At 43.1% G+C, this 573211-nt stretch overlaps 25 protein-coding genes, 6 long non-coding RNA genes and 1 other non-coding gene across 48 annotated transcripts; 19 read left to right on the forward strand and 13 right to left on the reverse strand.

Annotated features, from left to right (window-relative positions):
- The first annotated feature begins 11541 nt into the window (after positions 1–11541).
- On the forward strand, positions 11542–13512 carry LOC135933964 (repetitive organellar protein-like). The gene is made up of 4 exons (XM_065475448.1): positions 11542–11984; positions 12407–12738; positions 12798–13151; positions 13202–13512. Exons 1-4 carry the CDS (start codon positions 11645–11647, stop codon positions 13424–13426), a joined length of 1251 nt encoding a protein of 416 aa, XP_065331520.1. The 5' UTR covers positions 11542–11644; the 3' UTR covers positions 13427–13512.
- A 5725-nt stretch (positions 13513–19237) lies between these two features.
- On the reverse strand, positions 19238–24430 carry LOC135948201 (DNA repair-scaffolding protein-like). The gene is made up of 14 exons (XM_065497342.1): positions 24143–24430; positions 23603–23990; positions 23139–23548; positions 22953–23086; positions 22632–22895; positions 22426–22580; positions 22015–22267; positions 21769–21954; positions 21480–21642; positions 20928–21123; positions 20697–20876; positions 20066–20280; positions 19952–20005; positions 19238–19436 (listed from the first exon to the last, which is right to left on the reverse strand). The coding sequence occupies exons 1-14, from the start codon at positions 24146–24148 to the stop codon at positions 19329–19331; spliced, it is 2712 nt and encodes a 903-aa protein (XP_065353414.1). The 5' UTR covers positions 24149–24430; the 3' UTR covers positions 19238–19328.
- A 1454-nt stretch (positions 24431–25884) lies between these two features.
- LOC135934062 (uncharacterized) lies at positions 25885–28899 on the forward strand. Its single transcript, XR_010574058.1, has 3 exons — positions 25885–26018; positions 26149–26253; positions 26321–28899. It is a non-coding gene; the product is annotated as an uncharacterized LOC135934062 (long non-coding RNA).
- Positions 28900–33207: 4308 nt separating this feature from the next.
- LOC135947825 (uncharacterized) lies at positions 33208–34027 on the forward strand. The gene is made up of 3 exons (XR_010575725.1): positions 33208–33630; positions 33683–33816; positions 33874–34027. It is a non-coding gene; the product is annotated as an uncharacterized LOC135947825 (long non-coding RNA).
- Positions 34028–34897: 870 nt separating this feature from the next.
- On the forward strand, positions 34898–36537 carry LOC135947797 (uncharacterized). Its single transcript, XM_065496738.1, has 5 exons — positions 34898–34988; positions 35315–35510; positions 35562–35741; positions 36158–36372; positions 36434–36537. Exons 2-5 carry the CDS (start codon positions 35495–35497, stop codon positions 36473–36475), a joined length of 453 nt encoding a protein of 150 aa, XP_065352810.1. The 5' UTR covers positions 34898–34988; positions 35315–35494; the 3' UTR covers positions 36476–36537.
- A 103599-nt stretch (positions 36538–140136) lies between these two features.
- On the reverse strand, positions 140137–157578 carry LOC135947016 (transmembrane protein 47). 5 transcript variants are annotated; one of them, XM_065495594.1, is made up of 7 exons: positions 157424–157558; positions 149641–149776; positions 149145–149214; positions 145515–145701; positions 144026–144175; positions 143887–143958; positions 140137–142314 (listed from the first exon to the last, which is right to left on the reverse strand). In XM_065495594.1, the coding sequence occupies exons 3-7, from the start codon at positions 149193–149195 to the stop codon at positions 142151–142153; spliced, it is 624 nt and encodes a 207-aa protein (XP_065351666.1). In that variant the 5' UTR covers positions 149196–149214; positions 149641–149776; positions 157424–157558; the 3' UTR covers positions 140137–142150. The 5 variants fall into 5 exon arrangements, with proteins under 5 accessions (XP_065351666.1, XP_065351673.1, XP_065351652.1 ...); XM_065495601.1 differs by having other exon boundaries at positions 149641–149763; positions 157424–157548; XM_065495580.1 differs by lacking the exon at positions 149641–149776 and having other exon boundaries at positions 143896–143958; positions 157424–157578.
- A 304-nt stretch (positions 157579–157882) lies between these two features.
- On the reverse strand, positions 157883–160279 carry yip2 (yippee interacting protein 2). The gene is made up of 8 exons (XM_065495564.1): positions 160101–160279; positions 159767–159933; positions 159574–159705; positions 159260–159524; positions 159029–159204; positions 158774–158974; positions 158162–158316; positions 157883–158105 (listed from the first exon to the last, which is right to left on the reverse strand). Exons 1-8 carry the CDS (start codon positions 160117–160119, stop codon positions 158021–158023), a joined length of 1200 nt encoding a protein of 399 aa, XP_065351636.1. The 5' UTR covers positions 160120–160279; the 3' UTR covers positions 157883–158020.
- A 317-nt stretch (positions 160280–160596) lies between these two features.
- Positions 160597–164424, forward strand: sav (salvador). Of its 3 annotated transcripts, none has more exons than XM_065495657.1 (10): positions 160598–160714; positions 161014–161167; positions 161220–161293; positions 161350–161616; positions 161674–161817; positions 161869–161974; positions 162543–162738; positions 162840–163018; positions 163675–163840; positions 163909–164423. In XM_065495657.1, the coding sequence occupies exons 2-10, from the start codon at positions 161080–161082 to the stop codon at positions 164024–164026; spliced, it is 1338 nt and encodes a 445-aa protein (XP_065351729.1). In that variant the 5' UTR covers positions 160598–160714; positions 161014–161079; the 3' UTR covers positions 164027–164423. The 3 variants fall into 3 exon arrangements, with proteins under 3 accessions (XP_065351714.1, XP_065351729.1, XP_065351721.1); XM_065495649.1 differs by having other exon boundaries at positions 160600–160714; positions 161665–161817; positions 163909–164422; XM_065495642.1 differs by having other exon boundaries at positions 160597–160714; positions 161665–161974; positions 163909–164424.
- Positions 164425–165197: 773 nt separating this feature from the next.
- Lst8 (MTOR associated protein, LST8) lies at positions 165198–168023 on the forward strand. The gene is made up of 7 exons (XM_065495668.1): positions 165198–165360; positions 165427–165574; positions 165643–165694; positions 165765–166078; positions 166296–166498; positions 166562–166704; positions 166760–168023. Exons 2-7 carry the CDS (start codon positions 165437–165439, stop codon positions 166876–166878), a joined length of 969 nt encoding a protein of 322 aa, XP_065351740.1. The 5' UTR covers positions 165198–165360; positions 165427–165436; the 3' UTR covers positions 166879–168023.
- Positions 168024–168089: 66 nt separating this feature from the next.
- LOC135947098 (RNA-binding protein 4.1-like) lies at positions 168090–172993 on the reverse strand. 2 transcript variants are annotated; one of them, XM_065495689.1, is made up of 6 exons: positions 172836–172993; positions 172167–172396; positions 171808–172112; positions 171407–171676; positions 170589–170621; positions 168090–168204 (listed from the first exon to the last, which is right to left on the reverse strand). In XM_065495689.1, the coding sequence occupies exons 1-6, from the start codon at positions 172843–172845 to the stop codon at positions 168195–168197; spliced, it is 858 nt and encodes a 285-aa protein (XP_065351761.1). In that variant the 5' UTR covers positions 172846–172993; the 3' UTR covers positions 168090–168194. The 2 variants fall into 2 exon arrangements, with proteins under 2 accessions (XP_065351761.1, XP_065351753.1); XM_065495681.1 differs by lacking the exon at positions 168090–168204 and adding an exon at positions 169786–170265.
- Positions 172994–173257: 264 nt separating this feature from the next.
- Positions 173258–177799, forward strand: l(3)80Fg (dnaJ homolog subfamily C member 16 l(3)80Fg). 2 transcript variants are annotated; one of them, XM_065495621.1, is made up of 11 exons: positions 173258–173696; positions 173762–173967; positions 174031–174311; positions 174371–174551; positions 174607–175019; positions 175138–175340; positions 175397–175569; positions 175932–176159; positions 176206–176428; positions 176484–176615; positions 176698–177799. In XM_065495621.1, the coding sequence occupies exons 1-11, from the start codon at positions 173475–173477 to the stop codon at positions 176833–176835; spliced, it is 2400 nt and encodes a 799-aa protein (XP_065351693.1). In that variant the 5' UTR covers positions 173258–173474; the 3' UTR covers positions 176836–177799. The 2 variants fall into 2 exon arrangements, with proteins under 2 accessions (XP_065351693.1, XP_065351702.1); XM_065495630.1 differs by having other exon boundaries at positions 173260–173696; positions 176218–176428.
- A 2-nt stretch (positions 177800–177801) lies between these two features.
- LOC135947121 (MICOS complex subunit Mic10-like) lies at positions 177802–178870 on the reverse strand. Of its 4 annotated transcripts, none has more exons than XM_065495742.1 (4): positions 178711–178870; positions 178467–178514; positions 178168–178271; positions 177802–178099 (listed from the first exon to the last, which is right to left on the reverse strand). In XM_065495742.1, exons 1-4 carry the CDS (start codon positions 178793–178795, stop codon positions 178091–178093), a joined length of 246 nt encoding a protein of 81 aa, XP_065351814.1. In that variant the 5' UTR covers positions 178796–178870; the 3' UTR covers positions 177802–178090. The 4 variants fall into 4 exon arrangements, with proteins under 4 accessions (XP_065351814.1, XP_065351796.1, XP_065351804.1 ...); XM_065495724.1 differs by having other exon boundaries at positions 177802–178095; positions 178158–178271; XM_065495732.1 differs by having other exon boundaries at positions 177802–178111; positions 178158–178271.
- A 178-nt stretch (positions 178871–179048) lies between these two features.
- On the forward strand, positions 179049–180710 carry LOC135947113 (succinate dehydrogenase [ubiquinone] iron-sulfur subunit, mitochondrial-like). The gene is made up of 7 exons (XM_065495701.1): positions 179049–179200; positions 179505–179635; positions 179690–179833; positions 179891–180086; positions 180146–180247; positions 180303–180425; positions 180486–180710. Exons 1-7 carry the CDS (start codon positions 179150–179152, stop codon positions 180588–180590), a joined length of 852 nt encoding a protein of 283 aa, XP_065351773.1. The 5' UTR covers positions 179049–179149; the 3' UTR covers positions 180591–180710.
- A 381-nt stretch (positions 180711–181091) lies between these two features.
- Dp1 (satellite-binding protein 1 Dp1) lies at positions 181092–191413 on the forward strand. 3 transcript variants are annotated; one of them, XM_065476609.1, is made up of 15 exons: positions 181092–181231; positions 181306–181382; positions 181962–182264; positions 182383–182810; positions 183241–183381; positions 183895–184078; positions 184809–185132; positions 185192–185802; positions 186671–186976; positions 187086–187220; positions 187733–188093; positions 188162–188532; positions 188830–189027; positions 189143–189361; positions 189516–191413. In XM_065476609.1, exons 3-15 carry the CDS (start codon positions 182018–182020, stop codon positions 189759–189761), a joined length of 3771 nt encoding a protein of 1256 aa, XP_065332681.1. In that variant the 5' UTR covers positions 181092–181231; positions 181306–181382; positions 181962–182017; the 3' UTR covers positions 189762–191413. The 3 variants fall into 3 exon arrangements, with proteins under 3 accessions (XP_065332681.1, XP_065332683.1, XP_065332682.1); XM_065476611.1 differs by having other exon boundaries at positions 185192–185766; XM_065476610.1 differs by having other exon boundaries at positions 181211–181235.
- A 447-nt stretch (positions 191414–191860) lies between these two features.
- Positions 191861–192410, reverse strand: LOC135934690 (lectin-like). Its single transcript, XM_065476612.1, has 2 exons — positions 192226–192410; positions 191861–192138 (listed from the first exon to the last, which is right to left on the reverse strand). Exons 1-2 carry the CDS (start codon positions 192341–192343, stop codon positions 191867–191869), a joined length of 390 nt encoding a protein of 129 aa, XP_065332684.1. The 5' UTR covers positions 192344–192410; the 3' UTR covers positions 191861–191866.
- Positions 192411–195768: 3358 nt separating this feature from the next.
- Positions 195769–200013, reverse strand: LOC135948537 (polynucleotide 5'-hydroxyl-kinase NOL9). The gene is made up of 10 exons (XM_065497854.1): positions 199905–200013; positions 199638–199771; positions 199387–199576; positions 198851–199325; positions 198144–198381; positions 197951–198087; positions 197369–197561; positions 196743–196844; positions 196474–196679; positions 195769–196097 (listed from the first exon to the last, which is right to left on the reverse strand). Exons 2-10 carry the CDS (start codon positions 199754–199756, stop codon positions 195850–195852), a joined length of 1908 nt encoding a protein of 635 aa, XP_065353926.1. The 5' UTR covers positions 199757–199771; positions 199905–200013; the 3' UTR covers positions 195769–195849.
- A 447-nt stretch (positions 200014–200460) lies between these two features.
- LOC135933943 (eukaryotic translation initiation factor 2 subunit 3-like) lies at positions 200461–207857 on the reverse strand. 2 transcript variants are annotated; one of them, XM_065475416.1, is made up of 9 exons: positions 207729–207857; positions 207267–207330; positions 207084–207194; positions 202900–203133; positions 202193–202351; positions 201721–202095; positions 200949–201118; positions 200713–200885; positions 200461–200656 (listed from the first exon to the last, which is right to left on the reverse strand). In XM_065475416.1, the coding sequence occupies exons 1-9, from the start codon at positions 207771–207773 to the stop codon at positions 200602–200604; spliced, it is 1386 nt and encodes a 461-aa protein (XP_065331488.1). In that variant the 5' UTR covers positions 207774–207857; the 3' UTR covers positions 200461–200601. The 2 variants fall into 2 exon arrangements, with proteins under 2 accessions (XP_065331488.1, XP_065331478.1); XM_065475406.1 differs by lacking the exons at positions 200461–200656; positions 200713–200885; positions 200949–201118; ... (2 more) ...; positions 202900–203133; positions 207729–207857 and adding exons at positions 203309–204178; positions 204664–205013; positions 205195–205897; positions 206551–206801 and having other exon boundaries at positions 207267–207297.
- Positions 207858–208375: 518 nt separating this feature from the next.
- Positions 208376–210495, forward strand: Sou (Souji). 2 transcript variants are annotated; one of them, XM_065475452.1, is made up of 6 exons: positions 208376–208553; positions 208650–208795; positions 208856–208993; positions 209052–209189; positions 209243–209590; positions 209888–210495. In XM_065475452.1, exons 1-6 carry the CDS (start codon positions 208418–208420, stop codon positions 210179–210181), a joined length of 1200 nt encoding a protein of 399 aa, XP_065331524.1. In that variant the 5' UTR covers positions 208376–208417; the 3' UTR covers positions 210182–210495. The 2 variants fall into 2 exon arrangements, with proteins under 2 accessions (XP_065331524.1, XP_065331531.1); XM_065475459.1 differs by having other exon boundaries at positions 209909–210495.
- Positions 210496–210671: 176 nt separating this feature from the next.
- TRNAK-UUU (transfer RNA lysine (anticodon UUU)) lies at positions 210672–210744 on the reverse strand. The gene has a single exon. It is a non-coding gene; the product is annotated as a tRNA-Lys (tRNA).
- A 278-nt stretch (positions 210745–211022) lies between these two features.
- ProRS-m (prolyl-tRNA synthetase 2-like protein, mitochondrial) lies at positions 211023–213593 on the forward strand. Its single transcript, XM_065475441.1, has 7 exons — positions 211023–211305; positions 211370–211547; positions 211606–211679; positions 211735–211996; positions 212057–212244; positions 212298–212513; positions 213271–213593. Exons 1-7 carry the CDS (start codon positions 211138–211140, stop codon positions 213568–213570), a joined length of 1386 nt encoding a protein of 461 aa, XP_065331513.1. The 5' UTR covers positions 211023–211137; the 3' UTR covers positions 213571–213593.
- LOC135933950 (cyclic GMP-AMP phosphodiesterase SMPDL3A) lies at positions 213582–415730 on the reverse strand. The gene is made up of 9 exons (XM_065475429.1): positions 415420–415730; positions 358666–358736; positions 272735–272803; positions 269244–269406; positions 242919–243172; positions 230029–230234; positions 229384–229591; positions 217069–217181; positions 213582–215970 (listed from the first exon to the last, which is right to left on the reverse strand). The coding sequence occupies exons 2-9, from the start codon at positions 358733–358735 to the stop codon at positions 215527–215529; spliced, it is 1527 nt and encodes a 508-aa protein (XP_065331501.1). The 5' UTR covers position 358736; positions 415420–415730; the 3' UTR covers positions 213582–215526.
- On the forward strand, positions 225961–228826 carry LOC135934028 (uncharacterized). The gene is made up of 2 exons (XM_065475534.1): positions 225961–226149; positions 227382–228826. Exons 1-2 carry the CDS (start codon positions 226128–226130, stop codon positions 227879–227881), a joined length of 522 nt encoding a protein of 173 aa, XP_065331606.1. The 5' UTR covers positions 225961–226127; the 3' UTR covers positions 227882–228826.
- Positions 415731–429958: 14228 nt separating the features above from the next.
- Positions 429959–431060, reverse strand: LOC135934232 (uncharacterized). The gene is made up of 5 exons (XM_065475811.1): positions 430957–431060; positions 430755–430892; positions 430578–430697; positions 430433–430492; positions 429959–430165 (listed from the first exon to the last, which is right to left on the reverse strand). The coding sequence occupies exons 1-5, from the start codon at positions 431030–431032 to the stop codon at positions 430011–430013; spliced, it is 549 nt and encodes a 182-aa protein (XP_065331883.1). The 5' UTR covers positions 431033–431060; the 3' UTR covers positions 429959–430010.
- A 20724-nt stretch (positions 431061–451784) lies between these two features.
- Positions 451785–454298, forward strand: LOC135933981 (uncharacterized). The gene is made up of 4 exons (XM_065475469.1): positions 451785–452283; positions 452781–453250; positions 453896–453964; positions 454206–454298. Exons 1-4 carry the CDS (start codon positions 451842–451844, stop codon positions 454296–454298), a joined length of 1074 nt encoding a protein of 357 aa, XP_065331541.1. The 5' UTR covers positions 451785–451841.
- Positions 454299–461882: 7584 nt separating this feature from the next.
- On the forward strand, positions 461883–462712 carry LOC135934792 (uncharacterized). The gene is made up of 3 exons (XR_010574140.1): positions 461883–461953; positions 462067–462156; positions 462217–462712. It is a non-coding gene; the product is annotated as an uncharacterized LOC135934792 (long non-coding RNA).
- A 5967-nt stretch (positions 462713–468679) lies between these two features.
- LOC135948548 (fatty acid hydroxylase domain-containing protein 2-like) lies at positions 468680–472142 on the forward strand. 2 transcript variants are annotated; one of them, XM_065497884.1, is made up of 5 exons: positions 468680–468733; positions 468802–468898; positions 470083–470505; positions 471069–471341; positions 471811–472142. In XM_065497884.1, exons 1-5 carry the CDS (start codon positions 468730–468732, stop codon positions 471965–471967), a joined length of 954 nt encoding a protein of 317 aa, XP_065353956.1. In that variant the 5' UTR covers positions 468680–468729; the 3' UTR covers positions 471968–472142. The 2 variants fall into 2 exon arrangements, with proteins under 2 accessions (XP_065353956.1, XP_065353955.1); XM_065497883.1 differs by lacking the exon at positions 468680–468733 and having other exon boundaries at positions 468743–468898.
- Positions 472143–483778: 11636 nt separating this feature from the next.
- On the forward strand, positions 483779–485281 carry LOC135947692 (small ribosomal subunit protein eS10-like). Its single transcript, XM_065496582.1, has 5 exons — positions 483779–483863; positions 484068–484212; positions 484270–484383; positions 484725–484901; positions 484977–485281. Exons 2-5 carry the CDS (start codon positions 484069–484071, stop codon positions 485016–485018), a joined length of 477 nt encoding a protein of 158 aa, XP_065352654.1. The 5' UTR covers positions 483779–483863; position 484068; the 3' UTR covers positions 485019–485281.
- Positions 485282–492868: 7587 nt separating this feature from the next.
- LOC135948576 (uncharacterized) lies at positions 492869–495642 on the reverse strand. The gene is made up of 6 exons (XR_010575834.1): positions 495550–495642; positions 495355–495434; positions 495171–495217; positions 495019–495113; positions 494823–494965; positions 492869–493361 (listed from the first exon to the last, which is right to left on the reverse strand). It is a non-coding gene; the product is annotated as an uncharacterized LOC135948576 (long non-coding RNA).
- A 35976-nt stretch (positions 495643–531618) lies between these two features.
- Positions 531619–533394, reverse strand: LOC135948481 (uncharacterized). Its single transcript, XR_010575824.1, has 4 exons — positions 533107–533394; positions 532727–533046; positions 532358–532661; positions 531619–532301 (listed from the first exon to the last, which is right to left on the reverse strand). It is a non-coding gene; the product is annotated as an uncharacterized LOC135948481 (long non-coding RNA).
- A 1705-nt stretch (positions 533395–535099) lies between these two features.
- Positions 535100–542709, forward strand: LOC135934503 (uncharacterized). Its single transcript, XR_010574122.1, has 6 exons — positions 535100–535381; positions 535449–535590; positions 540976–541276; positions 541930–542051; positions 542112–542500; positions 542562–542709. It is a non-coding gene; the product is annotated as an uncharacterized LOC135934503 (long non-coding RNA).
- A 9850-nt stretch (positions 542710–552559) lies between these two features.
- LOC135934072 (putative ankyrin repeat protein RF_0381) lies at positions 552560–557824 on the forward strand. Its single transcript, XM_065475586.1, has 2 exons — positions 552560–552731; positions 556583–557824. Exon 2 carries the CDS (start codon positions 556607–556609, stop codon positions 557822–557824), a length of 1218 nt encoding a protein of 405 aa, XP_065331658.1. The 5' UTR covers positions 552560–552731; positions 556583–556606.
- A 10220-nt stretch (positions 557825–568044) lies between these two features.
- LOC135934087 (CCAAT/enhancer-binding protein beta-like) lies at positions 568045–570296 on the forward strand. The gene is made up of 2 exons (XM_065475605.1): positions 568045–568192; positions 569797–570296. Exons 1-2 carry the CDS (start codon positions 568045–568047, stop codon positions 570294–570296), a joined length of 648 nt encoding a protein of 215 aa, XP_065331677.1.
- Positions 570297–573211: the final 2915 nt, after the last annotated feature.

Genomic DNA, 573211 nt, shown 5'->3' on the forward strand with positions numbered 1-573211 from the left:
CAGCCTCCCTGTCAGATTTAAAAGCGATCTCATCATACTGCGCATGCTTTAGTTTACTGCGCAGTTTCAAAATAGGCGAATATTCAAAAAATTATAAATTTCGACGCCATAATTGACTTCTGACCGGCAGGAAACCAACTCAGATCGCAATCCGGACCCCGGTGTTTTTTCAAGTATTTAAAAACCAAATTCAAATTTAATAAAATTAATCGCAGCCTGTCTTGAAATAAAGAACGCCACCCAATAATAGTGGCTGAATCCTCAGCATCCAAGTGGGTATAATAATAGTTACGCAAGAGTCGCCACTCACGCCAATTCTCATTACATGCACTCCATTATGCAGTTCGTGCACAATGCACTTGGCTAGAGCTCTAGCCGTGAGTGTGTGTGTGTGTGCGCTGCATGCAGACGCGAGTGCAAAAAATAATTGCAAACAGGCACGTCAAGGCCTCGCGATTCATGCGCCTGCAAAAGTGCAAGTGCTCAAGGTTTGTGGGCTAGTAGGTGCGCTCCGAGTGTGCATCCGAGAGCACCTTTCTATGCCGCTTACCTTGACTGCACCTTTGCTGCTATGATATCCTACCTGCGCCTGCTGGCCTAGGGCACACACACACACACACACACACACACTCGCTGCTTTTTGCACGCCAAGATTCAGTTGCACTTTGCAGCGAGCATTAAATCACTAGCCTGCCACATGACGTCAGCCCAATCTCCGATTTTGCATTGTGCTCTTTTGTTCTGTGCACGACGGCGTGACACGCTGGCTAAATGTTTCGCGCTCTCAGCCTTAAGAGATGCCTCGGAAAAGTTTTTGCAACTCCTAGCTAGCTATCTCCTCTCAAGGATCAAATCGCACACGATGCAGCCATTTCATTTTGCTCCTTTGTTGTTTGGGTGCGTTTTATTTAAAAGATTTATGCTCTGATTTTTATGTGAAGTCAGATCGGAGATTTATCATGAATTTTTGTTGTTTTTTCTTTATTAACAGCTGATTAGCCCAGTAATTGGCGAAAAGACCACATCAGGCTGATGGAAATGTAACAAAATACGCGGGAATGAAATTATTAAATCGGCACGCCTCTTTTTCGACGCATCTGATTGGCCGCTGGACTGTCTCCTGATTGGCCTCCTTTATTTCGACGCCATATTGACTTCTGACCGGCGGGAAACCAACACAAATCGCAACCTGGCTCCCCGTGAACCCGAGATTTAATTTTTTCTGTCCCTGTTTGGAAATTTCAATTTATTTTTAAAATATCTTGCTTCAAATCTAAGTGAATACCGAGCAAAATCGAAAAGAATGAATTATTGAAAATATATCCACGCACAATTTGACGTCGTATATCGACAAGCTTATATTATACAAACACAGTTAAGCAGCTGCAGTTTGTTGTTGACAGCAGCACGCATGCGAGCTGGAAAACTCATCAATCTGATATTATATTAGCATTTTCCAAGTATAATCTACATTTGCGTGTGCATATTATATATATATTTGCAAACACAGGGAGAGCGATGGTCCCTCAGCGAGCGTGAATAATTTGCGACGTGCTCGAGTTTTATCTGGGTTCGCATGTGCCCGAGTTTCGCCCTTGCTTGTCGGCCGCATCCTCGAGGGAGCCTCGCAGTGCATCCATGCACGTGACGTCACCGCGCGGCGGTGTGCCTCTCTCTAATGCTCAATTAACAATGCACTTCCTTTCTCTCGAACACTTCCACGTCTCATGAGCATGCACACGAGCGATAGCAGCAGCCACCAGCCAGCCGCCGGCTCGTCGCGTTTACTTGCTCATTTTTTATTAAAAAATATTCGCTAATTGAAACTCGGCTTGCTGAATCAATTAGTGCATATTTTGCAATAATCGTTAGGTTCGTCCCATCCGATTGTGAAAAATTCATGAGGAGAGGAGGAGAAAGGTGCTTGCCGTGTTTATAGTAATTGATAAGGCAGAGCGAGAGTGAGCAAAACCAATTACTTTTTATAAACACACCGTAAAACCGATTAAAATTGTCGTTCAAAGATAAAGTTTAAATTTAGACATTATTTCTTATGAATATTTCATTAAAAGGTACCTTCATAATTTTAGAATGAGCGCTTTTTATCCGTTTCTTAATTAATAAATTTCATACAGCAAACACAGTAATATTTAAATAATTAAATTAATCAAATCTTCTGGTCGTCAACCAGCTGTTCGACACCCCTGCTATTTGCAAAATTTGAATTTGATGTTCTTCACGAGTCATTAAGCAACCCAATCAATATTTAATTTAATAAAAAATAAAATAAAACATTCAAAATAATCTAATTTCGTCCCAAGCCGCTTAAAGAAATTAGTTCGGTGAATTATTATGCCTTTTTTCAGGGTTGCATTTGCTTACCACCCGGTTTATTTAACCAATCTGGTTTTTAATACTCAATTTTTACCAATTTCTTGCGCAAGAAATTAATTTATTCCATTTTTCCCTTTGAAAATCTAAAATTTGCGGTCGGAGTGGTCACAATTTCCTCTACTGCGCAGATTTTTTCTTTAAAATTGCCTCAATTTCTCCAAAATCTTTATCTCTGACAATTTTTCAAGTCGAGGTCATTAGCAAATAATTAGAAAATTATTAAAAACTGAGGTGCAAACATTTCTCCTTTAAGAAATTGGTAAAAATTGAAAAAAACGCTTTTTAAACTTGTTGTTTTGAATAAAATAATAATCATCACATTTTTTGTTTAAGAAAATCACAAGGTTTGATCAAATTAAAAAAATTTCCACGAATTTGCTGACATAAGCAGCCGTGACGTTAATGAATGGCCTTTGTAACCCTTTGATTGGGATCAAAGTCGAGCTGAAAAACAATCAAACGATTGAATGACGTAATACTATCGCGCGCAGGGGTGTGTTTGGGGTCATCGGATGGGGTTATCGTTTGGCACGCAGTGCGGACGTCCACGCAGGGGGGTCAGCGAGGCATTGACCCTGCGGCCGAGGTCATAAAATTCACGCAAATATGTAACACGAAAAAAAGGATAAAACGCTCTCTGGTTGAGGACGATTAAAACTAAACACTCTACGTCCAGTTTGCAATTTTCCGCAACACACATAGAGTGAGCGAATTGCAAACTGGCCTTGCTGGGCAGTTGGAGAGCTCTCGAGCCGGCGGAATTGCAGAGGCTACTTTGGACTGCATGCATTGTTCGCGTATATATGCAAATCCATCAGCAGTGCAAACATTAAAAACCATCACATGTCGTAAACAAATTTGATCAGCGGCCGAGAACACACACATGCATCGAGCGTACTTGTTGAATGCGAATTGGATTCACTGCCAGATAAAATTTGCATGCCTCTCTGCCCCTTTTTCTGTGCATGCGAAATGCAGCGCGACTTCAAAGCGCCGCGCGCTCATGCTTTTGTGTGTTTAATGTCCGCATAAATGCATCAAATATAAATATATATGTGCTCTGCCGAGCAAATGTTTGCCTTTGTTTTGAGCCGATTTGCTTTTAGCTACTATTTTTGAAAAAGGCAGAGTGTTTACATAGGTGCAACACACGAAAATAATATAAAAGCCTGGAAATAATATTGTGGTAGAGCAGGGGTGTCGGGGTTACAATCCCACAGACGCCTATTCAAACGTCACTCAAAAGTTTTAATGATCAGATAAAAAAGATCTATATATAAATCTTCCCATTTAATCAACATTTCTGGACACTTGAATAATTCCGCACGTGTATACAGTCCATCAACAACAACAACAACTACAACAACAACAAAAGAGGGTATTGAACTCTTCTGCTGAGTAAGCCTATATCCATGGACTTGAAATTAATCTGTTTTCCGACCGATAAAGTATTTTGAGGTGGATCTTTGTTGAAAGGCTATGGTGTTGTTGGGGATACCCTATACCTTTTAAGAGCCTTAAATGATTAAAGCTTTGAACGATTGAAAGATTATCCACCCTATTTATAAATAGCATCAAATCCTTCCGAAAATCGCTCTTTTATATGGCAAGAAAACGAAACCGATGTTTCGCTTTGCTGAGTGCAACTTTCAATGCCAGAATCTTCGATTCTATAATACATATGATGTTCAATTTTCTTGCTGGTAACTTTCTACTTTTTAATGCAAAAATTTGAACAAAAATAAAGACATTGATTGGAGAGTAGTTATAGATTTTTTTGTTATTTATGTAGAATCAATTTTTATTTTCACCAAGCGTGAATGGCATTCATTCACTTTTATGTTTTAATAGATTATTGTAAAAGGACGAAAGTATATATAGCGATTCAATTAAAAATTATGACCTCGGTGCGGAGGTAATAACATATAATAATGGTATTTTTCTTTTGGTTATAAAAAAATCCCGGTGTTTTACAGCCAGACAATTTATATGACAGAACAATGAAAGATATATTGAAAGGTTAATTATTCTTTAAATATAATAAAAATCTTAACGGATAAACTGACTTCTGTTTATAAAATTTACTCTTCGACGGTTCACATTCCATTTAGTAGCAAAAATTATCACTGATAACAACAACGGGGGCCAGGATGCGATCTGTTTTGGTTCCCGCCGGTCAGAAGTCAATATGGCGTCGAAATAATGGAGGTCAATCCGGAGACAGTCCAGCGGCCAATCAGAAGGGTCAAAAAAGAGGCGTGCCGACCGAATAATATAATTACCGCGTATTTTGTTACATTTCCATTAGCCTGATGTGCCATCCAACGGTCGATTCGCAAATTACCGGGCTAATCAGCTGTTTTTAAAGAAATAACAACAAAAATATTCATTGTGCTGAAGGTATTTTCCAGATAAATCTTTTCCAAGCCAATTTCGGTTACGTTTGTAACTTTCCTATCGTACTCTACCGGACGCCATATCTGTGCGTCGCCTAAATCCGGCCCCCGTTGGTTATATACAGCAAACCGTCAAGAATTATTTTTCTGCACAGAGTAGAGCTCCTCAGTTTATTCATTAATTTAACATTTTTAATTATTTCTTGATGATGTCGTGCAAACAATTGTTTGACAAAATGTGTTGTTTGCGATGTGAGAAAACAATATGAATTCAATTTTCTAAGAAAATCCACATAATCTGACAGTATTGCGAAAATCATTTTATCAGGAAAAGAAATCGGCGTATGAAAAGTCACACTCGATTTGCTCTCGGGATGGGGGCGGCGCGGCCGCGGGAGTATGATGCGGGCATAAATGAATAAATGTGAGGAGCGTTCGCCGAGCGGCGGCATGCATGCAAAACGCACACGCAAACGTACCTACGTACATACTGATGTATCATACACACACACACGACACACAAGGTGACCGTGCAGCAACACGTGATTCGCACAAGGCCAACTCTCTTTCTATCTCTCTCTTGTTCGCGCTGTGCGCGGTAATTACACTTTGCGAATAAAATAATTGCGACCCCTCCGCGCGATAGATAGAAAACAACTCTCGCTCGAGCCGGCCGCGCTCACACCGCAGCTAATCTTTATAATGCCATCCGACGTTTACGTTTTATTATACGTTCTTGATTCGTACAATCAAATAATGCAAAAATTTGTTTTATTCTAGTTTAAATGCGTTCATTGTTGCAAACAACTTTACCTTATTTCTGCCCACTTTCAAAAGAAACTTTAAAAGTAAGGAGGGTTCAATATTAATTAAATTACTGAATTAAATCTTAAATTTTTATGTTCTTAATTCTGTGGCTGGGACAGGATGCAAAAATTAGAAGCGTAAATCATCTTGAAGTACCTGAAACTGGGTGCACTGAACCCAATTTCAGATTTTTTTTATTATCCGTGTAATTTTCAAAAAAAAGTATTTTTAATCTAATCAAAATTAATATGAATAAAGAGCATGAAATAGCTTTTAATTGAATGAAAATTACTATAAAGGCTGCCTTTCTCATATTAAATATTATCTTCTAGTTCTTTCTATAATTCCTTCAGCGGCCAGAAAGCGCCCAAACAAAATCAGCGGCGACCAGTGCGGAACCCAAAGTGACTTAACGCCTAAAATTTTTTTTCCAGTCGGGCACTATCTTCAAACTTTTGTTTTGATAGTCACAATTACCCTCCGGCCCATAGGAGAATTAAGAAAAAAATCAGAAGAAAATGTCACTTATTTCGTGGATTTTTGGAGGGTTGGGGCGGGCGGGGGTTTCAAATACATTCATATGCGCAGAATTTTACCACGAGTCTAACAAACATTGGATTTTTGCTGTAAGACCCATAGGAGCCGAGCTATGAATTTTTAAAGGTGCACAAACGTGGTGTGACATTACAAAAGTTTTGTTTTCGGGGTCTGGCCGGGGCCCCGAGGGTTGAAGGTCAGTGATTTTTGCTCCAATCAATGCATCTTGGTGAGGCGCGTCCACCCATGCACGGTTTTTCAAAATCGGACCATTTTTCGAGACACTAAGAATTTTCTTTACGGCGAAAATTTAAAAAAATCAAATATTTTGAAAATTTTGAAGAACGCGTCTTACAGTTTTTCTCTACAGAGTCGGGATTTTGTGGTTTTTTTCGACGCATTTCGTCTTCTACCAGCCATAAAAAAATCGAAAATGTAAAGCGTAAATTTTTTTAAAGATTTTTTTGCTAGGCTGGTGGTTGTCATGATTCACGTAATTTTTCAATTGTTCTCTTGTTGATTGAATCAAGTATTTTCCCACGGCCAGTGCGGCAACATGCCTTGAGCAATTCTCCTTTGGTGGTGATTTAAATTTTCAGGTATGATGAAGGTTACCACCAAATTGTCTGCATTTTTTTTTAGTCCCGGCGACCCCAATTTAGCTTAAGCAATTTTAAGGGTTCTAATAAATTGGGCCGTTGCGTTTCTTATTCATCTAACGAGGCTCATATATTGCTGGAAACGTTCGCAAAAACAGCAATAAAAATGAGTCACACACTGGCTGGCGCAGAGAAAAATATCATTTCTTGTGCTGCATAAAGCTGCAATATTTCAAGAGCGAAAGAGCGTATAAAAATTTAACTGCATCATGCACTCAATTCAAGCAGCAATAACTTTTCTCTCGTCCAAATATAATGTACAACCCTTTGGTGCCGCGCAGTAATTCCATTAAGTCGCGTCGCCGGCGGCCGCCCGGCAAACACGGCATTAAATTAAATCAAATCCGCGGCGGCCGTAAATCAGCAGCTCGAAATTTGTGCTGAAATCAGTATTGGAGATGTCGTAAATAAAGGCAATTCGGGCGTCGCAGATAAACGGCCGTTAAAATAATTAAGCGATTCCTCCGGCTGCATGCGCGTGTATTTACGGCCCTTTCGTGATATATACCGGCCATTAAAGAATTAGGACTGGAAGGAAATAATAATAATAAATGCGGTGTCGGTGTGCAAATAACGAAACGAGTGTGTAGCAGCGGCGGCGGCGGCGTCGCTACCAGTGTTATTGAATTAATCACCCGTGTGTTTCTTTGCATGTCTCAAAAGAGGTAATATATGGATGGAAACAGCGGCTGGAGTAAAATGGCTCTCTCTCTCTCTCTCTCACTCGCTCGGTGGTGCTGCTGTGGATGTACTATAAATAAAAACACACACTCGCACACATGCAGGCACTTAAGGTGTTGTGTTGCACGGCAATAACTCAATCAGACGCCTCCGTTTCAATTTGAATAACTGCCGCGAATTAATGCTAATTTCAATAAATTATATGCCTTGGCCCATTAAGAGACAAGGCGCAGGACGTTATCTGATAATTTTACCGTCGTTCGTGTGCGCTACATGCACGCCAGTGAAATGCGAGCCGTGCGCGCGGCTCTTGGTTGTGCGTGTAATACAACCTTCCCGGCTTTTTCTGTTGATTAAAGGGAAATGTTGGAAAAATAGGAGGCTTCTGCTAAAGCTCTTTTTTGCTGTGGGGAACGGATTACAAAAAAAGTACAGCACGATTTATTTTTGACACAATGATCATTTTCTTAAAGACCGTCTTTGACGAAGTTTCTGAGCTCACCAATCGATTCCTGAGGGTCGAATTAGGTAGAGAGGATGTTTTTTCCGACCAAAAGTTCCAGCGCGACGTGCGAACTTTTTTTCCCGCCAAAACAATAAGAATGCGAGAAGTGCGCATACGTCAGAGCTTGGTTTTTGCACTTTTGAAGAGAAATCGCCTGTAATTTTTTCTGTGACGCATGCGCTGTGCTCTCATTCATATTGTTTTGGCGGGAAAAAAAGTTCGCACGTCGCGCTGGACGTTTTGGTCGGAAAAAATTTCCAATATACCTAATTCGAGCCTCAAGAATCGATTGTTGCGCTCAGAAACTTCATCAAAGACGGTCTTTGACATTTTGCCCTCTTCTCTATGCATTTTTATTGAATAAAATGGCATTGAAAACGGATCCAGCGGCTGTTTAAGTATAATAATTCGCTAAGCCTCGGCAGCCATGATGTCACACGCACGTTGCTGTTCCAATTGAATAATTCACGAAGTTGTGCTGCGTATATGCACACTTAAATATTATAACGAGAGGTATACCACATATATAACAAGAGTAAGAAGGAAGCAAAAGCGAAGAGAGAAACTCGAGAAGCAACTCGTTTGCATCAACGTGCCACCGTCTCGGTGGAGGCAGCACAGATCAGAAGCCGCGAGGAGCGATTATTTGCGTGTTAGGCTCTAAAACAATTTTTTAAAAAATTCAGGTAAAAAAATGTAGGTTACCTATTATAAAAAAATGAGTCACACGATTCACGGGAAAATTGCATTATGCGAAGGCTAAAAATTCGTGTGATGTACTAAAAAAGGTTTTATTAGTCGAGTATCCAACCTTTTTACGGTCGAGAACACAATAGAGCAGTGACTCATGTATTCGCTTAAATGGTTTTCTCAATTTTCGCCTGCTTTATATTGCGCTGGGGATGAAACAAAATAAATCAAGTCATAAAGGAGCATTATGCGGCAAGAACAAACATTCTAAATTGAGCGGCGGCTACCGGGAACAACAAACTTTTACAATATATAAGAAAAAGATCGGTCGGTCTGTCGGTCGGCGCAAAAAAGCGCGTCTCTTCATCTCCGCTCTCGCCTGTGGGCCAGAGTGACCTTGTCTTTTATTAGCACGGCCAAGCGAAATGAGCATAGGGAAGGGCATGGCCGGTGTGTTCGTTCGCGCGAGCGAGCGAGCGAACGAACGAACCACCGCCGCCGCCGCAACCCATGAAAAAAAATACGCCAAATGTATTGTATATTATATGCTAGCTGCCGATATTCTTATCTCCTCCTTCACCTTGTCCGCCGTGTGTGCCTACCGCAATTTTAAGCTTGTGAAGCATGCGACGAGCAGGATGTGATTTCCAGCACGAATACACGAATAATATTTTGACAAAGACAAATTTTCTGTTTGTCCCCTTGGAAACTTTTTAAATGATTCGTCTTTTTTATTATCTCGCTTCTTGTTTGCAAAATTATGAGAGCGAGTAAAAACTTTTGATGCAAATATTTAATTTTATTTGTTCCGCTTTGCTGTTATACTGCGTGCTGTGCAAACAGTATTTTTCTAAACACTGACGTTGAAGGTTGCAAGCGGTCTACGCGTTTCGTATGGTAATATTTATTTAAGCACGCAAAAATACAATCGCGCACACACATGGAGCAGACTGTGCGGCGTTTTTTTTTTAGTGTTTATCTCGCTTTATTACCGGCTACTTAGGCATTTAGACTATTTGACGTCTGTGTAAATAAAACATTTTGAGTTAGTGTTCGAGTACAAATGTTATGAGCACTGCATGATAGGCCGAGTGAAGGCGACGGAACGGGGAACAGTCACGAACGATTTTTCAACCGATTTTTAAGAGACTTAATTTGTGTTTGACGTTTTAGTACAATTAAAAAACCGTCTTTGACGCAGTTTCTGAGCACACCAATCGATTCTTGAGGGTTGAATTAGGTAAAGTAGATATTTTTTCCGACCAAAAAGTCCAGCGCGACGTCCGAACTTTTTTTTGGCGCCAAAACAATATGAACGTGAGAACTGCGCATGCGTCAGAGCTGGCTGGATCTGATAAAGAGTTAATTCGTACAGGTGTCCTCTCTGAAAGTGCTCAAACCAGCTCTGATGCATGCGCAGTTCTCACATTCCTTATTGTTTTGGCGGGAAAAAAAATTCGCACGTCGCGCTGGACTTTTTTGATCGGAAAAAATATCCACTTAACCTAATTCGACCCTCAGGAATCGATTGGTGTGCTCAAAAACTTCGTCAAAGACGGTTTTAAATTAAAAAATTGTATATAAAATTATTTGCTCGGCAACGCTTTGAAGTAGAAATTTGTTAAATTCATTTTCAGATCCAAAAATTGGAATAAGAACCAAAGAATAGTCTCTGCACCCCATTTCGAAGCTTATTACAGTTCCTTTGGCTCTCGCTGATCGGCGTCTGTTCCTCAAAAATTTCCAAGTGGCGAGAAGAGGTGGTGGGGTGGCTGCGGCTGCTGCCGCTGCATTTTTGATAAGCACAGGGCATAACTCTGCCGTGCTAATGAGAAAATATGCAAACAAACACGCCACTTTTTATTGTTGTGCGCCGTTTGAAAATAATAATTGCACCTGGCCGCTTTTCAAAAGGGTGTATGACCCGCGCGCCGCGCGCGCTTCTTATCTGCTCTAGTGCATCTCTCCAACTTTGCCAGTTTGCTGCTGCTCGGCGCGGCCGGTCACGTCTCTAATTGAGGCGCAATTCAATTTTGCAACACCTAGCTAGCTAGCAGGTCACTCAGCTCTTGCGATCACGTAACCATCCGTGTTCCACAAAGTGCCGCCGCCGCGCCGCTTTTCATTATATCACTCACTCACTCACTCTCTCGTCGCCATGGCTGCTCTCTCGTCTCGCGTCTCACCCTCGCACACAGATCTGCAATGCCTGTACACCGCTTTTTGCTCTCCAGCCTGCTCCTTTGCATCCACCTTCAGCATTTTGATTCCTGCGCGCTTGCTCTCCGACATCACAACTTGATTAAAAGGAGCTTTGTGCTTTGCATTTTTTGTCCAATCGCTCGAGTGGATCTACGAGTACACGTGCATGCCACTTGTTCTAGTTTCGCCATGACTTGGCAATTTTGCAACTCCTTTTGAAATTGCAGGGCAAATTTTAATATATGTAATAACAGGCGGGGGAAAATTGACATGCAAATTACAACAATTTATTTTTGTTGCTTATTGCATCCATTTGTTGTGACAAACTGTCGAATTTTTAAATGGAGATCGCACGGCTGGAAAACGAGTACAGCACGCTGCAGGCGTGGGAAAATCGCTACTTGGACGATTTGCGAACGATGCAGCTGGAAATTCTCAGATTGGAACAGCAGGAAAAAGAGAGGCTTCTTTCAGTCGAGGCCTCTCCTAATCTTCAGGAGAAGATTCTCGCTCTGAGCAAAATCTGCTTTCAATGCACGAGCATGCAAGGAGAGCTCCTCAAGGAGGAAAAGTCCCTGAAGGAGTTCCAGATTTCGCAGCTTCAGGAAGAATGTAGCAATTTAGGCCAAAACAGATCCAGGTAAAAAACTGATGAATAAAAATAAAAAGTTCCGTCTTTTTGCACGATTTTAAATCCCAGGGCCACCTGTTTGAAGAAACAGTTGCTTATTTCGAAGCATTTCAACAAATCTTTGGAAAAGAAGTGGAAGGACATGACCAAATGTTTGTCATCGGTGAAAAGCGCCATGATCAAGTGGGACTCGTCTCCTTGCACCATCAGCTACTTGGACCAGAGACTCAAGGACAAGGAAGCGGACTTGGGCAGACTGCAGAGGCAACGCTGCCGGCTCGAGGAAATGAAGAGCTCGGTGGCCACCAACAGCTTGCCAACCGACTTGTCCTCGATGAGCGACGCGGTCAGCGTGTCCGAATTCGAGACAGACTCGACGCCCCTGTGCAGAGCGATTCAGGAAAACATCGCACTGACCATGGAGAAGCAGCACCTGGAACAGCAGTTCAAGAGCTTGGGAGCCCGGAAATTAGCAAATATTGGTAAAAAATATTTTAAAGACCTCTTTGACGAAGTTTCTGAGCACACCAATCGATTCCTGAGGCTCGAATTAGGTAAAGTGAACATTTTTTCTAACCAAAACGTCCAGCGCGACGTGCGAACTTTTTTTCCCGCCAAAACAATATGAATGTGAGAACTGCGCGTGCGTCAGAGCTGGTTTGAGCACTTGCAGAGAGACTTGTTCTTTGTCAGATCCAGCCAGCTCTGACGCATGCGCAGTTCTCGCATTCATATTGTTTTGGCGGGAAAAAAAGTTCTTACGTCGCGCTGGACATTTTGGTCGGAAAAAATATCAAATTTACCTAATTCGACCCTCAGGAATCGATTGGTGGGCTCAGAAACTTCGTCAAAGACAGTCTTTAAACATTATACATAATTATTTATTGATTTGAATATTCACCAGAGCATTTGGGAAGAGCCAAAGAGGAATTTAACTCCTTGAAGGAGAAACTAAAGTTCAGCGAGGAAACACAAGATCAGTTGGAACATTGTGAAAAGGCTTTGGAGCAGATGGACAAAGAGACAGACATGCTAGACGCTCACTGCTGCTCGCTGCAGCAGCAGGTGGACGTGGAAAATGAAAAGATCCACACGGCGAAGAACGAAATTATACAGCTGCTGGCGCAGAGGGCCGTTGAGAAAGAGATTTTTTCTGTCGAGACCCGAGAATTGGAAAAGATCATCGCCGCCAACAAATTGGAACTCAATCAATTGCAGGACAGCATTTCACTCGCTGTGAGGGGAAAATTATGATTTTTTTTCTTTTAACAAAAACTCAATTTTGCAATTTTAAGACCAAGGAGAGAAACGCGTTGAAGGACCAGAACACGACCCTCGTGATGGAATATGAGGAAATTTGCTCGAGTGACGAGATCAAAGAGTTACTGGAGAAGAAGACAAAGGAAAGTGAGGAAATAAACCAGCTGCAGACGCGAATCAAGCAGCAAAAGAGCGCTCAGCTTAAGATGGCCACAAACATCGATGAGCTGCAGGGAAAAATCGCAGTTCTGGCCAAGGACGTTGCGACAGTCACTGAGCAGGGAGACAAATTACTGGATAGCAATCGCAGCCAAATGAGCAGCCTGCAGGCCGAGATCAGCTCGCTGGAGAGCGACCTTCAGGTCCTCACGGGGGCTACCCTCAAAATGGTACAAAAAAATGCCTGATAAATTTTAGAAATCAATTAGACCACTCGCAGGAGAGCACCGCAAAGGAGACTCAAGGAAACGTTGCCGAGCTCGAGGAGGCCCTGGCTAAAAGGAGAAAGATGCAAGCCGATCTGCAGCTTCGGTTGGACGTCATCAGCAAGGAAAATGAGCTGGCCGTGAATTTGGTCAAAGCTGCCGAGCAGCAGTTGCAAGCGGAGGAGGAGGCGCGAAAAAAGCAGGGTCTGCTGACCAGGCTGTTGGGGCGGTGGTCCTAGTTTGGTTTTTTGTGTGAGTTTAAAATGAAAAATGCGAATGGTCATTCCAGAGTTGGAAAGCGGTTGTCACTAATTCAATAAATTCAAATAAAAAAGCGCGCATTCTTTCCATTTCAGCTCGCTTTTGCGTGTTCAAGCTTACTTCAGCACGCTATCTTGATGGGTAGGTGACATATTTATGCTAATTACCATTATCCCCTGTGAAAACGCGGAGCGTTTATTCTCATGAGCTGATTGCAACCGCACAGAATTGAGCTGCAGAAAGCCAATTAAAAGTATGAAATGTTTGTTTTTCTGCGTAATCTTTCCACCATGAGTCAGACGTGCAGTTGCCTTTTTTATTATCATAATTAATGCGAATTCAGGAAACGCAAACAAAGCAAATGCCTCGGTTTCGATTGAGTGAACAGATACGAGAGCTAAATAAAAGGCCAGCAGCAGGACAGGTGTCCCTCGAAACGTAAATAAATTACAATTAAAAAGCCGAGCAGAAAAATCGAGAACCAACACAAATTGAAATTATTTTAACTTGGAAAATGGGTAAAAATGTATAAATGCTGAGACGCTATTGGAAACTCTGCTCATTGCATCTGATAAGCCTAACTCCGTGTAATTGAGCTGTGCAGTATTTATGTTTGTATGCACGCCTAAAACATTAATTGCTGTTTGAACGAGCCTCGATTCTGCCTTCTACACTGCACCCTAGGACCTTCTACTTGATGGGCCTCCTCATTCCGCTTGTATAATTAAGACCCGATTGATTTGTGTTGTTTCAGCGTCGAATATCCAATTAAAATTCTCAACCTGGAAAGGAAAATGGGAGCCCCGTCGCGGAGACGGCTCTGGACGAGGCAGTCACTCATCAGGTGCTCAAGATGAATCTCGAACACATATTACACAGCGTGGCTGGTTGATGGGTTCGGAGCTGTTATCACCGCATTATAATCGCATTACCTTCTGGCCGAGTGGGTGCATGACTTGATTTTGCACGATAATTATACAGACGTATAGGCCCCCACAACACAGCACACACATGTATGGTTTGAATTAACCGCAGCACAAGGGTTCAGACAGCAAAAGGAAACGCCGCATTTGCATATAAATTGGTCATGCATAAAAATTTATGGGCGTACAAAGTCTTCGATAATTGATTGTTTATGACTTTATTGACGCGTTTGCCGCTCCATCAATGATTGACTGTGCGCTCCTTGATTTTGCACGAGAAGTTAACGCGTCATCGTAATAAATTTTATTTTAAAATGATATTTTCTTTTAAAGACTGTCTTTGATGAAGTTTCTCAGCACACGAATCGATTCCTGAGGGTCGAATTAGGTAAAATGGACATTTTTTCCGACCAAAAAGTCCAGCGCGACGTGCGAATTTTTTTCCCGCCAAAACAATATGAATGTGAGAACTGCGCATGCGTCAGAGCTCAGAGCTGGTTGGAGCACTTGTAGAGAGACTTCTTTGTCAGATCCAGCCAGCTCTGACGCATGCGCAGTTCTCGCATTCATCTTGTTTTGGCGGGAAAAAAATTCGCACGTCGCGCTGGACTTTTAGGTCGGAAAAAATGTCCACTTTACATAATTCGACCCTCAAGAATCGATTGGTGTGCTCAGAAACTTCGTCAATTTAAGTGCAAAATTAACTCTGATGAATAATTTTTATCTCATTCATTATTGCGATTATTGCACAAGAATAAAGCCATGGCAAGATTGCGAAAATAGAAGCAATGCAGTTCTGTACACACACTGCTGATTGCCACTAACGAATATGTTTGTGGAAAGCGCAAACTTTTGCAGAATGCATGCGAAAAACGCGGTCGGTCGGTCGGTTGATGAGGAGCGAACTAGCGGCCGATCGCTATTTTCTAATTAAAAGCGATTGCAACTTTTTGTTTGCTTTTAATTCCCAATACACACGCGCGCGCGGCAGAGCGAATTTTATTTTCAATTACGGTTCAATGAACAGAAAACAACTACGCTCGTTCGCAGTCAGTGTGCACTAATTCGCCGACATGCACAATTTTTAATAATCACCATTGCATGATAAAAATGTGCGTACGTGCTCGCAGCTTCGCGACGCTAATGATGCACGCCGAGCCGAACTATCGAAAAGTTTTGCTGTGAGATTTTTTCTTTCCTCTATTTCTCATTAGCGGACGCGCATGTATATAGGGAAGAGGAACTGTCTTTAAACCTCCACCCGCGTCAAACAGAACAGAAAAGCCATACGAATGTCCAATTAAAAGTTGTAGACAAAATAGTAAAACGGCTCTTGATCAAACAAAAATTTCTCAACATAAATACATTAGCTCGTTATTTGCGCATCTCCGTCTAAAGTCTAGACGCTCGGATATTTATTCTTTACAACAAATAATAAATTACTCTCGAGCACCGCGGGGTCCGGATTGCGATCTGTGTTGATTCCCGCCGGTCAGAATTCAATATGGCGTCGAAATAATGGAGACAGTCTAGCGGCCAATCAGAAGCGTCAAAAAAGAGGCGTGCCGACCGAATAATTTCATTCCCGCGAATTTTGTTACATTTCCATTTGCCTGATGTGCCATCTTAACGGTCGATTCGCCAATTACCGGGCTAATCAGCTGTTAGTAAACAAATAACAACAAAAATATTAATTATTTTCATGATAAATTTCCCAAGCAAATTTCATTTTACGTTTGTAACTTTCCCGCCATACTTTATCAGACGGCGCTTAAATTGAATTTATTTTTTTAGTCTCAGCAGAATAAAAAAATCCCATCATTTGTAAAAATATTAACATTTTTAATCAATTTAATTCACGATAAAAGGCCACTTGCATGTTTCAAACTGAATAACAATAGCGCACGTTCAAGTTGCACAAATGACCTAATATTCCGACTACTGTTTCGCCACGGGAGAGAAAATCTATTGCTTCTGAAATATAAATTGCCGTCTACTCTTATCTCGGCGGCGGGTGCAATGAATTTCGAGCGACCCGCCTATAAAGTAGCGAAGAGTAGCGTGCACCGCATGTATAAAAACGCGGCGCAGCTCCATAACTGCAGTTTCCGTGCCGCCGCGTTTTTCTTTCCAATGCAACACATAAATAGATGGAAATGTAAATAACCAGCCGGCAGGCGTGCAGTACTAACTTAAGCAGAAATATGGGGGTGCGCGCGCGGCCGAGACAGAAAGGGCTGCTTTTCTTCTCCGATAACAAGCGAATTATTTATTTTCCGAGAAATGTATCGCCCTTATTATTTTACTAGCTGATTTCATCAGAGCGCATGAATTGGAGGTTGGTTGGTTGGTCGTGCGTCTTGCACAAGCAATGAATAGTAGAATATCAGCCGGAGTGCACCTATGGCTTAAGAAACTATTGCACAAATATTCTCCCCCTTTGGCCGCGTGCAGTCGCTATGCAAACGGAATCAGGACAGTCGCAAAAGAGCAAAACGTGGCCATTGGAAAAGAGCAGATCGTAGATAGAAATGAAAACGAAGAACGTCACGTGATTGGCTCAGACGCAACAATTTGTTCCATTTTTATCAGGGTTGCATTTAAAAAAAATGCAGTGCAGCGGTAAATTTTAACAAGTTTCTTACAGGAAATGTTTGCACCTGTTTTCAATAATTTTTTAATTATTAGCTTGACTTGAAAAATTGTCAGAGAGAAATTTTTGGAGAAATTGAGGCAGAAAATGCAAATTTAAGAGAAAAAATCTGCATAGTAGAGGAAATTTGACCACTCTGACCGTGAATTTAAGATTTTCCCGGGAGAAATAGAGAATAAATTCTTTTCTTGCGCAAGAAATTGATAGAAATTGAGCGGTAAAAACCAGTGGTGAAAAAAAAACGGGTGGAAAGTAAAATGCAACCCTGATTTTTACAGCTAAAATTGATAGAGCTTAAGCAAGATTCAATATTTAAATAATAACTTAACGTGATGGTACCATTATTTTCCTCACAAGCCACAAACCGATGGTTCGGTCAAAAAAATATTTAAAAAAAACCTGGCAAAGTCGTGAAAAACATCACTTCTTTGGTCGTCCTATATATGCGAGGGATTTCTGTCTTCTATAATGCAAAATTGGGAAAACTTGTCTGCTCTTGAAAATAGTATAATTCTAAATTTTTAACACTTGTTAACCCTTGGTAGTTATTTTGAGCAAAATATTAATTTGTCGTCTTGACCGCAAAAAAAAAGAAAGAAAACGATTTAATCACAGATTTTGCGTTGTTAAATGAATTTAGTGTAGTAAACACATTTCTATATTTCGCCTCAAATCGATTTAAATTTAATGCTCTAGCAAAATTTTACAGCTGGACTTAAGACTGACTGATATTAAATTTCAAGTTCCTTGGAAACTGCAGAGCGGGCAGGGTTCCGAATTTTGCCCACCCGGTTTTTTCAGTTTTAACCAGGCTAAAAACCCACTATTTTACCCAAGACTCATAATAAAAAAAATTCCGGGAGAATAAAAAATTGTGTTTTTAACGCTAAAAAAGTAGTGCTGCATTTTTGCGCATTGCAAAATTGGCAAGCCCTGTTGTATGGGGAATAAATTTCTTCGTTTTTTAAAAAATGCAGTGAAAAGCTGGGTTTTTTGAAATCCTGAGAGCTTTGAAGATTGTGACTAGAAATATTTGACAAAAATGTTTTGTATTGTGGTCAATTGGAGCTCTATTTTTAAAATATTTAAGTAGAAGTGCTAAATTTTTTTGCCAATCTTAACATGGCTTACAGAAAATAATTAAAAATAAAAACGCCAAATTGATCAAAAAATGGGTCGAAAAAACTATTTATGAAGCAGAGCATCTCTCGTACAAATTATTAAACAAACATTCTGACTCTTCAAAGGTAAATAACGTGCCCATGGCTGATTGGGAAACATATATTTTGAAAATCGTGCAAGTTTTCAAGAAAGTCTGGATTTTACTAATTTTATAATAATTGCACAATAAAAAAATCAATGGAAGACCACATTCATGGTAAGCCAAATTAAAAATGCAATTATTATCGCACTCAATCAAATATCCTCTCCTTGTAATGAAAACGGATGGCGGTACTTACTTACGAGTCCCCGCCGATTGAGAATAAATCGAATCAATTTCTCCGTTTGACGCGGAAAATTCGATAACACGGAGCCCTCCACTTCCTGCACTAAAGAAATCAGCAATTTGATATTTTAACACTTGGCACGCCTCATCATTAAAATGCATTGAGCTCTCTCTATACATTTTCTGTGTATCTGACCTAACGAGTGAGTGTATTTGCAGCTCTTAATTGGAGGGAGGAAAAAATAATAGTCGAGGCCAGATGCGCGGCGGCTGGGATTTAATGAAATCATTATCACACTTGTTAGCAATATCGCACTGATTACAACCCCTCGCGGTGGGCAAGCGTGTGTTTGTGTGTGTGTGTGTGTGAGAGAGAGAGAGAGAGAACTCAATGCCATTCATTACCACGGCGAAGGGGCACAAACAAAAATAATCACCTCTCCTTTTCGCACGGCCACAAAGACCCCCTGTCTTGCTCTTCCTTTCACGCCTTCCTCTGCATTCAGATGCTCCGTTTCAATTATTTCGGCGTAATTACTCCACAGGTCACACCAAGCCCAGCGAAAATCAGTCAACGTGTTGCAACTTAGTGATTAAGGCGTTCGTTTCCTCGCCGAAAAATTGCAAAATTCCTCATTCATTCGGATCCGTTTGGGGGTGATCGCGCGGATAGATTCAACTTGGCCTTTTTGTTCGCATTTGCATTACTCGATCTCATTAAAATCATCAGATGTGTTCAACTGCTTCAAGTGAAAAGGGGATAATCTTGGATGAGGCAATATTTTTAATGAGCGACCTCTAGATCCAACATAATCACATGGCACTCACTTCACTTTTTGTTTTGTTTTAGTTTTGTTTTAGAAAGGCACTTGACACAGACTTACAGAATTAGAACCGTCACTGCAAGTCACACAGCACACGAATGGACCAATTTCTTGTCCTAACACAGCTTCAACGCCAATCACCTGTGAATCAATTTGACACAACAGTTAGCATAGTATTTAAAGTGATTATTTTTATTTTAAAAATGATATTACTTGAAAACCGACCATTTTTTTCAAATAATTTTGACCAAAAATCATTTTTTTAATAAATACCAGTTACGCCATTTTTCGGGCAAAGGAAATTAATTGCTTCTGGGGTGAGAAAAATAATGAAAATTTAATAGTGAGGATATAAAAGATATTACTTTTGAGTCTTGAAATTATTATTTTTTTAAAACCGCAGATTTTCGAAAGGGGTGCGTTTTTTGCCTCATTTAAATTCACCAGTTGATAGAAGCCTCAAAAACTGCTGAAATTCAGACAGCTGATTACATTTCCAGTGTTTTTCCTATTGAGCAATTTTTTCCCAAATTTACTATTTTTGCTCAAAATATGAATGAAAATTTAAACTGACCGTTAGATAACCTTTAAACTTTTCTTGGGAAAAATCAAAATACCAAAAATTATTTGAGAGTCATGAAAAATGTTTTGCTAACCTCATTTTTATCCCAACCAGGAGGCAGGATGCTCTCACTAGCGCTATGATGTAGCTAAAACAGACATATTTAGTCAGTAAATCTTAAAAAAATAAATCAATACTGATAACAAACCTTGATTAGGATCTTAGTGTCATCATTGCTGCAATGGTATCCTCGTGAAGGACTAATGTAAACGCTCAGGGCAACCTTGTTCGAAAACGGACCTTCAGAGTGACAGTCTAAGCAGCACATCACATCTTTGGGAAGATCTTCGAGGGATTCGCCTCCACACTTACAGCACACAGGCCAAGCGCATGAGTTGTCTTCGTCAACTCCACAAATTGTCCCTAGAAATATTTATTATTAAAATGTTTATGCCTTGTTTTCAGATAAAGGTCAAGTTTCAACAGGAAAAAAATGATACCAGGGATGCAAAACACCCGCATTAAAAAAATCAGTGCAGTGCTAAAAAGCGTTTTTTTTTTGTCAATTTTAACAAGTTTCTTGCAGGCACCTCAGTTTTGATTTATTTCCTAATAATTATCTCATGACTTCGACTTGAAAAATTGTTTCAGATTAGTTTTGGAGAAATTAAAGACGATTTAACAGAAAAAATCTGCACGATAGAGGAAATTTTGACCACTCCTACCGCAAATTTTAGATTTCCACGCGGTAATATTGAATAAATTCATTTCTTGCGCAACAAATTGGTAAAATTTGAGTTGTAAGCAACTGCAACCCTGAATGATACATGATAATATACCTTTGACTAGTGCAAGCTGGTGATTTTTCACTTGAGGGCAGAGATTTGGAATTTTCACGTCAACCTTTTTCAACCGATCCAGACAATTTTGTTCAATCCAGCTGGAAGCGACTGAGCCCGTGTAGAATGGAAGGTTTTCTGCCTTAAACACTGAGGTAAACTCATCCGTGGCGAAGTCACCTTTGAAAAAAGATTAAAATCAAGATTTGTTTTTGAAAAAGTATCGCTCACCTCTGGACGTTAGCATATCTCTTATTACAATGATGGTGCCTGGGATTAGTTCCGGTATCACAGTCCTTTGACTGGTGTTGATGACAACATAAGGAATTGTTTCAGAAGAGGCAGTCAAATCAGTGACGTACAGATTTGATGATTCAAAAGCCAGATACTTCACGATCACAGTTTGTCTGCAGCAGATGTTTGCATCCTGGAAAGTTTTTAGTGTCAATGGGACCACCAGGTTTTTTTTACCAATTTCTTGCGCTGGAAATGCAAGAATTGAATTTATTCCACATTTCCCCTGTGAAAATCTAAAATTTGCGGTCGAAGGGCTCAAAATTTCCTTTACTGTGCCGATTTTTTATTTCAAATTGCCATTTTCTGCCTCAATTTCTCCCAAAAACTCTCTCTTTCAATTTTTCAAGTCGAGGTTATGAGCAAATAATTAGAAAATTATTGAAAACTGTGGTAGAAACATTGCCTGCAAGAAATTGGTAAAAATTGAAAAAACGCTTTTTTTTAGCAACCCATTATGGGAAAAGTTTAGTTTCTCCTTGAATTTACCTGTAGTGCAGGTTTCAATTCTGAAAACCTTTGTGGCAGCCAGGGTTGCACTTGACTGCATTTTTCCAGAACGCATCCTCTGCCAGCTAAAAACTTGAACACGTGTGTGGCACATTTCCATTCTGGACTCAAATCGCTGATCAAACTGACTACATCAGATCGTCTGTAAAAATGAAAAACAAATTTGAAATTTCTATAATCGCATACTAATCTAAGTATTAGCAATTTTAAAGACGTATATAAACAATTGGCAGGATAAAATGTGTTGAAACAACGATAAATTTAATACCTAGCGATATCCAATCTTTTGTGGAGCGACAGTCCCTGCATCCAATAGCTGTCACCCTCTTTAAATGACGACTCCAAGCCGCCCTTCAGTTCAACAAAACAAAAAGTTCCTCTCGAGTCATTTCCTAGCATGGTCCAAACGTCCTCAAGAATTTGATTGCCTTGTGACATTAACAGCCTTGGTCTCCTAACCAGAAATACACTTTTAATCTCCCCTACCATCAGTAAATATTATTACTATCGTTACCTGGAGAAAAACACTTTCTGACAAGTTAGTTTAAGACGCAAGGGAACTGTGGCCGATTTGGCGTGCACCTCGACCGCATCACCGATGGGGAAGTCCAGAAATTGGCTTTCGATCACTTGGTTTGAATTTTCCAGCTCCTCCACTGCTCGCAACATGCAGCCGTGTGTCGACGCGTTTGGCATGAGGAGAAGATCCAACAGCTCCTTGCTCTCCTTTAGAGTAGTGGTGCATTTGCTTGGGTGAATGCTCGGGTCTGAATATCATAAAAAAGAAAATGTTGTTCGGTAGAGGATTTTCATAAAATATCAACTAGTTCAGCAGGATTATATTATTGGACAGAATTAAGTCTAGAAATGCGTAAGAAATTAAAATTTAATACATACTGATAATTAAGAGATATTAAATTCATACCTTTGCAACATTGGCAGGATAGTTCTTTAATTTTTAACTCTTCCTGTTTGTCTCCTTGGCTGTTCAGATCAAAATCAGCTGGTGGTTCCACTTTTTCAAAAATACACGGAGAAAAGATGATTGTAGCCCCAGACCAAGCTGCATCAAAGGTTTGCCTGCGGACACTTTGAGTATGAAGCTAAAAATTAAATAAAAAAACCATTTACCATGGTGGATAGATGGTGACAAAATCAGAGGGCTTCACTTTCACTTCTGAGACTTGCTCTTCATCACAGATGATGAAAATTTGTTTCAAATTGTGAGTGAATGTGCCAGACACAACAGCACTTGAGCCAATGTTACTGACGCTCGAGATTTGAAGAGTTAATCCTTTTGTTAGTTTCTCTCCTTTCTGTTTTAAATGGAGCAAAATTCGGCGCGAGGAGCGCTGCTGGTTTTTTACTCTTTGTAATTTCTCCATCAGCCCGTTTCTGGAGGAAAAGAAAAAAAGTGAGGATCAATTTTAATAAATTCGTGGTTCAATTTACCTTTTTGGCTTTCTCTTTTTCTTTGCAGAATCTAAAGGTGGGACCGAACCGGTCAAATCTTTCCCTGATGAATCCGAGTGGAGATTTTGCGACGCTGTGAGAGTTTCCGACACTGACGACGCACTTTGAATTTGCTGTGGAAATGACTGTTTAGTTTGTTAGAGGCTAGCAAGCAAACGCACTCACCAATCCAACTGAAATCTTGGTGTCTTGAGACGAGGGACACTCGATCAATTGCTCGCCAGGACACTCTTCGGCTTGGCTAACGTCCATTATTTCGAAATCCATATTCAACGCCTTCCTCGGCACCACTTTCGGCGATGCAACTGATCTGTTTCTGATGTCTGGAGATTTTGTTGGACTCTCTACTAGCATGACGGATTGACTTTCCACGTCGCAGACGAGTGTTTTCCGTCTGTGCAGTCTCTCTGGTCTCCGGTGCGTGGAAATAATTGGGGACGGTGGCTCCTCGTCGATGATCTGCACTTTGTGTGGGGTAACTGCGTTCAAATTTTCAGAAATGTGTCTCCGTTTTCTTCGTAAAACAGGCGATTTCCTCCTTTTCACTTCTAAAATCGGACTGGCTGGCCGGTCCTCTGAAAAATAGTCAGTGAATTTTTCTAAACGCATTTGGTGAAACAAAAAATTACCCTGCGATTTGAAGAGGTCCTCATCATCATCATCCACTTGGCTTTTTCTTGCATTCCGCACCAAAATAGGCGAAAGGGCCCTCTCATCAGTCACAGCACTGTCGCTTTTATTTTCTTGCTTGACAGCGACTTTTGTGACAGATGGCTTGGACAGCCCGGTGGCCCACGGGTCAACAGTGTCGAAGTCTAGCCGGACAACAATGCTGCCGCTGACGTTGCTGGCGGCATTGCTCTTGGCACCGCCTGCTTCCTCGTCTGATGAGCTCCAATCTATCAGGTCCTGTTGCGAGCATTGCGGAACTCGCGGTGCCATGACCGGCGAAGAGCAGAATAGGGGCCTCGATCTTTGCTGAGAGCCGCAGAAATCATTCATGAAGCGTTGCCACTTCTGAAATAAAAGTTTAATTATGTATGTACAATTTTAATACAATAATTCTTAGGTTTGTCTGTGTATGGATTGTCTTCTACTTCATTTATGAACAGTAATTTCCATATTAAATTATGCTTAAATGTATTGGCAAAGTTTGGTATGTATATTACCTTCATTTCGATCCTTCACGTCTCTTCAACTGTGCAAAACCAATTTTTCTGTAATTTGTGCGAAACAGCTGCTGTGACCGCACTGACCAAGTAGGATTAGATGCATATTTTTACAAATAATCTGTCGCCTTATTGATGCATTTTAGCATTCTGTCTGTTTCATAACGATCTCCTCGTTTGCTCAAAAGCCATTTAAAATAAATTGCAAAAGTCAAAAGCTTATTTTTGCGATTTTTGCTAGCATACATACATGAGCAGACGTGGGTTTGTTTGTTTACAAAGTTTGTGAAGTGGAAGGGGCTAAATTCTTGCGATGCGCGGGAAGCGGGAAGCGGGCAATGAAACTCCATGAAAGTCGGCTTTTAAAGCAACTTACGTTCACGTAGTTGTCCAAAGAAACACGAGGTGGCAGTTGAACGCACAACGTGGATCGCACGTGGGAACTAGTGCGCGCCCAGCGAGCAGAGGGGTAACCGCGGTCACTTTTCGGTCACCCAACAAAAGTTGAACAAAGTGTGGTTTTGCATATTAGGCATGATCCTAATTCATGTTTCATTGGAATTTTTTTGAAATTTTGCTTGTATCATGCAAATTTTGAGTGCCCAGTCTTGGGCACCCAATGGGCACCTTTTGGATACCCAGCGCGGGCAGGGGGTCACTTGCGGTCACCTAACAAAATTAAAACTAAGGGGGATTTTGCATTTCTGGCATGATCTTGAATCATGTTTCATTAAATTTTTGTCGAAATTTTGCTTGGATCACCGAAATTGCCAGTGCCCAGTCTTTGGCACCCATCGGGCACCTTTCGGATACTCGGAGCGGGCAGGCGGTTAACTATGGTCACTTGCGGTCACCTAACAAAATTAAAGTTATGGATGGTTTTGCATTTCAGGCATGACCTTCAATCATTTTTTGCTGGAATTTTTTGAAATTTTGCTTAGATCATGTCGAATTGCCAGTGCCCGGTCTTGGGCACTCAATGGGCACCTTTCGGGTAGCCGTAGCAGGCAGGGGGCTAACCATGGTCACTTGCGGTCACTTAAAAAAAGTTGAACAAAAGGTGGTTTTCTATTTCAGGCATGACCCAAAATCAAGTTTCAATGAAAAATTTTGGAAATTTGGCTCGGATCATCTCAAAATGCCAGTGCCCTATCGTGGGCACCCAAAGGGCAACTTTTGAGTAGCTCTGATGGGTTAATTGCGGTATGACCGGTTCATGAACTGTTTGGGTTAACTTTTGGGCACAGATAAAAAATGTTATTTAATGAGCGGAAATTAATTTTTTTGCATTTTAAAATAACCACCCAATGTGTACCTTTTGGTCACCAAATGGTTAGCCCATGCGCGGGCACCATATTTTTAACTCGTTTTTATTCTAAAATTTTGTCAGATTTTTTTCAATTCAGGTTTTAATTTATTTATTTAGTAAAATACACAAGTAATTAAAAAATTAGCTATGATAACCAAAAGGGGTTACCCAATGGTTAACCAATGGGCAACCTCATAACCACAATTAATTAATTATTCCGTGTCACGTTAAAAATTATTTATTAAAAATATATTGAGTTTTAATACCCTTAGTAGCATTTTAAACTCTTTTAATTTAATCGTTTTGAGCACATTTTACTCAATCAGCTTTCGCGCGCGTTTCTTTGTTACACTCGTCAGGCCGCGCGTGGCGCCACTGTCGGCAGTAGCATAAGCTGCCGCCGTGCTGGTTATGTGGTTATGTTTGTGTTTGAGAACGAACAACAAACAGGACGGTTGGATTATTGCATCATAATTTTCGTCAGAGATTTTCGACGTGTTTTTGGACGTGTTTCGAGAAATCAACTTAATCAACGAATCCTTGGACGAATGACGGATGGTTTGCAAGGTAAGGGCATATTGAATTTACTTAGATTTTAGCAGGGAGGGCTTACAAAAATACGCGCGCGTAAAACTGATTCTACGTAAACACCAAAATTGTCATTTCAAATTGTTTATTATCATCCTTGTGTCAGCAGGCTTGCACCGTGTCCCGCCCTAATCTGTCTGCACATGTACAGGAAGGGATTCCAAGCTTGGACAACCGGGACAACCGAACTGAACCTTTGCCGCGCAGCATGCAGGTATGCATTTAAATGCATGGCGAATTTATTGAGTAGAAAAAGTAATAAATTGCATTTTGTTTTGTAGCGTGATGTCTTTTGGTGCTATTTTTCGCTGACATGGAATGGAAGAGACGGCTGGATGCGACTCCAGAGACGTAAAACAACAATTTGATAGAAACAATTGAAAATGCTAAATACTGCGGACCACACGAAGGAAGAATGAGTGTGGTAACTTGTGTGTTTGATAGCTATTTTGTTGTTATATTTGTGTGCCTAAATTGAGACTTAATTTAAGGTTCAAATTTAAGATTTCACTGATTTTAACCAGATGTTTAAGCCAGGCGAGTGAATGCCAGCATTTGTTTGCAAGCGTTAACTTAGCTCTTTTTCAAGTCATTTTCAATTTATGGCTATATAATAGCTCGAGAGTGTTTATATATGTACTAATGAAACACTTAAGTTTTTTTTTAATTTTTGATGTTGGATTTTAAAATTGAAAGTTCTTCAAATTTTAAGTGGAAGAAATGTGTTTTAATACACTTCAATAGTTTTCCTTTGTTACTTTAATTATTTTCGTCAATTCAGCCAGTTAAAACCAGGTTTTGATCGAATTAATTTTCAAAAAACGTCATTTTTAAGCGCTGAAATTTGCACCACACATTCATTGTTGATGTTTGCAACAATTTAAATTCCCAAAATTATATATGCGAATAGTTTTATTAAATCATATTTAGTTGATGTTGGCAATCTCTACGCAGGTAATTCCGTCAGGTTATATTTTGAATTTAATATTCTCTGATAGTCATTGCTAGGCATTTGCGAATGGCTTATTATTTGTTCGAAGTCTCAGCAACAGCAACTTTCGATGTTATTTACTTTCAAATGTGGTTTTGGACTCAATCCTGCTGCTGTGCATTCTGGACTTCAAATAATTGATTTTAGTATGCTGAAAACCAAAATCAGTTCAGCCAGTCACCGTGGAAACGTAAAGATAAATTTTTTTATCAATTTACTGACGTTTCAACGGTGATTGGCTAGACTGATTTTTGGTTCCAGCTCATCAAATAAAATCATTTTAAGGGTTGTTCACACAGCAGCAGGATTGTGTCCTAAATCTTAGTTAAATCGCATTAAAATAATACTACGTAACAGCTGTACCCATTTATATTGGGAGACCAAAAGGGCCATTCGCAACTGGTGAATTTGTGCAGAATCATGCAATTTTCCAAAATTATTTAACATGTTGCTGCATTATTATTATTAAAAATTATTATTATTATTGCCTTTCAAAAATTATTTGTAATTACAATTTTGGCGATTATGTCATCAATTTATAAGATTTCAGTTTTCCGTGGTGAATCTGACGCGGTATTTTGGCGACGAAAATCTAAAATACAATTATATTTGCTTATCCTGTTCATGGAAGGTGGACTGAAACTTTTACTGCGTTGATATTACCTTGAAATCTTCACTAATAAACCTAGTTTTCGACCCACAATTTTTTTTTTACCAAAAAATTCGCAAGTTGAAGGTCAAGGCCACCTTTTGCGACCTTTTTTGAAATAAAATATTAAGGGATGATAGACCTCTTAGATTTTTCGGGGTTGAGGGCTGAAATGTAGCCCTTGAAATTCTGCACAAGCTCACCAAGTTTCAACAATGTGCAACAATAGTTTTGCTTTAATTTGAATAAATTAAAAACCGACTCGAGGCCGCTCGATCGAGCATGGCCTTAAGTCGGCGAGTTCGCCGATCATTCTTCGATAATACTTTTACCCATTCCATTTGATTAGATACAACAAGAGGACCCATGATTGACATAGTAAGGTCAAAATCGACCTTCAGGGTCTCGTCAGGTACAGACACTGAAGGTCGATTTCGACCTTAATATGTCTACACTGGGCCCTCTTGTTGTGGATTATCCAATGCAATGGGTAAAAATATTATAGACGAATGATCGGCGAACTCGCCGACTTAAGGCCATGCTTGATCGAGCGGCCTCGAGTCGGTTTTTAATTTATTCAAATTAAAGCAAAACTATTGTTGCACATTGTTGAAACTTGGTGAGCTTGTGCAGAATTTCAAGGGCTACATTTCAGCTCTGAACCTCAAAAAAAATCTAAGGGTTGTATCATCCCTTGATTTTGAATTTTTGAGTTAAGGTCGCAAAAGGTGACCTTGACCTTTGCCCTGCGAATTTTTTGTAGGTTGATAAGTTGTTCATGGTGGAAAACTAGGATATAAAATGAAAATTTCAAGGTGATAACTTAACCCAGTAAAGAGTTACAGTCCACCCTTCATTCACATAATTTGATTTTCGGGGATTTTTAAAAATAGAGATCTTCAAATTTGATGTATAAAATGTATTAATTAATTGTACTTTAATTGTTGTATGAATATCATCCAATAAAAGTGCTGCCCATCTAGCTGCCCACTGAAGGTAACCGCAGGCGGGTACCAAATGGTTACCTTTTGGCTACCTCTTACCTCGGGCTGTCATTTTGCGCTATACTCAAATTTAACTTTTTTAATGAACAGAGTCAATTGACCTGCCACCAGTGCCACCTGACAGCCCTAGATAAAAGGTAGCCAAAAGGTAACCATTGGCTGCCCACTGGTGGTAACCTCAGCCGGGCACCCGATGGTTAGCTTTTGGTCAACGAATATTCTCGGCCTCTTATTTATTACGCTCCCTGAATTCAGTTATACTTGAAATGTACAAATTAAGAGTCTCTCTGAAAGGTCATTTTAAGGGTGCCCATTTGGTGACCGAATTCTGGGCATGACCGCTCGCGGGTGCCCGAAGGGTTGGACATGCGGTATAACCAATGGGTGCCCATCTGGGTGCCCACGGGGGGTAGCCGGGTGACCGAACGCGGGCACCCAATGGGCACCTTTTGGTTGACTTTTTTCTCGGTGGGCGTTCGCCGGGACGGGAATGTCTCGGGACTCCCGGAATCTCCCGCGAATTCCCGGCGCCAGGACCGACATTTTTAGACAGGAGCCACGGTCGGGACGGGAGCGGGAAAATTTTGCCGGGAGCGGGAATTCCCGGGAACCTAGTCAAAATTCATATTCACAACTCGCTTTTAATTTTCCTAGAATGATTAAAAAAATGGTTAGGAATGTTTTGTATGTTAGATATTTTTCACGGTTTGATAGCGTTATGAACTATCCTAATTTCAATTTGCGGAGTTCAAGCTGTAGTATTTCTTTTTTGTCTTTCACTATCACTATTCACTTTACTAAAAATGTTACAGATTTTTTTCATTAACGTGTGATGATTCTCGCAACTTAAAAAAGTCGGGAGAAAAGTTCTTGATCTAAATAAAATGCAGTTTTTTAGGTTTTGTTTTGGTAATCTCTGCATTTCTACAGAAAATTGAATTTTATTTAAAACGTAGTATTTAACGTGGCCCAGTAAAAATTGCCTCCGTGAACTTTTTTATCAACGAAAAGTGTAATTTATAATTTCAACATGGAAAAATAAAAGAGCATAGTAAGTTTGTATTTGTAAATATGCGAGCTAAAAATTAATTAATTAACTTATAAGTTATCAACGCACATGGTGTCTACTTTCGAATTTAAAATTTTTGGCGGGAAATCGGGAGCGGGAAGAATCGGGAAATAAGAGTCGGGAGCGGGAATTCCCGGGAAAAATATTTGGTAAGGGCACCAGGAAATTCCGGTAACAGGAAACATTTTTTCGGGACCGGGACTCCCAGGGAGAAAAATTTGCTCCCGAAGAACGCACTAGTGGGAACGAACAATTACGCGTCCCGAGTAACGGGTAGGGCGATACGCATAACGGGTATGGCGTTACGCAGAACGGGTAGGGCGTTACGCGTCTCACGTAACGGGTATGGCGTTACGCATAACGGGGAGGGCGTTACGCGTCTCGCGTAACGGGTATGGCGTTACGCATAACGGGTATGGCGTTACGCAGAACGGGTAGGGCGTTACGCGTCTCGCGTAACGGGTATGGCGTTACGCATAACGGGGAGGGCGTTACGCGTCTCGCGTAACGGGTATGGCGTTACGCATAACAGGTAGGGCGTTACGCGTCTCGCGTAACGGGTATGGCGTTACGCATAACGGGTAGGGCGTTACGCATCACGCGTAACGGGTAGGGGTTACGCATAACGGGGAGGGCGTTACGCGTCTCGCGTAACGGGTATGGCGTTACGCATAACAGGTAGGGCGTTACGCGTCTCGCGTAACGGGTATGGCGTTACGCATAACGGGGATAGCGTTACGAGTCCTGAGTAACGGGTATGGCGTTACGCATAACGGGGAGGGCGTTACGAGTCCTGAGTAACGGGTATGGCGTTACGCATAACGGGGAGGGCGTTACGAGTCCTGAGTAACGGGTATGGCGTTACGCATAACGGGGAGGGCGTTACGAGTCCTGAGTAACGGGTATGGCGTTACGCATAACAGGTAGGGCGTTACGCGTCTCGCGTAACGGGTATGGCGTTACGCATAACGGGGATAGCGTTACGAGTCCTGAGTAACGGGTATGGCGTTACGCATAACGGGGAGGGCGTTACGAGTCCTGAGTAACGGGTATGGCGTTACGCATAACGGGGAGGGCGTTACGAGTCCTGAGTAACGGGTATGGCGTTACGCATAACGGGGAGGGCGTTACGAGTCCTGAGTAACGGGTATGGCGTTACGCATAACGGGAAGGGCGTTACGCGTCTCGCGTAACGGGTATGGCGTCACGCATAACGGGGAGGGCGTTACGCGTCTCGCGTAACGGGTATGGCGTTACGCATAACGGGTAGGGCGTTACGCGTCTCGCGTAACGGGTATGGCGTTACGCATAACGGGTAGGGCGTTACGCATCACGCGTAACGGGTAGGGCGTTACGCATAACGGGGAGGGCGTTACGAGTCCTGAGTAACGGGTATGGCATTACGCATAACGGGAAGGGCGTTACGCGTCTCGCGTAACGGGTATGGCGTTACGCATAACGGGGAGGGCGTTACGCGTCTCGCGTAACGGGTATGGCGTTACGCATAACGGGTAGGGCGTTACGCGTCTACGTAACGGGTATGGCGTTACGCATAACGGGAAGGGCGTTAAGCGTCTCGCGTAACGGGTATGGCGTTACGCATAACGGGGAGGGCGTTACGCGTCTCGCGTAACGGGTATGGCGTTACGCATAACGGGTAGGGCGTTACGCGTCTACGTAACGGGCATGGCGTTACGCATAACAGGTAGGGCGTTAAGCATCACGCGTAACGGGTAGGGCGTTTCGCATAATGGGTAGGGCGTTACGCATCACGCGTAACGGGTAGGGCGTTACGCATAACGGGGAGGGCGTTACGCGTCTCGCGTAACGGGTATGGCGTTACGCATAACGGGTAGGGCGTTACGCGTCTCGCGTAACGGGTATGGCGTTACGCATAACGGGGAGGGCGTTACGCGTCTCGCGTAACGGGTATGGCGTTACGCATAACGGGTAGGGCGTTACGCATCACGCGTAACGGGTAGAGCGTTACGCATAACGGGTAGGGCGTTACGGTTCTCGCGTAACGGGTATGGCGTTACGCATAACGGGGAGGGCGTTACAAGTCTCGCGTAACGGGTAGAGCTTTACGCATAACGGGTAGGGCGTTACGGTTCTCGCGTAACGGGTATGGCGTTACGCATAACGGGGAGGGCGTTACAAGTCTCGCGTAACGGGTATGGCGTTACGCATAACGGGTAGGGCGTTACGGTTCTCGCGTAACGGGTATGGCGTTACGCATAACGGGTAGGGCGTTACGCATCTCGCGTAACGGGTAGGGCGTAACGCATAACGGGTAGGGCGTTACGCTGGACGGGTAGGGCGTTACGCGTAACGGGTAGGGCGTTACGCTGGACGGGTAGGGCGTTACGCTGGACGGGTAGGGCGTTACGCGTAACGGGTAGGGCGTTACGCGTAACGGGTAGGGCGTTACGCGTAACGGGTAGGGCGTTACGCGTAACGGGTAGGGCGTTACGCGTAACGGGAAGGGCGTTACGCGTAACGGGAAGGGCGTTACGCATAACGGGTAGGGCGTTACGCGTAACGGGTAGGGCGTTACGCTGGACGGGTAGGGCGTTACGCGTAACGGTTAGGGCGTTACGCTGGACGGGTAGGGCGTTACGCTGGACGGGAAGGGCGTTACGCGTAACGGGTAGGGCGTTACGCGTAACGGGTAGGGCGTTACGCGTAACGGGAAGGGTGTTACGCGTAACGGGTAGGGCGTTACGCTGGACGGTTAGGGCGTTACGCGTAACGGGTAGGGCGTTACGCGTAACGGGAAGGGCGTTACGCGTAACAGGTAGGGCGTTACGCGTAACGGGTAGGGCGTTACGCGTAACGGGTAGGGCGTCACGCGTAACGGAAAGGGCGTTACGCGTAACGGGTAGGGCGTTACGCGTAACGGGAAGGGCGTTACGCGTAACGGGTAGGGCGTTACGCGTAACGGGTAGGGCGTTACGCGTAACGGGTAGGGCGTTACGCGTAACGGGAAGGGCGTTACGCGTAACGGGTAGGGCGTTACGCGTAACGGGTAGGGCGTTACGCGTAACGGGTAGGGCGTAAAGCGGGACGGGTAGGGCGTTACGCGGTACGGCGTTCAACACTAACAGCCGAAGTGTTTATGGGGAGCTTACCCTCATCCCCTTTCAACCCCATTGCATCAATTTTAATAAAAAAATTAACGTACCTGCTTTAATTTGCATCGACTTGGCTTCAAAACATTTAAAATCATCCTAAATTTCTACTGAATTACCACCCCGCCCATTCAACCAAAACTAAAAAAAATGCTTTTGAATAAAATATAAATTAATAAAATTATCCAGAGCTATAAAATGTTGTTCATTTCCGAAGGGTTTAAAGTATAGGGGTGGAGGGTAAGAACCCCTAAAACCTTCAGCTGCTCAGGGGAGGTCAAGACGAGTCTAACGGTGAAATTCACTGACTATTTTTCAGAGGACCGGCCAGCCAGTCCGATTTTAGAAGTGAAAAGGAGGAAATCTCCTGTTTTACGAAGAAAACGGAGACACATTTCAGAAAATTTGAACGCAGTTACCCCACACAAAGTGCAGATCATCGACGAGGAGCCACCGTCCCCAATTATTTCCGCGCACCGGAGACCAGAGAGACTGCACAGACGGAAAACACTCGTCTGCGATGCGGAAAGTCAATCCGTCATGCTAGTAGAGAGCCCAACAAAATCTCCAGACATCAGAAACAGATCAGTTGCAAGCATAAGTCCAGTTGCATCGCCGAAAGTGGTGCCGAGGAAGGCGTTGAATATGGATTTCGAAATAGTGGACGTTAGCCAAGCCGAAGAGTGTCCGGGCGAGCAATTGATCGAGTGTCCCTCGTCTCAAGACACCAAGATTTCAGTTGGATTGGTGAGTGCGTTTGCTTGCTAGCCTCTAACAAACTAAACAGTCATTTCCACAGCAAATTCAAAGTGCGTCGTCAGTGTCGGAAACTCTCACAGCGTCGCAAAATCTCCACTCGGATTCATCAGGGAAAGATTTGACCGGTTCGGTCCCACCTTTAGATTCTGCAAAGAAAAAGAGAAAGCCAAAAAGGTAAATTGAACCACGAATTTATTAAAATTGATCCTCACTTTTTTTCTTTTCCTCCAGAAACGGGCTGATGGAGAAATTACAAAGAGTAAAAAACCAGCAGCGCTCCTCGCGCCGAATTTTGCTCCATTTAAAACAGAAAGGAGAGAAACTAACAAAAGGATTAACTCTTCAAATCTCGAGCGTCAGTAACATTGGCTCAAGTGCTGTTGTGTCTGGCTGTTGTGTCTGATGCTACATTTTTTGTTTTTTTTCTTGGGGGTTGAAGTTCAGCAACTTAGGGGTGGAGGGTAAACACCCCTAAACCTTTCAGCTGGTCAGGGAAGGTCGATACGAGTCCAACGGTGGGTAGTTTTTGCAATTCTGATGGTTAGAACCCGAGATTTGAGATTTGTAAAAATGTCAATATTTTAAAAATTTATATTTTCTTTTCGCGCGCCGCTATTTCTTGAGAAGTTTGAAACCAAAACAAAATTTAAGCACACCACTGGAAAGCTCGTTTATTTTACTAGGTAATCATATGCATAACATGTGGGTTACATATCAAATTCCGACGTAAATTACGAAAGTAAAATCGCCGGATGATATTGTCGTCGTGCCGGACGCGCGACACGAATACTTAAATATAAAATATCTTGCGATCTATCAGAGTCTCCATCGATTTCTCTTCACCATTCGATTCTACAAATTCAGGGCTACATTTTTTACGTTTTCATGAAAAAAATCCGAGGGGGCCTATTTTGCGATATTTTTAATTGAACATTTTGCACGCGAATTTGTGACCTTGAAATTTGACTTACAAATTTTTGACCAATGGAAAATTTTTTCTACTCAAAAAGTTACGTGTGGAGGGGAAAAAACCACATCGGAATACCATTCTGAAACGAAGATACCTTTATATTTCGGATTTACTAACTGAAATTTTCCGTTTTCGAAAATCGTGATTTCCCAAAAAAGGCCCCCGAATTTTTTGCTCAAAATTTCAGGTTACACACTATGAAACACCCCTAAAATTCAGGATGGAGAAATAAAGTCGGTAAAATTGACAATTACCCTTAACAGTCTCCTGAACACACACCAAGTTTTTAGCTGGCAGAGGATGCGTTCTGGAAAAATGCAGTCAAGTGCAACCCTGGCTGCCACAAAGGTTTTCAGAATTGAAACCTGCACTACAGGTAAATTCAAGGGGAAACTAAACTTTTCCCATAATGGGTTGCAAAAAAGCGGGTTTATTTCAATTTTTACCCATTTCTGGCAGGCAATGTTTCTACCACAGTTTTCAATAAATTTCTAGTAAAAACCTCGACTTCAGAAATTGTCAGATATAACTTTTGAGAAATTGAGGCATAAATGGCAATTTAAAAGAAAAAATCTGCTCAGTAGAAGAAATTTTGACCATTCTGACTTCATATTTTAGATTTTCACATGGGGAAATTCATCTTTTGACGAAGAAATTGGTAAAAAAAACCTGGTGGTCCCATCGATACTAAAAACTTTCCAGGATGCAAACATCTGCTGCAGACAAACTGTGATCGTGAAGTATCTGGCATTTGAATCATCAAATCTGTACGTCACTGATTTGAAACAATCTTCTGAAACAATACCTTATGCTATCATCAACACCAGTCAAAGGACTGTGATACCGGAACTAATCCCAGGCACCATCATTGTAATAAGAGAAATGCTAACGTCCAGAGGTGAGCGATACTTTTTCAAAAACAAATCTTGATTTTAATCTTTTTTCAAAGGTGACTTCGCCACGGATGAGTTTACCTCAGTGTTTAAGGCAGAAAACCTTCCATTCTACACGGGCTCAGTCGCTTCCAGCTGGTTTGAACAAAATTGTCTGGATCGGTTGAAAAAGGTTGACGTGAAAATTCCAAATCTCTGCCCTCAAGTGAAAAATCACCAGCTTGCACTAGTCAAAGGTATATTATCATGTATCATTCAGGGTTGCAGTTGCTTACAACTCAAATTTTACCAATTTGTTGCGCAAGAAATGAATTTATTCAATATTACCGCGTGGAAATCTAAAATTTGCGGTAGGAGTGGTCAAAATTTCCTCTATCGTGCAGATTTTTTCTGTTAAATCGTCTTTAATTTCTCCAAAAATTAATCTGAAACAATTTTTCAAGTCGAAGTCATGAGATAATTATTAGGAAATAAATCAAAACTGAGGTGCCTGCAAGAAACTTGTTAAAATTGACAAAAAAAACGCTTTTAAGCACTGCACTGATTTTTTTTAATGCGGGTGTTTTGCATCCCTGGTATCATTTTTTCCCTGTTGAAACTTGATCTTTATCTGAAAACAACACATAAACATCTTAATAATAAATATTTTTAGGGACAATTTGTGGAGTTGACGAAGACAACTCATGCGCTTGGCCTGTGTGCTCTAAGTGTGGAGGCGAATCGCTTGAAGATCTTCCCAAAGATGTGATGTGCTGCTTAGACTGTCACTCTGAAGGTCCGTTTTCTAACAAGGTTGCCCTGAGCATTTACATTAGTCCTTCACGAGGATACCATTGCAGCAATGATGACACTAAGATCCTAATCAAGGTTTGATATCAATATTGATTGATTTTTTTTAAGATTTACTAACTAAACATTACCGTTTTAGCTAAATCATAGCGCTAGTGAGAGCATCTTGCCTCCTGGTTGAGATAAAAATGAGGTTAGCAAAACATTTTTCATGATTCTCGAATAATTTTTGGTATTTTGATTTTTCCTAAGAAAAATTTAAAGGTTATCTAACGGCCAGTTTAAATTTTCAATCAAATTTTGAGCAAAAATAGTAGCTTTTTAAGAATTTAGGAGTGATTTCCTTCCAAATAGTTGAATTTATTCTTTCGCTCATTTTGATCAGCAAAGCTCTCCACCCTCGAGACAAATATTCACTTATTTCATTTTTTCCCTAATATTTTTTTCATCTGATGTCTTTTTGGTCTCATTAAAAAGTAATTTAGCTGTTTTTATTGAAAATCTAGAATTCCTTTGATGGATGATCTAAAATAGGGATTTATACAAATGATTCAAAAAGCCACTGGTTTCACCAAAAGAACGACAATCCTAACACATTCGTAATTTTACAAAATTTCTGACATATTTGGCGCGAAATGATCAGGGTTTAATTCGGAAAATTCCAAAACTAGTGTTTTTTGCGCATTATTTTGCATTTATGCGCATTGCACAATTGGTGAAACCTGCGTAAAATGAAATGATTATTTTAATGACTGTTTTAATATTATAAAATAACTCTTTTAAATCATCTTTTTTGCTGGTTTTTCTATCTAACCATAGCCTGAGAAAACCCTGGAAATACCTTGAAGCCCCCAATAACTTGAAATATTGTTTATTCCGAATGAATTAAACGCACTTTATTTCTGCAGCTTACATAAAGGCGGCCGCACTGTGCGTCGTCTGTCTGCTGACCAACTTGTTCGCCACCCTGATGACCTGCCTGGGCCTGCGGAGCACTGACCACCGCAAGAAGTACACCTACTACCGAGTGGCGGTCTACATCATGATTCTGTCGCGTGAGTGCCGGCCCTGACGAGTCTCCTCGAGTTTTTACGACTAATCAAATCTTTATGTATGCCCAGTGATCTCTCTGCTGCTGGCGCTGGTCATCTACCAGGAGGCGCGACGATGAAATTGATCCCCGCCGCCCTCTGCATTTGCATAATTCTCCACCGCTTCTGGTCTTTCCTCAGTTGTATTCAGGGCAAACGCTTGGCATTCAGGTGTCAGGCCATTGTTTCTCTCTGTGCATGCGACACATTTTCATTTTGTGGCATTTTTTTAGAGATACATATAAGGTTTTTGTTTAAAAAAAGGTTTCAAAAGAGATTATAATAGTTTTAAACAAATTACAAATTTGCCGAGATGATCCAGTAAGTTGACGTAGGCGAGCGCGCTCAAAGTCGTGGGAGCGACCAAGCCTCTGACGTCCAACATTGTAACAATAGCGCAGCAGATACAACTCTGGTGTAGCAATCGGATTCTCGATCCCCATATCGTACTCCAACATTTTTGTGCCTTCTTTTTTGAATGGTCTCTCCATCGAAATGTAGAGACCAAGGAGGATCTTTTCAATATTTTTGATTGTTGAAGAGATGAGCTTGTATTTTGGGTTGAAGTAGTGGACAGATTGCTGTTCCAGATTGATCATGACAATCGTCAACACGTCTTGGTGCAATCTGCAAGGCAGGTACAGCACATTGATGTTAGCGTCCACGACAACTTCCTGCTTCTCCGTGGGGTTTGAAAGGAATGTGTGCACAGTTTTCATCTTGAGTTGAGTTGAGTTTTCTTTGGGTGCAACAACTCTTGCCAAGAGAAATTCGAACAAGGCGTTTGGAATTGCTTCCATCACGCCACTGGCACCATAAACTAAGCAAATTTCCTGAACAATTCCCTCTCCCGGATCCTCGAGTTCGTATGACAGCACTTCAGCGCCAGAGCTTTGGGTCCTGTAACTATATGATTTTACATAATTTACACTACAGTAATACACTTTTTAGATTTTAGAAGGACGTCCCGCAGGACGGCTAGGGCGTCCGGCCGGAGGGCTAGGGGGTCCTGCGTTACGGGTAGGGCTTTGCGCAGAACGGGTAGGGCATCACGCAGGACGGGTTGGGCATCCCGCGGTACGGGTAGGGCGTCCCGCAGGATGGCTAGGGAGTCCCGCAGGACGGCAAGGGCGTCCCGCAGGATGGCTAGGGCGTCCCGCCGGATGGCTAGGGGGTCCAACGTTACGGGTAGGGCTTCGCGCACAACGGGTAGGGCGTCACGCAGGATGGCTAGGGCATCCCGCGTGACGGTTTGGGCATCCTGCGTTACGGCTAGGGCGTCCCGCAGGACGGCTAGGGCATCCCGCAGGATTGCTAGGGCGTCCCTCTAGACGGCTAGGGGGTCCAGCGTTACGGGTAGGGCTTCGCGCAGAACGGGTAGGGTGTCACGCAGGACGGGTTGGCCATCCCGCGTGACGGAAAGGGCGTATTGAAGGACAGGTAAGGCGTCACGCAGGATGGCTAGGACAACCCGCGTGACGGTTTGGGCATCCTGCGTAACGGGTAGGGCGTCCCGCAGGACGGCTAGGGCATCCCGCAGGATTGCTAGGGCGTCCCTCTAGACGGCTAGGGGGTCCAGCGTTACGGGTAGGGCTTCGCGCAGAACGGGTAGGGCGTCACGCAGGACGGGTAAGGCGTCATTTAGGATGAATAGGGCATCCCGCGCGACGGGTTGGGCATCCTGCGTTATGGGTAGGGCGTCCCGAAGGATGGCTAGGGAGTCCCGCAGGACGGCTAGGGCGTTCTGCAGGATGGCTAGGGCGTTATGCGTGACGGGTAGGTTCAGTAGGTTGTCCCGCGTGATGGGTAGTTTGTCGCGCAGGACGGCTAAATAGTTCCGCGTGACGGCTAGGGCGTCCTGCAGGACGGCTAGGGCGTTATGCGTGACGGGTAGAGCGTCCCGCGTGACGGTTAGGGCGTCCGGCCGGAGGGCTATTGCGTCCCGCAGGAGGGCTAGGACGTCCTGCGTTACGGGTAAGGCGTCGCGCAGGACGGCAACTGATTACAAACTCAGTTCGCAGTTATATTTATTTGCCTCTGACGTCAAACATTGTAACAATAGAGGAGCAGATACAACTCTGGTGTAGCAATCGGATTCTCGATCCCCATATCGTACTCCAACATTTTTGTGCCTTCTTTTTTGAATGGTCTCTCCATCGAAATGTAGAGACCAAGGAGGATCTTTTCAATATTTTTGATTGTTGAAGAGATGAGCTTGTATTTTGGGTTGAAGTAGTGGACAGATTGCTGTTCCAGATTGATCATGACAATCGTCAACACGTCTTGGTGCAATCTGCAAGGCAGGTACAGCACATTGATGTTAGCGTCCACGACAACTTCCTGCTTCTCCGTGGGGTTTGAAAGGAATGAGTGCACGATTTTCATCTTGAGTTGAGTTGAGTTTTCTTTGGGTGAAATAACTCTTGCCAAGAGAAATTCGAACAAGGCGTTTGGAATTGCTTCCATCACGCCACTGGCACCATAAACTAAGCAAATTTCCTGAACAATTCCTTCTCCAGGGTCCTCGAGTTCGTATGACAGCACTTCAGCGCCAAAGCTTTGGGTCCTGTAACAATATGATTTTTCAAAATTTACACTACAGTTATATACTTTTAAGGTTTTAGAAGGACGCTCCGCAGGATGGCTAGGGCATCCCGAAGGATGGCTAAGGCGTCCCTCTAGACGGCTAGGGGGTCCAGCGTTACGGGTAGGGCTTCGCGCAGAACGGGAAGGGCGTCACGCAAGACGGGTTGGCCATCCCGCGTGACGGGTAGGGCGTCCGGCCGGAGGGCTATTGCGTCCCGCAGGAGGGCTAGGACGTCCTGCGTTACGGGTAAGGCGTCGCGCAGGACGGCAACTGATTACAAACTCAGTTCGCAGTTATATTTATTTGCCTCTGACGTCAAACATTGTAACAATAGAGGAGCAGATACAACTCTGGTGTAGCAATCGGATTCTCGATCCCCATATCGTACTCCAACATTTTTGTGCCTTCTTTTTTGAATGGTCTCTCCATCGAAATGTAGAGACCAAGGAGGATCTTTTCAATATTTTTGATTGTTGAAGAGATGAGCTTGTATTTTGGGTTGAAGTAGTGGACAGATTGCTGTTCCAGATTGATCATGACAATCGTCAACACGTCTTGGTGCAATCTGCAAGGCAGGTACAGCACATTGATGTTAGCGTCCACGACAACTTCCTGCTTCTCCGTGGGGTTTGAAAGGAATGAGTGCACGATTTTCATCTTGAGTTGAGTTGAGTTTTCTTTGGGTGAAATAACTCTTGCCAAGAGAAATTCGAACAAGGCGTTTGGAATTGCTTCCATCACGCCACTGGCACCATAAACTAAGCAAATTTCCTGAACAATTCCTTCTCCAGGGTCCTCGAGTTCGTATGACAGCACTTCAGCGCCAAAGCTTTGGGTCCTGTAGCAATATGATTTTACATAATTTACACTACAGTAATATACTTTTAAGGTTTTAGAAGGACGCCCCGCAGGATGGCTAGGGCATCCCGCAGGACGGCTAGGGCATCCCGAAGGATGGCTAAGGCGTCCCTCTAGACGGCTAGGGGGTCCAGAGTTACGGGTAGGGCTTCGCGCAGAACGGGTAGGGCGTCACGCAGGACGGGTTGGCCATCCCGCGTGACGGGTAGGGCGTATCGAAGGACGGGTAAGGCGTCACGCAGGATGGCTTGGGCGTCCCGCGTGATGGGTTGGGCATCCTGCGTTACGGGTAGGGCATTCCGAAGGACGGCTAGGGAGTCCCGCAGGACGGCTAGGGCGTCCTGCAGGACGGCTAGGGCGTTATGCGTGACGGGTAGGTTCAGTAGGTTGTCCCGCGTGATGGGTAGATTGTCGCGCAGGACGGCTAAATAGTTCCGCGTGACGGCTAGGGCGTCCTGCAGGACGGCTAGGGCGTTATGCGTGACGGGTAGAGCGTCCCGCGTACGGTTAGGGCGTCCGGCCGGAGGGCTATTGCGTCCCGCAGGAGGGCTAGGACGTCCTGCGTTACGGGTAAGGCGTCGCGCAGGACGGCAACTGATTACAAACTCAGTTCGCAGTTATATTTATTTGCCTCTGACGTCAAACATTGTAACAATAGAGGAGCAGATACAACTCTGGTGTAGCAATCGGATTCTCGATCCCCATATCGTACTCCAACATTTTTGTGCCTTCTTTTTTGAATGGTCTCTCCATCGAAATGTAGAGACCAAGGAGGATCTTTTCAATATTTTTGATTGTTGAAGAGATGAGCTTGTATTTTGGGTTGAAGTAGTGGACAAATTGCTGTTCCAGATTGATCATGACAATCGTCAACACGTCTTGGTGCAATCTGCAAGGCAGGTACAGCACATTGATGTTAGCGTCCACGACAACTTCCTGCTTCTCCGTGGGGTTTGAAAGGAATGAGTGCATGATTTTCATCTTGAGTTGAGTTGAGTTTTCTTTGGGTGAAATAACTCTTGCCAAGAGAAATTCGAACAAGGTGTTTGGAATTGCTTCCATCACGCCACTGGCACCATAAACTAAGCAAATTTCCTGATCAATTCCTTCTCCAGGGTCCTCGAGTTCGTATGACAGCACTTCAGCGCCAAAGCTTTGGGTCCTGTAACAATATGATTTTACATAATTTACACTACAGTAATATACTTTTAAGGTTTTAGAAGGACGCCCCGAAGGATGGCTAGGGCATCCCGAAGGATGGCTAAGGCGTCCCTCTAGATGGCTAGGGGGTCCAGCGTTACGGGTAGGGCTTCGCGCAGAACGGGTAGGGCATCACGCAAGACGGGTTGGCCATCCCGCGCGACGGGTAGGGCGTATCGAAGGACGGGTAAGGCGTCACGCAGGATGGCTAGGGCGTCCCGCGTGACGGGTTGGGCATCCTGCGTTACGGGTAGGGCGTCCCGCAGGATTGCTAGGGAGTCCCGCAGGACGGCTAGGGAATCCCGCCGGACGGCTAGGGGGATCTGCGTTACGGGTAGGGCTTCGCGCAGAACGGCTAGGGCGTATCGTAGGACGGGTAAGGCATCACGCAGGATTGCTAGGGCATGCCACGTGACGGTTAGGGCGTCCGGCCGGAGGGCTATTGCGTCCCGCAGGAGGGCTAGGACGTCCTGCGTTACGGGTAAGGCGTCGCGCAGGACGGCAACTGATTACAAACTCAGTTCGCAGATATATTTATTGGCCTCTGACGTCCAACATTGTAACATTAGAGCAGCAGATACAACTCTGCTGTTGCAATCGGATTCTCGATCTCAATAACATACTCCAACATTTTTGTGCCTTCTTTTTTGAATGGTCTCTCCGTCGAAATGTAGAGACCAAGGAGGAAGTATTCAATATTTTTGATTGTTGAGGAGATGAGCTTATATTTTGGGTTGAAATAGTGGACAGATTGCTGTTCCAGATTGACCAAGACAATCGTCAACACGTCTTGGTGCAATCTGCAAGGCAGGTACAGCACATTGATGTTAGCGTCCACGACAACTTCCTGCTTCTCCGTGGGGTTTGAAAGGAATGAGTGCACGATTTTCATCTTGAGTTGAGTTGAGTTTTCTTTGGGTGAAATAACTCTTGCCAAGAGAAATTCGAACAAGGCGTTTGGAATTGCTTCCATCACGCCACTGGCACCATAAACTAAGCAAATTTCCTGAACAATTCCTTCTCCAGGGTCCTCGAGTTCGTATGACAGCACTTCAGCGCCAAAGCTTTGGGTCCTGTAGCAATATGATTTTACATAATTTACACTACAGTAATATACTTTTAAGGTTTTAGAAGGACGCCCCGCAGGATGGCTAGGGCATCCCGCAGGACGGCTAGGGCATCCCGAAGGATGGCTAAGGCGTCCCTCTAGACGGCTAGGGGGTCCAGAGTTACGGGTAGGGCTTCGCGCAGAACGGGTAGGGCGTCACGCAGGACGGGTTGGCCATCCCGCGTGACGGGTAGGGCGTATCGAAGGACGGGTAAGGCGTCACGCAGGATGGCTTTGGCGTCCCGCGTGACGGGTTGGGCATCCTGCGTTACGGGTAGGGCGTCCCGCAGGATATCTAGGGAGTCCCGCAGGACGGCTAGGGCGTCCCGCCGGACGGCTAGGGGGTCCTGCGTTTCGGGTAGGGCTTCGCGCAGAACGGGTAGGGCGTCACGCAGGACGGGTTGGCCATCCCGCGTGACGGGTAGGGCGTATCGAAGGACGGGTAAGGCGTCACGCAGGATTGCTAGGGCATCCCGCGGTATGGTTTGGGCATCCTGCGTTACGGGTAGGGCGTCCCGCAGGATGGCTAGGGCGTCCCGCAGGATGGCTATGGCATCCCGCAGGATGGCTAGGGGGTCCAGCGTTATGGGTAGGGCTTCGCGCAGAACGGGTAGGGCGTCACGCAAGACGGGTTGGCCATCCCGCGTGACGGGTAGGGCGTCCGGCCGGAGGGCTATTGCGTCCCGCAGGAGGGCTAGGACGTCCTGCGTTACGGGTAAGGCGTCGCGCAGGACGGCAACTGATTACAAACTCAGTTCGCAGTTATATTTATTTGACTCTGACGTCAAACATTGTAACAATAGAGGAGCAGATACAACTCTGGTGTAGCAATCGGATTCTCGATCCCCATATCGTACTCCAACATTTTTGTGCCTTCTTTTTTGAATGGTCTCTCCATCGAAATGTAGAGACCAAGGAGGATCTTTTCAATATTTTTGATTGTTGAAGAGATGAGCTTGTATTTTGGGTTGAAGTAGTGGACAGATTGCTGTTCCAGATTGATCATGACAATCGTCAACACGTCTTGGTGCAATCTGCAAGGCAGGTACAGCAAATTGATGTGATCGTCCACGACACCTTCCTGTTTCTCCGTGGGGTTTGAAAGGAATGAGTGCACGATTTTCATCTTGAGTTGAGTTGAGTTTTCTTTGGGTGAAATAACTCTTGCCAAGAGAAATTCGAACAAGGCGTTTGGAATTGCTTCCATCACGCCACTGGCACCATAAACTAAGCAAATTTCCTGAACAATTCCCTCTCCCGGATCCTCGAGTTCGTATGACAGCACTTCAGCGCCAGAGCTTTGGGTCCTGTAACTATATGATTTTACATAATTTACACTACAGTAATACACTTTTTAGGTTTTAGAAGGAGGTCCCGCAGGATGGCTAGGGCGTCCCGCAGGACGGCTAGGGCATCCCGAAGGATGGCTAAGGCGTCCCTCTAGACGGCTAGGGGGTCCAGAGTTACGGGTAGGGCTTCGCGCAGAACGGGTAGGGTTTCACGCAGGACGGGTTTGCCATCCCGCGTGACGGGTAGGGCGTATCGAAGGACGGGTAAAGCGTCACGCAGGATGGCTAGGGCGTCCCGCGTGACGGGTTGGGCATCCTGCGTTACGGGTAGGGCGTCCCGCAGGATTGCTAGGGAGTCCCGCAGGACGGCTAGGGCGTCCCGCCGGACGGCTAGGGGGTCCTGCGTTACGGGTAGGGCTTCGCGCAGAACGGGTAGGGCGTCACGCAGGACGGGTTGGCCATCCCGCGTGACGGGTAGGGCGTATCGAAGGACGGGTAAGGCGTCACGCAGGATTGCTAGGGCATCCCGCGGTATGGTTTGGGCATCCTGCGTTACGGGTAGGGCGTCCCGCAGGATGGCTAGGGCGTCCCGCAGGATGGCTATGGCATCCCGCAGGATGGCTAGGGGGTCCAGCGTTATGGGTAGGGCTTCGCGCAGAACGGGTAGGGCGTCACGCAGGACGGGTTGGGCATCCCGCGTGGTGGGTTAGGGATTATCGAAGGACGGGTAAGGCGTCATGTAGGATGAATAGGGGATCTTTATCTGAAAACAACGCATAAACATCTTAATAATAAATATTTGTAGGGACAATTTGTGGAGTTGACGAAGACAACTCATGCGCTTGGCCAGTGTGCTCTAAGTGTGGAGGCGAATCGCTTGAAGATCTTCCCAAAGATGTGATGTGCTGCTTAGACTGTCACTCTGAAGGTCCGTTTTCTAACAAGGTTGCCCTGAGCATTTACATTAGTCCTTCACGAGGATACCATTGCAGCAATGATGACACTAAGGTCCTAATCAAGGTTTGATATCAATATTGATTGATTTTTTTTAAGATTTACTAACTAAACATTACCGTTTTAGCTAAATCATAGCGCTAGTGAGAGCATCTTGCCTCCTGGTTGAGATAAAAGTGAGGTTCGCAAAACATTTTTCATGATTCTCGAATAATTTTTGGTATTTTGATTTTTCCTAAGAAAAATTTAAAGGTTATCTAACGGCCAGTTTAAATTTTCAATCAAATTTTGAGCAAAAATAGTAGCTTTTTAAGAATTTAGGAGTGATTTCCTTCCAAATAGTTCAATTTATTCTTTCGCTCATTTTGATCAGCAAAGCTCTCCACCCTCGAGACAAATATTCACTTGTTCCCTTTTTTCCCTAATATTTTTTTCATCTGATGTCTTTTTGGTCTCATTAAAAAGTAATTTAGCTGTTTTTATTGAAAATCTAGAATTCCTTTGATGGATGATCTAAAATAGGGATTTATACAAATGATTCAAAAAGCCACTGGTTTCACCAAAAGAACGACAATCCTAACACATTCGTAATTTTACAAAATTTCTGACATATTTTGCGAGAAATGATCAGGGTTTAATTCGGAAAAATCCAAAACTAGTGTTTTTTGCGCATTATTTTGCATTTATGCGCATTGCACAATTGGTGAAACCTGCGTAAAATGAAATGATTATTTTAATGACTCTTTTAATATTATAAAATAACTCTTTTAAATCATCTTTTTTGCTGGTTTTTCTATCTAACCATAGCCTGAGAAAACCCTGGAAATACCTTGAAGCCCCCAATAACTTGAAATATTGTTTATTCCGAATGAATTAAACGCACTTTATTTCTGCAGCTTACATAAAGGCGGCCGCACTGTGCGTCGTCTGTCTGCTGACCAACTTGTTCGCCACCCTGATGACCTGCCTGGGCCTGCGGAGCACTGACCACCGCAAGAAGTACACCTACTACCGAGTGGCGGTCTACATCATGATTCTGTCGCGTGAAAGCCGGCCCTGACGAGTCTCCTCGAGTTTTTACGACTAATCAAATCTTTATGTATGCCCAGTGATCTCTCTGCTGCTGGCGCTGGTCATCTACCAGGTGGCGCGACGATGAAATTGATCCCCGCCGCCCTCTGCATTTGCATAATTCTCCACCGCTTCTGGTCTTTCCTCAGTTGTATTCAGGGCAAACGCTTGGCATTCAGGTGTCAGGCCATTGTTTCTCTCTGTGCATGCGACACATTTTCATTTTGTGGCATTTTTTTTAGAGATACATATAAGGTTTTTGTTTAAAAAAAGGTTTCAAAAGAGATTATAATAGTTTTAAACAAATTACAAATTTGCCGAGATGATCCAGTAAGTTGACGTAGGCGAGCGCGCTCAAAGTCGTGGGAGCGACCAAGCCTCTGACGTCCAACATTGTAACAATAGCGCAGCAGATACAACTCTGGTGTAGCAATCGGATTCTCGATCCCCATATCGTACTCCAACATTTTTGTGCCTTCTTTTTTGAATGGTCTCTCCATCGAAATGTAGAGACCAAGGAGGATCTTTTCAATATTTTTGATTGTTGAAGAGATGAGCTTGTATTTTGGGTTGAAGTAGTGGACAGATTGCTGTTCCAGATTGATCATGACAATCGTCAACACGTCTTGGTGCAATCTGCAAGGCAGGTACAGCACATTGATGTTAGCGTCCACGACAACTTCCTGCTTCTCCGTGGGGTTTGAAAGGAATGTGTGCACAGTTTTCATCTTGAGTTGAGTTGAGTTTTCTTTGGGTGCAACAACTCTTGCCAAGAGAAATTCGAACAAGGCGTTTGGAATTGCTTCCATCACGCCACTGGCACCATAAACTAAGCAAATTTCCTGAACAATTCCCTCTCCCGGATCCTCGAGTTCGTATGACAGCACTTCAGCGCCAGAGCTTTGGGTCCTGTAACTATATGATTTACATAATTTACACTACAGTAATACACTTTTTAGGTTTTAGAAGGACGTCCCGCAGGACGGCTAGGGCGTCCGGCCGGAGGGCTAGGGGGTCCTGCGTTACGGGTAGGGCTTTGCGCAGAACGGGTAGGGCGTCACGCAGGACGGGTTGGGCATCCCGCGGTACGTGTAGGGCGTCCCGCAGGATGGCTAGGGAGTCCCGCAGGACGGCAAGGGCGACCCGCAGGATGGCTAGGGCGTCCCGCCGGATGGCTAGGGGGTCCAACGTTACGGGTAGGGCTACGCGCAGAACGGGTAGGGCGTCACGCAGGACGGGTTGGCCATCCCGCGTGACGGGTAGGGCGTATCGAAGGACGGGTAAGGCGTCACGCAGGATGGCTAGGGCATCCCGCGTGACGGTTTAGGCATCCTGCGTTACGGGTAGGGCGTCCCGCAGGATGGCTAGGGCGTCCCGCAGGATGGCTAGGGCGTCCCGCCGGATGGCTAGGGGGTCCAACGTTACGGGTAGGGCTTCGCGCAGAACGGGTAGGGCGTCCCGCAGGACGGGTTGGCCATCCCGCGTGACGGTTTGGGCATCCTGCGTTACGAGTAGGGCGTCCCGCAGGATGGATAGGGCGTCCCGCAGGATGGCAAGGGCATCCCGCAGGATGGCTTGGGCGTCCCGCAGGACGGCTAGGGCATCCCGCAGGATTGCTAGGGCGTCCCTCTAGACGGCTAGGGGGTCCAGCGTTACGGGTAGGGCTTCGCGCAGAACGGGTAGGGTGTCACGCAGGACGGGTTGGCCATCCCGCGTGACGGAAAGGGCGTATTGAAGGACAGGTAAGGCGTCACGCAGGATGGCTAGGGCAACCCGCGTGACGGTTTGGGCATCCTGCGTTACGGGTAGGGCGTCCCGCAGGATGGCTAGGGCGTCCCGCAGGATGGCTAGGGCGTCCCGCCGGATGGCTAGGGGGTCCAACGTTACGGGTAGGGCTTCGCGCAGAACGGGTAGGGCGTCACGCAGGACGGGTTGGCCATCCCGCGTGACGGTTTGGGCATCCTGCGTTACGGGTAGGGCGTCCCGCAGGATGGATAGGGCGTCCCGCAGGATGGCAAGGGCATCCCGCAGGATGGCTTGGGCGTCCCGCAGGACGGCTAGGGCATCCCGCAGGATTGCTAGGGCGTCCCTCTAGACGGCTAGGGGGTCCAGCGTTACGGGTAGGGCTTCGCGCAGAACGGGTAGGGTGTCACGCAGGACGAGTTGGCCATCCCGCGTGACGGGTAGGGCATTTTGAAGGACAGGTAAGGCGTCACGCAGGATGGCTAGGGCAACCCGCGTTACGGTTTAGGCATCCTGCGTTACGGGTAGGGCGTCCCGCAGGATGGCTAGGGCGTCCCGCAGGATAGCTATGGCATACCGCAGGATGGCTAGAGCGTCCCGCAGGACGGCTAGGGCATCCCGCAGGATTGCTAGGGCGTCCCTCTAGACGGCTAGGGGGTCCAGCGTTACGGGTAGGGCTTCGCGCAGAACGGGTAGGGCGTCACGCAGGACGGGTTGGGCATCCCGCGTGACGGGTTAGGGCGTATCGAAGGACGGGTAAGGCGTCATTTAGGATGAATAGGGCATCCCGCGCGACGGGTTGGGCATCCTGCGTTATGGGTAGGGCGTCCCGAAGGATGGCTAGGGAGTCCCGCAGGACGGCTAGGGCGTCCTGCAGGACGGCTAGGGCGTTATGCGTGACGGGTAGAGCGTCCAGCGTGACGGTTAGGGCGTCCGGCCGGAGGGCTATTGCGTCCCGCAGGAGGGCTAGGACGTCCTGCGTTACGGGTAAGGCGTCGCGCAGGACGGCAACTGATTACAAACTCAGTTCGCAGATATATTTATTGGCCTCTGACGTCCAACATTGTAACATTAGAGCAGCAGATACAACTCTGGTGTTGCAATCGGATTCTCGATCTCAATATCGTACTCCAACATTTTTGTGCCTTCTTTTTTGAATGGTCTCTCCGTCGAAATGTAGAGACCAAGGAGGATGTATTCAATATTTTTTATTGTTGAGGAGATGAGCTTATATTTTGGGTTGAATTAGTGGACAGATTGCTGTTCCAGATTGACCAAGACAATCGTCAACACGTCTTGGTGCAATCTGCAAGGCAGGGTACAGCAAATTGATGTGATCGTCCACGACAACTTCCTGTTTCTCCGTGGGGTTTGAAAGGAATGAGTGCACGATTTTCATCTTGAGTTGAGTTGAGTTTTCTTTGGGTGCAACAACTCTTGCCAAGAGAAATTCGAACAAGGCGTTTGGAATTGCTTCCATCACGCCACTGGCACCATAAACTAAGCAAATTTCCTGAACAATTCCCTCTCCCGGATCCTCGAGTTCGTATGACAGCACTTCAGCGCCAGAGCTTTGGGTCCTGTAACTATATGATTTACATAATTTACACTACAGTAATACACTTTTTAGGTTTTAGAAGGACGTCCCGCAGGACGGCTAGGGCGTCCGGCCGGAGGGCTAGGGGGTCCTGCGTTACGGGTAGGGCTTTGCGCAGAACGGGTAGGGCGTCACGCAGGACGGGTTGGGCATCCCGCGGTACGTGTAGGGCGTCCCGCAGGATGGCTAGGGAGTCCCGCAGGACGGCAAGGGCGACCCGCAGGATGGCTAGGGCGTCCCGCCGGATGGCTAGGGGGTCCAACGTTACGGGTAGGGCTACGCGCAGAACGGGTAGGGCGTCACGCAGGACGGGTTGGCCATCCCGCGTGACGGGTAGGGCGTATCGAAGGACGGGTAAGGCGTCACGCAGGATGGCTAGGGCATCCCGCGTGACGGTTTAGGCATCCTGCGTTACGGGTAGGGCGTCCCGCAGGATGGCTAGGGCGTCCCGCAGGATGGCTAGGGCGTCCCGCCGGATGGCTAGGGGGTCCAACGTTACGGGTAGGGCTTCGCGCAGAACGGGTAGGGCGTCCCGCAGGACGGGTTGGCCATCCCGCGTGACGGTTTGGGCATCCTGCGTTACGAGTAGGGCGTCCCGCAGGATGGATAGGGCGTCCCGCAGGATGGCAAGGGCATCCCGCAGGATGGCTTGGGCGTCCCGCAGGACGGCTAGGGCATCCCGCAGGATTGCTAGGGCGTCCCTCTAGACGGCTAGGGGGTCCAGCGTTACGGGTAGGGCTTCGCGCAGAACGGGTAGGGTGTCACGCAGGACGGGTTGGCCATCCCGCGTGACGGAAAGGGCGTATTGAAGGACAGGTAAGGCGTCACGCAGGATGGCTAGGGCAACCCGCGTGACGGTTTGGGCATCCTGCGTTACGGGTAGGGCGTCCCGCAGGATGGCTAGGGCGTCCCGCAGGATGGCTAGGGCGTCCCGCCGGATGGCTAGGGGGTCCAACGTTACGGGTAGGGCTTCGCGCAGAACGGGTAGGGCGTCACGCAGGACGGGTTGGCCATCCCGCGTGACGGTTTGGGCATCCTGCGTTACGGGTAGGGCGTCCCGCAGGATGGATAGGGCGTCCCGCAGGATGGCTAGGGCATCCCGCAGGATGGCTTGGGCGTCCCGCAGGACGGCTAGGGCATCCCGCAGGATTGCTAGGGCGTCCCTCTAGACGGCTAGGGGGTCCAGCGTTACGGGTAGGGCTTCGCGCAGAACGGGTAGGGTGTCACGCAGGACGAGTTGGCCATCCCGCGTGACGGGTAGGGCATTTTGAAGGACAGGTAAGGCGTCACGCAGGATGGCTAGGGCAACCCGCGTGACGGTTTAGGCATCCTGCGTTACGGGTAGGGCGTCCCGCAGGATGGCTAGGGCGTCCCGCAGGATAGCTATGGCATACCGCAGGATGGCTAGAGCGTCCCGCAGGACGGCTAGGGCATCCCGCAGGATTGCTAGGGCGTCCCTCTAGACGGCTAGGGGGTCCAGCGTTACGGGTAGGGCTTCGCGCAGAACGGGTAGGGCGTCACGCAGGACGGGTTGGGCATCCCGCGTGACGGGTTAGGGCGTATCGAAGGACGGGTAAGGCGTCATTTAGGATGAATAGGGCATCCCGCGCGACGGGTTGGGCATCCTGCGTTATGGGTAGGGCGTCCCGAAGGATGGCTAGGGAGTCCCGCAGGACGGCTAGGGCGTCCTGCAGGACGGCTAGGGCGTTATGCGTGACGGGTAGAGCGTCCAGCGTGACGGTTAGGGCGTCCGGCCGGAGGGCTATTGCGTCCCGCAGGAGGGCTAGGACGTCCTGCGTTACGGGTAAGGCGTCGCGCAGGACGGCAACTGATTACAAACTCAGTTCGCAGATATATTTATTGGCCTCTGACGTCCAACATTGTAACATTAGAGCAGCAGATACAACTCTGGTGTTGCAATCGGATTCTCGATCTCAATATCGTACTCCAACATTTTTGTGCCTTCTTTTTTGAATGGTCTCTCCGTCGAAATGTAGAGACCAAGGAGGATGTATTCAATATTTTTTATTGTTGAGGAGATGAGCTTATATTTTGGGTTGAATTAGTGGACAGATTGCTGTTCCAGATTGACCAAGACAATCGTCAACACGTCTTGGTGCAATCTGCAAGGCAGGGTACAGCAAATTGATGTGATCGTCCACGACAACTTCCTGTTTCTCCGTGGGGTTTGAAAGGAATGAGTGCACGATTTTCATCTTGAGTTGAGTTGAGTTTTCTTTGGGTGAAATAACTCTTGCCAAGAGAAATTCGAACAAGGTGTTTGGAATTGCTTCCATCACGCCACTGGCACCATAAACTAAGCAAATTTCCTGAACAATTCCTTCTCCAGGGTCCTCGAGTTCGTATGACAGCACTTCAGCGCCAAAGCTTTGGGTCCTGTAACAATATGATTTTTCAAAATTTACACTACAGTAATATACTTTTAAGGTTTTAGAAGGACGCCCCGCAGGATGGCTAGGGCATCCCGAAGGATGGCTAAGGCGTCCCTCTAGACGGCTAGGGGGTCCAGCGTTACGGGTAGGGCTTCGCGCAGAACGGGAAGGGCGTCACGCAAGACGGGTTGGCCATCCCGCGTGACGGGTAGGGCGTCCGGCGGGAGGGCTATTGCGTCCCGCAGGAGGGCTAGGACGTCCTGCGTTACGGGTAAGGCGTCGCGCAGGACGGCAACTGATTACAAACTCAGTTCGCAGTTATATTTATTTGACTCTGACGTCAAACATTGTAACAATAGAGGAGCAGATACAACTCTGGTGTAGCAATCGGATTCTCGATCCCCATATCGTACTCCAACATTTTTGTGCCTTCTTTTTTGAATGGTCTCTCCATCGAAATGTAGAGACCAAGGAGGATCTTTTCAATATTTTTGATTGTTGAAGAGATGAGCTTGTATTTTGGGTTGAAGTAGTGGACAGATTGCTGTTCCAGATTGATCATGACAATCGTCAACACGTCTTGGTGCAATCTGCAAGGCAGGTACAGCAAATTGATGTGATCGTCCACGACACCTTCCTGTTTCTCCGTGGGGTTTGAAAGGAATGAGTGCACGATTTTCATCTTGAGTTGAGTTGAGTTTTCTTTGGGTGAAATAACTCTTGCCAAGAGAAATTCGAACAAGGCGTTTGGAATTGCTTCCATCACGCCACTGGCACCATAAACTAAGCAAATTTCCTGAACAATTCCCTCTCCCGGATCCTCGAGTTCGTATGACAGCACTTCAGCGCCAGAGCTTTGGGTCCTGTAACTATATGATTTTACATAATTTACACTACAGTAATACACTTTTTAGGTTTTAGAAGGAGGTCCCGCAGGATGGCTAGGGCGTCCCGCAGGACGGCTAGGGCATCCCGAAGGATGGCTAAGGCGTCCCTCTAGACGGCTAGGGGGTCCAGAGTTACGGGTAGGGCTTCGCGCAGAACGGGTAGGGTTTCACGCAGGACGGGTTTGCCATCCCGCGTGACGGGTAGGGCGTATCGAAGGACGGGTAAAGCGTCACGCAGGATGGCTAGGGCGTCCCGCGTGACGGGTTGGGCATCCTGCGTTACGGGTAGGGCGTCCCGCAGGATTGCTAGGGAGTCCCGCAGGACGGCTAGGGCGTCCCGCCGGACGGCTAGGGGGTCCTGCGTTACGGGTAGGGCTTCGCGCAGAACGGGTAGGGCGTCACGCAGGACGGGTTGGCCATCCCGCGTGACGGGTAGGGCGTATCGAAGGACGGGTAAGGCGTCACGCAGGATTGCTAGGGCATCCCGCGGTATGGTTTGGGCATCCTGCGTTACGGGTAGGGCGTCCCGCAGGATGGCTAGGGCGTCCCGCAGGATGGCTATGGCATCCCGCAGGATGGCTAGGGGGTCCAGCGTTATGGGTAGGGCTTCGCGCAGAACGGGTAGGGCGTCACGCAGGACGGGTTGGGCATCCCGCGTGGTGGGTTAGGGAGTATCGAAGGACGGGTAAGGCGTCATGTAGGATGAATAGGGGATCTTTATCTGAAAACAACGCATAAACATCTTAATAATAAATATTTGTAGGGACAATTTGTGGAGTTGACGAAGACAACTAATGCGCTTGGCCTGTGTGCTCTAAGTGTGGAGGCGAATCGCTTGAAGATCTTCCCAAAGATGTGATGTGCTGCTTAGACTGTCACTCTGAAGGTCCGTTTTCTAACAAGGTTGCCCTGAGCATTTACATTAGTCCTTCACGAGGATACCATTGCAGCAATGATGACACTAAGGTCCTAATCAAGGTTTGATATCAATATTGATTGATTTTTTTTAAGATTTACTAACTAAACATTACCGTTTTAGCTAAGTCATAGCGCTAGTGAGAGCATCTTGCCTCCTGGTTGAGATAAAAATGAGGTTTGCAAAACATTTTTCATGATTCTCGAATAATTTTTGGTATTTTGATTTTTCCTAAGAAAAATTTAAAGGTTATCTAACGGCCAGTTTAAATTTTCAATCAAATTTTGAGCAAAAATAGTAGCTTTTTAAGAATTTAGGAGTGATTTCCTTCCAAATAGTTGAATTTATTCTTTCGCTCATTTTGATCAGCAAAGCTCTCCACCCTCGAGACAAATATTCACTTGTTCCCTTTTTTCCCTAATATTTTTTTCATCTGATGTCTTTTTGGTCTCATTAAAAAGTAATTTTGCTGTTTTTATTGAAAATCTAGAATTCCTTTGATGGATGATCTAAAATAGGGATTTATACAAATGATTCAAAAAGCCACTGGTTTCACCAAAAGAACGACAATCCTAACACATTCGTAATTTTACAAAATTTCTGACATATTTTGCGAGAAATGATCAGGGTTTAATTCGGAAAAATCCAAAACTAGTGTTTTTTGCGCATTATTTTGCATTTATGCGCATTGAACAATTGGTGAAACCTGCGTAAAATGAAATGATTATTTTAATGACTGTTTTAATATTATAAAATAACTCTTTTAAATCATCTTTTTTGCTGGTTTTTCTATCTAACCATAGCCTGAGAAAACCCTGGAAATACCTTGAAGCCCCCAATAACTTGAAATATTGTTTATTCCGAATGAATTAAACGCACTTTATTTCTGCAGCTTACATAAAGGCGGCCGCACTGTGCGTCGTCTGTCTGCTGACCAACTTGTTCGCCACCCTGATGACCTGCCTGGGCCTGCGGAGCACTGACCACCGCAAGAAGTACACCTACTACCGAGTGGCGGTCTACATCATGATTCTGTCGCGTGAAAGCCGGCCCTGACGAGTCTCCTCGAGTTTTTACGACTAATCAAATCTTTATGTATGCCCAGTGATCTCTCTGCTGCTGGCGCTGGTCATCTACCAGGTGGCGCGACGATGAAATTGATCCCCGCCGCCCTCTGCATTTGCATAATTCTCCACCGCTTCTGGTCTTTCCTCAGTTGTATTCAGGGCAAACACTTGGCATTCAGGTGTCAGGCCATTGTTTCTCTCTGTGCATGCGACACATTTTCATTTTGTGGCATTTTTTTTGAGATACATATAAGGTTTTTGTTTAAAAAAAGGTTTCAAAAGAGATTATAATAGTTTTAAACAAATTACAAATTTGCCGAGATGATCCAGTAAGTTGACGTAGGCGAGCGCGCTCAAAGTCGTGGGAGCGACCAAGCCTCTGACGTCCAACATTGTAACAATAGCGCAGCAGATACAACTCTGGTGTAGCAATCGGATTCTCGATCCCCATATCGTACTCCAACATTTTTGTGCCTTCTTTTTTGAATGGTCTCTCCATCGAAATGTAGAGACCAAGGAGGATCTTTTCAATATTTTTGATTGTTGAAGAGATGAGCTTGTATTTTGGGTTGAAGTAGTGGACAGATTGCTGTTCCAGATTGATCATGACAATCGTCAACACGTCTTGGTGCAATCTGCAAGGCAGGTACAGCACATTGATGTTAGCGTCCACGACAACTTCCTGCTTCTCCGTGGGGTTTGAAAGGAATGTGTGCACAGTTTTCATCTTGAGTTGAGTTGAGTTTTCTTTGGGTGCAACAACTCTTGCCAAGAGAAATTCGAACAAGGCGTTTGGAATTGCTTCCATCACGCCACTGGCACCATAAACTAAGCAAATTTCCTGAACAATTCCCTCTCCCGGATCCTCGAGTTCGTATGACAGCACTTCAGCGCCAGAGCTTTGGGTCCTGTAACTATATGATTTTACATAATTTACACTACAGTAATACACTTTTTAGGTTTTAGAAGGACGTCCCGCAGGACGGCTAGGGCGTCCGGCCGGAGGGCTAGGGGGTCCTGCGTTACGGGTAGGGCTTTGCGCAGAACGGGTAGGGCGTCACGCAGGACGGGTTGGGCATCCCGCGGTACGTGTAGGGCGTCCCGCAGGATGGCTAGGGCGTCCCGCCGGATAGCTAGGGGGTCCAACGTTACGGGTTGGGCTTCGCGCAGAACGGGTAGGGCGTCACGCAGGACGGGTTGGCCATCCCGCGTGACGGTTTGGACATCCTGCGTTACGGGTAGGGCGTTCCGCAGGATGGATAGGGCGTCCCGCAGGATGGTTAGGGCATCCCGCAGGATGGCTAGGGCGTCCCGCAGGACGGCTAGGGGGTCCAGCGCTACGGGTAGGGCTTCGCGCAGAACGGTTAGGGTGTCACGCAGGACGAGTTGGCCATCCCGCGTGACGGGTAGGGCGTATTGAAGGACAGGTAAGGCGTCACGCAGGATGGCTAGGGCAACCCGCGTGACGGTTTAGGCATCCTGCGTTACGGGTAGGGCGTCCCGCAGGAAGGCTAGGGCGTCCCGCAGGATAGCTATGGCATACCGCAGGATGGCTAGAGCGTCCCGCAGGACGGCTAGGGCGTCCGGCCGGAGGGCTAGGGGGTCCTGCGTTACGGGTAGGGCTTTGCGCAGAACGGGTAGGGCGTCACGCAGGACGGGTTGGGCATCCCGCGGTACGTGTAGGGCGTCCCGCAGGATGGCTAGGGCGTCCCGCCGGATAGCTAGGGGGTCCAACGTTACGGGTTGGGCTTCGCGCAGAACGGGTAGGGCGTCACGCAGGACGGGTTGGCCATCCCGCGTGACGGTTTGGACATCCTGCGTTACGGGTAGGGCGTTCCGCAGGATGGCTAGGGCGTCCCGCAGGACGGCTAGGGCATCCCGAAGGATGGCTAAGGCGTCCCTCTAGACGGCTAGGGGGTCCAGAGTTACGGGTAGGGCTTCGCGCAGAACGGGTAGGGTTTCACGCAGGACGGGTTTGCCATCCCGCGTGACGGGTAGGGCGTATCGAAGGACGGGTAAAGCGTCACGCAGGATGGCTAGGGCGTCCCGCGTGACGGGTTGGGCATCCTGCGTTACGGGTAGGGCGTCCCGCAGGATTGCTAGGGAGTCCCGCAGGACGGCTAGGGCGTCCCGCCGGACGGCTAGGGGGTCCTGCGTTACGGGTAGGGCTTCGCGCAGAACGGGTAGGGCGTCACGCAGGACGGGTTGGCCATCCCGCGTGACGGGTAGGGCGTATCGAAGGACGGGTAAGGCGTCACGCAGGATTGCTAGGGCATCCCGCGGTATGGTTTGGGCATCCTGCGTTACGGGTAGGGCGTCCCGCAGGATGGCTAGGGCGTCCCGCAGGATGGCTATGGCATCCCGCAGGATGGCTAGGGGGGTCCAGCGTTATGGGTAGGGCTTCGCGCAGAACGGGTAGGGCGTCACGCAGGACGGGTTGGGCATCCCGCGTGGTGGGTTAGGGATTATCGAAGGACGGGTAAGGCGTCATGTAGGATGAATAGGGGATCTTTATCTGAAAACAACGCATAAACATCTTAATAATAAATATTTGTAGGGACAATTTGTGGAGTTGACGAAGACAACTCATGCGCTTGGCCTGTGTGCTCTAAGTGTGGAGGCGAATCGCTTGAAGATCTTCCCAAAGATGTGATGTGCTGCTTAGACTGTCACTCTGAAGGTCCGTTTTCTAACAAGGTTGCCCTGAGCATTTACATTAGTCCTTCACGAGGATACCATTGCAGCAATGATGACACTAAGGTCCTAATCAAGGTTTGATATCAATATTGATTGATTTTTTTTAAGATTTACTAACTAAACATTACCGTTTTAGCTAAATCATAGCGCTAGTGAGAGCATCTTGCCTCCTGGTTGAGATAAAAGTGAGGTTCGCAAAACATTTTTCATGATTCTCGAATAATTTTTGGTATTTTGATTTTTCCTAAGAAAAATTTAAAGGTTATCTAACGGCCAGTTTAAATTTTCAATCAAATTTTGAGCAAAAATAGTAGCTTTTTAAGAATTTAGGAGTGATTTCCTTCCAAATAGTTGAATTTATTCTTTCGCTCATTTTGATCAGCAAAGCTCTCCACCCTCGAGACAAATATTCACTTGTTCCCTTTTTTCCCTAATATTTTTTTCATCTGATGTCTTTTTGGTCTCATTAAAAAGTAATTTAGCTGTTTTTATTGAAAATCTAGAATTCCTTTGATGGATGATCTAAAATAGGGATTTATACAAATGATTCAAAAAGCCACTGGTTTCACCAAAAGAACGACAATCCTAACACATTCGTAATTTTACAAAATTTCTGACATATTTTGCGAGAAATGATCAGGGTTTAATTCGGAAAAATCCAAAACTAGTGTTTTTTGCGCATTATTTTGCATTTATGCGCATTGCACAATTGGTGAAACCTGCGTAAAATGAAATGATTATTTTAATGACTGTTTTAATATTATAAAATAACTCTTTTAAATCATCTTTTTTGCTGGTTTTTCTATCTAACCATAGCCTGAGAAAACCCTGGAAATACCTTGAAGCCCCCAATAACTTGAAATATTGTTTATTCCGAATGAATTAAACGCACTTTATTTCTGCAGCTTACATAAAGGCGGCCGCACTGTGCGTCGTCTGTCTGCTGACCAACTTGTTCGCCACCCTGATGACCTGCCTGGGCCTGCGGAGCACTGACCACCGCAAGAAGTACACCTACTACCGAGTGGCGGTCTACATCATGATTCTGTCGCGTGAAAGCCGGCCCTGACGAGTCTCCTCGAGTTTTTACGACTAATCAAATCTTTATGTATGCCCAGTGATTTCTCTGCTGCTGGCGCTGGTCATCTACCAGGTGGCGCGACGATGAAATTGATCCCCGCCGCCCTCTGCATTTGCATAATTCTCCACCGCTTCTGGTCTTTCCTCAGTTGTATTCAGGGCAAACGCTTGGCATTCAGGTGTCAGGCCATTGTTTCTCTCTGTGCATGCGACACATTTTCATTTTGTGGCATTTTTTTTAGAGATACATATAAGGTTTTTGTTTAAAAAAAGGTTTCAAAAGAGATTATAATAGTTTTAAACAAATTACAAATTTGCCGAGATGATCCAGTAAGTTGACGTAGGCGAGCGCGCTCAAAGTCGTGGGAGCGACCAAGCCTCTGACGTCCAACATTGTAACAATAGCGCAGCAGATACAACTCTGGTGTAGCAATCGGATTCTCGATCCCCATATCGTACTCCAACATTTTTGTGCCTTCTTTTTTGAATGGTCTCTCCATCGAAATGTAGAGACCAAGGAGGATCTTTTCAATATTTTTGATTGTTGAAGAGATGAGCTTGTATTTTGGGTTGAAGTAGTGGACAGATTGCTGTTCCAGATTGATCATGACAATCGTCAACACGTCTTGGTGCAATCTGCAAGGCAGGTACAGCACATTGATGTTAGCGTCCACGACAACTTCCTGCTTCTCCGTGGGGTTTGAAAGGAATGTGTGCACAGTTTTCATCTTGAGTTGAGTTGAGTTTTCTTTGGGTGCAACAACTCTTGCCAAGAGAAATTCGAACAAGGCGTTTGGAATTGCTTCCATCACGCCACTGGCACCATAAACTAAGCAAATTTCCTGAACAATTCCCTCTCCCGGATCCTCGAGTTCGTATGACAGCACTTCAGCGCCAGAGCTTTGGGTCCTGTAACTATATGATTTTACATAATTTACACTACAGTAATACACTTTTTAGGTTTTAGAAGGACGTCCCGCAGGATGGCTAGGGCGTCCCGCCGGATGGCTAGGGGGTCCAACGTTACGGGTAGGGCTTCGCGCAGAACGGGTAGGGCGTCACGCAGGACGGGTTGGCCATTCCGCGTGACGGTTTGGACATCCTGCGTTACGGGTAGGGCGTTCCGCAGGATGGATAGGGCGTCCCGCAGGATGGTTAGGGCATCCCGCAGGATGGCTAGGGCGTCCCGCAGGACGGCTAGGGGGTCCAGCGCTACGGGTAGGGCTTCGCGCAGAACGGTTAGGGTGTCACGCAGGACGGGTAAGGCGTCATTTAGGATGAATAGGGCATCCCGCGCGACGGGTTGGGCATCCTGCGTTATGGGTAGGGCGTTCCGAAGGACGGCTAGGGAGTCCCGCAGGACGGCTAGGGCGTCCTGCAGGACGGCTAGGGCGTTATGCGTGACGGGTAGGTTCAGTAGGTTGTCCCGCGTGATGGGTAGATTGTCGCGCAGGACGGCTAAATAGTTCCGCGTGACGGCTAGGGCGTCCTGCAGGACGGCTAGGGCGTTATGCGTGACGGGTAGAGCGTCCCGCGTACGGTTAGGGCGTCCGGCCGGAGGGCTATTGCGTCCCGCAGGAGGGCTAGGACGTCCTGCGTTACGGGTAAGGCGTCGCGCAGGACGGCAACTGATTACAAACTCAGTTCGCAGTTATATTTATTTGCCTCTGACGTCAAACATTGTAACAATAGAGGAGCAGATACAACTCTGGTGTAGCAATCGGATTCTCGATCCCCATATTGTACTCCAACATTTTTGTGCCTTCTTTTTTGAATGGTCTCTCCATCGAAATGTAGAGACCAAGGAGGATCTTTTCAATATTTTTGATTGTTGAAGAGATGAGCTTGTATTTTGGGTTGAAGTAGTGGACAAATTGCTGTTCCAGATTGATCATGACAATCGTCAACACGTCTTGGTGCAATCTGCAAGGCAGGTACAGCAAATTGATGTGATCGTCCACGACACCTTCCTGTTTCTCCGTGGGGTTTGAAAGGAATGAGTGCACGATTTTCATCTTGAGTTGAGTTGAGTTTTCTTTGGGTGAAATAACTCTTGCCAAGAGAAATTCGAACAAGGCGTTTGGAATTGCTTCCATCACGCCACTGGCACCATAAACTAAGCAAATTTCCTGAACAATTCCCTCTCCCGGATCCTCGAGTTCGTATGACAGCACTTCAGCGCCAGAGCTTTGGGTCCTGTAACTATATGATTTTACATAATTTACACTACAGTAATACACTTTTTAGGTTTTAGAAGGAGGTCCCGCAGGATGGCTAGGGCGTCCCGCAGGACGGCTAGGGCATCCCGAAGGATGGCTAAGGCGTCCCTCTAGACGGCTAGGGGGTCCAGAGTTACGGGTAGGGCTTCGCGCAGAACGGGTAGGGTTTCACGCAGGACGGGTTTGCCATCCCGCGTGACGGGTAGGGCGTATCGAAGGACGGGTAAAGCGTCACGCAGGATGGCTAGGGCGTCCCGCGTGACGGGTTGGGCATCCTGCGTTACGGGTAGGGCGTCCCGCAGGATTGCTAGGGAGTCCCGCAGGACGGCTAGGGCGTCCCGCCGGACGGCTAGGGGGTCCAGCGCTACGGGTAGGGCTTCGCGCAGAACGGTTAGGGTGTCACGCAGGACGAGTTGGCCATCCCGCGTGACGGGTAGGGCGTATTGAAGGACAGGTAAGGCGTCACGCAGGATGGCTAGGGCAACCCGCGTGACGGTTTAGGCATCCTGCGTTACGGGTAGGGCGTCCCGCAGGAAGGCTAGGGCGTCCCGCAGGATAGCTATGGCATACCGCAGGATGGCTAGAGCGTCCCGCAGGACGGCTAGGGCATCCCGCAGGATTGCTAGGGCGTCCCTCTAGACGGCTAGGGGGTCCAGCGTTACGGGTAGGGCTTCGCGCAGAACGGGTAGGGCGTCACGCAGGACGGGTAAGGCGTCATTTAGGATGAATAGGGCATCCCGCGCGACGGGTTGGGCATCCTGCGTTATGGGTAGGGCATTCCGAAGGACGGCTAGGGAGTCCCGCAGGACGGCTAGGGCGTCCTGCAGGACGGCTAGGGCGTTATGCGTGACGGGTAGGTTCAGTAGGTTGTCCCGCGTGATGGGTAGTTTGTCGCGCAGGACGGCTAAATAGTTCCGCGTGACGGCTAGGGCGTCCTGCAGGACGGCTAGGGCGTTATGCGTGACGGGTAGAGCGTCCCGCGTACGGTTAGGGCGTCCGGCCGGAGGGCTATTGCGTCCCGCAGGAGGGCTAGGACGTCCTGCGTTACGGGTAAGGCGTCGCGCAGGACGGCAACTGATTACAAACTCAGTTCGCAGTTATATTTATTTGCCTCTGACGTCAAACATTGTAACAATAGAGGAGCAGATACAACTCTGGTGTAGCAATCGGATTCTCGATCCCCATATCGTACTCCAACATTTTTGTGCCTTCTTTTTTGAATGGTCTCTCCATCGAAATGTAGAGACCAAGGAGGATCTTTTCAATATTTTTGATTGTTGAAGAGATGAGCTTGTATTTTGGGTTGAAGTAGTGGACAAATTGCTGTTCGAGATTGATCATGACAATCGTCAACACGTCTTGGTGCAATCTGCAAGGCAGGTACAGCACATTGATGTTAGCGTCCACGACAACTTCCTGCTTCTCCGTGGGGTTTGAAAGGAATGAGTGCATGATTTTCATCTTGAGTTGAGTTGAGTTTTCTTTGGGTGAAATAACTCTTGCCAAGAGAAATTCGAACAAGGTGTTTGGAATTGCTTCCATCACGCCACTGGCACCATAAACTAAGCAAATTTCCTGATCAATTCCTTCTCCAGGGTCCTCGAGTTCGTATGACAGCACTTCAGCGCCAAAGCTTTGGGTCCTGTAACAATATGATTTTACATAATTTACACTACAGTAATATACTTTTAAGGTTTTAGAAGGACGCCCCGAAGGATGGCTAGGGCATCCCGAAGGATGGCTAAGGCGTCCCTCTAGATGGCTAGGGGGTCCAGCGTTACGGGTAGGGCTTCGCGCAGAACGGGTAGGGCGTCACGCAAGACGGGTTGGCCATCCCGCGTGACGGGTAGGGCGTATCGAAGGACGGGTAAGGCGTCACGCAGGATGGCTAGGGCGTCCCGCGTGACGGGTTGGGCATCCTGCGTTACGGGTAGGGCGTCCCGCAGGATTGCTAGGGAGTCCCGCAGGACGGCAAGGGAATCCCGCCGGACGGCTAGGGGGATCTGCGTTACGGGTAGGGCTTCGCGCAGAACGGCTAGGGCGTATCGTAGGACGGGTAAGGCATCACGCAGGATTGCTAGGGCATGCCACGTGACGGTTAGGGCGTCCGGCCGGAGGGCTATTGCGTCCCGCAGGAGGGCTAGGACGTCCTGCGTTACGGGTAAGGCGTCGCGCAGGACGGCAACTGATTACAAACTCAGTTCGCAGATATATTTATTGGCCTCTGACGTCCAACATTGTAACATTAGAGCAGCAGATACAACTCTGCTGTTGCAATCGGATTCTCGATCTCAATAACATACTCCAACATTTTTGTGCCTTCTTTTTTGAATGGTCTCTCCGTCGAAATGTAGAGACCAAGGAGGAAGTATTCAATATTTTTGATTGTTGAGGAGATGAGCTTATATTTTGGGTTGAAATAGTGGACAGATTGCTGTTCCAGATTGACCAAGACAATCGTCAACACGTCTTGGTGCAATCTGCAAGGCAGGTACAGCACATTGATGTTAGCGTCCACGACAACTTCCTGCTTCTCCGTGGGGTTTGAAAGGAATGAGTGCACGATTTTCATCTTGAGTTGAGTTGAGTTTTCTTTGGGTGAAATAACTCTTGCCAAGAGAAATTCGAACAAGGCGTTTGGAATTGCTTCCATCACGCCACTGGCACCATAAACTAAGCAAATTTCCTGAACAATTCCTTCTCCAGGGTCCTCGAGTTCGTATGACAGCACTTCAGCGCCAAAGCTTTGGGTCCTGTAGCAATATGATTTTACATAATTTACACTACAGTAATATACTTTTAAGGTTTTAGAAGGACGCCCCGCAGGATGGCTAGGGCATCCCGCAGGACGGCTAGGGCATCCCGAAGGATGGCTAAGGCGTCCCTCTAGACGGCTAGGGGGTCCAGAGTTACGGGTAGGGCTTCGCGCAGAACGGGTAGGGCGTATCGAAGGACGGGTAAGGCGTCACGCAGGATGGCTTGGGCGTCCCGCGTGACGGGTTGGGCATCCTGCGTTACGGGTAGGGCGTCCCGCAGGATTGCTAGGGAGTCCCGCAGGACGGCTAGGGCGTCCCGCCGGACGGCTAGGGGGTCCTGCGTTACGGGTAGGGCTTCGCGCAGAACGGGTAGGGCGTCACGCAGGACGGGTTGGCCATCCCGCGTGACGGGTAGGGCGTATCGAAGGACGGGTAAGGCGTCACGCAGGATTGCTAGGGCATCCCGCGGTATGGTTTGGGCATCCTGCGTTACGGGTAGGGCGTCCCGCAGGATGGCTAGGGCGTCCCGCAGGATGGCTATGGCATCCCGCAGGATGGCTAGGGGGTCCAGCGTTATGGGTAGGGCTTCGCGCAGAACGGGTAGGGCGTCACGCAAGACGGGTTGGCCATCCCGCGTGACGGGTAGGGCGTCCGGCCGGAGGGCTATTGCGTCCCGCAGGAGGGCTAGGACGTCCTGCGTTACGGGTAAGGCGTCGCGCAGGACGGCAACTGATTACAAACTCAGTTCGCAGTTATATTTATTTGCCTCTGACGTCAAACATTGTAACAATAGAGGAGCAGATACAACTCTGGTGTAGCAATCGGATTCTCGATCCCCATATCGTACTCCAACATTTTTGTGCCTTCTTTTTTGAATGGTCTCTCCATCGAAATGTAGAGACCAAGGAGGATCTTTTCAATATTTTTGATTGTTGAAGAGATGAGCTTGTATTTTGGGTTGAAGTAGTGGACAAATTGCTGTTCCAGATTGATCATGACAATCGTCAACACGTCTTGGTGCAATCTGCAAGGCAGGTACAGCAAATTGATGTGATCGTCCACGACACCTTCCTGTTTCTCCGTGGGGTTTGAAAGGAATGAGTGCACGATTTTCATCTTGAGTTGAGTTGAGTTTTCTTTGGGTGAAATAACTCTTGCCAAGAGAAATTCGAACAAGGCGTTTGGAATTGCTTCCATCACGCCACTGGCACCATAAACTAAGCAAATTTCCTGAACAATTCCCTCTCCCGGATCCTCGAGTTCGTATGACAGCACTTCAGCGCCAGAGCTTTGGGTCCTGTAACTATATGATTTTACATAATTTACACTACAGTAATACACTTTTTAGGTTTTAGAAGGAGGTCCCGCAGGATGGCTAGGGCGTCCCGCAGGACGGCTAGGGCATCCCGAAGGATGGCTAAGGCGTCCCTCTAGACGGCTAGGGGGTCCAGAGTTACGGGTAGGGCTTCGCGCAGAACGGGTAGGGTTTCACGCAGGACGGGTTTGCCATCCCGCGTGACGGGTAGGGCGTATCGAAGGACGGGTAAAGCGTCACGCAGGATGGCTAGGGCGTCCCGCGTGACGGGTGGGGCATCCTGCGTTACGGGTAGGGCGTCCCGCAGGATTGCTAGGGAGTCCCGCAGGACGGCTAGGGCGTCCCGCCGGACGGCTAGGGGGTCCTGCGTTACGGGTAGGGCTTCGCGCAGAACGGGTAGGGCGTCACGCAGGACGGGTTGGCCATCCCGCGTGACGGGTAGGGCGTATCGAAGGACGGGTAAGGCGTCACGCAGGATTGCTAGGGCATCCCGCGGTATGGTTTGGGCATCCTGCGTTACGGGTAGGGCGTCCCGCAGGATGGCTAGGGCGTCCCGCAGGATGGCTATGGCATCCCGCAGGATGGCTAGGGGGTCCAGCGTTATGGGTAGGGCTTCGCGCAGAACGGGTAGGGCGTCACGCAGGACGGGTTGGGCATCCCGCGTGGTGGGTTAGGGAGTATCGAAGGACGGGTAAGGCGTCATGTAGGATGAATAGGGGATCTTTATCTGAAAACAACGCATAAACATCTTAATAATAAATATTTGTAGGGACAATTTGTGGAGTTGACGAAGACAACTAATGCGCTTGGCCTGTGTGCTCTAAGTGTGGAGGCGAATCGCTTGAAGATCTTCCCAAAGATGTGATGTGCTGCTTAGACTGTCACTCTGATGGTCCGTTTTCTATCAAGGTTGCCCTGAGCATTTACATTAGTCCTTCACGAGGATACCGTTGCAGCAATGATGACACTAAGGTCCTAATCAAGGTTTGATATCAATATTGATTGATTTTTTTTAAGATTTACTAACTAAACATTACCGTTTTAGCTAAGTCATAGCGCTAGTGAGAGCATCTTGCCTCCTGGTTGAGATAAAAATGAGGTTCGCAAAACATTTTTCATGATTCTCGAATAATTTTTGGTATTTTGATTTTTCCTAAGAAAAATTTAAAGGTTATCTAACGGCCAGTTTAAATTTTCAATCAAATTTTGAGCAAAAATAGTAGCTTTTTAAGAATTTAGGAGTGATTTCCTTCCAAATAGTTGAATTTATTCTTTCGCTCATTTTGATCAGCAAAGCTCTCCACCCTCGAGACAAATATTCACTTGTTCCCTTTTTTCCCTAATATTTTTTTCATCTGATGTCTTTTTGGTCTCATTAAAAAGTAATTTAGCTGTTTTTATTGAAAATCTAGAATTCCTTTGATGGATGATCTAAAATAGGGATTTATACAAATGATTCAAAAAGCCACTGGTTTCACCAAAAGAACGACAATCCTAACACATTCGTAATTTTACAAAATTTCTGACATATTTTGCGAGAAATGATCAGGGTTTAATTCGGAAAAATCCAAAACTAGTGTTTTTTGCGCATTATTTTGCATTTATGCGCATTGCACAATTGGTGAAACCTGCGTAAAATGAAATGATTATTTTAATGACTGTTTTAATATTATAAAATAACTCTTTTAAATCATCTTTTTTGCTGGTTTTTCTATCTAACCATGGCCTGAGAAAACCCTGGAAATACCTTGAAGCCCCCAATAACTTGAAATATTGTTTATTCCGAATGAATTAAACGCACTTTATTTCTGCAGCTTACATAAAGGCGGCCGCACTGTGCGTCGTCTGTCTGCTGACCAACTTGTTCGCCACCCTGATGACCTGCCTGGGCCTGCGGAGCACTGACCACCGCAAGAAGTACACCTACTACCGAGTGGCGGTCTACATCATGATTCTGTCGCGTGAAAGCCGGCCCTGACGAGTCTCCTCGAGTTTTTACGACTAATCAAATCTTTATGTATGCCCAGTGATCTCTCTGCTGCTGGCGCTGGTCATCTACCAGGTGGCGCGACGATGAAATTGATCCCCGCCGCCCTCTGCATTTGCATAATTCTCCACCGCTTCTGGTCTTTCCTCAGTTGTATTCAGGGCAAACGCTTGGCATTCAGGTGTCAGGCCATTGTTTCTCTCTGTGCATGCGACACATTTTCATTTTGTGGCATTTTTTTTGAGATACATATAAGGTTTTTGTTTAAAAAAAGGTTTCAAAAGATATTATAATAGTTTTAAACAAATTACAAATTTGCCGAGATGATCCAGTAAGTTGACGTAGGCGAGCGCGCTCAAAGTCGTGGGAGCGACCAAGCCTCTGACGTCCAACATTGTAACAATAGCGCAGCAGATACAACTCTGGTGTAGCAATCGGATTCTCGATCCCCATATCGTACTCCAACATTTTTGTGCCTTCTTTTTTGAATGGTCTCTCCATCGAAATGTAGAGACCAAGGAGGATCTTTTCAATATTTTTGATTGTTGAAGAGATGAGCTTGTATTTTGGGTTGAAGTAGTGGACAGATTGCTGTTCCAGATTGATCATGACAATCGTCAACACGTCTTGGTGCAATCTGCAAGGCAGGTACAGCACATTGATGTTAGCGTCCACGACAACTTCCTGCTTCTCCGTGGGGTTTGAAAGGAATGTGTGCACAGTTTTCATCTTGAGTTGAGTTGAGTTTTCTTTGGGTGCAACAACTCTTGCCAAGAGAAATTCGAACAAGGCGTTTGGAATTGCTTCCATCACGCCACTGGCACCATAAACTAAGCAAATTTCCTGAACAATTCCCTCTCCCGGATCCTCGAGTTCGTATGACAGCACTTCAGCGCCAGAGCTTTGGGTCCTGTAACTATATGATTTTACATAATTTACACTACAGTAATACACTTTTTAGGTTTTAGAAGGACGTCCCGCAGGATGGCTAGGGCGTCCCGCCGGATAGCTAGGGGGTCCAACGTTACGGGTAGGGCTTCGCGCAGAACGGGTAGGGCGTCACGCAGGACGGGTTGGCCATCCCGCGTGACGGTTTGGACATCCTGCGTTACGGGTAGGGCGTTCCGCAGGATGGATAGGGCGTCCCGCAGGATGGTTAGGGCATCCCGCAGGATGGCTAGGGCGTCCCGCAGGACGGCTAGGGGGTCCAGCGCTACGGGTAGGGCTTCGCGCAGAACGGTTAGGGTGTCACGCAGGACGAGTTGGCCATCCCGCGTGACGGGTAGGGCGTATTGAAGGACAGGTAAGGCGTCACGCAGGATGGCTAGGGCAACCCGCGTGACGGTTTAGGCATCCTGCGTTACGGGTAGGGCGTCCCGCAGGAAGGCTAGGGCGTCCCGCAGGATAGCTATGGCATAACGCAGGATGGCTAGAGCGTCCCGCAGGACGGCTAGGGCATCCCGCAGGATTGCTAGGGCGTCCCTCTAGACGGCTAGGGGGTCCAGCGTTACGGGTAGGGCTTCGCGCAGAACGGGTAGGGCGTCACGCAGGACGGGTAAGGCGTCATTTAGGATGAATAGGGCATCCCGCGCGACGGGTTGGGCATCCTGCGTTATGGGTAGGGCGTTCCGAAGGACGGCTAGGGAGTCCCGCAGGACGGCTAGGGCGTCCTGCAGGACGGCTAGGGCGTTATGCGTGACGGGTAGGTTCAGTAGGTTGTCCCGCGTGATGGGTAGATTGTCGCGCAGGACGGCTAAATAGTTCCGCGTGACGGCTAGGGCGTCCTGCAGGACGGCTAGGGCGTTATGCGTGACGGGTAGAGCGTCCCGCGTACGGTTAGGGCGTCCGGCCGGAGGGCTATTGCGTCCCGCAGGAGGGCTAGGACGTCCTGCGTTACGGGTAAGGCGTCGCGCAGGACGGCAACTGATTACAAACTCAGTTCGCAGTTATATTTATTTGCCTCTGACGTCAAACATTGTAACAATAGAGGAGCAGATACAACTCTGGTGTAGCAATCGGATTCTCGATCCCCATATTGTACTCCAACATTTTTGTGCCTTCTTTTTTGAATGGTCTCTCCATCGAAATGTAGAGACCAAGGAGGATCTTTTCAATATTTTTGATTGTTGAAGAGATGAGCTTGTATTTTGGGTTGAAGTAGTGGACAAATTGCTGTTCCAGATTGATCATGACAATCGTCAACACGTCTTGGTGCAATCTGCAAGGCAGGTACAGCAAATTGATGTGATCGTCCACGACACCTTCCTGTTTCTCCGTGGGGTTTGAAAGGAATGAGTGCACGATTTTCATCTTGAGTTGAGTTGAGTTTTCTTTGGGTGAAATAACTCTTGCCAAGAGAAATTCGAACAAGGCGTTTGGAATTGCTTCCATCACGCCACTGGCACCATAAACTAAGCAAATTTCCTGAACAATTCCCTCTCCCGGATCCTCGAGTTCGTATGACAGCACTTCAGCGCCAGAGCTTTGGGTCCTGTAACTATATGATTTTACATAATTTACACTACAGTAATACACTTTTTAGGTTTTAGAAGGAGGTCCCGCAGGATGGCTAGGGCGTCCCGCAGGACGGCTAGGGCATCCCGAAGGATGGCTAAGGCGTCCCTCTAGACGGCTAGGGGGTCCAGAGTTACGGGTAGGGCTTCGCGCAGAACGGGTAGGGTTTCACGCAGGACGGGTTTGCCATCCCGCGTGACGGGTAGGGCGTATCGAAGGACGGGTAAAGCGTCACGCAGGATGGCTAGGGCGTCCCGCGTGACGGGTTGGGCATCCTGCGTTACGGGTAGGGCGTCCCGCAGGATTGCTAGGGAGTCCCGCAGGACGGCTAGGGCGTCCCGCCGGACGGCTAGGGGGTCCAGCGCTACGGGTAGGGCTTCGCGCAGAACGGTTAGGGTGTCACGCAGGACGAGTTGGCCATCCCGCGTGACGGGTAGGGCGTATTGAAGGACAGGTAAGGCGTCACGCAGGATGGCTAGGGCAACCCGCGTGACGGTTTAGGCATCCTGCGTTACGGGTAGGGCGTCCCGCAGGAAGGCTAGGGCGTCCCGCAGGATAGCTATGGCATACCGCAGGATGGCTAGAGCGTCCCGCAGGACGGCTAGGGCATCCCGCAGGATTGCTAGGGCGTCCCTCTAGACGGCTAGGGGGTCCAGCGTTACGGGTAGGGCTTCGCGCAGAACGGGTAGGGCGTCACGCAGGACGGGTAAGGCGTCATTTAGGATGAATAGGGCATCCCGCGCGACGGGTTGGGCATCCTGCGTTATGGGTAGGGCATTCCGAAGGACGGCTAGGGAGTCCCGCAGGACGGCTAGGGCGTCCTGCAGGACGGCTAGGGCGTTATGCGTGACGGGTAGGTTCAGTAGGTTGTCCCGCGTGATGGGTAGTTTGTCGCGCAGGACGGCTAAATAGTTCCGCGTGACGGCTAGGGCGTCCTGCAGGACGGCTAGGGCGTTATGCGTGACGGGTAGAGCGTCCCGCGTACGGTTAGGGCGTCCGGCCGGAGGGCTATTGCGTCCCGCAGGAGGGCTAGGACGTCCTGCGTTACGGGTAAGGCGTCGCGCAGGACGGCAACTGATTACAAACTCAGTTCGCAGTTATATTTATTTGCCTCTGACGTCAAACATTGTAACAATAGAGGAGCAGATACAACTCTGGTGTAGCAATCGGATTCTCGATCCCCATATCGTACTCCAACATTTTTGTGCCTTCTTTTTTGAATGGTCTCTCCATCGAAATGTAGAGACCAAGGAGGATCTTTTCAATATTTTTGATTGTTGAAGAGATGAGCTTGTATTTTGGGTTGAAGTAGTGGACAAATTGCTGTTCGAGATTGATCATGACAATCGTCAACACGTCTTGGTGCAATCTGCAAGGCAGGTACAGCACATTGATGTTAGCGTCCACGACAACTTCCTGCTTCTCCGTGGGGTTTGAAAGGAATGAGTGCATGATTTTCATCTTGAGTTGAGTTGAGTTTTCTTTGGGTGAAATAACTCTTGCCAAGAGAAATTCGAACAAGGTGTTTGGAATTGCTTCCATCACGCCACTGGCACCATAAACTAAGCAAATTTCCTGATCAATTCCTTCTCCAGGGTCCTCGAGTTCGTATGACAGCACTTCAGCGCCAAAGCTTTGGGTCCTGTAACAATATGATTTTACATAATTTACACTACAGTAATATACTTTTAAGGTTTTAGAAGGACGCCCCGAAGGATGGCTAGGGCATCCCGAAGGATGGCTAAGGCGTCCCTCTAGATGGCTAGGGGGTCCAGCGTTACGGGTAGGGCTTCGCGCAGAACGGGTAGGGCGTCACGCAAGACGGGTTGGCCATCCCGCGTGACGGGTAGGGCGTATCGAAGGACGGGTAAGGCGTCACGCAGGATGGCTAGGGCGTCCCGCGTGACGGGTTGGGCATCCTGCGTTACGGGTAGGGCGTCCCGCAGGATTGCTAGGGAGTCCCGCAGGACGGCTAGGGAATCCCGCCGGACGGCTAGGGGGATCTGCGTTACGGGTAGGGCTTCGCGCAGAACGGCTAGGGCGTATCGTAGGACGGGTAAGGCATCACGCAGGATTGCTAGGGCATGCCACGTGACGGTTAGGGCGTCCGGCCGGAGGGCTATTGCGTCCCGCAGGAGGGCTAGGACGTCCTGCGTTACGGGTAAGGCGTCGCGCAGGACGGCAACTGATTACAAACTCAGTTCGCAGATATATTTATTGGCCTCTGACGTCCAACATTGTAACATTAGAGCAGCAGATACAACTCTGCTGTTGCAATCGGATTCTCGATCTCAATAACATACTCCAACATTTTTGTGCCTTCTTTTTTGAATGGTCTCTCCGTCGAAATGTAGAGACCAAGGAGGAAGTATTCAATATTTTTGATTGTTGAGGAGATGAGCTTATATTTTGGGTTGAAATAGTGGACAGATTGCTGTTCCAGATTGACCAAGACAATCGTCAACACGTCTTGGTGCAATCTGCAAGGCAGGTACAGCACATTGATGTTAGCGTCCACGACAACTTCCTGCTTCTCCGTGGGGTTTGAAAGGAATGAGTGCACGATTTTCATCTTGAGTTGAGTTGAGTTTTCTTTGGGTGAAATAACTCTTGCCAAGAGAAATTCGAACAAGGCGTTTGGAATTGCTTCCATCACGCCACTGGCACCATAAACTAAGCAAATTTCCTGAACAATTCCTTCTCCAGGGTCCTCGAGTTCGTATGACAGCACTTCAGCGCCAAAGCTTTGGGTCCTGTAGCAATATGATTTTACATAATTTACACTACAGTAATATACTTTTAAGGTTTTAGAAGGACGCCCCGCAGGATGGCTAGGGCATCCCGCAGGACGGCTAGGGCATCCCGAAGGATGGCTAAGGCGTCCCTCTAGACGGCTAGGGGGTCCAGAGTTACGGGTAGGGCTTCGCGCAGAACGGGTAGGGCGTCACGCAGGACGGGTTGGCCATCCCGCGTGACGGGTAGGGCGTATCGAAGGACGGGTAAGGCGTCACGCAGGATGGCTTGGGCGTCCCGCGTGACGGGTTGGGCATCCTGCGTTACGGGTAGGGCGTCCCGCAGGATTGCTAGGGAGTCCCGCAGGACGGCTAGGGCGTCCCGCCGGACGGCTAGGGGGTCCTGCGTTACGGGTAGGGCTTCGCGCAGAACGGGTAGGGCGTCACGCAGGACGGGTTGGCCATCCCGCGTGACGGGTAGGGCGTATCGAAGGACGGGTAAGGCGTCACGCAGGATTGCTAGGGCATCCCGCGGTATGGTTTGGGCATCCTGCGTTACGGGTAGGGCGTCCCGCAGGATGGCTAGGGCGTCCCGCAGGATGGCTATGGCATCCCGCAGGATGGCTAGGGGGTCCAGCGTTACGGGTAGGGCTTCGCGCAGAACGGGTAGGGCGTCACGCAAGACGGGTTGGCCATCCCGCGTGACGGGTAGGGCGTCCGGCCGGAGGGCTATTGCGTCCCGCAGGAGGGCTAGGACGTCCTGCGTTACGGGTAAGGCGTCGCGCAGGACGGCAACTGATTACAAACTCAGTTCGCAGTTATATTTATTTGCCTCTGACGTCAAACATTGTAACAATAGAGGAGCAGATACAACTCTGGTGTAGCAATCGGATTCTCGATCCCCATATCGTACTCCAACATTTTTGTGCCTTCTTTTTTGAATGGTCTCTCCATCGAAATGTAGAGACCAAGGAGGATCTTTTCAATATTTTTGATTGTTGAAGAGATGAGCTTGTATTTTGGGTTGAAGTAGTGGACAGATTGCTGTTCCAGATTGATCATGACAATCGTCAACACGTCTTGGTGCAATCTGCAAGGCAGGTACAGCAAATTGATGTGATCGTCCACGACACCTTCCTGTTTCTCCGTGGGGTTTGAAAGGAATGAGTGCACGATTTTCATCTTGAGTTGAGTTGAGTTTTCTTTGGGTGAAATAACTCTTGCCAAGAGAAATTCGAACAAGGCGTTTGGAATTGCTTCCATCACGCCACTGGCACCATAAACTAAGCAAATTTCCTGAACAATTCCCTCTCCCGGATCCTCGAGTTCGTATGACAGCACTTCAGCGCCAGAGCTTTGGGTCCTGTAACTATATGATTTTACATAATTTACACTACAGTAATACACTTTTTAGGTTTTAGAAGGAGGTCCCGCAGGATGGCTAGGGCGTCCCGCAGGACGGCTAGGGCATCCCGAAGGATGGCTAAGGCGTCCCTCTAGACGGCTAGGGGGTCCAGAGTTACGGGTAGGGCTTCGCGCAGAACGGGTAGGGTTTCACGCAGGACGGGTTTGCCATCCCGCGTGACGGGTAGGGCGTATCGAAGGATGGGTAAAGCGTCACGCAGGATGGCTAGGGCGTCCCGCGTGACGGGTTGGGCATCCTGCGTTACGGGTAGGGCGTCCCGCAGGATTGCTAGGGAGTCCCGCAGGACGGCTAGGGCGTCCCGCCGGACGGCTAGGGGGTCCTGCGTTACGGGTAGGGCTTCGCGCAGAACGGGTAGGGCGTCACGCAGGACGGGTTGGCCATCCCGCGTGACGGGTAGGGCGTATCGAAGGACGGGTAAGGCGTCACGCAGGATTGCTAGGGCATCCCGCGGTATGGTTTGGGCATCCTGCGTTACGGGTAGGGCGTCCCGCAGGATGGCTAGGGCGTCCCGCAGGATGGCTATGGCATCCCGCAGGATGGCTAGGGGGTCCAGCGTTATGGGTAGGGCTTCGCGCAGAACGGGTAGGGCGTCACGCAGGACGGGTTGGGCATCCCGCGTGGTGGGTTAGGGATTATCGAAGGACGGGTAAGGCGTCATGTAGGATGAATAGGGGATCTTTATCTGAAAACAACGCATAAACATCTTAATAATAAATATTTGTAGGGACAATTTGTGGAGTTGACGAAGACAACTAATGCGCTTGGCCTGTGTGCTCTAAGTGTGGAGGCGAATCGCTTGAAGATCTTCCCAAAGATGTGATGTGCTGCTTAGACTGTCACTCTGATGGTCCGTTTTCTATCAAGGTTGCCCTGAGCATTTACATTAGTCCTTCACGAGGATACCGTTGCAGCAATGATGACACTAAGGTCCTAATCAAGGTTTGATATCAATATTGATTGATTTTTTTTAAGATTTACTAACTAAACATTACCGTTTTAGCTAAGTCATAGCGCTAGTGAGAGCATCTTGCCTCCTGGTTGAGATAAAAATGAGGTTCGCAAAACATTTTTCATGATTCTCGAATAATTTTTGGTATTTTGATTTTTCCTAAGAAAAATTTAAAGGTTATCTAACGGCCAGTTTAAATTTTCAATCAAATTTTGAGCAAAAATAGTAGCTTTTTAAGAATTTAGGAGTGATTTCCTTCCAAATAGTTGAATTTATTCTTTCGCTCATTTTGATCAGCAAAGCTCTCCACCCTCGAGACAAATATTCACTTGTTCCCTTTTTTCCCTAATATTTTTTTCATCTGATGTCTTTTTGGTCTCATTAAAAAGTAATTTAGCTGTTTTTATTGAAAATCTAGAATTCCTTTGATGGATGATCTAAAATAGGGATTTATACAAATGATTCAAAAAGCCACTGGTTTCACCAAAAGAACGACAATCCTAACACATTCGTAATTTTACAAAATTTCTGACATATTTTGCGAGAAATGATCAGGGTTTAATTCGGAAAAATCCAAAACTAGTGTTTTTTGCGCATTATTTTGCATTTATGCGCATTGCACAATTGGTGAAACCTGCGTAAAATGAAATGATTATTTTAATGACTGTTTTAATATTATAAAATAACTCTTTTAAATCATCTTTTTTGCTGGTTTTTCTATCTAACCATGGCCTGAGAAAACCCTGGAAATACCTTGAAGCCCCCAATAACTTGAAATATTGTTTATTCCGAATGAATTAAACGCACTTTATTTCTGCAGCTTACATAAAGGCGGCCGCACTGTGCGTCGTCTGTCTGCTGACCAACTTGTTCGCCACCCTGATGACCTGCCTGGGCCTGCGGAGCACTGACCACCGCAAGAAGTACACCTACTACCGAGTGGCGGTCTACATCATGATTCTGTCGCGTGAAAGCCGGCCCTGACGAGTCTCCTCGAGTTTTTACGACTAATCAAATCTTTATGTATGCCCAGTGATCTCTCTGCTGCTGGCGCTGGTCATCTACCAGGTGGCGCGACGATGAAATTGATCCCCGCCGCCCTCTGCATTTGCATAATTCTCCACCGCTTCTGGTCTTTCCTCAGTTGTATTCAGGGCAAACGCTTGGCATTCAGGTGTCAGGCCATTGTTTCTCTCTGTGCATGCGACACATTTTCATTTTGTGGCATTTTTTTTGAGATACATATAAGGTTTTTGTTTAAAAAAAGGTTTCAAAAGATATTATAATAGTTTTAAACAAATTACAAATTTGCCGAGATGATCCAGTAAGTTGACGTAGGCGAGCGCGCTCAAAGTCGTGGGAGCGACCAAGCCTCTGACGTCCAACATTGTAACAATAGCGCAGCAGATACAACTCTGGTGTAGCAATCGGATTCTCGATCCCCATATCGTACTCCAACATTTTTGTGCCTTCTTTTTTGAATGGTCTCTCCATCGAAATGTAGAGACCAAGGAGGATCTTTTCAATATTTTTGATTGTTGAAGAGATGAGCTTGTATTTTGGGTTGAAGTAGTGGACAGATTGCTGTTCCAGATTGATCATGACAATCGTCAACACGTCTTGGTGCAATCTGCAAGGCAGGTACAGCACATTGATGTTAGCGTCCACGACAACTTCCTGCTTCTCCGTGGGGTTTGAAAGGAATGTGTGCACAGTTTTCATCTTGAGTTGAGTTGAGTTTTCTTTGGGTGCAACAACTCTTGCCAAGAGAAATTCGAACAAGGCGTTTGGAATTGCTTCCATCACGCCACTGGCACCATAAACTAAGCAAATTTCCTGAACAATTCCCTCTCCCGGATCCTCGAGTTCGTATGACAGCACTTCAGCGCCAGAGCTTTGGGTCCTGTAACTATATGATTTTACATAATTTACACTACAGTAATACACTTTTTAGGTTTTAGAAGGACGTCCCGCAGGATGGCTAGGGCGTCCCGCCGGATAGCTAGGGGGTCCAACGTTACGGGTAGGGCTTCGCGCAGAACGGGTAGGGCGTCACGCAGGACGGGTTGGCCATCCCGCGTGACGGTTTGGACATCCTGCGTTACGGGTAGGGCGTTCCGCAGGATGGATAGGGCGTCCCGCAGGATGGTTAGGGCATCCCGCAGGATGGCTAGGGCGTCCCGCAGGACGGCTAGGGGGTCCAGCGCTACGGGTAGGGCTTCGCGCAGAACGGTTAGGGTGTCACGCAGGACGAGTTGGCCATCCCGCGTGACGGGTAGGGCGTATTGAAGGACAGGTAAGGCGTCACGCAGGATGGCTAGGGCAACCCGCGTGACGGTTTAGGCATCCTGCGTTACGGGTAGGGCGTCCCGCAGGAAGGCTAGGGCGTCCCGCAGGATAGCTATGGCATACCGCAGGATGGCTAGAGCGTCCCGCAGGACGGCTAGGGCATCCCGCAGGATTGCTAGGGCGTCCCTCTAGACGGCTAGGGGGTCCAGCGTTACGGGTAGGGCTTCGCGCAGAACGGGTAGGGCGTCACGCAGGACGGGTAAGGCGTCATTTAGGATGAATAGGGCATCCCGCGCGACGGGTTGGGCATCCTGCGTTATGGGTAGGGCGTTCCGAAGGACGGCTAGGGAGTCCCGCAGGACGGCTAGGGCGTCCTGCAGGACGGCTAGGGCGTTATGCGTGACGGGTAGGTTCAGTAGGTTGTCCCGCGTGATGGGTAGATTGTCGCGCAGGACGGCTAAATAGTTCCGCGTGACGGCTAGGGCGTCCTGCAGGACGGCTAGGGCGTTATGCGTGACGGGTAGAGCGTCCCGCGTACGGTTAGGGCGTCCGGCCGGAGGGCTATTGCGTCCCGCAGGAGGGCTAGGACGTCCTGCGTTACGGGTAAGGCGTCGCGCAGGACGGCAACTGATTACAAACTCAGTTCGCAGTTATATTTATTTGCCTCTGACGTCAAACATTGTAACAATAGAGGAGCAGATACAACTCTGGTGTAGCAATCGGATTCTCGATCCCCATATTGTACTCCAACATTTTTGTGCCTTCTTTTTTGAATGGTCTCTCCATCGAAATGTAGAGACCAAGGAGGATCTTTTCAATATTTTTGATTGTTGAAGAGATGAGCTTGTATTTTGGGTTGAAGTAGTGGACAAATTGCTGTTCCAGATTGATCATGACAATCGTCAACACGTCTTGGTGCAATCTGCAAGGCAGGTACAGCAAATTGATGTGATCGTCCACGACACCTTCCTGTTTCTCCGTGGGGTTTGAAAGGAATGAGTGCACGATTTTCATCTTGAGTTGAGTTGAGTTTTCTTTGGGTGAAATAACTCTTGCCAAGAGAAATTCGAACAAGGCGTTTGGAATTGCTTCCATCACGCCACTGGCACCATAAACTAAGCAAATTTCCTGAACAATTCCCTCTCCCGGATCCTCGAGTTCGTATGACAGCACTTCAGCGCCAGAGCTTTGGGTCCTGTAACTATATGATTTTACATAATTTACACTACAGTAATACACTTTTTAGGTTTTAGAAGGAGGTCCCGCAGGATGGCTAGGGCGTCCCGCAGGACGGCTAGGGCATCCCGAAGGATGGCTAAGGCGTCCCTCTAGACGGCTAGGGGGTCCAGAGTTACGGGTAGGGCTTCGCGCAGAACGGGTAGGGTTTCACGCAGGACGGGTTTGCCATCCCGCGTGACGGGTAGGGCGTATCGAAGGACGGGTAAAGCGTCACGCAGGATGGCTAGGGCGTCCCGCGTGACGGGTTGGGCATCCTGCGTTACGGGTAGGGCGTCCCGCAGGATTGCTAGGGAGTACCGCAGGACGGCTAGGGCGTCCCGCCGGACGGCTAGGGGGTCCTGCGTTACGGGTAGGGCTTCGCGCAGAACGGGTAGGGCGTCACGCAGGACGGGTTGGCCATCCCGCGTGACGGGTAGGGCGTATCGAAGGACGGGTAAGGCGTCACGCAGGATTGCTAGGGCATCCCGCGGTATGGTTTGGGCATCCTGCGTTACGGGTAGGGCGTCCCGCAGGATGGCTAGGGCGTCCCGCAGGATGGCTATGGCATCCCGCAGGATGGCTAGGGGGTCCAGCGTTATGGGTAGGGCTTCGCGCAGAACGGGTAGGGCGTCACGCAGGACGGGTTGGGCATCCCGCGTGGTGGGTTAGGGATTATCGAAGGACGGGTAAGGCGTCATGTAGGATGAATAGGGGATCTTTATCTGAAAACAACGCATAAACATCTTAATAATAAATATTTGTAGGGACAATTTGTGGAGTTGACGAAGACAACTCATGCGCTTGGCCTGTGTGCTCTAAGTGTGGAGGCGAATCGCTTGAAGATCTTCCCAAAGATGTGATGTGCTGCTTAGACTGTCACTCTGAAGGTCCGTTTTCTAACAAGGTTGCCCTGAGCATTTACATTAGTCCTTCACGAGGATACCATTGCAGCAATGATGACACTAAGGTCCTAATCAAGGTTTGATATCAATATTGATTGATTTTTTTTAAGATTTACTAACTAAACATTACCGTTTTAGCTAAATCATAGCGCTAGTGAGAGCATCTTGCCTCCTGGTTGAGATAAAAGTGAGGTTCGCAAAACATTTTTCATGATTCTCGAATAATTTTTGGTATTTTGATTTTTCCTAAGAAAAATTTAAAGGTTATCTAACGGCCAGTTTAAATTTTCAATCAAATTTTGAGCAAAAATAGTAGCTTTTTAAGAATTTAGGAGTGATTTCCTTCCAAATAGTTGAATTTATTCTTTCGCTCATTTTGATCAGCAAAGCTCTCCACCCTCGAGACAAATATTCACTTGTTCCCTTTTTTCCCTAATATTTTTTTCATCTGATGTCTTTTTGGTCTCATTAAAAAGTAATTTAGCTGTTTTTATTGAAAATCTAGAATTCCTTTGATGGATGATCTAAAATAGGGATTTATACAAATGATTCAAAAAGCCACTGGTTTCACCAAAAGAACGACAATCCTAACACATTCGTAATTTTACAAAATTTCTGACATATTTTGCGAGAAATGATCAGGGTTTAATTCGGAAAAATCCAAAACTAGTGTTTTTTGCGCATTATTTTGCATTTATGCGCATTGCACAATTGGTGAAACCTGCGTAAAATGAAATGATTATTTTAATGACTGTTTTAATATTATAAAATAACTCTTTTAAATCATCTTTTTTGCTGGTTTTTCTATCTAACCATAGCCTGAGAAAACCCTGGAAATACCTTGAAGCCCCCAATAACTTGAAATATTGTTTATTCCGAATGAATTAAACGCACTTTATTTCTGCAGCTTACATAAAGGCGGCCGCACTGTGCGTCGTCTGTCTGCTGACCAACTTGTTCGCCACCCTGATGACCTGCCTGGGCCTGCGGAGCACTGACCACCGCAAGAAGTACACCTACTACCGAGTGGCGGTCTACATCATGATTCTGTCGCGTGAAAGCCGGCCCTGACGAGTCTCCTCGAGTTTTTACGACTAATCAAATCTTTATGTATGCCCAGTGATCTCTCTGCTGCTGGCGCTGGTCATCTACCAGGTGGCGCGACGATGAAATTGATCCCCGCCGCCCTCTGCATTTGCATAATTCTCCACCGCTTCTGGTCTTTCCTCAGTTGTATTCAGGGCAAACGCTTGGCATTCAGGTGTCAGGCCATTGTTTCTCTCTGTGCATGCGACACATTTTCATTTTGTGGCATTTTTTTTAGAGATACACATAAGGTTTTTGTTTAAAAAAAGGTTTCAAAAGAGATTATAATAGTTTTAAACAAATTACAAATTTGCCGAGATGATCCAGTAAGTTGACGTAGGCGAGCGCGCTCAAAGTCGTGGGAGCGACCAAGCCTCTGACGTCCAACATTGTAACAATAGCGCAGCAGATACAACTCTGGTGTAGCAATCGGATTCTCGATCCCCATATCGTACTCCAACATTTTTGTGCCTTCTTTTTTGAATGGTCTCTCCATCGAAATGTAGAGACCAAGGAGGATCTTTTCAATATTTTTGATTGTTGAAGAGATGAGCTTGTATTTTGGGTTGAAGTAGTGGACAGATTGCTGTTCCAGATTGATCATGACAATCGTCAACACGTCTTGGTGCAATCTGCAAGGCAGGTACAGCACATTGATGTTAGCGTCCACGACAACTTCCTGCTTCTCCGTGGGGTTTGAAAGGAATGTGTGCACAGTTTTCATCTTGAGTTGAGTTGAGTTTTCTTTGGGTGCAACAACTCTTGCCAAGAGAAATTCGAACAAGGTGTTTGGAATTGCTTCCATCACGCCACTGGCACCATAAACTAAGCAAATTTCCTGATCAATTCCTTCTCCAGGGTCCTCGAGTTCGTATGACAGCACTTCAGCGCCAAAGCTTTGGGTCCTGTAACAATATGATTTTACATAATTTACACTACAGTAATATACTTTTAAGGTTTTAGAAGGACGCCCCGAAGGATGGCTAGGGCATCCCGAAGGATGGCTAAGGCGTCCCTCTAGATGGCTAGGGGGTCCAGCGTTACGGGTAGGGCTTCGCGCAGAACGGGTAGGGCGTCACGCAAGACGGGTTGGCCATCCCGCGTGACGGGTAGGGCGTATCGAAGGACGGGTAAGGCGTCACGCAGGATGGCTAGGGCGTCCCGCGTGACGGGTTGGGCATCCTGCGTTACGGGTAGGGCGTCCCGCAGGATTGCTAGGGAGTCCCGCAGGACGGCTAGGGAATCCCGCCGGACGGCTAGGGGGATCTGCGTTACGGGTAGGGCTTCGCGCAGAACGGCTAGGGCGTATCGTAGGACGGGTAAGGCATCACGCAGGATTGCTAGGGCATGCCACGTGACGGTTAGGGCGTCCGGCCGGAGGGCTATTGCGTCCCGCAGGAGGGCTAGGACGTCCTGCGTTACGGGTAAGGCGTCGCGCAGGACGGCAACTGATTACAAACTCAGTTCGCAGATATATTTATTGGCCTCTGACGTCCAACATTGTAACATTAGAGCAGCAGATACAACTCTGCTGTTGCAATCGGATTCTCGATCTCAATAACATACTCCAACATTTTTGTGCCTTCTTTTTTGAATGGTCTCTCCGTCGAAATGTAGAGACCAAGGAGGAAGTATTCAATATTTTTGATTGTTGAGGAGATGAGCTTATATTTTGGGTTGAAATAGTGGACAGATTGCTGTTCCAGATTGACCAAGACAATCGTCAACACGTCTTGGTGCAATCTGCAAGGCAGGTACAGCACATTGATGTTAGCGTCCACGACAACTTCCTGCTTCTCCGTGGGGTTTGAAAGGAATGAGTGCACGATTTTCATCTTGAGTTGAGTTGAGTTTTCTTTGGGTGAAATAACTCTTGCCAAGAGAAATTCGAACAAGGCGTTTGGAATTGCTTCCATCACGCCACTGGCACCATAAACTAAGCAAATTTCCTGAACAATTCCTTCTCCAGGGTCCTCGAGTTCGTATGACAGCACTTCAGCGCCAAAGCTTTGGGTCCTGTAGCAATATGATTTTACATAATTTACACTACAGTAATATACTTTTAAGGTTTTAGAAGGACGCCCCGCAGGATGGCTAGGGCATCCCGCAGGACGGCTAGGGCATCCCGAAGGATGGCTAGGGGGTCCTGCGTTACGGGTAGGGCTTCGCGCAGAACGGGTAGGGCGTCACGCAGGACGGGTTGGCCATCCCGCGTGACGGGTAGGGCGTATCGAAGGACGGGTAAGGCGTCACGCAGGATTGCTAGGGCATCCCGCGGTATGGTTTGGGCATCCTGCGTTACGGGTAGGGCGTCCCGCAGGATGGCTAGGGCGTCCCGCAGGATGGCTATGGCATCCCGCAGGATGGCTAGGGGGTCCAGCGTTATGGGTAGGGCTTCGCGCAGAACGGGTAGGGCGTCACGCAAGACGGGTTGGCCATCCCGCGTGACGGGTAGGGCGTCCGGCCGGAGGGCTATTGCGTCCCGCAGGAGGGCTAGGACGTCCTGCGTTACGGGTAAGGCGTCGCGCAGGACGGCAACTGATTACAAACTCAGTTCGCAGTTATATTTATTTGCCTCTGACGTCCAACATTGTAACAATAGCGCAGCAGATACAACTCTGGTGTAGCAATCGGATTCTCGATCCCCATATCGTACTCCAACATTTTTGTGCCTTCTTTTTTGAATGGTCTCTCCATCGAAATGTAGAGACCAAGGAGGATCTTTTCAATATTTTTGATTGTTGAAGAGATGAGCTTGTATTTTGGGTTGAAGTAGTGGACAGATTGCTGTTCCAGATTGATCATGACAATCGTCAACACGTCTTGGTGCAATCTGCAAGGCAGGTACAGCACATTGATGTTAGCGTCCACGACAACTTCCTGCTTCTCCGTGGGGTTTGAAAGGAATGTGTGCACAGTTTTCATCTTGAGTTGAGTTGAGTTTTCTTTGGGTGCAACAACTCTTGCCAAGAGAAATTCGAACAAGGCGTTTGGAATTGCTTCCATCACGCCACTGGCACCATAAACTAAGCAAATTTCCTGAACAATTCCCTCTCCCGGATCCTCGAGTTCGTATGACAGCACTTCAGCGCCAGAGCTTTGGGTCCTGTAACTATATGATTTACATAATTTACACTACAGTAATACACTTTTTAGGTTTTAGAAGGACGTCCCGCAGGACGGCTAGGGCGTCCGGCCGGAGGGCTAGGGGGTCCTGCGTTACGGGTAGGGCTTTGCGCAGAACGGGTAGGGCGTCACGCAGGACGGGTTGGGCATCCCGCGGTACGGGTAGGGCGTCCCGCAGGATGGCTAGGGAGTCCCGCAGGACGGCAAGGGCGACCCGCAGGATGGCTAGGGCGTCCCGCCGGATGGCTAGGGGGTCCAACGTTACGGGTAGGGCTACGCGCAGAACGGGTAGGGCGTCACGCAGGAAGGGTTGGCCATCCCGCGTGACGGGTAGGGCGTATCGAAGGACGGGTAAGGCGTCACGCAGGATGGCTAGGGCATCCCGCGTGACGGTTTAGGCATCCTGCGTTACGGGTAGGGCGTCCCGCAGGATGGCTAGGGCGTCCCGCAGGATGGCTAGGGCGTCCCGCCGGAAGGCTAGGGGGTCCAACGTTACGGGTAGGGCTTCGCGCAGAACGGGTAGGGCGTCCCGCAGGACGGGTTGGCCATCCCGCGTGACGGTTTGGGCATCCTGCGTTACGGGTAGGGCGTCCCGCAGGATGGATAGGGCGTCCCGCAGGATGGCAAGGGCATCCCGCAGGATGGCTTGGGCGTCCCGCAGGACGGCTAGGGCATCCCGCAGGATTGCTAGGGCGTCCCTCTAGACGGCTAGGGGGTCCAGCGTTACGGGTAGGGCTTCGCGCAGAACGGGTAGGGTGTCACGCAGGACGGGTTGGCCATCCCGCGTGACGGAAAGGGCGTATTGAAGGACAGGTAAGGCGTCACGCAGGATGGCTAGGGCAACCCGCGTGACGGTTTGGGCATCCTGCGTTACGGGTAGGGCGTCCCGCAGGATGGCTAGGGCGTCCCGCAGGATGGCTAGGGCGTCCCGCCGGATGGCTAGGGGGTCCAACGTTACGGGTAGGGCTTCGCGCAGAACGGGTAGGGCGTCACGCAGGACGGGTTGGCCATCCCGCGTGACGGTTTGGGCATCCTGCGTTACGGGTAGGGCGTCCCGCAGGATGGATAGGGCGTCCCGCAGGATGGCAAGGGCATCCCGCAGGATGGCTTGGGCGTCCCGCAGGACGGCTAGGGCATCCCGCAGGATTGCTTGGGCGTCCCTCTAGACGGCTAGGGGGTCCAGCGTTACGGGTAGGGCTTCGCGCAGAACGGGTAGGGTGTCACGCAGGACGAGTTGGCCATCCCGCGTGACGGGTAGGGCATTTTGAAGGACAGGTAAGGCGTCACGCAGGATGGCTAGGGCAACCCGCGTTACGGTTTAGGCATCCTGCGTTACGGGTAGGGCGTCCCGCAGGATGGCTAGGGCGTCCCGCAGGATAGCTATGGCATACCGCAGGATGGCTAGAGCGTCCCGCAGGACGGCTAGGGCATCCCGCAGGATTGCTAGGGCGTCCCTCTAGACGGCTAGGGGGTCCAGCGTTACGGGTAGGGCTTCGCGCAGAACGGGTAGGGCGTCACGCAGGACGGGTTGGGCATCCCGCGTGACGGGTTAGGGCGTATCGAAGGACGGGTAAGGCGTCATTTAGGATGAATAGGGCATCCCGCGCGACGGGTTGGGCATCCTGCGTTATGGGTAGGGCGTCCCGAAGGATGGCTAGGGAGTCCCGCAGGACGGCTAGGGCGTCCTGCAGGACGGCTAGGGCGTTATGCGTGACGGGTAGAGCGTCCAGCGTGACGGTTAGGGCGTCCGGCCGGAGGGCTATTGCGTCCCGCAGGAGGGCTAGGACGTCCTGCGTTACGGGTAAGGCGTCGCGCAGGACGGCAACTGATTACAAACTCAGTTCGCAGATATATTTATTGGCCTCTGACGTCCAACATTGTAACATTAGAGCAGCAGATACAACTCTGGTGTAGCAATCGGATTCTCGATCCCCATATCGTACTCCAACATTTTTGTGCCTTCTTTTTTGAATGGTCTCTCCATCGAAATGTAGAGACCAAGGAGGATCTTTTCAATATTTTTGATTGTTGAAGAGATGAGCTTGTATTTTGGGTTGAAGTAGTGGACAGATTGCTGTTCCAGATTGATCATGACAATCGTCAACACGTCTTGGTGCAATCTGCAAGGCAGGTACAGCAAATTGATGTGATCGTCCACGACAACTTCCTGTTTCTCCGTGGGGTTTGAAAGGAATGAGTGCACGATTTTCATCTTGAGTTGAGTTGAGTTTTCTTTGGGTGAAATAACTCTTGCCAAGAGAAATTCGAACAAGGTGTTTGGAATTGCTTCCATCACGCCACTGGCACCATAAACTTAGCAAATTTCCTGAACAATTCCTTCTCCAGGGTCCTCGAGTTCGTATGACAGCACTTCAGCGCCAAAGCTTTGGGTCCTGTAACAATATGATTTTTCAAAATTTTCACTACAGTAATATACTTTTAAGGTTTTAGAAGGACGCTCCGCAGGATGGCTAGGGCATCCCGAAGGATGGCTAAGGCGTCCCTCTAGACGGCTAGGGGGTCCAGCGTTACGGGTAGGGCTTCGCGCAGAACGGGAAGGGCGTCACGCAAGACGGGTTGGCCATCCCGCGTGACGGGTAGGGCGTCCGGCCGGAGGGCTATTGCGTCCCGCAGGAGGGCTAGGACGTCCTGCGTTACGGGTAAGGCGTCGCGCAGGACGGCAACTGATTACAAACTCAGTTCGCAGTTATATTTATTTGCCTCTGACGTCAAACATTGTAACAATAGAGGAGCAGATACAACTCTGGTGTAGCAATCGGATTCTCGATCCCCATATCGTACTCCAACATTTTTGTGCCTTCTTTTTTGAATGGTCTCTCCATCGAAATGTAGAGACCAAGGAGGATCTTTTCAATATTTTTGATTGTTGAAGAGATGAGCTTGTATTTTGGGTTGAAGTAGTGGACAGATTGCTGTTCCAGATTGATCATGACAATCGTCAACACGTCTTGGTGCAATCTGCAAGGCAGGTACAGCACATTGATGTTAGCGTCCACGACAACTTCCTGCTTCTCCGTGGGGTTTGAAAGGAATGAGTGCACGATTTTCATCTTGAGTTGAGTTGAGTTTTCTTTGGGTGAAATAACTCTTGCCAAGAGAAATTCGAACAAGGCGTTTGGAATTGCTTCCATCACGCCACTGGCACCATAAACTAAGCAAATTTCCTGAACAATTCCTTCTCCAGGGTCCTCGAGTTCGTATGACAGCACTTCAGCGCCAAAGCTTTGGGTCCTGTAGCAATATGATTTTACATAATTTACACTACAGTAATATACTTTTAAGGTTTTAGAAGGACGCCCCGCAGGATGGCTAGGGCATCCCGCAGGACGGCTAGGGCATCCCGAAGGATGGCTAAGGCGTCCCTCTAGACGGCTAGGGGGTCCAGAGTTACGGGTAGGGCTTCGCGCAGAACGGGTAGGGCGTCACGCAGGACGGGTTGGCCATCCCGCGTGACGGGTAGGGCGTATCGAAGGACGGGTAAGGCGTCACGCAGGATGGCTTGGGCGTCCCGCGTGACGGGTTGGGCATCCTGCGTTACGGGTAGGGCGTCCCGCAGGATTGCTAGGGAGTCCCGCAGGACGGCTAGGGCGTCCCGCCGGACGGCTAGGGGGTCCTGCGTTACGGGTAGGGCTTCGCGCAGAACGGGTAGGGCGTCACGCAGGACGGGTTGGCCATCCCGCGTGACGGGTAGGGCGTATCGAAGGACGGGTAAGGCGTCACGCAGGATTGCTAGGGCATCCCGCGGTATGGTTTGGGCATCCTGCGTTACGGGTAGGGCGTCCCGCAGGATGGCTAGGGCGTCCCGCAGGATGGCTATGGCATCCCGCAGGATGGCTAGGGGGTCCAGCGTTATGGGTAGGGCTTCGCGCAGAACGGGTAGGGCGTCACGCAAGACGGGTTGGCCATCCCGCGTGACGGGTAGGGCGTATCGAAGGACGGGTAAGGCGTCACGCAGGATTGCTATGGCATCCCGCAGGATGGCTAGGGGGTCCAGCGTTATGGGTAGGGCTTCGCGCAGAACGGGTAGGGCGTCACGCAGGACGGGTTGGGCATCCCGCGTGGTGGGTTAGGGAGTATCGAAGGACGGGTAAGGCGTCATGTAGGATGAATAGGGGACCTTTATCTGAAAACAACGCATAAACATCTTAATAATAAATATTTTTAGGGACAATTTGTGGAGTTGACGAAGACAACTCATGCGCTTGGCCTGTGTGCTCTAAGTGTGGAGGCGAATCGCTTGAAGATCTTCCCAAAGATGTGATGTGCTGCTTAGACTGTCACTCTGAAGGTCCGTTTTCTAACAAGGTTGCCCTGAGCATTTACATTAGTCCTTCACGAGGATACCATTGCAGCAATGATGACACTAAGATCCTAATCAAGGTTTGATATCAATATTGATTGATTTTTTTTAAGATTTACTAACTAAACATTACCGTTTTAGCTAAATCATAGCGCTAGTGAGAGCATCTTGCCTCCTGGTTGAGATAAAAATGAGGTTAGCAAAACATTTTTCATGATTCTCGAATAATTTTTGGTATTTTGATTTTTCCTAAGAAAAATTTAAAGGTTATCTAACGGCCAGTTTAAATTTTCAATCAAATTTTGAGCAAAAATAGTAGCTTTTTAAGAATTTAGGAGTGATTACCTTCCAAATAGTTGAATTTATTCTTTCGCTCATTTTGATCAGCAAAGCTCTCCACCCTCGAGACAAATATTCACTTGTTCCCTTTTTTCCCTAATATTTTTTTCATCTGATGTCTTTTTGGTCTCATTAAAAAGTAATTTAGCTGTTTTTATTGAAAATCTAGAATTCCTTTGATGGATGATCTAAAATAGGGATTTATACAAATGATTCAAAAAGCCACTGGTTTCACCAAAAGAACGACAATCCTAACACATTCGTAATTTTACAAAATTTCTGACATATTTGGCGCGAAATGATCAGGGTTTAATTCGGAAAAATCCAAAACTAGTGTTTTTTGCGCATTATTTTGCATTTATGCGCATTGCACAATTGGTGAAACCTGCGTAAAATGAAATGATTATTTTAATGACTGTTTTAATATTATAAAATAACTCTTTTAAATCATCTTTTTTGCTGGTTTTTCTATCTAACCATAGCCTGAGAAAACCCTGGAAATACCTTGAAGCCCCCAATAACTTGAAATATTGTTTATTCCGAATGAATTAAACGCACTTTATTTCTGCAGCTTACATAAAGGCGGCCGCACTGTGCGTCGTCTGTCTGCTGACCAACTTGTTCGCCACCCTGATGACCTGCCTGGGCCTGCGGAGCACTGACCACCGCAAGAAGTACACCTACTACCGAGTGGCGGTCTACATCATGATTCTGTCGCGTGAAAGCCGGCCCTGACGAGTCTCCTCGAGTTTTTACGACTAATCAAATCTTTATGTATGCCCAGTGATCTCTCTGCTGCTGGCGCTGGTCATCTACCAGGTGGCGCGACGATGAAATTGATCCCCGCCGCCCTCTGCATTTGCATAATTCTCCACCGCTTCTGGTCTTTCCTCAGTTGTATTCAGGGCAAACGCTTGGCATTCAGGTGTCAGGCCATTGTTTCTCTCTGTGCATGCGACACATTTTCATTTTGTGGCATTTTTTTTAGAGATACATATAAGGTTTTTGTTTAAAAAAAGGTTTCAAAAGAGATTATAATAGTTTTAAACAAATTACAAATTTGCCGAGATGATCCAGTAAGTTGACGTAGGCGAGCGCGCTCAAAGTCGTGGGAGCGACCAAGCCTCTGACGTCCAACATTGTAACAATAGCGCAGCAGATACAACTCTGGTGTAGCAATCGGATTCTCGATCCCCATATCGTACTCCAACATTTTTGTGCCTTCTTTTTTGAATGGTCTCTCCATCGAAATGTAGAGACCAAGGAGGATCTTTTCAATATTTTTGATTGTTGAAGAGATGAGCTTGTATTTTGGGTTGAAGTAGTGGACAGATTGCTGTTCCAGATTGATCATGACAATCGTCAACACGTCTTGGTGCAATCTGCAAGGCAGGTACAGCACATTGATGTTAGCGTCCACGACAACTTCCTGCTTCTCCGTGGGGTTTGAAAGGAATGTGTGCACAGTTTTCATCTTGAGTTGAGTTGAGTTTTCTTTGGGTGCAACAACTCTTGCCAAGAGAAATTCGAACAAGGCGTTTGGAATTGCTTCCATCACGCCACTGGCACCATAAACTAAGCAAATTTCCTGAACAATTCCCTCTCCCGGATCCTCGAGTTCGTATGACAGCACTTCAGCGCCAGAGCTTTGGGTCCTGTAACTATATGATTTTACATAATTTACACTACAGTAATACACTTTTTAGGTTTTAGAAGGACGTCCCGCAGGACGGCTAGGGCGTCCGGCCGGAGGGCTAGGGGGTCCTGCGTTACGGGTAGGGCTTTGCGCAGAACGGGTAGGGCGTCACGCAGGACGGGTTGGGCATCCCGCGGTACGTGTAGGGCGTCCCGCAGGATGGCTAGGGCGTCCCGCCGGATAGCTAGGGGGTCCAACGTTACGGGTAGGGCTTCGCGCAGAACGGGTAGGGCGTCACGCAGGACGGGTTGGCCATCCCGCGTGACGGTTTGGACATCCTGCGTTACGGGTAGGGCGTTCCGCAGGATGGATAGGGCGTCCCGTAGGATGGTTAGGGCATCCCGCAGGATGGCTAGGGCGTCCCGCAGGACGGCTAGGGGGTCCAGCGCTACGGGTAGGGCTTCGCGCAGAACGGTTAGGGTGTCACGCAGGACGAGTTGGCCATCCCGCGTGACGGGTAGGGCGTATTGAAGGACAGGTAAGGCGTCACGCAGGATGGCTAGGGCAACCCGCGTGACGGTTTAGGCATCCTGCGTTACGGGTAGGGCGTCCCGCAGGAAGGCTAGGGCGTCCCGCAGGATAGCTATGGCATACCGCAGGATGGCTAGAGCGTCCCGCAGGACGGCTAGGGCATCCCGCAGGATTGCTAGGGCGTCCCTCTAGACGGCTAGGGGGTCCAGCGTTACGGGTAGGGCTTCGCGCAGAACGGGTAGGGCGGCACGCAGGACGGGTAAGGCGTCATTTAGGATGAATAGGGCATCCCGCGCGACGGGTTGGGCATCCTGCGTTATGGGTAGGGCGTTCCGAAGGACGGCTAGGGAGTCCCGCAGGACGGCTAGGGCGTCCTGCAGGACGGCTAGGGCGTTATGCGTGACGGGTAGGTTCAGTAGGTTGTCCCGCGTGATGGGTAGTTTGTCGCGCAGGACGGCTAAATAGTTCCGCGTGACGGCTAGGGCGTCCTGCAGGACGGCTAGGGCGTTATGCGTGACGGGTAGAGCGTCCCGCGTACGGTTAGGGCGTCCGGCCGGAGGGCTATTGCGTCCCGCAGGAGGGCTAGGACGTCCTGCGTTACGGGTAAGGCGTCGCGCAGGACGGCAACTGATTACAAACTCAGTTCGCAGTTATATTTATTTGCCTCTGACGTCAAACATTGTAACAATAGAGGAGCAGATACAACTCTGGTGTAGCAATCGGATTCTCGATCCCCATATCGTACTCCAACATTTTTGTGCCTTCTTTTTTGAATGGTCTCTCCATCGAAATGTAGAGACCAAGGAGGATCTTTTCAATATTTTTGATTGTTGAAGAGATGAGCTTGTATTTTGGGTTGAAGTAGTGGACAAATTGCTGTTCCAGATTGATCATGACAATCGTCAACACGTCTTGGTGCAATCTGCAAGGCAGGTACAGCAAATTGATGTGATCGTCCACGACACCTTCCTGTTTCTCCGTGGGGTTTGAAAGGAATGAGTGCACGATTTTCATCTTGAGTTGAGTTGAGTTTTCTTTGGGTGAAATAACTCTTGCCAAGAGAAATTCGAACAAGGCGTTTGGAATTGCTTCCATCACGCCACTGGCACCATAAACTAAGCAAATTTCCTGAACAATTCCCTCTCCCGGATCCTCGAGTTCGTATGACAGCACTTCAGCGCCAGAGCTTTGGGTTCTGTAACTATATGATTTTACATAATTTACACTACAGTAATACACTTTTTAGGTTTTAGAAGGAGGTCCCGCAGGATGGCTAGGGCGTCCCGCAGGACGGCTAGGGCATCCCGAAGGATGGCTAAGGCGTCCCTCTAGACGGCTAGGGGGTCCAGAGTTACGGGTAGGGCTTCGCGCAGAACGGGTAGGGTTTCACGCAGGACGGGTTTGCCATCCCGCGTGACGGGTAGGGCGTATCGAAGGACGGGTAAAGCGTCACGCAGGATGGCTAGGGCGTCCCGCGTGACGGGTTGGGCATCCTGCGTTACGGGTAGGGCGTCCCGCAGGATTGCTAGGGAGTCCCGCAGGACGGCTAGGGCGTCCCGCCGGACGGCTAGGGGGTCCTGCGTTACGGGTAGGGCTTCGCGCAGAACGGGTAGGGCGTCACGCAGGACGGGTTGGCCATCCCGCGTGACGGGTAGGGCGTATCGAAGGACGGGTAAGGCGTCACGCAGGATTGCTAGGGCACCCCGCGGTATGGTTTGGGCATCCTGCGTTACGGGTAGGGCGTCCCGCAGGATGGCTAGGGCGTCCCGCAGGATGGCTATGGCATCCCGCAGGATGGCTAGGGGGTCCAGCGTTATGGGTAGGGCTTCGCGCAGAACGGGTAGGGCGTCACGCAGGACGGGTTGGGCATCCCGCGTGGTGGGTTAGGGATTATCGAAGGACGGGTAAGGCGTCATGTAGGATGAATAGGGGATCTTTATCTGAAAACAACGCATAAACATCTTAATAATAAATATTTGTAGGGACAATTTGTGGAGTTGACGAAGACAACTCATGCGCTTGGCCTGTGTGCTCTAAGTGTGGAGGCGAATCGCTTGAAGATCTTCCCAAAGATGTGATGTGCTGCTTAGACTGTCACTCTGAAGGTCCGTTTTCTAACAAGGTTGCCCTGAGCATTTACATTAGTCCTTCACGAGGATACCATTGCAGCAATGATGACACTAAGGTCCTAATCAAGGTTTGATATCAATATTGATTGATTTTTTTTAAGATTTACTAACTAAACATTACCGTTTTAGCTAAATCATAGCGCTAGTGAGAGCATCTTGCCTCCTGGTTGAGATAAAAGTGAGGTTCGCAAAACATTTTTCATGATTCTCGAATAATTTTTGGTATTTTGATTTTTCCTAAGAAAAATTTAAAGGTTATCTAACGGCCAGTTTAAATTTTCAATCAAATTTTGAGCAAAAATAGTAGCTTTTTAAGAATTTAGGAGTGATTTCCTTCCAAATAGTTCAATTTATTCTTTCGCTCATTTTGATCAGCAAAGCTCTCCACCCTCGAGACAAATATTCACTTGTTCCCTTTTTTCCCTAATATTTTTTTCATCTGATGTCTTTTTGGTCTCATTAAAAAGTAATTTAGCTGTTTTTATTGAAAATCTAGAATTCCTTTGATGGATGATCTAAAATAGGGATTTATACAAATGATTCAAAAAGCCACTGGTTTCACCAAAAGAACGACAATCCTAACACATTCGTAATTTTACAAAATTTCTGACATATTTTGCGAGAAATGATCAGGGTTTAATTCGGAAAAATCCAAAACTAGTGTTTTTTGCGCATTATTTTGCATTTATGCGCATTGCACAATTGGTGAAACCTGCGTAAAATGAAATGATTATTTTAATGACTCTTTTAATATTATAAAATAACTCTTTTAAATCATCTTTTTTGCTGGTTTTTCTATCTAACCATAGCCTGAGAAAACCCTGGAAATACCTTGAAGCCCCCAATAACTTGAAATATTGTTTATTCCGAATGAATTAAACGCACTTTATTTCTGCAGCTTACATAAAGGCGGCCGCACTGTGCGTCGTCTGTCTGCTGACCAACTTGTTCGCCACCCTGATGACCTGCCTGGGCCTGCGGAGCACTGACCACCGCAAGAAGTACACCTACTACCGAGTGGCGGTCTACATCATGATTCTGTCGCGTGAAAGCCGGCCCTGACGAGTCTCCTCGAGTTTTTACGACTAATCAAATCTTTATGTATGCCCAGTGATCTCTCTGCTGCTGGCGCTGGTCATCTACCAGGTGGCGCGACGATGAAATTGATCCCCGCCGCCCTCTGCATTTGCATAATTCTCCACCGCTTCTGGTCTTTCCTCAGTTGTATTCAGGGCAAACGCTTGGCATTCAGGTGTCAGGCCATTGTTTCTCTCTGTGCATGCGACACATTTTCATTTTGTGGCATTTTATTTAGAGATACATATAAGGTTTTTGTTTAAAAAAAGGTTTCAAAAGAGATTATAATAGTTTTAAACAAATTACAAATTTGCCGAGATGATCCAGTAAGTTGACGTAGGCGAGCGCGCTCAAAGTCGTGGGAGCGACCAAGCCTCTGACGTCCAACATTGTAACAATAGCGCAGCAGATACAACTCTGGTGTAGCAATCGGATTCTCGATCCCCATATCGTACTCCAACATTTTTGTGCCTTCTTTTTTGAATGGTCTCTCCATCGAAATGTAGAGACCAAGGAGGATCTTTTCAATATTTTTGATTGTTGAAGAGATGAGCTTGTATTTTGGGTTGAAGTAGTGGACAGATTGCTGTTCCAGATTGATCATGACAATCGTCAACACGTCTTGGTGCAATCTGCAAGGCAGGTACAGCACATTGATGTTAGCGTCCACGACAACTTCCTGCTTCTCCGTGGGGTTTGAAAGGAATGTGTGCACAGTTTTCATCTTGAGTTGAGTTGAGTTTTCTTTGGGTGCAACAACTCTTGCCAAGAGAAATTCGAACAAGGCGTTTGGAATTGCTTCCATCACGCCACTGGCACCATAAACTAAGCAAATTTCCTGAACAATTCCCTCTCCCGGATCCTCGAGTTCGTATGACAGCACTTCAGCGCCAGAGCTTTGGGTCCTGTAACTATATGATTTACATAATTTACACTACAGTAATACACTTTTTAGGTTTTAGAAGGACGTCCCGCAGGACGGCTAGGGCGTCCGGCCGGAGGGCTAGGGGGTCCTGCGTTACGGGTAGGGCTTTGCGCAGAACGGGTAGGGCGTCACGCAGGACGGGTTGGGCATCCCGCGGTACGGGTAGGGCGTCCCGCAGGATGGCTAGGGAGTCCCGCAGGACGGCAAGGGCGACCCGCAGGATGGCTAGGGCGTCCCGCCGGATGGCTAGGGGGTCCAACGTTACGGGTAGGGCTACGCGCAGAACGGGTAGGGCGTCACGCAGGACGGGTTGGCCATCCCGCGTGACGGGTAGGGCGTATCGAAGGACGGGTAAGGCGTCACGCAGGATGGCTAGGGCATCCCGCGTGACGGTTTAGGCATCCTGCGTTACGGGTAGGGCGTCCCGCAGGATGGCTAGGGCGTCCCGCAGGATGGCTAGGGCGTCCCGCCGGAAGGCTAGGGGGTCCAACGTTACGGGTAGGGCTTCGCGCAGAACGGGTAGGGCGTCCCGCAGGACGGGTTGGCCATCCCGCGTGACGGTTTGGGCATCCTGCGTTACGGGTAGGGCGTCCCGCAGGATGGATAGGGCGTCCCGCAGGATGGCAAGGGCATCCCGCAGGATGGCTTGGGCGTCCCGCAGGACGGCTAGGGCATCCCGCAGGATTGCTAGGGCGTCCCTCTAGACGGCTAGGGGGTCCAGCGTTACGGGTAGGGCTTCGCGCAGAACGGGTAGGGTGTCACGCAGGACGGGTTGGCCATCCCGCGTGACGGAAAGGGCGTATTGAAGGACAGGTAAGGCGTCACGCAGGATGGCTAGGGCAACCCGCGTGACGGTTTGGGCATCCTGCGTTACGGGTAGGGCGTCCCGCAGGATGGCTAGGGCGTCCCGCAGGATGGCTAGGGCGTCCCGCCGGATGGCTAGGGGGTCCAACGTTACGGGTAGGGCTTCGCGCAGAACGGGTAGGGCGTCACGCAGGACGGGTTGGCCATCCCGCGTGACGGTTTGGGCATCCTGCGTTACGGGTAGGGCGTCCCGCAGGATGGATAGGGCGTCCCGCAGGATGGCAAGGGCATCCCGCAGGATGGCTTGGGCGTCCCGCAGGACGGCTAGGGCATCCCGCAGGATTGCTAGGGCGTCCCTCTAGACGGCTAGGGGGTCCAGAGTTACGGGTAGGGCTTCGCGCAGAACGGGTAGGGTGTCACGCAGGACGAGTTGGCCATCCCGCGTGACGGGTAGGGCATTTTGAAGGACAGGTAAGGCGTCACGCAGGATGGCTAGGGCAACCCGCGTTACGGTTTAGGCATCCTGCGTTACGGGTAGGGCGTCCCGCAGGATGGCTAGGGCGTCCCGCAGGATAGCTATGGCATCCCGCAGGATGGCTAGGGGGTCCAGCGTTATGGGTAGGGCTTCGCGCAGAACGGGTAGGGCGTCCCGCAGGATGGCTAGGGCGTCCCGCAGGATAGCTATGGCATACCGCAGGATGGCTAGAGCGTCCCGCAGGACGGCTAGGGCATCCCGCAGGATTGCTAGGGCGTCCCTCTAGACGGCTAGGGGGTCCAGCGTTACGGGTAGGGCTTCGCGCAGAACGGGTAGGGCGTCACGCAGGACGGGTTGGGCATCCCGCGTGACGGGTTAGGGCGTATCGAAGGACGGGTAAGGCGTCATTTAGGATGAATAGGGCATCCCGCGCGACGGGTTGGGCATCCTGCGTTATGGGTAGGGCGTCCCGAAGGATGGCTAGGGAGTCCCGCAGGACGGCTAGGGCGTCCTGCAGGACGGCTAGGGCGTTATGCGTGACGGGTAGAGCGTCCAGTTTGACGGTTAGGGCGTCCGGCCGGAGGGCTATTGCGTCCCGCAGGAGGGCTAGGACGTCCTGCGTTACGGGTAAGGCGTCGCGCAGGACGGCAACTGATTACAAACTCAGTTCGCAGATATATTTATTGGCCTCTGACGTCCAACATTGTAACATTAGAGCAGCAGATACGACTCTGGTGTTGCAATCGGATTCTCGATCTCAATATCGTACTCCAACATTTTTGTGCCTTCTTTTTTGAATGGTCTCTCCGTCGAAATGTAGAGACCAAGGAGGAAGTATTCAATATTTTTGATTGTTGAGGAGATGAGCTTATATTTTGGGTTGAAATAGTGGACAGATTGCTGTTCCAGATTGACCAAGACAATCGTCAACACGTCTTGGTGCAATCTGCAAGGCAGGTACAGCACATTGATGTTAGCGTCCACGACAACTTCCTGCTTCTCCGTGGGGTTTGAAAGGAATGAGTGCACGATTTTCATCTTGAGTTGAGTTGAGTTTTCTTTGGGTGAAATAACTCTTGCCAAGAGAAATTCGAACAAGGCGTTTGGAATTGCTTCCATCACGCCACTGGCACCATAAACTAAGCAAATTTCCTGAACAATTCCTTCTCCAGGGTCCTCGAGTTCGTATGACAGCACTTCAGCGCCAAAGCTTTGGGTCCTGTAGCAATATGATTTTACATAATTTACACTACAGTAATATACTTTTAAGGTTTTAGAAGGACGCCCCGCAGGATGGCTAGGGCATCCGCAGGACGGCTAGGGCATCCCGAAGGATGGCTAAGGCGTCCCTCTAGACGGCTAGGGGGTCCAGAGTTACGGGTAGGGCTTCGCGCAGAACGGGTAGGGCGTCACGCAGGACGGGTTGGCCATCCCGCGTTACGGGTAGGGCGTATCGAAGGACGGGTAAGGCGTCACGCAGGATGGCTTGGGCGTCCCGCGTGACGGGTTGGGCATCCTGCGTTACGGGTAGGGCGTCCCGCAGGATTGCTAGGGAGTCCCGCAGGACGGCTAGGGCGTCCCGCCGGACGGCTAGGGGGTCCTGCGTTACGGGTAGGGCTTCGCGCAGAACGGGTAGGGCGTCACGCAGGACGGGTTGGCCATCCCGCGTGACGGGTAGGGCGTATCGAAGGACGGGTAAGGCGTCACGCAGGATTGCTAGGGCATCCCGCGGTATGGTTTGGGCATCCTGCGTTACGGGTAGGGCGTCCCGCAGGATGGCTAGGGCGTCCCGCAGGATGGCTATGGCATCCCGCAGGATGGCTAGGGGGTCCAGCGTTATGGGTAGGGCTTCGCGCAGAACGGGTAGGGCGTCACGCAAGACGGGTTGGCCATCCCGCGTGACGGGTAGGGCGTCCGGCCGGAGGGCTATTGCGTCCCGCAGGAGGGCTAGGACGTCCTGCGTTACGGGTAAGGCGTCGCGCAGGACGGCAACTGATTACAAACTCAGTTCGCAGTTATATTTATTTGCCTCTGACGTCAAACATTGTAACAATAGAGGAGCAGATACAACTCTGGTGTAGCAATCGGATTCTCGATCCCCATATCGTACTCCAACATTTTTGTGCCTTCTTTTTTGAATGGTCTCTCCATCGAAATGTAGAGACCAAGGAGGATCTTTTCAATATTTTTGATTGTTGAAGAGATGAGCTTGTATTTTGGGTTGAAGTAGTGGACAGATTGCTGTTCCAGATTGATCATGACAATCGTCAACACGTCTTGGTGCAATCTGCAAGGCAGGTACAGCAAATTGATGTGATCGTCCACGACACCTTCCTGTTTCTCCGTGGGGTTTGAAAGGAATGAGTGCACGATTTTCATCTTGAGTTGAGTTGAGTTTTCTTTGGGTGAAATAACTCTTGCCAAGAGAAATTCGAACAAGGCGTTTGGAATTGCTTCCATCACGCCACTGGCACCATAAACTAAGCAAATTTCCTGAACAATTCCCTCTCCCGGATCCTCGAGTTCGTATGACAGCACTTCAGCGCCAGAGCTTTGGGTCCTGTAACTATATGATTTTACATAATTTACACTACAGTAATACACTTTTTAGGTTTTAGAAGGAGGTCCCGCAGGATGGCTAGGGCGTCCCGCAGGACGGCTAGGGCATCCCGAAGGATGGCTAAGGCGTCCCTCTAGACGGCTAGGGGGTCCAGAGTTACAGGTAGGGCTTCGCGCAGAACGGGTAGGGTTTCACGCAGGACGGGTTTGCCATCCCGCGTGACGGGTAGGGCGTATCGAAGGACGGGTAAAGCGTCACGCAGGATGGCTAGGGCGTCCCGCGTGACGGGTTGGGCATCCTGCGTTACGGGTAGGGCGTCCCGCAGGATTGCTAGGGAGTCCCGCAGGACGGCTAGGGCGTCCCGCCGGACGGCTAGGGGGTCCTGCGTTACGGGTAGGGCTTCGCGCAGAACGGGTAGGGCGTCACGCAGGACGGGTTGGCCATCCCGCGTGACGGGTAGGGCGTATCGAAGGACGGGTAAGGCGTCACGCAGGATTGCTAGGGCATCCCGCGGTATGGTTTGGGCATCCTGCGTTACGGGTAGGGCGTCCCGCAGGATGGCTAGGGCGTCCCGCAGGATGGCTATGGCATCCCGCAGGATGGCTAGGGGGTCCAGCGTTATGGGTAGGGCTTCGCGCAGAACGGGTAGGGCGTCACGCAGGACGGGTTGGGCATCCCGCGTGGTGGGTTAGGGAGTATCGAAGGACGGGTAAGGCGTCATGTAGGATGAATAGGGGATCTTTATCTGAAAACAACGCATAAACATCTTAATAATAAATATTTGTAGGGACAATTTGTGGAGTTGACGAAGACAACTAATGCGCTTGGCCTGTGTGCTCTAAGTGTGGAGGCGAATCGCTTGAAGATCTTCCCAAAGATGTGATGTGCTGCTTAGACTGTCACTCTGATGGTCCGTTTTCTAACAAGGTTGCCCTGAGCATTTACATTAGTCCTTCACGAGGATACCGTTGCAGCAATGATGACACTAAGGTCCTAATCAAGGTTTGATATCAATATTGATTGATTTTTTTTAAGATTTACTAACTAAACATTACCGTTTTAGCTAAGTCATAGCGCTAGTGAGAGCATCTTGCCTCCTGGTTGAGATAAAAATGAGGTTCGCAAAACATTTTTCATGATTCTCGAATAATTTTTGGTATTTTGATTTTTCCTAAGAAAAATTTAAAGGTTATCTAACGGCCAGTTTAAATTTTCAATCAAATTTTGAGCAAAAATAGTAGCTTTTTAAGAATTTAGGAGTGATTTCCTTCCAAATAGTTGAATTTATTCTTTCGCTCATTTTGATCAGCAAAGCTCTCCACCCTCGAGACAAATATTCACTTGTTCCCTTTTTTCCCTAATATTTTTTTCATCTGATGTCTTTTTGGTCTCATTAAAAAGTAATTTAGCTGTTTTTATTGAAAATCTAGAATTCCTTTGATGGATGATCTAAAATAGGGATTTATACAAATGATTCAAAAAGCCACTGGTTTCACCAAAAGAACGACAATCCTAACACATTCGTAATTTTACAAAATTTCTGACATATTTTGCGAGAAATGATCAGGGTTTAATTCGGAAAAATCCAAAACTAGTGTTTTTTGCGCATTATTTTGCATTTATGCGCATTGCACAATTGGTGAAACCTGCGTAAAATGAAATGATTATTTTAATGACTCTTTTAATATTATAAAATAACTCTTTTAAATCATCTTTTTTGCTGGTTTTTCTATCTAACCATAGCCTGAGAAAACCCTGGAAATACCTTGAAGCCCCCAATAACTTGAAATATTGTTTATTCCGAATGAATTAAACGCACTTTATTTCTGCAGCTTACATAAAGGCGGCCGCACTGTGCGTCGTCTGTCTGCTGACCAACTTGTTCGCCACCCTGATGACCTGCCTGGGCCTGCGGAGCACTGACCACCGCAAGAAGTACACCTACTACCGAGTGGCGGTCTACATCATGATTCTGTCGCGTGAAAGCCGGCCCTGACGAGTCTCCTCGAGTTTTTACGACTAATCAAATCTTTATGTATGCCCAGTGATCTCTCTGCTGCTGGCGCTGGTCATCTACCAGGTGGCGCGACGATGAAATTGATCCCCGCCGCCCTCTGCATTTGCATAATTCTCCACCGCTTCTGGTCTTTCCTCAGTTGTATTCAGGGCAAACGCTTGGCATTCAGGTGTCAGGCCATTGTTTCTCTCTGTGCATGCGACACATTTTCATTTTGTGGCATTTTTTTTAGAGATACATATAAGGTTTTTGTTTAAAAAAAGGTTTCAAAAGAGATTATAATAGTTTTAAACAAATTACAAATTTGCCGAGATGATCCAGTAAGTTGACGTAGGCGAGCGCGCTCAAAGTCGTGGGAGCGACCAAGCCTCTGACGTCCAACATTGTAACAATAGCGCAGCAGATACAACTCTGGTGTAGCAATCGGATTCTCGATCCCCATATCGTACTCCAACATTTTTGTGCCTTCTTTTTTGAATGGTCTCTCCATCGAAATGTAGAGACCAAGGAGGATCTTTTCAATATTTTTGATTGTTGAAGAGATGAGCTTGTATTTTGGGTTGAAGTAGTGGACAGATTGCTGTTCCAGATTGATCATGACAATCGTCAACACGTCTTGGTGCAATCTGCAAGGCAGGTACAGCACATTGATGTTAGCGTCCACGACAACTTCCTGCTTCTCCGTGGGGTTTGAAAGGAATGTGTGCACAGTTTTCATCTTGAGTTGAGTTGAGTTTTCTTTGGGTGCAACAACTCTTGCCAAGAGAAATTCGAACAAGGCGTTTGGAATTGCTTCCATCACGCCACTGGCACCATAAACTAAGCAAATTTCCTGAACAATTCCCTCTCCCGGATCCTCGAGTTCGTATGACAGCACTTCAGCGCCAGAGCTTTGGGTCCTGTAACTATATGATTTTACATTATTTACACTACAGTAATACACTTTTTAGGTTTTAGAAGGACGTCCCGCAGGACGGCTAGGGCGTCCGGCCGGAGGGCTAGGGGGTCCTGCGTTACGGGTAGGGCTTTGCGCAGAACGGGTAGGGCGTCACGCAGGACGGGTTGGGCATCCCGCGGTACGTGTAGGGCGTCCCGCAGGATGGCTAGGGAGTCCCGCAGGACGGCAAGGGCGTCCCGCAGGATGGCTAGGGCGTCCCGCCGGATGGCTAGGGGGTCCAACGTTACGGGTAGGGCTTCGCGCAGAACGGGTAGGGGGTCACGCAGAACGGGTTGGCCATCCCGCGTGACGGGTTGGGCGTATCGAAGGACGGGTAAGGCGTCACGCAGGATGGCTAGGGCATCCCGCGTGACGGTTTGGGCATCCTGCGTTCCGGGTAGGGCGTCCCGCAGGATGGCTAGGGCGTCCCGCAGGATGGCTAGGGCGTCCCGCCGGATGGCTAGGGGGTCCAACGTTACGGGTAGGGCTTCGCGCAGAACGGGTAGGGCGTCCCGCAGGACGGGTTGGCCATCCCGCGTGACGGTTTGGGCATCCTGCGTTACGGGTAGGGCGTCCCGCAGGATGGATAGGGCGTCCCGCAGGATGGCAAGGGCATCCCGCAGGATGGCTAGGGCGTCCCGCAGGACGGCTAGGGCATCCCGCAGGATTGCTAGGGCGTCCCTCTAGACGGCTAGGGGGTCCAGCGTTACGGGTAGGGCTTCGCGCAGAACGGGTAGGGTGTCACGCAGGACGGGTTGGCCATCCCGCGTGACGGAAAGGGCGTATTGAAGGACAGGTAAGGCGTCACGCAGGATGGCTAGGGCAACCCGCGTGACGGTTTGGGCATCCTGCGTTACGGGTAGGGCGTCCCGCAGGATGGCTAGGGCGTCCCGCAGGATGGCTAGGGCGTCCCGCCGGATGGCTAGGGGGTCCAACGTTACGGGTAGGGCTTCGCGCAGAACGGGTAGGGCGTCACGCAGGACGGGTTGGCCATCCCGCGTGACGGTTTGGGCATCCTGCGTTACGGGTAGGGCGTCCCGCAGTATGGATAGGGCGTCCCGCAGGATGGCAAGGGCATCCCGCAGGACGGCTAGGGCATCCCGCAGGATTGCTAGGGCGTCCCTCTAGACGGCTAGGGGGTCCAGCGTTACGGGTAGGGCTTCGCGCAGAACGGGTAGGGTGTCACGCAGGACGAGTTGGCCATCCCGCGTGACGGGTAGGGCATTTTGAAGGACAGGTAAGGCGTCACGCAGGATGGCTAGGGCAACCCGCGTTACGGTTTAGGCATCCTGCGTTACGGGTAGGGCGTCCCGCAGGATGGCTAGGGCGTCCCGCAGGATAGCTATGGCATACCGCAGGATGGCTAGAGCGTCCCGCAGGACGGCTAGGGCATCCCGCAGGATTGCTAGGGCGTCCCTCTAGACGGCTAGGGGGTCCAGCGTTACGGGTAGGGCTTCGCGCAGAACGGGTAGGGCGTCACGCAGGACGGGTTGGGCATCCCGCGTGACGGGTTAGGGCGTATCGAAGGACGGGTAAGGCGTCATTTAGGATGAATAGGGCATCCCGCGCGACGGGTTGGGCATCCTGCGTTATGGGTAGGGCGTCCCGAAGGATGGCTAGGGAGTCCCGCAGGACGGCTAGGGCGTCCTGCAGGACGGCTAGGGCGTTATGCGTGACGGGTAGAGCGTCCCGCGTGACGGTTAGGGCGTCCGGCCGGAGGGCTATTGCGTCCCGCAGGAGGGCTAGGACGTCCTGCGTTACGGGTAAGGCGTCGCGCAGGACAGCAACTGATTACAAACTCAGTTCGCAGATATATTTATTGGCCTCTGACGTCCAACATTGTAACATTAGAGCAGCAGATACAACTCTGGTGTTGCAATCGGATTCTCGATCTCAATATCGTACTCCAACATTTTTGTGCCTTCTTTTTTGAATGGTCTCTCCGTCGAAATGTAGAGACCAAGGAGGATGTATTCAATATTTTTGATTGTTGAGGATATGAGCTTATATTTTGGGTTGAATTAGTGGACAGATTGCTGTTCCAGATTGACCAAGACAATCGTCAACACGTCTTGGTGCAATCTGCAAGGCAGGGTACAGCAAATTGATGTGATCGTCCACGACAACTTCCTGTTTCTCCGTGGGGTTTGAAAGGAATGAGTGCACGATTTTCATCTTGAGTTGAGTTGAGTTTTCTTTGGGTGAAATAACTCTTGCCAAGAGAAATTCGAACAAGGTGTTTGGAATTGCTTCCATCACGCCACTGGCACCATAAACTAAGCAAATTTCCTGAACAATTCCTTCTCCAGGGTCCTCGAGTTCGTATGACAGCACTTCAGCGCCAAAGCTTTGGGTCCTGTAACTATATGATTTTACATAATTTACACTACAGTAATACACTTTTAAGGTTTTAGAAGGACGCCCCGCAGGATGGCTAGGGCATCCCGAAGGATGGCTAAGGCGTCCCTCTAGACGGCTAGGGGGTCCAGCGTTACGGGTAGGGCTTCGCGCAGAACGGGAAGGGCGTCACGCAAGACGGGTTGGCCATCCCGCGTGACGGTTAGGGCGTATCGAAGGACGGGTAAAGCGTCACGCAGGATGGCTAGGGCGTCCCGCGTGACGGGTTGGGCATCCTGCGTTACGGGTAGGGCGTCCCGCAGGATTGCTAGGGAGTCCCGCAGGACGGCTAGGGCGTCCCGCCGGACGGCTAGGGGGTCCTGCGTTACGGGTAGGGCGTCACGCAGGACGGGTTGGCCATCCCGCGTGACGGGTAGGGCGTATCGAAGGACGGGTAAGGCGTCACGCAGGATTGCTAGGGCATCCCGCGGTATGGTTTGGGCATCCTGCGTTACGGGTAGGGCGTCCCGCAGGATGGCTAGGGCGTCCCGCAGGATGGCTATGGCATCCCGCAGGATGGCTAGGGGGTCCAGCGTTATGGGTAGGGCTTCGCGCAGAACGGGTAGGGCGTCACGCAGGACGGGTTGGGCATCCCGCGTGGTGGGTTAGGGAGTATCGAAGGACGGGTAAGGCGTCATGTAGGATGAATAGGGGATCTTTATCTGAAAACAACGCATAAACATCTTAATAATAAATATTTGTAGGGACAATTTGTGGAGTTGACGAAGACAACTAATGCGCTTGGCCTGTGTGCTCTAAGTGTGGAGGCGAATCGCTTGAAGATCTTCCCAAAGATGTGATGTGCTGCTTAGACTGTCACTCTGAAGGTCCGTTTTCTAACAAGGTTGCCCTGAGCATTTACATTAGTCCTTCACGAGGATACCATTGCAGCAATGATGACACTAAGGTCCTAATCAAGGTTTGATATCAATATTGATTGATTTTTTTTTAAGATTTACTAACTAAACATTACCGTTTTAGCTAAATCATAGCGCTAGTGAGAGCATCTTGCCTCCTGGTTGAGATAAAAATGAGGTTCGCAAAACATTTTTCATGATTCTCGAATAATTTTTGGTATTTTGATTTTTCCTAAGAAAAATTTAAAGGTTATCTAACGGCCAGTTTAAATTTTCAATCAAATTTTGAGCAAAAATAGTAGCTTTTTAAGAATTTAGGAGTGATTTCCTTCCAAATAGTTGAATTTATTCTTTCGCTCATTTTGATCAGCAAAGCTCTCCACCCTCGAGACAAATATTCACTTGTTCCCTTTTTTCCCTAATATTTTTTTCATCTGATGTCTTTATGGTCTCATTAAAAAGTAATTTAGCTGTTTTTATTGAAAATCTAGAATTCCTTTGATGGATGATCTAAAATAGGGATTTATACAAATGATTCAAAAAGCCACTGGTTTCACCAAAAGAACGACAATCCTAACACATTCGTAATTTTACAAAATTTCTGACATATTTGGCGCGAAATGATCAGGGTTTAATTCGGAAAAATCCAAAACTAGTGTTTTTTGCGCATTATTTTGCATTTATGCGCATTGCACAATTGGTGAAACCTGCGTAAAATGAAATGATTATTTTAATGACTGTTTTAATATTATAAAATAACTCTTTTAAATCATCTTTTTTGCTGGTTTTTCTATCTAACCATAGCCTGAGAAAACCCTGGAAATACCTTGAAGCCCCCAATAACTTGAAATATTGTTTATTCCGAATGAATTAAACGCACTTTATTTCTGCAGCTTACATAAAGGCGGCCGCACTGTGCGTCGTCTGTCTGCTGACCAACTTGTTCGCCACCCTGATGACCTGCCTGGGCCTGCGGAGCACTGACCACCGCAAGAAGTACACCTACTACCGAGTGGCGGTCTACATCATGATTCTGTCGCGTGAAAGCCGGCCCTGACGAGTCTCCTCGAGTTTTTACGACTAATCAAATCTTTATGTATGCCCAGTGATCTCTCTGCTGCTGGCGCTGGTCATCTACCAGGTGGCGCGACGATGAAATTGATCCCCGCCGCCCTCTGCATTTGCATAATTCTCCACCGCTTCTGGTCTTTCCTCAGTTGTATTCAGGGCAAACGCTTGGCATTCAGGTGTCAGGCCATTGTTTCTCTCTGTGCATGCGACACATTTTCATTTTGTGGCATTTTTTTTAGAGATACATATAAGGTTTTTGTTTAAAAAAAGGTTTCAAAAGAGATTATAATAGTTTTAAACAAATTACAAATTTGCCGAGATGATCCAGTAAGTTGACGTAGGCGAGCGCGCTCAAAGTCGTGGGAGCGACCAAGCCTCTGACGTCCAACATTGTAACAATAGCGCAGCAGATACAACTCTGGTGTAGCAATCGGATTCTCGATCCCCATATCGTACTCCAACATTTTTGTGACTTCTTTTTTGAATGGTCTCTCCATCGAAATGTAGAGACCAAGGAGGATCTTTTCAATATTTTTGATTGTTGAAGAGATGAGCTTGTATTTTGGGTTGAAGTAGTGGACAGATTGCTGTTCCAGATTGATCATGACAATCGTCAACACGTCTTGGTGCAATCTGCAAGGCAGGTACAGCACATTGATGTTAGCGTCCACGACAACTTCCTGCTTCTCCGTGGGGTTTGAAAGGAATGTGTGCACAGTTTTCATCTTGAGTTGAGTTGAGTTTTCTTTGGGTGCAACAACTCTTGCCAAGAGAAATTCGAACAAGGCGTTTGGAATTGCTTCCATCACGCCACTGGCACCATAAACTAAGCAAATTTCCTGAACAATTCCCTCTCCCGGATCCTCGAGTTCGTATGACAGCACTTCAGCGCCAGAGCTTTGGGTCCTGTAACTATATGATTTTACATAATTTACACTACAGTAATACACTTTTTAGGTTTTAGAAGGACGTCCCGCAGGACGGCTAGGGCGTCCGGCCGGAGGGCTAGGGGGTCCTGCGTAACGGGTAGGGCTTTGCGCAGAACGGGTAGGGCGTCACGCAGGACGGGTTGGGCATCCCGCGGTACGGGTAGGGCGTCCCGCAGGATGGCTAGGGAGTCCCGCAGGACGGCAAGGGCGACCCGCAGGATGGCTAGGGCGTCCCGCCGGATGGCTAGGGGGTCCAACGTTACGGGTAGGGCTACGCGCAGAACGGGTAGGGCGTCACGCAGGACGGGTTGGCCATCCCGCGTGACGGGTAGGGCGTATCGAAGGACGGGTAAGGCGTCACGCAGGATGGCTAGGGCATCCCGCGTGACGGTTTAGGCATCCTGCGTTACGGGTAGGGCGTCCCGCAGGATGGATAGGAAATCCCGCAGGACGGCTAGGGCGTCCCGCAGGACGGCTAGGGCATCCCGCAGGATTGCTAGGGCGTCCCTCTAGACGGCTAGGGGGTCCAGCGTTACGGGTAGGGCTTCGCGCAGAACGGGTAGGGTGTCACGCAGGACGGGTTGGCCATCCCGCGTGACGGTTTGGGCATCCTGCGTTACGGGTAGGGCGTCCCACAGGATGGCTAGGGGGTCCAACGTTACGGGTAGGGCTTCGCGCAGAACGGGTAGGGCGTCACGCAGGACGGGTTGGCCATCCCGCGTGACGGTTTGGGCATCCTGCGTTACGGGTAGGGCGTCCCGCCGGATGGATAGGGCGTCCCGCAGGATGGCTAGGGCATCCCGCAGGATGGCTAGGGCGTCCCGCAGGACGGCTAGGGGGTCCAGCGTTACGGGTAGGGCTTCGCGCAGAACGGTTAGGGTGTCACGCAGGACGAGTTGGCCATCCCGCGTGACGGGTAGGGCGTATTGAAGGACAGGTAAGGCGTCACGCAGGATGGCTAGGGCAACCCGCGTGACGGTTTAGGCATCCTGCGTTACGGGTAGGGCGTCCCGCAGGATGGCTAGGGCGTCCCGCAGGATAGCTATGGCATACCGCAGGATGGCTAGAGCGTCCCGCAGGACGGCTAGGGCATCCCGCAGGATTGCTAGGGCGTCCCTCTAGACGGCTAGGGGGTCCAGCGTTACGGGTAGGGCTTCGCGCAGAACGGGTAGGGCGTCACGCAGGACGGGTAAGGCGTCATTTAGGATGAATAGGGCATCCCGCGCGACGGGTTGGGCATCCTGCGTTATGGGTAGGGCGTTCCGAAGGACGGCAAGGGGGTCCCGCAGGACGGCTAGGGCGTCCTGCAGGACGGCTAGGGCGTTATGCGTGACGGGTAGGTTCAGTAGGTTGTCCCGCGTGATGGGTAGTTTGTCGCGCAGGACGGCTAAATAGTTCCGCGTGACGGCTAGGGCGTCCTGCAGGACGGCTAGGGCGTTATGCGTGACGGGTACAGCGTCCCGCGTACGGTTAGGGCGCCCGGCCGGAGGGCTATTGCGTCCCGCAGGAGGGCTAGGACGTCCTGCGTTACGGGTAAGGCGTCGCGCAGGACGGCAACTGATTACAAACTCAGTTCGCAGATATATTTATTGGCCTCTGACGTCCAACATTGTAACATTAGAGCAGCAGATACAACTCTGGTGTTGCAATCGGATTCTCGATCTCAATAACATACTCCAACATTTTTGTGCCTTCTTTTTTGAATGGTCTCTCCGTCGAAATGTAGAGACCAAGGAGGATGTATTCAATATTTTTGATTGTTGAGGAGATGAGCTTATATTTTGGGTTGAAATAGTGGACAGATTGCTGTTCCAGATTGACCAAGACAATCGTCAACACGTCTTGGTGCAATCTGCAAGGCAGGGTACAGCAAATTGATGTGATCGTCCACGACAACTTCCTGTTTCTCCGTGGGGTTTGAAAGGAATGAGTGCACGATTTTCATCTTGAGTTGAGTTGAGTTTTCTTTGGGTGAAATAACTCTTGCCAAGAGAAATTCGAACAAGGTGTTTGGAATTGCTTCCATCACGCCACTGGCACCATAAACTTAGCAAATTTCCTGAACAATTCCTTCTCCAGGGTCCTCGAGTTCGTATGACAGCACTTCAGCGCCAAAGCTTTGGGTCCTGTAACAATATGATTTTTCAAAATTTTCACTACAGTAATATACTTTTAAGGTTTTAGAAGGACGCTCCGCAGGATGGCTAGGGCATCCCGAAGGATGGCTAAGGCGTCCCTCTAGACGGCTAGGGGGTCCAGCGTTACGGGTAGGGCTTCGCGCAGAACGGGAAGGGCGTCACGCAGGACGGGTTGGCCATCCCGCGTGACGGGTAGGGCGTATCGAAGGACGGGTAAGGCGTCACGCAGGATGGCTTGGGCGTCCCGCGTGACGGGTTGGGCATCCTGCGTTACGGGTAGGGCGTCCCGCAGGATTGCTAGGGAGTCCCGCAGGACGGCTAGGGCGTCCCGCCGGACGGCTAGGGGGTCCTGCGTTACGGGTAGGGCTTCGCGCAGAACGGGTAGGGCGTCACGCAGGACGGGTTGGCCATCCCGCGTGACGGGTAGGGCGTATCGAAGGACGGGTAAGGCGTCACGCAGGATTGCTAGGGCATCCCGCGGTATGGTTTGGGCATCCTGCGTTACGGGTAGGGCGTCCCGCAGGATGGCTAGGGCGTCCCGCAGGATGGCTATGGCATCCCGCAGGATGGCTAGGGGGTCCAGCGTTATGGGTAGGGCTTCGCGCAGAACGGGTAGGGCGTCACGCAGGACGGGTTGGGCATCCCGCGTGGTGGGTTAGGGATTATCGAAGGACGGGTAAGGCGTCATGTAGGATGAATAGGGGATCTTTATCTGAAAACAACGCATAAACATCTTAATAATAAATATTTGTAGGGACAATTTGTGGAGTTCACGAAGACAACTCATGCGCTTGGCCTGTGTGCTCTAAGTGTGGAGGCGAATCGCTTGAAGATCTTCCCAAAGATGTGATGTGCTGCTTAGACTGTCACTCTGAAGGTCCGTTTTCTAACAAGGTTGCCCTGAGCATTTACATTAGTCCTTCACGAGGATACCATTGCAGCAATGATGACACTAAGATCCTAATCAAGGTTTGATATCAATATTGATTGTTTTTTTTTTAAGATTTACTAACTAAACATTACCGTTTTAGCTAAGTCATAGCGCTAGTGAGAGCATCTTGCCTCCTGGTTGAGATAAAAATGAGGTTAGCAAAACATTTTTCATGATTCTCGAATAATTTTTGGTATTTTGATTTTTCCTAAGAAAAATTTAAAGGTTATCTAACGGCCAGTTTAAATTTTCAATCAAATTTTGAGCAAAAATAGTAGCTTTTTAAGAATTTAGGAGTGATTTCCTTCCAAATAGTTGAATTTATTCTTTCGCTCATTTTGATCAGCAAAGCTCTCCACCCTCGAGACAAATATTCACTTGTTCCCTTTTTTCCCTAATATTTTTTTCATCTGATGTCTTTTTGGTCTCATTAAAAAGTAATTTAGCTGTTTTTATTGAAAATCTAGAATTCCTTTGATGGATGATCTAAAATAGGGATTTATACAAATGATTCAAAAAGCCACTGGTTTCACCAAAAGAACGACAATCCTAACACATTCGTAATTTTACAAAATTTCTGACATATTTGGCGCGAAATGATCAGGGTTTAATTCGGAAAAATCCAAAACTAGTGTTTTTTGCGCATTATTTTGCATTTATGCGCATTGCACAATTGGTGAAACCTGCGTAAAATGAAATGATTATTTTAATGACTGTTTTAATATTATAAAATAACTCTTTTAAATCATCTTTTTTGCTGGTTTTTCTATCTAACCATAGCCTGAGAAAACCCTGGAAATACCTTGAAGCCCCCAATAACTTGAAATATTGTTTATTCCGAATGAATTAAACGCACTTTATTTCTGCAGCTTACATAAAGGCGGCCGCACTGTGCGTCGTCTGTCTGCTGACCAACTTGTTCGCCACCCTGATGACCTGCCTGGGCCTGCGGAGCACTGACCACCGCAAGAAGTACACCTACTACCGAGTGGCGGTCTACATCATGATTCTGTCGCGTGAAAGCCGGCCCTGACGAGTCTCCTCGAGTTTTTACGACTAATCAAATCTTTATGTATGCCCAGTGATCTCTCTGCTGCTGGCGCTGGTCATCTACCAGGTGGCGCGACGATGAAATTGATCCCCGCCGCCCTCTGCATTTGCATAATTCTCCACCGCTTCTGGTCTTTCCTCAGTTGTATTCAGGGCAAACGCTTGGCATTCAGGTGTCAGGCCATTGTTTCTCTCTGTGCATGCGACACATTTTCATTTTGTGGCATTTTTTTAGAGATACATATAAGGTTTTTGTTTAAAAAAAGGTTTCAAAAGAGATTATAATAGTTTTAAACAAATTACAAATTTGCCGAGATGATCCAGTAAGTTGACGTAGGCGAGCGCGCTCAAAGTCGTGGGAGCGACCAAGCCTCTGACGTCCAACATTGTAACAATAGCGCAGCAGATACAACTCTGGTGTAGCAATCGGATTCTCGATCCCCATATCGTACTCCAACATTTTTGTGCCTTCTTTTTTGAATGGTCTCTCCATCGAAATGTAGAGACCAAGGAGGATCTTTTCAATATTTTTGATTGTTGAAGAGATGAGCTTGTATTTTGGGTTGAAGTAGTGGACAGATTGCTGTTCCAGATTGATCATGACAATCGTCAACACGTCTTGGTGCAATCTGCAAGGCAGGTACAGCACATTGATGTTAGCGTCCACGACAACTTCCTGCTTCTCCGTGGGGTTTGAAAGGAATGTGTGCACAGTTTTCATCTTGAGTTGAGTTGAGTTTTCTTTGGGTGCAACAACTCTTGCCAAGAGAAATTCGAACAAGGCGTTTGGAATTGCTTCCATCACGCCACTGGCACCATAAACTAAGCAAATTTCCTGAACAATTCCCTCTCCCGGATCCTCGAGTTCGTATGACAGCACTTCAGCGCCAGAGCTTTGGGTCCTGTAACTATATGATTTTACATAATTTACACTACAGTAATACACTTTTTAGGTTTTAGAAGGACGTCCCGCAGGACGGCTAGGGCGTCCGGCCGGAGGGCTAGGGGGTCCTGCGTTACGGGTAGGGCTTTGCGCAGAACGGGTAGGGCGTCACGCAGGACGGGTTGGGCATCCCGCGGTACGTGTAGGGCGTCCCGCAGGATGGCTAGGGAGTCCCGCAGGACGGCAAGGGCGTCCCGCAGGATGGCTAGGGCGTCCCGCCGGATGGCTAGGGGGTCCAACGTTACGGGTAGGGCTTTACGCAGAACGGGTAGGGGGTCACGCAGAACGGGTTGGCCATCCCGCGTGACGGAAAGGGCGTATTGAAGGACAGGTAAGGCGTCACGCAGGATGGCTAGGGCAACCCGCGTGACGGTTTGGGCATCCTGCGTTACGGGTAGGGCGTCCCGCAGGATGGCTATTGCGTCCCGCAGGAGGGCTAGGACGTCCTGCGTTACGGGTAAGGCGTCGCGCAGGACGGCAACTGATTACAAACTCAGTTCGCAGTTATATTTATTTGCCTTTGACGTCAAACATTGTAACAATAGAGGAGCAGATACAACTCTGGTGTAGCAATCGGATTCTCGATCCCCATATCGTACTCCAACATTTTTGTGCCTTCTTTTTTGAATGGTCTCTCCATCGAAATGTAGAGACCAAGGAGGATCTTTTCAATATTTTTGATTGTTGAAGAGATGAGCTTGTATTTTGGGTTGAAGTAGTGGACAGATTGCTGTTCCAGATTGATCATGACAATCGTCAACACGTCTTGGTGCAATCTGCAAGGCAGGTACAGCACATTGATGTTAGCGTCCACGACAACTTCCTGCTTCTCCGTGGTGTTTGAAAGGAATGAGTGCATGATTTTCATCTTGAGTTGAGTTGAGTTTTCTTTGGGTGAAATAACTCTTGCCAAGAGAAATTCGAACAAGGTGTTTGGAATTGCTTCCATCACGCCACTGGCACCATAAACTAAGCAAATTTCCTGATCAATTCCTTCTCCAGGGTCCTCGAGTTCGTATGACAGCACTTCAGCGCCAAAGCTTTGGGTCCTGTAACAATATGATTTTACATAATTTACACTACAGTAATATACTTTTAAGGTTTTAGAAGGACGCCCCGAAGGATGGCTAGGGCATCCCGAAGGATGGCTAAGGCGTCCCTCTAGATGGCTAGGGGGTCCAGCGTTACGGGTAGGGCTTCGCGCAGAACGGGTAGGGCGTCACGCAAGACGGGTTGGCCATCCCGCGTGACGGGTAGGGCGTATCGAAGGACGGGTAAGGCGTCACGCAGGATGGCTAGGGCGTCCCGCGTGACGGGTTGGGCATCCTGCGTTACGGGTAGGGCGTCCCGCAGGAATGCTAGGGAGTCCCGCAGGACGGCTAGGGAATCCCGCCGGACGGCTAGGGGGATCTGCGTTACGGGTAGGGCTTCGCGCAGAACGGCTAGGGCGTATCGTAGGACGGGTAAGGCATCACGCAGGATTGCTAGGGCATCCCGCGTGACGGTTAGGGCGTCCGGCCGGAGGGCTATTGCGTCCCGCAGGAGGGCTAGGACGTCCTGCGTTACGGGTAAGGCGTCGCGCAGGACAGCAACTGATTACAAACTCAGTTCGCAGTTATATTTATTTGCCTCTGACGTCAAACATTGTAACAATAGAGGAGCAGATACAACTCTGGTGTAGCAATCGGATTCTCGATCCCCATATCGTACTCCAACATTTTTGTGCCTTCTTTTTTCAATGGTCTCTCCATCGAAATGTAGAGACCAAGGAGGATCTTTTCAATATTTTTGATTGTTGAAGAGATGAGCTTGTATCTTGGGTTGAAGGAGTGGACAGATTGCTGTTCCAGATTGACCAAGACAATCGTCAACACGTCTTGGTGCAATCTGCAAGGCAGGGTACAGCACATTGATGTGATCGTCCACGACAACTTCCTGTTTCTCCGTGGGGTTTGAAAGGAATGAGTGCACGATTTTCATCTTGAGTTGAGTTGAGTTTTCTTTGGGTGAAATAACTTTTGCCAAGAGAAATTCGAACAAGGTGTTTGGAATTGCTTCCATCACGCCACTGGCACCATAAACTAAGCAAATTTCCTGAACAATTCCTTCTCCAGGGTCCTCGAGTTCGTATGACAGCACTTCAGCGCCAAAGCTTTGGGTCCTGTAACAATATGATTTTTCAAAATTTACACTACAGTAATATACTTTTAAGGTTTTAGAAGGACGCCCGGCAGGATGGCTAGGGCATCCCGAAGGATGGCTAAGGCGTCCCTCTAGACGGCTAGGGGGTCCAGCGTTACGGGTAGGGCTTCGCGCAGAACGGGAAGGGCGTCACGCAAGACGGGTTGGCCATCCCGCGTGACGGGTAGGGCGTCCGGCCGGAGGGCTATTGCGTCCCGCAGGAGGGCTAGGACGTCCTGCGTTACGGGTAAGGCGTCGCGCAGGACGGCAACTGATTACAAACTCAGTTCGCAGTTATATTTATTTGTGACTGACGTCAAACATTGTAACAATAGAGGAGCAGATACAACTCTGGTGTAGCAATCGGATTCTCGATCCCCATATCGTACTCCAACATTTTTGTGCCTTCTTTTTTGAATGGTCTCTCCATCGAAATGTAGAGACCAAGGAGGATCTTTTCAATATTTTTGATTGTTGAAGAGATGAGCTTATATTTTGGGTTGAAGTAGTGGTCAGATTGCTGTTCCAGATTGACCAAGACAATCGTCAACACGTCTTGGTGCAATCTGCAAGGCAGGGTACAGCAAATTGATGTGATCGTCCACGACAACTTCCCGTTTCTCCGTGGGGTTTGAAAGGAATGAGTGCACGATTTTCATCTTGAGTTGAGTTGAGTTTTCTTTGGGTGCAACAACTCTTGCCAAGAGAAATTCGAACAAGGCGTTTGGAATTGCTTCCATCACGCCACTGGCACCATAAACTAAGCAAATTTCCTGAACAATTCCCTCTCCCGGATCCTCGAGTTCGTATGACAGCACTTCAGCGCCAGAGCTTTGGGTCCTGTAACTGTATGATTTTACATAATTTACACTACAGTAATACACTTTTTAGGTTTTAGAAAGACGTCCCGCAGGATGGCTAGGGCGTCCCGAAGGATGGCTAAGGCGTCCCTCTAGATGGCTAGGGGGTCCAGCGTTACGGGTAGGGCTTCGCGCAGAACGGGTAGGGCGTCACGCAAGACGGGTTGGCCATCCCGCGTGACGGGTAGGGCGTATCGAAGGACGGGTAAGGCGTCACGCAGGATGGCTAGGGCGTCCCGCGTGACGGGTTGGGCATCCTGCGTTACGGGTAGGGCGTCCCGCAGGATTGCTAGGGAGTCCCGCAGGACGGCTAGGGAATCCCGCCGGACGGCTAGGGGGATCTGCGTTATGGGTAGGGCTTCGCGCAGAACGGCTAGGGCGTATCGTAGGACGGGTAAGGCATCACGCAGGATTGCTAGGGCATCCCGCGTGACGGTTAGGGCGTCCGGCCGGAGGGCTATTGCGTCCCGCAGGAGGGCTAGGACGTCCTGCGTTACGGGTAAGGCGTCGCGCAGGACGGCAACTGATTACAAACTCAGTTCGCAGTTATATTTATTTGCCTCTGACGTCAAACATGGTAACAATAGAGGAGCAGATACAACTCTGGTGTAGCAATCGGATTCTCGATCCCCATATCGTACTCCAACATTTTTGTGCCTTCTTTTTTGAATGGTCTCTCCATCGAAATGTAGAGACCAAGGAGGATCTTTTCAATATTTTTGATTGTTGAAGAGATGAGCTTGTATTTTGAGTTGAAGTAGTGGACAGATTGCTGTTCCAGATTGATCATGACAATCGTCAACACGTCTTGGTGCAATCTGCAAGGCAGGTACAGCACATTGATGTTAGCGTCCACGACAACTTCCTGCTTCTCCGTGGGGTTTGAAAGGAATGAGTTCACGATTTTCGTCTTGAGTTGAGTTGAGTTTTCTTTGGGTGAAACAACTCTTGCCAAGAGAAATTCGAACAAGGCGTTTGGAATTGCTTCCATCACGCCACTGGCACCATAAACTAAGCAAATTTCCTGAACAATTCCCTCTCCCAGATCCTCGAGTTCGTATGACAGCACTTCAGCGCCAGATCTTTGGGTCCTGTAACTATATGATTTTACATAATTTACACTACAGTAATACACTTTTTAGGTTTTAGAAGGACGTCCCGCAGGACGGCTAGGGCGTCCCGCCGGAGGGCTAGGGGGTCCAGCGTTACGGGTATGGCTTCGCGCAGAACGGGTAGGGCGTCACGCAGGACGGGTTGGCTATCCCGCGTGACGGGTAGGGCGTATTGAAGGACGGGTAAGGCGTCACGCAGGATGGCTAGGGCAACCCGCGTGACGGTTTGGGCATCCTGCGTTACGGGTAGAGCGTCCCGCAGGATGGCTAGGGCGTTCCGCAGGATGGCTAGGGGGTCCAACGTTACGGGTAGGGCTTCGCGCAGAACGGGTAGGGCGTCACGCAGGACGGGTTGGTCATCCCGCGTGACGGTTTGGGCATCCTGCGTTACGGGTAGAGCGTCCCGCAGGATGGATAGGGTAACCCGCGTGACGGTTTGGGCATCCTGCGTTACGGGTAGGGCGTCCCGCAGGATGGCTATGGCATACCGCAGGATGGCTAGGGCGTCTCTCTAGACGGCTAGGGGGTCCTGCGTTACGGGTAGGGCTTCGCGCAGAACGGCTAGGGCGTCACGCAGGACGGGTTGGCCATCCCGCGTGACGGGTAGGGCGTATCGTAGGACGGGTAAGACGTCACGCAGGATTGCTAGGGCATCCCGCGTGATGGTTTGGGCATCCTGTGTTACGAGTAGGGCGTCCCGCAGGATGGCTAGGGCGTCCTGCAGAACGGATAGGGCGTTATGCGTGACGGGTAGAGCGTCCCGCGTGACGGATAGGGCGTCCAGCAGGATGGCTAGTGCGTCCCGCAGGAGGGCTAGGACGTCCTGCGTTACGGGTAAGGCGTCCCGCAGGACGGCAACTGATTACAAACTCAGTTCGCAGATATATTTATTGGCCTCTGACGTCCAACATTGTACCAATAGAGCAGCAGATACAACTCTGGTGTTGCAATCGGATTCTCGATCTCAATATCATACTCCAACATTTTTGTGCCTTCTTTTTTGAATGGTCTCTCCGTTGAAATGTAGAGACCAAGGAGGATGTTTTCAATATTTTTTATTGTTGAGGAGATGAGCTTATATTTTGGGTTGAAATAGTGGACAGATTGCTGTTCCAGATTGACCAAGACAATCGTCAACACGTCTTGGTGAAATCTGCAAGGCAGGTACAGCACATTGATGTTAGCATCCACGACAACTTCCTGCTTCTCCGTGGGGTTTGAAAGGAATGTGTGCACAGTTTTCATCTTGAGTTGAGTTGAGTTTTCTTTGGGTGCAACAACTCTTGCCAAGAGAAATTCGAACAAGGCGTTTGGAATTGCTTCTATCAAGCCACTGGCACCATACACTGCGCACATTTCCTGAACATTTCCCTCTCCCGGGTCCTCGAGTTCGTAGGACAGCACTTCAGCGCCAAAGCTTTGGGTCCTGTAACAATATATGATTTTACATAATTTACACTACAATAATACACCTTTTTACTTTTACAAAATCTGACGCCCTCCCCGCCGTGACGCCCTCAATGTTAGGCATTGACTTTTAATATCAAAACGTTAATGTTTTTTTCTTAAAATAATGAATTGCCCGTATATGTTCAAACGATAACCCCAGGTAGCAAAATATCTTTGATAAAGATTGGGGGGTTTTCAAATTATTTTAAAAATATTTTCAGACATCCTTACAGGGCAATATTGTTGATGGTATAGGGTAAAAATACTTTGCCGATAATTTCGAATTATTTTACAGAAGTATTCGTTCAAGTTATTTTAAAGTTATTTTGTAAGGAACGAGTTTAAAAGATTATTTAGTAATCTCTTGGTTCGGTTCTGGGTAAAATAATTTGAAAATATTTCTATTAAATATATTTAGACATTATTTTCAAAAGATAAATCCCAAACATAATTCAAGCTAACTTAATTTATTATACTCGACATGAAATAATGTTTTAAAAATGGCTTCCGCAAATATTTTGAACTTATTTTTTGGAATTATTTACTTTTTGTAGTGGGGTTAAAGTGGGGGTATTCCTGCCCAAGTGTCCATCTGCCGTTAACGGCTAAAAGAACGGCAGAAAGAATTTTTTCAAGTTCATATTCGGATGTGATGTTTATGATGCTTGCGTGAATGGAACGCAAGGTGTGATCGCGAACTCGGAGAATTCGCACCGACGCGCGTGAATTGAAGCTATCATTCAACATTATTCAACAATATGCGTTTGCTTACCAGCTTTCCTTATGCTTCTCTTGTTTGTGATGGCCAAGGGCTTTGCAGCCTTTGAAGTTCAGTTTGCATTTATTGCAGGCCAGCTCAGTATGGAATACATGCTCATGCATGCTGCCTTCCTTCGTGAACTTCAAATCATTGGTGCAAAAGACGCAGTCAAACCTACATGAAGTTGTTCTATTATTTTTTTTAGTGATATATAGCTATATTCTCTTTACCTGTTCTGGGGGAATACGGCCCTACAGCGAAAACTATGGGCCCTTAATTGGTTGCTAGCATTGCTGTTTCCCTCCAGGTTTACAGCATAAGGACAAACCTTACATCCTGCTTTGGAAAACATTTCTGTTCTTCTAACAAAGTCGACAATTTTTTAAACGAAAATGGCGAAGCAACGACGAAGAGGTGTTATTTGTTCGCTCCCACTTACGATCCTATGTGCATTCAACTGCCCCCTCGTGTTGCTTTGGACAATACGCAAAGAATTTCTGGATTTCTTGATAGAAAAATGAGAAAAAGTATCATTCTCATAAAAAATCGTTGGTTTATGGTTAATTAAATGCCACTATTAATAATAATAATAATATAAAGTATCAGCCGCTTGCAGTGGAGTTGAAGGAAATCTACAACCTGGGGAAAATCAACGTGGTTCCTGTTGTCATTTCTACAAATGGAGTTGTGCTCAAAGACTGGAAGAAGCTGATGGAGACATTGCCGCTGACAACAAACCACCTCAAGCTGATGCAGAAAGCTGCAGTACTTGGAACTGCCAACATCGTCAGGAAGACTCTCGCACTTTAATTTCCACACTGTTTGTTTGCTCGCCATTTCCCGGCTTGGCCTCTTCTTGTAGGCCCGCCGGGTTATGTGTATCACTGTTGAACCAGAATAAATCCAAGATAATAATAATAATAAGAGAGTCCGATTGTTGCCGACAACAAGAACGGACGCACTTCAAATTCGCTCCTCAGAATTTTCCCCTTTTGGCCCAGACGTTGAACTTTGACTGGAAGAAACTGGCATATCCTTGCTCAGCTTTTCACGCCGCATCGATCGACGTCAAAATTTCTTCTGGGGAACAAGATTTCGGCCCAAAATTCTGGTTTGGAAGTTCTGACCGGCGAGTGAGTACAATTCCACCAAAGCAACAATGGCAAAGACCAACAAGCACCCGAGTAGCTCGCCAACGGCACCCTGCCAATTTTCGCACGCGACACCGCAGAATCGCGCCGAGGGGCTCTGCCTTGGCGGAGAGGAGTCCTCTTTAGCCGGAGGATGCGGCTCTTCGTCCAAGAAACCGGCCACCGCAACGACCATCGAGGGATCTCAGCTTGGGACGACCCAGAGTCGACCCCGCCGTGCCCTCAACCCTACCATCGAACGAGCGACAGCTGGCACTCCTGAAGAAAGAAATTCATTTTCAGACGAGGGGTGGCTCTAAGCCTGCGAAATAGACCGGCTGGGGGAGTGGAATCGAGTTCCAGCGCCAAATCTCCCTGACGAGTTGCTGGGGGCCAGCGTGGAAGAGCGACAAGCCTTGGCTAACGCCCGGCTGCTCACCATGCTTCTAACTCAGCCAAGTCAACTTTGAGAAAACCAATCCGAGCTGAAGACGAAGTTTCTGGCCATCATCCTGATCAGTCGAACAGGCCTCACGGCTCCTGGTGGGTGATGGCTGCGTGGGACCAAGACTGAAGTGAGGACCGGCGCCCTGAACTCGCCTTCGGAGACAACCCCGGCTAATCCGATTTGTCCAGGCGCCATTTCCCGACTTGGCCTCTTTTGTAGGCCCGTCGGGTTATGTGTATCTCTGTTCATCCAGAATAAATACAGAATAATAATAATAAGAGGGTCCGATTGTTGCCGACAACAAGAACGGACGCACTTCAAATTCGCTCCTCAGAATTTTCCCCTTTTGGCCCCGACGTTGAACTTAAACTGGAAGAAACTGGCATATCCTTGCTCAGCTTTCACGCCGCATCGATCGACGTCAAAATTTCTTCTGGGGAACAAGATTTCGGCCCAAAATTCTGGTTTAGAAGTTCTGACCGGCGAGTGAGTACGATTCCACCAAAGCAACAATGGCAAAGACCAACAAGCGCCCGAGTAGCTCGCCAACGGCACCCTGCGAATTTTCGCTCGCGACACCGCAGAATCGCGCCGAGGGGCTCTGCCTTGGCGGAGAGAAGTCCTCTTTAGCCGGAGGATGCGGCTCTCCGTCCAAGAAACCGGCCACCGCAACGACCATCGAGGGATCTCAGCTTGGGACGACCCAGAGTCGACCCCGCCGTGCCCTCAACCTTGCCATCAAACGAGCGACAGCCGGCACTCCTGAAGAAAGAAATTCATTTTCGGACGAGGGGTGGCTCTTAAGTCTGCGAAGAAGACTGGCCGGGGGAGTGAAATCGAGTTCCAGCGCCAAATCTCCCTGACGAGTTGCTGGGGGCCAGCGTGGAAGAGCGTCAAGCCTTGGCTAACGCCCGGCTGCTCACCATGCTTCTAACTCAGCCAAGTCAACTTTGAGAAAACCAGCCCACGCTGACATCGAAGTTCCTGGCCATCATTCTGATCAGTCGAACAGGCCTCGCAGCTCCTGGTGGATGGTGGTTACGTGGGACCAAGATTGCAGTGAGGACCGGCGCCCTGAACCCGCCTTCGGAGATGACCCCGGCTATTCTGATTTGTCTAGGCGCCATTTCCCGACTTGGCCTCTTTTGTAGGCCCGTCGGGTCTTGTGTATTACTGTGAACCCAGAATAAATACAGAATAATAATAATCTTTATTTGACTTTTGGCATGCACATAACTCATCACAATAAATTGTACCGAATTACATACATCCAATTGCAAAAAAATCAATCATACAGTAACATTCAGTCAAAAAGAAACATAGTAGTTGCTACAACTACAGTACATAAAGCAATATTAAACACAGTAAAATTGATATTTTTAAACCAAATCACACTGCGCATCAACATATTAGCTCCAGTTAATATATCAAAATCACAAGTTGTTTACACAATTCCGATATTCAACAAAAGAGTAGAACTTACGAGCATACAAGAACTCTTTCAACGCAATCACAAACTCTTTATATCTGGGCTCCAGGCGAATCGCAACTGGCAGCATATTGTAAAGCATTGCAACACAAGTCAGCGGATTATACTTGGACATCATTGTTGTTTGCGGCTGAATGTGCAGTTCCTGCCTCCTCCGAGTATTATACGAGTTCACATTTTCTGTTCGTTGAAAGTAGCTAGGGAACCTTTTCACAAATTTACACGATTCATAAATGTAGATTGAGAAGACATGTAGCAAGTTGTATCTCTCGAAAAGCGGCCGTGCTGAACACATTGGAGTCAATCCTGGCCAGTATCGCTCATTTGCTAGCGCCCTGATCAGCCGCTTTTGAGCGATAAAAACAGTCTCCAATGCTGCCTCATTTCCTCCCCAGATTACAATTCCATATGACATTATTGAGTATACATGCGAGTAGTAGACGGCCATCAAATTCTTTTCCGATACAGATCCTTTTAATCCAGTTATCATTGATAACGTAGTATGCAAGCGTCCAGCCACATAATTAGCGTGCTCTTTCCAAGTGCAGTTTGCCTCCACATACAACCCAAGAAATTTTGTTTTCTCTGCACACGGTATAGATTGCCCGCCAAGAGGGATGAATGATGATGTCTGGCTGGCACGTGCTGTTGGTTTATGGAATTGTAGAATAACAGATTTAGTTGCATTCAATGAGAGGTAGTTCAATCTGCAGAAATCTTCCAAGGAATTGGCTGCTTCGCGGGACTTATCATGCAGTGTTGTTCTGTCTGGCGCCCAAGTCAGTGAAGTGGTGTCATCTGCGTAGCTAATAGTCATACCAGCTAATACGTACAACATCATATCCGATATTCCACCGACGAAAAGGGTAGGAGATAAGACTCCTCCCTGCGGAGTTCCTCGATTAACTTTGTAATTCTGACGAATACACCATGTTCTCTAGCTTGCCTATTTTTTCCGTCAATTTCACCACCTGTGTCCGGTCCGTCAAAGCAGATCGTAGCCATTGCAATGCCACTCCTCTTATCCCATTTCTTTCAAATTTGTTTAGTACAATCGGGAGACAAACGGATCCAAATGCATTACTCAGGTCGAAGTAAATTGCCAGCACCTTCTGTTTGCAGTTCATACGGTCATGTAGACGCGAAAAAAACTCAAAAAGCGCCGTAGTCGTGCCTCTCCCTGGGATAAAACCATGCTGACTTGGCGGGTTCAAGTGATTCTCTTCAAAGAAATTCATTAGACGGATCAAATAACAATTTTCGAGAACTTTTGAAAAAGTCGGCAGCACAGAAATTGGACGATAGTTCTTGACTTCTTCTTCATCTCCTTTTTTAAAAAGAGGAAATATTACTGCTTTTTTCATTAGCTTCGGGTAGACTCCAGTCACGAACGAGCTGTTAATAATATCTGAGTAGCTAATAAATACCGTTTGTTCCACCACAATCCCATTTGATCCTATGTATAGCAGCCATCTTGAATTAATCAAGGGTGACGATGACCTTCTGCAGCACCTGACCTTCTGCAGTACCTGACGATGACCCTCCTGCCCATCCTTACCCCTCCCCAACCCCTCCCCAACCTGCCCCATCCTTACCCCTCCCCAACCTGCCCCATCCTTACCCCTCCCCAACCTTACCCCTCCCCAACCCCTCCCAACCTGCCCCCTCCTTACCCCCTCCCCAACCCCAACCCCCATCCTTACCCCTCTTCAACCTGATCCTCAAACACACAATTGAAAACTGAGAAATAAAAAAAGAAAAATCCATACAACTTGATGGGTTCACAAAATAGCGTCATGACCCGCCTAATTCCTTGAATTTCGAAATTTTTAATTAGAACAGTGCGTAATAAGGATTTTTTACATTTTCTAATAAGTTTCGAATAATAAAGATTCGAATACTAGATTTAGAATAATAAGTTTTGAATACCCTCAAACACAGAATTGAAAACTGGGAAATAAAAAAAAGAAAAAGTCAAAAAATACACATTTAATAAATTTTATTTTTAAATCACAAAAACTACAATTTAGTCGAGAAGTTTTGAACATTTTTCCTGCAAGCTTGCTCTAGAACCATGATGATTGTAACAACATTCTTTAATTTTCCATATATTATGCTGCAAATAATTGTAATATTTGTAATTTTCATCAAAATTTTCCACTATCGATTTAAATTCATTCAAAGTTATCATGATTGGATTAGAATGTCTCAAATCTTTTTCACGTCGGTAAATATAATCAAACACGGATTTCCTTTTGTTGCAAGAAAAGAGCAAAAATCAATTCGACAGTGCATATTATTTAGGTGTTTGTTCACATTTTTAAGGAAATAACAAAAAGTATTAAAAATCAATCATTTTACTGTGTTGAAAAAATATGTCATCAAGAATAAACAACAAACATGCAAATATGTAGTTGCACTTTAAATGATGTCAACGCAAACGCACCAACCCGTCGGATCGTTTTGACTTAATATTAGTCAATCTTCAAAGCTAATTCAATAAAATCAGAACATCACTAAATATACACGCACGCAACTTTCTTAAAAAGCATTTATTATCTATTTTAATTATAAGAAAAAATTGGAGGAAATCCATATATTTAGCATCATTTTATTACACGTAAAAATACTCCATGAAATAAAATAGATAAGATAAGTTAAATTAGGGAAAGGTTAATTTAATAGTTAAATATCTTAGTAAAAACTTAATTATTTGTTATTTATCGGATTATTCATTGTATTCCGTCAGCTCAATTCTTTCTTTTAACACGAAAATATTTGCGAATGAACAGCGCACGCAGAGGCGGAATACCTTCAGAATAGAAACAACACAACTTAACGTGGCTCTGCTTTTCCTCGATCACTCCACCATTATTTAATAATGCAAATTAATAGGAACCTCCTTAGTTAATTTTTACGATCAAAGCACCGCGAAAAATTATTACATCAGCGAACGCGACATTCACACGCATGCGAATTTGTCTGCATCAATGGAATTTATAACCTTGTCAGAGAGCATTGCCCGGTTTCACGACCTTCTACTCGACACTTTCTACTCTCTCCTACCAAAAATTAAATCTATTTATGAGTAAAAGAGGCTTGGAAGAAAAATAAAATTAATGATGAATAAATTAATCTTACTACAAGTAGTGTTTTTTGTGAGCTCGATCGAGAAAAGTAAAATAAATGGACTATAGTAGAAATAAATAGGCAAGCACAGAAAACAACTATGTGCGACAGTCAAATCACAAGTCTTCAAATTTATAGCACCAATTAGAACGCTCTAGAAGACTCACATAAATTCAAATGACAGTGTCATGGTGTCTCTACATCTGATAAAAAAGTAGCATTACGCATATAGATTTCAAGTTGCCAAATATATGTAAGATAATTCTAATAAAAGCAGTGTAATTAAAATCTGAAATAATATTTAAATTTTAATGCCCCCCCCCCCCAAAAAAAAACAATTAAAAATTACTCAAAGCAAGATGGGAAGTTAAAAAAATACGTTACACGTCAAAGTAATATTCACCACAAAATTAAATATCTCCAGTTAATTTATTTATTCTGCTTCTTTCAACATTTCTTCCTTTTTGTTCCTATATATGTACCATACATTCACTCCATCAAGCGGAGGCATGTGCTTACAAGGTTTACCCTACTAGCAAAGAGGTATTTAATACATCCAATAAAAATATTGCTATTAATTAATAAAATTATTAAATTCTAAAAAAATCATAAATTTGTACATACATTTTCATCTGCTATTAATCACATAGAATATCAGTTACAAAGTTTACAACAATACAATTTCATTGTTGTGAATATTGCTGAATATTCTACAAATATAATTTGCTATACCATGGGGATATTAGTTTCACGACTACAACATCAGTTAATAAAATAAACATTTGAAAACAGAAATCACAGTGACTGTTAAATTTCACAACATTCAATAACTAATTAATAATTAAACCACAACAAGCCTTATATTCTGAAATGTGATAATTCCTTTATTATTTTTTTCAGCATTAAAGCAATTTTAACCATACTTTACAATACACACAGTTCAATAATTCTTACCAATGAAGTAATTTTATCATAACCCCCAATGAAATAATTATTGGTTCCATTTTAATTCACAAACTTTGTTTTGAACATCATGCACACACACTCACACAATCAAAAGTATATCTTTCAACTCTCTCACCTCACAAGGAGTATCCAAGATAGTCGATAAGTTCTAAGATATAGAAGTTCTAAGATATAGAACTTATCGACTATCTTGGATACTCCTTGTGAGGTGAGAGAGTTGAAAGATATACTTTTGATTGTGTGAGTGTGTGTGCATGATGTTCAAAACAAAGTTTGTGAATTAAAATGGAACCAATAATTATTTCATTGGGGGTTATGATAAAATTACTTCATTGGTAAGAATTATTGAACTGTGTGTATTGTAAAGTATGGTTAAAATTGCTTTAATGCTGAAAAAAATAATAAAGGAATTATCACATTTCAGAATATAAGGCTTGTTGTGGTTTAATTATTAATTAGTTATTGAATGTTGTGAAATTTAACAGTCACTGTGATTTCTGTTTTCAAATGTTTATTTTATTAACTGATGTTGTAGTCGTGAAACTAATATCCCCATGGTATAGCAAATTATATTTGTAGAATATTCAGCAATATTCACAACAATGAAATTGTATTGTTGTAAACTTTGTAACTGATATTCTATGTGATTAATAGCAGATGAAAATGTATGTACAAATTTATGATTTTTTTAGAATTTAATAATTTTATTAATTAATAGCAATATTTTTATTGGATGTATTAAATACCTCTTTGCTAGTAGGGTAAACCTTGTAAGCACATGCCTCCGCTTGATGGAGTGAATGTATGGTACATATATAGGAACAAAAAGGAAGAAATGTTGAAAGAAGCAGAATAAATAAATTAACTGGAGATATTTAATTTTGTGGTGAATATTACTTTGACGTGTAACGTATTTTTTTAACTTCCCATCTTGCTTTGAGTAATTTTTAATTGTTTTTTTTTTGGGGGGGGGGCATTAAAATTTAAATATTATTTCAGATTTTAATTACACTGCTTTTATTAGAATTATCTTACATATATTTGGCAACTTGAAATCTATATGCGTAATGCTACTTTTTTATCAGATGTAGAGACACCATGACACTGTCATTTGAATTTATGTGAGTCTTCTAGAGCGTTCTAATTGGTGCTATAAATTTGAAGACTTGTGATTTGACTGTCGCACATAGTTGTTTTCTGTGCTTGCCTATTTATTTCTACTATAGTCCATTTATTTTACTTTTCTCGATCGAGCTCACAAAAAACACTACTTGTAGTAAGATTAATTTATTCATCATTAATTTTATTTTTCTTCCAAGCCTCTTTTACTCATAAATAGATTTAATTTTTGGTAGGAGAGAGTAGAAAGTGTCGAGTAGAAGGTCGTGAAACCGGGCAATGCTCTCTGACAAGGTTATAAATTCCATTGATGCAGACAAATTCGCATGCGTGTGAATGTCGCGTTCGCTGATGTAATAATTTTTTGCGGTGCTTTGATCGTAAAAATTAACTAAGGAGGTTCCTATTAATTTGCATTATTAAATAATGGTGGAGTGATCGAGGAAAAGCAGAGCCACGTTAAGTTGTGTTGTTTCTATTCTGAAGGTATTCCGCCTCTGCGTGCGCTGTTCATTCGCAAATATTTTCGTGTTAAAAGAAAGAATTGAGCTGACGGAATACAATGAATAATCCGATAAATAACAAATAATTAAGTTTTTACTAAGATATTTAACTATTAAATTAACCTTTCCCTAATTTAACTTATCTTATCTATTTTATTTCATGGAGTATTTTTACGTGTAATAAAATGATGCTAAATATATGGATTTCCTCCAATTTTTTCTTATAATTAAAATAGATAATAAATGCTTTTTAAGAAAGTTGCGTGCGTGTATATTTAGTGATGTTCTGATTTTATTGAATTAGCTTTGAAGATTGACTAATATTAAGTCAAAACGATCCGACGGGTTGGTGCGTTTGCGTTGACATCATTTAAAGTGCAACTACATATTTGCATGTTTGTTGTTTATTCTTGATGACATATTTTTTCAACACAGTAAAATGATTGATTTTTAATACTTTTTGTTATTTCCTTAAAAATGTGAACAAACACCTAAATAATATGCACTGTCGAATTGATTTTTGCTCTTTTCTTGCAACAAAAGGAAATCCGTGTTTGATTATTGAAAGTTGCACAATTTTACTGCGACCAGGACGAAATGAAGCACTTAACTACCATAACGAGGTTATATGGGAAAGGGTCTGGAAGCAAGGATGCTATAGCAGCAGTAAAAATAAATATGGGTCAATGTATGGAATGTTCGGGCAGGCCAAGGTATGGACGAATGTGTATGGATAGAGTCAGGGTAATGTCAAGCACCTCTAGTAGAGGGGGGGGATCTCGATATGTTACAGCTATGAGAGAACCTTCCACATTCATATACCGATCAGTTGATGACCTCATTTGCAGATGACATGTTGCTATCAGTCAAAGGTTACACATACGTATTTATAGATTGATCAATATCTTAATCTATATTAAGCTTTTTTGATATTGTATCTGTATGGTGAATATGTACAATATAGTAAACCTGAACTCAAGTAAATCAAAATGCCTTTTTGCAATATCCACAATAAAACCATGTAAAGTTTTACACGAGTATGAATGACTTTTTTATGATTATATTAACCATCGCCAATTTGAATTTGTGAGAGTAATATTCTTTGAGCTATTATTGACGACAAGTTATAATTTTAAAAACACGTATTGCTCATCCTCAGAAATGCTCAAAATGAAAATTTAACTATCCTGATGGTACTGATGGTAGGATTTGAAATATATTATCAAGGAGGATCAAAATATTAATTTACATAATTGCATGTAATACACACTTCCTCATTTTGATTACTGTGTGAGTATATTGTTTGTGATGAGTTCAATAAATATATTAAAAAGAAAGTGCTCTGTACAGAATATAATTGAGATAACGCGCTCGCTCCGTGTAACTTTACGGAGGGGCGCTTGTCCGAAGAGTATCGGGACGTCCGGTTAATACGGATGCCCTAGTAGTTACGGGAATTAGAAGGATTTTCCATAAGGAGACACAGCCGTTGTGTGCTTCCTAACTCCATCTTTATTCTAACTAACTGATCACAACAATGCTCACTAGGTGGCATAACAGTCCCTATATCAATTCCTCCCCTTTTTAGAAGGCAATTAATTTGAATAATTAGTCTTAACAATTTAACAGTCTTGAATGGTGAGCTTGAATGACAATAAATTCATTTTAATTCACATTGTTGAACTTGAGGTTTCTCTTGCTTTACAGTGGTATTTGGGTTTCACTTAATCAGACTTTTGAGCACTATAGAAATAATCACTTTTGAAATAGGAACAGCACTTGAAAGTAAATCACAAAATCAAAGTACATAGTCGTCAAACTTCTTTGGCATTCGCCGCTCTCGAGCTGGTCGGCTGATCGGGCCGTACATGGGCTCTGGTGGCATTCGAGCTGGCGAGCTTCCCAGTCGAGATCCTGTCGCCTCAGGGTCAGGTGCCAAAGGTGCTGGTGATGTTGAGTCCTCTGGTCTGCTCACAGCTTCCTCCCCCTCAAAACTTGATGGTTGTGAAATGGGTTCCGGAGGCCTCGGTTGATGGGCTGGCTCGACGCCGGTTGTTTCAGCCGGTAACTGCCGAGCAGGGGAATTCCAGCTGCCACTGCTGATCTTTACCTGGTCCAGGTGCCTCTGGACCTGGCCATCCACAGTCTCTGCCAAGACTCGGCGCGGGCCTAGCAGTTTTACCAACTTTGCTGGCTCCCACTTGATCTTAGGGTCTCGGTAACTGCGTACAGTCACCGGTTGGTCTCGGGTAGGCGGCTGAGGGGGTTGCTTTGGTACAGCTCCCAGCATTTTCTCTTCTCGAGCAACTGCTTTCTTCTCTATCACTGACGAGTTCTGAATTTTAGCCAGCACTGTCAGAGGTCTTCGGCCCAAGTTGAATTCGGCTGGAGCAACTCCGGTCGAGGACTGCGGGGTCGAATTGAACCCTAGCAGGAAACTGTCCAATTGTGCACTCCACTCAGCGTCAGGAACCTTCTTGAGGAAGTTCTTGATGGTCTGCACGCCTCTCTCGGCAACTCCATTAGTCTGGGGGCTGTAAGGTGGTGCAAAAATTAGCTTCAGACCATTTTTCTGGCAAAATTCTTGGAACTGTTGAGCTCGGAAAGCGGGACCATTGTCGGCCACGATCATATCACATAAGCCCTGAACTCTAAAAAGTTTCCTCAAGAACCTGATGGCCGTGTCAGCGTCCATGCTCTTCACACTCTCAGCATCCAGCCACCCGGAGAGTCCATCGGCTGCCACAATGAAAGCCTGCCCTCTTCGTACTTCAAGAAAGTCGAGATGCACACGGCTCCACGGGCGGAACGGCACTGACCATGGGATGATTGGCGCTTTTGGAGGCGCTTTGTTGAAAATAGCGCAAGGCTGGCACTGCTGACTGACTCGCTCAATGTCTTCGTCCAAGTTTGGCCAGTAGAAAAATTGTCGAGCCAGTGCTTTCATCTTCGTCTGTCCGAAATGGTTTAGATGCAGCAAAGCCAGTACTCTGGGTCGAAGTGCTCTGGGCACGACTGCCCGGTCTGCGAACATGACAAGACCGTCAGTCACTCTAAGTTTTTGCCAGCGCTTTTTATATTCCAAAAAGTCAGCTGGCAGTGTTGCAGGGTTTTTACCTTTGAGGAGGCAGTTGGCCAGAAGGGTCAGGGACTCGTCCTCAAGCGTAGCCCTTTGCAGGTTCTCCTTAGACAGGAACTCAGCATCCCTGGCCACATTCATGAAGGCTACCTTTGGAGTATCTTCTTCTTCAGCCTCCTCACCAGGCAGAGGGAATCTGGAAAGGGCATCGGCGTTTGAATGCTGCTTCCCAGGCTTGTACTTGATGACGAAGTCGTAATCTCTCAGGAACAGGCAATACCTTACGAGTTTGGATGACAAGTCTTCGGACATGGCGTGGCCCTTGCCGAAGATGCTGACCAGCGGCTTGTGGTCGGTCACAATCTCAAAGGGTCGTCCCCAGACGTACTTGCGGAGTTTCTTCACACTCCAAACCACGGCCAGGGCCTCTAACTCCACCTGTGAGTAATTTTTCTCTGCCTTCTGAAGCGTTCGGGAGACAAAGAATATTGGTACCTCAGTTTGGTCGTCGTCAACATGGCTCAACACGGCTCCTAGACCTCGTCTACTCGCGTCACAAGAAATTCTGACTGGACGAGTTGAATCGTAGAAGGTGAGAGCGAAAGCGTTCTGCAGGAGTCTCTTTATTTCACTCACTGCTGACTGGCATTCCTCCGTCCAGGCGAACTCGACGTTTTTCTTCAAGAGCCTATAGACGGGAGCGAGTATTTTAGCTTTGTCTCGAATGAACCTATCATAATAGTTGACGAACCCTAGGAACGTCAGAAGGTCTTCCTTGTTCTCGATCGGCGGCATGTCCCGAATGGCTTGGAGTTTGTCCTCGGTCGGCTGCACGCCGGTTGGAGTGATCTTGAACCCCAGATATTCTAGCGCTGAAACATTAAATTCGCATTTGCTCAATTTCACGCGCAGGCCGTGGAGAAGGAAAATCTTTAGGACTTCATGCGTCAATTGGGTCAACTTCTCTTGAGTTTGTGCGAACAGGAGGAGGTCATCCAGGTAGACGAACACTCCCTTCAGATGGGAGAATAAAGAGCGAATCGCGCTTTGGAAAATGGCAGGGCAAATAGACAAACCTGGTGGTAGACGCAGGAACTGGTACAGCCCCAGGTGCGTGTTGACTGTCAGAACCCTGGAAGACTCTTCGTCGACGCTAAACTGCAGGAAGGCATCTAGCAGGTCCAGCTTGGTGAAGAAGTAGCCCGGCTTGATTTGCACGAGCAAGTCGTCGATAGACGGGATTGGCGTTGACGCTGTCTGGCAAGCGGGGTTCACAGTGGCGCTGAAATCAGCGCAGAATCGCAAGCCGCCGTCACTCTTCAGCACCCAAATGGCAGGCGTAGCCCACTCGCTGAACAGGACCTTCTTGAGCACCTTCTTCTTCTCAAGCGTCTCTAACACCTCGGTTGCTTTCTCTTGTAGGCCGTATGGCACAGTCCGAGCGGGAAGTCGGACGGGCTTGGCCTCTGTCCGAAGAGGAACATGGACTGGAGGGCCAGTGAATTTACCTAATTCAGGCTTGAACACTTCTGCCACGTCCTGAAATTCTGGGGGAACAGCGGTCATCTTCATAACGTCTGCGGTCTCCTCCAGGTATTTGGTGCTGCTAGGTGCAGAAATTTGCAGACCTGGCACCGAAATCTTTATCCCAAGCGGGCGGAACCAGTTGCGACCGAGCAGGGATGGCCCGTCGCAGTTCATGACCAACAGGTCTAGGTCACAAGGCGGAAGCCCTTTCGGGGTGAGGTGCAGGCTGACCTTGCCGGCAGCCCGAATTTCCTGCTTCTGGCCCCATGCGGTCATCGCAACTGTGCTCGGGCGCAAAGCAGACTGGTCCGGGAAATGCTTGACGAAGGTGGACCAGCCGATGAGCGAGTATGTAGCTCCACTATCAACTTCCATTGGAAGCATCCTGCCGTTGACCTTGATCTTCAGGACGACCTTCTTTGTGGCGGCCTGGTCAGGGTCATGTCCCTGCATCTGCAGAAGGTAATTTACAACTGCTTCGTACGCTTCTTCCTCCCCCTCTTCTAGGTCATTGACCTGAATGAAGTTTGTGCCACCCTTCTTTTTCTTCTTGCGGCACGCAGCTTCAATGTGGCCACCTCCATGGCAAAAATTACACGTCGAACGGAGGTGCTTGCACGACCATCTTGAGTGGCCTGTTTGGCCACAGGAGGAGCATGGCGTCTTTGGAACTGAGGAATTAGGCTCCTTTGTAGCCTGTTCCTTCTTCTTCTCACCGCTGTCGGTGTGTCCCTTGTTCTTGGTCCAGTTATTGTTCTTCCTGGAGGGTCCCACCTTGAAAACTTCTTTGGCCGCCGGCTTGGACAAACTTTTGTCGCAAGCTTCTGCTTCGTCTTGAGCTGCAATAAAATTTGTCACGTACTTGTACGTCAGCTTGTCGTCTTCTTCAGCCAACAGCTTCTTTCGCAGTTCTGAGTTGTTTAAACCCGAGATGATCTTGGGCAGGAGGACCTCTTCTTTCATCTCGTCAGAGCCGTACCCTGATTTGGTGCTCAGCTCGACGAGGTCTGCTAGGAATTCGGACGAAGGCTCCTCCGGCTGCTGCTGCCTTCGGAAGAACTTGTCCCTGAAGACGATCTTACGCGGCTCTTTGCGGCGGTAGTAAGCGGCCAGTCTGGAAATCAGGTCGTCAAACGTGATGTTTGAAAAGTCATCGTCTTCTTCAGGGCACAGTTTCAGAATGACTCTGAACGTTTTTTTGTCTTGGTTGTCAATAAAAATGTCGCGCTTGGCATTGTCATCCGTGATTTTTCTGACTTTGAAAAATGTTTTCCACCTTTTCATATGGTCCAGGAATGTGTAGTCCCCATCCTCCTTCTCAGGGTCGTAAGGCTGGATCCTGGGACGGTCCATGAACCCCGATGAAAAGGCTGACCGCTGTTCACTTTCCACTGCTCCGTTAGCCATTGTGGAAATTCTTGAGATGCGCACGCGGTTGTGCTATGCACGCGGAAATTCGCGTTTCCTCGTCGCCAATTGAGATAACGCGCTCGCTCCGTGTAACTTTACGGAGGGGCGCTTGTCCGAAGAGTATCGGGACGTCCGGTTAATACGGATGCCCTAGTAGTTACGGGAATTAGAAGGATTTTCCATAAGGAGACACAGCCGTTGTGTGCTTCCTAACTCCATCTTTATTCTAACTAACTGATCACAACAATGCTCACTAGGTGGCATAACAGTCCCTATATCAATAATGCATTGAGTGTAACAATTAGGTGCAACAAGAAAAGCAGAATAGTAAATGACATATGCTAAACTGGCTAATGATTGAGTGAAAAAATTGCATTAATTGTAATGGTATTGGTTAAAAATAAAAGAATAAACGATGAAGTTCCTAACTAGCTTTCAGAGGAAATTCGTCTTTGTGAGACGTGTTCATAGTTATGGAACACTGATAATTATTGGTACTGATAATTATTTGCATGTGAGCTAGAGTGTAAATTCCGAGATACATTTTTTAGTGGTGGTGGATTAAAAAAATTATTCGACTCTTTGCCAGATTAAGAAACTGAGCTTACCGTCAAAGAGTTTTAAAATTAAATGTAGAGAAAATGTGAGAACGACTCAAGGTGCACATAGATTGTGAATGATCGATGAAACTATAGTGTAATTTGAAATTATGAATGCTTATCATGTACTCTATATATTTTTAACACTAAAATGATGTGCAAGTACAAGTAAAGCAAATTCAATATTTAATTGGTTGGTAAAGTATGATATGTCACCAAATGAAAAAAACCACATGCAACAAAACTGGAAAAATTCATGTTTTGCTCACTTTAGGTTTTTTCATTCTCATATATTATATAATCCAACAACCCCAAATTGAAAAAATAATTCCTTGAAAATAAAAATAATAAAATGCATAATATGGATTTATACATAAGTCGATGGGGGATAACCAAGACACGATTATTATTTATTGAGAGTTCCCCAATTTCCAACAGTTAACATGTTTTTTATTGTTCAATTTCCTTTGCTTCAATTTTCTTTGATTTTCCTTGTTCTAATCTATCTAACTAATGACAAGTAGTGTCTTTGAGGATTTTCTTCTATAGTGAAATTAAATTCATTATTAACAACTACCAGTAGTGCTCTCGTCATTTGAAAAGTATATCATCTGTCGTGTTAGCTACATTTCGCGAGTATTTTGTAGTTTCAAAAGAATGATAGCTTTGACCTGATCTCGGTCTAACAAAATGAATATATAAATATATATAATCAATTTTTTCTGTGCTTACATAACAACACCGTTCGACATAATTTTCTTTTAACAGCTGTATTAAAATGAATCACTTGTACAATTCCTGTTTATTTTGTCGATACTGATAAACAGATGTATACAAAATGCTATTATTTATTACTTCAATGACAGTTAAATGAATTATAATTATGGGATATGTAATGTTACTTATTTGATTGGGGGTAAATAATGCGAGATATAATTCTCATTAGCTTAAATAAATAAATACAAAAATGATTCGGCAGATTCTATGATGGACAAATACCACGCATTGGAATAAGTTATATAAAACAAACAGTGTCATTTCGGAAATGTGTGCAACAGTAAAATTTTAGATGTGGCTGTGCACCGTAATGATTAGATCGTTTGTTAATAAAATTCATACCAAAGTGAACTTCATTATAGACTTGCATCAAAGTAAAATTTAGGAAAAAACGAATTTAGGAAACGAACTCCTTAAGTCATATATGGATCTGCAACCTAATTAAGCTATTGAAATATTATGTGGAAAGCAATAATGTTTTCAATTGAAAGGGTCTCGTGTCTGCTCATGTGAGTTCCAATTGGTTTGTGTATAAATTATTTAAGAGGTAAGATTGCATATTCTCCTAATTAATATTTCCTTTGGACCATATGATTTTTCACGTCTTATGTGCTAAATTGTTTTCATCATGAGACTAAATTTACGTGAGTATAGGTCTGCGCAATAATTGAGATTTGCTCGCTATTTTTGACAGTGATAAAATAGGACACACGTTCAAAATAATATCAATTGAACTACGTGTCTATATTTTATTAAAATATATATCGACATTGGAGTTGCGTTGTGTACGTGTAAGATATTTTAGAAAATATGACTCACTGAATATAATTTGTTAATGAAGCAATTTATGATGATAGCAGTGTTAGATGTATCATCAATTGTGCAAAATATTTTCCGAATTCAACCAAAATTCTAAAACAATTCAGCTAAATTATTATTATGAATTTTCACTGTCGAGAATTTACTCTGTACCAATGAGCTGGCTAGTAAAATTTGTTTTCAGCGAGCTTGAGAGTAAGCATTATTCACGTAAATCATTTTTCTTGGAATTATTAATTTAATTATTGGATTAATAAAACTACTGTCTAGTCTAGGAAATGATGTGAGAGAACTTGACTGTATGTTAAAAAAAACCTGCATGCTGATCACAAACGAGTGTGAATGGACTGATCATGACGGTCGCATTATAGTATAGCAATCAAAGTGATGAAATATTTTGTGTGGAATCTAGTGAGATGGTTTAATCATGTGGAAGGAATATATTACAGAAGAAAGTGTGTGTCAATAGTGTGTTCATTCATTAAAAAGGCAATCTTTAGATTTGGTGTCATTTTTTAACATTTTGAATTGGATATATGGTTTAACAAAATCTAGAGGTTTAGCTGTCGCGTGTGGAGATTCCCGAGTATGTGAATTAACAGACTGCAAATAAATGCGAGGCAATATTTTAATTTTAATGTTAAATCCATATTTTTTTTGTTTTTAAGTTAAATAAAGATGAATTGAATTGACATTTCGATTTTAGCATACTTCCCAAAAGTCATCTGCTCCCCATTCATTTGATAATTCAAAGTTTCAAAGATGAATTAAGTGGATCCTTGATTATTGAGTTTGTGACATTTAGATCTCATAGATGTATACTTCATTGTTTGTATAATTGTATTTCTTTATCTTGGCATTATATTTGTGTTAATGGATAGTACAAAAAATCAAAAGGGAATAAATAATGTGTAATCAAAAAATGCTATTTCTCATGCTGATTACGTTAACTGTGCACTTATAACAATGAGAGACCATGATGTGTTACTTTTTTCTAATATCTGCTCTGATGAACATAAGTTGTATACTTCTAGAATATGTAAATTAGCTTTAGATCCACATGATGATAAACGTGTTATATTTGCAAGACCATCACACACTTCCTTAAGGTAATTATAAATTAATGGAGCATGTTTTTTAGTTAGAGTTTCGTTACAGCATTGACCTCAATTGATGGGCTATTGTCAGAAAAAATTATGGAATTACCTCAGCACTCATTAACCTTGAACAATAAAACTCACTTTCTCCCACTCCTTTTGGTGTATGAATATTATATTCTCGTGATTCTTTTCATCATCACTCAGTCACATGGCGATCTTGCAGAAAAGGTTCTCGATCGGTCGAGAGAATGAGTTGTGTGTTTATTACGAATGTGGCATTAGGCAGTGGTAGTGCGTTGAGGAGAAGCAGAACCTACGAATGCTGTTGTTAGGGTAGGGCAAAACCGATCACCGATTATTTTTCTCAAACTTTTATGATGTTCGGACTATCAAATGAGTGTGAATTATCCTTTTGAGCATTTTGACCGATTTTCAAAATCAATTTCTTTTCTGATTATTTCAACCAACCCGATTATTTTTCGATTATCTTCCATAAAAAATAAACGATTATTGTCTGATTTCCTAAAAAAATAGGTAATTTTCCATTATATTTTATCAAAATCTGTACAGTCCGCGAAGGTGCAACAGTGTTTTAAGCAGCAATGAGTTTGTCAAAAGTCAATTTTTATTAATGAGAATCTGAAAAAAATTTTTTTGAAACAATAATTAAATTAATTTTAGATAAATTTAGCTTAAGCTGACAATGCAAAATACTATCAATTGTTAGCCTGTTTAGCTCTACTTTATATTTCAATCTCTCAATGAATTACATTTTTAATGTACATATTTAACTTATCATTGTGGTTTTGATTACATTTTCTAATACTTCAACCAAACGCGTTTCAAACACACAACAAGAAAATTGGAAAGAAAAGTAATAATGAAAATGGGTTTCGTCAAAATATAATGGAATCTGATATTCTTTTAACTAATACCACTTTTAGATAAAAAAAATTCAAAAAGTAAAGAAAATGGTTACAAATTATATATTAGATTATAATGCTTAGGAACCAATTATGAAACTGATTATTTGCTACTCATTGCTGTTTATAATAGTTGGTTATTTCTTTGTCAAATCCAATATTATTATATCTTTATTGTCTTTTTGATTTTTGCACAATCCCTAGCTGTTGTTTGTATTCTGAGGGTATTCCTCTGTGTGAACTGTGATTCCGATTATGGTGCAGAAAAGGAGTTTTGTGTTATTACGAATGTGGGTTAGTCAGTGGTGCGATTGAGGAGAAATAGAACCTCCGAATGTTTCTTTTCTGAGGGTATTCCCTCTGTGTGCGCTGCTTCAATTACAAGTTTTTACGTTAAAAGAAAGAATTGAGTTGGTGGAATACAATGAATATAATAAAAAAATAATCTCGAAAAAAGCTACACTTTATCATATTTTTTGATCAGTAATTAAACTTTTATTACGATATTTATAAAAATTAAAAATAATGTTTATTTCATTAATCCGAAATATGTACAGGTGCGATTTTGGAAAACGTTCAAATATACAATTTGTTATGCAGTTAAGTTAGCTGATTCCTAATTTAATTAAAATGAAATCTATTTTATTTGATGGAATATTTTTACGTGTAAATGATGCTAAATAAAGAAAGTCGTGTGCATTTATTTTGCGGAGTCCTGATTGTATTAAATTAGTACTCAAAGATTGACTGAATAATGTACGTCAAAATGACGAGTTGGTGTTTTTGCATACGAGGAGGATGGAATTGATTGCGCTGACGATTGTGCTAAGAAATTGTTATAATAGCAATATCGTAATGCATTGTGGAAAAAATGATAAGTAACAAATTTCTATTGACACCTTGGCGAAAATGTTTCAATAATTAGAAATTTTAAATATTTTTACAGAAAAACGTAATGGTGTAACCAAAAACTTTTATGGGAGAACTATAAATGCAAATGGTAAAAGCATTATATTTAACATGTGGTAAATGCTTCATATAATTTTCGTTTAGTAGAATTCGAATAATTATTTAGTACTTTACTAGAAAATGCAAAAAATCTTCCTATTACACACATTGTTCCAGAAAACACTTCCAAAATTAAAGCAATATTGTGTATATAATGCTTTGTGAAAAAAAGGATGAGGTGCAAATTATTTATTGACACCTTGGTGAAAATGTTTCAACAATCATTAGAAATTCAAAATGTTTTTACAGAAAACGTATTGGTGTAACCAAAAACTTTCACGTGAAAACTGGTGCAAATGTTAAAGAGTCTGATTTTATGTAAGGAAAATGCTACATGCAATTTTCGTTTAACAGAATTCGAAAATTATTATTCAAAACTTATTATTCGAAACCTAGTATTCGAATCTTTATTATTCGAAACTTATTAGAAAATGTAAAAAATCCTTATTACGCACTGTTCTAATTAAAAATTTCGAAATTCAAGGAATTCGGCGGGTGACGCTATTTTGTGAACCCATCAAGTTGTATGGATATTTTGTTACCTTGAATATCAATGATGATTAAGACAAACCTTGTAATAATTAATAATAACCTTGTAAAAATGTGGGTATAAGTAGCTCGGAGAGCAGACAGCGCCATTCACACACATCGCTTGCATAGTAAAGGAAGCATGCTTCTCTCTAAAACATTCGGTGTTGTTCAGGTCAGAAAATTAATGAAATTGTTGGTGAAGATCGACATGGAACAATTCTTCATATTTATGCATGTTGTTTAATAATTCATGAGCGTTTAGATAAGTGTATTATTGACTTGAAATATCTCAAAGAATATGTTGATAATTCTGAAAGATTATTGCATTTCATGGGTGAAAAAAAGAAATTATCGGATTGGTGATTTCGTAGACCTTTCATATAATACAAAACATGACTGTTACTATATTTACCGACGTGAAAAAGATTTGAGACATTCTAATCCAATCATGATAACTTTGAATGAATTTAAATCGATAGTGGAAAATTTTGATGAAAATTACAAATATTACAATTATTTGCAGCATAATATATGGAAAATTAAAGAATGTTGTTACAATCATCATGGTTCTAGAGCAAGCTTGCAGGAAAAATGTTCAAAACTTCTCGACTAAATTGTAGTTTTTGTGATTTAAAAATAAAATTTATTAAATGTGTATTTTTTGACTTTTTCTTTTTTTATTTCCCAGTTTTCAATTCTGTGTTTGAGGGTATTCAAAACTTATTATTCGAAATCTAGTATTCGAATCTTTATTATTCGAAACTTATTAGAAAATGTAAAAAATCCTTATTACGCACTGTTCTAATTAAACATTTCGAAATTCAAGGAATTAGGCGGGTCATGACGCTATTTTGTGAACCCATCAAGTTGTATGGATTTTTCTTTTTTTTATTTCTCAGTTTTCAATTGTGTGTTTGAGGATCAGGTTGAAGAGGGGTAAGGATGGGGGTTGGGGTTGGGGAGGGGGTAAGGAGGGGGCAGGTTGGGAGGGTAGGGGTTGGGGAGGGGTAAGGTTGGGGAGTGGTAAGGATGGGGCAGGTTGGGGAGGGGTAAGGATGGGGCAGGTTGGGGAGGGGTTGGGGAGGGGTAAGGATGGGCAGGAGGGTCATCGTCAGGTACTGCAGAAGGTCAGGTGCTGCAGAAGGTCATCGTCACCCTTGATTAATTCAAGATGGCTGCTATACATAGGATCAAATGGGATTGTGGTGGAACAAACGGTATTTATTAGCTACTGTCTCCGCATACAAAAAACATCTTTACTTTGGTAGTCTGCAAGATTCTTTCCAAGTTGCACTCTAATAGGTGATTGAAAACCTCTAATTTGGCTTTCGCGTTGTTTTCAGGGTTGCAAGGTCTATAAACAGCAAAGAATGTAATATTCTGGCCATTAATTGACACAGTGGCTGCCGCTCCTTCAAAGCACATTTCTTCATTTTGTACAGGACCTTTATGTCACGCCTCACTAAAATAGCTAATACGTCTCCTCTTTCATGCTCAATTCTTCCAAACGCATCAGCTAGCTTGTAATCCAAAAAACTTAATTAGAGCCACAGGAAGCACATTTTCTGCCTCTTTTGCCCAATAAAACTGCGTTTTAAGATTTTTATTTCTTTATAAAAAATATTTAAAATATCATTTGAAAATGTAAATTGTACTCAAAATGCATGATTTTGATCCAACATTATCAACAACCTTATTAATAATGTTTTTAAAATTCTTAATGTGGTTTTTGTTGTTGCATCACTTATTATGTTAATTCTGGATATCAATGGTGTTGATTATTTGGAATGAAACAGAGCTTGTAGGCAATTTTCAAGTTTTATTTTTTACTAAACAGAATAAAATGAATATACGTTTAGAACATTCCGATGATATACACGGTCGTTAATCTGTGTGTTTAAATACATTAGTTGCGTCGGTTAGTCGTTTATAATAATAATAAATAATGTGTGTTTGTGAATTGATCGTACGTAATTTAGCATTTTACACATATTGGATGTAGCATTTTACTTTCACCTGGTAACAACTGCCTTGGATATGTCGTGAGCAGCGATATGGCTCTTTTGTACAGCGTCGAGAATTTAAAAAGTCCAACAACGGCAACAAAAACTAACAATTCTATATAAGTAATGGCATCGATGCAATGGGTGCGCGTGTGTGAAGAAAATAATGAATATCATCGTGACAGAATAATGGATGGCGAGAATAATTAATTTATACGTTCAACAAACAGCGCGGTTGCACACTGCTCAAAATTTAAGTACACGTACAATAAAGTTGATTGCGTAGTTAATTAACATTCTTTTCTCACGCGTTACATGTAGGTGGAAGTGCCGGAGAGATTTTTCCGAGAATATAATCATGTGGTGACTAGAAGACATTTAACTTTGCCCGTTTCTACGCTAGACCGTTCTGATATATAATGATTTTAATAATTAATAATGATCGCCGCTACAAACGTGTTCGCTGCCTAGCAGAGTAGAATGATTAATTAATAATTATATTTTTTTTTTGTTAAAAAAAGGTCTCACTTTTACGACACGGTGGTGTACATACATAGAGCTTCCCTGATTACAACGCGAGAAGTGTCGAGTGTGTGTGTGTAGATGGATAATATAATAATATGTCATATTAAATTTAATTAATCTGCGCATACGTATTAGCTGTAATGATTTCCATTGTGCACGAGTCTACGGTAATACAGTTCTTTAGAGTAGCAACGGGGCGAGAGGTACGAACAGACACTTTGCAAAAAACAGCTGTTAGTATAGTGTGTATCGAGTGTAAATGCATTCAATATATATATTTGATATTTGGTAGATAAATACGCGCATCTCTGCAGTCAAGAGATTCGGCTTCAACTGAGAAGAGATTAGAATATCTGCAAAATGGTCAACACTTAGGCCATTGGCAGGCTGAATAGAATACGGAAAACAGCATATTAAAGGACGCGACCGCTGAAACACTCGCAAATTTGGTGCACGTTGGAGTTTGATTGCTGGATATTTCCCAAATCAAACACACTGTGATTTCTCTGCGCAGCCGGACAAATTTCACGAGTTTTTCATTGTTCGTAGAGTTTACGTAGATTGAAAAATTTGGCTGCCACAAATTGTCTATTTCGTCCTCTCTCTCTTTCTCTCCGATTCGTGTTCAATCCACATGTGAATACATACATTTAAATAGTCCAGGAATTGTGTGATATATACCTCATATAATAATGATTATATTTTTAACTCTAATCTCATTCAGTCACACCGTTATTTTAAATCCTCTTTTTATATAAAAATTACAAACGGTCACATCGTATTATTAGGAATTCAGGGACAACAAGGTTACACAGGATGTCGTGCCAAGGCAACTACATCGGACGATTAACGCTCGTTCACATCTCAAAAAACACCAGTTTGTTCTTTCGTTTGTTATGCGGTAGTTTAGTGGTAGTAGTATTAATGTTTCAATAACTTCTCTCTTTCAGGAGTTCTCTCATTTCGTCGTCATAATCATCATCATCATGAAAAAGCAGAAACCAAAAAACAACAACAAAGGAAAGCTGACAAGCACAGTAGGCAGGGAGACGAGCTGACGTCTCCTCCACTCAACTCCTTGACGTTACGCTGGTGCGACCCTCAGCAGGACCACACTCTGCTCTTCCGAAATTCTTCCAATTTTTTTTTGTTCTCGTGCGTTTCCGCGTGTGTGTTTTTTGTTTTCTAGCTCGGCTGGTCCTTTTGATCGGTGCGGACAGACAACTTACAGCGTGACGTCAGGGAGCGGCGGTGGAGGAGGGTGCTTCGTGCCCTGCCGGACCCACTAGGCTCTCGTCGAGTCGGTGTCGTGCACAATCTTGCGCTCCTTGTAGTAGATCTCCTCCGACTCCTTGTCGCACAGCAGCAGGATCACGCCGCCGAAGAGGAAGATGGCCGCGCCCCAGCCCACGCCGTACGCCCAGCCGAACTCCCACACTGTCCGGTTGCCTGAAATCAGCGCACGATTAGACTCGCCTTCGGAGGGAGAAGTGTAAAGGGCATGCACCCTGAACCAGCTAGCCTCTATTTCAGGCATGCCAACAGCCTATCATGCTCCCATGAGGTCGAAATTATTGCATAATTGTTAATGTAATATATATGAAGCTCTAGCTTTTAATAGGGTTAGATGATATAATTTTCTTTTTACTTGTTTATTTATAGCCTTCTTTTTTGCACATTTTTACAAAGCTTCTACCTGAGAGTTCAATGGGATAGATACAATGCGAATTGGAAAATCTATTTCGATATTTTGGTTTTTGCTAAAAATAATAATTAAAAGTTTGTGAAAACGATTTTAGAGTGGAATGATAGTTAATTTCTCAGCAAAATCTTTGGTTTATGCGGAATCTTGGAAGGGTCCGAGTTAATCTCTAAAAATCATAGAATTTATTTAAATGAAATAATAATAAAAATAATAAATTAACTCAATTTTGGGTATTTTAAATTTAAAGGTCCTGTAACGGCCAGTTGAAATTTTCAGATGAATTTTGTGCAAAAACTATATTTGAGAAAAATTTGCTTAATAGGAAAAATACTATAAATTTAATCAGCTTTCTGAATTTAGGCAGTTTTTGACGCTACTATCAACTGGTGAATTTTAATAAGGCCAAACACAGACCCCTTTCGAAAACAAGCGATTTTTAAAAAAAATTAAAAATAAATTTCAAGACTCAAAAGAACTATTTTTTATCTCCTCGCAATAAAATTTTCATAATTTTTCTCGCCCCGGTAGCAATTAATTTCCTTTGTTAAAAAAGAGGGCGTAACCGGTAAAATTAGAAAAATTGCTGATTTAGGGGCACTTTTGGTCATAAGTACATCATATTTTAAGATAAAATAATCTCTATCATTCCACTGTTACAAATTGTAGCAGCTTTCAGTCTCTTATATTTATTTATTAAATAAAAAGATTTTCCCTGAGAGAATTAAAGCATCAGTATCTTTCCGTAACGGATGAATATAATAATGGTGTTATAATGTCTTAGTGAACGGAGTGACCAATCGAATGAAAAAAAATGTACAATATTCGGTGCTGATAAGGTCTGAGTCATGCGTTTCGATTCAGCTGCAGTTGCGACGAGTCTGATTGTGAGAGAAACCAATGCCACAAAATGAAAATGCGTCCGCATGCACAGAGAGAAAAACAATGGCCTGAAACCTGAATGCCAAGCGCTTGCCATGTATACAACTGAGGAAAGACAAGAAGCGGCGGAGAATTATGCAAATAATGCAGAGGGCGGCGGGGATCAATTTCATCCTCGCGCCACCTTCACACAACAGCGATCGACGATAACGAACATATGAGCGTTAGCAAGAAAGCAGAGAAACTGCAGCTGAAAGCGCGACGCAAACGCTCATCAGCACCGCGCGAGTGACTCCTCTCGCTTGACTTACTCTGCGTCTTTTTATCGAGTTAATCGTACAATATATTCGTGTGTAATTATATATTGATCAGTATAGAGCTCAATCAATTTTTACTGCAAACAAATCGGATTATGGGAGCGGCTGTGTGGTCATTACCTGCCTTACCTTCTTTGAGCTCGGAGGCGAAATAGACGGGGTAGATGACCAGCGCCAGCAGCAGAGAGATCACTGGGCATACATAAAGATTTGATTAGTCGTAAAAAACTCGAGGAGACTCGTCAGGGCCGGCACTCACGCGACAGAATCATGATGTAGACCGCCACTCGGTAGTAGGTGTACTTCTTGCGGTGGTCAGTGCTCCGCAGGCCCAGGCAGGTCATCAGGGTGGCGAACAAGTCGGTCAGCAGACAGACGACGCACAGTGCGGCGGCCGCCTTTATGTAAGCTGCAAAAATAATGTTCGTTTAATTCATTCGGAATAAACAATACTTCAAGTTATTGGGGGCTTGAAAGCAAATGTTAATGCGACATTTTTTTAATTGTTTGCTAATGAGAAACAGACTGATCTTGGTATTTCAAGGGTTTTCTCAGGCAATGGTTGGATGGAAAAACCAGCACACATGATGATTTAAAAGAATTATTTTATAATATTAAAACAGTCATTGAATTAATCATTTCATTTTACGCAGGTTTCGCCAAATGCAAAAAAATTCGCAAAAAACGCTAGTTTTGGATTTTTCTGCATTTTTCCGAATTTAACCCTGATTATTCATCATAAGAATTCTAGATTTTCAATGAAATGTTGTGAAAAAATGCGCAAATTGCAGAAAAACCAACAATAGACAGCTTTTTTGCAATATCGTGGATTTTTCCGGAATGCGAGCTTTTGCGAACCCTGATTTTACAGATGCATTTTAATGCCTTCAGTTTTTTTTAAGCTTGGTGCCTTTTCTTGATCGTCTTTTAAATTGTTTGTCAGTCTATCTTATTTATTTTTTAATGAGACCAAAAAGCCATCAAATGATAAAAGGGAACAAGTGAATATTTGTCTCGAGGGTAGAGAATTGCTGACCAAAATGAGAGAAATTGAGTAAATTCAACTCTTTGGAAGGAAATAACTCGTAATTAAAAAAAAACGTACAGAAAAGACTGCTTGCCTCCAAATTTAAATAATGTTCCTTCGCATTTGAAGGTGTTATTTTATTTTAAAATATTATACGTTAGGAAATTTAGAGATGCACAATTTTCTTTAAGATTTGTTAAAATAAAAATAATATTTACAGTAGTCATTACCTATTTAAATTATAACATCTGCATGTTATATTTAGACGGGTTTCAAGCAGGGTTGCAAAACACCCGCATTTTAAAGAGAAATACAGTGCAGTGGAAAAAATGTTTTTTTTTTCAATTTTAACCAGTTTCCTGCAGGCAATGTTTGCAGCTCAGTTTTAAATAATTTTCTAATTATTAGCTCATGACCTCGACTTGAAAAATTGTCAGAGATAAATATTTGGAGAAATTGAGGCAGAAAATGGCAATTTAAAAGTAAAAATCTGCACAGTAGAGGAAATTTTGTCCACTCTGACCGCAAATTTTAGATTTTCAAAGGGAAAATTGGAATAAATTAATTTCTTGCGCAAGAAATTGGTAAAAATTGAGTATTAAACCCAGAGTGGTGAAAAAAAACCGGGTTGTACGCAAATGCAACCCTGGATTCAAGTTTTTTTGCGCGCTTTGAGCCAAGGAGGAAATCCACGATCTTAATTTTGAACCATTTCACTGACCAACATCTCTGGCAGGGTAGCAGTCAGGGTCGGCGACAATATTGAAGGGCAGCGGCGTGGGCGCGTCGTCGCTGATGCAGTGCATGAAGAGTCCCTGGCGCCAGCCGGCGGCCATGAGCCAGTCGGTGCTGGCGAGGGCCATCACCATCAGCACGACCACGATGATGCCGCAGATGAAGGCGATCACCTGGAAAAAAAGGCACGGGTCAGCCAGCCTCTCAGCAAAGGAGCGCAGCCTGGGACAAGCGTGGTGGCGCGTGAGTGCGAGCGTGCACGGGGGTGCGGGCGGGCGGGCGAGCGGGTCGCGGGGGAGGAAGTCAGGATCAGGAGTCGTCTCGCCGCCTACGCTAGCTCTCGCTCTGAACAGCAGCAGCATGAATACGCCAACGACCACAACAACGACGACGACGACAACAACAAGAAGCGGGGCCCCGGCCGACGGCGCCGCCGAGGTCGGGCCGCGGCAGGGTGGCGAGGGGCGGGGGGAAGGGTGCGGCCCAGCTGACCCTGAAGCGCACGGGGTGGTACCTCGGAAATCTGGTTGTTGCCCGCCATGACTGCTGCCTCTGACTGGAGCTGCTGGGGCAGATCGATCGCAATCCGCCCCTCGCGCCAGCGCATCAACCCCCCCGAAAGCCATCCCGCTGAGTGAGAGCATCATCCCTCTCGCAGCTTCAGACACGCTTTGCACTAATGTAATGTGATTCGAGATGCTTTGTTGTGACCCACCGCCGGGCTTAATTTCAGCCCCTTTTCATGTTTAAGGGCCGGGGGTGTGTTTGTTTTTTCATCTGTGCCGACACAATTAAATTCAACCGCTTCTACTTCAAAGGATCGCAACTAAATTATTTGATTCCGCAAAAACTGCTACAACAAGTCACAATTTGTCTTCAAAATTAATTTGAAGCCGATCGGGTGTGCACAGGGTTGAAAAAAAACGCATTTAAAACAATAAAAAATGCAGTGCAGTGGTAAAAACGGTTTTGTTTTCAATTGTTCAATAATTTTTTTATTATTTGCTAATGACCTAGACTTGAAAAACTGGCAGAGATAAATTTTTAGAGAAATTGAGGCAGAAAATGGCAATTTAAAAGAAAAAAATCTGCCCAGAAGAGGAAATTTTGAACACTCCTACCGCAAATTTTTTATTTTCAAAGGGGAAATTCATTTCTTGCATTTCTTGCGCAAGAAATTGATAAAAATTGAGTGAGCAAAATGCAATACTGGGCGTGCAACAAAATTCATTCCTTCACGAGTCACCGCGGCGTGCTGCACCTTTTCTGGCTATCGTTTTCCAACCTCAGCCGAGCGTGCTCGTGTTAAATTACATAACACTATCAAAATGCAAAGAACACAAGAGAATCTGTGGCGACAGCAACACGTATCTGCGTTATCGCCTCAACCGTTTCCCGGGAAGGAGCTGTAAAACAAAACTTGAGCCCGCTGCGATGAAAAAAGATAAATATGACGCCGGCTCACACAAGGAGTGCTGGAACGCGGCTAATTGGCCGTTGGTATATATTTACATGCTATCGATTGATATACCAAGAAGTGTCGTATGATTGACTGCTGCGGTCGGAAGGATTTCTTTCAACTTCTTGTCACTCGAAAAGCCGCAGGAAAATTCTGAATTTCAAACATTCTAAGGAAGGAAATAATGCCAAATTATATTTTCCTCATCAGCCTTTTTCACGAAATACATTTTTCGGCTGCTATAATCCTCGACGGTTGGTTGGTGCAGGAGCATTGCGGCGACCAGATTTGTGAGCAGAAATGACAAAAAGTGCGCGGGTGAATTTAATTTGTCCCAGCAGAGGAAGAGAGCCGGCAGGAAATTCGTACAAATGAGCTTTCGGCGCGGAATGCTGTGACGAATTTGGCCCCGGGATTCCGCGCTAGCACAGCTTTCCTCCCCGAAATTTCAAAGCGTTGTAACTAAAATGGTGCGCGTGTAATTCGTCTGGAGGCTTCGTTAAAAAAGGCCAGACCGGCTGGGAATTCTCTTTTGCGCTAATGATATAATTCTGCTTGACAACAGGGAAATGTCCACTTCCCCTTTGACCGTTTCGTATAATTTTCAGGCAAAAGTCCCATTAAAAACGAGATGGACCACAAAATCCAGCAATGGAACTGGTAAATAATATATTTCCACCCCGAAAACTGATGCAGTTGTTTGTTCCTGGCTTTCAGAGGCAAACAATGACGTCACGGGTGACGATAACATTTCTAAAACTCGGAAACGCCTTGCTACAAAGCCACTTTTATTCACATTTTCCACCGCGCTCCAGAGAGAAGTTAAATTTTCCACCGTCCGCATCCTTTCAACAGCAAAAAATGCAATTCCACCTCGGCAAGCGACACGCGCGGGGACTCTTTTCAAGAGTTGGAAGCGGATTTCGTTTTCCCGTGCTAAATGGAGCGAAATGTGGTGCCGAAAAAATTGTGCCGGCGCCTTTCCGGGGCCAACTTGTTGTGCGCACTGCCGAATACACATAAAGTAGAGTGCAAAGCGGGCAATAACTCGCGTCTTCATAGTGACAGCGAGCCATTATCCGAAAGCAAGGCGTCGCTCGCTCGCTGCAGCAGCGGCGCGCATAATAATAAAAAACACGAGGCTGCCACTTTGCTTCATCCCCGAGACGACCGACTGTCCGCCGGATCGATGCTTGTTTTACAAATATATAAATACATACGGCGAGCCAACTACACACTACTTGCACAGCCAGTGTCCTCGCTTTATTCTTTCTTCTCCTCCAAGCACTTTACATGCGCCTACTCGACAGCCAACCATAGGGATGTGAAAAATAATCGATGCTTTCTTTCTCGCCTCGGGAACGAAGCACTGGGTTTTTGCACAGAGGCTCCGATTCCAGCTGCAGGAAAGGTTGAACAGGAAATGCCGATGGTAATAATTTAAAGGGCGGAATTCGTAACAGGAGGTAAAAAAAATTGAGCACCGGCTCCAGAGGAAAAAATTCTACTAGCGAGAAGAAATTTTTTTGGACTTCTTTAGTTTGGTTTGATTTCTGCTGTCGGTCAAACTTGAATCACCTAATAACTGACAACAGGGTTGCAAAAAAAACCGCATTAAAAAATCAGTGCAGCGCTAAAAAACAGTAATTTTTTTTAAATTAAACGAGTTTCATACAGGTCATGTTAGCACCTCAGTTTTCAATAATTTTCTAATTATTTGCTCATGACCTCGACTTAAAAAATGGTTAGAGAAATTGAGGCAGAAAATGGCAATTTAAAATAAAAAATCTGCACTGTTGAGGAAATTTTGACCACTCCGACCGCAAATTTAAAAATTTCCCAGGGAAAAATGGGAAAAATTCATTTAGTGCGCAAGAAAAAACAGTAAGATGCAAATCTGGTAGAACTAAGTCCAATTTTGTCCAATCCTTCAAGTTGATATCTCTATATACTTCTTTACTTTTTCACATCCCTAGCCAACCTCTAGTTACTGGACCTCTACAACAGATCTCACCGTCGACTCAACTCGGAATCCGGCGTATTCTGCGTCGGTGGGTGCTCTGTTTTGCACCATTTTGTCTTTGTCGCTGCTCCGCGCGCAACCTTGCAACAAGAAACGTTCTGCGTGTGCCGTGCGTTCGGCGTGGCTCAACTCACCTTGAGGGGTCGCGTGATGGTCACAGTCTCGATGGTGGTCGTGGGCGCCATTTTGCCCTCAGACGGGCGCCTGTGAAGAGAGAATAATAATAATTACTCGTTCAGTGGTGATTATTGCTGTACGTGCGGTCTGGCCGGTTAAATTTTACGGCTCGTTTAGCCCAGTCGGCGCGAGATATCAATCAAAATTTCACTGCCAAACATGACGGCGGCTCAACAAAATTGGAATATACGTATATGCGGCGCTGTAAACTTTATCACAAGGGCCCTAAATGAATTTCGGCGATTTATGATGAAGCTGTAAATTCTGGGCCGTGAGAGCGAGATTGTGCCTGTTGAAATTATGCATTACCAGGCTCACTCAATGGATGCCATGATTTCTAATTAGGGCAGAACAGCTTTATTAAGTTGAAATTTATTAAAAATAGGGCAGTGATTTATTTCTGCTTGAACATATAAATTCGAGCAGAAAAAAGAAACATTATTGTGGTCTCACCTGTTAGGGATATGCAGGTTGTTGGGCCGCAGCGTTAGTCACTCAGGGGTTCCTTTCGGGGTCAAAGTGTTTGCGAGCGGGTCAGCACACACGCGAGAGCGGCAGAAGTCAGTCTCGTCTTGACTTTAAGTGTTCACTGCAGACATGCAGTTAGTTTTTCTTCTTTCAAGACAAAGAGCACAACAACAAAACACACACACACACACAGCGAGCAGAAAGAAAGAAAGAAAGAGAAGAAAAATAAAAGGGTCGGAGATAAAACGAGTGTGAGAGAGCTAGGGCAAACGCTTCAGCGAGGCTTTTGAGAGTGCTGCTGCTGCTTTATGGAGCCGTCGGAAAATAACATTTGTGCCGACCGGCGACTGCCGGGAGGTCACTCGGCAAAGACACGCCCGTATCAGATTATCGGTCCGCGACTGACCTTTGCGGCCGCGGGCATGGAAAATGGGCCTCCGGGGGATCGGCTCGGCTCGCAGACCGAGACGACCCACCGACCGACCGCCAATTTGACCCAAAGTGTGAATTGCCACTTTTCCGCGACTGATTCATTGCTTCTTTTTTGTTGCTTCCCTCGAGAAATGAATTGGGCGGGCCGAGAGAGAATGACACAAATGATATCGTTCTTTCTGTGCGGCGAGAGAGTTCAGACACCACTTGCAAGCGCGTTAACCCGTTCACGCTGGAATCTGGGTGTAGTACACAAGCCTTGTGCCGGTACCGATAAAGGCTTGAATGTGCATTCCACATTTTTAATTAATTACGTCGTTCTGTTTTAAATAAATCCAGTCTACATGGCTTCAACTCTTGCACCGATTATAGGTGCAGCGCAGGAGAAGGAAAAACGCTTCTCCCTTTGTCGTAACAAGCTAGCCAATTCGCAGGAAATCGGAAAAGGATAAATATGTTTCCTTCGACTTTTGGCACCGGATTTTTGGAATTAAAAAAATACTAGATTTTTTATGTGCGTGAAACCGAAATGTTCTGCTTCAAAACAGCCGAAATCAGCAGCAAACTGAAAGAATACAATATGGCAGGCAAGAGTGCACTGCTTGCCGGTCATAGGGGGCGTGGTGCACCGCCATATTGTATTCCCTCGGTTACACCCCTTTCTTTGGCGACCGATTTCGGCTGTTTCGACACCGAACATTTCGGTTTCACGCACATAAAAAAATCGGAGGAAAAATCTAGTATTTTTTAATACCAAAACCCGGTCGAAGGAAACATCCCTTGCCAATTTGCAGCAGGCAAAGGAACAAATGTGTTGATCGCATAATTTTCATCCTAACGAAGAGATCGCTTGCTCGACGTCGGCCCGCGGAAAAGGGGCAGAGAGAGAGAGATGGTTTAAGTGGCTGTCAGCGCACGTCGGACGCCGCGGATCGTGCACAGTCAGCAGCTAATTCGATCGAGTTAACTCACAACTTGGCCAGGCTGGCACCAATTTTTTTCTTCTCATAACCGAGGGGGAGGCAGGTCGATAACATTTTTGAGTTTTTAACCACGCCGAATTGAATGCGGAGATACAAATAAAAACTGGGGAAGGTAGGGCCATCTGGCACAATCCTTGCAACTGCCAAAAAGCGGGTTTTACGAGCGAGGAAACTGCCGAAACGACCTATAATACACGCGGCGTCCTTCAGAATGGAAGCTGACCTATCAAAGTTACGACGCAAATGTCGGCATGGAGGACATCGGGGAAAACAAATCAAATGCTGACTCACTCAAGAAAGTGCACAATCAGAATTTTATACGGCCGCAATAAATTCCAGGTGGAGGAGAAAGAGCGGCGAGCAACAGACGCTCTAATCCCCGGCAACGGAGCTTCAAGTGGGCCGTAAATTACCGCACTGAAGAGGGATTTAAGAGAATGGGCCACTCAATCATCGGGCCATAAATTAGGCGTTAATAATTCGTCCTTCGCGCGCGGCAACGGACGGGGGTGGCGAGGGGGTGGGTGCCGTTAGGCGGCAAAGTTGGCTCGAAACTTTCTCTTGCGCGGGAGACACGCCAAGCTCGGTTCCGGCAGATTAAGACGCAAATAAAGCGACTTGTACCTCCAGATTTGCGCTTTGATCGAGTCGGGCCAATTGCGAGCAGCTGCCACTCCCATCGGGCCGAGTAATCGCAAGATGCAGCAACTAGTGCACAAGACAAGTTGCTCCGCATCATTATTACGCCGAGATTACTGCAGCTTTTTTGCTGCGGCTGCTGCTCTGGATTATTTTAATGATGGTTGGTTGCTACAGCTCACTTATCTTGTGGCGCGTCATTTCACTAGACCGAAATAAAGAGCTCGGCTTAACTATTTAAATTAAAGCACAAATTAATCTAAAAATGCTGAGGAAACAGATTATTTCTTGTATGTGCTCTTTCACACGCTGTGTTGTGTTAATGCATCGAGTGTGCGAATTGAATTTTTGTGCTACCGGCTGACGCCGTCGGAATATTTTTCCAAGCCAGCCAGCCACGCACGCCATTGACATTTTTTGCCCGCCGCGCGCGCAATATTAAAAAACAGCGGGCCGCTGCGGAAAAATAACAAGCGTCGCCGGGCGGAATTTTATTTGCACTAATTTCCAGCAGCGGCTGCGGCGGCGACGGCGGCGGCGGAGACTCCATCCTGCGCAAGCGGCGTTTTTGTTCGCAATTACGTCGAGTGCAGCGAAAAGGTGTGCGCGGCAGAGAGAGAAAGAGGCAAAAAAAGCCAAAAGCAATTTGCCAGGCGAGACACACGGGCTGGCGCGCGAAATGTGATTAACTGCGCGGAGAAACGGAAAATCGTGCAGTGCGTGATGGAAAAAGGAATAAAAACATCTAGGTCACACATTAGCCGCCGGGGGAGAAGCGGGGGCGGCTCATTATCACGCAACGAACCGCCTCCGGGCCTGCCTGGAGTGTGTGTCGCCAATTGACGTCTTGTGCGTGCTTTTGTCTTTGCTAATTGTTGTGGTGGCTATCGACGCGGCGCACTCGTGCAGAGCAGCGGAAAAAAACAACCCTGCCGACCTTGCGGCGCTTGATGCGAATTAGTAGCCTCCACGCTCACGCCGGAAATTTCCCACAGCGCGGGAGGCACGATAATTGAGCTGGAAAATTCTTGACAGAAGCCGCCACTTTTCTCCTAAAAATACATACAAGCACCCCCGGTTTTTGGCGAACCTTTGAGGACGGGTCGATAATCACACCTGGCTCACTCGATATCAAAAATGCGTTCAATGTTACGGCTAATTAAATTTAATTCTAAATGGAACTTAATGTGAAGCTCAATAAAACTGATTTTTTTATTATTTAAAAAAACAAGGTCTCCTCGCCTTTGAAGGAGTTCAGGTCAATGTTGGGGGGCGGGCTTTGGATGGCTTCACGTTTATAAAAAAAACCACACGGCTGTTTCGATCCATTAGCTTGGTTTGGATAGTAATGGAATGAGCCCATCAGTGTGAGCAATTATCACGATATGAGCATTAGCAGGAAAATAAGTATAAAAATAAAACACCAACACTGTTGAAAATCTAAGAAAATAGATGTCCGCTTTTCAGAAGTGTTTTCTAAACTGTGTTACATTTCAATCAACAATTAAGAGGGCCAGCGGGGAGAGTGATTTTATTCTCCCCGCATACAGTATATTTGTGTCGCCAAGGCGACATAACAAGCTAAGCGCGGTCTAGAATTTTCACTAAATACGCATATAGAACGCGAGAGTGACTTCTCCTCTGCACCAGCTCGTCTCCTTTCCGCGCATTAGAGCAACTTGAGCACCATGATGTTCGCGCGATTGCGGAAAACCAATGCGAAAAACACCAGCGCTCTAAACGAGCTGTGCATGAAAGGCCTGAGATGTGGCGCAGATATTTCCAGCCAAAGATAAGATTGAAGCACCGGCCCAGTGCCAACAGCGCCGAAACTGGATGCTAAAAATAATACCGTCTCCGATCTGCATTCGTTTCGAATTGCGCGTACTTTTGGTGACATTAAATTCAGATGAATAAAAACGAGCAACCCCCTAGAGGCTATGCACCAGCTTTTAACTGCGCTATAAACTTAGTTATTAACTTGGGACATAATCTGTATTCAGCAGAGGGTTGCAAAAAACGGCATTTAAAAAATGCAGTGCAGGAGTAAAAAGCGGTTTTTAAATTTTTACCAGTTTCTGGCTGGCACCTCTGTCAGTTTTCAATAATTTTCTGATAATTAGCTGATGACCTCGACTTGAAAAATCGTCAGAGAGAAACTTTTGGAGAAATTGAGGCAGCAAAATGGCAATTTAAAAGAAAAATCTGAATTTTAGATTTTCCCAGGGGAAAAATAGAACCAATTCATCTCTTACGTAAGAAATTAGTAAAAATTTAGTGGTAAAAACCAGTTGTACGCAAATAATGCAACCCTGATTCAGCATATTATACGATTAAACAAAACTGCATCGCAAAAACTACATTCCCCCAAAGCAGGAAGGCATTGAAATAAATTCTGATTAAGTGGAGTGAGAGCTATAGTCGTGAAATTGGTGTTTTTGCGCGAACGAATCAATACGCAATATCAAAAATAAAAGCAACATCCATGAATCTCGCGTGCAAATCGTTGTAATCACGCTCGGCATTATTTCGGCGAATCCGGCGCGATATTTTCATCACGCAAAAACGCATTAGTTTCGAATCGCGCGTAAATCATCGGGGCAGAGGTGAAATGCGATAGTGTGCTGCAAATAGAGGCGAGATACAAATCCGGGAAACAAAGCCGTCACTCTAATGATCCTCTCGTCCAGCCGTGCCGCCGTGCCGTCCATCCGATTTATTTATCTTTTGCGGCTTCGGTGTGCGCACACAACACACAACTGCTGATGTATTTACTCTCGCTTCCGACCACCGACTCGAATTCGTTCGAATCGGACTAAACGCACTATTGTGTTACCTGCACTGTTTTTTTAGGGATTAATACGAGCGCACTGGTGAGCAAGAAGCACGAGACGCCGCTGAGATTCGTTTCCCTCGCGGTTGCACCGTGCGAAATTGAATTTTTATCAGAGAAACGCGCACAACTTCTGCTGCCGTTTCTATATTTTTCACTTGTATGACGAAGACTGAACAGCTGAAGGATTTCGGGGTCGTTTAGTGAATATATAAATAATAAATACTTTGCCAAGCGCACTCAAACAAAATAAAGAGAAGGGAAAATGTGATTTCTTTAAAATTTCCTCACCGATGACACTGCAAGAATAAATTATATAGAAAAGGAACGAACTGAAATGTCATGTTTATAAAGTAAATAACTTAAGGATAAATAAGGAGTGCCTGTTTAGTACTGACAATGAATCACAAGGATTTCGCGAGAAGCAGGAAATTTTGGCGGGTTTGAGATTGAGACCCTTCTATTATTTAAAATAGACACAATAATAATCACCAAGGGGCTGGATTCACGCAGATATGGCGTCTGGAAGGGTACGGTGGGAAAATTTCAAAAGTAAAATGAAATTGGCTTGAAAAAGGTCGCATGAAATGAATATTTTTATTGCTATTTTCTTTACTAACAGCTGATTAGGCGAATAGACCTTTAGATGGCACATCAGGGCAATGAAAATGTAACAAAATACGCGGGAATTAAATCATTAGGTCGGCACGCCTCTTTTTCGACGCTTCTGATTGTCCGCTGGACTGTCTTCCGATTGGCCTCTATTAATTCGACGCCATATTGACTTCTGACCGGCGGGAAACCAAAACAGATCGCAACCTGGCCCCCGGTGTGAATTACGACTGCGCAGAAGGTTTTAATTTGGGTCACGCATGCGCAGTGATGAGTTTCAGCCTCCCTGTGAGATGAAGAAGCGATCTGAACACACTGCGCATGCTTAAGATGCGCATACGTTTACTGCGCAGCTTCTAATTATTATAAATTTCGACGCCATATTGACTTCTGACCGGCGGGAACCAAACACAGATCGCAAACTGGCCCCCGGTGATAATAATAAAAATGGAGCGAATTAATTTTCTACGTTTGTCCTTGCTGACAGTCTTAGTAATAAAAAAACATCAAGCACCCAGCATAACAATTTTCCAGTCCATTAGCGGATTAAGGATCTCTTCGATACGATCATTTTTATTATTTTCTCGTCACAGTCAAACAGATTTGGACAATGGACACCGTCTACAGTTTTTTCTGTTGCAGAATAATCGGTCTGGCGCAAAAGCAGCCAATTCACGGCGGAGGAGCAGAAACAAAAGTGCAGCCGAGGGAAAAGCAGAACTCGTTCTCCCACAATTAATCACAAGCACATTCACAAGTGCCGTGCCAGCCAGCCAGCTAGCAGAATAAGAAATAAGGAGAGAGAAGTGGCGTTCGTTGTGCCCGAGCGAAAAGAAGCGCAAAGGCTGGAGAGGCAACATTGTGCAGCTTTCACTGCCGCCGCCGACGGTTGTTTTGCAAATTTAGGTCACGACCCGCGAACAATGAGCGCGACACGAAGGAGCACGAAAAAATGTAACAAGAGTTGCTCGGTTTCCGAGCGAAAAAAAAGGGCGAAAATCGTTCTTGGTTCTTGTCCGCACATTAGGCAGAGAGACGCACCCGCACGCGCGCGCCGTTTTACTTTTCACGAGGGTTGATTCGGCGGCCCAGACGCCCTTTGGCTCGATTTTTATCGACTTATTGATTTGTCCACTTGCTGCATCATTCTTTCGCAAGTGAAATTGCTTTTCTGTGTCAATATTGCCTCCGACAGAGAGCAATCTGACCTTTCGGGGATAAAAAAAACCACCTCGCCATTAACGAATTCCGTACTCAATTGCGCACTGGGAAAATGCGATTTTTTTTTGCGACGAAAAAGGCAATCAATCACATAAACGAGAAGTTGGAAGCTTTCGTTTATATCGTTTAATAATAGATTCTTCTATTTCGTTTTCGATTGATTTATCCTCAAGGCAAAAACAGGGGTACATTTTACTCCTATGAAATTAAATAAAATAAAATCAAAACAATATCTTAAGGAAAAAAATAACATTTAGCAGAAATTTGAACGTGAAATAAAAAATATATTTCCAAATCCCACGGTTCTTTTATTTTTCGCACAAATTAGCCAAGCAATGAATTTATTTCTGTTATGTGCGCCGCAGGAAGCGAGCAAAATTAGATTCAAAGAATTGAGACACGCCCCAATTTGCCGGGATCAAATTTATGTATGTATGTGCGTTCCCATCGGTGCTGTGTGCTCTCATTCATATTCAAATGCAAATTCGGTGCAGCGCGAGGCCAGTGGCTGCAAATCAGCATGCATAACAATGCATGCACGCCAACAACAACCATGGCAACCGTCGAACAAACTTGAAATAATACATTTTCCAAAGAGAGCAACAAGCCTCGAGTCGATAACATCATCGACATCCATAAAAAGAAGTGTTACGATGATTCGTCCCCTGCCCTGCACCTTTGTTGACACATTTAAAAGATATGCGATGCACAGCAAAAAAGGGGGCGTGTCTAACTATGCGTCAAATTTGAGAATGTGTTTTCCGCGGAATCGTGTTTCTCTGTTTTGTCTGTGAATCTGGCAAAATTTTAGTATTTGGCTGAATTTATTTCGATGAGTCTCTTCGTCAGCCCGATCGAGATCGTAAATAAACAAGAGAGGCGTGCCTCCTCATCATCGAAAGCAGCAGCGCGATTCGGAATCAAAAACCCCGCCGCAGTGCGAAGATGCTCGCTGATCTAAATTTAGACTTGATTTTTATTTTTTCACACTCGCATGCGGTATTAAACGGGACGTACAACTAGGCAGGTGCCTCTGGCACGCGTTTACCTTTCGTTCTGGTAATCCAGGACCACGGAAGAGGAGTCGAACTCGCTGAAATCTGGCAGAGAGTCACCTTCGAAGCTAAATCCACCACTCACTGCAGCTGCTCGAGCTGAACCTTTACTCGCCGCCATGGTGGCAATCTATGGCACTGGGCGCCACTATCGATGTTTATCGAGAAGAGTTCCTCAGCATCTTCGTTGCTCAGGGCTGCATTGATGATTAACCGAATGAATCATGCTTAATTCACAAGTTTAAACTGCCCTGATAAAAATTTTAGCTCAAATTAGAAGTTATTTTTTATTATTCGCGGAATTTTTGGGAAAATAGTATCGATCTCAATTTTGATGCTTTTTGCGCACGCGTTTTTATACCCTGCCAACAGAGGGCAGACTCTCTAATGCCCATTACCGAATTATTCTAAGACCGCAATGAGCTCAATTTTGTTGTAAAGGAAATAAAACATTGTTTTAGAAATATATAACAGTTAAAGATTTAATAGCATCAGTTCAACAGACTTTGAATTGAAAGTATTACATCAGAGCTAAAATAAGCATGAAGTCTTTTGCAGTTCAAAAGAGCATTTTTTAGACGAATCCAAAATTAGTGGATGCTCTCGATGAGCAAGGCGATTCCCTGGCCACCGCCGATGCAAGCGGATCCAATGCCAAGCTTTGCCTTCCTCCTCCTGAAAATTAATTATAATTATTTTCTCATGCCAAATAAATTATTTTGTGCTCTAGCCTCAATTCGTGGACAAGGTGGGCGGTGATCCTGGAGCCGGACGCGGCCAAGGGGTGTCCAAGGGCGATAGCGCCACCGTTCACGTTCAGCTTACTAGTGTCCAGCTTCAGTTCCTTGGCGCAGGCAAGGGTCTGGGCGGCGAACGCCTCGTTGATCTTTGAAATCAGGCAGTGATTTTATTTTTTCCAAGATACACCAGTTGTATAAGCCGCCAACAGATGGCGCCACCGTATACTTTTGTAATAAATTTAATTCTAAGGCATTTCCTCTGCGATTTCAGACTCAATCCTGCTACTGTGCTTTCTTCATTTAATATTCTTTTGACGTGCTGAAAACCAAAATCGGTTCAGCCTATTGCCGTAGAATCGTGAAAAACTATTTTTTGAATTATTATAAAATCTTTTCCAACGTTTCTACGGTGAATGGTTGGACTGATTTTGGTTTTCAGCACGTCAAAAGAAAGCATATTAAGTGAACAATGGACAGTGACATCAGGATTGAGTCTGAAATAGCAGCGGAAGTGCCTTAAAATTAATTTTATTATGTAAGTATACGGTGGCGCCATCTGTTGGCGGCTTAAAACACTGAAGGTTATTACAACTGGTGAATTACCTCGACGAGGTCGATGTCGGCCAGAGACTTTCCGGCTTTCTGCAGCAGCATGCTGATGGCGGGTGCAGGACCGATGCCCATGATGCTGGGCTCCACACCGACCACGCTGTATCCCACGAGGCGCGCCAGTGGCGTCAGGTTCAGCTTTGAGCATGCCTCCTCGCTCGCCAGAACGACGGCTCCGGCGCCATCGCACACGCCCTTAAGAATTTTTAAATTATTTTGGTCCCTCAAAGGAAAAAAAATGCAAATTACAGAAGCAGTTCCAGCAGTGACGGTTCCGCCCTTCTTGAAGATGGAAGGCAGCTTGGCGAGGCCCTCCTTGGTGGCCGCTGGCTTTGGGTGCTCGTCGATTTCGATGCTGACCTCCTTTCCCTTGACCTTGACGCTGACGGGGGCGATCTCAGCCTTGAAATAGCCGTTGTCTTGGGCTGAAGGAAAAGCGCTGTCAGTATTTTCGGTTTTAAATTTCCTCCAGAATGGTACCGTTCTTCCAACGCTGCTGAGAGCCGAGGGCGTATTCCTCGACCTGGTCCCTGCTGATCTTGTACTTTTCAGCCAGATTTTCGGCAGTGATGGCCATGGGCATCTTGCAGTAGGAGTCGGTCAGGCCAGCCCACAGCGAATCCTCCATGACGGGAGAGGCGCCAAGAGGAAGACCGAAGCGCAGTCCACGCACCATGTGAGGCGACTGGCTCATGTTGTCCACGCCACCAGTGAGGACCACGCCGGCGTCTCCGGCCGAAATGTTCTGAAAAATCACCTCAATTATCCATTTACACGAGTAGTATTGGAATTACATGGGCTCCATTGACAATGGATTGGAATCCTGAGCCGCACAGGCGGTTGACGGTGAGGGCTGGCTTTGTGATGGGCACTCCCACCCTGAGCGAGACGTGCCTGGACAGGTAGATGGAGTCGGTCGACGTAGCCTGCGAATTTTGAGAATCATGTAGATCAGCGCTCCTTTTAAGATCCTGTGTTACTACGCACGCCGAGAACATTTCCCACGATGACGTGGTCAATCGAGTCGGCCTTAACATTTCCAGCGGCGAGGGCAGCCTTGGCGGCCACCTCCTGCAGGTCAGCGGCGCTCTTGTTCACGAATTTGCCTCCGTAGGAGCCGAACGGAGTGCGCTTGGCAGCGACGATAAAAATACCTGCGAAGAAAAACACATTGAAAAAAAAATATTTTAAATTGTAGAGGCTTAAAAAGTAATAATATAAAATATAACTAAGTAAGCAGCCCTGCCTGCTTTAATGACTTGCGTAATGTTATTTTTATTACAATAATGACGACTTGTGATAGAATTTAAGCAACTCTCACCTTTGGTCAGAGAAGACATCTTCAAGCTGTAGACTCTGCACTCGATCTAACACCTTCTAATGCTGCCGTTACTTGCACAAATCAATTTTTTTATCTTCGGAACCAAGTGCGCTGGTCGCTGATAAATAGACAACCTTTGATCTTTGTCTTTCTTTAAAGGGACAGAGCACAGAGCAGGTGTTTTGACTGTTTTGCTTTTGCTAGCTGGCTGGCAGTGAACGAACACCGGCTCGGCAAATTAAACCGGTATTAAAAGTGGTCGTTCTGGTTTAACCTCCTGGCAAAAAGTTGGAGAATGTGATGAAAAATCAAATTTTGGTGCAAAACAAAGGTAAAAGCGTGAGAAGGCATGAAGCAGGTAAAATTAATAAAGGTATATTTCCACGATTCTGGGGTTACGTAAAATAGAAAAGAAACCGATTATGGTTCCGCCAGTTAATTTACCGACATCAGCCGGCGATCCTCTAGCGGCTGCTTTTGTAAACATTAAAAGAAACAAAAAGGAAAAGGACTGGATTTGTCAGAGGAAAACGGGATCGGTGTCTTGTCATTTTTTTCCTTTTTTAATTGCTGATTATTTTGTATTGCACTCTATCCTTGTGATAAGGATAATGGTATGTATAATCCATACACGTTTGTTAATATCATATTTTTGCCAAATTCAAATTTTGAAGCGAATATGACGTCTAAAAAGCATGTAAAACTCTATTACACGGCGCTATTAAATTTCTCTCGTTAAGCATTGAGGAAGTTGTTTGATTAATCACTCCTCAGGAATTCTTCCAGCGCTCAAATAAATATATAAACAATAAAATACACGGACGTGCGGGCAGACACGCTCTTTCGTTTTTAAGACAATACAATTTTGAAACAATATGAATGACTTAATTAATTATTATTAATTGTCTTTCAGCAGTCGAGCCTCGCCTTCGACCAAGCAACATCGGCGCTCTTTTAGACAACAAACCCTTGATCCAGAATGCTGTCCAGAAAAAAAGACACGCGTAAAATCAAGGAGGGTGTAGTTGGGAAGTACGTGAAGAAAGAAACCCCACCTGACCTACCTGGTTTGGCTGATAATTTCCTTAAAAAACCGTTTCAAAAAATATAATTTCGCAGTTACCAATGTGTGGACCAATGAGACGGCAAGCAAGAGGCCATCAGTGTTTCGACTGAGCAGCTTTCAGCAGCAGGTATAGCAAAATTAATTTAATCGAGCGTCCCTGAAACCCAATTGGATAAATTGCAGAATCATCCTAGTGGCGCAGTTCCTCAGCAGCGGTTCAGCGTGGGCCGGATGTCGCAGCAAACCGGATCTCTGAGCAGTCTGGAGGGTCGATTCACCCCGAGCAGCTCGATGCCCGACCTGGCCCAGCGGTTCAACAACCTGTCCATGGGGTGCGAGCCGTCGCCCCGAATGTCAGGCTCTGTCTACGGCGGAGGACTCGTGCCCTCCATGAGCCACACCTACATCAACCAGTACACTGGATCAGATTTCAGCCTCGATAGGCAAAGGGTGAGTTAGCCAGGATTATGGTAGTCTTTTTAATGATGAAGAATCCAGTCGTCGCAGGTGACACCCACAAATTACGTGCAAGAGATTCCGGAGCCGATCGACAGACGGTACACAATCCGACACGAACTGCCATACAGCGAAAACGCGTCGGCAATCTACACCAACCAGATTGAGGATTATGGCATTCCACCGTACCAACAGGTTTGGATTTATTTTTATTTTTATAGAATTTTATATTTTAATTTATTACAGATGCTCGCTCCCCTTGCCCCTGTGACGCTTCACCATTCTGCGCCAAACATGCATTTAGCTGGCGCGTCCACAGCTGGGGTGCAGCAAGATCCTAATAGCTCTCCAGGTATGAAGAAATCTTTTTCACTCTCATTTTGAACATTTTAAATTCTGTTATTTATTTAAAAAGAGAAATTGTAGCGAATTTTTGTTATTTGTTGTCTCTGAGAGCCATAAGGATCCGAGTTTACCTCTGAAAATCATATATATGAACAAAAACAATTTTTCTGAGATGATTCTAAAGGATCCCTAATAGCCAGTCGAAATTAATTTGAGAAAAATTTGCTCTATAGGAAACACTGGAAATTTAATTAGCTTTCTGAATGTAGAAAGCTTTGACGCTTCTATCAACTGGTGAATTTTAATGAGGCCAAACACAGACCCCTTTCGAAATTCTGCAATTTTTTTAATATAAAAAATTACTTTCAAGACTCAAAAGTACTATTTTTCATCTTTTCACTATCAAATTTTCATAATTTTGCTCACCACGGAAGTAATTAATTTCCTTTGCCCAAAAAATTGGAAAAATTGGATTTTGGGACACTGTCAGAATTATACGAAACAAATTGGTCGGCTTTGGTTAACTTTTCATTGGATATCATTTTTTAAATAAAAAATAGCTTTAATTCCACTAGGCCAGTTAAGCCAGGATAGTTCAGAAGAGCTGCCGCTGCCGCCTGGTTGGTCTGTGGACTTCACGATGCGCGGTCGCAAGTACTACATCGACCACAACACCAAGACCACGCACTGGAGTCACCCCCTGGAGAAGGAGGGCCTGCCAACGGGCTGGGAGCGAATTGAGTCGCACGAGTCTGGAGTTTACTACGTCAAGTGAGTTTCAAATCAACTGGTAAAATGGACAGAATCTGTAATTAATAATCCTTCGTCAATTTTTTCTTGTGTGATTTTGTGACCGTTATCTCTTCCTGCAGCCACATCACGCGGCAAGCGCAGTACGAGCACCCTTGCGCTCCGCACTACATCTACCAGACGGAGGTGCGGATCCAGACCAACCTCCCACCTAGGATGGTCACGCAGCTACCCCCACCGAGACACACGCACTTCCACCCGCACAGTGTACTAGTTCCTCCCAACCCATTCCTAAATCAAGGTAAGTCATCCGTCGATCCGTCATGGCAACTAAAACGTTGATGCTGGAGAAATTCATCAGGTGTGCTCAGTCAGCTCGGACGACGTTTTATTTTTTAATCTAAAAGAGCTGAAATTCGAATTATTGAACGGCTCGGCCCTAGGCAAATTTACTAAGGATGTTAGGGAAATTTTGATAGGGAAAATAAACAAGGGTTCGCATTTCAAAAAAGGTTTGCTGCGATTTTGCGCATTTTTATGGAAGATAAAAATTAAAAAAAACAGTTGTTTCACCAAAAGACCAAAAATTTAAACTCTCATCGTAATTGTCCAAAATTTCTGACTTTTGCGGGGTTAAATTGAGATAAATGCGGAAAAACCTAAAATTGGTGGTTTTCCAGCTGGTTTATAGCGCAAAAAACCGGTGGTACATTTTTTCGCATTGTTAAATTGGCGAACCCTGAAAATATCACGCTCTTGTACTTGTCTTCAAAATAAATAAACCTTTGTCCTATAAAAATTTCGTTATTAGCTATTCAAATTAATCTACGCAGAGGCGAGCCATTCAATAGTCCCAATTCCATAAAATTTCCTGCGTGCGTATTTAAATTTTTTTCTGTGCGAAGTGTTTTTCCGACAGACCATTAATTTGTTATGTTGATTGTGTTTATTTTATAGAAATCCCTCGCTGGTTGGTCGTGTACTTCATGGCTGCGCACGAGTTTGACCACAAGCTGCTGTGGGAGATGTTCAAGTTGTCGGACCTCGACAGCTTTGACGCGTATTTGAAGAGGCTTTACAAAGAGGGCCTCGAAGAAATAGTCATGAGATATGAAACGTACAGGTCAGCCTTTTTTTTAATATTTTATAATATATGCTAGGAGCGTTTGTTTCTAATTTTCCTGTTTGCAGATCGGCGTTGTTATGTGAAATGGACCGGAGACTGTCGGAACAGCATCGGGTGACAATCACCGAGATAGATTCCTTGAAAGAAGTGGCCTTGTCCCAGAATATCGAAACGAAAGTGTGATCAAGCAATTCTCTATTAATCTTAGCAACTAGTATTTGCGTATTCTGCGCAGAGCCAATAGCTATATAAATGATACATGTCATCGTGAATCACTCGATATACATATTATAGATTTTCTGAACAAATATTAATATTGTTCTTCGCGCACTCTGATATATATGATAATTCTATATTTTACTGTGAAGTCTTTAAAGAAAAAAAAACTGCAGCTATTTGTGAGTTAAAGACGGGCAGAAAGGTTTGCAGGAATCATTTAATTTATTTTTCCTGCCCATTTTATCGCCGTCCTTGTCCCTTGTAATTTTCATGGTGCTATTACATTTAATTGAAACTTCGAGCTTTAATTAAATTTGTATTTCAATCACTTCTGATTAAATTTACACAATTTCAGTACATATAACGATTTTTATTCAGCATCGCTAGGTTTAATCGGCTTAATCACTTCTACGTTGCTCTTGCCGAAACCGTCAAATGTGTGTACTGTAACAGTGCGGTTATTCATCTCTAGATACTGAGCCCACGCTTTCCCTGGAAAAGTCAAAAGTTGAAATCAGCACGAATTCAGCAGTTTCTTTCTTTCTCAAACCTGTGTTATCTTTGTTGGGTCGCTCAGATTTGAGGAATTGATATCCTATCAAGCAAAAAGCGTTCCAAGAGACAAACATGTACAGCAAAGATAGCTTCTCTTTCTTATTTATGGCAGACGTTACAGGAATTGGAGTCATCCGCCGCCGGAAAAATTTCCTCAATCCCTTCATCAGGCCCAGCATGATTTCTAAGGAAATTAATTCTGAAATAATGCAACACAAGTAGTATTAGTGTTATTTTAAATGAATACATTATACACAAATAAAAATCATGTAAAATTCGCGGAGTAAAATGATTAATGATGAAAATTCCAATTTTTTAGTTGTCTATTTGGTTTTAGATTAAAAAAATGTTGTGTTAAAAGGAGATATTTAGACAATTTTTTTACCAAAACCTTGCTCCTAAGTATTTCAAACAAAACCAAAGTTATGATCTTTCGTGTTTCGTGCTGCTGGTGCTGGCAGGAAACATTGTTTACTAAAAATAATAATCCATGGTGTCGGATCAGATGTTTGTTTGCATAATTTTGTTTTGCGGTCGCACTGGTGGCAGCACCAGAGAGTAAAAACATCTGACAAAACAAAAGAGTCACGCCTCCTCTCTCCTGACGTTTTGTCGATAACCATACGCAGGGGATCGCATTGCGGTCTCGCCTTTTGATGATTTTCGAAATATTCGACAAGTATTTTGTTTTCCTTTCAGTTTTTGTGATTATCCAGCTGCTATTCATTCTTTGAATCCTGAAGGTAGGCAATTCTGTCGTGCGTTTATCATACACAGACGTCTTAAAGACTTTGACATTTTATTCGCAGCGCGCGCGAAATGATCGGCGGCGAGGAGGGCTGCGTCGGCGACTCGAGCGAGACGGTGATTTTGGCCACGGGTGGCTACGACCACACCATCAAATTGTGGCAAGCACACACTGGCAACTGCCAGAGGACTCTCCAAAATCCAGAATCTGTAAGTGGGTCGGCAGGAAAATTTATTTTTATTTCAAACATAAAAATTCGCAACTCTTTTGTTTGCAGCAAGTCAATGCACTTGAAATAACTCCAGACCGACAGCGCATTGCGGCAGCAGGTACGTGCATTTTTTATGTTTTGCGCATGTCCTTTGGTACTTCGTTGTTAATTTATTCATTCCACCGTAGGCTACCAGCACGTCCGCATTTACGATATAAACGGCTCGATCAACACCGCAGCCGTGAACTGCGAAGGCCTAACCAAAAACGTAACGTCTGTCGGCTTTCAAGAAGATGGCAAGTGGATGTACACCGGCGGCGAAGACTGCAGTGCCCGCATTTGGGATCTGCGCAAAGGCTCCATGCAGTGCCAGAGAATATTCCAAGTTTCGGCGCCGGTCAACTGCGTCTGCCTGCACCCGAACCAGGCTGAACTGATCGTTGGCGACCAGAGCGGCATTATCCACATATGGGACCTGAAAACTGACCACAATGAGCAGCTGGTGCGATCAATAAAATGTTTTATATACGAGATCAAGCTTGTAAAGCAGCTAATAGAGCGCCAATGGCGATCGCGAAATTTTATCAGAAGTATATGCGAGAATCGGGTATTTTTTTCTCGAATCTAAATAAAATCGCCACGATTTTTGCTCAACAAATTTAATATATTAATTTTTCTCTGGGAGCAGTCAATTAATATATTATTTATTCTTATTCTAGATCCCCGAGACGGATGCTGCAATTTTATCAATGGCCGTGGACCCACTTGGATCATTCCTGGCAGCAGTGAACAACAAGGGTCGCTGCTTCATTTGGGAACTGGGCGGTGGCACGACCGAAGAGCCGACGCGTCTCATCCCCAAACACAAACTGGAGGCCCACAAACGACACGCCCTCAAGTGCCGATTCAGTCCGGACTCTCAGTAGGGCGAGCCGACTATTTACGCGTTTGTTTTCTCAAAATTTTATCGATTTTTATTTTTCAGGATGCTAGTCACTACCTCTGCAGACCAAACGGCGAAGATTTGGGGGACGGAAAAGTTCGAAAATCCGCAGGAGCTTACCTGCGATGCCCAGCGCTGGGTCTGGGACGCTGCCTTTAGTTTGGACTCGCAATACGTCGTCACAGGTTGGCTCAATTTTTTAAAATTACTTGGTAAATTCTATAAAATCGATGGTTGCAGCTTCCTCGGACGGCGTGGCTCGGCTGTGGGACGTGGCTGAGGGATCAATTAAGAGGGAGTACACTGGCCACCAAAAGGCTATCACCGCCTTAGCTTTGGAGGACGTCGCCAGGGATTAAAACATATTTGAACTCTTGATAATGTGCACTCACTCACTCACTCACAGCTTCATTGCAACAACGATTTCAGCATTGGACGTGACTGAAATTCGGTTTACAAACCTTCGACGATCATATCAATGTGAAAATCGCATTCTGCAACATGCCCAATTGAATGATAACGTCTGACAGCTTAATTTCGGAGCTTTGCACTGTCAGGAGGCGACGTGCTCAACTGTTTTTCACTTTCTTTGAATGCTTCTACTTCCGAGACATATGTTACGATTAACCACGACACCAATAGAACCAAAATAAGAATTCGCCTTTGACAAAAGAACCAGTTCTGATTCACATATATTAGATACATAGCTTAGTAAAATTCCTTGAGAACGTTGAACATTTAGATAATTTTAACGTATTTGATCTAGATTACACACTACTTAGCCTTACTTAAAAAAATAGTAACAATAGAACATGCATTTCTCGAGAAAAATGGACCACCTTAACTTCTTCAAAAATCAAGTTTCCCTTAAATATCAAGAATTTGAAAAACAAAAGAATGTTGCTTGCCTAATATATAATGACAACCCTGAAATGAAAATTGAATATTAAAGACTTGCTGCTGTTATCCTTCAGATTAAGTTTCAACTTCAATTATTCCGCTTTTCATTTACCCAATCACAGTTTCTGCAAAATCCAGGGTTCCGAAAACCCGGGTTTTTTAATTTTGCGCAACCCACTTGGGTTTTAGCGATTTTCCAGATTCACTGAATTTTTTAAGAAACATCCCCCATTCCCCAGGGCTTGCCAATTTCGCAATGCGCTAAACTTCGGCATTATTTTTTGTAAAAAAAACACCCTTTTTGGGTTTTTCTTAATTTTTTTTTAATTTTTATAAACAATTTATTGTTTTTTCGCCTGGGAAAAACTGAAAAAACCCAGGTCGGTTTAAAACGGGTGAGCATAATTCTGAACCCTGATTAAATAATTTCATTTGCATGAGCAGACCTGGATGAAAACATCATCATTCACAGCTTTATTGGAGCCAAGGAGCAATAGTTGTATAATTGTAAAAGTTGATGAGGCGAATGATTCCTATATTGCCTTTAATAAAACCTTAGCACTGAAGTCTTCGCAAACTTAAAATAAAATTGTTGTTCAATTTACTTGTTGATTTCAATCCTTCAAAAACTGATCAAAGGTAGAGGGTGTTGGGGCGAATGGAAACCACGTTTTTAGTTGAATAAGTATAAAAAATATATTTTTAAAAATCTTAGAATCTAGTATCACAGGCGATTCGCAGTCAGTCATCTCCAAGGGGGCGAGCCGCAGCTTACTTAGTAGAGGCTGAAATGGAAAAGATCTGAGATTAGAGAAACAAAATATGATTTAAACTCTGGAATGGCTATTTCGCCATTATTACATCGGGCTACGGCAAGAGTCGGACCATAGGAGCTGTTCGCATGTATTTGGTTGAGCAGGGCAATTATTGACTGATTGTGAGCGGACCACCGCAAAGGGTCCTCGTGAAATAAAGAGCCGCGGTTTTTGCACGGTGGCGGCACTTCGGATATTTTCGGTGAGACACATACTAACCTTCGTTCGATCGCACACCAAGCAAGGGCTCGTTCGCTAGCCCTCCTCAAGAGACGCACGCAGATCCTCCGCTTACTCAACGAATCGCACGAGGATCTTGACGCTGATTTTGCTGACAGCCTGTCGGTGCGCACCCTCTCCCCATCTTTTTTTTAACCCTCGCAGAGACTTTTGGCCATTTTCCGCGAGAATTTTTTTATTTAGTAGAATTGATTGAATTTGTGACTTTTGCTTGAACCACCCGATTATTCTACGAAAGAGGATAGATACTGACTGACAATGAGGGATTAAAGTGGAATGATAGTGATTATTTTATTTTAAAATTGTTTTTCATTTACTTCTGACCAAAAAAACAATTTTTTGAATTTTACAAGTTACGCCCTCTTGAGGAAAGGAAATTAATTGCTTTCGGGGTTAGAAAAGCTATGGAAATTTAATAGTGAGAAGCTAAAAAATTGTACTCTTGAGATTTGAAAGTTATTTTTAATTTTTTCAAAAATTGCAGATTTTCGAAAGGGGTCTGTGTTTGGCCTGATTAAAATTCACCAGTTGATTGTAGCGTCAAAAACTGCCTATATTCAGAAAGCAGATTAAATTTCCAGTTTTTTCCTATTGAAAAAATTTTCCTCAAATTGACTTTTTTCGCACAAAATTCGTCTGAAAATTTCAACTGACCTTTAAAATTTTTGGGAAAATAAAAATTAAGTTAATTTATTCGATAATCATCTCAGAAAAATTCCTCTTTTCCTTTTAAAAATTTCTATGATTTTCAGAGGTAAACTCAGACCCCTATGGCTATCAAACTCACAGGAAAATCCCTATCATTCCTCTTTAATTAAAATCAATTAGATGAATGAACATCATTAAAGGAATATATTTTTCGGGAAGTGATAAAATTTGAGTTAGCGAGCCTGTTTGATCGCATTGTGAACTCCCGAAATGAAAATTCGGCAACCATTCAGTCAACGAGGAGAATACTTGAATATTTTTTGTCGTTTTGTTTTTTAAAATGCTCCCAAATAAATTTCGTTATTCGACAGTAAAATTTGAAGACGCAGTTAAATGTCGGAGACACTTCACTTCACCTTTTGCCGATGCGAGTTACATCAGCAGATATTTGCAATGAAATGGATCGGCATTTTCTGTAAATTCTCGCACTCGGTTACCGTCGCAAATGCTCGCAGAAGCGCAAGAGTATCTATCCACAAAAACGGTCCTCGCATCAAGTCAACTAATAAAAAATGGCACTGCTTCCTGTTTTTTTTTTCAACCCATTCAAAGCTTTAAAAAATCACCAAGAAATTTGGCGGAGATCCAATGAAAAATTTAAAGTCAAGAGTTATAGACGATTATGATAATTTATTACCGCATCCAAACGCAAATTCTTTACATTTGTGATCAATGGTGTCTAATTAGAACATAAATAATTACTTTTGATACTGCAATGTATTCCTGAATAAAGATCAGATCACACGGCTATAAAAGCTTAAAAAGTAACACCTAGTGAGGCAGAGACGGCGTGGGGGCCGCTCGCTCGGGAATAATCAGAATGTTCTCTGCGATTGGCAGGCAAACACTAAACTTCTTCTTGTTATTAGTATATTGTGACAACAACAGGATTGTACGCATTTGATCGACTAAATGAATAAATCGGTGAATGTTTGGAAAAGTGAAAAAGTGGCTCGCGCGCCTCAAGACGGGTTGACACGCAATTCGGCAGCAAGCTCGCTCGCATTTTCTTCGACGGGGCGGCGGGCGGCCTAGTAACGTCGAGGCGGCATGTCCCTCTCGTGGGGAGCTGCAGGTGGGTAGCTACGAGTAGGAAAACGCATTCGCATTATTAGACAGCAGCATCTCGTCATAAACAAATCAGTCCACACAGGTACGCTTGTGGCGAAGGAAAGAACCAAACGCACGCGAATAGACTGGCAAGCGCGCGCACTCAGCACTCGAGTCACGACACTTATATTTATACTTCTTATATTATTTAGACTTGACGCAAACGCAACGAGTTTGGAAGGCAACAAGTCGTGTTTCTTTCGAAGCCGAATTACTCGCACGAATTTACTCGCACGCGCAAATTCGAATCCTAAGGATACTGGAGTCAAGTTTCTGTTATCGCTTTGGATGCTTACCGTCTGTATGGGTCAGCAGGTGCTCTGTCGTATCTGCAACAAATTTAAAAACGGGTTATTTAATTTGAAAGCCTTTGAAATCAATGATTGTTTGAATTAGATCATGCTGGTGAGGGCAAGTTATTTAAATTAAAGTGCAAAAACACAGCAGTAAGAAAGAAAGGGAGATGTTTCCTTTGACTTTTGGCACTGAGGTTTTTAAAATTAAAAAATACTATATTTTATGGCAGGTTTTTTAAGTGCGTGAAACTGAAATGTTTGACGTTAAGACAGCCAAAGATGGGGGCGTAACCGAGGGAATATAATACGGCAGAATGGAAGAAAAGAGTGCACTGCTTGCCATTCATAGGGGGCGTGGCGCGTTGCCATGTTGTATTCCCTCGGTTACGCCCCCTCTTCAACCGCCGAATTTGGCTGTTTTCGGTTTCAAAGAGGAGGGCGTAACCGAGGGAATACAATATGGCGGCGCGCCACGCCTCCTATGAATGGCGAGCAGTGCACTCTTGCCTGGCATGTCCGCGTTTGGTTACGCCCCCCTCTTCGATGGCCGATTTAAGCTGTTTCGACGCCAAACATTTCGATTTGACGCACACCAAAAATTCAGCCATAATATCTAGTATTTCTTTAACAGCAAAACCCGGATGAAGGAAACATCCCTGATCCAGCACTGATTTTCACTCTTTCTACACACATATTTGCAATAACAATAGCTCAAAATTGGTAAAATTTCGTTATTACATTCGTTTAAATGAAGGCACTAACAGCAAACAGAAAAGTGAGTATTACAGTTCCCTGAACAATAGGATTTGAAAACTCACCCTCCGCCCATGGCGTAGCCACCAGCAGCTGGCGGCGGCGTCCTACGCGTGTAGGGGTCGGCGGGTGGTCTCGCCTCGTACATGGGGCGTCTGTCGTAGGCTCCGGCCATGCTGGCCTGCGGTGCCACGGCCGGTCGCTCGGCGTAGGTGCGACTCATGTCGCCGTAGCCGTTGGCCGGGGGTCTGCGGTCGTATGCCGGCGCCGGCGGCCGTCCCATCATGTCAGCAGGGGCGCGCTCAGCCTCGCGGGCTCCCCAGCCGCCCATTTGCCTGTAATTCCGGTCCTCCTTATAGCCTTTTCCGTCTTTTAGCGAGGTTTTAATTCTACTACTAAACGTGCATTAAAAATATCCGCCCGAGAAATAATGCCCTGGATGGCCAGTTACTGACGAGGCGCATACCTTTCCCTGCCAGCCATCATTGTCTGCGGCTGTCTGCCCGCACCGTAGCCGTAAGCCTCGTAGCCGTTGGCGCCCCTGTCGTAGTCCTCGTAGCCGCCGGCGCCGTATCCGTTCCTGGACGGTGGCGGGCCGCTGGGAGGACCGCGCCGTTCGTACTCCCTCGGGAGCTCCCTGGTGTAGGGGGGGCCCCTGCTCGGGGGACCGCCTCGCCCGCCGAAGCCGCCTCCGAACCTGCCCCCTCCACGGCCTCCTCGCATGGGACCACCGCCGCGGCCTCCGCGTCCGCCCTTCTTGCCTGTTGATTGCTGCCGACAAAAAATAATTTATCTTTTTTAATTTCTCATATTCGTTTTAACTACCTCAACACTGATTTGCGACCCCATGAAGTTGTAGTTGTCGAGATTCCTGATGGCCTCAAGGGCCATTTCCTCCGACTTCATGTGAACGAATCCGTAGCGGTTCAGGATGTCACACTCGGTGACCTCGCCATAGCGCTCAAACAAGCGTCGCAGCTCGATTGGGTCAGCGTTCTCAGGAAGCCGGCCGACGAAGATTTTGGTCAGAGGTGGATTTGCCCCAGTGCAGATTTCTGTTAATACAATAACCAAAAGAAACAGACCATTATTAACCCCTTCGATTTGTGTATGATATCTAGTTCATAAAATTGTGCAAACAATAATTATATTCACAGAAAGTTAATGGGATTCCCACAATTTGTATGTACACAAAATGTACACATGATAACATCACAATACCAGAAATAATGCCATTAACTCTTAAGTATGTTTAGAAAAATTATGTTTGCACTTGCAAATTATCATTCTTAATCGATTGGAAATAAATAGAAAATCAAATTATCAGGGTATAATATGGCCACCACTATGTATCTCCTATGCCAAACCCGGCTTTTGGCAAACAACCAGCAGTTTTTCCAAAAATGGCTGTGTGTCGGTGTTTATCTCTCCGCAAGATTTGAGGTACAATATTAGCTATTTTCAAAGCTAAAACAATTAAAAAGTTTCCCTTACCAACACTCATGATTCAACCACGTTCCTTCCAGTTCCTGCAAGAGAAATATTTCCAAAATTTGTTTTTTCCGGTTGCCGCTGAAAGCCAGTCTCGTCAAGCGTCTCTATGTTGACTATGGCGTCTGCGTTTTGCGTCCTTTCAACTTAACCGGAAGTTCCACGAAACGCCGACTCGCACTCGCACCTACCTGGCGCCGCCGACCTACTACAGCAGTGCAGCATTTGAGCATTGAGCATTCTCATTCTGATAATTTCCTTTTATTCGCCCTTTACGGTTTCAATCGACATTGGTCTGGGTCAGCAGGATTTTATTTATTTTATCGTGTTTAAATTTCAAATTTTTATTTCGATGCGATGGGAAAATTTCGAGTTAGAGTTGTGAAAAATCTATAAAATTGTATTATTCAAAAGTTGGCGCATAAAATAACATGTCTGCGCAGAGTGACGTACTTCCGTTCGCCGCAAGAACAACAAAAAATTCTTGTTTTCATTGACAGGACGGAGGTCCGACGTTTTTTTGACAATTTTGCCTTCACAGTTTTTTTTCCGGCCGCTATTTTGGACAAAAATGGCAAATATTAGCCCCGCTGTCTAGTCGCCCGCGCGGAGTTCTTCAGAGCGAAACCCGTTGTTGTCAACATGAAGTGGAAGAATTGGTTCTTTTTGACCTGCTCCTTGCTGGCCTTGGGTCTCGCCCTCGGACTCCGGAAGGACCCGTACGAGATTCTGGGCGTCAAGAGGTCTGCTGCCAGCCAGGAAATTAGAAAAGCTTTCAAGCATTTGGCGAAGGAATGGCACCCGGACAAGAACAGCAACCCTGAGGCTGAAAATAAATTCGTGGAAATCACGGAAGCTTACGAGGTTAGAAATAATTAAAATAATCAATTTGTTTTTTAATTCAGGGAATGACGGTTTGCTTTGATTAGCTCCTGATGGACCCAGAAAGAAGGAAAAAGTTTGACAGTTTCGGTATAACTGAAGACGCCCCAGCCTTTACCAACAAGCCTGATTACAGCCAGTACAGGAGGTTCGATCCTTTGGACGACCTCTTCGGTTTCCAGGGTAGCTCCTTCCGCTTTCATTATCAAGACAGAGACATAACCATCTTCCACAAACTCAGTGTCACAACCAAGTATGTTCTATTTTTATTTTGTAGCGTAAGAGGTGCTCAACATAATCTAATCGAATTTTGCAGAGCGTACGAGAACCACTTGGTCCCCAAAAGCTACCGCACGCCGTACTTGATCTTGTTTTATTCCGACTGGTGCTTCGCGTGTTTGCAAATGGAACCGATCTGGAGAAGAATCATGGAAGAACTGGAGCCTATCGGGGTTGGCGTCGCCACCGTCCATTCTGAGAACGAACCTCTGCTGGTGAAAAAGGTCGGGGTCAGCTCGTTGCCTCTGATGGTTCTCCTGATGGACGGCAAGGCCATGCACTACAAGGAGTCGCTCTTCAGCGTCCAGAAAGTAGTTGGTAATATAAATGTTTTACAGATTTAATTTCAAGCCACTGAAAATAATTTTTTAATTTAGAATTCGTGAGGAGCAAGTTCCCGTACAAGCTGGTGCAGCCGGTCAATGATGAGAACATTGAAATGTTCCTCAACTCGTGGACCGACAATCGGGTGAGGATTCTCATCTGCGAAAATCATGATTCTGTGCGGCTCCGTTACATTCTGATGGCTTATTACTACAGAGACAGAGTGGCCTTTGGGTATGGATGTTGTTCTAAAATGAACTGCAGTGGCTCTATTTATCAAATTCCGCAGATTCGTCCAAGTCAAGTCGTTGCATGCCAAGGAGGTGGTCCAGCGATTCAAGGTGCCGCTGGATAAAGACACCTTGCTGCTGTTCAACGAGAACACCGAGCGACCTGTGGCCAGTCTGAGCATGCCAGACATTCCGGTCAAAACCATGCACGACATCATCAGCAACAACAAATACCTCTTATTGCCCAGACTCTCGTCTCAGGCAATGTTTGATGCGTTGTGCCCGCCTGACTCAGCGCGGCCGCGCAAAAGGCTGTGCGTCATTTTGGTCTCGCAAAATACTCCTTACCACGATGAGCCTCGACAAGTCCTTCGCCAGTTTGCCCAGGAAACTTCCTACAGCACCGAGAGAGTTCGATTCATGTACATCTTCAAGGAGAGACAAACTGACTTCATCAGCGCGTTGACATCTGGTACGATTTTCCCTATTGTCTCATTTATTTATTACTCCCCATGGTTTAATTTGAGCGCCATTAACGAAATGTACCAGGCTATAATTAAAATTACAGATTCTCAATTTTTTAATTCCAGGCCAAAACAGTCCTCCTGAGCCGACTCTTCACGTTGTCATCATCTGGCGGTGCGACTCAAAACGCATCAAGTACGACTGGCTGCCTGAGGACTGGGGCAACTCTGAACAACCGCAATGGAACGCGACAAGAGAGCGGCTCAGCACGACCATCCAGCGCCTCTTGCAGTCTGCCGACGCGCTCAGCTACGAGGCCATAGTGCAGGTTGCTCTCTTGAACCCTTTTAAAATTGCAGAATTAAGAGATTTGTCTATTTGCAGGAGCTTATTGATGAGCATGCGCAGGGAATGGTCGGACGCATTCTGAACAAAATCTTTGTGGCTTCTGAGTATTTGAGGGACAACGTGACTAAGGAGCAACTGCTGCCCGCGCTCTCTGTCGTCGGCACTGTTCTGTTCATTGTTGTCGCCGGCTACTTCATGGCCTACCTTGTGTAAGCTTTTGTTCTAATTTTCCCATCAAATTCCTTTGTCACTACTGGTTATGAACGGTTTTTACCGCTCAATTTTTGCTCGAGAAATGGAAGAAATGAATTTATTCCTTTCCCCTGTGAAAATCTAAAATTTGCAGTTGGAGTTGTCAAAATTTCCTCTACTGTGCAGATTTTATTTCTTTTAAATTGCCAATTTCATCTGCTTCAATTTCCCCAAAAATTACCACTGCACTGCATTTAAAAAAAATGGTTGCATTTTTTTCAATTTATCCCACTAAGAATTTGGTTAGTACCAAGAAAACTGCGTGCGACGGACCTTGTTCTTGTAAATTTAATCATGGACTTTTCTTTACGCTGAACAGACGTCTTGAGGAGGAAAAAATCGCAAAGAGCAGCTCGAACGGCATGTCCGGCGGCAAGTTAAACAACACGCAGCAGCAACTGAAGCTTCACGAGCTGCGGCCAGAGACCTACAACGGCATGGTGCGCCTCCTGAAGCCTGGCTGCAGAACCATCGTGCTGCTGGTGGACCAAGAGTCGCGCAAGGAGCTGCTGATCAAGTTCCACAAAACCGTTTGGCCGTACAGAAAGTGTGTTTGAGTCTAAGCCATCTTGATTCGATGGAAAAGTGACCAGTCTGTCTGGCAGGAACAAGACGCTCATGTTTGGCTACCTGAACCTTGAGAAGGGCCTCGAGTGGTACAAGCGGCTGCTGATGCTGAGCTTGCCTGAGCCGCGAGACCTGAACATCAACCCGAAAAACTGCATTGGAACCGTCATTTCGCTGAACGGACACCGCAAGTACTTCTGCATGTACCACGCCAAGCACCCTGAGAGCATGAAGGGCAAAGGATCAAAGGTGGGTACTTCAGCAGCCTTAAATGTTTCATCTCTAATAATTCGATTTTCACCAGCGCATGGCTAAAATGACCAAACGAATCAGCAACTACGAAGCTGGAACAAACGGGGCGTTCATGGGCTTTGAAACCTCGGAGTCTGAAGACACAGAAAACTCTGATTTGGAGCAAGGACCCCCAGTGAAAAATGTGAGTGCGCATTCAATTAACAGTTTCCCCTAGCACCCCTAGGATTTGGGATATTTATTTTACAAAACCATATGTTCTCCAGGGAGTGAACAGCGACAGATACAGCAACGTGGTATTCAAGGAAAATTTACTGGATGGCCTAGCGAATTGGCTTGACCGTCTCTTCGAAGGCAGCACATATCGCTACTACATCAATTACTGGCCGGATTTTCCCAACTAAGAATCAGACGAGGAGCAGGGGACGTTCCATCGCTGTCGATTTTTCATTACAGTTATGATTTCAAGACTGTTGGGCCGATTTGGCATCCAAGAAGTAAATAGTCAACACAGGTATACTAACATGTGTCATAGGAAAAACGTACTTGCGTTCCCTCAAAAAGCGCACCGCAGTAGCGTGTAAATCAAGGCAGGCGACGGAGCTGGTTTTTTGCATTTTTTATTTCCCACCTCAGGGTCAGAGGAGTGGACGATTCAAAACTCGGAATGCAGAGATTGAGGTCCGATTTTTTTACTGTTCATATCCTCTGTCATTCTTGAAGCTTAAGTTTCATTGTGCCATTGTTATTACTATTTTTTCCCTTACAAATCGTTATCATGATAATTGCCTTTGCAAACTTGACGAGTTAAAATATTGTGATTAAAATTCATGTCTTGATCCCCGCTGGACACTGAAATGATGTTGTGATTTTACGTGACTTGAGTTGTTGTTGTTGTTGGAAAATGATGTTTAAAAAACGAGGATCTCCGCTAACCGATCAAGTTAGTCTTAAATACATCGCCAATGACCGCCCTGATGCTCACACTTCTTTCTAGTCAGATGAATTGCTTATCAACTCTTAAGACGCGTTAATCGCTTTGAACGTGTGCCAATTTCTTTCCTTGTTATGTCATTTAATTGAGAAAATGAGAAGCAAACCAGGCATCGGATTCCTCACAATTTAAGTTACTCGTTATGGCTTTTCCGTAAACTTGCTCTCTCTATCTCTTAAACTTAAATGCACAGATTGACGAAGAAGGTTTCAGTTAAAAACTAAGAATCAAACCTCACTGATTAGCCTCTAAAAAAATAACTAGCTAAGAGAATTATATATGATAAACCTGACATTTTACTTGCCAAAAAGGCGACGATGAATGTTTTTCTAATATTCCTGGAATCATACACAATAAACAAGATAAAATCCAAATGCGTGTTTTACGTTTTTAATTAACACATTAATCAACAGGAACAATAATGATTTTTACACTTGCAGAAGATGTGTGCCTAAAATTAAATAATCTAAACCCAGTTTAAAATCATGGTTGTCAATCGAAACTGCTGCTGCTGCTGAGACAAGGAGCTGTTGAAAATTAATGCGCGCATTTGAAACAATTACTATGGATCGAATAACTTGTTAATATAGCAAATTTATTCTAGGCTTCGCTCCGCAGGTGGGAAAGTCTGTCAAGCTGAAGCCGAGCCTCTCGCCACTCATTCTCTAGACTGCCTGCAAAAATCACTGGTTAAATTATCACTCTCCGTCAGGGCGAATTTAGAGCACACACGTTACTGGACCTTCGGTCTACTGGATGCTGTTAATCTGTTGAAATCCTTGGAGCAGTTGGCCCAGGCTATTCCGATTCCGAAACCTCCGCCGAGAATGATTGGCCAGCGTCGTCCTATTAATTAATAATGAATTAATATTCATTCACGGGGCAGCTAGTGGACTAGGGATACATACTAATAAATTCCTTATTGTGAACTAGTTTTTTATGCTACACATAGATAGTCTCATTAGACTGTTATGTTTTAAAAAGATATTCTATGATGATAATATATGTGTTATTGTTATAAATGACACTGCCTGTACTTACGCTTGAAAAATAGGAGTGAAAAGACAGAACCAAGTGCGAGGCCTCCTCCTGCAATCAGGAATATCAAATTAGTAAAGCAAACACTTCAAAATCAGAAGAATATTTTGCATAAATGTCAGCCGGGTAGACAGATTGCGAAGGAGCTTCAGGAACAACAATGAAAACTTCGCGATTTCCGATTTTTCGACGAATTAAGCATTTAAATTTTGAGCACAGGAGCACGTAGCGTGAAATTATCGCTCACCGAATTTGATCAGGCCGTCAGTAACGCAGTTTTCGGCGCTTTTTCCGAAATCCAGCTCTGGGGTCGGCATGGTGACAGGTGCCATCTTTTAGAAAGACAAAAACTGCGAATTTCGTTTGTTTCTTGTTCAAAAAAGGGCGGTTATGCGATTGTTGCTCTCTCTGCAGGTTCTTTGTTGTGATTGTTGATGGTTTGTTGAATACTCACCAGATGTCCACGAGCGCAGCGAACTGCAAACAAGCAGCCAAGACTAGAAAGAACGCCATTTTTATTTACAGGATTAATCTTTGAAATCTGTTACAACTAGTATACAAACATGGCGTTCGTTTGAGGTCTGGAAAAATATTTTAAATAGCAAAATACACTAGGCAGGCCCCCGGAATCACAGCTCACAGCTGGCAGAGTTGGTTTTGTGGTCTCAGATTTGACGATTTTCGCGATGGCTAGCGAAATGCTGCTGCAAAAAGCTTGCCGTGGATTAGCTCTTCAGGTTTGGCAAATGTTTAATAACCTTACAAGTTCTAACGCTTGAATCTTGATGTTAATTATGTATATAACATAAATGGTAGGGTTAAAAAATTCAATCTTTTACTATCAATCAAATTTTTAAGGGCTTCCATTAAAGGTCTTTTTTCTTCTACGTCGTTGAATTATTTCATGCTATAAATGATGGTGTAATTATTAAAATTGCTTGAATTTTATAATCCTAAATATTGGAATAGAAAACTGCGCACCATTACGTGTTACATAACAGATAATTTTGACACACCTTCACCAACCATAAATTTTTTCAGGCTCGAGGAATTCACGTTTCGGCCGCTGCGAGTTCTGCCGCCCGTACAAAAAAGTTCCAAATCTATCGATGGAACCCGGACAAGCCGAACGAAAAGCCTTCCATGCAAGAGTACGCCGTGGACCTCAACAAGTAAAATAATTCGCTAAATTCTCACCGGCAGAATTTTAACAGAGTGTGTTGCAGGTGTGGTCCAATGGTCTTGGACGCCCTGATTAAAATAAAAAACGAGGTCGATCCCACCCTGACCTTCCGCAGGTCGTGTCGTGAGGGCATTTGCGGCTCTTGCTCGATGAACATCGGCGGAGTCAACACCCTCGCCTGCATCACGTATGTCATTCCCGTTTAACTAGGGCGTTCGAAGAATTCCTCAATTTTTTCCCGCAGCAAAATCGACGACAACCTGTCCAAGCCCGCCAAGGTGTACCCTCTGCCGCACATGTACGTGGTCAAGGACCTGGTGCCTGACATGAACAACTTCTACGAGCAGTACAGGTCCATTCAGCCCTGGCTGCAGCGCAAGGACGAATCTCGAAAGGGCAGCCAGCAGTACCTGCAGAGCGTGGAGGACCGGCAGAAACTGGTCCGAGATTGTGATTTGACTTGAAATTCAGTTTTTTTAAATTAAATTTTGTCCACCAGGATGGACTGTATGAGTGCATTCTGTGCGCTTGCTGCAGCACATCGTGCCCTTCGTACTGGTGGAATGGAAACAAGTATCTCGGCCCTGCTGTGCTCATGCAGGTAATTTCCCATTCGACGCCAACAACTTGTACCTGACGAAAGAGGCGTTTTGCAGGCCTACCGGTGGATCATTGACTCGAGAGATGAGGTGACTGCCGAGCGCCTCGACCGGCTCAAGGACCCCTTCTCCGTGTACAGGTGTCACACCATCATGAACTGCACGAGAACTTGCCCGAAGGTTTGTCTATTAAATGAATCCAACCTCCGCTTTAATATATGTTAATTTTCTCACATTCAGGGACTGAACCCTGGCAAGGCGATCGCGGAGATCAAGAAGCTCTTGGCCGGAATCAGCAAGAAGGGTACCCCCGGCTTGGACACGACTGCGTTGCAACGACAGTAATTCACCAAATCTTACCCGTGTTGTAGATATTAAAACTGTTGTAAAGATTTTAATTATGGTGCGAAGGAGAAACAACTACTGTCGTTAATTATAAAACATAAACACAATTGCTGAGTAATATTATATTGGTGTTATTAACTATATTAAAATCATCTGGGTCAGAATGCTTGAATCTAAAAGGAGAATTCAATGAGTTCTTCATAAAAACATTTTATTGGAAGAACGTTAAGTTTCGATTATTATTCATCAAAGAATTTTTCAACAAAAGTCGTTAGCAGCCGCCATTCTTGACTTAATTAAATTACAGTGTTTAAAATTATGAAAATATAGTTAGTTGTTGATAAAATTTAGTGATTTCATATTTCCGCGCTTATTTTTAATAAAGAGAAGGAGAATGCGCGTGAGAAAATAGATCGTTCAATTTGTCCGCTGGCATCTACAAAATCGATTGTTTGACGCAAGACGAAAATATTTTTCACGATTTGAATTAATACCGAAAACAGTTTAAGAGATAACAAGAGCAATTTCAAAAACAAAACCACCGAAAATATTCAAGTTCTCGCGAGCGACCGGCTGCAGGGAGGGATAGCTGCGCAGTGCGCACCGGAAAGCGGAAACGCTCATTTTGCTGTGTGCTGTCGGTAAGTACGTGCGTCTGGCGACTCGAGTTCTCGATTTCGAAGTCGGAATTCACCTGGTGCATTGCGATTTTCAGGAAGACACGCATTCGACAAAGGAACAGGGAATGCTTGTTTAAAGAAGACCAAGGACGGACTCTCTGGATACAGTAAAGTGAGTAGAATCCGCCGGCCGAGCTGCTTTTGTCCGCGACTCGTGCACGCACGTCAATACGTATGATGATGATGATGACACGTCGACTCGGACGAGACTGGGCCCGAGTCGAGGTCGTTGCGCGGCCCACGGCCCGCCGATCGGGCACGGGCCCACGTTCGCCGGAACGTGGGCCCTGCCCCGGCGGCGCTCCCTCCGTCGCCGTCGCGATTTCCAGACGGAAAGAATTAATTGCGGCCTTCAAATCTTTGGCGACGTGTCACACATTTCGGCATGCATGCATAATACACACACGCGTCCTCCATACGGTGGGACCTTTTCCGACCCACCGCTTTGCCTATTTTTCCAATCATGAAAGGAAACCTTACGTAACTAAGGTTTGGCTTTTGTTTCGTCATGCCAGTCGATTTTGAAATTCCTGAGTGGAAAGAAAGGCACGTTCAGTCGGTACACGTGTGCGACATTCCGACTCCTGCCTTCCTCCAGTCGCGTCCGTTTTGAATATTTTCCTCGACTTTGCTACATACTTTCTCACTATTCAGACGTTTTTAATAATTAATAACTCATCCTCTTTGGTAGTGTTACTGTAACGACTTGGCGCGAACAAGGACTTTCCCTAAGAAGTGCAGCAAGCAATGATGGAAGGAGAAGCAGCTTACGAGCCCTCAACGGCAGCCCCGACCTACAGCTACGATGAGGTGTTCCCGGCGTTGCCTGAGTCGGCGCCCGGCCCGCAGACCACGTCCAGCCAGATGGGCCAGTGGAGCACGACCAACAACAAGATGCGCGTCGGCTCCTCCGTGGTCACCCAGGTCTTCAGGGTGCCGTACGAAGAGCGCAAAATGGACATGAGCGAACGCTTTGGCGAAGGCGACTCCAAGGGTGCGTGAATTTAGTTCAGAAAATCGTTTCGAAAAGAGACACACACACACTAACAATGTTTTGTCAGACGCTCTTTCGTAATTCCTAGCATTCTTTTAATTTTTAAAATGGCGTGCAGGAATCTGCCAAGACATCATGGGAGAGACAGGGGCGCACATCGAGATTTCCCAGTCCAAGGACCAGTCGCTGACGTTCCTGGTGACCGGCAAGCAGACCGCCGTGCTGGACGCCCGCAGGAAGATCCTGACGCACTTCCAGACGCAGGCGAGCACGACCATCTCGATCCCGAAGGAGTACCACCGCTTCATCCTCGGCAAAGGCGGCAACAAGCTGAAGGAGCTGGAGAAGAACACGGCCACCAAGATCTCAATCCCGCCGACGGCCGACTCATCCGACAAGATCGTCATCACCGGCACCAAGGAGGGCATCGAGAAGGCCGTGCACGAGATCCGCGTCACCTCGGACGAGCAGTCCAAGCAGGCCTACGAGCGCCTCGAGGTGCCCAAGATCTACCACCCCTTCATCGCTGGGGCGCACAACGAAAAGGTTGTTATAATTTTTCATTCAAATAACTGGTAACTTTGAAATGAATTAATGCTTGACAACATTTTGATTGTGTAATTGGGCTGTTCCCTTTTGGAAGTTCTCTCCATTCAAATTACAATGTTTTCGTGTCTAGCAAGCATTTTATCTTTAAAAATAGCCTGCTATTTGTTGGCTTCTCGAGGTCTTTTGATTAATTGATTTTGCTTTTGCTGCTGATAGCAAATAATTCCGACGTGATGTGTTTTCAAGCTTTGTTCCACACAAACAAACTGGATTTAAAAAATTTCCATGAAATTTTAAATTAATGAGTGCTGCAGAACAACAATATATTTAATTAATCGTTCTGAAATCACAATTCACGACACACGCAACGCTAAATGCATGAAAAATTTGACTCTTGAACTAAATTGATTCTGCTTGTGAACTGCAGGTCAATGCCCTGATGAGCGAGACTGGCGTCCGCATCAACATTCCGCCTCTGTCTGTTCAAAAGGACGAAATCACCATCGCCGGCGAGAAGGAAGGCGTTATGCTCTCTAAGCAGAGAATCCTCAGCGTCTTCAATGAAATGGTCAGTTTTACATAAATTGCAAAAGTTCAGTCTGACCTGCAAAAAAAAATGCAGAGCAGCGTTAAAAAACATTATTTTCAATTTTTACCAGTTTCTTGCAGGCCAGGTTTGCACCTTAGTTTAAAATAATTTTCTAATTATTAGCTCGGAACTAATTTTTTGGAGAAATTGAGACAGAAAATGGCATTTTAAAATAATAAATCTGCACAGTAGGGGAAATTTTGGCCACTCTGACCGCAAATGTAAGATTTTCCGAGGGGAAAAATTAATTTCTTTCACGTCTTGCGCAAGAAATTGGTAAGCAACCCTGCATTCACATGATGACACGATGACGAGGCTGACTCGTTTCTCTCCCGACTGGAAGGAGCAAGTTTTTTGATCCCTCTAGGAAGTCGAGAAACGAAATGATGCTTTGGCATATCTGATTAAAAACGCCAAAACCCCAGCAAGCGGAAATGAAGCATCATTCATTCTGTGCTGTAATAATTATTGAGCCTTATCTGTGTGTTGCAGGCAAAGAAATGCGCAACTGTTTCCGTGGAAGTTATTAAGTCTCAGCACAAATACGTCATTGGACCCAAGGGAAGCTCGATCGCCGAAATCCTGCAGGAGACGGGCGTGAGCGTGGAAATGCCGCCAAGCGACACGCCTAATGACACCATCACCCTCAGGGGCCCTCAAGACAAACTCGGACAAGGTGAGAACCATTTTCATGCACCCTGTGTAGATTCAGTCTTATTAAAATGAAAAAATAATTTTTGTGAGATGATTCTCAAATAAATTAACTTAATTTTGGGTATTTTTATTTTCCCCCACTTTGTGCGAAAATAGTTTATTCAAGAAAAATTTGCTCAGTATGAAACAAACTGGAAATTTAATCAGCTTTCCGATTATAGGCAGTTTTTAACGCTGCTATCAACTGGTGAATTTTAATGTGGCCAAACTCAGACCCCTTTCAAAAATTTGCGATTTTTAAAAAAATATAAAATAACTGTCAACTCTTGAAAGTACTATTTCTTATCTTCTCACAATTAAATTTTCATTATTTTTATCACCCCAGAAGCAATTAATTTCCTTTGCTTAAGGAAGAGGGCGTAACCGGTAAAATTTCAATACTATCGGTTATCATTTAATATTCTCGTATTCTTAAATTAAAAATATCACTACCCTTCATCCCAAATTTAAAATAATATTATTGAAATCTAACATTCAAGAATTATGATAATAACCTTATGTTGTTGAAAAGGTATTGAACAACATATTATTTATTGTGATAATTCTGGCGTAAATATTTTCACAAAATATTTTTATCGACAATAACAGCTAGCAAAAATATTTTTAACGTGGTGTTTGTGGCCACAGATTTTAATCTAAGGCAGCTGTTCAGTAGAAACACTGTTAGTAATTATTTTTCGGTTTAATTGCAGCTCTGAGCATGGTGTACCTGAAGGCCAACTCTGTGCGCACGACGACCGTGAGCGCTCCAGCCTGGATCCACAAGTACATCATCGGCCGCAAGGGCGCCAACATCAAGCAGATCACCCAGGACTTGCCAAAGGTTCACGTTGAGTTCACCGACATCACGGACAAGGAGGGCAAGATCAGGATCGAAGGGCCGCCCGAGGAGGTCGAGACTGCACAAAAGTCGCTCGAGGATCTGGTGAGGAACTTGATTGGAACGCTGACGTTTGAGGAAATCGTGGTCGACCCCAAATTCTACAAGCACATCATTGGCAAGGCGGGAGTGAACAGTAAGTTTTGCGCCGCGAATTTACAATTTTGATTTTTAACCGATTTATTTTCCCGGCAGTCAACCGCATCAAGGAGGAAACAAATGTGATCATCAACATCTCCGACAATGACGGAAAGAACATCATCCGCATTGAAGGAAACAAGGAGGGCGTGGCCAATGCCAAGAGGGAGCTGGAGGAGATGGTGCACAAGTTGGAGAACGAGAAGGAACGCGACATCATCATCGACAGGCGGTTCTACAAGAGCCTGATCGGCTCCAAGGGTGAGAGGATCCGCGAGGTGCGTGAGAAGTTCAACCAGGTGCAGATCACGATCCCGGGGCCGGGCGACAAGCGCGACGTGGTCAAGATCAGGGGCGCCAAGGAGGACGTGGACAAGTGCTACCGGCACATGCAGAAGCTGGTCAAGGAGCTTGGCGAGAGCAGCCACGTGCTGGAGGTGCCCATCTACAAACAGTTCCACAAGTACATCATCGGCAAGGGCGGCGCAAACATCCGCAAGATTCGCGACGAGACGCAGGCCCGAATCGACCTGCCAGGCGAGGGCGAGAAGAGCGACGTCATCACCATCACTGGCAAGAAGGAGAGCGTCGAAGAGGCCCGAGACAAGATCCAGAAGATTCAGAATGACATGGTAACCGCCGCGTCTCTCAGCTTCCCATTCGAACAGGTCGATTTTTTTTATTTTCTGTCAGTGACTGAGAGTTTTCATGGGTTTTATCATGGTCTAATTAGAGTGGTAGCTACATTGTCTCGCACACGCTAAAACCTGCATTTTTCTGGATTAACACTGCGTTGCTGGTTTTTCTGCAATTTTGCACATTTTTCTGGAACACAAATGCATTCTTGTGGAAGATCAAAAATTCGGATTTCACGAAATCAGTGATGAAGCCACTGGTTTCACCTAAATACCGAAAATTTCAACTCTCATTGTAATTTTCCAAAATTAACATTGTTTTGCGATTTTGACCAGCCAAATTTAACCAGGGTGGTTAAAAACGGTTAAAACCTGGCAATTTTTGGCTTGGCCTCTTTTTTTAAATTGGTTTGGAATTTATTGCTGAATTTAATAGCTTTTTTTTACGACTGAAACACTGATAAGATTATAATTTTGATGTTAAATTTATAATTTTCATCATTGAAGTCTTACAATTTTAAAATTTAAGGTGGAAATTTTCTTGAAATATTTATTTTGTGAATTCCTTAGATTTTGCCAGCTTAAAATTGGCTGGCCAAAATTATTTCTAAAAAGCCGGCATATTTGGACACTGCGGGTGTCGCGTAAAAATCTGGCGTTTCAAATAAAACCCTAGTGCTGGGAGGTAATAAAAAAAGGTGGCCACATTTGGCCCAAGCTCCTCTACTGCCATTTTATCCACTCATCAGCGGTGTTATTTGGGACCTGGTGAGCTCTTAGCCAATAGGCTCTAAAAATAAAAATATTGTTGTCACATTTTTGTTTTTAACTAACCAATCGGCCTGGGCTCAAAGGTAATTTAATTTTTCTATTTCACTAATCTGCCATTTTGCTTTGGTAGGCTAACATTGTGAGCGAGGACATCACCATCCCGCCAAAGCACTACAACTCCCTGATCGGTGCCGGTGGCAAGCTCATCCACGCCATCATGGACGAGTGCGGTGGCGTGACCATCAAGTTCCCTCCGACCGACAGCAACAGCGATAAGGTGACCATCCGCGGGCCTAAGGACGATGTCGAGAAAGCGAAGCAGCAGCTGCTCGAGCTGGTGACCGAGCGCCAACTCTCGGGCTTCACGGCTGAGGTGCGCGCCAAAGCGCAGCACCACAAATTCCTCATTGGCCGCAACGGCGTCAACATCAAGAAGGTGATGATTTTTATGAGAATTGTTGTATTATTAAATTATGACTGGGAGATGGGATCAATCCTAGGAGTTCCATGAATATGAAAATATACTTATTAAATTTATTTGGCAGATCCGAGACTCGACTGGTGCTCGCATTATCTTCCCCACGGACAAGGACGAGGACAAAGAGGTCATAACCATCGTTGGCAAGAAAGATTCCGTTGAGAAAGCAAAGGCTGAACTGGAGGCTACCATAAAAGAGATTGTAAGTAATGTTATACAAATCAGGGATGTTAAAAACCCGCATTTAAAAAAATTGGTAAAGTTTTTTTCAATTTTTACCAGTTTCCTGCAGGCAACGTTTGCACCTGTTTTCAATGGCAATTTAAATAAAAAATCTGCACAGTAGAGGAAATTTTGAGCACTCCAAACGCAAATTTTAAATTTTCACTGGGGAAATAAGGAATAAATTCAATTCTTAAGCAAGAAATTGGTAATAATTGAGTAGTAAAAACCAGGTGGTAAGCAAATGAATTCACATGATGACACGATGACGAGGCTGACTCGTTTCTCTTCAACTGGAAGGAGCAAGTTTTTTGATCCCTCTAGAAAGTTGAGAAACTGAGTGATGCTTTGGCATATCTGATTAATATCGCCTGAAAGAAATTGAGTTGCCCCTAGATTTCCGCAATCAAAGCAATTTCAATTACTCTGGCTGAAACTAATTTGATTTTCTTAAATCTGGCGAATTGCTAAAATGGAATGCGCGTGTTGCAGGACAACATCGTGGAAAGCGACATGTGCGTGGACCCGAAGCACCACCGGCACTTCGTGGCGCGGAGAGGCGAGGTGCTGCACCAGATCGCGGACCAGTACGGCGGCGTGATGATCTCGTTCCCGCGCGCCGGCATCACCTCTGACAAAGTGGTGCTCAAGGGCTCGAAGGACTGCGTCGAGGGCGCCAAGCAGCGCATCAAGGAGATCGTGCACGACCTCGAGTCGATGATCGCGATCGAATGCATCATTCCACAGAAGCACCACCGCACCGTGATGGGCGCCAAGGGCTTCAAGGTGCAAGGCATCACCCAAGAGTTTGACGTGCAGATCAAGTTCCCAGAGCGCGAGAATTTCAACAACGGTGAGTCTTTATTTTTTTTTGTCCCGAAAGTGAAGGAAATGAACAATCTTTGCATCTGTGGTTCGCAGGCGAGCAGGAGGAGCACGTGAACGGCGACGGCGCGAACAGACCGTGCGACACGATCCGCATCACGGGCAAACAGGAGAACTGCGCCAAGGCGAAGCAGGCGCTGCTCGACCTCGTGCCTGTGACCATTGAGGTCAACGTGCCCTACGAGTACCACCGCTCGATCATCGGGCAGAAGGGTCGCGACGTCCGCGAGATGATGGAGAAGTACGACGTGCACATTGTGCTGTCCCCCGCTGACCAGAAGCTGGACGTGATTAAGATCACGGGCGCACCCAGCGCCGCCGCCAGCGCCAAGGAGGCCGTCGAGGAGCGCTGCAAGCAGCTCGAGGAGGACCGCGCCGACCGCCAGTTGCGCTCCTTCGAGCTCAAGGTGAGGCCACCCTCGCGATATTTACTTTAAAGAGGAATGGTAGGGAATTTCCCTGCAATATCTGTTAACACTATCTTTTCTCTTTAAATCGATGGTATAATTTTATTAATTGACATGATGATTCGATGACGAGGCTGACTCAGCTGCAAATGGTTAAGAGCGCAAGTCTTTTGTTCTCACAACAGTTTGCAGCCGAAGTGATGCTTGGCTAGTCTGATCCAACTCTAAATAAATGCTTGATAAACCGAGCCAATCGTATTTAACTTCTAAATCAATAAAACCCACGGCTTGTTTCAGCTTGAGGTCGACCCAGACTTCCACCCTAAGATCATTGGCAAGCGCGGCGCTGTCATCACCAAGATCCGGCAGGACCACGACGTCCAGATCAACTTCCCGAAGAAGGGGGACCCAGAGGAGCATATCATCACCATCACCGGCTATGAGAAAAACACGGAAGCTGCTAAGGAAGATATCATGAGGATTGTGAACGAACTGGTACGTTTTTGAACCGTAAATTGCCAGATTTTTCAATTCATTTGGCTTCTGAATGTAATCCAAGCTAAAATTAACTGTCGTTTTAATCACGGGAATGGTTTTCACGTTGTTGCAGAACAAGATGGTCAAGGAGCAAGTGTCGATCGACCACAGGGTGCACGCTCGGCTGATCGGCCAGCGCGGACGGGCCATTCACAAAGTTATGGAGCTGTACAATGTAGATATCAAGTTCCCGCGCAGTACCGACCCCGACCCGAGCCTCGTCTCCATCATTGGTGCTGAAGAGAACGTGGCAGAGGCCAAGGAGTCCCTCCTGAACCAGGCCGAGGAATACGTAAGCATTTTATTTCAGGACACTCACACGGAACGGAATCACAAGTCTTTTGAGAAACAACTGTCTCTTCTCCATTCACAACGAAAATCCTTTTCAGAGACGATTTTAATCAGAGGAAACTTAAAACTAAAGCGCGACGTCGGACTGATTGCAGATGCAGGATGTGAACGAGCAGCTGGAACTGGAGCAGTACACGCGGCCGTCGACGCGCTCGGACAAGGAGGGCGGCGCTGGGGCTAACCCCGGGGAGACAGGGTTCGTGGTGAAGGGCGCGCCGTGGGAGCAGTCGACGCCCAACACGTCGAGCATCGAGGACTTCCCGTCGTTCGGTGGCGACAACTCTGGTACTGCGGCGCCGGCGGCGCCCAGCACCAGCGGCCCCTGGGGCCCCCGCCGCTAGACCCCACTCTCTGCTTAGCCTTTAGCCACCGCGTTCAAGCTCATCTAGCTCAATAACCACGCTGCGAGACTCTTCAAACAACACACACACACACATGCAAAGATTAAAATATTGATAAGAAAAATTCGGTACGACAAAGAAACAAACAAACGCGCGGTTTCCAACGATTTTTGGTTCTGTTGAAACGGGTGGAGAGAGAGAGAGATATTGAGAGAAAAAATATCGGTTTATTTCAGCTATTTTATCCTCCGTAGTTTTAATACATACTTGCGTTATAATTTTTGTACAGCACTCGCAAACATTTTAACGTACTTGTTTAGTGATGATGATGTAAGCGACTAAAGCCCTGAGACCACGCGAGCGAAGCAGTTGATTATTCCTTCCTCACTGGCTCGCTGCAAAGCAAACCGACCCAGGCCTGCCTTTCTGGACTTTGATTGACGGATAATGTTTGGACGTTGACACGAGTCTTCCTGTAATGCTGTTCGAAAAGTCACGCGCGCGCCTATTCGATCGGTGTAACTCGTTTCTTATATACACATTATTTGGGTCACAAACACACAGACACACACACGCAGTCGTGCTGCAGATCATTTGTTATTCCCTTTTTTACAAGATTATTAAGTTGATGTTTGCTTGTTTTTCGTCTGTAGCGCATTTTATGGGAAGAGCCATTCGAGTGATGAATTTAGAATTACTACATAACACTAATTAAATGTGTAACAACCAGTGATAAAACGAGAGAGGGGGAGGGAAGTTACGAAAGAAAGAAGACGCATGCACGTGCACGCACGCACGACCAATCGATGATTAATTATTATTATTATGCCCGAGAAATTGTAATTATTGTTCGGTTCTTTTCACACACACACGCGTACACGGATTAATTTGCTCGCGCCGAGTCGCGCGCGCGCGGGTGGTGGTGTTATATCATGTATTTTTGTCTATTTCAATGCAATTATTCGATTATCGTCGCGCCATAATCAAGGGCAATCTTTGGAAAGCGGAACGGAAAGAAATTATTACACGTGGAAAACAAAATAGACTGACGTTTTTAAAAAAAAGATTAAATTACCTGCAAAGGTGTAAAAACAAAAAATGTCCTACTGCTACTTTCTTTCTTTTTTTAATTAACACAGCGATTTAAATACTGTAGTAAATGTTTTAATATTGTTTTACTTAAATTTTTATATAGGGGAGAGTGATTTCTGTGTTTCTCTGCAAACAACAAAACAAACAAACAAAAAACCGCGGCGGAAAGCATGCGCGCATTGTTTTTCCTGTTGGCTACATCTATGATTATTATTATCTTTGATCAAGTAAAACTGCTGCTGAAACCTGACGACAAAAACAAATTGATTGAATGAATGAATGATACAAGAATTTAATTACCAGCTAACGTCCTTTGAGGAAGAAAGAACTCGATAAGTAAACCCACTCTGGTGCTATCAATCGGGCATAATGAAGAAGTTGAAAATCAGGAATTTACGTACGGCATACAAAAGACGAACTTGTTTGAATTTGCCTGGTGTCTTACACGCGCATTATTGTGTACTGTTGATTGATATATTATGAGACAAAAACTAAATCTACGCATATTACAATGTAAGAATATAAAGGTGGCAAATCAAATAAAACTGACAAATGTTAAACTCGGTCCTTTTTGTTCACAAAATAAACCCCACCTTAAAAATTAATTTCCAAGGAATGCTGACGCTTCAAATTGTCCAACACGCAATACTGCAATTTGCCTGGAAGTCGTTTCAGGGTAATAACCACCACTGATTATTTTTTGTTAATGGAGAACTGGCTCTTACACGACAAATCGTCCGTCTTAATGAGTAAATTTGGTTGTAATTACAGGATAATTATGTAACTATGGATGATGACATCCGCGATGAGAAAAAAATCCGTTGGCATACAGTTTAATAATTTAAAATTATAATTCCATTAATACCTTTGCTAATGGAAGAAACGAAAGTAAAATTAAGTAACACGCTCGTTTACATTGTGGAACCGCCCAAATTTATTGTCAAATTACAACATGTAATTTATTTTCACAAAGCTCGTATTTATTTGATTGAGAGATTCTTAAAAATTGAGGGTCAAATATTCAAGTATAGGCATTTGGCAGGCACTTCGCACACAAAGTTATTAGATTTAGTGCAAGGGCCGTCGAGCAATCTTTCCAGGAAAGGTTGTAGATCTGCATCACTGTGGAAGTAGCCGCACGTACTTTCTGCGGTGCCAAAATAATCGTTGGGCTGAGAGTTGGACCACAACGGACTGTCGATGGGAAGCTTGGTCATGTCGTGCCACCTGAAGTCACCGGGCGATGATTGCCCGACATTCGACGGCGACACCCACCAGTAGTAGTCTAAAATCACAAAACAAGAAAGTTGCTCATTTTCAAGACTGAAATTGTTCAAGTACTAAATTTGAGGAAAAAAATTATTTTTCTTACATTTCGTTCCCATACGCAGTGCTAACGAGCGCACGCCTTTGATCTCTTCAATGGTCTTCGGGGAGGCCAGGTGCATGCCGTACGTCTCGCAGAACTCCTTTGCTTTAGCCCAGGTCATCTGAGAATAAAAATATTTTCGATTAGAATCCAAAAAATTCTTCCATTTCAGCTTAGGGGAAACAATTAATAAACGAGTCTAATTTATAAATAAACTTGCCTTTTCTGTCGAAAAGTAGTAGTTCTTGTCCTCTCTGAAACGCTTCAATGGTAAATCTGAAACAAAGAAAAGCGCAAAAGCGATTGAATTATATAGTTCAACTTACCAAAAAAAAAATGGCTGAACTTACCGACTTTAACGCATTTGGCCTGAAAAAAATAAGAGGAATATGAGAGATATTATTCGTTTTTGTTGAAGTTAAAAATTTACAATTATTTAATATAAAATATTTTGTAATTTAAGATTTGATTTTAATTGATCGAAACTGGTCGAGAATTAAAACGAAAAATTTAAAGAAGCCCGGTTTAATTTATTTTCAATAATGAACACAACCTCGAGTGGTCGCGGCTTTTTATTCAAACTTTAAATATCATTTGTTTTTGACACAAAGGGGTTTTAAAATCTCAAATAGAAGAAACAGACAGAGAAAAATACTAATGAGCAACGCAACAATTAAAAGTTGAGCGGAAATGACATTTTCGTTGTTATTATTAACCTCTCCTCCGTGGCGACGCTCTTTACAACCGCAAGCAGTAGCTGCTGCGAGAAAAGCGGCAAGGATGAACCACGACTTATGCATCTTCCTCGGATGAACAGCTCTGAAAAATGACAAAAAGCTCATTCAAAATTATTTGTCACAAATAAATTAGGGAGGGAACAAAAAACTTTTTTCAGGGTGAAAATATTGCCATACTTTCAATGCAAAAATAAAAATTCTGGAAGGGAAATTCTTGTACATATTTCCGATAAATAGAGATTTGCGGTCATTCAAGTCTCCGCGGTCTCTGCGCCCAGCACATCCATCATCTCAAAAAATTACCAAAGACTTTTTTGTCATTTCTTGGAAATTTATATAAATTATTTCATTATATATGCAATTAAAATGTTGCATAAGAATAAAAAGCCTGGCTATATTTTAAGAAGTTACGTCAAAATCAATTTGTTCTACTAAAAGCCAACGCACAGAATTACGAATTTTCTTTTGTTGGTGCTTTAATGGATTTCTCCTGAAAAATTCCTGTCTCAGCACCTCTCTTAATTTATTGCACCCTGCTGTACCAAGAACTTTATTGAGAGTCTTAATTGTTTCGGCTGGAATTTTGGTTATATGATGCAACCGTGAGATCAGGTTGCAACCTGCAGTCAACTACATACAAAGGACCCTTTATTGGCAGTGGAATTTTCCGTTAACCTTTTGCTACCTGATAGCACTTTACCCGTTTTTTTTGTTCACACCGTTTAGGATATTTTAACATAAATTCAAGCATTAATTTGTGTGTGGCGCGTGTACATATTTTTGGGAGAAATTTGTTTGAATTTGTTTAAAAAATATAATTAACAAAGTTCAAAGTTTTAGCTCTCATCAGAATATGAATTAATTTAGCATCAAATGTATGTAAAATTTGTAAAAATGGATGAATTATAGAGTTTAGTGTTTAATAAATTGTGAATTATTTTTACCATTCAAACGGCTTTTGTGATAATTAAATTTAAATATGATCCTCTTACTCAAGGGATTTTTTACTCATTGTGAAAATTTATTATAAACTTAACTAAATTAATAATGTACTTCAGTCCTGAATTGTAGCGGTCTCGAATCTCTGTAATTTAAATATATCAAGAACAAAACTACAACAAATTAAAGTGGAATGATACTGGGCAACAATTGAAAATTATTTAAATTGTTGGATGCCTTAAACAATTGACCGATAAACAATTTTTCAACAATTTGCAATAATAAAAAAGGACCTTCCTACAAGAAAAATTCAAATTTTGCCAATTTTCTCCAAAATTTCGAGTGCTCGAACATATTTTCTTGGCATATTCTGATTCCTCTCGTCGAGATCTGTCCAACGGTGTATGCCACTTATTGGGGAAACTCTTGGTTTTGAAATTAAATCGGATTTCAAGTAAGGAGACAGCTATTACCATTTGAAAAGCACGCTAACTTTCCAGCCAATTTTCTCAAAAAATTACAGAGCTTCTTAAATCTATTTAGGCTTTGACTGAATCCTAAAGGACGAGTTTATGCATTGGCAACAAGCATTTTCCAGGCTTTTCCAGTATCATTCCTCTTTAACCTTTGAAAAAAAACACGTCTTATGTGCGGCTCAAATTGATCTCTTTTATGTTGATGCTTGATTGCATCATCTAAATTATACCGCTATTAGCGCTCAGGTTCAAAGAAGGCGAGCGCAAGTTAATAAAAAATTTAAATAAAATTGCCCATCACTATATTTAAAGCAGGATGATGATAATTTACATATTTTACGTTTATTCTCATTAATAAAATTTAGTTTAACTTGCTGTAAAAATTTCCCCAAAAGAAAACCAAAACGCATGCATTTTTTGTAACAATAAGAAGCCAAAAACTCATGGATAACCTCTCTTATTTACGCGTGCAAGTTTATCAAAGAAAAGAGTATAAAAAAATGCAACTTACTCTCCTGAATGGAATAGGCGAAACCGGCGACGACTGCTGACCGTTCGAGACGAGGAACGTGAATGAATGACGACTCGGACTCGCGCGCACCCTTCTCGCTAGCGGTGGCTAGGGTAGTGCGCCTGCTCGCTCAGGGTAAAAGCGCCAGAGGTTAATGGCCCGCTGGCTTTAGCTTACGAAAAGTAGGAGGCGCTTAATTTGCTCTTAGTTCAAAACGCATTGTTCGCTTTCATTGACGCAAGTTGACTCACTATAAAATTTGGAAATCAACTTCTCTACGTGATATTGGGTAAAAGATTGATTTTAAAAGCGTGTTTAATTTATACATTTTTTATTATTTACTATCCGCAGAATTAATGAGCTGCGATTGATAAGGAAAAGCAGGGAAGATGATTTTCTCTTTGTAACTTCAAAAGTAAATTCAAAAAATCACTGTTTCGTGGAAATTCTTTCTAGTGATTTAAACAGATATTTTCAGATGGATCTCAGCCGTTTATAGACCGTTTTTACGAAGTTTCTGAGCACACCAATCGATTCTTGAGGGTCGAATTAGGTATAATTGATATTTTTCCCGCCAAAAAGCCCAGCGCGACGTGCGAACTTTTTTCCCGCCAAAACAATATGAATGCGAGAACTGCGCATGCGTCAGAGCTGGTTTGCGCACTTGCAGAGATAAATGGCTTCTTTGTTAGATTCAGCCAGCTATGACGCATGCGCACTTCTCGCATTCATATTGTTTTGGCGGGAAAAATAGTTCGCACGTCACACTGCACTTTTAAGTTGGAAAAAACATCCACTTAACCTAATTCGACCCTCAAGAATCGATTGGTGAGCTCAGAAACTTTGTCAAAGACGGTCTTTAAAGAAATTTTACTGGTTCTTTTTCTCAAAACAAACAGAGGTTTAAATCACGTTCATTGCCTCGAAAATATCAATTGTTGTGCACACAAAGTTCGGTCACGCTTCACGACGCAGCTCTTTTGTCGAACAACGAGGCGATCGGCCTGAAGCCAAGCTTGACTGGTGCACTGGTGGTGAGGCCCGACTCCTGGCAGACGTAAGGAACACTGCCTTGCACTCCGGTCGTCCGGACCACCTGCGGCAGTTGCACCGCGCCCATCAACAAACAATTGACATCTCTCAGCTGGTCGTCCGCTTCCGGCGTCTGCAGATACAGTTGACCCGCTGCAAGGTCAATGCCGCACACGATACCTGATAATTTTAAAATTTATTCACTACTTTAAAACATTTTAAGCAGCCAAGGGGTGCCAAAAACCAGCATTTTTTTAATTTTAACTACAGTTTCTTGCAGGCGTTTATCTTGCACCTCAGATTTCAATAATTTTCTAATTATTAGCTCATGAACTCGACTTGAAAAATTGTTAGAGAGAAACTTTTGGAGAAATTGAGGCAGAAAATGGCAATTTAAAAGAAAAAATATGTACGGTAGAGGAAATTTTGACCACTCCAACCGCAAATTTTAGATTTTAACTGGGGAATTTTGAAATATATTCATTTCTTGCGCAAGAAATTGGTAAAAACTGAGCCTGATTGATTTATAAATAGACCTAAAATTAAGCAAAGTTACCATATCCAAAGCAAGGCAGCGTTGGCACTGGTTTTGCGACGACCTTTGGTGAAAAGAGCAGGTTGCCGCCTTTTGGGTTCAAAATGTGCGGGTCGTTCTTATTAATTCGGCAAAGGGCAACCAAGCTGCCAAGCAGCGCCTTGAAGATCAGATTTGGGTGGACGTACTCGTGAGAAACTCCCAAGACCAGATGTCCGAGCCGGATGCTGTGGCGCAAATTTTTATTTTAAAATCTGTCTGAGCTTCAGAATCGATTTCTTATTTCTTACACATAAGGAGCTGTTTGCAGAATAGAGAAGTTTGGAGCTCTCATCAGTGGACTCAGGTAGGAAAGGAGGGAAACTTCTCTCAATGTGCTAGGCGGCATTCCTCTGAAAAAAATACAATATTTAAATTTCTTAAAGTGGAATGATGATTTTTTTTATTTTAACCAATTTTTTCATTTAACTCTTATCTAAAATGCCCCAAAATCCAATTTTAATTGCTTCTGGGGTGAGAAAGTTTATGAAAATTTAATTGTGAGAAGATAAAAACCAGTATTTTTTATTCTTGTTAATTTTTATTTTATCAAAAATTGCAGATTTTTTAAAGGGGTTTGTGTTTGGCCTCATTAAAATTCACCAGCTGAAAGTAACGTCAAGAATTGACTACATTCAAAAGGCTGATTAAATTTCCAGTTTTTTCCTATAGAGTAGATATTTCTCAAATTAACTATTTCTATCACAAAATTCGTCTAAAAATTACAACTGGCCGTTGGAGAACCTTTGATTTTTTTATTTATTCAAAAATCATCTCAGGAAAATTATTTATTTTTATTTTTAAGATTTTCAGAGGTAAACTTGTGCATTAATGGACATTCATCAACCAAATTATGTAGCCAGAAATAAAAATATACCTCTGGTGGGAGTCAGAAACGGAAGTTTTTCCTGAGAGCGAGGGAAGGTCGAGGACTCTGCAGTTATTGCCGAGATGGAAGGTTCCTTCAGGGTAATTCCTATCCGCCGAGCTGCTCTGGATGTTGACGACCGTGGTGAGACAATCTTCCATGCACAGCCGCACAATGTTGACCATGATGTCCACGCCGATGTCTGGAGGGAATAAAAAGTAAGCTTCCATTGCAAAAAATTGCATTTTTAAACTACAAATTCTGTGCTGTAGTAAAAAGCATTTATTTTGTTCAATTTTAACCAGTTTCTGGCTGGCACCTCAGTCAGTTTTCAGTAATTTTCTAATTATTAGCTCATGAACTCGACTTGAAAAATTGTTAGAGATAAATTTTAAGAGAGATTGAGGCAGAAAATAGCAATATAAAAGAAAAAATCTGCACAGTAGAGGAAATTTTGACCCCCTCCAACCACAAATTTTAGATTTTCACAGGTGAAAATGGGAAAAATTCATTTCTTGAGCAAGAAATTGTTAAAAATTAAAAACCGGTTGGTAACCAAATGCATTAATTGAAAAACTTAAAAAATCGTACCTGAATTGAATCCCATTGTATTGACGAGCAGAGGTTTGCCTTGGCCAAGCTCAGCGTAGGCGGACATCAACCTCTGGACGGCCCTGTTGTACTCTGTAAGGCAGCGCTTCACGTCCACTTGGCCCAGGAAATAACTCCTGCAGCCGATTTAATGAGTGAAAAAAATCAGGAAATTACAAACTCAAACACAGACCTGACAGGCCGTTTCTGATTGGCGAAGGACGGGCCCAGCAGCGGCTCTGTGACCTTGACCAGCGACACGCAACCTGGAGGAGTGAACTCCGACTGGCCAGGGTCGCAGTCCAGGACGAACACGCCGCGCTCTTCCTCCGGCTGCTCGCTGAGCAGTGTGTTTGCCAGTATTCGCAGAAAGGTCGACTTCCCAACGTCCTTGCCGCCCGCCATTATTACCTTGAAACAACCCTGGAACCCTGAAAAATATAACATAATTATTTAATGCAGAGTAATAAATAATTTATTCCCATAGAAAATCAAAATTAAAAATAGAAAAAGGAAAAAGGGGCATTTTGCTAAGCTCTTTGTGGATTTAATTATTTTTTTTACTCTATATTTCAACAATCCTGAGTAAATCCGCGCAGAGCTGACAAGGAATTTTCTAATTATTAGCTCATGACCTCAACTTGAAATTTTTTTAGAGAAATTGAGTCAGCAAATAGCAATTTAAAAGAAAAAATCTGCACAGTAAAGGAAATTTTGACCACTCCGACCCCAAATTTTAGATTTTCACAGGGGAAAAATGGAATAAATTAATTTCTTGCGCAAGAAATTGGTAAAAATTGAGTGGTAAGCAAATGCAACCCTGAAGAATATCCTTACGAGCCGTTCAAATATTTAATTATTTCATAAAATCATTCAATTTAAAATAAGCCAAATACATACTAGGCAGCTTGGCGTCAAACTTGAGCCTCTTAACCAATGTTCGCCAGGTTTTGTCGATCGTAATGACCTTCTCGCTCGACTGCTCGGAGAGAAACCTGCAGTCGAGACTCCTCTCAGCAAGAATACGGGCCGACGCGGCCGGCTTGTGGCCGCCTGACCGGTCCTTGGAGGCGCCAAACAGGCCGACGCTGGTGCACAGCCTGCGCAGACAGTCGTCGAGGTGCGAGTCGAACTTTTGCAGCCGCAAAACGGTGCCAGGCTGCACCTCGAAGCCGACCAGCGACAAGCCTCGCGAGGAGAAGACGGAGACGGGCGTGTCCGGCGCCAGCGGCCAGCCCAGCACCGACGCCTCGCCCTGCAGAAGGGTGGCCTGCACCCGGCCGTGAAGGTTGAGCTGTTGCCTCCTGGACACACGCACTTCAAACACCTTCGCCTCGATCTGACGGAACTCGACGGTTTCGCTGGACGCTTGAGGCTGAAATTGAAAATTATTGGAGTAGAGGAGACCAAGGGAAACAACGCGATGGTTATTTTACTTCTTCTTCAGATTGGCTCGAATCCGAGGAGTTCGGGTCTTTGAGAATCTCAGGATTTGTCTTTGAATCTTCTTTATTCTTCTGTTTTGATGGGGGGAGTTTCTTTTTTATTTTCGCAGGCACCTCGTGATCTAGTTCAGTCACGACAAATCCATTTCCAGGCGAATGCTGTCTTTTGTGCTTGACGCCACTGCAGGATTTTGAATTAATACCAACACATTGTAAACGAAATGATGCTGATTTTAAATTACCTCATTAGTTTTCCTCGTTTTCCTATTTGTTGTGGAGATGCACCCTTGGGAAGGACGACTTTGTTTCCTCGACTCCTCATCTGTCGAGTCGGATTGCTTCCGTTTGTCGTTTTATTCATCTTATTAATGCTCACCTGATAATCAATATTGAAACATTAGACGTCAAACTAGCCTAATAAAGGTTTGCCACCTGCATTAAACTAGTTTGTTGGAATATCCTGAGCTCGGAGAGTTCAAAAGCTACAGAGAGACACGTCATGAACTGACCTGAGGGCATCTGCCTGCTCACCTGCAGTGAAAAATACAAATTTTGGGACTTCAGAGGTGAGCTTTCAAACCTCAGCAATTCGTAAACATTACCCACGTGTGTGCAGTTCAGTTGTATGTTGTATGCGCATGCCACTGTGCCGTGTTTGATTCGAAATCTTCGGCGACGAAACAGCTGAAGAAGGGGGCGTAACCTGGGAGCATGCAAGAGTGCACTGCTCGCCCCTCACAACATTTTATAATCATTTTTTCCTTGTGAAAGCCGCCTAAGTGCTCAAGTAATTAAGCCCTTCTAATTCCAAAACTTGTAGCTTAATGAATTTTAACTTATATTTAGTTGAAAAATTAGTAAAATTTAATCTACCGTTAAAAAATTGTTATAGTTTTCTTTTTATTAATTTTGCTAGCTTTTTAAGTAGAAGCTTATATTTCTTGCACATTTCTCTCCAAATTGAAATCAATTTTAACACACATTAAAGGCTCAAATAATATACCACATTAATTTCCTATTTTTTCTGAAGAATCCTATCTAAACTTTTGCAAATAAAAAACACCATTTTTTGCCAACTCCACGATTTATTAAAAATGTAAACTGTCAGCTGTGAGAGGGTTTTCCCAGCGTTAAATAATAGATAGAAAGTCAACAATAACCGGAAAAAAGATGAGTCAAGGAGTCAGCTGAAGTTTGTTTATCTTTTCACGCTTGAGGTTCGATAATCTTTCCACGTCGGATCTGTCCCCAACCAATCAATCTAGAAATAAAAATGATTTAGTATGATAAAGCAGCGAACTTAATGAAATAACTAACCGCCAATGCTTGTCTATACGTCTGCTGAGGGCGACTTTCTCGCCGTACTCGGTGCAAACTGGAAGTTGCAAGCGCACGACGGCCACGTCCGACTTGGCCTGCAGAACGATGCCGCCCGTCGACATGGAGCCAATGTTCAGCAGCAGCGCTTCCTTCTTCTCCAATCGTTGCACCTGAAAAGGTTCACAAATTTTCTCCAGTCAAACAACAGCTCAAGGGTGGTTAACGGTGCTTACCCTAGCCGCTTTCTTGTCTCCGTCAATCTGCACACCAAGCAGTCTCCTCAGCAGGTAGTAGGTGATCTCGATTTCAATGTAGATGTTGGGCAGGGTTCCTACAGCGCCAAGAACCTGACCAACCAGACGGTCAGCACGGCAAAGAGTGGGATCGATTTTTGTTCCCACGCCTGCAAAGAAAAAATAAAGTCAGTTTAATTAAAGTGATCAAATGCTTCTCATTATCAGAAAAATTATAAATTATAAAAAATATATTTTTCTGAGATGATTCTCGAATAAATTAACTTGATTTCGGGTATTTTGATTTCCCCCAAAAATATTTTAAAGGTTCTTTAACGCCCAGTTGATATTTTTAGACGAATTTGTGCGAAAATGGTTAATTTGAGAAAATTTTGCTTCATGAGAAAAAAATCAGCTTTCTGAATTTAGGCAGTTTTTGACGCTACTATGAGCTGGTGAATTTTAATGAGGCTAAACACAGACCCCTTTCGAAAATCTGCAATTTTTGAAGTATAAAAAATAAGTTTCAAAACTCGAAAGTTCCATTTTTTATTTTCCTTCTCACTATTTAATATTCATAATTTTTCTAACCCCAAAGCAATTAATTTTCTTTACCCAAAAAAGAGGGTGTAACCGGTAAAATTCAAAAAATGATTTTGGGACACTTTTCATGTTTAAAATAAAGATTCATTTTCATTCCACTTTGAATGCAAAAGATTTCCCATCTCGACAGCGCGAGAGAAATCAACACAGAGAGAGAATGTTGAATTACCAATGAGACCGCCGGGCACGGCGAAGTCAAGCTTGTTCTGCTCAGCGCACAGAGAGACAATCCTGGTGAAGATGGGCTTGCAGGTTGTCTCGCCCTTGGAGTCCTTGGAGACAATGCCAGGCCGCACCTCGACCTCCATGCCGACCTTGAGCATGCCGCGCAAGATGCTGCCGCCGGCGACGCCACCCTTGAGCTCGGCAGCCTCGCATCCGGGTTTGTTGACGTCAAACGAGCGGATGATGATGAGTCTCGGTGCGGACGTCAGGTCTCGATCAGGCACCGGCACCTTCTTTACGATGTACTCGCACAACACCTCGATGTTGTACTTCAGCTGAGCCGAGATGGGGATCACAGGCGCTCCTTCGGCCACGGTACCTGACACAAATTCGTATTATTAACACAAAATTGAGATTTCTTTGACTAAGTAAGGCAAAATGTAGAGGGATAATTACTAATTGCATTTTCAAATTACCTTGCACGAATTTCAGCACCTCCTGATACTGTTCAGTGGCTTGACCTTCCTTGACCAAATCGATCTTGTTTTGCAAAATGATGATGTTGTTGAGCTTCATGATTTCAACTGCGGCCAGATGTTCTTTCGTCTGCGGCTGAGGGCATGGCTCATTTCCAGCTGTGGGTTTAAAATTATTGTTGAAATAAACTAAACTTATTTGTCGTAAATTAGAGCGTCCATTTCCCAGGTTTTGCCCAGTCCCGGGACAATGTTTTAATTTTTTTTTGGGAAAATCCAAAACGATAATAAAGCTTCCTGGGAAATCCTGGCTCACTCGTCGTTCCATGCAAATGTCTCAAAAATTTTTAATGTTGAGGAAAAGGTATCAAATATTATTTTTAAATTAAATATAATCATCTTTTTCTTGTTTCCTGTTCATGGTGCATGTTATTAAATTTTACCATTGGAGCAGTTTCAGGCGAATTTGGAAATTTAAAGGTCAATTGGACGGGATTTTGGCGTTGGAATTTTTACTAGCCACTTATATTTGCTTAATAAATTGCTGCTTGTTAATAAAGATGGAGCCCAACCCGCAACTGACGCTCAAGTTTTAATTTTAAGAATTTAAAAAAAAATCCAGCCAGTTGCGGCTATTGTACAAAAAATATATATTTAAAAAAGGGATTTTTAACACATCGGCATAATCAAAATGCATCATTTCTCACCAATAAGCAAGAGGGCTGCGTCCATCACTGCAGCACCGGACAACATGGTTGCCATCAAGATGTCGTGGCCAGGGCAGTCGACAAAGGAGACGTGTCTCAGCAGCTCGTAGTGGCCGGTGCAGTTGAGCCTCTGGCAAGGGAACGAGTTCTCTTTGGCAGAGCCGCCCGACGTGTAGCAGGCGGGACGCGGACATTTTTCATTGTTACACTTAAAGATCTTAGCGTTGGCATATCCTGAAAGACAGCATAACCATGATAAATCATAAACTTAATCCTAACAGATTTGGCCGTGCGGAAAGCGGTTTACACTAAATTTCAATTTCGATTCTATTTCTCCCAACAAGTCGTATTATTTTACAAACATCACATTAGGAGAAATAAGGCATTAATTGTAAGCAAGACACATACGTAGTTACAAAACTAGTCTTTATTAGTTGAATTTAACATTCATTTCAGAGGTGATACCTTTAAATCGACAGGTTTTGGTATTTTTGGTATACCCTTCCGAATTTTTGTACGGAAAGCAAATGCATTCTTTATATCAGAGATTGTTATTTTAACAAACTATTATTGTATTGACCGTGGGCGCGGTAAATTTGACTGCCGTACCGGCAAAAGCAAAAGCCGATGTGAAAATATATCAAATAATAATTTTTAAATTAAGTTCTTCACCAAACTCAATACTGTGCTCCAGTCGTTGGTGTTGTGACAAGATCGGTTCACAAAACAGCAGATTTTGGACTCTAAAGGGAGCCGGAGTGAGAAAAACGGGTCTTGTCCGTAATGGCAGCTTGAAATGACCCTGTGACGCAAGCCAAACTAAATTGAACGAAAGAGTGCTGCCCGGAATGTCATACAAATCAATTATTAAAATTCCACAGAGCGGCATACGCTGCTTCCGCACTTGCAGGCGAACGCGCTGTTGACACTCCGCTTGGACTTGGGGCCCTTTTTGCGGCGCTTCAGCAGGTACTGCGCTGTGTAGTCAAAGAAGATCTCATCGCCGCACTGAATGTCCCTGATGGCAAACATGCCCAGGCGCGGCATATGAGGATCCAGGCAGTCTACGAAAACCCCGTAGACCCCGAGGTTTGGCTCGCACGAGTGGTTGATGAAGTGCGAGACGTTGCCCCTGACGGTGGCGTCAACAGAGTAAGGAAGGATCTCGTAGCCTTCCGAGTCAAATCGCTCTTGTTCAGTGGTCGGATTGAAGTCGAGGTCAAAGATGTAGTTCGACTTGCCCTTGTACTCGTCGCGCGTGCGCTGATGCACAACCCACCTGCCAACGCGGAAATGCAATTAAGGTTAGTTCCGCCGACTGAGACACAAAAGACAACTCTCCCACCCCTGAATCACAAGATAAATTGGAAATTTCCAGAATTGGACCTAATTAAAGTGGGATGATTGGGATTTTTTTTTATAAAAAAGGGGTAAACATCTGACGAAAAGAGTCCCTTATTTGTAATTTTACTGGTTACGCCCCTTTATTGAGCAAAGGAAATTCCGGGTTGGGAAAAATTATAAAAATTTAATTGTGAGAATATGAAAAATAGTACTTCTTTGTAGTTCTGAAAGTTATTTTTAAATTTTTCAAAAATTGCAGATTATCAAAAGGCCTTGTTAAAATTCACCAGTCTAAAAAACTGATTAAATTTCTAGTTTTTATTCTACTGAGCATATTTTCCTCAAATTAATTTGTCTTTTCTATTTTTATGATTGTTCTATTCCCAGAGAGTAGTCAAATTGCCCGTAATTTGATCATACCTTGCGATCATTTCGCCGACGTACTCGCAAACAAAAGTTCCCTGTGGAATGTACTCGCGGGCCTGCACTCCCCAGCCCTTGTCTTCTGTCTTGAATATTTTTAGCTTGAGCTGGCTGCCCTTCTGCACGACCCGGTTGATGCAGCTGTCGGGACACTTGCAAGCCTTGTTGCACTCAAAGATAGGATTGCCATAGTTTATCTCAAGCAAACCCCTGCTGTTGTAGGCGAAATTGACGTCTGCCAGCTGTGGACAGCACTGAGCCTTGTTATCGCACGTGTCGCACTCACAGCCGACCGGAGGATCCTCTGGGATCACAATTTCCTCGTGCGCAACATTCTTGCTAATGGGCTAAAATTCCGATTGAATCAAAGTTTAGAAATATTTGTTTAGTCAAAACATTAGAGGCTTGAGAAATGGTCAGAGTTTGGGTTGAAATTTGAAGCGCTTTAAAAAAAATTCATACGAAAGGGAAGAGAAACGCGTCTCAAGCCTCCAAAGCAAAAATGAAATGGTTTGAAGTCGAACAAACCTGAAAGCTGAGTGGAGGGAAGCCGAGGTCGACGTTGTTCTCGATGGAGAGAAGTTCGTTGCCGCTAACTTCGTTCAATTTCTTGATGAAATTCTTCATGAAAGCTTGCTGCTCGAACTGGATGCGAACCTGTTCGCGCTTCAGCACCATTCGCTTGATCATGGCCAAGAGGTTGTCGTTGCCCTGATCCTGCAGAACCTTGAAGATGTGCGACTTGAGCAGTTTGGGGTTGGGCAACGGCTCCTCATGCTTCGGCAGCTTGAAGATGGTGTTGTAGTCTGCAATGGTCATGCCGGCCACCACCTCACACTCGTACAAGGTCGCCTTGCCCCCCAACGGCTCCAGGACGGGCAGTTGCTCCGAGATGCGGAGAAAGCGCGCCTGCAGCAACTCAGGGTACTTTTTCTCGAACTTTCTGATCAAAAGCCGAGCGTTCTTGAGGCCAGACTTGGGCTCCCACGAGTTGTGTTCAGGCGCCCAGCCTTTCCACTTGACCAGGTAGTGGAACTCGTCTTCGAAGACCATGCGGTCCTCAATGCTCTCAACCTCGTACTCATTTAAAACGGTCAGCCCCACCGTCAGGTCTGGTTTCTCCGCGTTGGCCGGCACCTCCCGCGTCTCCGTGTCCCTCGCGTCGATCGAGTAAAAGGGGTTGCGGGCCTTTCTTTCTTTCTGCTTTGCACCCATCCTCTTCCTCTTTCGCCTGCGCACACAATATTCGGATCGTTCTCCAACAATGTCAACTCGGGAATTAAAATCGGCTACCCTTGCCTAACACTAAAATTAATAGAATAATATTGCCAAATGGATTTTCGGGATTGGAAAGAGGGAAAATATTGAAATTTAACCCTTTACTTATGGCTTAATAGTGTCAAGATTTAAAATTATTAACAGTTAGCATTTTATCATATCAATAGGGTCTCAAAATAAATAAATCAGCCATAAAATATAGGATTTTTCAATACCAAAACCCTATCGCACCCTTCGATTTGTCGCACCAGGGATTTTAGTTTTGAAAACCATAATTTGCAGGCCGTTTTTTTTTTACTTTTTGGCGTCGAAACTGCAGAAATTGGCCGCAAAAGAAGGGAATTAATGTATTCCCTCGGTTACGCCCCCACTTTCGCTGTTTCGACGCCAAACATTTCGTTTCGCGCACATTAAAAAAATCTATAACATTTAATACCAACGCACCCCTGTGCCAAAGGTCGAAGGAAACCCCTGATTTAAAAAAGTATAAAACACGACTCAACTAAAGTTGGACAGGCATGGTTTAGAGAAGCTCAAAATATCAAAAATATAGCTGGCAAGAGTAGCCGACAGAAATTCCCGAAGCAACTTCAGGCCAATGATTACTTCTTGGAGGAAACGCTATTGCCGGAGGAAGAGGTCGAGAGATTCCTCTTCCTGCCTGGTTCGCCGTTGCTGGGGCCACTCTCTTGGCTCATCTTGTCACTTTCAGTGGTCGAAACGGTGCACTGTATGCGTCCATCAATCATTTGCTGGCGCACTTCTTGCTGATCCGACTTGTCGGCCATCGGTTCGTCCGGCCCCAACGCGTTCTCGGTGTCGCAATCCCTACTCGCCTTGCCTTTCTCCATGTTAATCTGAAACCGTTTAATTGGTCACACAAGTCAGCTGTTTTGCAACTCGGTCTGGCGGAAGGCAAGCCAGAAAAAACCGTGCATTCCGACAGAAACAGAGTTTTGAGCAGTTCCCAATTAAAGACGGTTCCGAAACTCTGGAGAAAGTGAGGCATTCAATTTAGCTACCACTCGTTCATTCGTTTCCCCAACATTTTGGTTGGCTTACTTGCCTAAAGAATGCAGAGATTCCACCTTGCCTTCCGCACGGCCAAGCATAAAAACACAACTGTCCTGAAAACTCACCTAATTTAATGGTGATGTTGCGTTCAAGCTCGTTCTTGAAGCGGACAGTCTGGACAGTGGAAATGGCCTTCACGACAGTCGATTTACCGTGGGCTACGTGGCCGATGGTTCCTGTTATTTCGCATAAATACAAAATAATAATGTCAGAATAAGTGAGAAATAAATTATAACGGAAACACCCACCAATATTGATGGTAGCTTGCTTCGAAATAACTTCTGGGGAGATAGCAGTGAGCTCCGAGAAATTCTGAAAACATTAATTTAGAATGTTATTAAAAATTATGTGGTTAACAGCTTGCATAGAAACAGTAAAGACATAAAACAAAAATTGTCATCCATAACATACATGCAGAATTAAATGGTAGATAGACACGTATGGCAATGGGACAGAGGAAAGAAAATTTAGACGCAGCTACATGATTCCACGATCAGATTTTAGTATCGTGTGTACAAAATCAAAGTAATATTTCCGCTGTGTGGATTGTGGATCGCTACCATGCATTAATGCCATGTGGCAAGAGGCGGTGGCCAACTGCGCCGGCAGAACGCGATCCACGCCATCGCTCACCGGCTCAAATTATCGGCAAATTTAGCCCGAATCCGCCAAAGGTCAAAATAATGGTCAATATTGTGTAATTTACTCACAATTTCCGAGTTATTGTCGCTCAATTCCACCGAGCCGTCCGCCATATTACAGGGAAATAAGAATTGAATGTTGAATCGTGTTGCATAAGCCAAAGGGAGCGCTGTGATTGGTCGAGAGGCAAAGCAAAGCCCCACTTCGCCGCCAATATTCAACATCAAAGCCGCGCTGGGCGCGAAAGAAATTGGAGGCGGTGGGTGGAGGTACTGGAGGTCAAAGTCGAGCGAGAAAAATCGCGGGAATGCTGACGGAAGAAAAAGGAGCGGAGAAGGAAAGGAAACCGGCCAAGGGTCGTATATCAAATTTACTGACACCTGGCACTTCAGCAAATTTCTTATTTCACTGAGTGTGAATACGTAATAATTTCTGAAAATATCAGAATGTACAGACATATTATTTTTTTGGTACATATTCGTAGTAAAGGTCAATGGCTATGTTGTCATCAATAGCATCAATTCATTTGTTCAATTTCAGTGGAAAAAGTGACAACGTCTCATTGTCAGCTGCAACCCAAATGTTATTGTTATTTGCCGTTATTCCAATGAGCCCGCGCGCCCCGCTGTGAACCCTTTAAACATCGGCTCATCGGCTGTTCAAAACAGTTCAAAGTGAGGTGAATGTCTCTTGGCGCTAGCGTCGCCGGCAGCTGATTGGAGAAAACTTCTGACTTCTCACTGCAGCAAACACAAACATGGATGCGTGCACTGGAGTGGAGAAAGAAGTGGAAAAAGTTCTCAACAAATTCGGAGGAATAAACGAGCATGCGGACCGAACGCTGAACGAATTATGCAGCCACATAGAAAGTCTGAAGAACAGCATGGAAGAAGGTGAGGCCAGTCATCCGACGAGGCGAAAAAAGCCATTGTTTACTTGCGATGTCACAAGTCGCAGAAAATAAACAAAGCACTCAAATTCTGTCTCAGCTCCGTCGCAACACGAGCTCTCGGCGGGCCAGATTTTAATTATCAAACAAGCCGCGTCCAAGGTGAAAGACACTGTCCAACGACTAGCCTCTGACCACCGAGATCTGCACAGCACCGTCTCCAAAGTCGGAAAAGCCATCGACAGGGTAACCCAGGCGAATTAATTATGTATAATTATTATCAAATAATCGTTCTCCCTCTTGTAGAATTTCGTCTCGGACTTCGCCTCGACCAGCAGGGAGGAGGTTTTTGCGGGGCAGGACAAGGTTGACTTGCTCAACAGGGTCATTTGCCAGCATTTTTTTCGCCAAGGCATGATTGACATCGCAGAAGAATTAGGAAAGGTCCGTGGGAAATTTAGACTCACCGTGAGATTGTTAATCCTCCATTTTATATGTGTAGGAGGCGGGGTTGCAAACCAGCATCAGCAACAAGGAGCCTTTCCAGGAGCTCAACCAAATTTTAGACTGCCTGAAACAGCGAAATCTCCAGCCAGCGCTCGAGTGGGCAACCTCCCACAGAGAAAGACTCGCAGCCCAAGTAAGGAAATAACACAACAATATTTTTCAAGGCTCGATCGATCTCAATTGCAGAACTCGTCCCTGGAGTTCAAACTGCACCGGCTGCAGTTCATCAACCTGGTGGAAAAGGGCGTGAATCACCAGTCAGAGGCTGTCAACTACGCGCGCACTCATTTGTCTCAATTCGTGACGCGCCACGAGAAGGAGATCCAGAGCCTGATGGGCGCGCTGCTCTTCCTGCCGCAGGGCCTGCCCGGCTCGCCGTATAGTCACCTGCTCGACCCCTACGTCTGGGTCGAGATCCACGAGGTATTCATGAAAGACGCGTGCGCCCTGCTTGGCCTGAGCGTCGACAGCCCGCTCTCCGTCTGCATCAACGCCGGCTGCACCGCCTTGCCAGCGCTGCTCAACATTAAACAGGTACAAAATACTTAATTGATATCAGACTTCACCACTAACAGACATAGTGTGTCTTTAAAGAGGAATAATAGTGAATTTCCAAGCCGACCTGGGTTTTTTCGGGTTTTTTCAGGCAGAAATAACCAATAAAACCCACTATTTTACCCTAGGCTCCAATATTTTCAGTAAAAAAATGCGGAAAAATAAGGAAATGGTGTTTTTTGGCATTAAAAAGTATTGCTGCATTTTTGCGCCTTATTTTTAGGCTTATAATTTTACACGCTTTTTTTGAAAAAGAAATAAACGCCCATTGTGCAGCATCCTCTGTTCCGATTCCAGGTGATGCAGCAGCGGCAGGTGACGGGCATTTGGAGCGGCAAGGACGAGCTGCCCATCGAGATCGACCTGGGCAAGGAGCACAGGTACCACTCGGTGTTCGCGTGCCCCATTCTCAGGCAGCAGAGCACGCAGAACAACCCTCCGATGCGGCTCGTGTGCGGCCACGTGATCTCGAGGGACGCGCTCAACAAGCTCAGCAGCGGCAGCAAACTCAAGTGCCCCTACTGTCCGGTGGAGCAGAACCCGACCGACGCCAGACAAGTGGTATTTTGAAATCTGAACGCCACGCTCTTTGTTAAAGCTGACGAAACTAACTCGAATTGTGTTGTACTGTTGATAATTATTTGTACTTGTCACACACTACTTGTCCACGCTGCTTGTAACAAGCCCTTTAAAATGTACATAGTATAAAATATACATATTATAATATAGTTGTCACTCTATTAAGCTAGAATTTTGCACCTTGCAGACACCGAATTTGTTGATATGTATAATGTTTTATTTTCGATTTTATTTTCAATCAAGGTACATGATGCTGTGAATTAATATGATAATGGTCAAATAAACCTGATGATATAAATATAAATAATGTAGTACTACTAGTTTTTCTCAATAAGAAGTAAGAACCAGGTTTTTCCAAAAGCTCCGGTGCCAAAAGTGGAAGGAGATCACTAAAAATATAACAAAAAGTGGTCAGAATGTAATTAACATAATTAAATAGCTAATTAATTTCAAAACAAACCTAGGAAATCAAACAAAAAAACGCCCGAACAGGGACTCGAACCCTGGACCCTTAGGTTAAAAGCCTAATGCTCTACCGACTGAGCTATCCGGGCTGATATTGGAATTTATAACATGTAGCATATTTATACTCACTTGCTTGTTTTCGGTAAGTTATGTATTATATTTCTTGGTTTCTTAACATTTGAACCAAATTTGGGGGGCAATGCGTCTTAAAATAAAGCATTAATTCATTTTAAAAGCAACCATCTTTCAACCATTTGCTTGCAAATAACGCTAGATCAGACGAGCTGATGACATTTGCAGCGCGAAATTTCAAAATCTGACTATCAGCTGGGAGCTGGGACTGCACCTGGACTGCACGCACTCGCACTGTCGCACTCTCAATCAATTTTCAATGTTGTCGTCCTCTTCCACTGTCTTGTTTTGCCAATTTTGACGTGAAAAACAAAAATTTCGCCCTTTTTTCTCATGTGACTTGGTTCACAATGAGTCTTTTCGGATCTCGTGTTTTACTTCGCCAAAGCCGGTCGTGGTTGCATCATTCTCAGCACCGAGAAATAGTCACCAAAGTCTCATCGATATTCAGACCAACCTATTCTGCCTCCAAAGAATCTAATGTCACGTCGAAAGAGATTGCTTCCAAGAGTCAGCAAGTATGTAGAGCAAAAAATCTGACGTGTTATTATTTGGTCCCTAACAGTCCTTAATAATTTTCAGCTTCTTGTGGAGTTGGGATTTATCAGAGCACAGTCACCAGGCACATTTTGCATTTTACCTCTAGCCCAAAGAATCTTATATAAAATAGAAAATATAATCGACGCTGAATTAAGGAAAATTGGCTGCCAAAAATTGCATTTAGCTTCTTTAGCGCCGTCAAGCTTGTGGAATAAAACTGGTTTGTAAATAAACTACCATAAATTATACTGGAAATAATGTTAATATTTTGTGCACAGGTCGATTGAAGAGCATGGACGAGGAACTATTTAAATTAAAGGACAGACATGACCAAAACTACATTTTAAGCCCGGTAACGTTCAATTAAAAAATTAAAGTCCTGCCCATTTTTACAATTTTTTACTTAGACCCACGAAGAGGCCATCACGCACTTGCTGGGTACAGCTGGGCATATTTCCCACAAGCAACTGCCACTGATGTTATACCAAATTTCCACAAAATTCCGCGACGAAATGAAGCCACGGTCGGGTCTGCTGAGAGCCAGAGAGTTCCTCATGAAGGACCTTTACACCTTTGACGCAAGCTTGGAAGACGCCGAGAAGACTTACCACCTTGTCAGGGATGCGTACGAGAAAATCTTCAACAACCTGCAGGTTCCATTCGTTAAAGGTGAGAACCGCGGAGTTGAATAATTTCAATCTAATTTATAACAATTATTATTATTTCCAGTTCAGGGTGATTCTGGTCTGATGGGTGGCTCCAGGAGTGAGGAGTTCCACTTCTTGTCCGACGCCGGAGAAGACGAACTCTTATTGTGCCCTGGCTGTGGCAAGGGAGTCAACAGCGAGGTTGGATTTACGGAGAGCAAGTGCCCAGGTCTTGGCAAGTGCGAGCCCGTGGCCAAAAAGGGAATCGAGGTTTGTTTCCTCTGCAAGAATCCTCTGAATGTTAAAAATCGGATGTTCGTCAGGTTGGCCATTGCTTCATCCTGGGCACCAGGTATTCGGAGCCCCTGAAAGCGCATTACGTTACCAAGGATGGCAAGACGACGCCTTTTGTCATGGGCTGTCACGGACTGGGCATCTCGCGCATTTTGGCAGCTGCTGCCGAGTGCCTCTCGACTCCGGAGGAACTGCGGTGGCCACTCAGCATCGCCCCTTTTAAAGTCTGCATTATTCCTCCGAAGGTAAATTGAACAAGGCTCAGGGCTCAGGTGGTTTTAGCCAGCCTTTTTTATTCAGGATTGAATTAAACTGGAATGATTGTGATTTTTTTATTTTAAAATATGGTATTACATTAAAATTTAACCCTAACAGACCAATTTTTTTCATTTCATTCGTTTAAAAGTGCCCTAAAATCCAATTTTCTGAATTTTACCAGCTACGCCCTCTTTTTGAGCAAAGAAAAATTCTGAAAATTTAATTTTGAGAAGATAAAAACAGTTCTTTTGAGTCTTGAAAGTTTTTTTTATTTTTTTTAAATTGCGGATTTCTGAAAGGGGTCTTTGTTTGGCCTCATTAAAATTCACCAGTTTATAGTACCTCAAAAATTGCCTAAATTCAGAAAGCTGATTAAATTTCCAGTTTTTTTCCTACTAAGAAAATATTTCTCAATTTTGCTATTTTCGCGCCAAGTCGTCTGAAAATTTCAACTGGCCGTTAGAGAACCATTATAATTATTTTTTAGGAAAAATCAAAATACCCAAAATTAAGTTAATTTATTCGAGAATCTTCTCAGCAATTTTTTTCATTTTAATAATTTCTTTGAATCACTTAAAAATTGTCTAAAAGTATTGAATTTTAGGTCAATTTCTCCTTCCAAAAAATTTTGTTAAATTAGTTTTATCACCAACAGTTTATCTCTCTGTTGCCACAAATTTGTTTTTAACTAGTCAATGCCTTTTTAAAAAAAATATGACAATAAAATACAATTTATTTTTTTAGGATGGCAGCAAAGAAGCAGACGCAGCTGTTCTGGCAGAAAAACTGGGCAACTCGCTGTCCTGCCTTCAGGGTGTGGCGGACGAGGTTCTTGTCGACGACCGGACGAGTTTGACGATAGGACGGCGGTGCAAGGAAGCATCAAGGTACGGCTATCCTTTTGTCATCGTTGCTGGACGCACGGCGGCCTGCGTGAACCCCACTTTTGAGGTGTTCCTCACGGCCAGCGGCGAAAAGAAAGTGTTGAGTTTCGAGCAGACCGTAGACTTTGTCAAGGACCAGTGTAGCAACAGTTTGAAATAAAAGCGAGGGTAGTTAACATCAAAGATATTTTTATTTCATGAACGATTTGAAATTACAGTAATACAATTTGCTTCTTCTTTTTTTTTTAATCCTCGGGTGTATTTATAAAGCTTTATTATGTATTAATACAAAAAAGTCCCATAAGTATGCTCTTCTTAGTTTGTCCAGAGACATTGACACATGTAAATTATACACATTTCTCGCTCGTCGGCCTTCCTTTTTCGTGAGTATAGATTAGGTACAAACTTAGACTTTAATTAGGCAGAGAAAAGTCTCCTTTTGTTGCAAACAGAAAAGCGTCCAAGGTGTGAAACGATCGAACACGCTGAGAAAACCCTTATCGGAAACGCGCTTTGAAAAATAGTGTTTGTATTCATCTTTGGCATGGCAAGAATTAAAAACACGACGTTCGCAATCAGCATCCACCCTGTGGCTTGCGTTTCCACTCCTTAATTTGCTAGTATTTACACCGAAACAACCACACGCACGCAGGATCACATAAAATTTAGCAAACTTGAACCTCTTCTGCTATATTCGTCTGCCCACTGCACATCCAACACATCCGACCCATGTCACTAAAATATCCGCTAACAAATAATTGTCCCGTTTCGACTTTTGACTCTGCTCGTGGTGAATTGTCCCCGTGACATGGGGCATTTTGACTAGGCTTGCGATTAAAATTCATTGTGTAAGCAGGTTTGGTTTTTTTTTTAACACATCCAACGGAATTCTTATTAATGAACAACCGAGCAGGGATTTTGTGGACCCAACTGCATTTCGTAAGTTACGCTTATCTTTATTTAGTAGCAACTGACAGTCTTATTAAAGAATATTTTGTGCCAAAATAATGTCAAAATCCGTGCCTTTCTAATCACCAACAGCGTCGGGGGCTAGATTCACGTGTCAACGCGCAGATATGGCGTCAAGATATTGGCGAATCGACCGTTAGATCGCACATCAGGCTATTAGAAATGCAACAAAATACGCGGGAATGCAATTTTAAGGTCGGCACGCCCCTTTTCGGCGCTTCTGATTGGCCACTGGACTGTTTCCTGATTGGCCTCCATTATTTCGACGCCATATTGAATTCTGACCGGCGGGAACCAAACACAGATCGCAGCCAGGCCCCAGGTGGGAATTACGACTGCGCAGAAGGTTTTAAATTGGGTCACGCTTGCGCAGTGATGCGTTATGGCCATCCTGAGAGACGGAGAAGCGATCTGAACATTGTACGCATGCTTTAGATGCGCATACATATACTGCGCAGCCTCAAACAATTATAAATTTCGACGCCATAATGACTTCTGACCGGCGGGAACCTTCACAGATCGCAACCTGGCCCCCGTTGCTTTGACTTAAGGACTTTGGTCTTGCCGTTAAAATTAAAAAACATGTTTAAACTGTGCACATTTTTGAACTAGAACATAGGTGAAATAATCGCGTACTGCCACAATGAGTATAAGGAAACAAGGCGCTTAAACTGAAATCCACCTACTGGGTTTGAATTTGACTGCAAAAGCCATGCAGCAGCTGTTGATTTTAGTTAACAAACATTCAACCTCTCCCAGCAAAGAGAAAACGATTCAAGGCGTCTACAGGGGATGGGGGTTGCAGAGAGGAGGGACGAAAACATACATATATAGAAACAACAAACTCTGCTAAAGATAAATATCACAAATATCTGTTGCTCTCATTTTTCATCTTCATCTTACAAAGGAATAATTTTTTTATTATATTTTCTCGGCTAGAGTAGCTTTTACTTAGGTAGTATTACAACACACGTGTCACTCTTGTTGTGCCCGTTATCTATCGATGCGCAGCACTGCATGGCTTCTCGGCCCTCGTCCCGCTTGCTCCCGCCGCCCGTCCGCGCCACTCATCACTCCTGAGAGTCAGGTACATGCTTGCTTGCGCCGCTCACCGCTCGATGGCGGCAGCGGCTGGCCGCTGTCCGAGTCACCGCGCCACGAGCGCCGCTACGGCGACGAGCGGCGCGAGGGCGTGGCTGGTGGCGCCGGCCGAGCTCCACACCGTGTCGTCGCGCAGACAGCGCTTCAGCTCAGGGTAGGACACCCTGGTGACGGAGCAGTAGTGCTTCTGCTGGCACTGCCGGTCGCACGTCGGCCCGCCCGTGTCCACCAGCCCGGAGCTGCTGTAGCCGTTGTTGTAGGTGTACGAGTTGTGCGCGGGCTGCATCGACACCGTGTTGGCGCGCACGTACCGCTCGAACAGCTCCGTGTCCTCGGTGTGCCGGAAGGTCTCCGCCAGCCGGTGCAGCGACCGTGCGGACACCTCGGACAGGCCGTAGAAGCTGGTCAGGTTGTATTCCGGCTGCCACTCGGCCTTGCCCTTCTGGTTCGCCTGCGCCAGGTCCAGGTAGAACTGCGTGTAGTCCAGGATCTGTGTGGGTGTGGAGTGGAAGAAATTAGTTATTTATGCAACCGGCCTGGCGCCTGCGTCGCGCGGATTGCATAGCCTTTCGCCTGGCGGTGCCCAGGACTGCGCGTTGCAGTTTATTTTTTAAGTTTGTATTTTGCCCCTCGAAATAGTTGTTTTATTTGCATTTTCCGTTAAAATAGAAAGGAAATTTATTTTGAACCCTGCAAATATCATTAAAAATAACAAACTATTCTCAGAAACGCTTTGACCTTTATTTTTATTTGGTCAAAGGAGAACAGTTTTTAAAAATCTGGACACAATTTAGAAAGCCTGAGGCATTTTTTTAACTCACGTTCTGTCGTAATTATTACAAAAAAATATACTTTTCAAAGCAATGCACCAGTTGTATAAGTCGTTAGTGTTCGAAGCCGCCAACAGATGGCACCACCGCATACTTTCGTAATAAATTTAATTTTAAGGCACTTCCGCTGCGATTTCAGACTCAATCCTGCTTCTGTGCATTCTTCACTTAATATGCTTTCTTTTGACGTGCTGAAAACCAAAATCAGTCCAGCTATTCGCCGTGAAAACGTTGGAAAAGATTTTAAATTTCAAAAAATTCTTTTTCACGATTCTACGGCGATTGGCTGAACCGATTTTGGTTTTCAGCACGTCAAAAGAAAGAATATTAAGTGAAGAATCCACATTAACAGGAATAAGTCTGAAATCGCAGTGGAAGTGCATTAAAATTAAATTTATTTCTAAAGTATGCGGTGGCGCCATCTGTTGAATGGCTTATTCAACTGGTTCTTACACATCGCCTATTGAAATAATTAAATAAGGAGTCCAGTAGTTGATCATTCCGTCAATTTCCCTGAATTCGACGAAAAACTGTTCATTCTAGGCCGCTTTCGGAAATTTTACTGCGACCTTTATCGCGTCCAAATTACGTTATCAGCGTGAAATGGGCACGAAATGCGATTTCCGCGGCACAGCCAGGCGACGATCCAATTTTCGTCGTCGAGACGGACGCACGCAATAAAAGAAAAGCGTGTCGGCCAATTGCAACAGGGCAAAGCTGCTATGGCTCGGCCGTCCCCTGAGATTCGGCTCAATTACCTGTCCCGACTCGGTGTCGTATTTGAAGAGCCGCAGTCCCGGGTTGCTCGAGTCACTCGGGGGGCGCCACGGCGTCAGCGACGGCGCCACCATCAGCCAGTTCACCGGCTCTCCTGAAATCACAAAGCAATCGTTTGAAAAATCTGGAAAATTCTTTATAACTATTTCGCTATTTTTCCCCAAAGGCTCGCAAAAACCCGCATTTTACCGGAAAACCCACTGCAATGCGGGTTTTTCTGCAATTTTAATTCTCTTGATAGATGACTAAAAATAGGGATTTTTAAAAATCAGTAAAAAAACTTTAACAACAATCGCAATTTTCCAAAACTTCCGATTTATTTAGCACGAAATATGACCTTTTCAAGTTTTAATTCGGAAAAATGCGGAAAATCCCAAACTGGTGGGGTTTTCTAGCTGTTTTTTTATTTCGCAAAAAAACACTGATGCATTTTTGCGCATTAAAATATTGGTGAATCCTGTTTCTAACCCAATTTTTTCATTTACAAAGGGGAAATTTCCCAAAGATATTGAAATATCAGTTAAAATATAAATATGCTAAGCATTAAATTTCGATATTCAAATTCTTTCAAGCGCGGACGCACAGTATCAGAGGCTCCGCATTTCTGCACTCAATTTTTCCACTCCCCGATGCAGGTGCGCATGAAAATCAGTTTTGGGGCGCGACAAATCCCTCCGGAAACGTTTATTTCGCTCCGCTTCGTCGGAAGAATCCGGGATTTTCTCCATTTTGCGTGGAAATAGCGCTCGACGGCGTAATTTTTCAGCGGCACTTTGAAGGCGGTTAGATAAGCGGCGCGCAAAAAGCGGCGAAAACCAATTTCTGCGGCGGAATCTGCGCCAGCAGATGGCAGATAAATCATGAACGGAATGGCTTTATTACCGGCGGCGCGGCGGCGGCTCTTCCATTCGTTCCTGCGCAAACACGCATACATATTTATTGGTGCGATATTCGCTATTAAGGCGGTGATTGATGCACTATCAATCGGCCGCAGCCGCACCGCCACTTCTTGTCGCGTCTGTCTGCTCGCGATAATAACTAGAAATTTAATATATATATTGTGTGTGTGTGTGTGTGTGTGTGTGTGTGCGCAGCCCGAGGCAAGGAATATAAATCAGCCACGCGAGCGAGAGAAAAAAAACACGCGCCGGATGAAATAATTAAATTCCACCCCTTGATGTGTGTGTGTGTACCTAAGCCATGCAGGAATTCATCGCACCCCGGGAATTCGTGCATGGCGCAAACGATTCAAAGAAATGCACCTGGCCAGCTGTAGCTGCAACCCTTTTCGCGCTCTGCTGCAAGTGCGGCCAACCGAAAACCGTTTATTTTGTTTTATTTGCTTCGAGTGCAGTAGACCTGATAAAATCTTAGGATACCTTTTGTTTTAATTGGGAATATTAACATGTTTTGCTCCGGTCTGTGTTTTACAGCTGAGTTAGTTTGTTAGTTTATATTTTTATCAAGTTGGTAGCCAAAATTCTTTGCGCTTATAATTTTAAAGACCTCTTTGACGAAGTTTCTGAGCATACCAATCGATTCTTGAGGGTTGAATTAGGTAAAGTGGATATTTTTCCGGTCAAAAAGTGCAGCGCGACGTGCGAACTTTGTTCCCGCCAAAACTATATGAACCTATTTGCGAGAACTGCGCATGCGCCAGAGCTGGCTGGATCTGATAATGAGGTTATTCGTACAGGTGGTCTCTCTGCAAGTGCTGAAACCATCTCTGACGCATGCGCAGTTCTCACATTCATATTGTTTTGGCGGGAAAAAAAGTTCGCACGTTGCGCTGGGCTTTTTGGTCGGAAAAATATCCACTTTACCTAATTCGACCCTCAAGAATCGATTGGTGTACTCAGAAACTTCGTCAAAGACGGTCTTTAACCGCTTTTAAAATTTATTTCGCTGAACAAAGTTATGATGACGAGGTTAAAATTCCATTTTGTTTATTTTTACGCCGTTTCTTCAACTTTTCAAGGATTTTCACCAACTTTTCTGTAAACAAAGGTTATTAAATTGCAGCGAGACACGTATTTACGACTGTTTAGAACTTAAAAAGCCCTAAAGGATTCCTAGAGAGGTCGTTTTTATTATTAGTTTCTCCGCGAGACATTGTGAAAGGAAAAAAGCGTTCGGTTGACGTGAATCGCATTCCAATCGGCACATTCAACAGAATCTACAGTACAGAAGTTATTGAAATACCGATATATAAATACCGATCTGTTCTATAATCAATGTCATTCTTTAAGGCCGGGAAAAATCCATTTTGTATAAGATTGCAGAACAAAGTCAGGCGGAAAAATAATTGATTAAACTTTATCACTTTCTGGTATTGGAATTGGCACAAGATGAGAACAATAAATCTGTGCAATGCGCCGGGCATTTTGCACTGGAAGCTGAGGCATAAATCGCAGCGAGCGATTCCTCCGCGCGGAATGCAATCTGGCGAACGAACGACATAACGGTGCAATTTCGCCACGCGAGACGAGAGAGAGAGAGAAGCTGTTTTAGCGGAATCGCCGAGCGCAATTATGCCGGCGATGCAATTGTGAATAAGACGATTACGAGACGGGCATGCAGCATTATTGCCTGGCGCGTTCGCCGTCGCGGTTCACCTTAAGAGCGTCTCATTTGCCACCCCATTTGCGCGCCCTCCATTCCGCACACAGCTCACACTCTATTAGGCAAACCGCGCGCAAGCAAGAGTGTTTCGCAAAAAGCGTGCCTCTTAGCGCTCGCTGCGTCACAATTTAAACATAACTACATCGCTGAATTTTTCGATGGCGGAATAAGAAGTTGCGAAATCGTTTTAGGGGTTTTTCTTAAATATCTAACAATAAGGCACGCACATGATGAAAAATTTATCTTTGTGTTTATTCCATAAATTCTATCGGCATCTGGTGAGTATTCGGAAATTTATATTAATTGCTTTCCCACAATAACTTAATTTATAATTACTCTAGATTTTTTTCAAATGACTGAATTACGTAAATGTTTATGAACAAATTTACACTCTTGATCAGGGTTGCGTTTGTTTTAGTGCGTTCGCCGGGACGGGAATGTCTCGGGACTCCCGGAATCTCCCGCGAATTCCCGGCGCCAGGACCGACATTTTTAGACAGGAGCCACGGTCGGGACGGGAGCGGGAAAATTTTGCCGGGAGCGGGAATTCCCGGGAACCTAGTCAAAATTCATATTCACAACTCGCTTTTAATTTTCCTAGAATGATTAAAAAAATGGTTAGGAATGTTTTGTATGTTAGATATTTTTCACGGTTTGATAGCGTTATGAACTATCCTAATTTCAATTTGCGGAGTTCAAGCTGTAGTATTTCTTTTTTGTCTTTCACTATCACTATTCACTTTACTAAAAATGTTACAGATTTTTTTCATTAACGTGTGATGATTCTCGCAACTTAAAAAAGTCGGGAGAAAAGTTCTTGATCTAAATAAAATGCAGTTTTTTAGGTTTTGTTTTGGTAATCTCTGCATTTCTACAGAAAATTGAATTTTATTTAAAACGTAGTATTTAACGTGGCCCAGTAAAAATTGCCTCCGTGAACTTTTTTATCAACGAAAAGTGTAATTTATAATTTCAACATGGAAAAATAAAAGAGCATAGTAAGTTTGTATTTGTAAATATGCGAGCTAAAAATTAATTAATTAACTTATAAGTTATCAACGCACATGGTGTCTACTTTCGAATTTAAAATTTTTGGCGGGAAATCGGGAGCGGGAAGAATCGGGAAATAAGAGTCGGGAGCGGGAATTCCCGGGAAAAATATTTGGTAAGGGCACCAGGAAATTCCGGTAACAGGAAACATTTTTTCGGGACCGGGACTCCCAGGGAGAAAAATTTGCTCCCGAAGAACGCACTAGTTTGTTTACCACCCGGATATTTCACCACTCAATTTTTAACAATTTCTCGCGCAAGAAATATAGGAAATGAATTTATTCCATTTTTTCCGCTGTAAAAATCTAAAATTTGCCGTCAAAGTGGTCAAAATTTCTTTTCCTGTGCAGATTTTTATTTTAAATTGCCATTTGCTGCCTCAATTTCTCCAAAACTTTATCTCTGACAATTTTTCAAGTCGAGGTTATAAGCTAATAATTAGAAAATAATTAAAAATAGAGGTGAAAACATTGCATTCAAAAAACTAGTAAAAGTTGAAGAAAACGCCTTTACCACTGCACTGCATTTAAAAAAATTTGTTTATTAACAACCCTGCTCTTGATTTGCATGGCGGTTCCAAGAAATAAAGATCGTCATCCTAAAAAGGTCCTTCATGATCAAGCGCTCGTTCAGCATTTCTTTCAACTTCTCATCCCCAAATGGACGACCTTCATTTATCAAAAGCGAAAGCATTGATTCTTAGTCGTCGTTATTTCCGCAATCCTCTAGCTCCTTTCAATTCGATTGCCAAAAAAGGAGCCTCGTTTGGTTTGCACCCTCCTCTGCTTTAAAACGCATAGATTTTTTCCAATAAATTTCAAATTAACGTAATGTTGCGAGTAAAACTTTGTCCTGAGCGCTTCCCTTGTAAGACCAATGGTGTGAGGAATATTAAATGATTGTCCTATCATGCATTTCTAGAATTTGTGTCGTTCAGCAGCTGAGAAATTTGTCAGCACATTTCTTAATTACAAAGGGGATTCTGTAAATGTTTCCATTGGTTGCTAGATTTTACGAATTTTCAAAAAAATTTGAAAATTGACTTATTTAATGAAGAAAAATATTTTCAGATATTTGCGGAATCAGAGAGGGTAATTGGCAGTCAAATTTAAGGAAATTGCACAATTAAGATGCGTATAAGATTTTTTTATTTTATTTACTCCAAAATTTCGTTTCTTTTAGTTTCTGAGTAAAATAAGAGTTATTTCATGCTGGATGAAATTCATAACAGGGTTGTCGTTGAAAGTGTTATGTTTCAAAGTTCGATTTCATTAAAAAAATATCAATTTTGTCCTGTGCGTTCGTGTTCTCGTTCACACGAGGGCGTGAAGTAACTATCATCTAAACGATTTACTTAAAAAGCAGGTCTCGCGCAGCAACGACATCGGCCCATGAAATGCAAAAATGTCAAGAGAATAGGATGTTACATTCAGTTCCATGAGGTGCAATTTTACACAGACAAATTGTCTTGTCTTGTAAAACAACTTCATCCAGCACGTTCACTAACATCTCATTATTCGAAGAATTTACGATGGGTAAATTAGCAGTGATTTATTCTTTTTTCCAATTGTGCTTCGTCGGTGGTGCTCGGTTTGTAATCCTCTTGCCGCCTCTTGTTTCGTCTTTCTGCCCGCTCGTACATCTTATTTTTTCTTGCCTTTCTCCTAGCCTTTTTTCCCTTGAAAAAAATATGCAAGGTGTATTTCATACACTCAAAATTAAAAATTACCTTTGCGACCCTTCGTCGAATTTCATCCCGCACGTCTATACAAAGTAATTGTCCGACGAAGGCTTTACGGAATTTCTTATCTTGGCGCGTCTCGTGTCTTCCTGTTGACCCCTGCAACGGTTCATGTTGGATGCCGTCCATTTTTCTTTTGAAATTCGAAAGAAGACGGACAAGGAGTACGTGAGACTGTGATTCCCCGGACGTCTTTAGGCTTAGCCGGCGATGTTGTGTCTGACCGCACGGCGTTGTTACACCGAAGCCGTCAATTTTTAGGCATTCCAGAAATCACAGGAAATAATAAAATGAAATATCAGGAATTTTCTTTAAAGACCGTCTTTGGCGAGGTTTCTGAGCACACCAATCGATTCTTGAGGGTCGAATTAGGTAAAAAGGATATTTTTCCCGCCAAAAAGCCCAGCGCAACGTGCGAACTTTTTTCCCGCCAAAACAATATGAATGCGAGAACTGCGCATGCGTGAGAGCTGGTTTGAACACTTGCAGAGAGAACGCGCCTATACGAATGACTTCGTTGTCAGATCCAGCCAGCTCTGACGCATGCGCAGCTTTCGTATTCATATTGTTTTGGCGGGAAAAAAGTTCGCGCGTCGCGCTGCACTTCCTGGTCGGAAAAAATATCCACTTTACCTAATTCGACCCTCAAGAATCGATTGGTGTGCTCAGAAACTTCGTAAAGATGGTCTTTAATTGAGAAAACACGATATTTCATTTTCATTACTACTCCCCTGCGAACTAATATATAACTAATTTTTTCTGGCTTTCACATTCCATTATTCATATTTTTTCAAATTAAATATACACCACTATATTCAATGATCTCTCAATTCTCGGCATAAAATTGGCACCCCTTGGGCCGAGGGGAACTTGTAATAAACATTAAACAAGGTTGTCTAACAAGGCTGCTCGTTGTCAGTGTGTTCGGCGAGTGTGTCATGCGAGAAGGGGGCTCGATAAATTTTTGGCCCGACGTATATACTGTACACGATATGCGGCGGGCGAATTAATATCTTTCGCACCTCGGCCGTCGCGGGGGTGGGGCCGGAGGCGGCGGGCGTAATTTATGGGCTCGTCTCGGCGGTGACACGCGGTATAATGCGCGGCCGTATGTTAGCGACTTAAGCCGCTCTCACGCTCTGCCACCGGAGGAGCTGCGTAATCCGAATTAATGGCCCAGCCCCCTCCTTTTTAACTAATGCTGTTTATTTATTTTTAAAATTGCCGCCGCTGCCGCTCTCACGCACCCTTTGACGCGGCAGAATTCGCGCGCGCGGCTCGTTTATTTCCAAGAGAAAGAAGACGGAAACTAATTTTGTCTCTCTTCTCGCTCGGGTAATTGAAAATTTTGCTCAGAGATTTATTTGCACAGCCGGCCTCTCGTGTTTTTGTTCGTCACCCGACAATAGAGGTGCGCGCCACGCACCCCCGACACCCCTGGGAATTCTGAATTTTGTGGATGCTTCCACTGCCATGCGCTGGGAATTTCATGTTCATTAAATTGAAATGGAAGCTATGCGCACGGACATAATTGTGAGTCCTTTCTGTTCAGGCTGACGCCAAACGTCTCTTTTGACTGGTGGAAAAAGTACTAAGGTCCTCCAACAGATGGCGCCACCTTATAATTTCGTAATAAATTTAATTTTAAGGCATTTCCGCTGGGATTTCAGACTCAACCGTGCTACTGTGCATTCTTCATCTAATATTCTTTCTTTTGATGTGCTAGAAACTAAAATCGGTTAAGCCAATCACCGTATAAACGTCGGAAAAGATTTTATATTTCAAATAATAGTTGTTCACGATTCTACGGCGATTGGCTGAATCGATTTTGGTTTTAAGCACTTCAAAAGAAAGCATATTAAGTGAAGAATGCACAGTGGCATGATTGAGTCTGAAATCGCAGCGAAAAATGCCTTAAAATGAAATTTATTACGAAAGTATACGGTGGCGCCATCTGTTAGCAGCTTCGAATTGTGAATTGAAACCTTTTATGCTATTTTAAAATTTCAGAGAGGAGCAGACTCGAACTGTTTTGGGACTATCTCATCAAAATTGCAGAGGGCAATTTTGGCTCGCAATTTTTTTTGAAAAAACACTTTTATACGAGATGAAAAAGCATGCAAATGAATCGTTCAAAGTTCACGGACTATTTTTTTAAATCGATTTATTTTCCCTTTTCTCTTTTGCCCGATCAAACTGTTGTTGGAAACACGCCATTAACAGTGAATGCGGCAGGTAAATAAAAAAGGGCTGTATATGTATGCGCGAAATGAATTTAATGAAACGCGCGCTGGGACAAACCGCAGGCTGCAATTTGAGCGTCGCGCCGTATTTCGTGGCGGCGTTTGTCGTTGAAAAATTGGTGGTTTGCGTGTTTGCACCTCGCGGCCCAATTACTATTATTATTTTTGCGATTTTTGTGTCACCTAAAATATTGTGCTCGGCTGACATGACGGATTTCGTTAGGGGAAAATAAAAAAAAGCTTCGGAACCAGAATCCCTGCATGAAAGGCTGGCGCGAAATTCAATAATGCACACGCGTTCATAAATATGATGGAAAATGACCGCTATGCAAAGGCCACACTGGCCGGAAAATGTTTGCTCGGCACAAATTGCCGCAAAATAAACATGCAATTACCATCCTCCACGACCTATGCTGAAAATTAATAGTTCGTGCCCATCAAATATTGCGTCAGATTGTTTTTTACCACGAGATTTATCAATACAAAATCCTAATATGATTCTGGCTCTCATATTTCATGAGAGAGCACTGGTTTTTAACGGTTTTTACCAGTTTCTTGCGAAAGAAATTAAATTAATCCATATTTCCCCTGCGAAAATCTAAAATTTGCGGTCGGATTGGTCAAAATTTCCTCTAATGTGCAGATTTTTTCTTTTAAATTGCCATTTGCTGCCTCAATGTCTCCAAAATTCTCTCCTACAATTTTTCAAGTCGTGGTCATGAGCGAATAATTAGAAAATTATTGAAAACTGAGGTGCAAGAAACTGGTTAAAATCGAAAAAAACTTATTTTCACCACTGCACTGAATTTTTTTAAATGCGGGTTCTTTGCAACTTTCAAAGATCGGATTTTGAGAATTATTGGAGTTGTATTTACACATTTGGAATAAAAAAAATAATAAATCCTTGATTTGCCGTATTGTGCTGCATATTAAATAAAAATTAAACTTCATTAGCAATTTTATTAATGCATAAAAAAATCCCTTTCGTCTGTCGTTTTATTTTCCTATGAAATTTCTGACGTACAGCTAAATTTATTCCAGCAAACGAAATTATTTACGACTCTTGGCAGCCCTTTTCATTTGCTTTGCACCACCGATAAACTTGACCGCGAGCGTTGCTGATAAGAGCCACGCGCGTTCGTGTGCTGTGTGCGCCTATTTGCACGACTGCGAAATCGTGTCTTTTATAAATAGAGTCTGCGAGCGAGCGGCGAATCGGACTTGGCGCGAGAGAGTGGTGCTCTTGAAAAGTTTGGACGCGCGCTGCACACCGCCACACGGTGCTGGGATCGGTGCAATTTGCCGCGAGCTCAGCATCATCTGTGTGTGTGTATTGTGTATAGGTTCGAGGTTCGGTTCAGTGCGAAAGTAGCTGCCAGCCGCAATGGAGAAAAGTTGCTCGCGTGGTGAGTAGTTTGGAACAGCCGCCGCCACCGCAATTTCTAACTAACTGTTGTTTTTTTTTGCTTTTGTATTATTTGTTTGGTGCAAATTAAATTGTGTTTCAGTTCCGGATTATCACGAATAATCCACTTAAACTCGACAGAATTATTGCTTGAACATTGCAAAAATTGGAGAGAAAAATAAATTTGCGAAATTGTTGCAAAAATGAGATACCTTGATGACTCTTGGCATCGGCATGATTCATAGTTGCGAGCTGCCAACGACAGTTGAATAACAATGTGTTTATAAACGAGCTAAAAATAGCACGATATTCAAAATGATCGATAAATTGTTAGTGTTACTGATTGTGAGGCCTTTTTGGAAAAATGTTTCGTCAGGATCAAATCTAATGGACCCAACTTGATTGCTTTTTTTGCGGAAAAATGCCACTTGTGATGAAAATAGAACACATTTTTAATTTCCCTATTTAATAATATTTTTCGTTGGATCTTTTTATGGTTTTGCAGGGCAACTTTTCCTTTTACATATTTCCATATCACGAAAAATAAAAAAAAGAGAAAGCGATACGATAGCCATTTTTTTTATTTTTTTTTATCCGTTATTGAAAAGCAAATTTAAACAAAGACTTGATATCATTTTTCAGGCAATTTCATTCTGTACTCTCTCGTCCTGCCATTCAAATAAACTTCGTGTATTACAGCAGTTGCATAAGCCATTAGTGTTCGAAGCCGCCAACAGATGGCGCCACCGTATACTTTCGTAATCAATTTAATTTTAAGGCACTTCCGCTGCGATTTCAGACTCAATCCTGCTACTGTGCATTCTTCACTTAATTTTATTTCTTTTGACGTGCTGAAAACCAAAATCGGTTAAGCCGATCGCCCTAGAATCTTGAAAAACTATTTTTTTGATTTTTTTTTAAATATAAAATGTTTTGCAACATTTCTACGGCGAATGGCTGGACTGATTTTGGTTTCCAGCACGTCAAAAGAAAGCAAATTAAGCGAAAAATGCACAGTGGCAGGATTGAGTCTGAAATTGCAGCGGAATTGTCTTAAAATTAAATTTATTACGAAAGTATACGGTGGCGCCATCTGTTGACTGCTTCGAACACTAACGGCATATACAAATCCCTGATCAATGTCAATGATTTTGCGCAGACACTGTCTCAGGAAAGAAATCCAATGACATTTTTTTATTATTTAATATTTTTGACGCGTTATTTTTTTCGCAGAGGGCATCCTGCCGGTGACGGAGCCGACGGCGAGCAGCGGGCGAGCCGCGTCTGGGCGGTGCGAGAAGCTGGGCGAAGCGCTGAACATCTTCTGGATCCTGGTCGCGTTCTCTATGCTTGCATTCGCGCTGACCATCTTCCTGTGCTACTTCGCGGGCTGCCAGATTGAGGTTTCGGCCGAGGCGGCGCGCACGCTGCGGCAGAACGGACACGCGCCCGGCGTGCGGAGGCTCAGCGCCCGCGAACTGTCCACGCTGCCGGCCAACTGCAGGCCGCTGGTCGACCCCCTCTACCAGCTGGCGTGCAACAACCAGGCCCTGTGCAGGGCCGCCTTCGGGGACAACTTTGACGACGCGCCGCTCGGCCAAGCGCCCGCCGAGTACGCCGTGCAGTTCACTTGCAGGGGCAGCCGTGTCGAGGACCGCGTCGAGCGCTTCCTCCTTGTCCACGAGACGTATTGCCACTGCAAATCCTCCTCCAACGACACCATGTTCAAATGATGAAACGCCCAGCCGTGAAGCACCCGGATCTCTTTATTTTTTTATTATTCGACATGGGACGAAAAGTCGGTGTTCATGCAGTTCAAAAATATAAAAATCTTGCTGTTTTGATTATTTTTTGACCGCTCACCAGAGATGTATAGACATAATTAGGGCTCAGCGTTTGGTTTTTCAACATTTTCCTAATACGCGGACTTGAAGCGAATACAAATCATTCAATTTCAACTGAACAGTTTATTTTTTTGTCCATTTCCATCCAAATTTTCTATTTTTTGCCACAATTTTACGGTGTGACCTCTTTTGATCTTGAAAATTAATGAAAATGTTTATAGCCGTCTAATGTTTGCCCCAATTTTGATTTAAATATTGACTGTTGGGTGAAAAATGAAAAATGCTGGCTTAAACCCAAAATTATGATGAGAAAATTAAAATTGTTTTAATTTAAGAAAAGTTGAAGTATCTCCCACTACACTAACACAAAAATATTTAATAAAAAAATCCCCAGCAAGCTTGATGGGCAGGAAACAAATTAAATAAACATAGAAAATTAACTTAAACGCGCATAGCCCTAGATGTATATTTTCTTATTGAATAGTTAATTAAAATATCAATTCATTGTGAGTACGTGAATGTGTTATACTTGCACCTGTGTGTATTATCAAGGGCTGGAAATCTCCCAGGGAGTTTCCCAAACTTGCAGTGAAGTGGTTTTTTGCGGTTTTTACCAGTTTCGTGCGGTTTAATATAAAGAACTCGAAATTTCCCTGATTTTCCATTAAATCATCTGTTAAATGGGAATCTGAAAATCTAAGGTTCAGAGTCTTTAGGTATTTTTAACCTTTTTTTGTGATTAAAAATGAATACAATTTTTTCCCATCTCTATTTTTACTAAATTCTATTGTGGACGAATTCTTAAACATGAGAGAGTACTTAGACTAATTAAACTAATTAAACCTTTACCTTGAATGTGTTACAAGTTGAATATTTTATACACTGTTACTATTTAGTATAGAATAATTAATTGTTTTAAAAAACGTTGTGAAACGATCGAGAAATAAATACCGAAAAATCGATAAGCTGTCTTTGAGTTAATTGAAAAAAGCTACGACACACCATTTATTTATTTTTTAACTAGATCAATCTAAAAGCAGAGCAAATAATTACTCCTCACATACTAGTACAATTTCCGCAACTCTCTTTCCGACATAATGTTTATTTCTGATTGTGAGTGAGCGCAGATTCTGCTCGTTAACGCAACTTGTTTGTGTAAATTAAAATCCGTGTCAATGTCACACATTGCCAAAGGCGCGATGTGTGTGTGTACTTTGGCGTTGCGCAAGGACCACACACGAGTGCTCGCGTGCCAAACTCGTTAAAAAGTCCAACACGCGGCTGCCGCTTTGTAAAGTGTGTTTATTCCGAGCCAGCAGAAACAGAAAGACTGACAGCGCACGCAGTTCTGGTCTTAGACCCTTAACGATAAATTTATTTGGTTCACTGACCTAGTTCGTTGTAGATGACCCTGAACGTGTCGGTGTGGAGGTGTCCGAAGAACTGGCCGGCGATGATGTTGGAGTACCTGCGCACGAAGTGCAGGTACTTTTTGTTGAATTTCTCCTGGAAGGGTCCGTCCGTTGTTGAATCGGAAGACGGCGAGGACGGCAGAAGCCGCTCGTCCGCGCCCGGAGGGGCGTGTCCCAGGATGTACACCTGCGACAGACATCAGCACGGAATTAATACACGCATTGACACCGAATTTATTAGTCATGCGATGCAATATTTAAGCTGTTTGAGATTAGCGAGGCGCAAAGTGGTCGTAAAAAGATAGCTTGTTTATTACGAGGCCGTAAAAAGCGCGACAGTCAAATTATTCAGCTCGCATTCTCGGCGTTTTTTTTTGTTTTTTGTTTTTTAGTGAACGTTACGACACAGCACCTATGTGGCGATAATAAAAATGATGCATGCCGTCTGTGCGAGTGTGCGGTAATAAAAATTCGCACGAAACAAAAACAGATGTTACTGATTTAGACACGGAAAACGCATTTGTTATTGCGCGGCAATAAAGACGCGAGTGCGCGGAATTAAATGCAAAAAAGGCATAAATCGCAAAAGGCAGAGGAGATCGAATTGCTTTTTTCGAGACTCACAAACTCGCGGCGCCGCAGACTCTTGTCCAGCACCCCCTCGAGCCACTCCCACTGGCCGTAGGGGTCGTCGTCGCCCCCGGGGGACAAGGAGGCGGCCGCCTCCGGGTGCCGGTAATTCGTCATCGCGCTGTGACGCACGTACAGGTTCGTGTTCAGGATGATCAGACGCAGCCGGTTGCCCTTGTTCTCAATCGTATAATAGCCACCTGGAATCAAAAGAGTCAAATAAATTAATCGGCAATAAGAGACACCACTTGCATAAAAGCCGCCAACAGATGGCGCCACCGTATACTTTCGTAATAAATTTATTTTTAAGGCTCTTCCGCTGTAATTTCAGACTTAATCTTACCACTGTGCTTTCTTCGCTTAATTTTCTTTCCTTTGACGTGCGGAAAACCAAAATCAGTCCAGCCATTCGCCGTAGAAACGTTGGAAAAGATTTTATATTTCAAAAAATGGTTTTTCACGATTCTACGGCGATTGGCTTAACCGATTTTGGTTTTCAGCACGTCAAAAGAAAGCAAATTAAGTAAAGAAAACACAGTAGCAGGATTGAGTCTGAAATTGCTGCGGAAGTGCCTTAAAATGAAATTTATTACAAAAGTATACGGCGGCGCCATCTGTTGGTGGCTTCGAACACTAATTGTAAGGGCTTATATAACTGTTGTTGTCCTCGAAGCACGGTATTATTTCAGTCTCACATACATCTTGAGAGTTTATTTCTTTTTTTGTCATAAAATCAATGCCAAAAAGAGTTGGTGAGATTAGAAACTTCTTTTTTTTAAATTAAAAAATAAAACTCGTTCGTCGCAACATAGGAGAGCAAAGTTTTTCGTAAATTTTCATCAATAAATGTCAAAGGAAACAACTCACACCTCCATTCCATACTTCAAATCTTTGCAATTCACGAATTTTCAAATGTAATAAATCAAATCGACTATCGACGTGCCTTAGGAAGCTTTTATTTATTACTCGGGACTGCTCGGCGGCATTTTTCTTCGCTCAAGCTGCTTTCGCTCGCTCGCTCGCTCAGTGAAGAACGAGACCAAAAACCGCTGAGGTGAAACTTGCTCCACGTAAGTTGTAAATGCCAAAAGATAAAAGTTCCGTTCCCGCGCTTTGTCGTCACAGCAAGTTTTGAACTGAAAACTCTATAAACCGGGCGCAAGTTGATAAGGAAGTTGGCAGAACAGCAGAGCGCAAGAGAAAATCAACCACGATTACAACAAACTCAGCTGAAGCCATTATTGACTTCAAGCCGCGCTTTGCTCAGTTGAAATATTATTCAAATTCCTTTCTACCAAATAAAGCTGCGCTTTTGTGATCGTATGGCTACATATTGTCCTGAATACTATTCTGAATTACAAACTGAATTTCTACAAGTGATTTGGTTCAACAGAAAATTAGTAAGTTCAATAAGGAGTACAAAATAATATTAATGAACAATTTTCTTTCAACAAACGGGATTTTTAAAGGTTAAAGACCGTCTTTGACGATGTTTCTGAGCTCACCAATCGATTCTTGGGGGTCGAATTAGGTAAAGTGGACATTTTTTCCCTCAAAAAAGCCCAGCGCAACGTGCGAACTTTTTTCCCGCCAAAACATTATCAAGAAGTGCGCATGCATCAGAGCTGGTTTGATCACTTGCAGAGAGAAAAATGGCTTCTTTGTCAGATCCAGCCAGCTCTGACGCATGCGCAGATCTCGCATTCATCTTGTTTTGGCGGGAAAAAAAGTTCGCACGTTGCACTGGACGTTTTGGCCGGAAAAAACATCCACTTTACCTAATTCGACCCTGAAGAATCGATTGGTGTGCTCAAAAACTTCTTTAAATATGTGGAAAGTTAAATGAATTTATAAAGTAGTGATTTTTAATAATTTTTGACAAAAATAACCATGCTTAATAAGTAGCAAAATATATTTTATTCATTGAAACGCTGTTTTAAACTCGATGGACCCCTTTTTAGCGACAAGAAGCTACTTTGACATTTTTAAGCCGATTTCGAGCAAAATAATTTTTCTCTCGACGTGGCAAACCCCAGAGGAATAATCCAGAACGTTGTTTGGCGGATGAAGCAGAAAAAATAAATTGATGCGTCACAGCCGGTGCACATTGAAACACAAAAATCCAAATCCGCGGTCGAGATCTGCGGCTGGAGTGGTGGAAAATAAAAAAATAAATAAACTCGCGGCTTCCGAAGGAAACATAGGGACGAGCTGAAAAGGGGTGTGCGGGGGTGGCCACCAAATTTTGATGGAATTAGCGGCGCGGGCTGGAGCCGGATTAAGGGATTGATGAAGCGCTGGCTGCGTTTTTGACGATTTGCGCCTCGCTGCCGCTGATTGAATCCGCACGCTGAACACACAACACACATTTGATTCGTGCCCGCCGCCGCCGCAGCCGCCGCCGAATGGATTTTTCCGTATCGCGATGTTCAACAGACGCGTACGCGTGTGCATCACCGGGCACTTTGCTTTCCACCTGGTGAGTTCCATTTCGAGCAAAAAAATCGATCTCTCTCGACTCCCAATGCGGTAGATTTTTAATTGCATAAATATATCACACAAGTCCTGAAGCTTTTCAATTGAGTTGATTTCCCTGCCTGATGTTTTTAGAGTTTAAGTAATATTGAAAATAGAACTGAGAATTTAATTAAATCTTTCAAGGCTCAAGAATTATTTGATATTATTTTTAATTAACAAATTAAAGCAGCTGAAAAGGTAACAACTATAAAATGTTTTAATGAAGACAAGAAATTAATATCCCGGTTAATCGCTAATTTTAGACGATCTTCAACCGGGCTCCGCGCAGAAATATTTTTTTCCAAAGAGCAAAATGTATTAAAAGCCATTTCTATTCCTAGAAGAAAACGTAATTACAATGCTTGAATTTATTTTTAATTTGACACTCCATCCTTTGCAAATTTTTCGAACTGGTCTGACATTAAATTATAATTAATACTCAAGAAAATGTGTATTTTTACAACCTTCGCTTCAAATATCTTCTAAAAATAGAGTAAAAGCAATAAATGGATTAGGTTTATTGTTAATTATAAGCGGCGAGCACTTAATCATTTTAAAATCATAACTCAATATTATTTAAAATTGATTTCTTACAAACCTTTTGAAATGATTATTACGAGATAAACCGGATTTTCGTTTCCAAATTGGAATTGAAAAATGAATAGAATTTTTAAACAGGACTATAAACGCAAGAAATCCTTTTCAAAATGTTCCAAAAAGAGTAAATTCGTCCTGGTCCCGGTAAAATTGCGCAACATTCAACAAACACCCAAATTTTCATTGTCAAATTGATTGTTGATTTTTTCTTGCAAAGGAAATTCGCGTTTGGTTGTTGAAAGTTACGCAATTTTGCCGGGACCAGGACGAAATTCTTGTTTTCGTGTTTTAAAGTGGAATGATACTGGGCAACAATTGAAAATTATTTAAATTGTTGGATGGCTTAAACAATTGACCGATAAACAATTTGTTCAACGATTTGCAATAATAAAAAAATGACCTTCCTACAATAAAAATTCAAATTTTGCCAATTTTCTCCAAAATTTTGAGTGCTTGAACATATTTTCTTGGCATATTCCGATTCCTCTCGTCGAGATCTGTCCAACGGTGTTTGCCACTTATTGGGGAAACTCTTGGTTTTGAAATTAAATCGGATTTCAAGTAAGGAGACAGCCATTGCCATTTGAAAAGCACGCTAACTTTCCAGCCAATTTTCTCAAAAAATTACAGCGCTCCTTAGGTCAATTTAGGCTTTAACTGAATCCTAAGGGACGAGTTTATGCATTGGCAACGAGTATTTTCCGGGCTTTTGCAGTATCATTCCTCTTTAAGTTTGTATATTTTGATCGGTGTCAAAAATAGGTGATGACATGGGTGAAAATTGAGTCTTTTTTACAAAATTAAACGATGTTATGCAGCTCTTTGAGCACGAGTGATGCGCAGGTTGCGTCCTTTTTTACACCAAAAGACTCAACAAAACAAGCGAGAGGCGCTAGTTTTTTTCTTAAAAACCTTCAAAACAAATAATACGGCTTCACACCGTGCCGGCAGAAAATTTAAAGCACCTTAAAAAGTTGCGATAATCTTTTCAAGCGAGCAAAGTTGCGCACACATGTTCACATTATTATTAAAGTCGAAAATTCGCGGCTCATCCAGCAGCTGGAGCGAGCGAGCGCAGGAGCGGAAGATTTACTGCGACAAGCAGCATTTTATTTATCATTCGCTGCTGCGCTCATTGTTCTTGAAAAAGCGCGTTATTTATGTTTTCGACTCAAGCCAAGTTTCGAAACGGAGGAAATCGCAATAAATCTGCCAATGAGATCAGCAAATATTTTACAGCGCAATGAAACTAACCAGCAAAAGGAATTGACGATGCGCGGCTGGACGGAAAAGCGTCGTTTTTTTCCAGAGCAAACAAGATGCTGGAATTGGAACACGCGCGCGCCCGCGTCAAACACGGCCCGAGCGAATTTGATTTGGAAACCCACGATTTCGGCTTTTTATTGGCGGCGGCGGCGAAATGGATAAAAATATGATGTTCGTGAGACGAAAGTGATGGAAGACACGCCGGCGCCGTCTTACATCGAAACTCACTCGATTTCGGTGTCGCAACTTGTGCCGCCGCCTATTCATCGCGACTTGGGAACATCTGCTGCTTTTGTGCTCCAGACTCGGCGGAGAGAAAGAGAAAGAAAAGTAGTCGCAAAGTCTCCGCGTGTTGGCGCAGTTCAAAGGCCAATTTGCAAGATGAAAGTGCAAAATTAGCGCTGAATGGGCGAGGCCAGCCAGGTGCGGCATTTCCTCGCAACTTCCCACAAGTTTTCTTTCAGCCTGATCAAACCGAGACTGCCGATCACAGCCACTCTTTTGTACTCGGTCAAATCACGAATTCAAGTGATAAAAACGATAAATTAGGAAACGGCGGTAGATTTATAATAAATTTCTGGAGCTAAATAATGGTTGTATATAGTCCAGAATTTTTTTATGGAAATTTGGATTGTTTAAACTTCATCCTCGTTGCCTAAAAAATTTGTATTCGAGTTAAATTGTAATGCCGGTCATTTTCCTCGAAGCTAACAATGTTTTTATTGCGATCTCCTAGTTTTAGAATTTTTTATTTCCGTTTCCCACGAGTTTCGACGTCTCTCAAGCATCAAGGATAAACCTGTTGGCATCTTAAGATCGCAATTAGTTAAAAATTTGGTCACTAGGAAAAATCTGGAAATTTAATCAGCTTTCTGAATATAGGCAGTTTTTGTCGCTACTATCAACTGGTGAGTTTTAAAGTGGAATGATACTGGGCAACAATTGAAAATTATTTAAATTGTTGGATGCCATAAACAATTGATCGATTAAAAATTTGTTCAACAATTTGCAATAATAAAAACGGCCCTTCCTACAGAAAAAATTCAAATTTTGCCAATTTTCTCCAAAATTTACGGTGCTCGAACATATTTTCTTGGCATATTCCGATTCCTCTCGTCGAGATCTGTCCAACGGTGAATGCCACTTATTGGGGAAACTCTTGGTTTTGAAATTAAATCGGATTTCAAGTAAGGAGACAGCCATTACCATTTGAAAAGCACAATAACTTTCCAGCCAATTTTCTCAAAAAATTAAAGTGCTTCTTAGGTCAATTTAGGCTTTAACTGAATCCTAAGGGATGAGTTTATGCACTGGCAACAAGCATTTTCCAGGCTTTTGCAGTATCATTCCTCTTTAATGAGGCCAAATACAGACCTCTTTCGAAAATCTGCAATTTTTGAAAAAATAAAAAATAACTTTCAAGACTCAGAAGTACTGGTTTTTATCTTCTCACAATTCAATTTTCATAATTTTTCTCTCCCCGAAAGCAATTAATTTCCTGTTCTCAAAAAACCGATAGGATTTTTGGGGCTCTTTTGGCCTGAAGTATATGAAAAAAACGGGTCGGATTTAGAGTTAACCTTTTTTTTAAATAAAAAAATCACCATCATTCCACCTTCACTGATCAAATCAAATCAGTTCCCCTTCCGCACTCAGCAGTAAAATCTGACTAGCGCATTCATAAACAGCCGCAAGAGAGAGAAAGAGAGAGACAGGGAAAGGGAGAGAGTGTAAAAGCTGTCTGGCTGAGCTTTTGTCAGCGCGGAAAAACACCTCGCGGCGGCCAACTTAGCATAATGCGAGGCGTCTAATCCAAAAGCCATGTTTAATGGCTATAAAGTCGCGGCCGGAGCGGCCAATTTTTACTATCGCCGGGAGAAAGGCCGAGTGCTGGCTGCTGCGCTGTGGATATATTATTTTATTTTATTACGCGCGACTCGCACCCGCCTTTGTACCACTTTTACGGCCTGCCAATAAAACTCTTTTCTGCTTGGTTCGGCGACAGCGTCAGGTAGTGCATAAAGGCCGAGACCGACCGACCGATGAAATATGCGCGCTCTTTTACGATCGGTCGGTCGGTCGGTCGGACGGACGGATGGAGCAAAGTTTCTGCTCATCAATCAAATCCCGGCGTGCATACATAAACATCAAAACAGGAATTATCGGGCAAAAGTGAGTGATGGACAGCGCCGACCCTCTTCTCTAATGGCAAAATCGCCGCGAAAACGCGTGGCCCCGCCCCTCGAGAAGAGGCCGGAATTCGCCGTCGACTCGGCTTTTCGCGAAACTGCTGCAACAACAGCAACGCGCGGCGTTGGATTCATGATTGATGTGCTGGGTCGGTCGGTGACTGGTGCTTAATGTTGCCGCGCAGCAAATTACCTCTCGTCGAGTGGAGTTCGTTAGTTTCTGCGAAGAGCTCCTGTCTCACGCTGCCGCACCCCAAGGTCAATAATAATAATTGCAATCACCAGTCATGCATGAAACATTTTGCTACAAACTTGAGTCAATCCCTTCCTCAAGAATCATTGTGTCAACGGTGACATTCAAGACCAAAATTTTTTGACAAGAAAATTCACCCTAGAGACCATTTTTTAAATGGTATATAGAGTTTATATGATTTATTTCGGGCACAAAATAATTTGAATAAATGGTTAAGAGAGAAATCTAATTAAAGACATTCTTTGACGAAGTTTCTGAGCGCGCTAATCGATTCTTGACGGTCGAATTAGGTAAAATGGAGATTTTTTCCGACCAAAAAGTCCAGCGCGACGTACAAACTTTTTTTCCCGCCAAAACAATTTGAACATGCGCATGCGTCAGAGCTGGTTTGAGCACTTGCGGAGAAACCACCTGTACGAATGACTTCTTTGACAGATCCAGCCAGCACTCACGCATGCGCACTTCTCGCATTCATTCTGTTTTGGCGGGAAAAAACGTTCGCACGTCGCGCTGGACTTTTTGGTCGGAAAAAATCTCTGTTCTACCTAATTCGACCCTCAAGAATCGATTGGTGTGCTCAGAAACTTCGTCAAAGGCGGTCTTTAATTGCTGTTTGATTCAGTTTGTTTAAAGAAAACAAAATAATAAAAATACCATCAAATTATCCTGCACTTGGAACCAATGGAATTAATAATAATTATCAGGAGCACTGCGTAAATCACAAAAATTGCATCAGTAGGTTTTATAGGAAAAAAAGAACACCTAACAAACAAACCCGAGTACTTGCAGAGTATATGGAGCAACAAGTCTAGTTGCGCAAGTCGGTGGGAAGATTTTTGCAAAACCCCACTCGACCGAGCGAGCGAGCGAAACACACCATTAATAATTTCCAGGTCACATGCACATGTTGATTCCTTTGCACGTTGCGCGCAGAGAGCGCATTTTTTACGTGTCTGCTTTGACGTTAATGCGGCTGCGGCGGCGGCGACAGAGAAAAGCGTCAAGTTGCACAGGCGGAAAAGGAAAATCTCTCGGCGCGAATGAAAGAGTCTGTTTGCTCGCTCTTGCCGCACGTATGGAATTATTTCCCGACAAGAATCTGCAGCGCGTTATGTGCATAATTAAATGCAACGCCTCTCAACTCTCCGCACGTCGTTTAATTAAAACAACTGCGTGTTGGTATAGCGAATTTTTTCGTGTTTGTTTCGAGATTCGTGTCCAATTACGAAATTGTTGCTGCAGTGACAATTGAGAGTGAAAATAACGGCGCGAAACGCGGAACCCCCCTTTTAAATGCGCTAATTTTATTTTGCAAGCTCGCGTTTGCAGCTTGGTTAATTTCCTCTCAAGCCAGTGGCGCCCAGGGATTACAATTCCGGCATATCCTTTTATAAATTAAAATTTTTGTTGATATTTTTCTAGAATGGCTTCAGAACCTAATTTTGAATGTAACCAAAATATTTATTTTCACAACAAGAGTGTGGAATTATTGTTAATCAGTAAAATAAACATTTTTCAAACCACTGGGGTCCAGGTTGCGATCTGTGTTTGTTCCCGCCGGTCAGAAGTCAAAATGGCGTCGAAATAATGGAGGCCAATCAGGACGAAGTCCAGCGGCCAATCAGAACCGTCGAAAAAGAGGCGTGCCGACCTAATAATTTCATTCCCGCGTATTTTGTTACATTTACATTAGCTTAATGTGCCGTCTAACGGTCGATTCGCCAATTACAAGCACAATCAGCTGTTTGGAAAGAAATAACAACAAAAACATTCATCCTGCTGAAGGTTTTTATGATAAATTTTCCAAGCCAATTTCATTTTACGTATGTATAGCTTCCCCGCCGTACTCTACTAGTTGCCATATCTGCGCGTCGTCGTGTTTATAGCTAAATCCTTTGTGGGTCAGACCACAATTTAGACTTGTACTTTAGTCTGTGCCCTTTCAGGCAGTGCAGAAGGCTGCCCCAAAACAAATTAGGTTTAAATTTTACAACTTTATTAAAAAATCAATCATATAATTCATTTATTTATTTTGTCATCGTCGAAATATGGGTTTAGGGGAAATTTCTGTTGGGAGAAAACAAATACACTGTTTTCATGACATGGGCGGAAAAAATGTTTTATTAAATTTATATTGTATCTTGTTTGTGGACAGCATTCACAGCACCAGTTCCGCCACTGGTTCAATTTTAATGTGGATTCACATTATGCATGCGCACAGAGCCGTGTGTGTGCAGTATAATAACGGAGCAATATTGCTGTGTAATGCAGTCATAATAATATTAATGAATTTCGAGGGCATTCGGCCGTAAAACTGTTTTGTTTCCGACTCACTTTGCGCTCTGGCTGCTGGCTGCGGGCTAATTCGCAATATTCGTGCCAGCGAATCCGAGCTCTGTGTTTTGGCAGTGTGTTGTTTCGTGTCGCAGTCAATCTAATTAATTGAGTGATCGGAGGGCTCGTGTGTCCGACGCACTCTCCTCTTGTTTGCGCAGTGAAAAACTACGAGCCAATTTTCTGCTCCGCCTGCTGAATTTTCCTTCGCCGGATAGTTTGTTTGCCGGAGTAATTGGCTGTGCGGTGGATGCTCTAATGAATAGCGAAACGTGTGCAGCTAAACGAAAAATTGAACAAATAAGATGTTGTCGAGAAAGAAAGAAAGAAAGAAAGAAAATTTGCACGTTCCGGGCAAAACTATTCCTTTGAGCTTCCGACTCTCCTTTGCAAAATCGTCACGAAATTCATTAAGGCTGAAATAAAGGCGGCGGGCCGAATTTATCGCGCTATTTATCCGCGGGGCGTGTATTTATTCGCGGGCATAAATCATTCCGGTATGTACGCCAGCGAGCGAGCGAGCGATCTCGACGTCGTTCTTCTCGCTTCTCATTTGAGTCGCGTCTCGCAGGATATTAAAATTCTGCACATCAAAAAGCAGCTCCGCTCGAACATGATGCTAGCTCGCTCATTATACACGCGGCGGGCATTGTTCCACACTAAGAACGTCTTCCATTTTTCCGCTGGTTTCGGCTGAAATTGCTCCACTCGTCGTCGCCTCAACCGCAGACGTTCTCTCTCTTTCTCTCTCTCTGTTTGCCGTGACATGGTGTAATTCAACTCGTTCAAACTCTCATCTTCTTATCTCACTTTGACGTTCGTTCGTTCGCTGAGCAGCTCAAATAGAAACGTAATATCGTGATTCGAGTGTGCGGTATATTAGTCTCGGATCGTGTTGTAATGAGAACTCACAGCCCAAGGATATAATGCCACGGCTAGATTTCAAAATGGCATGCCTCCTGTGTTCGCTCCGCTCACTCACGAGCTCGCATGTGAAATTCTAGACTGCGGCAAAGCTCATTCTAATTTTGGTTCAAAAAATACTTTGTTGGTAAGAGAGAGAGTTTGAGAAATGCGGAATTTTCTCAAGTTCTGGTTTTGCTTGTTTTTTCTTGTTATAGAAACGTCTGTTTCTGTGAATTATTTCACCGGCTGGGGGTTGGTTTCACGTGACGCGCAGATATGGCGTCTTGTAGAGTACGGCGGGGAAGTTACAAACGTAAATGAATGAATGTTTTTGTTGTTATTTCTTAAATACCAGCTGATTGGTCCGGTAATTAGCGAATCGACCGTTAGATGGCACATCAGGCTAAAGGTAATGTAAAAAAATGCGCGGGAATGAATTTATTAGGTCGGCAGGCCTCTTTTTTGACGCTTCTGATTGGCCACTGGACTGTCTCCTGATTGGCCTCCATTATTTCGACGCCATAAATTGATTTCTAACCGGCAAAAACCGACACAGATCGCAACCCGGCCCCCGGTGGTAATTACGACTGCGCAGAAGGTTTTAATTTGGGTCACGCATGCGCAGTAATGAGTTTCAGCCTCCCTGTGAGATTATGAAGCGATTTGAACACACTGCGCATGCTTCAGATGCGCATACGTCTACTGCGCAGCTTCAAAATGGGCGGATATTAAAAAAATTATAAATTTCGACGCCATATTGACTTCTTACCGGCGGCAACCACCACAGATCGCAATCTGTCCCCCGATGAAATCAAATGAGTGCAAATTAAAACCCAGATTTTGCGAAATTTAAAAGAAAAATCCGCTTAATCTCGGACCACCTTTTCAAAGGTTTGTAAGAAATTATTTTTAATTAATTTTGAATTATTATTTTAAAAATAGAAAGTGTTCGCCGCTTGATAAACAATAAACTCAATTCATTTTTTCTTTTACTCTATTTTTAGAGGATATTTTAAGCAAAGGTGAAAGAATTTTCCTGAATTCTCACATTTTCACGGAAACCCCAGAAGCAAGTTTTGCCAATTCCGAATTGAAATTGAAAGTGATGCGCGGCAACGTGTAGAATTTTCCAAAAACGAACAAAGAAAAGACGAGCGTGTTTACAACAGGGGGAGGGTGAGGGGAGTCGAGGGAGGAAAATAACATCTTGTGTGTTCATAACGCAAACATTTGATCGCGTGCGCCGCGTTTGCTTTGAGGACCGAAATGGTGCGGGGCTGCTGTTTTTGAAACAATTTCCTTTGTGGAATGCGGTGTTTGCAAGCGAGCGAGCGAGGCTCACTCCAATTTGCAGCGTGCAAATAATCTGCCGGCGCGCTGTTTGTTTTATTTTAAGGTAGCGGCGGCGGGATGACAAAGAGGGCCCGGCGACGACAATTCCGACCAGCTTTTTCGGCTTATTCGTACGTACGGAACGAGCAGGATTGGAAAAGGATTTGGTCGCTGCTTGTAATCTGTAATGAAATCTGTGCTGCCGCCGCCGCCGCCGCCGCACGGGGCAAAAAGACCGACGACTGCCTTCTTTCCACAGCGTGTGTGATCGATTTCGCGTGATAAAGAAAGAGAAAGAGCGGAAAGGAGGAGACTAACTCGGATAGGAAAGGAAAAAGTGAGCCGAGAGCTGAGCGCAGAGCGGATTCGCCTTTTATTTGCATCTCTGTCTGCCCGAGCAGGATTTATCCCCGGATGGAAATGACCTCGGCCAAACGCGTTCAAGAGCCAGCAGACTCGATCGGAAAAATTATTTGCTCTCCGGCCTTTGAACTGCGCCCCGTATCTCCTGGGAGTGTTTTGATAAATAACTTTTCGATGGAGTTGCAAATATTCGTTTGTCAGTTATACGCGAATAGCCCGAACTCAGCATTCCTATCAGTGGAGCAAAAATAAAAATAAAATACATGGCACGGAATGCGAATAACGGAATGGAGGGTCGTTGGAAATCGTTTTCGAGTTGGAAAATGATTTTTATTTCTCTTCGCGTGGGAAATTTTAGAGACCAAATAATAATAATTGTTATAACACAATCTTTACATAGGAAGCAAACAGAGAAAATACACCAGATGTACAAGACTTTAGTGTTCGAAGCTGCCAGAAGATGGCGCCGCCGTATATTTTCGTAATAAATTTAGTTTTAAGGCACTTCTGCTGCGATTTAAGACTCAATTCGTACCACTGTGCATTCTTCACTTAATATTCTTTCTTTTGACGTGCTGAAAACCAAAATCGGTTCAGCCAATCACCGGAGAAAAGGGAAAAACTATTTTTTGAAATTTAAAATCTTTTCCAACGTTTCTACGGCGAATGGCTGGACTGATTTTTAGGGTTTTCAGCACGTCAAAGGAAAGTATATTAAGTGAAGAAAGCACAGTTGCAGGATTGAGTCTGAAATCGCAGCGGAATTGCCTTAAAATTAAATTTATTACGAAAGTATACGGTGGCGCCATCTGTTGACGGCTTCAAACACTAAAGGCTTGTACAACTGGTCTTTTAGAGGAAATGATTTTTTTTATATTCAATACAATCTTTCACACAATTTATCCATTTAAAAAAAGTAAAATGTCTGAGTTTAATTTTCTTTCCTAGATTTCTTGAAAGATATTTATTTTACACATTCAAGTGCCGCGGGAGATGACAATAAAAGACGCGAGACTTGTCAACTGTTTAAATATTAGCTGAGTATTATTTCTGACGTTGACATTGTCTTATGACTTTTAGATGAGAATAAACACAGAATTAAAATTAGTTGACACTTTCACACTGACCTTTCTCGAAGGAGGCGAGGGCCTCGGAGGGCAGCCAGAAGCGCCACATGTCTGCGACGCTCTTGTAGAGTTCGTGGGCGGTGAGGCCTCCGTGCAGGTGTGCGTGGTGGTGGTGGTGGTGTCCAATGACGTCGCCGTGGCCCAGCGCCGGGAACACGAACTGCGAGCTGAACGTGTGCTTCAGCAGGTCGGTCAGGTTCTGCATGGTGGCCAGCAGCTTGTGCGGGTCGTTGGCCGCGTGCGAGCCCGCGTCCCTGCAATCAACGCCACCGCGGATTTAGAGAATCCCTTTTGAGAAATAATGGATGCCGTCGCTGTCTGTCGCACACGCGACAGATAAATGCTCGCTATCTGTTACGCGTGTCTCGCATTCCCACACACGCTTTACCACGGCTTAGCCCACGCGTGATGGTCGAAGCATTTTAGGACAGTTTGAGTTCGAGCACCGCCAGGAAAATTTTGGAAGGTGTTTTTTTCCGTAAAATTGTTTGAAATTCTTGTTTCGAAATATCAGAGGAGTCATTTTTGACTAATTATTTAATCTTTTTAGGATTTGGAACGTATTTCTCAATTTATTACATTTAGTTATCAAAACAAAGTCATGTTTTAGTGTTCGAAGTCGCCAACAAATGGCGCCACCGTATACTTTCGTAATAAATTTAATTTTTAAGGCACTTCCACTGCGATTTAAGACTCAATCCTGCTACTGTGCATTCTTCACTTAATATGTTTTCTTTTGACGTTCTGAAAACCAAAATCAGTCCAACTATTCGCCGTAGAAACGTTGGAAAAGATTTTAAATTTCCAAAAATTGTTTTTTTCGATTCTACTACGATTTGCTTAATCGATTTTGGTTTCCAGCACGTCAAAAGAAAGCATATTAAGTAAAGAAAGCACAGCAGCAAGATTGAGTCTGAAATCACAGCGGAATTGCCTTAAAATTACATTTATTACGAAAGTATACGGTGGTGTCATCTGTTTGTGGCTTCGAACACCCGGGGCGTAAACAACTGGTGCATTTTTTTATTTCTCTCCGACCTATTAAAATGAAGGTATAAAATGACTGTTAATTAACCCTCAGAAAATTTAAGATTTATTTCATACTAAATTTAAACAAAATTAATTTAAATGAAAAGCGGACGAAATTTGATTTTTCACATTTTTTAAAGCATCGCATGCTGTCCAAACTCCCGTATTTCGATCTAGGAACTAGTCACAAAGCTTGTTTGCAGGATCAACAGCTTAAAATAAGACCTTGTGTTTGTTTAAATTGCGTTCAAAGTAATTCCACGTACATAGAAAGCAAATTCCCGTGTTTGCCTGATTCACGAATGCCACCGTCTGCGCTCAAACGCTGATGTTTGCCTTTCTACGTAGTTATAGAAGGTATCTGGTTTCTGCAGCACGGATGGTTGTTTATTGTTTGGGAAGTAGGTCTCACAGCGCAGCACGGGCGTTTCTAACTATTTCGCGTAATAGGAGCTGCTGCGCGAATTGCACATTCAAGCGACACAGCCAACAGTTTTCCGAGGTCTCTACAGACAACAAAGAATATTAAGTTACGCCTAACAAAGGAGTTAATTAGCACAATTGCAATTTAATTCAATGTAAAACGGGACAAACAGGCAGCAAAGCAGCATGAAATGTGCGGTTTTAGAGGCGCAGTAAGGGTTGGCGAAATTGAACCGAAAAAGTGACAGATAATGGCAGCTGTCAATTTGTGCACGGTGAATCGAATTTTGCGAAACACTGTTTTTCTTTTCACTCATATCGGAGCTCAGCCAAGCGAGACTTTTAGTTCCGCAGACACTAGTCGGTTAGATTTGGAACTTGTCTTGCCTGGCTGCGTAAAAATACACAGAATTTAAGAAGAAACCCTGTTCATTGGAAGCCAACCTAAAAATATTTGGTTGGGGAAATTGCCTAAAGTGATTTTTTATTTTAAAAAAATGATATTTCATGAAAATTTAACCCTAACCGACAATTGTTATTCATACACTTCTGATTAAATGTGACTCAATATCCATTTTTTTTAATTCTACTGGTTATTACGCCCTCTTTTTTGAGTTAAGGAAATTAATTGCTTCCGGGGCGAGAAAAATTATGAAAATTTAATTGTTAGAAGATGAAAAATAGTGCCTTTGATTCTTGAAAGTTTTTTATTTTTGCGAAAATTGCAGATTTTCGAAAGGGGTCTTCGTTTGGCCTGATTAAAATTCACCAGTTGATTGTAGCGTCAATAACTGCCTAAATTCAGAAAGCTGATTAAATTTCCAGTTTTTTTCCTACTTGAGAAAATTTTCTCAAAATTACCATTTCCGCACAAAATGCACCTGAAAATTTCAATTGGCCGATAGAGAACCTTTAAAAACTTTCGGGAAAAATCATAATACCCAAAATTAAGTTGATTTATTTGAGAATCATCCCAGAAAATTTTGTTTTCATTAGAATGCTACAGCTTATCAGCAGATTTAAAAACAAAATGTTCAAGCAGATACAAAACCATACGTATTTTTTACTCTATAGTAAAATTATGTTTTAAATCTTTTGGCAAATGATCGATAGTAATGTCTCAAGGCAGCACGAATAAGGAAAAGAGCGTAAAATCTGTCTATTCTGTGTGACAACTCCCAGAGCACTTTTCAATTTGCGTTTGCACAGTTTCGCGATAAAGCCGGCAGACGTGACTCGAGCTCGGTTGCGCGCCCGCTCTCGGGCAAAATAAAAGCGCCGACGAGAGTTATGGGATTTTTCGGGTGCTGGATTTGCCATTTCGGCGGCGGTAGCGGCACACTCGAGAGTCAACAGTTAGTCTGTTGCGGGGGGTGGCGGCGGCGTTTTTGCGCGCAGGTGATGCTCGGGGCACGCACGCACGCCCTCCGCCCGCCGACGCGACCAACGCACAAGCAAGGGTCGAGACAAGAAGCAAATTTAATTACTTTTCGCCCCCGCCGCGCCGCCGCCGCCGCTCTCGGCAGCTTTATTAAGACCCACGCGTGCAATATGTAGGCTTTAATGAATATTGAGGCCACTTTTCAAACAGCCGCAATATTAATTAACCGCATTTTCATTATACGCACTTGCGTCTGCCTGTAATTTGCAAATAGCGTATAGTGGAAAAAAGCGGCTAATTGATTCCAGATTCAATTTCGCGATGCAAATGCAGCAGGAAATTTACTGTCTGCGCCAGCAGCTGCGCATTAATTAATTTTTTTGTGCTCCCTTTGTCCACCAAGAGCTCATCAGAAAGGCTTTGTCGGGATTGCGGTCATATGGAAAATTGCGTCTCATCGGAAAATTGCATTAAAATTTAAGTCTTTCCTGTTTCTACCCACGCAAATTCCTTTCTTTGACAATTCAATGACGGAGAGGCTACATTTCACTGCCAGGCATATTTCCATTTTTAGAAGCTATTCAATTTCGGGCGTTTTTCCCCAAATGAAACACAATACATACGCTCGCCAACATTCCACAAAAAACGAATCAATACCGGCTGGAGGATTTAAGCCAGCACGGTTTTCACAGCAGACTAGCCGAAGTTTGAACTCGAATATTCCTTATAACGAGAGTTGATTGAACTATCTGACTGGCAATTCCCTTTAAAGTACGTCTTTGACGAAGATTCTGAGCACACCAATCGATTCTTGAGGGTCGAATTAGGTAAAGTAGATATTTTTCCCGACCAAAAAGTCCAGCGCGACGTGCGAACTTTTTTCCCGCCAAAACTATATGAATGCGAGAACTGCGCATGCGTCAGCATGGTTTGAGCACTTGCAGAAGAGAGACCGCCTGTACGAATTACTTCTTTGTCAGATCCAGCAACCTCTGACGCTTGCGCAGTTCTCGTAAATATTGTTTTGGCGGGAAAAAGGTTCGCACGTCGCGCAAGACGTTTTGGTCGGACAAAACATCCATTAAACCTAATTCCATCCTCAAGAATCGATTGGTGCGCTTATAAACTTCGTCAAAGACGGTTAAGTGGCTGGAATTTTGAAATTTTGGGTAAGAAAATAATTTGAATAACGACAAAACCGCAATTCACTGGTTGATTGCGACCCACGGTTTTCTTTTATTTATTCTTGTGATGAGAACAATGCCAGCCATGAGCAAACCTCCGTGCTATTTTGGTGGTAAGATTTAATTTCTCAAGAAAGCACTGTTTAGATTATTTTCCGTGAGCCGCATCGAACGGAAGAGAGGGCTGGCGAAAGAGAAGAAAATAAAAGCGCCTCTCTTCTTAATACAAACTTTGTTTTCTTCGCATCGCATGCAGCAGGCAATAAATTCGGCGTGCCGCTCATGAATAAAACAATAAAAGCGGGCTGGGCAATTATTCGCCTGCCCGTTTTAATTGCGAATCGGCGAAATTGCGATCGGACGGACGGGGACAAATTCTCAATTCAAGCTGATTCGGCCCGGCTTGCGATTTACAGCCGACCCCGAATGTATTACAGCCGGGCAATAAATTCCGCGTCGGGGCTGCAAGAAAATGAAGTGTGTGGCGCGCTCGCTCGCGCGCGCGGGGCAACTTTTTGCCGGGCGTGCGGCGCGGCGGCGATAAATCAGAAAGGCTCTTACTCACATGCCCAGCACGAGTGATAATACGTACGCCACACATGCATGCCGTCTTCTCATTATGGATTCAAGTGCGCGGGCCCGCCGCTGCGTTAAGCACACATGCCCGGCCGCGACCCACTTTTTATACTAAGTGATTCTGTTAAGTGCTCGCCGCGCGGTCGAGATCATGACGAATTTTTGCGCCTTTTCAAAACTGCACTTCTTGCCCATCGACTGTTGCAAAAATGCGAAACAATTTCGCGCCGTTCTTTCGAGTTCACTTCAAGTGTGCACTCTCGTCTTGAGCATTTCGTGCCTTGAGTTTTCGCTCTAAAAGATTTTTTTATTATTTTCAATCCCTTTAATAATGCTGTACGTTCATGAAAAATCCAAACCAAAATATAATTTAAATATGCTCAGTTTCAACGGGGCCCGGGTTGCGATCTGTGTTCGTTCCCGCCTGTCAGAAGTCAATATGGCGTCGAAATTTAAAGTTGTTTGAATTTTGAAGCTGCGCAGTAAACGTATGCGCATCTAAAGCATGCGCAGTGTGTTTAAATCGCTTCTAAATCTGAAAATGAGGCTGAAACTTATCCCTGCGCATGCGTGACCATGATTTGAACCTTCTGCGCAGTCGTAATTCCCACCGGGGTCCAGGTTGCGATCTGTGTTGGTTCTTGCCTGTCAGAAAAGTCAATATGGCGTCGAAATAATGGAGGCCAATCAGGAGACAGTCCAGCGGCCAATCAGAAGCATTAAAAAAGAGGCGTGCCGACCAAATAATTTCATTCCCGCGTATTTTGTTACATTTCCATTGACCTGATGTGCCATCTAACGGTATTAAATTTGTTTTTCGTTCCTGAATTAAATTCAATTCAATTTCCAAGAACTGAATGGTGTACTTTAGAATTCGAGATAGACCAAATATTAGAAACAAACACGATGTATACACACAACTTGGCAATAATCAAGCCTCGAGCCCAATTTATTTAGCCAGCAAAGTAATTTTCCATGCCGGTTCCACAGAAACAATAATTAAATTCTAGAACTGAAAACAACACTATGTAAATGTAGCTCAAAATAAGTGATTATATGCTGTCTAATGCAAAACAAAGCTTTCCGTATTGCGCGTGCCATGAATAAATTGGCGCAAGATCGCATCTCTCTGCTTTGTACATTGAGACGTTATACGCGTTACGCCCAATAAGCGAAATCGTATCTCATCCGATCTGCTAGCTGTTAATATTTATGAGGTGTAAACGGACTATAAACCTCCACGTTAACGATATATCATATATTATATGATCACAATAAATTCGCTTCAATTCTCAAGGTTGAATACCCAAAAGGTTGTGACTGCCCTGCCTGTTGGCCTGGGAAGTAACGAACCTGATTCAAGTGCTGCACCTTTTTTCATTGCTTTTCTGACCTGCAGGACTCGTCTAAAATGATGCTCTTAATTCAATCATTGCGGCAAAGAATGATAAAGTTCATACAGTCTCCTCCAAGGTTTGGGTTTTGTAGAAATTTCAATTTTAAAAAATGTTGCAAGACTTTCAAACGTGAGTAGTTACATTTCTCCTCAATTTCCGCTTTTCAGGCGCAACATGTACATGTACACTTGACTGTCTCGAATAAGTAGAGAGCTGTGTTTGCGTGAAAAAAATGGCACCTCCCAAACAAGTAAGCGCCTTCCTCTGTCGCCTTTCTCGTTTCTCGTTTCTCGAGTCGTTCGATTTAATGTTACCTATTTTGCTGGAGGCCTCTCTCCTTGTATTTTTCTCCTCGCATGCACTTTGTTTTATTTGCGTGTTTCTTTTGAAATATGCGCGCGCCATAAAAAGATGGCAAATAGGTTGGCGCGGCAAGAAACGGAGCTGTTGAAGACACTCAGAAACACTCTTGTTACGTGGCGAGCATAAAATAAAAAAATGGAGAGAAAAAACACGTTGGCTGCAACTTTATTATGCATCAAATAACACACTACTTTACTTATTTTTGCCCCGGTGTGTTCGCTTAAGTTGAAACCATGCACCTTCGTCTGCAAATAATTTCGAAGCTCAAAATTTCCGAGAACTCACGGTTGACTGTTACTCAATCATATCTGGTTCAGGACGAGAAATTTAATTACGTTTGTCAAGCTGAAAGCCAAAATATTGGTTCATTAGAATCGAGATCAAAGAGTTTCTTATTCGGGGAACTGTTAAACCATTTGATTCAAGTTCACAGACGCAAAATGATATGAAAGCTGCTGATGATGACACCAGTTGAAATCAAATTAAAACTTTTATTTTAATTAAAGACCGTCTTTGACGAAGTTTCTGAGCACACCAATCGATTCTTGAGGGTCGAATTAGGTACAGTGGATATTTTTTCTGATCAAAAAGTCCAGCACGACGTTTGAACTTTTTTTCCCGCCAAAACTTTTATATGAATGAGAGAATTGCGCATGCGTCAGAGCTGGTTTGAGCACTTGCAGAGAGACGAATGACTTCTTTGTCAGATCCGGTCAGCTCTGACGCATGCGCAGTTCTCACATTCATATTGTTTTGGCGGGAAAAAACGTTCGCACGTCGCGCTGGACTTTTTGGTCGGGAAAAAGATCCATCTAAACTAATTCGACCCTCAAGAAACGATTGGTGTGCTCAGAAAAGGCGTCAAAGACGATCTTTAAGTGATGCTCAATGTTCAGACAGCTCTTTTATACTCTCTCAATGTCAGTTCATTCGCACAAATTCTTATTCTTCGCTAATTTTTGAAGTTAAATGAATTTCCATCCATGCCATTTAAACTCTTAACAGAATAGCTTTGAAAAAACCTGAAAACTGTGTTTTTTTCGCGAGGGGGGCGGCCGGCGGCGTCCTTTTAACTTTGTCCATGGTGACATCAAAGTAGGACACGAACACGAGGCAATAAACGTCGACGGAGGACAATGGCTATAAGTTGCGATAAAAGCTGCGGCGCGAGAGCGAGGGGTGATTACGACATTTCATTTGACAATGGGATATATTATATGTAGTTGGGCTGCTGCAACTTTTAATTAAGCGCATTTTTCGCTGAATCGTAAAAGAAGAGGAGAAAAGGGCGGAGGTGTCGCAGCACAAATCCGAGCGCGCGCGTTTATTTGTCGCATGACCGGGCGTAAAAGAAAATGTCTCGCGCGCGCGGTCGAGATAAAAATGGGCCTGCGTCGTCTGCTTTAATAAAAGAAATGGACGACTCGGTTCGTTCTTAACTGCGAGAAAATTGGGCAGCCGAGCCTTATCTGAGAGCCGGCCGGGCGGGTGGCCGACAATGGCAAACCGAGCTGTGAGAGGCCGAGCAACAGCCGCCGGGCTGTGAAAAATCGACTCGATCTCTTATATAGAGAAATTAATATCTGCAATGAATTCTTTTCATATAGCACCCAATCAGGTCACTTTCAAACTTGGAAATTGGCCGAAAAACAAATTCCTTCGATGCTGAGCCATTTTTCACTTTCTCTTTTATTTATTAACGGATTTAGTGGGGGTCATCGGGGGCCTGATTGCGATCTGTGTTGGTTCCCGCCGGTCAGAAGTCAATATGGCGTCGAAAAAATGGAGGCAAATCAGGAGGCAGTCCAGCGGCCAATCAGAAGCGTCGAAAAAGAGGCGTGCCGACCTAATAATTTCATTCCCGCGTATTTTGTTACATTTTCATTGGCCTGATGTGTCATCTAACGGTCTAATCAGATGTTAGATTTTACGTTTGTACCATTTCCGCCATTTACTCAACCAGACGCCATATCTGCGCGTCGCGTGAATCCGGCCCCCGGTGTTTTAGACTATTTTGTACGTCCCCAAGAGGAAAAAGTCTCTCCACTCGCTGAAGTGAAGGAGACGTTGCAAAATTAGACAAAGCCTCGCAGGCTTGAGCCTGCTTTGGTGCTTTTCAATAAATTGAATCTTTTTTCCTTTCTCTTTCTCTGTCTCTCTTGTTTCTCCGGATTGGTTCTCGGCCAGATTGTTAACGAGACGCTCACTCAGAGGACAGGTCTTTATTGTTGCTTCTTCTCTTTTCTCATTTATTTTTGAGTGGTGATTAAACCGGATCCTTTCCTCTCCGTCGGCCAGCGTCCCTTGATCTCGCTCTCGCATTATTTCCGGGCTCAATCAGTGATTTGTCAAAGGGAACTGCTGACACCGGCATTTTGTCTAAATTGCCTTCTGTTTAGACCAAAGTAAAACTCCACGAAATACATTGACGTTCTGGCTAATTTTCAAACATTCCTGAAACAAGAAAGTCACAAAGTTTTGCCGTCGGCGTTCTCGGACTCGGTTTGTTTTACGAAAATGGGGAAAATGGCAATTTCGCAATACACGAGTGAGTGAAAAACACGTTCATCGCCCCGAGGGAGGTGAATATGTCGTCGAAGGCCGCTCGTGTTTTTGTTCAGGCGCACGACCCCTCGAAAGGCTCATTTTTCCGCGGCTAATGCCTTTCGGATCACGGCCCAGATTGTTGCGAGCGACTCGGAGACAGATGGACTCCGCCGGGAGATAAGAACAAAGTGCCTTTCAGGGGATCAAGTTTGGTTTCGCTCCCCTCTGCTCGGCTTGACCAAGCCTGCACCCCTTTCGCTGTTCGCTGGCCGAACAACACCCTCTCGAGCGTGACCGACCGACGCATCCTCTCGCCCGCTCGACCGTTTTTCTTGATTCCGCCCCACCGACTTAATTCTCGTGCAAGGTGCGCCGCAGAGGGAAATAGAGTAGTAAATCTCGCCGCTTGACAACTCGCCTGGCTAATGGGCCGAACTTTCAGATACACGCTTGATGAGATTAACTCGAGATATTTTATCTGTAATTGAAACTTTGTGCCCGCGGAAAAGGGAAACAAACAGCGTAATCATCATTAGTTCTAGGCTCTCTGAAGCTTTGTAGAGATAAAAAGGTGCCAATCTTGGATTTAAACGGGACATTTTGGATACGAGAACAAGTTGTCTCTTGAAAGTCAAGGATTAGGGTGGAATTCACGTGACGCGCATAGATATGGCGTCTGATAGAGTACGGCGGGAAAGTTACAAACGAAAATGAATGAATATCTTTACTATAACAGCTAATTAGCCCGGTAATTGGCGAATCGACCGTTAGATGGGACATCAGGCTAATGTAAATGTTACAAAATACGCGGGAATGAAATTATTAGGTCGGCACTCCTCTTTTTTGACGTTTCTGATTGGCCGCTGGACTGTCTCCTGATTAGCCTGCATTATTTCGACGCCATATTGACTTTTCTGACCGGCGGGAACCAACACAGATCGCAACTTGGACCCCGGTGGGAGTTACGACTGCGCAGAAGGTTTTAATTTGGGTCACGCATGCGCAGGGACAAGTTTTAGCCTCCTTTTGAGATTAAGAAGCGATTTAATCATACTGCGCATGCTTTAGATGCGCATACGTTTACTGCGCAGCTTCAAAATGGAGCGAATATTCAAATAACTTAAAATTTCGACGCCATATTGACTTCTGACCGGCGGGAACCAACACAGATTTCAACCGGGCCTCCGGTGGATTGAATAAAATTACATTTTAAAGAAAATTTAACCCTCAACCTACTTAATTATGTTGGAGATCATTTTTAAAATATTTTACGAAAAAATTAGTCCAACCTATAATCACTTCTAGCGTAATTTCTCAGCGAGAATGTGATTAAAAACAATAATGTTTTTTACAATCCAGAATCCACACACCGTTGAACTATTCATGAGGAGGAAAATCAGCAAAACCTGCATTCTCGCTGAATTGTGATCCTATTTTACTTAATTCGCTTAATTCATATTGCTGTAACTTAATTTGCGAGCAGCAAATATGTTCTATATCCAGAATTTTCCGACATAACTCACGGCTGTGTATATAATGAATGCACACACATTGCTTGTTTAATAACTTTCGCAATCAACGAAACACGAGAGTTGCAGGTATAGCAATTGAGCATCAAGCGTTGAATTAAATTCCGTCAGAGAGAGCGACTGCTTTATTAACCTTTTCCAATTTCCCTGCGAAATAAAGATGATCTTGCCTGATATTGAAATCGGCGGGCGGCTTAATAACGTTTCGCGAAAATTAATAAAGCCACGCGGCAAGTGGCGCATAAAACAACGCGCGGCGTTGAAAAGGGCGCAGTTAGCTTAATATTCATCCACTCGAGTCTGCTGGCTCGAGTGAGCACGCAAAAAGCGGCCTTTATTTCATCACGAAATTGGAGCCCGACGCACGGGCCGAGCGCCGACTCGATTCTCGCCCGTAAAACGTGAGAGCCGAGCGAGGAGAGAACGGCTGCGAATTTGATTCGTGCCCGTCGGACCGCCAGGCTCCCACTCGTTTACGAGCGGCCGGCAGTTAAAGAAGCTCATTTATTAGCTGCTGCCGGCGCTCAATGGTCACTCACTTTCCGCTAAATAGCTCCGGCCGGGAAAGTTCCGGCTCGCAGAAAAGAAATCTGGCACGGCCACCGTCGAATAGTGTCCTTTACACCCGGCACTGGCCACTCTGATTTCGGCCAAAGATCCAGGGTAAACCAACACCGAGTATCTCTTTAGATAGCTAATTGTTATGTTCCTCTGGACTGCTGTCAATAAGGTCTTAATTGGAAAAAATACAGTACAGGCTCACAATAATAGTCTTTAGATTTTTGCTATTAGTTTAGATAAGCTTCCCTTTTTTGTCAAACAGCTGCTGTCCATTTTAACGGAGTTTCAAGATTTTTTAAGGGAATTTATATGTTACTTTTTTTTAAAATACTTTCAGCAAAATTAATATTTTTGTTGTTATTTCTTTTACTAACGGCTGATGACCCCGGTAATAGGCGAATCGACCGTTAGATGGCACACCTGGCCAAAGGAAATGTAACAAAATACGCGGGAATAAAATTATTAGGCCAGCACGCCTCTTTTTTGACGCTTCTGATTGTCCACTGGCCTGTCTCCTGATTTGCCTCCTTTATTTCGACGCCATTGACTTTTCTGACCGGCGGGAACAAACACAGATCGCAACCCGGACCCCCGGTGGGAATTACGACTGCGCAGAAGGTTCTAATCATGATCACGCATGCGCAGTGATAAGTTACAGCCTCCCTTTGAGTTTAAGAAGCGATTTAAACATACTGCGCATGCTTTAGATGCGCATACGTTTACTGCGCAGCTTCAAAATAGGCGAATATTCAAAAAAATATAAATTTCGACGCCATATTGTCTTCTGTCCCGCGGAAACCAACACAGATCGCAACCTGGCCTCCGGTGACTTTACATTTTGCTATATGGATTCAAATTACATGCAATCTAAATTTAAAATATATTTTTTTCCAATGTTTCAGCCAAGAATTTGAGTTCTGAAAATAGCTGGCTGAATTTGTGCACGCTCCGCCGAACAACAAAGTAATCAGCATTAAAAAGGAAAAGGCAGAAAGTCAACAGGGACGGCAAAGAGCAGACCTCTCGCTCTCGAGCGCAAAGTTATACACGGGCTTGTTGTGCCAAAGAGTCGGGCCCTTTGGCGTCGGTTGTAATTTTTGCCGGCGAACACACTACTTATCGGGCGCAGGCAAATTTCACGTATCAATAAATTTGATAAAAAGTGTGCGTGTGTGCATGCGGTCGTTTGGCCAGCGTCCAAAAAAGCAGCAGCCGGCGTCCTGTCGTTCCCTGCCGGCCCACTTGCTTCGTCGCCATTTTCGCGCGCGGCGACAACACACACACGGTATTTAGTTCACGGCAGCGCGGAGAGCAATCGCTGTCGGCACTTTTCGCTTCGTTTTACGGCCCGAGAAGGGCGGAAAGAAAGAAAGAATGTCGTGTGTTTCGCTGCCGGATCCATTCAAAGCCGCGCAATGAGATGGCAGCATTGTTTGCAGGCAAAAAAGACGCTGACTCGGTGCATCTCGTGTTTTTCCCTCTGCTCGACGAGTCGTGTCTCTCTTTCTTTCGTTCTTTCCCTCTCTGGGATTTGAAAATGCAAAAGCGCTGCCGGCAGATGGATTCGCACAAAAAAAGTGCAATGAAAGAGTTGCGAGACAATCAGCTACTTTTTCGAATTCGCTACTCCCGAATCTAATCAGGCCGGCTTTTGACTCGCGACGGAACAATCCCCTTTGTTTCCCCAGACTCGACCGTTTTACGCTAATTAACGTGCCATTGTTGGCCCGGCATGCGCGACACGCGCCTCTTTCCGAACTCTTTTTCAGCCGGTGAATTAGAAGAAAAGAGAAAAAAGTCGCTGCTCCCCGGAATGAGTTAATTATTTTAGGACGAGAGCGCAGCGCTTAAGTGGGCGCCCTGACAATGACGAGCCTCCGCAACCGGCGGCGCGGACGTGACGGGCGCGTTGCCTAACTCGGAGAACTGCGGCCGATTGCTAATCGTACAGGAATGCGTGTGCGTTCTCCTTGTCAGACAATCGAACACGAACTCTCAATGCAATTCCACGATCACTCACAGGCCACAAATAATTAATGAAGGAGAAGGGGACGATGGCGGCACTCTCAAACTAATTTCAACTTTGAATACGCTATGTGCTGCTCGCCGATAGCACAAAGCGATTTATTAATGTGGAATCCTATTTAAAATGTCTTCATAAAAACTGGAATATTCAAAGCCGACAGTCAAAACTAGAGAACCGGCTCTGGTGCATACATTTTTAAAGAACTAAAAAGGATTTTGTTCTTGATCTCTGACAGTCGAATAAAAAAGTCGGGTTCAGAGGTTGGGCGTGACGCGCGCGCGGATTGGAATTATTTGACGACGCTAAGAGGGCGGAAAAATAAATTTTGTGACGGGCGCATTTTTGTCAGCCACTGAGCTTGAAGACTTCATTCGGTATGCAAATAGACTCGAGAATGGGACACTTGAGTGACAAGCCGCCGGCTTTTTGTTTGAAAGCGGATGAAGACTGCTCAGCGACTTAAATCTGTGTGCTCTGCCAAGCTGAATCGACGCTGAGAGGACGACGCTTCCAGTTCGACGCCAAGATAAATATTGTTTCTACCGCTTGATTTTTCTCAGAGTCGAATAAAAAGATTTGTTTTGTCAAATTTATTATTCAGACCATTTTTCTTACTCAAATTTTGACGTAACAGGTAGTTGACAGACACGGATCGATATTAAGTACGTATCACCGGGGGCCTGGTTGCGATCTGTGTTGGTTCCCGCCGGTCAGAATTCAAAATGGCGTCGAAATTAAAGGAGACGGTCCAGCGGCCAATCAGAAGCGTCGAAAAAGAGGCGTGTCGACCGAATAATTTCATTCCCGCGTATTTTGTTACATTTCCTTTGGCCAGGTGTGCCATCTAACGGTCGATTCGCCAATTACCGGGCTAATCAGATGTTTATAAAGAAATAACAACCAAAAAATTCATTGTTTGAAAATTTCCCGCCGTATTCTAACTCCCCGGTGGAGTTTAAAAAAGGAAAAACCAATCCCCTTGTGACACTTGATCCAATCCAAGAATAAAATAATAAAATATGCTATCAGCTCTTGGTATCACCATCTGATTCTTAGGGAGAATAAATATAAATAACGTATTTATCCCCTTAGTCTGCATAAATTTCAGTTCCGGGGGTTCAGCGTTCACTTAGCCGATGTAATGCGATGCTTAAATTTGTATCGGCAATTTGTTTGAGCCGCAGCGAGCGCAGAAAGAGCCTCGAGACACTCGTTTTCGGCGAGCGAGCGCACACACGCAATTTGGGCGGGAGCAGAGGCTCGGATAACGAGCGGGGTTAAAACATCCGCGGTCCAAACGGCGGCTCGTTACTTATTCAAATAGGCCACAAATGACGCGTTCGAAGAGGGGCGAAACGGTCAAGCCGTGGGCATCGCAGCGCGGCCGGCATTAACATAAGCAGGCTCGATAAATATTGCCTCTCTCTCTCTTTCTCTCGTTTTCAAAACCGCCCATTCGAGGGATTATGCCAGCGCTCGGGGGAATTGGCGCCTTTCAATCCGTCGGTCCGCGCGCTCGGTTAACTTTTAATAAAGGCAAAGTGTGCTGGGACGTCCCTGGGATACATTTGATAAAAAGAGAGAGCTCTCGCTCGTTCGCTCGTTCGCTCGCATCCGCCCAGCAGGCAGCGCGAGACGACGGCGGCTGCAACACCAGCACCCGCAGCTCCACCGCCGCCATATAATAAATTCTCGGCGGCGAGAGAGAGAGAGAGAGCGAGTGAGAGAGTGAGCGAAAATATGATGATGTTATTTGAGAGGCCCTGGAGACGGATGCAAGAGCATCTCGTCCCGTTCGGCCCCGACTAAAAGCGCCGAGGCAGCGCGAGCGAGCGCGCGAACACACCTTTTTCACTTATTAGCATCTGCCTATTTTGATGCGAAGCGTAATAGGCAGCAGCAGCAGCGCATGCAAATTCAATTCGCCCTCATTACCAAAGAGAGCCGCGACGATTTTGCATAAGTAGATTTGCATTTTTGCCGCGGATCGAGCTGCGCGAGCTGTCTGCTGCAGCCCGCGCGTCTTCCATTCCGCTCCTCGGCTCGGCAGTAGTTTCGGTTTGTTGATTCTTCTCGCAAATTGAATCCAGCTGCTTAGCAGCGAAATGAGAGACACGAATAAGAGCAGAGTTTTCCTTCTACTACACATTTGGTTCGGCACGCAATGAATGAAATTTTAACGAAACATTTCAGATTGTTTGTGCGTCACTCGGTTCTCCAAAGGGTTTTGAAATAACTTGAGGAATGATTTGAAATTTTCACTTGATTTTTATGTTCCCCGACAAGTTTAGGCTCAAACTAGCACCCTATTCATGGGATTATACATTTCTATTGATAAAACGTTACTATTTTATTTTTAAAAAGTATTGGTTAACTTTTAAAAATAAGGAAAATGAATAATAGAGGGGCTTAGACGATCAAATATTTTTTCTGAGCTTCAAATGATGCAATATGAAGCCATTTAAACCATTCTTAAAATCGTTTGAAACCTTCTAAATCCACCAAAGCCGCGTTTTTGCGTCTAAAAAGCATTTCAAAACACTTTTGATCCTATTAAATTGGCCAAAAAACAAGAAAAAGTGCATATGTTTTGCTTCTTATGCTTGGGAATGTTTATCGTAGCTTTAATTTTAGTCCATAATTTTTTTTAACAGTTTTTCACATGCGAAAGTAGTTTTGTTGCAATTATGTGTTTAAAAATAGACCGAATTCGATTTGGTTCTAATTTTTTAAGACAGTTCTGATTTCCATCTTCCAGCTAAAATTTGTTAAACATTTTCTACCCATTATAACATAACTTAGTCTATCAATTCATTTAAAGGGGAATGAGAGCGACTTTTTTATTTTAAAAAAATGAAATTACATGTAAAGTTAAACCTAACAGACCTATTTTTTCATAAATTATGACAAAAAATGCCCCAAAATTCATTTTTTCGAATTTTACCGATTACGCCCTCATTTTTTAGCAAAGGAAATTAGTTCGAGAAGCGACAGCGAGAAAGTGCGTTGCACGCCCCCCTCTGTTGACCAATCAAATGGTTTTTGCCCGTTTTCTCCGAAATTGACAGGCGCTTGATTATGTTTTCTCACATGATTTGGAGATCTATCTGACAGTGTGAGACTTTCTTTGGGCAAATGCGGAAATTCAGTGAAAATCGCGATTGCAAAATTTATTTGGGAATTCTCCATTTAAAACTAATTCTAACTTTGAGGCTGATTTTCTCTAAAATTTACAGCGCTACCTATGTATTTTTTAACTGTGCATGTTTCTTAGGACCTAATCTGTATGTGCATTAAACGCTTTTGAGGAAAAATTCACTATCATTCCTCTTAAAGCATAATTTAGAGAACTACTTAGCTTGAAATCTTCTCTAAAATAAGTCACAGTTAAAAGCACTCCTATATAATTTCCGAGAAAAACCGGTTTTCATCCAGTAGCACTTGACTGGAGCAATTATTAAAGTTTCTTATCAGAAAAATTAGTTAACTTTCAAGGAATTGGCCAGAATGCAATGAAAATTTCAATTAGCTAATGAAGCTGGAACGATTAACCGGGAATTCAGACCACAGAGAAGACACATTCGCCGGGCGATGAGCCAGCGAAATAGCACTGTCGCCTTCTAGGTTTTATGGCGAATCCGGCCTCATTGCGCATGCAAAGCACCTCGGAGGCTGCCAAGCAAATATTTTTTGACACGCGTCAGTTGGCCCGGGCGAGACGCGAGACGGAGCGAACGAACGAGACTCTCTTTCTCTCATCTGGCCAGTTGTATCGCCCAGCAGTGCCAGTAAACAGCGGCAGTAAAGTAAAAAGTAGCTCGACACCAGCATCAGCAGCAGCAGCAGCTTGTCCCTCTCGGGCCGTAGCAGAGCAGAGAGATGACGATAATAAAATCTCGCAACGCCGCGCTCCACTAATGGATATTGCCTGCGCACTACTTCTCCCACTGACACAGATGATTACGAGTTTCCACCGAGTAAATTGGCCAGAAAGACGTCGGCGTCCAACGAGACGTCTCTCGTCCGTTATTTGATCGAGATTGACGATGTAGCTCATGCCAAAGTTGAAAGAACCATTTCAGATTTTACGGGGTCGTACGGATTTCTTGCGCCTGAATAGGTTTCAGTTTTATATCGAGAATATTCTGAATTCTAAAAATTTGTTCGATATTCGCATTGGCATTTTTATCTATAATAAATTTGAATAATTTCATGGCGGGAAAGGCTGAAACTGAAAGGACAACACAATCCACTCTAACAATGCATCTAAAATAACTGTGATAAATTTATGACGAGGCCGAAACAGTTGCTGTTTAACACGAGAGATTGTTTCAGTTATTTTTCACTCAAATTTCACTCTTTTGTTCGTCGTTCACTAGTTAAAGGACAAATAACCGGAAAAATTATCTAATTTAAATTGTAATTTATAATTTATTTTTGAACAGATCAATTAAATTGAAGAAATCTCTCATGCTATGCCTTCTGCATTGCAAAAAACATTAACCATTGGTCTAAAAGATTCAAATAAATTTAATTTAATACACCAGTTGAAGCCACCAACAGATGGCACCACCGTATCCTTTCGTAATAAATTTAATTTTAAGGCACTTTCACTGCGATTTCAGACTCAATCCTGCCACTGTGCATTCTTCACTTAATATTCTTTCTTTTGACGTGCTGAAAACCAAAATCGGTTTAGCCAATCTCCGTAGAATCGTGAAAAGCTATTTTTTGAAATATAAAATCTTTTCCAACGTTTCTACGGCGAATGGCTGGACTGATTTTGGTTTTCAGCCCTTCAAAAGAAAGAATATTATGTGAAGAATGCAAAGTCGCAAAATTGAGTCTGAAATCGCAGCGAAAGTGCTTTAAAAATTAAATTTATTACGAAAATATACGGTAGCGCCCTCTGTTGGCGGCTTCGAACACCAAGGGCTTATAACAACAGCTGGTGCATTTGCAATCGATATCAAACCCACATTTTTATGCAAGCATAGAAGAATATCTGGGTTTTATAACCCTAGAAGCACACTCATCACGGAAATAATTTTGCATCCCGCAAAAGCGCTGAAGCTGCAGCACGCAGTGAAGAATAATATCTGAACTGCAATGCTGGAAGTTTCTTCAGGAAGATTTCAATAGCGCCTCGTTCTCAATTGCTTCCAGGTCGGTTAGGAGTGCAATTTTACCGCCACGAAAGGAGTCGATATTCCCATTCGCGAGTGCGTGCATGAAAAGGAAGCTGCGCTTCGAGGCCTCGCTCCTCTTCTCCGGCAATCAGAGTCGCGTGTTCTGTTCACACGATCGTTTCGAGGAATTGTTACGCGCCGAGTGGCAGGCTTCACGTGCGGCGAAGACGTGACACCGATGCAGCAGCGGAACAATGGCCGGCGCGCGTCAAGTGCAAAGTGGAAGAGATGCGCCGCTCGGCTCTTGTTTTTGATGTGTGCTGCAGCTGCACTAAATGCTCTCGGCTCGTTTATTTCGCTTCTTATTTGGCGTTCCCGCGAGGCCCGATCCTTTTACCCTGCCTGCTGCTGCTGCTGCATGGTGGCGAGGAAGTGCTGTGTAAAATTCGCATTTCTCTCCATTAGGCGCAGCACGCGCTAAACAAAAGCGCTGCGGTGAGCTCCCTCGACGCCGACCACATCATCTCCAGCTCACACGCTCGGATTGCCCCTTTCGCGACCGAAAGCGAACGAGTCTGCATGGTCTGCCCGTGGCGTGAGTCGTGAGTTGCCTAATCTGAAAGCTCTCGCTTTTGGGTTTTGGTGATAAGAATGTATTCATTCGATTGAGTGCACTTCCATTGACCACCGCCGCGATGAAGCCAGGCCTTTTTCTCGCTTGACTGATTTTTGACCAACCTCTTGTTGAAACAAGACAAGTGCCTGTCTGTGTGATCAAAAAGGAATGCAAAACTAACTGAATCTGTATCGTTTTTGGTTCAGCGTATGGTTAGAGTTTATTGATAAATTATTGTAGGCGCTGTTTGTTAGAGATTCGTAATGCAACAGAGAGAGAATGTTGATTTTAATCAGATTTCGCCGGACTTTCGATTAGTTTAGTCGCATTTTTTAAGTTCCAAGCGTTTAAAGACCGTCTTTGACGGAGTTTCTGAGCATACCAATCGATTCTTGAGAGTCGAATTAGGTAAAGTGGATATTTTTCCGATCAAAAAGTCCAGCGCGACGTGTGAACTATTTTCCCGCCAAAACTATACGAATGCGAGAAGTGCGCATGCGTCAGAGCTGGCTGGATCTGACAAAGAAGTCATTCTTACAGGCGGCCTCTCTGCAAGTGCTCAAACCAGCTCTGACGCATGCGCACTTCTCGAATTGTTTTGGCGGGAAGAAAGTTCGCACGTTGCGCTGGACTTTTTGCTCGGACAAAACATCCAATTTACCTATTTCGACCCTCAAGAATCGATTGGTGTGCTCAGAAACTTCGTCAAAGACGGTCTTTAATTATTAAGAAGATGATTCAAACTTCCGAGAGCTTTTTCAACCTCCCCAAAAATCAATATATCGATATAATGCCAGCAAAATTTAAAAATGCGAACAAACATTAATGAAAGAGGAAAGTTACAGTCAAATAAAGCAAATTAGTAAATTAACAAAGTTTAGGTTTTGTCTGAAATTAGGATATATTCAAAAATTCAGTTTGTGGAATACCCGAAAAATTTGTGCCAGGAATTTTCGACCCATAAATATTCAGCGGCAATACGTGGAATGCCCAAAAATAATAACTGTGTTGTATTTCATCAAAACCAGAATTTAAAATAGACATTTGCAAAACAGGGCCCTCTATATAGGCCTTTTTCAATTGAATCGCTTTATCAAAATACCACGAAAGGAAATTCTCGTGAAGAAAGCCAAATTGAAGAGTTGCGAGCGACCAAGGAACTGCTTCTACGACAAATTTATAGTAAAGAGGCAATACAAAAGCAGTCAAAACGCGAACAGTCAACTCCTCCCCTGCCATAGAACGACTCGGATACGCACGTTTGCGTAGATTGACAAAAACTATTCAAGTTGTATTCTAAAAACCTAAAACTTCAACTTAAAAGCAAATCATGGTTCGCTCTTTTTGCAATTTTTTGTACATTTTACTTTAATGTTTATTGTTTTAACAAATTTCGTGCATTCCACAGATCAATCAGAATTTTTATTTAATGGATTTTCATTTTTTTCTGGTGCTCCGATTCATTTTGTTTCAGCCTATATCCGATTTCGGGCGAAAATCAGTCATGGAAGCATAAATCAAGCAATTTTTTCCGTCTCGCTAATTAGGCCAGAAAACTGTAAACAACAAATAAAATCAAGCAAAATTTCCTAATGGGCGACATCAATCTGGGTTGACTTTAAATGGTGCGAGGGATATTTTTGTAAAGAAAATCAAAACGCCAGCCACCTTTGAACTTTGTCGATCTCCGCAGCGAGGGGAGAAAGCCTAGCTCGCTCAATGCGGTGCGGAATAATTGGACGTGAACGCGTGGGCCGCGCGCACAATCGCTGCGTCCTCCGCTGTCAAGTGGGGTGTGTATCGCAATTTGCACGACGCCGCGCGCAAACAAAGGGGGCGAGAACTCAAAAGGGCATCATTGTTGCGGCCGGCTTGATTAATAACGCACCCAAAGGTGTGTAAATTGCCACGCTATAAGATGTGTGATTAATCGTGTTTTTCAGCACGCGCATCGAGAGAGAGATTAATGGAAACGCGTAATTGAATGTTTGAGCAATTAAGAAAAGATGTTGCTCTCGTGTGTGTGTGTGTGCGCGTCTAATTTGCATCTGCAGCACGCGGGATGTGCCCGCCGCCGGTGATTAAAACGCCATCAATCGACGCGCTTTTGATTAACACTGATGGCGGATTGATTGCCGCGCGTCGTGTTTGCCTGTCGCAAAGTCCTGCCTGAATAATAAATCAACGCGTTGTAAGTGCATAAATTGTTGGCTAAACAGGCGCCGCTGCCGCCGCTGCTGCTGCTGCTGCTGCGATGTGATGAAATGTGACTTTTTGCAATATTGAGAAACAGCAACTTGATGGAGATTAAACGCGCAGCAATTTGTATAAATATATACGCGAATCGGATGTTTGTACAACGCACTCATTTTGAAATATCCACGCGGCCTAGTTTTCCGCTCAATGAGTTTCCTGGAAAATATTGCGTATAGAGTTCATCCAATATTAAAAACGCACTTTATTGCAATGTGACGCAACTGCTCTTTTAAAATATTGGAAAATAATATGAAATAGGAAATATTGGGAAAAAAATCTGGAATAGCGTTTTATTCGGATTAAATACTTTTGAGAAATATTGAATTAAACTCTGGTTTTATTATTGCTCCATATATTATACTGTTTTAATTACAGCTCAAAGACACTCTCATTGAAAAGGACATACGATATGAATTTTTACTGAGCAAAAATTGAAAATAATAATAGGTGTGGAGTCTCTGATAGCCTCTGAAAATCATAGAAATGATTAAAACGAAATTAAATTTCAGAGATGATTCTCAAAACTTAATTTTGGGTATTTTCGGTATTTTAATTTTTCCCAAAAAAATTTAAAGTTCCTCAAACGGCCAGTTGAAATTTTCAGACGAAGTTTATGCGAAAACAGTAAATTTGAGAAAAATTTGCTAAATAGGAAAGAAACTGGAAATTTAATCAGCTTTCTGAATTTAGGAAGTTTTTGACGCTACTTTCAACTGGTGAATTTTAATCAGGCCAAACACACACCCCTTTCGAAAATCTGCAATTTTTGAAAATATAAAAAACAACTTTCAAGACTAAAAATCACTATTTTTTATCTTGTCACGATTAAATTTTCATAATTCTTCTCACCCCGAAAGCAATTAATTTCCTTTACCCAAAAAAGAGGGCGTAAACGGTAAAAATCGAAAATTTCTGGATTTTGAAGCACTTTAGGTCAGAATAATATGAAAAATTTGTTAACTTTTCATGTAATATCATTTTTTTAAATTCAAAAAATTATTTCTTATGCAACAAAAATGAGAATGATTCAGTTTTGTTTCGGAATCAGTCTGATAATTAAACTCCATATCTGTGTTAATTTTTAATTTTGTCCGAGCGGAGCTTTTTAACTTTGAAGGACAGGCTGAGATATAAAATTTGTTTGTTGCAAAATTTGTGTGGATGAAAGGCAAGCGCGCGGGCTCTCCAACAGCGCACATTTCATGCGAGGCGTGAGTAACGCGAGTCAGATGCGAAAAATTGATATTGTTGAGAGTGTCGCCTCGGTATCAACATCATTAACAAAGCGAAACGCAAGTCAGCCGGGCGGACCAAGTGTCAGTCGGGCCGAGAGAAAACAAAGGCGGCGCAAAAACGCACGTACAAAAGCGTGTCAGGCCGAAGAATGGCATGGCGCCGTCGTGGCTCTATTATTTCATTCCAACACATACATATTTATCAGTGAGAGCAGAAAAGACGGAGTAGTGCATCATGATGTAATATATATACGAGACGACAAAAGAGCGCGTTGCAAAAACGGCACTACTTTGAAATTTGAAAGCACGCGCGAGTATAATTAGAGGCCTTAGACGTGTGTGTGTGTGTTTGCGCTCAAAGATCGCGTACACTCAATGTCTAATTAAGAGCGGATTACGTATTTCGATATTCTGAAGCGATTACACTCAAAAAGGATTACGCCCGCGTGAATGAGAGAGCGAGCAGACTTTTTACGCGACAAAGTGTTTGTCTTTGTCGTGTTCCCAAGTAAGCGGATGAACTTGCTCGCCTGTCTCTTCTTCAGTTTGAGTTGGCAAATCATTCTCGCGCGCCGTTCATGCGAATAGAATAGACATTTCGATAACATCTCCGCGTCGATTCCGGGAAAAGGGAATAAAATAAAAAGCATAGCTGCAGAGGCGGAGAGATGGGCTCCAAATTAGATTCGCCCCGCAACCGGTTTTTTACTCTTTATTTTTTCTCGTCCCGATTGATGACAGCAGATGGAAAAGTCGGAATTTCTTTTTTTTTTACTCCGCCGGCAAAAACATTCGCTCGCTGCGGCGCACACAAAAGTGTGCCGCCCCGCTTCATTAACTTTTTCCCTCCGACAGCTGCACACGGTGGCGGCGGTGAAATCTGCCACTGCTTAATTGCACGCAGCGCACTCGCATTCGTCGCATTCCGCCTTTTATTACTCATTAACTCCATAAATTCCTGCACTGTGCCCCAGCAACGCCGCAGGGGACGCTCAGGGACTTTGTGCAGCTGCCCCCAGCAGCCATTCATTGACTGCTGGGTGGAAATCCTGATTTTTCTCAGTCGTGAAATTTTTGTCGTAGGTTGGAACACAAACACGGCATTTTTTTGAAGGAGAAGGTTTGCACTTTTAACCAGTTTTGTCATCCCCTATTTTCAAATAAGATTCAAAGGAAAAGAAAAAATTTATCAAAGATCGTATTAAAAATCCAAATTATTTTCAACTTGGACTTGGATAACGGCAAAATCAAATCCCAACTGTATGATCATGCCATAAATATTATTATTTTTATAGATTCAGGCGTAGATATGGCGTCAGGTAGAGTACGGCGGGAAATTTTCAAACGTAAATTGGAAATGGTCTAATAAATTTATCATGAAATTAATATTTTTGTTGTTATTTCTTTACTATCAGCTGATTAGCCCGGTAATTGGCGAATTGGATGGCACATCAGGCTATTGGAAATGTAACAAAATACGCGGGAATTCAATTACTAGGTCGGCACGCCTCTTTTTCGACGCTTCTGATTGGCCGCTGGACTGTCTCCTGATTGGCCTCCATTATTTCGACGCCATATTGACTTTTCTGACCGGCGGGAACCAGCACACGTCGCAACCTGGACCCCGGTGGGAATTACGACTGCGCAGAAGGTTTTAAATTGAGTCACGCATGCGCAGTGTGGAGTTCCAGCCTCCCTGTGAGATTTAAAAGCGATCTCGTCATACTGCGCATGCTTTAGATGCGCATAAGTTTACTGCGCAGCTTCAAAATGGGCGAATATTCAAAAAATTATAAATTTCGACGCCATATTGACTTCTGTCCGGCGGGAACCAACACAGATCAAAACCCGGCCCCCGCTGATTTTTACAGATTAACTCAAATGTAATTCCTAGAATCACAACACTTGCAGGTATTATATGTCATCTAGAATGAAGTAAAAATTAATCCTTGTGCTTGGAGTCATAAAGACAAAATTTGACTGCGACTGTGGGTGCATGGTTCATTAATTGTAAGAGAAAAGTCTCTTTCCCGATGCGAATTAAAAGAAAAGTGCTTTTTTCCTCTGTTCTCTGTTGCTATGGTGTATGAAAATTTGATGTTGCGCCAACACCGAGTTTCAATTTGGGGGACACGTCGCCCGCCGACTCACTGGCTTGCTGGCTTCTTGCGAAATTCCATCCATTCAGCCCGCCGCCGCTGCGAGAGAGCAGAGGAAACAACACGGTGGCGCGCATTTTCTCTCCTCTCGGTTTCGTCTCTTGGCAATGCTTCAGAGACTGTTTATTATTTGCCCAGTGCGGAAATCTCTATTTTCTATTACTTTTAATTTGGCTGTATAGTGTAGCCCTGGCAATATTGCCCCGCACGCTCGGCCCGTCGCCGTAATATCTTAGTGTTATGGTCCTGCGCTCCAAAACTCTAGTGCAAAAACAACGACGCTCGAGCAACGAACGACCGGCTAGGGTGCTCGCGAAGGGGATGTTCACCAATCGAGCAGTAACAAATTTCGAGCGGATTATTTGCCCACATTATGAATTATTCTTTAAAAAATCCTGTCTTTGCTGAGATATGAAAAATAGAGCCCCTGATATTTTCCGGGGTTCGGGCTGCGATCTGTGTTGGTTCCCGCCGGTCAGAAGTCAATATGGCGTCGAAATTTATAATTTTTTGAATATCCACCCATTTTGAAGCTGCGCAGTAAACGTATGCGCATCTAAAGCATGCGCAGTATGATGAGATCGCTTCTAAATCTCACAGGGAGGCTGGAACTCATCACTGCGCATGCGTGACCCAAAATAAAACCTTCTGCGCAGTCGTAATTCCCACCGGGGGCCAGGTTGCGATCTGTGTTGGTTCCCGCCGGTCAGAAAAGACAATATGGCGTCGAAATAATGGAGGCCAATCAGGAGACAGTCCAGCGGCCAATCAGAAGCATTAAAAAAGAGGCGTGCCGACCTAATAATATCATTCCCAAGGTGCTGATATTGTAATTGGAGCTCTCAACAAAGATCTATAGCAAAGAATAACGTTTTGCGTCATGGTTGAACGAACCGCTTTTCTCGGAAAATATGAAAAGCATTACTATTGCTACAAATAAGGCAAAAGGTGAACACAATTGAGCTTTAATCTAGTTATTAGAGGCTGACATGCTTTCAATACTAACATCAGCATCAATTTACTGGCAAAACGCTGTCCTCTGTCTCTAACGTTACATTTTGCTTCATTTTGGAGGTTTTTTTTCATCTTTTCCCGCTGCAATAAGACGTCAAAAATTAGATTGATAGAACTTACTTATTATCTCAACGTTCTAGCATGTTTTCACCTCAAAATAACTGCGCATAAAAAGCTCATTAGCGCAACCTGTCTCACAACATTTTTTTATTAACACAACAAGCTCTTGACAAATGGTCTCGCCTATTGTTAAATAAGAAAGCTGTCACCGCCGCCTTTTCAATTCGTTTCTTGCTCGGCGCACGAACATTTCTTGACTTTTTTCCCTCTTCAATGAAAATGGCGAGATTATTAAGTAGACACGCATAAAGTTGTCTTGTTTTACATAGAAAAATTCTAGTACGTGGAGACGTGTGGATCAATATGATTGTTAAAGCTGAAACGGACGCTGCTGCCAAAAATTGGCCTCGCTCTTTTCGGGCGGAATTTCTGGCGCACTGCATAATTTGTCGAGGAGGGTTGCATAAACAGCAGACTTAATTGCATGAAGCTGCATCAAGGGGGAGGCCAGCTTTCATGCCGCTAATTACGTTAATCGCGTTTGGCCGCCGCAGAGAGAGAGAGCAAGAGAGAGAGAGAGAGAAAGCCTGTTAGGTGTGTGCCATGCGAATTTGCATAATGTGTATGTGTTCAAGGCTGACAAATTTATCGCGGAAAAACGCTCGGCTCTAATTTTATGTGCTCCGAAATGAGATTAGAACAGCAGCAGTAAATTTCGCACGGCAGGGCCATAAATATTTATTATATGCGCGCACCTTCGTTTTAATTTTAATTCAGTTGTAAATTTCGGCCGCCGAAATTTGCGGGACGAGGGGGAGGGGACGGTGACGCAGCACTCACCCTGTCCAGAGCACGAATTCGATGTTGTCGCCGTGTTTTTTCTTCATGAAGTCCGCAGCGCTCTTGACCAGCGACCACGGCGAGTCGCAGTTGTAGTCGCCGAACTGGCCGGGCTGTCGCCGAACCACGCCTCCGCCGTTGTTTGGCCGGATCAGCCAGCACACTGAAATCACGCACCAGAAGCAATTTCAATTTGAGACAAAAAATACGACAATATGAGGGAAGTTTTTTGCTTTCAACCGTAGAAGGAAAATTTTGCTTCCCTTTGAATTTATCGCGGCTACATGTAAGACAAAACAAAGAATTAACAAAATAAACGTAGAAATAGCAAAATCAATATTGGTTAATTCATTTTTGGCATCTTTTAGACCTTAGACTTGATTAAAGACTGTCTTTGACGAAGTTTCTGAGCTCACCAATCGATTCCTGAGGGTCGAATTAGGTAATATGGATGTTTTTTCCAACTTCAAAGTCCAGCGAGACGTGCGAACTTTTTTCCCGCCAAAACAATATGAATGCGAGAAGTGCGCTTGCGTCAGAGCTGGCTGGATCTGACAAAGAAGTCATTCGTACAGGCGGACTCTCTGCAAGTGCTCAAACCAGCTCTGACGCATGCGCACTTCTCACATTCATATTGTTTTGGCGGGAAAAAAAAGTTTGCACGTCTCGCTGGACTTTTTGGTCGAAAAAATGTCCACTCTACCTAATTCGACCCTCAAGAATCGATTGGTGAGCTCAGAAACTTCGTCAAAGACAGTCTTTACAAGAAATCGGGACAAAAAGACTTTGACGATAACGTCTTGTTGCAGAATTTTTCCCTTCTGGCGAGAAATTCAGTTCGTTTGGATTCAAATTGAGTGCTTATAATAGAGATTCGTGCCAATCAGCTCTAGGGTATCGACACTTCCACTCGAACTTTGTTGATAACGCAGCCAGAAGAGCTAATTCCAAACAATACGATGAGAGGCTGAGAGCTCGCTCGCCACTTAACCTAATTGCGCATAAAATTTAATGGGCTAAGCAGCGAGCTGCTCGCTGGGAAAACGGCTGTGCCAAGTATATGCAATCTTTGCGCGAATGAGTTTACGGCTGCTGCAATATTGCAAACTTAACGATAACAAGGTCAGCCAAATGGGGCGTTAAACTGCTTTCCAATACGAGCGCTGATTTTCTCTGTAAAGCGAACGCACACGTGCCATGTTTTTGCCAATAATTAGTTGTCAGAAGCACCGCACCCGATTATTTGCGTGCAATAATGGTAGTTGAAAGCGAGACGACACGAGAGCAGCAGATTAATTAACACCAGGAGATCGACGCGCGGCGTGCAGCAAAGAGGATATATAATAAACAAAGGCGCACGTTCTCGATATATTTGCTTTTCCTTCCAATACGTATATATGAAGTAAATGAGAAGGCAGCGCGCTTTTGTTTCCTAATGCATTCCCATTTCCCATCGCATTCAACGCTTTCTCCTCTTTCAACGAGCTAGCAATGAAGGACTTTATGCGAACGGAAATGCAAAAACGGCCTGACTGTGAAGTTGATTTAATTTTATAGAGATGCAGAGAGGTTGCTTAATCATAGAAAGGCAAGAAGTGTTTCTATATCAACAGGAGTCATTTGTAAATATTCACCAATAGCTTGATTTAATTAGCAAAGAGAACACTCTAAAACTTTGTGAAATATGTACTAATAATTTATTAGTTTGAAAGAGCATGTTTGTAAATCAAAAACAATTATTTTTAGTTAAAATAAGAGGTTATTGGCAATTAATTCTTAAAGACCGTCTTTGACGAAGTTTCTGAGCACACCAATCGATTCCTGAGGGTCGAATTAGGTAAAAGGGACATTTTTCCCGACCAAAAAGTCCAGCGCGATGTGCGAATTTTTTTCCCGCCAAAACAATATGAACGTAAATGCGAGAACTGCGCATGCGTCAGAGCTGACAAAGAAGTCATTCGTACAGGTGATTTCTCTGCAAGCTCTTAAACTCGTTCGCGCATGCGCAGTTCTCGCATTCATATTGTTTTGGCGGGAAAAAAGTTCGCACATCGCGCTGGACTTTTTGGTAGGAAAAAATATCGACTTTACCTAATTCGACCCTCAGGAATCGATTGGTGTGCTCAGAAACTGCGTCAAAGACGGTCTTCAACGAAAATTTTACGATTAATTGCGTTTCCTGCCGAATGTGACACAACCAACCATCACAATGGACAATTAATTTGTCTTAAAACTTTTCTCTGAAGTCAGGGTTTCAATTTTCAGAGGAGGAGCAGCGTCTCAATGGAATTATTCTGTCGGCGTGCGAGCGGTGCAGCGCAGGGGATGCACCGCGCGCGCGGCACGAGCGAATAAGTTGCCACCCTGGGCGAAAGGACGCCGGGCGTCTGTGTGGCCGCCGTAAATCACACCGTCTTATTCCCCGAAGCTGCCGCTCGTGATTATAATTTACCACTTTATAATCTTCGCGTGTCAAAAGTATTAAAGCCACCGCAATTTATTGGTTGCCTCCTGCACTTTCCTGCCGCTTTTTCTGCCCGCGCGCGTCGACCGACCGACCGCAAAGCGCAAAGCCGACTTCTTGCACTTTGTGCTGAGCTCCTCCGCGCAATTTAGGCCAAAGTGTTTCTGACGCGGAATTAATTTGAACGTTCATTTGCAAGGAATTCAATTTTTATTCATCGTTTAAAGTGGAATGATTGGATTAAAGTTGGAAGTGAGAGCGGGAAAGTGCGTGCCACGCCCCCCTCTGAAGGTTTTTACCAGTTTTCTCCGGAATTTCCAGCGCTTGATTATGTTTTCTCACATGATTTGGAATCCTCTAATCGAGATCTATCTGATAGTCAGAGTTTTTGTTTGGGAAAATGCGGAAGTTCAGTGAAAATCGCGATTGCAAAATTCTTTTGAGAATTCTCCATTTAAAACAATGCTAACTTTGCGGCCGATTTTCTCGAAAATTTACATCGCTACCTATGTATTTTTTTAGCTGTACATGATCCTTAGAATCTAATCTGTATGTGTCTTAAATGATTTTGAGGGGAAATTCACTATCACTCCCCAAAACCAGTTTAAAAGTATGGGAAAAAACTGCAGGAATTCACTCGAGTCTCGACTCGTCATTTCATAATTCATGCCGGTCCTTAAATGAGGGTGTAACATCACGGAGGCGGAATTAACACAAGCAGCGGCCCGAGCCGAAAGGTGCAAACGCCCGCGCCAGATGTTGGGTTGGCGCAGCTAAACAAGCTTGCAAGACTCATGCCGCTCACTTTTATATATTCGTATATATATCTGGAGCGCCGGTGCGCATTTATAAATCATCCGCGCCGCCCGCTTGGCTATGCACAACCTGGCGTCGAGGTGGCGTACGTGCTGCTGCTTTGCCATTCTGGCCGCTCGCATGCATTTCGCGTGCACGGCGTAAATATTCATATTATGTGTGTCAAAAGGCGGCGTGCAGTGCAGTCGCGGCGGCCAACGACTATACTCACTTTTGGTTGGGTCCCCCAGACTGGTGTAGTTGACGTCGTAGTGGATGTCCGTGATGTGCCAAAAGTAACCTGCGAACACAAACGGAATAACATGAGCAAAAATACATGTATAAAGGGCAGTCGCGGCGAAGGTGAAATTGCGTGGTGCCATGCAATGATAAAAATTGCAACGCGGTCTTTTTGCTCTCCAGATAGCTATAGCCTCTTTCGGGGCCAATTTTCCCAGCTGATGATTTTGTCCACTTGCTGAGCCATTTTCTAAAGGGGTTTGTGTTTAGCCTCGTTAAAATTCACCAGTTGATAGTAGCGTCAAAAGAAAGCTGATTAAATTTCCAGTTTTTTCCTATTGAGCAAATTTTTCTCAGATTTACTATTTTCGCACACAATTGGTCTGAAAATTTCAACTGGCCATTGGAGAACCTTTAAAATTAATTAATTTTTTTACTCTTTTTGTTTAAATTTGATATTTAGAGGGTTAAACAGGATCCGAAAGTTCAGTTTTTGTTGCAAATGGAAAATTTCCGCTTCTAACTTGGGTTTTTTCCATTTTTTTCATATTTGTGTCCATTTAATAGGGTTAAAACTATAGCAGGGCAATCTCTGATTAAAGGAAAATGTCCAGAATTTCAATTCTTCATAAGAAAAGAACCTCGATATGATTATTTATTCAAAATATAGTTTTTTTCGGATAGCATTGCGACCAATAAAGTCATAATTTCGCTTCCCCACGCCTGACATTTGTCCTGATTGTGAAAGCCGTTGGAAAGGTGCGAAAACCAGCACCGTTGCGCCTTCCAGTCCGTTGAGCTAAATTTCTGCTGCTTGGGTAATATTATGTGATTTTTATTTTAAAAAAGAGTATAAGCACCGGGAATTTCTCCCTTGTTCTTTTCTATTGAACTTATTTTCAGCAAATTGAGGCAGTCAATCGTTATCTACGGCTAGTGAGGCAAATATTCACTGCGAAGCGGAGATTTAGTTTTGCTGCTCCGGAACCTGACTATAGCCAAACAGCTGCTCTCATTATAAAGAAAACTCTTAGCAGCTTATCACAGGGAGTGCAGTTTTTTTTAATTTTGCAAATGATGAAAAAATATTTACTTCCGATGAGCAGTTCCAGACGAAATGTACTTCCAATTTTTGGAGGTCGATTGGACGGCATTTTTTCGACGTTGAAATTTTTAGATTACACTTAAAAGAAATTGTTTTAATAAAGATGGAGAAATTCCAGGTATGAAGCTCTCATTGTCAGGAATGGGGACGCAGTCAAGAGTTACAGTCCAATTTTCATTCGCAGAACTCGATTTTCAGGGATTTTTTTAGATAACGAATACATAGGGAAAATTCCCATTCTCGAGCTTCAAACCTGGAATTTCACCATCTTAATTAACAAACAGTAATTTGTTATGCAAACATAAGTGGCACGTAAAAATTTCAACGCCAAAAATCCCGTACAATGTCCAATCGACCTCCAAATTTCCAAATTCGCCCGAAACTGCTCCGATGGTAAAATTTTATAACATGCACCAGGGGAAGGAAACAAGAAAATGATGATTATTTTCAATTTAAAAATAAATTGTGACACCTATTCCTCCACATTAAATTTTTTGCAGACATTTGCATGGAATGACGAGCGAGCCGGGATTTCCCGGGAGGCTATTTTTTTAATTAATAAAAATTAGAACATTTTACTGGGACTGGGACGCTGTGTCTATGCGTCAAGCGTTTCTTACAGCCGCAAACATGATTAAACTTGTGTTGTACAACAATGTATACACACACGCTGACACGGCTGAGCAACCAATATCAGAGGCGCGCGCAGGGCAGGGTCGACGTGATGCACACACACGCTATTAGCGCTGCGGTTCAATTTGGCGCGGCGCATCGCTGAATAATTGTTTTATGGTGAATTAAACCGAATCTGTTGAGCCGACTACGGCGATAACAACAACAACGGAGGCGGCGGCGATGGGGTGGGCGGGCGGGAGACAAGCTGCTGCAATAATAACGATAATCAGAGTGACGGCAGTGCAGCTTCCAGCTTGGGTGCCGCGCACCGCGTAGCGATACATATAATGGCTCGGATCAAATTGAAACTCGCACACACACACGCCCGCCCAGTGAGCCGGCAGCTGGCCTGATTGCTGAATAAAGACCCCCTGGAGAGCAGCCCGGCTCTAACTGCTTAATTACCAGAAGGAACAACTCGAGATTAATAGGGTGCCGCCGCCGCCGCCGCTGCAAAGCCAAGTCGGCGCAATTTATGGCCCTATATAGCAGAAAAGGCGCAGGCCGATGTATCGCACCTGTAGACCCAAAAGTTGGGCCCCGCGCAGCAACCTGTGCTTTGCAATCGCGCCCCATTTTAATTTTCTGCCAGCTGCACGTGCCGCTGACGTCGGCAGTTTTGCCACTTTTCAGGTAATCGCCACGCGGGCAGAATGGTGATTACGCTGAGGAGAGCATTAAAACAGATTGACTATGTCGAGAATTTTACTAATTCGATACTTTCCTCGCAACACAGAATAATTAGCTCTGCCCTATTTTAAAAGAAGAAAATGAAAATATATATGGTGAGTTAAGACTACATTTTTGTGATTTTTAATTCTAACTTCACTCCAATATAATTTTACCTCAGTGTTCGAAGCCGCCAACAGATGGCGCCACCGTATACTTTCGTTTTAAATTTAATTTTTAAAACTTCCGCTGTGATTCCAGACTTAATCATTTCACTGTGCGTTCTTCACTTAATATATTTTCTTTTGACGTGCTGAAAATTAAAATCAATCCAGTCATTCGCCGTAGAAACGTTGGAAAAGATTTTATATTTCAAAAAATAGTTTTTCCCGAATCTACGGTGATTGGCTTAACCGATTTTGGTTTTCAGCACGTCAAAAGAAAGAATATTAAGTGAAGAATGTACAGTGGCTGGATTGAGTCTAAAATCACAGCGGAAGAGCCTTAAAATTAAATTTATTACGCAAGTATACGGTGGCGCAATCTGTTGGCGCTTTGAGCATCGAGAAAAATAATAATATAAATAAAAAATTTAATGAATAATTGGTTCAAACTCTTTATACCATTTTTTTCACATTAATTTCTAAAAGTCAAGGCACTGTAAAAATGAAGAAAGGAAGATAGTGCTATAAAAATTATTCTTCTTAATTTTTAGCAAATGAATTTTAAGAAATTGATTTAAGAAAGCAACTAAGACATTTCGATGCAAATGAATAGGCAAAAATATCATAAGTTGAGGAGCAATTAAGATTAATAATTATGCGTATCCCTCCTAATTTAAGGATTCAAATAAAAAAAAATTAAAAAAATTTCGCACACAATTTATTGGAATTGCTCCACTTTTAATTTAAATTTTAATTAACCTGCTCACCAGAGCAGAAATATAATTATGGAATTATTTAGATCCAGTATAAAGAACAATGGAATAGAGCAGAGAAAATCTTCACAGCCTCAATGACGCATTGAAAGAGTTCATCTTTCAATAGGAAAATAGCTTTAATATTAAAAATTCTTAGAATTTAATAGAAATGAAATTATTAGCATAATTCCTTTTCATTTAGAATTGCCACTATCAATTAAAAACATTCCTTCTTTCTCAAATCTGGGCTTCCTTTAATTATTTTGATTAATTTTGCTAGTCGAAAATCAGTGCAGCGCAGGTATTTGGGCGTGATGTGTGTATTCAACTCACGGCGGGTCGAGCCGAATATGAGCGTGCCTGGCGAGATGATGCGGTGCGAATTTCATTAGGCCCTCGGCCCCGCAATATCTCGGCGGATCGGCCGGATCAGGATAAGCGAGCACTCTAACCGCCGCTATTTATCTGCGCCGCGCGAGACTTTATTTACAATCCGGGGCGCAATAAAAAATAGCACCGGGGGAGTGAGCGAGCGAGTGTGGGCAAACAAAACTGGCAAGCGAAGCACTCTCTTAAACGTGTTTGGCTTTCTTTATATAATGCGGCCGCCGCCGCCGCCGCCTCCGCCACCGCAGCCGCCCGAGAGTTTCTGTCAATAAGTCTCGGCGGCGAAATATTCTGCCCTGTAAGCCGGCCGCAGACAGCAGCAGACCTTTCTCCCCGTTCGCGCCTCCTTTTATCAACAGTTTGATAAATAAAAATACACACAGCACAACAAGTAAGTCGGCGCGCGCGGTAGACGCAATGCCCAGCGGACGCCTTCTTTTATATTTCTTCCGATTTATTTTTTACTCGTGCGAAAAGTTGGCTGCTGCTGTTTTGCTGCCTCGCGAAACTCGAGACGACGACTCTTTGTATTGATTCCAGATTCCAGGCCGGTGCAATGCGTATTCAAACCTAATTTCGACTCCGACCTTTCCTGGAAAAGGACCACGTGGCCCCACATTCCAGATAAATCGCATTATCTGTACGTGGACGGGTGAGTGGTTCCTTTGAATGCAAACTGAAACCTCTTCCCGAATAATTCTACATGTGTGCTAATCAAATTCAAGCCACACGTGCACATCTGTCGACGACGCAAGCAAAGATTCTGAGCGAGTTTCCAGGGTGAAGTGGTTCCACACTTTGGCGTAAATAGTTTGAATCATTATCGCTCCGATAGTTTTGTTTATAAAGGAGAATTATACAAATCAACAGCAGTAATTCAAAGACTTTGAAAATATCTCAAAATAGAGGTTCCAAATAATTAAAAAAACACTAAAAGCATTTTTTAATTTGATTTTGAAACTTGGAAAATATTCATTAAAGTTTTCCCATGATAAATGTGAATTTCAGAGTGGTGGAATTTGTAATTTCACCTCTAGAATCGAAAAAATGTATTTTTCATATTTCTCAAATTTTGCAACTCCAAATTTCAGGTTCTAAGCATCATAATTGCAAAAGCTACCCCCCATTGGAATCGATTCGACCTTTCCTGACCAGCTGAAGAGTTTAGAGGCAATTCCCTCCAACCCGAAATTGCTTTATTTTTTAAACATTTTATAATTCTGGATTTTTGTAATAATTAGTATTTAATTTAAAAATATTATTTGCTGTTTTAGTTTTAAAAGAAGGGACTGGGTGCAACAAAATGGTAATATAGAAGGAGTTTTGGATAATTTTAAGAATTTAAACACAGAAGAAACATGATTAAAAAAATTTATTATCACAATTGTAGCAATGGAGTTGAAAGGGGATGGGGGTAAGCACCCCCTAACCACCTTGACTTGCAAGTGGAGGTCGAGACGAGTCTAACGGTGGGTAGTTTTTGCAATTCTGATGGTTAGAACCCGAGATTTGGAGGTGCAAAAAACCCAAAAAGTCGAAAAAGTATTAGCACATTTTTCACATTTCGTTAATGTTGCGCCTCTAAATCTCGGATTCTAACCATCAGAATTGCAAAAACTACCCACCGTTGGACTCATCTCAACCTCCTCTGAGTAATTGAAAGGTTTAGGGGTGTTTGATCTCCACCCCTAAAAGTCCATACACCTTTAAAGATTCAACAATGAGCAGCGCGAGGAACGGTCGTCGGTCGTTGCGTATTAGCAAAATTGTAGCAATGGGGTTGAAAGGGGATGGGGGTAAGCACCCCTTAAACACTTTGGCTGGTAAGTGAAGGTTGAGATGAGTCCAAGGGTGGGTAGTTTTTGCAATTCTGACAATTAGAACCCGAGATTTGGCGGTGCAAAATTGACGAAATGTGAAAAATGTTGCTACTTTTTCGACTTTTTAGTTTTTTTGCACCTCATAATCTCGGGTTCTAACCATCAGAATTGCAAAAACTACACACTGTAAGACTGGTCTCGACCTCTACTACCAAGCCAAAGTGGTTAGGGGGTGCTTACCCCCATCCCCTTTCAACCCCATTGCTACAATTTTAATAAAAATTAGATAAAAAATCTAATAAAAGATATTTTGGTCTGCACTACAAATAATTTGTGTTCAATGCAAGAATAATATTACTCATGATATAATTTTAGTTTTGAATTAATCAGATGGTGGGGAAGTTCTGTATATGTACCATCTGTAATGTACTATAACTAAATATCTTTCACTCCAGTAATTCTCAATTAAACGTGAGCATAATATTCTGCACATATACAAGAGCTATTCGAACCGTCACACCAGCAGCCGCCGCCGCCGCAATAATAATTCTTATATGAATACGATTCATGATTGCAAAGCGAAAAGCACTCACTGCCAAGGTGGGCAGGAAAGCAGAAAATGGGCGCAACACACCTCAAAGCAAAGTACACAGGGAATTGCTCCGCTGTGCAAACGCAAACACGTATTCGCGAATCGGACGCGCGGCGTGGGAGAGTGCAATCAGGCGCGGCGCGGAGCGTTTAAAGCGCCATCGCTTATTCTTATCACGATGCACTCCGGCGGGCTGCTGGAAATAATATATATGGCGCGAGTAAGAGGCTTTTCCGCGATAAGTCGCGTAATAAGTATGCAACCAACGAACGCAGCCAGACTTGCATAACGACGCAGATGCACGCCGCCCGCCCGTCTGCTTGTTAGAAGGATTACGTCCTCGTTCTCCGTTCTCCGTCGCGCAAAATTATTGCCGAGCCGCTCGTTCGCTAGCTCGTTCGTTCGTTCGTTCGTTGCCCGCGCGCACATATAATGGAATTACGGGTAATTGATCTGCATGTAAGATGATTGCGCGCGCCCGACGGCAATTTCCGTATCTGATTTCGATGATTGGCTTCAATTACGAGGCTTTTAAAAAGCTCGTTACGCGGCTGCCCACGATAAAAGGCCTTTGTCTTCGGAAAAGTGCGCTCTAAGAGACTTATCTCCAGCGTGTAAGCCGGTTATGAATTGTGAATAAATTAAAATCGCATTCTGCGAGCTCCGAAGGATGACGTCATGCGTGCAGATGCAACGTTTATTTCTATACGGTGCAAGGGTTCAAACTGCAATTATTGGATTTTCTTTGTGGAAAAGCACTAATACATTTTATATAGCATCAAATTACGATACATTCCAGTTACAATTATTGGCTGAACAAGTATTTCCTTATAGGGTTTGACGATGAACTCCTTTGAACATTAAAATATTTTTTAAAAGCCTTTAGGTCATCAAGTTACGTATATTTGTTTCGTTTGTCTCTTTCTTCGTTTGGTTAAAGCCTGGAATATGCTTGTTGCCAATGCATGAATTTATTCCCTATAGGATTCAGTAGAAGCCAAAATTGCAAAAAGTAGCAGCGTATTTTTTTTAGAAGAGTGGCTGCAAAGTTAGCACTGTCTCCTTACTCGAAACACGAAATCCTATTTTATTTCACAACAAAGAGTTTTCCTAAAAGGTTTCATAAACTGTAGATCTCGACGAGAGGAATCAAAATCTGCCTAGAAAATAATGTGGCCAAAGCGCTGTAAATTCTGGAGAAAATTAGAAATATTTGAATTTTCACCGTATAGCAAGGTCCTTATTTTATTTTTGCAAAATGTGGAACAAATTGTTTATCGATCAACTGCTTATTGCATCCAACAATTCAATTAATTTTCAATTGTTACCCTGTATCAATCCACTTAAATTTAGTTAAATGAGTTTATTGTCTTGGAAATTTAGCAACAATTTCTAATGATGCTGGGCAACAATTGAAAATTATTTGAATTGTTGGATGGCATACACAATTGATCGAAAAACAATTTTTTCAACAATTTGCAATAATGAAAAAGGACCTTCCTACAATAAAAATTCAAATTTTGCCAATATTCTCCAAAATGTACAGTGCTTGAACATTTTCTTGGCATATTCCGATTCCTCTCGTCGAGATCTGTCCAACGGTGAATGCCACTTATTGGGGAAACTCTTGGTTTTGAAATTAAATCGGATTTCAAGTAAGGAGACAGCCATTGCCACTTGAAAAGCCCGGTAACTTTCCAGCCAATTTTCTCGCAAAATTACAGTGTTTGTTAGGTAAATTTAGGCTTTAACTGAATCCTAAGGGATGAGTTTATGCATTGGCAACAAGCATTTTACAAGCTTCTGCAGTATCATTCCTCTTTAAATATCAGATTGTGCCAAATTTATCGAATTATTACACATTTTGCCAATGGTTTTTCGCTTGATTTATCCAACGATGTGTGAATTATGAGCTAAATTTCCCTTCAATCGAATTAAATCTTGATTTCCAATAAGGGGACAGTGCTCGCCGCTTGATTAGCTGATTTTCTAAAATTTTAAACGGCTCTCCTATCTAATTTTTAGAAAGCTTTTCACGTTAAGGTCAAAAGGATTTTGCTCAGCGATATTTCGTATAAGGCGTTACTATAAATAGTTCAACATTTGCTGGTTGGCGCTAAGCATAAATTAAATTTTACAAAACGGATTTTGACCGAATTTTCGCGGTCGCGGAAATAATAAATTGAAATAATCCAGCGCCAATGCGCCCACCACGAGAGTTTTATCGTGCGATTTACAACATTTGGCCAATGAACATGGCGGCGGCGGCGCTGTTCAAACGAAGTTAATCAACTTGCAGCGCGCAGCTGTCCGAACAGAAATTGACATTTCGCGCTGGCGTTGAACTTGTTTTATCGCAATTTGCACATGTCATTCGTGACGCGAGGCCAATAATTAACCACGCGCGCACTGTGTAAATTCGGCCCGGCGCCCCAATAAATAACAATATTGCGAACAACAATTTTAATATCAGCCAAGCAGAGTGCAAAACATGCAAATCACGCTGGTAGCTGATGCACTTTCAATAATAACGACGGCAATACTTTATCAAGTGTATAATAATTACTGATTCATTATACATATTTTGCAAAATGCGCCTGTGCTGTGCAGCGGCACAATGCATTAACGGTAATGGCCGCATTATTCATCGCCACTGATGCTCGCCTAATAAATTAAGAGCTGATAAATGCACGTCCGAATTGCTCGCTTTGTCGCACTCTACTTATTGTCGGCTGCAACCGCGCGTCTGACGCCCGCCCGCCCGGCCCGCCCGCGATTGCAATACTGCTATTCTCTGCTGTCCGAGAGCGACAAATCAATTTCAAACTCGCTCACACACGGCACGTCTCGCCGTCGGCAAACAATGCTTTTAGCCCGCGCCGCTCTCTCTCTCTCTAATGAAAGGTAAATCCAACAAAGTGGTTGGCACGGCAAAATCCGCTGACTGAGCGCGGAATGCTCGACGCCCACTCAAAGGCATGTTTTTCCACGGTTTTGCGCACTCGATGCATCCGCTTTTCGCGCAATTAGTCGATTATTGATTCCTTTTATTACAAAACAATTAATTAACGACCGTGCGGTGCACAAAGTTTGAACGAATCGAGAGATTGGAATGAGTTTTGGATTTATCGTCCGACGGTGGGTCGTTTTTGCGATTCTGAAGGTTAGAACCAAAGATTTGGCAGTGACAATATTAGCAAAACACAAAAAATCCAAAAAATCGAATTTTTGCCAACATTTCAATCGCTAAATCTCGGGTTCTAATTGTCAGAATTGCAAAAACTGCACACCGTTCGACTCGTCTTAACCTTCTGTAGACAGCCAATAGAATTTGGGGTAGATTTTTTAAATTTAAGAGCATTTTGAACAGTGAGTAAATTTGCTGAAAGTGCAAACGATGCGATTTTTCTCGTAACTTTAATACACGGGGCGGAAGGGGGATGAGGGTTGATCACCCTCAAAACACTTTGGCTATCTAGGGAAAGTTAAGACGAGTTGAACGGTATGCAGTTTTTGCAATTCTGGTGGTTAGAACGAAAGATTTGTTAGTGGCAATATTAGCAAAAAACAAAAAAAAATTGAATTTTTGCCGACATTTCAATCGCTAAATCTCGGGTTCTAATTGTCAGAATTGCAAAAACTGCACACCATTCGACTTGTATTAACTTTCTCTAGATAGTGAATAACGTTTTGGGTAGATTTTTTAAATTTAAGAGCATTTTGAACAGTGAATAAGATTGCTGAAAGTGCAAACGACGCGATTTTTCTCGTTACTTTAATACACGGGATGGAAGGGGGATGAGGGTTGATCACCCTCAAAACCTTTTGGCTATCTAGGGAACGTTAAGACGAGTCGAACGGTATGCAGTTTTTGCAATTCTGATAATTAGAACCCGAGATTTGAGGTTGTAAAAATCACGATATATTTGAAAATTTCCTATTTTTGTCTGCGTGCGCCGCTATTATTTAGACAGTTTGAGATAAAAAATATTAACTCAACACCTCGTGTCTTTTGCAAGAAAATCTTATGCACAACATTTGGGGTCACAAATCAAATTCCACCGTAAATCACGAAAATAATAAAAATAATAAATAAACAAAATCATCTGACACCGATTTTTCCGAAATACACAGCCCTAACAATATTGGTGTTAAAAAATTGTCAAAATGGTTTCCTGTATAGATTTTTACTCTAACCTAATGCATGCATTAAAAAAATTCACGGTTTCTCAGCTCTGAAAGGAACTGTAATCGGATGGACCATCAGAGACGCACCTATCTCGCTTTTCATAATTTAAATTTTTAAAACCACACGTCAAAACAGCGTTTGCATAAAAAAAATCTAAGATTTGCTCACTTGTCAGCTGTGGTAGAAAGAATAAAAATTTGTTTTAGCAATGTTTCCAGATCGTTTTCGGTCTTCATTTGAGAAAAAGTCTAGCGTGACCGCAATCAAATTATCTGTGCGCAATCAACCCTTTATTTCGAAGCACTTTTCATGTTGTCTGCCGTCCATCAAAAGCGTAACGGGCGCCGTCTGGAAATAAATCTTTTCCATGCACCGAGACTACTAGCTGTTTATCTATGGCGTCGCGTGGGTGGAATCAAATCAGGCCAATTAAAAAGCTTTTCAGCCACTCGTCAAGCCGTCAGCGGTTTGACGGCTCAGTTAATGAGAGCTGCGGCTGACCTTTGGTGCCCCGACCGAGGTCAACTTGCATACAGCCGCACGACGCAGTGTCTTGTAAAACACACACACACACACACAAACCCGGCGGTGGTGATAAGGACGAGAAGGGCCCGGCCCTGCGCTGCCCCCGTCGGGTCCGCCGCTGATTTACGGTGCCGCGCCCAATAAATCAGCTCGCCAGAGTGAAAAGATAATGAACGTCGGTCGCACTACTCCAAATTAGCACCTCGACGCGTTTCTTTTAGACCCCGTATTCCAAGACAGGAAAAGGAAACAAGAATTAATTGCTGCTTTTTCCTGGAATTCCGGCAGGACAGGAAAATAGGATTCATTTATTTCAGAAAAAAAGTCATTTGAAGACAGCATAAAATTTCAATTACGACGTTTAGCCTAAAAAGTGTCCACTTCCAGGGTTGTCAGGGTTTGCAAAAACACGCATTTTTCTGGAAAAAATTACTGCATTCCCAAAAAACAGTTTTTTTCTTATTTCGTAATATTTGCAACTCCAATTCTCAGATTCTAACCATAAGAATTGCAAAAACTACCCACCGTTTGACTCGTCTCGACCTCTCCTAACCAGCTAAAGGGTTTAGGGGTGCTTACCCTCCAGGGGTGGTAATTTGGAAGACGCGTTTAGGATGATTTAAATATTTTTAGCGGAGAGATAGCATGCTAAAAATTTTATTATCAAAATTGTGGCAGTGAGGGTGAAAGGGGATGGGGGTAAGCACCCCCTAAATACTTTGGCTGGTTAGTGGTGGTCGAGACGAGTCTAACGGTGGGTAGTTTTCGCAATTCTGATGCTTAGAACCCGAGATTTGGAGGTGCAGAGAACCCAAAAAACATCAAATGTCATGTTTTTTAATTGAAGTTTTCTCTAAAAGTAAAAATAAAATCACTATGATATTTTTCTGTGAGACCAGACTTACTTTAAAGTGGTTATTTGACGATTTGGACGTGTTGGAGCGTTCCCATGTAAATTTCCATTGTTACTCTTATTGTTTTCTTGTGATATCAAATCGGAAAAATGCGGAAAAATTGTGTCTTCTGTTTGTTTCTTTGTGCAAAAAACCAATTCTGCATTTTTGAGCGAACCCTGATAGAGAAGTTGCTATTTAAAAATTGCTAAAACCATTTTGTTATATGAAATGTAATAAAAATCAGGAAAAATAGTTTAAGGAACAGGACAGGACAAGAAAATCCAATTTTTTAACAGAAAGAGGACAGGAAATTTCTTCCTGGAACAAGACAGGAACAGAAAAAAACTTTCTTGAATACGCTCTAGTTTCTTTTTCACCCACTGCGGCTGAAAATTTATTAAAATTCATTTTCGTATGCACCTATAAAAGCACACAAATCGTAAACTTGATACGTGATAAAGAAACGGAATTCTCCACTGTTGGATTTATTCATATGTACTCCATAAAGGCAAAAAATAAATGTTTGGCACCGCGACTTTGAAATTATTCAAACGGGATTAGCGCACGCATTCGCTATTTCAATTCTTATTTGTCACGGAAAGGAGTAATTTGTATCGTAGGACAATTGCTTGTTGCTACTGTTATTTCGCTCCGGCTTTGTTGAAGAAAATCGGCATGTAATGTATGTAATCTTTTGGTAAACTTTTTCACGAGCACAACTTGATACGAAGTGTATATTTTTCAAGCGCAATAAATAGAAACCCGAATCGATGAAACAGCGAGAGAGCAACTCAAATGCGTCACCAAATTCCCTTTTTTTAACCTACTACCCCTTTGGGATTCGGAATTATCGATGCCTGAATGAAAAAATGCTCGAAATCCGGAATTCCAGTCGTGCCGGGCGAGCAAAAGTTAGCTGCGAATTGCAGAGCGAGCATCTGCGGTCCAGTTAATTTTCATTAGCGGTTTTATTTTCAGTTATTTCGGCGAGATAGAACACGTGCCTGGCAGGTGATTAATGCGCGCGGCAACCAACTTTTATAGGCACCTGCCTCTGTCTGCCGCGCCTATTCGCTTTTACGAGCGAAAAATGAATCCACCGGCGAGCCAGCCGCCGCCTAATTAATTTAATGGCTCGCTGCTCTCGCGTTGTTTTTAACGCCGATTTCATTATTTCCTAATTCAGTCGTTTACGAGCGCGTGCACTTTTTCGCTGCTCACGTCGCGCCGAGATGAGACGCGCGCGCCAACGGTTATTGTTACGACACGACGAGCGCGCGCGCGTGTTTTCTGCCTGCCATTTTCGCATTCGTTCGTCGACCGGCTTATTAGCTTTCGAGGACCTCCTTTTAACGGCCCAGCACAGCGGCCAAATTATGCAGATTGTGCCCTCGGCTGCAATGAGCTGCCATAAGTAAAAATTACTTCGTCGCGGCGCATCTTGTTGTTGTGCTTTTATTTCTGACAATTTTGTCTACAAGACCGTGGATAAAATAGCATTTTTTTGTTATAGAAAGCGTGATTTGGTTGTATGTGTTTCAATTATACTAACTGTACCTTGGAAAATAGGCGATAAGCGTAGGAAAACTATGATTTGTTCGCGAAAAAAGGAAATGGAACCATTTGGGCGATTTAATCTATTAAATTAATTTCTACTCGTTTATCTTTCCGTTTGTGCTCGTTGATGAGCGCAGTTTTCAACTACCATTGATGCAGAATTCTCTGAAGCTAACTCCGTGGCTACTGAGGTATTTGGTTTTGAAGGTAATGTGGCCTGCGGGGCCGGTAAAACGCGTGAAAATACTTTATTTGTAATTTTTCCCTTTAATACCTCCTCAATTCCTTCTTTGTTGATAGTAAAATCTATAAATAGATAAACTTATAAATTTGTAGGTAAATTTAGGTTAGAATTAGAGAATATAAGTAAAAAACAATTAGAAATAAATACAAATAATTTATTTAAAACATTTCAGGTAGCACTGCAAGGAATGCAAAGCTCATTTTCCTTTCAAAATTTAAATTTTTTACTTAAAGACCGTCTTTGACGAAGTTTCTGAGCACACCAATCGATTCTGGAGGGTCAAATTAGGTAAGATACATATTTTTTCCGACCAAAAAGTCCACCGCGACGTGCGAACTTTTTTTCCCGCCAAAACAATATGAACGCGGGAACTGCGCATGCATCAGAGCGTGGATCTGACAAAGAAGTCATTCGTACAGGCGGTCTCTCTGCAAGTGCGCAAACCAGCTCTCACGCATGCGCAGTTCCCGCATTCATATTGTTTTGGCGGGAAAAAAGTTCGCACGTCGCGCTGCACTTTTTGGTCGGTAAAAAATCCAATTTACCTAATTCGACCCTCAAGAATCGATTGGTGCGCTCAGAAAATTCGTCAAAGACGGTCTTTAATTTATTTAGGATACTTTTAAGAGCATTTTATAAGAAAAAAATATATAAATAAATGCAATAAAATATTTAAAACGTTTCAGGTAGCACTGCCAGGAATGCAAAGCACCTTTTCCTTTCTGAATTTAATTTAATTATTTTCTTTTTGTCGCCTTAAACCTTCAACAGTAAATCAATGAGAGAAAAAGGCCGTTTCCCTGCATTAATTTCCCAAGCCTAGAATTAGCTGAAATCCGCCCCGCTATTTGGGCCAACGGAAAATTAGGCGTGCAAACATTTACCCCGCATAATTACAGCGTAGTGCCCGCAGCTGGAAAACAATTAGCAAGCGCAATCGAATCGATAACAAAAAAATGGTTCGTTTTTCAGTGGGAAAATCGTGCGGTGGTCACCCGTGCATTTTCACAAATTGTTCATCTCCGCCTCTTTTTCTGGCCGTAAAGCGGCCGCGAATTAGCGTGCCGTTGCTGCTCGCAGGCTGGCCGGCTGGAGGAACGCGCGCGTGCAGCCGTAATTGCCAAAGCTCACGCGATGGAACGAATTCCGCGCGCCGCGCACGCACCCCCGACCGGCCCGAGAGGGTGGATTATTTCGCTGCAGCCAGACAGCCGTCCGGGCCTGCCTATATATGAGATTGCCATCTCACAAGTGTCAAAATATGACAGCAGCCGAATCTTGGTTGGCACTGCGCGCATTAGCAGCTCGGCAAATTATTACTCTCCACGGTGGCGGGGCGCATTTGCATAATATCAAAAGCACCGGCGGCGCGCACAACTTGATCCCGCGCGCACTCGAATGGAAATCGATGCCGCTTTGTTTGCCCGGCCATTGTGCCAAAAAAAAAGAATGCAACTCAATTCGCTAATGAACTTGTTAGCTCTTTTTCATCTCCATCTCGTCGACACAGCAGCGCACCGCGAGTGCAAATATTCGAGTACGACGCTGTTGAGAACGACTTTTCGCTGCGTGGCTCGAATTCAATGACAATGCCTACGCTCTAATTACGTTTGTTGAGAGCGCCATCATTTTAAAAATCCACTTTAAATACAACTGATCCTGCATTTTTCTAGAGTAAAACTTTCTTTAGAAAATTGGCACTTAAAGTGAATTACCTTGAACACACATACAGATTAGGTCCAAAAAAAAACATTGGTAGCGTTGTCAATTTTCGAGAAAATCGGCACCAAAGTTAGCATTGTTTTAAATGGAGAATTCGCAAAGGAATTTTGCAATCGCGATTTTTACTGAATTTCCGCATTTCCCCAAAGAAAGACTCACACCTTCAGATAGATCTCGATCAGAGGATTTCAAATCATGTGAGAAAACATGGTCAAGCGCTGGAAATTTCGGAGAAAACTGGCAAAAAACATCTGATTGGTCAACAGAGGGGGCGTGTCACGCACTTTCCTCGCTTTGTTACAGAAGCAGCGTAGATTTATATTAAAAAAAGGATTGATTTACCTATACTCTTGGAAATTCAATATATTTCCTTCACCTGCGTTCATTTTCCCTTTTGCTTGTGATGGAATTGCTCGTATTTCACAACGATAAATTTCCAATATACACGCGCCATTCAATTTCCGTTACAGCAGTCTCGGGAATAGTCATCATTATTTTTGATGATGCTAATCAGGTTTTGGCCGCGTACTCATTTCTCAGGAGCCGTGAATCCTCGCGAGACGCGGCCAAAGCAGATGGATGGGAAAATACACATAAAAAAGAGGCGCGTGGGCCAACACGTGTCTCATTCTCCCATCAAAAGCGATTCATTTCTCGGGCCGTGCGAGCATTTCAATATTTCATTGGCTCGAGCAAAAGTGGCATTTGCTGTTGCCGCCTAGCAAAAAATTCGGGCAAACATGACTTTTGTCTTTGCCTGCCGCCAAAGCCATACCTTTTTAGGCTTGCAGCGCTCCGAGTCTCGTGATAGAAAAGCTTTCACCACCTCCATTATTCAGCATCAGCACTTTAGTGTTGCCTCTCTCTCTCTCTCAATCCATAAATTATCATCAAGTCAAGTTTCCACTGAACGCATCAAGTTCATTCGATCAAATTGTCAATGGCCTAATTGGCTCCTATTCGATTACTGTTTTTCAAAAAAGGTTGGGTAAAAGAGAAAAATATTAAGTGTCTATTTAAATGGAAAGGAAAAAATAGACAGGTTCCCGCCGGTCAGAAGTCAAGATGGCGTCGAAATAATGGAGGCCAATCAGGAGACAGTCCAGCGAGCGGCCAACCAGAAGCGTTGAAAAAGAGACTTAATAATTTCATTCCCGCGCATTTTGTTACATTTCTATTAGCCTGATGTGCTATCTAACGGCCGATTTGCCAATTACCGGCACAATCAGCTGTTTGGAAAGAAATAATAACAAAATATCAATCAGCTTGAAAAGTTCGCCCATTTTGAAGCTGCGCAGTAAACTTGTGCGCATCTTAAGCATGCGCAGTATGTTCAAATCGCTTCTTCATCTCTCAGGGAGAATGAAACTCATTACTGCGCATGCGTGACCCAAATTAAAACCTTCTGCGCAGTCGAAATTCCCACCGGGGGCCAAGTTGCGATCTGTGTAGGTTCCCGCCGGTCAGAATTCAATATGGCGTCGAAATAAATGGAGGCCAGTCAGGAGACAGTCCAGCGGCCAATCAGAAGCGTCAAAAAAGAGGCGTGCCGAGCTAATAATTTCATTCCCGCGTATTTTGTTTCATTTCCATTGGCCTGATGTGCCATTTAACGGTCGATTCGCCAATTACTGGGCTAATCACCTATTAATAAAGAAATAACAATAAAAATATTCATTGTTCTAAAGGTATTTTCATGATAAATTTTCCAAGCCAATTTAATTTTACGATTGTAACTTTCCTGCCAAACCTAAAAGAGTCAAGAACGGGATGAAATTATTTTTTTAATTTACGTAGAATTTTATGCAACGTGCTTAGCACATGCGAACGGCGCATTGCATACATTAAAATTTGGTATTTTTAGTCTAAAATTGTGTCTGATTTTCGTCAGCTAGTGAAATTCAATATTTTCAGGTGCGAAGACAGGAATGCATCACCTTTGATGTCTCGACAAAAATCCGTTCCGCTTGCTGCTATGTCAGATTTTCAGACCATCAAAAAGGCAACTCTTCCACTCGATTGATTGCGCCGAAAGCAGCTTTGCCTGATCTCCAGCGTGCCGACGCACAATTGATAAAGCGCAAGATTTACGAGCTCGGATACTTCTGCACTCCTGCGCGTGAAATATCTGCGAGTGGAAAAGTTTTCCCATTTGCCGCGAGTGCATTCGCAGGTCACAAAGCGACAGAAACACGCACACACCGCGTCAGACGGGGGGAATAATAAAAATGAATGGAAAAATTGCAGGATGCGTCCCGCTGGGCTGCATTAATCCGTCTCGCGCAGCCGAATGATGCACTCTTTTACGGCGCCGGCACTTTATTGGCTCGGCAGGTGCCGGCCGGGAAACATTGCGTCCGCGATTAACTCTGCGCTCCGCACGCTTCCGTGCATTTCGATTCGCTTTCGTTATTTACGCGGTGCCGCACGGCAGAGGTGCAACTTTATGGGCATATTGCGAGCAGTATTTTGCTGTTAGTGCGATATTGTTGCCGGCCTCTGCACTTGCGCGCATAAACCATTGTTATAAAGACCCTAATGTGTGTTCGAACGCAGTTCTACACCGTGATTCAACATGAAAACCAATATTTAATAAATAAAAAAAATGCCACCGCAACGTATTTAAATTTACATTTGTATATTATTTGCCATTGAAAATAATTTTTATTTTAATACAGCTAATATATTGTTTAACAAATTGCTTAAAGTGGAATGATGCAGGGCAACAATTGAAAATTATTTAAATTGTTGGATGCCATAAACAATTGATCAATTAATAATTTTTTCAACAATTTGCAATAATAAAAACGGCCCTTCCTACATTAAAAATTCAAATTTTGCCAATTTTCTCCAAAATGTACAGTGCTCGAACGTATTTTGTTGGCATATTCCGATTCCTCTCGCCGAGATCTGTGCAACGGTGTATGCCACTTATTGGGGAAACTCTTGGTTTTGAAATAAAATCGGATTTCAAGTAAGGAGACAGCTATTGCCAGTTGAAAAGCACGCTAACTTTCCAGCCAATTTTCTCAAAAAATGACAGTGCTTCTTAGTTCAATTTAGGCTTTAACTGAATCCTAAGGGACGAGTTTATGCATTGGCTACAATTTTCCGGGCTTTTGCAGTATCATTCCTCTTTAAAATCCTTTACTCCACAAGGTCTTGTAATTTTACTATTGCATTTTTATGACTGTAATGTATAAATCATGAGCAATAAACACCAATCTAATATATCTGATTTTTTCAAATAACTTTGGAGGAGGTTTATAAGATAGATAATCTTTAATAAATGCCTCCTGCATTATAAATATATCTCCTTTAAAACTTGCAACGCCAGTTTGCTGTATTAGTATTTTTTAGACTTAATGATTTGATGCATTTTTCTTTTTCCAATAATTCCATTTTCCGAATTTACAGTTGCAACTTTTAAATTTGGAGACGATTCAGGCGCCAAACATAATTAACTAAATCACTGGTTTTTCTTTTAATAGAGTTTCTCCCACTTTCCCGCTGTCGCTTCTCACTTTGTTACAGAAGGCAGCTGACGCGCTACTTAATTATCATTTTAATTAAGTTTGCCTCTAACAATCACAGAAATTATTAAAATGAAATGATTCTGAGATGATTCTTAAACAAATTAACTTAATTTTGGGTATTTTGATGTTTCCCAAAAAACTTTTAAAGTTCCTCTAACGGCCAGTTGAAATTTTCAGATGAATTTTGTGCGAAAATAGTAAATTTGAGAAACATTTGCTCACTAGGAAAATAACTGGAAATTTAATCAGCTTTCTGAATTTAGGCAGTTTTTGACGCTACAATCAACTGCTGAATTTTAATGAGACACAACAAAGACCCCTTTAAAAAATCTGCAATTTTTGAAAAAATAAAATATAACTTTCAAGACTCAAAAGTACTATTTTTATCTTTCTCACAATTAAATTTTCTTAATTTTTCTCACCCAGGAAGCAATTAATTTCCTTTGCTAAAAAAGAGGGCGCGGCGCGTAACCGGTCAAATTAGAAAAATTGGATTTTGGGGCACTTTTGGTCAGAAGAATATGAAAAAATTGGTCGGTTTGGGTTAAAATTTTATGTAATATAATTTTTAAAACAAAAATCCCAATCATTCCATTTTAAGTAAAATTTATCACGATCGACGATTCTCCAAGGAAGAAGCAAATATATTCTCACAACATCAATGGGCAAACGCGGTCTAAGAATGAACTCTCACTGTTCACTGCTATCCGACGACAATCTCGTTTCTCCGGGGAGCGTCTGATTTCGTGGAGCGGCGCAATTACGGCGACGGAATAATAAGGCGGAGAAATTATGCGTGCCTGTGTGTCTGCCCGCCCGCCCGCCCTGCCCGGGCGGAGAAAGGGCGAGTAAATTATTACGAGTGTGTTGAGCGCTCGGCCTCTTTGTGTATAATCGTGGCCCGTGTCGAGGGCGAGCGAGATTTCGCCCTATTTGTCGCGCGCGCTCGCTCGCTCGCTCTCTCTCACGATTCGGGCAGCAGGCCTTTTATTGTAATTCCGCGCGCGAGCTGGCACACTGATAAAATTACAACCGGCACTCGAGCAGCACCGCAACTTTCGACCGAAACCCTTCATTACGGGGGACAAAAAGCGCCGATTTCGCCGCTGTCTGTCGACCTTTGCTCGCACACCGGCTACAAATTCTGATCGGAGCCGCAAAAAACTGGCTAAATTACACAGTGCGGTGTAGTTGGAGGTTAAATGATGTGTCTGTTACAAAAACGGTATTAATGTTCGAGCAGTCTGTTGCAAAATGATCCAGCAGTTTCGTGGAAATTTTAACTGTAACTCAAACCTTTTGGCAGCAAAAACAAAATGTGTAATTTGCGCGCCAGATCCGATTGCTCAAAATATGGCGTCTGGTAGAGTACGGCGTGAAAGTCCAAAACGTAAAATGAAATTTGCTTGAAAATACCTTTAGCATAATGAATGTTTTTGTTGATTAGCCCGGTAATTGGCGAATCGACCGTTAGATGGCACATCAGGTGAATGAAAATGTAACAAAATACGCGGGAATGAAATCATTAGGTCGGCACGCCTTTTTTTCGAAGCTTCTAATTGGCCGCTGGACTGACTCCTGATTGGCATCAATTATTTCGACGCTACATTGAATTCTGATCGGCAGGAACCAACACAGACCTTCAACCCGGCCCCCAGTGGGAATTAGGACTGCGCAGAAGGTTTTAATTTTGGTCACGCATGCGCAGTGATGAGTTTCAGCCTCCCTGTCAGATTTAGAAGCGATCTGAACACACTGCGCATGCTTAAGATCCGCATAAGTTTACTGCGCAGCTTTAAAATGGGTGAATAATAGAAAAACTATAAATTTCAACGCCATATTGACTTCTGACTGGCGGAAACCAACACAGACCTTCAACCCGGCCCCCGGTGGACTTAAAAAAACTGGATAGAAAGCGAATAAATTAAAAACCCAACTCTTTTGGAGAATGAAGAGATTTCAGGCGCTCACGCAAACTACGGGCAGTTATAATTATAATTAGAGAGCAGAGAGATAGTGAGCAGTTATTCAAGCAGACCTTCTCTGAATAATAAGAGTGACGTTTCACGCTCTCGCGGAAATATTAAAGGCATGTGTGCGCGCGAAATAAAACCAGCGAGTCCAGAATTATCACCGCGCGCATTTGCATTTCAAAGTCCTGCTTCTCTCCGAATGCGGTGTTTATTTTATTTTATTTTTATTTTCGCCATGCTCGGCTCGCGGCAGCGTGCAATGCAAATCGCATTGTTTATTGTGCACCATGCAAAAATTCTCGCTCTCTGCATAAAAGGCGCGCTCGCTTTGTTTAATTCGTACAAAGATAATTTGAATTTGCTCTGTTATGCACGCCGAGCTGCGATTGTCGTGTCTCGTGTTGAATGTGGAGAAAGCAGATTATCATAATTTCAAAAATACATAGTGTGCTTCAATGTTATGCAAATAGTCTGCGGAGTTGTTGTGTGAGACGCTGCATTCTGTAAATATTAATACGCTAGCCCAATGGGACGCGTTTCACTATTGTCTAATTAGCAAAAAAGTAGAGCGTTGCAGCTAGAACATTCCGGCCGAGAATTTCATTTGTTCGTTCTTTGCGTACATTTGAAAAATTGATCAGTTAAAACAGTGACGTCGTAATGAAGGAAGGTGAAGTTTCAGAATTTCACTGCTCGAATAAATAAAAAATTCGCTGCATATTAGAGTCTCGATGTTTTAGAATAATACTAATTAAGCGACTTAAGACAACAGAGAGCAAACAATAAGAAGGATTTCCGCGACATCAAATAATTCAATAATGGCTCAAAATCACATTGTATGTTTCACCGGGGTCCAGGTTGCGATCTGTGTTGGTTCCCGCCGGTCAGAAGTCAAATATGGCGTCGAAATTTATAATTTTTTGAATATTCGCTCATTTTGAAGCTGCGCAGTAGACGTAAGCGCATCTTAAGCATGCGCAGTGTGTTCAGATCGCTTCTAAATCTGACAGGGAGGCTGAAACTCATCACTGCGCGTGCGTGACCCAAATTAAAACCTTCTGCGCAGTCGTAGTTCCCACCGGGGGCCAGATTGGGATCTGTGTTGCGGTTCCCGCCGGTCAGAAGTCAATATGGCGTCGGAATAATGGATGCCAATCATGAGACAGTCCAGCGGCCAATCAGAAGCGCCAAAAAAGAGGCGTGCCGACCTAATAATTTCATTCCCGCGTATTTTGTTACATTTCCATTAGCCAGATGTGCCATCAAAAGGTCGATTCGCCAATTACCGGGGTCATCAGCTGTCAGTATAGAAATAACAACAAAAAATTAATTGTTTGTAACTTTCCCGCCGCCTCACGTGAATCCGATCCCCGGTGGTATATTGCAGATTCCATTTCAGCCATTCGAGACTACTTCAAAAACATTTGGGTCAGTGCGAGCAACACGTGACACCACAAACACCCTTTTTTCTTCCTCCCTCGCCCATTTCAACGTTGCAATTTAAGTGGAACTCGTCTGGCGGACGTCTATTAAGTCAGTCGTGGAGCTGGCGGCGGAGACCGCTTGAAAGCAAGCCAACAAATAATAGGCCGGCCGATGTAAACCACCCTGCAAAGCTTTAGAGCCGGCCAGCGAGCGTTTAAAACAAGCGGTCCACTCTCTAATCCGAGTTAATGCCCCCGATACAAGATGACCCCGCCGTCCAGCCGACATTATTTGAAATTCAAAAACGCAGAGTTTCGGCCGGCATTCGTCTCATCGGTGCCAAACTTGCTAATCCAGTCGCTCGCCGGCTCTGGCGGGCGTTATTAAACATTCCGTCGGCGCAAAGTTTGGCCCCGGGGCGTGTGAGTGAGCGAGTGCGTGTGCAAGTAGCGACGAGAGTATGCGGCTGCCACTCGGCCGTCTAATACATTTGTCAAGTTAATTATGCAACAAGCGCCGCCTGCCCGCCGCATCCAGTGTGTAATATCCGCCGCCGCACAGCCACGGCTAATCCGCCAATTAAATACACTCTCCGACCGCCGCAGCCGCCGGCGCCCCTGCCTGCGTGCAACGCACAAAGGACGCATTTTTGCGCCGCTCTTTTCCGCTCCAGGCCCTTCCCAAGTTAGTTTGCCCAAGTTCGCAAACCTCCGCTCTGTTCTGCGTCGCCGAATTTTTGAGAAAAAAAAAGGAGGAGATATTTTTGTCTTCAAAAGCAGAGATAGCTCAGCTGAAAAAAATTAAAATTCCTCCTGCAGCGTATTTTCTAGTTAAAATTTCAAACTGCTGAGGAAACTGTTTCGACAAGCCAACAAATTAGGAGTTTTTTGTTTAATTTGTTTTAAACTTTTAATTTATTAGCGAAATGTTCGGCGTCGAAACAGCCAAAGAGGAGGGCGTAACCGAGGGAATGCAATGCTCGCCGCTAGTAGGGGGCGTGGTGCGCCACCATATTGTATTCCTTAGGTTACGCCCCCGTCTTCAGCGGCAGATTTCAGCTGTTTTCGGTTTCATGCCGATTCTTGAGGGTCGAATTAGGTAAAGTGGATGTTTTCCAACCAAAAAGTACAGCGCGACAGGCAAACTTTCTTCCCGCCAAAACTATATGAACGTATATGTGAGAACTGCGCATGCGTCAGAGCTGGTTTAAGCACTTACAGAGAAACCACCTGTACCAATGAATTCTTTGCCAGATCCAGCCAGCTCCGACGCATGCGCACTTCATATTGTTTTGGCGGGAAAACAAATTCGCACGTCGCGCTGGACTTTTTGGTCGGAAAAAACATCCACTCTACCTATTCGACCCTCAAGAATCGATTGGTGTGCTCAGAAACTTCGTCAAAGACGGTCTTTACTACCAAAACCCCGGTCGTAGGAAACATCCCTTTTAAGTCGAGTTTAATCCGCTTTTAAAATTCTAGCAAGATGCCAGTAGGGCCGACTGCCGACTGAGCCGAGACCATTTGTCTGCTGCATATCAAGAAACGACATCTGGTTTTAGTGCCGAGCAGCACGCCAAGCTTTGCATATGGAAATCGGTCGATCCAGCCACATTCCTAGACTCAACAACACACAAAAGAAGGAAAGGGAGCGGGCAATTGCATGTGTGCGGATTTGTGCCGCCGTTGCAACCATAGCCGAGTTGCAATTGAAATTTTATGGAGTGTGTGTGTGTGTTTGTGAGATGCAATTTGTTTGTGCTACACTACTACAATGCATTTTATTGTGCACGGCTCTAGATGCGCGATAAAGATGTGCTTTGCATGCAATGTTATTATTGTAATGCACTCTCATCAAAGCGGGGAAGACGAGTGGTTTTTTTTCAAAGTGCTTTGCTCCAGCGAGACTTTTTCAGATATTCCATCCACTTTTGGTTGAAAACTGACGTGTTTTTCAAATGAAGTGTATTTATGTGCTTTGAAATAGTGCACACAATTTCCCATTCATCTAAATGTAATCATTTCTGTCCTGGCTGAGTGTGCAATATTTCATGCACCGCAGAAAGTCTCTTTAATTGAAATGGGCAAGTGGAAAAGACGTAAATGCAGCCAGATAAAAATATATTTAGTTTGTGCAGTTAAGTTTCCACTGCATGCATCAAGTTAAGGCGATTAAATTAACAACTACTGTTTTTTTTAAAGGCTGCTGGGTAGAATAAAATTAATAGTAAGGAAAAAACAGCAGTAAGAAATTTTTTAGAGTTTTGGCAGGGATTTTTTAAGCATTTCCTCCTCCTAAAAGCCAAGAACGGATTGTTATATTTTTAAATTCATGTTGAATTTTATACAACGTGCTTAGCACATGTGAACGGCACATTGCATACATTAAAATTGTTTATTTTTAGTCTCAAATTGAGTCAGTTGCAAAGACCGGAAGGCATCGGCTTTGATGTCTCGATAAATATCCGTTCTGCTTACTGCTTAGTCAGATTATTTTCACCAAAACCAATAAAGAATAAAGTGTTTGGTTTTAAAGCCTGCCATTGAAATACAGCACACACAATTTCTCATTTGAATTCATCTAAATGTAATCATTTCTGTCTCTGTCCTGGCTGGGCGTAGAATAGTGGCGTTTCTGCCAACGATTGCAATATTTTATGCACTGCTGGAAGTCTCTTTAATTGAAATGGGAAAATGGAAAAGGAGTAAAGTAGCTAGATAAAAATAAACTTCATCTGCAGCAAAATCGCAATCCATTAAAAAGAATGTCTGGTAGGAAATTGCTTGCTCCACTTCGTTTGGTTTCAAATTATGCTTAGAAATGTGTCGCCTCGAGATTTTTTCTAAATGAATAATATTTAATTGCTTCCATCGGGGTCCGGATTCACGCAACGCGCAGACATGGCGGGAAAGTAACCAAAACGTACAATGAAATTTACCGGGAAAATTTATCATGAAAATCACTTCAGCGCAATGAATTAATTTTTTTGTTTTTTTTTCTTTTCTAACAGCTGATTAGCCCGGTAATTGTTGAATCGACCGTTAGATGGCACATCAGGCTAATAGAAATGTAACAAAATACGCGGGAATGAAATTATTAGGTCGGCACGCCTCTTTTTTGACGCTTCTTATTGGCCGCTGGACTGTCTCCAGATTGGCCTCCATTATTTCGGCGCCATATTGACTTTTCTGACCGGCGGGAATCAACACAGATCGCAACCCGGACCCCGGTGATTGCTTCGATATAGCTTGAATTTAGTGGGCAAATGTTTTGGGCAGTTTGAAACAAATATATTCACCTTCTTAGCTTAAATTTACTCTTCCTTTCGGCCTCTGTCGGCTCTAGTATATAAAAGCAGATTAAAATTGAAGCGCTTTAATAAAATTAATACACTTTAAGAGCCGCCCCTTTGTCCTGAAGAGCGCAATTTCCATCCAAAATTATAATGGAAATGCCGATTTAATATAGGGCCCGCACTAACCGTTAATTTTCTGTGTCTGCGCTTATACCGATTTCCGATTAGCTCGACAACGAGTAAATCGGAAACAATTGGATGAGGATAATTTCGGTGCTGGTGAATGCATGAAAAAGCAATCAGGCCAGAAATAAGCCCGAAATCGGGCAGCTTTAACGCAATTGGCGCGCGCACCTCTCTCTCTCTCTTTGGTAAAAGCGGCTTTAAAGAGGTTTCGGCCGCGAGTGTATCGATTGCGCGTTACTCACACACACACATAACAAACTCGTTCTCATGCTTTTCCGCTCTTAAAGATCTGCCGGGCAATAAATAATTCAGCGCACTCGAGGCAAAAGTGATATTGAAAGCGCGCAGAGCAGTGGCCTTTTTACTGCGCGAATTTGGCCGCTTTTGTTGGTTCCAACCTAATTTCGGCCCTTTTGTTGTGTTCCGCTGCTTTGTTTGAACGCGAACGAACCAACTCTGCATGCGCCGCGCGCTTTCACATCATTGGAATTTTGTTTTATTTATGACGCTCGATTAGCAAAAACGTTGATTAAAAAATCATGCCTGCAACACAATGGGCCTCGTGGCTACCTTCCAGTGTCAATATTATTTCGCTCTTTTGCACACACACACACACACACACACGCTCTGCTTTTAAATTTTTAGTTCGCAATAGCTGGCAAATTGAAGCTAGAGTAGACCCTTTTGTCAGGCAAACTCATTCTAAATCAATTTCAATAGCGAAAAAATTGGTTTCCCTATATTGACCGTTTAAATTGCCATTTTATTTGGTGATAAAATATGTGAACAGTCAGATGAAGGAGCTTTTGGTTGAAATTTTTGCTTTGAAATGCTGCTTTAAAAATATGTTTACGATTGTTATAGTTTTTTAATCGTCCGTGATTAATTTTTTTATTTGAAAAAGAAGAACCGCGTGATTTAAATGTTCCAAAAATTTATTGTAATGATCCAGAATCTCCTTAAACTGCAAGTTGTGGTCCATAGGGGTCCATGGATTTTTATGAAAATTATTTCCGGAAGCTTTGCCCTAATTGACCCACAAAACAGTTCAGAAAACTCCGACTTTCCAATTTTTGCAGATTTTGCGGGCGTTCTGGGAATTTTGAGTACTTTATAACTTTGCTCAGGGTGGTCCTAGAACAAAAATTAAAAAACCGTTTAACTCGTCTCAACAAGGCAAACAACTTTTATGTTGACCTCAAAGTAGTAGGTCAAAGGTCAAGGTCATAAAAATTCAATTTTTTATTTTAAACTCCAATTTCAAAATGAATGAATCAAAATTTGTTATTTTTTTCATAGCCATTTTGTAGAGCACAAAAAATTGAGTTAGAAGCGTTAAAATTTGGAATGTCGCTTTGCCTAATTTTTTTAATAAAAAATAAAAACTTTGAAAAACCTTGTTTTTTAGGTTGGTAAAAAACGATGATCGACCAAATCTCGACTTCTAATCGTCAGATTTTAAAAAACCGCATACCGTTAGACTCGTCTCGACGTCCCCAAGTGCACTAAAGGTGTGTGAGACCCACCAACCCCCAAACCCCTTTTTAACCCCCTCAATTACGTGAAATTTAGCATTTTTCGCCCGTTTTAACACCTTAGCACGGCGTTGACGAGTAATTGCCTTCTTCAAACCAATTCAGTTACTTAGTTCACTTCAAGACGAGTCAAACGGCACGTATTTTTTGTAAATAGGACCACTACAACCCGAGATTCGGGTGGCACAATGTTTTTTATGGAGACGGATGCAATAAAATGCTCGGTGAGCACCAAATCTCGAATCGCAATTATAAACAGCACACCGCTCAACTTGTCCTGACAACCCTTTCGGGATTTAAGGCTGCCATCCCATTCTACCCCTATTGCACACCCCATCTCATGTGCGGAAAAGCGTAATTTAACCACTGACATCAGAAATGGAGGCCCCAAAAATCCAAATTTAGCTTTTAACCTCGCAAAACCATCAACCCATTTTACAAACCTTAAAATCCAACTCATTTTTTGTCACAAAAATTGTGTTGTGATCAAAATTTCGCAGAAATTCGCTAATTTCCGAGTTTTTCTTGCTGCCGGATTAACCAAGTTTTTTCCAACTCTCTGAAAGCATGCTAGAACGTAATATTTCATGTTTCATACTTGGTTTATCTAAATATAACCCAGTGCAAAATATTAATATCATCAAATCATATTAAAAAATTTAAGTTTTTTATCTGAGAAGCTTAAGAAGTGATTGGAACATTATTCTTATTCAATGAAACTGCATAAGTTTGAAACAAAGTGACGTTGTGGAAAATGCGACCTCTCGTCACAAAATAAAAGTCAATTATTGTGGGGAAAGGAGAGGGCGGCGATACCAAGAGGTATTTTGGGCCGGCGAAGTAGCGAAATCGGATAAGCGAAAGTCGGTGGCACCGGCGTTGCCGCCGCCCCCCAATTCCCAATGAAAATAAAGCGAACGTGCAAGTGGCCGGGCCGCTCATAAATACACAATGAAAGAGGCAGGGAAAGATGATTTGGCGGTCGGGACCGTGGAGGATTAATTCGGGCGATAAACCCGGTCGGGCCGAGCGGCGGCCGGCCCCGAGGCTGCCCAAGCTCGAAATAAGATTCAAAAGTTAGCCTGGCCGACATCAGAAATTCCTGGCCAGTCTTTCTCTTGCCTTTTCTGCTCTTTCCGCGGTCTCTCTGCCTCTTTATCTATATATATTGAAATAAAATCAATAACACCCATATGCTTGCTCATTCTCGATCGGAGCGCACTTTATAGCAAACTGCGCCCGTCCGCCCGCCGCTGCCGAAGGTCCAACTGGCTTTCAATAACTTTTCCTTTAATACCGCGCGCGCACTCTTTTCCCTCGCCGCCTCGCCGCCGACAGTGATTTTGTTCGCCGTTCGCTGTGTGTGTGCCTCTTCAAATGCTTTGCCTTTTTCTGATTCGCCGTGTCTGCGCCCGCTCTGCTGATTTACGGTTTTAATATTCCCTGTATTTCCGACGCACCGCCGGATTTTGACTAAATTATATGCTGCTGACACACTGGATATACCATGTTTGCATTCGGCGCTGACGCTGAAACGACGGTTTGAATTCGTTGTTTGCTGTTCAGTCCGAACTGCAAAATGATAAATTTTCTGGCATTTGGAAAGAGCAAATATTTATTTTCTGAATTTCTTTGAGTGGAAAAATTAACTGCAATCAATTACTGGGGCGTAAATTTACAAAATAATCTGATTTTTAGGGTCCCCGATTTTTAAATATCAGCCAGCAGTTTTTGTCTAAAAATAACATCCTACGAAGGCTGAAATTCTAAATTCTAAGCTATAGAGTTAAAATCATTTAACAGAAATAATTTGATAAAATTGACCAGTTGCATAAACCCTTAGTTATTGAAGCCGCCAACAGATGGCGCAACCACAGACCTTCTTAAAAATTTTGTTTTAAGCGGTTTTAATGCATTTCCGCTGCGATTTCAGACTCAATCTAGCTATTTTGCTTTTTTAAATTAATTTGCTTTTATTGACGTGCTGAAAACCAAAATCGGTTCAGCCATTCGCCGTAGAAACGTTGAAAAAGATTTTTTTATTTCAAAAAATAGTTTTTCACGATTCTACGGCGATTGGCTGAACCGATTTTGGTTTTCAGCACGTCAAAAATTAGCAAATTAATTGAAGAATGCACATTAGCTAGATTGAGTCTGAAATCGCAGCGGAAGTGCCTTAAAATCTGAAGTCTACGGTGGCGCCATCTGTTGGCGGCTTCGAACACTTATTGTTTATGCAACTGGTGATTTACGTAATTTTTTGTGCTTTCCGGTACTTTCAAATTATTATTTTCACTCTAATTCACCCCATAAAAACCCTACAAATATTTTACATTCACAACACAGCTAAAAATGTCAAAACTCACTCGAAAAAAAGCCACATATTCAAGTGACAATCCGTGCACTCGCGTTTTATCGATTGCGACTCGTTTTGTATTCATTGCAAATCACTTATCCATTTTTTATTTAATTTACAATGTATAGAACGAGATTGGAGCACGGTTGAATAAAAAAAAATCGTGTTCAATTGAATCTCAGCGGGATCGATTGTCAAGCACAAACGGATAATTGAAGCGGCGCAAACCCAACACGATAAAATATATTATATAATTTATGAGCAAGCAAGCAAGCGAGTGTATGTATCGCATTCACAATTCCATCTTGTGAGAGTGTGCCGCAGCTCGCGCATAAATATGGAAATGCGAATTCCCACACTCGACGCGCGCAAGAGTGTTAGTTTTGCAATTCGCTGTTGCAGCTGCAGGTGCATGTGCTCGAGTGCTTTTCCGAGAGCAAGCAGGCCAACGTGAGAGCTGGCGCCGCCTGCAAACACTGACCGACATTGTGCATTATTATTATTATATATTATCGTGGTGTCGTCATCTACTGCACCAGATGGGCTTTAAAATCTGATTCACATAATTTGTTTGAGGAATTACAAAAATTGTGGCTGGTTTTCAAAAGAAATTCGTTCTTTATTTCATGGCTTGCATTAAGAAATTCCATTTTTTGCAAAATTTCCTTTTTAAGGCTGTTTGGTTTTGCTTCAGATGACCAGTTGTATAAAACTCTCGTTGTTCGAAGCCGCCAACAGATTGCGCCACCGTATACTTTCGTAATAAATTTAATTTTAAGGCACTTCCGCTGCGATTTCAAACTCAATCCTGCCAATGTGCATTCTTCACTTAATATTCTTTCTTTTGAGGTGCTGAAAACCAAAATCAGTCCAGCCATTCGCCGTAGAAACGTTGGAAAATATTTTATATTTAAAAAAATAGTTTTCCACGATTCTACAGCGATTGGCTTAACCGATTTTGGTTTTGAGCACGTCAAAATAAAGAAAATTAAGTGAATAATGCATAGTAGCAGGATTGAGTCTGAAATCGCAGCGGAAGCGCCTTAAAATCAATTTAAATAATAAATTATACGGTGGCGCCATCTGTTGGCGGCTTCGAACACTAAGGGTTTATACAACTGGTAAGTTGATTTGTTTCTTGGACATACGCATGACTAGAACAGGCTTAAATACGAAAGAAAATCCAGATCTCAGTGTGATATTATTATTATTATTCCCGCGGTTGGTACTTATTTCATGCTACAGTGCACAAAACCTTTACTTATTGTTAAACCCTCTTACTCAACTCGACTTGTCGTGCTTTACTTTTCCATTTAATAAGTGCATTCGTAGATGGCAAAAAAAAATGAAACAATAGAAATGTGCAGCAATGCATGAAAAGCACGACTTGTGCACAATATTGTTTCCAGAGGATGTCAATGCAGAAGACGTTTTGTCGTGCAACTTTGCAAAGTGCAGGCGAAGACGTGGAAGTACGCCACGCAATCTCGGCACTGCTTTTCTTCCCTCCAACTGTCCAGAGGAGGAGCAAGCAATTATTTTTAACCCATCGGAGCAACAATGAGCGGAAAGAGCACTTGACGACTCGCTGCGATTGAACACGACGAGTGCCTTTTGATCAGTTCTCATCGCTTCTTTGTCCCGCCGCGATCGACCCAGTTGGAAATAAACAAATGGACCGCACGCTTAATTAAAAACTGGAGCGGCGTGTGCAGGAATTCTGCCGACCATGGTTAATTAAACCGCTCGCGTGTGTGTGTGTGTGTCGCTATAAGTGGAGCAATTGATCGGAGCTTGGGTTCTCTCGTCGGCTCAAGGAGTGGGCAAATAGCAGAGAGCTGTCCGGCGGGATAATTCACAGCAGGCAGCCACTCACTCAAAGCAATTCATTCGGCTCGATTTCGCCCGACTAATTCCCGCTGCTCTCTAAACAAGTTCGGTGGTCTGCTCGCCCATATATCCATGTTCAATTATTCATCGGCAAGTGTGTGTGTGTGCGCGGCGCTCCCCTCGTCCCTGATGTTCAGCCGCGAGTTGTTCGCATGTGTGCCTGCACTCGAAATAGAAGTTTGTGCAACAGGAGGGCCACTCGTCGATACTATCCAACCGCATTTTCTGGCGCAAATAACCGCGCTCGGATGCGACAGAAAATGCTGTGCGGATGCGATTTTACGTAAAAATTGTTCCAATTGAACCTAAATTGACGAGTTGACATTTATGGAATAGGTTTTGAAATTCAAGCAGGTAAATCTCTCTTTCAAGACTGTCTTTGACGAAGATTCTGAGCTCACCAATCGATTCTTGAGGGTCGAATTAGGTAAATTGGACATTTTTTCCGACCAAAAAGTCCAGCGCAACGAAGAACCTTTTTTCCCGCCAAAAACAATATGAATGCGAGAGCTGCGCATGCGTCAGAGCTGGTTTGAGCACTTGCAGAGACTTCTTTGTCAGATCCAGCCAGCTTTGACGCATGCGCAGCTCTCGCATTCATATTGTTTTTGGCGGGAAAAAAGGTTCTTCGTTGCGCTGGACTTTTTGGCAGGAAAAAATATCCACTTAACCTAATCCGACCCTCAAGAAACGATTGGTGCGCTCAGAAACTTCGTCAAAGACGGTCTTTAAAAAATTATACCAATCTTCTAGCCAAAGAAATTATATTTGTGCCGCAAACAAATTAACGCTGCATATTTACACATTGTAAAGGACAAAATATAATTGTAATAAACTTTCCCAGCGGGTTCTGCAGCGAGCCAGCGCAGGCACTATAACAACAGCGTGCAAATTTTTCCGCTGTCACCGAGGCGCAGACGAAAGTTTTGCAGAGCGCGCGAAAATTGTCGCCGGCGGCGCTCGATGCACCAAATTGCGGCGCTAACACGGCCCTAATGCAGCTCTCGTAGCGAATTGCATACACACACACTCGGTGAACATAATACGCGCGCGAGAGAGGTCGTTATGCAAAGCAGCCCGAAACTTTTTACTCGCGCAGAACAAGCCGGCTGCTAAAAATTCACGAGCTCGCCGGATAAAAAGTCGGTGGCGCCGCGAGAGGGCAAAAACAGGCACATTACGCCGCGTTGCTGCTGCTGCTGCTGCTGAGACAAAATCGCGTGTGCAAGGCTGCGAATCGATAAATTGGCCCGGCGTAATTTCCGCCGCCAAATCCTACTTAAGATTCCCTTTGAAAGCGCGCGCGGCGCAGCAGGAAAACATTGGTTCGTCTGCGCGCAGAAATATTGCCGGCTTTGTGTGTGCTGCTGTGTGAACCTCGGTCACGTTCGATTTGCCCTTTAAAAAGGTGCCGCGCTGGATTCACGACAGCGGCCGGGAAAATGCCGCCCGTCTCCATCATCCATACCAATGCCGCTCGCGCGCGTGTGTGTGTGTGTGTGTGCGTGGCTCGGGAATCGGAAGACGATTAGAGCCAGTCCGAGAAGATGTGTCTTGAACAACAATATGCCCTGGACCCTCGCCTCCTATTCCGTTCTCCACAATATATAGCTTCTCTTCTCACGAGCCCGGCAAAAATTTCTTCCTTCGATGTAATTACTCTGAATCAAAGGGAGATTAAGGTGGAATGATAGCGAATTTTTTATTTGAAATCAAAATAGGCAAAATTAAATTAATTTATTCGAGAATCATATCAGAATTTTTTCATTTCAATCATTACTATAATTTTCAGCGGTAAACTCGGATTAAAATGATAATTAAGTGAAATTAGGCCGCCTTGTGTAACAATGCGAGAAGCGAGAGCGGGAAAGTGCGTGACACGCCCCCTCTATTGACCAATCAAATGGTTTTTGCCAGTTTTCTTCGAACTTTAAAGCGTTTGACCATGTTTTCTCCCACGATTTGGAATCCTCTGATCGAAATCTATCTGAGAGTGTGAGTCTTTCTTTGGGGAAATGCGGAAATTCAGTGAAAATCGCGATTGCAAACTTTCTTTGAAAATTCTCCATTTAAAACAATGCTAACTTTGAGGCCGATTTTCTCGAAAATTTACAGCGCTACCTATGTATTTTTTAACTGTAAATAATTTGAGGAGAAATTCACTATCAACCCTCTTTAAGTATTAGTTTTTGTAGGGCTGTAAATTTAATCCGTCGACATTACTAAAACGAGCGATTTATGTTCTAATTTTATTCATTGCCGCCCATCCTTAGTGAATTTCTCGCAGGGTTGTGCCATTTCGTATTTTATTTTCATACAAAAATAGTTACTAAATGCTGCTCTGTACCATTCCCTTTAAAAGAATCGATTAATTGACAAAATAACTAAACTAAACAAAGCTAACATGTTAAATCATGCACGACAATTATTGTACATTCATTGTTTGTTTGCCTTTTTCACATGATGATGCTGTGCAAATTAGGTCAAATGTGAAATCTAAATAAGCCTGGAAGCATTTTGCTCATAACAACAACACACACAGACTTTGCGTAGATGTGTACACTATATAGAGCGCTCGGCTAAAAACTTTTTCCGGAACAACGCGGGTGAGTATGTTTATGCTTATTTTAATTAATACAAATATGCAGTTCATATACATACACTAGCTATGGCCGGGATGATACACACACACATGTTAGAACACGCGACAGTGGATAAAGCGTTGGCTATTTGTTAAGCGCGTTGCATATTTAGAGTAATTACAATGCAGCTGCGGCAGAATGGTGCACGGAGCTGACAAATGAGTAACAACGCCGCTGGCACCCAGATTCATCGCGTTTTAATCTATTCGCTCGCCTCACGACCTTTCCGCAAAAGGCATTTTCTCTGTTTCCAGCGTTCGCCACAAGTCTGGAACGTGGAAAAATGTTTTCACCGTTGCTATTTCATTATTTACAAAGCCGGTGCTTTTGTATGATATTTTATTCGCATCTAAAAATAAGGGGAAACATTTCAGTTAAAATAATAATGTCGTCAGAGTCAGAAATATAGATTTCTCTTTAATTTAAGTGTCAATTTCTATTAAATTTTAATGTCAAAGTAGGAAAAATAATTTAATATTAATAAAGAAATAACAACAAAAATAATTATTGTGCTGAAGGTAAGCCATTTTCATTTTACATTAATTTGTAACTTTCCCACCGTTCTTTTCCATGGATATTTTCTTTCTTCGGACCAGTCTACGAATTTAAAATTAGGGGTTGAAAAGCCCGTGTATCGATTGCTTTGGTCGGGACAAAGCAGAGGCTCTAAAATTCAATTCAGCGCGATCCGGAGTGCAGATTACAAAGTGGCTGTAAATCGAACAAGGTCGGCTTCACATTCACAGTATCACACACAGAGCGGCGCACGTGATGAGTTATGGTCGGGGCCGAATTTATGTTGTCCGCGGACCACATGCGCTAGGCAAAGCATGCACGCCGCAATGCAACACTCGAAATTAGTTTGCCCCTCACATTCAATGCGGCCCAGGCCCACACTCGCCGCCAACAACCCACCACCCTCCTGCCTTTCATCTTTCTGCACAAACACCCGCACTGGTGTATGCAATTTGGCTATGGACACGCCTTTCAATTAGCCACGACCGGATGTTGGCCTGCCACCGCATCCCTTTTCTAGCCTCTCGACGTGCGGGTTTATCACGAAAAAAAAGGAAATGGCGCAATTGCGTTATGACAACGGAACACAATTATTATGTAAGAGGAGGCGCACAACCTCACAACTTCCTGTCTGACAATGAGTCTTCGCTATTCTTGTAAATTGAACGAAAATTGGTTAGTGGCTTTTTTCTTCCAATTAGGGCGACGCTTCAAATTAAATTAATGTCGAGATTTTAAAAGTTACAGTTTAAATTCCAATTTGGAAAGTTCAAAAGCCTCTTTTCATACTGTTCATTGATTCATGACTATCTACTGGTTACCAAAAATAGGTGATTATTAGTCCTAAAAGAAAAATTTTAAGCAAATTTCCTATTTATCCTCTGAGCCGAGTGTTTGTCTAGCAGAAGCTTTTGGCCCGCAGGATTCCGCCGCAGTTGTGCCTGACGTGCAACATCAATATTTCTCCCTCTTTATTGTGGTGATCCGAAGAGCGAAAAAAGAGCAAAAAGCGGCAAATAGAAGGGGATGCTTTTTGTGTAAATATTTTACCAGGGCTCGGCGTGTATATGTGAAAGTTTTTGCCTCGCATCTTTTGCGCACGAGAGGAGCAAAAAAGATACACACACACATTCATGGTAGATCTGGACGTAAGTGTGCTGCTGAGCAAGCAAACAGTGCAAAATATGTCGGCAACTACAACGATAGCACGTCCGTGCTTTAACAAATCGTTTCGATTTACAAATATTTGCGCTCACTTTCGCTAATATCTCTCGCTGGCTAAAATCTTGATAACACCATTCAAACACAATCTTAGGTACAACTCAATCCTCAATTCCATGTTAATTGATACGAACTCTTTGATTTTGAATTTCGGGGGCCAGGTGGCGATCTATGTTGGTCAGAAGTAATTGAGGCCAATCAGGAGACAGTCCAGCGGCCAATTAGAAGCGTAGAAAAGTGGTAATTAGCCCGGTAATTGGCAAATCGACCGTTAGATGACACATCAGGCTGATGGAAATGTAACAAAATACTCGGAAATGAAGTTATTAGGCCGGCACGCCCCTTTTCGACGCTTCTGATTGGCCGCTGGACCGTCTCCTGATTTGCCTCCATTATTTCGACGCCATATTAACTTCTGACCGGCAAAGAACCAAAAAAAGATCTCAACCCGGCCCCCGGTGGAAAATATCAAGTGTCTCTCTATGGAATGATGAGATCTTTTGGATAGCATATTTCTTGAGAAATCCAAAGCTGGAAAATAAACTGACTCTTGAAACAAGCGTTAGAGCATTATTTTATTCTATGATGATGCTGCCTACTCTAACATTTGGCATTCAAAGCAAAAGTTTGCTCACAATCAGCAACAAGCCAAAGTCGAGATTTAGTTGCTTTCAAACTGAAGTTGATCATGCTATTTTAGAACTAGAAAATTGAGCAAGTCCCTTTATTAGCCAAAAATACATCTCGAACTCTGTTGGAAAGCGAGTTAGAGGGACTAGAGGGTGCGTTTAATGAGTCGTTTTCGTCACTGCGAGTGATAAACGGGATAAAATCAATATAAACGGCTTCCCCGCTAGCATTCAACACTTTGCATCATCTCTAATTTTTTCCGCCCGACGCTTCATTACGCCGCGTTCTCTCTCTCTCTTCGTTTTCATTTAGCCCGGTCGGAGGCGGGTGGCGGGCGCGGGCGCGGGAGTCGAAGGGAGGGAGGAAGGCAGGCTGCTCTTTTCACATTCAATAAGTTTTCACTAAGTGGTAATAATTAAATTAGCCGTGCTTCATAAAATCTGGCCGACGAGCGAGTATATTTCAGCCGCGCCTGCACGCCGGCTGCTTTACATTTATAAAGGTTTTTGTTCGTGTCTGCGGCGGTGTAACCTTAATATATGTGCGCCAATTTACACGCCTCGCTCGCTGCCACCCCCGTGTCGGCCAGCTAGCCAGCCACCCTCGCACACCCGACTAAAATAGCATCACATACACGCGCTTGTCCGCCGCCGCCGCCGCCGCCGCCGCCGCCGCCTCGTCGGGCGGAAAAATTTTTCCCATCTCCGCGTGCTCTGCGGCCGAAAAAATTACGTTTGAATAATATTCGCGCGCGCGCAGGTTTTTTTTGTTGTATGAAAATTTAATTTTTATATTCAGCTCGTCTGCCGTTTGTTCGCCAGCTCGCTGCTTTTATTAAGGCTGCTGCTGCTGGAAGGATGTAATTGAATTAGGGAATTATGTGCGTCTTGCATGCCCGCCCTTTTCGGTCCTTTGCACGTTGTTTGTGCCAATTTAATTTTCCTCTCACGTAGAATTCAGTCCGGCGGCGCGCACTTTTATTTTATTATTATTGCCATTATACCTTGCAAGACGCTGCGAGAATAAAAGGGCCTTTCTAAACTCTTGCCCCCGGCCGCCCCGCCCGGCCGCCCGCCGCTGCATGAAATATTAAAAATTATAGCTGCCGAAAGGTCCATCGCCAAACTGGAAACGGAGCAACGATGCACTCGCCGCTCGCGCATTAAACGTCTCGTTTGCCGACTTTATTCGAATGAATGTTCCCGGGAGGCATCGATTTGTTTACTCTCGCGCGAAAATTGCCTTTATTTTTCATCGGGCCCCATTTCCAAGAAGCAGCGTCTAATTTGGCAGCACTACTACCTCCCCTCAGCACGTGTTGGCAACAAAAGCTTTCGAAAACTGAATGAATCGAGAGCTGCGCGTCCATAAAACAAATTGGAAACAAGGTTCGAGCGAGCGGCCGGGCTGTACAGGGAAGTGAACTTAGCGGCGCGGGAAATGCGCCGTGTATCTGCACTACTCCCCGCGGCAGATTATGTCCCACTAAAAATACAATGAACTGCAGGAAGCACTTATGTTTTATCTTCCAAAGCGAATAGCTCTCGAGTGCTTTTCGTCTGGCTCGCCTCTGGAGATTTTCACGAAACACGCCAACCTACATTAAAATCTATTAATACGAGGAAGAGATACAATCACAGGAATTACAGAATTAGTCCATTCTCAAGGACTACATTCAACATTTGACGCATTTGATTTAAAGACCGTCTTTAACGAAGTTCCTGAGAACACCAATCGATTCTTGAGGGTCGAATTAGGTAGAGTGGATATTTTTTCCGATCAAAACGTCCAGCGCGACGTGCGAACGTTTTTTCCCGCCAAAACCATATGAATGTGAGAACTGCGCATGCGTCAGAGCTGGTTTGAGCACTTGCAGAGAGGCCGCCTGTACAAAAATGACTCCTTTGTCAGATCCAGCCAGCTCTGACGCATGCGCAGCTCTCGCATTCATGTGGTTTTGGCGGGAAAAAACGTTCTTACGTCGCGCTGGACGTTTTGGTCGAAAAAAACATCCATTTTACCTAATTCAACCCTCAAAAATCGATTTGTGGGCTCAAAAACTTCGTCAAAGATGGTCTTTAAAACTAAAAAATGATATTAATTAGGCGCTAAATTCAGGAGTGCCGTCTGTAGTATGAAATAGCATGAAAAGAAAAGACGAAAGACGGCGTACACGAGAGTGTTGTTCTGGCAAAGTAATTACGACATCATGCATGTGTGTGGTTAAAGCAGCCGCCGCCGCCGCCACCGGAGAAAGAGGCAGGCCAATATTACGTAAAAAGCAACGGTGCGGAATGCTTGAGTTGGCTGTCTCTGTGGCGCACACGAAACGCACCCCTTGCCTTCCGAAATTGGCGCTCTGGCACGAACGGAACGACCGCGTGCGTGCAATTTTCCATATCGGAGAAAGGTCGAGTGGATCGATCGCGCCTTAAAAGCCGATTAAACAAAGCTCGGCGGATCCGCCGCGCAGTGCAGCGTGTAATCTTAATTAGTGCCCGATGGACTGGAGCAACCTTTCACCGCCTGCCCGTCTTCGTCTCTTTCTCGAAACTCGAAAGGGGTTTTTTGCTGTGTGTGTGTGTGTGTGTTGCGTGTGCGAGTGGTCGGCCGGAATGAATGCACGACACGTGTTGCAGGCCAAATGCGAAAATCGAAAATCGCTCTCGGCTTCGAATATTCCAGGGACACTTTGCAAAGCGCGCAACAAATGGGCCACGCCCCGTTTCTCGTGAAAGATTATGTTTAAAATACAGGGTTGAAAAAGAAAAATGCAGAGTGCAGTGGTAAAAAGCTTTTTTTATTCAATTTTAACCATAAATCGACTTGAAAAATTGTCAGAGAGAAATTTTTGGAGAAATTGAGGCAATTTAAAAGAAAAATTCTGCACAGTAGAGGAAATTTTGACCACTCCGACCGCAAGTTTTAGATTTTCGCAGGGGAAATATGGAATAAATTCATTTCTTGCGTGAGAAATTGGTAAAAATTGAGCGGTAAAAACCAGTGGTAAATGGTATTCTTTAATTTTTGAACCTTGGTTCTCAAGAGAAAAATCTTAATCTCCACAGCAGCGAGAAAAAAGTTGTCCACTAACTGCCCTGGAGAAACTTTTCTGTAAATCACAATCGGGGAGTGGACTTTCGGGGTTCAACACCGAGGCGTGCACGTTTGGCCCGGAGAGATGCTTCGCCGGCGTTCCGAGTCGCTTCCTGTATCGGACGTGCGCCACGGTTTGTTTCATGCCGCGGGCAGACCTTAGCCCCAGTATATTCGTGTGTGCGGCGCGAGAGAGAAAGAGAGAGGGTAGGAGGGAGAAAAAGGGTGAATTTCTTTCTCGCAAGAAAAATTCTCGGTCTCCCAACTTCCTCTCGGACGGAGCGGCAGTATAAAAAATTGCGTGCCGGCGTATGCAACATTTCACCTGTCAATTTTTTGTTGTTGCTCGCGGTTATCTGCAAAAATATATGAATCTAATAAAACTGCCAAGAACATGAGCTGCCAGCTCTATTTTTACGCACGAGCACTGAACAAAAAATGTACAATTTTTCCTTTTCAATTTGATGCGTTGTTGAAATAAACGAAACAAATTTTTCCAAATAATTTCGTTGCTTCCTATTGAAAGACTGAATTCAATGTTAAATATTTTTATCGACAAAGAGGAGGAAAAATTCGGAGCTGAACGGTATAGGGCAGGGTATTTATCGATTTTGGGCAGCCACAATCTCGCCGAGAATCCGTACACGCATGCAGCCGGCAGCCAAATTCGTCGGTTTTGTATAGCCGAGTGCGCAAGTTTTGCCTTCAATTCCTAGGAGAGCAGCGTTGCTAATTTAACTGGCAGCGAACTCGCGTTTAATCAACTCAGCAACATTATATTTGCTTTTGAACGTGTCAAGCTCCCGCGTCGCCTAAAATGGTAATTTCGGGCGGAGAGAGGAGAGAGACCCGCGGCTGCGGCCGGAAATAAAGACGCTGCTCTAATTCGTAATAATTCGCGTTTTGTTTGAGCATATTCAAATTCACTCTCTCGTATAGATAATAGCTTTCAAAACTCACTTGGTTGAACGTAAATGTTTAGTCTAATTTATACAATACAAAATTTGACGAATCTGTGTTGGTTCCCGCCGGTCAGAAGACAATATGGCGTCGAAATAATTGAGGCCAATCAGGAGCGTCGAAAAAGAGGCGTGCCGACCTAATAATTTCATTCCCGCGTATTTTGTAAACATTTCCATCAACCTCTACGGTCGATTCGCCAATTACCGGGCTAATCAGCTGTTTGTAAAGAAATAACAACAAAAATATTCATTGTTTGTAACTCTCCCAGACACCATGTCTGCGCGTCGCGTGAATCCGGCCCCCAAATACAAATAAATTGTCCTTTCCAGGAAACAATTTCAGTCCTGAAGCTGATTTGCTGCGGTCAAATTACCGAACATTGAACAAAATTGCGTCCATGTGCAGCTAGCCGGTTAATTAAAAGTCAGTTTTGATTCGTTGTAACACACACACAAACCAACTCACATAAAAAACGTAACGGGGGCAAGTAAATAATCCAAAGCGAACGAGTGTCGGCTCACATGCAATTTTTATCAGCGGTCTGGCCAATTGATGTAGTTTCGCAAGAGTGAAACACACACACACAGTTTGTTTTTACATTGGTCGTTGGGCGGTATCCATATCCTTGCGAAATAATAGCCCGGCACAGCAGCGGCAGCCGGCGGATTTCGGTAAATAGATGTAACACAAACATAATGGTTAACCAATTTAATTTTACAACCCAACATTGACTGTGTGTGTGTGTGTTCCGAGGCTGTTCAGTGTAAATGCAGCTCGCTGTGTGCGATAATACTCGTGTATTTGCGGCTCTGCTGGCGGCACGGAGGCCGGGTGGGTGGTTGGAGGGTTGTTTGCCCTTTTATTTATTGCCAGACCTGACCCACTGGGAGTTTTATCAGCGAAAATATTGTCTTGCTTCTCATTTGCCCGCACCGATAATTGTACGTACACACACACATGCTTTTTTTTACTTTTATTGCTGCGTTGTCGAGTCGCGTCTGCTCCCAGTTTTGAATGCGCGCGTGTGGATAATAGATGAAGTTCGGCGGCCGGCCCCGCCGCCGCCGCCGGGTTAAATGCAAGACCAACAAGTGAGCAGGAATGAAGTAATTAAGCGTTTAGTACGCAGTAAAATTTATCGAATTTCTCCCGCCCGCGCGGGACTAGCATTAAAAGCGTTCCTTAATGGGAAATTAATGGAAAAATAATGCTGCTAAAAGCGGCCTTTTCCAACAGAAAAAAACTGTCAAAATTGTAAAACTGATTGCTTCATTCCAGCAGTTTGAACGATGAGCGTTTCGTGTGATTCAAACGCAATAAAAGCGCTTTAGTTGGATTGTGGGAAGGGGGGGGGGAATTCACCAGCCGCCAACAGATGGCGCCACCGAATATTTTAGTAATAAATTTAATTTTAAGGCTCTTCCGCCGTGATTTCAGACTTAATCCTGCTTACTGTGCATTCTTCACTTAATATGCTTTCTTTTGACGTGCTAAAAACCAAAATCAGTCCAGCCATTCGCCGTAGAAACGTTGGAAAAGATTTTATATTTAAAAAAATAGTTTTTCCCGATTCTACGGTGATTGGCTTAACCGATTTTGGTTTTCAGCACGTCAAAAGAAAGAACATTAAGTGAAGAATACGCAGTAGCAGGATTAAGTCTGAAATCACGGCGGAAGAGCCTTAAAAATAAATTTATTACGAAAGTATACGGTTGCGCCATCCGTTGGCGGCTTAGAACACTAACGGCTGTTCCGAGTTGCTTATACAACTGGAGAATTGTGAAGATATGAACCACTTCTTCTAGTTAAATAAATAAAAATATCAATCCCAATAAATATGAAATGGAAAATAAATATTATGATCATTCATTTCAATTCATAATAGATATGCCTCACCAGCCCGTTGGCTCGCATTGTTAAGGCACTCTCAGGAGTGTCAAAGCAATGTGAGGTATTTGAGCAGTTCGGAGATCTAATACTGGCTACCCAATGTCAGAAATGGCAAAAAGTGGTTAGTTTAGTTACTCGAATTGCTCAAATTGCTCAACGGGCTGGGAGGCGCACCGGCGCCGACTCGCTACTTGCTGGTTTGCACCTTTCCAGCATGCGTGATTTGGCTTCACGGGACGAATGTCTAGCGTTTCAATGCAGTCCTCGGTGCGGAGGCAAGTGGCCCTTGAGTGGGCTGGGTCCCTGTGCGGCCTGGTGCGCCCATGTTATCCGTTCGCGGTGTTATTGGGACCCGGGTTTCAGCATTCGTGCTAGTGCAGTGCGCGCCCTTCCCGGTCCTCCGGTCCTCGGACAGGGATAAAATGAGCAAAAAAAAAAAAAAAAAAAATAATAAAGTGTCATTCGTCGAGCTAAGCAAGAGGCTTTGATCTAGGATGCCGTGTGTCTGTTTGTTTTCGGTTTGCAATTCAATAAATTGGAGCTTCACTCGCTCGCTCGCTCGCTCTTCTTTTTCCCTGGCCGGAATAGCCAATAAATTGGATCGTAGTGCATGCGCGAGTCTATTTCATTTACCGCGAGATATCCGAGAAATAAATTACACGTCGCGCACCAGCGACACATCCATTTTCTTCTTTATCAAACGCACACATTTCATTGCAAATGGAAATTGAAAAATTCAGCAGATAGCTTGCGCGAGGGCGCGCGAGATGCATTTTCCCTCGAGTCGGTATGCGGATTATCAGCAGACAACTCACTCTCTATCTCGCGCCGATGCAATAATAATAATAATGGCTTGTATGTGTGCGCTTGTCTATAAAAGCGCGCTCTCTATATGCATGCACATACCGAACGTAATAATAAAACGGCCTAGGCACTCGCGCGAGCGCCGCGCTTGAGCAAACAACAATGGCAGACTGCTTTGTTTATCAAGGGCCCGCGCGCGCCCCGTCAACTTTGTATTTATCCCTTCCCATTGACACACTTTTGTTTTTACAGCCAATTGAATTATTGCCCGGCAAGCCGGCAGTCGAGCACCGACGACTTTTGCGACTCTTCTCTGCTCGCAATTTCGGCCGGCTGTGTCGCGCTAGCTTTGTTACATACTAACGCTCTAAATCAACTTTGCTCACCGGCACCGGTTGTTGCAGAAACTTGCTTCTACGTACCTGGAACAAATGAAATACGCATGGTTAAATTACTGCTATATTGGCAGGAAAGAAGTGCTTGAGCACAAATGCCAAACGAAAAATAATAAATTTACCAGATGCACGGAAAGAATTGAACATTATTTGAATTGATCGATAAACAATTTGTTCTAATCAAGGAAAGCAGCGGGGCCAGATTCGTGCGAGTAGAGCATGGCGCGAAAAAACGGTCGCATGTGAGAATGCGCGAAAAGAAGCAAGCTTTCGTCAAGATTGTGACGTATTGTAATTGTGTCTTTTGGATCGTAAAAACAAACTCTTGACACTCGCACGGCAATCCAAAGAGAGCTTTTTGTTTCCTACATTCAAACGCCATCTTGGATCTGCGCAGTTAGAACCAATTTTACGGCAAATCTGGACCCCGCTGAAGAAAAGGACCTTTTGCAATCTTTAAAAATTAAAACAATTCGAATTTTCTTCAAAATTTCCATGGCTTGACCACATTTTCTTGGCAGATTTCGATTCCTCTCGTCGAGATCTGTCCAACGACGTATGAAACCTTCTAGGGAAACTCTTTCTTTGTGAAATAAAATAAGATTTCAAGTAAGGAGACAGTCCTCACCGCTAACTTTCTAAAAAATTTACATTTTGTTATACTTTTAGCTCAATTTTGGCTTCAAATAAACCCTAAGAAGGATTTTGCAGTTTTAGTAATCATGAAAAGCTTGGTATATTTTAGAAAAATGCTCTGCTATTTAATTACGAGATTCTATCGTAATTTTAATGAACCGCATTTCACATTTATTAACGAGCTGCCAATCCGATACTGTTTGCCGAACCATTTCCATTCGTCTATTTATCTCGAGCACACAATTTCTTTTGAAAGGCAAAATCTCCAGAGTTGGCAGCAAATAAGCCACTTGATTAGGGTGTGCGTGAGCGTTTGTTTACTTTTTGCGGGATAAAAGGGTAGTCTCACTGGGAATTGGCACTCGCACGTTCGAGTATATATATGAGCCGAGGTAAAATTTTTATTTCACTCTGACAGCAGCTCAGGGCTCTTCTGTCAAACTCGAATTGAATGCTGGAGGCCGTTTGAAAAAAAATTGCGACGTGGAGTCGGCACGCACGCACGCGACGCGAGGCCTTTCAATTTATCCAAACTCGGAGATAATGGGCGCATATTTCGCGAATAAACAACGGAGAGGATGAACAATTTCGCCAGCTGTTCAGCACTTAAACTTCGTCCCGGCGGACTGGAACTTGAAACGCAAACAATCTCATCGGAAATCATGCAAGCTAATGTAATTAGAGCGCTCGCAAGTTGCCTGCTGGAAATAATGTCGTGGTTTGCTCAAATTTCACGAGTGCCTCTTGAGATCAGGAGAAATAATCGTGGTGTGTGCGGCGAGTGTTCTAATAAAATTACCATAAGGGGGAGAGTTGCATCGTAAAACACTCGGGCGCGGATGAAAAATTCGGCTGCCAGCGTGTGTGCGTGGTGGGAATTTTTTGTCGCCTGCCTGCACGCCACCCCAACTGCATTTTACATCCAACAGTAAACCCCAGAAGGCCGGCTTTGTCAAAATGAAGTATCAGCCAGCGCCAGAGCAAGAATATAAGAAGGTGAGCACTGCCTCAACGTGTTTGTTTTTCTCAGCACGAAAGCATTTTTACGGCTTGACCTTAAAGACCGTGTTTAGGCACGTATCAAATGCTCTTTTATAAGGATTAGCATGTAATTACTGAACGGAAAAAAATGTGTGGCAACTTGTCACGTTAAAATTGAAATTACACCAGTTGTATAAAACTCTTAGTGTGGCACCACCGTATACTTTCGTAATAAATTTATTTTTAAGGAAATTCCGCTGTAATTTCAGACTCAATCCTGCAACTGTGTATTTTTCACTTTATTTGCTTTCTTTTGAAGTGCTGGAAACCAAAATCGGTTAAGCCGATCGCCGTGGAAACGTGAAAATCTATTTTTTTAAATATAAAACCTTTTCCAACGTTTCTACGGCGAATGGCTGGACTAATTTTGGTTTTCAGCACGCCAAAATAAAGAATATTAAGTGAAGAATGCACAGTGGCTGGAGTGAGTCTGAAATCACAGCGGAAGTGCCTTAAAATTAAATTTAGTACGAAAGTGTAACGTGGCGCCAACTGTTAGCGGCTTCGAACACTATTAAGGGCTTCAAAAACTCATTTTTTTTTCTAAAAGTATTACAGCTCAGATTTTTAAATTGGCTTCATTTGGAAGTCTTTTCCAGCTTGACAGATTGACAACTCTCCTGAAATGTCAGGCATTCTACCAATTTGAATTCGAGCGAGCGCATTTTGCTCTTTTAATTTCAATTCAATGTCATGAGCTGTAAGCTGAAACAATATCAAAAGTCATGCAAACATATGCAAGCGTGACGTTCCACCTGATTCCACGCACGCAGCAATAGTAAATTTCAATTTATATATGTGTTTACAAAGGCTGATTTAATTTGAGTACACGCGGCGGAGGAATTAAACTGCGGCTTGACGGCTTATTTGCCGACGCCGGATTGCACGCGATCCTTTCGCGTCCTCACGGCGGGTATGCATTTTTCATTGGCATGACGAATGCCCAATTTGTATCGATAAATCTGGCCGAATAAATCAAAACGTCAGATATTGCCGTCGCGAAACGTCATGCTAGGCAAACACCCGGGCGCGCATTTCCTCTCTCTGCCCCGAAACAAATTGGAGCCGCGTGCGCAATAATGATAGCAGCACACACGCCATTTTTTTCCAGCTCAATCGCATTTGTTGCAGAGTTGTGCTTTTTTGCGAGGCTCTTTTGATGGTTCGGATTTGGCAGCATGGCGTGTGCGGTTGCAAAAGTTGACCGGGTGACAATCAGCACGACCGATAAAAAAAATATTCGCGTTTGGAACGCGCATTTTGGCCTGGAAAAACGTGCTCACTGCCAAAAATACGAAAAATACAGTCTCTGATCGATCATTAGACAACGCCATTTTGCTTACAGTAGACCCGTAGAACAAAAAATAAAAAAAACTACCATGAATTAAACTTGTAAACAGTTTTCTCTCTACCTGAAGGAAAAAAAAGATGAATTGACGTTGCGACACGCGCGAAGGGAAAGGACATACAATCGTGTAAGTCTTCAGAATGTGACGTGACTCGTGTCTTCTGCCATTATTGCATCTTTCTCTTCGTGTGTTGCAACAAACAGTGAGAGCAAAAGCCCCCCACCGCTCATTATTTCTCTTCTTTTGCCTTTCCAGGTGGTTTCATATACATTTGTTTGAACTGTTTTACAGTTTGAAATGCTAAAATATATTTCAAAACCGTCTTTGATGAAGTTTCTGAGCACACCAATCGATTCTTGAGGCTCGAATTAGGTAAAGTGGATATTTTTTCCGACCAAAACGTCCAGCGCGACGTAAGAACGTTTTTTCCCGCCAAAACCACATGAATGCGAGAGCTGCGCATGCGTCAGAGCTGGCTGGATCTGACAAATAAGTCATTCGTACAGGCGGTCTCTCTGCAAGTGCTCAAACTAGCTCTGACGCATGCGCAGTTCTCGCATTCATATTGTTTTGGCGGGAAAAAAAAGTTCGCACGTCAAGCTGGACGTTTTGGTCGGAAAAAATATCCATTTTATCTAATTCGACCCTCAAGAATCGATTGGTGAGCTCAGAAACTTCGTCAAAGACGTTCTTTAACTTAGATGCGACGCCTTAGTCCCGAAATATAAACAAAAGGTGATCAATAATTAGGAGTACATAATGGAAGCCGTAATTGAGGCGGCCGCAAAACGTCCTAACTCCCAGAAACACGCGAGGCCACAACAATTATTGCCAAACAAAAATCCCGCCTGATGGCATTCCGTAGCCACAATGCAGCCCGGCATCAGCTAGTTGAATATAAATCATATTAAAGCCGCAAATTGGACGTCAGTGAAACGTGCGCGACCGATCCGCGGTAATTATTCGCTTTTTGCCTCAATCGCCGGCACGATTGTTACCTGCGGTGCCGTTGTTCTCTCTCCCTCTCTCTCTGAGCCGAAACAAATAAATGATTGTTGCTGGCTGGCTGGCATACATGACGCCGGTGCTAGTGACAATAATGCACGGCGCATTAGTGGAAAATTGATGCAAAACCGAAAAACTGGATGAAAGGAGCAAGAACTCAAAATAAATTAATTTTGTTAGAAAACCACGAGAAGCCCTGCGAATAGCGGCAATCGATCGGCGGCAGAGTCAGTTTGTTGCGACATTTAATAAGCACGTCTTCGTGGGGAGTTACTTTAATCAGCTGTTGCGGACTTGAGTTGCAAGAAGAAGCCCCGAGGAACATGTCGCTGTAGTGAGTGGCAGGCAGTCGGCTTGTTGTTGTCGACGGCGGCATACAGAGGCTATGCAAATGCACTTTGGCTCGCTTATCTTTGAAACCTAATTACACCGAGCTCTCTCTCTCTCTCTCTCTCTCTCTCTCTCTCTCTCTCTCGCGGCGCACACAAGGCAATTGATCAAGAGGCATATAAGCAAAAAGCGAGATGCTTTTACCGAGTTGGCGACGTCACGGTTTTTTTTGCTTCAACACACACACTAACACACACTCGCGGGAAGAGAATAAAGTAATGTATTACACCGCTTCATCATCTCCCGGCTGCTGCAACTGGGTTACATCTGAATAAATATGCCGGCCGATTTATTATCTCGTGACTGATGCTCCGACTCGCTTTTTCCGGAGCCGTGAAATGAAGCGCGAGAGCTGCGCGGCGGATCGATCCACTCATCTTTTTGTCTATATGAACTACTTTGCTTATGCGCGATATTGCCGCTGCTTTAATAACATGCAGCGAGCAGAGATGAAACGGCGCATTCCAATCATGCAATGTTATTGGAATTCTTAGCCAGCTCGCGCGTTTGTTTGTGCCCGTGATTGAATCCAATTTGTGTATATTCCCAGCTGCAGCGAGCGCAAAATTCAATTCAAAGTTGGAATACTGCCGGGAATCGATATGCTTAATAAGCTCCAAATCCTATAACTCGTCAAAATTTCATACGCACCGCCGAGAGACACCGAGCGGGCGAGCGAGCGAGTGTCGCGGCACGTTTGTGTCGGCGCGTGTGATTGATTACAAATTAATTAAACGCGCAGCCCGTGTGCTTCTGATGTGAGCGACAAATATTTGCCGTCGCGCGTTTAATACGCCTGCATATTTCATGCTTTCATCCGAGCGGCAGCGTGTGTGTGTGTGTGTGCGAACGAGCGAGTTATTAGCGCGACTCCAATGCGCCTAATTAGATTACAATCGAGCGCGCGTGCACGACTGATCCCCGCCGCAAATGATCACGCCGTTCAGCTTCAAAGCAGAACGTCTTTGAAGCGCAACGCACAAAGCCGCAGGTCTCGCACTCGCTGGGTCGGCGGCTAAACTCGATTTGGTCAGTGTCACGAGTCAAAAGAGTCTGCTCGAAAGTTCCGCCCGAGACGCTGTGGCTTCTTTTGCTGCCATTAAACTAATATTATAAATGTTTTCTCGACGTGATAGATTCGCCAGTTCTACTCAATACTTGATAACAAATTGAAAAGTTAGAATAAAAAATATCCACGGACTAACAAGTTTGTGAAAATGTGTTTCAGACATTTTGTCTTTGTTGTAAAAGAGTCAAAGCTCTAGTCTACACTTCTGAGAGTAAATTAGAACACATTTTTTTATATTTTACTCTCAGCTCCCATAACTTAAACGAATTCAAAGAGAAAGCAGAAACTGGGAGGAAAATAATCGTGAATTTCCTTGTAATGAGGAAATATTTTTGCATTTGAATTCTGCCAAAGAAAATTCCACGAATGGATTTCTTTTATAAAGATTTGCTTTCTAGAACTCTTCTAGATTAAATTTTTTAAAGGCTACTTGTTTATTAGTTTTTAAAATGAATTCTTAGCAGTTTAATCCCATGTCTAAATCAACTAGGTAGCAAAAACAACTTAAATATACCATATTTTAATAAACTGAAATATTTTCATTAATTGCAGCGGTGGCCAGATGTGCGATAAAATTGGTTCGCACTGCGCAGATCCAAGATGGCGTCTGAATGTGGGAAGCAAAGAGCTCTCTTTGGATTGCCGTACGAGTGTCAAGAGTTTGTTTTTACGATCCAAAAGACACAATTAGTACAACTAATGGAAATTATTTCACAATATTCACGAAAATTTGGTTCTTTTCGTGACCGTTTTTTCGCCATATCTGCGCGTTGCACGAATCTGGTCCCCGCTGATTAATTGCAAGATCACCGTGAAATATGTCAAAATCAATTCAAATTGGGATAAAATTAATTTAAATCGATTGGGAGTCCTAGAGACAATCGAATATTTTATTTTTCCCTCCTAAGCAGAATTTTCCTTATTTTAATTTTGATAAATTTTTCTTTTCAAAAAGGGTTTCAATATTTCGGGATACTGTCTAAATATCTCAACAAATTTCTATTCAAAAATGCATCTCTATGACATATCCAATTTAAAGTAGATAAAAGTTTGAAATGTAAAACAACACAGAAGAAAATGTCTTCAAACTTCTTCTTTATTTGTTTAAAAAATCATGAAAAAATGTTAACCATACACCACTTTATCTTTGCTCAAATTGGTAAAAAAAACGTTTGTCTTTTTGGCAAAATTATGGCTTCTTCAAGTAAAAAAAAAGTTTCCCGGCCGTCGCGGGACCTCATTGAAATTCCAAAAAGGCCAAGATCAACCTCCCGCTGGGAAAGGCAAAGGTGGTGGAGAGCTACTCGTGGTGTGGCACTGGCACCGGAACGGAGATGCAAAACAAGCTTATAAATAGGCAAAAAAATCCCTTTAGTCTCTTTGTCATGCGGCATGGAGAGCCATTTTCATAAATAAAAAAGGCAAAGAGACAACCTAATTTGGAAGAAAGGGAGTGAATCCTTTTCCTTCGCGGCGTGGCGAGCCAAATCCCTGGTGCGACAGTTGGCCGGCATAAATAATGCACACGCGCGCGCGGCGGCGGCAGGAAATTCGCGCACAGCCAGCCTCTACGCTTTGATAAGGGTTACCTCAAACGCCTGCGAGCAGTCCTGCTCACCGCGTGATATTTGGTCTGCCAACAACGAGCTTCCAATTATCTCGGCTCCACTGTCTGAGCAGTCACCACAAACCGGGCCTCTTTGGTGTTCAAGCAAAGGGGTGGTTGCCCTCCCGCCCTCCGTCCCGACTCATCCCGACTAGAAATTAACCAACCCTTTTCTTGGGCGAAAAGATAAATAAACACGAGTTGGATTCACGCGCAGATATGGCGTCTTGAAGAATACGGCGGGAAAGTTACAAACGTAAAATGAAATTGGCTTGGAAAACGAAGTTTCTGACCACACCAATCGATTCTTGAGGGTCGAATTAGATAAATTTGATATTTTTTCCAACCAAAAAGTCCAGCGCGACGTGCGAACGTTTTTTCCCGCCAAAACAATATGAATGCGAGAACTGCGCATGCGTCAGAGCTGGCTGGATCTGACAAAGAAGTCAGATGGTCTCTATGCAAGTGCTCAAACCAGCTCTGACGCATGCGCACTTCTCTCATTCAAATTGTTTTGGCGGGAAAAAACGATCGCACGTCGCGCTGGACTTTTTGGTTGGAAAAAATATCAAATTTACCTAATTCGACCCTCAAGATTCGATTGGTGTGCTCAGAAACTTCATCAAAGACGGTTTTTAAAATCCGCAAGAAAAATTTAATGCAGTTTACAATAATTTAGCGAATGATTACAAACAAAATCGTGATCTTTCCGGTCTGGACGGTTCGTTGGGCCTGCTGGCAACCGTCTGGCGCGGCAATTCTCGTCCGGCAGCTAATTCCGTCGCCGTCGACCCTAAGAAAACTTGCTCGCCACGCTCTCTGAGGAAAAAAGGCGCCACAGCCGCCGACCAGAGCCTCCTTGGGCCGAGCGTCAGATGGTTTTGAAATAATTGGCCTGCCGGCGGCGGCGGCGGCGGCGACGGCACCCGGGTCTTCCTAAGTCGCCTGAATAATTAGTTATCTGCACGGCAACCTCGAGTAGAGTATTTGTCAACTCTCTGATTGCCGCACAAACTTTCTTGACGGCTCTCGCATTCTTGTTATATGAATTTTGTTGTGTGCTTTCCGGCCCTCGAAATTTGCGAGTTGCCACGCTACATAATAATGCCAAAGACCAACACAGCGGCGGAGAGCTTGAGGTTTCACGCCAACAACTTTCAACCAGATGTATATTTTGCAGGAAAATTAAGATAGGAAACAATAATATTTCCTGTTATTGTATCTTTGAAGATAATAGTGATGTTCCATTTAGTCTGGATGCGTTTCTTCTTCTTGTTATGTATTCCGAACATGAATATCAAATAGTTATACTTGTAACGTGCTCTCAGGGTTTCTCACGCTAAAAGAACAAATTTAGATAGTTGCTATCATGAGTTGCGATGGTATAATAAAAATTCAAATCAAGTTTTTGTGGCTACTGCACACAGTTCGTTTCGATTCCATGCTGCACGTAAAGACTTGAAATGGAGTACTTCAAACGCATTGTTTCTATAGAATCATTATTTAGAGAGCTTATAGTTTTCTCATTATTGAATGCAAATCTTACTTTAATGGGGAATGATTGTAATTTTTTTATTGAAATACATGAAATGTTAACACTAACCGATAAATGTTTTGATCAAATATGCCCCAAAATCGGTTACGCCCTCTTTTTTAGCAAAGGAAATTAGTTGCTTCCGGGGTGAGAAAAATTATGATTTAATTTAATTGTAAGAAGATACAAAATAGTACTTTTGAGTCTTGAAAGTTATTTGCAGATTTTCGAAAAGGGTTTGTGTTTGGCCTGATTAAAATTCACCAGTTTATATTAGCGTCAAAAACGTCCTATATTCAGAAAGCTGATTAAATTTCCAGTTTTTTCCTAGCAGACAAATTTTTCTCAAGTTTACTATTTTCGCACAAAATTCATCTGAAAATTTCAACTGGCCGTTAGAGAACCTTTTAAAAAAATTTATTATTCGAAACAATAAATCTAATAATTAATACTCGAACAGATCGATACGTTTTTCGGCCTTATTCCTCAGGTGACAGCTTACTATGAAGGCGGCCGTGGACTTGTCAAGCCGTCGAATGAATATAATATCAGACGAAGCGCTCAAAAAAGCAGCGTGTGTGCTTTTTGCCTGATGGCGAGTTGATTTAGGCTTGAGAGCGTGCCGAGAGAGGAGTGCGAGAGAGAGCGATCATCAATCAAAGCCGCATGACAGTGCGAAGCAGCAATGACGACCACTGGAGCTGCGTCGTCGTCGTCGTTGGCGTCGTTGTCGGCGGCGATGATGCTGATGATGATGACGAGATCACGCCCGGCCGGCCAGGCCGCCCGTCGGCGCACTTTTTGCTGCAGCAAACAATGCGGCGACGGCAACAGCGAAATCCACTCGTGCATTTGTCTCATTTTTGGTCCCTTTGCGCGCCGCGCGTGGTGATTAATCAGCCGCCGGTGCTCGTCATTTATCAAATTTATCTTCCGATCGGATTGCGCGCGCCGTGCTTTTTTGTCGATCGTGATTGCAGCGCATTTGATTGCCTCGGCTAGTCGGCTGTCTTGTACAGAAATTACAGCCGTGCTTTTCCTCTTTTGCTTCAGCAAAACATCTGATTTACAATTAATTTTATTTGATTTGTTCTCTGGTGCATTTAGAGAAAATCCACCGGGGGCTAGGTGGCGATCTGTGTTCGTTCCCGCCGGTCAGAAGTCAATATGGCGTCGAAATAATGGAGGCCAATCAGGAGACGGTCCAGCGGCCAATCAGAAGCGTCGAAAAAGAGGCGTGCCGACCTAATAATTTCATTTCCGCGTATTTTTTTACATTTCCATTGGCCTGATGTGCCGTCTAACAATCGATTCGCCAATTACCGGACTAATCAGCTGTTAGTAAAGAAATAACAACAAAAATATTCATTGTTCATGATAAATTTTCCAAACCAATTTAATTTTACGTTTGTAACTTTCCCGCCGTACTCTACCTGACGCCATATTTGCGCGTCACGTGAATCTGTTTGATCAAAATGGACTAAATAGGAACAGGTTGAACAATTTTTTGTTAAATTTGCTCTCAAAACCTTATTACTAACAATTGTATCCCTATATAGCAAAAAAGTTCACATTTTTCCAACAAAAGGCGTCACTATGGATATGGAAGCACACACGCAGTGGAAACAGGAGCTTTCCTTCCAGTTTGCAGAGTGCCTGTCACGATCGAGCTACCGACTGCCATACATTAGCATCTGCGAAAAGAGAGCGCCGGGCGCATTAGACCAACATTCGATCCCGGGAGCAGGCTCTCTTTGATGTCTTTCTCCTCGAGATTCGATTTCCCTCATTTGCCGCCGGCAAGAATTTTAGAAAAAAAAGCCGGCGTAGCATTACAAATTTTGCACCTGCACGGCTGCCGCGACGTCGTCATCGGTGGCGGCAATAATTGAATTTCGTTTCTTTCCGCCTCATCAATTACCATTCAATATTTTGCCAGTCAATCTTCATTACGTCGACAGCCCCTTTCGAGCCCGGGGGCGGAGCCGTGTGCAGTTCTGTTTTTGCAGCCAGCTCGAGTTCGCGCATCGATTAAAATTCCGCAACAAAATATCCTCCGTCATTATTCACCGCGCTGCATCGATCGCGCGGTGCGTAATAAAAGTTTGACGCTTTCCCTCGCGGCGTTTTCGCGATTTTTCGCGAGCTCGATATATTCGGCGACTTCAAGGAGCGCGTTCGTTCGTTCATCAGTGACTCGATCAGAGGGTAGTTAACGAGACTCGAAGATTACCGCGCGGTGCACCCCCATTGATTTTGAGCACGACTTGCGCGCGAGCGGACAAAATGAAAGTTAAACATGATCGGCTGGGTATCAAATCTTTTCTCTCCGATCTGTTTGGTAACGAGCACAGAGACATCAAAAGGAGCTGACGACTCAATTCTTCGAGAGGCTCCTTCCTCCTTCTTCGCAAAGTGATATTTTGAAAAGGAGTTGTTAACTTTCAAGCCTACTTGTGCCTTGCATGAAAAATCAAACGAGACTCGTCCTTAAAGCTTAAATTTATCCAATTATTTGTTGCAAAAGTGCACAAGTCAGGCTCTGTGTCTACAAATAGATTCTCTTTTCTGTGTCCTCGATTTGTAAAGGAATGAATTCTTGAATAATACAAACTTCACGGTTTCACAGAAATTTACCTTTCTTCAGTTATACCATTTCTAAACAATTAAATTTAGATTTCCAGGAAATCCTGACATTTTGAAACTCTTCACTGTAGCACCGGGGGCCGTGTCGCAATCTTTGTTGGTTCCCGCCCGTCAGAAGTCAATATGGCGTCGAAATTAATAGTTTTTTATAATATTTGTCAATTTTGAAGCTGCGCAGTAAACGTATGCGCATCTTAAGCATGCGTAGTATGTTTAGATCGCTTTACACTTCATAAGGGAGGCTGAAAATCATCACTGCGCATGCGTGACACAAATTAAAACCTTCTGCGCAGTCTTAATTCCCACCGGGGTCCGGGTTGCGATCTGTGTTGGTTCCCGCTGGTCAGAAAAGTTAATATGGCGTCGAAATATTGGAGGCCAATCAGGAGACAGTCCAGCGGGCAATCAGAAGCGTCGAAAAAGAGGCGTGCCAACCTATTAATTCCATTCCCGCGTGTTTTTTTATATTTCCATTAGCCTGATGCGCCATCTAGCGTTCGATTCGCCAATTACTGGGCTAATCAGCCGTTAGTAAACAAATAACAACAATAATATTCATTGTTTGTAATTTTCCCGCCGTACCCTACTAGACGCCACATCTGCGCGTTGTGTGAATCTAGCCCCCGGTGCACTATGTAGTTTATTTTCATTTTATTTAATAAATAATGATAGCATATATTTCAAAGTAGAACAAATGACCTCCATGGAATTGATATCGCATGTGCGTCAATTAATATTAGAAACAGATTGCAAGAATTATTACAGCGAATTAATTTCATTGCAACACACATGCAGTGCGCGAGTGCGACAAACGAGCGGACGCATATTTATCAGTCGGAGTATTATTTATTAGTGAAGCATGAAAAACGCTCGTTATTCATCAGCAATTGTGATCGGTAGCATATCAAAGTTTTGCACGATTTGTCTTGATCAGCGAACCACACGCGCCAAAATCCATTTCTCCAATTAATAACGCATGCATGCGGCGGTGCAAAAGAAACTTTCTCTCGATTGCCGCCGCCGCCGCAGAACGCAATTATGAGTCGCGAGTGTTGCAGAGCTGTGATTAATGTTCGATCAGCGCGGGCTGGAAATAATTTAACTTTTAAGCCGGTTTTCCATTAAGGCGGTGTCATTGGCATGTCCCCGGAGGTCTCGACGTCGGCGTCGTCGTGGCCGTTGACTGACTAGCCTCGTTGCCATCGGAGAGTAAATTGCGACCTATTCACGACACGGCCGACTGCATCGCCGCATGATTAATGACCGCGTGTCGGTCACGGTAATTTGTTTCACTTGTAACGACCCTCACCTTGTTTGCCGACGTAATTTCGGCTAAGCTTCTGCTAATTTCGCCTCCCGCCGCGTGCCAATTGAATTTTCCTCTTGTCCCTTTTGGACCGATCAATCGTCCGGCGCTTTGTGCGAAAGTTTGCCCAAGGTGACACTTCACCCGGTTTGAATGGAGCCAACTTTATTCATCGTAATTAAAATCAGGCTATTTTGGGAAAATGATTTCCTAGAACATTTGCTCCAAAGTTTCAATTAGCTAACTTTCATCCTCCTGAAAACCGTGATTTATTAATTAATAGGAATGTTTTGTAGCAAGCTATACACACCGCTGTACAGATTGCGCAATTTTTAAATCAGACATCAACACACTGACAAGCACCGGGGGCCGGGTTTTTGTCAGTCAGAAGTCAATATGGTTCGAAATTTATAGTTGTTTGAATATTCGTCCATTTAGAAGCTGCGCAGTAAACGTATGCGCATCTTAAGAATGCGTAGTGTGTTCAGATCGCTTCTTAATCTCACAGGGAGGCTGAAACTCATCACGGCGCATGCGTGAATCAAAATGAAACCTTCTGCGCAGTCGTGATTCCCACCGGGGGCCGGGTTGCGATCTGTGTTTTGGTTCCCGCCGGTCAGAAGTCAAATATGGCGTCGAAATAATGGAGGCCAATCAGGTGACAGTCCAGTGGCCAATCAGAAGCGTCAAAAAAGGGGCGTGCCGAGCTAATAATTACATTCCCGTGTATTTTGTTAATTTTCCATCAGCATGACATGCCATCTAAACGGTCGATTCGCCAATTACCGTGGAAATTCGCTGTTAGTAAATAAATAACACACAAAATTATTCATTGTGCTTCATTTTAAGCTTTGTTTTTCCCGCCATTTTATACCAGATGATTATTATGTTTTATAAAAATAATTACGTTACCACTTTATCAAATCAATCGAAAACTTCGAACGGGAGCTTTTAAAATAAAATATAATAAAATTACGGCTGGACTCGTTGCATATAAAACATCACGTAGCAAATGTTAAAGCTGATTTGGTTGCTTGGAGTGTTTGGATTTCCTGCGAGCGCGCTGGTTTATTAGCTCAGCCGGGGAGACTGAGACATCGGGAGCAACAAAGCGAACACAAACTTGCGCTAATTTGCGAGTTTGCCTCCTGCGAGCGGAGGGTGTTTGTCTTCGGGGCTGTCGAGTGCAAGTCCGGCGACTCGATTGAGTCAGCACATCTGCTAAGTGGGACACGAGTGTTAGATTACCGGGCGATATGCTAATCAGATTACGAGCGAGTTGCCGCTTGTTCTCGCCGCCCTTCGCCTAGCTGTTCGCGTGTTTTTCTTCGATCCTTTCCTCCGGCCGCTTGCGGCTGCACAAATAAACGCTTTCGCGAGGATCGAGGGGCTGCTCCTCGCCTTTAACAGCGTTTCTTTTTCGTCTGCTGACGTGCAGGAAAAAAGTCGCGTTTTCGGCAGAATTTTCAAAATGAATTTTACTGAGGTGTCGTCGGTCGGAGCAAAGTTTCGCCGCACTCGAAAAAAGAAAGAAAGAAAGCCAGCCACTTGAGGTGACGCCAATTTCAATCAAGCGAGCTTTATTTGCGCGCGGCGAGAAAAGAATGGCGGCCTGGTTAATACCCTTTTGTGTCAGTCTGTCAATCCCAGTATCAGCGTAAATCCAGGCTCAAAGTTTGCTCACTTGCGGGTGGCTGCCGGCCGCGTAAATATATAGACTGAATAGCAGCCAGCCGGCCCGGTCCGTCGGTTGACTAGGCTGCAGCCACCTGCCGGCTCAGGCGAAACTGGAGCACGAAAATCCCCGACGACCGAGGCCGTGGGCATTGTGCCGAGTCCGTTTGCCTAATCAGAAAGGAGAAAAGCAACTCGCCTCTGCCTCAATGACCGGACAGGTAATCAACGTTTATTCATGACGCGCCACCGCCAGGCCCGGACTGCATTAGTAAAACGCTCGGAAAGTGACGTCAAAGGAATAATTAATTTTTTTTTAGCTCGACCCCAGTTCTTGACGTGAGCAGCCCATTTGCTCTTGAAGGGTGGAAATTGGAGGCGCTTCTCACATCTCACATCGGCCGAGATTGCAGAGCTAGGTAAGGGTTCACGCGACACGCAGATTTGGCGTTTGGTAGATTACGGCGGGAAAGTTAAAAACGTGTTATTTCTTTACTAACAGCTGATTAGCCCGGTAATTGGCGAATCGACCATCAGATGGAACGTCAGGCGAATGGAAATGTAACAAATTACGCGGGAATGAAATTATTAGATGGGCACGCCTCTTTTTTGACGCTTCTGATTGGCCGCTGGACTGTCTCCTGATTGGCCTCCATTATTTCGACGCCATATTGACTTTTCTGACCGGCGGGAACCAACAGAGATCCCAACCTGGATCCCGGTGGGATTTACGACTGCGCAGAAGGTTATAATCATGGTCACGCATGCGCAGGGATAAGTTTCAGCCTCCCTTATAGATTGTAAAGCGATCTGAACTTACTGCGCATGTTTAAGATGCGCATACGTTTACTGCGCAGCTTCAAAATGGGCGAATATTAAAAAATCTACAAATTTCGACGCCATATTGACTTCTAACCGGCGGGAACCAACACAGATCGCAACCCGGCGTTATAAGAATTCACCAATATCAAATGTTTGTCCTTTTCGGGCTTCTAAAAGCTCTCTGTGAATTATATTTATTGAAATAATCAATTTTTACCTAGTCAAAAAATATATGATTTTCATCTTTGCTCATTATTCTTCGGTCGTTTCAAGGACTAATTTTCCGTCCAGTCCGGGCCTGATCCGTGCTCAGTACCGTTAGATCCGCTGTGTGTTTCACCCTGTATATGGCGGATTGGAATCCACCCCCGGCCCTTTTGTCGATCTTGCTGCGTGGGAGTGCGACTGCTGGAGTAAATATTTGTGGTTCCGACAGCTGATATTTCGTCGCATCACGCTCGGCTACCTATGTGTGCGTGCGTGCGAAAGTTTGCATTTCGACCGTCGCCTCGGCTGCCGCCGCGGCCAAGTTTTAATTGGATGGAGTGCCGCCGCTGGAGCCAGCCAGCCAGCAATCCAGCCGCCGCCATTATTAGTACGGATCTTCATTAATGTTGCTCAGCTATTCGCAAGTTTGAATAGCATAATGGAATTACTACATGAATTAATTAAGATGCGAGGCAATCGGGTTTTCCAACACCTATCCGTGCCTCGAGTTCCAGCAGTCGATATATATCCATCGTGTCGTGCGAATACGGGGCCGCCGAGGAGGGATCACAATTTCCCACTAACTTTTCCAGAAGAGTCGCCGGAATATTATCCTAAACACATACCCACAGTCAGCTTCGCGGAAACCAAACAAGATGATGATCGTGCGTATGACAACACAGCCCGAATTATTCGAAGCAAATACACGTGGGTGTAGAGTAGAAGTTCGTGCTGTGCGTTGACATACACATATTTCACTAAGAGGTTTCTCTTAATTTGAATCTGCCTCGAAAAGTCAAGCTAAAGGGGTGAATTTTTCTCATTGTCAGTGGGGTCCGGGATGCGATCTGTGTTTGTTTCCGCCGGTCAGAAGTCAATATGGCGTCAAAATTGATAGTTCTTTGATTATTCACCCATTTTGAAGCTGCGCAGTAGACGTAAGCGCATCTTAAGCATGCGCAGTGTGTTCAGATCGCTTCTAAATCTGACAGGGAGGCTGAAACTCATCACTGCGCATGCGTGACCCAAATTAAAACCTTCTGCGCAGTCGTAATTCCCACCGGGGGCCAGGTTGCGATCTGTGTTTTGGTTCCCGCCGGTCAGAAGTCAAATATGGTGTCGAAATAATGGAGGCAAATCAGGAGACGGTCCAGCGGCCAATCAGAAGTGTCAAAAAAGAGGCGTGCCGACCTAATAATTTAATTCCCGCGTATTTTGTTACATTTTCAATAGCCTGAAGTGCCGTCTAACGGTCGATTTGCCAATTACCGGGCTAATCAGCTGTTAGTAAAGAAATAACACGTTTTTAACTTTCCCGCCATACTCTACCAGACGCCACGTGAATCCGGAATTCTGCTCTTAAAATGTTTTATTTTTATATGCTGAAAACAAAAAACAACCCAGCAAATCGCCATAGAAGCGCCAAAAAGGATTTTTTAATTTAAAAATAATTGTTTTTACGACTCTACAGTGATTGGCTGGATTGATTTTGGTTTCCAGCCCTTAAAAATCTGTTAAATCTCTTTAAATTAGGAAGTATACGGTATTGCCATCTGCAGGCAACTGGCTAATTTAAAAAATATCAACTTCCCTGAGGCAAGCGTAATAAGCAGCTTTATCTCGAGCACAAGTTTGCGCAAGAAGCGCGCCGGCAAACAAAGATAGCCCAAGATGAATTATTAACGGATGTGATAATCATCGTCATCGCGGTCGTCTGGCCGAGTTGCAAAAGTATGCTGCGCGCCGGGCACCTCTGTTCTGCGGGCCAGCATAAGCTTATCTCCTGCCGGCTTGAGGCTTGAGGCTTGCTCGGTCAAATTGAAGCGGAGACGCGTCGGCGGGCCCGCCGGGTCGGAGGAAATAAAAAGCAGCCGCTCGCTCGCTCGAGTGTATATATACATTTGTATGTAATTCTGTTTGCAAACTTTCCTCTGCTTTTTTATCAAGCACTCGCGCGCGCGGTGTCGTCCTGAGTCCTGAGTGTGTGAGTAAGCAACACACACACACAGTGAGCGTGAGGGTGCTGTGCGGCTTAAAAATTACAGCTCACCACCGTCGTTGCCGCCGCTTTATAAATATTCTACGAATACTGATAAGTAAGTTTGCAGTTCTCATAAAGAGTTGTTGACGCTCCTTGCTGCTTCATTTAATATTTATGACATTACAACTCTTGACATTTATACAAAGTGCCGAGCCAAAAGTGGCCGCACGGCCCTGCTCCCTCTCTCACTTCCTTTTCTTTCGCCAAACTTGCCGCCGCCGCCGCCGAAAGTTTAATTTGGGAGCTCTCCGAAATTTACATTAGCGGCTCCTATGATGTATGAGACTCGCAGTGGATTTTTTGCTTGCGGTGCCGAGGGTTGTTTAAACGAGACCCTCCACCGAGCCGCAAGACTTGTTTGTTTCAAACTTGACTCTAATTTCTCTTTTTCCCGGGAAAAGGTCAAGAAGTGCACTCCCTCGTGTCCTTTCTTTCAGCTCTTTATATTTATGCCTGGGGATTCACTCAACTCTTGGCTTAAAAAATGCTCACATCATTATTAAATAAGTGTATACTTGCTGAGGAAATGTTTTTTTTAAATAAATATTATCTCTGGTTTAAATTACGTTTAATAATGAATTATTTTTGTTTTTATTTGTTTACTAACAGCTGCATTAGCCCGGTAATTGGCGAATCGACTGTTAGATGGCACATCAGGCTAATGAAAATGTAACAAAATACGCGGGAATGAAACTATTAGGTCGGCACGCCTCTTTTTTGACGCTTCTGATTGGCCGCTGCATGGGACTGTCTCCTGACTGGCCTCCATTATTTCGACGCCATATTGACTTCTGACCGGCGGGAACCAACCCAGATCGCAACCCGGACCCCGTTGGATGAGAGTCCGATTCAATTTGTTGTTTTTTGGTTGCAAAATTACTTGTCAAGAATAAAGGAGTCGCGTACATAAACGATATTTCCAAAATCTCCTGTGTTATTAAAAGGTTTTAAAAATTTTAATTTGTTACTTTTTTACATCCTCGTCTTTACAGTTTATTTCTATCAAAATAAACTGACATTTTTGACTTATCATGTCCCTATCACCTTTAGCAACTAGACGATTTGGTTCAGGAGTGAAAATACATCCTATTTTACCAACAAACCGATGTAAAGTAGGTTGGCCAGCGGTCACTTTTCGCCCGACAAAGGTGGTGGAAAGGAAAAGCGTTGCGGTTGAACACGCAGGCCTTTGAATTCGCGTGAAAGCCAATGGGGTGGGTTTGCTTCGATTTAGCCGCACTATGGGCGCGTTAGGGCGGCAAAACAAACAGCGCTATATTCGCAGTAAAAGCGTGTTTTTACAAATCGGCCCAGCCACAATTTGCAATATCGAAAAGCGACTTTTCTGCCCCCTCGAGACACGCGACTTGTTTTTACTGGAAGCGGCAGACAAACACTTTTTGCAAAAATTGAAGCAATCTGCGAAATGGGAATGGAGTGAGAGTAGCTCTATAGTCTCTCTGGATAACGCGCGCAATCGATCGATTCTCGTGCGAAAACACTCTTGGCCGAGCGAGCGCTGGGCGACGAGTGGGCGCTGCAAAGAAAGCCGTCTTGACCCCATGTGTGCTCGCCTAATGACCGGCGTATGTCATCCCTCTCGAGCCCTAATTGATCGTGTAGCATCCGCCATTAAAACTCTCTTTTTCTCGCTACCAGATCGACCGACACCGACATTGAGAGCTAGCGTTCTCCCAACAGAGAAAAAAGCCTGTGTGTCTTGCTTGCCCCAACGAAGCAAACTTCTTGGAATTAAAATACACCGTCTTTCCTTGTGCCCAATTGGTTATAAATATATAACTCTGGAAATTGATCTTTTGTAAGGAAACGATTTCTGTTATTCCCAAGTTGAATGATATTACGCAGAAATTTATTCCCAGAGGATGAATGTAAAACTTTATGTGGCTTTTATGTTGGATCGATACAAGGCAATAATTAAAAGTTATTACGCAATCAGTAATTGATCGATATAAAATTTGTTCTAATCAAGAAAAGGACCTTTTTTAAATTTTTATGATTTTCTCTAAAATTTCCAGCGCTCGACCAGATTTTCTCAGCAGATTTCGAAGATCCGTCCAACAATGTATGAAACATTTTAGGGAAACTCTTTGTCGTGAAATAAAATAGGATTTCAAGTAAGAAGACAGTCCTCATCATTTGAAAAGCACTTTTCTACAAAATTTACAGTCAATTTTCCTAAGGGATGAGTTCATGCATTGGCAACAAGGATTTTCCAGGGTTTTCCTATTTAATCAATCGCAATCTTTTTTGCCATGAAATTATAGAGAAATAGGAGGACATTGCGCAATTCAATTCTATTGATAAATATATAATTTCTGATTGGGACAGTACGTTTAATTGAAATTTTGTATATTAATTCAAGTGATTTGTACATATCTGTATTTGATGTTCAAATTACTCTATCACGCTAGTTCAAAGCAAAACACACTGAACTCAAACTATCGCGCACATTTGCTAAAACTGATTTCTATTGACAGGAAACTTTTATAGCAACTGTCAAACCCAATCAGTTTCGAATTGGTACGTACGCGTGGGCATCAAAACCTCTAATGAATTATCGGATTTTTCCTAGTTGGAGCGTGCGTGCGTCGCGCACACGTTACAAATGTGTAATCAATTTCAACATCGGAAAGCTGGCTCTGAGTTTGACACCTGACACGTCGATACCAGGAACTGGAGCTGTGTGCATTATATTACGCACGCCGTCATTTCCATTCGGTCTAATTGACGGCGCAAAATAACGCGCACGGCTGTTTTCTTTGCTTGCGTCACTCACGACGGTGGAGTTAGGGGCCAGACTGAATAAATTACCGTTCTATTATTATTGAACGTCGATTATGATTGAGATTGACTGCTCGTGACGTCGAATAATGCACACATTTGCTAATACTCGTCTTGAAAGAGGTTGGTTGGTTGGTTTTCAAACCTAATGAGTTTGCGTGATGATCAGGATAGATTTCAGTTGTCTGGATTGTTGACATTTGAGGTTCTCTTTGTTTGACTGTACATCACAAATCAATTCAGGAAAATTCCCCGGGGTCGGATTGCGATCTTTGTTGGTTCCCGCCGGTCAGAAGTCAACATGGCGTCGAAATAATGGATGCTTTCCAGGTGATAAAATTAACATTTTTATAGTTGTTTAAATATGAGCCCATTTTGAAGCTGCGCAGTAAACGTATGCGCATCTGAAGCATGCGCAGTGTGTTCAGATCGCTTCTAGATCTGGCAGGGAGACTGAAACTCATTACTGCGCATGCGTGACCCAAATTAAAACCTTCTGCGCAGTCGTAATTCCCACCGGGAGCCTGGTTGGGATCTGTGTTGGTTCCCGCCGGTCAGAAAAGTCAATATGGCGTGGAAATAATGGAGGCCAATCAGGAGACAGTCAAGTGGCCAATCAGAAGCGTCGAAAAAGAGGCGTGCCGACCTAATAATTTAATTCCCGCGTATTTTGTTACATTTCCATCAGCCTGATGTGTCACCTAATGGTCGATTCGCCAATTACCGCGCTAATCAGCTGTTTGTAAAGAAATAACAACAAAAATATTCATTCCGTTGACTCTACCAGGCGCCATATCTGCGCGTCGCGTGAATCTGGCTCCTGGTGGGTAAATTCAATCAAGATTTCTATGAAATTTAATGATGAGAATTTTATGCACAGACTCAAGGATTTTTTCCTCTTCATTTTCGATATTTCAATCTACTTTAATGGTGTTTGCACATCGTCTAGACGCAGGATCAATAGTTAAACTGAAATTATTACCATTGAAACTCGATCTTAAACCAAATTAGAATTTTACGACTGTCGGTGCGAGTTCAGCACTCGTGTGCGAAGGGTAAATTTGACACTGTATAGCCGGCAGCGCTGACAATATTCTTATGGCGCAGACATGATTCGCATAAGCTTAGTAATTTTATATCATATATCCAGATAAAGGGAGTTCGAAACTCCACTTTAGGCCGTCGAACTCTAGGCTCTTCCTTATTTTCGCGTATACGTGCTTCGTGCACGCCCGCCGCGCACGAGAGAAAGAAAATGGTAATCTGCCTGGCCTCAAGATTGTTTTAATTCGCAGCCTAATCTGGAAATAACGTGAAAATTTGAGTCAGTCGGGTGGTTAGAGTGGATTTTTTGCTCAGTCTCTCGTGAAATTCCAAAGGAGTTACGCGCAAGAGGCAATAAAGAGCCTCGGCAGAAACAAGGAGAGAGCGGAAAAATGTATAAAGCGAACGACGTGGTGCGCGTGTAGCGAATATTTCTTCTCTCTTTTCGCAACGTGGCTCGAAAATGAGCGGTTGCGAAAGGGCGGGCCCGGCCGCCACTTTACCGCCGCCTCCGCCGTGTACATTTCGTCCGAGCTCTTCGACTCGCCGGGCATAAAAATGTAATTTGATGAATTTGCCAAACCACATGTTACAGCAAGAGGGCATCAAAAGGAGCCCAAATTAAAAATTCATAGCACACCCTTTCATGTGAAAAAGCATTTTCGCAGGAATTCGTTTCGCACTAGTGTTCGCTTCCGCCGAAAACAACAAACCGCACACTTTTTTATTTTCAAAGGTCAATTAGTGCAGCAAGGTGAAGCGCTAATTAAAACCGAATCCACGCGGATGCTGCAATAAGTCACCGCATGGGATTCTGATTGGCCGTTAAACTCGCCTCTCGAACGTGCGGCGCGCACACGGCAGCAATTCATGAAATATGCAAATTCTATAATTCCCTCTAGTTGTGCACAAACACGTGACATTGCATCAGAGAGAGAAGAGAGAGAGAGAGAGAGCGAGCCGCCGACTGAATATTAATCGCTCAATTCTCGGCTGGTTGCGTGCAATTGAAAAATGACGTCGGCCGGAGCTTCACATGCGCGCTGAAACTTCATTACGGCCGATTTCGTATATGTACTGTCCACGAATGTAATCACCAAATCGCTTGCGCCGCGTGTATTGCATGCTAAAAACCGATATGACCAACCGTGTTTTCTCAGCTCGACTAAATACACTGATTTGAAACACGGAATTAATTATCTAAATAAAAAATCAGTGAAAAAATAATCATGTCACCTCCATTCAAATTATTTTCTTGCAATACACCAATTGCATAAGCCCTTACTTAGTGTTCGAAGCCGCCAACAGATGGCGTCACCGTATACTTTTGTAACAAATTTAATTTTAAGGCACTTCCGCTGTGATTTCAGACTTAATCCTGCTGCTGTGCATTCTTCACTTAATATTCTTTCTTTTGACGTGCTGAAAACCAAAATCGGTTCAGCCAATCGCCGTAGAATCGCGAAAAACTATTTTTTGAATTATGAAATATTTTCCGACGATTCTACTGCGAATGGCTGGACTGATTTTGGTTTTCAGCACGTCAAAAGAACGCATATTAAGTGAAGAATGCACAGTTGCAGGATTAAGTCTGAAATCACAGCTTAAGTGCCTTAAAATTAAATTTATTACAGAACTATACGGTGGCGCCATCTGTTCTGATGGATTCAAAAATCTGATTGGCCGTGCAGGTGTTTCACATTCCCTCATTAATTAAATTGCGTGAAATTCCCTTCTGTTTGAAAATAAAGCTAGTTATTTGCATTCGTGGTATTTGAAAAGCCGTAATAAAAGTTTCCATTAAAATTTCGCCAAAAACAAAACTAATTGAAATAAACAGACGAGGATGAAATATACGTTTGCTAAGCATAAAACGAATTCAGTTGCCGCAAACAGCTAGCTAAAAGACCATAAAATATTACCATTCAGCAGCGGCGCGCACGTTTAAAACTCAACCCTTGCCTCGTGCATGGAAATAGAGTGTGTGTGTGTGTGTGTGTGTGTGTGAGTATGTATGCGCGCAGACTGGTTGAAAATTGATCGGGCGCGACGAAAATTGCTTCATCACGCAATCAGCAGATATTCACGTGCGCGCCGGCCCTTTTTTAATTTAATCTGCGGCGCGCTGAAAATTAAGTGCTGATTCACCAATACAAGCGGCGCACACATTCACGAACATAACAACAGCAGAGGAACAAAAAATAAAGCCGCTGCCGACGGATAACTTAATTTCACATGCCAATGCGCTGATTGACGCGCATGCAAAAGTATCGAGCGTTGGTTAGCTTTGTTTTTCATTAATTACAAGTGCAGACCCCTGGAATTCATTTGCCGACGTGCGCGCATTTTGCTCATCAAAAACGATGCACGTATTTTAATTTGGCTGACGCGAAAGGTCAGATTTATGGCATGTGTGTTTTTGCAGTTCTCGGCAGCTCGTTAATGTGCTGTGTTTTTTTTTATTATTAATTCGCTGAAATGAAAGAGAATAATAGATGAGAGTTTGTTTTGTTTCCAGCACAATTGGCAGGAAATGCGTTACCTGGAATTTTAAAAAATTAAAAAATACATAATTTAAATGAACAAGTAGAGCTGAATTTGGGTGGCAATTTGAGTTTGGCCAGAACCAAATGATGGATTAGCAGCAAATTGTGCCAAATTGCATTTTAATAAATAAATAAATACATTAAAGAGCGTGTTTGATGAGGTTTCTGAGCTCACCAATCGATTCCTGAGAGTCGAATTAGGTTAAGTGGACATTTTTTCCGACCAAAACGTACAGCGCGACGTGCGCAGCACAAGTAGAACATTTTTCCCGCCAAAACAATATGAATGTGAGAACTGCGCATGCGTCTGAGCTGACTGGATCTGACAAAGAAGTAATTCGTACAGGTGGTTTCTCTGCAAGTGCTCAAACTGGCTCTGACGCATGCGCAGTTCTCGCATTCATTTTGTTTTGGCGGGAAAAATGTTCTACTTGTGCTGCGCACGTCGCGCTGGACGTTTTGGTCGGAAAAAATGTCCACTTTACCTAATTCGACCCTCAAGAATCGATTGGTGCGCTCAGAAACTTCGTCAAGCACGGTCTTTAAGACATAAACAAAGAAAATCACACTTTTTGAGTGACTAGTCAGTGACCCTTCATAAAATATTATTTAAAGATTTAATTTTAATTATGCGAGACTGAATTGAAAGTCCAAATTTGATATATTATGCATGTGTGGATGATAATGCAATATCAAAATTAGTCGGCCGGCGGTAGGCGTCGTTAATAATGCAATGCTTGCGCAACTCGCTAACGAAGGCCCTGCTTTTGGCGCACCCGGTGCGTGCTGCTCGCGCTAATGTGATTGTTTTGTACTCGCCGGCAGGACAAATCTGAGCAGAAATCGGCTCGGAGCGCTCGTTGGGGGGCGCGCGTTTTCCCAGGATCTCACTTTGCGAGATAAGGCTCGGGCTGGTGGGAATAATGACGCTTAATTCTTGCGCCCCGCGAGAGATAAGCAAGCGCACGACGCGCGCAAACTTGCTTCTTTCTTTCTCTCTTTCGGCAAATAAACGAAGAGAGCTAATGAACAAGTGCTTCCTCCTCTCCGCCGGCTTCGGGGAGGGCGAGAAACATTTGACCGAGCCGGCCGGAAGAGAGAAAGAGAGCTGAACTCATTAAAAACTTTTCTTTCAACTTTTTCTTCGTAGTAGCGTTCAAAAATTTTGTACACGCTACTTTTTGCGGCATGTTTCCCTCGCAACTCTTGCACTTATTTCGGCCAAAGAACCCGGCTTTTTACATTTTTAACCCTTTGCACAAAAGTTTTGCTTTTGATGTCATTTACTGAGAAGAAATTAAATTAAAGAAAACGCCTGAGCAAAAAGTGCTCTTGCGATTTCCCGGAGGTGGGATTTTTCACTCTGCGTATAAAATTCCGGAATGTTTTATTCAATTCCAATGAATCTTGAATAAAGCTATTCAAACGCAATCGAGAGTAATTAGCCCTTCATTTTAATTAAACGCATTTTCCGTGGCTGACAGGCGCACTTGAAATAATCAGTTTGATCAACTGGAAACTAGAAGCGAGTAAATAAAAGTTGACAAGCTTTGTCACGACCGACGTTAGCTCAATTAATATCCCACACGTGCACACACACACACACTGGATTTCACTTGAGCGAGCGAGGAGTGTTAAATTGCTATCTCGTTTAATCACCCTGCATGATCCAGCAATTTTTCCCGGTCGTGAAGGGTCCACCGAGGCGGCTCTTTGAGCCGTCAAGGAGGCTTAAATAATTGAGTGGCGACACTCGCTCGCTCGCTCCTTCGCACGGGCCCAATGGGCAGACGGACGGACGGATGGATGTTAAACCGTTCCAAGCGACTTGGCGTGAAATGTTAAATAACCAGAAGGGATCGTTCGTCCTTGGCTAACTGCTCGGCGGTCCGTCCGTCGGTCTTTTATCCCTTCGCGCCGCGCCGGCGGTCGCACACTCGATAATTCATTTGTCCAAAACCAGCTAATTGATTCGGTCAACTTGAAAATAATAATGAAGGATGCTTGAGCCAAAATGCAGGAACCAAGGAATGTTCTATATTTAAACCAGACGTTGCCAACAAAGAAACAATAATATTTCCGGTTTTTATTAAAGTGGAATGATAGTGGGCAACAATTGAAAATTATTTAAACTGTTGGATGCCTTAAACAATTGATCGATAAACAATTTGTTCAACAATTTGCAATAATAAAAAAATGACCTTCCTACAATAAAATTCAAATTTTGCCAATTTTCTCCAAAATTTACAGTGCTTGAATATATTTTCTTGGCATATTCCGATTCCTCTCGTCGAGATCTGTTCAACGGTGTATGCCACTCATTGGGGAAACTCTTGGTTTTGAAATTAAATCGGATTTCAAGTAAGGAGACAGCCATTCCCATTTGAAAAGCACGCTAACTTTATACAGCCAATTTTCTCAAAAAAATAAAATTTAGGCTTTAACTGAATCCTAAGGGACGAGTTTATGCATTGGCAACAAGCATTTTGCGGGCTTTTCCAGCATCATTCCTCTTTAAAAAATCGATTAGCTTAATTTAAAACTATTCAAACACATTACAATTTACTTCAGGATACTGCTCCATTTAAAAATTCGCGGCTAACCAGCTCATTGAATAATTTAATCCGTGTTCTTTTGCTGTGCCCATTGAGAAATATAAAGAGAATTTTACTAAACTGATCCAAAACAAACACATCATCACGAGATGACAAAATGTTCTACAGAAAGTAGTTATTACCACGGTGTGCTGAATAAATAAAGTGTCAAAATTCTGCTTCAGAGCAACCTCCCATCTAATCTGTTTTTAAACGAACACTTACAAGTAATAGTGCCTTTCCAAGAATGAATAGTACTTCAACGCAGTAATTAAACCGATTAATTCAATTGTATGTTTTTCTGGCTTTTGCAATGTATGCGCGGCAAAGTTGCCCAGCAGAACCACAAAGGGGATTATGTTTAACACTAACGTCCAGTTGGTAATGAATTAGTTCTCTTTGACTTTATGAAAGCATGTGTGTTTGACTTTATAGGGCACCCGCACCACTCGCGAGAGTAAGGCAACCGCAGAATCCACACAAGCAGAGGCTTAATTATAACCTTATTTTTACTTCCTCTTGAAAATTCCCCTCAGAGTTATCAAGAAATTGTTATTCACTCCAATATTTTGTGCGGCCAGAATTTCAATTAAAAACTACTTTGGATATATTGTTAAAAATTCTCCCTCTCGAGGTCAGTGAACGAAATCGAGTTAGTTTTCCAGCTCATCGAAACAAGCAACTCGGCGGGCACGCAATCAAACTCGAGTTAAGCGTCTGAGCACACACACAACACAATCTGCAGCCGCGAGAGGAAGAGGAGGCGCACTTTATTACTTTAGCAAGTAAGCCAATTAATTAATCCGCGGCAATATCAGCAGCTCCTCGAAGGCGGTAACAAGTTTACGGGTGCTGTTTAGCCGGTGCAGTGAGCATTATTAAATTACACACATGCCCCCCTAAACACCGAGCGAGCGGGCATTAATATTCAAAGTCGGCCGCAGACAAGTTTCGCCACATCTAAATGCAGGTGGCCCGTATCGTATATTATATGTATTTGCATTCACTGGCTTACCGGCCGAGCGTCCGTCGCGCGCGGTCGAAGCCCCGAACACAAACTTACCTAGCTAGGCAGGTAATTAAGTCGGCGGCGCTGCACTTTGCGCCCCGGCCGCCCGGCCACCCGCCCGCCGGCGGTCTATTAATATTCTGCAATGCAGATGCTGCCGCTTCCGGCCGTCCGTCACTCTCGCTCTCCGCCAGCTTTTGCCGGTATTGTCGAGAGCAACACATTAGTTGAGCAAACAGCACACAAAGATGATGCATTTGCATCTCTCGTCCAACTTGGCATTGTTTGGATCTCTCTCTCTCTCTTCTCTCTCTCGACAGCGCCGCGCTGATTGCATTCGCGTCGCTTCACTCGCTCTCGGCATAATTGCACGGCCGCGGAAAGTGCGCGCGCGGCGGTGCAGGTGCTCGTAGCCCAAACTGCCGCTCCGCTCCACCCCTGCTCACTTCCGCCATGTGAGTCACGAGATCGAGTCGAATTAAATATTCATAACACTATTGATCTCTGCTCCTTGAAACTATTTAAAAAATTGGCATGAAAAAAAATGAAACTATTCGTTTTTCTTTGCAAAATATCGTCAATCTCTTTGCACCGGGGGCCGGGTAGCGATTTGAGTTGGTTCCCGCCGGTCAGAAGTCAATATGGCGTCGAAATAATGGAGGCCAATCAGGAGACAGTCCAGCAGCCAATCAGAAGCGTTGAAAAAGAGGCGTGCCTGCCTAATAATTTCATTCCCGCGTATTTTGTTCCATTTCCATGAGCCTGGTGTGCCGTCGATTCGCCAATTACCGCGCTAATCAGCCGTTAGTAAAGAAAAAACAACAATAATATTTATTGTTTGTAACTTTCCCGCCGTACTGTACCAGACACCATATCTGCGCGTCGCGTGAATCCGGCCGCCGGTCAATTTTCTGTCCATTCGAAGCTTGTTAAATAGTGATTGGTATTTTGCAAAGGGGGCTTTAAATTAAATTTAAACCCACTTTTATGTTCAATGCAGCTTACTATGATTGAAAATCGAATGGTTTTTTTCGTTAATCATTCGAGTTTCCTTAATTCCAGTTCAATTCTCTCTCATTAACCCTTTATACGGCATCAAAAAGATGACGAAGTTTAACATTCTCCATGTTATTTCAAAGCAAGTTTTGTTGACACAATTCTATTATTACACGACCAGTTTTCGAGCTGCCAACTTCAAAGCGAGATAAAAACGTGCAGTTCTCTTCCATTCATTTGTTCCCCTTTGCGAGCGAGAGAGATAAAAAAAACCTCTAGTCTGCAAAACTTGAATTTCTCACAGAAGCACTTGACTAATTCCGCACAGGAATGCGATGCAAAAATCCCCACACGGAAGCCCTCTCTCCTTCTCTGTTCACACTGGCAAACAGAGTGTGCTCGTGTTCGTTTCGCCATAGTACACGAGAGCTACGGGGAGTGTTCGTTCGTTCGTACTGGGAAAAAAAGCAGGGAGAGAGCTAAGCCCGTAAATAAATTAAGTCGGTGTGTTCGCTACGAACAGAGAGTGAACGAGAGTGAGTGAATTAAGCAACATTTTTTAACATGAAAGAGGAAGCGGGAAAGAGAGAGAGAGAGAGAGCCAACCGAGTAAAGAATTCAAAAGCGTCCTGTTGAAGCTGCGCTAGGCATAAAGGCCGGGAGGAGAGAAGAGAAACTCGTAAAAATGGAGAGCTAGCTTTTCCCAGTTGTTATATTTGCATAGAAATGCGATTTATAAAACACGTGGGTAATTAATTCTGCAACACACAGCGCTCGATCCTCTCCAGATTGCCTTTTTATTGGACGGCGGGCGAACCTCCCCTGTCTGCTGGTGCTCTCGTTTTCACTCGAGGCAAGTCCCATCTACACACACAGGGAGCTGCACCCTCTCAGCCGCTGATGCCAAACTCAATTGGAATAAACTTGGAAAAATGGCAATTTATTTTTATGAGTGCTTTATTCTTCCAAACATAATTTATTTCTCGTTGATTTACTTACACGACACTCAGAAAAGTCCTAGAGTGGCTGTTTACACATTTAATTCAATAAATGAATTTTGTATTTGATTGGGAATTTATTGTATCATTTTTAAATGCACAAAACTTTTGTTTCCATACTTCCAAAATTATTCATTAGGGTCCAGGTTGCGATCTGTGTTGGTTCCCGCCGGTCAGAAGTCAATATGGCGTCGAATTAATGGAGACAGTCCAGCGGCCAATCAGAAGCGTCAAAAAAGAGGCATGCCGACCTAATAATTTCACTCCCGCGAATTTTGTTACGTTTTCCTTTTCATCTAACGGTCGATTCGCCAATTACCGGGCGAATCAACAAAAACATTCATTGTGCTGAATGTATTTTCATGATAAATTTTCCAAAGCCAATTTAATTTTACGTTTGTAACTTTCCCGCCGGGCTCTACCAGACGCCATATCTGCGCGTTGCATGAATCCGGCCCCCGATGGTTTCTAACATTATTTGTCCAATTTTTAATATAGCTTCAGTTCTTTGGCTGGAAAAAAATGCAATCAAATTAAGTAGTTCTATTCTGTTTCTCTTCTCTTAGCTTTTTTTTATCCGCGAAACACTAGTGCCTTTGAGAATGCGAACCTCTCTCGCTTATATGCATCGCGTCTAACTGTCTAGTTTGAGGAGGAAAAATTAGATCCTCAAGCGGGACGGTGGGCGCGCGGACGGGCTGGCTGCACGGTGCTGCTGGGGGGAATTGCATGGCGCTGCATTTTCAGATTGGATGCATATTAATGAGCACTTAAAGGGAATGGGTGAGTAGCGTGCGCCGCGAGATTAAACGAGCTCTATACCAGCTCTCCGGCAAGAAAAACGGTTATTAATTCAAGCGCGGCGAATGCGAAAAATTGGATTAGCGTCGCCCGACGGAGCCGCGCAATGTTCTAGGATAATTACTCAATTAAAGCGTATAACAATAACCATTGTCATTGCAGCATTAATGGCTCGTTACAGTACACACACACACACACACACACACACACACACACACACACACACACACACACACACACACACACACACACACACACACACACACACACACACACACACACACACACACACACACACACACACACACACACACACACACACACACACACACACACAGAGAACGGGCAGCGAGTGAGCAGCTTTTTGCGGCTTCCAAAGTTGCACTCGGCGCAGTTAACAATTAACCGGCGCTTTATGATGCACATTTAATTCATAATCCAGCTCCATCAAGCGCGCGGCCAACGACCAACTTTCAATATGAACAGCTTAAAGTTGGGCAAAGTTAAAAGCCGCACGTTTGTTTGGACTTTGAGCGAATAGAGCATTTGTTTAACTTTTGTTGCCGACCTAAAATCAGCAAGTTTGTGATGGAAATCACGTCCCATGCAATTAAACTTGATTCCGCGTCTCTCTCTCTTTGACAAATGTTGGTTTCAGTTTTCAATTTGAACCAGTCGTCCAACTGACACGCGCGAGTCAGAGGAGAAGCGCGTTCATATTTTCAAAATGAATTCTATCAATGGAGTGTCATTAGCAGATGTCAGGGGAGGGATGCGTTCCCACTGGACTTCTTGCAAACAAAAGTCAAATCGTGTGCGCTGTGGCGCGTCTGACAGCGTGCGGCTAGAGCCGGGATAAGCCTGGTATCGGCAGCCGCACACTCGGCTGGGCACATTCTGTGTGTGTTGCGCGCGTGTGTGTATTTTGGGTTTTGGCAAGCGCAGAGCAGGCACACACAAAAACCCTTTGATGTGGCCCGATTGAAAAAAGCTTAAACCGTTCAAAGCGGAATCGGAGCCGGTGCAGCACATTCCAATTATATTCCGAGCGTGGGAGCCTATGTTTCCCGCGCTATTGGAGCAACAAAATGGCAGCTTTCAGGACAGCCAATCATGAGAGGGATCAAGTCAGAGTAGGAAGAGAAAATGTAGAGCCAACCGCCATGAATTTAGCCAAGGCAGCCGTCGGTCAAAAAACAAAAAATAAAATCGTTAAAATATACCTTCAGCATAATAAATGTTTTTGTTGTTTACTAACAGCTGATTAGCCTGGTAATTAGCGATTCGACCGTTAGATGGCACATCAGGCTTTTGGAAATGTAATAAAATACGCGGGAATGAAATTATTAGGTCGGCACGCCTCTTTTTCGACGCTTCTGATTGTCCGCTGGACTGTCTTCCGATTGGCCTCCATTAATTCGACGCCATATTGACTTCTGACCGGCGGGAACCTATAAACAGACCGCAACCTGGCCCCCGGTGGGAATTACGACTGCGCAGAAGGTTTTAATTTGGGTTACGCATGCGCAGTGATGAGTTAAAGCCTCCTTGTCAGATTTAGAAGCGATATCATCATACTGCGCATGCTTTAGATGCGCATACGTTTACTGCGCAGCTTCAAAATGGGCGAATTTTAAAAAAAATTATAAATTTCGACCCCATATTGACTTCTGCCCGGCGGGAACGAACACAGATCGCAACCTGGCCCCCGGTGCTATTTTCTAAATTAAAAGTTTTAAATTAATACATTTTCCACCACATTGTCGAGGGCTGTTGAAATGCAATGAAATTTTCTTGAAGCAACGTGTAGATGGAGAAATTTATCCACGTGTATCTAAAGTCTCTACGGAAGAGACGCAGAAGAAACAATCGGAGCAGCGCTCAGCATTCGCGGTCGGAATAATGAAGCACAACACGCGCTAATTAACCACTTAACGTGGCCTCGGGGGCAATTATCCAATCCACTCACGGAACCTGGCCGCGGTGCAATCAGAGGGCACTTAGCCCTGATTTAGTGCAGCTCACCTCAAGGGTGCGCTTTAGCGCGGTGGCGGCAATTATTTGCAGATAATATTCGGCAGATAAAGGCAAGGAGCCTTTCCATGGCACGCGCGCGCCTGCAAACGCAATTACACCCTCTCTCTCTCTCTCTCCAGCACCGGCAGATCTAATATCCGCTCGTAATAAAGTGAGCGAACGGATGAACAAGAGCCGCCGCACCTAAGCAAAAGTCTGCTGCTCCGCAACGGGATTATTATAACTTTATTAAGCACTTCTTTGTTTCTCGCCGCCGCCGAAGAGAGCACAAGCCGCGCGCACTTTGAGGCCTTTTTATTGCGGATGCAACCTGCGGAGCAGCGGCTTTTCGGCATACCCCACACACACACACGCACACTCACGCAGGTGGAAAGTGGGTCGAGATGTTTGATGTTGCGGCAGCTTAAAGGAGAAGTTTTGCCGGCGTGCGATCATCATCATCTGCGCACGGGGGTGTGTATGTGTGTATCATGCGGAAAGGAGACGTCAGTTGTGTGTGTGTGTGTTTCAAGTTATTGATTTTCACCGAGCATGCTTTGTGGCAGCAAACTTTTGTTTTAAACAAATGAAACTTGGATTGCAGAGCGAGCCGAGTCTTTGTTTGTTGAGAACTATCTCCATAATTCATGCTCTCGCTTTGCGCGAAACGCCAGTCGGACCGAGTTGAGAGTAAATTTGATGCTCCTCTCATGCATAAATATTTATTTTCGCGCTGGCGAGCCTCATAACTAGTTCGACGGATCAGCAAAAACTTCAAAGTCTGTCGCAGCTGCTGCGAATATTTCGGTCGAATGTGTGAGCAATTTTTCCCGCGAATGGCGAGTTATTTCTGAAAGTATTTATTTCCCTAGGAATAATAGACGCGATCTTTGTTGATTCCCGCCGGTCAGAAGTCAATATGGCGCCGAAATAATGGAGACGGTCCAGCGGCCAATCAGAAGCGTCGAAAAAGAGGCGTGCCGGCCTAATAATTTTATTCCCGCGCATTTTGTTACATTTTCATCAACCTGATGTGCCTTCTAACGGTCGATTTGCCAATTACCGGGCTAATTAGCTGTTAGTAAAGAAAAATCGACAAAAATATTCATTGTGCTGAAGGTATTTTCATGATAAATTGATTATAACACTAACGTTTGTTAATTTCCCGCCGTGCTCTACCAGACGTCGCGTGAGAAATGGTGGAAAAATGATAGTTTCAGGCCAGAACTGGAGATGCACGAGCAAAATTGATGCGTCTCGTTCCTCTAGCATTATGTCTCCATTAGAATTCGACAACTTCCATCCAAGGGATCAACTACAAAACTGATTTGAGGAAGCTGGAACCTAATGTCAAGTTGTCTGGCTCAAAATTTTCAGACGCTCCCCATTTTTATGCGTCCCACGCATCCCTTGACGCCTAGTTCATTCCCAAAAGGCAAGTAAGTGTCGAAATTCGCTCGAAATTAAGAATGCTCTGAATTTCTCCCGTAGAAAAACACCTTGCTGTTTAAAATGCAAATTAGTTTCGGCCCAGAGCGCTATATAGCTCTTGCTGTTTTGTCAAGAAGATTTGCTCGAAAATTATTTCCACACGCGTCCCCTGCTCCCGCATGTAAAAGATGCAGCATTTTTCATCTAATTTTAAAACTTGCGCCCTGCTTCCTCTTTCTTAATTAGCAAAGTGTCAAAAGAGTTTTTAAATTAGCCGCTCCTGCCGAGCGGACAGAATTCGCCGCCGCCGCCGCCGCCGCTACTCCTCCGTAGGCAGAATAATTTTTGCAGGCGGCGCGTGCGTTTTGAATCGATTTCCCGGCCCGAAATTAATTTCTGTCAACTTGCAGCCGGGCCGTAAAACGCGGCACCGAATTTCTCTCTTCGCGCCCTATGTGCTGCCGAAGAAGGACGCGAGCACGCGACTAATCTACTGGATTGAGTTTAATTTTATTCATGAGAAAATTCGGAAGTGGAAATCCAAATTGGCTATTCACGTCGTCATAACAGTAAAGTGCCCGATGCCGAGGATTTGCACTCGAGACTCGCTAAACGCACTCGCGACACCGTTGACAAAGTGAATGATACACGTGCGTTTCGTAAAATCTGGCAATAAACTGCTGACGCGTCATCCTGCTCCCCTCTGAAGAAGCCGATTGGTTTTATCGGCATCATCTCTGCGAGCTTGGAAACGTCTCACAATCAGCGGTCTCAGGTGCTTATTCTTGCTTTGATCAGAGGCGAACTCTCCTCTTTTATTAGCGATTCCATTTAATAAAGCGAATAAGATGGCAGCGATTCGCGTCTCAGTTCGCTCGAATCGTTCATTCAGCCGCTAATTAAGCTGCCTGGCGCGCGCCGCACGTGCACACACACGCAATTTGCGAATTTGCCTATTGATTGGCAGGCATATGTCTTCTATTTCCCTTCGAATAACTGCAGACGAAAACCCAGGTTAACATCTGTGTTAAATATATATTTAGTTTATTTATTTCAGGTGTTTTAATGTTTTCAGAGTTGTACTAGGATTTTTAAAATTAAAACGGATGCCTGAACTAAATCATAATTTCTAAAACATGAAAATTTGTTAAGTAACCCCCAGTTTTGTAAACCCTCAGTGTTCGAAGCCGCCAACAGATGGCGCCACCGTATTATTTCGTAATAAATTTAATTTTAAGACAATTCCGCTGCGATTGCGGACTAAATCCTGTCACTGGGCATTCTTCACTTAAAATTCTTTCTTTTGACGTGCTGAAAACCAAAATCGGTTAATCCAATCGCCGGAGAAACGTGAAAAACTATTTTTTGAAATATAAAATCTTTTCCAACGTTTCTACGGCGAATGATTGGACTGATTTTGGTTTTCAGCTTGTCAAAAGAAAGCAATTTAAGTGAAGAATGCACAGTGGCAGGATTGAGTCTCAAATCACAGCGGAAGTGGCTTAAAAATAAATTTATTAATAAAGTATACGGTGACGCAATCTGTTGGCGACTTCGAACACTAAGGTCTTATACAACTGGTGTAATTTATAGCCAAAATAAACTAGAACCACAACGATCGTGAGAGCAATTCGACGGTAGCAAAATTTTGACAGCAGATTGAAAGATTACGTATTATATTATGACGTCACGCCGATGCTCAATATTTAACTTCAAAGGCTCCAAAAAGATATCAGGTTCCTTGGAAAAATCTTGCCAAATGGAGCGGGAAGAGTATTTTCCAGGAAGCTATTTTGTTCTCAGGCGTTGTGAGAGCTGCGCAAACACGGCGTGACCCGATGAGGGCGAAATTCTGAAAGCGTCACCCTCGCGCAGGAGAGCCGTTTGAGCGAGTGTGGCACTTAAGAATTAATTAAAGCCGAAAACGATAGGCTGGCGCGATATTTGCATTTCGCCTCTCCTCGTTTTGAATAACAATTCGCTCTTTCCACTTACTGCCGTTTATCCAGAGAAGCAGCAGTAGCAGAAGTGAAGAGATGACCGCCGCCGCTACTGCTACTGCTGCGGACGGCGATTCTAAATCACTTTTATGCGGTGCAAGGGTTGAAAAACAAAGGAAACAAAAGAGTCAACAGCGGAGCACAATGAGGCCGGGGCTCTTTCTGCTTTCGCCCGCTGCGAACGCACCGCCGGCGTTCGAGTTAAGGTCAAAGAAAGGGAAAACAAGCGACCACTTTGACCGCACATTCGCAGGCAATCAATGGTTTCGCAGCCGCCGGAGGGCTCGGCCGGTCGGCCTTCTTTTCGCAGCGAAACGCTGCCGCCGGCGCCGCGCGCGCCAGCCCACAATTCGAGCCAATCGACCAAACAGCCCGCACAAATGTATCGTCCGTGCTGCAAATTTCGAAACAAACGCTCGCTTGCGCTCATCCGCCTCCGGCCAAACACAAGAGAGCTTGTGTTTATTTCCACCCTCTTTGTTTCGCCCATATATATCTAATTATTCTTTTGATCGCTCCTAAAAATTGCTCTGTAATGTTTGTGCGCTGCGCTGGAAAGCGGAAAGCTTTCTCTTCCCTTCTCTGCCATTCCATTTCTCTTTTCTCTTTTGTTTGTTGCGAAACAATTTTCGTCTCCACTGATCTAATACGCAGGCTGAGATAGGTCTTATTATTTTTAGCACCGATGAGCTGCTAAACCACAAAGCAGAAAAAGATTGTAGGAACGCAATGAAATCGGTTAGTTTGTGTTTGAAGCCGCAAACAGGTGGCGCCACCGTATATTTTATTAATAAATTTAATTTTAAGGAAATTCCGCTGCGATTTCAGACTCAAACTTGTGACTGTGCATTCTTTACTTAATATTTTTTCTTTTGACGTGCTGAAAACCAAAATCAGTCCAACCATTCGCCGTGGAAACGTTGGAAAAGATTTTATATTTTAAAAAATAGTTTTTCAAAATTCTACGGCGATTGGCTTAACCAATTTTGGTTTTCAGCACGTTAAAAGAAAGCATATTAAGTGAAGAATGCACAGTGGCAGGATTGAGTCTGAAATCACTGCGGAATTTCCTTAAAATTAAATTTATTACGAAAGTATTCGGTGACTCCATCTGCTGGAGGATTCGAAAAATTAAAAACGAAAGGACAGAGATTAAAAACATCGAATAATGTGCATGTTTTGGCTTCAGAAAGCACCAGACGCTTTTAGCTCCGGTTTTCCCAGCGCTGATCAAAATTTGTGACCCGAATAATAAAACCTTTTCACCCGCATTTCCATTACTCTCTCTCTCTCGGCCGGCCTAAATGAGTGAAACGTAATGTGCACTTAATTCCGCCGTGACGATTGACCACGATTTACGGCACGTTTCTGGCGGCCAGTAATTAAGCGAATTATTATCATATTCTCTGTGCGCGCCGTACACATTCATAAATATATCAGCAAAGTCGTGTATGCACGTCGGTTTGTTTGCCGCTCTGTCATCAGATAAATCGTGCAGTGGAAATTCATTGCACGTCACAAAAGCACGCACTTTTCGAATAAACCGGCCGCCTGCTACTGCCGCCGGAATGTTTAATAATAAAAGCAAGCAGGCTGCTTTCCACGCACCCGCCGACGAGAGAGAGAGAGAGAGCGGACATTTTATCCGCGCAGCATCAGTTTCCTGTTATCATCGGCCGGCATTTTTATTTATTTTTTTTTAACACAAATTTATTTTGGAACCGAGATTTGCGAGCCAGCGACGGACGTCTTCCTCTATCCGGCGAAAGATTAGTTTTCGCGCTGCTATCGCGCGCAGTAAAATTTAAGCGGCAAATAATTTGCATTCAAATAAAGCCGCGCCAAGGTCATAAATCCGCGGCCAGATTAGAAAAGACAGCAATTTTGCACATGTTCCGCAGAAGGCAGATAAAAAAAGAAGTCAGCCAGTTGTGTGTGTCTCTTTTTGCTTCACGAGAGCGCCGGTCGTTTGCGCCTGCAAAAATATATCTTAAGTGCAGCCGTTAAGGAGATTTACGCCCACCAAATATCTCCGCGCGCGCATCTCTCTTTTATGAGAGTACATTTTTCCCTCTGCGTGTGTCTCAGTTTATTCTCTCCGAGCAACAAACTGCACGGCACCACCTAAAAGAAAATTTAACTTCAACGTCAGCACTTGAATGTGCTCCACTTCTTTAAAGTGAATTTCTTCGCTGTTTTTACGAGGGCACACTGCCGTCTTAAGAGCTAATTAATTCGGCCAAGTGCCGTGGAATTCCTGGAAATCCTATCTGTTGTTTGTTATTAAATGCGCGAAGTTAAAGAACACGATGCGATAAAACAAATCTTTCCAGAAGGTATAAATAGCGCCAGGAGCAGATTGAGTGCAGTTTTTATTCATCCTTTCGTGAAATTTAAGTGATTTTTATTTTTACAGAATGATTTTTTTTAATTTACCACCTATGCCCTCTTTTTAATTGCTTCCGGGGGGAGAAAAATTATGAAAATTCAATTGCAAGGAGATAAAAATAGTTCTTTTGGGTTTTGAAAGTGATTTTTTACTTTTTTAAAAATTGCAGAATTTCGAAAGGGGTGTGTGTTTGGCCTCATTAAAATTCAGCAGTTGATAGCAGCGTCAAAAACTGCCTAAATTCAGAAAGCTGATTAAATTTCCAGTTTTTTCCTGTCGAGCAAATTTCTCTCAAATATTTAGGCACAAAATTCGTCTGAAAATTTCAAGTGGCTGTTAGAGAACCTTTAAAATTTATTAGAGAAAAATAAAAATACCCAAAATTATGTTAATTTATTCAAGAAAATTTCTTCATTTCATTTTAATTATTAAGATTTTGCAGGGAAATTCACTATCACTATCAATCCTCTTTAAGATTGGCAAATAATTCATGGAAATAAAGTAGCTCGACGTTAGCAGTTAAGAACTTACTGTTAGGTGAGATGATTAAAGGATCTCTCAGTCAGGAAGATGCAATAAAGTTACAACCAGATTGGCCGTTGGCTGCATATGCAGAGTATAATTACTCACAAACAAGACGCGTAAATCAATCTGGTCTGAAATTCCATGCACTCGTTAATAATGAGGAGAAAAGTGCATCCGACGCGGACGTTACGCTCGAGAGGCCGGCGTAAAAAGCAAGGGTGCATTATTATTATTAGAAGAGCGAGCGAGCGGCGAGTAATGCGCACGAATCGGGTCAACGCGGCGATAAATTGTGTGCAGCGTACCTAAGCTTTTTCCATCGGTTTTCATCGCGCAAAAAACGGGAGCTGCTGTTGCCGTTGCCGCGCGCGCTGCTTACGGTACAAAATTAACCTGCGCAATTTCATTATTTTTCACAAACTGCGCGCTCTCCTAGGTCTCGCTCTGCACTTTGCATACAACAAGTCTCATGAATAATAAGGCTGCATTAGCATATTATCCAGGCGGCGGCCGCGGCAACGAACCAAATAAAAAGAGCCGGTTTATCGCGTAATGGAATCCGAGAAATGCATCCGAAATATAAAGAGCCGAGTGTGAGCGGCAAATCTGCTTTCTTGTCTTTCTCGAGAGAGAAAGAGATTTGATTGATGATGAAAGCAGTCGGCGTAATTTGCATCTGCCGTCCATTAACGACAACTTTTCCTGCAAATTTATGCATTGCAATTTGCATTTACATTTTCCGCGCGATTTTAGATAGCGGAGCAGCACAACGAGTGCATTTCTCACCCTGTTTTCCGGACAATTTTCATTGCTTTCGACACCGAGACCGTAAAGGGAGAAACACAAACTCGCACAATTGCCACCAAACAGTTTCTCCAATTGCAGACAATTTTTTTCTTGATTTCCGGTTTGATCTGCCTTTTTAAAATTAAAGACCGTCTTTGACGAAGTTTCTGAGCACACCAATCGATTCCTGAGGGTCGAATTAGGTAGAGTGGATATTTTTTTCGACCAAAAAGGCCAGCGCGACGTGCGAACTTTTTTCCCGCCAAAACAATTTGAACCTAAGTGCGAGAAATGCGCATGCGTGAGAGCTGGTTTGAGCACTTGCAGAAAGGCCACCTGAACAATTGACTTCTTTGTCAAATCCAGCCAGCTCTGACGCATGCGCAGCTCTCGCATTCTTATGGTTTTGGCGGGAAAAACGTTTGAACGTCGCGCTGGCCTTTTTGGTCGGAAAAAATATCCACTCTACCTAATTCGACCCTCAGGAATCGATTGGCGTGCTCAGAAACTTCGTCAAAGACGGTCTTTAAACTCCTTCTTAACTTCCTGAATTATTAAACAAAGTTCTGATCTCCATTTTTGCTTTTAATCTATTTTAATTGCTTGCCAGTCACATAAGCAAAAAGCAGTGAAAGCAGTTTTATGGATTTAACAGCCGTGCACATAGTATAAAGAACACCAAACACGTCGTAACTCGGATTTGCGTTTCTCGCATCTCCATTAGCTGTCGCCTACTTTAGCCACACAGCTCGCGTGCACAGCCGCGTTTTCTACGCCGCGAAGCAGCGGAACAAGTGAAACAAAGCTGCTGAATAATCATATGCATGAACGAGTGCACACATGCATCCTCGGCGCTGTCTCGCTTTTCCCACTGCAATTACTTATTGTTTTCGCTGTTGGCTGCATGGCGGACGTATTATTGCATGCGCGCTCGCCACGGAGATGTCTCTCTTCACGGACTGCTTCTTAAATCTGCTGCACCGCCGACGTTTGACCTCCGAACGCATTTCAATGGTTTGCACGAAAGAGAGCAACGTCAGAAATGTATATATATTATGGAGAGAAAAGTTGGTTTTCTCGAGAGACGTGGCCAATCTGATATTGTGCCGCGACAGCTGGGAAAGAATAGAGAGTACCCACGGAAATGGAATAATTAAAATATAATATATGCCTCACAAATAACCAACTCGCACGATCTGGATCAACCTTGACCTTTGGCTTTATTTTATATACAAACGGTTTGTTCAAAGACATTTGAATTTATTATTTTTAAGCGGGATCCAGATTCGTGCAACGCGCAGATATGGCGTACGGTGGAGTATGGCGCGAAAAAACGGTCACGTGAAAATGCGCGAAAAGAATATTGTGACAAAATTTGCATTACTGGTACTAATTGTGTCTTTTTGATCGTAAAAACAAACTCTTGACACTCGTACGGCAATCCAAAGAGAGTTTTTTGTTTCCCACATTCAGAAGCCATCTTGGATCTGCGCAGTGCGAACCAATTTTATCGCACATCTGGCTCCCACTGATTTTTTTTTAAAATAATATTTACAATAGACCTTAACCAACACCAATTTATACAAAATGAGGAATTAAAATTCAAACTTTTTCTTCTATAGAAATAGATCGTTAATATAGTGTTTCAATAAAAAAGGGTACATTCTAACCCATGGCTAATTTAAAAAAAATGCGTACACAAGTTGCTGGAAGTGTGAATTTATTTATTTAGATCAACTTTTAGCATAATTTTTGAGACAAGAATAATTCTTTCTCTAGTCGATGTATCGGACAGGTAGCTTCTTTTTAGATATAAGCGGATTTTAAGAAAAGCCTTTTGATGTTTTTAGGCATTTAACCAATTTTAATTTCGCACCCAGCGAAAAATCGGAAGCACATAATAGAAAAGTAAGCGTAGGTCGCCTTTTCAAGCCTATATCTATAGAGCTGTTTCCAAAATAAATAAAGCTTGCTTTTTCCTCTAATTTTTCTGCTTTTCTCGCTTTTGCCTTTGCTTGTTCTGAAGCGATTTTCGATTTTTCTCGCTTGCTTTTTTACCTAATTTCCTTGCATTTCATGATCTTCTTGCGTTTTATTGCTGTAAACCCTTTTGTATACGCTTTATTTTCTTACACTCCTGCGATATTTTTGTTCGATAAGAAAGCGACACACCAATTCAACTGTACGTGGTGATAAAAATTATAAAAAAATTATATCTCTGTAAATCATGGATCATTGATATTATTTAAATGAAAAAATTGATCTTTCTGAGATGCTTTTCGAATAAATTAACTTAATTTTGGGTATTTTGATTTCCCCCCCCCCCCCCAAAAAAATTAAAGGTTCTCAAACGGCCAGTTGAAATTGTCAGACGAATATTGCGCGAAAATATTAAATTTGAGAAAAATTTGCTCAGCAGTAGGAAAAAAACTGGAAATTTAATCAGCTTTCTGAATATAGTCAGTTTTTGAAGCTATTATCAGCTGGTGAATTTTAATCAGGTCCTTTTGAAAATCTGCAATTTAGCAAAAAAATAAAAAAATAGCTTTCAAGAAATCAAGACTCAAAAGTACTATTTTTTATCTTCTTACAGTTAAATTTTCATAATTTTTCTCACCCCGGAAGCAATTTTGGATTTTGGGGCTTTTTAGCCAGAAGTGTTTGAAAAAAATTGGTTGGTTTTAGAATTAACTTTTCAGGTCATACAATTTAAAAAAAATACAGGAATAATTCCTCTCTTTAAGTGTTTAAAGATTCCTGGACAGTTTTGTATAATGCTAAAACGATCATTATACTGAAGTGTCATCACGATGATGGCGTGTGAATCATTAATCTAGCGATGATTAACGCGTGTCTGCAATTCATTATTTGAATATTAAATCTCCAAATTCATTAAACCTCTGGAGTGAATCTGCTAACGAGAGGCAGACAGGCCAGGAGAAAAATCCGCTCACGTTGTACCTGATTGCTTGTGCTAATGGAAATGTAAAAGGATTGCAAAACTCACCTATTCTCGCAGCTGTTGATTTAATGAGCAGGGGCAGCAGTAGCAGAATTAATGAGGCCGTCTTCCGCATGCTGAAACAAAGGCAAACGCACCATCATTAGTGGCTTTTTTTGTGCCGACGCGGGGAAACACGAGCGATAGAGGCCAGCGAACGATCGTTTCAATTTGGCCGCACGTTTCGCCGACGACGACGGACCGACCCACCGACGGACCGCATTGTGCCGCAGGCCATCTTGAGCCGCCCGCCGACGGCGCACCACGTGTGCAATAACGACCGGGCAAAGCTGGGCGCCGAATACAAATCAGCCCCTCATCCCCGCCCGCCGTTCTTCGGCACACCGCGCCGATGACACACAAATTACAGTAATCGAACACGCACCTCGAATTTTTCCCCCGACGCTGCGCGCGTGTGACTCTTTCTCGCAAAAGCGGTAATTTGGCACACGCGGCCGGCGACTGAATAATTCGCCATTGTCGAGCGGAAAGGACAGCCGGGTTGACGCTTTTCTCGCGACCTAGTTCCAACAACCAATGTTTTTTTAGATATATAGGCTTAATTTTTATGTTTTTCCGTGTAAAAAAAGAAAATGCTGCTCGCTAATTTATGCATTTTCCTGGATTATTTTGCTTATTGTTGCATTTTCCCGCTTTAAATTGCAAATATTAGCATTTTCCTACTTTATTTTACATTTTCCTGCATTATTTTGCCTATTTTCCCGCTTGATTTAGCATTTTCCTAAATTGTTTTGCCAATTTTTGCATTGTCCTGCTCTTTTTGCTTTAATTTTCCGCTTGATTTTGCATTTTCCTCAACTAGCTTGCTTACTGTTGCATTTTCCCGCTTTTTTGCATTTTCCTAAATTATTTTGTTTATTTCTGCATTATTTTGCTCGCTCATTTTTGCATTTTCCTGCTTCATTTTGCTAATTTTTACATATTCCTTTTAATTTTACAATTTCCTGCTCTATTTTGCTTATTTTTCCTGCTTTATTTTGCAATTTCCCTAATTATTTTGCTTACTGTTGCATTTTCCTAAGTTATTTTGCCAATTTATGCATTTTCCTGCTCTATTTTGCTTATTTTTCCTGCTTTATTTTGAAATTTCCTCAATTATTTTACACGGTGTTTCATTTTCTCGCTTTATTTTGTATTTTCCTGAATTATTTTGCTTACTGTTGCATTTTCCCGCTTTTTTGCATTCTCCTAAATTATTTTGTTCATTTCTGCATTATTTTGCTAGCTCATTTTTGCATTTCCCTGCTTCATTTTGCTAATTTTTGCATATTCCTACTTAATTTTACAATTTCCTGCTCTATTTTGCTCTTTTTTCCTGTTTTATTTTGATTATTGTTACATTTTCCCGCTTTATATTCCAAAATTTTAGCATTTTCCTACTTTATTTTACATTTTCCTGCATTATTTTGCCTATTTTCCCGCTTTGTTTTGCATTTTCCTAAATTGTTTTGCCAATTTTTGCATTTCCCTGCTCTATTTTGCTTTAATTTCCCGCTTGATTTTGCATTTTCCTGAATTAGCTTGCTTACTGTTGAATTTTCCCACTTTTTTGCATTTTCCTAATTTATTTTGTTCATTTCTGCATAATTTTGCTCGCTCATCTTTGCATTTTCCAGCTTTATTTTGCTAATTTTGGCATTTTCCTGCTCTATTTTGCTTATTTTTCCTGCTTTATTTTGCAATTTCCTCAATTATTTAACATATTGTTTCGTTTTCCCGCTTTATTTTGTATTTTACTTAATTATTTTTCTTACTGTTGCATTTTCCTAAATTATTTTGCTAATTTTTGCACTTTCCAACTTTATTTTACATTTTCCTGCTCTATTTTGCTTATTTTTCCAGCTTTATTTTGCATTTTCCTCAATTATTTTAAACATTGTTTCATTTTCCCGCTTTATTTTGTATTTTCCTTAACTATTTTGCTTATACTGTTGCATTTTCCCGCTTTTTTGCATTTTCCTAAATTATTTTGTTAATTTTTGCATTTTCCTGCATCATTTTGCTTGCTCATTTTTGCATTTTCCAGCTTCAGTTTGCTAATTTTAGCATATTCCTGCTTTATTTCACATTTTCCTGCAATTTTTCCATGCTAATTTTTGCATTTTCCTGTACTATTTTGCTCAATTATGTATTTGCCGCTTTATTCTGCTTGATCATTTTTCCTGTTTCCATTTGCTGTATTGGAATACGCTCATGCCGTTTAAATCCACTGATAAACATAACTAATTAGTGAGAAAAAATTTAAAAATTGTAAAGGATTTTGTTAAAAATTATTTGAGCTTTAAAACTTGAATTCCTTTTTCAAACTGTTTGTTATTTTGAAATAAAGCAATTTTGACTGTTTATATTTGCTAAAATGCTTCATAATGGGCTTCAAACACACTTTTCGCTTTTTATAGCTGCATAAAATATTGATAACCAATGTCATCTAACGATCTCACGCCGCACTGAGCCCTAAAATTATCTAAATTGGCTCCAAAACGGTTTAAAAATTCAAAAATTTCAAGCCATATCGATGAAACAGATTTGCACAGCCAAATTTAATACTTGAATCGGCTCTCACCGGCCCTTTTTGGCGGGGGCCATTTTTCACGAGCAATATGCATGCACGAGAGGGAAAAAATAATGCATTGTTTCTGGGGGGCGAGATTGATGGCGTCATAAGGCGGGACAGGACATATTTGCACTGCAGAATGATTTGCAGGGCGAAGGCGGCGGCATGACGTCAGGAGAAAGGCAATTTTCTTTGACACGCGGCGCATGGGTCAACATTGGCTTATGCCGCGCTCGCGCGGCCCAGAGGTCATCAGCGGCGCCGTGAGATGATGACAAATGGAGGCGCCACAGATTCCGGCCGGGGCACGTGCCGGCAATGCTTAAAGACACCCTCTGTCTGTACCGACGACCGGAATAAATAATAATGCACGTGCGGGATGATCGCGCGAAAGCTGCTGCTCTTTTCCTCCCTGGCAGGCACCACCACCACCGGCAGCAGACAACAACCTGTAACGCGCCCCGCTTTGCACTTCGGGGAGACAACAACACACAACATGACGTGTACACATTCAATTCCCCCAAATTCTCTCTCGCGCCGTGTGTTTGTTCGTGTGTCGGCGCCAGGATTGGGGATTTCCGTCCAGTCGCGAGTGACAAAACAAATGAAATTTTTGCCACCACCGCGAGCGTGACCTGCGTGGCCAACAAGGCCGACGTGTCTGTCCGTGTCACCCTGTTAATGAACGCGGAGGCAGCAACGGGGCATCCGATGGGGCATCGAATGACTCGGATGAGCGATTTAGTTTTGGAATGATGGTGAATTTTCCCGTAAAATCCTTTGACACACATTCAGATTAGGTCCTAAGGATCACGTACAGTTAAAAAATGCATAGGTGTAAATTTTCGAGAATATTGTCCTCAAAGTTAGCATTGTTTTAAATGGAGGAATTCCCGAAGGAATTTTTCAATCATGATTTTCACTGAATTGTCGCACTTTCCCAAAGAAAAATTCACAATGTCAGCTAGATCTCAATGAGAGGATTCCAAATCATGTGAAAAAACATGGTCAAACGCTGGAAATTTCGGAGAAAACTGGCAAAACCATCAGATTGGTCATCAGAAGGGGGCGTGGCACACACTTTCCCGCTCTCGCTTCTCGCTTTGTTAGAGAAGGTGGTTAATTTCACTCAATTATAATTTTAATTACGTTTTCACTATAAGAAAATCTTTGTGTTATGCGGGCGGAGTCTCTGATTACCCTGATAGCCACCAGGGTCCGAGTTTACCTTTGAAAATCATAGAAATTAGGAAAAAAACATAGTTGTTGCTTTAAATTCAAATAAAGTTAAACACTTGAAGAAGTCATTTTGCTCTATTTGAAAAAAAAATCGATACTTCCTGGTGTACCAGCGAGCTGTTTTTTTCAGCATTTCTTCAGAAATATCCGCAGCTCAATTAATTTCGGCTACTGGTCTTAACTCATGAGTAACAGAAGCAAAATAAAATTTATCTCCCAATATTCAGGGAGAAATTGTTTTAGAATACATAATATGTTGTTGCGGAGCTATTGTATGGAAATCGGTTAGCTCATGTTTCATTTCGGCTCATTCATTGATTAGGGCAAAACAACAAGAAGCCAAAACTAATTTAGCAGGAAATTTCTGTTTAGTAACAATAAACAACAACTTCCAATACATCGAGGAGGCTGGGTTAAATTGAGACGGAAATGTTTAGTACATTCAAACACCGGGACCATTTCAACTTTTTCGTGTCATGTTCAAACACTTTTATTCGAGCAGATCGATCTCTGAAATTTTATCGGAGCCCTTGAAAATTGTTAATTAAAGCCACGTATATCATCCTAAAGATGACGATTGGATTTTAATAATCAATACACTACGAGAAGAATTGGAAAAACCTGGCTTTAAATCAATTGAATTTCATGAATTACAAAAAAAGCAATTTACCGATATTTTGGTAGAGATTCGCACGAGTATCGAAGGAATCACATTTCTTCTCGCGAAGCCACTTCCCAGAAGCCCGCCAATCCGATAATCTGCTCTCGTCAAAAAGTGAAGAGTTTGCCGCAGTGACCTTTTGCGGCTTCCCGGAGCTATAAACTAGCAAAATGGTGCGAAAATTAAGCCCGGATGAGAATTGAAAAAGCGGGCGAGAGTATACTAATGCGAATGGCGTGTTTGAGGTTTGATTTAGTGCGACGGGGCCAAATCCCCGGGCAGCGCGTCGGCCATGCATCATCCCCGCGCGCGCATAATAGCGCTTGCGGTGCCATCATTAACCCCACTTCGCCGCTGAATTATGCAAATAATGACTCGTCGTCGTCGTCGTCGTCGCCGCGTCTTTTGTTTCCTCTCTCGTGTCCTCCTTTTTCTTCTCTCTCCGGCGCTCTGCACGGAGAAAAAGCGGCTCGGTGCTTTTTGCCGCTCGCCAATGCGGCTAAATTGAGTGTGCAACTCAACAGGGAGCACTTGTTTGTTACTTTGTGTTCGTTTGTGTTCTCTCAGCCGCTCCTCTCCGACTGATTTATGCGTGTTTTATGCGCGCGACATCACTTAATGAGCGGCTTGTGGATTAATTTATGGCCGAGCCCTCCAAATCGTCGGTGCAAAGCGCTTTCCCACCCGCCCGGCAAAAGGAAAACATACAAGCATTTCGAAACTCTGCCAAATGCTACAAATTCACATAAAAGGCATTTGTGTTGTGATGTTCAGAGAGCAAAGCACTCATCTGCTTTACATTTTCAAAATAGTAAAAACAGATTTTAAAAGTTTAATTAGAACCGAAATTTGTTTTGCAATTTGTGTGGGTTGTGTCCATGCTATCGATTTTTGCACAGCTAAATTCTGTAAATTAACGGTTTGAAGACATATTTAAATCAGCGGGGGCCAAATGTGCGATAAAATTGGTTCTTACTGCGCAGATCCAAGATGGCGTCTGAACGTGGAAAGCAAAAATATCTCTTTGGATTTCCGTACGAGTGTCAAGAGTTTGTTTTCACGATCCAAAAGACAAAATTAGTTAAGAGTAATGCAAATTATTGACGAAGACTTGGTTCTTTTCGCGCATTTTCACGTAACCATTTTTTCGCGCCATACTCCACAGGACGCCATGTCTGCGTGTTGCACGAATCTGAACCCCGCTACTGATTTTAATTTTAAAAAAACACATTTTTTATTATTTATATGCAAAAAGGTTTATTAAAAATTCGTTTTATTAGCTTGATTGGTGTGTTAATTATTTTTAACATTGATTACAAAACGTCATCATGAAGAGTGAATCATCAAGTGTTAATTTCAATCCCTCATAATATGTGTGAATAAAAAAACTTCTTGTTTAGTTAATTAAATTCTGCAAATTTCCACTTTTCATTTTGCTCGCAAACACGAAACAGATGGTAACGATTTATCTTTTTCCCGTCTGTTTTTCAATTCAGTTCTGGCAATAAAACGGACGGTCGATATTCTAATCAAAGGACTTTTGTTGCTTCCCCTCGATAATTGAATTTCGACATGGCGCGCTCGCTGTATTTTTTATGTGCCTCGAAAAGCGGTGTCGACGTGATTTTATTGGGGTCTCACCTATTAGCGAGCAGCGCACTTTCCACTCCGCTCCCTCGTTTTTTATTTATTTCCGCTCCTCGCGCGAGAGGAAAGCGGCGTGACGACGGCACATGGCCAAAAACTCGGGGATTTATTCCGATTGTTTCGCGCACCGTGGGCGAAATTTGTTGCGAATACGCATATACGAGCTGGTAAATGAATATTTCGAGCATGCTCTAAATCAAAGCTCGAGTTTTTGCATCTACTATATACAGACACGGATATTAAAAAGTTTTAAAGCGTCAAAATTGGATCTGAAAAGGTTTCTTAAATTAATTTCAAATAACCGCAACCATGCACAATCTGGAGCTTGATCCTTTTTTATTAAGTGATTTAATATCGTCTGCAATTTTTAAACAATGAATGTTTTTGTTGATGATTCTTTAGTCGCTGATTATCCCGGTAATTGGCGAATGGAAATGTAACAAATCACGCGGGAATGAAATCATTAGGTCGGCACGCCTCATTTTCAACGCTTCTGATTGACCGCTGGACTGTCTCATGATTGGCCTCCATTATTTCGACGCCATATTGACTTCTGGCCGGCGGGAACCAACACAGATCACAAGCCAGACCCCGGTGGGAATTACGACTGCGCAGAAGGTTTTAATTTGAGTCACGCATGCGCAGTGACGAGTTTCAGCCTCTCAGTGACATTTAGAAGCGATCTGATCATACTGCGCATGCTTCAGCTGCGCACAAGTTTACTGCGCAGCTTCACCCTGGTGCTGTGAAGCCGAAACTTGTTAAAGAAGGATATTTTTAAAGCAACGAGAGGATGAAGCCCGTTTTAATTATATGATATGGATGATGTAGCCACTTTAACTACACCTAACGAGCTCTGCATTGTTTTGATCACACCGTTGGAAAGGAAAAGTCGAGAGAGCTTTCAAAATGTGTGCAATTCGACCCTTTTGGAAGCCATCGTGATACTGTTCAAGTTTATCTGGTTTAATTTGCGTGAGCCCAACCTTTTCAGCAAGATATTTTTCCTAATTTGACCGCAGGTGCGGTCAGAACAAGAAACGCGGACCTTTTGCCCTCCATTATTGGCGTATTAGACTGATTGCCGGCGCCTTTGATGCAGGACCTGCTGCTCTGTGCGTCGGCGGGTCGAACGAACGAACGGCTTGCTTACTAACCCAATAAGCCGTCGGCCCTCGCGGAGCCCGACCCGCGCGCAAATGGCCCACGGCGAACTTTGAACCAACGTTTCGCGAACGAAAGTTTCCGCACCGGCCCCGACCGCCGAGTGAGTGAAACGGAGGCAGCCGCGCGGCCCCAATACACAGGTCTTTGGGGCATGCAAATTGGAAAACATTCGTAATGTTGCGCCCTGCAATTTGAATAAAGAGGGGAACGGCGCAGTATTATTTTTTATTGCAAAATGTAGCTCGTAAAACTGTGAGCAAGGGAATGAAATAATTTATTCTGACGACAAACCAAAAGTTGGTATGAAAGACTTAGCGGAATGAATTAACTAGATTTACAGTCCTCGAATTTTGTTTTTCCTGTCCGCGAAGTGAGTGAATGGAGTGAGTTTTCACATTTCGCCAATTTGTTAAATGCTTTACGACGTTGGCGTGCTGTGAGTCGCGTTTCACGAACCTCTGGCCCGCGGCTAAATACTGTTATTTACAGCGGGCACGTCCTCTTTTTCCGGGCGCACGAGCAGAAAATTGAGTGCCAAATTATTCACTTTCCCGGGAAAAAGGCAGCCGTAAAATGCTTAGGCCAATTAAATGCATTACGTGACTTGGGAATATCGTGAAACAAAACAATACTGGCTCGCGCGCGCGCGCAGCCAGATAGCCCAGACCGATTAGCGAGCGCCACGTAAAAATAATTCGTCTCGTGCGCGCAAGGAGAAACGAGAATAAAATATAAGTTTATTGTGCTCTGTGAAAACATGCGCGCGGCCCACTTTTGATGTGATTGCGAGTTGCCAGGGATTATTTTATGTATAGCAGCTGATAAATACGGTGCTTAAGCACTTCACAATATACTGTATGTGTTGTCCAATCTGAAGGATTTTTGTGGCAATTTCATTCCAACTGTCAACGGGCTTAATCATTAATACCATTTTAATTTTATTTTAATTGCTTCCTTATGGTCTACATTCAGAGTTGTGATGGTTTTGATATGTAACTTTCTGTTCCAAAATATTTCCCTGTACAAACCAACAAGCAAAAAGTGACAAAACAAATTTGTTCACCAACCAACTCTCTGGTTTCCATGCGAATAAATAAATAAATAAATCAGCGCATTAATTTAACGTGCATGTAGACACAAAAAAGCGGTATTAAAAAGAAAACAGCAGAGATTTTCCTCGTTTACACATGAGTTTTTGAGTGGAGAACGGAGCTTGCAATTATAAAAATATAAAAAGCCGGTGCCGCGCGCGCGAGCGGGCGGGCGGCGAGAGAGTTAATCCGCGCTAGAGCGGATTGTTATTGTCAAAGTCTGCAAGTTTTAACACGATTAAGCGCTCCGTAATTGAATGCGGCTCGTAGGCCACATTAATTCTCCATTTAATAAACTTTCAATATATTCAGCCGGCTGCGTTGTGGAATTTTACTCGGCGCTCATCAATCAAGAGTGGCCTGGCTGGCTGGCTGCCGGCTGGGCTGCGCTCGGGCGCAGAGGCGAAAAAATAGAAGCAAGCAATATTAAGGGCTCGCCTTTTCGACTTCTCGAGAGCTATTTGTCAGCATCAGCGAGCGCCCCGGCCGGCGGCGGGCGGCACGGCAATATAGAGCGAGAGACCGAAAATGAGTCTCTTTTCCTCGGCAAAAAGCGACCGCCGCAGGCGCTGCGAATTCTTTCTTCCCTTCTCGCTCGTCGCGACCCAGCCGCCCGCTGTCCCGGCAGCGGCAAAAACTATTTTTCAGCCTCTCTCGCAATCCCTTTTGTATCATAAATTTTAATAATCGCGAGCGCGCGCGATGTGCAGAAAGTTGGCTGATGAAAATACATACACGCGGGCGCGGTGCAAGGGCGCAAACTCCATAACTCACGCGCCACTTGTCAAAGTGCAGCCCGAAATTAATAAAAACATGGCCGAATCCGACAAGCCCTTTGTTCCGCCGCTGCTGCTATGCGCGCAAAGTATTAAATTAATGCGAGCAGTTTCGCCGAACGCAGGCTTTGCCAACTCAATTTTTTGCTAAGCTCTTTCCGCACCTATTTTTGCGATAAGGAGGAAAAGTTTGCACGAAATATGCTTTTTGCGGGTTCTAGGAAAATAGGAATTTCGTATTTCCATCCTTGTTCGGGACGGTTTAACCTACCTTTGTATTTTTCGAATTGTAAGCTGAAAAATTCATGCGAACCAGTGAATCGTTTAAAAGCTAAAATGTTCCTACAAAAAATTACACGTTGCAAATGAAGCGGCCATCTCGGGATTATTTTATGTCCCGAGTTTACCTTTTTTCATGAAAATGACTACCCAGGTTCGGCTCAGCTCCAGGAAAATGTTCTAATTTTTTCGGGGAAAACTCGAAACAAAAATATATATTTCTGGGAAATCCCGGCTCGCTCGTCGTTCCATGTAAATGTCTCAAAATATTTTAATATGGAGAGGGAAAAGGTTTCGTATTTTATTTTTTAGCGGCAAATTTCTCTGGCAAATTTGGAAAATTGGGGTTGATTGGACATTTTGGCGTTGAAATTTTTACGTACCACTTATATTTTCTTAACAAATTACTGCTTGTTAATTAAGATGGTGAAAAATCAGGTTTATTGAAGCTCGAGAATGGGAATTTTCCCTGATTTATTCGTTATCTAAAAAAAATCCCCGAAAATCGAGTTCTGTGAATGAAAAGTGGACTGTAACTTTTGACAGCGTCCCCCATTCCCGTGCTTCAAACCTGGAATTTCTCCATCTATTAACAAGTAATTTTAAGCAAACACCTAAAAATTTCAACGCCGAAAAATCCGAAAAATCAACCTCCAAAATTTGGAGGTCAAATTCGTCTGGAACTGCTACGTTTTGTAATTAAACACATAATTTTTTTAAGTATACCCGGAAATTTCCCAATCCCGATGAACATTCTAGTTGCAAACTTCTATCTTTTCAGAATCCGACGTGCATGACACAAGAATTTCCAACATGCTCCTGGTCAGTTTGGTCTGTGAAGTTTTTCTTTGACAAATTGAAACAACTGATACGTTTTATGACTTATTATTAAGCTCAAATTTCTATACTAGACCTTGAATGAATAAAGTTAGCGAGCAACTCGCGAAAATTCACCTCTCAATAACGTCGGGAAAGCCTCATTGGAGGAAGCAGTTCAGAAAGGGCGGATGACCACCGCATTGTTTCTCCCAAAGTCTTGTCTATTTTAAGTTGTAACTTAGCGAATGAGGAATAGAGGCAGGTTTTGATTAAATAAAACCAAGCAAAATTGCTGAGAGTAGAATTAGAAGGGTCGCTGCATCAATCGTTCTATCTGGACCTGAATTCTAGCGTCGTCGGCACGCGTAATGAAGAAGAAGCGTATGGCGGCGGAAGAAGAGACCGAATTCAATTTAGCGCGGTGCAGCCCGGCGAATTCGTTATTTCGCGACGCCAGCCTGGCATTGTTCTGCCGCCGAAATGCGATAAATTATTATACGGGCGCCACCAGCCATTGTTTATTTTCTATCAAAAAACGCGCGCGCAAAAGAGAGCGGAGAGCAGGAAACGCGCGGGATTGGAAAGTTAATCGAATTTCTTGCTCCCGCGAGTGCGTCGCTCGCTTTTTCCGTTCGTCCCTTCATTTCGCGACTCGGGCCGGCGCCGAGAGAGAAAAATTGAATGGAAAAAGCTGTTGAATGAGGCGTAATTGCACATTGTTTGAATATGTCCGGGGAGCTCTGGGCGCATTGCCGAATCCGAACCGAACGCCAGCTTTTGTGTTTGACACGCGCGAAAATTGCACAATCAATCGCAAATTTATCAAAGCTAAACCAATTTCGAAGAAAATAACTTTCATCATTGTTGCTAGTTCCAAAACCGTCAAGCATATTTTGCAATTTTTAAAAAATATTCCTATTTAAAAGAGAATTAAATGTTTCCATATCCAACCTGGATTTGTTTTCCACACAAGAATAATTCTATAGAGTTATACCGGCTATAATTCAACCCATTGATCAGCTTGTGCGGATTTAAATTTTCCGCAGCGACGATACCGCGCAGACACGTCATGAACCACATTTTGTTATTAGCATCGAGTAATCAGCTTTGCATGAATTTGCGTGATTTTTTTATAAATATCCAGCATCATTAGCCATGGGGAGCTGTCACACCTGTAGAAAATCGAGCTGATTTAGCAGTCTGGCACCGAATTGTTTCTATAAATTTGCACTCAGTGCTCGTAAACTGTATGCCAGGTGGTCTATATACACCAAATTTTTAAATCCAGCCTTTCAAACCACCAAGAACAGCAATGGTTTACGTTATTGGATTTATTTATAACTCAAAAATAATTTCTGACGATCGAATTAAATTCTATACGTGTCAAAATATCATGAGATGATAATGATACGATTTAATTTATTTCGAACATGAGAAATTTCAATGTTCTTAAAAAAGGCTATTGTTGGAGCTTGGAACACACCAAAGTTTGCGTTTCATAAATTTAATACACTGCATATGTTTCCCAACCTGGATTTTAATTACACATTTGCGTCAGGCCTGACAAAACAAAGAGATGCCAAGTAGGCGCTGAAAACGCAGCATGAAAATTGGCAAAATGGTTTGACGTTGGCGTGCGAGCGTGCACAATTAGCGGCAGGTGGGCTGTGTGCTGCAGCGCCAGGTTAATTATTACACCAGTTTGACTTTTTGCGCCGCATTCCCCGTGTGTGTGCGCGAACTAACAGACGATTAAACTGACAATGCGAGCGCGTGTGTGATGATGTGACGCGGCAAACTTTTCGCAAACTCAGCCCGGCATTTGTGATTGCCACTCACACGTTTACTCTCGCGACACAAAAAGATTTCTCTTTGTTTCCTTAATTTTCTCTGCGCATAGTAATTTAATCTGCAGAGAAAGCACCGGCCGGCTGCTTGTCGCATTCGTTTCTCAGAGCGGCATGTATCTTTTTTCACTTGTGCGCGGCGTTATTTGTATTTCAAGACAGCAGGTAACTAGATTCGCTGACATCTTGTTCTTAATGGAAAAAGAACCAAAAAGGACACTTATTCTGGTATTATTGTCTTGTGGGGCACTTTCCGCCGGAGCACCGGGATCCGGGTTGCGATCTGTGTTGGTTCCCGCCGGTCAGAAGTCGAAATAATGGAGGCCAATCAGGAGACGGTCCAGCGGCCAATTAGAAGCGTCAAAAAAGAGGCGTGCCGACCTAATAATTTCATTCCCGCGTATTTTGTTACATTTACATTAGCCTGTTGTGCCATCTAAAGGTCGATTCGCCAATTACCAGGCTAATCAGCTGTTAGTAAAGAAATAACAACAAAAAATTCATTGTGCTGAAGGTATTTTAATGATAAATTTATTAGACCCCTGGTAGTTTTTATTTACTAGGGAAAAGAACAAGTATGAAGAACCATAAGTGAGCTTGATGTAGTGCAATGCTGCGCAATTTTTTTTTAATACCACGATCTAGTTACAAATTTTAATTAGATTTCGTTATCAACTTGTTCCATAAACTTTTTAATGAATACTGCACAATACTTCATCGTTCGAGATGCAATTTAATTACATGGGTAACTGGAAGAAATGTTGAAACGTGAAGCCTATCAAATGTTGAGATTAGAGATCAAAATCCAATCAAATTATAATTATTCCGTTTATTGTTGTTTGTTCTCATCTCTGGAACACAGTAAAAACATTGCAGAAAAGGCAACACAGGTACATATCAAGAAACCGATGAATCAGCGTAATAAGCCCGTATTAATTTTTTTATTTTCAAATATAAACAGTCAGTTCACCATTTTTCGCGAAAGCCCGTGGTATTTGAAGCCGCCACCGTAAACTTAAGATTTTTAGAAGCTTCCGCAGCGATTTAAGACTCTAAATCACCTAAATGATTTCTTTTGATGTTCTGAACACAAAAATCGGTAAATCCAATTGCCGTAGAAACGAGAAAAACATAATTTAATGAAATAAAATAATATGTTTGCTGACGTTTCTACATTAAAGAGGAATGATGCTGGAAAAGCCTGGAAAATGTTTGTTACCAATGCATAAACTCAATTAAAGCCTAAATTGACCTAAGAAGCACTGTAATTTTTTGAGAAAATTGGCTGGAAGGTTACCGTGCTTTTCAAATGGTAATGGCTGTCTCCTTACTTGAAATCCGATTTAATTTCAAAACCAAGAGTTTCCCCACTAAGTGGCATACACCGTTGGACAGATATCGACGAGAGGAATCGGAAAATGCCAAGAAATTATGTTCAAGCACAGTAAATTTTGGAGAAAATTGGCAAAATTTAAAATTTTATTGTAGGAAGGTCATTTTTTTATTATTGCAAATTGTTGAACAAATTGTTAATCGATCAATTCTTTATGGCATCCAACAATTTAAATAATTTTCAATTGTTGCCCAGTATCATTCGATCCACTTTAATCGGCTAGACTGATTTTGGTTTTCAGCTTATCCAAAGAAATCAAGGGATTTCGCAATTGGTGAATTTTAAACTTTTCTGCGTTAATGCATTGTTCAAGCCCGAGGAGGATTTTGCACCAAACACCGGAGATTTCTTTCGCGCTTAAGTCGGTCTTGAGCACAACAGACTTTGTGCTCGACAGAGTATGCGTGCGAATGCGTGTACACGGTGGCGGCGGCGGCGGAACAATAATAAAATAAACGCTCGAGCTCGCTTTGTGTGTACATTGCGTGTGCGTCGTCGGCGAAATTCGTAACAATGAACGACGGCAGAAAGCAGTGAGCAGCAATTTTAACGACGACGCCCGGCCATTATTCTCTCGCGTTCCTTATAACAGCCAGCCAGCCGGCTTCACGGCTTGGCGATGAAATTTGGAGAGCATTGAAGTGACACCCGCGCGCGCGCCTTATATTCACGCTCAGCTCGCTCTGTCAAATAAATTACACCCTTTCAAATGCACATGCAGCTCTATTTAGAAAGACGCAGATGATGGAAATTACTCGGCTGACACTTCGCAATTGTTTGCCGAGGTAATTTTTCCAACGTGTCACACATCCACTTTTAAGCTGTTTGCTCCAGAAAGGCACAAAGCGTTTAGAATCCCTTTCAAGTGCCGTCGCTTGAGTTATTATTGTGCCAGCCTCAAGTGTGCGACTGCGGAATTTAATTGTCGCTCAACCTCAGCACTTCTTGATCCCTGCTTTGACGTTTCTGTGCCACGAAGTTTAGCTCTCATTTGAGTAAGCCTCATGCAGAGGAGAAGTAATTTCATTTTAATGAGCACTATTTTTCTGTTTTTCTCAGCAATGAGTGCAGCTGATGTTTGTTTTTGTTGTTATTTCTTTAGTATACCAGCTGATTGGCGAATCGACCGTTAGATGACACATAAGGCTTTTGGAAATGTAACAAAATACGCGGGAATGAAATTATTAGGTCGGCATGCCTCTTTTTCGACACTTCTGATTGGCCTCCATTATTTCGACGCCATCTTGACTTCTGACCGGCGGGAACCAACACAGATCGCAAGCCAGACCCCGGTGGGAATTACAACTGCGCAGAAGGTTTTAATTTGGTTCACGCATGCGCAGTGACGAGTTTCAGCCTCTCAGTGACATTTAGAAGCGATCTGATCATACTGCGCATGCTTCAGCTGCGTACAAGTTTACTGCGCAGCTTCAAAACAAATATAACAAAGTTAATTTAAGCATCTTGAAAGCCTCCATTACTTCGACGCCATATTGACTTCTGAACGGCGGGAAACAACCCCGTTGATTCGTATATAGCAGCAATTGAAACGAACTATCAGCATTATCGACGGAAATAATGTCCTTTATTTTGATGATGTCCGTCGGTCCATAAAAGTGTTGACTGCGTTGGTTCGATTGTTTGCATGGCAAAATAATAGTGGGCGCAAAATGCAAATCCACTAATTTATGCGCGCTGATGCCGATCGCAAATCAGCATGTTTGCATCAATTCTCGCGGTGCCGGACGTGCATACATACTGTTCGGGATGCCGTGTCCGCGCAATAAACAACGTGAGGCATTATGTAGTCGACGCATTAAAGGCTCGTTGTCGTCGTCGCTCCGTCCGTCCGTTCAATCGACGTGCATATTCATTATTGTCTGCTCCCAGCAGCAGCGCGAGATTATCGCAGCAGATTCGGCCGCTCTCTCCTATTTATTTACCTGGCCGGGCAACCCAAGTGTTACTGCCGCTATGCCGATCGGTTATCGCTTAATTTTCAGTGTTCTGCTTCCACGAAGCAACTGTTGGCACAGATTTTGTCGACGTGACTAGATGTTCATATCCAAGAGTATTTTGCGATATTCAATAAACATGATTGATGGAGTATATATATGTTTGGTTGTTTAGAATACTAGTTTAAGAACGTCTTTGGTGCAGTTTGTGAGCTCACCAATCGATTCTTGAGGTTTGAATTAGGTAAAGTGGATGTTTTTCCGACCAAAAAGTCCAGCGCGACGTGCGAACGGTTTTTCCCGCCAAAACAATATGAATGCGAGAACTGCGCATGCGTCAGAGCTGGTTTGAGCACTCGCAGAGAGACCGCATGACTTCTTTGTCAGATCCAGCAGCACTAACGCATGCGCAGTTCTCGCATTCGTATTGTTTTGGCGGGAAAAAAAGCTCGCAAGTCGCGCTCGACTTTTTGGTCGGAAAAAACATCCACTGTACTTAATTCGACCCTCAGGAATCGATTGGTGTGCTCAGAAACTTCGTCAAAGACGCTCTTTAAGCCGCTATAGACATGCACAGTTATTTAAAAAAATAAAACGAGTTTCATTGAAGAAAATCATTTGCTTCTGAATTAAAACCTTTCAGCTTTTATATGTCCTTTCATTTCTCGACGACTCTCGCGTCAGCTTTAAAATATGTAGGTCAACACGGAGCAATTAGTCGAGACGGATAATTTTCATTCACGTCGACAAAATAACGAGTTCACGCGATCCTATCCACTTTAAACCGTGCAGCACGAAAATTTGAATGTAAACAAGGCAAGTATGTGTGAGAGAGCGAGCGAATCAGTGCAGGGGCGGCGTCGCGCGTGAATTAATTAGAAGCAGCCACACAATTGCGGTGTGCGCGCGCGGAGGCAGTGCTATATTATGCAACTAAACTTCATTAAGACGCGTCGCGTGTGCCTCAAGATTTGCGGTGGAACTGCACCCGGTGGACAAACAAAATGGATTGCGCAAACACGCGCAGACAAAGCTGGCGGGAAACAGGCGGTAATCGCACGATTCGTGCGACGAAAAGCAGCGACTCGAGTGAAAATTTCGAGTTGTTTGCCACGGGAAATAAGTGAGTTATGCTCCACTTGTCACAATGAGCCAACAAATGCGAGGCTGTTTTCGTGCAGTCGTCTGGGCCAGAAGGAGCGGCATTAAAGCGAATGTGTGTTTGTGTGTGTGTGTGTACAGCCGGCGGCGTCGGCGGCGGCGGAATTGACAACAGGGGCCGAATGAAAAAGCAGTGGATATGGGCTAGTGCATGTGACGCCACGTGTGAAATGAATCTGCCACACTCGGCAACGGAGCTGCTGCGACTCGATTGACTGGAAATGCAATTTCTCTCGCAAACAGCGCACAAGACGCCCGGCTCCTCAATTCCCACCACTCCCAGGACTACTTTATTTTCCTCCTGCTCAAGGTGAAATAAATAAGCCACGAAATAAATTAGTATTTTTACGAGAGAAAACAATCCAAAGTGCACAAGTAATAGTATTTGTCTCCCTTCTTGGCAAAACACGAAGAATTTTAAAGACTAACTGAAACCAATCGATTCCTGAGGGTCGAAAAATAGGCGGGGAAAATTTTGTGACGTGTGAGCTGATGCGCAAAGCGAAACGCATAACCTTTTAGTCGCTACTGCGCAAGCGTCAGCCCTCCGATTCGTGTTTGGCACTTGCAGCTGAGAGAACTGTGACGTCAGAGGGCTGACGCTTGCGCAGTAGCGATACGAAGGTACATGCGTTGCGTGCTTCGCGTCAGATCTGGTTTGAGCACTTGCAGAGAGACTTGCAGATCCAGCCAGCTCTGACGCATGCGCAATTCTCGCATTCATTTTGTTTTGGCGGGAAAAAAAGTTCGCACGTTGCGCTGCACTTTTTGGTCGGAAAAACATCCACTTTACCTAATTCGACCCTCAAGAATCGATTGGCGTGCTCAGAAACTTCGCCAAAGACGGTCTTTAAACTCTACATGTTGAAATGCGTACATTCTCAGCACCATTCAATAATTTTTGTGCAATATGTCAATGGAAGAAGCGTCTTAGTGAATAACGAAACTGGGCCAAACAAACGCAAAAACTTTGCCGACGGCCGCTCTCATTATTGAGGAGGGCATAAAGTGCGAGTATATAGCGTAACTCCTCGCGACCAATCCCGATAAAAAGAGCGGCAAGCGTGCTCTCTCGTTGAATTTAAAATTCTGCTGCGCGCGCGGCCGGTCGACGGACAAAAACTCAATTACCCAGTGCAGCGCAGATAAGACGCGGCCGGTCGAGTGGCGAAATGACTTTGCCCGCATGCTCGCCCCAGAAATAATGGTGATAAATTATTACCCGGCCCCGGACCACTTTCGCCGCCTTTCCCAGAATTCGCCATTCCTGCTCTGCCCGCGCAATAAAAGCGGCCGAAATTTTCAGTGCCGGCTGTAAAATTATAAATGGTCGGCGCCGAAATTTTATTCGCACTGCCCTTCGTGCAAAAAGCTCCGAAACGCGGAGGACACAGCACTAAAAAACCAAATTTGCCTTTTATGCCAACAATTGTTCGCTAAAAAGTGCTTCCGTGTTTCTACGCTTGTCGATGAATAATTGCAGCTGAACACGGAGCGCCCCTAATTTAACCCTGCATGGCTTCTGAAATGAAACACTACTGGGGTCCGGGTTGCGATCTGTGTTGGTTTCCCGCCGGTCAGAAGTCAATATGGCGTCGAAATAATGGAGGCCAATCAGGAGACAGTCCAGCGGCCAATCAGAAGCGTCGAAAAAGAGGCGTGCCGGCATGAGAATTTCATTCCCGCGTATTATGTTACATTTCCATCAGCCTGATGTGCCATCTAACGGTCGATTCGCCAATCACCGGGCTAATCAGCTGTTTGTAAAGAAATAACAACAAAATTTTTCATTGTTTGTAGCTTTCCCGTCGTACTCTACTAGACGCCATATTATCTGATTCCGGATTCATTGGAGTGGAAGCGAATTTAATATTTATTTTATCAGAATTGTGGTTGCCCCTTTCGCACATCCTTCAGAAACCAAACTTGCTGCTAATCGTAAATCAGAAAGCGGCTCTATTTTCTAATAACCAAATTGCTATGAATTTCAAATCAACCCTCAAGCAGCTTTCTTCCCTTCCTTTAAATTCCCAGCAGTGAGATTAGAATGAACGGAAGTGGGGAGAGTGATTTGGCTCGCAGCGAACGCGTTGGCCGAGTATGCAACCGGGGCGGCAGGTTTGATCAGCGGGTTGCCTAACCGGGCCTAAATCACGTGCTTCCGGCGGAAAGCGCGGCAACTCTCTCTCTCTCTCTCTCTCTCTCTCTCTCTCTCTCTCTCTCTCTCTCTCTCTCTCTCTCTCTCTCTCTCTCTGCCTGCTTTCTCCCAACTTTCCATCTCGCCTGCTGAGTTTTTCCAGGCCGACCTCAATTACATTTCCATTTTTGGCACGATTTGCCAGCAGCTCGACGGCAAACGGGAGTTTGCGAGCAACTTTTTGATGCTCTCGGCATCATCTCGCCGCCGTTCGTCCAGCAGCAGAATGTAGCAAATTAACTGTCGTGCTCGCCGCCTTAATGGAATTCATTAATTCGTATTTAGCGCTCTCGGGAGTTTTTCAGCCGCACGAACTGGGTCACAACTCTCTTTTCCTTTTTTTTATATATATAATATAAAAATGGATGGGCCGGCATTAACTCTCTAATAGCCCGTATTTTTGGAGCTAATTTCGCAGGTGGAATGCGGAATCTGCATATAAATTGAAAACAAAGGAGGAAAGCAAATTAAAAATTTCTGTGGCAGAGATTGTGGAAAATAATCAAAATCATGCACCAGGGAAATAATTTCATTTCCGCGTATTTTGTTACGTTTTTATCAGCCTGATGTGCAATCTAGTGGTCCATTCGCCAATTACCGGGCTAATCAGCTGTTAGTAAAGAAATAAGAACAAAAATATTTATTGTGCTGAAGGTATTTTCAAGCAAATTTCATTTTACGTTTGAAACTTTCCCGCCATATCTGCGCGTCACGTGAATCCGGGGCATCCGGGCCCCAGCGATTTTTACAATTTAATTAGAGAAATTTATAATTACGTAATACCGTGGATTCATTAATATAGCTATCCATCCTGAGCTGATCCATTACGTATTTCAATTTCATAAAATTACCAACAAGTCTATTTCTTCCTCTTTTTAAAAACTTAACTAGCTCCTAAAAGAGTTGTCGAAATAAACAACATGAGCTTTTACTTAGGAGGATTGACCTGACTTTCAAACTAATAAATTAATGTATGTGTAAAATCTTGCAATTGGTTCAAAAACACCAATTCAATTCAGATTATTTTTCCAAAACAAGTCATTACATTACTGTTTAAAATTAAGACTGGAAAACCTTCTATTTAATTAATAATTATATTTGTTTAGTCACTCTGAAATCCCTCTGTTCAAAGTTTAAGTCGCATCCGAGTGAAAGTTTTAACGAACGTGCGCACGCACGTCCTTCCAGCGGCAATTTTAATTTCGGAATGGACACGCAGCCGTTTCGGCTACAGAAACGGAAACATCAGAGACCAAATAATCTGGTTTTGGCGAACAGCCCCGTGGCGCCACTCATTTCCATGCGTATACTCGTCTGTGGAAAGGCCAAATGAGGGCCTCGACAAATACGAATATCCAACTGCGACCCCTGGCCGGTCTCACTCACACACACACTCGGCGCAGATATGAAAACGAGATGTCTCGGGGCCTGCCGTCGACTCGGCGGGCGGCACAAACATGTTTTATGGAGACGACTCCATTCCCTTCGACTCGATTTGCATAGCCCCAGGAGCACCGGTTTGCTTTTTCGCCAGCTTTCACGGAAATTGGCCCGGAATCCGCTTTCATCATTTAGATTGGTCGCGCGCTAAATGAACTCTCTTCTCGGTTTCCTTGGGTAAACAAGCCGGACCCGCCGAGCCCATGAGCACCGGCTGCATGCGGTTTTGTTCCGCACGCCTAATAAACTACTGTGCTGTGTGTGTGCCGCGCGGCCCGAAACAGCCGACACACCCGCTCGACACGCTCTGCAAATTGCCTGCAAATTGTTCTTATTGAATTTGCTGATGAAGACTACATACAGCCGGCCAGTCGAGAGAGAGAGAGAGCCCTTTTGTTTTGTTGCTCGTGCAGCATTTTGGTTAAACTGCGCAACATCATACAAGATGAGATCAGAATGTCTATTTTTTAAATTAAATTTATTTTAGCCGCAAAACGTAAAATAACCTTCAGCGCACAATTAATATTTTTGTTGTTTTATCTTTACTAACAGCTGATTAGCCCGGTAATTGGCGAATAGACCGTTAAATGGCACGTCAGGCCAATGGAAATGAAACAAAATACGCGTAAATGAAACTATTAGGTCGGCACGCCTCTTTTTCGACGCTTCTGATTGGCCGCTGGACTGTCTCCTGATTGGCCACCGTTACTTCGACGCCATATTGACTATTCTGACCGGCGAGAACCAACAAAGATCGCAACCCGGCCCCCGGTGATAAAAATCAAGCTTTGAAAACGGTTTCCAATGGCTTGGGAAGTTTTTTTAAATCTTTAAACACCGCATAATTGAAATCAATTTTCCTTTACTTGAACTATTCTTCACCGACTCAATGGGAGTTTATTTATAAAATTCCTGGCCTTTCTGTACCTTCAATTATTGCGAGGGGTCGTTTCTGTCACAAGAAAACTTCTCCACAGTCTCTTTTCTCCGTCTCCAGTTGCAATTGTTCCGCCGGTTTCACCTCTAAACCAAATTGTTGCGATTGCGGCCAAGATGTTGCGGGGAGGTCTGCTGTTCTGTAGAAGTTATGGCAATGCATGCTGAGAGAGCAGAGGCAGCAGGTCGTTTTTCAAAGGTGAAACACTCGAGTGCGGCCGCAATACACCCCGGCGGCAGCGGCGGGAATTATCCGCCGGCGGCGAAACAGCAAGCTGGGCAAGAAAGGCGGGTGGCGCAGCGTGAAATTTTATCCAGGCAAAGAGAGAGAGAGAGAGAGAGAGAGAGAGAGAGAGCACAGCACACGCGAAGCATTGTCAGCAAAACGACACAAAGTTAAATTAACGCCTCGTGTTTTCGCCCCTTCAGCAGCTTTGCCTGCGCGGCGTTATTATAAACGCACACTTGGTGAGTTTATTTTCGTGCCATGGCTGGTCTGCCGTCTGCCCTTCTCGCCTTCTCGCCTTCTCGCCGGCGATTGTCTCGAGTGCACGCGTTTTGTCTACCGCCGCTCTTGGCGTGACTCGACGCGGCAAACACTCGCCAGCAGCGATTTTCGCTCGCGAATCAGACCAGACGCCCGCCAGAAACACGCTCTCTATGTTGTTGCGTCTAGCTGTCGCGTCACTAGCAAATAACAAAGTTTCTTCTCCAACTCGTTTTGTGGAAGTTGTGTAACTCCAATGTCTTTTCTCTAGTTATTTTTTACTGCTTCATTTGAAAAGGACCGGAAATAAATGTGAGTGGTGTGCTGTTTATAATTGCGACGAGATTTTTAGTGTAGAATTCGATGTTTGGTACTCACAGAGCATTTTATTGCATCCGTCTCGATAAAAAACTTTGTTCTGCCCGAATCTCGGGTTGTAGTGGTCCTATTTACAAAAATTAAGTACTGTTTGACTCGTCTTGAGGTGAACTAAGTTAATGAATTAGTTTTAAGAAGACAATTACTTGCCAGCGTCGTGCTAAGGTCTTGAAACGGACGAAAAATGCTAAATTTCACGTAATTGAGGGGGTTAAAAATGGGGTTGGGGGTTGGTGGGTCTTTTACCCCTTTAGTGCACTTGGGGACGTCGAGACGAGTCTAACGGTATGCAGTTTTTTAAAATCGGACGATTAGAAGTCGAGATTTGGTCGATCATCGTTTTTTACAGACCTCGAAAAACAAGGTTTTTCAAAGATTTAATTTTTTATTAAAAAAATTAGGCAAAACAACGTTCCAAATTTTAACGCTTCTAACTCAATTTTTTGTGTTCTACAAAATGGCTATGAAAAATATAAAAAATTTCGATACATTCATTTTAAAATTTGAGTTTAAAATAAAAAAATCAATGTTTAAGACCTTGACCTTTGACCTACCACTTTGAGGACAACATAAAAGTTGTTTGCCTTGTTAAGACGAATTAAACGGTTTTTTAATTTTTGTTCCAGGACCACCCTGAGCAAAGTTATGAAATAATCAAAATTCCCAGAACGCCCGCAAAACCCACAAAATATGGAAATTCGGAGATTCTGGCTCGTATACTGAGCCCAGTTACTCATTAATTAATTAATTAGTTGCTCATTAATTAGGTGCTGTCTCATCATGGGTTTGTAGTTGACGGTAGTATGTAATGAATCGTATTATGCATCTGTCACAAATTTATTTAATGAATTGCTTTGGAAAAGAAATTAATTTTTTTCACTGATAGATATTAAAAATTTCATTGATGATTTCCGGTTATTAAATAAAGCATTTACAAGAGCATAATACATTTTTTATCAATTGGCGAGGGGAGAAATTGAATTTAAAACCTCCTCTCTTGTTTTAAATCAAAGAACGCGGTATGAAAGACCGACAAAAAGCCCTCTGTATAATCAGTTAAATCCACTGGCGCTGTCCAACGCGAGCAGAGGAAAGTCACAAAGCGAGAATTATGCTAATTCCGCCTCTCCATCTCGGTGAATGTGCGCTCTCTTTCCCTACTGGGCATTTAATAAGCGCAATAAAAGGCGAGAATAATGGAACGGGCTGCTGGCTGCTGGGCGGCGGGAACTTTTGTTTCCTGCCACGCCGCGGCGAAGATTCGATGATGGATGGCTGGCTCTCGCGCGCGCGGGCCCCTGCTCCGCTCCGCACGCCACACAGCATATGAATATGCATATGCATTCTACATGAGTGTGTTGGCGAGACGCAGGGAAAGAGAAACAACTCGCAAGTCACGCCTCATAATGGCGATTTCATTTTAATGAGCATCCGCTGCCAGTCTCGCCGCGCGAAAACAGATATTTCAAGGCAATCGCGTGGTCCTGACAAATCAACGCCATACGCCACCGACTGCCTAATTAATTCGTAGCTTTCTCTTTGAACTTTTAAAAGTGAATGAATGAGCCAGAGAGGGAAAACTTTCATTAATTGCAAATGAAATGATATACGTCGATCTCAAATGGAAATATTAAATTTTTATTTTATGCTTGGACTCAATAACGTGGATTGATGTGATTAAAGAGGAATGATACTGGAAAAGCCTGGAAAATGCTTGTTGCCAATGCATAAACTCATCCCTTAGGATTCAGTTAAAGCCTAAATTGACCTAAAAAGCGCTGTAATTTTTTGAGAAAATTGGCTGGAAAGTTAGCGTGCTTTTCAAATGGTAATGGCTGTCTCCTTACTTGAAATCCGATTTAATTTCAAAACCAAGAGTTTCCCCAATAAGTGGCATACACCGTTGAACAGATCTCGACGAGAGGAATCGGAATATGCCAAGAAACTATGTTCAAGCCCTGAAAATTTTGGAGAAAATTGGCAAAATTTGAATTTTTACTGTAGGAAGGCTCTTTTTTATTATTGCAAATTGTTGAACAAATTGTTTATCGATAAATTGTTTAAGGCATCCAACAATTTAAATAATTTTCAATTGTTGCTCAGTATCATTCCACTTTAATACAAGGCAATAATTGAAAATTAATCATTTGAATTGTTGGCTGTAAGCAGTTGATCGATAAACAATTTGTAATAATCAAAAAGGACATTTTTTAAGTTTTCTCCAAAATTTCCTGCGCTGGACAACATTTTCTTGTCAGATTTCAGTTCCTCTTGTCGAAATCTGTCCAAAAAAGTATGACAATTTTCAGGGAAACTCTTTGTCATGAAATAAAATCAGAATTCAAGTAGGGAGATAGTCCTTACCATTTGAAAAGTATGCTAACTTTATGCAGACACTTTTCTAAAAAATTTGCAGTGATACTTTGGCTTCAACTGAATCCTAAAAGGGATGAGTTCTTGCATTGGCAACAAGCATTTTGCAGGATTTTGCAATATAAATCCTCCTGATTTCTTTGTATATAGAGATAATCTGTTGCTATAATTGTAAATTCCACAAACAATACACTCAATGAACGACTCACGACTCTTGCTATAGCCAACAATGCAGAATGTTCTTAATTGTTGGCCTGAAGAGAACTATACCCTGTCTTGGTCTGACCCAAAAGAAACCCTTAATCCCTGAAAATCGATTTCAAGCTTCTTCACATTGAAACGTAGAGTTCAAAATGCTCCAATGAACAACTGACAGGCTCAGAATAATTGCGACAGCTGTAGATTTTTCTTTTCTTCTTTCATTCTTCAGCAATGTTAAAAAAATGAGGATATTCTGCATTTTGGAATGCACACACGAATCGAAAATCGAGTCTGTGCGTGTAAACACGTGTTCCGAGTTCCGAGACTGCTGTGCTCCCCTAACCGAGCCGTAATTTAATTTTCGAATTGCCGAAAAACACTTATTTCCCTCCAGCGAGGATGAGCAACTCGTTTTTTTTATAAAGAAGGAATGGGAGTGATATTAAAGGGCTTTGATCAGCGACGCGTGTGACACACAGACAGAAGGGCGTATACAGGAATCGATCCGCACACTCACGTGTGTGTTGTGCATATTGGGCTGCTGACGCTTATTTGAAAGCTCCCCAGACGCGCGGGCGTCAAAAGAGCCTGCTATTTAGATCGCGCGCGCGTTCGCCGTGCGTATATACCAATCAATATATGAGGAGCTTTATCACGGCTTTGTTTGCCCGCCCGGCCACTTCATACTACACAGTCATATTTCACCCCCGGGGTGGCATGCGTTGCCGGCACACGAGCACTTACATTCATTTCGCTCGGATATAGGATAAATAAATGACCGTGCGTTCAACACATCGCTCGCCGGCCGGCAGCCCACCCGCCCACCAGAATGCGCCCCTTGAACGTGATGCCGCAGCCGCCAAATGCTTTCCCGATGCAATATGTGTGTGCCTGAAACGGCCATCACGCCGCCCAGATACTTGCAAATGAGCCTTTGCGCCGCCTTCAACGCATTTCTTTCATCGCATACGTGACATTTTGTGCCTCACAAGGTTTTTGTTTCAAGTTGAACAATTAAATTGGATTGATACAGGGCAATATTACAAAATATTTGAATCGTTGGATGCCATAAACAATTTGTTCAACAAATTTTAATAGTAAAAAAGAACCTTTCTACAATAAAAATTCAAATTTTGTTAATTTTCTCCAAAATTTACAGCGCTTGAACATATTTTCTTGGCATATTCCGATTCCTCTCGTCGAGATCTGTCCAATTGTGTATGCCACTTATTGGGCAAACTCTTGGTTTTGAAATTAAATCGGATTTCAAGTAAGGAGACAGCCATTGCCATTTGAAAAGCACGGTAACTTTCCAGCCAATTTTCTCAAAAAATTACAGCACTCCTTAGGTCAATTTAGGCTTTAACTGAATCCTAAGGGATGAGTTTATGCATTGGCTACAAGCATTTTCCAGGCTTTTGCAGTATCATTCCTCTTTAATAATAAAAAAGAATAGAGTAAAAATTCAATTTTTTTAATTTCCTCCAAAGTTTCCAGCACCTGGCCACATTTTCCTTGGCAGATTTCAATTCCTCTCGTCAAAATCTGTCCAACAGCGTGTGAAACCTTTTAGGGAAACTCATTGTTGCGAATTAAAATCAGATTTCACGTAGGGAGACAGTCCTCACTATTTCAAAACGTGCTAAATTTGCAGCCACTTTTCTAAAAAATTTACACGGCAATCTAGGCCAATTTTGGCTTCAACTGATCCATAAGGCATTGATGAGACAAGAATTTTCCAGGATTTTGCTGTATCAATCCTCTTCAAATAACCTTTGAGCACTGAAAACTCGACATAAGTTTGCAGCTTTAATTTTATCCGTGTGCAAAGAAGCAGTCTTCTCTGAGGCGTTTATTCTGAACCAAATAACTTTTGGGTTCTGTCATTTACTTCCTTTTCCTTGTTGCAAAATTCCGGCGAATAATTAAATGGAAATATAGCGATCCTCAATCCACTGACAAGAATTTGCGAGAGACGTAAAGGTTTTCATTAAATAGAGCGATCTGTCGTTGCGTCTGCGTTTGTCACTCTCTCCTTTTCCTCGTCTGCATAATTAAATCGCTCGTTGGAGGAAACAGTGGATTAACAGCAGCTGGCTTACGCCGACGCAGGGGGTGAAAAGCAAGCGTGCGGTCGTATAGCAAAGGCGCGGGCACGATAAAATTGCATTATTCACGTTTCGCCAAGGAAAAGAAGAGAAGTAGGGAGGAATAGAATCACGATCTGTCATCGTTCGCCGGTTAAGCCATTAGAATTCTTTCTGTCTCGTCTGTCACGAGAGCAAACGTGCCTTTGTGCTCGCGGCGCTCGCTGGAAAGACATCTCCCCACCGAGAGCAGGGAGCAGAGAAGAAAAGCAGGAAGAGCAAGAGCGAGCGGTTTTGTTATTCTCCGCGGCAGCATTTCTCTGGGGCCCCCCGAGCCAGCGAGCAAAAATGACGTCGGCCTTAATGAAGCAGGCCACGTGGTCGGCTCAAAGAGTTGCAAACTAATTTCAATCTGCCGCGATTTCCACTCATCCAATTAGTCTCGGCGTCGGTGGGAAAAGAGATTCACCTGGCATACTTTAAATCATCCCCAGAACAAATTATCACCGGCAAAAACGGACCGGTGTAAGAATAGAAATCATAATTACGCTGTTCGTGCAGTGTCAAAACTTTCTTAACATGCCTCTCTTCCAATTAACTATAAATCAAGAGCAATAAATGTTTAAATGTATCAGCAAATTCACAAAAAAAGGTAATCATTTTTAACACCGGGGGCCAGGCTGCGATCTGTGTTGGTTCCCGCCGGTCAGAAGTCAATATGGCGTCGAAATTTATGGTTTTTTGAATTTTTCGAAGCTGCGCAGTAAACGTACGAGCATCTTAAGCATGCGCAGTATGTTCAAGTCGCTTTTTAATCTAAAAGGAAGGCTGAAAATCATCACTGCGCATGCGTGACCCAAATTAAAACCTTCTGCGCAGTCGTGATTCCCATCGGGAGCCCGCGTTGCGATCTGTGTTGGTTCCCGCCGGTCAGAATTCAATATGGCGTCGAATTAATGGAGACAGTCCAGCGGCCAATCAGAAGCGTCGAAAAAGAGGCGTGCCGACCTAATAATTTCATTCCCGCGTATTTTGTTACATTTCCATTCGCCTGACGTGCCATCTAACGGTCGATTCGCCAATTACCGGGCTAATCAGCTGTTAATAAAGAAATGGAAATAAATTTAATTAATTAACAACAAATCTGCGCGTCGCGTGAATCTGGCCCCTGGTGATTTTTAAGATTTCTAACCCTTTTAGGTTTGCGCCATGCCTGAAACATCTTGTTTTTTTTTTGTTCGCAATTTACAAGACGTTATAACCGCGCTCAAAATACACTCTCGTTCCGCACGGATCGGTGCAAAATAATTGAAATCAGCGCAGGACGTGTGTTTGGCTGGCGCTCTAAATCTTGTATATCCCCCTTGGTAATTGAAACACATCCTTTTTGCCGGGGCAAATCTCCCGGCGAGCCGGCTGGCTTTATTTTCCTCCGCCCTCTTAACTTTTTGCCGGCGCTGTCGAAGTAATTGCCTTTTGCGCGCGTACACAAGAGGAATAATTGAATTGTCAAACAAATCCAGCGAGCAAAAGTATGTATATGTGTACGCCCCGGCGCTCTCTTTTTGCACTCGAAAGTTTCGTTCGCTTTTTACCCTGCGCCCGCCGGAACCACGCGAGAGAGCGAGTGCTTTGCTTGCCTCGACGTGATTATTATTCATGCATTTTGTCTTGTGCTCCATTTGCATTCCCTACGCCTCGAGATAAACGCCGCGGAAAAGCGGCCTACATTACACGCCCTCAACTCTAACTCAGGCAAATAAATGATTTCTTCCCTCTTCCTTTCTTTCTTTCCTCCCCCAACCTTTAAGAAAAAAAAATCGTTTCCACAGTTATATATTTCATTCACTTTAATCAACAAGACCACATAAAACATGATTAATTTTGTTTAAGTTTAGAATTGGGTTTCCAAAATTGATGATCACCCTGTGAACGTAGAAAGAATTAATTTTTGTTCTTAATGTTCGATAGACCAAAATATAATCGATAATCGTAATGCATTTTGGCAAAATTATCCCCGCAATTTGTTGATTTCCATGTACCTGCCAGTTTTTGCATGAAGGACTTCCGATTTTGGGAAAGATTTTATCACCTTATAGGTAGTTGGCATCCGCTCTGTCGAACCCTATGAGAGCATTCTCGAAATTTAATGATTTTTCGCTTGATTTCGATCCCTCTCATCGCAATCCATATAACGATGTGCGAATTATGAGATAATTTTCCCTCCTGGGCGAAATAAATCATGATTTCCAATCAGGAGACAGTACTTGTTGCTTGACTTCGTGGCAGATTTTCTTAAAAATTTAAACGGCATCGTGGGAAACGTTTCGCTTTTTTTCTTAATTTCAAAAGGATATTTCGCAAATTTTCTGCAAAGTTTTACTTTAAAAACAAATACATCCAGTTCGTATATATCAGGCTTTTAAATTTTGCACAGAAACACGGCATATTTAGGAACTATGCCGCGGGCTCTTCACAAAAACACACGAGTAACAGAGCATAACGGAAGAAAAATTTGTCTTTTTAAGCCGAAAACACCGCAAAATTTATTGAATCGAAAAATTGCTCCACCTCCCGCCATAAAAATGCAAATTCCGCTGCACAGCCACGGTGTCTCTCCTTTTCCGGGTCGATCGCCTTTCAAAATAATCAGCGAGACGGAGCTAAAGACGCAGCTAATTAAGCGAGTGACTGCGGGCGTAAAAAGCCGAATTGCACGGGGGAGAAGCGGGTAGGTTGCATTTATGTTTTACAAGCGTGTCAACCCCCCGAGTGGCTGCGAGGGTTACTGCCGGAATGCGCGCGCTTGTGTGTGTGTGTACGTGTTTGTTAGGCGAACATAATTAAGCCGGCGGCCCTTGCATTAGGCGCGTGCATATACGCACACACACGCACACAGGCATGCAGACGGGACATTCGATTAAGTCGGTTTGCATGTTTAAACTCTGTTTGTTCCAACTAGCAGCGAGGATCAAGCCGCACGCGGTGTTTACGGCCGCGCCGAGCACTACGCAAAAGCCACTCTTGGCTCTAAACTCACTCTGAACGAATTCGACGCGTGCCCCTTTGCTTAATTAAGCAACTGGACGGCATATGTGTGTGCTCCTTTTGATCCTGCCTGTTTTATTTCCAGCCTGTTATTTCCCTCATTTTGTCAGTTGAAATGATTCCTCTTTGTCAGCAGCAGTTAATTAAAAAGGAAAAGGGAAAAACCGGTGGACTTTCGTTAAATTAACTTTTTTGGAGCAACTTTCGGTAGAGCTCATAATTCCCAGTTTAAATTATTTTAAATCAACGGGGGCCGGGTTGCGATCTGTGTTTGTTCCCGCCAGTCAGAAATCAATATGGCGACCAATCAGGAGAAAGTCCAGCTGCCAATCAGAAGGGTAAAAAAGAGGCGTGCCGACCTGATAATTCCATTCCCGCGTATTTTGTTACATTTCAATTAGCCTGAGGTGCCATCTAACGGTCGATTCGCCAATTACCGGACTAATCAGCTGTTAATAAAGGAAAAACAACAAAAATATTCATTATGTTTGTAACTTTCCCGCCGTACTCTTCCAGACGCCAATATCTACCAATCCTGGCGCCGGTGTTTCCGTCCATTATTCAAATTCGTTTCTAGTTTCATCCATGATACTCGCGGAATGTTTAATTGTTTGCGCAGCTTTTGGAAAATAAATACCGTTAACCTCACAAACTCGACAGGCCTTTTGTAACGTTATATGAATGCAAAACCTCTAGGTGATGTCAATAACGAGTTGACATTTGAGTCGCGGTGCTTGTGCAGTATCACATGACGGAAGCTAACGAGGATGGAAACTCAGCAAACCGGAAAACATGTCTCTGTTGTTTCGGAATTTTCTGTTTTTAACCCAAAAATAGGGAAGCGAAAATTTGCTTCGAGCTGAGCCATACGCATTTACATTACAAAAGGTGAATGCCAAGACGCGTTTGTCGCGGGGCTGAAGTTGGTGAATGCCATTAATATAATACAAACCGAGAATCAACTCGCTGGCAAGTTCAAACCGATTGTTTGGCTTTTGACACGGCCGGATTTGCGATTTCTCGCGCGTGACGTGCGCGCCTAACAACATTCGGCCAATTTATTAGCGGAGTGCACAAGCTAAGAGAGTAACTTGATCTTCTCACTTATGGTTAATTAAAAGGCTCGATTAGAATAATGGCATTCGGAGCAGAGCAGAGAGTGCATATTGATCGCGCGCTTTCGAGTGTGTTTCGCCCGCCCGCTCGTTCGCTCGCTCGGCGCACAAAAGCCGAGCCTAGAGACGCTCTTTGTGCCCCGCTCGTCAGAGTAATCAGTGCTGAGGAAGATGGATATCACATTTTAGGAATCGTAAACCTCGCATTAACCAACTGTGGAGCTGTGTCTCGACGCAGGCACGCATTCGCTTTTACTATATTACCGACTCTATCGTGCGCTTCCCGCTTCTCGGCCCTAATTGTGCATTTTGCCTTTAGATCAAATCTTCTCTCTGTATAGCCGGCCAATCAGAGCACGCACTGTCAGTTTAATGATTCTGTGTTTACTTATATAGCAATTAAAATTACCCTCCAGCAAATCCTTCACGCATTTAGTGATATTATCCGCCAGGAAAATCAATATCAATGTAAAGACCGTCTTTGACGAAGTTTCTGAGCACACCAATCGATTCTTGAGGGTCGAATTAGGTAATATTGATATTTTTCCACCGAAAAGGTCCAGCACAACGTGCGAACTCTTTTTCCCGCCAAAACAATATGAATGCGAGAACTGCGCCTGCGTCAGAACTGGTTTGAGCACTCGCAGAGAGACCGCTTGTACGAACGACTTCTTTGGCAGATCCAGCCAGCTTTGACGCATGCGCAGTTCTCGCATTCATATTGTTTTGGCGGGAAAAGAGTTCGCACGTCGCGCTGGACCTTTTGGTCGAAAAAAATATCAAGATAACCTAATTCGACCCTCAGGAATCGATTGGCGTGCTCAGAAACTTCGTCAAAGACGGTCTTTAGGTAAATTATTAGTTTTGACATCTATTTGAACCTGGAGGGCTAATAAATTTTCAAAATTCAGAAATAAATGGAAAAATAAAATATTTACAGACTGATTTTACAGCGGCTGCTTCCCTGGGCAAACAAATACGTATGGAATGGAATGCACACATCGAATTAATTGCAAAAATTTTACGTTTCAGTCTGCACAGCTCGCAAATTCGGCCCAGCAACCCTCACCAGTGGTACTTTACCTTTAAAACAAAATTCATTCCACAGAATTAGCTGTAGAGAATTCTGCTGTAAATGTTCATTTTTTAATTCTGGCTGAATTTCAGCTTTTCCATGAAATATCAAGCTGACATAATTAAAATTCATCAGCGTGTAGAGGCATTAATTTACAAAATTTTCAGGGGGATAATTAAGAGTATCATTAAACTCACACGTTTTCAGAAGCAGTGGAGCGTGTAAAAAGACGCTTTTTCCGAAACCACATTATTTCTGTTAAATGAGCACGGTTTCTCAGAAATTTCCAAGCAGAAAAAAACACTTTCAAATTTTGCCACTTACATGCGCGTATTCATCGAGCGCCTAATTAAAGACGCGCACGAGGAAAAAGGCACAGCGCATAATCGTTGAATTCTGGAAAGCGAATCCACTCGAATGGGCAAACGACTTAATTAAAACGCGCGCGGCACAAATCGGGGGAGGCGAACCAGGCAGAGGGAGAAGGATTAAGAAATGAATGAGCACCTGGAATTGCGAGAGTGGAATAAATTATCCCGGGAAATGGATTCGTGTGTGTGTGTGTCAAAGGCGGCTTTGTGCGCTGTATTGCGCGCATCGAGACTTGTTTCAATTTAATCGGACAAATCCCGTCTGGCAGCGCGCCGGTATCAGTGACTCGCGCAGCAGACGCACTGGGAAAGCACCGATTGCACAGCCGGCCAGGCCGTGCTTTTAATTAATTAGGATTTTTCCTGGCGGCTGACAAAAGAGATTCCGCAGCGCCGAGACCAAAGGAGCGGCGGCTTTCGCCGGAATATAAAACGCGCGCGCGCGCTCTGCTGAATAAAAACGCTAAGCTGCTTTTGTGTAATCATTAATCCGCCGTTTGTGCAGTGTTGCGAGTATGCTGCTGCTCAAACTTGCAAAGCGCAAGTACACTTCAAAATGCGTATGTGCCCAGCAAATTTAATTCAGCCTGCGGCGTTTATCGCCGCTCTTTCCGGCCCGTGTTGCCGGCGAGGATTGCGCTGTTTTTTATATTTCACGCGCCGCATGCCTGATTTTTTTGTAAAGCCCCTTCGCGTTTAGCCTCTGCCGTAATTTTTAGGCTTTTTAGATAAAAGTAAAAGCGGCACCACGCACGCAACAGAATTTCAGCGCCCCCTCGCCAAAAAAATGTTTTTTTGTTTCTCAATTTTAAAAAATAAACAGCTCATAATTTTTTTTCTGCGAGCCTGCAATTTTTTTCTACTAGTTCGCAAAATTTTGTTTAATTAGCTCACAAAATTATTTTCTATGAGCTCGAAAAATTTTTTCTGAGCTCACACAATTTTTTGTATTTAATATTTATTAAAAATACACTTGAAGTGAAGAGTAGAAATGGTCTGTGCTTCATAACATAAATAATTTTTCAGTGTTCTTGAGTCAACTCCTCGGTTTTCAGTAAGAAGTAGAACAAGAAACAGATGTGCGCAGTAAGACTTGCCCTGCTCGCTTTCTTTCAACTTTATTGTCATCATATTTTTTTTGTTCCCAACTGACAAGGAGAAAAGTGAATAAAGCCGTATGTCGTTTATTCCAGTTCGCGGAACATCGTAAATAAAGAGCATCTCGTGACGTGGTCGGAAAGCGAAGAGCCGCGTAAAAAGTTTTATTTAAAAAAAAATTCTCCCTCGCACGCTCGATCAGAGTTTGACAAAAATAGACAGTGGGTGCGCGGGTACGAACGGATCGGGGCTGGATTAAAATTCCCTTTGACTAAATGAGAAGGGAAAGTGACATTTCCCGGTTACAAAATAATTAATCACGCGACAAGACAATGATCCGCATCGACAGCCTACAGCGGCGGAGGACAATTCGAGGGCCGTGTTAATCTCGCTCTGTGTCGTCGGTCCAACGCGCTCGGTCGCCCGCGAGCAGCTTGACTTGACGTCTTTTGCATTGTTAATTTCTGCCGAGCGCTGCCGTTGATTAATTAATTCGTCAGCCGACGCAGCGCCCGGTCAATATTGGCTCACGCGCCCCCGCAAACGGTGAGAAGAAGTCAATTGGAAAAGTGCGAACACCACACGCCAAAATCAATTTTCCGCCAGCCAACAAAAAGGAAGCGAAAGGGGAGCACGACGAATAATCAATCTAAAATTGCACCTAATTGGAAACAACGTAGTCTAATGAAATAAACTTTCGGCTAGAATGTTTTAATTACATCTCTGCAGGTTCAAATTACGTTTAATAATGAATATTTTTGTTGTTATTTATTTAGTACCAGCTGATTAGCCCGGTAATTGGCGAATCGACCGTTAGACGGCACTTCAGGCTAATGGAAATGTATCAAAATACGTGGGAATGAAGTTACTAGGTCGGCACGCCTCTTTTTCGACGCTTCTGATTGGTGGTTGGACTGTCTCCTGATTGGCTTCCATTATTTCGACGCCATATTGACTTCTGACTGGCGGGAACCAACACAGATCACAAGCCAGACTCCGGTGGGAATTACGACTGCGCAGAAGGTTTTAATTCGGTTCACGCATGCGCAGTGACAAGTTTCAGCCTCTCTGTGAGATTTAGAAGCGATCTGATCATACTGCGCATGCTTCAGCTGCGCGCAAGTTTACTGCGCAGCTTCAACACAGATCGCAACCCGGCCCCCGATGTTTTTTCTCTAATTGAAACTGTATCAATTATTTGTGTTAATTAACTACCATGAATTTCTTCTGATTTTAGTTAATAACACCAATATAAAGAAAAAAACTTACGCAATCTTGGGAATATTGGAAAGTGCTAAGGAAATTCTATTAAAAGAAAATTATTCACGTTAGCGTAACTAAAAAAATATTGATAAGATTCGACCAATCAAATGTAACAGATAAACTTTGCGCTAAGACATGAATTAATTAAATTAGCAAACTACCAAACAGCGTTGTAGGATCGAAATTAACGAAAGTCGATGCGTATGCGCGTGCAAATTATTCAATGAAATATTCATGGCGGATGAAAGTTGGCAGAGGCAGCTTCGCGGAAAATTCAATAACTTAATCTCGGCAGCATAGCGAAGTTCGCTGCGCAAAAATCTGCTGCTGCTGCTGCTGCTGTGCACACACTCAAGTCACGGCGAGGGAAGAGATTTGCTGCAAGCCAGCCAGTTGGCGTCATTGAAACGTGTGTGCTTAGTTAGTTGCACGTGTACGTAAGCGGCGACGCGGTGTTATTTTCACTTACACACACGGACGGGCGGGCGGGTGGATGTCGCACTCGCAGCGAGCAAACACGGCGTAATCGCGTTAAGAGCCGCGCCGGATTACTCCGCAAAGTATGTATTTTCGCGTGCTCACTGAAAATATACGCCGAGTCGAGACACAAATAAGACGCCGGGGCCAAATATTTGACGATGGATTCCTGCCCGATATATATATTAAGCCGAGCTCATTTGCATGCGAAAGGCTATTTGAAATTCAAATTAGCCGTCGTCGTCGTCGTCGTTGCGCGCTCGCGATTCGTTTTCAATTGCAAATTCGCGATGTGAGAGCGCGCGCACGGCTGCGATGCTCACTTGCGACGTTTGTATACACATCCGACGCAACATATTGCCGTGTTTGTGTATCGATTACCCTGTTTCGCCTGCCATCATGCCATGTTGTGTGCTTTTCAGCCCGATTTTTTTTTGTTGCTGTATCGAGGTTAGTTAAACATCCATCGAGTTAAGTCGACCCGCCGTGTATACCTACTGATAAATAGTTACTCGACTTGTTGGCATCCCCTCTCTCCGCCCGACCAATTCCGATTCGGTTGAAAGGCCCCATCAAAATCATTGATGTCCTGAAGCAATGAAAATCTGATTGTGAGAAAGACTTGAAGACGGAAGCTCGATCACGTTAAATTTAAATGTTCTATTTATGCAGGAAGGTTTGTACATCGAAAATCACGCATGTTCATTATCAATTAATGAATTAATGATCGATTTAATCACCCTCAAAGTGCTACAAACCTCATTTGTTGACCAAAGCAGATCAGCGGCCACAGGATCGATAAATAGCCGCTTCTGCACATGGCTCACAAAAATAAACGCTATTATCGTCAATTCATTGCGTTTTAGTTCATATTGAATGATGATATGATTAATTTGGAGTGATTTATTTTACTCCTACCTTGTTGAAGATTAGGTATTAGGTTGATTTTCAACCGTTCTCTCACCTGGAACACAATAAAATTGGTTCAGATTATTGGCAATTGAATCAAACAATCATTAAACAGCTTTATATTCAAATTTTTAAAAAAGAAACGAAATTTTTGGAAATCAGCACTTCATGACGAGTCCAAAAATGTGCAAGTTCATTGTTTTCGGACACTTTAGATTTTTTCCAGTTTTAGAAACTCGAGCGCAACACGATAACGGCTTGCACGAATGTGTTTAATTTTTCATGAGATGTTAATGAAGACCCCAGCTACATTTTGGAAATCTTGAAAACATTTTCCCGATATTTGTGCTTTTTCACGAAGTTAAGTGAACCTTTTAAAGAATTTACCGGAAAAGTAGAAGGTGCTAGAAAGTTTCTTTCCACATGAATGAGATTGAAAATTTAATCAGCTTTCAGAGTCTGTGCTTATTTTTGTTTTTAAACCCATAGGTGCCGAGCTGCAATGCCAAATCCCTTATGAAAATGGACCATTTTGGTCTGATTTTGGTGAAAAAACGATTTTTTTCCGGATCAGCACGCCATTTTTAGCCGCATACCGAATTTACACTTTTTTCGACAAGATTTGCCCTTTCAGTCTCCTCTTGAGCTGAGCTTCCTGACAGGTGTTGCCGCCGGAGTTACAAATTCTCATAAAAAATTTATTTTTTTCGATTGTTCCACATCACCATTGTGTCCGCCAGATAATTTCAGCCAGAATCCTTGTGGAAAAGAAAATTTGGAAAAGCTATAATTTTGGGTGACCTGAAATTCAAATTTTCGCTTCCCTGAAAAATTTAACATTGCAAATTGAAAAAAAAATTGCCTGATTTGGATTTCCCGTGAAATTTTACCCTAGAAAACCTGTTTGCACGATCGGAAAACGTTAGTTTGTGTGTTGCAAAAATTTAACTTTAAGACACCTGAGCATTTTTCATTGTAGCGACTCGACAATCAGCCGCGGGGAGGGTAGATACTCTATAATGAGTTCTCTTCCCTCACAGCCAAAGTTTGTGCCACCGTTGGAATTTTTCGGATCGGACTCCGCGGCCCCGAGCTAGAGGCCGTTGAGTTTCGGAACACGCTCTAGCTTTTAATCAATAATTTGCCAAGAAACAAAAACCTATTCATACCTTTCAAAAGATAAAGGGCAGGAGCAGGAAGCTATTAAAATGTCTTTTCGGGGCGGACAGAAGTTCGAGCCGTATGCATATCTGCGCGACAAGATCACATTTTTGCGTGCGCCGCATGCTCTGCGGTGAAATTAAACGAGCAGCAACAAATTATGACGGCGGCGCGTCTTAATCGTCGGCATCAATCTCAACAGCTATAGCAGGACAAAAGTTTACACGTCTGCGTGCGCCAATTTGCGTTGTGCGGAATAGCAGGAATTCAGATGTGCATCATCTCGTTGTACGAGAGAGAGCGAAGGTATCCGTGTCGCACTTGTCACTGTCCGCGTCCACCCCCTGCCACCCCCGGAAGCCCCGACCGCATGACAAGGCTCGAAACAAGCGCCCCGTATATATATATACGTGCCAGCCGGGTTGCATAAATTCGCACTTGCTCATTTGTCACGGCGCGCTCTTTGTTCGTTCGCTGCTGAGCTGTCTGTCGTTGCGGATAAATGTTAATCTCGCTCGCTTATTATTTTGCGCGCCAGCTTTTCTTCCCGCCGGCCGCGCCGTTTGATCTCGCCAAATGAGCTTTCAGCTGGCGCGTGTTCGTTCTCATGCTTTTATTATTAATTTTGCCACCGCGCTTTTCGCTTAAAATAATTTGTATTTCGTGTGTGTGTATATACGACAAAAGCGGTTTGCGATTCATTTGAGCTTGTCAGCTGCAGAGCTCGAGTTCGATTCGCAGTTTCATCTTTTTTCTCTTTGTTACGAGAACAAGCACACACTCAAAGGAGCTTTTCGTTCATTGACACCTACGTTTGTTGGAATAAGGTAATTGAATTTCATTCTATGATGTTTTCGGGGAATTCACCTTTACGTCTGTGGTTGTTCTTTTGATCGCTGATATCGCAGATTTTCCTTTTTTACCAAAGGGATATGACAACTCTTTCAATGCAAACAAGAAATAAAATGACATTCTCGCTTGTTCAAACAACTCCCATCATGGAAAAGCTGCAAATATATCTTCTAAACATTGTGTAAAATATACAATTTTGAATATATTCAGCGAAGCCTTGGAGTAGAACAATTCAACAGTTGTTCGAAGCCGCCAAAAGATGGCGCCACTGTATACTTTGATAATAAATTTAATTTTAAGGAACTTCCGCTGCGATTTTAGACTCAATCCTACTACTATGCATTTGTCACTTAATTTTCTTTCTTTTGACGTGCTGAAAACCAAAATCGGTTCAGACAATCGCCGTAGAATCGGGAAAAACTATTTTTTGAAATTTAAAATCTTTTCCAACGTTTCTACGGCGAATGGCTGGACTGATTTTGGTTTTCAGCCCGTCAAAAGAAAGAAAATTAAGAGAAGAATGCATAAAAAACAGGATTGAGTCTAAAATCGCAGTAGAAGTGCCTTAAAACCAAATTTATTAATTAATTATACGGTGGTGCCATCTTTAGGTGGCTTCGAATTGATCGATTCTGAAAAAAATGCTTCACTTTTTGCTAATGCACAGATCAGGCAGGAAAATAGACGATTATTTGCCGTTTTTACGGGCTTTTGCAACGAGAATATATTCGTGCGTCAGCGCGGAAGGGAGAAAAGGTCTGCTTTTCAATAGAGTGAAGCGTCGACAAATATACACGCTGACCGATTCTCCTCGAAAATTGTTGATTCTGCTGAAAAAGGACGGGCTACAAGTGTTGCGTGATAATTCGGAAAGGGCTGCGCCGATCCCTAAACACGTTATACGCCGGGTGGCGAACAGAAAACGGAATAGCGCTGCGTGCTCTCTCTCTCTCTCCTTGAGAAACACGCTGCCTGGCGCGGATTTATTCCCTCGGCTGCAAAAGATGCGGAAAGACGAGACACGCAAATCTGCTCGACTCGAAAATGCGAGATTTAATCGGATGAGCGAGCTGGAAGAGTACAGATCCAGGCGAATGTGTTCGCGCAGCGCCAGCCTTTCAAGAAAAGCTTGAAAATCTATTCCCTGCTCGTCTCGAATCTCGCTTTACAATTCGCATTTTTCGCCTCTTTTCACTCTGCTGATTTATTTTAATGAGCTGAAGGAACATTAAATTCAGGAACACCGAATTCAATATATTTAAAACACAATCAATTTCGTGTGAATACTAGAGAAATTAATGGCTCACAAACTTGTATGAAAAATCTTGGAAACATCCTCACTAAAATGTAGCGAGTCAGCGGTTTGGCTTAATGATGAGAAAATTGCGAAAAGACCGACATGACACATTTTATGGGCCACACATTCTGCGTTTGAAAAGCGAGCATGCCGAGGCGGAGTTTCTCGCGGGATTACACAAGCTTTTTCTTTCTCTCTTACCTCCAGCAGGAAAAGATTATTCATGCAGTTTTTGCGGTGCGGCCGGCAGTTGTATATAAAGCCACGCGGCTTATTTGCCGTCGGAATTGAATAAAATCAGGGTAAAAAAGACGTGCGCGAGGCAAAACCTTGCAAGCTCCGAGTAATTGCCTGCTTCGCGGAATGCGCGTCTCTCGCGAAAACACGCCGGCAAATATTTGCGGCAGCCAGCGGAAGAGGCGGGCGGAAAGCTGCTGGCATTAAGTAAGTATAGCATGCAGCAGACCGTAAAATTTGAGCCGCCCTTTGCCACTCTCGCGGATATAATGCATCGCTCTGTCGGAAACGCAGCAATCAATCACGCAAATCTCCCTTTTCTGCGCCTCTTCCCTACGTCTTTTGCCGATTGAAGACGTGCGTGCGTGCGTTCCGCAAAATGCCACGACGAATGTTGCCAGTTTTGCTTACACTCGCATGAAAAAATAACAATAATATAAATATGCTGTCGAATTCACCGGGGGCCGGATACACGCGACGCGCAGATATGGCGACCGGTAGAGTACGAGGGAAAAGTTACAAACGGATGACAATGAATATTTTTGTTGTTAATTTCTTTAAAAACAGCTGATTAGCCCAGTAATTGGCGAATCAACCGTTAGATGGCACATCAGGCTAATGGAAATTTAATAAAATACGCGGGAATTAAATTATTAGGTCGGTACGCCTCTTTTTTCACGCTTCTGATTGGCCGCTGGACTGTCTCCCGATTGGTCTCCATTATTTCGACGCCATATTGACTTCTGACACGCGGGAACCTATATACAGACAGCAACCTAGCCCCCGGTGGGAATTACGACTGCGCAGAAGGTTTTAATTTGGGTCACGCATGCGCAGTGATGAGTTCCAGCTTCCCTGTGAGATTTAAAAGCGATCTAGAAACACTGCGCATGTTTAAGATTTACATACGTTTACTGCGCAGCTTCAAAATGGGTGAATATTAAAAAAATTGGTACATTGTAATTCCCCGTCGAAATAAAATATTTGAAGGTATAATTTTTGTTGTAATCATCTCAGGCGCGTAAAATGCTTTCTAAAACCATCAATTATTATAATTATCATAAAGATAAATACAGGAATTAAAACAATTGTGTAGAAACGTTATTGTTTACATTTCTTAGAGAAACGTTTTGCTAAGTTTGAGATAACTTACAAATAATCTTGCACACGCAGAGAAGTTTCTTGTTTTCTATTTTTAAAACAATTTACTTGAGAATTGACGCTACTCGCTGTGCGAGCTGCTTTTATACATAATTATACGCATTTCTGAGTGAGCTTCTCGCATAAATGATGCTTTTGAGAGAAGAAACTGCGTAGTTATACAGATGTTATTGTAAACAAGTGCAGTGTGTGCACTGGAAATTTCTACGGCGTGTAACGAGCTCAACTTCACGAGCGTAATTAAGTTTGCAAACAAATATATTCCGGTGCATTGGATAATTTTAAAGTTATTATTACTCATGAGGCGAAGCATAATATGAGATTTGAGCTAAACTTGCTTCTAGGATCCGATTCTGTTATTTGTTCAAGCCTATATTGATTAAACTCCGGTCCGCCTGAGCAAATACACGTCTTGGCAAAGTTTTCACGTGCAATTAAACGCGCGGGATATCAATTTCGGTCGTTTGTGTTGCCGAAGTGTGTTGCGCGATTATTAGTTGCGAAGTTGCCTCGAAATGCGGGGAGCATTGGAAAGACGCGTTTCGGTGGTTTGGCGGAGGAGAAGAAGAAGAAGAAGAAAGTCGAGTGCTCCCAAGGCATTCGAGTTATTTACACTTGCATGTAAAGTCGGCGGCGGCGGCGAGCGTAGCAAAATCGGGCGTGCTTTTAATGAGCACGGCGCCGGCTGTTTATCCTCTTACAAGTCGAGAGAGTTGCCTCTTCGGCGGGCGGGCGGGCGGACGGGCACGGGGATGAGATTCCCGTGTAAGTCAACACCCCAGAGGGCAGTAGACTGGCAGCAGCGCCGGAAAGGACGACTTTGACAAGATCTCTCCCACGAGCATTATGAATGTGCGCCGGGAAAAAGTCGCGCACTCACCGGGCCTGCCGCGCGCGCACTTAGTTTGCGTTGCCACCCTAATTACCCCCTGCCGCTGCCGCTTTCTCAACCCCAGCAGAAAAATAAGCTGCAGGAGATGGGCAGGTTAAGTGGGGTGGGCTTCGCTGCTTGGACCTTCGTCTTGCTCAAAATCTTACATAACTTTTTTATCAATTAAAAAGGTATGAAGCTCGAGTTGATAGGATAAAAATTAAAACGCATGATTTAATTAGGTATAAAGGGCATGAGATCTAAACTATGTGGTACCACCGTTGCGATCTGTGTTGATTCCCGCCGGTAAGAAGTCAATATGGCGTCGAAATAATGGAGGCTTTCAAGGTGCTTAAATTAACTTTTTTATACTTGTTTGAATATACGTTCATTTTGAAGCTGCGCAGTGAACTTGTGTGCATCTCAAGCATGCGCAGTATGTGTAAATCGCTTCTTAATCTCACAGGGAGGCTGTAACTTATCACTGCGCATGCGTTACCATGATTAGAACCTTCTGCGCAGTCGTAATTCCCACCGGCGGTCCGGGTTGCGATCTGTGTTGGTTCCCGCTGGTCAGAATTCAATATGGCGTCGATATAACGGAGGCCAATCGGGAGACAGTCCAGCGGCCAATCAGAAGCGTCAAAAAGAGGCGTGCCGACCTAATAATTTCATTCCCGCGTATTTTGTTACATTTCCATTAGCCTGATGTGCCATCTAATGGTCGAATCGCCAATTACCGGGCTAATCAGCTGTTAGCTAACACCAACATGCACCTCAAAGGGATAAATCCGTTCTATCCGTAGTCAAGATACGGAAAAATGAGGCACAATAAACTTCTTGAACCCTTGCTTCCAACCAGAGAATAAAGTGACATTACTAACTATGATTTGCCAGTTTCGCTGAGTTCCCTCTCTCTCAGCTTTGGGCTGAGCAGAAGTTGGTGCCTCTGCGGACTGTGCGCGCTCTACAATGGAGCCATAACGTCCAAATTAAGCACGCATTATATCAAACCTGCCATTTTGCCGGCCTAGTATCAGTCCGTGGCATAACACTCATCGCCAAACTGCGGCACGGAGGGAGCAGTGCGGCCCAGTAAATATAATAATTAATGAGGGTGGGCCGCTTTCTTGCCCTCGACATAAATTATGCGCGCAACGGCGGCCGTGCACATGATCAGCGAGTAGGCCGCAGGCCAACTTGCAAAAGTGGTCCAGCGCAGAGGACGCTGAGGATAATTTGTTTGCAAGTGAGTGCCAGTGGCGACCAGACGAGCCCATGTATGCGGGGGTCCACTCGTTTAGTCCCAAAATTTCCCAGAAAGACCGTGTTTGATGAGGTTTCTGAGCACACCAATCGATTCCTGAGGGTCGAATTAGGTTAAGTGGATATTTGTTCCGATCAAAATGTCCAGCGTGATGTGCGAACCTTTTTTCCCGCCAAAACTATATGAATGTGAGAACTGCGCATGCGTCAGAGCTGGTTTGAGCACTTGCAGAGAGACCACCTCCTGAACAGACTTCTTTGTAAGATCCAGCCAGCTCTAACGCATGCGCAGTTCTCACATTCATATAGTTTTGGCGGGAAAAAAGGTTCGCACGTCACGCTGGACATTTTGATCGGAACAAATATCCACTTAACCTAATTCGACCCTCAGGAATCGATTGGTGTGCTCAGAAAACTCGTCAAAGACGGTCTTTAATTGGTATCAATATTGAAAATATGAACTTAATCCTATTTTCGGATCAATTGGGGCGCCTCGGCCGTGTATAAGGATCAAAACAATAGTGGACAAGCTGGATATGGCTTGTTCTTCCTCCTCAACTCGTATATAATACTTTTGCCAGCTCAAACGCACTTCTAGTCAGTCAGAGCAGAGAGCTCTTGTCGAGGGATCGCGTCTCAATTTATAGCCAGTGCTCGCAGTCGCAATAAAATCGGTTATTACTCACGGAAGATGGCAAGAAATATGTCTCGAGGATTAAAGCTTTATGGCTTACGGGTTACTGCCAGGAATTATTTTGATGATATCCGCCGCTGAATCACATTTTCGCATTCGCATTTAATTGTCGTTGGCATAGTTTCGTCGCCTCGCCCCGAACCGGTCGTGTCCGCCGAATATTTTATTGCCGATTAAAAAGTTTGGTTCGAAATTTCGGTTACATTAGGACCGAGTTTTATGCGAGACTAGCGCCGCAGCGGGAGCGTTGCGCGCCGCTTTTATTCTCATACTACGTTTTATTATTATACGCTCTCGTAAAAGTTATCTTGATAAAAATTTATGATGCCGGATTATTCTTTTGAAAAATAAAACAAAAAATCGCATATTTCATCTCATTATTCCTGAGTAAGATTTGTGATGAAAGCCTGCAACAATTAATTCCTTCCGAATATTTCAATTCGTGGGATTTGCCAGCTTACACGAACAATTTATCGTGATTTTTGTGACGTGTATCATGCGATTAATATTATTAGACCGTTTCACATGTTGCCACTCCAAACAGACAGAAAAGTAGGAATCAGCTGGCTCCCCAAAATCCATTTAGATAACTTTTTTCTGCTGGAGAGCTGCTAAATGCCATTTTTGGCAACACGCGCCATAAAACGGGGGAAACTCGGCGACCAATTCAAAAGGCATGGCAATAAAACTATTTGAAAGCATTGTATTTCGATCGGACACGCTCTCGCCGGTCTTTTCCCAATAATAGATTTCTCGGTCCGCGAGATTTAATCCATTTTTCCTTTCAGGCATAGTGGCAGCAGGCAGAACGCACACACTCACCCGGCAGGACGGGAAATAATGGCTCGCGTGCAGCCTGGGAATTTCGAATCACGTCCGACCAAGTGCCGAGATGATTCCGAAATAATGGCAAGAAATGTGGCGACACGAGAACTTTTTACGAGAGCAAGCACCCGTTTAGTGCGCGCACGGCGAACGGCGAAAGGGAAAAACGGCTGCAGAAAAGTTTTTCCCTTACATTATCATTCAGTGAGTTCCATTAAAGGACGCGTACGTCAAGGTGTGCGCAGAGTGAAACGTGTGCTGCTCCCAGGGAAGTGCCAAACGGTCGCTATTTTCACACTAGAAAGCTTATTAATTGTCTTCTCGATATTTAACTGAGCAAAATTTACTCAAATTCGCCTGAAAGTGTCAACTGGCTTTTAGAGAACCTTTAAATTTTCGGGAAGAATAAAAATACCTTTTAAAATTAAGTTAATTTAATCGAGAATCATCTCAGAAAAATTATTCTTTTTCATTTAAATAATTTCCATGATTTTCAGAGGTAAACTAGGACAGAGACTCGGCATAACAGAAAGAAAATTTTATTAATTTACAAAGACAGATTCATTTCTTATTACGTGCGAAAATTTGAACTTTATCTGATAATGAGAACGTAATTAAAATGATATTTAAATGAAATTAACTTAGCCGCCTTCTGTAAAAATGCGGGAAAGTACGTGACACGCCCCCTGTGTTGACCAATCAGATGGTTTTCGCCAGTTTGGTCCGAAATTTCCAGCGCTTGATTGTGTTTTCTCACATGATTTGGAATCCTCTAATCGAGATCTATCTGATAGTGCGAGTTTTTGTTTGGGAAAATGCGGAAATTCAGTGAAAATCGCGATTGCAAAATTCCTCTGAGAATTCTCCATTTAAAACAATGCTAACTTTAAGGCCGATTTTCTCGAAAATTTACACCGCTACCTATCTAATTTTTTAACTGTAATTTATGCTTAGGACCTAATCTGTATGCGTGTAAAAGGATTTTGCGGGGAAATTCACCTATCTCTCAATACACCTGACTCAAATTTTTGCCATCGTTTATTTCTTTTAAATTTCCCGCGTCTAAATTGTTTATCATAATCAAAAGACATTAATATTTATATTTATCAAGTATGCGGCGAAAGAATAAACAAAGTAAATGCAGTAGAGAACAAGGCCAAAATTCGACACTCGATCTATTTTATCTTAATGATCGTGGATGCACCGAAAGGGAGGCAGAGAATTTATTACTAGATAGAAGTGAAGGGCTGCTTTTGTGCCACTTCCCTGCGAGCTTGAACTTTCCGGGGCTTTTGGTCACCGGGTCGATAGTGGTGGATTTACTTCGACACAGCACACGCACTCGATTTTGTCGTTGACCCGACGAGAGTCAAGTTTGCTCGTTTATTGGCAAACAAAGCCTCGGCGGAGGAGAAATAGGCCAGATTTGTGCCTTTCCCTCGGCGAGAGAAGAAGAAGAAGAAGACGGGTCTGCTCCTTTCCACTGCTAATTGACTCATTAATTCAAAGCCGTCCCGAATATCTTCTTCGCATTTTTCTCTGTCTGCGCGCTCGCTGCTGAAAGAAGCACTTTGGAGCGTCAGCGGCTTTCCCGGCCTTAATTAATTTTTAGCAGGACGCATTTTCTGAACGGCTATAATTAGTCTTAATTTCTCTTCTACGCCTTTTGATCGCGCAACGAATGCTGCCAACTTGTAACTGCACTGCACATGGTTTTATTATATTTCGTTCTTTGAGCCGACAACTCCTGCCTGCCTGCCAGCAGCCAGAAGCGAGTTGTCGCTTTTCATTTGAATGTCTTTCACGGACTGACTTATTGAGGCGAGCGAAAGTAAACAGTTGCGACTATTCAGGCTTTCAAAGCGAGTTGGGCTCCATTAGCGATTTTGAGCGTTGCTGCTAGCTTGGAAGCTGGGCTGTCAGCGAAATTGCATGCCTGCCGCTAATGAGCACGCAATTTGCACTGCTGTGCAAAGAAACAGCTCACCTTATACTGACATTTTTCATTGTTAATTGGCATCGCATTATTTAATTAAGTAATTTATGAGCAAAAAATGGCAGAATAAGTTTGAAATGCTTTATGGAGGGCGGATTCGCGCAGATATGGCGTCGGATACAGTACGGCGGGAAAGATACAAAACAAACAGTGAATTTTTATATCTTTACTTAACAGCTGATTGGCGACTCGACCGTTAGGTGGCACATCAGGCTAATGGAAATGTAACAAAATACGCGGGAATGAAATTATTAGGTCGGCACGCCTCTTTTTCGACGCTTCTGATTGGCCGCTGGACCATCTTCTGATTGGCATCCATTATTTCGACGCCATATTGATTTCTGACTGGCGGGAACCAACAAAGATCGCAAACCTGACCCCCGGTCGTGATTATAAATATAATATTATGCCCTTTGTGTGCTACTTGAGAGCAATGTCAGCGTAAGGAATGGATGACTAACATGTCAATAATTTAACCAGAAAGTGTTACAAAAAATGGCTTATTTCGACTTAAAAAATTACGGATATAAATGAAAAGCGAAGTAAAAACATCTAGAATCTGGATGAGCACGCTGAATGTTGCGTTTTTCCTTTCGACTGGCTGCCTCGAGCTGCCTTTCCGCGGAAGAGGTGGTGCGTTGCCATTTGCCAAACGGCACGCCGACAAACTAGAAAGGCAAAGTGCGTCGACACGGCCGCAAACAGAGATAATCGTAACACGAGTCGCGGATTCGGAATCCGCTCGGCGCATATAATTGATGGCGGACGCGCGTGCGGCAGAATGTGCGTCGTGTTCTGCGTGCAACACGCGGCTCGATGGCGCTTTCTTTTTTGGCTCGTTCGCGAGCGAGGCAGGCGAAATGGCCATTGTGCACACTGTTTGTCTACGTGCGCGTGCATGTGTCGCTTTTCTGCTTTTGGCCGACCGTGAAACGACGCACAAAAGCCCCTTTCGACCTTTTCGCGGGCGCCAGCATCTCCGTGCGCCCCTGCTGATGACGACGACTTTCGATCTCGTTTGAAGCGCGCCTCTCTGAAAGCACTGTTCACTCGACGTAATTGCAAATGGCGACAATCCTCACCTGTCTTTCACCCTTGGGTGAATGGAGCTTTCATTTGAAGCCGATGTCGATTGAATCGGATAGCTCACTGACCCAGAACCGAAGCTCCATTCATCAAGGAAAAAATACACAAAAATATATCTCTGGAATAGGGAAGAAATTAAAATCACAGGAAAGGAGAATCAAACTGTAACTGGTTTGAAGTTTTATATTTTAACAAAGAAAGCAGTCTAATCATTCGTTCAGGAAAAATATCTTCTTTCTTGACAGTGGAGAAATTCAGTCAACTTTTTCAAGCTCTTCTGGCAATTTCCGATATCGTTCGCGTAAAGTCATTTGGGAATTTTCCGGTTGACTTGATTCGGGCAATCGCGCCCTTATAAATTACTTTCTTAAAATTTATTTTATTTCAACCGTTTTGTCGTGAAATAGGGTGCTACTTTGACGCCAAACTTGTAAGCAAAAGGAAACAATTAAAACCCACGAGGATTAATTGTGTTTTCTGCACGAGGTAACAAAAATTGAAGGCACCTCATATAAGATATTTTTTAATTCCTTATTTCTATCAATAAAAAATGAGGATTATTTACGAAAGAAAAAATGTGTTACAATGGAGCGAATTTCTGTTCCTTTTCACTAGAAATCAATCGACTATTAACTCGACGGCCGGAATTCTAGATTAATCCGTTCACTCTCGTAAAACCTTACTGTGGAACAAATTCAGTGGCGAAAATCCAATTTGGGCGGCCAACGCTCCTGCGAGGCGAAGAATCGGCTAATAAACAAGTCTGAAATACGATTTGCGTCGGTCGGCCGGCTGAAAATCAATGAATATTGAATGAAATATGGCCCGGCCGGCACCGAAGTGATATTTGCGACTGCAATGGCCGCTGCGCGTGCGACAAAAAATAAAAAAACCCTCCCTCTCTCTCACTCGCCGCCATAAATGATGAAATATATTTGTCAGCAATTCCATTGTGCGCGCTGCAGCTCGGCTGTATATCAATTTGTGCGAGTGTGCGGCGCGGCGAAGAGCGAAATTTATACTGGCTGCTGCGAGAGAACAACAACTTTGCGCTCCGCACGCATCTCTCTCCCTCTCGCTCTCTGTCGGCAGCTGATTATCACATTTCCGCCATCAAGGACGGCCCGATATCGTCAATTTTGATACACAACATACGGCCTGACAAACGACCCCGGCCGCCATAAACACTGGCACAATGTGCCCCGCCACGCAGCTGCTGCTGTTTGCTCGAGGAGGCAACTTTGTTGCGAAATTTTTATGTGTGTGTGTGTTTGTGTTTGCCTCGGGAATGAATGGCTTGTTAAAGCATCCACTCTGCCATCATGCACGCGCGCAATATTATTGCAAAATTCGAGCAACACCCCCAGCCAATTTTGCCGCACCTTCAATTCTTTCGAGTTTGACAAACTGTCGAAATTTAAGATACTAGAGAATTAAGCTCAATAAATTAAATTTGCTTACCATCCGGTTTTTTTCACCAACTACTCAATTTTTACTAATTTCTTGCGCAAGAATTGAATTTATTTCATTTTTCTTCTTTGAAAATTTAATATTTCAGTTGAAGTGCTCAAAATTTCCTACAATTTGCAGATATTTTCTTTTAAATTGCCATTTTGCTGCCTCATTTTCTCCAAAAATTTATCTCTGACAATTTTTCAAGTTGAGGCAAACAGCTAATAATTAGAAAATTATTTAAAAATTGCCATTGGTAAAAATAAAAAAACGTGTTTACCGCTGCACTGCATTTTTTTAAAATTCGGCTTTTTTGCAACCCTGGTAATCACTTTAAAATAAATCAATTGACCAGTTGCATAAACCCTTAGTTATTGAAGCCGCCAACAGATGGCGCAACCACAGACTTTCTTAAATTTTTGTTTTAAGCGGTTTTAAGGCATTTCCGCTGCGATTTCAGACTAAATCTAGCTATTTTGCTTTTTTCAATTAATTTGCTTTTTATTGACGTGCTGAAAGCCAAAATCGGTTCAGCCATTCGCCGTAGAAACGTTTTTAAAGATTTTTTAATTTCAAAAAATAGTTTTTCACGATTCTACGGCGATTGGCTGAACCGATTTTGGTTTTCAGCACGTCAAAAATTAGCAAATTAATTGAAGAATGCACAGTAGCTAGATTGAGTCTGAAATCGCAGCGGAAGTTCCTTAAAATCGAAAGTCTACGGTGGCGCCATCTGTTGGCGGCTTCGAACACTTAGGGTTTATGCAACTGGTGAATTAAATAAATTAGTCTGAGGCTTTCACTTCAGCGTCCGGCGCTTAAAAATGGGGATTGCTTGAATGCTTGATCCACCTCTCCATATTATATATACCGTTGGGTAGTGAATTGAGAGTCACAGTTGACATAACCGAGATGCAAATAATATTTAATTTTAAAGGATTCATTGCATAAAAATTGTTGTTAGTTCATTAAAGAAAATTTAGATTTAATTTAATTTTTGTATTAATTGTAGGATGCTGACAAATCTTATTACAATTAGTTGTTGCATCAAAGGACAAACAAATCAAAGCAGGCAAGCTGAGACATCTCAAAATATCTATCAGGGGGCTCTGTAGTACGCCGGGTGGAGTTCACGGCATCAAATATAATCGTGTCGGGTTCGGCGGCAAATCGAGCGTATCGAGTTTGCAAATCCGTAGGCACTTAGCAGCTCTCACGAGTGCGTGCGGCAGGTGAAGAAAGAGGATTTGGCGTCGATTTTAATCCGTTTATGTACGCGTCCGTGTGCGCGCGGGTGAAAGTTTGTTTCGACTGCGCGCGCGAGAATCAAGTGGCGGGCGGATCGGGCCGGAAAGCCGGTCAGATGCGGTGTTCGGATATAGTCAGCTTTCCGTTGGTGGCGCTAAGTACGAGATTAGGCGGCCCCCAGTCTTAGTCAAACTTGCCCTTTAATATTAAGTGCGAGCGCGATGAGTGAATTGGCCCCTGCCGAAGGGAGACCGACCGAGGGTCGGCCTTTTGAGATTCGAAACTCGCCCTGCAGATAAGCCGGGCGTCGCAAATTTTATCTCTCTATTATATTAATAACGCCGCCGCCGCTGCCGCCGCCGCCGCCGCCGCACCTTGGCTCCGTCCGCTTCAGAAAGCACCGGTGTGCGTGCCAAAATCGACTTTCGCGCCGCTGCCAGCCTAATTCTAGGATTAGCAGCACCGCACTCACGACTTCCCCGCAATGATTACACACTCGCACGACGCAAACGTGCCGATTAATTAAAATTACGCCAGCTACACGCCGTGTGTGATCAGATATTCACTGCCAAAATATTCCCGGAAAGGAGAAGAGGTCTTTTTCTCTGAATTTGTAATCCAATTATTCTTACATGAAAGAAAACAAAGAGATTATGCAACCGGGTGGACTTGTGAAACGAGCGGGTTGCCGAGTTCAAACATTTGCAGGGGCCTTCTGTTCCACAAAAAATAAATAAAGCACTGGGGGCCGCGCAGATATATGGCGTCTGGTAGAGTACCGTGGGAAAATTACAAAATGAAATTTATCATGTAAATCGATTCAGCATTGAATGTTTTTGTTTTTATTTCTTTATTAACAGCTGATTAGCCCGGTAATTGGCGAATCGACCGTTAGATGGCACATCGGGCTGATGGAAATGTAACAAAATACGCGGGAATGAAATTATTAGGTCGGAACGCCTCTTTTTCGACGCTTTTAATTGGCTGCTGGACTGTCTCCCGATTGGTTTACTTTATTACGACGCCATATTGACTTCTGACCGGCAGGAACCTATATACAGACCGCAACCTGGCCCCCGGTGGGAATTACGACTGCGCAGAAGGTTTTAATTTGGGTCACGCATGCGCAGTGATGAGTTTCAGCCTCCCTGTGAGATTTAGAAGCGATATCATCATACTGCGCATGCTTTAGATGCGCATATGTTTACTGCGCAGCTTCAAAATGGGCGAATATTCAAAAAATTATAAATTTCGACGCCATATTGACTTCTGTCCGGCGGGAACCAACACAGATCGTAATCCAAGCCATTTTTATTTTCTCTCTCCATTGAAATAGTGGAAAAGCTTCCTGATTAAATTTAAAGTGCGATTGAGTCATCAGCCTGTGCGGATTTTCAGAGAGAGAGAGCAAAGGACGAGCCATTAACGAGTAAAACTATTGCATAAAGTAAACATCCTCCGCTCTCTGCCAGCTACACACATACACAATGAAAACGTGTTCACTCTTCTCACACTGCGACATGCCGCTGTTGAAATATGAAGCACGCTAAGCGGGGCTCTGCTCTCTCTCTCTCTCTCTCTTTCTCTCTCGCCGGGCAAAAAGAAGAGCGTGTCTGCTCTTGCTGCATTAATTTATACATAAAATGCAGAGTGCTGAATTATGCAAGTAAGAATTCGTACAAAGAAGAAATTCTTAGTCTTCCTTTTATTTAACGTCGAGTCGGCTAATTAAACATAAGGTCGAAGTCTCTTCATTTTTACGACTTCCAACTGTCTTTTCTCGTGGCATGGGACTACTTAATTGTACTTTAAAACTTGAGTAATTAAGTGAAAAGCGGATACAAGTTGACAATCTGTCAATTAAGAAACAATCACCAACGTTTATCATTTATTTTTTAGAGGGAAGAGAGGAACATTTTAATTAACGCATAAATTATCCCATTTAATTTCTCCAGCTGGCGGTTTGGGGGTCAACCGCAACTTGTTTATCACAATTAGGCCAGCACGGGGACAGCAAATGTTTGCCCAGAGCGTTTAAATCCGGCGAGCCTAAATTGAAAATCCCACCCAACTGCAGCAATTGCGAAATAACAGGTGAAATGTGCCGCTTTCCCCTCATTAAAAATTCACGCGTTCTAGAAACGGTGTGTTGTTGGCTGCCTTTTTCGGCCGAAACCCACAATTTGTTTATTCCTCGGTGCACGCCCTTCCGCAATTAATCCCGCAGCCCCAAGGCCAGGCCAGGCCGTAGCAGTCTGCAAGTTTCGCAAGAAAATTTACGCGCCGCGCCGGTCTTTTCCGGTGCCAAGCGAGCAACTACTCGGCCGAGTGCTAAAATATATCACAAGCCCGCCTTGTGCTCTCGCGCTGCATGCACCTAAGTTTGTTTGTGTGTTTGTTGCTACTTTGTTTTAAAAAATGCAAAACACACACACACACACGCGCCGGCGAACATATTGCAGTATAAAGAGCCTCCCGAGAGAGACGGCACAGCGGCAACCTGCCTCTCTCTCTGTTGTTCCGCCGCCGTAGTCGAGCCAGCGAGACGAGTTAAACGCGCGTGTGTTGTGCACCTTCAGTCGTTGTCCGCCCAACGCGCGAGAATAACGGACAGCCTCCCGATTATTCCTGATATGACATTTAGTTTGGGTAAGACTGACTAATTCTACAAATTTCAGCTTTAAGAGCAGGAAAGTTGATCTAAACTGGTGAAAAACTCGTCTTTTGGCGCTTTAAACTCTTTCATTGGGTCCACCGGGGGCCGGGTTGCGATTTGTGTTGGTTCCCGCCGGTCAGAAGTCAATATGGCGTCGAAATAATGGAGGCAAATCCGTTGACAGTCCAGCGGCCAATCAGAAGCGTCGAAAAAGAGGCGTGCCGACCTAATAATTTCTTTCCCGCGTATTTTGTTACATTTCCCTCAGTCTGATGTGCCATCTAACGGTTATTTCGCCAATTACCGGGCTAATCAGCTGTTAGTAAAGTAATAACAACCAAAATATTCATTGTGCTGAACGCATTTTCATGATAAATGTTCCAAACGAATTTAATTTTACGGTTTCGTAACTTTCCCGCCATATTTGCGCGTCCGGCAGAGCTTTGTTTGTTCCTTTCAAACAAATACACAGTGACATTGATCGCGTTGTGATCACAACACATGCACGTAGACACAAAAAGCAAGCACTCGCCGAATAAACCCTCTTATGTTATTAGCCTGTATTATCAGTCTGCACACTCGGTGTAGCTGCACCTGCTGCTTTGTTGCCGCTGCTCTTGACGATTAAAAAGGGTCGGAACAAAAAGAGAGGCACGCCTGAAGAGACGCCGGCCGCAGAAAAACAAAAGCCGCCGTAATCCGCTGAAAAAATACACAGCTCCCAGCAGGAAAATATGCGCCGTCAAAGGTGAAAACGACCGCTGCAAATCTTCGCCGCTGGTATTTCTGGGCGCGGATTAACGCATCCCGCAATCGCCACCAGAGCCTGCGGCCGCGATTACAAATAGCAACTTTAATTTGTGGTAATACATCACCGAGATGAGTTCGATTATAATAATTAACACCTTTTTATTTGTGTTCTAATAGCTGATTGGCGAATCGATTTATTATATGGCACATCAGGCGAATGGAAATGTAACAAAATACGCGGGGAATGAAATTATTAGGTTGGCACGCCCTTTTTTTGGACTGTCGCATGATTGGCCTGCATTATTTCGACGCCATATTGACTTTTCTGACCGGCGGGAATCAATTCCCAGATCAGGATTCCTTGTAGCTATAAAAATTCCCAATATTGCAAAACCCCAATTATTCTCAAAAGGCAAATGTGTACAATGCATTTCGAGTGGTGAAACGCCATCAGGAGCAAATGCTCGATCCGGATTTTGCACCTATATTCGTGAAAGGCCACTCGGGCAAAGTGGAGCGTTGTGAAAGAAGCAGGGACGACGGGCGCTAAACGTTTCTTTTGTTCCGCGAGCGAGTGGCAGAAAATCTGTGCGAGGGGTGTTTAGAGGTAAAATATGCAGCAGCGAGAGCAAAACAAGCTCTCAGCTCGCTGCGATTACATTCACGGCGCGCGCTGTGCGAAAAGTTTACTCTGCGCGCTGCAGTGGCCGGTGTTAGGTGCAGAGCCAGAGAGCAAGAGAGATAAGTAAGAAGTCGCGTGAAAGCAGGCTACTTCATTTCAGCGACGACTCCCTTTGTCGCCGGCCGAGAGCACACTAGGCCATTATTATGATTTTAAAAGGCGACCTCTCGCTCTCCCTCTCATTCAGACCGTGTAATGGAGTGCCTTTGAAATTATTTATCGTGTGACCGACCGGCGGCGGCAGCCGAGAGAGAGAGAGAAAGAGCCCTTTTTTGCCCAGATACAACACACACATACATACTCGCCGGCCGGGGCTCTCTCATCATTTTTTCATCTTTTGTGAGGGATCAACTCCGTGCACCTCACTCCCGAGGCAGAATGTCGGTCATGTGGGCGAGCTGAGCATAAAAAGCAAGCACGCGGAGACATGCACGGCCCCCCATTCATCACACCCAGCAGCGCCTTGCAGCCTCTCCATTCTTTCGCATAATTACGCTCTGCGTCGAAATCCGAAAGAGAGACTTTTTCGCCGACTCCGCCCGTTTTTCGACTCCACTCGAGATTTGAGTTGTTTTTGTTGCTGCCGTGGCCAAATTTGTAATGCCGCGTGCCACTTTTCCTGATACGTCTGGTTTGAATCGCTTTTGAACGATGAAAAATGAGGACCGTTGACGCTCTTGGAATAATTTGACAAAAAGGTTGAAAAAAAAATTACAAAGCCATTTTATCCTTCCTTGAAGTAGAATAAAACTTTAAGCGAGTGTTCTTGAATTTAATTTAAATTAAAATATCCAATTCAGACGATTTTAAAAGGTTTTTAATTTTAGATGTTGCAAAAATTGACGCTTTGAAAGCTATTTAACTTGGTAATTTCTCCTGTAGCTGGTATAGAAGCAATTTGGTCTCATTTATCTGTGAATGATCTTAACAAGTTGGAATGTGCTAAATCTAGATTGTTTAAAAAAGCCCTCAGCGTAGACGAGAGAATGAAATCCAGATTTTTCTATATGAATTGGTTCAGACTGATTATTTTGTTAATGACCTTAAATCTAAAAGCTCTCTTCCCTCTACAATTGCCTATGAGAAGTTTTTGAATGTTAAACGACAATCTATTGACCCAAAATTTTTGAAACCCCTGCTATGTGTAATTTGGATTGGACTAATACAAATTGTAAAGACAGGGCTATGTTAACTAGATATTCTTTTCATGGCTATCATTTCCTCGTCTGTTCACATAAATGTTTTCATCTCGAAGTCACCGCTAATTGTAAATGTATTTATTGTGATTCTTTGCTTTCTAGTATGTACCATTTACTAGACTGTGTCAAAAAACCTTTAACTTTATCACAAGCATTCCGTTATAATAATAAATTTGTAATTGACTTTTAGTTGTACACCGATGGTGTCCAATAAAATGAATAATAATAATAAAATATCCAATTCTCAAAGTTCTCTTTTCGTCTAATTGTTTTCGTGCGCAATCGCTTCAGTTTTTTTTATTATTATGCAGCATTGATCTCTTTCCGCTGGCTTTAAACAGGGATCGCCGACGAGCGATTAATATACCTGGCCGTAATGGTTATGTAGTGCAAATTTGCATTTTGAACGGTTGATCAACGGTGTTTGCACGAGGTTGAAAAGTTTGTAGGAGTGTGCAAACTGCGGTGTGCTCGGAATTATATTGCAGCGTCAGCGGCTAATTTTTCCGTCGCGCGCGCCGTGTTTGATTCGGGTGTGTGTTGCGGTGTGATCCGCATGCAGCTTTTGATCAACTTTCAAGCAACAGGCATTTTGAAAAGTTTGTCCTTTCGACAGGTGGAATTCAATGCGTCAAAATCAGGGTGGTAAAAAACGGTTTTTATTTACGGTTTGCGCCTCAGTTTTCGATAATTTTTTTATTATTAGCTCATGAAATCGACTTGAAAAAATGCCAGGAATAAATTTTTGGAGGAATTGAGGCAGAAAATGGCAATTTAAAAGGAAAAATCTGCGCAGTAGAGGAAATTTTGACCACTCTGGCCGCAAATTTAAGATTTTCCTGAGGGAAAATTTAATTTCTTGCATTTCTTGCGCTAGAAATTGGTAAAAATCGTCAACAACCCTGGTCAAAATATTTGAAATGCGGAAGAGAACTATTTAATATTTTTTATAAGCGCCAGGAAAATTAGCGAGTGCCAAAGTTTTTAGCAGGAAGCAACGCAATCCGAAACAAACGTTTTTACCTTTGACATTTCAAAGAAACTTTATCAAGTTCAGCTCTGTTTAACAAGGAAACACGTCAAATTCGTGACTCCAAACAAATTTCTTGGACAAGTCCGCAATTAAAAATAGAGCGCACATTGGTTGGAGAACAAAGCGTTCAACTCGGCGATCACATTAAAAATAAACCCGAAGCTGTCAACGATGGTGAAACGCGTCTCGGCCGCAACACTATAATCCGAGGACGAGGAGAAGCGCCTACCTTAATTAAGCGGCTGCTGTGCGTCGGCTCGTTTAACGGGGCAGTTGACGCGTCAATCAACGGCGAGTGGATGACGACGTGCCGGCGCCCGCTCTTCACCTGTTCCGAGCGAGACGACGCAGAGGGAGGGCGAATGGGCCGTAAAGCCGAGAGACAGAGAGCGAGCAGCGAGCACTAATTAAACCGGCACCGCTTAATCGGCGCGCACCACCACGTCAAGCCGGAAAGTTTGTGTCTGTCCAGTGCGTCGAGAGAGACGGGGAGCGTCCGGAGGCGCAGAGAGGGAACTGCCGCTCGTGCCGTCACCAGCGACTGACTGACTGGCCTAGAGAGAGAGCGGAGCCGCCGGCGCCGCCGTCGCTGCCGCCCCGACCACGCATGCGCCTCTCGGCCAGTTTGACTGACACGCAAAAACTCTGCCGGCGCCGCGCGCGCGTTTCTCATTTCGCACCGGCCCACACAGGGATGATAATACGGCGGCGGGTGACGCTCTGCCGACAGCGAATTTGGAGCCGAGCTCGCATTTCTCTTTCCCAATTTATGCCTCATTTGACACCTGATTTATGCGGATTTAAAACAACAAAGCGTGTGCCGCCGGGGGAGTGCGAATTTCCTAAATCTCGTTTTTCGCCGTGGGAGAGGTTGTCTCAAGTCCTCCTTATTGTGATTCTTTTGAAATCTAAAATTAGCACACGAACGTGAAAGGCTGATTTCACTCTCTAACCAGAAAAACTGTAACGCCCTGCCTTGTTATTTTCCATCAAATATTTTTTTACCGATTTAACATTGCTTTTATTTTTATTGGCTTTTGAAACGCATATTTTTTGCACAGAAGATTCACGAAGAGCCAAACCAGAAAATAATAAAATATCCTGTTTCGAGCTTCATTTATGCTTCAACGTAATTCTATGACGATTATTTATTATTAAACAATTTAAAATTATAGAAACAATAATTTATTAGTGTTTAGAGATTTGTAAATTAAGTTTTTTTGGTAAGAAATAATACAAAATCATGAAATAAGAAGCTTTTTAAACTGAAAGAAAACAACAAAGGAAGTATACGCAGTTCTTCTTCAAGCATAATTACGCCATTCCTGAAGGAGAAATCGATAGAGCGCCAAATTCTTCGTGCCACACGCCAGTGCGAATCACGTCAAAGAGGCAGAGATTTGTGTCTCGCAGCAACAAATCAGTCAGATAACTTGGCAGTAATATTTTGAGTGCCGTCTGCCGTCTTTGAGCATGTCGTGCGCAGGTTTTTTTTTTATCTTTTGCTACGAATTCCGGGAATCTCCAACGTTGCATCTCCGCAGCTCCGCGTTCCTCGAAGTATTTGGAATAAGGTGAAATAACAAACAAAACAATATCCGTTCTGATGTGCGCCCCGAGCACATATTTTGAGATCAGAAAAACGGAGAGTTCTTTCTGCTTTAAACTGGCTGCTTTCAATAATGATCAAAAATTCGATGCGGCACCAAATGGAGACTGGCTTGATAAAATTCTGCCCGTACTAAAATTAATTACTTGCTGTTTCCACCGGGGGCCAGATTCACGCGACGTTAGTTAGAGTACAGCGGGAAAGTTACAAACGCAAAATGAAACTGGCTTGGAAAATTAATCCTGAAAATACCTTCAGCACATGAATAATTTTGTTGTTTTTTTCTTTATTAAAAGCTGATTTGTCCGGTAATTTCCGAATCGACCGTTAGATGGCACATCAGGCTAATGGAAATGTAATAAAATACGCGGGAATAAAATTATTAGGTTGGCACGCCTCTTTTTTGACGCTTCTGATTGGCCGCTGGACTGTCAGCGGATTTGCCTCCGTTATTTCGACGCCATATTGAATTCTGACCAGCGGGAACAAACACAGATTGCAACCTGGACCCCGGTGGCCGTTTCCTCATGTTTCACGCATCCTCCGCTATTTTTAACACACCAAAAATCCTTGAAACAGTTAATTAGTGCAAACAACAACCCTTCTCTTACTTGAGCTTGAGCGGATTATGCTCATTTACATAATCCATCGTCTTAGAAGCTTAATAAAATGCGTTCGAAGAAACTCCAAACGAACGACCTGTAAGCACCGCGACTATAATTCATAGGGGATGCGTGGCTTTGGCTGCTCGTGCGTCCCCGACATTTATAGATAGACCGGTGCGGTTGCCGGAACGCAAAGATTGAATCGTGTGTATCGGGAGACAACAACGGGGTGCGTTTCGCTCGCCCACAAAGGATCAAAGCCAATAAGAAATGCCGCGCCGAGCAGGAGCAGAGCACTCAAAGCGAGTGATAAACTCGCGGCGGGCGCGCATTCCTCCGCAACAGGATCAACGAACGCGAACGAACGAACCGATCCACACACACACATCCTGCGCTGCTCCAGAATTTCCGCCTCTCGATCGCAGATGGATAATTAATCCCGGCCGCCGCCTCTCGGAATTCGGATAAATGGATTCGGGATTTGGCCGCGGTCTCCGCGCTTCCGCTGGGCATTCTTCTTCTTTCTCTTGGCTGTGTTTACCCTTCAATATAGGTCCGCGGAGAGAAACAAGAAAGCTAATTTGCTCTCCGCACCTCTGGGTATTGGGATTTGGATGAGTTAAGAAAATTCGGAGGAAATTGGAATTGTTGTTTTTCGGTTGTGTGACTGAAATGTGACCTTAAGCCGTCGTAAAACCCATAAGCACGACATTTTAGAAGAAACAACAACGATAAAACGAATTAAACAGTTGAAATAGGAGTAAAATTTTGAGAATTAAAAATTAAATCCAAGGTTTTCGTGCTGTACTGCGGCTGCAGTGTTGAAAAAGCTTCTAATACAGTAAAATATTTTGGTATTGTTAATTTTATTGATAGGTGGGGGAGGACTAGTGATAATTCAAAATCCTCTGCAGCTAATTTGGGGTGTGAATTTTGTTTTGTAGCTAATGTGCTGTTAATGAGGCCTGCACGGTAAAATACACAAACGTGAAACTGCTCATTTCCATTTTAAAATTTCCCCGAAAAGCCGCCCATCCTCCATTCCTCCTTCAGTTCCTGGAACAATTTAGAATAATTCTCTTCAGTCTTTCAAGAAACAGTATGAAATACAGTAACTGGAAACCCCGCAAAAATCTCCAATAATTAATCAAAGCATGCCAATTAAAACTATTAAATGCCTCTTTCGAATGTAATTTCACAACACTCGAGCAGTTTCAATCCGCCGCGATGAATGGAATTCCCGTGAGTCGAAGACCCGCCGCTTTTGATGTATCCATGCAAAAAAGACTGGCGAGGCGGAGCACCGAGTACGTGGAAAGTATTAATTGGATATTGAAACACAAACAGGCTCGTCAGAAGTGGCAACAGCATTTCAATTAAACCGGCCAAACAAAGAGCATCGCGTTCAATCCGAGCGAGCAAATATTTGCTCCGACACACTGAGCACGCGGTGTTGAGAGAGCGAGCGCATATTATTGCAGACTCGAGGGCCGAAATAATAGCAACAATAATTAGCTCGAGACCCTGATGGGAATGGACCGGCTGCAATCGTCATCTATGCGCGGCTCTCCGCGACCCGATGATGTTGTAATTTAATAATCGCGTCGTCAAACAAGGTGCCAAAATGGTGCGATTATATACCGGGCAGAGGACCCGCGCGGGCTGTGCGCTTTCGCCAACACACCAACAATTCATATTTCATGCATGCACGCGCGGACGCTGCCAATTACGAGCCCAATAAACTGGAATTAAAGCCGGTCGGCGCGTCGTTTAATTTAGTGCGCGCAAGTCGTCTGCTTAATTTATACAATTTGCATTTATTATAGTAATTATGTCCGCGCTCAGCGTCGCAAACATGCATTAAGCCCACATGAGAAAGTTTCGCCGTTCTAAATGTGTGTATGAATATTAATCGTGCGATGAGATACACTTGGCTTGCATAGGCAAGTATGCAATTTGGCTGCTGCCTGGCGTCTCGCTCGGCACATGCACTCTTTATTGCTCAAGTCTCTTCCGCGATGATGCATATGTGTGCTATACAGTACATTTTATTGTCTCTCTCTCTCTCTGTCACAGTGAATGACTAGCTGTTGATTCAGCTTATTTTAAAAACACCAATGAGATATGTATGTATACAGTTATGCTTGTATGTAAATATATTTTGCTGCATTCCATCATGCTCAATCGCATGTCTACTGAATAGAGAAAATTTGCAGAAAAACACCGGGGGCCAGGTTGGGATCTGTGTTGTTTCCCACCGTTCAGAAGTCAATAGGGCGTCGAAGTAATGGAGGCTTCCAAGATGCTTAAATTAACATTTTATAGTTGTTTTGAAGCTGCGCAGTAAACGTATGCGCATTTTAAGCATGCGCAGTATGTTAAGATCGCTTCTTCATTTCACAGGAAGGCTGGAACTCATCACTGCGCATGCGTGACCCAAATTAAAACCTTCTGCGCAGTCGAAATTCCATCGGGTTGCGATCTGTGTTGGTTCCCGATGGTCAGAAGTCAATATGGCGTCGAAATAATGGAGGCAAATCAGGAGAAAGTCCAGCGGCCAATCAGAAGCGTTGAAAAAGAGGCGTGCCGGCCTAATAATTTCATTCCCGCGTATTTTGTTACATTTCCATTGGCCTCTGGTATTCCATCTAACGGTCGATTCGCCAATTACCAGGCTAATCAGCTGTTAGAAAATAAATAACAACAAAAATATGATTGCAATTCAGTCAAAACCTGACCGGTCAAAACTAAAAATTCTTGCAATGAGAGAACCCAAGCTCAAATGCGGGCTGATTTACACGTTCGACTCTGACGAGTTCATTCTGATTTGGGAGGGTTGCTTTCCCTACTTGCTGATTTTCACCTTAATTCCAGAATTTTTCAGAGAATTTTACGGGACGAATGTGTAGCGTTTCAGTTAAAGACCTCCCGGTTTGAGCAAACAACGCTGTTTTGATGTGTTCGAATAGGTTTCAATTTGCTTATATTTCCAGATTGCAAAAAGTAGGTTCAAATTTATTTGCCTCACTGGTTGAAACGGCAGTTTAGAAGAAGGCTTGCAATTGCAACTCACACCTTTGTTATAGATCATAGGCTTGAAGTGATTTTGAAATCCTTTCCTGTCAGATATAATCCGATTTAAAACAGACATTACGATTGCGTGAAACACAGAGCGTTAATGGTGGTGGTGATGGTCGATTTAAATTTCCCATTGTGAGCCTGTCGATTACTCGTCATAAATGATAACGAAATTCAGGCTGACACACGCAGGAAACTGGTTCAGCTCTGATGTAATTATGTGGATTATGTGGATATTGTCGCGCGTTCATTACATTATTTTCCCTGCTCTGCGAACGCGACAAAACACGCATGTAGCAAATTTTAATAAAATCAGCTGGCGTTGCACAATGGACTTTCAATTAGTGCTACGAAAAATGCGCGAGAAACACAATACAGAGCCGGCGGAGTGGCATCGTTCGGCTCATCGAAATTTGTGTGAGCGCGTTCGTTGTAGCGAGCGATCCACGCGCTCACAAAACAAGCCATCTATCACTTAGCCGCGTCAGCGTTCGTGGCAATGAATGTGCGGGGCTGCAAATCCAGCCGCCTGTTTTGTCTGCCACACTATTAAACATGGCGTGGCACATGCACACACACACACACACATGCGTTTGATATATACGTGTATAACATATGAAGCCCGCACTTGACGCGCGCACACACTCGAGCCCAAAGCGGCCGCCTCAAGGGAAGGTGTTGGCACGCACTTGCCTCTCTCGCAAGACCCTCGATTCAATTGCTAGCGTTTTATTTTTCGAATCATTCGCATCCCTCGACACCAGGCAGGCAGAACGCGTGTATATCCACTGGCAATGCCCGCTCCAAATCCCGATTTTTCAGCCGAATTTTTTATTTATTTCTAGATTTAAATTCAAATGCTATTTTTTTGCTTAAAGACCGTCTCTGATGAAGTTTCTGAGCACACCAATCGATTCTTGAGGGTCGAATTAGGTATATTTGATATTTTTTCCGACCAAAAAGTCCGGCGCGACGTGCGAACTTTTTTCCCGCCAAAACAATATAAATGAGAGAAGTGCGCATGCGTGAGAGCTGGCTGGATCTGTCTAAGAAGTCATTCGTACAGGCGGTCTCTCTGCTTAAACCAGCTCTGACGCATGCGCAGCTCTCGCATTCATATGGTTTTGGCGGGAAAAAACGTTCGCACGTCGCGCTGGACTTTTTGGTCGGGAAAAATATGCACTTAACCTAATTCGACCCTCAAGAATCGATTGGTGTGCTCAGAAACTTCGTCAAAGACGGTCTTTAATATTTCATTTAAGCACTATTCTTAAAATAAGGTTAATAGCGGCCTTATTTCACGCAGGCAATGCAAAACTGAACTCTTTAAAGTTGTTCGGAACATGGCGAAGAACATCGAGTTCGTCGTCTCATTGCACTCTCTCAATCGCTTTCCCTGCGTCCTACATTGGCACTTTTTTTTTATCTAGTTTCCAAGTACACTCGCTCGTCAGTACATCGCTTCACCGCAAACTAACAAAGTTAGAACAACAAGCAGAAACACGGTATATGTACCAGAGAGAAAAAGAGAAATGTCGGGGCCGACAAAAATAGGAGCACTCGCGCGCGCGTTTGAAGTTCATCTTTTTGCAGCAGTTTTGACTCGCGGCGGCGTTGTCGGAGCGCGCTCGGGCGAAATCTGCATAATGCATGCGCGAGTGTAATCCTGCGAGAGCAAGCAACCGAACGGATGGAACTGCTGGATGGATGGATCTGTGACACGATATAGCGTACAGACAGAATCTACCTCCGCGCGCATTGCTTACACTCGAAAAAATCTGCGCTAAACCAACATGCATCGCGTTATAAGTTCAAATAAAAAAAAGAATGTTCTGCTTTTAATAAGACCGTCTTTGACGAAGATTCTGAGCACACCAATCGATTCTTGAGGGTCAAATTAGGTAGAGTGGACATTTTTCCCGACTAAAAAGGGCAGCGCGACGTAAGAACTTTTTTCCCGCCAAAACAATTAGAGAACTGCACATGCGTCAGAGCTGGTTTGAGCACTTGCTGAGAGACCGCCTGTACGAATGACTTTTTTGTCAGATCCAGCCAGCTCTGACGCATGCGCAGTCCTCGTCATATTATTTTGGCGGGAAAAAAGTTCCTACGTCGCGCTGAACGTTTTGGTTGGAAAAAATATCCACTTTACCTAATTCGACCCTCAGGAATCGATTGGTGTGCTCAGAAACTTCATCAAAGACGGTCTTTAAATGATTAAATACAAATTAATCATAGAATAAAGCCTGAGAGTGAGTCCAGTAGGTGACTACAAGAGTACGTGTGCTGCCGAAAGCGTGTTTTTGCAACAAAGGATTCTAGCAGTGTATTTTGGGAGGGCTCCACCGACCGACACAGTTCTTCAGCGGCACACATGTGCACCACGGGGTTGCATACATGTATGCATATTGTTCCATCGAGCAGCAGTCCCGTGGGTTTCTCCCCAATCTGTTTTGTCCGCCGCGTGTGTTATGATGAAGGCCTCCTCCGCGTGTGCATTACGGACCATCTATATGCCAGCGCACCGCATGGGAGTCTAATGTGACTTATTGGAACTGGGAAAACTTGGAAATTACTCTATACGTATACTTCATCCCACCGACCGACCGACCTACGTACACACACACTACCTCGTCGCTTGATTCTGTAATCATAAACACACTTTACTCGGTGCAAGCTGTGGTGTTGCACGCCCAACGCAGGGATTTGGTGTTTGGTGTTTGCGGCCAACGTGCAATGGAATAACTTTGTGCAAATATTCTGCAATGAGTCTCGTGAAACGCTTAGTGCGGTGATTGCTGACTCTGACGGGTTTAAGAGACGTGGAGGATTTTTTATTGTATTAAAGTACAAAATAATCCGGCTTCCCTTGCCTTTATAGTTATAAATCTTTTTACAAAATAAATTCAACGACCTGGATCATGAAGATGGAAATACAGATGAATGATTTTAATTTATAAAGAATAAATGAAAATATTGACGGGTGCTTTTTGCACCACCAAGGCAAATTATTTTAATATTTCTTCTGAAAAGTCTGTTTCAGTTTTTTTAAAAAGCCAAGAGTCACAAGCAACTTATTTAACCTTCACTGGCATTTTATCTAAAATTTTCTTTACTGAAATGACAGAAAATGTATCTACAGGATCAAAATTCACCAGTCGCATAAGCCCTTAGAGTTCGTAGCCGCCAACAGATGGCGCCACCGTATACTTTAGTAATAAATTTAATTTTAAGACACTTCCGCTGCGATTTCAGACTCAATCCTGCTACTGAGCATTCTTCACTTAATATACTTTTCTTTGACGTGCTGAAAATTAAAATCAGTCCAGCCATTCACCGTAAAAACGCAGGAAAAGATTTTATATTTAAAAAAATAGTTTTTTCACAATTCTACGGTGATTGGCTTAACTGATTTTGGTTTTCGGCACACCAAAAGAAAGCATATTAAGTGAAGAATGCACAGTGCCAGGGATTGAGTCTGAAATCGCAGCGGAAGTGTCTTAAAAACTAAATTTATTACGAAAATATACGGTGGCGCCATCTTCTGGCAGCTTCGAACACTAAGGCGAATTAAATATACTATATATTGAATTCAGGAATTTCAGCCTTACCTTTGGCTTCTTCAAATAGTTCCAGAGAGTTCGAAATGGATTGCTCGTCGGAGCAGAAGCTGCACGTCTTTTCTGAAACCTCCACAGTGACATTAATATTTTCTGCAAACATCGTGCGCGCTGCAGTTTTATGTGACACGCATGACCCCACATACGACCGATAGCATCGGGCGATAAAAATTCACCTTAGCAGTGCAACAAAATTTTATTGTTTCATGGACTGGATTTACGATTTCAATTTCTCAGGAGAAATCAAAACTGGCCTCTTTCTCTATGCTTTCTCGTCGTGCAATATAGGGGCAGCGCAGCGCAAAATACGAGTCTTCCATACCGATGAAAAGCGTTTTCGTTTTACGACGCTCGTCCGCCGCCCGCCCGCCCGTTTGCGTCTCGAAATCGCGTACACGTAGCATTATTATTCTTTTAATGTCGTGCCCCGGCGCAGGAAATGATTGCACTAATGCGTGTGTAATTAGACTGTGTCCCGGCGCCGCTCGCGCGCGGTAACCTCAAAAACGCGTCTTCTCCTCGCCCGGCCGGCGTATGGATGCAGGCAGGCGCAGGCAGACACGCATGAATATGCTACTGTTGGCAAGCGCGCGATTTTATAATTCAAATTTTACAGCGTCGTAAAAATGTTCGCGTAGCTGCAGAATCATAAAGATACGGTCTTAACGTTTTGCGCCGCCAAATACATTATTACGAGAGTTGTTGTAATTCTTGCTGCTGCCTTCACCCTGCTTCACAGTGAAAGTAATTTTTATTTCACCCTCCGCGCGTGCGACAGAGGTGAAAGTGTTGTTTTTTAGAGAGCTTGCATTTTTTGTTTTGACTCTTGAAGAGTTAAAAAAACGTATGCAACATTTTTATGTAAGTTACACACGTAAAATTAAATTTGCTTGAAAAGATACCTTCAGCACAATGAATATTTTTGTTAATATTTCTTTAAAAACGGCTGATTAGCCCGGTAATTGGCGAATCGACCGTTAGATGGAACATCAGGTTAATGGAAATGTTAACAAAATACGCAGGATTGATATTATTAGGTTGCCACGCCTCTTTTTTGACGCTTCTGATTGGCAGCTGGACTGTCTCCTGGTTGGCCTCCATTATTTCGACGCCATATTGAATTCTGACCGGCGGGAAACCAACACAGATCGCAACCCAGCCCCCGGTGATCAAATGTCACCGTTAAAATTTAAAATTCAAATGAAGCGTGACCTGCATTTGTTCAGATGGAAATGTTTTTCTAGATTTTCAACAAGCACTTCATTTAAATTCGCGGCATATAATTAATTGCTGTTTTCCAATTGAGACAACTCGAGAGCTAGCTGACATGCTTTCAATGCACCGAGAGATTCGACGATTGCACCTGAGAAGGTTTAAGAGAGGCGAGGATTTCGCATGATGTTGGCAGGTTAGCTGGTTAAGAGCAAATGCAAAACAGATGCAAATGCCACGGTGGAGGATTCTTTTCAGGAAAATTTTGACGTTTAATGTATCGCAGAGTGACAACATAATTATACACGCAGCTGTGGTTAACGAGCTGAAGGCAGCAAGTAAACACTCGAATTAACATTTTTTCACTCTTGGTTGGTTCGTGTTCGTACACCTTTTTCACCATTGTCAAGGTAACGTACGAGTACGAGCTTTTGACGGAACGCACAAATTCCAAAACAATTAATACAGCAAAATTTAATAAATCGTAAATCACGTCTCGTTGAAATGTTGCCAAAATCATTTTTACAGCACAAAAATTCATCTCTAATTCTATACGAAAAATATTTATAAAACGTACTAACAGTTAAGGAGCGTAATATCTTATTCGTGTTTTTCTTGCACGACATATTTGAATAATTTTAAATGTAAATTTTGTGTCAAGAGTGTGCGAAAAATATAAATTTTGATCATTGAATGCCCGTAAAACCCGCCAAAAATAAGTCAAATAGGGCCAAGTTACGGCACAAAAAAAATCAACAGGAAATCTTTCGCCTGATTTGGAAGACTTTGTTACAGTCTTGCAGAACCAAGTTAAAGAGGAATGATACTGCAAAAGCCTGGAAAATGCTTGTTGCCAATGCATAAACTCGTCCCTTAGGATTCAGTTGAAGCCTGAATTGACCTAAGAAGCACTGTAATTTTTTTAGAATATTGGCTGGAAAGTTAGCGTGTTTTTCAAATGGTACTGGCTGTCTTCTTACTTGAAATCCGATTTTATTTCAAAACCAAGAGTTTCCCCAATAAGTGGCACACACCGTTGGACAGATCTCGACGAGACGAATCGGAATAGGCCAAGAAAATATGTTCAAGCACTCAAAAATTTGGAGAAAATTGGCAAAATTTGAATTTTTACTGTAGGAAGGTCCTTTTTTTATTAATGCACATTGTTGAACATTAATTGATCAATTGTGTATGGCATCCAACAATTCAAATAATTTTCAATTGTTGCCCTGTATCAGTCCACTTTTGAAAAATATTAATCCTTGAATTATATGATAGAAGAATTAGCTGGAAATTGAGGTGGTAACAGTAAAACAAAACATCCCTGCGTTTTGTCTTTGAACTTCTCTCTGGCTATCAAATATGTCGAATCATGTTGCAGCTCCATATAAAACCAATTTAAAGATGGCGTAATTTGCAAATTGCATTTTCAGGAAAGTGAAGGCTTAAACGGCAGGAATAGAATGGAATGGAACGCGACTATTTGAATAAACAAGTGACAGGTGGCATAGCGGCGGCGGCGGACGAGAAAAACAGCAATCTTTGCGCCTATAGCTGGCAGCTTGGAGCTTGGAGGCCGGGATTCTTTTTACCTCACTTTAAATGCAAATTCGGGTATGGTGCGTGCGTGCGCGCGCGGCGAGTATGTATCTCGTTTCGAAATCCATTGTGCGTCGGCCGCCGAGTGGATTTGTGCGTGCGCGTTCGGGCCAAACGGCGCCATCGTGTAATGTCTGTGCGCTATCTGGCGCCGCGTGCTCTCCGTTCCGCACAATCAGCAGCATAGGTAAGCAAACTCGCTTTCCGGCGAGCTCTGCTTTTTTTCTGTATAATAAAAAGCCGCGCCGTTGTACCTGCGCTCTGCCCTGCACAAAAGCGCGTGCATACTGTTTCCTCTCGCAGCCTGAGTTACGCTCTTAATAGGATTGGACTTGGCAAATCTCCTGCGTGCCCTGCTAACAGCCCCAGATAAAACTTGTTTAGCTTTTTGGTGAGCTGCATGTATGCCTATATATGAGTTTGAGCAAAAAGTGCAGCAGTTTCATCAACTGGCACCATTTGCTCTTATCTCCGGGCCTTTTTTCGCTTTTTCCCTCTGCTCGCAGATGAGACGTGAAATAAACCGGCTCGGTAATGTATCGTCCCCCCTTTTTTTGCAGAGCAGCAGATTTTATTGAACCTGCAGCTTTGTGAATAGCATTTATGGCAAATTGAAGGAATTGAGGAAAGTAGAACTCTTTTTTGTTCTGCTTTGCCTGCATTTTAAACAAACACTTTCCTGAAGTCAATTGCCTTCAATTTTAGAAATTAAATCGCAAACATACATGATTGAAGTGTATGTTATTTTATTTGCTGAGCTGAATGAGTCACAAAATGTACACGCTCCCCAGGGTTCGTCAATTTTGCAATGCGCAAAAATATCAGCTGGATTTAACCCCCGAAAAACCATATTTTGCGGCAGGAAAGTAACAAATTTTGAAAAATTTCGACGCGCGTTACAATTTTTGGTCTTTTCATGAAACCAGTTGAATTTTTACTGATTTTGTAAAACCCCTATATTTTTGGTTATTCATCATGAGCTCTATTGTGCTTCAAAAAAATGCACGTGTGTCGGAAAAATACACAAATTTCAGAAAAAAAACAGTTTTTTGCAATACAGTGGGTTTTCCCAGAAAACTTTGACGCTCACACATACTTTAAATTTAGAAAAAAAAAATTTTCAAAGCAATTTCCTCGTTGTTTGAGATGCAAATAGAAACAATAGAATTTCACTCTGGGAAATTTATCAAAGAATGTAATTTTAGTATTGTGAATTGTTTCTTTTGTCGCAGAAATTTTTCACATGAGTTCATTACACGCCCTTTCGTTTTTATTGCGCTCACTGAGAACGAGAACAGTCGAGCGTTTTTCAACAACCAGTGATTCAAAATTTCGTTTTGCTGGGAGAGCAGGGTTCGCAAAAACCAGCATTTTCCTGGAAAAACCAACTGCATTGCTAAAAATGTTTTTTTTCTGCAATTGACCAGTTGCATAAACCCTTAGTTATTGAAGCCGCCAGCAGATTGCGCAACCACAGACTTTCTTAAAAAATTTGTTTTAAGCAGTTTTAAGGCATTTCCGCTGCGATTTCAGACTCAATCTATCTACTGTGCATTCTTCAATTAATTTGCTAATTTTTGACGTGCTGAAAACCAAAATCGGTTCAGCCATCCGCCGTAGAAACGTTGGAAAAGATTTTTTTTTTCAAAAAATAGTTTTTCACGATTCTACGGCGATTGGCTGAACCGATTTTGGTTTTCAGCACCTCAAAAATTAGCAAATTAATTGAAGAATGCACAGTAGCTAGATTGAGTCTGAAATCGCAGCGGAAGTGCCTTAAAATCTAAAGTCTACGGTGGGAGCCATCTGTTGGCGGCTTCGTACACTTAGGGTTTATGCAACTGGTGAAATAGGCGCATTTTTCCGATTCACATGGAAGATCAAAAACTCTCATGTTGGATTGCAAAAAAAATGAATTTTTGCAGCCAGTGGTTTCACCAAGAGACCAAAAATCTTATCTCTCATCGAAATTTTCTAAAATTTCTGGCTTTTTTGGCGCGAAAGATGACTTTTTTCGGGTTTAATTCGGAAAAATGTGGGGAAACCCAAAACTGGTGGGTTTTTCCTGCTGGTTTTTAGCGCTAAAACCCAAAGTGGTGCATTTTTGCGCATATATTGCAAAATTGGCGAACCCTGTGAAAGAGTACTAATGATGAGGCAAGTGCGGATAAGAAAAAGCTAACTGTACAATTCAAGAGCGTGTTATTTTAGTTTCCTTAAATTAATTTAAAATCTGTTGTTAAACTATTTTCCTAAATGATTTCATGTCCTTTAGTGAGTGTGATGATGAAAGGGCGCCATCAAAAATGCGTAATTCTGACCCTGAAAGAAGAAATTTAATATCCACCCTTAATTTCGTGTTTACAAATTTAGCAAAAATCCATCTCTAAAAAAGCAGCAAATTACTGACAACATAAAAAAATATCGTCCTTGTAAATTGTGCACCGCCGATGTTTTATATCTAGTTTTGAAAACATGGAAATTTCATTTTCGAATTTAACCATCGTGTGCGACTTGACTTGCCATTTTCTCCATGAGCAAACGGAGCGTTTTTGACGGCCGGATTTTGCTCGCCTAATGACGCATGCATCACTCTCTCGCGGCGGCGGCGGCGGCGTCTCTCGATTCCGCCATTCGTCAATGATGCTGCTGGGCTTTCCTTCGAGACGCGCCGTTCAAAAGCAAAAAGTCGGCAAACTCGATCGTTCATTCGCTCTGCCGGAGAAAAATGCCCGCGTTAAATTGATAGATTTCGCCGGGCCGCGTTTATGGGGGCGCTTCTCTTTCTCGCATGTAATGTTTGTCCAGCTAAAAAGTAATCAAGAGATACTTGGCGTCGGCTGGCTCTTGCCACCAGAGATTTATCTCTGCGATATATTTCACGCGGGAATTACAGCTATTTTCTTTTTCCCTTCATATACCGACTATTGTAGGAGAAAAATGTCGTCAAGCTCGAGAGCTAGTTTGTCCTTTGCAAACATGATCATTTTTCACGCAAAAGAAAGGTTCTAAAATAAAAGATTTTGATTCCAATCAAGTCTATAATGTTGTTTATTAGAATTGAAATCTATATTGATTGAATTTGATTATTTGTTCCTCAGAGCATAATTGGATTGCGAGTTACTTGAGCGTTGTCTATATATAATCCAGCTCTACTTCTTTTGCATCTGATGCAGCAAATAACGATGGCCACAACAACGAGAATCGTTAACACGGCGATGATTCCAATGATTATGTACATCCACTTGTCATCTACAAAGCAACAAAATGTTTTATTAGTACTTTATTAAGCTACTTAAAACGGAAACAAAGAGAATTTGATTCAAAATCACTTGGAATAGGAATTTCGTGGCCAATGAATGGATATATCACACAAAATAAATGAAAAATTTGACTCTTTTTGGTTTGGAAATATCAGTTCTTTACGAATTAAATCTTCTGATCATTAAAACTAATTTTATTTTTAAGAGATAATTTAAGGTGAGAGTCACTAGGTTTTTGAAACTCGTATAGACTCACCAGCTTTGCATTTGCAATTTTCCTGATCAAGCATAATTGTAACTCCATTTGAGGTAGCATCTGGTGACGGTTTCCAATTCGCAAATATGTAAATATGAATATATTAATTCTGTGGACACAGTATTTTATTGGTTAACCGGAATACCTAGCTTTTGCCAATGGTTTCTGTTGCACGAAAGTTTGAGTTGGTTTGAGCGGTTGCTGCAATCGCAAGATACTTTTCTCTTCAGCAAATCGATGACAGAACCAGCGGTATGACACAAAGCTGCAGAAAATTATTGGTTATTTAGAAATAAAATTTCTTGTGGGATATAATACTAACCACAATAATTTTTGGCGTCCTTAGATTCCTTAGATTTGCAGAACTGCCCTGGGTCGTTGTCAGTGGCACCTCTGCACAGATAAACCTTGTTTTCTTTGTCCTCATTTAAATTTGGTTTTTCGCATTTGGTTTCATTCCCTGGAGTTATAATATTTCATGTTTTAGTGAATTCACGAATATGCTTAAAAAGCTCGGTACTCACCTACAGTAGCTATGTCTCCACATAACCCATTTTGAAAACTTATCAACGATAACACGAATAAAAACCAGACAAGCATTTTGTGACCAATCTGGTGCGGCCTGCTCCCAAGATTGGTTTGTTTTAAATTCAAAGCGTATGGAGAAGAAGGAAGTGCATGTTTCTTGCGCTTATCATCCAAATACGTCAAGGAATATTAATCCAGATTGTACGCAAGTGAGAAAAAACAGGAACTTATCAAATTGAGTCATTTTTCTTCCGGCTACGATTTCTTTTATCGAGTTGAGGGGACAGAAATACCAAGAACAAAATATTTAATTCAAGCACTCTAACTTTTGAGTTCTCTGCTTCACAAATTAAGATCCACATACACTGCTTGTGCAGTCAAATTTATTAAACGCAGAATAAATTTGAAAAAAGCTTTTGAGCAGACTGAAAAGTCCAGAGGGACGTGCGAACTTTTTTTCCCGCCAAGACAATATGAACGTATATGCGAGAGCTGCGCATGCGTGAGAGCTGGCTGGATCTGACAAAGAAGTCATTCGTACAGGCGGTCTCTCTGCAAGTGCTCAAACCAGCTCTGACGCATGCGCAGTTGACGCATTCATATTGTTTTGGCGGGAAAAAACGTTCTTACGTCGCGCTGGACTTTTTGGACGGAAAAAACATCCACTTTACCTAATTCGACCCTCAAGAATCGATTGGTGTGCTCAGAAACTTCGTCAAAGACGGTCTTTAAGCATTTCAAAAGCGGTAATTGTCAATTAGACATGCTTTTTGCTTGTCAAATTGAGATTTTTTTAGAAAGTGTGTCTGAAAAATTTATTTCATCCGAGCAATATAAAAGATAGGGCAAGGCATGCTGCCAGCTCATTTTTCCTTCTTTCCTCTCGAATAAACTGTGCATTCGACTGCTCGATCCGTGCGGATATCCGCGCCCATACCCAGCGACCCGCGACGGACGCGAAGCAGCCGTAAAATGAACAAATTCATTTGTATTCGCGCCGCCGGTCCTTGTCGCCGTAATTGCACGAGCAAGGTGTCACGGCACAAAGCAATAGCACCGCATTTCCCTTGCTACTTCTTTTCGCCGCGCGCATCTCGAAAGAATGCCGTCGTATACGTCGCCAGCGGCGCCGAAACTGGGTCAGCGCCGCGCGGCGTTTAATGCAAAAGCAGGCAGCTGCACAATGCCTAATTCATAATCAGAGAACGCCGAGGGTTGAAGAGGCAGCCACGGGGATGCATCCCTCGCAGTCTGCTGCACCTGCAACTATGCAAAACGCGCCGACGTGCTCCGTGCTTGTCCGCCGCCGGCGCTGTGCATTTTTCGCTCAAACAATCGGGCGTGCATACATATAATGTGTGTATGTGTTTATGATATTGCGCTTCTACTGCGAATTCCGTGTTGAGGCACGGCTTTGTCTCTCGGTATTTACTTCTTGTGGGGAGGAAAAACTCGTGTCTCGGCGGCGCGAATAATTGAGAAATGTTCGCAACGCAGATTGTGCAAACTTTATTTTGTACAGAGCGCAGTTGTTTTATTACAACTATGCATTTTGTTTTAACGAGGAATTTCCCCGCAAAATCTTTTAACACACGTACAGATTAGGTCCTAAGGATCATGTAAAGTTAAAAAAAAACATAGGAAGCGCTGAAAATTTTCGAGAAAATCGGCATTGTTTTAAATAGAGATTTCTCAAAGGAATTTTGCAATCGTGATTTTCACCGAATTTCCACATTTTCCCAAAGAAAGACTCACACTGTTAGATAGATCTCGATGAGAGGATTCCAAATCATGCGAGAAAACATGGTCAAGCGCCGGAAATTTCGGAGAAAACTGGCAAAAACCACCTTATTGGTCAACAGAGGGGGGCTTGGCCCGCACTTTCCCGCTCTCGCTTCTCGCTTTGTAACAGAAAGTGGTTAATTTCACTTAAAGATCGTCTTTGATGAGGACTCTGAGCAAACCAATCGAATCTTGAGGCTCGAATTAGGTAAAATGGATGTTTTTTCCGACCAAAACGTCCAGCGCGACGTGCGAACTTTTTTCCCGCCAAAACAATATGCGAGAAGTGCGCATGCGTCAGAGCTGGTTTGAGCAGAGAGACCGCCTGTACGAATGACTTCTTTGTCAGATCCAGCCAGCTCTGACGCATGCGCACTTCTCGCATTCATATTGTTTTGGCGGGAAAAAAAGTTCTACTTGAGCTAGGCACGTCGCGCTGCACTTTTTGGTCGGAAAAATATCCACTGCACCTAATTTGACCTTCAAGAATCGATTGGTGTGCTCAGAAACTTCGTCAAACAAGGTCTTTAATTATGTATCATTTTAAAAATGTTTTTTCTGCATCAGAAAAATTTGAAATCTAATTTAAATTAAAAATCCCTCCCTGTTGCATTACGATTTTCAACAATAGCGATTTATAAACAAACTCGACAAACTCTAACAACACCTGCGAAGAAAAATATGAAAAAAGAATATGAGCTCTTCTCCGCATTTTCCAAGCGTAAAAGAGTCGTTTTGCGGCGCATTCGACGCGACGGAAATTCGTTTTTGGCCTAACTAGGCCGCGCGCAGATTGGATCAAATCTCGAATGCACGTCTTGGCGCACAAAAGAATGCATAATGCGAGACGAGCGTTTGCAGCTGGCTCCGTTTCCTGCGCGTCCCTTTGACACAGCTAGGGATGCTTTGATCACACTCGCCGCCGACGCCGCCGCCGCCGCCGTCTGGGAAATTGTTTTCCTCTCTTGAGGCAAACAGCAGCAGGAGCCGGCTTAATGCCTTCCGATTGCCTCGAAAAATGGCAATTTCCGTTCTGCAATATTGCTCGCTCGCTCGCTCGTCACGCTGCACCGCGAGTTGCATTCGCGTTAGCCGACCTCAATCCGTACGTGGTGTCTACGTGTGAGAGTTAATTTGCGACTGTGTTTGCACCTCGGTGATGATTCCATTGGAAAAACCGCTCGAGGCGTGATTGCCAATTCGATTTGCGCGCGGCGAAACTGCGGTCGAGTTATTTATTGCAGGAAGCGCGGTAATTAGAGCTGTTTGTTTCCAGCATCTCTCGCCGCGCACGGCGTCACTATATATAATATGAAAGAGGAAAAGGAAATTCCTGTGCTCCATCTCGCATCGCTGTTTCTTTCGCTGCACGTGGTTGCTTTTGATTACGAGATTGAAGTGCAAGGGTTATAGTGGTGTATTTCTGATAAACAGGCAGCATATTTTTCTCTGAGTTATATACATGATAAAGAAGGCGTTAAAGGTTTTGCTTTTTCCTGGTGTGTTTCACAGAAGGGATTTTAATTGGCCCTAATCCGGAGCTTGATAAAACAATTCACCGGGATTGAAAAGGAAAGATTAAAACCAAAACCACTTGGGTCGTCTGAGGGCATTCTCACTGTCAGAAAAAGAATTACGGAGACAATTATTTGAAATAAATTTCGATGAGAGCAGCGGGGGCCAGATGTGCGATAAAATTGGTTCGCACTGCGCAGATGCAAGATGGCGTCTGAATTTGGGAAACAAAAAGCTCTCTTTGGATTTCCGTACGAGTGTCAAGAGTTTGTTTTTACGATCCTAAAGACACAATTAGTTAAGAGTAATGCAAATTATGTCACAATATTCTTTACGCGCATTTTCACGTGACCGTTTTTTCGCGCCATACTCCACCGGACGCCATATCTGCGCGTCGCACGAATCTGGCCCCTGCTGGATAAGAGCAGTTTATTTCCTTATATTACAAATATATCAACTTTGTGGATTAACAAATTGTAATTTAAGGTAAACCGAATGAAGTGTTTTATTTTTACATAACAAATCATACGACAATGGGATATATAAATTTGCGATTTTATTTTTTCCTGCGGAGTTCTTTTCGCTCCTTCGTTGCGAAAAATTGTTCCCTGCGGATGTGTCTGGCGCATTGTCGGTTGCTGTTTTGTGCCGATCTTTCGACAGCCGGAAATCAAGTGGAGAGGGAGCTGAGAGTTGCTCACTCCTCACCTCACCCCGCTGGAAAATAAAACTCGTCCAAGTGAGCGAAAGCAGTTTGGCATGCCTCAAGCTTATAACATCATTCAGTCATGACAGCTGCTTCCTGTTCCGCACAACGCCGCACAACGAGCGAGTGCTGTATGCGCGCGCGAACACACACATTTATGCACACCGCCTGCTTTCGGCCGATTATGCTTGAAGAAATTCCACCCCTGCGAGCAGGCCGAGCGAGTCAGGAATGCGTGCGAGGCCCCTTTGTTTCCTGCACCACTTCCTTGCCATCCCCACTGCCCGACATGCTATGCAAATATAAAAATGCGCTCATCTGCGGACGCACAACATGGAACATTTTTGACTGAAATAGATTTTTTGAATATTATTGGAATCGTTTCCAATGAATTTTAGCACGAGTTGCTTGGAGGCAAACACTTCTTGGTGATCACCGGGAGCCGGGTTAAGATTCCCGCCAGTCAGAAGTCAATATGGCGTCGAATTAACGGAGGTCAATCAGGAGACAGTCCATATCAGAGCTGACAAAGAAGTCAGAAATAAATTAAAGACCGTCTTTGACGACTTTTCTGAGCACACCAATCGATTCTCGAGGGTCGAATTAGGTACAGTGGATATTTTTCCGATCATAAATAGGAAAAAACCAATCTGATTGGTCAAAAGAGCGGGGCGTGGCACGCACTTTCCCGCTGTCGCTTCTCGCTTTGTTACAGAAGGTGGTTAATTTCACTTAAATACCGTCTTTGAGGAAGATTCTGAGCACACCAATCGATTCTTAAGGGTCGAATGAGGTAAAGTGGATATTTTTCCGACCAAAAAGTCCAGCGCGACGTGCGAACGTTTTTCCCGACAAAACAATATGAATGCGAGAACTGCGCATGCGTCATAGCTGGTTTAAGCACTTGCACAGAGAGACCGTCTGTTTGGATCACTTCTTTGTCAGCTCTGACGGTCTTTAAACTTTAAACGGTGAAAATTAATCGGTGTCTCTGCGCTTTCAATTCATTAATATTATGACCCTATTTAGTTAGTTCGAAGCCAAGCATAAAATGGCATGAAATGCAAACAAGAAATATGTTATAATCACTTTTGACTCTGCACACTGCTAACTTTGAAAGTTATAAGCTTATGTATTGTAGACTATGCATACATGCATAATAAAATGTGAAGCTGGGCCGCATCCCACAGCTATGCAGCGAGCGTCGAAAGTGGGCCAAAGTAGTGCCGGGTCCGTTTTTGTGTTGTGTATTTCCACTCGAGAAAGTAATTACTTCACCTTGGAGCGCGGCGAAAGGCAGCTCTGAGGTGCAGCCGCGCGTGAACCGGCCATTTATTATTCCAAAGAAATACGTGGCCCATAAAAATGTCGCGCGCCGCGCAGATTGATTTAAGGCGCACGGGCGGCCATGCGTCGCGCATCCCCCGTCCGGTCAGGCACCTCCTCGAAATTTGCGACACACTGCATTGCACCCTGGCAAAGTGTGAAATTAATGGCGCCGACCGAATTTATTGCCCTTTGACGCGGCATCCGCTGCATGTATGAAAGCACCCGATCCGCGTGCCGACCCGAAAGCAGGCACACTGACCCACCCGCCGACGCAATCGATCTGCCAGCACCTTGAAATATGCGCCGCCAGCCGTTTTTAAAGAAAATACGTAACACATTTTCAATTTAATGGCCTTTCACATTTAATCAGGTCAAATAAACTTGCTAAAAATTAAGGATTTTTGTTTTAAATTGAATTAATGAATTGATTCGCTCTGCGCCGATTTTCTAAAGATGTTTACTTCAGCTCAAATTTTTTTTCCAAAATTAACAACATACGTTTTGAGCGTGTTGTAATAATTGATGAATCCTTTTTACCGGTCAACACGTGGAGGGATAAATTTCGATTCTTCCTTAATTGCGGTGTACTCGACACGACGTGCAAGCCAACCGTGTAATTACGTCCGAAGCTGTGCATTAATACGAAACTGGGTGCCACGTGTGTGTTTGTGAACGGGTGTATAACAAGTATATGCAACCAGCGTGTCAATCAAGCCAAGCCGGTTGCCTACCCAACCAATTTGTGTGTGATGGCCTAATGGGAGCAGGAGAATTGGTTGCAACAGAGAGAGAGATGGTGCTCACTCAGCAACTAATTCATAACAACAATGGCAGCATTGTGGCGGATTTTAGCATCCTAATTCATTATTCAAAACATCCACCACTGTAAAAACGAACAAACGAATTCGTATTTCAAGAACGGATTCAGGCAACGCGCAGTTATGGCGGGAAAGTTACAAAAGTAAAATTAAATTGGCTTGGAAAATTAATTTATCATGGAAATGCCTTCAGCACAATGAATATTTTTGTTGTTTTTTCTTTACTAACAGCTGATTTTAGCCCGGTAATTGGCAAATCGACCGTTAGATGGCACATCAGGCCAATGGAAATGTAACAAAATTCGCGGGAATGAAATTATCAGGTCGGCACGCCCCTTTTTTGACCCTTCTGATTAGCCGCAGGACTGTCTCCTGATTGGCTCCCAATATTTCGACGCCATATTTAATTCTGACCGGCGGGAAACCAACACAGATCGCATCCCAGTCCCTGGTGGGAATCACGACTGCGCAGAAGGTTTTAATTTGGATCGCACATGCGCAGTGATGAGTTTCAGCCTTCCTGTGAGATTAAAAAGCGATCTGAACATACTGCGCATGCTTAAGATGCGCACAAGTCAACTGCGCAGCTTCTAAATATGCGAATTATTCAAGCCGACTGATTTAACCTGGCCCTTTGTGGGTTCTTCTCGAATGATTTGAATTTCAATCCGACCAAACGGTGGTTTGATTGATTGATTGATGCCACGCGTGGAATGTGTGATCGCACATACGGAAAACTAAGAATTCACAAAACGAATCTACGCGGCTTCAGACGTCACACTTCTTTCACCTTTTCTTCCGACAGGCACGACACCTTATTGTTAGACACACGCACATGCTAGAATATGTTGTTATTGTTTTATATATTATTTTGATGCGTGCAAGAGAGCTCGGAAAAGATTAAACCGAATAGCTGACGACGAGAGAAAGGTGCCTGCGAACTCACTTGATTAAATATTTTCTACGTGTCGGGCATAGGTGCGCCGGCTGCACCCACGGCTCGCTTTTTCCGTCTTGTGTGTGCACATGAATATTCATACGCGCCACCAGCCAGCCAGCCAGAACTATACACATGTGATGTGTGTCACCGTTGGAGGCGAATATTTCGAGCGCCGCGTGCAACAATTTTGGAAAAGTCGGCACACGCATTCCGTCAACATGGTGCCGGCGCGCCTGCCTATATTAAATTCCGGCTTATGAAATCGCATCTAGAGTTTTTTGTTCCTGTTCTTTGGTTTATTCGTTCGAATGGTATGTACGCCAATGTAAAGAGGAATTCTGACGTGTTCGACACTATTTTCCGTGCTTTCCCTCACCAGTGAGAACCAGTCATGCAACTTTTTAAATATATTACAATACTTTTAAAGGTTCTCTAAGGGCCAGTTGAAATTTTCAGACAAATTTTGTGAGGAAATCGTAAATTTGAGAAAAATTTGCTCAATAGGAAAAAACTGGAAATTTTCACAGCTTTCTGAATTTAGTCAGTTTTTGACGCTACTATCAACTGGTGAATTTTAATGAGGCCAAACATAGACCCCTTTCGAAATGCTGCAATTTTTGAAAAAATAAAAAATAACTGTTAAGACTCAAAAGTACTATTTTTTATCTTCTCGCAATTAAATTTCCATAATTGTCTCACCCCAGAAGCAATTAATTTTCCTTTTGCTCAGAAATGAGGGCGTAACTTGTAAAATTCGAAAAATTGGATTTGGGGACACTTGTGGTCAGAAGTTTAAGAAAAAAAATGGTCAATTAGGGATAACTTTTAATGCTATATCATTTTTTAAAATCACTATCATTCCAATTCACTCGAATGCCCTGCCATCATTTGTTTTTGCATTTTTATTTGAGTATTTATGACGACCTTGCTTTTTATCCGCTATTTGCGGCTCTGATCAAGATTCCTGCCGTGTTTATTGATTAGAGCTGTCCTCCTTTTATTTATTCTCGTCATGGAGACGCGATTTTTCCCTCTTACTCGGTCGGCCGGCAAATCCAGAGAGCGACAGCTGAAAAAGTGGCAATCAATAGCCAGCAAGAGAAAGAGGAGCACAGGACTAACCTAATTCCTGGGCCAACAAGGTGCGGGTGAGCGGGCGGACGCGTTTCTTTCTCCCTTTCTCTCACTCCACTTGGACGGGAGGGAATTTTTTAGCAAAAGAGGCTGTATTTCGGGTGCTACACGTAAGACAACAAAACTCCACTTTCACTGGCCATTGACTTTTATTCGGCTCGCTCGGGCCCTCCACCTGGGGACTCGTAAGATTTTGCGGCCGTTTTCGTTTTGTGTCAGTGTATAAAAAGTTAATAACGTGCGCGCCTGCATGATTTAGTGTGATGGGCGCTGTTAGCAGCTCGCGAAATTTGAATTGCGCCTCGCCAGCCAGCCGAGCGGCATTGATGGATGACGACGGGCCAAAGTTTTTCGTGTTATGATAAACTTTGATCGCACCTCGCGCGCGCGCGTGTACTTTTTAATCTAGCCGGCGCCTCTCGCCAACTTCCAGCACTGCAAAAATAAAATAATATGAAAAATTAATTCACCTGCTGCAAGTTTTATCCGCATTTCTGCATTATTCATGTCCGCAATTTATAGCGTGCGGTGTAAGTTTGGTTGGTTTCTCTTTGCCGAGAATAAGCGCAAAGTTTCGCTTGTAAAGTGGCATGAATTTAACATCAAATTTAGGTAATTTACGTTCAAAGCTCTACTTCCACACTTCCATCGGTAATTATAATCTAAACAGTGCGAATCACTTTCAAAACATACGCTAAATAGTTTTTAACTTTGTTAAATTTAATTTTGTAAACAAAATTTCTAAACAGTGGGGCCGGGTTCACGCAACGCGCAGATATGGCGTCTGGTAGAGTACGGCGGGAAACTTACAAACGTATAATGAATATGGCTTGGGAAATTTATCATGAAAATGCCTTCAGCACGGAATATTTTGGCGGTAATTGGCGAATCGACCATTAGATAGCACGTCAGGCTAATGGAAATGTAACAAAATACGCGGGAATGAAATTATTAGGTCGGCACGCCTCTTTTTTGACGCTTCTCATTGGCCGCTGGACTGTCTCCTGATTGGCCTCCATTATTTCGACATCATATTGACTTCTGACCATCGGGAACCAACACAGATCGCAACCCGGGCCTCCGGTGGGAATTTCGACTGCGCAGAAGGTTCAAATCATAGTCACGCATGCGCAGGGATAAGTTTCAGCCTCCCTGTCAGATTTAGAAGCGATTTAAACACACTGCGCATGCTTTAGATGCGCATACGTTTACTGCGCAGCTTCAAAATGGGCGAATATTCAAACAACTTTAAATTTCGACACCATATTGACTTCTGACCGGCGGAAACTAACACAGATTGCAATCCGGACCCCGTTGGGTCTCACAAAAAATAAAGAAATGTATTAAATAATTAATTATTAATGAACTGCCACTACCTTAACCACATGGTCGCTTGAAAATTGAGTTTTGTCATTCCTCCGCCTGCATGCCTCACGTCACGGCGAGCGAAATGCAGCAGAGGTGTCTGTGAGCCTGTGCGGTGGCATCGGCAGAAAAGCAGCGAGGATGCATCTGGCGCGATTCCCGCAGGAATCCGTTGTTAATTAGCAGTGCCGTGCTCTCTGCCGTCTGCTGGCGATGACTTATTTGGTGCACCCTGGCTGAGTTGCTAATTGCGCGAGTGTCTATCAGAGGGGCCGGGCCGGGCCGGTTTCCAGTCTCAAGAACAGAGAGAGAGAGCAGCCCGCCGCTTAATTAGATAGTTCATCGGCGTTGATTGCATCACGTGCACCGCGCGCCCGCCCGACTAGACGCAAATGAGGCGTGCGCGCTAATTAGCCCGTCTGTTCAAACAACTTTAGCGCATTTTTGCGCACATCTACAACAACCTCCTTTTTCGCTAAGCTCTACGGCAAACACTCTAATGCCGTAACATCGCATTTGCATGATTATGGAAAAAAGTTTCAGCCGTGTTATTACGGTATTTGCCGGAAATTCGGATTTTAGACCTAAGCTTTTCTGTTAAAAGGGCAAAGAGCAGATTTAAATGGGACAAAGAGTCTCGGCAGGTGTGGCTTTAAAATTCACCGGGGGCCGGATTCGGCGGATTCACGCGACGCGCAGATGTATATGGCGGGAAAGTTACAAATGAAATTCGCTTGGTAAATTTATCGTGAAAATACCGTCAGCCCAATGAATATATTTGTTGTTATTTCTTTACTAACAGCTGATTAGCCCGGTAATTGGCGAATCGACCGGGCGAATGGAAATGTAACAAAATACGCGGGAACGAAATTACTAGGTGGGCACGCCTCTTTTTTGACCCTTCTGATTGGCCGCTGGACCGTCTCCTGATTTGCCTCCATTATTTCGACATCATATTGACTTCTGACCGGCAAAGAACCAACACAGATCGCAACCTGGACCCCGGTGGGAATTACGACTGCGCAGAAGGTTCAAATCATGGTCACGCATGCGCAGGGATGAGCTTCAGCCTCCTATTCAGATTAAGAAGCGATTTAAACACACTGCGCATGCTTTCTCAGTCTGTCTCCTGATTGGCCTTCATCATTTCGACGCCATATTGACTTTTTTGACCGGCGGGAACCAACAGAGATCGAAACTCGTCCCCCGGTGCCAATTTATCACTTCTACTGTGAATTGTTCTCAGATTTAGTGAAAAAACACGCCCATCCATGCATGAGGCCCCAAGTGAGCAGCCTTTTTATCATCAGATTAAAATAATTAATGCTGCCTCTTTCACGTGTGTTCTCGCTTTGAGAGGTGGACAAAGTCGGACGGAAACGCGGCCAACGCCAGTTGCTGAGCGTTATATTCAGAATATATGAAAGTTATAGAGCTGCGCACCAACAGTTTCTCGAGCGCAACCAAGCGCCTAAAAGCCGGTGCTGGGAAATAAGCGGGCCCAACAGTTGGCGCGGTGCTGTGCGTGGAAAAATTAAATTTTCAAAAGGCACCCACCCAGAGCAGCCTTTCTCATTATGCACGCGGCAAAAAAGACGGAAACAAACTAAAAGCAGGAAGGCATTATTCGTTGCCAGCGCACACCGCTCAATTTGCCTCAAGTCCGACGACAACCCCGAATTCTGCACTTGACTCCGGCCAAAGCATGTTTACTTGAGCTGTTTGACGGAGAAATCGTTAAGGAAATCCCGGGAAATGTAGAAAATTTGATTGTTGGTGGGAATTTCATGAGCCATTAGAAGAATACCTTCCGCGCCGCACAGGAACATAATTTACAGTTTAAAAAATCAATAGGTAGCGCTGTAAATTCTCGAGAAAATCTGCTGAAAAGAAAGAGTCACATTTTCAGATAGATCTCGATCAGAGGATTCTAAATCGTGTGAGGAAACATGGTCAAGCGCTGGAAATTCCGGAGAAAAATGACAAAAAACCATCTGACTGGCCAGCGTCCAGAAATTTTCATACAAATTTTGTGCGGAAATAATAAATTGAGAACAATTTAATAGGAAAAAAACTGGAAATTTAATCAGCTGTTTGAATTTAGTCAGTTTTTGACGCTAATATCAACTGGTGAATTTTCATGAGGCCAAACACACACCCCTTTCAAAAACCTGCAATTTTTTAAAACATAAAAAATTACTTTAAAGACTGAAAAGTACTATTTTTGGGAATATTTGGTCAGAAATGAATGAAAAAATGGTTGGTTACGGTTAAATATACCTGCAATATTATTTTTAAAATAAAAAATCACTATTATCCCACTTTAAATTGCCGTAAAAGAAATAATGTAAAGAAAACAAGTACATCCAAGTACAAAGAAGGCTGTTGAAAGCGCAACAGCGTGCCTATAGTACATATCAAAAGTCACTCTTGACAATAAGAGAGAGAGAGAAGTGCTTTGAATTAATGCAAGTCGCCCAAGGCCGGCTCTCCGCGGGAGAATGCAAGCAGCGCGCCAGCCGGATCGGAGTTTCATAAATCTTGCTCGCTAATGGTGCAACAAGCTTCCGTCGGTCCTCGGTCCGTTTTCAGCGGCTCTGCAAATTAATGTCAGCAGCTTTTGCTTTATATGCCCGCTCGGCCCTCATGATTTCTTGGCTGAATTATTCAATAGTTGGAATGCAGCAAGCATCCGCACTGGCCCCACCGCGTCTTGGGAGTTTGACCCAATTTGGACCGAAGAGTCGGAGAGTCGGACGCTCGCTGAGCAAAAGTTAGCCGACAATTAGCGTCTTCCGCTCCAGCGCCACTTCCTCCCGGTCTTTTGTCACACCAGCCTCGATCGCATTTGCATTCCTCGTTCCCGACGGAGAACCGTTAGCGCTGTCAAATTAATTTAGCCTGATTGCGACACTATCGCTCGATTGAATTATTCACTCAAGGGGAAGTTAAAAATATATAAATGTTGACTTAAGAAGGTGGAAATTAACGTTAACACTCTAATTTAACCCTTTCATGGTTATTTAGAATGGAAATGATTTTAAAATTGTAAAATATTTCCAGAGTTGGAAGTGACAATTTTCCATTAGCTTTTAATCCGATTTAAAAACTGTAAAAACTGCTCAACACAATTTAATGCATCGGCCGAGGTGGTTTTTGGTCCTGGAATTCAATAGATGGTGAAATTCCAAGTTTGAATCTCGGGAATGGGGGCGTTCCCTATTTTTTCGTTATCTAGAAATCCCCGAAAAACGAATTCTAAACTGTAACTCTTGACTGCGCGTTGAAATTGTTACTGCTCAACCTAGTTTTCGATCCCGAACAAGATTATAATTGACGTAAAATTCGCAGGTCCATGTTCAAGGTTCGTGACCTTTTCTTGAAAATTCAAAATTAAGGGATGATAGACCCCTTCGATTTTTACGGGGTTCATCACTGAAATGTAGCCCGTGAAATTCTGCACAAGCACACCAAGTTTCATAGGTGCAATCGTAACAGTTTTGCTGTAATTAAAATTTGAAAATAAAAAAACCGGCATGAGGCCGCTCGACCGCGCATGCGCAGTTCGCCTCTCGTTCGTCAAGTATATTCTTTCGCATTTTATTTGCTTAATAGTAACATCAAGAGGACCTAAGGTAGACCTATGAAGGCCGAAATCGACCTTCAGGGTCTGTCCCTGACGTGACCCTGAGATACAAAATTTCGAAAATTTCCAATTTCGTCGAACTTAGTGTCTTTTCATATGTTTTCACTGCTGTAAAGCTCAAATAAATAGCCAAAACTGCCGAATGACAATCCTGAAACCAATCCTTGAAGTAAAATTGATAGCCAATAATCCTGACGTGAAGTTAAAAATGCTAAAAGTTAGAAATCTTTAATTTATGATACGATTTTTCTGTTTTGCGCACATGAAGGTCTAACCGAGTGTTGAAAATAAACGAAAAAAATTGTTGAAAACAATAGTTTTTAATTTTTACAAGTAGTTTAACTGTTACCGCATTTAATAACATTATTTTCATTTCGATTCCTCTCGTCGAGATCTGTCCAAGAATGTACGAAACATTTTAGGGAAACTCTTTGTTGTGAAATAAAATAGATTTCAAGTGAGGAGACAGCCCTCAACGTTGTAGCGGATTTTCTAAAAAAATTTAGCGTCAATTTTGGCTTCAACTGGATCCCAAGGGATGAGTTCAAGCTTTGGCAACAGGGATTTCCAGGATTTTGCAGTATAATTCCTCTTTAATTACTTAAATTCTAAAAACAAAACAAATGTGCTTAAAAAATAATCAATCTGCTATTGAATCTGGCTCAACTGCCACGCGTTGAATAGGCGATCAGTCGAAATTAATTTTCCACACTTTACTACCCATCTCATTTGTTTGACGTTTCAGATTCAGTTTACGTGTGCAGACCAACGAAAAGCAAAGGATTCCAATCACGCGCCTCATCGACGCTGAAAGCAAATTAACGTGGTGGCCTCGGACGAATAATTCGCCGATTTTATGGACAAGTGGTGGATGGAAATTGAAAAGCCGCACACGGTGTGTCGGCGAGCCGAGTTAATTCGCGCGCAGCAGCCGGCTGCTGGACTGCTGGTCCAGGAAACTAGCAGAGAGATAAGTGTGGCGCGCGCGCGGCGGGTATCGGCCGCTCATCGCGTATTCTGCTCGCATTCGACGCGGCGCGCATTAACTTTATATGCATTGCGTGGCGAACCGAGCGTTAAGCACCTTTTTTCCGCATTCGCTGCACAGCCGACGCATATTTCTGCCTTTCCACGCGCCGGCCGGCCGGCCGACGGGCGACAAAGCCCCGCGGCACCGCTTATTTGCGGCTCTTATTCACTTCCTCCTCCGCCAGATTTCCGAGTTGCTTTGCTCTCACAGCCCGCGTGACAGCGCTCGCATAAAATATTCCCCAGCGAAAACGGGTTTTTTAAGACGCAAACTTTGCTCAACCCTGACGAGAAATGAGCAAGTTTTGAGAGAAACGCTGAACTTATTAGATCAACATCAAATTTTAGATTAATCCAAATCCGGATTTTGATTATTTAAATAATTAATTAAAAAGTTTATAGATTACTGCTTGGCACTTGGCAGGAAGGAAATGGTTAAATATAAGTTGATTCGTTTAATCTCTTCCTCAATCGTGCATTTAAATACAGTGAAAATGAAAACTGTGACAAGTAAATCAACAACAAAAAGCTCTGGGTCTTTTTTAAAGTCCTTAAAGAGTTGATTAGCCATTTCTGGATGAATTTTCATTGCTTCTAACGTAATTTTCAAATGTTTCTGATACTTAAAATTAAAATTAAGTGAAATTAGGCCACCTCGTGTATCAAAGCGAAAGCGGGAAAGTGTGGGACACGCCCCCTTTGTTGGTTTTCGCCAGTTTTCTGCGAAATTTCCATCGCTTGACCATATTTTCTCACATGATTTGGAATCATCTCGTCGAGATCTATCTAACAGTGTTAATTTTTCTTTGAGAAAATGCAAAAATTCAGTAAAAATCGTAGTTGCAAAATTCCTTTGGGAATTCCACCAACTTTTTCAGTCATTCCAATAAGGCAAAATCATAGACAAGCAGATAAATTTTTCAGCCCCAAATAAATATTAGTTTCAAATAAAAACTCGGTGATACACGCATGCTTCATCAGCTAGAAAATCACTTTGAAACGTTCTGTGGAAACTGTGCAAACAATAATTCAAACTGACCAGCCAATAAATACGACCAGATCGATTTTGAGTAAATTTTGCATGGAGCATTTTGTTTGGAAAACAAACTACAAAAAATGGTGACTGCGGTATATGTATATAGTTGTGGAATAAAAAAGGCGGTGAACAAGAGGCACTCCAGCGTCGGCGGCGGTTGTGAAATTTAATTCTTTATTCACGGGCGCTCTCTCTCTCTCACACATTTCGGGCGGCTCTCTCTTTCTCTCTGCTCTCCTCCAATCGATATAAATGATACTAGATACGGCCGATCGCATTTTTCGCTCTCTCTCAATCTGATACCGCGTGCGAGAGCGATAAAAAGCGAGAGAAACGAGTCTTAATACACTCTGCTGCAGCGAAAGAGGAAAGAGAGCGCCAGGGCTTTGTCTCTCGCGTTCGCAGAAGGGAAAAACGAGCGCGATGGCTTTATTTTGCAGGCGCGGAAGGAGGAAGCAGCAGCAAAAAATTCGAATACCTCTCTTTGGTCCTGGTCTGCGAGCGAACTCCACTAAGAGGATCAGACGTGGTTAATTTTTATGTGCCACTGGGACTCGCCGGGCTCGATTGACAGCGGCTATTTGTTGCGCGGCCCTTGCCTTCGACAAAGGACGCGTGCTTTTTCTCGTCGATCAAATTTCGCCGCAAGTACTCCGCCTAATGGCTTTCTCATCAAATCGTTACTGCTGTGCTTTTTCCTGCTCTTATCGAATCATCCCTTAATTAAAACTGCCATTTTTTATGAACCAAAAGAGCTCCAATTTTTCTTCTTCTAAATATTCGCTTATCAGACGCTTTAAACTATGAAATTTTCTCTACAACATTGTGCCGTGCGTTTTCCTTTATTTTTGTCATAAAAATTTGGCCGACAGTGCAAGTTTCGCCAATTTGTATGCAAAAAAGGCGGCCGCCTGTCGAATTTCAAACTGCATAGCAGCAGGAGGCCTCGGGTTGTAAAATAAAGTGACTCGAGAGCGGTTGCTTTTCATCAAAACTTTTTCATCACATTAGTGGCCTGGCCGCGTTGCTGGGGTGGGCCTTCTCTCTGTGTGTGGACACAGCACTTGACGGGCGTTTGCTGTTTTTAATATTGTGTGTGCGCGCCTCTCGGCGAAATTGGTTTTATCGACTCTCTGTTGCCACCGCTGACATGTTAAACTGAGTCTTTCGCGACTCAAAAGTGTCACGAACACCTCGCCGAGTATGAGCTGCGCACTTTGGCCTTTGAACAAGTATAATAATTGGTGGTTTCGCCTCCTAAAGAATCCAAAACGTGTGGGCTAGTGCTTTGCGCGGGTACAAATTTTCAACCCAAACCCGCACCGAACCCGCTTATATTTCGTACCGCACCCAAACTGCACCCATATCTTTTTTCAAAATTTGAACCCGCACCCGCACCAAACCGCACTACGCCAACCCGCACCCGCAATCCGCCATATTGGATTTGCAAAATCTGGACCCGCACCCGCGGGTTTGGTGCGGGTTGGTAAAAAACCCTTGTTTTTCGAGGTTGGTAAAAAACGATGGTTGGCCAAATCTGGACTTCTAATCATCCGAATTTCAAAAACCACATACCGTTAGACTCCTCTCGACATCTCTAAGTGCACTAAAGGGGTATAATTCGATTTCATATTTTATTTTATAATTGCGACAAGATTTTTAGTGCAGAATTCGAGATTTGGAGCTCATCAAGCATTTTATTGCACCCGTATCTCGATAAAAAAAAACTTTGTGCACCCGAATCTCGGGTTGTGGAGGTCCTATTTACAAAAAATAAGTTCCGTTTGACCGTCTTGAAGTGAACTAAGTAATTTAATGGATTTGAAGAAAACAATCAATCTTTAACGTCATGCTATGGTGTTGAAACAAACGAAAAATTCTAAATTTCAAGTTATTGAGGGGGTTAAAGAGGGGTTAGGTGTTGGTGGGTCTCGTACCCCTTTAGTGCACTTAGAGACGTCAAGAGGAGTCTTACGGTATGCGGTTTTTAAAATTCGGATGATTAGAAGTCGAGATTAGGTGAATCATCGTTTTTTACCAACCTCGAAAAACAAGGGTTTTCGAAGTTTTCATTTTTTATTAAAAAAATGAGACAAAACGCCATTCCAAATTTTAACGTTTTTAGCTTCATTTTTTGTGCTCTACAAAATGGCAATGAAATTTGTTTCTTAATATTCATTTTCAAATTTGAATTTAAAATAAAAAACTAATTTTCGTGACCTTGACCTTTGACCTACCACTTTGAGGTCAATATAAAAGTTGATTGCCTTGTTAAGACGAGTTTACGGTTTTTTTAATTTTTGTCCTAGGACCACCCTGAGCAAAGTTATGAAGTACTCAAATTTCCCATATTTTGACCTTTGAACGCCCACAAACCCCGCAAAAATTGGAAAGTCGGGGTTTTTTCAACTGTTTTTTCGGTCAATTAGGGCGAAGCTAACGCAAAAAAATTTCATCAAAATCCATTGACCCCTGGACAACAATTTGTTGAGTTCAGAGATTGTGGCACAATTACATAAAAGTTGCGGGTTTGCCGAGTCAACCCGCACCCGCACCAAACCGCACTACGCCAACCCGCACCCGCAATCCGCCATATTGGATTTGCAAAATCTGTACCCGCACCCGCGGGTTTGGTGCGGGTTTTGCGGGTTCAACCCTCAAACCCGCGACCCGCGCAAAGCACTAGTGTGGGCGCCAAATCTACCCTTGGAATACAATGAGGCTAATTTTTGCGACATCAGGTGAATTCCTCGAAAAAAAAAACCGCCAGGACAAAACACAACCCTTTTATGAATGAATAATTTATTAAAAATGAGAGTACAGTAACAGACATATATTTAAAAACAATAAAAGCAGACTTTCACATTGAATGTATTTAATGATATTTAAAAAATTGGAAAATTGCAATTGACAATTACCAAAATTACAATTCTCGTTAGTCACAATTGGTGTGATACAAATTGTTTTTACAAATTAAAAAATGGAAAGCCATGGCAGGCGTGTCGTGTAAAAAAGGCCGACTTCCAGCAGTTCTGGTCAACAATTGTAAGGGTGACAAAAAATTCAGGAACCGTTTGGGACGTTCAAAAAAGCTGATTTTGAATTGATTTATTAAAAATTTCTGTTCAAGAGAGAAATCATTATTACGCAGAAAATCCACAAAGAAGTTCGAGCCCAGCGGAGGCAGAATTCAAGCGACGCGCAAAGATGGCGTCCGGTGGATTATGGCGCGAAAAAACGGTCACATGAAAATGCGCGAAAAGAACCAAGTTTTTGTCAATATTGTGACATAATTTGCATTACTCTTAACTAATCGTGTCTTTTGGATCGTAAAAATAAACTCTTGACACTCGTACGGCAATCCAAAGAGAGCTTTTTGCTTCCCACACTCAGACGCCATCTTGGATCTGCGCAGTGCGAACCAATTTTCATATATCGCTCATCTGGCCCCCGCTGCATGAATTTAGACAAAATCTATATTCTACTAATTCTAAATTTTAGAAATAAAGGTCAGTGGCTAAAACAAATAATCTCTTATGAGAATTAAATGCTGGTGAAAGACAAAAATAATTATTAATCCTTTTCCACGTAACTGCGGATATAGATAAGCTCTATGGGCTGCATCGTGGGTATATTCATTAAAACAGATTATTATCGCATGCGCGCTCGAACAAAACATCGAATTCCTTTTATACGTTCGCGCACCGACGCCTGCAGTGAATAGAGGTTTTTCGCTGGAACATGGCTGGCTTACGAGTGCCAAGAGGAAATAATTATGACGGAGCATAAAAGCAGGCCAATTGAAAGGGCCATTCAAGTGTGGCCGTCCTCGCGCTGCACTACGGCAATTCTGATTATGTGGCCATGGCAGTCGCACAATTTCCTCTGCTGCCGATCAAACGAACGGCGTGCGTATGCCCTCTCGCCGCCGGAAACGTGTCTGCTCTCTGCTGGCACAGTTTGTGAGGTGCAGCACGCGGCCAACACACAAACAAAAGACCAGGTTTTCTCTTCAGTGTAGGAGCGAGGGTAATTATCATTGCTAGTTCACGGCCCAGGGCTTCATAAATCTCTATTCATTTCGGAACAAAAGGTACACCGGAATTTTGAGCATTATAATTCGAATAAAATGGAGCTGAAAATTATTGTTCTCCAACGATTACATATGTTCATCTGGAAGAAAAAACACATTGTCATTTACAACGGGGGCCAGGTTGCGATCTGTGTTGGTTCCCGCCGGTCAGAAGTCAATATGGCGTCGAAATAATGGAGGCCAATCGGAAGACAGTCCAGCGGCCAATCAGAAGCGTCGAAAAAGAGGCGTGCCGACCTAATAATTTCATTCCCGCGTATTTTGTTACATTTCCATTAACCTGGTGTGCCATCTAACGGTCGATTCGCCACTTACCGGGCTAATCAGCTGTTAGAAAAGAAATAACAGCGCGAATCCCCGGTGGACATTAAGTTTAATTTTTTAAATAACTCTCTGAATGGCAATTGGCAATAAATTGATTAGTGCAATATTGATTTATCAACCCCCATTTCCCAGCCACGAGGACATGCCATAGAAACTGATGACCACTTAGTTAACAGTTCATTTTCCACTCGCTGGACGAGTGGACGCCCGAGTGCCCCGAGTGATTGCAAGCTATGCACCGCGCAGAGCACGTCTGTCGTGCCGGTTGCATCGTCCAGCCATCATGCCATTCATTTTTCAACAACTATATGACGAGATTTGTCATTATAGACGACTTTGCCATTTTCCGATACTTAAATCGAAGAGCTAAAAGCGTGATAGTTCTAAGTAAGTGCTCCAATTGGATTTACAAGCTTGCGAGGTCAGAAAAAGCAGCGACTAATTCCCACAGTGCAGCCGCGCAGATGCGATATTTCGCAAGACCGACTTTCTCGTCGACAAATTGGATTTTTATCCCAGACTCAATCGCGAATCCAATCCGATAAATAATTGGACACAGTCAATAAAACACCCCCAGCAGTAGTCTTCTTCTCTAATTGCTGCGAATTCTTGTAATCATTAGACGCAATTACGGGAATAATCATCAACCTCGAAGATTTATTTCTAGAAGTAAAAATCACAGAGAAAAGCAGCGGGGGCCAGCTGTGCGATAAAATTGGTTCGCACTGCGCAGATCCAAGATGGCGTCTGAATGTGGGAAGCAAAACGCTCTCTTTGGATTGCCGGACGATTGTCAAGAGTTTGTTTTTACGATCCAAAAGACACAATTAGTACAACTAATGGAAATTATGTCACAATATTGACGAAAATTCGGTTCTTTTCGCGCCATTCTCCACCGGATGCCATATCTGCGCGTTGCATGAAACTGGCCCCCGCTGATCCCAACAGCAAGTGTTGTAAATTCGACAGTAAAAAACGAAAAATATAATTTCTGTACTTTTGTTGGCGAAATTGTATGCTGACGCGCTGCACGTTCTATTCTGTGTGCAGACTCCACTTTGGCGAATCAATAAAGCCGCAGCAATCTAGCTAATGGAATGGGAAAATTGCTGATAATTGGCGCGTTCCGCTCGTTTTAGCGCCACAATTGCACTCGCGCCAACTATGTCCTTGCTCAAGGTGGTGCAGCCGCTGTTCTGGTTCTCGAAGCCGCTCGGCGTCCTGCCGCTCACCTTCCGCGACGGACGCTTCCTGGTCAGCAAACTCAGCCTGCTGTACACCGCGTGCGGCGTCGCGTGCTTCGTGATCGGCGGCTACGGCAGAACGCTGAAAAATACTCTGAAACTGTTCTCCAAACCGATCGAAGGGAACGAAATCCTGACGTTTGTGTCCAGCAGCATTGTCAACATTTTCGGACTCTTGAACATTTACTACTCGGTAGTATGCGCCAAGAAGCTGAGCCACATGTTCAACGAGTTGAACGTCTTGATGAGAAGCACGAGAAATTTGTCTTACATGGAGTCGGCCCTGATGGTGAAGACTATCGTGATTGTCCTGCAGATATTTGTCTTCTTCAACTACATGTTTATATCGATCCTCCAAACAGGTTTTGTTCCTTTTCGCAATTAAAGTGAATAGTTAATATTAATTATTCCTTTAAACTACTTAAAGACCGTCTTTGACGAAGATTCTGAGCACACCAATCGATTCTTGAGGGTCGAATTAGGTATAGTGGACATTTTTTCCGACCAAAAAGTCCAGCGCGATGTCCGAACTTTTTTCCCGCCAAAACAATTCGAGAAGTGCGCATGCGTCAGAGCTGGTTTGAGCACTTGCCTGTACGAATGACTTCTTTGTCAGATCCAGCCAGCACTAACGCATGCGCAGTTTTCGCATTCATATTGTTTTGGCGGGAAAATGAGTTCGCACGTCCCGCTGGACGTTTTGATCGGAAAAAACATCCAATTTACCTAATTCAACCCTGAAGAATCGATTTTTGTGCTCAGAAACTTCGTCAAACACGGTCCTTAAAGAAAATAAGAGTGACTAGACTAAAAAAACTATTTTGAACATGCAGTCTGAGTTGAAAGGAATTTTAAATAGGTCTGGATTACGTGGAGCTGTTCAAGGCGACGACGCGCATCCTCAGTTTGACCAGCATCACATGCATCAGCACCCATTTCTGCGCCTTGTGCCTCGTTCTGCGATCTCTGATCAAGTCAATGAACTCCGAGTTAGAGCAGACGCTGTCGTCGTGCTCGGCGAGTAACCTGCAGTCGGCGGAAAAAACGCTCCACGTGCGAATGTTGCGATACAGATACGTGTACGCCAAGATCTTCGACGTCTGCTCCGACATGAACAATCTTTTCGGCATTTTCATCCTGCTCGCCCTGACGCAGTACAACATTTACATTCACGTGGAGGTGTTTGACATCGTCAGCTTGCTGATCGATTTCAACATTAAATCTAACAGCGAGTGGACCGTCGAGCACACCAGATCTCTCATTTGGGCTTTGGTCAACGTCATGAAGATCATGTCGCACTTTGTTTGCTGCTCGTTGGTCATCTCTGAGGTGCGTTTTATGGCAATTGTTTCAAAAGAAGATTTAATTCGCTAAATATTTCAAAGACAATCCATTGAAACACAGAAAAATATTCTTTACCAAATAATTAAAACGAATCGCTCTGATTAACCCTCTCCCTTTGGCGTTAATTTGTAGGAGTTCGGAAAAGTAATATGTCATTTAATTAGAATGATTAATTTAAGTAAATTTAAAAGGAGAAATAGCAATAATGTTCTAACTGTCTGGGGAAAATCACCACAAATTTAATGAGAAAAGATTTTTCGTGATATGGCGTGTTTCAGAATTATTACAGATGCTATAGTAAATTTGATAAGCCGAACATTTCCGCAAAGCGAACACACATCATTAATTTTTATTGCTCTAATAAAGTTCTGGCTTCTGCCCTAAGCTCTATTTCATGAAAACGGTAAGAAAAAAATACAAGCAAAGATGAAATGGTTAATTACACCTGGAACTTGAGTATTTTGCTTCAATAAATATTCTATCTGTTCATTAAATTTCAATAAAAATTATTTTTGCGTGTTCTTCTCGTTACCCACTTGCCGGCGCAATCAATTCCCGAGGGGAATTTCGCATCCTTAGCGTGCTCAAAAGTAAATTTTGCAAATCTTTAGAGACGCATTAATTTTACAGACGAAAAAGACCGGCACGATTTCGAGCAAGTATCTGGCCAGGCTGCCTCGCGGGGCTGCGCTCGAGTCGGTAAGTTGGAGAGAGAGTGCGAGAGTGCGGTGTGTGTGCGCTCCAGCCGTCGTTTCCAATAAACCACCAATTCTCTTTCAAGATTGATTGCTTCTCGAGAGCGGTGGCGGCAATGAAACTCGCCTTCTCCGCCAATGGCTTCTTCTCCATTGATTGGGAGATTCTATTTTCGGTTTGTAATATCCGTCAATTAGAGATTTATATATGTATGTCGCTTATTGCCCGCCGCATTTTTCCGCAGTCTGCCTCCGCGTGCACAGTCAACACGCTCATCCTCATTCAGTCGTACGTCAACAACCACCCAGACGCAGGCATCGTCACGGGCACCGAATGAAACTTCAGTAGAAAGAAGGATGAGACACTAAAAAACTATAACTATAAAATATTAAAAAGTGACACTCTACAAAGAATTTCAAAAGAACATTTTGATTACCAGATATATCATACATGTTTTGCATTGCTGTGCCTTTATGAGTCGAAAAAATAAAAAAAATGTTACAGTGGAATTAGTGTGACGATTTTATTTATTTAAGGTTTGGTTGCAGTTTTCATGGGGTTTTGCGGTTATGATGCGGTTGTGTGGTTAGGATGCGATTTGGTTACGGTTTTGATGCGGTTTTGCGGTTAAGATGCGGCTTTGCGGTTAAGATGCGGTTTTGGGGTTAGGACGCGATTTGGTTACGGTTTTGATCCGGTTTGGTTGCGGTTCTGATGCGGTTTTGCGGTTAGGATATGGTTTTGCAGTTAAGATGCGGTTTTTGCGGTTAAGATGCGGGTTTGATGCGGTTTTTGCGGTTAAGATGCGATTCTGGTGCGGGTTTGATGCGGTTTTTGCGGTTAAGATGTGGTTTTGATGCGGTTTTGCGGTTAGGATGCGGTTCTGATGCGGGTTTGATGCGGTTTTTGCGGTTAAGATGCGGGTTTGATGCGGTTTATGCGGTTAAGATGTGGTTTTGATGCGGTTTTGCGGTTAGGATGCGGTTCTGATGCGGGTTTGATGCGGGTTTGATGCGGGTTTGATGCGGTTTTTGCGGTTAAGATGTGGTTTTGATGCGGTTTTGCGGTTAGGATGCGGTTCTGATGCGGGTTTGATGCGGTTTTTGCGGTTAAGATGTGGTTTGATGCGGTTTTGCGGTTAGGATGCGGTTCTGATGCGGGTTTGATGCGGTTTTTGCGGTTAAGATGCGGGTTTGATGCGGTTTTGCGGTTAGGATGCGGTTCTGATGCGGGTTTGATGCGGGTTTGATGCGGTTTATGCGGTTAAGATGTGGTTATGATGCGGTTTTGCGGGTAGGATGCGGTTCTGATGCGGGTTTGATGCGGTTTTTGCGGTTAAGATGTGGTTTTGATGCGGTTTTGCGGTTAGGATGCGGTTCTGATGCGGGTTTGATGCGGGTTTGATGCGGTTTATGCGGTTAAGATGTGGTTTTGATGCGGTTCTGATGCGGGTTTGATGCGGGTTTGATGCGGTTTATGCGGTTAAGATGTGGTTTTGATGCGGTTTTGCGGTTAGGATGCGGTTCTGATGCGGGTTTGATGCGGGTTTGATGCGGTTTATGCGGTTAAGATGTGGTTTTGATGCGGTTTTGCGGTTAGGATGCGGGTTTGATGCGGGTTTGATGCGGTTTTTGCGGTTAAGATGTGGTTTTGATGCGGTTTTGCGGTTAGGATGCGGTTCTGATGCGGGTTTGATGCGGTTTTTGCGGTTAAGATGCGGTTCTGATGCAGGTTTGATGCAGTTTTTGCGGTTAAGATGCGATTCTGATGCGGTTCTGATGCGGGTTTGATGCGGGTTTGATGCGGTTTTTGCGGTTAAGATGTGGTTTTGATGCGGTTTTGCGGTTAGGATGCGGTTCTGATGCGGGTTTGATGCGGTTTTTGCGGTTAAGATGCGGGTTTGATGCGGTTTATGCGGTTAAGATGTGGTTTTGATGCGGTTTTGCGGTTAGGATGCGGTTCTGATGCGGGTTTGATGCGGGTTTGATGCGGGTTTGATGCGGTTTTTGCGGTTAAGATGTGGTTTTGATGCGGTTTTGCGGTTAGGATGCGGTTCTGATGCGGGTTTGATGCGGTTTTTGCGGTTAAGATGTGGTTTGATGCGGTTTTGCGGTTAGGATGCGGTTCTGATGCGGGTTTGATGCGGTTTTTGCGGTTAAGATGCGGGTTTGATGCGGTTTTGCGGTTAGGATGCGGTTCTGATGCGGGTTTGATGCGGGTTTGATGCGGTTTATGCGGTTAAGATGTGGTTATGATGCGGTTTTGCGGGTAGGATGCGGTTCTGATGCGGGTTTGATGTGGTTTTTGCGGTTAAGATGTGGTTTTGATGCGGTTTTGCGGTTAGGATGCGGTTCTGATGCGGGTTTGATGCGGGTTTGATGCGGTTTATGCGGTTAAGATGTGGTTTTGATGCGGTTTTGTGGTTAGGATGCGGTTCTGATGCGGGTTTGATGCGGGTTTGATGCGGTTTATGCGGTTAAGATGTGGTTTTGATGCGGTTTTGCGGTTAGGATGCGGTTCTGATGCGGGTTTGATGCGGGTTTGATGCGGTTTATGCGGTTAAGATGTGGTTTTGATGCGGTTTTGCGGTTAGGATGCGGGTTTGATGCGGGTTTGATGCGGTTTTTGCGGTTAAGATGTGGTTTTGATGCGGTTTTGCGGTTAGGATGCGGTTCTGATGCGGGTTTGATGCGGTTTTTGCGGTTAAGATGCGGTTCTGATGCAGGTTTGATGCAGTTTTTGCGGTTAAGATGCGATTCTGATGCGGTTCTGATGCGGGTTTGATGCGGGTTTGATGCGGTTTTTGCGGTTAAGATGTGGTTCTGATGCGGTTCTGGTGCGGGTTTGATGCGGTTTTTGCGGTTAAGATTCGGTTCTGATGCGGGTTTGATGCGGTTTTGCGGTTAAGATGCGGTTCTGATGCGGTTTTGATGCGGTTTTTGCGGTTAAGATGCGGTTCTGATGCGGGTTTGATGCGGTTTTGCGGTTAAGATGCGGTTCTGATGCGGGTTTGATGCGGGTTTGATGTGGTTTTTGCGGTTAAGATGCGGTTTTTGCGGTTAAGATGCGGTTCTGATGCGGTTTTGATGCGGTATTGTGGTTAAGATGCGGTTATTGTGGTTAAGATGCGGTTCTGATGCGGTTTTGATGCGGTTTTGCGGTTAAGATGCGGTTTTTTCGGTTTGAATCCGGTTTGGCGGTTAGGATGTGGTTTTGCGGTTTTTATGCGGTTTTGTGGTTAGGATGCGGCTTGGTTGCGGTTTTGCGGATTGGTTGCGTTTGTTTATGGTTTGGATGCAGTTTTGCGGTGTCGATTTATTATTTGATGTTAGAAATTGTGGCGTCTTGACCTTTCGCTCACTGCCGGCTAAAGAAAACGTCTAACGTATAATATAAACTAATCCAATAAAGTGCATGATTTGAGCTTTTGCATTTCAAATTATTGCACGCATGTCCATTTTAATGATATGAGCCTTTCAAAGAGACAATTTTAATATTTCTTTCCATTGCGCATTTGAATATTATAGATTATCGCTCGCATTGACTCGGCTCTTCGTCCATTAGCTGATTCGCCCGTTCAGAACACCACTTGACGAGCAGCTGTGCGGAATAGTTGTCGTTTCATCCCTCTCGACGAGCGGTTTTACACGCAGTCAGGCAGCTCTTCATTAGAGCGAGAAGAGCCCATTAGTAGACAAATGACAAAAGTTGATCTGGCGAAATTAATCTCACCTTTGTTCTGGGTCTCGCGGCCTCTGGGCGTGCTGCCAATTTCGCACCGAGACGGCCGATTCGTCGTCGACCGCGCTTTGTTCGCCTACAGCGTGGGCGTGCGGCTCTTCTCCTCGCTGGTCGGCACGTCGTACTACCTCAACATGCTTTGGCTCGCCAGCCGCCAGGAAAACGTGGGCGAAAAAATCCTCGACCTCTTCGTCAATGGCATCATGTATGCCATCGCAGTTCTCAGCGTTCACTTTGCTTACAAGTGCAGCACGTTGCTCGTCGAGGTTCTCGAGAATATCGCCGACGTTTTGCGAGTGGTCGACTTTGTTGATGGAAACCAAAGTTTGAAGCACATTCGAATATTCACTATCATCGTTCAGGTAGGTTTATTTAATGAATTTTGGTTTAAAAGAGGAATGAGAGTGAATTTCCCTTCAAAATCGGAAAAGCAATTTCGGAAGGCGACAAGAATTAATTAATCCATATATTTATGAAAAATCTGTAGTATTTTGTGTATTTAGTGACACAAATAATCATTTTTTAGTGCTCTGACATAATTTAAGTAAACAATGATTTTTTCCGAAATTGTTATTGAGTTCGAAAATACTTCTGTGGACTCCTGTTTGACGAAAAATAATTTATCCCGGTCTAAATAAAAACTCCAGATGCAGACCTGATCTGACGAACAAAATTTTCAGGTCATGACCATCGTGTACCTGACAATTTACGAGTTCCGCGCATCCTTGTCTCCGCCGGCCGTGCTGACGGCGGTGAAGCTTTGTGAGCTGCTGAGCCGCGTGGGCTGCGTGGGCAGCGTGACGGCCATTGGCACCGTCTTCTGCGTGCTGGTCCTCGTCCTGAAGGGTGTCGTGCGCGCTCTCAACGAGGAGGTGTCTGCGTGGGCAACAGCAATCGGGGTCAGAGGCGACAAGCACCACGTGCAGCGCCAATTTAGCCGTCGACTGGTCGCCCTTCGCCACTGCTACGGAAAGGTGCACGACGTGTGCGCTCAACTTAACCGCATCTTCGGCATCTTCGTCCTGATGTCACTCACCTACCACGGATCCTACCTTCAACTTGAGCTGTTCGACACCGTTCGCAACTCGTACAAATCGCTCGTTTACGACGCGGTGTTCGACGAGGGCAAACTCGAGTACTACCACTGGCTCTTCGTCGATGCTGGCAAAGCTGCAAGTTATTTTATCGCCGTTGGACTCTTCGCAGCTGAGGTAAGTAGTAAAATAAAAATCTTGCCTTTCATTTTACTAAAAATTGCTCACTGAATTTTAAAATCGCAATCAAAACCAGATGTAGCTCAAGAGCGTTGAATCTTTATTTTAATACACATATTTAAAGACCATCTTTGACGCAGTTTCTGAGCACACCAATCGATTCTTGAGGGTCGAATAAGGTAAAGTGGATGTTTTTCTCTCCAAAAAGTCGTGCGTAACGTGCGAAATTTTTTTCCCGCCAAAACAATATGAATGCGAGAACTGCGCATGCGTCAGAGCTGGCTAGACCTGTCAAAGAAGTCATTCGCTCTGCAAGTGTTCAAACCAGCTGTGACGCATGCGCAGTTCTCACATATACGTTCATAATATTTTGGCGGGAAAAAAGGTTCGCACGTCACGCTGTACTTTTTGGTGGGGAAAAATATCCACTTTGCCTAATTCGACCCTCAAGAATCGATTGGTGTGCTTAGAAACTTCATCAAAGACGGCCTCTTTAATTCTTAAATTTTCTTCCATGGAAAATAAACTAAACTTTTCACGACTTGGTAGTATCGAAAGATCAAGAAGATACTCTGCACCTTTGTGAACAGCCTTCCGGCGAGCAAACTGCGCGAATCAGTATGGCTGTTATAAAGATACACATAATCTTTTTTTATTTAATGCCGCAGTGTTAACAGGTTCACTGCTTTTCCTTGGAAATTTCCACTTTGAGCGTTGACTTGACAGCGAGTGGCTTCTTCGTCATCGGCTGGGACGTTCTGTTTGCGGTAATTGCTTAAACTTTTGAAACTTTTCGAAAGCTCCACAATCCAATTAAATACGCTATTCACAGTCGGCCGCTTCGTGCGCTGTCAACGTGGCAATTTTGTTTCAAGCGTACATTGCCAACCTGGAACAGAACAAGGTGTCTCTCCACCAGACCGTGCTGACCAGACCAAACTAAAACTTTATGAATTATTACAAGTGTAAAGACTAATTATACTTTAACCCTCCCAAACTTCAGCAAAACATGCCACACTATTTAATGTCAGTTAGCAATGGACACGAGAAGAAACACTGTCGCCCTGGCCATCGGGCCCTTCTCTTGGATTTCGGCACCGTTGGGCATCCTGCCTGTCAACTTCGACGGCTGCAGGTCTGAGAATTTGCATTGAAGTGTATAATTACTCTCTATAAAAATTTTTCCTGACTGCGTGCTGAAGGTTTGTATGCAGCCGGCGACGTTCGCTGTACTGCAAGGTTTTGAGCGTGGTGATCGCGTTGGTCGAGCTGTGGCACCTGCGGGACGTGCTCTACCGACGCACCCGCGGTGCCATGTCTGGCGTGCACGTGCTGACCACCGTCTCGTACCTCGTGGGCAACACAGTCATCGTGCTCAATGTCTACTACGTGCATGTTGGCAAGAAGAAGCTGCTGCGCTGTCTTAATGAAATGCACGCTGCAGACAACTTCCTCCGCAGGTCCGTCCGCGCCAAGTGCCTCATCGCCGAGGTCTATATCTTCGTCGTTGCCTTGCAGGTCTTCAATAATATGCTGCATTTACCAGCGGGGTCCAGATTTGCGATAAAATTGGTTCGCACTGCGCAGATCCAAGATGGCGTCTGAATGTGGTAAGCAAAAAGCTCTCTTTGGATTGCCGTACGAGTGTCAAGAGTTTGTTTTTACGATCCAAAAGACACAATTAGTACAAGTAATGCAAATTGTGTCACAATATTCTTTTCGCACATTTTCACGTGACCGTTTTTTCGCGCCAAACTCCACTGGACGCCATATCTGCGCGTCGCATGAATCTGGCCCCCGCTGACATTTACTTCATGATTATTTCAACGATTTTAATCGTTAGGTAATACCCACGATCACGTACGCGTACCTGAAGATGCCCGAGTTCAACTTCAAAAAGGGTTGGAGCGTGAGCAACGTGCGCAACTGGGCCTACGTGACGATCCGGTTGTGCGGGAAAACTACAATGATGTGCACCGGCATCCACTACTGCGTCCTGTGCATGATCCTGGCCGCGCTGATCAAGGCCACCAACCGCGAGATCCAGTTTTGGTGCAACAGCTCCAGCAAGTCGGAGGAGAAGCTGTCCAAGCTGCGCATCTTCCACGCGAAGCTCTTCTTCCTTTCCGAAGAGATGACCAGCCTGTACGGTGCCTTTGTCGTGCTCAACCTCGTCTACGTCAACATTTTCTTTCAAGCCAGCTTCTTCCACATGGTGACCACGGCCTACACGAAGATCAATGCCGGACAGGTCATGTGGACTCGGGACCACAGCTACAGCATGTACTGGATTTTTGTCGACGCCATAAAAGCATTAGCATTTTTTTACTCGGCGATGAAAGTGATGACGCAGGTAACGGATCGATGAAAATAACCAACTTTTCTTTATTTAGCCCTACACTATCTTTAATGAAATTTAGAGTAAATGAACATAATGAATTGAAATGAAAAATAAATGGATCAATTTAACCCCGCCCGGAGGATTCAATGTTGTAAAAAGACCGTCTTTGACGAAGATTCTGAGCACACCAGTTGATTCTTGAGGGTCGAATCAGGTAATGTGGACATTTTTTCCGACCAAAAAGCCCAGAGCGACGTGTGAACTTTTTTCCCGCCCAAACAATATGAATGTGAGAACTGCGCATGCGTCATAGCTGGCTGGATCTTACAAAGAAGTCATTTGTACAGGCGGTCTCTCTCTACAAGTGCTCAAACCAGCTCTGACGCATGCGAAGTTCTCGCATATTGTTTTGGCGGGAAAAAAGTTCGCCCTTCGCGGTGGACATTTTGGCAGGAAAAAATATCTATTCTACCTAATTCGACCCTCAAGAATCGATTGGTGTGCTCAGAATCTTCGTCAAAGATGGTCTTTAAGACTTTTTGGCAGTTCCCCACCATTTCCTACCAGTCAAGCGCAGTTGTATGACTTTTAGTTGTAAAATTTTTTTTTCACTTTTCATGTCTATAGAGCAAGAGGACGGGGCCTATTGTAACGAAATGTTTGAATCAGATGCCATCTGGGATGCAAAGAGACTTGGTAAGTAAAATATAATATGTTTCTCCAGCATGAAAAAATGGGAAAAGCTGCTTTTTAGTCAGGTGAAGCGTCTTTTCTGCTTTAGAGGCTGAGATATTTTAATATTTTTTCAGCTATCGTGCATGTGCATTGAAACGACGGGGATGAAAATAAAAATGACTGCAGGCGGACTGTTCTGTTTGGACAAGGAAATGCTCTTGACAGTAAGACGTGCGTTTGCGCGCGCTGCGAATAATTAAATTGTGTGTTTTTTTTTGTTCCAGTCGGTGTACACATGCACGCTCAACTTGGCCATCCTGATGCAGGCCTTCATCACAGACCAGAAAGCAGGCCGGGCTGGCGAAAACGAATAAACTCGCGTTTCATCTTAAATAATCAATTAAGGCGACGCGGAAAAGGCCAGCATAAAAGCAAAACAATTTGTTTTCGGGGCCGCCGCACTTCTTTTCATCAGTGCCCGATCAATTTTGAATGCCGCGGAAAAGTTTAGTGCCAATAAAGGCGAGCCGCTCCGAATCCAGCGCTCGTTTTGCGTTTTGAATTCTGCACCCGAGCGAGCGCGAGTGCAAAACGGAAAGCCATCTCCTCAAGCGCTGCACTATAAAACGGAAGAGCGAACGACAAGTGGAACGAGCGAAAAAATCGAAACTGCCGCCGCTCGTCGTAAAAACGCCGCTCAATTGCATTGCTTTTTATTATGTAGCTAAACAACAAAAAGCCGCTGCTATATCGGTTCGCGGAAATTGCGGCCGCCGCCGACGCAGAGTCAGTCGGCGGCTGCTTTAAAATAACCCGCAGCCCTTTTAATTAATGTCAACCCTCATCGACACTGCAGGCAGACCGTCAAATAGAAATTTAGTCAGACTATAATAATTGTCGCGACTGGTATGTGAAAACTGATTTCGCTGGTCTCAACAAAACGAAACTAAAGACGAGAATGATGAAAAGAAAAAGAGAGCCAACATTCTGAGGTTTGAAGAAGAAACAGCTGATTTTGAGGCAGCAAGAAATCGTCGCATTGTTGGAATTTACTGTCAAACTCTATTTGTACAAATGTGGTTATCTCAATCGCACTAGTTTTATTAATATGAATAAAATTAAAAACCCCAAAAACGTGTTTATCAAGAAGAATATTTACAATAAAGCTTTCTAAATTGGCCAAAACCATGTCTAGAAGTAATTTACAAATATTTTTCATATTCATATCTGCGCAGAACTTAATTCAAATGATACTTTTCGATTTCACGTACTTTTGCTGGGCTCAAAATTAAAATCCGTTCAAATTTCCTGTGTACAGTCTACTGAAGGTAAATAGGAAAACGCAATTTCAGTTACAATACAAACACACGGACAAAATGACAGCACGGTGAACTACTAACAGAGAGGAAAACGCTTTCATTTGGCGCCCTCGGTCTCTATTTTATGTATTACGTTCATTCTCTTCGGCTGTTGGAGAACTACCGTAATGTACTCTGCTTTGACTCAGTAACTCTATTTGCAATTAATTCGATAAAGCAACACGAAATGAACTTATCGTTTTATGTGGTGGCTGCATATTTTTAACTCTTGGTTAGCGCCTCGTCATACAAAAATAATTCATGGAACTCCTGCATTTTAGTATTTTAAACCGTTGAGATAATTTTCTATTGAAATTCAATAAAACTATATTTTTTTGGTTTTCGCTCGCAGACCTTTGCAGGTTACCGTTTATATAATTCAATTTGAGCGGCCGCGAACCCGCCAAACTGACTGAGCATCTCAGTTTTTGTTTTCAGCACCAGCAATAGCAGAAAGCAGAGGAGCACGGCGGATGTGTGGCCGCGGCCGCAAAGTCCAGTCAATTGAACGGCATTGACGACTTTGGCATAAATTTATATTGAACGCATATTTGTCGCAACGGAGAAATGAACAAATGCGTATATACGCAGCGGGCTAAACGCGAGAATGATTGCACGCGCCAAAACGGGAGCAGTTTAATTTATTCCGCACGAATATAAATCGCGCGGCTGTTGACAGGAATTCATTTGCAAGTGACGCTCGAGATGGATTTGCTTTTGAGTGCTGGAACAAAAGCGCATAGAAGGGGGAGTTCTGCTTAGCAAAAGAAATACATCTTCCACTAAGAAACCCTACAGTCGAATTAAAAAAATCAATCTTTTCTCAACTTCAAAGCTTATACATCCTTACATGATATTTCCTTTTGTAAATTAATGATCTGATGAATTAACTATTTTATTTGTATCACTTTTTTAATGTCTGGCTGTTGTAAAATAGATCAAGAATAAACAAGAATAATTAAATAAAAATCATAGTAGTTATTTCGGAGGAGACAGTTTCCTGGATATTAAACTTATTTTCACAATAATTGCCGTGCTGATGGAACAAATTGGATTGCAATCTGATGGATATTGCGGCCAGACCGGAAGCTGTATATGGTGCGCAATTTTCGCCAAACTAGGGAAAAGAGGATGGCGCGCGGCGTCGGAATTTCTCATCAAAATACTATTAGCCGCGGCGGCTGACGCACGCACAAGGGCTGGCAATTAAATCATTTTTTGCCCGCCGCCGCCCCAATTGCAGGCAGAGACCTGCTTTTAACGAACGCGCACTCAGAGGGAAAAATTCTCGCCGCAGATGTTGCCGCGAATTGGGTTTGTTCGCTCGTCCCCGCTTTTTATGCTTTTTTAATATTTGCCTGCGTTTTAATGACTTCCCGGCCGCGCGCACCACGACTGGTTTTTCGTAAATTATTCCCCCGGTGGCGCTGAGAAACGCAGCGTGCTGAAAATTAATGCGTCAAGGAGCAATTTGGATGATTTTCGTATCTCACACGAAAAAGGCAACGCGGAATCTCCACAGGACGCCTTTTGACAAGAAATTAGAGCGTATATACGCAGTCGTCATTATTTGCAATTCAAACGAGTTGGCTTAATTGGCCGGCCACTTTGCAAATGACCTCATAAGGGAGATGGAGCGCACAACCTAATTATTAATTGGTTATTAAGCCTTTTAAATCATAAATCTTTAAATTATTGTTCTATTTTATCTCAGGATTAAATACTACGCAGAATTTCAGAGAAAAACATTTTGATTTAAATTTAAACAAATTTAAAGGTGCTTTAATTTTCAGACGAGTTTTATGCGAAAATGGTAAATTTGAGAAAAATTTGCTAAATAGGAAAAAAACTGGAAATTTAATCAGCTTTCTGAATTTAGGCAGTTTTTGACGCTACTATCAACTGGTGAATTTTAATCAGGCAATACACACACCCCTTTCGAAAATCCGCCATTTTTGAAAAAATAAAAAATAGCTTTCAAGACTCAAAAGTACTATTTTTTTTATCTTCTCGCAATTAAATTTTCATATTTTTCTCACCCTGTTGAACTTCCTTTGCTAAAAAAAGAGGGCGTAACCGGTAAAATTAGAAAAATTGGATTTTGGGGCACTTTTGGTCAGAAGTAAATGAAAAAAATTTCATTTAATATCATTTTTTAAAATAAAAATTACTATCATTCCACTTTAAAATGCTACGGTCATTTTTTCCAGAATATAACTGTAATTTTTTCGCCAATTTCCCTCTCGACTTTGCCTGTCTAAAGCTGTTCGTCGTAGCCGCGAAGAGGCAGACACGCAAAAGCATATACAGGAGGAAGACTTTGTCTAGCCTGCGAGCAACGAAATGTGTCGCGCACGCACCTCCGAGAGTGCAGGGCGTGGCGGTGTTAATTATTGACATTAATTACTCGCGCCCGGCGTCTTTTCTCCGCCGGCTGCCGAGAGTGGTGTCAAATTATTAAAGCGAGAGCACACACACACACGCGCGCGAGCGCGCGCGCTCGGCTTCTTGGCACCTGGCCTTAAGGGAGGCTCCCCGCTCAATTATTCAGACTGGCTCATGTGTTTGCAGATGAACCCCGAGATTAACTTATTATCGCACCCGCCGCCGCGTTCGAGACTTACCTGTGGATTTGCACCGACGTGATTTACGCCGCTGCCGCCGATTCGTCTGCGCTCCAATCGCAGGATGTGGCGAAAGAGTGGCTTTTGTTCCTTAAACATTCACAACTGCACTGATTCGATTCAACAAGATTGCTTTTCCACACGTCTTGTCTTTTCGTTACCGCAGAAATAAATTTTTAAATATTAAAAATAGACAATTTAGACAAGCGGTAAGCTAAAAATGGTGGATTTTTGCCCTAAATAGAAATTTAGAGGGCTGTGAATTTTAGACAATTGCCTTTTTTCTAAGTTTCAAATCATATGAGCAAGAATGATGCAATTTTATGGTGTTCAAAGTGTGCAAACCTTACTTGAAATCATCTAAAACCGACTATTTCGTGGTAAAAATGATTGAAAATGATTTTCTTTTACAAAATAATAATTATATTAAATGTCGCCCTTTCTCACATGCTTTTTCCTATTTGTAAACTGACCTGTGATAACTTGAAACATGAATGTACGGACTAATTGTGAGAGTAACAACCATATATTAATTTTTTCTGCCACAAACGTTCTAAATAATTCCGGCCGCGCACCGAGAAAATAGGAATTTTTCAAATTTCGTTATTTTTGCAACTCAAAATCTTGGGTTCTAACCATCAGAATTGCACAAACTGCCCACCGTTCGACTTTTCATAACCTTCTCTAGATATTCAATGGAATTTTGGGTAGATTTTTCAATATAAGAGCGTTTTTAACAGTGAGTAAATTTGCTGAAAGTGCTAAATGACGCGATTTTTCTCGTTACTTTAATACACGGGGTGGAAGGGGGATGAGGGTTGATCACCCTTTAAGCATTTTGGCTAACTAGGGAAGGTTAAGATGAGTTGAACTGTATACAGTTTTTGCAATTCTGATGGTTAGAACCAAAGATTTGGCAGTGACAATATTAGCAAAACACAAAAAATCGATTTTTTGCCAACATTTCAATCGCTTAATCTCGGGTTCTAATTGTCAGATTTGCATAAACTGCACACTGTTCGACTTGTCTTAACCATGTCTAGAGATCCAATATAATTTTGGGTAGATTTTGTCAATTTAAGAGCGTTTTGAACAGTGAGTAAATTTGCTGAAAGTGCTAAATGATGCGATTTTTCTCGTTACTTTAATACACGGGGTGGAAGGGGGATGAGGGTTGATCGCCCTCAAAACATTTTGGCTATCTAGTGAAGGTTAAGGCGAGTTGAACTGTATGCAGTTTTTGCAATTCTGATGGTTAGAACCAAAGATTTGGCAGTGACAATATTAGCAAAAACAAAAAAAAAATCGAATTTTCGCCAACATTTCAATCGCTAAATCTCGGGTTCTAATTGTCAGATTTGCAAAAACTGCACACTGTTCGACTTGTCTTAACCTCGTCTATATAGCCAATATAACTTTGGGTAGATTTTTTCAATATAAGAGCATTTTTAACAGTGAATAAATTGGCTGAAAGTGCTAAATGACGCGATTTTTCTCGTTACTTTAATACACGGGGTGGAAGGGGGATGAAGGTTGGTCCCCCTTTAAATATTTTGGTTAAGACGAGTTGAATGGTGTGCAGTTTTTGCAATTCTGGCGGTTAGAACCCGAGATTTGAAGTTTTAAAAATAGCGAGATATTTGAAAAATTCCTATTTTTCTGCTGGCGGCGCTATTATTTAGAAAGTTTGTGGTAAAAAAAAAATTGAACACGCCTCCGGAAAGCTCATTTATTTTTAAAAAAAGAATCATATGGGTTACAGATCAAGTTCCACCGTAATTAAAAAAAAACAAGAGTGCGCGCGGCACACGTCATTTTGCTCTCTGCGCGCGGCTCCCAAACGAGAACTGAATCTCCTACAGTTTCCGCTTTTGTTTCATTTGGTCAAGGAAGAGTGAAGCTTTTTTTAAATTAACCGTCTAAAATTCACAGCCTTAGAATTACTCTCTAAAGTCACGCAGCGTTGCACAGATAAATTTTGGAGAACTTATTGAGACACGAAAAGGTGACCAGAATTTCGTACAATTGTTTAGGAAATTTCAAAATCTAGATTGTGAAGGTTATAATTTCCTTTTCTAAATTAAACAAGTAATTTTGTAACAGACTACTTCACTCATATTCCTGCTCCCACACCTATCCCTACTTGTTCTCAATTTTAACATTTTGCGTTCTGCTAAATATTTAATATATTTCTCTCGCCCTCTTCAAACATCGTTATTTTTTTTTAAATCTGCGAGCCAGACATGAACATCAAATCATTAAAGTAAATAAAATGCTATTTATACAGCCTTATTCCCATTCATTAGTTAGATTCTGTTCAGACACTTCAGAAATAATTTTATATAAAATATGTGCACCCTTGCAAACAGCAAGCATTTTATTCCTTTTCACCATCGGCGCTCCTGTGAGAGGCTTTATATTCGATTCGCAATAGTCGTAACGAGTTTATATAAAATATAATGAAAATGATCAAGGCAAATTAGATTTTACAAGCACCATTGAGAACGGAAAGAAAATTAATTTCCGTCAGTGGGAGTTCCAAATTGCAGGAAAAACTTTGATTTAAATTGCGCGCACGGTTCAAGAAGTGCTTTCTTGATTGGACCGGCAAACAAATACCAATAGTAGCGACGTTAAAATAATGAAAGTTGCTTTTATGCATGCGCGGTTCGGAGCCGAAATCTGTGACGTCAGCCATTCCCACCGCGGCGCGCAATTAAATAAAGCCAAGGTCCAAGGTCTCCTTCCTTCGTCTCGCGGCGTAAGCATTCACTCGCTGCCGCTATCGCTGGTCGAACAGCTGGGCAAGTGCGAGATGGGTACGCGTTTGTTTACAAGTAGTAGTGCAGCAATGAGTGATGTTTAAAAATGCCTCGTGACATTGCAGGGGACTACTGGAGCCGGCTGTTGACGGTGATCTTCACCTCGTACCTGCAGTTCCTGATATGGGCCCTGCCGATGGCTGGTCTCGCCTCGTTTGCCAGGTATAATTTGGATAGTAAAAAACCGGCTTAGCAACCGGCTTTCACCACATGCAACTGATCAAAATTGACCTGGATATAAAAATTTCCTCTAGATTGGCACTCTTCTCACAAAAATTAGCGCATGACATTTTTCTTATTTACACTTTTTTTACTCAGAATTTTTTGGTTGTTACTAACCAAAATAAAGATAAACTGCGTCTTTAACTTATTTTTCTGTTGGCAGCCAGATTAATTGTGTTGTTCAATAATTTATTTTTGCCATATAGAGGAAGGAAAAGAAAAATATTGTGTGTTAAGATAAGATTAGGCTATAAGTGCTCTGTAATCAAGATTTAAAAGATTGAGCCGTGATATCTTGGCCATGTGATAAAATCATAAATAAAAAAACTGACTTTGTTGTAAGGGAAAAATGATGAAAAAATTATTTCTAATTTGGGTAAATTATGTTTGAATTTTAAAGTGGCATAATATAGAGTATTTTTTATTAAAAAAATAAATTAACATGAGAATTTAACCTAAACAACTAATTTACTCATGTACTTGGACCAAAAGTGGCCCAAAATCCATTTTTTTTAAATTTTCTTGATTATACGCCCTTTTTTAACTAAGGACATTAATTGCTTCCGGGGTGTGTAAAATTATGTAAATTTAATAAAAAGAAATTCGTTTAACTCTTGAAAGTTATTTGTTATTTTTTCAAAAATTGCATATTTTCGAAAGGGGTCTGTTTGTCCTAATTAAAATTTACCAGTTGATAGAAGCGTCAAAAACTGCCTATATTCAGCAGGCTGATTAAATTTCCAGTTTGAATCTACTGAGCAAATATTTCTCAAATAGTTTATTTTCACGCAAAATTTCTTTGAAAATTTCTGGACGCCGATTAATGAGAATGAGATGATTTTGGCCAGTTTTGTCCGAAATTTCCAGCGCTTGACCATGTTTTCTCACATGATTTGGAATCCTCTCATTGAGATCTATCTGACAGTGTGAGTCTTTCTTTGGGGAAAAGCGCAAATTCAGTGAAAATCGCGATTGCAAAATTCCTCTCAGAATTCTCCATTTAAAACAATGCTAACTTTGAGGCCCATTTTCTCGAAAATTTACACCGCTACCTTTATATTTTTTTAACTGCACATGATCCTTAGGGCCTAGTCTGTTTTTTAATTTCCGTTTCACAATTTCAGAGATTGGGCGCCATCGCCTGACTTCTGGCAGGAAAAATGGACGTCGGTGCTGGACGCGTTTGGCCACAACCAGCGCGTGCTGTTCGGCATGATGCCGTCGGTGGTGTCCGGCGTCGTCTACTGGACGGTCAGCGGCCTCTTTATGCTGATCGATTTCTCAGGCTTGCTGGCGGCGTACAAAGTGCAGCCGGGCACCAACCAGCCGCCCAGCGCGCCCAGACTGAGCAACGCCGCCAGGGTGGTTTTCGTCAACCAAATCGTCGGGTTCGTCTTCGGTATCGTGGCATTCGAGTTCGGACGCTGGCTCAACGGAAAGGAGGTAGACCCTGAGATCGTCGCAGTCCTGCCCTCCATCTCCACCATGCTGCAGCATCTTATGCTCACCTTCGCTTTCAGGGAAATCTTTTTCTACTACAGCCACAGGTGAGTGGAGTGACTGGAGTGACACTTATTCTTTCTTTTCTCGCTCTGATTGGCTAATATACTGATATTTATATAAAGACCGTCTTTGACGACGTTTCTGAGTTCACCAATCGATTCCTGAAGGTCGAATTAGGTAAATTGGATATTTTTTCCGACCAAATAGTCCAGCGCGACGTGCGAACTTTTTTCCCGCCAAAACAATATGAATGCGAGGACTGCGCATGCGTGAGAGCTGGCTGGATCTGACAAAGAAAAGAAGTCATTCGTACAGGCGGTCTCTCTGCAAGTGCTCAAACCAGCTCTGACGCATGCGCACTTCTCAAATTGTTTTGGTGGGAAAAAAGTTCGCACGTCGCGCTGCAATTTTTGGTCGGAAAAACATCAATTTTACCTAATTCGAACCTCAAGAATCGATTGGTTGGCTCAGAAACTTCGTCAAAAACGTTCTTTAAAAACCGCGGGACATTCCTCATTAAAAAAGTCATATTTACTGCTACCGAATAGTTTCAGCTAATTTTTTGGTCCAATATAGTTTAAAAACTTGTATTCTTCGTCATTAACAGGTTGTTGCACCACCGTCTATTTTACAAGCGGTTCCACAAGCAACACCACGAGTGGACGGCGCCAATCGCGCTGATCGCGGCCTACTGCCACCCCCTGGAGCACATTGTGTCCAACGTGCTGCCGGTGGCGATCGGTCCAGTGGTGCTCAAGTCGCACCCGCTCATCAGCTGGTCGTGGTTCGTCCTGGTCACCTGCTGGACGCTGACCGTACACTCGGGCTACCACCTGCCGCTCGCGCCCTGCCCTGAGTTCCACGATTTCCACCACCAGATGTGCGTGAAATACACCCTTTTAGTGTTGGAAGCCATCAACAGATGGCGCCACGGTATACATTGGTAATAAATTTAATTTTAAGGCACTTAAGCTGCGATTTCAAACTTATTCCTGCTAATGTGGATTCTTCACTCAATATCCTTTCTTTTGACGTGCTGAAAACCAAAATCGGTTAAGACAATCGCGGTTGAATCGTGAAAAAACTGTTTTTTAAAATAAAAAATCTCTCCCAATGTTTCTACGGCGAATGGCTGGACTGATTTTGGTTTTCAGCACGTCAAAAGAAAGCAAATTAAGTGAAGAATGCACAGTGACAGGATTGAGTCTGGAATCGCAGCGGAATGGCCTTAAAATTAAATTTATTATCAAAGAATACGGTGGCGCCATCATCTGTTAAGGCTTTAAACTGGTGAATTATCGACACGGAAGGTTAACTCATCTCTACTTTCTTTCTTTCTTTCGTTCCAGGAGCAATCAAAACTACGGAGTGGTGGGAATTCTGGACGCCCTCCATAAAACCGACCTGCAGTGGAGAAACACGCAGTCTTTTGACAGGAGTTTCATACTTTTCGGCCTGAGACCGTCTCGACAAGTGCTTGACAGGACCCGCATCAAGAAGCAGTGAAAATTCCTAAGCACAAAATAATTTATACTTTTCTACGCAACGCATACTCCTCGTAATAATAATAATAAGGTATTTTAGCAAAAGCAATAAAAAGAACATTGGTTTCTTACCTTGCTAATGGACTTAAATCTTAAATGTAATCTGGAATATATTTTTAATAAAAAAAAGGACAGTTTAAAAATAAATTCTCATTTTATGAAGAGCATCACACGCAATCAAGCGCAGACAAACTGAAACGACTGCAATCTAAATTAATCAAGCGGTTTTGTGAGCAGATGCAAGAGAGCTTTTCTCATTTTCTCGAGGAACGACGTAAATTTGTTTGCTGCTCGACAGGCCTCGATAATTCTTGCATGCGTCCGCGACGTTTGCTGTCTGGCAGAAGTAGCGAAAGCTGCCAGAAAGAGAGAGAGAGAGGAAAACAAAAAGAGGACGTCGAAATAAATATTCCGCTCGGCTGGGCCTTTTTCTTGTCCCTCTTCGCCCGGCGGATAAATTAGACTTAAAAGACGTGAATTTATAATAGCACTTCACGCAGCTCCACTCGCGCATTGGCACACACCATCAAACGCCATTTCTCCAAAATCAGGGCACATAATTTATGGTTGCTAAAATTTGATTTAAAGCCCGAGTAAATGACCAAATGACTTCCATTGGTAATTATTTTTATTTTACAATTCTAATTTATGCATTTGATAAATTTCTAAGAAAAAACCCTTCAGTCACAACTTGATAATCAGTCCGTTGAATCTTTTGCATGTTGGAGCAAAGTCTGGAAAACAGTTCTCGTTTCTCGCGAGGGCGTAAAACGGCGCGTGGCTCTCTCATTACTAAGTAAAGACAGGCGGCTTGAAGAATGGGCAGATATTTAATTTATTCGGCCGCAATTGCTTTGCCACCTGCAACCAGGCGCTAAATTTGTGCGAGTAGTGTAGGCAGCAGCAGGCGGTATGCGTGTAGCCAAAACACTCACCTCGAGGGCTTGTTTAAAAAGTAAAATGGGCGTGCGCCAGCCGAATAAATCTTCAGACTTTATTGAGATTTATCCATCCCCGCTGAGCTACCTGTTCTCTTTTACCGGCGTTTGAAAGCACTTTTGTTGGCCGCCGGCACAGCATTGTCTGCCTGTGTGCCGCCGACTTCATTAACCCCGACTCTGGAGTGGCGGCACAAACACACACACTCACATGGAGGCCGCTGGAAAAGTGGCTCGCGCGTGTATACGTGCGGACATATACATATAAATGTAGAGCGCGCGGCGTTAACGCGCCGTAAAACGTGCAGGGACGCGCCAGTTTAATAATAATAAAATTCCTGAGGGTCGGTGACGCTTGAAAAGTAATAAAATGCGTCCAGATCGAGAGGAGGGTCTTTTCGCACTCAATCAAACACGACGCGGCATAGATTGGCGCGTGGAATTTTCGGCTCGGAACGCGGCGACGACTTGATTTGGGATTCCGACTTCTGACCGCCTTTGATCGGGCTTTGCGCGCAAATAGTCGGCGACGGCCGCTAAATATGAGCAGGGGCACAAAGGTTGAACCAATTTGGCTGCGTGCGCGTTTATTGAGTTTGCACAACGCGTGGGATTGATTAGTGCGCCCTACCTGATAGATACCATATATGATGATGCAAATTCTGAAATGCTATTTAGATTTCACAATCCCTTTGATGGTTAAGTCGTAATTGGTGCGATCCCTATCGTCACATGACGTGTAAACTGTGTAAACTAATTGGCTCTCTCTCCTTTATTGTGCAATTTGCTACCTGAAAATCATAGAAATTATTAAAATATGAAAAAAATATTTGTCAATCATGATTCTTGAATAAATTGACTTAACTTTTGGTATTTTGATTTGTCCTAAAAAATTTTTAAAGGTTCTCTAACGGCCAGTTGACTCTTTCAATTTAGGCAGGTTTTGACGCTATTAGAAACTGTTGAATTTTAATGAGGCCAAACAAAAACCCCTTTCGAAAAACTGCAATTTTTGTAAAAATAAAAAATAGCTTTCAAGACTCAAAAGTACTATTTTTTATCTTCTCGCAATTAAATTTTCATCATTTTTCTTGCCCCGGAAGCAATTAATTTCCTTTGGTAAAAAAAGAAAAATTGGATTTTGGTCCACTGTTGGTCGCAGAAGTATTTTAAAAGTTATAACGTTTCATATAATATTTTATTTTAATTAATTTGTTTGAATTAAGGAGATATATATAACAAATTTAAGGGAAATTCCTTCATTTTCTCTCTTCTCCTGCTCTCAATCTCAAAGTTTTATTCGTTGAATCGTTCAAGAGGAGCACGGCAAAGATAGTTCAAATGGCGCATCCTACACTTTTACAATATCATTTGATGGTAAAGAGTTTGCAAGGTACTCGGCTCGAAGTTTGCTGCGCCGGGAAAAAAAAGTCAGCGAGGCGTTGTTTTAATCTTCAATTTCCATTCTCGAGTAGTCTCTGCGTTGGTCCTAAAGATCTGCTTTCGCGCGCGTGCAGAAAGAAAGGAAGAGTAATTGGCGAACAAGTATCAAAACTTTGTTGGAACAGCAATAACCCTTTTTATGTGTTTGACCCAGAAAGAAAAATTGACACCCACACACACACACACATAGCGAGCTGAACTCTGGAGCGATTGCTATGCCCTTGGCGGCTGGCGGAAAAATCTGAGTGGGTGTTTTGCAGCAGGAAAGCGAGTGCCGAGAGCAATTAATAACTTCTGCTCGTCCAAGCAATTGTCGGCCATCATGCTTTTTGCCCGACCATATCTCTGGCCCGTCAGACGGCAAAGAGCTTCTGGCTCTCGCTCTCTCGCTCTCTCTCTCTCTCTCTCCCCGCGCAAAATAAAGCTTCCTGCTCTTTGTGCGCTTGTTCCAGCAACGAGAGAGGTGTTTGTTGCCAGCTCCCGTCTCGTGCCATAAATTATGAATTTATTTTAAGAGTAATACAGCAACGCACACAGCACTCGCGGGGCGCAACGGCCGCCGTCGTCGACTTGACTGCTCACAGACATCCTCTTTCCATTAAGTCGCTCTCGCTTTTTGCGACCGGCGCATATACACTTCCTCGCCTTCTTTTTCTCCTTGTCTGCTTTGATTGCAAGGGCAGAGGGTCAAGGGTGAATCAAGCACCAAGATGAACTGCTTTTGCTTCTTCTTGTACTCTAGTGCGCGGAAAATGTTTTGATTATCTTTGTTTGTAATACGATCGCAGCTCTAATGTAAAAGGTTTTGCCTCCAGCCAGAGGTTTCTTGTTCGCAAATAGATTTTATCACAACTTTGATCATCAAATGACATGGCAGGAAAAGGGTTCGTATGTATGTTTTTAAAGGGTTCGCCAATTTTGCAATGCGCGAAAATGCACCACTGGAAAAAACCCAGAAATTTTGGGATTTTTTCGAATTTAACCTCAAAAAGGTCACATTTTGCGCCAAAAAGTCAAATATTGTGGAAAATTACGATTATTTTAAGAGTGTTCGGTCTTTTGGTGAAACCAGTGGCATTTTTATTGATCTGTAAAACTCTATTTCGATTTTTTAAAATCAATAAAACTGCGCAAAATTGCAAAAAAAAACGCAAAAGTAAAGGTTTTTAGTCATAAACCGCCTTCCAAGTTTTCATTTTTCATTGTTAAACTCTGTCAATATATCTGCTTAAATTTTCATGGCGTGTTTTATACATCAAGTCTTACATGAAACGTTTTTTAATCGTTCTAGAGTTTCACCCGAATGCGCGTTTCAATCAACTTTGTACAAAATCCAATTTTTCGCTGTTGCCTGGTCGGCATTTTTGCAATTTCCTGCAGCGACAATAGTGACTTAGCAGACATATTTCCTGTTTCGAGAACAAACTGCAAACGCGGGCAAGCGCCGCTTGTGCAAATTGATTAAAAAACTTTTCCCATTCATATGTATAGAGCGAATATGCATATATCCTCTATTTTGCCGCGCGCACCCGCCCTTTGTGTATAGCTCAGCACCCATTCCGTCAGTATAGAAACGAACTATTCTTCGCCCCGAGCCAAACAGACTAATTGGAACAGTAATACTAATACAGATCACGGAGTGGTTGATAAATCGATCAAAAGCTAATATTACATACATCGATTGCCGCCAGTTATTGAGTATTTTAGTACCAGGAAATGTACAGTTTGTCGAAAACTGTAATATGGTATCTTTGACGAAGTTTCTGAGCACTCCAATCGATTCTTGAGGGTCAAATTAGATACAGTGGATATTTGTTTCGACCAAAGAGTCCAGCGAGACGTGCGAACCTTTTTTCCCGCCAAAACAATATGAATGCGAGAACTGCGCATGCGTCAGAGCTGGCTGGATCTGACAAAGAAGTCATTCGTGCAGGCGGTCTCTCTGCATTTGCTCAAACCAGCTCTGACGCATGCGCACTTCTCGAATTGTTTTGGCGGGAAAAAAAGTTCGCACGTCGCGCTGCACTTGTTCGTCGGAAAAATATCCATTTTACCTAATTCGATCCTCAAGAATCGATTGGTGAACTCAGAAACGTCGTCAAAGACGGTCTTAAAATATTAAAAAAATCTTAATTTTGAAAAGCTGATGGTAGTTTTTTTGGGAATATGAGACGGGCATTTTTTATTGCTTGATAAACACCGGAATTTTCTTGCCTGTATTTAAACTGAAATATAAACCATGTTGAGGAATCCTGCGAGGATAAGAATCCAGCACCTTTAAAAAAAACCTGGAATATCATTAAGAAAACACAGCTATTACGCAGAATGTTTATTTAAAAATATAATACAGCGTTACTCCTGCGCGTTAATGTTCTTGTCGAGTCGTAAAAAACAGTGCTTTTTAGAAATAGAGCCGGCCGGCCTTTCAGTTGAAATTGCGGTGCACGTCGTGAAAAGTGGGCAGACACACCTTTGCGTCAGGTGATCCACTCTCGAGGGGCTGCCAAAAACAAACACATATTCGGACTTTGCCGTTGCGGCAGCGGTGCGTGCGTGTCCGGCGCTCATCCCCGGCTAGAATTACACGCGTCACTTGCAAGCAAAATGGACCGCACCGCTCCATCACGGCTACAAAAATATGCTCTCAGGCCTCGTAATGAGCCGGGCGAGCGAGAGAACGAGAGAGCGAGCGAGCGAGAGAGAGAGGAAAAGAGAGTACAAAAGCTTTTAGCGCGCGAGTGGGCGGGCGAGCGGGCGCGCGGGCATTGTTTGCTCGGCCGGGCGGGCGAAATTTTCTTGCTTCTCATTCTCAAAAGAACAGAGATAAGATGATCCAGATAAAATTTTGCTGCCAGACATAAATGGGTTTCTGCTTTTGAGCTCGCATTTGCCAGAGAGGAAAGAACAAGTGCCCATCTCGACGCAGACGTGTGTAGGCCTGCTGCGTCGCGGATTCAAAAGACACGCATTTACCATCAGAGGTAAAAAAGAGAGTGCGTTGTGCGCTGCGCATTACCGTTAAAATAAATAAGAATACGGAAAAATGTGATCAATCGATTTAATTGACAGAATAAACGGTTGAGAATAGAGTGCAATTTTAAAAGAATTATTTGTTGTAATTAATTGGATTATTTTATAACTTCATAAAACTCTGGAATAATTAAAACAATTTTAAAAAACGGGTTCAACACGTATATTAATTTAAAGCACTGTTTGAAATTTGAAAAAATATCTCACCAGACTTTGAAAGTTTCCAACGACTAACAAAAAGATTTTTACGAATGACTGGGGGCCGGGTGGCGATCTATGTCGGTTCCCGCCGGTCAGAAGTCAATATGGCGTCGAAATAATGGATGCCAATCAGGAGACAGTCCAGCGGCCAATCAGAAGGGTCAAAAAAGGGGCGTGCCGACCTAATAATTTCATTCCCGCGTATTTTGTTACATTTCAACTAGCCTGATGTGCCATCTAATGGTCGATTCGCCAAGTACCTGGCCAATCAGCTGTTAGTAAAGAAATAAAAACAAAAATATTCATCGTTTGTGACTTTCACGCCGTAATATACCAGTCGCCATATCTACGCGTCGCGTAAATTCGGCCCTTGGTGGTTGTAATCAGGGTCATCGTTCTCGTTTTCGTCCTGAAGGGTTTTTCTGTAGAGAAGAACAAAGGAAAACGAGGTGAAATGCAAAGGTAATAATCTAATAATTAAACTTCTCGTGGCATGTCATATAAAAAAGATATCAAACCTCAATTTCCAGACAGTGCGACCTTAATAGTCGCAGCTCAGCTAAAAAGACCGAAGGAAATTGCACTTGAGAGTAAAGAGAGCTGCAGACTAATTGGAAAAGTGATCAAGTCTGAGCGCAGTTTTTAACGTGCAAGAAGAAAAGTTTCGCCGAAGGAAAGAGGGCTGCGCGATCCGGCGGCATGGCTGCTCTCTGACGATGCGGGAAATGCATCAACCACGTGCCAATAGTCGGGGATAAATGGGCGCACGGAGCAGCAAGTCCTCAGGTGGTGCGCCACTTGCGAATCGCCCGACGGGCGCACGAGCCGCGCAAAAAAGCAGCCCCAAGGAGACATCTGTGTTGGAGGGCGCGCTCTGCACCGCGCGGTGACAAAGCACTCGACTAATATTGGTCCGTGTAGCCAGCATTTAGTGTCACAGACAAAGACGCCGCCGTAAATAACCGCGAGGAAATAACGTCAAAGATAGACACTCGATGCGGACATATAAATGGGTTTACGTGTGCGCGCGCCTTCCAAAGTATGTATAATCCAGGAGAACGTACGCGCCAGCTTGACACGAATTTTACTCCTCAGTTAATTACAATTTGGAAAATTTATGAAAATATCGTCAGCATAATGAATTTTAGTTGTTATTTCTTTGCTAACAGCTGATTAGCCTGATAATTTGCGAATCGAACGTTAGATGGCACATTAGGCTAATGGAAATGTAACAAAATACGCGGGAATTAAATTATTAGGTCGGTACGCCTCTTTTTCGACGCTTCTGATTGGCCGCTGGACTGTCTCCTGATTGGCTTCCATTATTTCGACGCCATATTGACTTCTGACCGGCGGGAACCAACACAGATCGCAACCTGGCCCCCGGTGACAAGAAAAAAGATGAAGAAAGATGAAGCCCAATTAACTAAACAACGTTATAACTTTATTAAATTGGAATGATTGTATTTAAAAAAAAATCAAACATCAAAGCCGCAAAGTGAGTCAGAGAGCTTTTGCAAGCCTCCCAAATCATAATGAACTAATGAACTCATCATTGCAATGCAAGAGAATCACGTGTATAGGTGGAAATAGGCCCGCACTCTACCCCCAAACATCGCTTAGTCAGATTTTCACTCTGCAACGTGCACGCAGAGCACGCGCTCAACAATGCAATCCACACCAAAATGAGAACATCTGGTGGCATGCAGATTGAGCTGTGGTTTTATCGGCTTGAGTTAATTACTCTGTGATGCGCAGAGTTCTCCCAAGTGATTGAATTAGCCAAAGCTGAATATCTATATCTAGTGAGTACATCTATATAGATTCAACGGGGTCCAATTTGCGATCTGTGTTGGTTCCCGCTGGTCAGAAGTCAATATGGCGTCGAAATAACGGAGGCCAATCAGGAGACAGTCCCATGCAGCGGCCAATCAGAAGCGTCGAAAAAGAGGCGTGCCGACCTAATAATTTCATTCCCGCGTAATTTGTTACATTTCCAATTAGCCTGAAGTGCCATCTAACGGTCGATTCACCAATTACCGGGCTAATCAGCTGTTAGAAAAGAAATAACAACAAAAATATTAATTGTACTGAAGGTATTTTGGATGGTGTGGAATTAATTTCCATGCATGGTGTGCCAAAAAACCTAAATTCAAAAGACTACCTAGCTCCTCGTTCTATAATGTTTAGCAGGTTTCCAAAAGATGTTAATGAATGGGAAGGTTATAAGTTATAATTAATTGGACAATCAGTCATGCACGAGACTAACTCATTTTATTAGTTCAAACAGCAACGCAGTGCTTATTATAAAGTTGACGGGAATGAATGATTGTAGTATATAGTTCAGTCTCAAAAGAGCTCTCGATAAACAAGCCTTTCAAATGCAGCGTCTTTTCGACCGGAAAATACAGTGTCGCTTAGCTTTGATAGAGAGAGGGCAAGCGCGCGAGCGAGCGACTAAATATAATAAAATCAAGTCCGAATAGACGTCATGTACGTGTGGCATATAAAAGGTCATAAATAGCCTGAGAGTTCAGATAAATATCTGGTTGTGTGCAGCAGCGGCGGCGGCGGCAGTTGCGAGAGAGAGAGAGAGAGAGAGAGAGAGAGAAAACAGCTTCGCCATAAATCTTGTGTGTCACTCCAACACAGCTCATTTTTTCCTCCCACAAACCGTCGACGTCTCGGCAACATGAATCATTTTCCACAAGTTCTTTTTCACAGAGAAAAAAGCAAGAACAAGAAGCAAAAGGAGGAAAGCCAATCGAGAGGCGAGCCATTAAACTGCGCGCCGGAATCTCGCCGAGTGCAGCGCAATTTAATTATTCTTGCGCTGCTGGCGAACATATAAGTGAGTCGAGGAGCGTAGCATAGTAGCAGTAGCCGGCTGCCATAACAAAAGGTAATGTAACATTAATTACTACATAGAGAGGTTGCCCTCGATTTGTACGGGTGCGAGCAATAAAACGGCGGGCTTTATTATTGGGACGGCCTGCCCGCCGCGCGCGCGCTTCAGCAATCAATGCCCACTGATTGTTATTACTGCCTCGCAATTTTTCATATTTCTTTTTCACCTCTCGCTAGCTGCAATCAAACCTCTGCTTTTTTAGCACTGACGTTTATTTCTGTTGAGCCTGAATATACCGTTGATGCTATTAGAGGTGGTGGGAAATCAAAATCTGGATGAAAATTAGTGGAATTCGATTTTGCTGAATCCTATCAACTGTTTCGACGGGAAAAATTCGATGTTTTCCATTTTGTTCTAGATTTATTTTGTTTAAAGAATTCCATAGAAGGGTAGTGTTAATAAGCAGTGGCGACGCGCAAATATGGCGTCCGGTGGAGCATGGCGCGAAAAAACGTTACGTGAAAATGCGCGAATAGAACCAAGTTTTGGTCAATATTGTGACATAAAACTTTTGGATCGTAAAAACAAACTCTTGACACTCGTACGGCAATCCAAAGAGAGCTTTTTGTTTCCCACATTCAGACGGCATCTTGGATCTGCGCACTGCGAACCAATTTTATCGCACATCTGGCCCCCGCTGGTGTTAATGATTCTCTAAATATGGGATCAAAACTAAACTAAAACCCAAGCGTGTGATATTTATTTTCCTTTTCATAATTTTTAATATTTGTTTGCCCGTGGGTGTAGCCATTCATAAAAACATTTTAATTAAATTCTTCCCACGCGGATTTTTTCTTTTCGAGAGAAAACAAATTCCCAATAATGGAAACGACGAAAGTTTGTGCGCATTATTCAAGAGACGAGCACACTCTGTCTGCCTGCGGAAATTCGTGGTTTATTTCGCAAAAATGAGAACTGTTGGAGAAGAGTTATAATCAAACCATTTTAGTTTAAAAAAATAAAATGTTAAAACGCCTGCAAAATAGAGTCCACGCAACCGGGCGCACTCGCGAGCTTTGCGCGTTGCATAAGTGTTACTCGGCACGTTTTCGCGTCAAAAATGAGTGAGGTGGTGGCCAAAATTAAATTCTGGGGAGCCAATTACCGTTTTAATTTGCTCTGCATGAATAAATAACACGAGGCCAAAATCAAAGCCCTGATTTTATGGAGTATTCGTCAGCCAAATTATTAATTCTGTTCAAAGCGTAACGAATCATTGTCGCCACATTCTATTGTGAAAATGACTTTCCACGAAACCTTTTTTCGGTTCCCCTCGGTGCGATTGTGTTCAGCTCTCTGTTCTGCGAAGAGAAATTTCACAAAAGTTGCATTGAAAGCAATTTTATGATATCCATTCAACGTATTTTTAGACAATTATTGTGAGCATTACACAACATCGTTATTATATTCATTGGTAAATCCAGAAAAATAAAAATAGCGTTTAAATCCCAGCTCAGCAAACACACGAGTGTTAGGTTTCCAGCTTTTCCTGCATCACAATAATTGGGAAAATTAAAAAAAGCCTCCATTTACCTGGTAATATAATTATCATTAATTAAAAATATAGCACCACAAAACACGCTGCACTAATTTGTCGATTTCCATTAGGCCTGCAAATAAATTAATTCAAAAGGACAGAAAAAAGCTTGCGTGCGGCTGCGTGACAATTCAAAAATTCGACTGAAAAAAGTGTGTCAAAGCAGGCAGCACTCGAGCGAGGAAAGAGCCGCTTTATTATGGCGAACGAAACTGTTTTGTTGAGCGAGAAGGAGCGAGACAAAAAGCTGCAAGCATGAGAAGAGAGAAAGAGAGAGACAAACAAAATGCACCATATAATTTAACGTACACGTATACCTCACCGCGCGCGCTCGCTTGCTCGCGTTTTCATCATATATGTGTGTGTGTGTGTTGTGTTTATCCAGCGGGTGTGTGAGTGAGGGAGAGTAATATTTCTGCATAAAAAGTTACAATTTTATTATTTCCCAGCTGAATATACACGAAAACGGCGAAAAGTTTTTGCTGCCGCCGCCGCCGCTTTTGTTGGCGACAGAGCGAGAGAGATGTTTTTCCATAGCCTCGTTTTTAATTCTGGCCGCCGAGCTCGCGGCTAAAATTGTGTTTCCATTCCAGCTCCAACCAGTTCACTTGCATCCATTTTTTCAGCCTAAAATTCAACTACGAATTTTAATACATGTACGCAGCAGCAGCAGCCACTTCGTCCAACCACCAAGTTGGAGAGACGCACGGATGACGCTCTTTTAACAACTCTTGGAAAGGGAGAGAGTAAACTGGAATACTTAATAATGAATCAGAAATACTAAGAATATTTTTCCAAGGGTTTCAATAAAATAAAAGAAGCTGTTACACTCCTTGTGTTACAACAATTAATCATCTTTTGTAATATATCATTAGCGATATTAAGCGATAAACATCAATATTTCCTTGAAATTTGCGATCTGTATTGATTCCCGCCGGTCAGAATTCAATATGGCGTCGAAATAATGGAGGCCAATCAGGAGACAGTTCAGCGACCAATCAGAAGCGTCGAAAAAGAGGCGTGCCGACCTAATAATTTAATTCCCGCGTATTTTGTTACGTTTCCATCAGCCTGATTTGCCATCTAACGGTTGATTCGCCAATTTCCGGGCTAATCAGCTGTTAGAAAAGAAATAACAACAAAAATATTCATTGTGCTGAAGCTATTTTCATGCCAAATTCTCATTTTACGTTTTTAAATTTCCCGCCGTACTCTACCAGACGCCATATTTGCGCGCTCACGCGAACTTAAATGGGATGATTCTTCTCAACGGCTTGAAGATTGATTTTTTCGACCTAAAAACACACGATAACATTAAAATTTCTATCAGAGAAGCCACTCAAAGAATGTTCCATTCTTGAAATAAGTACGTTATGCTGATTTGAAATGAAAAATCGGCTAAAAAAAACTCGCTTTGGCAGGTGCAATTGCCGTTAACATCTGACAAAGGGTTGAAGTATTTTTTTTCTTGAATTTACCGTTGAGAAATGTTTCCAACATTAAGATTCCTGAAACTTGAGTTTCATTGAAAGAATTAAGTTACGGGCAATCGCCGCAGTCACAGAATACCTATTTTTACGGATTTTTTTACTCATATTTCAGGCGAAAATGCGGTAACTTTTCATCAATAAGTTTGCCGCGTTTTTCATTTAAACTTCCAACATGGCTGCGTTGTCCATGCGACTGACACGGACTAAATAACCACGCCTCCTTTGATCAGTTGCATCTGCCCGAGTAGCAAGCGCACGTTTGATTTTCAGATTTTCATCCTTCTACAGTGTAGACATCTAAAGCTATCCAAGTAATTCAACCTAATATTTTAATAGTTTAGGACCTGTACCTAAGCCCTGGAACATTAATTACTATTTTTTTTTATTTTACTTATCCGAGAAAACCGGGCCGAAAATTGTTGTCACTGACTGACTGATGTTTACGTTCGATCCACATGTACATCTCGGGTCTCGGTCACATCTTATAAGCACGGTCTCTTTTGACTTGATTTCAGGATGCTTATGTCGAAGAAGGATCGTTTGGGTATCTTTGAGTACCTCTTCAAGGAAGGTGTGATGGTGGCGAAAAAGGATTTCCACGAACCAAAGCACCCACAACTGGAGGCTATTAGCAACCTCCATGTTATTAAGACCATGCAGGTACAATTTTCAAGTTTTGGCTTCATTTCAGTAGTTTTAATATTTTGCATCTTTCAGTCCTTAAAGAGCCGAGGGTTGGTAAACGAACAGTTCGCCTGGAGGCACTACTACTGGTACCTCAACAACGAAGGTATCAACTACCTCAGGACCATCCTCCATCTTCCCCCAGAGGTGTGTATAAACATACGGCATAATTTAGTCTGTGTTTGCTTTCGAGTTTATCATAAATTATTGTTTGAGGAATTAAACATGCAGGATAGTTCAAAGCTATGAATTGAAAGTGAAATAACAGGGAATGGAAACGTGAGATTACTTTGTTCTGTGATAAGCACACACGTCTTCAAGTTCATTGAAACGGTTAGCTTGAGCAAAGTAAAAATCATGGGATGCATTCGACTGTTAATTTTCTTTTCTGTGTTTGATAATAGTTTGATTCATTCAAATAGCAATCACAGAAAAATCGCCCATGCATGAAATTTACTGCAACTATTTAACATCGTTTTGTATTTTAGATTGTTCCCGCAACTCTGAAGAGTCGGACAAGGACTGAGGCTGCAAGACCACGCGTCTCGGCACCCAAGTCTGACTCTGCCAAAATGACCGAAGTGGATCGTGCAGATTACAGAAAGGGACCTGGCGCTCTTGACAAGAAGGCTGAAGTTGGCGCTGGAGCTGCCAACATTGATTTCGTAAGTGTCTATCAGATGCACTTAAAAAAAGTTATCATTAAATTATGGGATGCTGACTGTCATTTCTCTTTTCAGCGCGGATTTGGACGTGGACGAGGTGCTCCTCCCCCACAGTAATCCATTCTACTTAATTTTTATATTTATTAAGAATTTTAAAATGTATTTTGTATTGTACAGTGTTTCTTTATTAATTAAAAGAAATGCAACAAATGCACCAGTTGCATAAACCCTAAGTGTTCGAAGCCGCCAACAGATGGCGCCACCGTAGACTTTGGCTTTTAAGGCACTTCCGCTGCGATTTTAGACTCAATCTAGCTACTGTGCATTCTTCAATTAATTTGCTTTATTTTTTTGACGTGCTGAAAACCAAAATCGGTTCAGCCAATCGCCGTAGAATTGTGAAAAAATATTTTTTTAAATAAAAAAATCTTTTTGAACGTTTCTGCGTTGAATGACTGAACCGATTTTGGTTTTCAGCACGTGAAAAATTAGCAAATTAATTGAAGAATGCAAAATAGCTAGATTGAGTCTGAAATCGCAGCGGAAGTGCCTTAAAATCGAAAGTCTATGGTGGCGCCATCTGTTGGCGACTTCGAACACCAAGTGCTTATGCAACTGGTCAATTACACGCTTATCTGTACTAATTTTATAGTAAGGACAATAAAAGCGTTTGAATTAAGAAAATTTGCTTTATTAAATATGTCACTTCAAAATTAATTTTAGATAGTGTAAAAGTGTAAAAATAATAGAATCGAAATTAATAAATTTTATTAGAGGGCAGAGTTTGGCCTTTAGGCTCAGCACCAATGGGTCCACAAGCAAAAATTAGAACAGATTCTAATAGCAGATAACATAAATATGCAATCCTATTCATGTGGAAAAAATATTACCGCACCACCTATGACTTAGAAAATACCTGTAAATATTCACTTGATTCTATGAGAGAAGGAAATTGTCAGGAAAATTTTTCAAGATCGCCAGACTTTAGTTTGGGGAGGCGAAAAGATGGCCACATTGGGCCCAAGCTCCTTTGCGGCCACTCGGGCCACTCATTTTCAGGCACCATGTTATCCGCTCGGCGGTGTTATTGGGGCCTGGGACCCAGTATGAGCTCGTAGCCCACGGCAAGTGCTGTGCAGAGGTTCTAAATTATGAAAAAATTAAAACATTCGTGCAAGCCTTTGTCACGTAGCGCGCAATGTTCTATTAATAAGTGTCCAAATTTTGGCGGCCTTAAAAATTTCTCCTGGTATTTTCCATAGAGTTCAGCGAATATTTACAGAAATTGGTGCTGCGGAAATATTTTTCCAAATGAATGACGAGGCTCGAGAAAACGATCGCCTGGTCATATGTGTCATGCGCGCGAACTCCTCGCCTTCCAGATTAGCAAAGGAGTATGAGCCTTTCTCCAAATACCAAATACATGCCCAACGACAAGGTACACAAACAATTAATTATCAAGAAGTCTGATCACTATTGAAATAAAATTTCTATCTTGTCCAGTTCCTGAAAAATATTTTCTTTTCCTGCCGGAATTCCAGAAAAAAGGAAGAATTTCTGATTCCTGTTTCCATTTCCTGTCTCTAGTAAATTTACAATTCCGCATATTATATAATTTTATATTTTAGCCATGAAATAGAGCTTCAGATGATGTAAAGCCAAAACCAGTTCACCAGTTCGTCTTTGCAATATTCAGATTTTACTTCAACAACATATTTAAAATTTTAGTCTCGGGAAAATGTCCCAAATAAAATTTTATTTGTGCAAGTGCAAACAAAGTTTTTCAAAGCACCTGAAGGTTTTAGCTCTTTTACCTTCAAGTTTTTCCCCGGGGAAGGGATTGTTATATAATAATAAATATTGGAGAGTCCAAAAATTGTGTCTCGAGGAGGAGAGTGGGTTGCAAATCCCGTCTGCTCGCTAGACAATACATTCAAATAATCCTGTCTTTCTGTCTGTCAGAGGCAGAAAGAGAAAGGCTTTCTCTGCAGGCGTGAGTCGCGTAATCATTTTTTTTTTTAAATTTTAATCTTGCATCTGGACGTGAGATGAGTTTGCTCGGGCTCAGCGGGACTTTGCTTTGGGAGAGCGCGCGCGGCCGGACTGCTGGCAAATTAATTTCACCCCACTGCTGCCGGACCATTAGTTATTCCTGCGTCCGGGCAGAAATCTGATGAGCCGATGTAGAAAAAGCGGAGAAAGAGTATTGATCGGCGTGCTTTGCTTGTCAATTAAAGGAAAACGCTGCTGCAATGTCGGCCGACCGGCGACGAGAGTAATTGCGCTTGATAAATTGTGCAGAAGCGCTTTTTCTATTCTATCGCTCGAGCTTGCTCAAGAGTGAATTAATTACTGCGAACGGCCGATCAAGCGCGGGGGAGGCGCAGCGCCGTCTGCCATATGGCCGGGATTCGGGATTGCCTGGCTGCGCGCAAATATGCCGCGTTCGCTCGCAACGACGAGCAAATTGGCAAATAATGTAGTGACTTTATGTGCAACGAGTTAGAGACAACTCGCCGCCGATTTCATTTTATTGATCAGCCAGACCAACGCTCATTTGCGATTTTCTGTACAATTTCAATGGATGAACTGCATTAAAATTGTTGAATTCATTTATTTCCGTGTGTTAAAGTGGATTGATAGTGATCTTTTTTTTAAAAAAAAAAAATCAGTACGTACTTCTGACCAAAAGTGCCTCAAAACACATTTTTTAAATTTTGCCGGTTACTCCTAGAGCGTATTTCAAGACAGGAAACCAGAATTCCTGCTTTTTCCTGGAATTCCGGCAGGACAGGACAAAAGACAGGAGTTTTCCTTCAAAACAAATCCATTCTTGGTCTATTTAAATTTAAAATTTGATACTGTTTTACAACGTTTACTTTCTTTCATGTAACTAAATATTTATTCTAAAAATTATCCGCGGCGTTTACAATTTTGCTCTGTAAAATTTAATTTAAAAAGCACAACTCTTTAATTATAGTCAGTGGTGTTCGAACAAACAAGCATTTTACTTAAACATTCTAATGTATAAAAAGTAACACTTTTTCGGGGGTTTTCTGCATTTTTTTTCATTTTAAACATTTTTTGAAATACTTTGATGACTAGTAAATTCTGTGCGGGGTGCATACTATTTTCCGTTTAGTTCATAAAGGGGAATTGGATGAATTAGGAATTATAAGTCTACAGACACAATTCAAAAACTTTGAAAATCTGTCAAAATTAAATTTTAAATAATTAAATGAAAATAAAAAAAACAGGTATGATATAAGAATTAATAAAAGACTATTTTATTATATGGAATTAAATTTAAGAAAATAAAAACAGGAAAACCCAGACAGAACAGGACCGGTAAATCTAATTTTGGAACAGGAACAGGACAGGAGAGTAAATTTTTCCCGGAACAGAAAAACCTTTCTTGAATATGCTCTAGGTTACGCCCTCTTTTATGAGAAAAGGAAATTAATTGCTTCCGGGGCGAGAAAAATTATGAAAATTTAAAAGTGAGAAGATAAAACATAGTACTTTTGAGTCTTAAAAGCTATTTTTTATTTTTTCAAAAAGTGCAGATTTTCTAAAGGGGTGTGTGTTTGGCCTCCTTAAAATTCACCAGTTTATATTAGCGTCAAAAATTGCCTATATTCAGAAAGCTTTATTAAATTTCCAGTTTTTTTTCGAATTGATCAAATTTTTCTCAAATTCACTATTTTTCCACAAAATTCTTCAGAAAACAGTCCAGCTTTTTTAAGTTTTCAAGTACTTTTGAATGAAATATAAATTTAAATTCTAATTTTCATGTTCCATTAAATAATAAAATAGGATACAGGATAAAAAAGGACAAAAAGACAGACTGTATATCTAATCAAACACAATGGTAATAATTGTTTTGTTTAAAGGTGCGGCTGATTGCGGTCTGGATCAGTGTTTAAAGTATATATATATCGCGTGTGTGCGAATGCGAAAGCTAATTCTGGCATTCGCAGCACAGAGCGAGCGGTCTGTTGGCCAGCCGGCCTGCCCAGACTATCTTCAATTAGTCTGCGCGCCGCGTGTTAATTATTTAGGCTCAGAGACCGTGTTTGGCGTTGTTTGCTTGCCTATTTGTTTGCTCGGGGGTGGAGGGCGAAACGCCGTCTGGACACGTTTCCAATCCTTCGCCTCGCTCGCTCGTTTTCCCCGCACTCTGCTACTACACAAACACAAGTTTGGCCAATGCAAAACACTGCGTGCGTGTTGACGTACTCTCTCTCTCTCTCTCTCTCTCTCTCCAACTCAAAAGCAACGGCAATCCAGGCGGAAACTCCGCATCTAACGCCACTTTAATTAGCAACTCTGGCGAAAATTATTGCTAGATATTTACTCTTCGCGTTTAGCAGTTTGTAAATACTGTATTTCCCCCTGAGAATGACATTTTAAATTCGCAGCACTTGAAAGAACTATCTTTGCAAGCTGCTAAACAAATATAGGGTCGCTCTAACCTTAAATTAACTGAATTTTGGGTGCTTAGATTTTTCCTGAAAGTATTTTAAAGGTTTTCTAACGGCCAGTTGAATTTTTGGAGAAAATGGTTAATTTGAGAAAAATTTGCAAAATAGGAAAAAGATTGGAAATTTAATCAGCTTTTCGAATATATGCAGTTTTTGACGCTACAATCAACTGGTGAATTTTAGTGAGGCCAAACACAGACCCCTTTCGAAAATCTGCAATTTTTGAAAAAAATAAAAAATAACACTCAAGACTCAAAAGTCCCATTTTTTATATTCTTCACTATTAAATTTTCATATTTTTTTCTCACCCCGGAAGCAATTAATTTCCTTCGCTCAAAAAAGAGGGCGTAACCAGTAAAATTACAAAAAATGGATATTGGGGAATTTACGGTAAAAGTATTTAAAAATATTAGTCGATTAGGTTCAACTTCTCAAGTAAAATCATTTTCTAAAATTAAAAAAAAAATCACAATCATTCCACTTTCAATAGGCATCTGGCAAACTAGCAAGCGCACAATTAGGAAATCGATTTTATTGTTTCGAGAGCAATTATGTGCACAATCTCAATTTTCTTCGTCACAGCATGGACGCATACGCTCATTTACATTTTAGTCCTTTTAGGAGAAAAACAACAACAATGCTTTTTTCTAACCTATTTAGAACTGAATACAAAATTCATGAAAACATTTTTAAGAATTGCAGCAGAGAGGCCCGTTTTAAAAGTTCACACCGTCCGGGGGATGGGGTGGGTGAGGATTAGAAAAGGCAGGAGCAGGAAAGTGGGGGCTGGTCGGCCCAGAATGCGCGCTGTGTCCACACTCCACACCGCGCGGCTGTCGAGAGCGAGACCGACCACGAGGGAAATCAGCGGGCGTGTAGGTGCGCGCCGCCCAATTTGCATACACTCGGCCTTTTTACTCGTGCAGAGCTAGCGCAAGGAATGGAATAAACACAGTATGGAATCTACTCGCGGCATTCGCTTATTTGGTCAACGCGCGCCGCGCGTGTCTGATTTATTCATAGCGGCGCTCGCTCGCTCGCCGCACCGCCGGCCGAAGCCTCATTCCTCGTCAAAAATTGTATTAGACGAGTGTGTTGCTCTCATTGTCAGTCGGTGGACAGAGTGGTGCGAGTGAGATTCATATCCCGGCTGCTAAAAGAGAGGAATTTTCCAGGGTTGTCGGTAGCACAGCTTCGCACAAAGCAGACGGGATGTTTTTACGGTCCTAGCAGGAAAAACAGCATTGGTTGGAATTTCCAATCAATTTAAATATTTTTTTGGAGATTTCCTGATTTGGAAACTGTTTGAGTGAAATTTAAATTGGAATTATGATAACGATAAAAAATATTTACATGAAAAGTTGACCTTTGTTGCTTCTGGGGTGAGAAAATTATGAAAATTTAACAGTGACAAGATAAAAAATAGAACTTTTTGAGTCTTGAAAGTTGTTTTTTATTTAAAAAAATGCAGATTTTCGAAAGGGGTCTGTGTTTGGCCTGATTAAAATTCACCAGTTGATAGTGGCGTCAAAAACTTTTTATATTCTGAAAGCTGATTAAATTTCCAGTTGTTTTAACTGAGCAATTTTCGCATAAAATATTCGTCTGAAAATTTCAACTGGCCGTTAGAGAACCTTTTGCATTTTTTTTTAAAGAAAAATCAAATCAAATTACCCAAAATTAAGTTAATTTATTCAAGAATCCTCTCAGAAGAGTGCGAGAGCGGGAAAGTGTATGCCCCGCCCCCTCTGTCGGACGATCAGATGATTTTTGCTAGTTTTCTCCGAAATTTCCAGCGATTGATTATGTTTTCTCACATGATTTGGAATGCTCTCATTGAGATCTATCTGACAGTGTGAGTCTTTCTTTGGAGAAATTCGCAAATTCAGTGAAAACCGCGATTGCAAAATTCCTTTGGGAATTCCTCCATTTAAAACAATGCTAACTTTGAGGCCGATTTTCTCGAAAATGTACAGCGCTACCTATCTAATTTTTTAACTGTACATGATCCTTAAAACCTAATCTGTGTGTATATGAAAGGATTTTGCGTGGATATTTACTATCATTCCACTTTAAGCAACTTTTTCTTAATCTCATAATAAGAATTACCGTAATTTTTTTAAATCGTTTGCAGTTTTAGTTCTGTTCGAGTCGGGAGTCTTCATAAATTTTGTATGAAGTTACACTTTTTAGGGCAAATATTTGGAGAAAACGGATCTTTACTTTACACATCACTCATTTTTTGCTTTAGAAAAATCCAAACTTTTCCTTTTTGTAATAATGCAACAGCTTTTCTGCTATACATTTTCAAATTTTTTTTGTTAAAGAGCATTATTCTTGCTTCATATCCGGCTTGAAACAAACAGCATAAAATTCGTTCGAAAAATCACACAAATGCGCGCGAATTCAGCATTATTTTATTCTTGCAATTTTCTCCAAACAAAAGAGAGTTTATTTTGAGTCGTTTGCACAAAAGCGACAACAGTACAGTTTCATGCTCCATGTCCACGTTGAGGGGCGGCGGAGTGGAAAAAAATCGGGAAAGCTGGATTCACGAGTGCGGAAACGGTTCTAGTGTGGCTCTCTGGGGCGCAGTTGCACACGGCATAACATATCTGGCAAAAAACAGTGCACTTTTCCGCTCCAGGGAGCAATTCGGGGCAATTTGTTTCAAGATTGTGTCGCCACGGCGCAACTCGCAGCCACCACACCGCATTTTTCATGAATCTCCGCGAGTCCGCGCTCCTGTATGCATCAGGCAATCGACTCAATTTAACCAGCCGCGTGCATTATAGTTTTTTTAAACACATATAAATCCCTCTCCTTGCGCTCCTTCCGAACGAGGAGGTGGATTTTTCTGTAGAGAGCCGTCAATACGGCAATTCCAGAGTTCCCAAAATAAAATAGTGGGAAAATAAATGAGTAGTTTAATTTAATTAATGTCCGAGATTGAAACTAAATTATTGACGTTTAATTGTCATATTGCACTCGCCCATCTGGCAGTGGCGGAGACTCAAGGACACGACCACCCTGACGGTCCATTCGAGTTTGGCCAGCTTCAGGGCGACGCGAATAAGCGGCAGGTTGAATGTAACAGGGCGGTACTCATCTGGTACCGATGGCCGTTGTGATACGGGTTTATTTAATAAATTTAGTTACATATATATCTAATTTCAAAACTATATCTACTAGAGATAAAAAATATCATTTTGATCAATAATTATAGATTTTTTTATTTTGGAATTTGCATTAGGTGCGGCGTAGCTTTGTAAACAGGGCTTTTTAAAAGCATAAAATTTTAAAAAATGGGCATGAAATCAAATTTCTTGTAAAATATTATTTTTAGCTTTTCAAAAAATTGCTATAATAAAAAAACAGGTATTCAAATTAAAATATGTTAGAGGATTGATACTGGATATGCTCAGAATATTGTTTTTATAATTGCTCATTAATCCCAAAGGGTCCAAAGTAAAAAGCCAAATATCCTTTTGGAAACACTGATAGATTTTTATTCATATGGAGAGCATTATTAAGCGGTCCCAAAATAGGCATCATTCAACTTTACATTATCTTTTATCTTTTGAAATAGTAAACAGAATGATTAAAATATCTAGGCCAGCAAAATAAAAATTGGCTTGCTTTCTTTGAGCGCACGGTGCTACTTGAGATCCAGAGCGATACTGTTTACGGGTCAAGCTCGGGCTGTTTTGCATTCGGATTAGTTAAAGCCACTGAGCACATTTTCAGCATGTGTAAATTGATTTTACAAGACAAATAAATGTCTGTCGTTTCAATAAATTACACCGGTGAGGCGGCAGAAACACGAAGTGGTCCTTTCCTATTGACTGGGGTTTCCTCCAATTAATCGACAGTAGACTAGATGTTTTTGGGAGACTGGTGGCCACATATTAGACAATTTTCTCCCCAAACATGGCGTCTTCCGGCACCAGTACTGACCATTGAGAACGTTCAGAACCTGAAGCAAGAAGAACAACAAATCTTTAGTACTTATTATCTGGATTGGACCCACAATTAAAGCAAAGTAGAATAAAATCCATGCAATTTAGAATTTAAATGATTTATTTACCGCCCCTAGTTATTTATTTACAACAATAGAAGTTTACACTAAAGAACATTTTATATACATATAATAAATTGAAGTTCCCCGGCCCTTTCAGAACTAGTTTTGACGTAGTATATTATGGCACTAAATAAAAAAATATCAAAAGAGAATTAAAAAAAATATATTAACGCTTTTGAAATAAGAATGATAGTGAATTTCCGCGCAAAATCATTTAATACACCTACAGATTAGGTTCTAAGGATCATGTACTAAAAAAAACATAGTTAGCGCTGTCGAAAACATCGGCCTCAAAGTTAGCATTGTTTTAAAAGGAGAATTGTCAAAGGAATTTTGCAATCGCGATTTCCACTGAATTTCCGCATTTCCTTAAAGAAAGAATCACACTGGCCGATAGATCTCAATGAGAGCATTCCAAATCGTGTGAGAAAACATGGTCAAGCGCTGGAAATTTTGGACAAAGTCGCTAAAACCATCAGCTCTGAGATGATTCTAGAATAAATTAACTTAATTTTAGGCGATCTGATTTTTTACAAAAAAAAATAAAGTTTTTCTAACGGCCGAGTTTTTTGCGAAAATAGTAAGTTTGAGTAAAAATTTGCTAAATAGGAAAAAGCAGGAAATTTAATCAGCTTTTTGAATTTAGGCAGTTTTCCAATACCTACTGGTGAATTTTAATGAGGCCCCTTTCGAAAATCTGCAATTTTTGAATTAAAAATAACTGTAAAGACTTGGACGTTTTATTTTTTCTCTTCTCGATCGCTATTAAATTTGATAACTTTTCTCTCCCCGGAAGCAATTAATTTCCTTTGCTAAAAAGAGGGCATAAACCGGTACAATTCAGGAAAAAAAGGATTTTGAGGCACTCTTGGTCTGAGCGTATTTAAAAATTGGTCGATTAGGGTTAAATTTACATGTAATTATTATATAAAATAAATAAAATTCACTGTCATTCCGCTTTAAGAAATGTAACTTTTGTTGTTGTCATCTGATTCGCAAATAAAACATTAAACTTAAAAAGATTCCCCCATTTAGTTGTAACGAGTAATTGTATATCACTCGTTGAATTTTGAGTATGATTGTAAATGACTAACCATTGAACTGAAAGTTATGATTTAATTGCCACTCGTCTTTTAGAATTAAATATGAGAGTTTTTGACGACATTGTGGAAGGTTCGTCCACGTCCACGTCCATGTCCACGCTACAGCCTCTAGGCCAGGTTGCCTTTATAACATATTTAATTCTAAATGACGAGTGGCAATTAAATCATAACTTTCAGTTCAATGGTTAGTCATTTACAATCATACTCAAAATTCAACGAGTGATATACAATTAATTACTCGTTACATAGTTACCTGAGCTCTGAGAAGGTCGCACCTGAGGCAAGATCCACCCTCCATCAGCTCAGCGACGAGAGAGGCGAGTCAATGAAAGGGCTGACGAAGCATTACTCGGGGCTGAAGCGAGCTGCCCCTTCCCTGAAGGAGTTTCCGCCCACCTAGAGAGAGGACCATTAGTCTCTGCATCTTCAACTTGGCATAAGACACTCACCCTTCCACCCTTACGGATTCTGGAGCATAGACCTTTCTAGGGACGAGCCACGAGCCCCCCTTGATTATGAGACCATGTCTTCAGGCACGTCAAAACTGGAAAGGGAAACTAACTTCAGTTTAGGAGGGAACAAAAATTGCATCTGGCCTTACCCCTATGTGATATCCTCCCCGGAGTAATACATCAGATGGATCCCCTGCTGTTAAAAGAGAAAATTAGACCTCTGAACTCAGGTGCGACTTTATTTATTCGAAGACCGGTCTGACAATGAGTATGCATGTATTTTTACCCTCAGACCGATCCTAAAATAAACAGTCGACACGAAAACTTCCTTACCACCGCTCAATGTTGTAGTAAGAAGGCGCCTTTTGCATCATCTTGGCAGGAAAATCGGCCGTCGAGATACGACAACGCAGCTGAAATAGAAAAATCCCCTGTCAGAATTAAATCAATAAAAGTTTCCGCTCCGGACGGCTTTTTAGCGTAGGTTAGCTGTTTGTTGTTCGATCAGGCTTTTGGCCGACCCCTTACCTCTAAAATCATGACTAGATGAGAATTAAACAAGTATTAAAACTGACGAAAGAGCCCATTAAAACACTTGGGACGTCCTTTCAGCAAGACGTTTGTTTATTTACATCTGATCCGCGCGCAGCAGGCGTGAGGAAAGGAGCTTAAGTCCGCAGCCTGCTATTGGCCTGCAAAGTACTGTACTCAGCTTTAACTCAACTCGCTTCTAAACGCTCCTTCCACTCAACACCAGCCGGGCCCGCTATTGATTGATATTTCAGAGTTTGCCTCCCTCCTCGTCGTTTTCCCAGAAAGCGGCGCGAAAGACACGAGGGAGCCAGCAGCCAGCATGCGGGTTCATCTCCGCCCATCTAAAAAAGATTCACTACTTGATTAAATGCTCCTGAATGGTGATCTAAATTTTTGAATCAAACTATTCATCTAAATTGGTGCACGAGTTCTTCATTTTTTAATTTGTGAGAAAGTGGCAATTATTCCAGATTTTAAATATTCTAATTAAAAATATTGCGGTTATTTTCAGATGCTTCTCGAATACCATTTGTATTCATTTTTGCCAAGCCTATGGCTATATGAGAACACTTTGAAACATATACAAAAATAAGAAAATCACTGGCAAAAATTTTATGTGTCCCAGAATTTGAGTGTAATCAATACTAATTTAAAGATGTGTTGAAAATTGTGTTTTAGTGAAATCATAAAAATTAGTTGATCACTTGACAGGATAATTAAATATATTTTTTAAACAATTATTTAACTAAAAAGAGCTGCAAAAAAGCACTTTAGGTGCATGCGTTAAAGTCCCCCCATAAAAGTGGGGTTCTCGATGACGAGCCCTTCTGGGAGGGAGCTGCCCCTCGTCTCCGCAACCCGCACCTTCGGAAACAATCCTCGACCCTCCCTCCAAGGTCGAACCTATGCCTCTTGATACCACTTGCTTTTATTCCTTTGCCTTTTCATCATTAAATCAAAGTTTATTTCAGTCAAAATCTCTCAGGTTTGCATTCTGCTATTTTTTCTGAGGCAAGAAAATGGGTTAGAAATTGATATTTGCATTTAATTAAATATGAGAAAAATATTCGAGACAATTTTCGACTTTCTTGTACTTTTGAGAGTGTTTATATATCTAGGATTACTTCTGCTCTAGCACTAGAGTGTAAGTTAAGGAGTAGTAGAGTATCAACTCTGAAGGTATTGCCGCCTGCAAGTATCTACTCTCCTTCCTTTTAGAGAAGCCTGCGGCCTGCAGATGACCGAGAAGAGTGGAACGGCAACGCACATGTCATTGTGGCGGTGAAGATAAGCGAGTTGAAGGATAAATACATCAAGCCAGAAGCCCTGGAAAGGACAGATTTCGCAACTTCAACAAGTGTGAGTGTGTAAGTGGAAAACATTTTGAATTAGGAAATAGCGCAGGTCTTAATTTTGAGCCTTTATTAAAACCCAATTCAAATATTGAAAGATATTATTTACGGCACACGTTTTTTTCTTGGCTTGGATTTTGCCTAAGGGTTTACATTTCGCGTTTGTTGATTCGACAAGCCTTGCTTTATTTCACGAATTTTAAAATGAGATTGAAACGAAAATCTTCAAATTCCAGCGATCAGTGTCGGCCAACCGACAGCGCAAGCTTCCATTTTTATTTGTTCTGAATGTTGAAGGCATTTAAGGAAAATTCCATGAAGTGCTGACGATTTTCAATATACAAAGAGATTTTTTATGGTTGAGAGGAATGTTCTTTGAAAACATGTAGGGAAGGTCGGGGTTCACGTGTTTACAATGGAAGCAACTGATAAATCGCTCTCCTGTCCGAGCGGAGCGGCAGGAGATTGACATAACAAAACTAACTGTTAATTAAAAAAATACTAACCAGCTGAAGGAAGGCAACAAAAAAAGAATTCAAAAGCTCCAAGTGGTTATTTGTAAAGCTAAAAATAGTTTTAACCTTTGCCTGGTTTTTGTTTGAATTTTCTGAGAGAATTGGATCCAAAATTTGCATGCTAATCAAGCGGTGAGCATAAAAATGATGTCTCTTTTTTGTAATAAATATCCTGTAGGTTAATTTAGCTCAAAATTCACACACCGTTAGATGGTTCGCAAAAAAGGATCAAAATTTAGCAAATAAATTGCTGTCAAACCGTTCAATATTTTTTTTTTTTAAATTTGCTAAGTCTGAAATTTCATTGTTGCACATTATAGAGATTAACAAGTGTTTCACGCTTTGCGTCGGGTCGGGGGCTAATACGGGGGCGGGGGCCAACTCGGAGTCGCCCCCGATAGGGGTGGCGGGCGGCGACCGCCAGGCGGGGGCGCGCCGGCGCCTGCGGCGCAGGAAGCGCCGAGAATGCCGGCTCGCTGACAATGAGAGATTTCGGGGCGGCCACCCTGAGAAAGGTCGGCGGGGGGGTTGGGGGTGCGCGCGCGCCGGCGAGACGCCTCCGGGGAGGGGTCGCGCGCGAAAATCGCTCCGCCGGTCCGGTCGTTGGGCGGCGAAGACCGTGGCGCTCAATTCGAGGTTTTCAGGTCGGGGGACCCTGAGAAAGGTCGGCCGGTCGCGGCGGGTTGAAGATCTCGGCGGGCTCTTTCGAATGAGGGGTCGCGGTCGACGCTGCGATGGATACTCGAATTTTGGCAAAAAAAATGATTTACATTGTGTCTTTGCGGCGGGTTCGATTCGCACTTTTACGCACTCTAAATGCGCCAAAGGAAGTGAAATGAGTGGTTGCGGCCGGCTGAATCGCGCAGTGAAAGTGCTCAGGGTGGGCGACCTGGGGAAGGTTGGTGGTTCGAAGTGCGGCTGGTCGACGCAAAGCAGCGTCAAACTTGCTTGAAAACGCCGAAATCGCGGTTAAATTTGGCCTGCGGAAGGGTCTCAGGTCGGGGGACCCTGGGGAAGGTCGTTTGGGCACGCCAGGTTGAAGCGCTCGGCGGGCGCTTTCGAATGAGGGGTCGCGGTCGACGCTGCGGCGAATACTCGAATTTTTGGCAAAAATAAATCTGTGCGGCTCGGTGCCGCGCCGCTCGATCCTTCTGCCGTGCACGCATTTCGCACACCAAAAACCGAAAATCGCCTATAAAATGAATTTGGGAAGAGTTAGACCACTCAAAATTTGGTTTCAGACCCCCGCGCCCTCAGTCGTGGGTATGCGATGGTCAAATTCGAGATAAAATGTGCGGCGGCTCCGCGGCGCCGATGCGCGTATTTTCAGCCTGTTCATTTGCGCGCTGGGCAAATCGCGGATTTTCGATGCGCCGCCGTGATTCGCCTATGGGCCGGATTTCCGCCAAATTCGGTTTGCAGGGACTGTTGGCCGGGCGGAAGAGCGTGGTACAGCAATCGCGGCCCAAAAGATATTTTTTCGGCCCGAAATCCGAATTCCAAATTCCCATGTTAAGCTTATGGGAGGCAAAAAACCCTTCCGCGCCGCGCGCCAAAGACTACTCCTCCGGGAATCTTGGTCCGATCAGGTCGAATTTGGTCTTAAAATGCTCACCGATAAATTCCGCATCGACCTGGTTGAGTTTTGCAAGAAAAGTTGCTCAGGTCCGAAGTTATGCCTGCCGAAAGGTGCGGACCGGAAAATGGGCAAAATTTGCCCGTTTAATAACTTTTTCGCTATGGGGCGAAAAAATGTTTTCTGCACACCGTTGACTTTGTCCACACGTCGCCTGTTCGAATCTCGAGTTTGGGGGCGCTGGGGCCCATAGGGACTTCGCGGGGGGACGGCGAGTACCGAAAAATCGCGTTTTGTACCTTTGACAGGTCACCGTTGACCCTGAGGAGGTCGCACGGGCCTAAAACTCGCTGGGAAGTCTTAGGATGGGCAAAATTGATTTTTGATGGGGGTTTTTAGATTTTTAGCTTTCCATGTCTCGGGCCGTGTTAACCTTATGGCAGCTTCGATTTTTGCCTGTTTTTAACCCTTTCGGCCCTTCCACCTTCCGCGCGGTTTGAGTAGGATGGCAAACTCGCACATGAAAATGAAGCTAAATGCAGTTTCTTTCGAATGAGAGGTCGCGGCGGGCCGTCGGAGGTATTGGGACTTTGCAGGGGCTCCTCAAAAAAAAAAATAATTATTGTCCAAACCACGTTTTTCGGCCTTTGGAATTTTATATCTCGGCTCCTATGGGAGTTGCGGGCCAAAACCGGTGTTTGTTAAATCCGGGATTAAATTCTGCAGGTGATGGCGCCGGTTTCAACCCCCCATCCCCCGCTGCACCGGAAAGACCCTCGAAAAGGCCTCTTTTGGTTTTATTTTTTTTAAATTCGCCGTCGCAATTTTTTGTCATTTTTGCGTTGTCTGCAGGCGCGCGTAAGGCCAGATCAGGCTGAGGAGTGTCACGACAACAAATTATTGGCCTGCATTTTAAATTGTGCCGGCGGTCGAGTAGAAACAATGTCCTCATTTGCAGGAATTATTTTATAAAAATTTAACTTCGCTTTGGAAGCTTTAAATATTTAATTTTTCAAGGAAAGAGACAAATTTAGAAAGTAGTTTTTTTATTATTTTTATCTCCCTGTCAAAAAATTAATAAATAAAATTTATGTTGCAGTTTATCACTTGGATTTCCGCGCCTGCTGCGACATCCCTGCCCAGAATTGAAATTTCCATTGGAATTGACTGCTCCGAAATGCGATCGACGCGTCCCAGATTTCCCAGAAGCCGCCCGCCTGCGAGAAGTGACGGACCAGCAGAATTGGCTAATTGTGGCAAGCTGCCAAGCTCTTACTATCAGGTCCGCGAGATGAGTTTAGACTTTTTGGCAGAAGAACTCGAGGAAGTGTCGCCGACAGTTTTACCTCCTGAAAACTGCAAAGCTAGATTATCAGAAAGGATAGCTTTGGACAAAAGTACCAAACCGTCTGAACCATCGAGGAAAACCCAGGGAGCAACGGAAAGAAAGGCTCCTGAACAGCGCTCGATGGAAATGAACGAAGGTGAAAACGCCTCGGGAAATTAAAGAGAATCAAGGTCTCCAAATGGCGACTGAATTTGATTTTTGAATATGTTAAAAGACTGCCAAGTCGGGATTTCCATGCTACCTGATACCTGATGTGAAATACTCAAAATAAATTAACTTTTAACATATTTCAAAAAGAGCTTTTGAATTTTAATATTTTTAGTCTGCCCCCCCCCCCCCCATTTGCATTTACTTTACATTGTGGGTTACGATAAAGCTGCGAATTTCAGAATATTTGCGAATTTTCCCTGAGCTGCCTATCGTCACAGAATATTCAAATTGAGCACGGAATTATGCCATATTTAAAAGTCCATGCAAGTATAAAAACTTAAATTGCAGCACATTAGCTTGTTTGAGCACGTATTATCAACTTTTTGTTTAATTTAAGTCATTTTTTGGGCAAAGCATATTTCTTGATCTGATTTGTGCGCTATAATATTAATTTGTGCTGGGTAAAAATTGGTTTCAGTGCTGCTCTTTTTAATTTATTACAATTTATACTAAACAGAATGAAGAACAATTTCCAAAGAGAAAAATATCAATGTTCAATTTAATCAGTTTTTTATTAAGAGTTAAGGCAGAGGGGGGGGGACGTATTCTGGTGGTGTGGTAGTATTTCTTGAAGTCTATTTATTATGTACTAACAGTCCGCGAAACACCTGCTTAAAATAAGAACTTGTGAGGCAGGTGCATCCACCAAAAGCAGCGCTTTCATGCCCCCAGATCGGGAGAGACGCTCTCCTCGCTCCACGCAAAAGCTTCTTTTGTTATTTTCAGTCGCTGCTACTCGATTTTATTTTCTTTCCACCCAGAATATGAATAATGTGTTTGGAAAAAAGGCTGAACTGGACAAATTGATATTGTAAAATAGTTTTCTTAGTAAAAAAGAGACGAGGTCACTTCAGAGACAATTTTCTAACAAAACGCGTGTTCAGCGCCCAGGCCCGGATGGCCCAATTGGCAGGGCTTTACCTGAAGAGACAGCGATCGCTTTACAAAGTGTTGTATACCGATGCGTCATGACGTGAATTCTGGCGCCCACAACTATCAATAAAAGCCTCTCTCACGAGCGCGCACCTGCTCGCACACACATTCACTCTATTGACGACACGCGAACAAAAGATGGCAATTCTCTCGGGGACCCCGCACCCCTTTAACGTAAATTATGGCCAGAGGAACAGGCTCCGACCTCGTGATAGAGGAAAGGTCGATTGGGCGGCCGCCCTGCCCTGCGTCGCTGACACCCCTCGGGCGCATCCCGAGGGTACCCTCGCTGCATAATATCCGACTAAAAACTGGGTTAAGGGGAAAAATTCTGAAAATTTTGTTTTTATTTTGAAAATTTCGAAGGGAAATGTTCGTGGTAATTTGAAAAATGGTTTGATTTTGTAAAACCGCACACGGGCGGACTCGCACTACTGATTGTGAGGCGCATTGACTGGCGCAGAAATCTACACCCGATTTTTTGTTTTTTTAATGTGACAAATTGCGTTTTTTCACATTTAAAAATTCGTAGCTCCAGTTCTATGGGTCGTGTGGAGAAAAACTAATGCAACCGCAAGCTTGAACAGGCTATTCTCTCTGACCAAGGCGCCCATTTGGCGCCAGAGCCGTTGTGACACGGGTTAATTTAGTTTTCCTAATCAGCAATCCCTAGACGAACCGTGTCACAAAATTAATAAGTTTTACAACATTATTGCGATATTGTTAAAATATATTTTTTAGGAAATGGCTACCTATCAAGTGGACGTCTTTTCTTAGACTGGTGAGAAGACGGACTCAGGTCCCGAGTTTGCAATCGCTTGTGACCAAATTTGTCGCGAAAAACGTCGCAGATTTTATTCATGGAAAAAGGTCCTTGAAAAATTTGCGTAAGTATCAATGTATTACATTTTGCCAAACTTACTATTCACATTTATAAAATATTAGCTCTAAATTGTATTTCTTTGCAATTAAAACTTAATCTATTGGTTAAGTGTGCTCATGTACATATTTCGTTTACCTGTTCTGCGATTGCAAATTCAATCGTGGCATATAAACAATTTTATTTTATTTTTAACTGGAAATAGATTTTCACGTGAAATAACCTGCTTTCTGTCGATTAGCCGATTTGATTTTGGTTTTAAAAATTAAATTTGGAATCAATCATATCAGTTGGCTTCTATAGAACTTAAATCAACTGGAAAAATAATTTGTCATATTTATATTGTTTGCCTATTCAAATCTAGCCAATACCCTTCGTGAGATTGTTCTGCGTGAGATGATGGCACTGAGGTTCTCATTCAACGAGCAAGAAAAGGTAGAGGGTATGATTCAGGCTTACTCACAGCTGGTCAGCCCTACAACTAAAAAAATTAGCTTGAAAGGAATAATTTCCCTGAGCGATTGGCTACAGATTGATAAAATCAGGAAGGTATTTAATTTTCAACCCTGTTTAATATTTTCAGATGCTTAACTCATTTTTTTACAGGCCCTGGAGGCGATTTCGCCGAAAGACTTGGAGCACATTTATCTTCACCAAAATCCTTTTGCCCATTTTACGCATTTCATGAACAGGTCCATAGGACCCCATTTAAGATTGGAAAATCTGAAGATCATTCAGTTTTCCATTAATGAATACAGCCACGTGAAGCGTATTTGCAAGGATTTGCCAAAATTGCAACACGTAGAATCCACGAATCTTGTAGTACACACTGGAGAAGAAGTTATAGGGGCCGACATTGACGACTTCAAATCGTGCTTTTCTCGTCTCAGAGTGTTTGTGTTCCCGTTTGGATCTAGCTCGTTTTTAAAGAGGAATGATACTGGAAAAGCCTGGAAAATGCTTATTGCCAATGCAAAAACTCATCCCTTAGGATTCAGTTAAAGCCTAAATTGACCTAAGGAGCGCTGAAATTTTTTGAGAAAATTGGCTTGAAAGTTACCGTGCTTTTCGAATGGTACTGGCTGTCTCCTTACTTGAAATCCGATTTATTTTCAAAAGCAAGAGTTTCCCCAATAAGTGGCATACACAATTGGACAGATCTCGACGAGAGGAATCGGAATATGCCAAGAAAATATGTTCGAGCACTGTAAATTTTGGAGAAAATTGGCAAAATTTGAATTTTTATTGTAGGAAGGTCATTTTTTTATTATTGAAAATTGTAGAACAAATTTTTTATCGGTCAATTGTGTAAGGCATCCAACAATTTAAATAATTTTCAATTGTTGCCCAGTATCATTCCACTTTAATAAATGCAAGAAAGCAGTTGCATGAGTGTATTGTTGTGTGACGAAATAAACAGTTTGGTTTATTGAGGATGTTGGATTGATTTAATTTCATAGCTTCCAATGGAGAAACAATTAAAATTTTAATTATAGAGATAAAAATAATTTTTTTTATTAAAATTTGGTGTGTGCTCTATATAGGCAATATCCATTTGAAAAATAAAATAATATAACATCAAATTAATTGTTAAAATATTCGTTTGACTAGGCTTGTATAAAATATTTTCTTATACGTTACCTGTCGATTAAATATCAAATTTAAATTTAGTGAATAGTTTTTAACGTGGTTCATTTTATTTTGACTTTTAAAATTATCATTAAAATTATATTAAAACCTACTTAGGCAAAATGTCTCTTTATTTAAATTGGGATAAATGTCAGATTATAAAATTTAGAAACAAAGGTCTGGGTAGATATAGTAAAATCGAAAAATCTTGGGAATCTGAAAATAACCTAAAATTTTCCCCTTCAGTCAACTATCTAGGCGTAACTTTTCAAGCATCTGGTACTTGTTTTAGTCAACACATTGATCGAAGGGTTAAGGCCTCTATTTTCGCAACATTTAAAATAAAAAATCTATGTAAGTCCTCTATTGATACGGCTACAAAGCTATTTAATTTAGCAATCTCGCCTGTTGCATCCTACGGTATTGAAGCTGTTTGGTCTCATTTAAATTTAAATGATTTCAATAAATTAGAAAGTGCTAAATCTAGATTCTTTAAAAAGGCACTGGGCGTTGACAAACGAATGCGTTCGAGATTGGTTTATGAACTTGTACAGACCGACCTATTCGTTAATGAGCTAAAATCAAAATTATCTCTCACTTGTTTCGAAGCTTTTGTCAAGTTTGTGAGTAATATGAATATTAAAAAGCAAAATATTGATCCAAAATTCTATTATACTCCCGCAATGTTAAATACCGATTGGAAGAAAACGAATTGTAAGGATCGTTCCATGTTAACCAGATATTCATTTCATGGGTATCATTTTCTTATTTGCACAAATTCTTGTTTTCACCTGGATGTTACCGACAAATGTAAATATAGTTATTCTAATGCTGATCTGTATAGTATGTACCACATTCTTGATTGTCCTTTAAAACCTTTGACTTTAACCAAAGCTGCCTCATATAAATGCTGGAAACAGTTGTACGCCGTTGGCGTTTAATAAATATTCTATTCTATTCTTTAAAATTATCATTCCTGCATTTTCGACACGCTGTCATTTATTTAAAAACATGATTCTCGCAGATTATTATTTTAGTAAATGCACACACATTAATCCGTAATTAAAAAAAAAAAATCAAAATTTGCTAAGGAGGCACTGCAACGCTTAGGAATAATTGGCTGCAATAAATTAAGCACGCTTTATAAAGTCTCAATCGCCAATTTTTATGAAATTTGGAAGAAAATTAATTAATTGTGTTGAATTGAATTGAATTGTGAGTCGAGCTGCGTGGGACATAAAAACGATTAACTACATTTTATTTTCTTACTTCCCAACGTTGCAGGTTAAACAAATGATCAGGAATCAACAGAAATTTTAAACTTTCGAAAAATCGTCTTTTTTAACTTAGGGTTTTATTGCTGTCTAACACTGTCTTGCAAATTGTGAGCCTGTTGCGTGCGTTCAATTCACAACTGTCTAAATGGAAAGATATGACACATATGCGAGAAAACTGAGTGGCAGTAGTTCGACAATTTTACACTTTAATAGTTATTAATATTGCGGGGCAGGAGCCACCAAAGGTATGCAATCGGCACTGCGTTTGCCTCTCTCAAGAGGTTGCAGCCTGTTCCTTAAGCCAATATTATTATTTTGTCGTTAAGGGGTGGACAGAAGCGTCCCCAGAGGGACGAGCGGGGGAGCGAGAGAATTAATCTCTTGCGCTAGCGTGTCGTCACGAGAGCGATTGTGTGTGCGAGCAGGTGCGCGTTCGCTCAGGCGGTGCCTTTATTGATACCTGAGTTTGTCCCTCCGCTCTCCCCTGTGGATGCTCGAAAATGTATTTTGTCACGACCCAATAATTGTTATTGATTCTAATATCATCAGGTACAACCCTGACAGATTTTCAAGTAAATTATCCCGGAAGAGAAGGGATAAAAGAATGGCTAAAAGGGAAAATTGATAAAAATGTTCACCTGCCCAAAGATTTTGATTTTTTTTTCAAATTAAACTCTTCACGCACATGAAATAACAAACTGATAAGCGAGCCTTCATCCCTTATTTTGTTGAAAATTAAAATCATCAGTTAAATACATAAATTTAAATATTGAAAATATATTTTTATGCATAGTTTATCTATTTTGAATCTTAAAATACTATTTCGTTCGCAATATTAATTTCGCAAATGCACAAATTAATCCCTTAACTGTAAGGATCAAATTAAAAAGCCAGAATTTGACTGAAGGCACTGCAAAGTTTAGAGAAAGTTTTCCTATGGGCTGGAAGATAATTTTGACTGCTGGACTTTTCATTTCGCATCGCCCTGCGTTGATTGGCCAAGGTATGGAGCCAAAATTCACGTTTTTCGCTCGGGAAGATAGGGAAGCGTTCAGGTCAAATACCTTAAATAGAATAGAATTTGGCAAGGTCGATGTAGGAAGGTGGTCCATCATTTTTTAGATGGGGAGGGTAAAACAGTGCGGCGCAGTAAATTTATAAATTATAACGACAAAATATGCGAGTTGCTTCTCTGTAAAGTCCAAAACGTCGGCGGGCTCGTAAGGCGACATTGTGAGTGCAATGGCGAAATTAGGGAATTATTAAGTTATTTTGAAATTTGGTTTATTTAAATCTTTCGTAAATTGGTAGCCTGTGTTTCGAATTGAACTTAAGCCCCTTGCTGTGCTTTGAAATCGGCCGGTGCATTGTGCGTTGGGTCCATGCACCGAAGGAGGGAAGAAAAGAGAATTCAGGCCATCTATTCACCCTCCGTCTCAATATGTTCGTCATCGCGTCAGTCTTTAGGTAGACGGGCAACCGAAAACACTTCTGCTGCATCTCTTCTGCGTGCGTGACTCCCTCACAACCTCACAACTGCGTGGTAAGTTTTATCGCATTATATTCGATTTTGTCCTTCGCGTCTTTGCCCACGACTAAAGCTGCGAATCTTCGACTGTAATTGTCTAATTTTCCGTCACAGAATATTCAAACTGAGCACGAAATCATGCCGAATTCACACACCACTGTTTATGCAACTGGAAAATCTTATAAAACTGTTTACGGCGGTAAAAATAAGTAAATTTCAGCACATCAGCTTGTTTGAGCACGATTTATCGAATTTTTTAATTCAAGAATCCAGATTGATAACACTGATGTGGGTTTCAATAGAGTTGTTCGATTTTTTCTAAATTCGTTTTTTTTTTTTTGCCTTGTACTACTCAATCCAGAGAGCAGAAATTAAAAAGTTTAAGAAGATTATTGAAATCTTTTTTGAAAATTATGCATTGTGTTTTATAGAAAATGGCTACCAATGAAGTGCATGCGCCTGACCTTCTTGAAGTGGCGAGGAGACGAGAGATCACGAGCTTGAAAAATATTCTGATCAAACATATCGCGGAAAACGTCGGAGATTTCATTCATGGAGAGGTGACACTAAACCATTTGCGTAAGTATCTAATTATTATAAGCAACCCCTAATTACAAATTTACTACATTGAAATTTAATCTCTAGTAATATTTTAACTACAAATGCACCTATTAGTACAGTGTTTATAGCTCGTAACTAATAGAGGGCACCACTGCACATTTACAAATTTTATTTATATACGTGCCCTGCGATTTGGGTTCGAATTTCGATCCTGGCATAGGCAAAACTCAATGGGCTGAAAACTAAAATCAGTTTAGCCATTCGAATAAATGTTTACACGAGAAAGGTATCTGTCGTTTCCGCCTCTCCATTAGGCCGATTTAATTTTGGTCCTCTGTAAAAACTTAGCTTAAATTGTTTTGCTATATTTAAAAAGCCTGAAAATTGTATAAAAGCTTTATTGCCATCCATTGGCTTCTTTCGTATTTAAAAAAAAATTAATTTTGTGCCTATATTGATTTCTAGCTTTACAACTTCGTCAGATGGTGCTGAGGCAGCTGATGCAACCGAGGGACAGTGTATACAGGCCCGGACTGGGGTCAGTTTGCCCTCCAAACACGCGACTGCGACCCACTGGACGAACCCCTAATTTTTTTAGTTTGCGAGCGAAATTTACGAGTTCCACAGATCCTAAGTGTTTGTACCAAAAGATGGCGCCACCGTAAACTTTCGTAATAAATTTAATTTTAAGGCATTTCCGCTGCGATTTCAGACTCAATCCTGCTACTGTGCATTCCTCAATTAAAATGTTTTCTTACGAAGTGCTGAAAACCAAAATCAGTCCAGCCATTCGCAGTAGAATCGTCGGAAAATATTTTATAATTCAAAAAATAGTTTTTCGCGATTCTACGGCGATTGGCTGGTTTTCAGCACGCCAAAAGAAAGCATATTAAGTGAAAAATACACAGTGACAGGATTAAGTCTGAAATCGCAGCGGAAATGTCTTAAAATTAAATTTATTACGAAAGTACATGGTGGCGCCATCTGCGTTATGGCGGCTTCGAACACTGAGGGTTTATACAACTGGTGAATTAAAGGCAGCTTCGTCGGTGGATAGCGAGCTGTTTATTTTTCCGTATTTCTACAGAAATATTGTCCTGCTCAGGACGTGACAGGAACAGGAAGCTCATGAATTAGCTAGGGCTACAACCAGTAGCCAAAATTAGTTGAGCAGGATATTTCTGTAGAAATTCGGAAAATTAAACAGCTATTAGCTATCCACCGAGAAAGTTGCCTTTAATTGAAATCCATTTTTTATTATACAGATTAAACGTATTTTAGTGCATAGTAGCGTAGTTTTTTTTTTGCTCTTTTTATGCCTGTCCGAGGACCGGGAAGGGCGCGCACTGCACTAGCACGAATGCTGAAACTTGGGTCCCAATAACACCGCGAACGGATAACATGGGCGCACCAGGCCGCACATTTCAGGGATAAAGCCCACTCAAGGGCCACTTGCCTCCGCACCGAGCACTGCATTGAAACGCTAGACATTCGTCCCGTGAAGCAAAATCACGCATGCTGGAAAGGTGCAAACCAGCCCGTTGAGCAATTTGAGCAATTCGAGTCACTAAACTAACCACTTTTTGCCATCTCTGACATTGGGTAGCCAGTATTAGAACTCCGAACTGCTCAAATACCTCACATTGTTTTGAGACTCCTGAGAGTGCCTTAACAATGCGAGCCAACGGGCTGGTTGAAATGGATGAAGTGACGTTAAATACATAAAAAATTCTAACCTATTCTGGCCTTAATTTGGAAAAATCTGATATTTGAGTCAGGTTGCGTTGCTAAAATCTAGGTTTGTTGCTCAAAATTCACTCTTGTCAAAGGTTATTCAGAGCAATAAATATTTTTCATCAAATTTTCGTCAGATTAATCTAACCTATTTTATACCTTTTGAACGAATCAGTAAGACATGCGTTTTTTTTCTTGAATGTTGTTTAAATATTCGAAATAAAAATAGAAATGTATGCTAGAGAGCACTCAAATCAGCCAGCCTCGCAACATCTTGGCCAGCCTTTGCATTTAGCTCGCCAGGCACGCCAGCCGCCGGTCAAAAATTCGAAAATGGAAAAGAAGCTTTAGATACTTGGGCCGTTTATTGATTTATTATTTAATGAAATCAAATACGAATTTCTGATGGCTTTCAGAGAATTTCGCGCAGTTGCTGCGGCTCATCTCCCCAAGTTGGTCGATGTTCAAATTGAGCTCCGTTGTATGGATCACATTGTTCCCGGGGTACTTAAATTAAAAAGCCATGATGAAAAACATATAAGTTTTAACGGTAAAAAATTCAAGCAGTGGATCGGAGATGACAGCATTGCCAAGTTCATTCGTGTATTTAATGCTAGAGCTAGAAATCAGCTGTAGTTTATTGTTAAACCTGTAATAATTCAATAAATATTGTAAGGTATGTGCATTTATCTTATTTTATAATTTACCTCTTGAGTACAAAAATATCACTTTTAGATTTTTCTTTCAAATTTGCATTAGGTGCGGAATTTTTCTATAATATGCCGATTCAAATGAACATTCATTTTTTGGAAAATTTGAACTTTGAAGAAGGAGCATGCGAAGTAAAATTATCTCTTTCATTACCTAATAATTATTGCTATAATTAGAAAGTAACCGCCAATTATTAAATCGATAGTTATTTGATAAATTGTTTATATTTTTCATGCATTGCTAATTTATTTGGACTTTTAAAAAAATGTTCCAATGCACAAATTAATCCATAAATGTCTAATTGAACAGTAAAAATTTACCCAGGAGGCAGTGCGAATTTTTGAGAAAATTAGCTGCAAATTAAAATGGTGAGCACTGTCTCAAAATTTACAGTTCAAGATCAATGACTAAGAATAACAAAAAAGTAGCATTTTGATGAGTAATCGTTGCATGAGAAAAAACAATAGTTGAAGATGTCTATTCAACCTGTATATCAAATAATCTTGAAAAACACCCCTCCGCTTGGATTTGTAGTTAGAAGTGCAAGGCGCTGACAAAAACCCTCGTTCGGCGGGACATTAATTCCCGCCAGTTTTAGAGAGTGACCAAGCAACAAAAGGAATAATTGACCTCTTTACGCAGCGGCAGCTCTTCTGTGTACAAAACACGAACCAGGTAACAGCTCCAGCTGTAAGTTTGTGATTTATTTTCATCTCATATTTTCTTAACGCACATTTTAGCGGATTTTCAAAATCGGCGTACAAACACTTAAAGACTTAAAATGCGCACCATTGGTTTCTTGCGCAAAAAAAACAGCTGAACAACAAACTAGTTTTGGTTTTGTCCGCATTTTTCTGCATTTAACCACGAAAAAGTCACATTTTGCGCCAAAAGATTAAAAAATACTGGAAAATTTCGATTAGAGTTAGAATTTTCAGTCTTTTGGTGAAACCAAAGGCATTTTTACTGATTTTTAAAATACTCCTACCTTTGCATGCATCATTAGAATTTTTTATTTTCAATAAATATGCACGATATAGCATGTGTTCTTGTTCTGGAAAAATGCGAGTTTTTGCGAACCCTGGCAACCGGTCAGGAAATTTTCTGCCCTTTAACGCGATAGTGGACAAGTTTTGAGATGAGTTGTGTGCGTGATTTACTTTGTCGAACGCTTTGCTCGAAAGTTAAGAATGCCGCGTGGATGTGCGTTGACCGCTCTTCTCGTCCAATCATTGATTGTGGTGGTGAGCAGAGCTACGCAGCTGCGTTTTGCTCTGAAACCACGCTGGAAATTCGGGATAAATTTTTCCAACCGGTGACGTGATTTTTAAAACGCGGTAGATTTCCATGACGTGTTTGGGAATTGGTGCTGCTGCGATTTCCAGTCAACGGGCGGGAGAGATTTTTATTAAAAATATACGTGAAAGCGGCGAAGTTTAACAGGGTGCAGCAGGCACATTGTCTGGGTCCGCGGACGCATTTTGTTATATAGGTTGTGTTCTGCAGAATGTACACTTGCTATCTCACTCACCGATTTGTATCCAATGTTGAAGAATTAAAAAAAACTTAAAGGAATACTGAGCAGTGCTGTGGAACATAAACGATCGCGTTCAACTCACAACTGTCTAAACGAAAAGATATGAATGACCTAGTGGCCGTTGTTAATTCATGTTCGATAATTAGTTTTATGACATAGGATATGGACGTGGATGTACAGTAGGAAGGAGGGGAGGGAACATTATTCTCCCTTGCTCTCTCAACATCATCATTCTCGGGGTAGAGGAGCAAGAAAGAACACTTACCGCAGCCGCATCTTCTGTGTGCTGACACTGCTGACTCCCTCAACGCCAACTTTTACAACCACGAAGTAGGTTTTTATCGCATTTTACTTTATATTTTCCTTCGTCTCTTTGGTCAAAGCAAAAAGCAAAAATTTCAGATGCATGTTTTACTTTGAATCGTGAAAAATATGGCAAATAAACTAGTCCATGGCGAAAAAAGATCATTCAACTTGGCAAATAAACCGTGCAAAAGAGTAAACTTAAGCTTGTTTGAGCACATTTTGTTAATTTTTTTATAATTTAATTTTAAGAAGCCATTTTTGGGCAACTCTACGCCTGCTCCAATTTTTTTGGCTTGTTAAAATTTTGTTTCAATGCTGCTTTATTTTTATTTAACAGATTAACAGAAAAATCGTTTTATTAAATCAGTCCTTTTTCGAATCAAAAGATAAAATCAAGGCCTCTTTTGACTCTAGATAATTCCACTTCTCCACAAATATTCACAAAATGCATGCTGCATAATTTTAAAATCGTCGCCGGCCATTTCTTCAATTTTTCTCTGCGTCAAAGCAGTAACGCGTCCGAAGAAAAAGAATTTTTGGGTGGAATTCACAAACAAATGCACCGACCTACAGCAACAAAATGCAGAGAGCGCGCCGGTTTGGTTTGTCCGCAGATCAGGAGATCTCTCAAAAGGGTATTTTTGTAAACATATGCCACTGCCTCGAAGTTGTATTCTCTGTTTACCCTGGCCACCCGCAAGGCCAAAAGGGAAAATTGATAATAATGTTCACCTGCCCGGACCGGCCATTGGCCTCTCGCCTGCCGCCGAGCATCGTTATTTACCACCAAAATATTTCGTCGTCCACCTGAGGGATGACGAGTTAAAATTTAAAATAGCTAGAATAACCCTGCACCGAGCTGCCGAGCCCACGCCAATGCTCGCTCGTCGTTTAAAGAATTAAGAGAGAAAAAATAGCGTAACGATTGATTGTGAGTAGCAGCTGCCGCGATGACGAAGTTTTAGGGATGGCCCGGTGGCAGTGCGTGGAACATTAATCGCGGGCACGAATCTTTTTTTAATAAAACACGCAGACTGAATTTTCTTACAAATGGAATAGAGAAATTTTTATGCACCGACTGCGAGAAAAAGCAGCGCAATGAATAACACCCCTAGTCGCTCAGACACAGTCTCCGCAGCGCAAATTGAGCCATCCAGCGGCTGCTATTTGCCTTTTGGAATAGCCTTCTTTGCTATTGATCGGCAGGGGAAACAAAATTGCAGATCGCTAGAGCCACGATTTTCCTGCAGCAGTGCCGAAATTTTTTAAGAAAAAAATGCGGCGTGCATGCGAGCGGGCAGATTCGAAAAGATTCGTCAACACCGGTAAAACCACGTTGAATTAGCTCTCAGGTGGTGCGACCTGCGGAAGGTCCGTGGCGGGCGAGGAGATAAACTAAGCTATGTACCGCCAACTGTGCTCAAAAGTGCGGAAAAAAGTATAAAACTACGATTCTGAAGCGATTATTTTAGGTTGGTTTACCCTGACAAAGGTAACCAGGGTATTTCCCATGAAAGCCGAAGCAAATTCCTATCTGATGAGAGTTTGTAGTCGTGGATATAGCACGAGCGGTCGAAATTTGCGGAAAATAAAGCCATCGTCGGCTGCGCACTCAGACAAACAACGGCTAAAAAATCCGAAAAATAAAATCGAATTTTAATTTTTTTATCTGCTCCAAAAATCTCAAATTTTGTATTCAGACGCGCGTTGGCGCCCCGCGTTTGATGAAAACAGTTGCTAATACTCATTATGGGTCCACGTTTCGGAAAAAATCGCAAATTTTATATTTCATGTGTCATTTTTATGGGGAAGTTGCATGAGGAAGAAATAACGAAAATTTTAACCTATTTCATAGTCCAGCATGGTAAAACTGATGTGGGTTTCAATAAAAATGTGCATTTACCCTTCACCGACCCTTATTTGCTTTTTGCTCAATTCAGACAGTAGAAATTTTCCAACATTACGGCAATAATTGTTAAAACCTTTCAATGTATTTTACAGGAAATGGCTAGCATTAAAGTGGACGTGCCAGCCCTTCTTGGACTGGCGAGGTTAAGGGCTCAGGTCAACAGCTTGCGAAATATTGTGTCCAAAAGTATCGCGGAAAACGTCGGATATTTCATTCATGGAAAAACGACCTTGGAAAAATTGCGTAAGAATCAAAAGTTATTACATTTTGCCAATCCTACAATTTCAAAATCAATCGTGGCATAAAAACAATATATCTTAATTTATTTATTTGTTGAAAACTCAAATCGGCTCACAATCAGCATATCGAAAAAGAACAGATTCTCTCGTGAAATAACCTTTCTGTCGTTTTCCGCCAAGATTAGCAGCTTTGATTTTGGTTTTCAGTAAAAATTAAATTTGTGTTGTCACCAGTTGGCTTCTATTGAACTTAAATCAATTGGAAAAATTAATCATTCAAACATAAAACTCAATTTATTGTCTAGCTCTTGCCCTTCGTGAGATGGTTCTGCGTGAGCTGATGGCAATGAGGTTCTCCTTCAACAAGCAAGAAAACGTAGAGAGTATGATTCAGGCTTACTCTCAGTTGGTCATCCCAAAAACTAAAAAAATCGACTTGAATGGATTTATCTCCATGAGTGATTGGCAGCAGATTGCTCAAAATACCACGAAGGTATTTTAAATTCTGTTTATGATTTTAAAAGAGGCTTAATTTATTATTTGTGCAGGTCCTGGATGTGATTTCGCACAAAGCTGCTGACTTGGAGCACCTTTATCTCCATCGAAATCCTTTTGTCGATTTTCCGTGCTTCGAGATCATGTCCATAGGACCTCTCTTAAGAATGGCAAACCTGAAGATGATTCAGTTTTCTAGCATTGAATACAGCCATGTGAAGCGTATTTGCAAGGATTTGCAAAAATTGCAACACGTAGGATGCAAAAATCTTATATATTATGAAGAAGATGAAGAAGAAGATATACGAGCCAACGTTGAGGGCTTCAAGTCGTGCTTTTCTCGTCTCAGAGTGTTTTTGTTCACTGCAACAACTTGCCCATTTGAGAATGAGTTGACGAAACTCTGCTACCAACACTTGCCGAAATTAGAAGTCGTCAGGGAATTTGCTGATACGTTAAAAAGCTCTTGTATTACCATGGACTTGATGGTACCAGTAGAGACGTCAGCGTTGCGTCATTTGCGTACAGCTCCATCAACCATCGACCTGCCCGCAGCATTTCCCAACGTGACCCATTTAAGGGTGAGTATATTAATCACTGAATGGTAATTAGAGCATCTTATAACAATTTCCCGACAAAAAATTGCCCTTTTATTCGGGTAATAGCTTTCACAGCGAGAAAATTCGAGAAAAAGGTTCAAGGAGCCTGATTTTCAGATGCCCACTCCTCTGTCCATAAAAGGACATCTAATTGTATTAAAAATTAACCTTTAATGAAATCAAATCAAACGACATGTTACAGGTAGATTGTACCAGGGATGTGCAAGAAGGCCAGCACGACTCAATTCTGAGATTCGCAAGCATCGAGAGTTTAGCGCTGGTAATCAGGAAGGTTGCGACTTCTGTTTCTACCCTGGAATCATTTTTGGACGCATATGGAGCCAATCTCCACACTCTCTTGATCGATTCAAGAAATTTCCTCAACTTTTCGTTCCAAAGGATTTTTGATGCCTGCCCGAAACTGCAGAGGCTGGAGTTGTGTCAAATGTGGGATGACGACAACCAGCCCATAGAATCTTTCGCTCAGCTGCGAGAGTTTCACTGGACAATGGGGTAAGATTTTACAGTTTATCGCTCGCTTGGCCCAAAAATCCATCGTTTCAGCTGTAAAAACCAAACACCAAAACCTACCTATTTCGACAAATATTGTTATATTTAAAATACAAAAAATTCTTTTGTCTCTGTTGTAGAAACTCCTGCAATATATTCCGCAAATTTGGAGTGACCAACATCCTGGCGGCACCAAATCTGGAGAAATTATACCTCGAAGATTTTGAGAACCAACTTGGTGTTGATGAACTTCGGAAGCTGACGTCGTTGGTGGCCGATAAGAAGATTTTGAGGAAGCTCACCAGTTTGAGTTTGAAGTTTGGTTTAATGTTCAACCATCATAATAACATCAACTTCGATTTGCTGCGGGCTCTGAGGGACTTCGTCGCCGTTGCTGCTGTTCATCTCCCCAATTTGGCTCATTTTTACATGGTGCTAATCTGTATGGACCATGTGTCTAGAGGTTTCATTTTCTATTTCTCTGATGAGGAAGAAGATGTTTGTAGCATTGGTGGACAATTTCAGGAGTGGATCGGAGACGGTAGCATCGCCGAGTTCATTCGACTGATAAATGCCAGAAAGCAGTCGTAATTAATGTATTGTTTTGCGTCAAAATAAACAACTTGGCTTATTCAGGATATTGGATTTACTTAATTTCAAAATTTCCATTGGAGAAACAATTAAAATATTAATAATTAATAGCCAGCTAAGTGCGGAGCCAGAGGAGCACCGATCTGCTGATGAGCACCCAGCGCCAACAGGAGAGAAGGCAGAGAGGGGGCGTTCGCTCTAAAAGCCGATCGCATAATTATATTTTCTATGAATCGAAAATTTTCTAAATTAAAATCGATTTTAAAAAGTTAGCAATCATTCAAAACGATAATTGAGTGTGCATTTAATAATAAAATGAGGTTAATGGCAAATTTGAATTATAATACAAAAAAAAATATCAGGGTGGAACTGTTATTCTTGCGTCCAAAGTTTAAATATTTAGATCAAAATTTCCATTTCATAGATAAATACTTTTAATTCGTAGCGCACAACAACAAAACATCTTGGTAGCGTTGGAACAGCGCAAGAGCTACACGAATTTTTCAAAATTTTGATTTGTTCAAAAAAATCGTGGTATTTCGAAAATTTGTCCTATTTAAAAAAAAAACCGCACACCGGCGGACGTGCCCCTCCGAGGGGCATCGACTTGTGCAGAAATCACCGCCCTCGGGCATACAGGGCCCCGGCTGGGCCCTAAAAACCAAAATTTTGTAATGTCACAAACAGCATTTTTGCACATTTAAAAATTCATAACTCGGCTATTATGGGTCGTACAGTGAATAGCCAATGTTGATTGAACTCGCCGTAAAATTGTGCGTACTCTGGGACCCACGGCCGTCCCCGCTTTCCCCAAAAAGTGACATTTTCATTTTTTATTCTTTATTCTAGTGTGGCTGGAAGAAATGTTGACTGCTAGAAACTTTATTTCGCACCGCCCTGCGTTGATTGGCCAGGTTTGGAGTTTAAATTAGCGTTTCTGGCGAAATGTTCACACGGGAAGATAGAAAAGCGTTTTGGTAAAGGGACCTTTTATGAGCCAATTTTTAAAAACCCTTTTTTTGTATAGAATAGATTTAAATTCGCCAAGGTCATTGAAGGAAGGTGAGACCCATCGTTGGTTTTCGATATAAAAATAAGATGGAAAAAGGGTAAAAAGCGGCAGAGTAAATTTATAAATTATAATGGCCATATGTCCAAAACGTCGATGCAAAGGTTATTTCGTTTCTCTACCTGGCGGGCTCGCAGTCGCAAAGCGTCACTGTGTGACGAAATTCAGGTATTGTTTGGTCGCCCCGCGGGCAGCCTTTTCGAAGTATTTTGAAAGGTGATTTATTTTATTCTGCAGTGCTTTGAATTCGGCCGGTGCATTGTGCGTTGGGTGCATGCGCGGAAGGAGGGAAGAAAAGAGAATTCAGGCCATCTATTCACCCTCCGTCTCAATATGTTCGTCATCGCGTCAGTCTCTAGGTAGAGGGGCAACCGAAAACACTTCCGCTGCATCTCTTCTGCGTGTGTGACCATCTCAACGCCGGTAGGTTTTTTTTATCAAATTTTATTAGTTTTTCCCCTTTTGTCTCCTTGCCCGCGACTAATGATGCGAATCTTAGACAAATGGTTAATTTTTCTGAGCATCCAGTCATCACACAATATTCAAATTGAACACCGAATTCTACTTTAATATTTAAAACCATTGTTTATGGAACAATAAAAACTTTCTCCGAATGTCAAAATCATCTAGAAATATCGAAATTGCAGCGCAAAAGGGAAAACCTTTGCATGTTTGACCACATTTTGTCGAATTTATTTAATTTGAGAATGCATTTTTTGGCAAAAGCATTTTTATTCCCTGGTCTGTTTCCCGCTCTTAATTTTGTGCCTGTTTCATTCCTGCGCGATCGCCTCTCAAAGCGCTCTCGTTGGGCAAAATATAAATTTAATCGCGTTACCGAAATATGGATAGATTTTGAGAAAGTAGCGAATGCATCAATCGGGCGAGAAGATCCGATCACGCGACGCGGGAGAGCGCGGGAATTGGTTGCTGGTCGCATTTTAGCCGCAGCACAACAACAACAACACGTCATGATAGCGTTGGAATGCTCAACAACGCCATAATCTTCACTGTCGAATTGATTGTTGCCCATTTCATGCAACAAGGAAAGTCGGGTGTGCACAATTTCAACCTATTGTCCGCGTCACGACCGTATCAAAAATCCCTTTGTTAGCAATTTTAATTTAAATCGAAAATTTTACGCTGATTTATTTATAGAGTCTAGATATATTGATAAAACTGGTGTGCGTTTTAAAAAAATTGTTTGGCTCTTGAAAATTAAAAATGTTGGAAGAAAATTGCAAATGTGAATAAAAGTATTGAATTAATTTTACAGGAAATGGCTACCTTTCGTGTGGATGTGCCAGACCTTCTTGAATTGGTGAGGAGAAGGACTCATGCTGAGAGCTTACTGAGAAAGCGTCTTATCAAATTCGTCGCGGAAAACGTCGGAGATTATATTCATGGAGAGAAGACCTTTGAAATTTTGCGTAAGTAACACCCTTAAATACAAATTTAATAAGCTTTAATATTTTAACTTTATATATTTTCCAAATCTAAGCACCATTCAATTTAATTGACTGAAAATTAAAATCGCCTCAGCCAATCGAACAAATTTTCACACGAAAAAGAGGTTGTTTTCTTTCGTCAGTAAAAATTACATCTTAAATCGAAGTTCAAGATAGCCTATTAAAATTTTAATAAAGCTGTGTTGCCATCAGTTGCTAGCTTCTTTTGAACATAAATAAACTTGTAAATTTTTATTATTTATATAAATTAAATTTTGTGCATTTTTTATAGCTTTTTCTCTTCGTGAGATGGTGCTTCATCAGCTGGTGCAACCGAGTTACAAACCAAATCTCGTTTACAATCAAGAAAACGTAGAGAGGATGATTGAGGCCTACTCTCTATTGTTCAGCCCCGCAACTAAAAAAATCGGGTTGGGAGGATTTATTTCCTTTTGCCAAAAGAAGAATATCGCTGAAAATACCACAAAGGTATTCACCTTTTTGTTTAATATTTTCATTCATTCAGGTGTCTAAACGATTTTTTTGCAAGCAGTTTCTGGAGGCGATTTCGACCAAAGCCACTGACTTGGAGGATCTGGATCTTATTTATGAAAAACGTGGAACGTTTTTTATAAAAAGTCAGTACTTGGAGGAGAATTCCATAGCAGCAATTCTAAGAATGGAAAACCTGAAGATTATTCATTTTTCGTTGGTCGAATACGTGCATGTGAAGCGTACTTGCAAAAATTTGAAAAAATTGCAATTCGTTAAATGCGCGAGACTGGAATGCGCTGAAGAAGATGGCGACATAGAAGCCGACATTGAGGAATTCAAATCGAGCTTCTCTCGATTGAAAGTGTTTTTGTTCCAAGCAGACTCTTCTTCGTTTGAGAAGAAGTTGAGAAAGCAATGCATGCAACACCTACCGAAATTAGAAGTCGTCAAAAATTTCGTTGACACCTTCGAAAACATTATGGATTTCCCAGAACTGACAATTCCAGTTGAGACGTCTGCGTTGCGTCATCTGAACGCAGCTCCAACAACCTTTGACCTGCCCGCAGCATTTCCCAACGTGACCCATTTGAGAGTAAGTAATACATATAATCTTTTAACAATAATGTGAGCATTTATATTTCAAGTTTTAGTACTCTTCACATCCTCACACCAAGAGTCTTAATTTATATATTCAGTTTATCACTTTTATAGCGATAAAACTAGCTATTTTTAAGGCATTCTCAGTAGTGTCAAAGCAAATGGGAGATATTTGAGCAGTTCGGGGATCTAATGTCAGAGATGACAAAAAATGGTTAGTGTATTAGTGACTCGAAATGCTCAAATGGCTCAACGGGCTGGGAGGACTCGCCACTTGCTGGTTTGCGCACCGTTCCAGCAGCTTTATGGACAAATGTCTGGCGTTTCAATAAAAGACGTCGGTGCGGGGAAGCGAAAAGATGGCCCTACATTGATTTATTTTATTTAATCTCACCATGATGAGTGAGCCTAAAAATTAAAGAAAATTAAACGTCTCATGTTACAGGCGAATTGTTCCATGGGTCAGCCACAAGACAAACAACACGACTCGATTCTGAGATTCGCCAACATCGAGAGTCTAACGCTGCACATTCAGCCTTTGGGTTCTGCATTCAACCCATTTTTACAAGCGTATGGAGCCAACCTGCACACTCTCAAGATCCACCCAGTAGATTTGATGAGTTGCCTCAACTTTTCCTTCAAAATGATTTTCGATGCTTGCCCGAAACTGCAGAAGCTGGCGTTGTTTAATGTGCAGCTTTCGGACGACAAGAATAAGACTCTCAAGTCTTTCGCGCAGCTGCGAGAGCTTCACTGGGAATTCATGTAAGATTTTAGAGCAAATTACTCGTTTGGAAGCATGATCTTTTTTTTAAAGTGTGCTGCATGCAATTATCGAGTTGAAATAATTCAAAAAATATTTGTGGTTGTTGCAGATTCTGCGATTCCTACAATTTTGACGTAACCAACATCCTGGCGGCGCCAAATCTGGAGAAATTTTCCCTCACAGATGCTCACCACAAGCTTAGCGTTGGTGACCTTCGGAAGCTTACACCCTTGGTGGCCGATAAGAAGATTTTGAACCAACTCACCAGTCTTAATTTGGATTTTTATACCTACATCGATTCTCGTGAAATCAACAACGAATGGCTGCTGGCTCTGAGAGACTTTATTGCGGTAGCCGCGGCTTATCTCCCCAATTTGATTGAATTTAAATTAGGGCTGTGGTGTAGCGATGAAGAGTCTCAATTATCGTTTGTCTATAGACCCCATCTACTGGAACGAGATACTTCTAAAATTCGTAGTAAATTTCAGGAGTTGATTGGAGATGACAGCATTTTCGAGTTCATTCGTATGATAAATGCTAGAAATCCGCTATAGTTTATTGGTTGTACATATATATCTAAATAAAAATTTTTAGGTTAATAATCAACGGCATTTTAAGAGAATTAGATTTATCTAATTTAATTCTTATTCCCACTGGAAATCAGAAATATCAATTTGCAGAAAATTAGCACTCGAATGGTTGCAGATTTATTAACGCGGAGAGAGAATAAAACTTTTATTGAGACGTCGCTGAATTGAAGGGGAAAATTAGAATTTGAAAATAATAGGTCATTATTGCGATTAAAGCGTATCAAAGAAAGGGATGTAGAAAATGTCCACGCTGCTTTTTCCTCCTATGCTGACCATGTTAAAAGCGCTCTCGCTGGGCAGAAATTAAATTTAATAGGTATCCATGGAAAGCTGAAGATTTGCACTTTAACATAGATCAGAACCAAAAACTAAAAATAAATAGATTTTGAGAAATCTTTGAGAATACATTTCATGCTTTCTCGGGCGAGAAAGATCCGATCACGTGATTGGTTGCAGGGCCCTCCAGCCCAGCAACCAAAGCCTTGACAGCGTCACTTTCTGTATGCACTTCAATTACGATGTCTGCAATTTATTTAATGAATTCCCCAGTTGCATAAACCCTAAGTGTTCGAAGCCGCCAACAGATGGCGCCACCGAAGACCAGGCCCGGACTGGCACCAAATTTTTTACCGGGGACTGTTGATTTTCGCGGCCCATCGAGCCACCGCGGCCCACTACCCCCCCCCCCAACTTTTATAATTTTCAATTGAAATAAAAGGCAATTTCCTCGGTGGATAGAGAGCAGGGTTGCAAAAGACCGGCATTTAAAAAAACGCGGTGCAGTGGTAAAAACGTTTTTTTTTTTCAATTTTTTTACCATTTTCTTGCGGGCCATGTTAGAATCTCAGTTTTTAATAATTTTCTAATAATTATTTGCTCATGACCTCGACTCCAGAAATTTTTAGATAACTTTTTGGAGAAATTGAGGTAGCAAATGGCAATTTAATAAAAAAAATGTGTACCGTAGAGGAAATTTTGATCACTTCCGACCGAAATTCTTAGATTTTCATAAGGGGAAAATGGAATAAATTCATTTCTTGAATTTCTTGCGCAAGAAATTGCTAAAAATTGAGTGGTAGAAACCGTTAAAAACCAGTGGTGAAAAAAATCGGGTGGTGATATTAAAGCAAATACAACCCTGATAGTGAGCTGTTTATTTTTCCGTATTTCTACAGAAATAATGTCCTGCTCAGCCCCTAGTCGGGACAGGAAGCTCATGAATTAGGACTACAACCAGTAGCCGAAACTAGTTGAGCAGGATATTTCTGTAGAAATACGGAAAAATATAAAGCTCGGTATTCACCGAGGAAGCTATGCCATTCATGTCAACTGATTTTTAATTGTACGGATTATTTAGTTGTGCAGTATAAATATATATCATCTGAAATGGATGGAGTGACGTCAAATACATCAATAATTGACCTATTCTGGTCCAATTATTTTGGAAAACTGGGAAAACTTGACAGTTGAATAAGGTTGCGTTGCTAAATCTGTATGTTCCTCAAAATTCACTCTTGTATGAGGTTCAGAGCAATAAATATTTTTTTCAGATTAATATTACCTTTTTTCCCTTCCCTTTTGAACAAATCAGTTGGACATTAATTTTTTTCTTGAAATTTTTGAAATATTTGACTTCTAAGTAAAAATAGAAACGTATACTAGAGCACTCACATCAGCCAGCCTCGCAAAATCTTGGCCAGCCGCTTTGGTTTTAGCTCGCCAGACACGCCAGCCGCCGGTCAAAATTTCGAAAATGGAAAAAATAAGTTTCAGCTCCTTGAGCCGTTTGTTGGTCTATTCTCATCCAAATCTAATAAAAACGCAGCCCAAATAATGCATTCAATAGTTGCCGCGCTAGTTAGAAACACGCAAAGCGAATTTTTCACTCTGATCACTACCTGATCAAGCTCTCGGTTTAATTTTTATTCCTGTGTGCAAAGACAGAAAAATCAAGGATATGATAGTTTTTCCCATTTGCTCATTCCCCCCAAAAAATATGATAATATGAATTTAACGAGGACCGGGCCGAACGGCCAAAGCGGTGGGCCGGTGGGCATTCAACAAGCGTAACGAAAATGACAATTTATTTTTCGATTTTTTATTTTCAAGATTTTTCCTTTGATTTTGAAAATATTTTAGCCAAAACAAAGAGTTGAACTTGTGTTGCCGCCAACCCCAGTCCCAACACGGAAAAACCACAAAAAATATGGGCCGCGACAGCCACAAACGCGGGCTGCTTGACAGTCTTGGATAAATTGGGCGGTCCGGACGGCCCACTTGGGCCGCGGCCCACCGGGGTTTCGCCCGGTGCGCCCGATTACCAGTCCGGGCCTGCCGAAGACTTTCGATTTTAAGGCACTTCCGCTGCGATTTCAGACTCAATCTAGCTACTGTGTATTCTTCAATTAATTTGCTTTTTTTGACGTGCTGAAAACCAAAATCGGTTCAGCCAATCGCCGTAGAATCGTGAAAAACTATTTTTTGAAATAAAAAATCTTTTCCAACGTTTCTACGGCGAATGTCTGAACCGATTTTGGTTTTCAGCACGTCAAAAAAAAGCAAATTAATTAAAAAAGTTAAAATAGCTACATTGAGTCTGAAATCGCAGCGAAAATGCATTAAAACCGCTTAAAACAAAATTTTTAAGAAAGTCTGGTTGCGCCATCTGTTGGCGGCTTCAATAACTAAGGGTTTATGCAACTGGTCAATTCTGGAAATTTTAGAAACTGGAGAAATGAGCAAAAATGATTTAAAAAAAATTTGCAGACCTGCAAAATACCTGTATTTTTCTAGGTAATATAATTTTATTTACTTTGCAAATTTCCGCATCATTATAGCTCTCAAGCTAATATTGGTGAAAGTTTAATAGAAATTTACAATAATTTTAACAAATTTGGCGCAAAATAACTGAAAGAACATTTCCAATTAGTTGCCACTTCTCTGCCCACCCATGGGACGATAGAGGTGTAACGCGCGTGTCTAGGGGAATATGCGCTACGCGTTACTATCTGGCGCGGCTTGAAGAGCCGGCGCCCAGATCTAGCCTGTTCTGCTTTTGGGCTGCGGGAACTCTCTCGTGGGAGTTCCCGCGATTAAACTGAATTCGGACTCTTTCGGCCGGTCATCGGCACCCAGAGCCGGGCACTCGCCTTGGTCGATCTCGTGGTCGACAGGCGGTGTCCTCGAACTCCGTCACTGTCAGACGGACAGTGCTCAAATGCGGAGGATTACGTAATAACTGAATTGCTTTAAGCCAAACTTACTATTATTCAGGACGGTCTCAAACAATTATACGACTCCCTTATAATTTGAACACTTGAGTATTTATTTTAATCAGAGACCGACGACCGCCGCCCGCCGCCCGCGACGGCCTAGCTTACATTGCCCTCCTCCCCGCTCGCTAGCGCACAGAGGGGTCGCCTTATACAGGTGCTAGTAGGGGGTAAGGTAGTCGCTACAGAGGAATAATAATAAAAATAAAAATGGTGAATAAACGTGTGTCTTTAAGAAACGTCAATTTCCATGATTTATTTCGTCGACTTTGGCGATTAATTGCAAAAGCTTAACCACGCGCGGGCGATGAAGAAATTAGAACAAATAACGAAAGTATGTAATTTTAAAACAATTACCGCAGTTCTCCCCGCCGTCCCCGAAATTAAAATCAAAGAGTTCACATTTTCCATACTGATCAATTCTACTACTAGAGCCATAAATTACAGAATAGACCAAAAGATAGATCGTCTGGCGGGGGCCCCGTTAGCCGGCAGATGGTTTTTTATGTACCAGACGATGCGTGTGCCTTCTCGTGTGCGGTTTTTCAAAATCCGTCCATTTTTCGAAACGCGGCATGATTTTTTTCAGCAATATTTTCTAAAAAGTCAAAATGTTTGCAAAAAAATTTCGCCATGACCCGATGTTTACCGACAAGGGGCGCTAGCCACTTGTGATATATTAATATATTGTTTGAACCAACCGAAACTATTTTAAACAATATTTTTATCAATTTAGCAAAAGGCCAAAGAAAATATTTATTGTCTAGCACTGTTCAAATCATCTTGACCGCTCCTGAACTGAATGGTATTAAATGATGCAACATTTAAAACACATCTTAAATTATTTTATAAATTGGTGGTGATTTTATTGATGAGCAAAATTAAATTTAATAATTTCAATAAGCTAAAATTCACTATTTTCACTGGAAATAGTTAAATCAACATGAAACTGAAAGTGAAGTCTCTACTTAAGAAGGTCTACAAGAATTAGGAGGAGCAAAACGTTGACAAAATCTTGCAGCAAGTTCAATCGTAACGAAATTGGGCAAGCATGTTAAAGACGGCGGTCATAGCTTGGCGAAATTATATACGTAAGTTTGATATTAAGTCCTGAAATTAAATGAATCCATTCCTTTTAAATTTGTGCAATATGACTCAAAATTTTTATTTCATTAGAGGTTCAACAACAAACTACAACTGATTTCTAGCATTTATTGCTCGAATAAACGCAACGACGCTATCATCTCCAATCCACTCCTGAAATTTTGCACCAATTTGGCAAAGTTCTTCTGGATCGTCACTCTGAAAGTATCGTGGCAACCTTGGATGACGACCCTTGATGCCTAGCCAAAATTTAAAATTAACCAATGAGGGTACATGAACAGCAGCCACTGCGATAAAGTCTCTTAAAGCGCGCAGCAGATCATAGTTGATTTCACGGTAGTTAATAGATCCGAAGAGCCGCAAACTAAAACTGGTGAGTTGACAAAAAATTTTCTTATCGGCCATCAATGACGTCAGCTTCCGAAGATTGTCAACACTAATCCAGTCATGCCGACATGAAAGGTTTACTTTCTCCATATTTGGCGCAGCAAGGATGTTGGTCATCTCAAATTGATTTCTGTAACAATCGAGACAAAGGTTTTTTAATATAATAATTTATTGATATTTTTTGTTTTATTTTAAAATGGGTTAGTATATAAACACCAGCGGGGTCCAGATTCTTGCATCGCGCAGATATGGCGTCCGGTGGAGAACGGGTCACGTGAAAATGCGCGAAAATAAGCAAGTTTTGGTCAATATTGTGACATAATGTGCATTAATTGTGTCTTTTTGATCGTAAAAACAAACTCTTGACACTCGCACGGCAATCCAAAGAGAGCTTTTTGTTTCCCCCATTCAGACGCCATCTTGGATCTGCGCAGTGGGAAGCAATTTTATCGCACGTCTGACCCCCGCTGATGTACACAGGTATATAGTTTCTTCTAAAATCTTGCTTTACTTCGGTTTCCAGTGAAGTTCTCGCAGCTGCGCGAAAGACTCTATGGGCTTCATGTCATCCAAAATCAACACATGACCCAATTCCAGCTTTCGCAGTTTCGGGCAAGCATCGAAAATCCGATTGAATGAAAAGTTGAGCCAATCTTTTGACTCGATCATGAGAGTTTGCAGGTTGGCTCCGTACGCTTCTAATAATGAGTTGAGGGTAGAAGCTAACGGCTGAATACGCAGATTTAGACTCTCGATGTTAGCGAATCTCAAAATCGAGGCGTGTTTGTTCTCTGGCTCAATCCCGGTACAATCTGCCTGCAACATATGACGGCATTGATTTGCTTTAATTATATATAAGCTCACTCAACATGATCATCCGTGGGTTATTTTCAACAAGAGTTAAATTTTGTTAAATTATAAATTTAATCTTTCTGAGTTCAAGCAGCTCATCTTTTATATACTAGTCCAGCGGAGGCCAGATTCGTGCGACGCGCAGATATGGCGTCCTGTGGAGTATGGCGCGAAATAACGGTCACGTGAAAATGCGCGAAAAGAACCAAGTTTTGGTCAATATTGTGACGCATAATTTGCATTACTCCAGCGGGGGTCAGATGTGCGATAAAATTGGTTCCCACTGCGCAGATCCAAGATGGCGTCTGAATGTAGGAAGCAAAACGCTCTCTTTGGATTGCCATTACGAGTGTCAAGAGTTTGTTTTTACGATCCAAAAGACACAATTAGTTAAGAGTAATGCAAATTATGCGTCACAATATTGACGAAAACTTCCTTCTTTCCGCGTATTTTCACGCGACCGTTTTTTCGCGCCACACTATACATCGGACGCCATGTATATGCGCGTCGCACAAATCTGTGGCCCCTGCTGCATTACTATTAACTAATTGTGTCTTTTGGATCGTAAAAACAAACTCTTGACACTCGTACGGCAATCCAAAGAGAGCTTTTTGTTTCCCACATTCAGACGCCATATTGGACCTGCGCAGTAAGAACCAATTTTATCGCACATCTGGACCCCGCTGGATTTGTCATTTTTTTTAAATATTCAAAAACATAAACATCCCTATTTTTTAGCAACACCTAAAAACAATGAATATATTTGTTACAAAATATCAAATTATTAACCAAAAAGGTTATGGTAATATACGTTAAGTAAAAATAACGGGTTTTTATGACTGGTTTTAATTATTTTTCAGTCTTTCAGCGACTCTTATCTGAACAATCTGTTGGTTTAAATTTTGTTGGTCTCATGCTTTACATAAAATGTATTTGTTCATGCAATGTGAGATGCGAGCATTAAATATATTTTGAGTTGAGTGCGGGCTACTTTACACCTAAATTTGAATCTCTTGCATTTTATAATAATGACAAGCCAAAACTTTCCCAATTATGATTTTTGACGGTGTCGTCGGTCGGTTTCTGAATTGTATGGCTTTGCTACTTTTGCACCTTTCCAGCATGCGGTATATTTAATATTACGGAAAGAATAGCGGCCGCGCGGAGAAAAAAAGGGAAAAAATAATTGGAATTTTTTCATATATCGTTATTTATTAAACTTCAAATCTCGGCTTGTAACCATCAGAAAATCGAAAACTTCCCACCGTTGGATTCGTCTTGACCTACCCTGACGAACTGAAAGGTTAAGGGGTCCCTACCCTCCACCCTTATATCGCTAAACTTCGACCCTATCAGAAAAAGTAAAAACGAGGGTAGCATCTTAGGGGTGAAGGGTAAGCACCCATTCAGCTCGTCAGGGTAGGTCAAGACGAGTCCAACGGTGGGTAGTTTTTTACTTTCTGATGGTTAGAAGCCGAGATTTTTGGAGTTTCAAAAATTACGACATTTTTTGTATTTGTTTTGGCTATTTATATACTTACTTTTAAATGGGTCACGTTTGGAAATGCTGCTGGGAGGTCAAAGGTTGTTGGAGCTGTATGCAAATGCCGCAACGAAGATGTCTCATCTGGAACAGTCAATTCCGGCATTTGAAAAAAGTCTCTTCTGCTGTCAGCAAAGTCGTAGACGACTTCTAATTTTGGCAAGTGTCGGATGCACAGTTTGATCACCTTCGTCTCCAGTGTAGATAATTTTGCATTAAACAAAAACACTCTCAGTCGAGAAAAGCTCGCTTTAAAGTCCTCGATGTCAGCTTCTATGTCATCTTGTTCTTGGGCGAATTCAAGTCGGATGCATTCAACATATTGCAATTTTTTTAGATTTTTGCAAACAAGCTTCACATTAACGTATTCAATGCGGGAAAAGTGAATAATCTTCAGGTTTTCCAATCTTAAAATTGCTTCTACAGAATTTTTGTCCAAGCACGGATAATAATGACACCAGTGTGTTAAAGTATTTTTTTTAAAATCCAGATGCTCCAAATTAATTGCTCTTTGTGAAATCGCCTCCAGAATCTGCTCACAAAAATTAGTTAGGCTCCTCTGGCAATATTTAACAGAAAGGAAAATACCTTCGTGATATTTTGTACGGTATCACCATTTAGATATAAAGAAATAAATCCTCCCAACTCGATTTTTTTAGTTTTCAGGCCCACTAATTGTGAGTACGCCTCAATCATGCTATCTACGCTCTCTACGTTGTCTTGCTTGTCGCTGTAAATATTTTTGCACCTGCGTTGCATCACCTGATGCAACACCATCTCACGTAGGGAAAGAGCTAGAAAAATTAATATATATAGGCAAAAAATTCAATTTAAATTAATTTTGAAGGTATTTTAAAGTTCAAACGAAGCCAACTGAAGATAACACAAATTTTCAGGTTCTTATATATTGCAATCAATTTGAGATTTGATCATACTGAAAATCAATTTAGCTAATATCGTGGCGGACACGAAAGACAATTAACACAATTAATTATTCGTCATCTCATGTAAAAATTTGTTCTAAGATTAGCTGAATTGATTTTAGTTTTTAGTCCATTAATAAGTTAAATGTTTTTATTCCAGGATTGAAGTGAAGGTAGACGAAAATTGTAAATAAATTTATGCGCGCACGTTTTGAATTGCAGTAAAAATATTATTTGGGACGTTTTAATAAGTATTTATTATTCAAAACAGAGGGATAAATTTTTGTTGAGTAGATTTTTAGTGTTTAGTCATTTGATACTTACGCAATTTGTCCAGTGTCACCTTTCCATGATTATAGTCGCCAACGGTTGCCGCGATAAATTTGGTCACCAAATCTTTCAAGCTCTTTACCTCAGTGCTTCTCCTCTCCAATTTAAGAAGGGATTGCAGAGCTATCTTTTGCAAGGTAGTCATTTCCTGTAAAACACATTGAATGCTTTTAATTAATATTTCTTTAAATCTTTTTAATTCCAGTCGCTGGAGATGTGTTTTATGTTTAAAATCGTTAAAAGTGAAGTGTGCACAACTCGATTAATGAAATAAAATTTGAAAAATATTTTTTGCCGTTGCCAAGAACGTCAATTTTTATGGGAAAATAATTACTTTTGGATTAAAATATTCTTATTTCTAGGTATAAATAACATTAAGGAAAGAACAAGAATAACACAGTGGTTTAAATGTGTCACAAAAGGGATAAATAGTATTTATAATTACATTCGGAATAAGCACTACCGAGTTTTTAATTACGCAACGGAATTTTTGGAAAATATTATCTATCGTTCCTTCTCGCGGCCTCCGCTTTGGGTGGTCAGAATAGACGATCGAGTGGAGTGGACCAAACATAGCTAAAATATCCTATTGTGCGTCGCGGGGGGTGAGCGCGATGCTCCGATCTTATGAGATACCTGCTGTATTCGCTCTCCGCTTTTGTGGCTTTGTTCGATTGTTCATCCTCCTCAAAAATTCTTATATTTACGGACGGAACACTGTTTTAATGTAGAAAAAAATTGAATAAATTGGTCAATAATATTTTTTGTTTTGAAAATTTTATGCATATTTAGAAAACAGCATAAATACAAAATCGTTTAGAAAAGGAACAATCTAGAGTCGAGAGCGGCCTTGATTTTGTTATCTTTTGATTCGAAAACAACAAACAAACAATAAACAAAAAGGACCTATTAAAATGTAAACATTCTTTACATACCTTTCCAAAAATAAATACAAGGTATATATGCACGTATTATAATTTTAAGAGAGCAGCAATATATATGATGCCAATTTTTACTAAGCACCAAATTAAAGAGGAATGATACTGGAAAAGCCTGGAAAATGCTTGTTGCCAATGCATAAACTCGTGCCCTAGGATTCAGTTAAAGCCTAAATTGACCTAAGAAGCACTGTAATTTTTTTAATAAATTGGCTGGAAAGTTAGCGTGTTTTTCAAATGGTAATGGCTGTCTCCTTACTTGAAATTCGATTTAATTTAAAAACCAAGAGTTTCCCCAATAAATGACATATATACACTGTTGGACAAATCTCGACGAGAGGAATCGAAATATGCCAACAAAATATGTTCAAGCACTCTAAATTTTGGAGAAAATTGGCAAAATCTGAATTTTTACTGTGGGAAGGTCATTTTTTTTACTATTGCAAATTGTTGAACAAAATTTTTATCGGTCAATTGTTTAAGGCATCCAACAATTTAAATAATTTTCAATTGTTGCCCAGTATCATTCCACTTTAAGAGCGGAAAACAACTTAGGGAATATCCTTTTTTCCAACAATTGCCTTCTCCAACTAGAAAAAATCGATTAATTGTAAACATTTTCCCTATTGCACGGCAATTTAGAAATATTATTTAAATGATTTTGATCGTCCGTAGACAGTTTTGTAAGATTTTACGTTGTCCAATTTTTTCTACGATTGAAAGCTTAGGACTGTAAATAATATTCTCATCTAAAATTTTTTATCGTTGGCAAGGAGATGAAGGGAAAATAATGTAAAACAGGGTAAAAACTTACCAAGTGAGCTGCGTCGATGAGGGAATCACACAGGATAAATGCAGCGGGTAAGCTGTTTGTTCATTATTACCTTAAACCTGATTAATATAGGTATAGTAATGGAGATTTAACTAGTGATATTAGTTCTAACTGTTGATATTTTCCGGTGAAAATAAATGCCCCGTGATCCATAAATACATTTTACTGCATTTCTATATTTTAATTTATATTTCACTTGACGGTTTACTTTTAAATTTAATTAATAGCAATTATTTGAAAAATCTAAGAATTAATTCAATAATTTTTATTGCGTCAATGCCCGCTTTGAGTTAGAAATTATAAGATAAAATAATTGTTGTATTTTGTGATGATGCAAAAAAGAATAAATGCCGCCACACCTAATGCGAATTTAAATTAAATTGTTTCGAATTTTTACAAAAATTAGTATTTTGGGTATCCAGAAGGAATTGGGTTGAAGTCTTGAAATTAGATACATTATTCATTCATTAATGATAGTATATGCAATAAAGCATTAAATTTTTATTTAAACAACAAAAGCTATAACTAATTTATTGCTCGTATAAAACTCAACAATGCTGTCCTCGGATACACTTCTGATATTTTTCGCCAAGGTGGCTAAAGTTTTCTGGCTCATCACTTTGCAAGCATTCGGATTCAGAAGATGTTGACCCTAGAGTACAGCTTCAAATTAAAATCAACTAATAATTAGGGGAAATGAACGGCTGCAACTGCGACAGACTCTTACAGCCCACAGCAAATCATTGTTTTATTTTAAATTTATTTCTTATTTACAATTTTTTCAACTTGTTAGCATTTCATGCATAGTATTTTATTATTTAGGTTAGTTTAAACATTTCAGTGGTGTTTGCAGTGCCCTCTCTGTAGTCCATCCTGGAAGAAGACTGCTGGCTGCTCTTGTCTGCGGACCCAGGGGTAGAAGGGTCGATGGGACTCGGCCCTGACGTGTGCACCGACACTGGACCCATGCTGTGACTCAGGGACTGGCCACCAAAATTGGGATGGAGCTGGGTGGAGAGTTGGTGGTGCACCAGGCCCCCTGAGTCCAGACTCTCCAGCTCAGGGAAGTCGCCCAGCATGTCGAACGCGTAGAGATTCACAACCGCAGCTCGACCATCGAGTCAGTCAGCACGTTGGCGTGGCGCCTGGAATAAAGGGGCCTAAGAAGAATTCGAATCAATTCATGCACATATTTTCTGCGAGATTGTATATTCACCTTTCCAACGACTGATGCAATGTGATCAGTGGAGCAGGAAGGCGGCATGTAGGCAGAAAGAGTCTTGCGAGAGGTCAAGCGTCTCGTTGAAGAAGCTGCTGACTCTGGTGCCATCGCCCACCTTGGAGTGGTAGCTCTCCTGGTCTGGAGAGCTGGTCGAGGTGCTGTTTGCTGCTTGTGTCCAAAGGCTTTGGCGTCACTGACTTGGACAGCTCTAGGTAGTTGGAAAGTTACATGGAAGAGGCAACGCCCATCTTCAGATTGTCTAGCTCGTGGCAACATGACGTTTCCATTGCGTCAGGACCTGCAAAATTAATCACAGTTGCTACTGTGGAATTAAAATTTAAAATATTAATATAGCCCGCTTACGAGAGGCCCTTGTTGCCCTTCTGCTTGATGCCATTTGAGCGGACCAGGCAGGCTGTTCTAGTTGCAGAAAAACGAGGTCGCACTGACACAGCGCCAACTGGTCCCCTTGGGAATTGCCCGAAGAGCCGGAGGAGGAGTTGTTTAGAATGAGCAGGCCGCCACCGCCTTGTATCTGGATGAGGCTGAGCACCAGGAAGGCGGTGTTGTTGGCATCGTATCGATGGCGCGTGTGCTGTTCCACATTCTCTGCAGACTGTGCAATGAGGTGGGAAGGATCATGCCGCTCGAACCGGTCGTTGACGACACCTGACACAGAAGGCCTATTTTCTCAGTTGTAATGAGATCGCATTTTAACTCACGCAGAAGTGGCAAGGGCTCACCTGATTGTTGTTGTCGTTGACGGTGGACATGCTGAGCGCCTGTTGGTTTTGTTGCTGCTCCTGCCGGCCGCCCCCGGAGTTGGAACCACCGGTGCTGACCCCAGAGGCGTTGGAGGCCTGCGAGACGGACGAGGTGGAGCCGGGGGTGCTCGCTCTTGGCTGTTGAAATGCGTCGCATGGGGTGGGAACACGTCTTGCCGTCAGCTCACGTCGAGTCAGGGCACCCGCACTTGAGTTGTTTGCTGAGGGTCGCCTGTCTCGCCTGCCGCTGCTTCTCCATCAATTCAGTGCCAGCTAGAACGTATAGAAAAAAATATTAGAAAAATTCCAACAAAATTAAATCTTGCATCATTTTTTAGCTACAAAGCCCAAGTGGCAATATTTATCGAATAATATTATTTGGTATGCAGTCTCCTTGGACAAATTCCCGATTGAAGATATTTTTGCGCAAGGGACCAGCTAATAGCTTGTTTATTCCACACAAATTGGAATCTTTTGAATAAAATTTAATAATACATACATACATAGAGACCTTTGTAAAGGTTGGAGCAGCAGCGTCAGGATGTCTCTGCTTCAGTGGAAGATCTGCGAATTGCTGTTGCTGCTGTAAACAGCTGTGAGTTCAATTTAGTGAGCTGCATGCTATCAACTGTCCGCAGTGCACACTTTACAGCGTGGAAGAATTTAATTCGCTTTAATGTTTGATAATATTTGACATTGACAGAGAGAAAAGATTGATTATTTGCTTATTTGGATTATTTGGATTATTTACATTCAGATTCAAAAGTGGGCGCGGTTGTGAGGATACGAGTAGCAAAATGTCATTTGAACGCGCATTTTGAAAGAGCGCGCCAAAGCGGAATTTTTATGCGCAAGGTTATGATGATGCTTTTCGCGCTGGAGAACACAGTTTGCGAATAGCAGAAACAGAGCATGCGATTGGTTGAAGAGTTAAAATTCTCGCGACCAATCACATGACTAGATGACTACTTGTTAAACAATCAGCTCATCAAGCTAGCTGGCCGCTGGCCATTGTTGCATTGTTCGTTAAAATCATTAAATTACTTAAAGTAGGAGTGTTTTATATGGATTGCGCAGAAAATGTTCCACATCAACCATAGCGGCTGCCGACGCCGACGGACCTGTCACCCTTGTTGCAGAACCGAGAGTGTACGCAAATTGTTATGCAACTACATCATCTCCTTGATCTCCTGGCTGGCGAGTGAGGGTCATGCAAACAGGCCAATGAGAACACGACGCTGCTCAGCGCCGAGGTATATTAAACGTTTGCTCTTCAACTATAGTCCAACAGGTATTTTTTAGCTAAACATATATAATGTTGACTATGATATGTATAAATTAAATTTTAATTTCGTTTTAAGGCTCAGTGCCTGCATGGCAAGAAGATAGTGGGCGTACTGGCGGCGTGTGGTCCCTTGGGCGAACCTGCCACTCTGATATGACGCTCAACACTTTTAATATTTTGCCGTAGTGTCATCACTGTCATCCAAGAACGTGAGACTACTCGGTGTGCCAATAAGCTCTTGGGCGTGACCTACTGGTCAGAAGATGATTTTGTGATAACGGACATCACGGTTTTGGTTCGAGGCTATTATGCCGAGTGGCTGCTCAAGACGACATTAAATTTAGCGCTGCCAAGTGCAGGAGGCAGGACCCGTGCGTGGCATCTCTTGAGAACATCATCATGTGCCAGCCGGCGCCTTTGATTTGCTGCTCGACGCCGACAAATGCAAGCACAGCATCAAGATCATACATCTATCTTCTGGCGTCATGCTTTGATGCTTGGCACCCTAGCGGGCGGAATCTTCGTCGGCGCTTCCGCCCCGAGCAGCCTGAGTCTTCAAGTGAGGTTCTATTAATTAATTAATCATTAAATTCACCAAACTATTGAATTTTATGCACAGATGACGCCTTGGAACCAGGAAACACCATGCAGCGTACCTGCACGCGTGGTCACTAGGCCTGGGCAGTGGCATGACGCCCGGCGGCCCAGCAGGGTTTTCTCCTCCCGGCTCGAGGGACCTCTCCGACCTGAGCCTCGACTGCAGCCTCGCTTTTTCCCGTAGCCGGGCAGCCCGAGCATTAGTCCATTCATTCTGTCGCCGGTGTGCGCGTAGCACAATTACAGCCTTTGAAGCCCAGCGTACGCGCCATGAACGCCCAACTACATAACTACTCGCCTACCACCTCAGTCAGCTACCTGACCAGCCCATCCTACTCGCCCACGTCGCCATCTTTACTCGTTGTCGCCCAAGTGATTATTTTTATTCGCAGAATTATTTTTATTAACTAAATATTAAATTTAATTAATCTATTTTCAGGCTACCCTCTGTCCTCCCCTTGCTACTTGCCAACCCCTGCGTCACACAGCCAGAGGTCGTCGCCGTACTGATCCTCTCCAGCGTCATCGCCGTGGTATACAAGTTGTTTTAAAGACGGTTTAAATCCACAACAGCAGTGACAGTAAGTGTAGAACCTTTTTAATTGAATGGAAATGGCCCTGGGTTGAGATTCATTTTAATTTACCCTTTCACGCAAGAGGGTTAAAACATATATACGGTTTGATTCTCAGATATAACACACGAATTAATATTTATTTTCAAGTTCCTGCCAAATTTTTAGTCTCAAAATTTCCCAGAAAATAAATAAAAGGAAAAGTGCCGTCCGAGAGCACTTCAGAACCGAATTTCTTTAGTGTCGTTGGAAAAAAATCCAAAATTAATTCTCATCGGCGTTAGACAATATTATCTGGTATACTAAAATTACATTATTTTTATTAATATTAAAAGGTAATGAAATAATAATCCGTTTAAAAGTTAAACTATAAAGTTGTCAGTTTTATTGTGTACATGTATAGAATACAGGCAAACTTTATTTTAAAAGGGAAATAAACTTGAATTTTCAGAGGATTATGCACTCTATCGAAGCAATACAGCTTTGCTTAGTTCTTGGATCTGATGAAACCTACTTGATAGATATTCCAGGTTTTGTTTTGGAATTGGATACGAATTAACGATAGAATTAAACTTATCCAAATTTTGCTGCATTTGATTAACAACAGTTTCGTTGTTTTCACTGTCATCAAAGTTTAGATTGAAAGAAGACCAGCCTGGCAATCGATGGGTGTCCCAAAAGTAAATGTCTTCGACTAAGCTGAACACACTGAAATCGAAATAAATAATACTTATTAGAATTAGACTTAATGACAGAGAAAGTTTGGCACACAATTCCACATTTTTAACGATATTACATGCAAAAATTTTAATTGAAACTAGTTAAAAATAATTCTCCTTACTATATTTCCATCTTCCACTTGAGTTTTTTTATACGGGCCATCGCCTCGATGGGTGCATTTATCTGGTAGAAATCAGAATCAATGATTTCCAGTGCAAGCAGATTAGGGCACAGACTAAAAACTTCGCCAAGGGTGACCTTATCCCAAAGGCTGATGCCTTCAAGAATCAGTTCTCGAAGAGACTGCCCGTTGCTCTTCATGAAATGCCTCAAAGCATAGGCAGAAGTTTTCCGGCAAGATATGTGGGCGATTCTCACTTCTGGCAAGAGCGGAAATTCGTCCAGGTACCCAATGTCGACTAGTTGAGAGGAAGAGAACTAAAATTATAAAATTATCTTACTCTATTTTTCAAAGAAGATACAATTTCTTACGTGGATTTCAGTCACTGTGTTCAATCCTTGCAACAAATTTAAATTAGCGACTCCCCTTGGTTCAATATACAAATAAGTATATCGCTGAAATGCTGTGGAGTTCGGGAATATTGGCATTGTTTTCTGGAAAGTCAGTCTCAATCGATTTTCCTGAAAATCTTTCGCGATGATGCTCACGAACACAAAGTCTTGCCTGAAGGCGCCACTGGACAGTTCATTGTCCATGTAGACTTGGTTCGCATGGAATTTTTCTAATTTCTCGCATTGTTGCGTAATTGCCAACACTCTTGACAAACGCACAAAAACGTCTACGATGCAAAGGACTTCCAAATTCTTCAGCGCAGTGATCGAGGCCAATTCTCGTTCCTGAAGCGAGAAGAGGACCAATTGTGGCAGACCTTTTATGGTCAAATTACGCAGATTCGGAGTATTCGAGCCAAAACAGCGGACCAACTGAAAAAATATAATTAAATTCATGTTTTGGAAATTTATTAAAGATAGAGACCTGCTGAAAACGCGAGTTTGACAAGCAGAAGTTTTTGCAGTTGCGGGACATCTGCATGAAGTCTGTTGTGTCGAAGCTGACATAGCTTTTGGAGAGCAAAAACGGCAGAATCGCCCAAAGCTTGTCGACGTGATCATCTTCGTCGCTGCAGTTTTCATGAGAATGGTTCTTAACAATCTGCCACGTTTTCTCGAATAAATCGCGCCTAATGGGAGCTGAAAATATACATGTTTCGTTATTCTCAAGGGTTTTTCAATACGCCAAAATATTTTTCCGGTTTTGCCTTTTTCAAATAATAAAAATAATTACGTCCCTCAGCATAAAAGGAGGCAGGAAATTTCTAACGTAATTTCCGCGTTTTTTTTTGTTTCGAGAAATTCCACTTTAAAAAACTAATGCATCAAAATTATAGCAATGGGGTTGAAAGGGGATGATGATAAGCACCCCCAAATAATAAGGTCGAGAGGAGTCACCCGGTGGTTTCTTTTCCAATTCTTATGGTTAGACCCCGATATTTCAGCACTTTTATTTGATTCGAGCACAGAAAAACGGATTTAAGGTGCCCTCGCAGTGGTTCATTTCTAAGTAAAACTTAAACTAAACACGAAAATTTGAGCAATTTGATAAGAACACAATTAACGGAAAAAATTCCTGGAGAAAATTGGATTTTTGAATCTTACACTGGAAAATTAATGATGAGAAACCAGAAAAAAGAAAGCTGATATGCAAAATCTGGCCACAGCTCTATTTTTCGATTAAATAAACATAATATTATTTTATTTAGAGAGTTGGAAATGGCTTAAAGGACAACACGCGTTCGCAAGGCGGTAATAAATTCAATGTTCTGAGACAACTTACCAATAATCGAATATACGACATTCTTGTCGGAAGTGTCGACGTTGTCGAACACACTTTTGACGGCCATGTCGAAAAGGCTGAGTTTCACCTAAGAGAAAAAGATAATGTAAAAATCATTAATCACGCTATTATTTCCTTCATGCAGCAGCAGATTTATTTTTTTATGTCGCAAAAAGTCAAATTTGGAAATTTAAAAGTACAATTTCACTCCGTCTGTGTAGCAAAGACAAAAAGACGGCTACCGCGCGAGGCTATAGGCTCAAAATTACAACCCGGAATAAGATAAATTTAAAATCGGGCCTATTTGCAATCATTATATCGGGTTCTTGATTTTGGTGCGACAAAAAAAATTAAGGTTAGACCATTGAGTAGCCGATTTTCATGCGTCAATAGATCGTGGAAAATTCAATTTCAAATCAGCATTAGTTTAGACCCGTAGTTGAGCCTAAAAGAAATCATTTTAAAAATTTTGTAGTAATAACGAGAGTAGTAAATAAACGAGATTGGAAAATTATTCTCTTACCATTTCTGCTTATTTCACGACGAGAGACCTGTGCGAGCGCAAGCAGGAGAGACAAAAACCAGGAAGTGTTGCACGGCTGACGGCCAAACACAAACAAGGCCTGATGCTAGGTGCGCTCTCCTGACAGCTTTTTCCCAGTCATATGCTGCCAGATGCTTTTATGTTCAAACCTGAGCTTTTTCCTTTAAATAACGAGATGTTTACAAATTTGGCGAAAAGAGGAGGAAAAACAAATTTTTATTAGTTAATTGACATTCAAAATTCTGAAAACAGATTGAAAAAACAGCATGAGGGCTGTTAAGCATGGGAGTGGCAACCCTGGCTGGATCCAACTGATTGTGAGGCAACACAATGACGTTCCCTCTGCCGCGCGTTCCTACTGCAAGATGCTTTTCAGCTAAACAGCGTCGGAAGATCAAATAATGGAAGGCGCGCAAAATATCAAAATACAATAAATTTTTATTAACTAACTGTGAGAGTCGGAAAATTGAGGAAAATATTTTCAGAATTCCCTAGTCAAGCCTTTCAAAAATTTCTCTTTAAAGGGAAAAAGGAAATTAATTGACTATTCGAATTAATAAAGCCGAGCAATGAGGATGGCGTCGTCGCTTATTTCTCTTTCTTAGTGGTTCATGTCGGTCGCTTTGTCGCTTTAGTTTCAAAATTTACCACCGGAAACCAGATTTTTTTCCTGGAAAATGATTCATTTTCGTTAGTGCCAAAGATTTTGCTTCGTCACATCAATGTGACCCTCCACGCAGTCTCTCCTACTCCACAAACAAAGAGGGAATTCGTCCTTTGTCTGCCGCACGATCGCCTGCTCTTTTATTCTCCTATTTTTCTCTGCCTCAGTTGTGCTCTCGCATATCCTAGACCATTATTTGTGAATTCCCAAATACGTGCAGCGTGCAGCGCAACAACAAAAACCTTTTTACACAATACGACTAAAATGACCCTCAAAGTCCAGCCGCCTCTCCAGCAGCGCACAGGCAGTTGTGTGATTGCTCTTCCTTTTTTGTCATGCCACTCTGCCAGCGGATGAGCGGAAACGAATGCTTTTTTTTCTCCTGGAAAATCCTTTGCTGTCGTCGTTGTTAATACAAAATCCAGTCTGGAGGAAAATAAATAAGTAAATGAATAATGGTGAGGGCGTGAGCAAAGTGTATAGCAATGTGCTAAAGCAAAACGAATTTTTAAGAGAAGAACGAAAAGAGATGGTATAGAGCGAGCAAGAAATTATTGTTTTTATCAGCATCGACGGACACGCAGACCTGCAGGTGGCTGCTTTCTGTTAGAAACGAAAGTTAGTTTGCTCATTACCATTCGACTAAGGCTGCAAAAACAATCAACCGCATAGTTACAACTGGAGACAATAGCCAACTAAACGTGCAGACAGGCTTAATATCACACCAGTCAGTCTAACAACCTGAAAACTAAATGGGTTGTTAGTGGTATTTATACTGTTCTTTTATCTACAATATCTCAATAACTGCAGCTTTACAACGCAACTGCAGACCATTCTGCGTCATCTGCAAAAGAACTCGTTATTGAGAAATTTGAGCTTGTCCCTACCACGTTTTGAGTTTTTTACTGACTATTTCACATGTCTTAAATTCATCAGCCGCGGCTGAAGGGTCGATTCCGAAGATGACAAAACCGCTTAATCTGCAAGAAAACATGAGCGCAAAAAATCGAATATTCCCTACCTACCGCCAATTTATAGCCATAGCATAAACCGAGACAATTTCTAAACTAGATGGATTGAGATCAGCTTCATCTGCAAAAGTGCAAAAACACATGGTGGCAAGACTGCTTTATCCTACCGCTTTGTATTATTTTGTTCTTTGTAACTGTAACTGCCTTCCAATATTAGGCTCAGCTGTTATTTATTATATTCCTCAATACGACGAAAACAGAACCGCTTCATCTGCAAAATAGAAGTAATATGATACGATGCTATCCTACCGTTGTTGACAGCTTCTCGCCCAAACAGGGACTAATTTATCATCGCTTGTGCACCAGAGGGGCGTCATTAATGCACATATAGCTGCTTTCGTCTGTAAAATCTATAAAAAAATACTCCACGAGAAAATACTAAAGAAGATTTTAACGCAACGCAGTGGTCAAACTGCAAAAAATGTTAAGGTCTAATTCCATATTGCAATTAAATACCTCTCTTTTGGGGTCAACGCGAATATGGCGATTCAATCCTAACTGAACGCCAAGTTCGTGCAGGAATCTTGTTGTAAGAATCAGTCTCCTGCAAATGAAAATTAATTAAATTATTTAAATCTAGGTCCGTACAACTGGATTTCTCCGGGCGACGCGAAAGCTATGGTTGAGCACGGTGAAAATAATACGGCAACATTCAGACGGTGGTGAACAACTGGTTGCTGCTTGATAGCCACTCGACCAGCTTCAGCGACAAGATTGCCGATCCGCAGACCTACACGGAGATCAAGAAGGCCATCAAGCCCTTTGAGTAACTGGTCAACCGCATTTTGATAGACGCTCGTGACAAAGGCTGCGGTAGCTCGGTGAAAAAGTCGCTTATAAAGTACAACAACCTCAAGGCTATAATCATCGCTGGCTCGCAGGTCACTCATGGTTATTTTTAATTTATAAAAATCAATTGATTTTTTTTAAAGCTAAGAACTGCTAAACTTGGTTTATTTTGTCTAATTTTACTCTAAAAATACACTTTGAAATTAGTGTTTTCAAGAAATCCTTTAGCAGTGTTAATAAATATATTGTTTTTTATATTTTTGATAAAAAAAATTAATTGTTATTTTTCATAATTTATTCCTCTTTCAATTTGGCACATTTCTGAGTTGGACAAATTATTTCTCGGAAAAAATATTATGAAGTTTGCTTCGACCTTTGGAACCCGAATAAAAATTCTTGAAAGTTCCAGAAAACATAAATGGGAAAAGCTTCATCTTTTTAAAATTTAGCTTCACTCTCAATAAAGTATTCAAATTATTCATACTTTTCACTGCTAAAATTATCTATTTTCCTAAGAAAACAGACTAAAATATCAATTATTACCCTGAGGTAGCCTGATTGTATTCTTTTATTTACCTTGCAGATTCAAATAAATACTTCTCGTACTCAAATTAAGCAAAATAACTCATATCGCACTTAAGGCGGCCATCTTTGCGTTAAAATGCTGACTGAATGTCTGTGTTGATTAATTCACAAATTTATATCCCTACCAACGTTATCAGACTCAATTTAATTCGAATTTTAGGTGGTGTGCAACCTCATCATCATGGCCGGTGAGGATTGGCTGAGCAAATAGGCTAATGAGAACGCCATGCTACTCAGCGCCGATGCCTTCGACTTGTTGCTCGTCTTCAAAGATTCCAACAGGTATTTTTTTTAGCCTAAAAAATGTTGACTGTGTAAATTAATTTGTTATATCGATTTTAGGCTCCTGGCGAGGTGGTGAGCGCCCTGGCGGCGCAGTACATCGACGAACCTGCCACTCAGATGACGCTAAACACTTTCCTCTTTGCTTGTTTGTCGTTGACGAACTTGACACTCTGTGTGCCTATGCTGAAGGGAATCAACAACATCAGCAAGAAGCCCGATTCTGTCTTTCGCCGTCTTTAGCGGCATGACGCCGAGCGGCCAAGGGTTGTCTCCTTCGGGCTAGAGTGACGCCTCCGGCCCGAGCCCTGGCTTACAGCTCTGCGTGGTCGCTGCAGCCAGGCTCCAGTCTCCGTCCCCGTGGGGCCCAGCTTACGCGCTGTGGACGCCCAAGTAACTGTCCACCAGCCCCTGCTTCCTGACCAGCCAGTCTAACTCCGTGTTGCCATGTGATTTTTGCATAAATACTTGTTTTTAATTAACTAGCAAGTTTAATGAATATATTTTCAGACTACTCCTCGCTACTACTCCTCCTAGCTACTCAGCAGCGACGCCATGGTTCTCATCCACCTACCCCTTTTTACACGCCTCTTCTCCTGCGTTCAACCCATTGATTTTCAAGCTGAAAAGACGTTCCTCAACCCCAATAACAGCTTCTGGATGGGTAAGTGTTAAACTCTTTTAACTTTAAACCCTAAATTGGTCCTTGGGTCGAGATCATTTTTAATTTCTCCTTTTTTTGTCAGAGGGATGAAACTTATTTTGGGTTTTTCAATTTAATATTATTTTTGATGCAACACTACGCCAAACAAGCCAGAGGAGCAAATTGTGGGATCTTTTTTATATAAATCCTAATTTAAAGGAACGATTTAATACCAATTTCAAGGCTGTTGTCAGATTTTGGGTTTCCAGTGGCCTTCAAATAACAAGACTCAAAACTAATTAGACTACTGCATATATCTTTAAATGTGCTCATTGAATTGTCTGAATACGATTGGAGGCTCAAAAAAAAAAACAGGAGAAAATAATATTTTCAAATGAAAATTTTCCTAATAATAAACAGTCAACCCTAACTGAATTTTATCCTATGTAATTAAAGGAAGGGGTAGTTTAATAAGTAGTATATAAAATTATTGGGGAATTATTTTATTCAAAATAAACAGTTTATGCTACTCAGCATTTTTTTACATCGTTGATTGCTCAGAAATTACTGATTGAAATGCGTTCGTTAACTCTCTGAATTTTGGGAACAACCATTAGTGCGATCCTCGAAAATAAGCAAATTAAATTTCTTGAGATTCCGCAAGATTTTGCGTCTCTCAATGCGAGCAATGACGGTGGCATTTTCGCTGAGGTCAATTTTGGGCAGGGAAATGCTGACCTCGTCCAAGAGTGGCGCTGACAAAACGCTTGAAAAAGCGGCTTCCTCATATCTGTAATGATTTAAAAAATATAATTAGACATATCAATGAAACATGAACAAATCGAATATTCCCTACCGCCAATTTATAGCCATAGCTTAAACCGAGACAATTTCTAAACTGGATGAATTGAGATCAGCTTCATCTGCAAAAACACATGATGGCAAGACTACTTTATCCTACCGCTTTGTATTATTTTGTTCTTTGTAACTGTAACTGCCTTTCAATATTAGGCTCAGCTGTTATATATTACTCAATACGACGAAAACAGAACCGCTTCGCATCTGCAAAAAAAAGTAATATGATACGATGCTATCCTACCGTTGTTGATAGCTTTCTCGCCCAAACAGTGACTAAATTGTTATTGCTTGTGCAGCGGGTGCATCATTAATTCACATTGCTGCTTTCGTCTGTAAAATCTATAAAAAATACTCCACGAGAAAATACTACCGCCTTAATTAAGGCTCCGTAATCGTGGTTACTCTTATAAATGGGTGCAGCGATGAAAATTCTCTAGTTTCGATATTTCAAATTCTAACGCAATCGACTGCTTTCATCTGGAAAATTCTACTTGTTAATGGGATCGAAAATCTTAACTACCACCTTGACATCTCTTTTTGTTTTCCTTCAAAAGAGGATTATTTGGCCTTAACGTAACGTATAGTGGTCAAACTGCAAAAAATGATAAGTTTTGTCTATTTTCACTAATTTGAAAGTCAATAAACTAATAAAAATTTGTTTTTCGACGGGCATTGGACGTTAATGCAAATATCGCAAATCCTACTTTAGAGTGCACATTTTCTGTGAATTTTTAAATTAGAGAGGTCAATATTGATATGAGAAATGAACGCGGTGTCCCGAGACGAATCACCTTCCATTGACGGTCTTGGCAAATTATCTGTTGCAATTTTCTCGCGGTAATTACTATATTAAATTGGCTTGGGATCAATATAACTTTGAAATTATTGTCGAAAAATAATGTTATAAAATATTCTAAAAATATTTAATGCAAGTCAGCCGTTTTAATTTTAACGGCAAAAAGGTGTCGAAAAAACTTCATTTGGTAAAATCCACACACTTGGCCCCCCTTTGAACTGAACGCCGGAGTCGCTATTCTTGAGTCCCTTGTTAGGGCAGGCAGAAAATGTAAAAATGTCTGTTGGACTAATTTACAAAGTGCCTGCTCTTATTGGCTGCCTTGAGACTCTAAACTCGAGACTCCAGTCTAAGGAGGAGGTCATGAGTGTTTATTAAAATGTGATAGACAAAATATAGTCGGAATGAACCGCTGGAGAAGAGGTTGGTGGTTGTGCGAGCGTAACAACTCCTCCCTTGGCCTGGAATGCTGACTCCAACCCCAGGAGGGGGCTCAGTATTTATTTTATAGTGTTTTTCACTCCATATATGATCTAAATACGGAGGAAATGATCCAGTTAAGATGTAATAGACTAAATGACGTCGCATTTTTACTGGATCATCAATTATGCCATTGGAAAAATGCCATTCATTAAAAACCACAAACTTGTCCCCCTCCAAAAGCTGGAGTTGTGATTCTCGTGTCCCTGTAAGTATGCAGTAGAGGGAAACAACTGTAGAACTAAGACCGACTCTTGCCGGTAGAGGTTCTAATGTTTTGACTCCAGACCGCGCGAGGGGGCCAAGTGTGGCCGACGGACTTTTTCGCCAACAGTAAAATTGTCCGATATCACTATTTTCCATCACGGGTCTCAAATTGAAGCTGACGTCACGCTGATCACGTGACTGTAAGTATGCGGTAGAGGGAAATAACTGTAGAACTAACAATGAGAGTATTTATTTTTTTCCTTCAGTGGGCGGTGTCTCAAGGAGTGAAGAGATAAACGATACCCAGCGGAAGAACACTTCAATATAAACTTGCTCGTTTAGAGTGTTGAGCTGCTCGAGCAACAAAATGCAGTGTGCTGCTTGCGAAATGAGCAGAAAGTAGCTAAATGAGCGACGCGAGCAAGAACGAGCGCTTTTTCCTGCACGCGTCTGCTCGCGATTTTCTGCTACACCACTAGGAAAAGGTCAAACTGAAAATGAGAAAAGCAATGGTGCATTTTTTATTTTTATTTATTTTTTCCACCTGTTTTAAAGAACTAAATAATATTTTTAACACTAAATCAATGCCAAGCATTATTCCTATTGACACCAGAAAAATTGGTGCTGCGACTTTTTAAAAATATTTTAAGTATGCTACATCTCCATTTTATTGAACGACTCAAGTAAGTGTTAATTATTTCTCGCTTTCTCAAGTTACACTTGAGTCCTTTAAGGCATCGCTTGGTCTCAGATCATTTTTGTACAATTCAGTGCAAATTTAATCCTACACAAAACTATATTATGCTAACACATGATTAATCTAAAATATTATACATTAAATGTTTAGAATTCCAAGAAATTAGTAAGTTGGTAGGTCTTACTGTAAAATTTTACTGTATTTAAAAATTAAATAATCTATTAAAAATTAACATAGTACAAAATTTAATAAGGTATTGGTTACAGCTAAAAAATTTAGTAGACCCAATTTTACTTCTTCTATGGTTAAGTCACCACAAATTTCACAAAGCATTTGATTTGTCTTGTCAAATGAGTCTATTATTACAGAAATTTCATTATCAAGCAAATTTAAGTGACTTAAAATCATTTCAAGTAGTTCCTAAAAACTGTCCACTTTGCAACTAAAAAAGAAAAAACATATATTTAAGACTACGGTGATCCATATGTTATAAGTCAACACTTGTGACATACCGATCGACTCTTCTTCTCTGAATCGCTCAGCTCAGCAAAAACTTCCACGATTTGTCGGGCTTTGGTACGGGTGATCGTGTATATTCGCTTGTGCTTCCCCTGCATGTGATGAGCCTCTAAAGTTATTAGTCCTACACAACAAAAATTTCATTACCTGAATCCCTTTGACCAAGATTTGCAAATATAGGTGCCGTGGACTAATCCAGGGTTCTATTTCTTGAGCTGGCTGTCTCAAAAGCATCAGGGTACTGAAAAGTAAAGTAACAATAAGTGTTTTTATCTGGCCAGCACATTCCGTGGGCTTCAAGCCCACCGGTGCGAATAACACGGCCGAGCGGAAACCGTTGGGACTGAGTGGCCGCATGCAGAGGAGCCTGTGCCAAATTGCAGCTATTTTTTTGCCTGCCCGCACCGAGGTATTTGAATGAAACGCCTGATATTTTGTGCCTGAAGCCATTGGAAAGGCATTGGCGCACCTCCCAGCCCGTTGAGCAATTAGAGCATTCTTTCAAGACCACCTTTTGCCACCTCTGACGTTAGGCAGTCAATAGGAGATTCCAGAAATGCTCAAATATCTCCTATTATTGCTTTAACGCTTCTTGCCTTAACGACAATACAAGCCAACGAGCTTGTGCGTCTGATTTGACACTTTTATAATTGGCAACAATCAGGTATATCTGTCTGAATCATACTACCGCTTAAAATGCAATAATCGAGTTAGCTGAGAAAAAATTAAACTAAGGCACTCACCAGAACAGCTAAATCATGTTGTTCATTGATATTAAGAACAATAATTATGTTCCTGCTGTTCGTGAACTCTCTCTCCATTAGCGTGCACCTGTAAGACAGAATTCTTGAAGTTAGTTGGCATTACCATGGACCCTACTTACATAATACCCATCGACAGGGGGGCGGAGTTAAGGGGCGGGGCGGGGGGGGGGCGAGGGGGTTCCGGGCCCCAGAGGTTTTTGGCCGCCGCCCCATAGGGGCCCGAGGAGCCCCTTCGAAGCGAGCGGCCTCCCTATGCTCCTGTGTAAAAAAATCGCGAAAACGGGGATGGCCGACGCGCGGTCGCCGACAAACGCGGAAACAACGGAGAAACCCGAGATTCCTGCCATAGGTGAATTTCCCTCAGTAGAGGGAATTTTATTCACAATGAATGTTCCACTTGAGATCATAAACACATCCGAGGCAACTGCATTGCTCCCAACTTTCCAAAGTCCAAAGACGCAGCTTGTGTACTTAATTGGCACGCTAATTTCCATGGCCTGATAGGCTGAATTTGTTCCGTCACCTAAGAATTGAAAATAATTTCAAATAGTAAATTATTCTGATAGAGATCATTGTTTGCATGCACACTAAAGTAGTGGCATGCAAAGTTCCAATGCATTTATAAATAATTTATTAAATTATTGGTCTAATTCAACGAAACAAAAAAATTACATCCCAGACAGAAGTTTTTTTTATAAAAATTTCTGATTTACATACATAAAAGTGTATAGTTTTATGAGCACTGTGCGCGTACAAAATAGCTCATATTAGTCAAGAAAATAATTTAAACAAAGAAACAATTATTGCGAATAATTACACTGAATGGAGAAGCAAATTTGTACGCCGCACTATTTGAATTCCCGCTCTCAAGGGTAGAGGTTAAAATACACACGCGTGCATATTGAGTTATTGACGTCGACTGGGTCGCGGACACACATACCTACATGAAAAATAAATTCGTAAAAAGTTAAAATTTTCGTGTGAGATTATTTTTGAGTCTGCATAATATCAGACGCGATGAGGATGGAGCGAAATATGCATAATTATTTAATTTAATAATAAATCAAGGAACAATTAAAAAAACCCGTATATTACTTGACACAAAACGCGCAACTTGGCTCGTTTAGGCAAATATTTTTAGTTCTTCATGTGAAGTGGGTGATTTGACAATTATTAATGCAGCATTGACAAATTCGATGAGGGTTGAAACATGCAAGAAGCGAATAAAACGCGAACTTAAGTGCGCGACAAAATGATTATGGATTAATTCATTTTTATTATTAATTATTAGTGAAGTTGCAACTAACATGAAAATACTGTAATCGAACTACTTCAGAAAAATAACCATGAAACAGAACGGCGCGATAATAATGTTTAATTTAGGGCACGTGAAATGAAAAATGATAAAGATATCAATTATGTGTGGCTGGCTGGCGGCTGCGGCGCAGCTGGCGGATCGAGAAAAGAATCAGCTCAGTCGGCTAGCTCGACGCGTCGCGGCTGGAATCGGTATTTTTGGCATTTTTGGTATTTTTTGTTTCCTTGGCCATTCGCTTAATTTCCAAAGTTGATTTTATAAGCGAAAGGTCGTCAATACAATGGCGGGCAACGACAAGAATTGCACTGATTGAGAGTCAGAGCAGCTGGGATGTCTGGGTCTGGAGAAGCTACAAGAGAGGCTCGATACCGGCGTTTACCTCGCAAGGTCGGTCGTGCAACTCAACTTTAGCTTACTCCTGTACCCCCGCAAGGCCCCGCACAATCATTTATCTCGCTTGAAAATGTTACGTGGAATCGGCTTGCTGTTGAAAAATATTTTGTCTCTCCCCACAATAGAGGGAAGGTTCAGCGAGAGGCTCACAAAAGAATATGGGAAGAAAAATAGGGCGGTGGTCCTTTGAGCCAGATGCGAACTATTCAGAAATATTCCTATACTTTCCTGAGAAGAAAAAAATTAAAAATAACAATGCCTTTCAAAGGTCGAGGCATAGCAAATCGGACCCGGTGCGTGGAAACGAGAAAATATGAAAAAACGATTTTTTGTGCTGGGCTTGTTTTTTATATTATATGATTTTAAAGTTTGGTCATGATGAATTTTTTAAATTGCCTATTTACCTCTATTGCCGTTCTCAATTTTTGCATATTAGGACGATTGTGAAAATTTTCTATGTCATGTTAGAATTGAACCCTGAAATGAATGAATGCAAAACATTGGGACAATGCAAGGAATTTAAGCGGTTAACAAATATTTAGATGTGGAATTTAGACTGATTGGAATTTTCTAATATTCGCCTTTTCGTCATCAGTTCGGCTTAGCTAGCTGTGGCCTTAAAGTGCTTTGTCCCAGAAATCAAAAGCTGCAGCGGCCGAGGCCCTCGCTGGGCTTCCAAGAAGTCGAGTACGCTCTTTAGACAATTCGCTTACTTGCTATTCTGACCATTAAAAAACGTCTTGGTTCGTAAGAAACTACGCCACAATGTGAGTTTATAATTATTGCTTTATCATGACAGGCTCTCAACCTTCTGTAGTTTTCAAAATGACTTTAGTTGGTGAAAGGCATTTATTGTCATCTACTAATTAAAATTTGTTGGTGTTTTGGTTTATTTATATTCCCCCAAAAATAACGCATTATTTCTTGTAGTAATTTATTTAAATTGATAATCACGTAAACTGTTAATTCTCCATGTGAGTGAAAATAATGGAATCGTGCATTGAATTAATCACAAATAATTTATGACTAGCAGTTTTGTAGACCAAGGGTATAGAAACTTTTTAAAAATGTAAAATGACGAAAAGTTAAAATGATTATGGATTAATTAAAAGAGGCAGTGGATAAGGATCGACACGGGAAGCCAATTGTAGCGCCCTGTGTTATGGCAATTTGCGCAACAGTGGCATTCCTATTCCTAACTAAAACCAAAAACGAGGATCACGGAAACGAATAGAAAGTAGTTGCCAACAGACAACCCATCAAGTGTGAATTTTTCTTCATTTTAAAGCCAAACGCCACCTCAAAATGTTGACACAATTAATCAAACCTTTAACTGCGCTTGGCCTACCTTATTGTTATAATCATTTTTTCGCGTAAAAACTGAGTTGGTGATTTTTTTTAAATAATTGCGACCCCTCCTGAGATACATGAAAACCTAATCCTGACATTGAGTTTTATTTTAAAATAAATTAAAGAATTTCAATACACTCATCAGAAGTTGAAAGAAACCTACCTCATTTTCATACCGCTATTTAAAAATTTGTTGGGGTTCGTAAATTTTCTAATTATTATTCTCTTACAAAATATGAAAGATCAGCTAAATCGTGTTTAAGTAAAATAACTAGTTTCCCTCCTTGGATTTGAGCAAAATTGAATGACTGGTGACTGGTTTGCAAAATTGGCTAATCCTGCAAGAGTCTAAGAAAGCGAATTCTTAGACGACTTGCAAGAGAACAATGAAAAGTCGGATGCTAGTGATACCACTTTAATAGAGGAAGATGTCAATGCCGTCGACCGAGAAAAAAATGGGGATGAAAACTCAAACCACCCACCTAGTGAAGCTGTAATTAGTACTAGTAGTACCCCTATCGACAGTGCCGATAGTACAAATAATTTTGACTGTGCTGACGAGGAGCCAGAGGGTGAGATTTGCTGTACACTTGGCACCCGCGATACTATCTTTTTGTTTGGTAATAGATTCTCCAAGAGAGAGGCCAGCCTCTACGACACACGAGGAGGTTGCAGTGAAGAAGATTAAAATCGAGACTGCTGATCCAAGTGCAGAAATGAGCATGCAAGAGCAGGTTTTTGTACTTTTGAGAGTGTTTATATATCTAAGGACAGTAAGGACTACTTCTGCTCTAGCACTAGAGTGTAAGTTAAGGAGTAGTAGAGTATCAACTCGGAAGGTATTGCCGCCTTCCAGTATCTACTCTCCTTCCTTGTAGAGATGCCTGGCCTGCAGATGACCGAAAATAGTGGAACGGCAACGCACATGTCGTTGTGGCGGTGAAGATAAGCGAGTTTAAGGATAAATATATCAAGCCAGAAGCCCTGGAAAGGACAGATTTCGCAACTTCAACAAGTGTGAGTGTGTATGTGGAAAACATTTTGAATTAGGAAATAGCGCAGGTCTTAATTTTGAGCCTTTATTAAAACCCAATTCAAATATTGAAATATATTATTTACGGCACACGTGTATTCTTGGTTTGGAATTTGCCTCAGGGTTTGCATTTCGCGTTTGTTGATTCGACAAGCCTTGCTTTATTTCACGAATTTTAAAATGAGATTCAAACGATAATCTTCAAATTCCAGCGATCAGTGTCGGCCAACCGACAGCGGAAGCTTCCATTTTTATTTGTTCTGAATGCTGAAGGCATTTAAGGAAAATTCCATGACGGGCTGACGATTTTCAACAAAGGGATCTTTTATGGTTGAGAAGAGTTTTCTTTGAAAACACGTAGGGAAGGTCGGGGTTCAAGTGTTAACAATGGAAGCAACTGATAAATCGCTCTGCTGTCGGAGCGGAGCAGCTGCTGGAGATGGACGCAACCAAACTGAGCTGTTAAATTTAAAAAAAATATTAACCAGCCAAATGAAGGCAACCAAAATAGAATTCAAGACCTCCCATAGTGGATATTTTACAGCATAAATCAGAAAAAATAAATTTAATATTTGCCTGGTTTTTAATTGAAATTTCTGCGATAATTGGATCCTAAATTTGCATGCTAATCAAGCGGTTAGCATCAAAATGATTTCTCCTATTTTGTAATAATTATCCTGGAGGTTAATCTGGCTCATAATTCGCACGCACCGTTGGATATTTTGCAAAAAAGAGCAAAATTGAGCAAAAAATTGCTGTCAATTAAAGTTTAATTTTTTTAAAAATTTTGCTAAGTCTGGCATTTAATTGTTTTTTTTTTGCTCTTTTTATCCCTGACCTCTCGGACCGGGAAGGGCGCGAGGACTGCATTGAAACGCTAGACATTCGTCCCGTGAAGCCAAATCACGCATGCTGGAAAGGTGCAAACCAGCCCGTTGAGCAATGTGAGCATTTCGAGTTTGGGCAGATCAGGCCGAGGAGTGTCAAACAAAGATGGTTCCCGAGAAGTGATTTTCCTGAAAATTGATTTTAAGTTAGAAAAAATGACTCTGGAATGATCTAAATTCTACTAACTTTTAACTTTTTTCTGTTGCAGATTGGGTGAGTGTGTGCACTACTACAATTAGTCTGATGGACTTGATTCTAAATGTTATTTTTTTTTTGTTTTCGCTAAGCAAGCTTACTTTTTACTCAGCTCAAAAATCCAGCTTACCATGCAAGTACACTTTAGCGGTCAATGATTTCTTCCGCGCCTAATCACCAATGAATTCTCTCATTTAATTAATCAACTTGAAAATTTCGGCACTGAACATTTTTCAAAACAAATTGCACATTACTCCGTATAAGTTTAGTAACAAACACAAATTGCTCTTCTTATTCATACAACAAATTAAACGGCTTTGAAAATTCAGTTAAACTTTGCTTTTGCTTAATTAAAGAAAACTAGCAAGCGTCTACTCCGCAGCGTCTCGCACCTATACGAAGCTCCTCCCCTTCTTGTGCCTTGCCGGGGTGAAAACCAATGCAGTGCCGCTCCCAATTCACAATTAGTCATTCACTGCTGCAGTCTCTCAGCTACATCATCTGTGTTTCCTCTATCCTCCACACTCCACGAGAAAAAGGTAAGCTTACTTCCGTACTTCCTAGCACGTATATTCTTCCGAAAAACCCGGGTTTTCACATTCTGCCTGGACCCACCCGGGTTTTATTAGGGGGTAATATGAGTTTTTTGGGTATTACTGGCTTTTTCATATTTTCTATTCACTGCATTTTTTAAGAAACGAAGAAATTTTCTCCCCATATCCCAGAACCTGCCTATTTTGCAATGCGGGAAAATGAATCACTAATTTTTATGCGTTAAAAACCGGCTAAAAACACAATTTTATTTTATTTTTGATTCTGGAAATATTGGCACCTTGGGTAAAATAGTGAGTTTTATCGGGATTTAAAACCGAACAAACCCGGATGGGGAAAATTCGGAAGCTTAAGAGGCCAAAGTTGCTTTTAAAGGTCGCTTCTCCTTCTCTGTATAGTACGTGAGTTAATTAATAAAGTCACAGCAAATTTGGCAAAAGAAAATCTTACCTGAACAAATATGCAACCTGCAGCACATCTGCTCCACGGAGTTCATTCATTCGCCGTGGCGGGGCGTATTTGTGTGGGTGCGGGCTGTCGTCTTTGCTTGACAATGAGAGGCTCTGGCCGACGCATCTTTCCCGCGCTTTCATTTATATTAAATTCTGAAATAAAAATCGATCAGATAGGAACTGTTGCGAATTTCTGCAACGCAGTTATACCAAAAAAATGAGTTGTGCCCTCCGACCCCTTTTAGCTTACAGCCCGCCGAACTGGAGCGGCTTCTCGGCCTCGCCGAGCCTTCTCGCTGCCGCCGAGCCATCCCTCTAACTCATCGTCGCGGCGGCGGCCGTCTCTCATGATCAGTCGTCTCTCAGATATTAATAATTAATAATTTTGCTCTAATTCCTTCATCGGCCAGGAGGGCCCAAAAAAGATCAGTCGAACTTAAATTTCCTCGTCAACAATTGATAAGTCCCGCGGAGCCAATCTTAATTATTCTTCATCGAGAGCCGCGCGGGGCCACAAGCCGAGAATAATCAGGACATGCCGCGGTAATATCACTTTTAATAATGAGCTTTCGAACGCGAAATTGGCCATACAGTAATTACGTTACTGAAGTTAAAGTTAACGCGGACGAAACTTTGAAAGTAAAAAGTAAATTATTCTTACTGTGACTGGCAAGGCAAAAGAGAGGCAACGAGCAGGCAGAGGCGCAGGCAGGAGAAATAATGATGTTCGGCGCAGTGGCCATTGGAAGCCGTGTGCGGTCCAAGGTGGCGAGTGCCACCTCGAAGCTGGGAGCTGAATTTAGTGTCACGTGGGGTGTGCAAGGCGTCAAAACTACTTTAAGTTAAACAGTAAAAAGAAAAAAATAAGAAAAGCCAATTTTAAGCAAAAACGGTATGCTCTTCTTGGGTAGCAGCCGGCAGCCGCGCCGTTGATCTGCAGGCGCATGGCGCAAATCAGGCCGAGTCGTGTCACAACAGGAACACGACCTATATATAATTCACATAATCACAGAGCGGCTTGAGTTCAAGTTTCAAACCCAATTGATCAGTTCTATAAATTTTTAAAATAAAAAATTTTATAGATTAAATTCTATTTGAGCTGTTTGATAATAGTAAATAAATGCTAGGCTGGCAGTACGAACTAATCACGCACAAGTAGCTTGGAAGACTATAATTATTGTGGTTGTAAAATATTTTATATCAATTGTTGCGTAGCGTACGTGCATCTCTAATTAATTTATAGTTAAATAGTTTAATCAGATGGCAAGTATTGACATATTATGGTGATAAAACTGCAAAACGTTCTAAAAATATAAATATTTCTTTCATCTTCATTAAAATTCGAGCACTCAGCAGCATATATGGTGCTTACAATTTCGCTTTTGAGATCACAGCTGTTCCAAAACTCTGAAATAAATCCAGTTCCGTTAAAATTGAATTTCCATAAGAGTAAAATTTTAAATTTTCTTCTTCTTTCGAGTGATGTTAACGCAATTTAATTAACAATTTATCGTCAAACGATATTATTTTATAATTTAAGTACAAAAATTAAATGTGCTCTAATTTATTTCCTTTACTAGGGAAAAAGTTCACCTAAGTGTAGTTTTTGAGTCGTTTGGGCAGGTTGTATTCCTTTATGTCAATGAGTAGCAATCTGTAAGTAACAGAAGATTATTTATACTCCATGGACAGAAATTTAATATTATCAAAATAATTTTATAAATTACTCAGAAGATACGTAAAAAAAACATTTTCTGGAAAAAAAATGTTAAAACGGTCTAGTGCCCTTTTATATCAATAAAGACTTTATTTAATTATGAATTTTCCAGTAAATTTCCATCAAATGCTTAATTGATATTTCACTCCGGCCAGACTAAAGGTTTATGGAGCAACCTTGCTGACCGCTGGTGCAACCGATTTTCTTGTGTGTTTAATTATTTTTGATTTGATTATGAAAGAAGGATTGAGAGAAAAAAATCATTGAATTTTATTCCTACATAGTGAGTGCTGTTCGCAAAATTGTTTATGCTTTAATTAATCTACCAAAACAACCATTATATTATTCCCTTCAAAACTTTTAATTCAAAATATTTAAAAAGTTTTAGGTTTTTTCGATAAAACCGATAGGAACTTTTTGATTGAGAATTTTTATATCAATCTTGACCTAAATTAATATGATAGAGAACGAGGAAATTTGCTGAATTGATATTTTGACGAAAGTAAACGCTGTCTCTCGTGCAAGCCGCTTTGCTCTCATCCAAGAGCAGACACAGATTTTTTTCTACAATATCTAAAAATTCGTAACTCCGGTGTTAATCGACGTAGACACTTCGAATTTGAAACATTTTGTTGCATTCTATATTCTTAACGTTTTAAGTTATACTCAACATTTAGCTAAATCAAACAGGAGCGAAGATATTTATAAAAAAACGTCATTTTTACAATAATTCAAAGAAAAAATCAATCCTAATTTACCAAGAGTGGTTTGACAACATAATATGTTAACTTAAATAGAATTTAGAATTTTTGTATGAACGAAGCAATTTTTTCTCCAAATATTTCAAATTTTGATGAATTATCCAAACTTTGAATAAGTTTTTGATAAGTACCAAGCGTAATATGTAAATAATATTTAAAATCCACCTTTAATTTCGACAAATGAATAACACTAATTTTTAAGCTATATAGCGTAAGATTCAAATCTTAATTGCAATCGTCTTTTTCTAAATTAAAAGTCTTTTTATGGGCGCGCGCTGCGGGTGTATTTACCGCGTGTGGCAGTACGTTTCACGAGCATAGAGGCTGCCGCGCGCGCGTGCAGCCGTTGCTTTTGCTAGTATTGTTGCGCCTTGTCGCCACTACAGTATTTCCTAATAATTAGTTTGCATAACCTGTATCGACAGGTGGCAGTACAAAGGTGTGCGACAAGCATTGCACCCTTACTTCACCTTAAGCCTCGCACTAAAGCAGTCGCAACTCAATATTCTCTCTCTCCGGCTAGGATGATATTTGGTGCGAGAAAAATCCATAAAAACCATTTAATATCAGGCCCGAACTACGGGGTAAGTTTTATTAATTGTTAATATTTGAATGGGGATATTTTTATTGCTATCATCATTTATTGTAAATGTGATTTTTTATTATTTAAGTAATTTCACTGTCTTGATTACTAATACTTCAACCACGAGACGAATAATTGCACTGCCAAAAGACGCATTTCTGTCACGGCTCCACGTACCCACAGTATATTTAAATTCCGTCTTTGAGGAGGTTTCTGAGCACCGAGTTAGCGGAATAACTACCCGCTCTCTTGTTAAATTCTTCTATTTTTTTTTAATTTACAATTGGCACGTTATTATAATTCGATTATTTATTTATGCTTTCAGATTGCCAAGCTAAAAGCTACGAGAATGGAACTTATGGGACGTTCCGTAGTAGATATGTTCACCAAGAACGTCGGAGCTGCCAGGCTTCTTTTCGAACATCGTCGAAACAAGTCCGCTTCGAACGTGTGCAATCCGCTCGACTTTTGCGTCAGGTCGAACAATCTGGAGTGGGCAAAATTTTTCTTCCAGTTTGACCGTGAGGAATTAGTGAGTTCAAACACCCTGTTGCTGGCTGCCAGGTACGCAGACGGAAAAATGTGGAACTGGTTGTTTAGAAACGCCGTCGATGACGGTTCCTTGGACTCTTATTGGAAACATTTAATCTTGCGCTTGGCTGCCAGTAACAAAGAGCACGGACATGAGGTCATCCCCCTCCTTTCTCGCTACAAGTACCACGTGAACGATGTGGGGCTCGATGGGAAAACTCCTCTGACCATCGCCCTGGCCGACCAGAACATCAGGGCGGCAGAGCAGCTGATCAGGATTGGTGCGAGTATTCAATTCAGAGTGGCAGGCTACAATCTGCTGCAGATCTGCGCCATCAACAGCCTGACGGACAGCGTGAAATTCCTGTACGAATTAAACGAGCGAGTTTTGGTCCGGCAATTTTCAACTTACGGAGAAAGCATTCTCATGGTGGCCGCCATGTTCGGGACCAAGGAGATGTGCGAGTGGCTCCACGACGAGAAGCAACAAAAGAAGGAGGCCGTCTGCAACAAGTTCAACGCGACTGTCACCCACTACGCCGCGTACAACAAGAAACACGGAATCGAGATCATCGACTTCCTTGGTCGCGACATCGTCCTTAAACAGGTGCACCACAAGAACCAATTCGGCGAGACGCCGCTGCACTGCGCCCTCAAGTCAGGAAATACCGCCGTGGCGAGCCATTTGATCAACGAATACAACGCCGACCTGCGCGTGAAAACGCGCAAATTGAATCTGCTTCACTTCTGCGTGATGAATAACCAGCTAGAAAGCGCCAAATTGGTCCACAAACTAAATAGAAACCTGATCAAGATCAGGGGCCAAGGAGGGAAGAACCCTCTGCACGTTGCTGCTGAGTACGCTGATCTGGAACTTTGCCTGTGGCTCGTCGAACAGGGCGTTAACCCGATGCATACGACCTTTCAGGGAGAGACCGTACTCAACCTCGCCAGGGACAATGAAGACGTGCGGACTAATTTCAATAAACTGTTGTCCTTATATTATAAGCTTAAAAAAATCGAAATTCCAAAATAAAGTTCCCGCCAGTTTTTGTTTAAATAAACTTGAAAATTTCTCCCATGAAAATACTTATTTTTTAATTTCAATCTCTTTGTTCCATCTACATCAAATAACGAAACCTAAATCTGCAAAATTCGCATAATTTCAAGGAAACAATATTATTTTTCTAATCAGTCTTAGAGGGATCAACGCAGTTCAGAGAAATTCATCCTAAAAATAACCAAAAAATATCAATTTTGTAATTTTTATTGTGTTTTGAATGTGGGAGTGTACAGGGGCATATAGCTGCTCTGCTGATCCGCAATAAAATTTATTTTTAAATCTAAAATTTCCTTGGTTCAGAAATTTAATATTCCTCAAAGAGAAAAACAGGGATGTCGCAGCAGGCTCGGAAATCCAAGTGATAAACTGCAACATTAATTTTATTTATTTATTTTTTGACAGGAAGATAAAAATAATAAAAAATTACTCTCTAAATTTGTCTCTTTCCTTGAAAAATTAAATATTTAAAACTTCCAAAGCGATGTTTAATTTTTATAAAAATGATTGCTGCAAATGAGGACATTCGACCGCCGGCACAATTTAAAATGCAGGCCAATAATTTGTTGTGGCACTCCCTGGCCTGATCTGGCTCAACGCGCGCCCACAGACAACGCAAAACAACACAAAAAATTGCGACGGCGGCGATGACGGCAACAATTTTTCGTCTTTCGCGCGCCGCGCCTTGGGGTAGATCAGTGCTAGGATTGACCATATAACAAGTAGATCATTGAATTAAATATTTGTGGACTTAAGCAATACTGCTAATTAATCTCTATAATGTGCAACATTGAAATTTCAGACCTAGCAAATTTAAAAAAAATATTGAACGATTTGACAGCAATTTATTTACCAAATTTTGATCCTTTTTTGCGAACTATCCAACAGTGTGCGAATTAAGAGCTAAATTATTAACCTCCAGGATATTTATTACAAAAAAGAGACATCATTTTGATGCTCACCGCTTGATTAGCATGCAAATTTTGGATCCAATTCTCTCAGAAAATTCAAACTGCGAAAAAGTCGCTTAGAGCCCGCAGGTATTGACTGTAGGATTGATCTGCTATGTATCGTGGACCTCGAAAATCAAACTAAGAGTGGTGAGTTTGCCCAATTAAGGTTTCCTGGTCGGCTACCAACAACAACGACGTCCGCTTCCGGAGGTCATCCACTCTGAGGGCCTTTAAAACATAAATAGATTTTACGGTCTTCTTTATCATACATTTTTCGTGTGATTAGAAGGTAAATCCAAAATGGCGGCAGAGGATGCTGCACGATGAATAACAAAAATGCTGTGGGTCCTTTAGTGCGACGCGGGGGGTGCGCATCTCCTGATCTGGGGATATGAATGCACTTCTCTCTCTCTCTCGGTCTTTTGTTGATTTTAGGTCAGTGCATAAATTATATTATGCACCCCCTGGACCTTAGAAACTTGTAGGCTGTTTTTATCTTTTTATTGCCACCGACTTTACATGTACAAAACCGGCAACAATCTTGCACTTAGAAAAATCTAATCATTTCTTGTGTGAACATTTTATTTTGTGAAATTTTTTTATTTTCAAAAAAGGAAAGAATCCATCTTTACAAATTGATTAAATTATTTATTATCAGTGAATCAATGTTCACATTAGCTGGCGAATTTTACGAATAATTTAGGCCGTAATTAGGTAATGTTTAAATTATTTTATTGAGTCACATCATCTAAATCTCATTTTTATCTCCGTCCAAGCGCAATATATTCAACCAACGATATATGAATGCTGGCAGCGGCCGGGTTAAGAATAATTTTATTAAATTTGCAGATGGAGGGGTCAATAAATAAAAAAATTAAATACGAATATAACCAGCCCGTTGGCTCGCATTGTTAAGGCACTCTCAGGAGTGTCAAAGCAATGAGAGGTATTTGACAGTTCGGAGATCTAATACTGCGGCTACCCAATGTCAGAGATGGCAAAAAGGTGGTTAGTTCAGTGACTCGAAATGCTCGAATTGCTCAACGGGCTGCTTTGCACCTTTCCAGCATGCGTGATTCGGCTTCACGGGACGAATGTCTAGCGTTTCAATGCAGTCCTCGGTGCGGAAGGCAAGTGACCCTTCAGTGGGCTGGGTCCCTGTGCGGCCTGGTGCGCCCATGTTATCCGTTCGCGGTGTTATTGGGACCCGGGTTTCAGCATTCGTGCTAGTGCAGTGCGCGCCCTTCCCGGTCCTCGGACAGGGATAAAAAGAGCAAAAAAAATATCGCTTTCGGCCTTGCATATATAAATATATACACTGGTAGTTAGAAAAAATCCGTTTTAGCGGGAGATGCAGCATAGGGACAAAAAACAAAATGTCAGGATGTACCTGACGATATATTACGGTCGCTTTAATTGTCGTGCAATGACGTGAATTTCAGGGGAGAGTGGAGGAAGAAACTCACGAGGTGCGAATGTGTGGGTGCGAGCAGGTTGAGTGCTCGCGAGATCGAAGGACACTTTTTGTGTTGCCTTTATTGTTACCTGCTGACAATGAGTTTTTGAGAAATTGGGGGCAAGAAAAGAGAAATTTAGAGGCAAAGCGCTGGTCATTAAGCAGTGCATCAAGGTCGAGCAAAAATGCGTGCCGTAAATCCGCTCCCGTCATTGTATAATATCGGCGCACAACCATTATTAACGCGATCGCAATATCGTCAGCAGGTGTAAATTTAGAGCGTATTCAAGAAAGGTTTTTCTGTTCCTGTTCCATATTTGGATTTCCGGTCCTGTCCTGTTCATGTTTTTCCTGTTTTTTTCTTCTCAAATTTCAATTCCATTTCAAGTGGAATGATAGTGATTTTTTTTATTTTAAAAAGTGAAATTTCATGTAAAGTTAACCCTAACCGACCTATTTTTTCCATGTACATCTGACCTAAAGTGCCCCAAAATCCAATTTTTCGAATATTACCGGTTACGCCCTCTTTTTTTAGCATAGGAAATTAATTGCTTCCGGGGAGAGCAAAGTTATTAAATTTAATAGCGATCGAGAAGAGAAAAAATAAAACTCCCAAGTCTAGACAATTATTTTGTTTTCAAAAAGTGCAGATTTACGAAAGGGGTTTGTGTTTGGCTTCATTAAAATTCACCTGTTCACAGTAGCGTTAAATACTGCCTAAATTCAGAGAGCTGATTAAATTTCCAGTTTTCCGTAAATCAGCAAAATTTTCTCAAATTTAAAATTTTTAAAAAAAAGTTCGTCTGAAAATTTCAGATGTCCGTTAAAGAACGTTCAAAAATTTTTTGTGAAAAATCAAAATACCCAAAATTAAGTTAATTTATTCAAGAATCATGTCAGAAAAATGTTTCTTTCATTTAAATAATTTCAACGATTTTCAGAGGCAAACTCGGACCCTTATGGCTATCAGAGACTGCGTATAATACAAATAAATTTTTTATTGATTTTCAAGGACAGATTCATTGGCTACCATGTGCGAAAATTTCAAAATTTTCTGATAATGAAAACGTAATTAAAATGATAATTGAGTTGCGCGCCGGCCACCTTCTGTAACGCAACCAGAAGCGACGGCGTGAAACGCCCCCCTCTCTTGGCCAGCAGCGCTGGGCGCTGACCAATCAGATTGTTTTTGCCAATTTTCTCCGAAATTTACATTGCTGCACTATGTTTTCTCACATGATTTGGAATCCTCTCATCGAGATTTATCGGACAGCCAGAGTCTTTTTTTGGGGAAATGCTGAATTTCAGAAAAAATCGTGATTGCGCAATTCCGTTGAAAATTCTCCATTTAAAACAATGCTAAGTTTAAGGCCGATTTTCTCGGAAATTTACAGTGCTGCCTATCTATTTTTTTAACTGTACATGATTTTTAGGACCCAATCTGTATGCGTGTTAAAGGATTTTGCGGGGAAATTCACTATCATTCCTCTTTAATAAATTGATCTTTTATAATTTTTATACCTATTTTTTTGTTTGCTTTTAATTATTTGATACTTCCATTTTAACAGATTTTCAAAGTTTTTGAATTGTGTCTGTTGATATATAATTAGTATAATTACTAATTATTCATCCGATTCCCCATTATGAACTGAACGGAAAATACTATGCGCACCCGCACAGAATTATAATATCCAAGAAAGGATTTCAAAAAATTCTTAAAATGAAAAAATTGCAGAAAATCACGAAAAAATGTTATTTTTATATATATTCAGTAGATTGTTTTGGTAAAATGCTTGATGGATCGAACACCGCACTGACTATAATTAAAGAGTTGTGCTTTTAAAAAAAAATCGAGCAAAATTGTTGATAATTTTTAGGCTAACTATTTATTTTCATGAAAGAAAGTAACCATTGTAAAGCAGTATCAAAATGAATAGTTATGCTGTCTATAAATGAGATATATTTGATATAAAAGACCAAGAATGGAATTGTTTTGAAGCAATATTCCTGTCTTGTCCTGTTCCTGCCGGAATTCCTGGAAAAAGCAGGAATTCTTGTTTCCTGTTTCCATCCTGTCTTGGAATACGCTCGCAGCGAGCGTTGGGGTGGCCGCAGCAGTGGCGGCCAGCGTGCAGTGGCCAGCACCGGGAGCGGCGGGGCGACTGGCCGGCATGTGACACGCTTCTCAATTTGACAAGTAGTGCAAAACAAGACCGGAAAAGGTTTTCAATATCTACAAACTTAATAAAATTATCCAATCCCCCGCGCCCAAATATTTTTTATTTTGGGATTTATGTATGACTACTTTTTAAGAACAAATAAATGCGTGTTGATTTTAATTGAGAAGCGGCTCACAAATAAGAAAAAGAGGGCGGTATTTCGTAAGGTTATTGTCATTGTGTAACTTATTCCTAAAATTTCGTAACCCAGCAATCCCTTTTAATTTATATATAGCGCTTGGATTTCGGCACAGAGGGAGGGAAAGGAAGGGAGGGGGCAGCGTGAAGAAATCTGGCATTTTTTTTCTCCCTCTCGCTGGAAATTTCATCATTGTCACGCTCACGATAGAAGAGTAAACACTCCAAGCACCGCGTCATCACTCTTGTGGGACTGCCTCAACGCCAGCAAAACAATCTGGTACATTTTTATCATTCATTCTTATATTGCTCTTTATTTCTTTGCCAACGACAAAATCCGAAAACCTCAGTAGTTTCCTGAGCTTCCAATTGTGAAAAACAATTCCTTTTCCCCCAATTTACTTAGTACGGTGTGCGCGCCCACTTTGTTTCGAAATGATGATAGTGCTGCCTTGCGCAAAAGTAATGCACTGCAAGCCCGGACTGGTAATCGGGCGCACCGGGTGAAACCCCGGTATGGGCCGCGGCCCAAGCGGGCCGCCCGGACCTCCCAAATATATCCAAGACTGTCAAGCAGCATTCGCGTTTGTGGCTGTCGCGGCCCATATTTTTTGTGTGGTTTTTCCGCGTTGGGACTGGCGCAACACAAGTTCAATTCTTTGTTTTGGCTAAAATATTTTCAAAATGAAAGGAAAAAATCTTGAAAATAAAAAATCTATAAATAAATTTTCATTTTTTGTTGCGCTTGTTGCATGCCCACCGGCCCACCGCTTGGGCCGTTCGGCCCGCTCCTCGTTAAATTCATATTATCATATTTTTATTGGGGAATGAGCACTCGGGAAAAACTATCATATCCTTGATTTTTCCGTCTTTGCACACAGGAATAAAAATTAAATCGAGAGCTTGATCAGGTACAAGGACTCGGCGGCCCCCACTTCGAGAGTGAAAATTTCGCTTTGCGTGTTTCAAACTAGCTCGGAGACCATTAAATGCATTTTTGGGCTACGTTTTAATTAGATTTTTTGATGAGAATAGGCCAACAAACGGCTGAAGGAGCTAAAACTTATTTTTTCCTTTTTCGAAATTTTGACCGGCGGCTGGTGTGCCTGGCGAGCTTAAACCAAAGCGGCTGGCCGAGATTTTGGGAGGCTGGCTGATCTGAGTGCTCTCTAGCATACATTTATATTTCTATTTGGAAATCGAATATTTAAAAAAATTTCAAGAAAAAAATTAATGTCCCACAGATTTGTTCAAAAGGTAAAAAAGTTTTATTAATCTGACAAAAAAATTTATTGCTCTGAACTTCTGACAAGAGTGAATTTTGAGCAACACACAGATTTTAGCAACGCAACCTTATTCAACTGTCAAGTTTTCCCAGTTTTCCAAAATAATTGGGCCAGAATAGGTCGATTATTGATGTATTTGACGTCACTCCATCCATTTCAGATGATATGTATATATTTATGCTGCACAGCTAAATAATCCGTACAATTAAAAATCAGTTGACATGAATGGCAGCTTCCTCGGTGAATAACGAGCTGTCTATATGTTTTTCCGTATTTCTACAGAAATATCCTGCTCAACTATAATTTCGGCTACAGGTTGTAGTTCTAATTCATGAGCTTCCTGTCCCGAATAGGGGCTGAGCAGGACATTATTTTTGTAGAAACGCGGAAAAATAAACAGCTCGCTATCAGGGTTGTATTTGCTTTAATATTACCACCCGATTTTTTTCACCACTCAATTTTTACCAATGTCAATTCAAGAAATGAATTTATTCCATTTTCCCCTTATGAAAATCTAAGAATTTTGGTCGGGAGTGGTCACGATTTCCTCTACTGTACACATTTTTTCTTTTAAATTGCCATTTGCTGCCTCAATTTCTCCAAAAGGTTCTCTAAAAAAATTTGCAGTCGAGGTCATGAGCAAATAATTAGAAAATTATTGAAAACTCAGATGCCAACATGGCGTTCAAGAAAATGGTAAAAAATTGAAAAAAACCTTTTTACCACTGCACCGCGTTTTTTTTTAATGCCGGTCTTTTTCAACCCTGCTGTCTATCCACCGAGGAAACTGCCTTTCATTTCAATTGAAAATTATAAAAGTTCGGGGGGTAGTGGGCCGCGGTGGCTTGGTGGGCCGCGAAAATCCACAGCCCCCGGTTAACTTTCGGAGGTGCATTAGTAATGCACCTCCGAAAGTTAACCGGGTGCTGGGGATTGAAGAGAAATTTAGAAGATGCACCGATTTAATGAAATTTAGAAGACGCTTTGAATTTATAAATATCACGAGTGCGGTCCGAATTTATGTGACTATTTAGTAAAAAAGGCAGAAGCGGCAAAAAACAATTGTGTCACAATTTTCGCCTTTCGGTGGTAGAGCACGTGTCATATGATTGCCTGTTGGGGTTGGGGATGGACTTGTTCTAGAAATTTCATGTGCTCATCTGTGGCGAACAGCGCGCTTATTTTGTTGCACCCAGGGAAGAGTAGGAATAAATTATAACGCCACGTGGGCGATGGGCGCGAAGAGAGAGGAGAGAAGAATAGTGGCGCGGCGGGCCAGCTGATCGAGAGAAGGAAGCGGCAGGCGCGGGCACCTGAAGGGAGAGAGAAAAAGACACGCAAGCGGGCCAGCTGGTCGGGCTATAATATACGTAAGTCTTTCCATCCAGCCAAACCCTCATCCTCCGATAGCCGCCCTTCCCCTCTCCTGGCACCGTTATTTTGCCGATTATTCTCCTCCCTCGTACTCGTCATTTTATATTGCGGTAAAAAATAAATAACCCGTTGAATTCAGCGTCGCTCCTCCCATTCAATCCAGCACATTGTTGGCATAGGTGGCAGTGAACCTGCGGCACCGCCGGCGTACCGCACGCGCCACCCAGTCACAGTAAGAATTTTATCAGTCTCGTCTGCGTTTTAAGTGGTTTTATGCCCCCAATTAAATCGCTGCCCTATCCCACTGGGTTAAAAAAATCACTCAATCGACGTAGAACAGTTCCAAACGCGGCTGGTGAACGCGGGGCGGTGCAGAATGACGGGTCCACCCTCGCACCCTCCGGTCCATCAGAGAATTAAAAATAAAATTTGCGACGTTACAAAATTTTGGTTTTCGGGGCTTCGGGGTTTAATTGCTGCACCCGGCGATGCGCTTCACAATCAGTGGTGCGTGTCTGCCCGTGTGCAATTTTTCAAAATTTAAAGTGGAATGATGCTGGGCAACAATTGAAAATTATTTGAATTTTTGGATGCCATAAACAATTTGTTGAACAATTTGCAATAGTAAAAACGACCCTTCCTACATTAAAAATTCAAATTTTGCCAATTTTCTCCGAAATTTAGAGTGCTTGGACATATTTTCTTGGCATATTCCGATTCCTCTCGTCGAGAACTGTCCAACGGTGTATGCCACTTATTGGGGAAACTCTTGGTTTTGAAATTAAATCGGATTTCAAGTAAGGAGACAGTCATTACCATTTGAAAAGCACGCTAACTTTCAAGCCAATTTTCTCAAAAAATTACAATTTATGCTTTAACTGAATCCTAAGGGATGAGTATGCATTGGCAACAAGCATTTTCCAGGCTTTTCCAGTATCATTCCTCTTTAATCACTTTTAAAAATACAGCAGCTTTTTCGGTTTTATTTAGAAGATTTATAAACGTGATTTTCGAACTTTCCCCTAAACAATACAACATGGGAAATCGAAAATTGGCGATTTTTCGAAACGTGGACCCAGCATAAAATGTTTTTAGCGTTTTTAACCACCGGAACCAACCCAACGCGTAGATAAATTAAATATTTATAAATGAAACTTTACGCCTTTTCCGTCTTTTTAACACGAAATTGGTTTCATATAATCACAAGCACTCGTCCGAAATTACGATCAATAATATTGGATGACGAAATAAACTTTTAAACGGCCATACAGGCGGGAGTGAATCTCATTGTCAAGTATAAAAAATAAAAAGGCACCTCACGACACTCCCTTGACTCCCTCTCACGAGCGCGTGACCTCGCGCACACAAATCCGCCTTCGTGAGGACACGCTCCCCGCTCGGTGACCAAAAGCTCTTCTTTAATTCCTTCTCCACGCACTAGTCCACTCCGCAACACTTAATAATTGAAATAATCGATAAAAGAATAAGCTCAGAACTCGTGAGAGAAGGAATGCATGCCGGCAGGGAAAGGCCAATTGCTAGAAACCTCGGAATTTTTAATTTTCATTTTTTGACACATTAAATAAATTGTATATTCTATTTTTCTGTCTAAAATTAACCAAATTGAGGTGATTATCAGAGTTTTACCTGACGATATATACAATCAATAATAATTGATACGTGCCAAAGTAAATATTCGGGCGCCCAACAGGGGAGAGCGAGGAAATCACACACTCAAGTATTATAAAAGGCATGCAGGTGTCTCGCGAGCGTGCGACCTTCTCGCACGCACAATACATTCGCTCTCCTTACAACACGCGATTAATTGCGGGCATACGGCGTACCCCATAATACTCTTCTGTTATTTCACAACTTTGCTTTTGTTGTCTACAGCGCATTGACAACCAGAAAAGCGGCAAGCGGGCCAGTGCAGGTAGCCCAGTGGATTAAGGTTTGCTCCTTCTGTTGCAGCCTGATCTGATAATTATTTTAAGAATGGCCTGTCGGGAAAGTGCGCTAGTTGACAATGTTAATAGCTCTAAAAAGAAGGGTGACTTTGAATCTATTGTCAACAAATTGTAAAGACCAAGCGTCACGCGTGTGTTCGTAGTTTTTACTTCGGGGAAATAGATTGTGTACCTTTGAAGGTTAGGTATACAGGTAGCGGAAGAAAAAGCATAAATTTAGCTCGTTGGCTCGCATTGTTAAGGCATTCTCAGGAGCAATGGGAGGTATTTGAGCAGTTGGGAGATCTAATACTGGCTACCCAATGTCAGAGATGGCAAAAAGTGGTTAGTTTAGTGACTCGAAATGCTCAAATTGCTCAACGGGCTGCTTTGCACCTTTCCAGCATGCGTGATTTGGCTTCACGGGACGAATGCCTAGCGTTTCAATGCAGTCCTCGGTGCGGAGGCAAGTGGCCCTTGAGTGGGCGGGGTCCCTGTGCGCCCATGTTATCCGTTCGCGGTGTTATTCGCACTCGGAATTCAGCATTCGTGCTAGTGCAGTGCGCGCCCTTCCCGGTCCTCCGGTCCTCGGACAGGGATAAAAAGAGCAAAAAAATAAGGAAGAAAATGAGAGTGAAGGAATTGAATTTTTTTAGTGTCTAGATTGATAGAAATGATGTGAAATTCAAAAACGTTGTTGCTAAAACTCTTCTACGACCATTTTATTTGACTTTTCCCCAATTCAGATAGCAGAAATTAAATTTAGGGTTTCAAAAAATAACTGCGATTTAAAATAAAAATACTTTCAATGCATTTTACAGAAAATGGTTTCCTCGAAAGAGCACGTGCCAACAGATCAACTGAGGAGAGAAGAAGACGTCACCACAAGCGTGGAAACGACTCTGAACCAATTCATCGACGAGGGAATGAGCAGAGATTTTCTTGACGAAGTGATGACACTGCAAAATTTGCGTAAGTATCAAATTATTTCATGCATGGCAGCCGAGAATTTTAAAATGAATTATTTGCAGCATTTCAAAATTTGTGTAGATTATGAGGGTTCGGGGGTGAAGGGGGCGGGTGGGGCTGGCGATTGGGTTTAACATACGCAGAATGTTACGCCGAGAATGGCAAACATTTGTTTTTGATCGTGCGACCCATATGAGCCGAGCTATGAATTTTTCGAATTTTTAAATGTTATAAATAAATGCGGTTTGCTCAAATTAAAATTCTGGTTTTCAAGATCTGGCTGGGGCCTCGGGGGCCGGCGGGCGGTGTGTGTCTGCCCGTATGCGCATTTTCAAAATTGGACCATTTTTCGAAAAACAGCGAATTTTAACTGGCAAAATTTCTGAAATAATTAATTTTCGGATTTTTTACGATGAGAATACGCCGCCTTGCCACCTAGCCGTCTTGCCTCTCGCCTATATTGAATTAAAATCATTTTGTGTGAATTTTACCGAATTCGTTTACAGGGTTTGGCCAGGGCGGTGAAGGAAATTCGCATTTTTCGACAACTTGCAACTTCCGGCCTCCGTAACTCGCGATTGAAAATATAATTAAAAATTCAACACGTTTCCGATTTGGAGCGATTTTACTAGCAACTGTTTGAGACCAAGCACCACCCGATCGCATAAAAATTCAAAAAACGGTTTCACTTGAAAGACTAAAAAACGTGAATTTTTCATTTTCCCCGTAATATTAACATGAAAAATTGAAAATTGGCGGTTTCTTCGAAACGCTGACCTATAATGTTTTGCAAAAAACAACGCAGATGACCAACGCGCGCGTCTGCCTACCATTTTTCCCAGTTTTCAGATTTTTGGAGCCCATAGAAAAATTAAAATTCGATTTATTCGGGTTTTTGAGTTGGCGGTCGTGAATGGGTTTCTTTTCCGAAAAATTCTATCAATCGTGCTAGCATCGACCACGACCTCTCATCGGATAGGTCTTCGTCTCGGCTCTCATGGGCAATGCACTGATCACCTTCTCCAGGGTACCCCGACCTGAGATCACTTCAGAGGCGTGATTTTGGTGCCTTTTCCGCTCTATTGAGCTAGGTTCGCGGTTCTTAATGCAAATTTTAAATCTCGCCCACCACCAACCTTCCTCAGGGCGCCCCACCTGAGGGCTGCCTTTACGCCGCTCTGCCGATGCAGACGCTTATTTTCGGATTCTGTGGGTTCCGCAATGCTAATTTATTCCAAAATTTGACATTCTCGAGGGCCACTGACCTTCGCCGCCAGGTCGCGCCACCTGGGTGCTATACAAACCCATATATTACTTAAAGAGCTGAATATTTCACACGGATAACAATTTTTCTGTCGTTCCTGCCATTATTTTTGCGGATTACAGTCTGGTTTTCAGTAAGATTAAATCTGAAATCGATGTGAAAACACCTGAAGGCTTGTGTTGCCATCAGTTGGCTTCTTTTGAACTTTAAATTTGAAATTTTAATTTCTATGTTCCTATCATCGATCCTTTTTAGTTACCGGGGGAATTTTGATTCGAATAAACACAAAGAAGCAATTAATTAACCTCATCGCTAATTAATTAGAAAAATCATATTGTTTCAGCTATTCCTGCCTCCATTGCCAATGAGACGAAGGTGACCGAGTTCTTGCCGGCTTCAGGGAATTATTTCGAATTTCTATCCGGAAAGGATGGCCACGACCGGAACCCGATCGGAGGGTCCTCGCAGATTATTGCACAGCTTCCACCCCAACTGATCTTCGCCCCGGTTGCCGAACTCACCCCCAGTGGCTGCTCGTTCCAGGACAACAGGGTAATTCCAGTTGCAAGAAAGCTTACCATCGGAGGAAAGGCAGAAGTGGATAAAAATAGCCCAGAATATAGGGAGAAACGCAATAAGAACAACGAAGCAGTGAAAAAATCAAGGCGCAAAGCAAAAGAACGGGAGAATGAAATCAAGGAGACGAACAAAATTCTTAAGGATGAAAACGAGCAGTTGAAAAAAGTATTAGCCTATTTGAAGGCAGTTGTTGATAAATACCGTGGTTCAGTAAAAATCAATGACCACGAATTTCAAATGCCTCCTTCGTTCTCTGGCATGTAGCTTGCTGTTTATTGATTGAATGTCTCAATAAATTTTGAATAATGCATCAGTTGCATAAACCCTAAGAATTTGAAGCCGCCAACAGATGGCGCCACCGTAGACTTTCGATTTTAAGGCACTTCCGCTGCGATTTTTATTTCAAAAAATAGTTTTTCTCGATTCTACGTCGATTGGCTGAACCGAGTTTGGTTTTCAGCTCGTCAAAAAATAGCAAATTAATTGAAGAATGCACAGCAGCTAGATTGAGTCAGAAATCGCAGCGGAGGTGCTTTAAAATCGAAAGTCTACGGTGGCGCCATCTGTTGGCGGCTTCGAACACTAAGTGCTTATGCAACTGGTCAATTACTCGCTTTTCTGTGCTAATTTTATAGTTAGGACAATAAAAGCGTTTGAATTAAGAAAATTTGCTTTATTAAATATATCACTTCAAAATTAATTTTAGATAATGTAAAAGTGTAAAAATAATAGAATCGAAATTAATAAATTTTATTGGAGGGCAGAGTTTGGCCTTTCACCAAAATGTGAACCCATGCAGTCGCAAAATGTGAACGAAAACATGGTGCCCAAAAGTGACCGCAAAGGAGCTTGTGCCCAATATGGCCATCTGCAGATAAATCTAGTTTGACAATTAATTTAAAAAGGTAATCACCTAGTAGTTTTTAGTTAAATCGAGTAGTTTCAATAGAAAATAATGGTCGATTTGGACGGGATTTTAAAACATTGAAAATCTGCAATGATTTTATTTGATAAATTTTATTTAAGTCCTTGTTAGGTCGTTTAGTGCCCGCGTAGAAATTTTGATTCCACAATTAATCCGCGGTTATTCTTAGAATTAACATTTTGTATTTGCCCGGAAAAATTATTCACACACACACGCACGCACGCACGCACGCACGCACGCACGCACGCACGCACACAGGAGGTAGCACACACGCTGTAGAGTAAAATCTGATTTAATATTTTTTAAAACTCCAAAAAATGGGAATTTAGCCACCAAACCCAGCCAATCGCCGCGGGGCAATGCTAAATGAAGGGAAATTGAGTCAAAAACAGCCTCCGGCCCATACGAGAATCAGCAAAAAATAAAACGAAAAAACACGTCACGTATGACACTTAAAAATTTTGGTTTTCGTGCACTAGCTCGGGCCCTTTTCATTGGAGGTGGTTGATTTAGGCACCGTTCAACGCGCCTCAGCAGGACGCATCCTACAGGGTCTGGTTTTGAACAATAGGGACGTGTTTCGAATTGCTATGATTTTTTGAATGAGTGAATTTTGAAAGAGTCGAAATTTTAAGAAACATATTGATGTTATTTTTGTAAAAATTTGACGGGAAGATAGATTTCAACTGGATCAAAAGGTCTCGCCGAGCCCTACCAATGCTATACCCTGACGACCTTTTTCAGGGTAGCCCACCCTGAGATCGACCCCCGGGGAACTTTTCGCGATTTTTCCAACGCTGCCGACTATTTGGACCTGGCTGCTCGCGATTTCTCGGGTTTCTACACGATTCTCAAAAAATGGTAAGGATGAACAACCCAAACATGACCCGAGCAATTGTCGCAGGGCGGGAGACGGTGGCAGAAGGACCGAGGGTCCTTCTGGCGCGCAGAGCTCAGGCGGCCCACCGGATAAGATAAAAATAAGTAAAAATATCATTTAGCTTTTTAAGATTTTAATACGCTGATCTTATTTAATTTCGATTAAGCAATACATTTCCTCTTGAAATGTTTATTGAGAAGGTTTCTAAGAATATGGACACAAAGTCTACTTCGTCAGCACCTTCCATTTTATTTTAAGTGGATTGACACAACAATTGCGTTCGGCGAATTGAAAAATATTTTTACAAATGGTTTCGAATGTTCTCTACAGTTTTCAATAATCAAATTATTATGCTTAATTGGCCGCTCATTTAATTGCAGAGGTTTAGGGCAATGGTGGTTTCGTGTTGCCAATATCTGCAAATGATTAATCATGTATTATAACGATTCCAATTTTTTCAAATGATCCCTTACCGAGATTTGATCTTGACGGACCACGGCAACTCGATATTTTCTTGCTGCAGTTCGGTGCGGTAGAGGTGCGGAGGACGCTGTTGTCGTCTATTTGTGAGCAGCCGAACATCCAAGATTTTCTCTCCACGTCCATCTGCAACGAATAAAAACAAAAATTAATAAATTGGATTTCGAAAAATGGTCATATTTTGAAAAACCGAACACGGACGGACACGCACCATTGAGGTGCATCGACTGGAGCAGAAAACACTGCCAGTCTGCCCGCGGGGCCCCGGCCAATCCCCGAAAACAAGAATTTTGAAATGTCACAAAGCGCGTTTTTTTACATTTAAAAATTCATATGGGTCGCAGAGTGGAAAATCAATGTTGGCTATTCTTGCCTTAAGATTTGCGTATTTTGGGCCCGACAGCCACCCCCAAATAGAGGTCTGAGCCGTCCAATTTTTGTCGGCTCCTGGCTAAACCAGCGCGGCGGCTTCCGACTCGCAGTGCGGCGCGATTCATTCACCAAAATCACGTTTCTGAATTGAATTTTTTTCTCTAAAAAAATATTTTTAGAGGGATATTACGTTTCTCGATTTTTTAGAGTCGTTTTATTACATATTAGATTTCAAGAAATTCCACTACAAAACAAATACATTTATTTCGATTTTTTGGGTTAATTGCAACTCCAAATCTCAGAGTCTAATCGTCAGAATTGCAAAAACCACCAACCGTTAGACTCGTCTCGACCTCTTCAGAGCAGGTAAAGGGTTTACGAGTTGCATGCTCCCATCCCCTTTCATCCCCAACGATAAAATTTTGATAAAAAGCGACGACCTTTCCAGGCGCCGTATGTAAACTCTGGGGTGGAGAAAAAACACCCCTAAACCCTTCAGCTGCTCAGAGGAGGTGGAGACGA

The sequence above is a fragment of the Cloeon dipterum genome, chromosome 1 (assembly GCF_949628265.1).
Source record: "Cloeon dipterum chromosome 1, ieCloDipt1.1, whole genome shotgun sequence".
NCBI classification, from domain to species: Eukaryota; Metazoa; Arthropoda; class Insecta; order Ephemeroptera; family Baetidae; genus Cloeon; species Cloeon dipterum.

Coding starts and splice junctions, on each gene's coding strand:
- LOC135934087 (XM_065475605.1), top strand. CDS start 568,045: ATGGTTTCCTCGAAAGAGCACGTGCCAACAGATCAACTGAGGAGAGAA. Junction 568,193..569,796: donor GATGACACTGCAAAATTTGC/GTAAGTATCAAA, acceptor ATATTGTTTCAG/CTATTCCTGCCTCCATTGCC.
- LOC135947797 (XM_065496738.1), top strand. Junction 35,742..36,157: donor CCAGCTTGCACTAGTCAAAG/GTATATTATCAT, acceptor AAATATTTTTAG/GGACAATTTGTGGAGTTGAC. Junction 36,373..36,433: donor ACACTAAGATCCTAATCAAG/GTTTGATATCAA, acceptor TTACCGTTTTAG/CTAAATCATAGCGCTAGTGA.
- yip2 (XM_065495564.1), bottom strand. Junction 159,525..159,573: donor CCATTGTCAATGGAGCCCAT/GTAATTCCAATA, acceptor GTGATTTTTCAG/AACATTTCGGCCGGAGACGC. Junction 159,205..159,259: donor TCAGCAGCGTTGGAAGAACG/GTACCATTCTGG, acceptor CTTTTCCTTCAG/CCCAAGACAACGGCTATTTC.
- Sou (XM_065475452.1), top strand. CDS start 208,418: ATGGATGCGTGCACTGGAGTGGAGAAAGAAGTGGAAAAAGTTCTCAAC. Junction 209,190..209,242: donor GAGAAAGACTCGCAGCCCAA/GTAAGGAAATAA, acceptor TCTCAATTGCAG/AACTCGTCCCTGGAGTTCAA. Junction 209,591..209,887: donor CGCTGCTCAACATTAAACAG/GTACAAAATACT, acceptor CCCATTGTGCAG/CATCCTCTGTTCCGATTCCA.
- Dp1 (XM_065476609.1), top strand. CDS start 182,018: ATGATGGAAGGAGAAGCAGCTTACGAGCCCTCAACGGCAGCCCCGACC. Junction 185,133..185,191: donor TGGCAAGGCGGGAGTGAACA/GTAAGTTTTGCG, acceptor TTTTCCCGGCAG/TCAACCGCATCAAGGAGGAA. Junction 186,977..187,085: donor ACGGCGTCAACATCAAGAAG/GTGATGATTTTT, acceptor TTTATTTGGCAG/ATCCGAGACTCGACTGGTGC.
- sav (XM_065495642.1), top strand. CDS start 161,080: ATGCTGTCCAGAAAAAAAGACACGCGTAAAATCAAGGAGGGTGTAGTT. Junction 161,168..161,219: donor AACCCCACCTGACCTACCTG/GTTTGGCTGATA, acceptor ATAATTTCGCAG/TTACCAATGTGTGGACCAAT. Junction 161,294..161,349: donor TGAGCAGCTTTCAGCAGCAG/GTATAGCAAAAT, acceptor GATAAATTGCAG/AATCATCCTAGTGGCGCAGT.
- LOC135934232 (XM_065475811.1), bottom strand. CDS start 431,032: ATGCTTGTCTGGTTTTTATTCGTGTTATCGTTGATAAGTTTTCAAAAT. Junction 430,893..430,956: donor TGGAGACATAGCTACTGTAG/GTGAGTACCGAG, acceptor TTATAACTCCAG/GGAATGAAACCAAATGCGAA. Junction 430,698..430,754: donor GGACGCCAAAAATTATTGTG/GTTAGTATTATA, acceptor AATTTTCTGCAG/CTTTGTGTCATACCGCTGGT.
- LOC135934028 (XM_065475534.1), top strand. CDS start 226,128: ATGGAGAAAAGTTGCTCGCGTG. Junction 226,150..227,381: donor GGAGAAAAGTTGCTCGCGTG/GTGAGTAGTTTG, acceptor TTTTTTTCGCAG/AGGGCATCCTGCCGGTGACG.
- ProRS-m (XM_065475441.1), top strand. CDS start 211,138: ATGAGTCTTTTCGGATCTCGTGTTTTACTTCGCCAAAGCCGGTCGTGG. Junction 211,306..211,369: donor TTGCTTCCAAGAGTCAGCAA/GTATGTAGAGCA, acceptor AATAATTTTCAG/CTTCTTGTGGAGTTGGGATT. Junction 211,548..211,605: donor AAGCTTGTGGAATAAAACTG/GTTTGTAAATAA, acceptor TTTTGTGCACAG/GTCGATTGAAGAGCATGGAC.
- LOC135934072 (XM_065475586.1), top strand. CDS start 556,607: ATGGAACTTATGGGACGTTCCGTAGTAGATATGTTCACCAAGAACGTC.
- LOC135934690 (XM_065476612.1), bottom strand. CDS start 192,343: ATGACCTGGGCTAAAGCAAAGGAGTTCTGCGAGACGTACGGCATGCAC. Junction 192,139..192,225: donor ACTGCGTATGGGAACGAAAT/GTAAGAAAAATA, acceptor TTGTGATTTTAG/ACTACTACTGGTGGGTGTCG.
- LOC135933964 (XM_065475448.1), top strand. CDS start 11,645: ATGACCAAATGTTTGTCATCGGTGAAAAGCGCCATGATCAAGTGGGAC. Junction 11,985..12,406: donor CCGGAAATTAGCAAATATTG/GTAAAAAATATT, acceptor AATATTCACCAG/AGCATTTGGGAAGAGCCAAA. Junction 13,152..13,201: donor CGGGGGCTACCCTCAAAATG/GTACAAAAAAAT, acceptor GACCACTCGCAG/GAGAGCACCGCAAAGGAGAC.
- LOC135947692 (XM_065496582.1), top strand. CDS start 484,069: ATGCTTATGTCGAAGAAGGATCGTTTGGGTATCTTTGAGTACCTCTTC. Junction 484,213..484,269: donor ATGTTATTAAGACCATGCAG/GTACAATTTTCA, acceptor TGCATCTTTCAG/TCCTTAAAGAGCCGAGGGTT. Junction 484,902..484,976: donor GAGCTGCCAACATTGATTTC/GTAAGTGTCTAT, acceptor TTCTCTTTTCAG/CGCGGATTTGGACGTGGACG.
- LOC135948201 (XM_065497342.1), bottom strand. Junction 22,896..22,952: donor AAAAAGAGAAAGCCAAAAAG/GTAAATTGAACC, acceptor CTTTTCCTCCAG/AAACGGGCTGATGGAGAAAT. Junction 20,281..20,696: donor CCAGCTTGCACTAGTCAAAG/GTATATTATCAT, acceptor AAATATTTCTAG/GGACAATTTGTGGAGTTGAC.
- LOC135933981 (XM_065475469.1), top strand. CDS start 451,842: ATGTCCTTGCTCAAGGTGGTGCAGCCGCTGTTCTGGTTCTCGAAGCCG. Junction 452,284..452,780: donor TATATCGATCCTCCAAACAG/GTTTTGTTCCTT, acceptor AATTTTAAATAG/GTCTGGATTACGTGGAGCTG. Junction 453,251..453,895: donor GCTCGTTGGTCATCTCTGAG/GTGCGTTTTATG, acceptor TTAATTTTACAG/ACGAAAAAGACCGGCACGAT.
- LOC135933950 (XM_065475429.1), bottom strand. CDS start 358,735: ATGCGGAAGACGGCCTCATTAATTCTGCTACTGCTGCCCCTGCTCATT. Junction 217,182..229,383: donor GGTCATCTACAACGAACTAG/GTCAGTGAACCA, acceptor TTGTGATTTCAG/GAGAGCCGGTGAACTGGCTG. Junction 215,971..217,068: donor ACGACACCGAGTCGGGACAG/GTAATTGAGCCG, acceptor ACACCCACACAG/ATCCTGGACTACACGCAGTT.
- LOC135947121 (XM_065495742.1), bottom strand. CDS start 178,795: ATGGCACCTGTCACCATGCCGACCCCAGAGCTGGATTTCGGAAAAAGC. Junction 178,515..178,710: donor TGACGGCCTGATCAAATTCG/GTGAGCGATAAT, acceptor TCCTGATTGCAG/GAGGAGGCCTCGCACTTGGT. Junction 178,272..178,466: donor TTCACTCCTATTTTTCAAGC/GTAAGTACAGGC, acceptor ATTAATTAATAG/GACGACGCTGGCCAATCATT.
- LOC135947113 (XM_065495701.1), top strand. CDS start 179,150: ATGGCTAGCGAAATGCTGCTGCAAAAAGCTTGCCGTGGATTAGCTCTT. Junction 179,201..179,504: donor GCCGTGGATTAGCTCTTCAG/GTTTGGCAAATG, acceptor AAATTTTTTCAG/GCTCGAGGAATTCACGTTTC. Junction 180,087..180,145: donor TGGAGGACCGGCAGAAACTG/GTCCGAGATTGT, acceptor TTTGTCCACCAG/GATGGACTGTATGAGTGCAT.
- LOC135947098 (XM_065495681.1), bottom strand. Junction 172,113..172,166: donor GGTCGCAAATCAGTGTTGAG/GTAGTTAAAACG, acceptor TTTTGTCGGCAG/CAATCAACAGGCAAGAAGGG. Junction 171,677..171,807: donor ATGATGGCTGGCAGGGAAAG/GTATGCGCCTCG, acceptor CCGGAATTACAG/GCAAATGGGCGGCTGGGGAG.
- LOC135948537 (XM_065497854.1), bottom strand. CDS start 199,756: ATGAATAAAACGACAAACGGAAGCAATCCGACTCGACAGATGAGGAGT. Junction 199,577..199,637: donor AAACGAGGAAAACTAATGAG/GTAATTTAAAAT, acceptor AAAATCCTGCAG/TGGCGTCAAGCACAAAAGAC. Junction 198,382..198,850: donor GTTTGACGCCAAGCTGCCTA/GTATGTATTTGG, acceptor TATATTTTTCAG/GGTTCCAGGGTTGTTTCAAG.
- LOC135933943 (XM_065475406.1), bottom strand. CDS start 206,795: ATGGAGAAAGGCAAGGCGAGTAGGGATTGCGACACCGAGAACGCGTTG. Junction 205,898..206,550: donor AATAGCGTTTCCTCCAAGAA/GTAATCATTGGC, acceptor TTGTGTGCGCAG/GCGAAAGAGGAAGAGGATGG. Junction 204,179..204,663: donor GTCGGCGAAATGATCGCAAG/GTATGATCAAAT, acceptor CCGCGTTGGCAG/GTGGGTTGTGCATCAGCGCA.
- LOC135947016 (XM_065495574.1), bottom strand. CDS start 157,551: ATGGCGGCGAGTAAAGGTTCAGCTCGAGCAGCTGCAGTGAGTGGTGGA. Junction 143,959..144,025: donor CTACATCATGATTCTGTCGC/GTGAGTGCCGGC, acceptor ATGTATGCCCAG/TGATCTCTCTGCTGCTGGCG. Junction 142,315..143,886: donor GCTCAAAGAAGGTAAGGCAG/GTAATGACCACA, acceptor CGCTGATTTCAG/GCAACCGGACAGTGTGGGAG.
- Lst8 (XM_065495668.1), top strand. CDS start 165,437: ATGATCGGCGGCGAGGAGGGCTGCGTCGGCGACTCGAGCGAGACGGTG. Junction 165,575..165,642: donor CTCTCCAAAATCCAGAATCT/GTAAGTGGGTCG, acceptor TTTTGTTTGCAG/CAAGTCAATGCACTTGAAAT. Junction 166,079..166,295: donor CTGACCACAATGAGCAGCTG/GTGCGATCAATA, acceptor TTCTTATTCTAG/ATCCCCGAGACGGATGCTGC.
- LOC135948548 (XM_065497883.1), top strand. CDS start 468,783: ATGCCTCGTGACATTGCAGGGGACTACTGGAGCCGGCTGTTGACGGTG. Junction 468,899..470,082: donor GGTCTCGCCTCGTTTGCCAG/GTATAATTTGGA, acceptor TCACAATTTCAG/AGATTGGGCGCCATCGCCTG. Junction 471,342..471,810: donor CACGATTTCCACCACCAGAT/GTGCGTGAAATA, acceptor CTTTCGTTCCAG/GAGCAATCAAAACTACGGAG.